The 536,476-nt window shown below is 39.6% G+C and overlaps 8 protein-coding genes, 1 long non-coding RNA gene and 1 other non-coding gene across 19 annotated transcripts; 4 read left to right on the plus strand and 6 right to left on the minus strand.

The window, feature by feature from the left end:
* Positions 1–66,669: 66,669 nt before the first annotated feature.
* Positions 66,670–68,426, minus strand: LOC106928698 (uncharacterized). The gene is made up of 2 exons (XR_001420505.2): positions 68,295–68,426; positions 66,670–68,138 (listed from the first exon to the last, which is right to left on the minus strand). It is a non-coding gene; the product is annotated as an uncharacterized LOC106928698 (long non-coding RNA).
* Positions 68,371–193,520, plus strand: rxraa (retinoid X receptor, alpha a). Of its 2 annotated transcripts, none has more exons than XM_088011046.1 (11): positions 68,371–68,501; positions 101,085–101,198; positions 144,433–144,671; positions 164,318–164,468; positions 168,048–168,227; positions 172,708–172,892; positions 180,275–180,404; positions 182,163–182,295; positions 185,693–185,784; positions 187,887–187,992; positions 188,284–193,520. In XM_088011046.1, the coding sequence occupies exons 1-11, from the start codon at positions 68,474–68,476 to the stop codon at positions 188,429–188,431; spliced, it is 1,506 nt and encodes a 501-aa protein (XP_087867172.1). In that variant the 5' UTR covers positions 68,371–68,473; the 3' UTR covers positions 188,432–193,520. The 2 variants fall into 2 exon arrangements, with proteins under 2 accessions (XP_087867172.1, XP_087867173.1); XM_088011047.1 differs by having other exon boundaries at positions 172,723–172,892.
* A 397-nt stretch (positions 193,521–193,917) lies between these two features.
* wdr5 (WD repeat domain 5) lies at positions 193,918–200,628 on the minus strand. 2 transcript variants are annotated; one of them, XM_014978157.2, is made up of 14 exons: positions 200,440–200,628; positions 198,638–198,747; positions 198,423–198,531; positions 197,346–197,419; positions 197,177–197,266; positions 197,009–197,098; positions 196,751–196,834; positions 196,612–196,667; positions 196,485–196,531; positions 195,648–195,723; positions 195,462–195,495; positions 195,219–195,293; positions 195,049–195,136; positions 193,918–194,835 (listed from the first exon to the last, which is right to left on the minus strand). In XM_014978157.2, exons 2-14 carry the CDS (start codon positions 198,713–198,715, stop codon positions 194,735–194,737), a joined length of 1,002 nt encoding a protein of 333 aa, XP_014833643.1. In that variant the 5' UTR covers positions 198,716–198,747; positions 200,440–200,628; the 3' UTR covers positions 193,918–194,734. The 2 variants fall into 2 exon arrangements, with proteins under 2 accessions (XP_014833643.1, XP_014833644.1); XM_014978158.2 differs by having other exon boundaries at positions 200,512–200,613.
* Positions 200,629–203,318: 2,690 nt separating this feature from the next.
* On the plus strand, positions 203,319–208,980 carry LOC106911489 (bromodomain-containing protein 3-like). 2 transcript variants are annotated; one of them, XM_014978156.2, is made up of 10 exons: positions 203,319–203,436; positions 204,639–204,955; positions 205,085–205,222; positions 205,303–205,438; positions 206,324–206,583; positions 206,670–206,798; positions 206,877–207,023; positions 208,160–208,278; positions 208,349–208,668; positions 208,756–208,980. In XM_014978156.2, the coding sequence occupies exons 2-10, from the start codon at positions 204,761–204,763 to the stop codon at positions 208,851–208,853; spliced, it is 1,542 nt and encodes a 513-aa protein (XP_014833642.2). In that variant the 5' UTR covers positions 203,319–203,436; positions 204,639–204,760; the 3' UTR covers positions 208,854–208,980. The 2 variants fall into 2 exon arrangements, with proteins under 2 accessions (XP_014833642.2, XP_014846647.2); XM_014991161.2 differs by having other exon boundaries at positions 203,327–203,739.
* A 6,087-nt stretch (positions 208,981–215,067) lies between these two features.
* On the plus strand, positions 215,068–415,636 carry vav2 (vav guanine nucleotide exchange factor 2). Of its 6 annotated transcripts, none has more exons than XM_014991152.2 (29): positions 215,068–216,330; positions 283,782–283,898; positions 354,436–354,494; positions 361,387–361,455; positions 369,905–370,010; positions 374,608–374,706; positions 376,535–376,603; positions 377,982–378,082; positions 387,004–387,103; positions 389,301–389,396; positions 392,891–392,959; positions 393,251–393,337; positions 393,642–393,730; positions 394,240–394,372; positions 394,772–394,786; positions 395,129–395,238; positions 395,785–395,886; positions 400,460–400,548; positions 402,448–402,461; positions 402,576–402,594; positions 403,306–403,433; positions 405,463–405,534; positions 406,544–406,605; positions 406,898–407,014; positions 407,471–407,558; positions 407,764–407,887; positions 409,888–409,974; positions 411,081–411,235; positions 413,816–415,636. In XM_014991152.2, the coding sequence occupies exons 1-29, from the start codon at positions 216,127–216,129 to the stop codon at positions 413,861–413,863; spliced, it is 2,628 nt and encodes an 875-aa protein (XP_014846638.2). In that variant the 5' UTR covers positions 215,068–216,126; the 3' UTR covers positions 413,864–415,636. The 6 variants fall into 6 exon arrangements, with proteins under 6 accessions (XP_014846638.2, XP_087867176.1, XP_087867175.1 ...); XM_088011050.1 differs by lacking the exon at positions 409,888–409,974 and having other exon boundaries at positions 215,090–215,717; positions 215,885–216,330; XM_088011049.1 differs by lacking the exon at positions 409,888–409,974 and having other exon boundaries at positions 215,090–216,330.
* trnav-cac (transfer RNA valine (anticodon CAC)) lies at positions 397,120–397,192 on the minus strand. Its single transcript has one exon. It is a non-coding gene; the product is annotated as a tRNA-Val (tRNA).
* A 517-nt stretch (positions 415,637–416,153) lies between the features above and the next one.
* Positions 416,154–436,078, minus strand: vsig8a (V-set and immunoglobulin domain containing 8a). The gene is made up of 7 exons (XM_088011053.1): positions 435,960–436,078; positions 433,157–433,332; positions 431,217–431,421; positions 428,070–428,222; positions 426,550–426,672; positions 423,659–423,800; positions 416,154–416,370 (listed from the first exon to the last, which is right to left on the minus strand). The coding sequence occupies exons 1-7, from the start codon at positions 436,057–436,059 to the stop codon at positions 416,202–416,204; spliced, it is 1,068 nt and encodes a 355-aa protein (XP_087867179.1). The 5' UTR covers positions 436,060–436,078; the 3' UTR covers positions 416,154–416,201.
* Positions 436,079–444,188: 8,110 nt separating this feature from the next.
* LOC148156024 (tripartite motif-containing protein 16-like) lies at positions 444,189–447,092 on the minus strand. Its single transcript, XM_088011054.1, has 2 exons — positions 446,969–447,092; positions 444,189–446,308 (listed from the first exon to the last, which is right to left on the minus strand). Exon 2 carries the CDS (start codon positions 446,269–446,271, stop codon positions 444,598–444,600), a length of 1,674 nt encoding a protein of 557 aa, XP_087867180.1. The 5' UTR covers positions 446,272–446,308; positions 446,969–447,092; the 3' UTR covers positions 444,189–444,597.
* Positions 447,093–448,928: 1,836 nt separating this feature from the next.
* LOC106925474 (putative flavin-containing monoamine oxidase A) lies at positions 448,929–517,522 on the plus strand. The gene is made up of 12 exons (XM_014999849.2): positions 448,929–449,414; positions 449,497–449,584; positions 451,310–451,490; positions 451,770–451,884; positions 462,267–462,424; positions 464,436–464,525; positions 470,395–470,479; positions 483,311–483,411; positions 493,640–493,798; positions 499,485–499,571; positions 505,451–505,551; positions 514,443–517,522. The coding sequence occupies exons 1-12, from the start codon at positions 449,297–449,299 to the stop codon at positions 514,756–514,758; spliced, it is 1,599 nt and encodes a 532-aa protein (XP_014855335.2). The 5' UTR covers positions 448,929–449,296; the 3' UTR covers positions 514,759–517,522.
* LOC148156025 (E3 ubiquitin/ISG15 ligase TRIM25-like) lies at positions 458,256–461,171 on the minus strand. Of its 2 annotated transcripts, XM_088011057.1 has the most exons (3): positions 461,030–461,171; positions 458,948–460,369; positions 458,256–458,868 (listed from the first exon to the last, which is right to left on the minus strand). In XM_088011057.1, exons 2-3 carry the CDS (start codon positions 460,330–460,332, stop codon positions 458,766–458,768), a joined length of 1,488 nt encoding a protein of 495 aa, XP_087867183.1. In that variant the 5' UTR covers positions 460,333–460,369; positions 461,030–461,171; the 3' UTR covers positions 458,256–458,765. The 2 variants fall into 2 exon arrangements, with proteins under 2 accessions (XP_087867183.1, XP_087867182.1); XM_088011056.1 differs by having other exon boundaries at positions 458,256–460,369; positions 461,030–461,169.
* Positions 517,523–536,476: the final 18,954 nt, after the last annotated feature.

Consider the following 536,476-nt stretch of genomic DNA (forward strand, 5'->3'; position numbering starts at 1 on the left):
GTTTATCACTATTTGAATAATTAAAATAATTAATTTTAAATTTCATTACGAAAAAGAGAATGCAAAATTGTGTGTGCATGTATCTGACACCTCTAAATAAAATCTATCACATCATTAATCTTTTACAGGGGAAGCCTGTAAAAGTCTGCAAAAGACTTTAGACCAAAGTGTACAACCAAAGATACAGTGTAATGGTGAAAGCATGACTTTGAATGGCCCAACCACACATTGAAAATGTTTGACAAGCCCCAAAGAAAAGCTCTCCATCCAATATGACTGAGCTTGAAATATTTTGCAAAGAAGAATTTCCAGCTGCTAAATGTTTGAAACTTTTAGAGATACAACAGGTGGTTCCACAAATATTGACTTGTGGAAGTTGAATAGAAATACACACCACTATTTATTTATTATATGCAAAAAGTGTTATTTTCTTTCCACTTTACAATTGTGTTGGTGCCGATCACTGGCACAAAAATCTCAGTACAACACGTCTAATGTGATTGCAACTCGACGAAATGTAAACTGGTGCATAATGAATACTTTTGCAAGGTGTTGTATAATGAATAAAGTTCACAGATCTAAGGTTCTTGTGTCATATGCAATTACAAATTCATGTGCAGCGTGCTCTGCCTCAGGTTTAATTTTGTCCTTTTCTCACGATCGCCCATGCTGACACACACTGGAGCATCTACGCAGCCCCATGTGGTCTAATGAGATTTTTACAAAGGTCACTTTATGCTCTCCAACAGGTGCCAGTCCTTTGTCTTTTTTGCTTCTTTTTTTTTTTTCTCCCAGAAGACAAAAACGTATTTCAGGCACATTTTTCTGTTTGCCACCGTTGGTGAATGCTCGCGCGACATGACTCCTCAGCTTGCTTAGCGTATCTTTATTGGTTTGCTCAGAGAAGGACTGAGGCCAGGGAGGCCAGATGGGGGAGGAGGGGAAGGATTCCAGATCAAGATAGTAACAGTGAGGTGAAACCCTCAGAGATTGGAGGAGGTGGGGAGGGGAATCAAGGTCTGATGTGGCTGCAGTGTACCTTGGCTGAAGCCCTCTGGCAGACTGACTGATAGGTTTGCTAAGGCAATCATACATCACTTTTCACCTGTATCAAACCAATTGGCTGGCCTTCTATAGACAGCTGCTCCCTTGCACACAGTTTGACACATTGATGGATAATGGATAGACATAGCCTCCATATGGCAGATTTGGAGCAGATTTAGATGGTCTAATCCTAAATCCCTTTTTTCCAGCCCTCACCAAATGATTCAGAGAGCTTGACATACACGTGGCATAATCCACGCACAGAACAGCGAGAAGAAAGTGGCAAACATAATCCTTCACATTTAGCCTGTCACAGACTTTGTGCAACTATAAAGATCCCGATGCTTAAGTGGGCTATTATTCTAATTAGCCCTTAGGTTTTTTGGAGAAACGAGCTGATTGCTCGTAATGATAGCTTGTTTGTGGTGATGGCAGACTTCTCCTTGCTTGATAATGCTGTTCATGACTTGTGCCACACATTGTCTGCATGATGCTTGAGATGACTGCGCTGTCATCAGCGGAAGACTCTATAAGAGAAGGTAAACACGGACAGGCACCCTGTCCTTGTGTACATTCTATTAACTTGGCTGCTGCTCTTGTAAAACATGTTTGCATGTTGGAGATGTTTTTATGACTTAGTTCACACCAAAGAAAGTAACTTTTGGGAACAAATATTCTACTCTTCAAATAGTTGTTCCAATGAGGGCCAAAAAATATTGTATTCGGATTTTGTAGACTTATAAATACAGTACCTGATTTACAACTCGCATATTACAGGAGCAATGTTGTTCCTTAAAAGCTCAGGTAAGGGACCAATTAAAAGTCTGGCAAAAAATTATAAAATGAAAGGAAAACCATCCATGCCTCTCAATATAATTTTACAAGTGAATATTTGAAAGATGTGGCATGCATTTGTAATCAGCTTCCCTGAGTCAATTTTTATGGAACCAACTGTCACTGCAGTCACAGCAGGAAGATGTTTAAGGTGCGTCTCTGCCACCTCTGCACATCTAGACATAATGAGAAATCAAGACTTATTCCTCCTCCTGTTCAGCCCCGATGTAGTTGAAGTTCATTCTCAGTGTTCATTCTCAAAGCATCACCGAAGCTCCAGAAAAACACCAAAACCCCTCCGTGGCTCAATCAAAACATGAAATAGATCGTATTCATTTCCTGTAGACGAGAGGTTTTCTCAGTCGCTTATCTGCACCGTCATCAACTTCGTTGTGTTATAAAGTAGACATGATTTCTCATCTAACAATGGAAGACATTGTGTTTTAATGTCAACTTGATTGTTCAAGTGATACACCGTTCATGTTTTTACAGTATATTGTCACATCACTACAATATAATATTTATATGGTAAGAATGTGGAATGTTTTTTGTTATGTGATGAATATTCATATTTATTGTAATAATGTGCGGTTATGCTATTCGAACATGAAAATTATCGTTAAAACATTGAAGTTCTCACATCATGTGTGATATTTTTCTGGTGGCAGCTTTATGCTTTCATAGAAATTGCATCCGTTTCATTTGTAATGCGCCGTAGGAACCTTTGTGCCCTCTACACGTTTGCATTTAATGCTGTTTTTCACAAAAGTCTGTTATTTACACAGAATGCTGTTTATCCAGGGTCCAAAAAACGTTTCATGTGAAACACAAGTGCCAAATTGAATAAATGTTCCCCCAAAATGGTTGAAGCTCTGCCATTGTTATCACAGAATTAGATCCGATTGATTCAGATCCCTGTGGGGAACCGCTAGTCACTAAGGCTGCGTATGTATTCACTACCTTCCTCTTTTCAGATGTAACCTAATTTTGCTCCGGACTTGAAATGCTGCATTTCTGTCGCCGAGAAGCGGATCTGGCTTGGCTGATGCATCCTGTGGCAGTGGTAACATGATCCTGCAGCTGCAGCTTCACTCGATGCCAGGCTGAAATTGTAACTTAAAGGGATTTTGTGTTGAACATTTTCAAGATTCTTGCTGAAATTCTTTGAGACGGTGCAAAATTCTACTCTGAATTTACAAAGGCTGGTAGAAAAACTGTTGGCTTCAGATACAGAGGTGGTTATAAATAGTTTTTTTTTTGATACGCCCCTCCATAATGGAAAGCCTACATTTTAAATAAAGACTGCAAAAGCTTAGCTTGTACGTTTCAGCCCTTCATCAAAAGGCCGTGTCAAAGTGACTGTCAAACCCACGCTGGGTGTGAGACTAGAATCTGAAGTTGCTAACTTTTTATTCTTCCTTCTGGATCCAGGAAGGTGTTGATACATATACACATGGGTGTTAAAGCAGAAACCTGCTGCTGCAAGAGATCAAGGTGCAGTAAATGAGATCTAGCATTTAGTTTCATAAGGCTCTATTAGGTGACACCAGAGAATCATTTTTCATAGTTCATCAATTATTCAACATTGTTTCACTTTCTTAATTAGGTTTATTTTACCTTTACCTATACTGAAGCGCTTCTATATGGTTCCTTTCGGTGAGTTGTGGGTCTGACCTTTTTGTCTGTTTCATATATTATGAATTAAAGAGAACCATGCAATATTTAATCACTTGTGGGAATTGAGCTGCTGATGATTATCTTCCCTTTTCTGAAGAGCCTTTGATTAGTGGAACTTCAGCGTGATAAGCAAAAAAAGGAAAAGAAAAGAAAAATCCCCCTCTAGAGCGCCGCTGCATTCATTATGTCATCACACGTATACGCAGAAATTAGTGCGCATAATTGTTTGCACTTTCAGTAAAGTGTTTCCCCGCTCCACGTCGATGATGCAAAGTGGATTGTCCTGAACGAAAGTGAATAATTAGTGAATTCCTGCGGTGGCGTCTGCAGCGTGGCTGTTGTGCAACAAAGGTGGCCTGCTCCTATTAACCCTTACCTGTGCCATAAACAGGTCAGCACTCCGGAGAGGTGATTATTCTCCAGCCTGGTTAATGGTCCTTACTGACAGCATTTAATGAAAATTAATGGCCGGCTTCAGGACACGGCGCACACAAACTGGAAGTCTACTTCATGTTTCACTGTGCACTTATTTCCAATGTGAAACTTTGCTTCGAATGTGGGAACAGCAGCCTGCACTCGCTTCATGAAGATTCATTGGCAGCTCTGGGAAGCTACTGATGAAGCTGTCTGTGTTATTTTGTTGTTGCTGTTTGTTTTTTTTTTTTTGTTTTTCTCGGAGAGCTGAACACAGCGCTACCTCAGTTTAGTGGCTGGCACCCCGGCATAAGAGAACAGAATATTAGGACATTTAATACACTTCATTAGGTTTCCATTATATTTTGCTTTGGGTTATGGGCTGAAATGAGCAGTCAGATTTTGCCTGTTTCTGTCGGTGATATGCAGACAGCAAGATGACATGATTAAGGGGTCATTTGGTTAATTGCACAATAGTGCCAGTATGGAGCATTCCTGGATAGGAAATAGATGCCAGCGGCACAGTAATTCATGCGAGTCACATCACGGAGACAAGCTGAGCAAGTTATGATTGCTTTTAGCTTCTTGTTGTTGTCATTTTGCACATAATGTCCGCAATAGGGTAACGCATTATTTTGCACCAAAGTGGATGAAGAGGAAGCAAAGCCAAAAAGCAAGAGGGCTGAGGAGGACACAGTTACTGTTTGTCACATTCGCAGTCATGTGCCACGTGGAAGAGAGAGAGAGCTCAGAGGTTTTATGGGCATCATTGTGCGCCAACCAAAATGTAATCAAAAGACATTATTGGCGCAATTAAATTGAATTCCTGTGTAATATCGAGAATAAAGTGCTCCAAGGCCGTGGTGGGAGCAGACAAATACCCCTCCGCCCCCCCACACATCCCTCACTGCATCCTCGTCTGTATGAAAGCGGTCCTCTGCGGCTTCCCCCTCGTCTCGTGTGTCCCGGCCCCTTTAATCTCTGTCGCTCACACAGCCTTCCTCTCTGTGCAACCTCCAACCTCCACTCCCCATTTTATCCCTCCGACTCACCGTTTTCCAGTCATTCGTCTCACCAACAGCTCCCTCTCCACCCCAGCCACCCCCCCCCCCGCCTGCCCCACTCTGAACCAACACCGGGGCAAGACTGCCACCTCCGGTCAGGACGTTGTTCTCCTGATGCCATCGTCCCTTCTCCATGAGTTTGACGCTGGAGTTCTGTTTATCCTTGGGAATGTGTTCAAACCTGAGCCAGGTAGCGTTGTGACGAGGCTAGACTGCCATCTACTGGCTGGCAGAAGGATTTCAGTCCTCCCTGTCGTTGCAACAAAGAGCGAACAACACTGCCACCTGCTGTTAGTGTTGACTGATTTATCAGCCAATATCTTTATTATTATTATTATTATTATTATTATTATTATTATTATTATTATTATTATTATTATTATTATTATTATTGTTGTTGTTATATCAGGGATTAAAAGGCAGGGTTTACCTTCACTAACACTATGTGAAAATGAAATAGAATAAATATTACTATAAAACCGATACATTTATCATCAATAATATTTTATGTCAAGTAGCATGACTCATCAGTCAAACTGGTTGTTTCTGTAATGTATTAATGGGGATAAAAAATGTAACTAAATGAGTGAAGTTACATCTGAAGACACATCCAGGAGGACTTTCTATGGGAATGAAAAGCAAAGTGTGAGCAAGCTTTTTTAGGCAGGAGTCGCTCATTCACTAATAAGATCCAGAAAACAGATTCAGTTAAACACAGAACCTGGATACTTTCTAATGGATGAAAGAAATAATAATAAAGACACAAAGCTACTGGCAGGAGTTACTCATTGAAAGGGTCTGTTCAGAAGCAAAGGCACATGAAGTTCAGGAGGGAAGAAGCTGGATGTAATGCAAAGATGGACTCAAGCAGCTAAACAACACGAAGCAGCAGTTCAACCTGGAGTTAGTGAGGCTATTTTGTGTTGATGTTTTTCAACTTCACTGAACTGGTGGAGCTGCTGGGTCTAATTTTTGGAAATGTTCATGAGTATAAACAGTTCATGCATTAGCATGTCTGCAAAACGTATTCACAGAGTCCTGTCACAACACATGTACATTGAGGACATCACTGTGATTGTGTTTTTCTTTAATTCAGCTTTCGCTTGTACTTTGCATTCATGTCCTCATAACATTTTCAGTAGAAATTGTAATTCTAGCTGTCGTGCATTAAATGCTGCGTCCCAGTAAAGCGCATGCTTTTTTTTCTGCAGAATGTGTGCAAAGCAAATAATTCACTCAATGAAATGCATCCTAAGCAATACACCTGTGCTTTTAATAGGATTTCAGTGCAAAATGTTTGCTGTAACATAGGCATAATTAGATTGGAGGGACATTAAAAATACATGGCAAAGGGAGTGAATTGAGCATCATCCGTTGAGCTAAAAGCACCATTTGTAATAACTGCACTAAATTATTCTAATGCCAGATGTCCGCCTGACACACTTAGCAAATTTAAATATGAAAATGATTCATGATAAAAGAGGAGAGGAACAAAAAAAGCAGAACTCGGTATTATGCATGATTTGAAAAGAAAAAAAGATGTTTTAATTTTGTTTTTCTTAATGTGACTAAATTGGAATCCAACAATGTGTTTAAAAAAAAAGACGCCCTGGTATCTAACTCTGGGTTCACACATCAGAAATAGTGTTATATGTGCAGGTACTCTGCAAGGTGCAGAGTGTTAAATCTATAACTTTTCTGACCTTTTTTAAGACCATTTCTGCTTAAAATCTAGGACAGATAAAAATTAGAGCATAAAAAAGTCTAAGTAAATTGAGTTCACATCCCAAAGGTTTCAAAGCTTTCTTGCCAACATATATTAACCTTTAGCTTCCGTCACAGATCCTGCATCAAATTCAAGCTGGGGCCTATTTGACGAATTATAGTATTATTAAAAACGTAATTTATTCTTATCACTTAATTCACTCAGTGAAACACATCATGTTTTAAAGCCTTTATCTCTGTTAATTATGATGATTTTTCTAATCACTGCTAATGAAAACACGTCACTTAAGATTCGAACATTACATTCCTCATACAGAAAAGATGACCTATTGAAAAGTGTTTTTAAATACCAGCTTAAAGGTTATTTTAAAAGGCACCTTGAGACTAGAAAATGAGCCTGATTGGAACATGAAGGCACACACACACGCGCACACCCACACACACGCACGCACACACACACACGCACACACACGCACACACACACGCGCGCGCACATCTAATATATATATATATATATATATATATATATATATATATATATATATATATATATATATATATATATATATATATATATATATATATATATATATATAAAGAGAGATCAGTAGTAGTTTCTAGTAGAAATTGGCTAAAATGTGTCATTTCTCTTTTCCCTGGGATTAAAATACAAGACTATATGTCAGTATGAAATATCAGATATTTGATTTTATTAATCAATAGCAGTTCTCTTCTTTTTCACCTTTCCTGGATTTGTCTGTGATACGTAACTGCAGCAGTTGTTTTTTTTTTAGATATTTGTGAAATGGAGGGAAAAATGTCTAGTTTTCCCACAAAGAAGATTCAGAAAAAGGTTGTGAACCTTTAGATTCAGCTGCTTTACCCTGACAGCACTAAGTAAGTTCCACCATTAACAATCGCTTGCAGAATTTACCCAATCTCTAAAGAAGACGCTCTCTTTACAAATTGGAGCGCAACCTAATTATAAATCCTGTTTGACCATTTAGCGGACCGGGTGCATCGTACTGAAAGAAAGGAAACACAGAGAGGCTACATGGAAGGAAGCAGGAACTCTGAGAAACAAAAGAAGAATTCAGCCAGGGATAAAAAATCATTCTAGCTCAAATGAGTAATCACGCTTAGAGGTAGAAATACTCAGAATACTATCAATTTTATTACTGAATTATTCTTCCACAAGAGGGCGGAATTGCATCATGTTAGACATTCAGTCTTCAGTTTTCATTTTAATCTGTGAGTTCTGCACAATAATTACTCTAAGTGAGTCGTTAAAATTTAGATGTGAGCCCAACCTCAACCAGGTAGGGGCTAGAAGAAGAACGGCGGACATTTTTATTTAGTTAAAGTAAAAATAAAATACAATTTACTTGTTATTATTTTATGAAGTTAAACAAACATATTGCAAACAGTATCTTATTGCTTTTGTTGGAAAGAGAAGGTACATGAGGTGGATTGGATAAAAATATGGAATTTATGCCTGATATTATTTAAATGTGAATATTTTTTTTTTTTTTCATTTTTCATGTACGAACTTCCCTAGACCTAAAAAGAAGGAACAGAAAGAAGACCAGTTTTGTCTTTTGCTTAATCAGATTTTTTTTTCTTACCTAACTCTGAAATATTTTTTTTATCTCACGAATCACATGATCATGTTTTTTTTTTTTTTGTTTCTTTGTTTTATTCCATGACTTGTAGCATGAACAAACTTATCAGTGTGTGATTTTAATTGTGCTTCTTATTTAATAAACACTGCAATTGAAAAATTGTGGGGATTTTGCTTGTAATTTGTGGAATATTGACAACGATTTGCATAATGGAAACGAAGCTACAACGTACGAGAACAAACGGAACCGATAAACAGATCAAATCTTTTAAAGGTTACATAATATATAAAACCCAACTGCTGGAAACATTTCAACCAGAATGTCAGTCATGTAAATCCTCATAACCATTGAGTAGAAATCTAAATTATTGCTGCAGAAAACATCCTGTAAAGCATTCATGTTTTCCATTCACAGTATCATAAGTGCAGCTCTATAAGCTTGCATTAATACACTCGTACGCTGTTGACCAGCCTCCCATGCGGCCCCTTCTCCAAGCCATGCTCCCCAAATGTTGCCGTCTGACTGTGAGCCTGTGGCGCCACACTTACTACTGAGCTCAACACTGCCGCACAAACTGGGCAAAAACCATAAGACGGGATATTAGGAGGCTTCCTTTCCAGTGCGCTTAGCTGCACTGTGTTCCCCATCAACTGTCACAACTGCCTGTTTTAGTAGTCTTAAGTGACAAAGCAGGGCACAGCCTGTGCAGTGAGATACACTGCCTGCTATTGTGCCTTCATCTTCCTGATGATGGCTTGAGGTAAATGTTGTGACGCAGGGGAGCGTTTCCACTCCCAGGCAATATTCTCTCCTGCCAAGTTAACTCTGTCAAACAAATCTTGGTTAAGATTCCCAGCACTGTGCTTTATAGGGTTGTTTTTTTTTCTGTACTCTACATTGTATGCCTGCATGTTACTTTGATCTTGTGAAACTTTCCTGTTAAAACCCTAAAAAGGCTCTAATGAGTAGTTTTCCTTGCTCAAAGGGACATTTGACAGATAGCAGGTCTGTCTCCTTAGAAAGAACAGCTGCTTACGCCGCACACAGGATGATGCCCTGAGATCTGGACAATATATCTGTGATTTACAGGTTAATCAGAAGCCGGCTTTGTATGATGAATGAATGTGCTGAGTGGGGAAGCATGTGAATTCATGCCCTCCAAAAGGCGTACAGTTGGACCATTCTTTGTGCGCAGATTGCATCACCGAGTCGTTCCAGCCCTCTGATTTTCTCTCAACAACGTCCCTGCAAGCCAGATTCCCGTTACAGTATTTGCCCTTTAATTAAAGTCAGTTAGGCCCACAGATGCATTAATCATATTACCTGAACTGATCCAAGCACATTCACACACGCCAAGAAGTTTGTCGACAGGTGGAGCTTCCACATTCCATTGTCTTTGGCGCTGAAGCAGCTTCATGCACAAACCCCTCTTTGTTTCATTCACAAAGAGATGCTAGAGGAAAGGGAAACTGGGCTTTCTTTAGCAGAAATGTGATGTAGTATCTGTGTTTTGCATCAGTGTGTGAACTAATGCTGCGATGAAATCACGCAGTTGACAATAATTGTGAAACGTAAGTCAATTACATGATTTTCTTCATATTTGTTTTTAAATAAAACCAAAATCGCAGGGTTGCATTTTTATCCACTCCTGTTTGCTCTATTGCTCCAAAATAAAATCCATCTGCTTAGTCACGAATTATTCTTGTAGGAGTCAAGATGAGGCTTACAAACCTAAAGTGAGACATTGGGGATGCTGTGGTGTGGAGCCGATGTGCTGACATGGAGCCGATGAATCAGGATAAATCAGGCTAACATTGAGCTCCTGGAATAGTCCCAACCTCATATGAAAACTTATGAAGAATGATTAAAAGGGAGTTTGTCATCGTTGGCTGCACTGTCGCCTTGCAGCAATAAAGTCTTAGGTTCTAATCCCACCCCACGGTATTTTTTGTTTGGAGTTTGTATGCTCTCCTCATGCGTGCGTGTGTTCTCTCTGGGTACTCCGGCTTCCTCCTGCTGTCTATAAAACCACTGTTAGGTTAACTGATTTCTCTAAAATCAGAGAGAGAGTCAGTCATCTGAACACTTAATATATAAGTTGAGTTTGTTTTTGATTACACGTTGGATGCACAGTGTAATGTACCAGTTCTTCAGCACTGGTACATCACAGAGAGGAGGTATGAATCTGGCCTCTCATATTTATTATTTATGGGGTTTTTTTTGTCTGTATTAAACAAAGGAGATCCCACTGAGACACTATTAGGGACAGTTCACACTGCAGCCTCAAGTGACCCAATTCCGATTTTTTTACCGGGGCCGTTCACAAATGGAGCATCTAAAAAAATTGTTGTTTCTTTGACCTGTTACAAGGTAAAACTTTGCCTCAAGTTGTTTGCAGGTTCTAACAGGTTTTCTTCATCGATTGCCTTGGAATTATTAACTCTGTCCCTGCAGAACAAAAGCATTGCCCCAACATAATGCTGTCACTACCTAGCTTTACTATGGAGATCATCTGTTTAGGGTTAGTTTTCTGTCAGTCTCCCCATTTTGGAAATATGAATTGAACAAATAATGTCCAAAGTTTGAGACACTGTTTATTAACCCAGTCTTTCAACATTTCCACGACTTCATCCCTGACCTTTGGACTCTATTTGCTAATTGCTCTCTGAGGCAACCGGCCTGTCTAGTTGATTTGAGTTTTACTAAGTTTAAAACCCAGGCAGGTAAATTCCTCGTGATTAGTGTTGATATTTATTTTAGATTAGAAATGTTTACATTACATGGGCTGTGACAGAATCTCGCAAAATGTATTACCTTGGTTTGCTTGGATTTTCAAGGAAGCATAAAGTGTCTGCTTTCCTCATCAATCAACTGCTAAACCCCGAGCAAAATTACCCACACATGTTGGACTTTCAGTCTGCACGTTTTAAAACAAACCATTTCAGTTCATGCAACATAATGTCACATGTGTTTGAAAGCCAGACCAGACATCAGAAGAAGGGAATGAGAGGAAATAAAATGCAATAGCCGTGCTGTGGGAGGCCTTATCTCAGCTGTACGACTGACAGGCCTGTAACTCTTACGGCAGGCTGCAGGATGTGGGGTTAACCTGAGGTGGCAGCGAGCCAAATGCTCTGAAGTAAGCAGGGTTCAAGTTTAGGGCCCTGCGACCCCGAAATCATAAGGTGAAGGGTCGTGGACAAGTCAGGAAACCATTGTTTTTAGAAATTCCACTTATTTGGTTATTTAAGTCGAGTGGGATTTGTACCCCCGCCGCCGCCACACGCCTCCTCCTGCTGCACGGAGACGTCTGCACACCATCAGCACATAAACCACATGTGTGCCGGACAGAATGCGGTGGAGGAGGGGTGAGGGAAATAAAACGACGCCGAGAGAAAGGGAAAGAGCCGCTCGCTCAAGTATCCTTGCTGCTTGAACTGTGCATGTGTTGCTTTACAACCACAAACGTTAATTTATTTGAAGGGAATTTTAAGAAGTAAACCAACACGAGTGGTATATAATCGTAAAGTCCTTCCACATATTTGTGGAAGGACGATGCGGTACATAGTTGTACCACTATGAGCCGTGCACTCTGGAAATATGACAAAAAGAAATCTATTCTGTAAAGAAAGCCATAAGAATTTGTTTATTGTTTTCCACAAGCCACCAGAAAGACACAGCAAACATATGAAATATGTTCTGATTTTTTTGTTTCTTACTTAAAAGCAAAACTCTATCTGGCGGTGAACTAAACCGACCCATCGCTTCAGCGTTCGATTCCAGCAGCTTGATGAGGAGACGGTTAGACCTGAAAGCAGGACGATCCTAGAAGAAAACCAAAAGATTAAAGACGTTCATCTTCCAGCGAGATGACTCCAGACGGAGGTATGAAGGGATGCTTTACATTAAAGGATAGTGTGTGTTGGTGTGGCCCAGTCAAAGTTCCGATCTAAATTCTACTAACGATCTGCTTTGCGTCACTCTCGAACAGGGGTCGCGTTGACCAAATGTTTTCTGAGTTTCTATGTTTTTCAAAATGGTGACGGAAAATCTGAAGGCTGTCTGTCATTTTGACCGATGACCCTCCACATCCCTGACCACATGTGTGCAGATGTTTTTAACTTTACACATAGAGCACAGGTAGCTGCATAAATCAAAGACAGATCCCAGTTTGAGCAACAACGAGCTGTTTTGCAAAAAATAGAAAATATATCTCCAGATTTGGAGCTGTAGTTAGATTACAGACGCCTTTCAAAATCACGTGTTATGTTTTATTTTTATTATGCAATACTTTTGACAATTCTGACAATATACATCAAAAACATGCGGTTACAATGTAGCAAAAAGATCCAACGCATGATTTGTCATAGATGTCCAAATTAGCTCACGCAATAAACAAATAAATTTAACGATTTTATGAGTTTTACTTTAATCTTAAAGATAAGATTTTTGATAAGAGCCACTGACCAGCAAGTTCAAATACTTTTTTCCAATCTTTGCATGTTTAATTTTATTTACTTTGCACTAATTAACCAGTTATGCATTTTTTTTCAGGCTCTCTGTTTTAACAGCAGACATGATGGAACCTTGTCTGTTCCCTCTATTAGCATAATCTGAATATGTTCTCTTCCCTGAAATGAGTGCATGAACATGCTAACCTCTGCATGAACCGCGTCTGTTGCGATAAACCAGAAATGCAAGCTCTCCAGAAACATCTATTTAAGAATTTGCAAGAATCCAGCAGTAAAAAAAAAAAAAAGAAGAGGAGAGGAAATTAAAGAAATACGCATCTACTGAGATTTGACCTTTGACTGACACGAATGACTCGCGTGGAGAGCACCCGCTTCCATTATGTTCCTCTAATTGACGTCACATTAACAAAGATGCACCTTTTTCTATACGGTATGCCATTAAAAGGAAGACCAAACCCTTCTGCTTGGTTCTTATGTTTTCTGACCTGCTGACCAGCTATTATGAAACGAAAGACGTCATTACGAGCACCGGAACAGAGACGGCTCCGCAGAGCATAAAAAACCAACAGGGGGAGGCAGTAAAGCAGAGATAATAAAGGGTCGTCCAGATGTGGAGAGCCTGGTTTAGTGCAACATGAGTGTAAGAATGCAGATCTACAGACATCAGTTCCAATCAGACAGAGTGGCATCCACGAGAGGTTTGTCATCTCATGATGTGAAGAAAGATGTTAGTCCTTCTTCACGATCTGGAGTGAACTTTTCTCCTCCTGTTTTAAAAAATTCTGAAGGCCTTCTGCTGCCAATCGCAGTACGTGCTTGTTTCTAACCTTCAGCAGTTCCCCTATACACCTCTTTATTTTATTCCTCCAATACCACAGAAACATTTTTCCGTGCATTTCAATTCCTGAGGTCATTCCAAACCAAAGAAAATGAAGGTCACTCGGAGAGAGGAGCTCTGAGAGAAGCATAACATTTGATTCGCCCTCCACTCTGGATGAATTGAGCTGTTTGTGTGTTTGCCTGTCAGATATTGAATGATTATTATTTTCCATTGCTTCCATTCTTAATGCCATCGATCACATCATATCAGCTGAATCAGGTATACGATGTACAACTGAGACTTGCTTTGCCGTGTGTTTTTTTTCTGTATGTATGGTATGCAGTCCTCCTGTTCACTGCTGTGATAAATGGAAAAGTGACTCTACAACAATCGTTTTTCATTCAAATTAATGCTACGAATATGAAGGATCAAGGGAGTAGGTCTGTTCCCTTTCCTTTATTTTTTCCTCTTCCTTTGTAGATATTGAATACATTGAGTCATATCCAGAATATCAAAGGACAAATAGGTGAAGTTGACTTTTTTCTACACAGTAATTGTTCCATTAGACTTCAAGTTTTTTCATCTTGTTTTGGTCATTTGGTAAAACAAGGAGAGCATTAATTGGAAAACATTAAAAAGATCCACAGTATCTCTTAAGGAGCCCAGAAGGTCTGCAGCTCTGGTGTGCGGATCTGTTGATGAGACAATTATTTACTGTGAATTTCACAAATTCGACATTGAAGAATCAGTGACAAAAAGACAATCATTATTAAAAGAAACAGAAATAATCTGGTTTGCAGCAAATATGTGGAAGATGAGATGTCAACATCAGCCTCTTATCCACTGTCTGATAAAAAGTTTTTTTTTTCTTTTTAATGTTTTGCAATTATGATTTATTTTATTGCTTCAACCTAAGTTATCTGATTAATTGGGAACCTGGACTTCTTTGGACACCATGGTGGTGACATCTGAAGAACAATAAATAATGTTTGCTTGCTTTTCTAATCCTATATTACGTCTGCCTTTTGAAAGAGACCCCAGAATCCAACGATCTCAAGTCCAGAGGAACAGAGTTCCAGAGTCTGGGGGCCACCGAACCGAACGCTCTGGCAGCTTTAGTTTCCATCTCTCTATGGGGAACCAGCAGCAGACTCTGATCACTGGACCTCAGGGACATAAAGGTACAGAAGCCCTCTGATATCGCCTGGTGACTGTCTGTGAAGGACGCTACAAGTCAGAAAAAAAGACCTGAAATCACACATTAACATAACCCAGAAGACACAGGAGTTGCATTGAAATTAGAGTCACATGTCAAAAGTTGGAGGATTTCATCAGAAGCCTGGCAGCAACATTTTTGATCAACCTCGAGGGAGGTTAGCGAACTCCCATCATTCTATCAGACGTTCTCCTGACTTCTTTCTTAATTATCCATACTGGTCCCAAAGTGCTTCTGAACCCTGAGGTCTCATATGAATAATGCCTTACGTATTTCATTCCAGTGCTTGTAAGAGCAGCTCTTCAGGGGCCATTTGCCAGGGGCGGGGAGGAGGGTGGGGGTGGTTGGTGTGGCGCGGAGGTGATGAACACTTCCCTACCAATTTGGCCTGCATTTGTTGGGAAAACAAACATTTGTTATGAGAAGAGCGAAGCTGTCACTGTAAACTGGAGGAGGTGGGGGAAAGCGGATGTTAACGACCTGCGAGTCTAAAACTGGTTGCTATTATTTACCCGGATAGAAGTTCAAAAGCTTTTGCACACTTAAAAAAAAGATAAATTCTTAATTTAAAATGTAATTATACTCTCTCAGTAAAAACATCTCTCTCTTAGCATCTCAGTAGTCAGTAAATAAAGATATTTATGGTACAAAACTTCTCACTCATGGAAAAAGTCATCTCTGCCTTGCAAGCACCATCTTTTGTCCATCTGACTATTAAACAGCTGGAAACTTGAATTAATCTTAGAAACAAGTCCGGGGGTGAAAACTCCAGCATCACACCTACTAATGGAAGAGCCAAGGAGAGGAATGTGGCTGTTTGTAAGCATAAAGTTTATAAGGTAAGCTTTTTCTTTTCTTTTTTTTTTTACATGAGCTTGTACTTTTTACGAGTCCTCTGTTGATATGAAGCATCTGTTGTCTACAGATCATGAATCAAAAGCTGCACCAAATATGAGATCTACATAATAATTAGCCAATGCGTCTTGCCGGCTTGTTCTCCCTATTTCTCCTGACGGTTGGAGATTCATGTTGCCGCTGCAGTCTGATCATATTTCCAAATTTTGATGACTCTTTAATCAAAATTGCTCTTTGCTGAACTCTCAAAAGAGAAACTTGGATTGAATATGTGGAGAAAATGTATACTTGTACAAAGTAATTTGCTGAATAGCAGCACTGTTCATAACTCGAGCAGAAACCTTATTGCTTCTAGGAATTAAGTTTTTTTTTTTTTTTTTTTTTTTTTTTCGGTTTAGTGACAAGCTTTCATTTTTCCTTGTGGTGAATTGCAGGCAGAGTAGACTCAACTTCTTTTGTGGCAGTAGTTGTTCTTATTTCCTCCTCAGTGACTAAACCACTAAATAAATCTTCAATTATGAACTTAATTCCAAGCCGCAGACTTTCAGACTTTGCTGTCACCCGGCTTGTCTTAGTTACCTGTTGTGTTTTGCGTTCATGCCTGAGTTCAGCCGTACCAGGTCAACCTTGAGCAGCATTTGCTGTTGTTCTTGGATATCTTGTATTTTCTATCTGTTAACACTTCTACACATGTAAATGAATACAATTTTGAGCTATAGGTCTGACTGCATTTGAAAACATAATGTTGTAAATGATATGGGCTTTGCTGCATTTTTTTAAAGAGCACCTAATCTTTTTACTGCACGTAAAATGTGAAACTGTTTAGTAGAAGGGAAAATGGCTTAGAAGGCAAGTGCTCGGAAAAAGTCATGCAAAGATCCCTCTAAAGACTTACAGCAAACATCCCCTACACAGTGCTTTGCTTGTTTTATGTTCAGAAGACAGTGTTTCAGTTTTTGCAGATATGCAATTATTGCTCTGTATGTTAGACATGATGGAAAAATCGGAGACCATGATGAGAACACTGGAGAAAAAAAAAAAAAACTAGAATACCAAAACTTGACATGACTTAAAGAAGAAAACGTTGCAGAAACATGAATCTGATTCTTCCAAGTATATTTCCTTTGTGTACAAACAAACGTGTTACTTAGTCACAGATGCACAAATATCCTGCATAAACCAGCTTACAACTGGCAGCCTCTCTATTCTTTCTTTCCTGCCTTCCTTGAGGTTTTGTAACCTACATTTAAATTATACAAGCCAAAGGCTCTGTTTAATAAATCAGTTTTACAAGAAATCCTAGCACATATCAACTTAACCCAGGAAAAAAAAAAAAAAAAGGAAATTTGTGTTTTTGTTTTCTTGACTTTGCTGTTACAACGCTTCTTGGCAAAAACTCCAGGAGGTGCCAGCCTCCAGTGGCTGCGAACGGTTATTTCACACACCAGTGAGGCCCCCTTGTTTACTAAAAGAATAAATTGCCAACATGTCTTGATTCTCCAAACCTGAATCATCCAATCCAGAAACAAAACCGAGAGCAGAATGCACTGTTTTGCACTGGCACGGAGGATTGGCAAGTTTTTCATGTGTGCAGCCCAAATACTCTGCTACTCAACCCACAAATGGTTCCCCTTACCAAAAGGGGAAAATAAGAAGCTTTGTTATAACGTTGGGGAGGGGGGAAGAAATCAAACTTAAGTTCCCTTAATTACATTATGACACCAAAATGTTCCAATTACCAGTCCACCACATTTAGCGCAATTTGTTTGTTTAGACATACTTAGAAGCAGATGTGCTACTATGGCAGAAGAACTGAGATAATGTTTTCAAGAATGCATGTGTCAGTTATGATCTTGGTATAATTTGAAGTTTTATTGTAAACTTTTTAAAAGCTTTTTTTTTTAAAACTAAATTTGCTGCATATATTTGCCATAAATCTCAAGTATTTTTCCCTGTCTTACTTTTTTGTTTTCACACCAAAATGCCTTCCAGTCCTTGAGTAGAAGTCTATTTAAATATATCTAGAGACTCTGGCTTATGGCATTGAATGTGTAAATAAGATGCAGTCAGGCTACTTTTAGTGAAGTTAATTTCCTCTGACAGAGTTTGCTTTATCCTTTCTCAAAAATAAAAACTAAAGACAGCTTAGTTGTACTCAAAGACGGGGATCAAATGGGATCCAACAGATTTACTTTTTTCCATAATTACTGGTTTAGTAAACAAAGTGCACCCCATAAAGACTCAATGTTAGAAAAAAGAAGCTAAGTCAGATTTCTAAGGCTTCAATGTAAGAAACACACCAGCACTCACTGAAGTTGGAATTGTGACAAAACGTAGAAACACGTCAACATGGTAAAAGCAGTGACTCAATTAGACATTAATTTGTCCAGAACCAGAAAGTTAGGAACAAAAAGAGACGTGGGCTGCCACCATCATTCATATTCAACCTGCCAGATAAAAACAAAAGTCACAGTATGAAAGGATTTGGAGGTATTTGGGACTGTGGTGAGTTAGCCCTCCTCTTAATTTTTGATTCCACACATCACCTTCCACTGAAGTGAATTTTTTTACTTGTGCTCATGTGGACCCTGTCACAACAGTGGCAGTTCTTTCTCCACCCACTCTCTGCACATACCAACAATTTATCTGTTTTCTGTGTTTCTTTTCTTTTTCAGTTCTATTTTCACACAAGACCATAGACCTGTTGTATGTAGAATGTAGCTGTAGATAACAAACACTTTGAAATAAATTGTCCTTAGATGGTTGTAAATCCTGACAACATTTTTGACTTTTGATGCCATTGTTGGGACAACTGTTGCCAACTGATATTTCCCTTACTTTGTAGAGCTGAAATTCAGAAAAGTGCAATTATATAACCTTTTTTTTTTTAAAATAGAAATGTTCTTTATGAAGACTGTAAAATTTTTTGATTGACCTCATTGTTCAATATCTTTTCCACTGTCTCACTGTTTCTATGTTGCCATCCTTCTATCTTTTTTCCCCTCTGCCTAGAACTGGGCATTGTCCAAAATGTCATGAAAGTCTGTTGCCCCATATGCTAAAAATCAATGTTGCAGTGTTGGGAAAGCAGCTGGTTGTAAGGAGATTTCAGAAATAACTTTCTCCAACAGTGTGTAGTTTGTTATGTCTGTGACAGCAAAAGTGTTACTAGTTATAATCAGCACGTCATTATGTGCCCCATTTTACTAAATATAATAAAGTAGTTAGGTTTTAGCAAGTGGGCTAATCACAATATACTGAACCAGTGAGTGAGTGGATGTTTTTTCAGCTGAGTATGTGGACACAGGAAGCTGTGCAGGAGCGAGACCTTTTAGAGAGCTATTTGTTCCTCATTATAAGTTCATTAGGGCTTGGTGCACTCTTGATGGTGTTCCCTGGAGGTAAATGAAAGATTAACAGGTCTTTGATGTTAAATGATGCAGATGTTAACATCTCATCAGCAGCCACGCCTCACACAATGCAAATGTCCCAGACTATTTTTTAAGGAGAAATAGTTTCAGACTCGACCTGGTGTTTTTAAGCAGATGGAGTCATGTGGTGTAAAATGGCAAAACCCTGGTTTATCTGTCTGCAACCAACAATAATATATTGAATGCATTTTTTAAAAAAATCAGTAAGAGCGTGTATCCAGTGGCATCTTAATTAAGTAATTTTACCCTCAGGAGGGGGGATGATAGACATTGTCGTTGGTTGGCAGGATCTCCAGTGCTTTGTGTGTCTGGTCTGTTTGGCATGCATATGGAGTGCAAGCCACAGGTGAAAAATACTTGGTTTCTCTGCCCTGTAGTGGTTTTTGTCTGTGCAAACTGACATTTTCAAAGGAAGCTTGACATCCTTTGGGGTTTTCTAGGCAGTGATTTTAGAAATTAGAACCCTTCAAGGGAAGTGTCACGGTGCATGATTCTGAGAGAGAGTGCATGCCTGGTGCTAAAAAGCACCCTAGGTAATGGTGTGCACAGGGTGCAACAGGGCTGCTGACATACCTATCCTAACAAGGCAACAGAATACACCAACTCCTGACACAAGAAAACAATAACTCTCACACTCTTTATCCTAATCTGTACTGAATAGAAAACATTCAACGGTGCACACAAATTCAAAGATGTAGCAAGATATGGCATTGCACAAACTTCAAATAGGTCTCTTTCTTTAATAATTCATATGGCATAAGAACCCTCTCGTCTTTTTTTCTTCCTGTGAAGAAACACGTTTTCTTCCTTCCTCTTCTTTGCTCTGTCTGTGCCTCAGCGTGCATCATATAGAACAGGCAGAAATGGACAGATGATTGAGTCCCATCTTGAGGTTGAAATGAGGTACATTACTGTGGTGTCCTTCGCAGGCAGAAATTCATCTCCTGTAAGAGGCCTGGCATGGCCAAGTGAAGGTGATGATGTTATGAATTAGGCCCACTGGCTGCACAAGGTAAGGCTGGGCACTCTGTCACTCAAGCCAAGAGCTGACGGATCTTTGCTCTGCAGAACAGAAAGGCCTTGGGAATACAGGCAAGGTCAAGATGGAAGTGAAAGACTGACCATGGTGGAAATATGCATTAATGAACGTGTCGTACATTTTTAAAAAGAAACCCCGACTCCGTGATAGGCCAACTTTCTGACAGGTCCGTGCTGGTTTCACCTTTTGTGCCATGGCTACCTGTTCTCAGGTAATTGGAATGTGGGAGAAACACTGAGCAGGCTGATACCTCTGAGCAGAAAATCCTATTTTGCTTTGATGCCTCACAGGAAAGTAGATTTTAGTCACAGTCAAGCAGCTTTTGATCTTCTATTTCCATTCATGTCATTGCTTCTTCTGCCCGGGGAGCTGAAATGAGCTAAACAGGTGATGATGCAGGGCAGCATCTTTCACCAGCCTGTCCTAGAGAGAAACCACTCAATGATGGGAGAGATGTAAGGTCTTTCACTTAGTTTGCTTTTTTTATATTGCATAATTTGATATGGAGGAGAAATTAGACACTGAGTGAGCAATGTCCTACACTTTGTCCTTGTTTTGTCAAATGCCCACAAGCAAGGTCCTTTAGGGTAGCCCCCACAGCTGGACGATAGTTGGGCGTGGTGAACGGAGGTTCCTCATCCTCTCTTCGGAGGCCTGGTGGCTGATGTAATTGAAGTGGCAGAGCGAGGACAGGATGAGCCCCTTACCCCACCACCACCAAAACACACCGATCTCGCCGGCACACCGTCTCTCTGTAGGGTCCGTCAGGCAATAGAGCTGTCTAGGACCGAGTGACTGGAGACCTCATCGTGCTGTGGTGAATTATTCAGCTTCCAGAGGGCTCTTCCCAAATTATTTAAAAGCCGGCTATGGCAGCGACACCAGGAAATTCGACTGTTAGGAGTTTCCACAACTTTCACCCATTTCTGTCAAGTTGCTAAACCATGATGGTTGAAGCACGGCAGCATTTTCTCCTCAAAGAAAAAAAAAAAAAGCTTAATCCGACTGTCGGCTAGTCTTGCTTGGTTAAGTTGTTGGGCATACCTGTTTAATTGTTAGCAAAAACAATTGCATCGTAGTAAGTCAATCATTGTAGAGATCTAGGTATAATGAGGACCAGCTGAAGTTTAAGTTGAGCACCAACTTGAGGAAGAAAGGGAATTTAAATGATGTGAAGGTATTTTAGTTTGGTTGGAGACAAATCCTTTTATTCCAGCATTTTATACATTCAGACACAAAAGGACATTAAAGAAACATGATCGCAGTTTTACAGCAAGCTGTCAAACATTTACCCCCCAACTTTAGAATAGAGGAAGGCAGATATAGAAATATCTGTACTTCCACTTCCTTTGGTGAAACATACAAGATCCTGTATGTTATTTACAAACATTTACTGTGCTTTGTATAAGGATTTGTACCTCTTAAACCTTGTAAAATCTCATGTTAAAGAAAACAAAAAAAGCATTCTGTTTTACACAAAGTAAACCATAATTGTGAGCTGGAAGGATAATGATGCCTATACTATGGGTCGACCAAGTTTCTGTTTGCAATGTCTTGTGTTTTTTGGGAAGTTGATGCATAATCAGTTGTTGTTTTTTTGCTTGTTTTTTGCTCCATTCTCCTCGGCTTACCATTTAAGTACATTTTATGCTGTCGCATCAAATCTCACCAATCCTATATATAAAATGCACAAAAATTTCAAGGGTGGTAATATTTGTGAAGACACCGTACGCACTGTAGCTGTTGCTTGGTACAACTCAAATTTAACTACATGCTTTGCTGACACTGTCAGGACTTACAGGCTTAAAAACTGGATGCTGGGGTTCCAACATCCATACTGTAATTCTAAGCAGTCCTGTAAGTAACGACAAGAAAACTGCACTAATAATTGTCTCTCTAATCCAACACGAAGTACAGTTTCGCCTTGTTGCAGTGAAACTGCTCAGTTCATCATCCCGTCTGGCTGCAGCAGGACTGACTGATTGGAATTCCACGTCTATATTCATCACACTCTGTCCTCATCCACTCGGCAGAGGATGGATAAATCACCGCGTCTGGACCGTCCCTCAGCAGGCCCCTGAAAGCCTTTAGTAACCGGCTCAAGCTGCCTGCAGTGCCAGCCCCTGATAGTTTTGAGTGAAAACAGATGTGGTTGCTACACACTGCAGCCGCGCTTGACTGAACCGATCGCTCTCTCAAGGAGCTCAGTGCCACCTGATTTTTCCCCATCCCTCTTCCCCTCCCCTCACCTCCCCCCCAGGCGCACATTGTTGCAGCAACTCCTCACAGGCACACCCTGTCTTAAATAAATATTTCAAACAAGGTGGAAGCAGGCTTCCTATTTATCCTCATAAAGCCTCCCTAAAAGTCTGAGGGAGAGGTGGGGGGATGCGTTCGTGCCCCAAAGCTCTAATGAAATAAAACACCAGCACCGTGCCCTTTATGTGAGCCAGAAACCTCGGCCATGTTTATGACATCTGACCATCTGGGTTTCACACAGCCGTCTCTGCTGAGCGCCTTCACTCTCACGCATGTCAGAGGTCTGATGGCATACCGCCTTTAAGTTCGGCTTACATGTGCAGCGGATGTGACTGCAAAATCTTTTCGTGCTAAAAGAGAAACGTTTATTTGAAATTTGAAAACTTCTCTAGTTTTTGCAAAAAAAAAAAAAAAAGAAAAAAAAAAAAAGAAACGGTCTCCCAAGAGACAAATGCCTCGGCAGCAGGGGAACAAGCCAACAGAATCTCCCACAGGGTCTTTTGGTGACTGATATTCTTCACTGATTTGTTTAAACAGTCTCAAATGTCTCCCCCAGCTTTGCCTAATGCAACCCAACTCCCCCTCCCCCCCACCCAAGCCCTCCTCGACTGCACATGTGGTGCGGAGCTCCAAGTGGTGGTTGGGAATCCCTTTAGGCCAGACATTTTAATTAAAAGCAGAGCAGACTTCTCGTTCTAACCCTAACTTCTTTTTTTTTTTGTAATGACTGGCAGATAGAGTCCTGCTCAGGATTAATCACTCGTCCACATGGAGAACATAAAACCACCAACCTCAGCTTTTCCCCCCGTCTTGTCAAACTTGTGTCTCACACCTGAGTCTCTGACTCAGCTGCTGAAACCACCGTCAGGCTGTTTTACCTCGCTGAGCTCATTCTGAGAAACCTGACTGGGAAGATTTACCCGGAGCTGGTGTGAAGAGGTCGTGACCTGCAGGTCAAACAGCAGGTCAGGATGTGGATGTTGTGAGCGTGGAAAGGTTTCGACACTTCGTACGCTATGCTAAACTTTAAGCTGTTGAGGGTTAGAGAGTGCATCATTATTATTCTTTGTGGTTATGAATTGAGTCATTAAAGACTGCGGCTTGTGATATGTGAGCTTTCACCTTGGCGTTAAAAAAGAGGGAATGGATTATGGAGCCTGCAAAATAAAGCCTCTTTATTATTTTAATGTATTAGCTGATGTGGTATTAAATATACAGTGATTATCCACACAGATTTTGAAATGTTTAAAGTTATTAGACAGCTTGGTTTTCATCTTGGAAGTAACAATACGTTTCAAAAACTACTTTATCAGGTTTTCTTCATCCTTTTATACATGAGTAGGGTCAGCTTGAGTCTTTTCCAGTGAAAAGGGAAAATTACTCAAAGGAAGTTGAGTAATTTATATATATTTATATATATATATATATATATATATATATTTTTTTTTTTTATTCATGGCTATTCATTTATCATAGTGAAATACATATAAAACATCTGACTGTCTTGTTGCCAGGGAAACCATTACTGAGCCTGAAATGATTAAGTAATTTTCATAAAGCGAGATGATTAAAGGATGCCATGTGTCGATCAAGAGATCAGACACATGGTATGCAGACTTACAAAAATGTGTCACATTCTGTTGCATTACAACCACAAATCTCAGAATATCTCAGGTTTCATTGGGTTTAATCAGGAGCCTTTTGAATGATCCGTCTCCAATTCTGTTACATTCTAATTTGAACTTTGTTATAATACAGACTGTAATAAGAATATATATAAAACCCAAACCTGCCTTTCTGTTCTTTGTATATAAAATATCACTGTACACACAAATGTCCAGTTTAGATGTATTACTCCTTTTACATGTAATTGTTTTTTTCTAAGTATTTTTACCTGATTTATCTACGCACTCAGTGCTTGAAATCAAAACCAAATTTCTTGTTTGTGCACACAGTTTTGGTTTATAAAGCTGATTCTAACTTGGATTCACTCAAGTTTTCTCTTTTATTCCCAAAAATCTTTTAATTTCTCATTTCAGTATCCTGCATGGTGGCATGTTAACCGAACAACGGTACACAAAACCCCACAAACCTGCATGTCTGCTGTCAGATGGAAAAGATGGTGTGGCTTGTCTTGATTTAGTCCAGAGGTGGTGTTGCTGACCTTGACATGTCCAGATGTCAAACGATGCTCGCATGCGGATTATGACCTTATGTGACAATTCTTATGATGGAATGCCAAGCCTGCAAATGTGACTAACGATGCTCCTTTCACTGTGTAACATTTTTCTAGCATGACTGTTTTATTCACACATATTACGCATTTATTTCATGTACAGTTTAATGATATGAAGTTACAGTGCATTGTTTGTGCCTATTGAAATCTTTGAGTTGATCAATTTAGCCACCAGAAAGTAGTGCAGAATTCAAATCCTAACATTTATTACTTATAAAAACCTGAAAAGTGCCATATGATGTATTCTAGTCACTTCCCCTTGATATGATTAAATAAAAGTAAGTACAACACACTGCTTGCAGAAGTCTCCTAAACAGTAGCTTGATTTAATCTGTGTAATGTAATCTGGTCATGTCTTTAGAAGTTTGATTTAAAAATAAAATAAACATCAGTAAAAAGCATGTACGACATCATTATGACATTTCAGCATTTTGCAGAATACCATTTCATTTTGAAATTGGAAAAAGCATAGCATAACTTCACATTTATAAAGACATGACACGGCTAAACTGACAGGCTGCGACATCAGTGTTCAGACTGCACCGAGTGATGCGGGAAACACAGGAAACGTGGGATAAGCTGTTCTGGTCAGATGAGATTGAAAGTGAAATTTATGTTCGACTTGCAAATCATTTTGTGGTGGAGAAACTAAAACTGCACATCACCGAAGAGATGAGCACAAAATGAATGTACGGTTGCAGAGAACTGAAAACTGGAGGAGGCTGTGGATATTGCACATATTTCATATACGACTTTCATACTTGAAAATTGTTAGCTGGGTCTTATTGACTAATCTCCTTTTCCTTCCAGTTTATAATATTGGACTATTTTATCATGAGCTATCATACATGTGACTGCAACTTAAGTTGCATGAATAAGTTTGAAAGTCAAGTCAATGTTGATGTTCATATTTTCTTACAGACTCCCATCAAATAATGCTTTTTGTCTTTATAATTCTGATCGTATGATTTAAGCAGCTTAATATTCAGTTTACTATCTTTAGTGAGAAAATGTTGCGCAAAATGCAAATTTAATTCCCTGATAACGTTTATTTGAACAGCTCCATCTGCATGCTCTGATAATATTTACGATTGTGCTCTTGAGCGACGTGGCCTGCCAAATCCAAAATCGAAAACAAAGTGGTGTTGAAGCCTTCAAAATAGTCAAAACAACTCCAAATCAAAACCTGTGGTTGTAGTAGTATTGTCCTCTGTGCCCGCATGCATGAGAAAGTTCAGCTTAAGCTGCTTTCTTTCAACTGCCCTATAACTGAAGAAAGCCAGGATTTCCTAATGCGGAGAATGGAGACCTCACAACAGATTGATATTCAGCAGGGGACTGTCTATTCTTCTGAAAAGAGCTGGACGGAGAGGGAGGAAAGTAGTTTGGTCAGGCAGCAGTCTGAGATAGCCTTCGCTGGATTTGAAGTTTGCACCTGACATGGAAGGAGATAAATCTGTGAATCTGTCGGCCTGATCACTATGGACCCTTTCTGTCTAGATGTTGGTTCTGGTGAGTCAAAGAACTTTTTTTGTGTTATGATGGGTGGCATTTCACCAGAGGTTTTGTTATTTTATATATATCTTGGACATCTATGGATTCTGTTCAATCAGTCAATTCTGTTGCATGGGGGTTCTGTCTTTATGATTAGTTTGACTTCACCTCTTTTATTTCAATCGAAGTGAGACGACATGTTGTGAATATAAGAAAAGCTGAGACATGCAAAGTTTATAAACCAATTAGTCTCATAATCCATTAAAACCAACTGGTATCATTTTCTTAACTCACTCTGGATGATGAACTCTGTATTACATATACAAGGAGAAAAGAGATGCAGCATTTCAGCGTTTTGAGACTTCTGCAGTGAAGCAAAAATCAGCCTAAAATTGTTATTATAATCAAGAATCCATTTTAGTCATTACACTAAAATAAATTCTGTTTATTTAAATAAGGAGGGAAATGCAAGCAAACAAAAGTACAAAGCAACTTGTATTATAAACTAAAAGAGAAACTTTCACTGGACAAACCTGAAAATTACAATTTATCAAGAGGTTATTGGTCTCGGAAGAATCGAAGTGTTCTCGTCTTAAAATGGATTGTAATCCATGTGGTATTCTGAGAATGAAAGGAAAATCTTAAAACTATCTTCAGATCCATCTGCTTTTAGCTTTCCATTTGCCAGACATGGAGCTGTAATGAGTTTTAGTTGGTATTTGTGTCTATGAAAAAGGAATCGTCCCATTTTCTCAGAGTGGTTCTCTGCATTGGGTAACTCCAAAATGGCATGCAGTATTGTGTTTTTTAGTCTTTATTGTTTTTTTCTGGCACTGGATTCTTCACTTGGAATCGGATGTTGAGAGGAAAAAGTTTAGAAAACCTCAAATCTCCTCGTAACCTGAGTCAGTGTAACTGACGGTGCATTCATCTAACAAGTCTTTATGATTCCTGAGGTTTGGCTCTACTAAACATCTCCAGACTCAGCTCTCCTCTTTAGCCCAGGAGAGGCCAAGAATATCAACAAAATTTAACTATGGCTAAATTATTATGTTATGACTGGGACTGTTTTTGCATTCAACATTTCAAACATCACTCAACAGAATCAAAGACTGGCTTAATTCAACTCAAAAATAATCCAAATGGGGGAATTTAAGTTTGTCATAACTCATATTCAAGTATCTTCATAGAGTCTGTGTGGATGGTCATCATGAGTCTCTAGCAACAATCTGAGGCTGCCTCTGACTAAAGTACCTGTTGCTGTATTGACAGCCTTATGACTGTCATGACATGCTAACTACATGTTGGCTACATGATAATGTGTAAAATAACATGACATTTGAGTCCAGCTGAAGTAGCATTCGTGTCTTGATCTCTTTCACTGACTGAAATTTGGCTAAAAGTATGATGGGGAAATGTTTAAGTGACCTGCAGAACAGTTTCATTGGATGAAAGGTCAAATGGGAAGTGTAACCATAAGATTATTCTGATACATATTAGTGTACAAGTCCCTCAAATAAGGTTTTTTAATCCACAGCTTTTGCTGTAATCCTGTAAAATGCTCAGATCTCTGCAGGATCTAAGTTTTGAGCACATATGGAAACTCTTAGACCAACTGTTTTATTTCAACATCTGAAGCAAAGCAACAGCTGAAAGAAGGCACTTCACAACACTGTGGCCTAAAACTTGGCAGAATGAAGGACTATTATTTTCACAGAGGCTTTAGAGGTTTTTTTTTTTTTCTTTTTGTCAAGTGGGACTGAAGATTATTGATTTTGAAATCATGATTGTGTCTGCATCCATTTGTGTAAGTTGTCCGCCTCACTGTTAGCATTTGTGTGTTGGAAAGGCCTGGCATGCAGCCACTCCACGCGTGTTGCAATGGCTACAGTGGGTTTAATGGCAGGCTGGACTGCACAGACGAAAAATAACATGTCTACTTTAAATTGCTCAATATATATATATGGAGTCCCTGGATAAATGTGCTGTAGGTCATAGGCCAGTTTGTTGCATGATGTTCATACACATCCCAATAGAACAGCTATTTTTATATCTATTTTTTAATAAATTATCACTTCTGCTTGGATCTCGGATTCTCTTGAAGCGATAACGTTTATGTCACTAGTTTAAAAAGTATATTCTCCAGATCTGTAAGCCATTATCTAATCAGAAAGCTGAAGTCATTGATCAGCCAAAGTTCTACTTCAGTAATACTGATTTACTCAACATGAAACTCAAACTTTGGTGAAAGAGCAAACAGAGTGGAAAGGGTTCAGCTCTGCCCCGATGGACCCTGCTGAGAAGTTGATGCTGCACGTTTTAAAATGATGGGTTAGATGGTATTTGGAGAGCTTATCTGAGGCAGAAATGTTCCATCAGCTCATAAATCTTTCAAACGAAAAAAAAAAAATCCTGACTGGTCTTTGACATTTTTTGGTTCTTTAAAAAAATATATATATATATATATTTTTTTTTTTTTTTATTTTTTTTTTTTTGGAAAAAGACATGGACATGTCCATCCGTGAAAGCTATAAACTGTAAGAAGTAAATGGATTTTTGACAGCTTTTAGTTATTATTGATTTGTCAAATCAAGGACAACAGTGACGACTTCTGGACCTTTTGTCGTTGGTTTAAAAGCCATCTTACAAACTTCATAATGTGATTAGATTGTGGTAAATAAAAAAAAGCATCTTCAGTGTTGAAGCCTTCGTCTGTTTATTGGGCTAAATTCAACCAACCTATGGAGAAATCTCTTAGCAGCCTCATGTATGTAGGATCTCAGTCTCTCATGATCAATAGCTGCAAATGAGAACTACCATCTATTTCTCGCGAAAGTCGTAACAAGATGCGAGCCTGACTCCCAAACACTCCACTCCTTACAATCGAGGAGCTGATTGTCATTTTCTTAATCAGAATTTAAAGATCTTAATGAAATTTATGAACCAGTTGAACTAAGATTCATAAGCCTCAAGATACTTAAGGCTACACTGCAACTCATGTGAATTTATGCGACAAAATACATTAGCTGTTAGTCAGGCGTTGGTGTATTCTCATCCTTCCTCCTCTTTATTCCTAAAAAGTTTGTCAAGACTTAACATCTCTTTCCAAAAACTACAATGCATGAAACCTGCTTCTTCTCCTACTCAGTATGTGGTTATGAGGCTTTCCCCCCCCCAAGCATTACAATAATTTATTTGTACTGTATAGTCCAGTGTAATTGAGGTTGCAGTCAATCTGAGCCCTACAAAATGCATGTTACACCCACTGATGCCACACTCCTCCATGCCCCATACCACCCGAATAATTACAATCACTCCCCAGACTCCCTGTTGAAGTTTTATACGTGTCCCAATTCCTACAAGTCCTCATAGGTAATGGAGGGTCCACTGAACTCTGGGTTGGACACATACTGACTTTTACTATTGTAGTCCTGTCTTCTGTCAGTGTGAAGGGGGGATAAATTGTGTAGAGAAGACAGGATTATTGTATACACTGTGGTAATGTTTCACAAGTTGAGCTTTATTTCTAAACTTTCTTGGAAAGCCTGAAGCAGTTATGTTCCAGGTTATAAATCAGTCTTTGAGCAAGCGTTGCTGCAAGAACTTGCTCCATTTGCAAAATATTCCTACTTGCATTTTCAACACGGGAGAGAAAATACATTTTCCATTTGTGAGGATTTGGGGGATTCAGAGTTCCAGACAATTGAAGTTTGAGAAATATCTCCATTTACCCCAAAGTCAGCCCCTTTTGATATGTTGCTTCAAACATGATCTAAACAGAGGAGATGGAAATTGATGCAACTATGCTTATTTATGATTTATTTTTTACTCATTTTTTTTATTTGGTGTGGATTTTCCAGTTACAATTTGAGAGAAAGAGAGAGAGAGAGGTGTTGCACTAACTCATTCTGTCAGGATGCTGTGAGGTATTGATCGCTAAAGTGTATGAAGATGATGGGCTTTGACAGCCCACTGAGCGGACCTGAGCGTAGTCAGACTGCAGCCTGCTTCGCCGTCCATCTGTAAGGGCCCGGGGTCACGTTGATGAATGACTGCATCACTCAAAGTGCATGAATGCTCCAGCATGCAGACCGTTAGTCCACGAGCACCCGAGAGAAACATGAATATCAGAATAAGTGTTTACACAAAATATTGACGTCGTGAATTAAAGTGAAGAAAAACTCTCCTTCGACGTGCCTGAGGAGCTATGAGTTTGCAAAATCGTTAGTGATGGAGCGCAACTTTAATCAGCCACAAATATTTTTGGATCCTCACTTATAGAAAAATACTGATCCCAATGTTCTAAAGCCCAAACGGATGCTTTATGTAACAGCAGAGTAACAGAATATATATTCATTTAAACTAAGCAGATGGAAGGAAAAGTTTTTCCTTTCATTTTATTCTTACCTGCAGCTTCGGCAAATAAATTGTGAACCTCTGATAATTGTGTTGTTCCTGTTTTTTGCTCTGCGTAAAGAGCTTAAGTGAAAATTGCCAGGTCTTTACCTCCGTCAACAGCTTTAATGGGTTTTCAGAAACACTGGGAGCCCTGGGTTTCTGGGAAACTATGACAAACACTGCCGAGCGGAGAGGAGGCTGAATGTGGATGCATTTGGATTCCAGCTGGTCATCAACGGTGACTGGGGGAAAAAATAAATATATATTTAGCACAATATCCTGCCAGTAACTAGCTGCAGTGTATCATTTATAAAGCAGCCTCTTTGGTGCAAAACATGTTTTTCTTTCTTTCTTTCTTTCTTTCTTTTTTTTTAATCAAATATCTATTCTAATCCAAAGCAATGCCTGGAAAAAAGATAAATAAACACACTTGAATTGATCTCTTGTCCACATTTAAGGTTTAAGATCATATATTCAGATATGACTTTCTGAACTTGGTAACAATTTAAAAACACTGCATTCACGATTTGCTTACTTTACATCCTCTGTTATTGAAATTCTAACCATTTCAGCGTCTGACACAGAAGATGATTCAGAAACTAATGATTTTCTGCCCTGTTGAACAACTTGAGAGCTTTGGAGAGACGAAGCTCCATAATGTTCTCTTTCTTCCCTGAGCTCTTCCCTGGTGTCACTGGACTGCACCACAAGGGTAACACAGATAGACGGAGAACACGCTTACACTTTTAGCTATGATTAATTCAGATTTCCTACTTAACCTAACATGCGTGCACCTTTGGGGTCTGGGAAGAAGGTTGAGAAAAAAGACACAGCATGAGAGACTCCAGGCCGATTTCTTAGTTCTGAGGTGAATTGCCACTGATCACACTAAAGCCGTTTTCGCACTGCAAGGAACGGAACGGAACGGTATGGGTTCAAAGTAGGGCCGACCGTGTTTGCATTAGAACTTCTGACCCGGTTCCAGCCGGCTCCTTGGAACCACAAGAGCTGTGGTTCCAATCGGGCCGGCCAAGCGGGGCTCCTTAGAATCAGCAGCTGATTGGTTTAGAGTCGGCCGTTGGTTGTTTTGCAGTCGGCCGTTGCTTGGCTCTAGCTGGCTCTCACTAAACTGTTCTTTCTATATTTTGTAAAGAGTGTTCTTTGTAATATTTTTATTATTATTACAGTGCCTGTATGAATATTTTATGTGCATTGTTTGGTGCAAAAGTTGTAATATTCTTTGCATATTCTGCTAGCCTTCATCACTGTTTCATCTACCAAAGAACGCACTGCAAGATCGCATAAATCAGTCTGCGATCGTTATTTGGGTTTAAAGTTGGAGGTCTTGTTACGTTTCCTCCTTCTGCTCAGTCTCATGGATCCTCACTGTGTTTTCCTTTGCAATCTCTCTGCAAACGGAGCAGGCAGTGGGACACATGAGCAGCTCTCCAGAGGTCTACCCCTGGTGTTCTCAGGTGATCTGCCCGATGTGGATCCATTTACCAGCCGAGCAGCTGCCCCGGGAGGTTTGAGCCCTCTTAAAAGTCCACGTCCAGCTACAGTTACAAAATGCAAAGTCGAGATAGAGAAAGGACAGCGTAGGGCCAGGGGGGTGCCGTAGATCTCCTGCTGTGGGTTCAAAGAGAGGTCCCCGACAGCTGTGGCTCTCAAGGGATGTTAACAGAACTGTTTGGGCAACTCAATCTAACCTCAATAAACCGAGGTGCCGCGTTCGCCTTCCCACATTCTTTTAAGGAGAAATATATACTTCTTGCATTTCATCAAAGGAGGAAAGAAAGTTGGACACTTTCTCAGGCTTTTCGACGTCCTAATTTATTTGATGCTAAGCTGCAGCCTTGTCAGGACGGTATGCATGCAGCGCCTTGCATAAGCATGAACACTCAGGTTTTTTTTTGTTTTTTATTCTCAAACTAAAGCTTTAGCAGTTTGGCGGTGAATCAATGCAATTTATTAAAAATATTCCCGGATGTACGTTTGATTACTGTCACATTACGATGTTTTTAGAAAAGTGCTTTATCTATTTTAGCTTACAGATGCAGAAATTACAACAATCTACAAACGCTTCCCTTTATAGAGCCAAACCTGAAATGAATGAGTTGAAAAAGATTCAGTTAATTATCAGAGTAATAAAACCGACTTAATTACAAAAGAAATGTGGTTGCTTAGGAATGATCTGGTAATGAAAAACATGATTCAGTTGATTCAGTGGGGAGGAAAAAAGCACCACCCATCAGTCTTGTGAAGTTAACGGCCTTAAAAGTTCAGTCTGCAAGTGTCGTGTAGATTGTCACTGCAGGCTGGCTAACCTAGCTAACCTACCACATTGCTCAACTAGCACTAGCCGTATTGCTAATACTGCTCTTTCTACAACAGAGTTTAGGATAGTTTTGTATTTTTATATATTTTCAGTGCTGATACTCCACTTTGTTTTTTCTTCACTTTAAAAAAAATTAAAAAGACAGTCATGTCAAATAATTTATGCTCTTTAATATTCATAACCATTTCTATAATCTAAAGGTTTTGTAATCATTGCAGAAACCCTCCTCAGAATTGCTGGAGCACTTTTCGTATATTTGCTATGCTGGAGATTGAAAAGTCTGCAAAAAACTCGAAATATTTGAAATTGAAAAGCCTCTTTGCAGTTGCCTCAATCTTTGCCTCCCACCCACAGATTCTATTTCAGATTTATCCCAAAACTCTGGTTTAAACACTCAAACATCTTTATTCCCTCAGATCTTTTTTAATTCAAGAACAATTAATCAAAATTACTTCGGCATTGATTTTTCTCCTTTATATGAGAACAATTTAGCTACTAAGTACTTTTGTTTTTCCTTCAGCTTGGTTATCCCAGTGTGGAAGACATGCTGATTATTTTATTCTATGACATGCCTCCTGCATCATTCTTCTACATTTGTGCCACTTCGTGCTAGAAAATAATAAACTGTTGACTTAACTGACTTGATTAACTGCTATCATCCTAGTAAATAAACTTGCCTTGAGGAAGTTTGGGAGCTTATTGTTGAGAAATCAACACATAATGTGTTGCCATTCGACCTCCGTGGGATCAAATGTAAACAGACTGTTGGCTCAGAGAGCTAATTTCAATCATTGCCTCCAAAAATAAATCCTCTCCAGGTGTTTGGAGTCCGTTTCCTTAGCTTTGATCAGCGGAGGATGCAAAAGTAGATCCTTAGATAAAGTAGAACTGTGGTACATGTGTATCTGACTTTTCAATCACCTCACCTATTATTGTCCCCTCTAGTCAGGTCTGTTCCAGTAACGTGACACTATATAAATATTTGTCCGACATAACTGTAGGCCCATTCAGCTGATCCTGTGGCTTCGGCTCAGGCACAATAGCCCCTTATCCTCAGCAAGTAACTCTACACTCCCTTCCCTGGTCATTATTGATGGCCGAGTAAGTGTTACAGTTACAAACCAATTACTCCACCATTAATGTTAGATGAGCTGCTTTACAAGTACAGCTTGATGCTTATCAGGTTTTCCTCTGCGGTCGCCTTTTTTTTTCTTCTTACTTTCTCTAAACTGCACACCGTCTCCCCGCACGCGGTTTCAAGTCTTTAATAAGTGGGAGGTGAGAATGACAGCTGGCAGTCTTAGTTGCATTTCAGGAGAATTTTTTTTATTTTTTTCCCCCCCAGTTCAAGAGGTAAAGAAGTCAAAAGGTGAGCAGCGTGTCCTCGCTTTGACTTTGGGAAATCTGGTGACACGGTAAGGTGATATCACGGCAGCTAAAAAGGAGAAAAAGGGATGCTGGGTGGGGGGTTGGGTTGGTGGTGGGGGCAGCGGCACAGTGAGGTGTAAAGGATCGAATGGGGAAGGAACGGTGCGTCTCCAGGTCAGTGAAAGGTTGAACTTATTTCAGGTTTGGGTACACACCCCAGCAAACGGCCATTTTGTTACTCCTGTCAGAACCTGGTGGGCGAGTTGAGCCCGATAGGAGGCTCGTCTGTGTAGAGGGATGAGAGACGATTTGCAGATCAGGTCGACACCTTTCACGTCTCGTCAGCGGCATCTGCTGAGGGATCTCCCACACAACTCATCTGCTCTAGTCATCTAAAACAATACTTATACGAAAACAGGTCATTGCTTGAACACTGTAATAGCCTAAATAAAAGCTGCACTTGCTGGTAGCTCACTTTCCTTTTTAAATATCTTTAAAAGAATATAGTTTTATATTATGAAGAATTAAATGAAACCATAAAATGTCAAGGTCAAAATTGGCAAACCTAAAAAAGAAAAAAGAAATTTGGAATTTGGTCAACCTGTAGAAGATGAATAGTTATTAAAGCTGCATAAACTGTTTGGGTAGAAATTAGACCCACATTCACGAGTAAAACAAGGTAACAAGTAAGCATTTTTTTTGTTATTGAAATGAGATGAGGGCTTTATTATGACCACTGAATTTACTTTGGTGTCCAAGGTTTAGCTTTCAGGCTGATGTCTTGAGATGTTGCTTCAGTATGTCCTCATGATGTTCTGTCCTCATGATCTGTCCTCATGATGTTCTGTCCTCATGATGTTCTGTCTTCATGTTCTGTCCTCATGATGTTCTGTCTTCATGTTCTGTCCTCATGATGTTCTGTCTTCATGTTCTGTCCTCATGATGTTCTGTCCTCATGATCTGTCCTCATGATGTTCTGTCCTCATGATCTGTCCTCATGATGTTATGTCCTCATGATGTTCTGTCCTCATGATGTTCTGTCTTCATGTTCTGTCCTCATGATGTTCTGTCTTCATGATCTGTCCTCATGATGATCTGTCCTCATGATGTTCTGTCCTCATGATGTTCTGTCTTCATGTTCTGTCCTCATGATGATCTGTCCTCATGATGATCTGTCCTCATGATGTTCTGTCTTCATGTTCTGTCCTCATGATGTTCTGTCTTCATGTTCTGTCCTCATGATGTTCTGTCTTCATGATCTGTCCTCATGATGTTCTGTCCTCATGATGTTCTGTCTTCATGTTCTGTCCTCATGATGTTCTGTCTTCATGTTCTGTCCTCATGATGATCTGTCCTCATGATGTTCTGTCCTCATGATTTTCTGTCCTCATGATGTTCTGTCTTCATGATCTGTCCTCATGATGTTCTGTCCTCATGATGATCTGTCCTCATGATGTTCTGTCCTCATGACTTTCTGTCCTCATGATGTTCTGTCTTCATGATCTGTCCTCATGATGTTCTGTCCTCATGATCTTCTGTCCTCATGATGTTCTGTCCTCATGGTGTTCTGTCCTCATGGTGTTCTGTCCTCATGGTGTTCTGTCCTCATGATCTGTCCTCATGATGATCTGTCCTCATGATGTTCTGTCCTCATGATGTTCTGTCCTCATGATCTGTCCTCATGATGTTCTGTCCTCATGGTGTTCTGTCCTCATGGTGTTCTGTCCTCATGATCTGTCCTCATGATGATCTGTCCTCATGATGTTCTGTCCTCATGATGTTCTGTCCTCATGATCTGTCCTCATGATGTTCTGTCCTCATGATGTTCTGTCTTCATGATCTGTCCTCATGATCTGTCCTCATGATGATCTGTCCTCATGGTGTTCTGTCCTCATGATGTTCTGTCCTCCTCCTCCCTCCCTCAGCTCCCACACCCACACAGCCTGATGCTGCCACCCCCGTACTTCAGTCAGAGTGATGTTTCCAAGTTGTAAAGATTCTCCCTCTTTGCTAAAATAACAGTGAGGGAAATTATGATGAGCACAAACTTCAAGACATGAAGGTCTTTGTTGTCTGGCTTTCGTGTGATGTCATAGTTGTGTCATCATCTTTTCTGAGTGAACTTTCAGCCCCTGTGACTTGGACTTGCAGCCCAAAGACTTAAGAATTGACTTGGACTGCTTTCACATGTCAGAGCTCAATTCATTTAGCAGAGATGTTCACAGTGCCTTCACTTCACTTTACCTCAGATGTAGAAAGTGAAAGCCCTGTTACTTTGACTTTTACACTTTTCTGTTAATGTAAGTTATGCAATGCACTTATCTGCTCCTTTTTTCCGGTTTTTCCTTCAGTAACAAGGAACCCATGGTCTACTGTTCTCTGCTACATTCAAAGAATGTGCCATGAACCAGGTCGGCACGTTAACACACACGTGCATGTCTGTAGGTGGCAGCTATGAAGCCATTCATCAGCAGCTTTCGCAGAGGACTTTGTCCTTAGGAGTAAGATACAAAGGAAGCAGGCATTTCCTTCTTAAGAGGGATGCTTTCCGCCACACGTCCTGATTACTGAGATCAGATCCTCTTGCCCTGAAACTCATCACCAGATGACTTTTTACTACACATTTAGAGCAGCGAAAAACATTCAGGTTTTATACATCGCTCTGAGAAAATGTTCTCCTGCGTCAGGAAAGAAAGTGAATAATTCATAACTCCAGCTTTTGAATTATCATGAAATTAGCATGAGACTGCCAAGCATCGGCAGCTATTTTAAACTTTTTCTCTTTCCGAAATGTGGCCGATGATTGAATGACACCTGGATGCCCTGCAGAGTATTTAACCAAGCTCTCTTCGGGTCAGATTTGTCTTCAAACCGAAACCGTATTTATCGATAATTCTCTTAAAGTTGTGCCATCAGAAACGCTCGCCGCTGACAGATTTTCAGCAGAAAACAATCAAGGCCTCGCCTTGCTTCCTCTGGAGTCCATCTGGGGGACGCAGAGGAGGAGGGGCTTCATCTGAGTGGCCAGCGAAAGTGGGGGAGAGCGGCTGGCTGAAGTTTATGGAGATTTATGACTCCTTCCCCAGGCCTTTATTGCCTCCTCCTCTGTGGGTAGTCCTGGGAGGCCCACGGCAAGCATCAACCAGTGCAGGGGCTCCTGCAGGTGGGCCCACTGAACACATTGCTCACTGCAACTTGTTATAGAGACAAATGGTGTCACGGAGCACTCCACAAGCAGATGACAAACAAAGGCGAGGGGTTGGGGGGAGGAAGCCAGAGGGAAGGACAGTTGCTCCGTCAATGGAATCAGGACTTCAACTTGGCCCTCAGCAGCTAAAAAGATTTATGGCAGCCTTGGCTTTGTTTTACTGGCACCAATTAAATTTCTGTCATTTTGGAGTGCCGTGATAAAATTTTGACATAAAGAAACATTTGAACTCGATCCCAGGACGATAATTTTTGCGACCGCTGTTTTGAAGCCAGAATTTCAAGAGTTTTTTTTTTTTTCTTTCTTTCTTTTTTCCAAGCACATGCTTTTTTTTTTTTTTTTTTATCTTTGTCCTTTTGGTTTATGCATTACAATAGAAGTGTAATGTCAAACAACAAAAGCTTTGAAAGTTCATCATTTGTTCCTTGATTAAAAGTCCAGCTGTCTCCTCCAGCTGTCTGCTCTCTGGGTGCATAAAAAAAACAAAAAAGAACTGATTCTGATTTTTAAGAAATGAAATAAACTACCTTTACATCTGAATCTTAGCCTTTCACTTTCTTTGTGCCAGTCTCATGTAAAATATGATTCGCATGTGACAAAATGTAAAAACATTCAGGGCACATTATGACTAGTGCAGCTTTCCATTTAATGCAACAAAACAGTGAAGGATTGTTGAAAATACAGCCGACTTGGGAAAAATTTCTGCTTCAGCTGCCTGTCTTGTTAATAAATTTCTACACATGGTTACAAGGAATTTTCTGGCTTTAATCAATAAGAAGGTCCGTTCTAAGAAGCATGTACCCAGCTTTACCTGGTCAGTCAATACAATGATGGGCTGCACTTAACATGCTTACTGAGGTTTGGCCTTTTTTCCCTCATGTCTTCTGTTTTTCCCCAACAACAAGAAATGTTCCAGAGCTGGTGAGCCAAAAGGCAGCTGCTGAAGCCAATATCGCTGTAAATAATCAACTACCGATGGTCCACTTGACAAGGTTGGAAAAGAATGAGGGAAGAAAAACATAAAGGATGCAAAAAATGTGAAGTTTAAACAATTTATGTCTGAAAATAAACCAGTGGTGTAAATTATGCTATAAAGTTCCTGTAGCATATCTACAATGAAACAGGAATAAACCCTGCCTAAACTAGTTTAAACTTATATTAACAATCTATTTGTTTAATCCCTGCCCAAAATATTATAAATGCAATAGTTTGTTCATTCTAATATATAAAATACAGCAGATGTGCATTTTTATTTGAAAAATTAGTAAAATAACTATTATTTTGAACATTTCTAATCCTTACCTAGGTGGTGGGGAATTATTTTCAATATGAACACTAGTATGTGTTTTATGTGCATTAACAGGCATTAGTTGTAAACACATTCCTTCTTAGTAGTTTGGAGATTTTTGGCAAATTTTCTAGCAACAGTTTACAAGATGTTCAAGTTCAGATACCATAATATGATTTTATTGAGAGTTGCTAATTTTTATCTTTTGCCTAAATCCATAGTTTGGAGAGAGTTTGCAAAAGAACAAAACCATCATAAAGGTATCAGTCAGAAGAGCACTGAAATTTAAAAATTCAATAACATAATTAGGCCCCAAACTATTCACACCCCCAGCAGACAGTGATCTGAACTTATTTTTATTCAACCAACGAGTTTGTTTTGGGTTTTGCACACTTATGCAACCAGATTTGCTCGTTTTTCAGTTGAATTGCACAACATAGATATCAGAATTATTTTTTGGCAATATGGTTTGAAACTATCCATCAATCTTTTTTTCTTTAAAACACAAAACCTGACATTTTAACAAAGATGAATATACTTTTAAGCAGAAGACTAGGTTGCTGCCTGATTGAAAATGTGAATTTCATCTGTACAACGGTTTTCCAGTAAAAATAAACTAAACAACTTGAGAAAGACTCAGATGCATGGTTTCTATCAGCATTACTCGGTCGTCAATTTGCTGCTGAATGCATGCATCAGTCTCCCTCCATTCAGATTGGTATGTTCATATCTTGATGAGAATTTTTACATGTTTTTAATTTTTAAAGAACTATGGGATACAGCTTGCATTTTTTTCTTTTTTTTTTGCTTTACATTACTTTATGCATGGGGTGTGAGGACATGAGATAATGACAGACTCATGTTTCTTGCAACATAACACATCCTGAGTAAGTCACTCGAAGATGAGCCATAGGGTGAAATGGCAGAAAGTGCACTTATAATCTACAGTTCCACCACTCAGACTATAAATATTGGATATGTATAGCTGTACATTATCACCACTTGGCCTCTTTCTGCTCCTGCTGAAACAAGTTGCTTAATGGCACGCCTCCTTTATAACATACCATATAGAAAGTACAAGCTTTGACAATAAGGAAGTGAGACAGAAACAAACCATACCCTGAAGCACCAAACTGAAACAGAAGATTTTACTGACTGAAATTCAGGAAACCTTGAGCATTTATCCTAAAAATACCATTTTTTTGTTTTGAATAATTGCCATCATTATTGCCTTCACTCTGTTTTGTTCCACTCGTCTCCCACTGAAAGAGATAATTATTTTATCCTGCAACATTCAGCGGACCAGCAATTAGAAAATTAACCTCTGCTATCTTGTTTTTCTTGGAAAACCTCTGAACAGCTTGTGGACTGCAATTAATGCATAAAAAGATTCTGAATACGTATTCTGATGTGCTCAGAGTGAGGAATAACAGGACTGATGGAGCTCCATTATACTGTAGCGATCTTACTTCAGCATCTCAAGACTGTTTTGCAAAGCTGAAGCAAAGTGTTACTCATTTTCTAGGAAAATCATGTTGATGCTTTTAAGGTGATTAGATTAACTATGCATCCAAAATACTGATTCTCTTAACGGTCACTGTGTTTCCGAAAAATTGTCATGCGGATTGTAAAATGTCACAAAAAAGATGTGAATTAAACGCGTTTATCTGCTGGTTCGGAGCGACTCAACCAGGCTATGCAGAGTCTGATTTATTTTGTCAGATGTATGCATGGCTGTGATAAACAAAATGCAGAGGGTGAAAACTAGCATGGACCAAACATCTTGGAAAATTTTCAAAAATCAAAACCTCCAGTACGGAGGGAAAAACTCGTTCAGTTTTTCTGAGTTTTGTGCCTCTATTAAGGCACCGACCCATCGCCTGTGGATGGGGAAAGTTTGCTATATCAGAATTATTCAGTAAATGTGTTTCTCTCCCTTCATAAAGTGTTTTTTTTTCTGTATTTGAATTTTGCCATTTCCATTAATCTCTTCTAATGCAATACTTCAAAATCATCAAAAATGGTTTTTGTTGTTGTTGAAATACCAAGTTCGGGACCTTAAACCACGATTGGATTGGGTCATGTCATCGCCAACAACACCCCGTCTGTGACGGCTGCCACTCAGGCTGCTTTTTACAATACCCAAGAAAATGTGGGAATTGAACAAAAGGGAAAAAAAACACTTAGCTGTGAATTAGATTGCATGAGACAGTTGGTATTTTCCCAAGCTGAGTGTGGAAAAGGCAGACAGTTCCTTCTGACATTAAATGATCGGAAAGGAAATAATAAATCAAAACATTCCGAACACAAATGTTGGATGTCAAAAATGGTCTGTGGCCTCCCCCCCTGCCTCCCCAACAACCTCCCAGGCATGCAGTGATGAGCCGAAAACGTTAGCTGAGAAAATATGCAATCCCTGTTGAGAGAAACCCCCCTGCCTTCCCCCCATTCCTCCGTCTAATGAAGACCAGAGCTGAGGATATCAAGTCCTCAATCAGCCGCAAGTCCACTTCACATATGTTCTGCCGAATCTCCGCTCATGAGCTGAGCCCCGCGATCTCAGGGGGATCACGCCGCCGAGCCTTATCGGCATTCCTCGGAGGCCTCGGTCAACAGAACCACATGGCCATCGCTGACAGGCGATGCCTTGACACACAATGGCAACACTTCAGCGTTAGATCATGTGATGCTCCAACGAGACCGGGAGGGGGGCGGGAGGGGGGCCGGACTGCTTGTGCGATCATCGCGATCACATGGGGTAATTTGTCGGAAGCTTTGTGAAGATTCTCTTGATGGAGCGGAGTTAGAGGAGGGCTTTCTGAGTCGGGCGGTTTGGAAGTGGGGCTTTGCAGAGCAAATAGAAGAAGAAGGAACGAGCTGGACGCAGACTTTCTATACTGTTGAATCTCCATCTTCCTTTTCAACAGACGAACATGAGCTTGTCTGAGATTCTATTTGATGAATTTCTTGCTTTTGTTTCATTCATCTAGCTCTGTGCTGCACCTTTCAAGAAAAATCAATTTGCTTAATTTGTCAAGTAAAGGGGTAATTGCTTAAAATATAATAATTAATAGAATATAGAAAATACAATTTTACATTGAAAAAATAAGGCACCTAATTACATATTTAATTATGTACTGAGAAGTTAGAGAAATGTTCTTTTTATCAAATAAGTTCCAATATTGTAAATACTCAGCTTTTCTAAAATAACCACAACTATGTCATGTCTTCTGTATATTAAATTTCTCTATTTGCTCACAAAAAAGTTGTATCTGCCTTAAACTGTTTGAAATGAGAAATTAAAATTCCTACTGCCATTTGCGATTCAAGGTTCTACGTCAGCTTGTTGAGATATTTCACTGAAACTATATGATGTGCAGAACACTCAAGGCTGAATGAAATATTCAAACACACGATGCTTTCCTGCTGCATCATTGCATTAATAAAGGATATTCCATCTGTGCAATTTTTACTCCTTTCCCACATTTCCTAGAAACTAGTTATTTAGGAAATGTAAAATCTTCACACTGAAAGTACTTCAGGGACTTTCTGCATCCAAAGTTTGTGCATTTAGAGCAGAAGCTCAGACGTAGATAGTGGAACTAAAACTTTATCATCACTGATTTTTTTTTTTATCGATTGGTTTTATCATCTGGAAAAAATATGAAATGAGTGTAACTTCCTTTTGCATCGTGCTAAAAGTTAAAAGATGCAGTAAAATGGTCTGCTGCTAACATGGAAAGCAGAACTTCTCTATGTTGTCTTTTACTCTGGAATAAAAGAAAAACTACCTTTTCAGACAGTTCCCTAAAGTATTCACAGCCTTTGAACTTTTCCACATGTTGTCACTTTACAACCACACAATTTGAGTATTTTATTAGGATTTTATGCAACTAGGCAACACAAAGTATGATACATTGAAGGGAAATAACATCGTGTTTAATTTCACATCCAAAAAAAAATACAAAAACAGGGATTTGTATCTTGACCTGCACTTTGTAAAACTAACTTTTGCTTCAGCAGCCTCTCCAACTCTGTGGACATTTCCCTTCTAGCTTTGAGATTTCTATTTTACAAAACATGTCAAACCTTCCTTTTCTTGTTTTTTTTATTTCAACTCCATTCATCTTCCCACCAAATATCTTTCATTTCCCTGAAGAAGAAAAGCATGATGCTGCCTCCACCGTGTTTCAGGGTGCCGTTGCTCAGGGCGGTTTTTGCAGTGTTAGTTTTTCTCGAGACAAAATATGATATGATATGAAGACCAAAGTGTTCAAAACAGGTCACATGTGACAAGATGATCTTCTTCAACGTGTTTTACAGCAAACTGTAAGTGGGACTTCCTTTGGCTTTCTTTCAACAGTGCTCTCTTCAGTGAAGGTCAAAATTGCAGACTATGCGATGAGCAGCCATGTTTTCTGCAGGCTCGCGGTCGTGTGATGCCGTTTCCGTTTTCAGATGGTGCATTAAACTTCTACAAGAGATTTTTGACATTGTTTTATAATCTAAATCTGTTTTAAACTTCTCCACAGCTTTCTTCCTGAGTTGTCTGCTGTGTTTCTTGGTTTTCATGATTCTGTTTGTTCTCTAGCAAACAGATTCTTTATTAATTCTAAATAAATCACGGATGAACTCTATCAGTGATGTTTTTAGATTTTTAAATCCAGATGGATGAAGTTGAATGAAGTTCTATTTGTAAAGAACTCGAAAACCACGTATCGTTCTCCTTTTACTTCAAGATCATTTGATACGTTGTGTTTTGATTGTCAAGTGAAAAAAAAAGGGAAAGGGTTTAAGAGGAGTGGAGACTTCTACGTAGCACCATAAATGCTTATTTATAGCAAAACTGGACCACCTGAGAGATAATTTATCCTCAGTGAAAGGTAAATCAGTTTCTTTCACTAAACTGATTTGTTTGTAGTTAAATAAGCACAGCTTACTGGACGCTCTGACCTTTGTTGACCCCTGCTCTCCATTAAACAGACAGCAAGAGTTTTCTATAAATAAAAACAATGTCCGAGCATGTTTTACTTCCTCCGCTCCGTCCTTTTCGTTTCGAACACGAGGTTTTTGGTTTTTCACAGTAAACGAAGCAGCCAGCGGTTCAACAGCAGCGTCAGCCTCTCGTGGCACCCCACGTGCAGGATGTTGAAAGTGTTAAAGAAAAAAAAAAAAAAAACAAGCTGGCAGAGGAAATACAAGAACGCAAAGAGTTCAACTGTTGCACAACAGCGTGCAGTCACGCAGCGAGCTGGAGACAGTGGTTTTGCTTCAGCTGTCCTCCTGCAGGACGGGGGAAGACATCTGATCTGCCTGTTTGGACGTGAAAATAGTTATTATTTAAACCCCTCTGTCAGTCTACTCCCGGAATGTTGCTGGTGTTATTTGAGGAAAACGGTGCATGTAGACATGTTCTTTGCTGGAACTAGACGTCCTTTTTTCTCTCTCTCTCTCTCTCTCTATTTGACTTGCTCTGAACATTTTGTTTTCCTGCGGCAGAAGTCACACTTTCCATAGCTCTATTTCCGTCTCTGGGTTAAAGTGCAGTGCAGACAAAAGAAAGAAACCACTCAGCTGGCTAACTTCCTGTTTTCTCACTTGGTGCCTGTTCTTTTAAAGCAGAACCCCCCCAAAAAAACTAAAAAAAGAGTTTAGTGTGTTTTAAAGGGCATACGCTGTTCTGGTAAATCACCAGTGATAACGGTGAACACACCCAAAGAGCTCTTTAAGCCCTGTTTGTGGGATTTTATAAGGCAAGAAAATAAACTGAATATTTCACAGGCAAGAAAAAGACACTTAGAGCTGAAAGTGAAAACATGTCTAATTCCCTCAACCCCAACGTATGCCATTCTACCGTTGCAGGGAAGGTGTGCAGGCAGCTAATAGTGGACCGTCTGCACCAGCAGACTGCACCTCTGAGAGCTTTTAGAGTTTCTGTGTTCTCACACGGCAGAGCAGGGAAATAAGCCGAGCGCTGGGTGAAAAAGAAAACACTCAGTTTCCAGGAAAACTCACATCCTACCAGGTCTGCTCTTCCCCCGTTCATTACCTCTCCATGACTCCGACGATGAATAAATCACAGCAGAAGAGCAACAGCCTGTGAGTTTAACTCGGGTCGCTGTGACGTGGCCGGCTGAAAGCAGCGTTTTCTGTGAGGATGGCGCTCTGCGAAAAACCCACATTGGTGCAGATTCTCTTTTTTCTGTTACTAGAAAACAAAACAAAACAAAAAACTAATGATTCTAAAATGAAAAAAAATTATTGTATGGTTTGCAGTCATTAAGAAGTTTGCATATCGATGCGGGGAAGAAAAGGTCAATCAGTCAACCTACAATCTTGATTTTAGCTGGTTCATTCTATAACACATGCATCTACTGAAGCTCTGGTTGTGTGGGGTTGAGCGACTCCTCTGCCAGAAAGTGCTCTGTTCTCCTGCAACTTCTAACAGATTTCCTTCCAGGATTGCTCCTTTTTTATCTCCCTCTATCGTCCATCTTCACATTATCTCTCATCACATTTCATCCTAACAAAAGCATCCCAAACGTTTTGGCCAAAAGTTGAATTTTGGTCTTGAATTCAAGTTTTTCTGTGCAACACTGCATGTTCATGGCCTTGTGAAAAATACTGTTTGGAGCTCCAGAATAACACTGGAAGACCCTGTGAAGCAAATGTCTTCCATCGTTTCCCTAAAAGGATTTTGTTAGCTGGTGTAAACCGGTCTTGGTTTGGATTTTGGATTTTGGTTTTGGGGCCATACGGGTGTAGATTTTTAGATGGGTTTCTGGCAGCTGTGTGTAAAGGGACAGGCGATGCTCACTGTCCCTTTACACACAGTCATGATGTGTGTTTGCTGTTTATTTTGTTCTGCTCGGCTTGATGGACTCCTGGGTTAAGAAAGGAGGGGGGCAGGAGGACAAGAGGCGAAGAGGTCAAACAGTAAAGCAACCGCTACAGAAGGGGAAACAATCCCCTCTTTGAGTCAGTGGGAATGTGCTGTAATTAGGAAAAATCACCGGTTATGGATATTATAAGAAGTTGAGCAAGAATTTAAAAAAATTAAGGAGATTTCTCATCTTCACATTTTATTCCTGATAAAAGAACAAACTAAGAAAAATAAAATGGCAAAAGGTTTATTTCTAACTCTAACACTCTCCATCAAAAATGCAGAGTTTGGTAAATAGCTGGTCCACATTTAATAGACTTAGCTGACAAACAGTGACAAAACCGCTTTGAGCCATTAGTATGTAAACTGGTTTTTCTATATCAATTGTAAGTTGTCAAATGTTTGTACTGATAGAAAAAATCTCTGCTATTTTAAGAGAGTGCCTGGACATTTTGTTTTTTATCCTGCTGGTAGAAAGCCATATTTCTGTCTCTATATAAAAAAATGAATTTGAACTTGTTACTCTTTTAAGCATGTACCTTGTATGATAATAATTGTCCATTAATTTAAAATTCAGTAAGAAATTTGTTTTAATTGCAGCTCTTTAATAAGTCCCTGAGCTTGTTTAGGTAAAAAGACAGAAGTATAATCTCCTTTTGAATTAATATGGCAAGCATGTAAGCAAACAGGTGTCTATTTGCACATCAAGAGGTTACGGAGGAATATTATCATCCCTTTGTAGTCAGGGTTATGTTAAGTCACAGAGGATTTTTAGCGCTAATATTTTTCAAATGGTGCTTCACAGCTCATTTCATAGAAAATGTTTCTTATTTTTCCTTTTTCTATTGCTCACTTTGACAGAGTGTGAGTTAATGATGAGTGGGAATAATGGGGGGGGGGGAAAGTAATGGCTACAGATATGAGTCCAGCAGAGGAAAGCCTTCTTGTTTTAGCTCAGACCTTCAACAAAACTCTTGATATGGCAACAAAAATTTGATAGTGAATGATTTATACTCATACTTATATGTATGAAAAAGGAAAAGTCATATGAGGAAAAAGGTTCACAAGAAATCCCAAGCATACTGTTGTGCATATGTGGTGCATGCAGGAAGCATATCACCAACATATAAAACCTATTATTAGGACATTATAGGAGTTAAAGTCTGTATGGAAAGAGAATTATAGACGTAGAGAAGAAACATTTTTACTTTTCGGACCTTTTTAGACACAAAATCTCAAACAAGAAGTGTTCAGTTTTCATCCAAATACTACTCTTTTAGTTTAGTGCATTATATAACAGCCTGTGTATTTCAGACCAACAACTGTTTGGTTATTTATTTTTGTTGTATAATAAGTTCCTTAAATTAAAAGTCAATGCAGTCAATGGCTCTGAGACGCCACTAAATAAGGAAAAAGGAGTAAAAAGAGAAAAATATTGCAGAAAAAAAGCCTTAAGAAATCCTTATCCCAATATGCTAAAAACAGACATATTATGGCAATCATGTAGAAGAATGTGCTGTGGTAAGATGAGTTTAAAATATTACACATCCTTTTCAACACATCACTCTGATTGTGAAATACGGCAGTGGCTGCATCATGCTGTGGAGATGGTTTACTTCATTAGGGAACAGGAAGCTTGTCAGAACTGATGGGAGGACGAATTAAGATGGAAACCTAAAACCTGTACTGGATCAAAACAAGCGTTGGAATGGACCAGTCAAAGTCCAGACCTGGATGTTTTTGAGAATCTGAATAAAAACACCATCTTGCAACTGTAATGATAGTAAAAGGAGTTTCCACAAATGGCAAATAGAAATTGGAAACGTTTCACTCTCCTCTGTAGATGGAAACGAAATACACCGGACTGTTTGGTTGTAAAGTAACAAAAAAAGAGGATTTAATTCTCCAAAAGCAAAATGAACAAATTTTGGCTTCAAGCATAAAGTGAACTAAAATGCAAATAAAGGTAGCTCATTTAATATTTATACTCGATAAACAGGAAAAAACAGAAACTCAAACAACCGAACCCTGAGGTGTGGAATTACACTGTAAACAGTGAAAGTGTAATTATATGCTTCTCTCTGATTGTCCTTACGGTTGTCTGCATACGCTTGGCCCAGGTTCCGTGTGGTTAGATTAGAGGAATAAGGTGATACACAAACATGAGTAAACACCAAAGCATTGTTGTCAGGATCCCCTTGAGCCCCGCTGAGCATCCGCTTGTGTAAATAAAATGCTGCAATTACAAGTAAAAGTCTAAGGATGGCGTTACTTTTGTTATTGTTGCTGCCGTTTGACTTCCACTCGACATTTGTGCTGTGAACGTGTTGCTGTTATTTCAGACAAAGTGTAAATGGGCCATTATGTCCGTTAAACAGACACATCAGCACAACCACAATGGCCACCATGTTGGTTTTATTTGTGACCAAAACTCTCAGTTCCTAAAGAAAACCGTGCAAAATGTTTGAAATTCACAAGTGCTATCTAAATTACAAGCAAGCAGGATTCTTCTTATTTGTATTTTTTTTCCAACAAATAAAAAAATAAATAAACAAGTGACCAGAAAGGCAAGGAAATCTGAGAACCAAATGATATGTTTCTGCTTGTAAAGGGGTAAGAAAAAGTGACCAGTTTATTTTAAAGATGAAGATGACAACCCAGAGCGCCGCCACACCCCACCAGCATGGAGTGCAAACCTGCACACCACCAAAGTTAAGTGTTATGCTGCAGATGAGTGAAAATACTTATGTTTTTGAAAGTCATATATATTTGATACTCACAAAAACCTCAATTTTGTTGAAATTTTAATTGAAACATCTATAGAAACTAGTGCATAATTGCAAAGTAGAAGAAAAATATTTAGTGCAAAAATAGAACAGCTGGATTTACACTGGGATTAAACACACAAGTGGACTCAGACTTGCAGCGAGAAAGTTCCACAGACTAGGAGAGGAAAGAAGTTCCTAACAAAGCCTGAAGCCCCTGGAGTTACACCGTCTACACAGAATCCCTGGACCGAGTGGGATTTTATCGCCAGGCTCTCGTGGGACTTGAAGGTTATTTCCTAAGAAGCGAAGCAAAGACGGGTGTGAGCAGAAAAGAAAGGAATGCAAAAACGGACAGAAAGAAGTGGGTGAGGAGCCTAATTCAGGCTGGGACACAAACTGGAGGAAACCAACAACCTGAAGCTACAAAACTACAAAGCCAGAACAAAAACACAAACAGAGCCCACTCCAGCAACCCCGCGTGAAACCTTTTCACACTCCCATTTCCACAACAAGAAAACATCGACGCGAGATGCAAGACGCCGCTGGGTGACAGTCAGAGACGCACAAAGCCAACCGCGCAGAGAGAAATGCAGCAGCGCATGAAACGTTTTCCAGACTGCGGCGTCCTTTTTCCTTCATATAGCGTTTACCTCAAAGTCACAGAGAACAAACTGTTATCAAAGGGAACGGGAAGGCAAAGATATAACTCAGCGCTTCGGCTGGAGAACTCTGAGTGAGGAGAAAGCCTTCAGTGTAAAGTATCTGCAGGGATTCTGCTCTGCCTTTTATATTTTATGCGATGGACCGAAACACATTTGTGCGTGATTGAGCGGATGGAGAAGGATGCATGGTTTTGCCACAATTTGTAGGAATACAAACCAGAAAAGTACACCACTCGGTTTCTCATCATTATAACAAACTGCTTTCAGAAGTCACCTAATTAGTTCAACTGCAAATCCACAAAAAGTGTTTGTCCACCGAACCTGAGAGCGTCAATCAGAGTAACCCAAGGAGATGAGGAGAACAAAGGTTTTCTTGTTTGCTTGGCAGGGTCTGGATTGTATCTTTGGTTGTCCTGTGTGATAAAGCCTGGCTTGGTGAACTCATGTTTATGACACGGTGGCCTGGATCTGGTTGACTGGAGGATATAAGTTCTGAGATGTGTTGTGCATCTTTATGAGTATGAGGCTAACCATTCCTTTAGTTGGTATAAAAAGCATCCCTTTGTATTTTTGTTCTGTATTTTTATATTTTTGTACATTCAAAACACGCTAAAGCGTAAGAACAAAGTCCACCTGTGAAAGTTCAAAACCAGAACTGTTCTGGTTTAACTGACAGATGATGTTCCGCCTTTCAAGCTTTAAGACAAGACAAACACACCCAACCTTGAAGGCTTGCTATCTGCCTGCTGTGACTTTAACTGTCACCGTTACGTGTGATTTAGGATGCTTGAGCGCAGACAATTTCTGCACCACAAATTCAAGTAATCATGCACACGGACTATAGAGCATGAAATGCATAAAATCCATGCTTTATTCCCATGTGGAAGAACCCGCAGCAGTGAGAGGCGTGCGTCTCTGCTGATGTGTTTTTGAGCATTGTGGGGGGGGAGGGCCAGGGTTCCCTATGATCCGCTCCTTAAAAGCTACCTTTCCCTGTCCAGTACACTTTCCTCGGCCGTCTCACACAGAGTGTGGCTCTGAGTGGGAGGTTTATCCTCCACCTAGTGAGGCAGCACACAACCAGGTCCTGGCCTTCTCCTCTTTCCCTGCAGGAAAAAATGGACACCAGGAGGAGATGGGTGTGGACAGGACATCCATCTGAAGGGGATTTATGCAAGAAGCCGCTGACATGCCCTGTTGTCAGACTGCTGGGAGCAGGGCTGATGAAATGGACAGGGTTATGGTCACCTCTTTAGCACAGCATGAATGGCTCCCTCTCTGCATAAGTGATCAATCCTATTTAGTCAACAGAGGAGGGAAAGTGGAGAGGATGGATGCGCGGCGCCTTCTGAACTCAAGATTTATGTTCATTCCTTTGAAAACGACTAAACCAGACTGATTGCATCTCCTCTTAAGTCCTATGCAATGTATGTTTTGTAAAGATTTTTATATGTATTTATTTAGTAATCACTGTTTGTCCGAGGGATCAATGTAACATGAAAAGGAAGCCTTTTATTTATTTGTTTTTTTTTATTAGTAATTTATTTTTTCAATGTAAGAAAAAATTCAAGAACACTATCAAATTATCAAATTTAAAAAAATAAAATATAGCAATGTTGTTAAAGGCGACTAAAATCAACAGAATGCAAACATGACATGAGAAAAGCACTTTAAGCAAACACAGGAGAAACCAGCATAAAACATGAAGCTTTTTCAGTCATTTCAAATTCTTCTGTTGGGATAACCTCAGAAAGTTGTTGCAGTGAATGAAAGAGGCAATTTCAGACCATTTTCTCCAACTTCTTTACATACTGAAGAACAACAAATGTAATTTAAAAAGTCTGTGAGCAGAGCCTGCTGGTAGTCATAGTATTTGCACAGTTAATATCTTTTTTTCCCCACAATTAAAATGATTATTTATTATCTCAGGTTATCTTTCGTCGATGGTCAAATTTGATTAATGATCTGGGACATTTACGTGCGACAGGAAAACAAAAGCAAAACAAAGAAAATCTAATGACTTTTGCATCACTGGATATAAAATGAACATAGAAAATCTGTTTTCATGTCTTTTCTAAACGCCTGCTTTTCTGTTGTTCATACTGAGACAGCTTGCTGTCTCTACCTTTACATACAGGCCTGTCCTCTTTCCATGAGTGGTGCACATCCTTTCTGTTTCCTGTGCCACATTTCACGTGAGATTGTGCAATGCTCTCAGCTTTCAGAGAATTACATTCTTTCTGCAGACTCAGATTCCGTCCTCACACTGCCATGGCTTAATCAAGCCATAACAGTGTGTGGCATTGAGCTATACGGGTTTTTTTTTTTTCTTCTTTTTTTGGTAAAATAAAATCCCAAGGTTTGTTTTGCATTGTATCCTGTTCTGAATTCTAACCAGGAGGAGGAAAGTAGGTTAGATTCTGCCAAGTGGCTCTGGTTTCAATCCGGTAGCAGAAAACGTGATTAGTTTTTTTTGTGTCCAGAAATACTTATTGTTATTCAGAATAGTGGCCCATTTTATTTTTCTGTTGCATTTTATTGTTTTCTTTACAGCATACAGGAAAGGACAATATAAAACATATAGCTAATATACATGCAAAAGAGGCTACAGTAGGTTCAGCAAATGCTGCAGATGAAGAGATAACTGGAGGAGGCAGCATGTGGGCAGAATGGCCTTGAAAGCATTGAGTTTTAGAAAAAGTGCATAAAGAGACCTTCAAACTAAGCAGCTCTCCATTAAATAATAAAATAATTCATTTTTTCTTACTGAATTCTCCACATTAGCTTTGCAGTATGTACGGACAGATCGGCCTCTATCAACTGATTAGGAATTATATAAAAAGAAATAAAATGCCCTCACACCAGAAGCCACAGGTACTTATAGAGTGACACATTTGTTAGTCTGTGGCCCTGTTTGTCCTGCAATGACCCAGATCCTTAGAGAACGTGGTGTTGTGGACTCTAACCCGGTTCTGGTTTCAACTGGAGGAGGAAAAGGGCCACATCACCACAGATCCATCACTGTGCTTAACAGTGGGGATGAGGCAAAGTGTATGTTTTAAGGAACAAGCTGTCTTGCCACAAAAATGTTGCGGTGTGGTCAACTTTTCAGATTCTTCCCCTTTTTTTTTTTTTTTTGAAAGTTCACCCCGAATGATTCAATTTGCTTCATGCTACGAAGAAACGCTTCCGTCCTCACCGCTTCTTTCACTGCACCGACGTGCAGAAGGCCAGTGCAGCTTCTTAAGCGTCAAACTGACTGGAATGCAAACAAACAAGAAGTTAGTTGGTTCCAGTGACAAACGGCCCGCCTGTAAATCTTGGAGATAAGTGATAATTGAGCCATCTGTGCAGACGCTGCAGTAAATATTTCAGCAGCGGTGGACTGAGCTCTCCGTCTGCGGCTCAGTCTCTCCTCCCGCTTCTCATAATGTGATTAATCCCAGGCTGGATTTCCATTCTGTGTTTCTTTAGTGTTGGGGATTATATTCTGTAATGCACCTATTTCTAAATATATCTGGTTTCCTAAAGAGAGGGCGGGAAAAATACACACACTTTGATCTTCCCTCCACTTCTTGTCACTTCCAACCTGAGTCTCTTGCAGCTCCACACCAGGCATGAGAGAATATCTTTGATTTTACGCAACGATCAGGGAGCCCACCGCCTGCTGCGTCCGGGCGTACCCCTCAGTTAACCTAGTCAGAGACTTTGAGTTCCTCAAAATGATATGAATACTCTGCACTTTTTCACGTTTTCTTCATGTTAAAATTGCAAACATGGACGTATTTCAGGCTGACTTAATGTGACCAACACAAATTAGTTCATAGTTTTGATATACAAACAAAAAGGCACTTGTTTCTCCACGTTGGATAATTATATTCTAGAAAGGTTGGACTTTTCTAAAAGGAAATTCAGTGTGAAATAATGCCAAAGCAATAAAATAAGTGCTTTATGTAGCCAACAATGAATAACCTGTCTTACTGAAAGACATTTTCATTAATGCCACCACTAAAAATGTGAGAATCTGCAAGAAATAAGAAAATATTAGGAGAATTTAGGCTTAATGTTCCGCCTTCTCCTGGATCCTCCTGTTTTTTTCTAGTAAAACCACTCCAAGTGTCAGGGTGACCTATCACATTGCATAATTTAAGCGTGGACCTTTTGAATAATGAATTTAAATCTTCCATCTGATATGACTCTATAAAGGTGCGGAGGACTGAAATCTGCACAGCTTTGTGTCTCCCCAGTCCTGCAGGCTGCTCCTTTAAACCATTTGTGTTTTCTACAATTTCAATCTTAGGCAGATCAAAACAGTCCTTCTTTTGCCAGTTTTATTGTTGCTTATTAGCCGGGAATAAAATATTTTCTTGTACCAGGAGCCCTTGCTAATAAATCATCTTTAATCAGTGCTGCGTCTCCCATCTGACCAACTGTCCATGTTAATGTTCCATCAGGCCTTTCGGCCTCATTCATCTCCTGCCTTTGTGTTGATGCCAGCGAGGCATCAGGCTGTGGGAACCCAGTGTTCCTAAAGAGCCAGCAGCCATTTGCAGTCGGTGACGTTGTGAACCTGAGTTTTATTAATAAACAAAAGCTGATGTGTGTTCATGGCCCGAGAAACTACAAGTGATTAGGCCCCCCGATAGAAGTTTGTCAGAGGGTTAGGGGACTGTCAGGAGTTTGGGAATCACAGCCACAGTTGGTATCATTAGCAGCGGAGCAATGGATCCAAAACCAGCCTGAGGCTGCTCATCAGTACTTGTCAGAAAGACGGCTTCATTAGTCACTGTCCAGATGACGAAGGCTATTGTAAAGGGTATCTCATCCCCCGCGATGAGCCAAGTGTCCTCACAAATAGGTTGCTGACCTCCGAGGAGTCTCTGGTCCTGAGGGGGAGGAACTGGGAGAAACCAAAGATAAGGACAGGCCAGGACTGGGGTGAGGGTTTACTGACCGCAGGGCATAGCCAGGACAGAGGCTCCCCTCTCCAAACAGCCCCCCAGCCCCCCATCTGAACTGCCCCTGACCCCCGTCCGCACAATGAAGTTAGCAGGCTGCCGACTCCTGTGTGCTTGGACGAAGAGGCAGATTCCCCAAGAAGAGGAGAGTGGGCAAAGCCTAACAACCACCCCCATCGCCCCCAACCGCCGGTAAAAGTTTGCAACATTTATCTGATCTGTAGCTGGATGATTTGAAGTAGAGAGGCAGAGAAGACGGACGTGAAATAGTTATAAAAAAAATAAAAATTGGCACCTTTTTGATGTGTCTTCCCTTTGATTTTGTCTCTCTGCGGTGCAACGTAAATGACAGCACTGACAGCATGCAGGCATCTGTCCAGCAAGCAGGCCGATGATGGATGCTTTGATGTTAAAGTTGTCTGGATCTTCACAAGTCAGTGTTTTTGTTTTTCTGGTATTCATTTGATGCACTTTTGCGATCTTGATTTATAAACATGACTTAATAAAGTCATTCAAAGAGAAAGATAATCGCGTCGGTGACGATAAAGTCGTTTGAAGGAATTGAGAGTGGTTCTGTAAAATATTCATCAAAGTTTTGCAGTGTAGTTAAATAATAAACGTTGTTTTCATGGTGTTGTGCATAAACCAAAATAATGAATTGTTCATTATTTTTAAAGCAATAATAGAACAAAAAACTGCACCAATTGTTGTTATATACTTTTGAATTTGTGCAAAAGAAAAAGCTGAAAAAAGTTAATCTTGTGTTGTCAGTCACATGATGTCAAACTGCGTGAAATGTTGAAATCCCAGCCGCTAATTTGATTACACTTTGTTATGATCAAGAGAAATTTACCCATTTAGGTTTGAGAACAACACCTTAAAACCACAGTATTGCTACACTAAACAGCTCTAATATTTGCTGAAGACATTTGCTCTTTAAACTCTTCATTATTCTTTACATTTCAACTTTAGCACTCTGTTCCCCTGTTTTCTACTTTATGCACATTTGCTCAAACAGCGAGCATGCTCATGTTAGCATTTCAGAAGAAATTGATTCATAAAGATTCACACAGCTTCCTCGGCTTTGTTCTGCCAACCGAGACGCTGCAGCTTGTAAGATGCGCGTGAAAGGAGCTTTGCATAGAATGTTACTCTGCAATTTATTTATTTTTCTGTCTCAGATCCCAAAAAAACCCCCTGAAAAAACACAGCCAGCTGCTTGCTCAATAAGCCCCCAGAGGTGGATTAAACAGGTGCTGTTACTGAAGTGGGGACTTCATTAAGGACATTACAGTAATCACAGCATAATGACCCCATCGTGCCTTCAGATGTAGGTGAGGAGGGAGGCGAATTTGGAGTCTTTCTAGTGTGAATCTTTTTATAGCAAATGTCTTTGTGACATCAGAACAGCTCTTCAATCAAAGGAAGTAAAAGTCCAGATGTTGATCTGATCCAATATTGTAGCAGATCTAACAAAGAATATGTCAAATCTGGAAATATTTGCAGTCTGTGTGCATTCCTGCAGGAATGCAAAGTCTACTGCTGCGGTCAGTAATGGCCAGTCTCTATAAATAGTTCTTAAAACAGTTTAAAAACATATCATCATCTAAACCTCTTTATTGAGCTGTTTATTGATGCTCTGTTTACTTTTCCAGTCTCAGATGTGTTGAAATTGAAATTGAAATTTATTTCGAACATGATACAAATATAAAAAGTAATATAGTACATAATAAGAAAAGTGAATAGAAAAGAAGAAAAGAAAAAAAAATACAGATATCTGTTTCAGTTAACATATCATGCTCAAAATGGGTAGGTAGAAGTAAAAACTTATTAACTCCTACCCCCTAGACACTTGAAAACTTACAATACTACTGTTATTTTAAAAAAAGAAGAAAAGAAAAAAAGTTGGAGTTGGAGTCTGACATGCAAATTCAGCAGGAATGGAAGTGCTATCACATTACAGAAAGTTGCTTTATTAAAATATTTTGAGCTTCCAACATCTGTCTGCAAATAACCAGATGGTGTTTGGTTGGAAGCAGCTTATAAGAAGAATTTGGTACGAGGTAAAAAAAAACCCAAAAACATAGAGAATACACTGGCCTAAAGCTGGTAACTCCAAATATTTATTTTTTTGATTATTTTTTCTTGTTGAAATGAAATACAATTACTTTTTTCTTTTTAATTTGGTGATCCATCTTTTAAGTGAAGCCTGACAAATAATTTTGGACTTAACTGTATGGGCAGAAATTGCAGCTTTATACCAGCTGATCAAAACCAACACTAAATGTTCACATAAAATCCTTCTGGACTGGAAAATGTTGCTCTACTTTATTAAAACCGAGATACTGGAATAAGATCAGAATCAAAAGCGTTTTTTGAATATACACTGTGGTTTTTCTCTATTTTTTTTTTAGTAAGCGTCAAGTGTTATAAGTAAACATTCACACCTTATTAATTGTAATACTTGACAAAATTTTGGCCAGCATATTTTGCAAAATAAAAAAAAAGAAGGTGATTTGACACAATTTGTGCAGTTTATGATTTATCATAATACAGGAAGGAAATGGTACTGTTTTGACTGCATCCAGTTACATTCTTGTTTATGTGGGTTGCTGCATTTAGCCCGGTGCCGTTTTGCTGCACATGCAGGATTTCCTATGTTGATGTGGCCTGCAGATTTGCAATCATTCAGTCAAACATGTTGGAAACATTTGGAAGATTGACAGAAACAGAAAAAGGTTTATTATATTTCTAAATATAACGTTTTGCAGTCTTAGGTGGATGTTTATGCCAGTGCCGTAATGCAGCAGTTCACAAATATTTTAGACCAAGCAAGCATAATATAATATATCTACCCCTGTATGTGGCATTAGTATCTACCATACTCAAAATTAGAGCATTGATTGTTCTTTTCTGATGAAAGTTTTAAAAGTAAACTTTAGCCCCAAGAGAGTCCAGGTGAGTTTTGATTTTTAACTTTATGCTTTTAGGACAAAACAAAACAGGGACTTCTGTGTGTTTTGAATTAAACTGAAGGGATTTTGACCCATCTACTCATTATTAGCTATGACAAAATGAAGGCAGACCTGTAGAGGCCCATGTGGTGACACAGAAATATAAAGTTGAATATCGTCAGCATAGACGCTGTGAGGAAAGTCCCGGTTCTCCTTGATTCCAGCTAACTGGATCATATAGATGTTGATTGATGAGGAATGGACCACATGTGATCATGGGATGCTCTCACTTAAAATTAACCAGTGACACAACATAGTCCCAGCCTGACAGAGAGCTGAACCAGAATGTCTTTCCTAAGATTAAAGAAAAAAAATCTGCAGAATAAATTTAGATCAAAGCCCAACTTATAAATAAATACACATTTTTATGTTTTTGACCACTATAAAGTACTTAGCTACCAATGTGAAAACTATTTTCCCTAGACGAATAAAACAGCCAAGACAAAGTTTAGTTCTTTTGTGTTTCCCCCATCATCCCATGACATAATCCCTCGCATCATCGTCCCTAATGACAGTCGACAACTGTATAATCATTCTGTCTGGTGGTTAGCAATTCTAGAAATACTGTGATTTTTATTGCGAGTTCAAAACATTGTGAAAAATACATTTGTACATAATCCCAACCTAATGCAGGCAGTTACTGCAGCTCTCAGGTAAAGAACTCCACCAGTCTGAATAATTCAGGGCTTTCCTTTAAAGAGCCAGTACACTTTTGTTGCATCAGTCTTCAAAAGAAATTTGAATGGCACGGCTTGATTAGCCACAGAAAGTTTTTCAAAAACTGTCCCACGAGTGTCCTCAGCTGGAACCCGACATGAAAAGCCTGACTGACAGTGAGGAGATCAAGCATCTGTAAGCCGTCCTCCATGAATAATGAGGGTGTGTGTGTGTGTGTGTGTGTGTGTGTGTGTGTGTGTGTGTGTGTGTCTGTTTGAGAGGGCACATTTTGCGCTGCATGATTTTGCATATTTGAAAGTGGGTAAGTGGAAGGCTTGTTTGGGTGTGTGTTTGTTTCTTGTGCGCTACATCAGGACGCTTGCCCTCAGGATGATGCCCCTGAGTCTCCACTGCCAGCAGCACCGGCCCTCCCGTCTCCTTTAATCTGAAATTTCAGAGCTGCAGCTCAATGACAAGACATCTCAATTCCTACTGTAACCCCCGAGCAGCATGACAACCTCCTTACAAATTGGCATGCTGGGACTGTTGCCTCACTCACACAGAACGAGGCTTTTGTGGCTTTGAAAGCCTTTTGAAAACATTTTCTTACATGGAGCGGGATATCACTTTCACGACAGAGGAAAAAGGATTAGCTGTTAGCGTACTGTCAGGGATGGCTTTAATGCCATTAGATTTCTTTGTGCTTTCATAAAGTAAATCCAGTCTGTTTATTTTGACAAATTTTATTACCAAACATCTCCAACCTTTTTTCCTGTGATACAATTTGTTCCTTTTGTCCCCCTAATGCCAGCTTTTCAGCAACCAACTTAAAATGTGCAGGTTGGACTTCATTAGCTTTTTCCTGTGCAGTAAGAAAAATGTCAAACGTAAAAGCTTTCCTTGCATTTTGAGGTGCAGGAGCGAGCCTCCTCTCCCCCTCTAGCGGGCCCCTCGTTGGGGTGGGAAGAGGACGGAGGTCGTCGACTGTGTTCAGACAGAGAGGAAAAGGGTTAATCGTGCTTGGGACAGGCATCTCCTTGAAGTGGGAGGCAGTGGTAGGAAGTGTCCAGATTTATGGCGCTCCGTCCCTTGTAATCCGCCTTCACCGTGGCAGTTGACCAGCAGACAGGAGGGGAGAGCAGAGAGGAGCTGTAAATCACGGCGAGAGCGTGGCTCAGACACACACACACGCATACGCAAACACAAACACCGCCAGTTCGCAGGCAGATAAAGTGTGAGGGAAGGGCGGCTCTCCAGTAGCCTGCTGACAAACCGATAAAGCTGCTCTTGGATGAGAGATTTATGTCCTTATTCCTGGCTTTTATTTTTCAGCCAACATCTTCAGAACATCTACAGCAATGGGTGAATTATGACAGACCCCACTAGGTTACCTATAGTCATGTGTTCAGAATTATACAAATAGTTTTGTTTCCTTTACCGAACAAAACTCACAAGAAGAAAAAGAAAAGTTTGGACATGAAATAAGATGTCTGCAAACAGATCATGCTGCCTCTTCCCAACATAATTTGCAGATAGACAAAATACACACTGGTTAAAAAATAGACAACGGACAATGAATCATTCTTTGCACGTTGCCTAAAACGGACTTTTAAATTTCAAAACATCAATGAATAATGATGAGGCAATCGAGCTTGTCTGTAGGCAGTTCAGCTCTTAAGAGAAGTAAAAACTTGCTTCATATTTTATTCACAAAAAAGCATTTTCATCTTCAACGTTTGGCCAAAATAGAGAAGGTAGTGAAATCAAATTTATATAAAATTCAGGTTATTCCAATTTATTTTAATACTGTCCAAATTATAAGCATTACATCTAACTTGTAGACTAACTATATTGCTCAGAGCCTTAGTTCATTATTATTATTATTATTATTATTTATTTTGGAGTATTATTAAGGTAACATTAATTGTAATGTCTTCTGTCCTGTTGTGTCATATTGTAAAACATTATAACATTTTATATGGTACCCCTGGTTTAATTTAAAATGTGTACAATCAGATACATATTCAAATCCAATTACATGCACTATGGTTCTCTGAATTCCAATTTAGTCCAATTATATTCTAATTAAAATGAGAGTTGCTGCAAATAAAAATAGCAACAAGATGCATTTGATGGAGACGATAAGGCACAATACCAACTCTTCACATATTGGGAGCAATGCTCCAAAATAAAAAACACTTAAAACGTGATTTCACACTAAATCTGCTACATTTTGTAAAATAGCAGGAAACATTTATTCTTTCTTACTTTATTGGCAAATGAAAAGTGCCTGTTTAGACAACTTTATATATGAAACAGCGGTGCCGCTATTTTCTTCACCCACTGAGGTCTCACACACCAAAAAACCTCGTGTTCGACACAAGAAAAAGGGACTTTGATTTTGGCCAATGAAAACCCACTATTTCTATCGCATCCGCATATTCTGACTCAGTGGTTTATTATTAGCTGTGGTCTACAGCGTGTGTGCAAGAAACTGTCAACACTAGTTGGTGAGCAACCAGGAAGCCACAGAAGGGGTGTTTTGTTACTCCACTTCACTCTAGTGTTCCTCTCAGTGAAATTACTCTCTGATGCTTTCAAGAGCCGCTGACTCAAGTCCCTTCCCCTGTGGTCAGACGATCACTCGACAAGTGGGAACACTGGGTCTGCGCAAGCGACAGTTGGAGAACAATAATCCCCAAAATCTACACTGGCCTGTCTTTTCTTTAGATCCTGGTGGTTTCAGTAGACAGTGGGTGGGGAAGGTGGGGGGGGTCTCTGGTCACACTTTGACTGCTGTGCCCACATGGACTCTGGCCTGGTTAGACCATCCATCCTTGTGGCGGCCGTGTGGCCCCACTCGCTGAACGTGTGCTGTGCCCTGTGTGTACACAAGATCTCTGAGTGTTTACCCAGCTGAAGTCCAACTGTGTCCCACTATCTCCTTTCTCTGTACTGTAAAGAGAAAGGAAATCACATCAAATAAATCTGTTGACTAATAAATCTATGATTCTCTGAGGAGTTTAGGTCAAATAAAAAAAGCATTAGACTACATAGCTGTATTCCATGCTTAGATATTTTGCCTTTTCAATATATGCAACTTGCATAAAAGTATTTGCAGCTCAAGAATATATTTAAGGCTAACTTTCCAAACAACGAAGGCTCTGGAATGGCAAAAATGGAAACAATGATCACTGATTCAGAAAAATAATGTAGCAAAAACTTCAACTTCGCAGTAATTGTGGGTGAACTCCATGATGTAAACTTAGGCAATGACAGATTTTTCATCAGTTTTGTTGCTGCACTACTCTGAAAGACATAAAATCTAAGGTTTAGTTACAAAAGCATGACCTTTTCTCTGTGGCTGAGCTAAATGAAGTAGTGCCCGTTTTCTCTACCACATCTGTTGTTTGGCTTTTTATAGCCAAACTTTGTGAAGTATAGCGTAGTTTCAGTGGTGTGGCACAGAGTTTCGTCAGGATAATATCTCGACCACTGAATTGCAGATTCATTTGTTGCCCATGTAAAATACAGACTGATTATGTGTAAAATAGTGAGACTTGTCTTGCAGACTCTGTGTTTGTAAGTCGCCATCTTACTACAGTCAGAAACTTCAGCTCATTTCCTCCTTCAACTTCTGAACATCCATTTAAGTAAGAAACTTCACCATCGCTGCTTTTGTCTTATTCACCAACTTTTCTTGTTTTCTGCCCTGCGTCATTTTTTTCTCCCGTAATCTTTCATATTTCTCAACTTTGATCACGGTATCTCAACCGTAAAACCTTAACAAAACTAAAGTGTTGTTAAAAAAGATATTTGCATTTACATTCAATTGTTTTCTAAAGAACTGACACTTTATAACTCTACATATTATATTATTTGAGGGAAAAAAAACAGATGTAGCGTTCAGTACAAATCTTGTATTAAGAATGATCTTGGAAGGGAAAAAAAAAGCTAATAAATATAAATGAAATGATGACATCTCTGCTTATCAAGCTGTATAAAAAAATACAAGTGCTTGACTACACCTTCAACCCTCCACACAGCCATAATTCACCCTCACAATCTGTCAGCCCCGGCAGCGGTAGCTCCATCATCTTGCAATAATGCTTCACTCGATTGTTGGGAGGAAGATGATGCTCTTCAGGGAGGGTAATTCGCCCCTCTGTGATAAAAGCAGCCCAAGCCGAGAGCTGACAAGATTTATTGTTGTGTCTTTTTAAATGTAGCCAATTTCACTTTAATATGATATTAAAAAATGATGCATGCCTGAGCTGTGACTATTTGTGTTGAGGGAATCTCATTTTGGCCAGAGGCAGCATTGAAAATCCAAGATGGCACGTTAGAAAGATAGTTGATGGTATCTTCAGTGTGGATTGGGGCCCTTTAGTAAAAGAGGCTCCAATCAATTATGAAAATACAGCGCCACTTTTTAAATTCGGATCTGTGAAATGAGCCTTGATCTGATGACAAAAATGCACAAAACAAAGAATTAATGTGCTAAAAAAAAAAGAAAAAAAGTCAGAGGAACTGCATATCTGCAGAGGGTGATTTTTGTTCCAAATTCAAATTAGTATAAAACAAACCAGATTTTCTAATTTGTTCAGATTCTCTACCTAAACTCCCAGCAAAACATGTTTAGCACAATAATCATCAGCAAAATTGAGTAATTTCACTAATAGTTGCAATACTTTTACTGTGCAGAAGTATCACACTGTATAAAAAGTCCAACTATGTAGCTTTTTTTGGGTTAAATGTTATGTTTCCTCACTGAGTATTCTTCATATCCACAAATTTGGTGTTATAGTAAGTGCCTAAACACACTGATATAAATAGTATAACTTACTATGGACTTGCAGTTCAGAAGAAGTCAGTTGCCCGGCCTCCAAATGTTACAAAAAAAACACAACATTGTTATTGCACAACAATCTGCTGTGTGGGAATGCTTTGTTTGGCTGCAGAAGGAAGCGTTGAACTTTCTCCAACATTGCACACAGGGAAAACACAGCAGGAATATGCATGTTGTATGTTGAGCGGGTACTTGCACAACAAAGGCAGAAATGCGAGAAAAACTCTCTGACTGTGCTGGGATTGCACACTTGCTAAAAATATCCTAAACACTTACATTTGGAGGAATTTAGTTTGGGCAGTCGTGAGCTGTTTGTATTCCTGAATTTACACGTCAAATGATTTTAAACAATGAGGGGAAACAAAAAAGATGATGATGTCATGGCTTTCAAAAACCTCTGATAGGTGAGCTTACACATCTGAGTTATTGGAGACACACCCGTGAATGTATTTTAAGGCCACACCTGGAAACACACTACTTCCTTGTTTGATATGATGGGAAAGTCACATAAAACAACCCCAGATATTAGGGAGATAATTGTGGCTCTGCAGAAGTCTGGTTCATCCTTAGGAACAATTCCCAGATGCTAGAAGCTGCCACATTCATCTGTTCAAACAATTATACGCAAGTGTAGACATGGCTGGAATGTCCAACCATCACTTCGCTCAGGAAGGAGACGGGTTCTGTCTCCCAGAGATGAATGTGCTGATTGTGCAAATTGACCCCAGAACAAAATCCAGAGACCTTGTGAAGATGCTGGCTAGAGCACATAAGACTCTTTCATTATTTACAGTAAAACGTGTCCAATACCAAGGTGGGCTGAAAGACCCCTCAGCAAGGAGGAAGCAAACACTCCAAAAGAAACATAAGAAACCAGATTGCAGTTTGCAGACGCACACAGGAGCAAAGACGATGAAACTGAAGTACTACTGTTTGGACACAATGACTGTTGCTACATTTAAAAAGACAGTTGGGAACACCATCCCAACTGTAAAGCATTGTGGTGGCTGTTTGCTGCAAGAGAAATAAAATAGATGGCAACACGAGGAAAGTACCTGATGTGGAAACACAATGAGATGTACCTGACAAGACGTGATGTTTCACAAGATTTTTTTTATGTTTGGACATACTCAACACATTTTTTTAAAGACACTGACAAATATGACAAAGTTTGAAATTCTGTGATGGCAATGGACATTTTACTCACATTGTAGTTTAACATTAATAATATTCAAGAGGATGGGATGCAGCTTGGGAAGCTTAGGTGGAGTGATACTGGACAAACTATTGCAAAGCAGCCAATCCAGCAGTGTCATTCTTTTTTCTCTACTGCTCACTGGCTGGACAACCAAGAGCTGAGGGAAGGAAGACTGCAGATGTTACCTCAACTTGAATACTTCAAGTATTCAGATTTTATCTATTCTGATGGACTGCTGGGATCCTTAACCCTCATGAATACCAATAAAGACAGTCCTCTGTATTTTATTAGTCAAGGTATCTCAGCATACCTTTGTGCCCTCCAAACAAATCTTTTATTTTCGGATACTTGATAAAAGCAAAGTGTATCGACCTCCTGTTTGTAAGTTTGACCTCAGTGATTCCACAAACTAATTTTCCAATGACAGCGGTTTGAGCGGCAGAGGTTCTTCTTTACAAAACTTAGAAAAATGTAACGGCTCTAACTCTGAGCATGAAAGCAGAAATTCATAAATCCACAACTAACTATTCGATAGGTTAGCATGTCCTCGTGGTGTTATTAGAAGCAACAGGGCTGCTTGGGAAACTGTTTGTTACACGCATGGTGCTCCTCTTTCCTGCCTCTGTGCTCGTCTCCAGCATTTACTGTGTCAGCTCGTGTTGATTTCCGCAGGGGAAGTTGCCTCACTGCTATCCCAAGACAAAGCCCTGACCCTGGGGGTCAAGGAATGTGAACTCGGGATGTGATGATTGGGACCTTCCTTAGGGGTGGACAATGCAAATGACCTAATGATGTCAGAATGCTTTTGGTACTCCTTAATGCTGACCATATTTTTCAATGCCCAACTTTCTCGCCAAATTTAGATGAAATTTCATAAGAAATTCAGAGGATTTTGAGGTATTAAGTAATTAATTGCTCCGATGGTTTTAGAAACGGGCACATTAAGCAGAGTTTCATTTCTGAAACTGTGCACCCTTTAAAAGACTTAATGATTTATTCAAAAGATAGTCCTACCTGAATTTTGAAAACCATTGTCGAAGCCAATGAATAACTGTCAAAGCCATGATAACTTTTACGGATGAGCTCCTTGTGAATGGTTTAGGCACAAAGGACACCAAAAGGCCCTTGTCCCATTTATCACCCATTTTAAGAGAGGGGAAAAAGGGGAGAAGAGGAGAGCTGTCAAAGCAACCACAGCAAAGCGTAGCATAGCAGTGGGGGTCTCTCATCCCCTGAGGCCCCAACACGCTGCATAAAGTTGAGAAACAAAAGACATAACTGAGCCAAGAGATATTGTGATTCAGAGGTAAGTGTAGACTCAGGGCCTTTGAAAGCCCCTAAAATGTTAGGGACTGAAGAGAGCTAGTACACCCTCAAGAGAATTTATGTGGATGAAGGTGAAGGGTCGGACTGCTATTCATCATGGCTTGAGTCAAGGATTAAATAGCTCGATCCAGCGGAAAGATGAGAGAACCTGTCCAGATTGAGGTGTTTAAAAGAGCCGTGTTGCGTCTGCCTTGCATTATGAAAAGGGGCTCAGGACAAAAAAAGTCATATGAAGTTAGCACACAATACAGATAAATCTAACGGATCATCGTAAAAAGTTGATCTACGTGTTGGAGAAGAGAGATTTAAGACGTCTTAACAAAAACCAAGAAAGAGGCACTCGAAGAACAAATTGTATTTTCTTCGCTCATCTGCAACTCTCGACAAACACATTTTATTCTGATACCTTTTGGATCATTAGACTTCATTTTGCTCTTTTTTTCCTCAACTGCCTTTGATCTCAGATGTGTCATGCATTGCATTAATTATGCATCATAACTCAGTATACGCTGGGAACACCTTTGAGTTCTTAGCTAAAGCAAGATCACAGCAGGGGCCTAGTGGCTGGCTGCAGCAGGCATTTACATCGCCTGCAGAACTTCCATGTGAAGTCTTTTTGTGAGAACAATGAATGTTCTGCTTTCATCTAGTTTATGTGGCCAGAATCGGGTGTGGAAGTGCAAGGAATGTAAAAGGGACATGACTTGATCCCAATCGATTACACATGTCCAGCAAAAACAAAAAACAATGACGAGAAACATCAAGACTGCACATCGGTCTAATGCTGTGAAAGGTACTGAAGGATAAACAACTTACATTTATGAACAGATGCATGGCCGTGACAAAGTTTTTGCCCCTTTTTGCTATTTTGTCACATGTTAATGCTTCAGATTATAAAAAATGTCAAAAAAAAGTTTTTATCAGGGTAAAAATCTTAACGTGGCCCTCTATGAGAATATAACGCTGATAACCACATTTGTAAATTACATTTCACCAGCCACATGCAGGCCTGCTGGTTAACCCAGAATAAAACGCAGAATGAAACCAAACCAAACAAAAAAAGTCACTTGCATACGACCATCCTGATGTCCTAAAGTCGGCTAAATGATCTCAAATCAACACATCGTGTTCTTATCTAAAGAAACTCAAGTGAGAAAAAAGGCCCTTGTCATTTCTGAGACATTTCCTCAGTCTCAGAAATGTTACAGAGACTTTTATAACCCTTTGAAATGTCAGCAAACCTTTACTTTGCTTTCATAATTTCACAGGGACAATGCACACTGGCAGACAAGTGTGCTAACATGCCAAAGTTAGCAATTCGTTCACAGAATTATGTTTAAAACAGACTACCTATTTTTCTTGGAAATTATTTGAGTCATATTCTGTTATTGCTTTGCTCCTCCTAATACCTCAAACTGAGAGTGAGTAACTTCAGAACAAAACCGCCCAACTGAAGAAACCTCAGCTCTATGAATTAGTAATGGCCCAAAAACCCTTAGACAGTCTCATTGCTCTATTAACCAGGCCAGGATAAAATCAGCAAAAGAAAGTATTGAAAACTGGAATATTTTATTTCCACGGAGGCAAAACAATACATGTGGAAAACAAAAATAGGAGTCCAGTAAAGAAAGGAGTGAGAGATGCAGCTCTGCAAGTTTAGTAGCAAACAAAATGAGCACAGAAGATAAAGCTCGGTCAGAGCAATAACAATTGGCCGGATTTTAAAAATGTCAAAAGATAGCATAATCTAATGATTGTTAAAACGTTTTTAGTGATGCAGTAAAACTGCCAAGAGTAAATCTGCGAATAGGGATCAGGACAAACTCTTTCTCATTTTAAATTATTGTAGCAACAGGGTAAAACCCACTTAAAAGTGCGTCTTATTATGATTTTATATAATAAATAAATCAAGAACATGGTATTATTTTTATTATACAAATAAAAATCAGAAAAGTGTGACTTGCACTCATGCACTTTTAGTCTGATGCCTTTGATTCCACTTCAGCTGACTGCCTTCAGACAGCCCATGATATCTGGAGGTCCTGCAGGGATCTGGAGCTCAGGACAACTATTGTTGGAGAGCTAACAGTTCACATCATCCAGAATCCACCATCCCCAGAATGAAACACACTGTAGGTTGGACAGAATGATGCTATAAAAATGCTTCCAGGGAATCGACGACCCGAAACATAAAGCCAGAGCTACAATGTGATGCAGATGAACAAAGCAAATTCATTCAGACCTAAATGAATGAAATTAGGTCTGAATTCATTCATTTATTCCAACCAGGAATCTGTTCAGACATTATTCCATTTGACTGAACTTTAGCTGTGCTGTTAAACAAAGAACTTTCAAACGTTTCTGTCTTTAGAAGTGAAGAGCTTGCAGCAAAATATGGTTCTGCAAAGTGCTGAAGCAATTTGTTGCAGCGAATTTCATTTTAAGGATCTACGGTAAGGGTGAGCAGAAATGCACAATATGCACTTTTTGCAAATTTTCAGTTGCCCTGACAATTCTGCACTATTTTAAATATTAAAATCCATTTGAAATCCACTTGAAAATACATTTTAGAGTTGGCTGTAATGCGACACAGTGTTAAAAGAGTATTTTTAACACGCCACATACAATCCCATTTAAATACATTGATGTTTGTAGTTGTAACGTCTCAAAATGCTAAAAAAAAAAGTTCAGTTTTAACATAACATGTATGTTTTTTTTTATTATTATTCTTAATCAAAGTGAATAAAACACTCGTGAGCAGATGTGGATCCACTTCGGATTCTGGCAGTTGTGTGAGAGATAAGTTGAACAGTTGTGTCTGATTCAACACAGGTGACCAGGACATAAGTAGCTGCTGGAGAGCTGAAGGAGGCTGATGTAGAAAACTGTACGCGATGCGCTCCTTTTCTTCCACGTTGACTCCAAACTTCGCAACGAGCCTTTCATGTCTATCCGCCTGCGTCGCTGCAGTGCGGCGTGCGTTGGTGTGAGTACCCCCTGCACAGGTCCCTTTCTGCTGCGCTGTTCCAGTAGTTGGAGTTGTTGTACAACCGAGAGAGAGAGAGAGAGAGAGAGAGAGAGAGAGAGAGAGAGAACAGCAGCTGAGTGTGCAAACAGAGGCAGAAACATTAGGTTATCTCCTGATATTATCATCAGACACCACGCTGTCACTTTTACCGCTCAGAGTCAAGTCCGCTCTCCTCCGAGAGGTCCCCCAGCAGCCACAGGAGCAGCAGCAGCAGCAAGCCGGAGCAGCAGCGCCCAGGTCCGGTTCGCTTTGCTCCAGCAGCCGCCTGTGAGAAAACTCCCCGAAACGCGGTCGTCTCAGCTGGCATGAGCTAACCTCCGAGTCCGACATGGAAACCAAACCGTTCCTGTCATTGGGTAAGTTCGCCTCACTGTGTTATGAGCGAGGTGTTTGGTTTTTATAACAGCCCTTCTCTGAGGTTTCTCGCGAAACGTGTCCTCGCGCGCTGGCCCCTTTTCTCTACCTTTTTTTTTGACAGCGCGTGGAGCGAGTTGCCAGACGCGCGAGCCGCATTTAATTCGCACAAAAACAACATCGTAATCCGCAGGTTTTTAGCTAAAACAAACACATCTCCGACTCGCTGACTACTTAGCTGCTGTGTGAGTTGATGACATTTTACTTTGATACGGACTGACGGCGCTCGAGGTTCGCTGCGCGCAGAGGTCGCGTGCGCCGCATCAAAATCGACTTGGTTCAACTTTAAACTTTCGAACTAACTGTTGACACAATGCATCAGCTGTATTTGCAACCATTTCTGCAGATATTCCCTCGTTTCCTGCGCTATAGCTTGTTGGACACAACCAATTTAAGACTTTGCTGCAGAAAAGGAAGCTCTAACTTGAACGGACCGCTGAATATTTCTTAGATCTTAATGATTAGGGCATATTTAGATGGAAATACTGCTTCGGAGGGTTTCGGTTGTTGCGTTTAAATGCAATGTAAAGGCGATTTTTTTTTTCAACTTAAAGTAGAGTTTGAGATCAGATAAAGATAGAGCCATTCTCAGATCAGCTGCACGAAAATGACCTCTGCACATTGCTCAATAGTTTAAATTTGGACGGCTTTTATGGATGGGAATTGTGCAGTTAATCTTCGCATGGATCATTGTGCAAGATGTTTTTTTTTTGTTTTTGTTTTTTTTTACGCCGTTGTAGGTGCTTTATTACTCAGATCTTAAAAGTTTTTTCATATATATGTATATACAATTTTACTTTCTTAGATTCTGACGCATGTATTTGTTGCATGTAACTTTTATGATGCTTCACATCGATAAAATTACACTCAACGAGAAAAAGTTTGAATTAAGTTTAGTTGTGCTGGAGCTTCTGCTGGTCAATCCCTGACATTTATATGATTGCAAGTGGTTTAAAAAGCAATGCATCAAAGTAATTGCTGTTGCATTCCTTGCATTTATGCTTGTTGCATATTTTTAGACAAAAAGAAATACAGGAGTTTTTAGTTTTGATTAATCTAATGATTAGGTAGAAAATAATTCTGGTAATTGCATAACACAACCATTTTAGCCTCTAGCAAACTCAGGGTCCTGTTGGGGGGATGCAGATGTTTAGAAATGTATAAGGGCCCTTAAGCCTCAACAATCCAGACTAAAATCTTAAATCAAATTCTTTGCCGAACAACGTGCCAGTGCAGAGATATCAGGTGTAACTAAGCTAAAAGCTTTAAGCAGCTGCAGAACATCCTAAGAATTGGACAGAGGCAGTTCAAAATGTAAATGCAATAGTTTGAGATCGGTTCTAATTTGTACTAATTGGTTGTTTGAGTTTGCTGCTTGAGCGAACACAAGCACACCGCACTGTGAATCATTAATGCCCAGCTCCACTGTAAGTTAGTCAAAGTAAACAGAGCGGACCCTTGTCCCTCTGTGGCAAACCTGAGCCCAGAGCTGCAGGTGAGCCCCCCTCTGTTATTGTGTCTGTTGCTTTCTCATAAGGGCGTCGAGTTACACCTTCACGCATTTCATCAGCTGCCTGTTCCCTTCGTACCGGAGGGGGAGGCTGCATTCGCAGGGAGCAAACAGGCTCCGGCCACGGCTTTCTTCAGTTACAGCCTCTGCTTGCTGACGGTGTTGCCCCAGCACCCCTCTCTGCGGCTTCCCAGAAACACGCTGAACCGCTAGCGCCGCACACACTGACAGACTGTTATTCCAGGTGCGCTGTATTGTGTGTCCACGCTGGTGCTGATTCAAGTTTCAGACTGTCTGAACGTGCAGCCAAACTTGCCCAACTGACAGAAAAAGCCTTACCTGACACTGAAGGGATCGGTGTAAATTTCAGCTCTTTTCCATCCGAGTTGGACCTAATCTTTCTCTGCTTCATCAGCAGCTTTTATATTGTGATTCTTCTCCTCTTTAAATCATCACTCATCTCTTGGATTTCTCCATTAAAGGGACCACTTGAGCTGCAGTTGTTTAATTGGCCTCTTCAAGGACACCCCGATCCTCAAAGACCTTGACTCTATTGATTATCCACTTGCTTGACGTAATTATCCAAAGTTGTGCTGCATTTGAAATTCTGACATGCATCCGACTGAAACGACAGCGGACACGTTTTACAATTATAGATTGGTTGTTGGCTGACAGCACCCTGCCTTGGCAGCGGATGCTCAGTATTATGTGCTCTGTTGCCTGATCCAAACTACTCCACACATGTGATTTTAAACTACAAAGAGAGGAGGGGTGACATTGAAAGGAGAATGTGTCCTTTAGTCAAAGCAAATCGGAGGATGGTGGTGATGACAGTCTGTCAGGAAAGAAACAAATAGTCTGAGAGACAAAGAGAGCTGTTGAGCACAGCAGAGTTCAACTGCCTTGCAAAAGTATTCACACTCCTTGAATCACTTTTGTCACATAAACATCTTTTATGAAAAGAAATCTTTACATTTTGCCTGCATTTATATGTAGTCCTCTCCTCTCTGGTACACTTGAATAAAATCCGGTGGAACAAATTCGGACTTACAGGCCACAGAAGGAGAACAAGTATCACAAATGCAGCCAAGAGGCCCGTGGAGGCTCCAGAAGAGCTGCTGAGATCCAAAGTTCATTTGAAAGGAAGCGTTAGTCTGTCTGACATGGACAGAGCAACTGGTCTTTATGGGAAATTGCAAAAACAAAAGCCACTGACCATGCTGGTTGCAGCATCATGTTGTGGGCCTTCACATGGACACTGGTCAGAGTTAGTGGGCTCAATTTAGAGTTTTCTTGTTGGCAACTTCAAAAGATGGACATGTATTTAAAAGACGTAAACCCAGCATTCAAAATACCTGCTAGTGAAAAATGTGTGTTTGCTCTCCTGTGGTACTTGCTTTCCTGTAAAACTCAGCAAAATTAATTTAATTTACAAATGCTTGGAAATTTGCAGCTTGTCATTACATATAAAAAAAAAACTGCCTGCACATCAGATGAGCAAGATTTTTTTTTTTTAATAGACATTAAAAATGATTATCTTATCTATAAAGAATAATTGCAACACATTTGCTTTTTTTCTTATCTGGCCACTTCAATGCACTGAATTTAATTCTCTGCCGTTGCTTCAAAAGAATGTAAAGCCTGCTTTTAATAGTCCTCAGTCCTATTAAAGAAGGGCTTGATGTTTTTTTTCACCTGCAATAGCTGTGTTCATTTCTTTTCATTTTATGAAGCGCAGCGCGTTTTATGTTCACGTGAACTTACCTAAGTCATATAAACTAGCCAGCCCTCATTTCCAAAATCAATGAAGTTCATGGTCTTTAATGGGAAAGTGGGATTCACGGCTGTGTGCGTCTGGAGAAGGAGGGGGGGGGCGATGGTCTGCATTCCTGCTCTGGCAATAACTCAGGAACAAAGGTAATACAGGGAGAGGTTGTGTGTCAGCCGGGAGGTAGGTGTGTGTGTGTGTGTGCGTGTGTGTGTGTGTGTGAGGTAAAATTACTCTGCCAAAAGCATTTGGCCAAGTTTGTCTTTTACGGCCGTCCAGTTTTGTGTTCCCAATGTGAAGCTTTTGCTCCCCTTCTGAGGAATAAAAGGGGGCTGCAGCTGTCATTTTTATTGGAGGAGTTTTATAGCGAGACTTAATGGCTTAAAGTGACAGCTCTCTCCCTCTCTTTTCTACTTTTTTTTTTCTCTCTCTCGCAATCTCACCCATGAGGCCTTTTAAGTGAAGCAAGTCAAAGACAACTTGCTTGCCGTCTGTGTGCCCACCCTGGACTTTCCCACCCCTCACCCACCGTCGCATCGAGGGGAAAATTCATTTTTAGCAACAGTGTAAGCATTCAGACCTGTGTGTGATCCATCCACTTAAACTTCACGTTTTAAGGAGACGTTTATTTGACTGTAGATGAAATGGTAGGTCTTTGCTCTTTAAATGATTCTCCCGGTATGAGCTGCAGCTCACAGATGCTTTCGCTCTGTACATTGAACGAATCAGAAAAAGTGCTCCGAGATGCTCTGATGCACAAATCCTTGAATGAACTGAAAAGCTTGTTAATTATTTGTGCAAGGAGCTGCTCACTAGCAGGAGGTCTTTATTGATAATGGCTGCACTGAACTCTGCACCTCAAACCTTGACCTTTACACCCCCACATGCTCGATCATTTTAGGAATTTGCTCTTGGCATTCAGTCCTTTTCAACTATTTCAGGACAGTAGCTTGTTATTCTTTTGTTTTCCAACGTTTTTACTTCTTTGTTCTTATCAACTTACGTGCATTTTGACTCGAAGGTTTCACAACATGTGAGTCGCTGTGATTGACATGTTTACTGCAAGAGTGAAAAATGTGCAAGATTTGCAGAACAATATTCTGTTTACAGTGCTTTGCGGAGGTTTACATACACCACGAACATTGATGTTCTAAACACACATTTTATTGCATTTTATTGGGGTTTTATTAGCCAGACCACATAAACTAGTTTAGAATTGTGACGTGAGAGGATTTTTCTTTCTTTTTACGAATGTTGTTTCATAAAAAGTTGTTTGTGTTTATCCCTCACTGATTCAAATATTTGCAGAAGCATGCTTAGCTGCCGTTACAGCTGCAAGTATTTCAGCTAATCTTTGTTGCAAAATAGTTCAAGTTCAGTCACACTAGATGGAGAGCATCTGAGAACATCAGTCCTCAAGCCTGGTTATAGATTCTCAAATCAGCTTGAGTGTGAACTTTGACTGGGACATTTTAACTCATGAATATGCTCCTGTTTAAGCCAGGGGTGTCCAATGTGTGGCCCGGGGACCATTTGTGTCCCTTGAGATTTTGTTTGGCTGCTGACCACAATAAGTCAAAAATAATTGTAAAAAATGTGGCCAACAAAATAAAAACAACTGATGACCAAAATAATTTGGATATTGTTGTTTTTTCTCTTAATTTGGCAAATGTTTGAAGCCATTTTTATAATTAGAATCTTAAGTGATGTAAAAAAAAATTTTTGAGCATATAAAAAAAATGTCAAATAAATGTTTGCATTTTTAACTTAATGAATTTTGTCATTTTCAACCGTTCAGTGGTACCTCTTGCAGTATGCTTAGAGTCGCTGTCCTGCTAAAAGATTTCTCGTGTCATACGAATTGAAGGACCGCTTTTCATTGCTTTACTTTCCAGTCCGCCACATACAATCCCATTTAAATACATTGATGTTTGTAGTTGTAACATCTCAAAATGCTAAAAAAAAAAGTTCAGATATATAAAAACTTTTGTGACTCCCTAAAGAATATTCAGAATATCAAAAATCCAAAACAGTAAATATTCCATTTTCCATCCTTCAAGCAGGGAATATTTATACCTTGTTTTCTTCGTGTTCCTAATTCCCATGGATTCAATTCATTTGAATTTTTGCCAAAAGTCTGGTTGTTTCTCTGAGCGTTTTCCCTCCTCGGTTATTGGAAGCATTGTGGTTTCCGGGTTTACTGAAGGTCCTCTGAGTGTCTGAATGGCTTTTTTTGTGGCTGGTATTATTCAGGGTGCGTACAGCCACTCTTTTGAAGTGGAAACGTTAGTCTCTGCAGGGATTTGGGGCAGATCACACTCATAATTCGTACTGAGAGAAAGGTCGGCTTGCCCCCTACTCTTGCCAGAGCTCTCCGCTCTCTGTTCTGCCTGCGTCCCGGAGTAAGACGAGGAGGATTGGCCGAGAACGCTGGAAAACACAGACTGGGAATGTTGAGCACCTTCAATGTGAACATCTGCATCCTCGCTAAAGTCTGTAGGAAAATGTAACAAGTTGTTGGTAGAGAAGCTTCATGAAAAATGTAGTTGACTTGAGTACTAAAGTCACTCTTATATCTCAAGATTATTCTCTGAATATGGAAGCAAGCTGCACCTAAAAACACACATTTTTATTTGTTTTGCACTTTTATCAGCAGAAGTTAAAAATGTCATTTGGAAGATGTGCTTTGTGTGGATCATAGAGGTGTTTTTCTTTCTTTCTAAATTTTACATTGAACATCAAATTACAGGTTTTAAGGATGTCGCCATAGAGGAGATTTGGAAATATTTATTGTTTTAGGTCATTTTGGATCTAATTACACTTAGAACTTTTACATCTATGTGGAAATTCAGAAGTTTCAATACATTTCCTTATCTTGTAGAATCGCCATTGAAATGGCGTGGCTTTGAAACTTTTTGGTATCCTCTCACAAGCTTTTAACAGTATAATTTGGGCCCATTTGTAGTGTAAGTTTGCCTGGTTTGCAGCCCACCTTGCACACACACACCCACGCGCACACGCACGCACGCACACACACACACACACATGCACACACACAGACACACACGCATAACCTTTTCAGTTATGCCAACAAATTTTCTTCCTGAATGAGATCCAGGTTGCATAATTTTGTGGCCCATCTAGGCCAATATTTGAACATTTTGCTTCGAGGTTTATTCATGCAGTCTTTCTTCATGATAACATCAAATTGTGAAGTGCACCAGTCCCTCCCGCTGCAAAAGAATTACACAGCATGATAAAACCTCGGAGTGGGCGACCTGCTGGGGCGTCTCACTGGCGTTGCCGGGCAACTCTGGGGGGTCCCGAGCCGCGCTCTCTGCTGTGCTGGTGTTGGAAGGGCGGGGGGCCATTACAGAGCTTGGGAGGGGGCTGCATTCTCTCACATGAGTGCCCTCCCCTTCCCAATAATATACAGTACAATACTATTAGAATAGAAGTAATTAACTTCCCAGTTACGGGAATCTTTTTTGTGTTGTATCACGTCTACATATCAGCAGGTTTCTCAGTTTCATGGTGGATCTTTCCACCTTTGATGAGGTAGTTTGAATCTTTACTTTATTTTTCTGATGGTTTGGAATAAAAATCTAGACAAAAGCACAATGTTGACTGAATCCACAAAGCTAGTTCTTGACCTGTTCTGCGTTTGAAGCTACTTGTAAGCACATCAGTGAAAAGGCAATGAAAAAAGGCTCCATGCAATAAAAGCTTTATTGTGAAAATGAACCCTTGCTTCATCTTCACAAGCTTACAGCTGGCATGTTTTCAGCAGAAAAAAACAAAAAACAACTCTATCTTTGAATTTTCGGGCCAGTCATGATGTGTTTATTAACTGCGTTATGAGCGCTTTCAGGCTTTGATGTTTTGCTTGGAAGAGATGACGAATCAACTGAATCAAAGATCAGTTGTGCTCTTTCTCTCGTTATATTTCTTTAAGCGCATGCTTTCTTGCTTGTAATTGGCAGTTTGTTTTTTTTCATCATTTCTGTTGATTTCTTACCTGAAATATGTCTCCTTGGAACAAAGCTTCATATGATTCTAGTTCTAGTTGGACAGATTGTAGTGGGTCGTGTTTAGCATGTTTGATTGAGTCGTGATCATTTGAAGATCAGAAGCTGTGGCGATACGTTTGCGTCTTTGCTCCTTGAAGAAAGCAAACGGACCGGATTCTGAACTCCTGCTGTGAACTTGTTTTAATGAAACTGTATATCCAGGTGTATAAACATTAGCCTACCTGCTCTTTTTTTTTGTTTTACGCTCTCACATCGTGCGTGTAAACAGTGTCTGCCACTGCATATGCCGATTGAGGTAATTAGAAACGTGCTTCGCGCTGCTCCGCCACAGTTTCTTTTTGAGGTCGCCGACGGTTAGAGGAGCTGTCCCGGTGTGCCCCCGCACCCTCCTCCGTACCCACCACAGTAACCACCGCTGTTACCGTTGTCTGTCACCTCGCCAGATGCCAACGGGAGGGGGGAGGGCGAGTCTCTCACGCACTGCTGGGCACCGGGCCATGGAAATCCCACAGCATGCGCAACACTTGGGTTGTGTTCTGAGTGTGCACGTGCGACCGTGTGGTAATGGATGAGTGTTTGAGTGTAAACAGAAGACAGAGGTTTCGAGAGATGAAGGATGACGGTTATTTATGCCTTGATTCATATCATGAGGCGGATTCGATGTCTGTAATTTGACATTTCAGACGGCTGGCTGTTGCAGACTTTTGTTTGTTAAATCTGTTTATCAATATCTATTGCAAAAAATATTTATACCCCTTGCTTTTTTTTTTTTGTATTTTCATCCACCTGCAGTCATGCAACTCTGTGGATTTCATGTAATAGACTAACAGAAAGTAGTGCAGGAATAATAAATATAAATAGCATGGCATGAGTGTATTTAACCCCTTGATGCCTCTAAATTCATTCAGTACATTCAACTACCTTTTCAGGTCAACTAACTAACTAAATTACAAAATTTGAGCTGCACATCACACTGAACACATCATACTAACTGTGAAAAATGGTGGTGGATGCATCGTACTTTGGGGGTCTTTTTCTTCATCAGGGCAAAGCATTTTAAATTCAGTTCAGTTTTTTTCAGTAGCTTCAGTTCTTTACAGATGTTTTCTCAAGGGACTAATATAAAAAATCTAATCTATTCAGTTTATCATTTCCTATCTATGGAGATCAAGTCCTCTGCATCAAGTCACTGGCTTTGCAGCAGTTATTTTTCCTCAACTAGCACAAAGCAAAAGCGAAGCATAAACATCTTCTAATCAAAGCACATACATACATCCGGTTGACATTCACATTCTCAGTCCAAACCAACTGAACACGAGTTATTTTACACAGAAGAATTGGCAAAATATTAGTAGATGGTGCGATAAGTAATTAAGTTACAGGAAAAGAAAGTTGCTCAACTTATCACTGCTGAACTGTGCAGAGATAAAGCTGAGAAGCTGTGATGTTCCCAAAAAGCTGAGTAATCATAGAAACTGGTTTGTCTGTGCCTCCAGTGCTGTTTTGTTTTGATGTTGCTTTATGCACAACATTTTTAAAATGCTGTCACAGGAAGTAGAGTTCTGCACTAAAACCCTGGTGTAAAATAACTCTTTAATTTGATGTACAAGTTTAAAGAAATATGCTCCGGGTCAACATAAAACATTTTTAGTACATTTGCATATAACATTGCAAGCCTCACTTCTCAGCCATGTGGTCTTAATTTAAACAGAATTCTCTTCGGCAGTATATTAGTGAACCAGAAAACATCAGATGCTCCTTTTTCACCTTCATGCTGATAACAGAATGACTTTGTCCAACTCTTTCATCCTTTTGTTGTTGTCTTTTTTAGGAGTTTGAGAGATAGCACCCATTCGGATTGTGTTTATGAAGGTTTTGTTAAGTTTGTGTTTGCACAGAAAAGCCAAAATTAACATAATTAAACTGTTTATTTTATTGCATTTGCTACGCTAATATGAGAACTACCAGTCCTATTCTTGTGCATCCTATTCTTTCTCTTCCCTTGTTGCAACAGACCTGGTGTGTTTTCATTTTAAGTTCCAAAAGGCTCAAACGGTGGTTTGTTTCATGTTGCAGCGTGCAAATATCATGCTGTTTCCAAGCTGCCTGAGGTAACATGACTACCATGCTGTTTTGTAATTTCATTATATTATTCCAGCTTTTCTCAAGACTTGTTGCTGACTTTCAAAGGCTTACTCATAAAAGCGTCTCCAAGGAAACGTCAGCAGCCTACTTTAGTGTGTTGAATACGACAATGGCTCTGCAGTTAGAGTGACAACGGAGACAGTGCAGATTGAATATAGCAGTTTCAGAATTTTCATGCACTTGGAAAGTAGTCAGTCAAAATTATACTTAAAAAAATGAATAGAATAGCCCATACTGTCGATGTAATTAGTTGTTACGTTTCTATTTCATTACATGTGACTAGTTTTCTTCTACATTTTTATTGTTTTTATGTAATTTTCCAGTTTTATTGTTGTCACTCTGCTATTTTCTACATCAGGAGTTCTTATTGTCTCGTCTCACTGATATTTATCAATAATGTCCCAAAGAAAGAAAAAAAAAAACTCCTGCATTTGTGGGAAAAATGACTTCAAACCTTGGTAGAATATGGGTCAATCGGAAACACACTTGAAAGCAAAGACAAACACAGTTTTCGAAGTTCATATCGTATGTTCAGTTTCTGCAAATGATGTCCGTGCTGCAATGGAATAACCAGATTTCCTTTTTTTAAATTTCCATGGTGTAAATGCTACGACTGTAATTACAACAAACAGAAAATGTATCAGAGAAACTGTGAAACACTCTGGGTTATTCATCAGATGTAGGACATACATCGATACCGACAGATGGATTACTATCAGTGGAAGCCGGCTCTACTTTTATAAACGCAGACTTCGTCTTTTTCGGTCTAACAGTTTGTTGTCTTCGCAGTATTTTCACTAACTGCCATGCATGTTTGAGACCAGAGAAAAAGATCTCATGTCAGATAACAGAGTTCCTCTGTGGGTTTTTGCTCTGCCTGCAGTAGTGAAAGAGCGATTAACCATTTGTTGACGCCTGCAGGTCTAGCATGTTAGTACATCCGCCCAGACTGTGGCCTCTCGGCCCCTTAGTACACACACACACACACACACACACACACGCAGTGAAACAGACAAACACACAACTGTTTGTAAGTGCACACGCAGACAGAGACGCATGCACATGTACAGGAGTCCAAAGGGCTTTGTCACCTATAGTTAAACACCTTGCTGCGACCGTCTGGTTTCAGGAATGTTCCCAGTGGCCGGAGGGTAAAGGGTGCAGAGAAGAGAGGGGGAAGGGCCGTCTATCTGGAAAATCTACACAACAGCAACACTTGTACATCTGATTTTGTACTTGCCCTTGCGATAGCAGATACACACCCCTTAAACATTTACACACGAAGTCTCTAAACTTCATTGTGTTTTATTAGGATCGTGCATTCAAGACCGACACTGTAAAAGAGATGGGTGAGGTTGTAAAGAATTTTGAAGAAGCTGAAAAGTGCGGCGTGCATTTTTATTCACAGTCTTCGAACTTGATCTGAAATAAAATCCCACGCAGCCAATAGCCAGCCTAACTGGTAGAGTCCACCTCTGTGTAATTTTATTAGAGTAATCACAACTATTCAGCTAACATCCAAAACACACGGGTTTACATGGTGGTGGCAGCATCATGCTGGAACAGGGAAACTGGTCAGCGTTGGTGGTAAGATGGGTTGAGCTAAATACAGGAAAATTTGGTGGAGAATCTGTTGGAATCTGTGGTGAAAAACATGCTGCCAGTGCTGTTATGAAATTGTATTGATTAATGCATGTTATGTAATGACCTAGTCAAAGTCCAGACCTGAGATCAATTAAAAATTTGTGGTAAGACTAAATAATAGATGTCTAAAACATAACATAACATAACTCAAAAGACTGCTGTAATTTCAGCAAAATGTGTTTCTACAAATTAACTCAGGGGGCCAAATACAAATGTTCGACTCACTTTCCAGAATCTTATTTGTGGAAAAACGTTCAGAACCACCTGTCACTTTCACCTCACAACAAAGCAACACTTTGTTTTGATCTATCATTTAAATTCTTAATAAAATGCATTGAAATTTGTGGCTTTAACTTGACAAAATTTGAAGGTCACACAAGGAAAGTTTTGCATTGTGTTGAATCGCATTGAAATATGCATGTATCCTTTATTTAACCAGGAAATAATACAATAGATTAAAAACCTCTTTACCAGGAATGACCTGGCCAAGACTGCAGCATAAAACATACAACAAAGTAGACGGATGAAACCTAAAACAGCATATTTATCCTTTTGTCTACATATAGTTTTATTTTTTAAAGGAAAGCTCAGAAGCCTTAACTTCTTTTAATGTGGTGAAATACTTTCTTCTATAGGCTTTACTGTTAAATAGATTTCTAAAGGGAGCTTTTGGAATCAAAGTGCCCTAGAAATGTAAATTCATTCAGTGCAGATTCATAAATCTCAGTTCTGGTGAAGCATAATGTCTTCTTGTTCATTCCACTGTTAAGATTTCAACACAACGAACGCGTGGGCTGTTTCTGGGGAAGACAGTTGAACAGCCAGGTAAACTAGATAGAGACACTCAGACGTGCAGGTGCTGGTTGTGACTTTGTCATTGCGGCTCTACATACCAAAGCGCTGACAGCATTTAGAAACGACTCTGACAAGTTCAAGTGTCACATTTAGGTTAGTTTTTCTTGTCTTTTAGCAAAGGAGTGAAAACAGGGGAAAGGTGCCAGATATTTAGATCAAATCTTAAAATGTAAAGATCTGAATTATTCTACTCTGTTGCTTTTGGATTAATTGCTCATGGTAAAAATAACTTTATGGAGCATCGCTTGAAAACGTTTTCTGCATGTCTTCCCCCCTTCGCCGTCCGCTCACTTCCTGTCTGGTAACCATCAGTGAAGTTGTAGTAAGAAAGTGTTTAAAAAAAATATCCTCATAGCAGTTTTCAAACTCAAGTGAAACTCAAACCCAGGACATCACTGTTGGTTTCAGGACCAGTAGTGATGTCCTGGGTTTGGTTACAGTTGTTTCCCTTTCAGGATTGATCCAAATGAAAAAAAAACCAAAACAACCTGGTCATTAATAATTAGCTTCCTGGACAGGAAAGCTAGGTGTTTTGATTCTTGTAATTTGACATGCAAATTACAAGAAATGAGCAAATGAAAACGTCTCCTGTGTTCCTGGCATAAATATGCAGCATCTGACTAAAAAAATATATATAAAAAATGCAATCATACCTCTTTAAACTCCTTTGCCAGTATTAAAATCAAAGTATCAATGTATCTGATCAGGACTTTAAGTGATACACCAATACAAAGGAGCAAATACAATGTGAACTGGAAAGGAAACGTTGTTTTAGTTTAGTTTTATTTCTACAAATTAAAGTCTGAAGAGTGTGGTGTGTGTTTGTTTTAAGCTACGCTGAATCAGTACTTTGCAGAACGACAGTTACTGCTGAAAACCTTTTTAAAAGCATCTTTTCCTTCTCTACACATCTAGAGATTTGTTTTTCTGTGAAAAACCGTTCAAACTCAGACGTGGAGCATCTGCGGACATTCATTTTCAAGCGTTGTTACAGATTCACAGCTGGATTTAGGTCTGGACTTTGACAAGACCCTTCTTACACAACTATGCTTTGTGTAAATCATTCCAACTGCAGCCCTGACTATATGTTTATGTTCATTGCTGTGCTGAAAAGTGCCAATCTCCAGTCTTTTGCAGCCTCAAACAGGTTTTCTTCCAGAATTGCCCTGTATTTAGCTCCACTCAGCTCAACTCTGACCAGCCTCCCTGCCCCTGCTGAAGCAAAGCATCCCCACAGCATGCTGGGTCTGCTCCAGTCAGCGAACGGCAGCCTTCAATTTTGATCAGCTGTCGGGAGTCACTGGACGGTGGGAGATTTAGTATCCAACCCGCAGATTAGCGGCCAACCCGCTTTGGCACCTGAGCCGAAAACGACTTTCCGTCATCTGATGAGAATCCCCCTGACAGCTAGATTTGATGAACTGATGTATGTGGAGCGGTGAGCGGCGGTGCAGCTGAGAGTCACTGTGCTGTCTGGGAGAGTTAAGGTCAGGGGTTGTGGCTGGGTCACCCTCTGTGGGAGAGGAGCGGCTTCAGCAGACATGACAGCATTTGTCTGGAGGTGAGGAGAAATGATTGAAACGGGGGAACAAAAACAATAGGAAAAGGAAGTAGGACGGATGTTTTTGTTTAGTTTTCACTCGAGCTCTTCTACCACATTCTGCCTCTTTCCTACAGCTTTTTACTTCTCTCCTTTTTTTTTTTTTTTGGATACAAAATGAATTGATAATTGATCCAAAGTTCCAATAAAACCACGCTTGCTTGTCTTTCTTCCAGACATGCACACGCATATAACAGCTGTAGAGAATGAGAGTGGATGTTTATTACAGGATCCTCGTGAATGTTGAGGTGCCCTGGGGGCTATTAAAGCCTTCACTTAAAAGGCACTATCAGAGAACAGTTAATGTGAGCTGCTTGAAGGAGACAGGGGCGGAGAGGTTGTAGAAAAGAAAGAGAAGCCATTGGAACAGCAAGCAGGAGGAGGGAATAAACAGTGAGCACATCTGGATTGCCTCAGCAGAATATTTGTGCAACATCTGGAAAAATTCCCTGGAATTTTAGGGTCCCCTCCTTTCATTTCAGTCGTTTTCCCTCCTCACCGCCACCGCCTCCCCCCATCTTTATTTCTTCTTTGTCCCGTTTTCTGCATCTTCAAAGTCACTTACCTTAATGCGGCAGCCACGTAAATACTCTCAAAGTAATGTATGTTGAGCCCTCGCAGACTTTATTGCGCACCAAATTGGGCCCATGTGACCAACTCCCCTTTGTGCGAGGTTTGGCTAATTAAGTGGCAAAGGAGCGGGAGGGCACCGGCTGTGGATCCAGACTCAGACCAGACCTGAGCCAAACACAACCCCTCATAAAACCTGGGGGGAGAAAAGAAGAAAACACAGCACTTTCTTCTCACAGGACTCTTTAGCTTGAAGCATGAAGACTAGACTCTTTGTTTTTAAATGCAGACAAGTCCCCTTTAATTCAATTCAGTTCAGTTTCTTTCTACACATTCAGTATATTGCAAATGCATAAGAAATTTCATTTCAAGGTCCAATTCATGTCCAGAAGGAGTCGAATTGGTTCCATTCCAATACAGTCCAGTTGTGTAGTCAGACTTAAAACAAAACAATCGAATGCAGTCCGAATTATGATGCAGTACAATCAGCAAAGAACATCAAATGAGTAAAAACAGATGGAATCGACTCACTGAGAAAAACAAAGGTAGTCTACAAAGTTAGTGGCAACAATAGGTCTGTGACTGACTGTCCAGAAAGTAGACACAAGTAAACAGAGAAGAGCTGAACCAGGGGTCCTTTCTATTGGATAGAAACACAACTAGAGCACACAAAATTAGTTGCAACTTCCACATGTAAGAAAAACAAAGAATACACAAAGGTAGTGGCAGCTCAGCCTAGGGAAGAGAGAGACGCAAATAAACACTGAATTATTGGCGTAGACATTCCTTCAAAGACAGAGGAACCTGAGCCAGAACCCAAAGTTAATGGCAGCGATTATTTCAAATAATGCATAGCTGGAACGTGGTTGGAAAACAGCGGGATAAAGGAATCTGGTCAGCGTGTCCTATAGCTGCATGATCTCATAGCAGCATAACCAAGACAGCCCAGGATATCTGGCTACCACTCTAAAGCGATTATCTCAAAGAAAAGTGCCTTTTTAAATGATATTATGAAGTTAAAATGTAAGGATCTGCCGTGCTGCATCTACCTACAATATATCTGCACAGGCAAGCTTTTGCCTGTCCCTGCTGCAAAGACCACAAGATCTCGTTTTTCTGTTCATTTTCTATCAAAGCAAGCTAGTGTTTGTTAGTGTTTAGGATTCAGAGGAGACTCCTTGTGGGGTCGCTGGTGGGCAGGTATCAGCGAGCGCGGACGGTAGAGCTGCAGAGCGACCAGCCGCACGTTTTAACGTGGCAGGCCACGTCGATCAAAGGAGAGTCATCGCTGTTTTCTGATGGGCTTGCTGATGCCGAGGTTGCCAAAGCCCTGTTGTGCACCGGCAAGAGCAGGCCAGCAATCACAGGGAGAAAAGAGAGACAAGGAAGAAAGAGATCCCAAACAGAAGGGGATAAATGAAAGTAGCAAGAAGAGACAGATGGGGGAATCCAATGAAGACAAGGCAGGCAATAAAAGAAGCTTTAATTCATTAGTTGAAGGGAACATGTCAAACAGTTTCATTACAATGCGTCCTGGCCTGCTTGACGTGAATCTGTTTTCTTTCGTCGTCATCTGGCTATCTGCCCGGTGCAGAAAACACCTTGTCAGTTATCCCAGTCTCCATGCAGATACGGAGCTAAATTTTGACTTGGATGTTTTTTCTTCTTTCCTCTTGCCCGTGTTGATCTCCAGTTGGCCTACATCTTTCTGCCTGGCTGAGCTGACAAGTTGTGCTCCTTTCTAGGAATGCTGATGTTGATGATACAGTTGACTGTACGTGTTAGATTATGTAAACTCAGATCGGCGCTAGCCCTCCTCTGTTAAAAAGAGCGTAGTTCTTCATGCAGGTGCGCTGAGGCTTTTTGCGTGTCGGCATGTAATTGATTAAAAGAGGGTAAATCGTGTAAAACACATGAACCTCACACGCGTAAAGACTCCAGGCAGAGCTCGGCTGTACAGTCCAATAGCATGCAGACAGGATTTTCTCCCCAAATGACATGTTGACATGGGTTTTGCTTCCTTTTAAATTTTAAATCTGTCAGCACAGAGGTCGTGTAAGGCACACGGCCTCTAGAGTAAGCCACAACGGGAAAACATTTTCTCCATGCCCTCAGGTTACTGTGTATGCAGATGATCTGTGCAGCCCTGCAGCCTGACCTTCCTCTAGCTCGTCCAGTGGCCCATCCTTTGATCCAAATTAACTTTGCTGCTTTGGATCCTGCTTTTTGAAAGCGTTCACCTCTTTTTAGCCCTAAACCGTTCTGACGGACTGTCTCTCTCTGTATGTAATTGTTATTTGAGATATAATTTTTATTTCCTTACCCTGGGAGGCAGACTTAATATTTTCTGATCAGCCTCATGCTTGACTTGGCCCATCAGATCTTGAGGTTTCTGCAGGTAGACATGCGCTGTGACATTTCAATAGCCTTGGAAAGGTGCCTCACCCTTTGACCTGAATCTCTTCACCACATGAAGATGAAGCGGATTCTTCTTGTTGCAGCTATTGTGTGTTTTTGTGCCTAGGGGACTGTGTTCTCACTCTGCATAACTTCAAACAAATCTCTGAAGATAAGCAGGGATTTCTTCTTTTTTTTATCATTAAAGTCTATAGATTCAAAGTGAAGTTATTGTTTAAATATGTCCAAAGCAAATGGTCAGGAACTGCTAAAGGCAGCGACTGCATTCACAGTCCTGTGCAACAGTGTGGAAACATACCCACTGGGATAACAGGTAAATACTGGTTTTCTTCTTTTTTTAAGTAAAAATGAATACAAAATGCATTTTTATACCTGATATTTAATTTTCACAGGTTTAATCGGACAGAGGAAAGTCTGGGCTGGCTGGCTGGCTGGCTGGCTGGCTGGCTGGCTGGCTGGCTGGCTGGCTGGCTGGCTGGCTGGCTGGATGGATGGATGGATGGATGGATGGATGGATGGATGGATGGATGGATGGATGGATGGATGGATGGATGGATGGATGGATATAATTTTTTAGGGCTTTGTTTAGTAACACACATCAAAAACCCAATCAGCCATTTTTAGAAACGGTTATAGACTTTTTGAAAGGTGATTTGATGCAACGTTTATTTGTCACAATCAAAACCAAACCGCTGCAATCAAACCGGCTGCTTCCAGCCAAAGAAAACTTGGCGAGTACTTCTTGTTTTGTTTTTGTTCTGGTTGGTTTTCTCCAGTGCTCAGACTAATCAATGTCGAGACTAAAAGCACGCATAGCTGTGCCAGCTCGTGTGTTTTATGTTATCTTTTGACAGCATGTGGAGTATCATTAACAGCTAGAACTAGTTTCTAAAAATAACTTAAAGTTGTTGTGGCAGATGAGAAACGTGGATAGCTATAGACAGAGGCACTAAATAGTTTTTAGTTTTGATATCTCCCTGTGAGAACTTCCACGTAAGGTGGCGGACGCATCATTTTTCAGAGTTGTTGATCGGGGCGATTGAAAACGTTTCGTCACTCATTAGCTCAGGATTCGCTTATTCAAACAGGAACTGTAGCACCAGATTCTATCTCCACTTTCCAAACCTTTTCATGGACAGTAGAGCTCATCTCTGTGCTTGCTGCTCCCTAATCAGCACAGATGTGGACGCATGATTTGTATTTGGTCTCCTGGGCTTCAGGGGGATCGAGTTAGCTTATGACCAGCTTAGTCTGCCGTCCGGGTCTTGATTGGCAGGCATAGTTTCCTCTCTGGATGTGGCAGAGCAGGGGATAACGGGGCACCAGTGACATTTCCCTTCTCACGACATGCCACCCTACATTACAGTGTTTGTTAGACTCCCTAATAGGTTTGATGTTCCACCAGGCAAGCTTTGAGTCACAATAAGACTGCTTTAGTTAACGTCACCATCAAGTTGCCTCAATTTGAGTTTTTTTTTTTTTTTTATAATTGCGCGTTCAATCGCTTTCATTTGTTGCTTGAATTACGTTTGTACACGTAAAAACATCCGCACACGTTTGGTGTCCTTAAAAGCAGAGTTAGAATCCATGACATCTTTGTTTCCCAACATTTCACTCTCCTCTGAATTTTTCAGGCATAATGGGCAGTGCATGTTACAGCCATTAGCCTGTCACAATGGAAGCTGTCTACCGCTGGAACCGTGTCCCGTCCTGTTATGATCACTTCCATGCTATCCCGGGCTCCGGCTTTGTTTCCTGTCTCGGAGGGAAGAGCTCGCTCAAGTCGTTAATACTCAGGTTTTTTGTTCGCAGTGAAAAGCGTCGCCTCCAACCAGCCAGGCGGCGTAGCATCGTGCTCGCTCTGCCAGGCCTCAGACCCCATGGTGGAGAAATAATTCATAAAATGAAATCTACATTTGTTGTGTAAATGACCACATGCTGTAGGATATTTAATCCTGCCTGCTTTCGATCCCAGTCATGTGACTTGACCTAGTTTTTATGCCTCCCTCTGCTTCTCTCTCTCTTCTTTCTCACTTTCCCCTCTTTTTTTCTCTTTCACGGTCTGTAAGCGTTACTCTCCTCTCTCTCATCTGTTTCTGATTTCATTCTTTTCAATTTTGTCCCCCCCCCATGTTGGCTGGTTTTCTTTCTCATATCTGATCCAAGGACTTGTCTTTTCCTCTTGATGTCCTAATATCTTGAAATATGTGTCTAATAGCTTTGTAGTGACAAAGGCCACCAACTTAATGGTTTTTGTGACAGAATATTCATTATTACTAAAATCTTACGTCATCCCATCATCTTTCCCCATAACACGCCGCTTTTAGTGCTGATGTCAGAGTATTGATTCGCATAAACTCATAATTTAAACCGTTTGGTGTGGTGAGTGCATATTTAACACATTCAGAATTGATTTAGATTTATTGTCGTGCTTTTTCTGGGAGCATAATGAGATCATGAGGCTTATTTTTATTTTTCTGGTCACATGAAGAAGTCATGCTAACAGCAGCTTGCATGACTTGACAGACAGAAAAAACATATGACTTTGTAATGGCTGTATTAAACTTTGCAACGTCCTCTCATGCTAGTCTTAGCATTCTGCTGGCATCTCTTCATTCGTTGTCACTAAAATCGTTACACTGATCAAACCTGTAATAAAGTTAGTTACATTTGGATGTTTACGTATTACAACACAAAAATAAGTTTAGATTTTTAATAAAATAAATGAATAAATGCCCGTACACAAAGTTAAAAATGTTATTTTCAGATTCTACTTCACTTTAAATGATTATGGAGAGTTGAAGGTAACAAAGTGACAGAAAAGACCTTTAATGCAGGGACTGTAATTAGCTTCACACCATCACAGCTGGACAATGTTAACTCTTTGGTGTGTTTCCGTCCAAATTTCCCAAAGTAAAATATTTATGCAGGTCAAACCTGAACTGAATAATTCATACAACTGTCTCTCTGTTCTCAGGCTGTCATTGTGTTGAAACATATTTCTTTGAGACTTGGTTGTTAAAACATAATCTAAAAACCAAGTAGACTATTTGTTTTTAAGTTTAGACGTCACTTTTTGACTTATTTCTAAAAAAAAAAAAAAAAAGTACATCAGTGTTTACTCTGGTTTTATCCTGACAGCTACATCATATGTTACTAACTAGTTTTCACATGTTTCACATGTTGAGTCTTCTTATTGGGTTTACTGATTAAAGAAAGAGAGAACACCATTTTGATTAAAAAATAGCACCTTTCTGCTGTTAATACAAATTAAATGCTATCTATAATCTTGAACTATTCAAATATTTCTAACTCCATAAGCATTCTTCTAAAAGGCAAATCTGTGTGTTCCCACAGTTTTTGATGCAGACATTTTCTGCTTGTCCCTAAAGCCTCAGCCCCCCTGAGACGTTTCGCGCCCCCAGGCCTCCCAGGTTGAGAATCTCAAATTTAGATGAATAATTAGATGCTTATCTCAGACTAGCAGCAAGCTTGGCACACCCACAAGTGGAACGCCTCCTGGAATGGATGGCATCCCTCTGTTCTTGGAGTGCACTGACGTTCTCTCAGGCTACAGAATACACTGTAGCTCATTAGCAAACCTCTTGCAATAAACATTTTACTGTTCCTAGACTCTGCATGCCAGCGCGCACTTTCTGTGCTTGTATCTGTCTAAAATTACTTTCAGCTTAGAAGCTGAAATTTTTCGACAGACTGTTATGTCACTGCAGACACGAGTCGATAATGTAGCCTGGATGCTAAAAACTTTCTACGTGAAAGCTCTGAGAACAAAGTGTTCCCTGTTTCTCAGTAATACCAGAGGAATCTGCTTTTTTTTTTTTCCCTGCATGTTTACCAAGATGGGTTTTATTCACCATTTGCGGTTAGGCTGTCTCATAATTTTATCATTAATGTTCTTTTTTTGTTAGAAAAAACAGATTCTACTAAAATTATTCAGAGATTTTTAAGGTACAATAATATAATGGGATGTAATAGCAGTCTGTTATCACAAGTACATTTTGCAGGCTTAGTCCATTTAGGAGAAATTATTTTTGCTGCTGACCGGAAAGTTTTAGTCTTTAGAAACCTAAAGATAGTCGGAATCCAGAACGTTCTTGGACGTTCTCAAGAGGATTAATTGGTGTTTTGCTTTTTCAAAACTGCATCATATGTCACATTTATTGAGAGTCAATATCATCAGCTAAATTATTCATGTCTATATCTGTTGACTCTATAAATTCATAAATCTTTACGTACTTTAGCGCCAGATCGACAAAATTGAGATGCTTAGGAAATCAGTTAAAAATCTTTAATATTATTAGAGCCACTCTTTTTCTATTGCACCATAGATGTCGTTTATAACGGAAGAAATATTGAAAACAGTCAGGAGTAGCCTGTTCTGGATATCCTATTGCAAAATATAAAAGTAAAGGAGTGAGCTCATTTACCAGTTCTGTCTCAAGCCACTGCCAGCGATGCTGAAGCTGAAACATTTAGTCAGATTGAGAGCGCCGTCGTCTCAATTTATTCTGGAAGCTAAAATGTGCTTTCCAGCCCTTCCCTTTCCTCTGTAATCCCTGACAACTTCTGCTTAGCTCGCTGTGAAGGAATGATATTGAATCATTTCTTCACGCCTCACAATCAATTTAGTGTAGATTTGAAATCCTGCTCCGGATTACAGCAATATTTTTTCCCCTCCTGGATTGCTCCACTCCCTAATGGAGCTTTGCCGTCACCATGTTGAAATCAGCATTGCTGTTTTTGTTTTTTTTAAATCCTGCATTCATATTTAATGGTTCTGACTGAGAAATGCATTTTAGCCAAAGAGTGCACTTAAATACACACCAGTTTTCATGCAAATGTCCTCATATGTTCTTTAGTAATACATTCTTTGTCGTGTTTCATTTTTTATTTGTAGTGTTTATGCTCTCATGTTAGGTGTTTTGATCTACCCATCTTTTTTATATAGCATAAGAGACTCGAACATGCTGTATTTCTATTTTCAAGAATAGAATTTTTGTGATTTCATTTTAATTTATATAAATGAAATCACATATATATATATATATATATATATATATATATATATATATATATATATATATATATATATATATATATATATATATATGCTGTATATGGTATGTGATTTTTTTTTGTTTCGTTTTCTTATTTTTTGTTGTTTTTTGTATTCTAGTCGGTGCAGTTTATTTATATAGCGCAAGAAAAAGACAAAAAGAAACATGGAAGAGGGGTAATTTCAGAGAAAGAAGACGGAACACAAGCCTTATAGTTGCAATAATTGTAAATATTGGAGATGTTTAAGACCAAAGATATTCATTTTTTAATTATTATTCAAGGCTTCTTTCAATAAAAGAGTTTGCCTGTTCCAGCTCCTCACCTGTATAAAACAAAAGAAGAAAAAAAATACTTTTTTAACTGCAGTTTATGATTTGACTAAAAGGAAAATGTGCTTCTGCAGGTCAGTGGAATGAGTGCATCAGCAGATAAAATTAAAACAATTGTATAAAAAAGGTTTTCCAGCCTCTGTTCTCATGCTACACACATTTTTCTTTGCATTTAGGCATTCCTTGCAGTTCTGTCTTACTGAATGTAAAGGCTGCAGACACTGGAGAGGTAGAAGAACTGCCAGGCTAGACCAAAGTCATGTGTGTAGTGGAAACAACTAATGGACAGTGTAGTTCCCTCAAAATCAAAACCTTGGAAACTCACTATGTATTATAGTTTGACTGTAATCTCTTGTTTCTTGACTGTTTTTTCGCAATTTCTCCTGCTCCAGTTCATTTTGTTCCTTCAGCTTTTCATGCCTCATGTAGTTTGGTTCTTTTGTTCATACAAATTTCCAAATGATTTTGTGCCTGACTTGTTTGAGGACAGAACAGAGTGGACATTTTATAACAGCCATGGATTAGTTTGTATGATCTTCAATCACATTGACAACCGCAAATTTTAGGTAAAATGTTCTTACAGCTGATTACCAACAAATGTGGTTATTAATATCGGAACATGTCACTGTTAAATCCTTCAGGAAATGATTTAAAACAGGTGTTCTTAACCTGATGCAAATATACTTCACAGTACCTGAAATTGATGATTTTTTTTTCTTTTGAGCAGGAGTAAGTCGACGGTTCCATAAAGATCTGTGACACAAAGTGATTCAAGTTTTAATTTTAGCTTTCATCAGACTCAGCTGTCTTAGAGCAAAACGCTCATGAGAGAGAAAACAAAATCAAGCACATGGACGGCAGGTCAGGTCCTTCGCTTTGTTTTTTCACTTTGCAATTTTCATGTTTACATCCTCAGTGCATGAACACAAGCTGTGCTCTGCCAGTGTGGGAGGACGAGGTTAATGGGGGGACTCTGTGGAGGTAGAAGCGTGGGTGTGTAGTCAATTTAGCAGGCTAACAGGAAGCGTGCTCCGGGACCCAGGCGGGCAGTGAGTGGGACACGGGTCGCGCAAACTCTTTGGGCCTCAGAGCTTCCTTTTAAATATCCCTTCATCATCATTCCTCTGTGTATTGGAAATCCACGTTTTTCTTTTACCTTCGGTTGGCCGAGTTAAACGTCTCTGCTAGCGCAACAACTCGATCGAATTTCTTCCATCACACAGAAAAAACAGTGCAGATTTGACTTGGTGCAAGAACACTCCGAATCACTGTGAATGTTGCAAAACTGTGGACGAAATCCACCCGTGATCCATTTGAGGAAGCCCATAAACCTGAGTTTTATCTCTCCCTTTCTGGTGGTAATATTTCACAGCTGAGAGAGGCCAGTGTGTGCTTTGCCAAGGGCTGTTGGTGTGGGTAGACAGTCTGTCATGTGAACAGCTACTGCAAAGATCAGCAGAGGGATAGTAGATTGTTAAATGTTTCTTGTCTCTGTCCCTTTGGTGAAAGAAGCCTCTTTTACCCTCACAGTCCAGAAATCACACAAATTTGATTAGGAGTCATTTGCCCAAGGAGCAGCTCTGGCTGCCAGGCCGCAGTGAGGCCCTTGTTCTCCTATTTGCCCCGGAGAAAGGTTCTGACATGCAGAAGTAGGCTTTGAACCGGCCCCTTTCTTTTCTTCCCCTTTAACCTCATTTACCATACTCTTTCAGTTTTTCTTCCTCCCCCGTGTCTGTCTGTGGCTGCTCACCGTTGGCCTGCCTCTGGCTTCATCATGTCACAGCAAGAGAGACAAATGACTGTTATAAATAATCAGGAACTGGGGCTTTGGTGTGATTTCTGCAGAAGACCGTTGAAGTTTCATGTTTTATGCAATCCAGAGAGAGAAGGACAAGGTGATGGCAGTTCGGCGTTTTTTGGGAAACGTGAATTTGAGAGACAGGATGCAATGAAACCCACTGCCAAAGCGCATCCATCTGCCGTTTAGCCCCAACTAGTCCCTGAATGCAGTTGCTGACTCTAAATCTACTTAGCGGCTGATATCTATGCAGGTGCACTGAGTGTCTGCCGGAGCCAAGAGTTTGGTTTTGGCATAAATGTGGGTGTAGAAAACGAGATTTTTTTGCATGTGGTTGAGTTGATTATTCACACCCACAGCGGCAAGAGAAATTTTCCCGTTCCAGTATGTCTGCATTATATGTAGTATTCTTTATAACATGGTACATGCTTACAGTTTGAAACTGTATATTTTTTCCTTTTAAATGAAAGCTTCAAAGCTGTCTTTTTATTAGCTTACGATGCCGGCCATTAGAAATAGCACTTTTACATGCTTTGCTGCTGAGGATTAAAAAAATATTAGCATACATCGTAAATACAGCGTACTGGGGTTGTTAAATTAAATGGTGTAACGACATCACGTGTCTTTCTTGGAAAGAGTTAGCATTGTTCAGCTAGAAAAGGACAGAAGATATCACCTCTGGTTTTGAATTGTTTTTGCGGTTCCATTTTGGTTTGAGATAGTAAAAAAAAAGATAAAAGTGAAAAGTCACAACAAAACCAGGAGCGAGTCTTATTGGGGACATTTTGAGGTACTAGCAGATTGAAAGTGTGGATTCTAAGCTTTCTAATAATCAAACATGTGGAAATAATGAAAAAAAGAATAATATATCGCCATTTGCTCCTTTCAAATATCCAACTTATTGGCCAAAACCAATAATGAGAGTAGCCAAAAAAAACAAACTACCTTTATGCTAATCAGCTGTGGGTTTCCCCACAACAAATATCACAATTTTATAAGAAATTCATGGTTTTTATTTTTGTCTTTCTCTGTTTCTGCTCTGGTGACTTGTTTCTGGTTTTAAGTTAGACAATAACAGAATTTATTCCCAAAAATATACAGGAATAAGTAGATTCCTGTATATTTAAAAATATATGTACAGGAATATTTTCCTGTATATTTTAGGTTTCATAAACCCCAGTTTTTGAAAACTAATAAAGTTTGCTTTTAATCCAGACAATGAGTTATTTTATTTCAGTTGCAGTTTCTCCCCAACCAAAATGTACAACTTTTTGTGAATGCTGGAAGTACAAAAACATTTAAAAAATAATAAAAAAAAACTGTTTCAATACTTATTTTTTAATCTGGAAAAGGAAACTCCCATTGAGATTCAATTGCTAACCTTTGATTGGGCTCAAAATTGGAGAGCTATTTAACTTTTTATGAAATTTAAATTTGTCCAGAAACACTACATAACTTCAGAAATAATAATAATAATAATAATAATAATAATAATAATAATAATAATAATAATAATAATAATAATAATAATAAACAAATATTCAATTTAGCGCACATACAATGTTTTATGGATTGCCTTAGAATTATTTGCCTTAATATTAGCACACCAAGCATAGGTAAGTTAAACTTTTTCATTGATTTTGTACTTACAGGTTCCACCTTTAATGTAAAAGTTTGCCATTGTGTATTGTGTACCTCAGTTTACTCTCCTGTGACACCGTTAAAATACACACGTATCATAATCAGACAGGAGTGTTAAAGAAAGGTGCTCTTGTTCCTTTCAAAGTACCTTGCTTTGTGTCTCACAGAAACTTGAGTTGCTTAATAAGTCATTCAGTAAAACTGTCCAGTTAACTTTTTATTGCTGCTTTAGACCTACATAGCAGGCGGTTCTGCATCGTTCAAGAAACAGATGCCTGTCTGCAGATTTTAGTCACCTTTGTCCTTCTTTCAGGCGGTGACGCCTCAAAGCGCCAGCATCGTTGTCATTTTGCTCAGGAACGTTTTGCAGACAGGTTTGGGTTGTTGTGGCTGAACCTGAAAATGTTACCTTCCTGCCAAGGTCTTTCTGGGCATCTGGTTCTGCAGAGTCTGTTTATGCTTCCATTAGGACTAAAGAAGCCCTCGGGTAGCTGATGTTGCCCTCAAGGCAGAGAAAATTGTACGTCTAAGAAATCCACACCGCTGTGTAAAATGTCGTATCAAATTATTTTATTTTTTTCAGTTACAAGCCCTTGTACTCAAATCTCAAATGTGCTACAAATGCAATAAGATTTCAAACCAAGACCTTTTTTTTAAATCTCAGACTGTAGATAATCTTTTAAGAAACATAAACAGTCTTTGCCATTAATACACACAGGCATGAATCCACGGAGGATGTTTTTTTTATGTATCAAGCAATGATCAACACATACATATTATGTTATTTTAAGCTAAGTTATCAAAGTTGGCTTTGTTGTTGCCCAAGATTTGCTCCATAAGAGATAAATTAAACCTTAAAAGGTAGATTTATCTTCTTGATAATGAATTTGAGTTTTATGAGGGAAGAAAGATATATGTGCTGATGGAGCAAATATGCCCAGGAATGTCAAAGATTCCTTCCCTGCTCGCGATGCAGATCACAGCAGGATGCAGCACGTTTAGTGTTTGATTAGAAAACGACGTGCAGATTAGCTTCAAAGATAAAACTACAAACAAAATAGAGTTGCATCAGCAGCATATAGGCATGGAAATCATTTTAAAATGGATGATAGAAATGCAAACAATGGTGTATATTTGTTAGGGGCAGATTGAGTTTTTGCAGGGCTTTGATGGGTCATCAATACTGAGTAACTAAAATGTGCTTTATTTTTGCACAAGGTTTTTCAAGGGCTAGGTTTTTCAAGGTCCAATTCTGTAATTACTTTTTTTTTCTTTTTCTAAAATTCCCTCATATTCAGTTGAACTAAACAAAACTGAAAAGCTCTGCACGAGTGGGAATATTTCATTTTAATGAAACATAAAATCCACAGTATTTTAGACATGCAGAGAAAACACTCGATTTAACAACAACAGTCTTCAAGGTTGCTGTGGAGGACAGACAATGGAGGCTGCTGATGGGTGTGTGTGGGGATGGCTCTTTTATGGTTTCCTTTTCCTCATGTGGACCTTTGAGGCCTACTTTAGAAAATGGCTGAAGGTGAATGGCATTCACAATGGTTAAGTATAGCAATTAATGGCCGCTGCTAGTCCATCCCTCTGTGCACTTTACAAATGTCTTACAACCTGGTTTCCCATGAGGGAAACTATTTTTTATTACACCTTGGAGATGCCGTGAGGGCCCTGATGAACTTTGACCTTGGCTTGATCACCAGGGCAGCAGGGAAAATGAACACTTACCAGAAATTTAAATTGTGCTTTAATTTAGTTGATTTTTTTCAAAGTGAACCTGCATGGTTCACTTCTGCTCTCATCTGCTGGTTTTGTTGCTGTGGTAAATTTTTCACATCTATGTTTAATTAGAACCTTGTCATTAAGGTTCCGTTTTACAAGTGAGTCTATCAATAAAAACCCCAGTTTCATTAGCAGAGCATCTTTTAGGCTCTCCTTCATTAACACCAGACTGTGTATGCTATATGTGATTTTGTCTGCAGCCCGAATTTAATGAGGAAACCTCCAGCATGTTTACACTGCTCTGAATGTCTATGATCTCTCTTAAAGAAAATGGGGTTTGGCTGTTTGATGCAAGAAAGCAGCCAAAAAAGTTTGAACATATGCAGAAAGAGTTCCTTGCAAAAGTATTAGTTTTGTCCCGTAACACTCACAAACGTCCATTTGTTTTATTGTGATAGACTGGCAGATAGATGTGCACTGAAACACATTGAAATTTGTGTTGAGGAACACAATGTGAAAATGTGAAAAGATCTAAATTGTTCTGCTCTTTCTTTCTGTTTCGAAATGAAACGCAACATCAAGCATTCTTGCTCAGATATGCGAGCCGAGACATAACGATGCAGCGTGAACTCTGGGATTTAACGACGGGACATGTACCAGCCTTTACCTTTACTCACAGCGGCAGATCCTCGACCTGCACCAGCACGTCCGCCCGCTTTCATCATTTACTTCGAGGCCACAAAAGTAAAAACAACAGAAAATAATTCAGGGTTCAGCCAAGACAAAAAGATGGATATATGCCTTCTAAATCTGCGGTCTTCCAAATATTTTCTCAGCCATCACCGTTATTGAATGTTTTATTAGCTTCGTAATTATATTTCTTGGAATCGGCTGTTTTTTAAGTCGAGTAATGAATCATTAGCAACTGACAAAATTTTCATCTAAGTCAGAGATGTGTGTTTACATTGAAAATAGCAAAGGATAAAGTTTCTGTTTTTCTTTTTTCAAATGCTGAGATCATGTTCTGTCTAAAACTAATTTGTCCCACTTTCCTCTGCTCCCTCTCAGCTTTAGGTAAAAATCCAACTTCATACTATAACATAACTCTGTCTCGTGGGAACATTTTTCCAGTGGATGGCTTGGAGTGTGAGGCTTTTTTTTTTTTTTTTTTTTGGTGGGGGGAGGGGGGGAGCTGCTGTCTCCTTAATTTACTCCTGATTTTGGAAAAGTGCAGCTTGACTGGGGAGGCTTGGCTCATATGCTAATGCCTTAATGTTCAGTGACATTGCTCAGAACTTGGAGCATGTGTCACTGTTTGCCCTTCAACCTCTTTATACAAACGGTTTGTACTCTGTCCCTTTAAAAGTTGATGCTTTTGGCTCAGATGGAGAAAATGTGGTTAAGTAAATTAAACCTTTTTTCCCCCTACTCTAATTCACTCTTAAACAGCATTTCTGCTACCCTTGGACTCATGGTATGGAGGAATAACTTTCCGGTTATAACTCTGAAAGACTCTTTGTCTCAAAAGCCTGGGAAGAAGGTGCATGTACAGTCTACTTAGGTTTTTATTTGTAGCGCACTATTTAGGTCATTACCATTTTTGTGTATGTTAGACTTGTTTTTTGAAATATTTTCTTCCTGGATCTGTATTTACTGGATGATCAATAAACCATTCCAGACTTTAAAAAGCTAAGCAGACTGGTTCTGTTCTGGGACTTTGGAGCAAAGAAGGATTCCTCATGAAATGACTTTTGTACAACAACAGAGTTACTTCAGTCAGAAGCTTCCTCAGAACCGCTGTGATACAGACTGCTACAGAAGATTTGCCCACAGCCATCCATCAGCATCTTCAACAACTCTTTGAAGGATAAAAATTAGAACATTTAGTTTCCCTTTGGGAAAAATAAAGTATTTTTCAGTTTAATTGCTTAGAAACTCCGGTACTTGAGGAAATCGGACAAGACTGAATTTTTCTTCTCTGACTGCAATCCTTTGAAACCCAGTTGTGGAAAGAAAAAAAAAATATTTTTCCTAAAAAATATAGTTAGAATCTTGTCCTGCTTTGGTTTGGGAACTGGATGTATTATTACATCGTCCTCTGAACTTAATTCCAATTGTTTGAGTATTTGAAACCCAAGCCAGGCTCTAAAGTTATTGTGCATATTTATTAAGATAATCTGTCACAGTTTTGGCTCTCCCCTTTGCCATTGTTCTCAGCGACACCCATAAAACTGTGTTTGAAAGACACTTCTTTTGTTTTTAATATTTACCAACATCTGATAACAATTGTGTGCTTTGTACACAACAAGATAAATGATCTGAGGAAAATCATTTGTGCAATATTTTGAAGTCCCTCTGCATCTTAAGTTTAATTAGCGATTGTAGAAATGATCTCGGTCCTCGTTTGCTTTCGCTCCATCAGATTCTATCAAAGCTTTGAGAGAAAAGCATCAGACAGAAAATCTCCCCTGGTCACACATCTGCATAACTTCACACGTGCACACCAGCATTCGCTCGTGCACCCACCAAAAAACCAAAAACATTAAAAAGGAATAAATATATAAGCATCCAAGACAGCTTATGATGGGGAACTAATTCAATATCCCTTTTCCTGTTTTAAATGTCACTCTCTGAGCTCATCTGGAGTGACATGTTTTTCATGCTGGAAATAAAGGAGCTTTATTGGGCTCCGAACAGAGTGACGCGGGAGGGAAGAGGCAGCGGGAGGGCGGCTTCCTCCACTGATGTTTGCTGAAAATCCAAAGGTCTTCAGAAGAAAATGAATAACGTTAGAATTTTCATAAGTTTGTCGCTGCCTCGTGATCCCCTCGAGTCAATAAAAACGGAGCGTCTCAAAGTGCACGAATAAATCTCAAGCTTTGCTAGAAGCTACAATGTCAGTCAGCGAAATGCCTCTCATATGTCACTTAAAGTTTGTTTAAGGAATCATCAAGTAGGGAACACAGAATCTCATTTCTGACATGTTTTTTTTTTTGTCCTTTTGGTTCCAAAACACTGTTGCAATATCTTCTTTTCTTTTGTTGTTTTGCTGCAGAGAGGCATGTAAATATGCCAGATTTAGCCACAAAGGCTAAATTTCCTTTGTGTCCACTGGCAGGTTTACAGTAAAAAATAAAGAACAATTGACAAAAGAAAGAAAAGGGTCTCTTTTAGTTTGTTTGTTTGTTCCCTCTTTTTTTTTTGCCGAATGATGCAAATGACCGGTGAGTGCTTGGCTGGAGGGGGCTGCAGCCTCCACAGTTGCCTCATTGTGCCAGATAATGACCACCCCATTGAGAGTGACCCCCACGACCCCAGAGACAGACAGTAAGACGGCCTGGTCCAGCCCCTCCAGGCATCCTCTACTGTGGCATTTTGCCCACGCAGAGCAGCAGAACTCATCGCGGTACCCAACTGCCTTTTGCCTTCCACCGCTCCGCCATGAACTATCATCCCGTTGGTTCCCTACACTGCTCAATAGTTTTGATCCAGATGCAGATGAAGCACGTGGCGAAGTCCAGCTGTATATTCTAATAAATTGCAGCCCAATTTATTAGAATATAATCGAAAAGTTAATTCATTCCAATATTTCAATTTAAACTCTCGTCTGTTGTGTGTGTCCTATCTTCCCATTAAAAACATGTTACATGGAGCTAAATGTGATGAAATGAAGCAGACAGTTCTGTTATGTCTTTGAATTGTATTTATCACTTTTTATTATTCCCTGGCTTGCATAATGCATATGGATTGAGGTTTATGAAGTGGAATTCACTGTTCTGCCGAGGTGCTTAACATTACTGTCTCATTTTATTTTAACAAAAGGCTTTTACACGATATTGTGATGAGGGGAATTACACAGCGCTCATTTAGATACATGCTTATAATCGAATATTTATAAGCCTGGCAGATTTAGATTCATTATTTTCATCGATGTTTTTAGTAGACAGCTCTCAAAAAATTGTACAATGAGTATCAATTTTAAAAAAGTATGTTTTATTTAAATGTTATGTACTGCATAGAAATTTTACATCTTTACATTTTGTAAAAAAAAAATGGCATGTTGGAAATGACTTTTACTCTACTGGCGCATAATAACAGTATGATTCTTCTTTTATTGCTGTGCAGCTTTTTGCTTGTTTCCATTGGTAGTTTGATCATTTTCTGTTTGGTGATCAGCTCCAAGTCCTTGAGGTCAGAAGACCTCAATCTATAACTTCTTCCTCAGATTCCACTCCAAAACCACGTTATTATTGCAGTCTGAAATAACATGTTTCTATCTGGCTTCAGCTGTATATGAGACGCTTCAGATGTTGTCTCTGGTTCAGGTGAGAGAATTGTGAGTGTGGCAGCTCTTGAAGCAGTGCCTCCAGCTTGTGAATCTCCCTAAAGCTTTGGATTGAAGTTTGCTTCTCAGTTCTCTCAACTTATACCTGTTGCTCACAGCCTCTTTTTTTTTTAAACCATACTCTTACTTTAACACAATTTTCTATTTATATACCGTATTTTTGTTACTTTTTCCCCCCACACTTTTAACCATGCGGCTTGTAGCCCGGGGTGGCTTTTCTGTGGATTTTTCTTCAACCACCAGGGGGCGCTTTAGCAGGAAGTGAATCGTTGGAAGTCAAAATTGGAAATCAAAGAAGAAAGTGCTAATTTTCATTTAGAGCAAGCACATGCTAACAGCAGGCACGACAAAGAAATTTCTTCAAACTCATACCCCCTCATCATGGTAACAACACGAAGAAGTTCATATGATGCCGCTTTTAAGTTGAAGGCTATCAATCTGGCAGTACAGATCGATAGCCACTGCACGTAAGCTCGGCGTGAACGAATCCATGGTTGGAGACGCAGGGCTGCGTCCATAATAGCAGATTTATTAAGTTGGAAAACCCAGAGCAGCGGATGTACCAGCGGCTTATAGACCGGCGCAGCTTATATATGTATGTTTCCAGTTTTTCTTTTTTTTTCTTTCTTTTTTTTTACTTTGTGGGTGCGGCTTATAGTGAGGTGCTCTCTGTAGTCCGGGAAATACGGTACTTTGACACAGGACTCTCCAAAGCCAACCTCCTGAGCAGTAGTCAGTCAGATACAGTGACACCAGGTATTTACACTGTTGAGAAAATGAAGTCCGTTTCCAAAAAGTTTCTTTTCTCAATGCAGCTTGAAGAAAATGTAAAATTTGTACTTTCTGAAATTGGGCTTAATAAAAGAGTGGACAGCTAGAAGCAGATGGCATAGCTCGCCAAATCATCACGGACAAGTTAATTGTAGAATATTTCCTATTGCGCTTTTCTTTCTTCCACTCAACTTTTTGAAAAATATACTATTTGTCTCTTTTTAATTTGTCTATCAAATGTTAGTCCTTATTTATAATTTCCTAATGCATTCTCCTTTCATGTGTTGCAGGGTTTTTGAAGCCCCAGTGCTCATTGGCTCCCCCCATGCAACGAGGTCGTTCGTCTGAGGTGTGTTCATGTTTCAGCGGTGTTTGTCCCCTCCATCAGCGTCGCCTATCCTCAGGTAACCATGGAAACAAAGCTGTTGCTGTCTGTTGTTTCAAATTGGTCTCATATGCATTCTTTTTCCCCCCTATTTGATATTTGAGGAAACAAAATGTCAGACACAAGGATTTTATTTTATTCCTCTGCTATATTAAAGTGCACACGATGTCCTAACATGCCGTATACAACACTGTCTAATATTCAAAAGTGCAATTTCTTCTCGTCTTTCTGCTTTCATAAAATATTTTGCTGTGTCCAGTTCTTCGTTATTTCAAGAATAACTTGCTTATGATTCGGAAAGTTTGCAACACAATTCCATATTCCATGTTTCTTACTCGTCGCTGGTGTTTTCATGTGGTGGAAACCGTTGCTTGTTGCTGCAAAAACACTCATGCACATGCCGCTGCCTCCGGTCAGAGGTGTGACTGTGGGCGTCGCTCAAATGCACTGCTCAGGCTGTTTTTATGATTAATCCTGTCTTTGCGTGCTGAGAACTGATGGACAAGGTAATAGAGGCGTTTTGAGTTCACGCACTTCCTTTCTAGCCCTTTGGCCCGCCTGAGCCGAGCTCCTTCTGGTGTAAAGCTAATGAATAGGGGTCCAAGCTATGCGGAACATCTTGCTAATGCTGATATATTCCTTCCCTGAGGCTAGCTCTATCTGCAGCATCGGTGCTGAGGCTGGCTGCGCTGGCCATCATGTGAGGAAGGCATGACTTCTACGGCCGGATAAAGTCACTTCAACTTGTAAAAAGCTCTGTTGGAACATTTGATTATATGTTTTTTCTTTTTTTTTTTTATCCATGAACTTGGGTTTCCCCGGCTTTGCAAAAGTAATCATGCCCCTTGAACTTTTCCATATTTAGTTACATACAACCCCAAAGTTCAGCATAGTTTACTGGGACTTTATGTGGTAGATCAACACAGTTCATTGCTGGGAATTGGAAAATGAATGTATTCAGAATATTGCACAAAATAACATATCCTGAAGTTGTGACACAGACCTCTTTACTTTTCTGCCTCCACGTGTAAGTAAACTCAAAAGCTGTAAATTGTCTTCATGGTAATTATTGTCAAATCCAGAAAGCTGCTTTATGATTAAGAGGAAGAAAGATATTGTTAAAGGAAAGCCATGAGAATCCTGCAAACATGTAAAGTTGGTCTTGTCAAGTTTTACTGCATGTGTGGTGGAACATTATCCTGATCACATCCCGAATGTTAAAACTAATGACAGATTAAATAAACTTCAGAGCAAAGTCCAATTTAGAACCTGTGCAAGAGCTGAAAACTGATTTTCATAGACCATCTCCCTCCCGTCTAACTGATCTTGCGCTAAATTTGTTTGGGCCAAAGTTTTAGTCTGTAGTTGTGCAAAAGTGGTAGACAGTCTGCAGCAAAAGTTGGCTTTCCGAACTGTTGACTGCGGCGTGTTGAATACAAAACACAAATTTTAGAAACATACACCAGTTTCCTTCAATTTAGTAGCTATTCATTACTTTGTGTTGTCTGAGAAATATTTGTAGTTGTAAAATATGGAGTAAATACCTCTTCAATGCACTGAAGCAAATCATTTCTTATAATTTTAGCATTCTAAACTAATATTTTCTTTGGTTCATATTTTTTATATCTGAATTGATGACTGTGTTGTATTTTGCTGTTTTCCAGAAACATAAAACACTTCGATCTTGCCTAGTTATTTCCTACTGTCCTCTTATTGGCATAACTGGACCAGAATTCTTCATTTTTTAAAATTTCTTTGTGGGTTGCAAGTGCTTACTAGTAAACAAATCTTTTGTCCTTTGAAGAATGCAGACGCACGCAAAACAAAAACAAAAAATTCTCTGCATGTAAAACAGCTTAATAAGTTCCGTTTGAGTTTGATAAGTATAGATCAAAACTGCCTGCTGGTCTTTGCAAATTAAAAATCATTCTGGGTGACAGCTGAGCTTTTTTTAGAGCAGAAAAAATCCCTAAACTACTGATGTAATTACGCTGATCAAATCCGGACAACATTTCTTTGGCTCCTAGTGGTTTTTATCATAATACGTTTGATGTTTGGAGTAAAAATTTGTTTGCTTGGGGAAAAAATGCTGTATTTTCTTGCCTTTGTAAAATATCTACATACCTTCCAGAGATTTTTAGAGAGAAACTAGCAGCCAGGTTCTACTAATCAAATGCGCTTGATTAAATAATTAGATTTGGTATGGCACTTTTTAAAAGGCAGAACATTTACTAGTTTGTCCACCTGGAACATGCAAGATCCTGGTAGCACAACGCCAAGACGGAAATATATTATTAATTTAAGCCCATCGTACTAGAACATCAAATATTTTTTCTCAAATTCAAAACATTTAGAAGTTCTGCTTTTAATTTGAAACAATTGTCCCCCAGGACTTAACTTCCCTCAAGACTATTTCTTAATTGCTTTTCATATTTCACAGCATCACTGTTTATGTAATTTCTGTCCACTCATGCTTAGACCGTTGCTGCTTTGACAAGGAAGTGAATTACAGCCACTTTAATTTTATTGAAATCAGGCCATCGCAGCAATAAGCCAAGAGTTTTATTGTGGTGAAAATACGTAGCTGTAATTTATTTGAAATTAATTTTGAAAATATCAACAATTTTCCTTTTCAGCCATTGAATCTGATTCAACATGGAAGCTAAGTGTAGCATCCAAACAAAAATACTTATTTTTACTGTTCGATTCAAATTTAATAAAATATGGACAATTGATCAGTTAGAAAATAGTCAGATGACAGAGACCGTGACGCTGAGCATATTCAGTCAGTGAGATACATTTACCGCTCTCCCACCCAGATGGTGCTGGGCAGGCTGAGATTCATTTCTGCTGTGGTACTCTGACGTGGCTCTAGTTCCTGTATAGGAAATGACAGACCTGTAAGAAAGGCACATTCTTCCTAAGAATAGACGTCAGAGTAAATTCACCTCTGTGTCAGATTGTGCAATGCAGTTTTAGGCCCCACAAGCCCCTCTGTGCATATTGAATGTTCAAGTTTTTGACAAGACAAACAGAAGAGGATGAACACATATGGCTGATTTGGAAGGGCTGAAGGAGAAAGAAACATTGTTTCTGAAGAGAATATGGCAGCGGGACTGTTTTTATAAGCACTGTTCACAGATACAAAGTCTTTAAGTGCCTTAAAAGTTAATGAAGTCCACGACTGGAGAAAATCATATCGGTAGAAGAGTAATGATTTGGGCTTGGGCTTGACATAATGCAGTCATTGGTACAAACTTGAATTCATCTGTATACCAAAGTTTTCTGGTGCCAAATGTAAGGTCAACTGTTTAACAGCTGAGGTTTGGCCCAAAGTGTCATCAGCTGCAAACCTTTTCTGAATACAGCTGCAAACACTGAAATTACTGAAAGTAAAAGAATAAGGGGGATGCAAAGTCCAGACAAGTCCAGACAAAAGGTATATCCACACACAAAATGACGCTCCTGTATTATTTTGAACTCGATTGAAATGTAATCAACATAAGGCATAAGTGAATCCTCCCAAACCGCAGAGAACTGAACCTACATTGTGCAGAAGAATCGGTCAAACTTCTTCTACAGCTTCTGAAAGTGATTGATGCTGAAGGTGCTCTACTGGCTCCTCGGTTTTGGATTATTCTAAGTTTTCTCCATGACCGCATTCGCAGTTGTGAAAACTTTCCTTTTCCCATGACAGCGTACCTTTTGAAAGTTGACACCCCTTCCTTGCATAAAGTTTTGCGGGAGAAATTTACAGCAGACTATCTTTGCTATTCATGACGAGACGCAGCGCTAGCAAAAAAAAAAAAAAAAAAAAAAATATGCCTTCAGCTGCGACTCAGCTCCCATCTGCTGCAGCAATCCCTGAAGACAGTTATTTATTTATTTACCTAATTTTACTTTCCTTTTTTAAGTTTTAAGAAAGACATGATTTAAATATATTTGTGTACCCCAGTGGAAGATGGGTTACACAAAGCCCACAGGGTGAACAGTCCTACTCCAACACTACTTAAAGTAGGAGATGTAGTTCTTTTGGGGGAGGACAATACACCCAGACAGACATGGAAAATGGGTAGAATTGTAGAGGTCTTCCCAGGCAGGGATGGTCTCATACGTTCATGCAATGTTCGTACTTCGACTGGTGGCTTGTTACGCAGGCCTATTCAGTTATTGTACCCTTTAGAAGTATCTTAAATGAAAGGTAAATCCTACACAGATGAACAGTTGTTCATCAGGCGGGAGGATGTTGTGACTTTTTTTCACTTATGTTGTTCAGTATATTTGCATGATAAGTGACTGATTTACAATTATATGTTAAGCATAATTTACATGATGATTATTATTAATTGTATTGAACATGATTGTATATAATTACAAAGGCGAAGTGAAATATATTTCAGTGCAAGACATGATTTATTTGAATAGAGGAAGTCTTTTATTTTGAAGAATGCTTAAGGATCTGTTACTGTTTTGTCACTATCTTGCTTTGTTGACTTTTGATTGCTATTGGTAACGAACAGCTGTTGTCCGTTATCAGCTGACGCCGTTTTTTTCCTCTTCAATAAATACTGAACAGAAAGGTTCAGTAAAAGAAATACGAGCCTCCGTCTTGTTTGAGAAGAAGCTTTACTCCGGTTTCAGCGGTTTTTTTTTTTAAATCTTAGGTAAAATTAAACCCCCTCTCCTCAGATGAATACATTTTCATGGACAAGTTTCAGCATGATGAGGCCCACAGTTATTCCACCAACCTCGCCCCCATCTCTGTGCATTTTACACAGTTATCTTGATTGATTGCAACATATTTTACTGTCACAGCTTGTGGTGAGGGCGAATGTGTTTCCAGAACAATCCAGACCATCTGGTTTAGAAGTGTGTAGTCTTGCCGAAGTATGTCAAAGGTTTTGGGATGTTTTAAGAGTTTAGGTTTTGAGTCAGATTGGGTTATTTTGTCTGTCTCAGAGGCAAATGAAGAGGAGAGCACTTTCAGGGTTGATGAAATTTATTATCACAGCCTTGTTGCTTTTGTTCTACATGAGATGTCGAAGTAATCTGGTGGTATGTTCGGCAGTCAAGTGAAGAAAAAAAAAAAAGAAGAAAAGCAATTGTTTGGTTTAGTGAGTGGACAGCCTCTCTAAACTTTATAGTCTGTAATAATCGTGGGTCTAATTATGGAAAGTGTTGCTATAAATCCAGCAGTGTCCCCAGATTGTGTGATTGTCCTCCAACCTCTGCCTGCACCCACAATGACAAGCTGCTGTGGGAGCTGTGAGGCGTGTAGTGGTGACCAAGCAGGAGGTTTTCTGGGAACTGAAGCAAACCTCACCCGGGTTTGGAGGGGGGGAACCGTTTTCATCCGCGATCTGCTGAACTCCAGGCAGCGCACTGATGTGGCCGGGCTCCGGTTTCAGCGGTTTTTACATTGTTCTCCTCCCGCCCCTCACCCAAATAACAAGTTATTGCTGGAAAAGGATCGTGAGAAACGTTGCTTTGGTAGCTTTTCCTCAGGATTGTTTCAAAAAGAGGGCAACCTTTTACCATGTTTTTTTTTCTCTTTTAATGAGAAAAATAAGTTATGATGGAAAATGCTGTTTTAACTTTTTTTTTTTTTTTTTTTGGGGAATTGTGGTGTATGAGGTGAGGCAGGGGGAAAAGCGTAAAAAAGAAAGAGACGGCATTGAAAACAGGGCCTTCACAATGCAGGCCTTGTGCTGTGATTTGGTCTGTCCTCACCGAGCTGAGCGGAGGAATGGAAAAGATTATCCGCAGGAATGTCTGGGGTGCCCTCAAACAGAGCGGGCCGCGTGACTGGCCAATAGGAGCAAGGCTTGCAGAGCGGCGGGCTAATTTTTTCCTGATGAACTCAGCCGCCTGCTCCACAATGCAGCCTGATTGCCAGGGTTGAGCTCACATATGGTCCGTGTTTGGAGGGTCCAAATGACAGGACCAATCATGCCTGCAGAGAGAAGGGGGTTGGAGTGAATCTTAGATGTGAATCTGAAGACTATCGAACAGTTCTGCACTAATCTGACAGCATTTACCAGCGCGGTCCACTTTCACTCTCTGCTGATGCCTCTATTACACCCACAGCAAATAAGCACTCCCATCTCTGTACTGCTGCTAATGAAGATTTAGATTTAATGAATAAAAAGTCAGAAAGTTCTGAATTTCAGCGTCATTGTACTCCATGACCCCGAAATAAAATCCAGAACCAGCAGTAGGAATTCTGTTGAGAGAACATCTATCACTTATATTATCCGTAAATAAGGAAAGAATCTCATTGTTGGATGAAAGTCTTAAGTTCTGTCTGGCGTTTGCCTCAAGGAACTGTGAGGAAGAAGATGTAGATGAAGGTCCTCAGGTTAATAAGATAAAAAATTAACTTCTGGGTTTACAATGAGTTGGCTGAATCATGCAGAAGAGATATACATGTTGGATTAATACAGGGCAAACCTGCATGAAATCCTGCAACAGGCAGCAAAAGAGTGCTGTGAAGGTTCACCTTGTAAATGTCAACAACCCTAAGCATGTATCCAGAGCTAGAGTGAAGTAGTTCAATAAAAAAAGTTTAAAATTCAGATGTGCAGAGCTAGTTGCAATCTACCCCAAAAGATTTGCTGCTGTAATTGCGGTGAAAGGTGGATTTTCAGATTTGTATTGGGATAAAAATCATAAAGCCTATGTAACATTTTTCTTCCAATCTACAATTAGGCCCTCTTTGTGTTAGCCTGTCACATTAAATCCCAATAAAATGCATAGAAATTTGTGGGGTATAATATATTTAAGTTACTGGATTTCAGTGCCTTACAAATCCTGGCATCATCAGCGCCTGGCAAGAACCCGTTTTTTCCTGGCCAGATTAAACAGCATACAAGAGAAGTGACACAGCTCCAGCTTTTAATGTATGTTTATGTCCCCGATTCTTTTAGCTTTTTTTTTTATTATTATTATTTTTCCTGTGTAGCTTTTTAGGATCAGCAGTGCAACAATAAGCCATGTGGTGGGCCTCCCGAGCGGAGCAGCGTGTGTTTTGTAGACCTTGTGGTCACGCAGCAGGGTTTAAAACCAGCAGTTGGGGTGAAAAGAGTGTGAAGGAAGCTAAAGAGAGCAGTTCAGCGGGTAATGGAGGGGGCCGACGTCAGGTTAAAGTGGGTCCTCATGTTTCCCATCGCGGGGTCCCGCAGAGGTGAAGAGGGTCACGTAGAGGGGCCTCATTATCCTCAGCGTGCTCCGTGCTCCCTGCGCTATAATTGGCTGGCCAGAGTCCATGCTCTCCCAGGCTGCTTCCTGCTAGGTCAGGAGCCAAAGATGCTGGAGTACACCATGCTGCTGTTTACTTGTGCTGGCCTCCATTCATCACAACACAGAGGAGATATTTTTAATGTGCGACTAGAGACGCTTATCTCGAGCAGCAATGTGCTAATCTGAGGCTTTCAGAGCAGTTTACTTTCAGACAGCGAACTGGAGTTTGTCCAGATAAGATAACACTTTTAATTGGCTGCTTACGTTTTGGTTAGTCTTTTTTTATCACCAGTTTGTTTTCATATAACTATAAACTGGGTGAAAGTAACACGTTTAAATGGGGGGGAAAAAACGATTCACTCATAAATAATTGGGCGTGCAATTAAAAAATCAAGTGGAAAACATGAAACAGTTTTCAAGAATATTTAACCAAAGATTAAACTGTGCAAAACACCCCAAAAAGCTCCTTCTACAGCTTTACATCCTCAAGTAACATGTTAAAGTTCATGACAAACAGAAAGACTGAACAAGAGTTTCTGTTTTTGGAAGGGTTGCCAGCATAAAACCTATTTTCTCTAAAAGGAAATTTGACGGCACAACTCTAGAGCAGTGTTCTTTAGGCCGATGTGACCTCAGTAAAAATGTTTGGCCACAAAGCACAGAATAAATCCACAGAATAAAATCCTGACAGAATATCGGGTCAAAATGTCCCACATCAACTATCAAACACGGTGTTGGAGGAGTAATGGTTTGCTTGGCAGCCACAGGTCCTATGTTTATTTTGTTTCATGTTGTTCCAAGTTGTCCATTTGGTATGTTAAGTCACCCCAGAAGAACACAGCGGTGGGGCAGCTGAGAGTCGTTGCTGCAGGCTTTGCAGTTATTTGGTGAAGAACCGTTCATGGTTCCTCGCCGTGTGATAAACGTGTCTGCTGTGGACACAAAAATCAGTGGAAGCAAACTAGTTGAAGCTGTCCGAGTGCATTTCCCCATAAAACACGGAGACAAACTTCCCACACACAGGCTAAACATCCAGGATGCTATGGAGTCGTCTCAAATAAATCAAGGAGTATTTGTTGTATCTTTACTCTCTATTTCTGGTTTTCTCTCTTGTATTTTTCCATTTAAGCCTTCAGTCAAACATGTAGGAAAACTTATATAAATTGTCCCATCCGGGGACTGTCCCTAAGTGACACGGTCCCTGGAGGCCAGCTGCCACCGCAGCAACCGGGACGCATCGGCAGAGGTGGAGGTCTCTGCGCTGGTACACTCTTATGGCAGCCATGCGCGGCGGGTCACTGGAAATCAGAGCGACTAAGCCTTTGATAACTCTCTGAGCCTTTAATCCCCTAGCAGCGGCATCACAGTGAAATGCTACCTCATTGTTGCAGCTCAGTCCCAGCGGAGAGGCAGAAGAGCAGGCAACCAGGGACAGAGGGCGGGAAGTAGAGGCTCACAGGAAGCAGTCGCATCTCTGCTGCCTCTCAGTCATCATCATCTCCTCTGTGGTATAAACGAGGGTTGGGATTTGATCGAAGCTCTTCTGTTGAGTAGACCTCAGTAGTGCGAAGTCAGCAGCTTTTAAATTTAAACCGTCATGAGAAAAGCATAATGAAACATATCTATTGTTCGGTTTTCCTTTACTCAAATAAAGCTTGGTGTTAAATACTGCTGCTGTTGTGTCTTCAGGTATTTTTAGGCTGATATATTCTCTCACAGGCAGTTTGCACAGATGAGGTGAGTTGCCATTGTTGCACAGATGCCAGCGGTCGGTCCTCTGAGTTTTCAGATTATCCCGACCCCTTGAGTGAGGCTTGAAAAAGAAATTCTGCATTTTTAAATAAACATTAATTAAACATGAATAAGCAAGTTTTCATACTGCAGGCCTTGTGTTGCCTAACACAGAGCGGCATGTAAATCACACGGAAGCTGGCTGGGCTCCGCTGGACCGTACCAGGGAATTAACCGAAGGCGTGAATATAAACGAGGATGTAGATCTCAACCCAGGTATCTGACTCTTCTTCAGCCCAGATGATGGGAAACGCCAGAAACAGCCTGTTGTGTCACTGCACCCTTTCGGGCTACTTGGAGCTGATGCTAAGCACTGTGTTTACATCAGTGGAGCTGACTAAGTGTTGAAGGACACTGGCTCATCTAAACACTGGATAAACACTGGAGCAGGAGGATGTGAAAGGACTGCATGGGAGTCAGATAAGAGAAAGAGTTGAAACCATGGCTCTGTGCAAGCGACTTGAACTCTCTGTGTGCAGATTAATTTGCTGAAGGTTGGGATAAATACTGGAAATGCATTTCACTAAAATGTTTTCTCAAAATGAAATAATGCGAAGCATGTCCAGATTCTGAGAACTTCCAATTCATTATGGTTCCTGTTTTGTGTCTTCTTTGTTTGCTGAGATGATTGAAGGAAAGCATTGGAATGTGAATCTGGTGTAAAAACAACAGATATTTAGACAAGGTCAAGCCAAAGGAAGAGATTATTTTTCATAATTTATTTGTCCGATAAATCATTTTTTATAAAACAAGCATTTCCTGTTGTTCTGCTCAAAATATCCAGCCTCTGTTAGCTGTAAAAAATAAAAGAAAAAACAAGACAAGAATCCAAGACTGTTTCTCCCTTCCTCTGTTTTTTTACATAGCTTTGGAATTTTATATGATAGACTGACACAAAGTAATACATAATTATGGATCACTTTTTTTTACTGCAGTCACAGATTGAGGTTTGTTTCTAGCAGATTAACACTTTCTTTTTTTAAGTCTTGTCACAGATTCTCAATTTTATTCAGTTTGGGTTAATTAAAGGGATGAAATTCTTTGACACAAACTATTTTATTTTTGCTCTGGCTGTATGTTTAGGGTTGTCCTGTGGAAAGGTGAACCTCAGTCTCAATTGTTTTGTGGTTTTTAAAGCCGGTAACACTAAACGATGGAGAATTTAGCATTGAAAACTGTCTTACATGTTTAGTTTTGTAGATATTTCAAACTGCAAAAGGCCATGGTCACAATTTTAGAGTGAGCTGAAAACATCTTTCATACCTCTGGTGGATAAACCTTGTCCAAATGCATTATTAACTCTTCAGATGAACTGTTGATTATACATCTCAAAGTAATCCTCTTTGGAATAATTATATATTTTTTCTACTCCATAATTCTTTCAACTGAATGCACTCTGATTTTTAGTGAATATTGCAAACCTTGGGTTAGGTTTCTGCCTCTTGCCAATGATACAAGTGTTTTCGAAACGCTATCTTATCAGAAAATGGATAACCATTTATTTTAAAATATTTTTGACACTAATGAGAAAAATAACGCTTCATTTAATGAGCTTGGATGTATATAAATATCCTCAAGGTCAGACAGAAATATCAATTATACCAAGATTTGGACAGCAAGTAATGGGTGTAAATGTTTATTCTTTATAAGATGAGGAAATGAGACAGTGGGTGTTAAAATGGATATGGCTTGATATTTTCTAAACGCTGGTATTTGGTTGGGAGAGTGAGACACTGATGGTTGGTGTGACTGTCCTACTGGAACCTTTATTCCAGTTTAAACCATGATCAGAGTTTTTGTTTTTTTGTTTTTTGGGGGGGGGGTTCCCAAGATTAAAGCTTTTGTATAAAATTGTAAACTCTGAATAACCAGAAAGATAACCAGAAGTATTATGGATTAGTTTTTCTGCATACATGTCATTTTGCAAGTATACAAACAAAATCTGACCAGAGCACCTTTCGTTCAAGTCAAGTTTATTCGCATATTCAGTTCATACTGCTTTACATGATTCACGTACCAGCTAGGTCCCCTGTATGGCTCTAGTAATGGACTTCCCGTGGGTTTCTTTCAACAATGCCTTTCTTCTCACCTCATTTCCATCAAGGCCAAAGTTGTGGAGTACGTGATTAATAGTTGTCCCTGGTCTCCTTGCCTTACTTGTCAGATCAGCGGGTTTCATTGTACCATGCTACTTAAATTTCTGGATGCTCGACTGAACAGAGCTCTGCATGATGTTCAAAACTTTGGTATTTCATAGCTTAACCCTGGTTTAAACTTCTCCACAGCTGTACTTTAAAGTCATCTCAAAACTCTGTCTTGCTGCCTGTAGATCCAGTTCATCCTTTTGCTCACAAGCATTAGATGTTTCTCTCCACGTCAGTTGGTATCCGAAAGGGAACGGCAGCTACACATCATCAGACTTTACGCGTCCCCTTCAGCTTCAAACGGGGAAGATGCAGGGTGAGAGAAAAAACACAGGCAGTCAGGGATGTTAAGGCATAGAGGAAGGGTGGTGAGTACGGAGGGTCGGCTGTTGGTATTTTGATGCTAAAGTGATTTGACATGCTTGGCATTATAGCAGGCTTGGTGGTGGGGGGAGGGAGAAACTGTGCAGCAGAGCGCTTGATCCGAATGTCACCATCGCTGATCTCATGAAGTGGAAGGTCAGAGAAAAGCACCTGCCACCCCTGCTCAAACGGGGTCCGCCCTCGTGCTCAGACCAAAAAGGGCAAACCTAGAAATTGAGAGGCACATTGCAAAGGACGAAGGGCCAAAGATGCTTGTGCTCATGAGTGTGGTGAGTGGACACAGGGTGGCGGACTCCTAACCTCCCAATATCACATGCCTCAGCTGCACAGCAACAGGCCCACCAGAGTGTGCTAATGCAGGCCAGTACATGCTGGGATGTGAGAGCTGGAAGTGTTTGCAACTCCCACATGCTTTCTCCTCAGAGAGGCACTCCTTGAGGTGCGCAGAGGAAACGAGGGTGGGAGTGATGGTAATGCAGAGGCTAATGGAAATGTCTTGTCGGGACTCAACTTTGTACTGCGAAGCCGACTGCCCTTCGATGAATGTGCGCCATGGCCCCAGTGACAACATTTATGCTGTAGGCCCTGTTTTACCAAGCAAACATAACAACAGCTCAGATGCAGGAGGCTTCCAGAGCTCAAAAGTGAAGAACACAATTGTTTAGGACCGGAGTGAAATTTTACATCTGTTGGAAGGATGCCCGGAACCGGGTTCTCTCAGCTTCACTCATGTTTAGTCATCCTGTCTGGCAGTGAAAAGGTTTTACCTGCAAGAGTAATTACAGTCATTTCTTACAGATTACAAAGAGAACAACTACTGGAGTATAATATTACATCGCACATGTTGGAAAACAAGTTAGGCCACATTATCTACAGCAGTAGTGGTAAATTTCCATCCACACTGTCCTACAAAAGTGATTATGAGCTTTAGAGAGGTGTCTCAAAACATCAAATATCATCAAAAAGATCAATAATTTGATTCAGAAAGTACCAGCTGTCAAACACATTAACCAAGGACAATCATTTGGGCTTGTTCAGTAGCCACAAAACCTAGACATCTTGGAGTCACGGAGTCGAACATGGACTCCTCTGTCTACCAAACTCTGCTCATTAGCAAGTGAGAACTTCTCCACTGAAAGAAGTTTTGCCAGTTTCTGGTCGGTACTATACTTTGGGCTAACACAGCGCCACAGTGGAAAAGACATTAGCAATGATCCTAGAAGAACAACTTCTGTTGCTGCCCACTAACCTGGAAGGGGTTGCCAATATGTTTCAATTCAGTTAGAAGAGAGATTATTGGCAGTGGAAACCTCAACCACAGCTGTGAATCACCCTTAAGGTGCGGGGTGATTTGGACCTTTTCAGGAGTTATTCTGTGGAACCCTGCCTATTCGCATTTCAGTTTTTTTCATATTTGCCTACTCGCAGATTTTTCTGTGGAACGTAATTTTTAATTTTCCATGAAAACTTTGCCTCTTTGTGAATTTTTGTCATAGCGAATATGTACGTATTCAAAAGCAATGCATCCTGGGAAACGCAAACACCTGAACACAATGCTCCTTAACATGGTATTGGCTGGTGTTTGCAAAGCAAGAAGACTGCTAAGATGGTTGTCACTGTGCGTATTAATTCCCATTAAGGTGTTTTTGGTGTTCGTACTATTCCAGTAAGTAGCTGATAGTATTTTCAAATTCTCAAGTATTTGCAAATTTTATCTCTGTTCCCTAGCCTTTGTGAATAACTGGGTCCACTGTACTGTCCTTTATTTTTATTCAATGTTTTACGATATGCTTAATTTGGTGATATGTTCAGCTGCTTTTAAGAAGCGTCATGTCATACGTGCACACTGCTTTCTGTTCTGAAAAAATGACTCGGCTACAATTTGACACTAGACTGAGTTGCTGAAGAGGCGTCCTAGTCTGTCTTGAACCATTACTTCTCAAAACTGAAAGAAATGAACCAAACTTGCTAAATGTCACTCAGTCTGTCACAACTTACTAAGAAATTTTAAATACAACTGCTGATCATTCAAAATTGGACAGCATTTTTACAAGAGGTCTCAAGTATTCACACATTGTAGCTGCTGTGTTGTCCCCACCTGGTAAGTCATCACAGCTTACCAGGTGTAATAGTGTAACAGTAGCTGTAATAAATTAGAAATATTTGATCAACTTGCCCATACTTTGGCCCACCATCACGCTGAGCGCGGTGAGACCAGGGGCATTGTGGGGGAGCTATTGCAGAAAGCTGACCTTTTGCTTCTGCCCAAGCAGCCACCTCAGTCAATATGACAGTGATGGAGCAGGGACTATGGGGGCAGGGGGGGAAAGCACAACAAACGCCACAGGGGGATAGTGTCCAAAAGTCCATTACAGTCACTGATATTGAGCTAATTGATAGCATGGTTGTGCATCACAGATTTTGAAATGTGTAATAGGTGGGGAGGGGGGGGGGGGTTGATGATGACATTAGACTGTGGAGTCAATGTTCAAAACACCATCATTTCCATGAGTATTTGGCAGATGGCTTAGGATACAAGAGGTGGTTCACTTAGCAAGAACTTTATGACGAATGATTTCCTGCTCAAATATATTTCAGATAATGAAAGAGGCACAATAATGACATGGTATGAAAAGATCAAAGTAAGTCCTTAGGAATGGTAAGCCTTTCAATGCTGAGCAAGAATGTGTGCTCTCTTTAAATATGGTTATCTATTTACGCAGTAAGTACAGTACCTTGCAAAGATATTCACACCCATTACATGTTTTCACATTTTCAACGTCAAGGTGAAGGCATTCTTGTGGATGAACACAAAGTTCATGGTTCAAGTCACAGCATCTGGATGCAGTCGGAAGAAGGTGCTCCAGTCAGATGAGACATGAAGCTTTAACTTGACATGTAACATAAAATTAAGGCTTCACATTACACTGAGCTCTGTGTACCCGCCATGAAACCTGGCAGTAACAGAATCATGCTGTGTGGATGATTTTCTTCACATCACATTGTGGCTAGATTTAGTTTTGTAATCAATTGTGCATCACTTTCCTTCTACTTTACACATATACTCTATCACATAAAATTGCAAAAGAATAACTAAGCATGTGTTGGTTGCGTGACAAAAAAGTGAAACACTTCTTTAGGAATATTTTTGGAGGTCATAAACCAGACTGATGTCAATGAGATCACCTGCTTTAGTCGCACCAACAGACTTTTTCTCTATTTTCTGACACCTTTAATGTGCCATGGGACTCTCTTCCTCTCTCTTCTTCTGACCGTTCTTGTTTTTTACCCCCTCCTCCCCCCCTTGAGTCTCCGGGAGTTAATCATTTATGTGACAGTTTTGCACTTAACATCACGAAAGCACCTTGAAAGGCCCAAAACATTTAGAGTGTATGTCTGCCTATACTAAAAAAAATAAGTTGAGCCAAAAAGCAAAGCTCAGGATTTACCGGTCCGTGTATACATTCTGATTCCAACCCATGGTCAAGAGACATGGATCACGACCAAGAGTAAGATGGACCGAAATGAGGGTCCTCAATAGGGTGGCTTGGAGAAAGGATGATGAGCTCCGTCAGGAAAGGAGTCAGTTGAAGTGGTTTGGGCATCTAATCATGACACCCCCATGGGAGCCTCCATTTGGAGGTTTTCACGGCACATCTTACTGGGAAAACCCAGAACTTGATGGAGTATGTAGGGAACATATATCCCGTCCAGCCTGGAAAAGCCTTTATACCCCAGAATGTTGTTGGGGAGACTAATATCTATGGTTCCCTCATGAATCTGGTAGGTAGGTAGGTATGTATGGATGGATGGATCTTTCTACGTATGCTCATCGGGTTTGGATCTGTACTCTCTGTACACTGGGACAAGAGCTTAATGTCAAAACGAAAAAGCCTCATAACCAGTCTGTAGAGGGCCGTCTTCGCTCCTTCCCCCTTTTTCTGTTCTGTATTTGAAAGACTGTGTGTTTTTTGTCTCTTTGCCAGCTGTATTCATTAACAACCCAGCTGAGTGAGTAAAAGAAGCAACAGTCGTAGCCTCGCTGCCGCATCCAAGCGACTCTTGTTTTGGCTTCTTTTCCATGATTTGGTTTTCTCCCTCCTATGTGGTCATTGGGATGTGATTGAACATCTACAGCAGCAGCTGCCTGTAACCCAAGCTGATAATGAGCATGTATTTGTGTTTATTTAACACCCCACACTTGCCATCTGTTGTGTGTACTGTGATACATGGACCGGGCACATGTGCCTTGGTGCCTGATGATTACACAACATGGGCCCGGGCCGGCTTGGCGGTGTCGACTTCTCGTACGACACCAGCTTTCTGCCAGTTACATTATTCAGACTTTACTGGACGGCACAATGCCTGAAACGAAACAAGACAAGCAGACAGACATTATCAAGTGTCAAATACACATGCAACAGAGAGAGAGAGTGACATATGCATACACAAAGTGTCCATTTGTGCTCACATTCTAACTGTGATGAGTGTGCACACAACACCTTAAGGAGATGCAATTAACCAGAGCTGAAGAACATTCAGAGGTTGGGAGGGTGTGTTGTGATGTTGTTTTGTTCAATGCAACTGGAACTCTTTGTGTTTATCTGCCTCCATCTGCTTGCAAAGGTTAAAGGAGAATCTAGAACAAACAGATCTATTATCACTGATGGTGCCAGGGCGTTGTGTGGTAATTAAGCATTTGCTGATGTTTTTTTTTCCCCTTTACCTGTTCACATAATCATTATTTGGGAACTCGGCACATTTATTGTGTGGGAGGGAGAAAATAATGCTTAAGCACAGCAGCTCTGAAGGTTACATAACGATCATAACCCTGTTCGCCGAGTAGCATGCTTAAACAGTGTTTATAGCACAGTTTACGACTCTTTGTTCTGCATGAGTAATCGTGGCTTAGACGCTATCGGAAAAGAGGGATGGGAAGTTGACTTTGCTCTGATTTAATGGTTGTAAAAACACCTGATTGATCTTTTATCTCAACTCATTCTGCTTTTGAGTCAGCAGAACCCAAAGCTGGCAGATAGATAGATAGATATGCATGAAACCTTATGCAACCTGTGGACGTGTGCACTCTGCCTTTTTTTTAGCAGTATTTTTTATACTGCTAATAGTGAAATATTTTCAGCATCTTTGTAAATGTGGCTTTGGCATAATGTCGAGTAGCTTTCTACAGCAAGTTGAGAGGCTGATGTGTCAGAAGGGAGACATGTAAAATGGATCTCTGGCCTTAAAAGATTCATCTGGATGAAAATATGATGAGGAGTTTAATAATAAAAAAAGCTAAAAATCTGTGTGCTGATAAAAGATATATGAGGTGAGTCAAGCTTGATGACACAGCTGTTGGTGTTCACACATTTACCTCCTCGTGTGTCCTCATATTGATACAAGTGTTGCAGAGAAAACAGGGGCATGTCTGAAAGCTTAACAAATTCATGTCTTTCATTTGGCCTCTCCTGCACTTTGAAATTACCACTATTATCTAGCTGTTCGTATTGGAAATGTAAACTATGACATTGAGTCGCACCTGAGTTCATTTATGTTGGTTCCAATGCTGCGCAAAACAAATAATCACCTCCCGGCTCTTTTCACGATCAATTGGCCTAATCCATACATAGCTATAAAGAATCCAGTTCTACCTAAACTGGTTGAACTGCAAAAAAAGTTTAAAAAAAAGTAAAAACCACAAATACTCGACCTGGTTTGCTTTTTTACGGGGGGGAAAAAGCATGTTGAATTAACGGGAGTGAGAGGAGAGAAATAGTTAAACAGAGAAAGGCCGAATTCAGGATTAGTTTAAAAACAACAAGAGTACTCAGTCAACAGCTGCAAAAGCTCCTTTGATGGCTTTGTCAATGGCAGTAGTAGTTTCTTCAGTGAAGAATTAATATGAGACATAAGAAGAAAAGTATAGCAGACAGTAGATAGTGCTCAGACAATTAAATGCTACTAAAGTGGTTTTGTCCAGGAAGAAGATAAAGTTAAACACCGAGTCACCTGACCAGATGTACCTGAAATGGAAAGACGAAACAGACGGTAAAACAGACTGAGCTTCATAACAAAAAGGACGAGTTAAGCTTAGCCCTTAAAATGAATTTGGGGTCTGCCTCAAACACAAAAACTGCAAGCTAAATCCACAAAGGAAAAAAATCTGCCCCCAATTCTCTAGAAACAATCACTAAAGTGTAAAGTGCTCTTATGGTAAAATTTTGAGCAATCAGGTATTTATTAATGAAGGAAGTTTGATCATTCAGAGATTAAGCTGTTAGAAAAAGAATACTTTGCTAAATATAATCTCTCTATATTTTGTTTGAAAAGACTGCGATTTATGAAGTTCTCCTTTCAAAACGTAACAAAAGTTCACATTTTTTAAGATATTATATAGAGTTATTGTCATGTTTAGCGCCTGTTTAAAAAGAAGTCCCAGCTTATTACTTTGGGATGTTGATTTGCTGATGGATGCCCTGGATGTTAAAAGGTTGGGCGTCTGGAAGCTTTGGCAAATCCGAATGTTAATCTCCAAATGTATGCATGTACTTTTGCACATCGTCACCTTCTTAAAATAATTGCCTAAGTCATTTTTTGCAATTTTTCAGGAAACACAAAAAACTGAACCATTTGTTGAATAAATGATATTTACGAACAATTTTAATCAAAAAAGTTGTAACAACAGATGTCTTTTGACATACAAACAGCAAGGTCAGTCAAACATGGAACATGACAGAATTAAATGACTTAGGCAAATTTTTGAACATGCCTTTGTGACCTAGGCAATTTTACAGCACAAACTAACAAAACATAATGCTGAGGAGGCATGTGCATTTTTTCCACTTCTCCTTCCAGCTCTTCTTTGCTGGGTTTTTGTCTGATGCCTATTAGTGTGGCAAATTGTCAAAGAAGTGATGACACTCGACAGGCATGATGGGTTTCATTGACTGGAGGTCCTGGAACTTTCTCTCTTTGATTGGCAGAGCACATGGAAACAAACTTATCCATGCCATTGGCCCATTTGGCACCTGCACTCTTTGTGGCAGTTCTTCCCACACAGAATCTTCTGTAAAGGACAGCTTGAAATGGACCTTGCCGTCACTGCTAAACTGAAGACCCCGCAAGTCATGCACAGTCGGGTCTCCAACTTTTTTGCCTGGTCTGATGCTGAAGAAGTAAGATCCATTCAGCTTCAGGAACTCATCGTGCTTGAGCACTTTCACATAGTAAGGTGATGGCCTGATTCTTGCAGTCTGGAGTACAACGACATTGTCTCTTGGGGTGAAGATATCTGCAACTAATTTTCGTTCAATAGTACTATGCATACTGTCACACTCCATTTGTGTATGACCTGCAAGAAGGTATTTCTGGGTTATTAGCACCCCATATTTCCTTGCAAGCTCAGAGTATGCATTTGCTACACATGTATTGCGATTCTGATAACCGCAACCGTCGCTCCACACTATGATCTCCTTGAGGTTTGGATGGCCTTTGATCACACCTTCAAAATGATGATACTGAAGATGTGCAAATACCTCGCTACAGAGGTCACCTTCTGATTCATCCCAAACATAGCAGTAGCCTTCCTTTGATCTCAAGTTGAAAAGGGTAAAGTTGTGGACCTGCAGTTTTGTTTTGTAATACAGGCTGCTGGCTTGGGTTTTTGGACACAGTAGCACAGCTTGCAAGTCCATTGTCCAAACGGACTTCTCTTTATCAGCAGAATCCTTGTCCCTAGATTTCTCTTGCCTCGCTTCATCCTTCTTGGTGACATGTGCGTTGTATGCAGCCTTACTGATATTTCCATGTTTGAATGAAACACAAACATCACACTGATCTTTTCTTGGAATAAATACGGAGTAGTTCTCCTCATGGAACACAGCTGTGAAATATTGGATTCCAACAGCTCTCACTCCAGCAGTTGCAGCTGCCTGTCCATATTCACGATGTAGTTGGGAGATGGTTGTGCCTTGGTAAAGGAACTTCTTGTCTTTGTAGGTAGCTGTGCTTCTGCAGTAGTGTGAGTCAACACTGGGCAGGTCCCTCAACCAGTTCTTAAGGAAATCCTTGACATCAGTTTCAACCTTTGTATGCCTGCCACTTTTGGGTCCAGATTTTGATGGCACTTCTGCTTGTTTTTCAGGGTTGATGGGGTCATCCAGCCATTTTGTAATGGTTCTTTCAGGGAGACCAATTGTAGAAGAAAAAAGTGCCTTGCACACTTTAACTCTTGTTCCATCTTCAAGCTTCAGTTGGTAGGTAAATGATGAATTGCGTCGGGATCCCTCCGTAACTTATTTTTGCTTTATGCTAGTCTTTGTGACCAAAGTGGTGACGTATAACCGACGTTCTTCCCAGGTGTTCATTGCCCAAATTTTGTCAAATACCCACTGCCGCTGCTCTTCTGTAAGGACTTGGCAGTCTCGAGTTGAGACTCGCTGACAGAACTTGGAGTTGCAGGGAGGACCCATAGTCTTTGCACTTATTTCTTTGCCACTTTTGCTCTTGTATGAAATTCCTTTTAGACGTTTCTGCTTGGATTCATTTTGCTTCCATGTTCTTGGACTGAGGTGTTTATTTCTTTTCTTTTTGCCTACATCTTTTAATTCAACATCCTCATCCTGCTGTTCTAAAGTTGTTGCCACCATAGATAGGCTGTTTTCATCTTCAGGAGAAGAGGACTCATCACAGGTTGGGGTATAGTCCGGATCTTGAATGACATCATCACCATCATCGCCATCATCATTTGATATTGTGTCTTCTTGGTGTGGATGTGTCTGCTTGGCATCTTTAACTTTATCCATGGGAGCAGATGGTGCATCATTATCAACATACTGCATCATCTCTTTATTGATGGTCTCATTGTCATTCTCAGTAGATGAGGACACACTGGTATCATCAATATCAAGTGCATCTCCTACCAAAATGGGAAAAAAAATTATTCAAATCTTTCAAAAATGTGTGATTATTCTGACAAACATGAATTGCCTTTGAGGTCAATTGTATTAAGATACATCGTGGATTCCCAAAATGGTTTGCAAGTTGCCTCTAGATACAGCAACACAGGCACACTATAACACCAGTCAAATCATTTACGATTACTTATGTTCAACTGAAATTTTCATTAGTTAAAATCAATCAAGTAAAGAGGGTCCTTTGTGAATTTTTTCTAGACTGTAGATTACATTACAGAATTGAAAACTTTCTTAGTTAGATGACTCTGGAGTCTTTCCACTGTGCTTTTTAGCTAACTTACATCCATCCATCCATCCATCTATTATCGATACCGCTTATTCCTCATTAGGGTCATGGTTAATGCTGGAGGCAATCTCAGCTGGCTTCGGGCAAAGGCAGGGCATACCCTGGACAGGCCGCCAGTCTAACACAGAGCATTTTTAGCTAGCTTCCTAAACTAAAATTTTCACAAAAGATCACATTTTATGCAATTTTGATAGCCTAGTGTATATTATAGTAAACATCTTCACTTACCAACATGGGAAGAGTCCTGAATCTTGGAAATAGCTTCAGCAGCTGTGTAGAATTTTCGTCTCCTTGAATCATCCGCCATTTTGAAAAACTTCTAAAATTGCCTAAGTCAATTTGTCTGGTGACTTAAGCAAAAATAAAACTGCCTAAGTCACACTCTTGACATAGGCAATTATACAAAAGGGGTAGAATGGCATGATCTGTTTAATTGAGGATGTAGGCAATTTTACCAGAGGTGGCCAGCATCATGAAGAGATGATTTAGGCAAAAAAATCATTTTTGAAAAAAAATGACTTAGGCAATTATTTTAAGAAGGTGACGACATGCAAGAAATTTCCACAAAACCTTGCTTAACTTGATAATAAGTTACAGGACTGGCTTTTAAAATACTGTCTATTAGACGCCAAAGAAATGTGGGTGTGATGTTTTCAAAGCAGCTAAAAGTTGTTTTCGCTTTCTACAGTCTTTACAGGTCCTGGTCATAAAATTAGAATATTGTGATAAAGTTCATTATTTTCCATAATGTCATGATAAAAATTAAATTGTCATATATTTTAGATTCATTGCACACCAACTGAAATATTTCAGGTCTTTTATTGTTTTAATTTTGATGATTTTGGCAAACAGCTCATGAAAACCCAAAATCCCTGTCTCAAAAAATTAGAATATTATGAAAAGGTTCTCTGAACGAGCAATAAAAATAACCATCTGAATCAACAAAGTAACTCTAAACACCTGAAAAAGATTCCTGAGGCCTTTAAAAACTCCCAGCCTGGTTCATTACTCAAAACCGCAATCATGGGTCAGACTGCTGACCTGACTGCTGTCCAGAAGGCCATCACTGACATCCTCAAGCAAGAGGGTGAGAAACGGAAAGAAATTTCTGAACGAATCAGCTGTTTGCAGAGTGTTATATCAAGGCACCTCAGTGGGAAGTCAGTAGGAAGGAAAAAGTGTGGCAGAAAACGCTGCACAACGAGAAGAGGTGACCGGACCCTGAGGAAGATTGTGGAGAAGGGCCGATTCCAGACCTTGGGGGAAGCAGTGGACTGAGTCTGGAGTAGAAACATCCAGAGCCACTGTGCACAGGCGTGTGCAGGAAATGGGCTACAGGTGCCGCATTCCCCAGGTCAAAGGTCAAGCCACTTTTGAACCAGAAACAGCGGCAGAAGCGCCTGACCTGGGCTACAGAGAAGCAGCACTTTGGACCACTGTTGTTCAGTGGTCCAAAGTACTTTTTTCGGATGAAAGCAAACTTTGCATGTCATTCGGAAATCAAAGTGCCAGACTCTGGAGGAAGACTGGGGAGAAGGAAATGCCAAAATGCCAGAAGTCCAGTGTCAAGTACCCACAGTCAGTGATGGTCTGGGTGCCATGTCAGCTGCTGGTGTTGGTCCACTGGGTTTTATCAAGGGCAGGATCAATGCAGCAGCTATCAGAAGATTTTGGAGCACTTCATGCTTCCATCTGCTGAAAAGTTTTATGGAGATGAAAATTTAATTTGGTCTGGAATCGGCCCTTCTCCACAATCTTCCTCAGGGTCCGGTCACCTCTTCTCGTTGTGCAGCGTTTTCTGCCACACTTTTTCCTTCCTACTGACTTCCCACTGAGGTGCCTTGATATAACACTCTGCAAACAGCCGATTCGTTCAGAAATTTCTTTCTGTTTCTCACCCTCTTGCTTGAGGATGTCAGTGATGGCCTTCTGGACAGCAGTCAGGTCAGCAGTCTGACCCATGATTGCGGTTTTGAGTAATGAACCAGGCTGGGAGTTTTTAAAGGCCTCAGGAATCTTTTTCAGGTGTTTAGAGTTACTTTGTTGATTCAGATGATTATTTTTATTGCTCGTTCAGAGAACCTTTTCATAATATTCTAATTTTTTGAGACAGGGATTTTGGGTTTTCATGAGCTGTTTGCCAAAATCATCAAAATTAAAACAATAAAAGACCTGAAATATTTCAGTTGGTGTGCAATGAATCTAAAATATATGACAATTTAATTTTTATCATGACATTATGGAAAATAATGAACTTTATCACAATATTCTAATTTTATGACCAGCACCTGTACTAGAGCTGGAAAGCTCGTAATGTGATGATGGGTTCAACTTTATTTTTTTGAATTGATTTCAAAAATTATTTTTAAACAAGTCCTGTTTATTGTTGTTCTTCTACTTGATAGTGCACAAATCAAATCAAATTTTAAGAAAGGTAGTCATGCTTTTGACATAATGTGTACATAGTGTGTATATGCTAGTTTTTATATTATAATATCCTGACTGTAACAGTTGCTTTTTAGGTTTGTGGTCAGGGTGTGTCCTGGGCTCAGTTTTTAGTCCCTTTAAACTTCATTTAAACAATGTGAATGTTAGATCTGAAGCTTAGCTGTTGTCTGCTGTCAAACATTTAAAAAGAGAACTTAATTGGAGGCCTCAAGCTGTCTCGCGGATCTGGACAAACGTAGCTATGAAGTATCTACATGGCCGTCTGTCCCCTGGAGAAACTCTGTGACTGATCAGAGGGACATTAAAGTAGCAGTATACAAACCCTCTAATACACATCAGCTGACATGCAAGAAAAATAAGACCAGCAGGGGAGTGTTTACTGACTATGTTGGATCAAATACTGAGAGATAACTGGTGGTGCATCATCAGAAACACTGGCAGGACAGATTTCACTGAATAAATGAAGTTTTTATTAAAGGCCACATGTGGTGAAGCAGAAGACGAGGCTTTTTCTCGTCGTGGGATGTTTGTCAAAGTGTTCTTCCACAACGCGATAAAATGCAGTTTGGTGAGAAGACAACATAGATGTGCAGCGTCTATGATGTTTTGTCTTGTAGTTTTATTGTACACTGAGCTGCACTTAACAGTCTGAATGATGCAGGCGCAGCTTCTCTCCTTCGATCTCCATCTGAAGAGAAGGAACATGTGGGTGAGTTCAGCCCTTCCTGATTAATTAACGGGATGATACTTTGTATGTAGACAAAGCATGCTGCTGTCTGACAGAGAGTATGAGGGTGTTTTTATTAGGGATGCAAGATGCATTGTCATAAACATTGGTATCAGTCCATGTTGTCATTTGGTGTAACATTATGGTATCAGAAACTTTGCATTTTTTTAAATGCTTATTTAAATTTCTGTTCTCACTTCCTCTTTTATTCATGCAATTACTTCATCGTTTTCCTGCAGATATAATTTCTACCAAGCCGACAAGCTGAAATAAAAAAATAAATAAATTGCTTTCATTTGAAGGCCTCATTCATTGTGTGCGACTGTGCTGTTGATGAGCCATTTATCTTTGAAGTTTTCAGAGAGAAAGTGGAGATGACGTGCAAAAAACACCCCCAAAAAAACGACATTTTTCTCTGTAGCTCATGTTTGTTGCACTTTTTCGGCCTCTGGCGAAAGGGTAGATTTATGTGTAGTGCAGCCGCAGCGCCATGAATCACCTGCAGCATCAATCTTGTGACCATACTCTTACCCTCTGTCACCTCCAGGGTTCAAAGGTTGTCTGTTGAGCTTCTTTCTCGTCTGAACTCAATCCTCCCTCTCAAAAAGATGCAAATGGGCCGTCTAGGAATATTGAGTTGGATGTGTGTCCCAGTGTTGTTTTTGAACAACAGCGTCAGAATACTGAGTGTATATTCACAGCACTAGAACGTCCTCGCACTGTGTTACATTACAACTAGAAATGTTGATGTGCTTTTTGGGAATTCATTGCGGTAGTCCATGAACTACTGTTTAATTAATCATCTGGAAATGCTAAGGGTACAGCACAACTCTAAACCTACTGAAATATGACAACTTACAGATCAAAGCATATTCCTGAGTTCATGAATTTATGACAAGAGTTGAAAATGCATGTAAATAGTTGATTTCAGTCTCTAAGAAGGAGACAACTGAACCATTTCAGTTGTGAAATATGGTTCTATAAAATAGAAGGAGATGTTAAATACAAATGCTTTTGTGACAGAATCAAAGATTCGATCATTTTCCACCCTATTCCCGATCATGTACTTAAATAAAAGAAAATAGTAAATAGATTTAATTTGGTGGTTATGTTTTAAAGTCGTAGGTCGGTTGTTAAAATGTATGAACTTTGCAGTTCTGTTGTTTCATTGTGATTCTGAAAAACTTAGTTGTGTTTTAAGAGGAGCAGTTTTGATTTTGTGGTGTTAGTTTACTTTCAGTGAGACTTTCTGACCTGATAACTGACAGCACAGAAACATACTTTTTAACGTCATTGTTAACGTTTTAAAATTCAATCATGTGATTCCTCATAATCCCGGCTGCCCTCTGTATTTAACCTGCTGACCCCTGGAGCCCTTTCCCTCTCACCTGCTGTTGCTAATCCCCCTGTCAGAAAGCCACTTTTGTGCTTGACTCATGACCAGGGGTGGCTTTGGATCTCGTTTGCTGCTTTGGTGTCTAGCAGCCGAGTTGTGATCTGCTGCCCACAGCGAGTCCGTTAGCAAACTTGTTCCAAAATGTTTTTTACTTTAGTATTATTTTTTGATTTTCTGCTGCCCTCCTGCTTTCTCTTCCCTTCGTCTTCTTCTTCTTCTTCTTCTCTTTCCCTCTCCCGGCACTATTCCTGAGGTATGGCAGGAGGGGGAATCGAAAGAGTTGAAGTAAGAAAAAAAAAGATACAGCAAGAGAGAGATGAGATATTCTACAGGGGATTGTGGGAACCTACTGATAAAGGCTTGCATCTTAATCCGTCCTAAGGCCTGTCTTACGGTGTACTGTGAGCTTTTATGTGATCATTAGGACTGTGCGCTCGTATGCACGTCCGCGCATGCGCTTCGGGCACATGAGTGTGTGTGTGTGTGACTTTACGTATTTGATATGTTAATGTTGTCTTTTTGTGCATTCACTGATGCAGCAGCTCGGTCCGTTTGAATCTCTTATTTCAAGGCTCCTTAAGATCCTCAGAAATCTCCTGCAGAAACACGACACACCTGTTCACTCTTGCAGCACTCTTCCATGCTGAGTGCATAAAAGCTTGTTTGAAAGCTAATAAGTGTATTAAAAGCACTAATTAATATGCCACAATTCTCCCTCTAATTTAGCACACAAGGTAGGGATTTCTCCCCCCCCCCCCTGTCTCCGCCCGCACACCCTCACTCTCTGAGGTTATGCCTTTGGCTCCCTCGTTCCTCCTTGAGCTTTAGTGGAATTTGGCTGATGCGCGCTGCAGGGAGGAGAGGAGGGAGGCGCTCATCTTGTTTCAGTGCTTTATGAGGCGGACGTGTATGTCTGTAATTGCGGTTATGGGTGATTAAACTCTCGGTGCCCCTCAGGATCCCCAGCCAGCTATCAGTCAGCGTCAGGCCGTGTCGCGCGGTGCACAGACTGCTTCGCTCCAGTGTGTGTCAGGATGGCGCTCGGTGCCAGGCGGCGACGTATTCCAGACTGTTGATACGACCTCAGAGGGAAATTGTGGACTTGGATTTGATTCTGGAGTTTGCGTCGATTGCATTAATAATTATTTATTGTTTTCCATTTTTATCCCACATACTTGCAGGTGGAAAGAATAAGTCAGCGTATGCTTAGTCTAATAATATATGGTGCGTGTCTTTGGACCGCGAGTACTTTCCATAAAAAAAATAAATAAAAAAATCAAAGGCAGTACACAATAATGTTGAACAGTAACGCCAAAGTTAATGACAGTAATAGTTCAATGCATTCATCCAGGATAGAGATGGAGGGGAACACAGAAACAGGAGGTTAGGTCTGCTTTCTATGGGAAAGAAAAACCAAAGTCAATAGCACCAGTTTTTCCTTCAGTAACTCCACCCAGGAAGTAGCTGAGCTAGGAGTGACTTCCAGGAAGAGTATCCAGGAAAGAGACACGTCTAAGGTCAAAACACTGAGCCAGGGACACTTTTGTTGCGGGAAAAAAAAATAGAATAACATTTTTTCTATGTTTTCAAATACAAGAAAATGGAGTAATAATTTGATTTATTGACTTTGCACAGAAAAGAGAAACATCTGAACCCTTAAAACTGTGAAGGAGTGTTTCTATGAGAAATTAAAATAAATGCAGTTCAATTCCTATAGGATCATCTTAAAATGTTACATTTCATAAGAGCTTTAACGAGGTGATAAATCCTGCAGATGAATTTGTGATTATTTTAGCATTTTAAACGTGTCAAAGTGGAATTTTTGGACTGAGACGTAGCAGCATCTTGATGTTTCCCTATACCTATGTTCTCAAATATGATGTTTGCTTTCTTTGATGAAAAGCTCATTTTCAGTTTTAGTTGTCAGAAAGCAAAATGTCTTAGATCTGTGACTGAAACCCAAGGTTTTAAGATGATTGTAATCACTGCTACTTTCAGTGCAGTCTACTTAACACACTTACATGAATAAAACACATGGTACATATACTGGGGTAACACCCTGACTACAGGCCAGACAGCTCAAACTCAGCAGACAAATATTGCACCCTTGAGTAAAAAAAATATGATTTTTTTTTTTTTGCTAAATAACTAGGATTTGTTGCAGATTTTTATTTTTGAGAACGATGCCGAGTTTGTCAGTTGAAAACTTAATTCGGTATTTATTAGGGCAGTCCATTGTTGCACTCATTTGAGCATGATTATGCACAATATGAGTTGATTGAAATGTAGAACTTCGATTGGAATTAGCTGTTTTTTATACTCATTCCTATTTCAAATACACATCTGTTTTTATATAAATATCCTGTTCAAAAATGCATCCTTTAAGCATCAGCTTAACCACTTGGTGTAACTGGTGAGTTAATTATGCCTGCATGTGTGGGATCACTGTGTGTTCATGAAAGATCTATGGTTTATCCTCGGGGCAACAAATGACCGCGGGAGTCTTGTCCTGTTCTCACACCCCCAGTGGCAAAGGGAGGCCGTCTCTCAGCAGCCGCCCTGAGGAAAACCAGGCTATGAGCGCTCCCCATCATTTGGATGAAGGTCCAGGAAAAACACTTGAGCGTGTGTGTGGTAAAAAGGAGTAGAGCTTGTGTGTGAGAGTTATCCATTAGTGACCTCCTTCCATTAATTTGCTGACTTGGCAGAGTCCTCCTCTTGAATTTGGATGTTTTCTCTTCTCCGCCACCGCTTCTGGTTACAGTATTCTAGGAGGCAGCTTGGGGGGAAAAAATAAATAAAAAAAGTCCATTCCACCCCCTCCTCACCCGCGAGAAACTCTGTTAGTCATGGCAGAGAGATCCTGAAGGGGAGGACGCCGGGTCATGAGGGCAGGAAATACAACCTTTGGTCAAGCAAAGAAGAGACAGAAGAGTCAAGAAAAACAAGGACAGGATTAGAAGTGAAAAGAAGATTAAAGTGAAGAAAAACTCCTGTTTCTCCATATCTTTTCTAGACTTGACTGAGACAGATTGCCCAGGTCATCCCAGGCCAACCTTAGTGTGTAGAGGGCTTAGTCGGGAGCTGGGGGTTGATTAATGGATGATCATCCATGTTGACTTCCAATGGCATGATTGCTTCCTGTCACACTGCAAAGGTTCTTTGAAATCTAATACAATTATGCTATATAGTCTCTGTGTGAAATTCTGGTGTTAACGTCACGTTCTGGGTTTGCTAAGGCTGCAACACGTTGTGCTTGTTATTTTTTTTAAGATGCTGTGGCTTTGTCAGATGTGGTGAATACAAAATATCCACATTTTAGGCTGGTTAACAGCAGCTCGTGTTGCAACAAATGGACATGCAGATTCTATTCTTGCTCTTTTTCAAGGATTTTTGTGTACTTTCTCTTTATAGCTTTGCAAAAAAAAAAAAAAAAAAAAAATCCCCCTTGACTTAGTGGAAAATCCCGAGCTGAAGTTCCTATTTGAAAGTCTTGCTGGACAGCATGTGTTTTTTGGAGAGCTGCCAGTGAAAATGCAAGAGAGGGGAAGTCAGCAGACTGGCTGTCTTCTGTTCACTGTTGGTCAGATTGACTCTGTCAGGCCAGGCCTTTGAGGCCTGGGTTCCAGGTGGTCTGTTCTCCACAGTGTCCCTCCCCCCCATAGACTCACTCTCCCTTCCTTTCACCCCGGCCCACAAACACGCCTGGCATCAGTGGCTTCCTCCTCAGAGCGGTGGTGTCTGCCCTCCGCCAATTGCAAAGCCCCGCAGCTATGGTCACATCGGTGTGAGCCAATGAACAACACCTGCTTCTTCTGCAGAGGGGGCCGTCGATGCCAACCATGACCACAACTTTATTTGAGCTCTGTCTTGCAGCCAAGCCCAACACATACGTGTGTCCATCCAAGACCAGCAAGATGTACAAGCTAAAAGAAATATGTATTTCCATGCCAGCGAGAAAAAAAATTAAAAATTGCTTCCAAAATATAACTTTCCCAGCACAGATGTGTCTTACAGCATTGCATCACTGGAAAAAACACTTTCTACAGCAATGCACCCTTTGATAGTACTGAGAGATCATTGTTCACTTCTGAGACTGTAGAAAAATAAGTAACTTTTCCGCCTTTCAATAGTGTAAAAACCTTCCACTTGACTGCATAACCAACTAATGATGGATATTTTTTTTAGTTTTTTAAATGACATAAAGGTTTGGCAAGTTTGAAATCATTTTAGAATTTCTAATTGTGAAGAAACTTTGGAGAGTTTGTAGAATAAGTTCTGTCACATCTTGAAATGTGTGCATCACTTATCATTAACTTCTTCTGAATAGTGCGTGCGTCTTGGGATCGAGGGGGCTAGTACAGCTTTTGCTATTTAGACACAAGCAACCATCTGTGAAATACCTTTTAAATCAGAAAATTATTCACTTTATTAATTTGAAAATAGGTCTTGCATCAGTTCCACATCAGTTTCAAGCTTCCAGCATTTAGATGTGAGTGTATCATCTTGTTTGAAAGTATAGCGTATTTTCTTTAGATTTTCTTTTCTTTGCTTTTTTTCAGCCAGAGTTTGACGAATATGTTTCGGTTTTCTTAAACTTTTGTTTTATGTTGTGAATCAGCCGATGGGAAACTTTAAAATAACCGACTGTGATTGAAAGTGTGAGATGTTGTAACAATCATACTAAACTTACATGTCTTGGGCATTCTATGTCTGATGTCAACGACCTTAAATGTTTATTTACACTTGTGTGCTCAGGAAAAACAAAAGCGTGAGCAGAGTCTCTATTTCACTCCAAGGATCTGCCTCAAACTCCTTAAAAACAAAATTTTGGGGTTCTTGTAAAGCATCAGGAGGATACAGAAGAGCAGAGTATCAGTCAGTGGTTCTGTTTAACAGAGACGGATCCGGCTCCCTCAGTGTTTTCTGTTGTATGTGCTGTCAGCCACATTTACCAAAGTGAAGCAACGGGTCTTCATAATTAAAGAGAACACAGAGCTGTGTGAAAAACACAAACAGAGTAAGAAGGAGCGCGCGCAGGGAGGCTGCGAGGCTTCGGAACCCGCAGGTATCGGCAGAGTGGAGGGAGATGGCTGGCAGCGCTCACGCCAGCATGTCTTCCTCCAACATGAAAGACTCGCCGCACCCGAACTGGGATTATCCTCCACCTCTGGGGAGTCCCGTCGATGAACAGGGAAGGCAAGGGGAAAGATGTGGAAAGAAATTGAAGGAAACAGGAGCGGAAGAGGGGAAGAGTGAGGGAAAATTAAATGTGAGAGCATGAGTGCCAGGGGGAGATGAAGACGAATAAATCTGCAGGCTCTCTTCCACATTAATGCCAGCTCCACTTAAGGTCCCACTGATGCAAACAATGCCTCAGTTAACCACCTTTGTGCTTTCTTTTCTCTCTCCAGCCCTCTAAAGACTGTACCCTGCTAGCATTGCAGCAGTTTGATCTACTGTAAATTCACCCAGAAAATCATCTGACATTTTAAATCAAACAGAATTACTTCCCCCAGAAAATACATAAGAAGATTAAAAAGATACGTCTCCAAAAAGTCCCTTCCTAAAGATGGTGGCATAGCACAGCCAAAGACAGCACTGAGTTTATCAAGATTGCATTCGATCCAGTTGTACATGGCTATGAACTGGAAACATTTTTTTTTTATTATTTCTTTTCCCACGTGGATATCTGGAAAGGATCATGTGTGTAAGTCTGGAGGAGCTGCAGAGATCCAGGTGGAGGAATCTGATGAGACATCTACTAGTCATCCAGGCTGCTTGACTAAATACATTGCATCTGACATTTTCCAGATTTTTATTTGTAATCTGAAAACAACACTAGCTTATGTTAGGCTCTTAATTATAAACCAAGTGGAAATAGAACAAAGTTTTTGATTGTGATTTATTTATATTTTTTTTTATGTAAAAAATAGCTAAAGTGCTGCATGTCGAGTCGACTAGCTGAAGGGGAGGATGGAGGCGTGGGAGCTCTGAGGTCTGGCCTCATCAGTCAGATCAACTATATTTTCCTGATTTTGTTTACTTATCTTGGATTCGGCATGCCTCCGATCCTGCGCTTCTCCCTGGGAGGATTTCTTTTTTATTATTGCTACAAGCTGGTGCGCCGATCCAAAATACACTCCACCATCGACAACCACACGCATGCGTACGCACACTCTGTGGGATGTGTAAGCCCCCTGCTCTTATGGAGGCGCGTGCATTTCCACCCGGCTTCTGCAGGCCTCTTCCTGCGGCACGTACGCACATACTTTCCCATTCCCGTCTCATCCCCTTCCCAAAACCCCCCCAGGATCTCCAGCTTTCTCCTCCCCACTCTGCTCTTGTTTCCTCCATTCCTCATTATTTGTGCCATCTAGGAACCTCTCCGTCTTTTCTTTAATGTGCCCGTCCATTGATCAATCTGTGTTTATCCTCCCCTTTGCCCTTATCTCGTGGCTGTTCACCGTTGGGAAGACAAGAGGGGGTGTTTTGTTGAAAGTCCAGAGATAACAGCCGAGTCCTTCTGGCCACCAACTCACAGTTTAGCACTGAAAAAGGGGATAAAATGGAAGAAAGAAGGTTATATGATCAAACCTTTTAAGAAGAAGGCTCTGACAATCCTTTAAAAGTTAAATGTGATCCATGCAGGATGCCATGTCCTAAATCACATGAAAATCTGGGAGAGTTTGTACTAGACGGCTATGACTATCTAAATATACAGTATGTGCTTCTCACTGTGTTCCTAGATTTCAGTGGAAGAGGCCCAACATTCGCTTTGGGCTCATTCCAAGTGTTTCACACGATCAAACATACAGATCTACTTCATTTATCGAAAACATTTCATACAACAGTCATAAACTCAGTATATTTTGAAATATTTTTTTTTTAAATCGAAGGTATCGATAAAACAAAATAAAAACAGTGTATGGAGATCAAAAATACAAGTGAGGTTGCATATAAAATCCAGTGTGCAGTAAGAACATTAATCAATTTTTGATAGGTTGCACTGAGAAGGATCTGATTTTGGATCTATTTTAGAGGTGGTAAAATACAGTTTGTGATTAAATAAAATGTGTTTCTGAACATTGAGATCACAATCTAAAGTCATTAGTTTCATTCTCAAGACGTTCAACTCGCACTGGATTCAAAGAAAGAAACACCAGACGTTTCAGAAGATCAGACTACAATACGCCGTTTTTATCATTCAAATTTAGGAATTTCCTGGACAATTAAATTTCCAATCAGATTATTTGCAGGGTGAATGTTTAACCCTGCATCATAACAGAGGAGGGGTATGCTAAAAAGAACTATTGATGCAACTCCGTGACCAGCATTGAATGGTATGCAATCGAAAGCTGCACTGAACAAATAATTAAACTTTTTGTCTTCATTCTGTGGTTGGTTCTAAACTCTGAATGTTAGGCATCAGTTAAGCTGTCAGTGGACAATGTGCCGTTACTAAGCTGTGGTACTTGGAGATCTTAAGGCTGTTTATGACCTTTCACATTTTAATGTTTTTCACTGCTTGTTTTGTACAAACAAAAGTGGCCAAATAACCATAGTCTCTTAACCGTGGGTTAAGTGATAGATTCCTCATTGTGTTGTTACCACACAATGATTTAGTTTCCATTTCAATAATTGACATAGCTAATCTCTAAAAGAATCCTAACTCTGAAAACACATAGTCAAAAGAGGGCAAGTGTTTCTGTAATAATATTTCTCCTTCATAAAAGTTGTTTTTTGCTAATTAATTTAATGTGTGCTTAAAACAGGGAGTGCATCCCCGTCGCCTATTGAAATATTATTCTGGCAAACTCAAAACTATCTGGCAGCATTAGAGTGTGAAAGTAATCCAAAGCAGAAATGAGATTGCCTCTCGCTCCTGCTGAAAGGACTCAAGGTTGTGTTTTTCGCTCATGTTATTATCTCTTTATGTTTAGGCTCGGCTGTGTGCTTTCAAGTGTGTTTTGGCAATGAACACAGCAGATAAGGGCCTGTGTTGTGATTTCCGTCTCTGAGCTCAAGCTAATCGGAAGCTTGATGAAGTAGCAGCTCTTCCTTGCAGCCTTCCAGTTCCAGTTGCAAAATATTTATATGCATTATTATTATTATTATTATTATTATAAGACTGTATACAAATTGGATGTAACATTGGGATCATTGGGATCCTCTGCTGCCCTTTTAGCTGTCAAAAAATACATTGTTGGATCCCTGAAGCTCAGATGTGGTATCAGACACTAAGATGTTAGAATGAGTTCCTTTAAAAGTGAAAGGAGGGACCTCCATTGATTGCATTTGTTTAGCCAGTACATTCCCCAGATGTTGAATTGGATTGAGATCTGGGGAATTTGGAACCATTCTTGTAAATGTTGATGCTGACAGAGGCCACACTAACCAGGGTGCAGGCTGTGTGGGACAAAAGATTGTACATGATCTACAGTAATTCTTAGTTAGGTAGTGCAGAATCTGTAAGACCCAAGATTTCATACAACATTCCCAAATGCGTCACTCTGCATCATTCTGTTCTGCTGCACGCAAAACGTTATTCCTTTGTTTAGGCCTCCTCCTTCAGTTTTGCTCCATGGTCCAGTTCTGATGCTTTTTGTCTTGTTAGCCCTCGTTCCCCTGATGCATCAACGCAGCCGCGGTTGCCATCACAACTTAGCCCCTGTCAGATCCTTTGATCCCATTTCCGTGTCTCATATCCCCTGCTTCTGACTGATCAGTTTTCAGAACAAAATGTCCACTTGCTCCCTAATCTATGCCGTCTTCTCACAGGTTTCTTTAGGAGAACAATTGCGACATAATCTTCTTGCGCTGACAGCTGCTCCACGGGTTGGGCTGGTATTCATGGCTTCTCGCCACCTCTTTGATCACGTTGCATTGTGCGTTACTGCACAGGACATTAGCTGCTGACCAAAGCACAGCTAGTGTAATAATTTGACCATGTTGGCTGTCTTTCATCCATATCCTGCAATCCCCTCTCTTTTTGCCCACTCGCAGGTTGGTCTCTCGGCTCTGTTAGGTTCATCACATGACGTACGATCTCACTTTCTAGCATGAAAAAGGTGCATGTTTTCTGTGCTGATAAACCAGTCTTTTGTCATTGGTGTGCTTTGAAGAGAACATGACACATCCCTAAGGCTAAGTTTAAGCTTTATCCATTAATACAATATTTTAGTATACAAGTCCATGACTGTAAAGTGCCCTGATCCCGTAGCTAAAAAGAAAATGGGTTGAATTTTCTTCAGAAGGAATGTTTTTAAAAGTGCTTCACTTGAATCATGTTTTTCACAATGAGATACTTTGGATTTACACAGAATGACCTTTGAACCCTTTTCAGATGAATGGCTTCAGCAGGAGTCGCTTCTCCTGGGTTTCTATTGATGTGTTTCTGCACACCTGTATCCTCCAGACCAACAAATTGCTCCAACACCTTCTTTTAAAGACACTTTTAATCACATTTCATTTGAAACTTGCCACTTTTGCTCTTAAATCCTATAAAAAGCAACGGATATGTGCTTTAGTTTTCCCTTGACTGTGTATTTCAGGCCAGGTTATGGGAGGAACCTGATGAATCAAGACGTAACCTATAATACCTTTCATTTTTGAAGGAAATTACGAAAGAAAATTCAAACATAGCTCAAATACATGCATGAATGATCATCCTCGTAATGTTTGTCTTCCTGGCAAAGCAAAATTTGCTCAGCCAGATCTTTTGTTGCTTTATCCATAATCCGGTGCAGACTGAGACTCAGAGCACCCAGGGAGAGTTTGTGTATCACCTCTGAGCTAAAGAGAACAATTAGGCCATATCAACAGATCAGAGTGTTGGCAGCCGACTTCACAGTTAGCAATGGTGCCAGTAATCTTTGGCTTAGCTGGCGCCGTGCCACAGCGAGCCGTGGCTCCGTGGCCTGTTCAGACACTTAAGAGTCACGGAGGGCACAGGCATGGCTCAGGGGCTGACACTTTCATCCGCCTGCAAGCAGGGAAATGAAACGGAGAGAGAGAGGAGGGGAAGCCCACAAGAGACAGAAAAATGTAAAAGAAAAAGCAGTGGGAGGGAAAGAATTAAGTCTTTAATGAGGGCAGTTGTTTCAGCAGGCAAAAAGAATCGGGTTATATCAACACAGTGTATCAAATGATGGCTGTTAGTGGCCCACCTACTGTGAAATGATGGGTGGCCTGTTTGAGTTCTTTTCCGTCTTTTATCCAACATTAAGGCTTTTGTATGTGTTTGCTCACACATTCTTTCTATTAGTCTACAAGTCGGCTCACGGTGGCAGCAGATAGGGGCGGCGACAGATACCCTGAAGGGGCTTTGGTACTTTTGATTAGCGCTGTCAGGAAGATATGCCTGATCAAATCTCATCATGGGAAGAATTACAGTGACGCCTACAACCTCCATCACCACCTGGCTTTGTGCACTTTTCTTAATCCTCTCTGACTGTAATGAGGATTTGATGTAAATAGGAAGACTTGTACTTGAAGGCTGTTTTTTCTTTCTTTTATGGAGTGTTAAAGCAGAGACAACAACATAAAGCCTTGTTTCCACCAAGACTTACATATAAATTCGTTTTAAGCCTCATTATTACCCCTCGTCCTGCTAACGTTCATCTACGCATCGATTTGCATCATAATTTCTCTCCATCTGTTCAGGTTTTGCATGTTCTGTGTTGTCTTTTATTTTCACTTAGAAATTAAATTTTTACAAAAAGCAGGATGTGTGGGGTGTGAAAAGTACGATCTGTATCAAACTCTTTCTGAAGCAGAGTTCATTCCACTTTCCATTGATTCAAATTGCCATTTACTTGTGTAAACAGGAAGTAAAATTGTCATTATTATTTATTGAATGACCCTTTTCTTTTCCCCTCTGCTTACTGAATCATCCCAAAGCTCGTTGTGCATAAATGTGGGCCGGCGCTGAGGAGGAAAAATAATATGGCTGTAATTTTATTGATCAAATATAATCTTTTTATTCATCAAATAAAAATATTATTTTTATTGACATTATTTAAAGTGCAATAATGTTTTTTAGCTACAAGGAGACTTTTGTAGATGGTTAAAATTTTACATTTGAAAAAGATTAACTCCAATTAATGACTGTTGATCAATCTAAATGAACATATCTGTAAATGCTTTTTCTACCAACCAGTTGAGAAAAACACAAATATTTCAATTTACAGATGCAGTAATCAGATCATTTCTAATTCAGTAAAGTTCTCACTTACTGACACTGCTTACATCTGATTTCTGTTTCCCTTAATTACTGCAACGTCTAAGTTTAAAAAAACAACAAATAGATGTTTTCTTTTCTAACCTTGCAGCTTGTTGGCATACTCAGCAGAGTTCATGCTTCAATAGGTCAGGCCTGTTTTGGCAGCAAGAAGAAGGGCCGACACACTGGTCGGCAGGTGTTTTAAAATGGTGCGCCTGATTCGTTTGTGAAGCGATTGCACAATCTTTTAAAACGAGATATTCGCCCTGCTTTTTCCACCCTTCCACCTCATAAATAAGCCTCACGTCACCTGTTGCCTTTCGTTCGCCTTTTTCCCGTCATTACTTCCTCCACACTCCCACTGTCCACAGAGTAAACACTTCAGACTCAGATATTTACACTCTCTATCTCCACTGAAAGGACCAGATTAGTCTGTTTATGCTGTGCACAACGGTAGACAGACGGTTACCAGTAATGAGCACACATGGATATGCACACACAACATGTTGACTCTGCACATAGTTGGATGCTGACGATGGCAAGGTGATGAATATTGGTCTAATTTTTTAAGCAAGCACCAACCGAGCGGGTAGATTGAAATATCAGCCTGCTGTCGTCATGGTGATGCAGACGTCAGAAGTAGAAACTCTGGAAAATAAAGCTGTTACACAGACTATTGTGTTATTTTGAGCGATTTTTTTTTTTTATGCAACGAACTGAATCTCTTGGGTTTTTTAGCCGCATCTTTTCCCGCCTCTCCTCCTCCCTTCGTCTCTCTTCTTCCTCTGAACACATCCGGAGAAATGCTAATGACTAACGTTTCATCCTGGCTGTGCTGCGCTGCGCTGTTCTGCTCTGCAAGCTTCTAAAAGTGACTCACCTGCCTCGCCTAAAATGTCCCTGTGAATATTAACAGTAGCAGAAACAAAGATTGCGGTTTTCATCAAGTTTTCTTCCTGCTAGAGCTCAAGTTTTTTGCTGTTACAGTACTGTACAGATGCACAGGGAGCTCGGTGCATAAAATGTTGTTTTGGCTGATATCTCTCTTTTTGTGCTCTGAAACCCTGCTCTGCATGGACGTATAGAAAACAAATTGTCTGTATGAGGACCCTCATATAGCCCATCTGGATGTTTGTATGCATGTGTGTCATTTGGGTGAAAATCCCAGAGTCTCAGAGGAATGTGATGATTGGACAGAGGGGGGTATTAACCTAAATCTGTATGCATCAGGCTCAATCACACAAAATGCAAAGCATTATGATCGCTGCCTATAGAGGGTCAATTCCACTGATCAAGATTTAAGCGCCTCAGTTTCAGAACGGCAGCTGGACGCAAAGTGTGTGATTTGCAGGGATTTGCGAGCTTGCTCCCTTTGTCTTCTTTTTTTCTCTCTCTTTTTGCTGCGTCCCACATATGCTCCACCTAATCGCTGCTGTTCCACAAGTAGTTGGATAACAGAGGAAGAGAAGTTGGCCTTTGGGCAAGAAACAATTGTATCTGCTCAAGGTTATAAATGTTTTTTTTATTATTATTAAGAAAAGAAACTCAGAGTCACCAGAAGCAAAGTGAAGATTTAGCTGTTATGAGCTGCATTTGTCATTTGTAAAAGCAGGCTAAGGATACGCACTCTTTTTTTTTCTGCTGCTTTTAGGGTAGTTCAGACTATCGTATGAAGGTTTTTGCATCCTTTCTCTTCATAATGCATTTTCCCTTGCTGATGGCAAAGACAACTCCAGCTTATGGGGCTCGATAAAAAAGTCAGCCCTGGTTCTTAAGAGTTCTGCAGAATCTGTCTGCGTCTTTTGTTGTGAGCAGCAATTATCTCTTTTCTTTTTCTAGTGCTGATGAGGTCAACTGAGCAGATATCGTAGCAGGAAAATCTAACTTAACTAATTATCTTTATTACGGAACTTTGCAAATGTTTCACTATTTCTGTTTTTTAATGTATTTCATTGGGATTTTGAGTAATAGACCAACAAAACGTAGTGCCTAACTCCTAACTTAAAGGATTTTTTTTAAATAGTTTTTTTTATTTGCAGATATGAATCTTAAAAGTGTGTCTGCATATAGATGCTTTTAGGACCCATCAGTGCAGTACACCGACAGACTGCAGTTGTTACCCATTCTTCTTTGCACATTTCAATCAGAATTGATCATTTGAAGTCTTGCAACAGTTTCGGTCTTATCTCATTAGAGCATCTTGTTCCACATGTTTGTTGTTTAGCCATCATGGCTTGTGCCAATATATACATGAGACTTTTTCTTCCGTTTTTTTTTTTTTTTTTGTAATGGCCAATAATAATTGTTTCTGTGGAATGTAGCTCCAAATCCTGGACTGCTATTTTTGTTTTCCTGACTGTAGATAAGGAAAATTGTAGATACTAGCTTCTGTGATAGCAGTAAAATAGTTTCCACTGTGTGTATTTATGCATATTAAGGCATAGTTGGTGTTTGAACAATTAAAATATGCAGCTGTAAGCCTTTTTTTGAATGGTTGGATTTAGCTGTTCACAGCTAACCGCCACAGCTATTGTGGGCCAACTATATAGCACACATGTGGCCACAAAGGCAAGTTTGCAAAGCACATGCTGTCTGCTTTTTACAACATAAATAGGATTGCAACATCCACCACCAACATATCAAAGCTATCGGATATGTTTAGACAAGCAAAGCTCAAAATATTTCTAGAAAGGAGAATTTATGCTAGACTCGTGACCTGCAGCCATTCTTTTGTTTCTCTTGCCGTGTCACGACAATCCCTTCCGTTTCAGTCCACACAAACGCGAGGAGCTTTGTGCAAGTGTCATTTTTCTGGAAAGTCATCATCAATCTCTATCGCATCAGTTTCACTCCGGCCGAAGAATGTAAACAAGTTGTTTCCGGCGTAGGGAAGAAATGCCATGTGATTCTGTTTGTACGCGGAAAGCTTTCTCTTTTTCATCTCACTAACTGCTCTCATCTGCATCGTCCATCTATCACGTTCTAAACGCGTAAGCCTGCGAGAGCCAGCGCTTGAACTGGCAGTTTCCCTCCATGTAATCACATCCAAAAAAACTGAACAAAAGAGCAAGGAAGGCAAGAGGAGAGAGCTATTGTTTAGAAACGGGAGATGCTTGAATGAAGAGGAGAGCCGATAAGTAGGGGAGCTCTTGTCTCTGCCTGCCAGGAAGATTGGGCCCTAATTTGCTTATTTGTAGCTGTCACTTTTGCTTTAATGTGCCAAGCAATTTGGAGCAATTGACAGGCAGCAGCTAGAGGCGACAAAGACTTTTTCTGCTCCTATTTAACCCTGAGTCAGCTTTTTTTTCCTTTTTTTTTTTCTGACACTTGTAGGACTTGGGCAGATGTCGCTCATATTTATAGATGCTTTTACTGCAGTCTTATCTGCCCTGCCTGTGTTCAGTAATTTGCTTCAGCTTTTATCTAATCATTGAACATTTGTTTACTTTATGCTGCTTGCGAAATGAAGCAAACCGATGCCAGAAACGTTGAGTTCTTGAGACTGTCGTAAGCTCTGCGAGACGCGATAACAAGGCAGGAACGAACAGTTTGTCGGTCCTATAACGTTCTGCCCCTCGCTGAATTCTTTACTTCTTTACTCCCCTTGTGTATTTGATTATTTTATACATGCTGTTCTAGTTTCATCTCTTTTCTGCCTTTCTTTTGCTCATTATCGTAAACTTCAAGGTCTCTTTGCCATCTGGAAATCTATGAAACTTCCTTAAAATATTTGCCAGGACGTACCACTGTAGTTCAAAGAAAGTTTTTTTCTTCCATCCACCCATTTACTTATTCGTTCATTTTTCCTACAATCCATCTATTTGTATTTTTGTACCATTATTGTAGCCATCCCATCCTTGTTTTTATGTCGGTTCTATATATATATATATATATATATATATATATATATATATATATATATATATATATATATATATATATATATATATATATATGTAGCTCTGCCATTAATCCAGACTAAACTTTGTATTTATACTAAAAATATCCGGATAACTGAATGTTTCATTCAGAAAAAATGGGGAATTTGTAGATGAGAAAAAATGTGTAGTTTTTCAAGGATTAGGCCAGAGTCCTTTATATCCAGCTGTAATCCGACACCGTTTACGCATCTCTAACAAGACAAAAGCACACACACGCGCACAAGAGCATGCAAGCATATTTTGCTTTGAGAAAGCTTTCTGATCTGGGAGGTTTTACCAAACTAGATAATCCACACCAGATTGTATCACATCGTAACATAATGTCACCCAGAAAAGTTCTCCAATCAATACAATAAACAGAAAAGAAAAATATATAAAGGATGAATGGAAGAGAAAGAGACATAAGCAGCCGGCTTTACCTCCCAGCTCGTCTCTGTCATCCCCCCTTCAGGTGGAGCCTTGCTGTCAGTTAAGCCCTCCTACTCCCCAGCTCATCACACACACACACACACACACACACACACACACAATCTCCTGCTGAGCCGTACAATGGTGGATTGGCAACCCTAATACCACGGCTCGCTTTATCTGCCTGAATTAAAACCCAATTGGAGGAACAGCTGTGGGAATTGCTGGTTCAGGAAGAGCCTTTTTTTATTTATTTATTCAATGTTTTTCAGGAATTATGTGGGTGGGCACATTCTAGAAACAGTAGAAAACGTAATCAGATAGACAGAAGTTCATGATGTATCAGTGTGGAGATTAGAAACTGAACTAATTTCTGAATGTGCAGAGCAGTTGTTAGCCATTAGGAATGTTTTTTTTTTTTTTTATCTTCCACTTATTGTGATTGTGTCTATGTATTCCTACAACACACGGATCAGGCAGGAGACACAGGATAGATCCACTGTTTTTTTCTTTTTTGTTCTGGTGAGTGGAGCTGGAGAAGACACTAAATTATTACACATGTGAGTATGATAGAAATGCTACCCATATGTTTATGACACAGATGCAGCAGCTGCAGCTTTCTGGGCCAGTTACATTCGACGGTCATTATAAATCTCCTACTATCAGTTTTAGATTACTCAGATTTTTCTCGTGAGTAGCTGTTTCCCGTCTCCACATCTGCCTGCATATCGACAAAGCTTGTTAACGTAGTTCTGAACATGAGGAATCGTTGAAACTTTACGTCCTGCAACAACCTTGAAGTACATGTGTCACTTTTCCTGCGCTTTTTGTCCTGAACAGGGCTTTCGTGTTGTGTCAGGGGTGTGGAATTCACAGTGTTCTGCTGCATCTGGATGGAGTATATCACTTTTGGGTTAATATACAAGATTTTACTGACCATTTGAAGAAGAAATTGTTCTCTATTATAAACTCAAAGTGGTCAGATGATTGTGAATCAAATTAATCAGAAAATAGGTCATGCTATCAGTTTCACTTTCAGTTTCAATCTTCTAGAAGGTGAGTTGAACCTCATCAGTGCAGACAAAATAATTAAGCATTGTTAGTTTTGGATCATTGGAGCCATATTGGAGGAAATGTGTTCTGTTTCAGTGGCACACATGTACATAATCTGGTAGCTTTGATCATTTAGTGTGTGCTAGTGTCAAATGCATATCAAAAGACTTATGTGTAATAATATAAGAATTAAACATGGTGTCATTTAAATTAATTGAATAAAATGTTTCACATGTGAGCAGCTTTTTCAGATTAGCTTTCTCACTGTCACTGGATGTCTCAAATAAAATTTAATTATTGTTGTTACACCTCAAAATGTAAACAAAACATCAATAAATTAAATACATTTATTTTTATGCAAGATTAACATTATGAGTAAATTGCTTTAAGAAAGTTTATGGAGGATGGAAGTAAAGATTGTAGTTCAGGAAACCGCAGCACCGAAAGAGGCAGAAGACAAAAACGTTTCTACCAACATATTCAAACCTTGTTCCAAAACTCTCATTATCATCACCGTGTCTTTGCTCATGTTTCTGTCTGTCTTAGATCTCTGTGATGACAGCTCAGCATAGCCCAAGTCAAAGAAAAGTCTAGTTTTTGAAGTCAGATGAGCTCTTGCGTACATGACCTTAGCTTCATTGCCGTCTGTGACTTAGAACCCCGCTGCAGGTCTCCTCCTGGGCTGTGCTGCAAGGTCATGTTTTTTTTCCGTTCTCTCAAGTTTACTACCCCACTCATCGGCCGCATGCATTATACAGTAGGTTTATTCTGCATGCTGACCTCCTGCATTCCTGAGGGAAGCACTTTTGAAGTTTGAGGGACAGAACCAGAGAGAGCAGCAGAGCGACTGTCTCGACATCGCCAATCCCCATTTGGCCCTCATGTTAGCGTGAGCTCCTATTTTTCCTCTCTGAACTAATCCTGATGAAATAGTTTGAGGTGTTGTTGTTTTTTGGGGGTTTTTTTTGCTAAATTGTCCGTTTTTTCCTGGACAGTGCCCAGATTTGTCACCTGCTTTCACACTTTAGCAGATGTGCTAGACTTTTGGTGCTAACAGCTGTGGTCAAGAAAAGCTGTAATTATCTTCTGAGGGTGCTCTTGAAAACAGATCATTAAGGTTTCATGGGAAAATATACATTTATGGAACTGCAGGGCTTTTGAAACCTCAAAACCAAAATGCTGTTGATTCTTTGATGTTCATTAATCATCTTTCTCTCTCTTTTTTTTTCCCAACCAGATTCTTCAGGACAGGTGACCTCCTCACCTTTAGGCTCTCCTACTTCCCATCGTGGAATGCATCCCTCTTTGCTGAGCCCCACCTCCATGGGACCCTCTGGCTCTCTCCATTCTCCCATCAGCACCCTGAGTTCACCGATGAACGGCCTCACCTCACCCTTCTCAGTCATTAGCTCACCCATGGGGCCGCACTCCATGAACTCACCTGGAATGGGCTACGGCCCCAGCATCAGCCCACAGGTGAGGCCTCAGGCAGACATAAACAATCTGTGTTTTGCGGATATGAACTTTTCCCATATTGTGCGACATTGTAACCACGAATTTCAGTGCAGCTTAATTGGGATTTTGTGATAAGATCTAAAAAGTGTGGTGTGTGTATGTTTTTAGCTAGCTTTAATTTGATACATCAAAACAAAATCAAATTCTGCTAATATTCGGCATTGAATTCAACCACAGTTTGCCATCTTTTTGACGTAGTTGTCTTCTGAAACAGCATGAATTGTTGAACTAATTCAACAATTCATTGAGTTGGTTAGAAACATATCACAAGACATTTGCAGCCGTAGCTGCAATGCAAGGAAAAGTAACTCTCCAAGTCATTGTCTTTCCAAATCCTTCCCTACTTTATGTTGGTCTGTCACATAAATGTTTGACTTTGTTTCGTTGAGATCAAACATCAGATACTTCAAGGATTACTATTGCATCATATAATAGAAGTCCTGCAAATTGTTAAGATGTTTGTATGTAAATGTGATGTAGACTTCTTACTCGATCTATGAGGGGGTTTAAACTCGAAACTCTAAGAAAACCTAGTGGTGAATAAATGTTACTGCATCCATCCACACCCACTTCATCTTTATTGGGTTTGTATTTGGCACAATTATGGCATTCTTTTTGAGAACAAACCAGACCAATAATGTTTAAAAAGGATTGTTTTAGTTCAGTGAGGGAGCAATTTGGGGGCATTGTGCTCATTGTTGGGATAGACCTCGACGACTACTGCAGTATTTCTTTGGCTGTGTCATGAATTTCCACTTTGCATACCTCTAACATATTTATGTATATTAAGCATCTCACTGCAGTGGATGCCTGCAACAGCGCTCTAGATGCTGATGAGAATGATGGAAGCTCCTTTGCCAGAATAGCAAGTGCAGGATTTATTAAGCCTTTTTACCCCTAGAAATTTGTCATTTACAGTTAATGGAGAACATTACTCTCTAATTGTATTTTGCTTTATTACTATAAACACTAATTAATGTTGTTTGTAATTTGACTCATTTCAGTTTGTCTTCATGTAAACACCATTAGGAGCAAATTTTTCTTCATGTACAGCCACACAGCAACCCTTTCGTAAAACAGATCTGTACTTTTTGGAAACTGAAATAATCAGATCTAATTTCGGCACAAGGTTTGAACCAGAGCAGCTCTGTTGGACAAGGCCCGGTTAGGAAATTGCAGCAGGATTACTTGTTTGGTTTTAGCCAGTCTGTTTATGAGACGTTTTTATTTAGTGTTTCTGGAGTCTGTGACGGTGACCGCACAAGTGACCCAAAACCACCTAATCAAAAGCAGCTCATTTAGTTATTTTCTTATGTAAACCTTGCTTTGCTTTCAAATGATTGGTTGTCTTTAAATCCGAGTGTGACATAAGTGTGACTGAGACATTTTGGGAGCGATGACTCTTCATGGCTCAGGTCCAGCCAAGCAAAGACTAACATTTTTACAGAGCTTTCAACAGTTTTAGCTTTTAATAACTTTTAACTCGCATTAGAACACGTATTGACATGAAAAGATTTATGATATTTATTATGTTTAGTTTGCTGAACGTTGGATGAAGCTGTTAAAACATGATTAAAAAAAGAGGAAGGGAGAAAAAGAAAATAGTGGAGGAATCGTGTGAAGTTGTTCCAGTTAGAAAACTTCTGGAAAATTCCTTTTTTTGTGTGTTTTCACAAATACATCAAATATTTCAACCTGTGTTTCAATAAAACCTGTACTCAGTGTGCAGGTTTAACTGCTTTAAATATTTAGTATTGTGAGTTACAAGGGATCAAATATAACTTAGATTCCTGAAAAATACAGTGAAATATTGTTTTGTGCAGCTAAGTATTTTACTTTTAGTTGCTAAATTCTTCAAATACTGCAATCCTCTTTCAAAGCAGATTTAGATAAGCTCATTTCAAACACTAATACACTTGTACAAATTGGCAAAAACGCATTTCAATTTCACCGCTTTTGTTCCAAATTATACATTTTCTGATAAATCGTGGTTTTTTCAAAAAGGAAAAATTGTTAGAAGTCAAGATCAGGGGAAAATACCCATATTTCTTCTGGGGTTAGCTTTCAAGCAACACATCAAATAAGCATGTTTTCTTAAAATACTTGCCTTTAGCTTGTTTCGAGTTTAATTACACCTTGCGAAACCAGAGATGAATGTTTAGCAGCCACCACTATGGTTTTCCTAAATCACAGGCCAACACAGCTGCCCTGTAAACCAGGCAGACAAACCGGTCATGTTTCATGTCTTACAAACTGCACTCAAACATCCCATAAGTGCAAATCAGAGGCCCTTAAGACTTGCACACTCAGACGCGTACACCATTATACAATTTTCCACAGAGGCCCCGATTTGACCCCGTGGCACAGCCAATCAAGGCCTATTCAAAAACACCAGCTTCAGCTCTGTGCTTTTATTACTAAAGCATCCATGTCACTTTCTCCCACTGGCTCTCTCTGTCTTTTTCTTTTTGTCTGGGCTTTTTTTTTTCTCCCATTTCTTCCTTTTTTTTTGTCACATTGTCTCAATTTTCCCATTTTTTCCTGCTCTGTCTCTTGTGTTCCATCAGAAAGGCTCCTTGGCATTAACAACACACACACACACACACACACACACACACACACACACACACACACACACACACACACACACACACACACATGCACAATTAAGACATCAAAGCTTCCAGTGTCCCAGTTTCAGTCTGGACCCATATCTGAAATTAAAATTGTTTCTCCCCACAAAATGCATTCGCTAGACCTTTTTTGTGTTTATTGATAATTGAGTTAAAGAATCCCGACAATGTGCTGCTATTTAGGGATGGGCTCCCTCCCTCTCTCTCTCTATTGTTAAGCTCATCTGCACCTTCATAAGGAACGCGTCCCACATGTAATAGAGTTAGGAGGGGATTAGGGCCACTTTATGAAAACGGATGATATTTTTCATAGCTAGAAAGCTCCCGTCCTTCTCCCCATCCTCCTCTTTCTGATTCTTCTTTTCTTTTTATTCCCAGAACTTTTGTTTGGGCTCCTCTTCGTGTACTGTAGTAGCACACTTTAGGCTTTCAGGTTAGAAGTGTGAGGTGAATTTGGGTTTATCTGTCTCATTTGAATCCCTGATGGAGGCGTGTGCGATGTTCCTTCAGTGGTACGCAAAGGAAAATTCGAAACATCCGATCCATGACTTTTGGGGATTGGATTAAGGCTTCCTAATGATGTTTGCCTGAGGCTTAAATGCAAAATGTATGTGCAATGGACCCGCGCTATGCGTGGGGTTAGAGGTCGCTGCCACCCACGAATAGCTAAAATACACAAATACCTGAGACGCTCTCTAAAAAAACTCTGATAACTAATTATTTTAAAAGTCTAAACACCAAATATATCTTAACATAAGCATGAACAGTGGAAACTGTACTAGCATTAAAACAGAAGCTAATATCTACAGTCTTCCTCATTTCCACTCTTTGAGGAACAGCCAATCATCACCAAGGAAGATGAATGGCGCTTTTGGATTGGCTAGTTTGCAAACTCCAGCCAGTAGCATGTCAAGCATCACTGCACTAAGGGATTTCAACCTCCCAAGCTAAATTTTCTTTTGAATATTTAAGATATTTCCTACAAAACAAGATTTAAAAAAATAGCACCGTTAATGTTCAAAATATATTTTGTAAATCTCTTTATTTAAAGTTAAAGGTTGCTATAACTAACTGTACTGTTTCTGTGAGATGGAATAAAGCAAACAAACAAGACTTGAATGGCATGTTATTCCAGATCTTTCTTTTATTATTATTTTCAACTTCTGTAACAGGAACTTTGAACATTTAGCTGCAACAACCGAGATCATCCCTAGAACTGAGTGCCTGACTAGTCTAAGTAATCAAAGACGAAGGGCCTTGATCGGAGTGATGACCAAGAATCTGGTGTTCTCTGGGGAATCTAGAGGAACCAGCCACAAGGTCAACCAGTGCCAACACGCTTCATCAATCAATCCTTTATGGTAGATTGACCTGACAGACAGTGCACTGCTGTGAGAAGCAGCATTAACCTCTTCAGGAATTTGAGAAGAACGTCTGTTCCTTTGACAGACCAAACCTTTTGATAGCTGCTGACCTCTGCAGACATGGAGCACCCCACAGAACACAACTCGGTCCACTGCAGATTCACTCAAATCTTCACACTTTTTCCTGATTTTCACTCATTCACTTTGACAAAAAGTGAATGATATACCCCACCCACAACCCGATGTCAATGTCAGGAGATAACCGGTGTTGTTTGCTTCGTCTGTCACTGGTCTTAATTTGAACATTTGGCAAGCTTCCTTAATTAACTAAACATGACTAAATCCTGAAAATATCCTACAGCTACATCAGTTGTTCCTCCAAAAGTATCACAACAAGTGCTTGTTTTGAGCCCCTTGCAGTGATGCGTGACCCTTTTGAGCCCCTTGCAGTGATGCGTGACCCCCGTGCCTTACAGGTGCTTACCTGTGAGGCACGGGGCCTTACAGGCACCTTGCAGGTGCTCACTTGTTAGGCACTACTGGCAATACAAAGTAAAAAAAAGGTATCGACTTAATTATGAAACTAATCAATTAAATGGATAAAATGACACAACAGATTCAACTTAAATACAATAATTGTGACTCGAGTCTGCAGCAGGGTGGAGAGCAGCAGTCGGACGGGCTCAGAGGTTAAAGTCGGCGGTGTTGCCCTGTGGCCGTGAGGCGCGGCACCTCTGATGAGACGTGATTTGAGTCAGACGGCGTATGCCGCTTTCCCTTAACACTTGGCTGACTAGCCTTTTTCAAGAGCACTTAACTGGAACGAGGTCGCTGCTCGGCTCAGCCTCTACTGTATTTAACCGTCCTGCCTTTGCTAACCACACACATTTTACAGGCATATACTTTAATTTTGATGATTTACCAGGCATATATCGCGCTGTGCAGTGTCCCTCCTTTACTTCTTGCTGCCCTCAAGAAGGTTCTTCTCAGCATGAAGCGCAATCAAGAGCTTTTTTGTTCAAGTACAAAAACATGTAACAGGGTTTAAAATCACAGTAAAACACTCAGTTTCTTACTGGAACCTGCTTCATTTTCCCCTAAATATGGTAATAATAAAAATAAGTGAGGCATAACATCAAATATCCACAAGACTGCTTGATGAAAGCGGGGACAGGATGACTAAATGTTCTGTTCTTTCAGTAGTTTTGCATGTTTCAAACACCAAACCACATCTAAAGCCTTTTTCACCAGTCAGTTCTTACATCTTAAACAGCCATGCTTCTCATCTGTCCCTAGCTGTCCTTTTTAACTTTTCAGGAAGGACCTTGTAGGTTTCTCATGGCTGATGACTGCGTTCTGGTTGCCTCCTTGGTTTTAATGAAGGAGATCAGAAAGGAAACTACATATTCTTTGCAAAGAGGCCACATATTGACTGAGTTTTACTGTCACTCAAGATGCACGGAGGGTCTGTGGGTTTGCTTTCAGCAGGCTGGTCTTTGTTTGTCGAGGTAAAGGACGAGGATTCAATCTTGAGCATGTGGTTTTAAGGCTTCGGAGGCCACAACAGGGCTCTTTCTGATCAGACTCTTCAGCGGTTTGGTCCTCAGGGTTCAACACACCGACAGTACAGACCATCCTTCTCTATCAGAGACGCCACAACTTTTTTGTGCAGCTGGAAGGGATTATGTGTTGGGGTTGGAACACATTTCACACTTCCACTTACAATAGCAGGAGTTGTGTGGCTGTTGTCTTTTGCTGAAAAAGGGGTCCTTTATTATCAGACCACTGCAGGGTCCAACTTTCCATTTTGCGGCTTAAACCAGTACCCCTTTGGCTTCTGCGCTTCGGTTCTGAAATCTCCCCGAGGATCCTAAACCAACAACGGGCCCCTGTTGTTTCTCAGTTTCCCAGTTTGCCTTCAAAAAAAAAGGAAAATACATACAAAGCGTGACTGTTTCTGGATTTGGACGCAACATAAACACTGATGCAGAAAAAAGGTGTAAATGTTTTACAAGAAAACGGAACGCGCGCTTAATAAGTTATAAACGAGCGGCGGCGGTGATGTCATGTTCCAGCTCCGAGGGCGACGTGTTCAGACGGGAGTCGCTAGGAGACAAAAACAGAAAATATTCAAAAGAATGAAACCGGTGGAGCTCAGTCTATTCCTGCATGGGAGTCATGAAGTCCATTCCACTACTTAAGGTTTTGATGGCTACTGCGGTCACTCTGCATGATGTCATGGTCGCCATGTCACATAAAGGGACTCTGTTTAGGCTCCATGAGTAACCATTAAGGGTTTCTCATGTCAGTTAACCTTATATTGGAAAATATATATTTTTTCAAAACCTCTTTACAGGTAGCAAATAAAAATCAGATGAAAAAATAATTTTTTCCCCCCAATACTCCTTTCTGCATCTAATGTAATGGTTCAGTTTTCATGCATTTAGCACACAGCACTTAAGTCATTGTTTAGGGAAGCTTTGCTCGTCTTTGACTCAAATCCTTATTTTGAGAACTACAAGTAGACTTATTATAATCGTTCCACCCATTGTTGGGACAAAACTCAAGTTTCTGCCAGAGAGGGCTTTCAGTCTGAAATATACGCAGGAATTGTTGTTGTAAAGAAGTCGAAGTGGCATGAATGCAAGGAGAGCAAAGGCCTCCACTCAAAACATAGGTTTATTTGTGAAAAGGGAAAACGGCACAGCACATTTCTGGTGCTTTATTTGGCTTTCAATTATTTGTTTCGTCAAAATCTAGGTCCTGATTTGGAGATGAGACCTGACAAAACTTTATTTTAATTTCCCTTTTCAAGCATAATTGTAGCATTTGGTGCTTTACACAAAGAATAAACAAGGATTCAAATATTACGGTGGCCGACAGGTGCAAATGCGCACCAAAAGAGAAAACACCCCCGAATTAGAAAACACCCCCGAATTCGAAAACACCCCCGAATTAGAAAACACCCCCGAATTAGAAAACACCCCCGAATTCGAAAACACCCCCGAATTAGAAAACACCCCCGAATTCGAAAACACCCCCGAATTAGAAAACACCCCCGAATTAGAAAACACCCCCGAATTAGAAAACACCCCCGAATTAAATGCAGCAAACAAAAAAGAAAACACCCCCGAATTAGAAAACACCCCCGAATTAGAAAACACCCCCGAATGAAATGCAGCAAACAAAAAAGAAAACACCCCCGAATTAGAAAACACCCCCGAATTAGAAAACACCCCCGAATTAGAAAACACCCCCGAAGCAGCAATGGCGACAAAATAATTTTTGCTGTATTACACTTAAAATTACACAAATTTATTTTTTACAATGTTTTTAGGCGAGAATGTAGATGTGTAGATCTGAAATATCTGCTCGGTTCATTAATAAATCACCTACTTCCAATATTGCTCCGACGTTTTCGGAGATGTCTTCTCCCGCTGCATTAACAGCCAGCTTCACTCGCAAGCTGTCAGCTGGCCGGGCGCTCCATGTAGATATTAATAAAGTATTTAATTTATTCCTGAGCAAATGGGTTTGACTGATTAAAGTTAAGCCTTCAAACATAGTTTATTTAACTGTAATGTCTTACTACCTGAGATCTGGAGAGTATTTGAAAATGAATAATATCCCTTGTATACATTAAACATTTTAGACAGATTTTCTTTTTACTATGGAACAACTTTTATTACAAAAGGTGAAGAATAATACAGAAATAAAGAGTAAAAAACAACTGAGTCCGTTTTTTTTCCTTCGTTGCTCTGTGCTTCACGTTGTCACGGTTGCTAAGCAACATAACGCCGAGATGGAGGCTAGGCAGCTAGCCGGAGGCTACAGCTTCTCTCTTCTGGTCGTCCATATTCGTGGCCTTCGAAGGACCCGTCTTCTGTAGATCGGGCCGTTTCTCACATAGACATAATAAAAGGACAGACGCCTAATGGACCGCTCTCGTCTTATCAATACATACTTATATAAGTATACAAACATAAATAAATAATCATTAATACTGAATAATATACATTAGGCTATGCATGATTATGCACGCACACACACACACACACACACACACACACATATATATATATATATATATATATATATATATATATATATATATATATATATATATATATATATATATATATATATATATATAATGTTTTCCAGCCTACGAGTTCTGGTTTAAGAGTGATTCAGCAGCTGAGATTGGGTCCAAAATCCGATACGAGATTCATCCGTGCTGTGCAGTGAATCTGTCTCTCCCTTCTTCCTCACGTCGTAGGAAACCTTCAAAACAAAAACGGGACATTTTCGAGTTATCTTACGTTGACTGAGTTAAATAATTAAATAATAGCCATTGTCATCTGTGTAAACTTTGCTGGTGAATGTTATGATTTTTATAATATTGTTTCATTTCTATAGTAGGCTCTTGTATCAGATAATCTAAATGTTGGAGAATGACTGAAACATTTTAAGATTTACGGAATCTCGGTTAGCTGTCAGAGCGGGGGCTGAACACCAAGCACTATAGCTAGCATTAGCTGGTATTTCGCCAGTGGACATAAATACAGTATAGTAATATTCTAATCACAAAAATACACAGTAATATGTCCATCTTACTTGCGAAAAGTCTGTCGAGCCCTCACGTCAGTAGTCCGTCGATCCGATCAACAATATTCCGCAGTGCTGAAGGCATCTTCTGCTGTTTTGGTTGAGCAAAGCAAAGTGTATTTGCGCCGGAGCAGCCAATCGTGGGGGGGAGGGTGTACTCTTTTATTATGTCTATGCTTCGAAGGATCAGTTTCTCAGGGCCCTTGAAAGGATGCAGAGCCTGAATTCGGACACAGCTATTTTTTGTTAGACTCCCCATAGTGGTCTGGAGCCAAGGGCGTAGGTTTGGTCTAAGTTTTGGTGGGGACCTTGATCCCCCCCCCCCCCAGCACAGTGAAATGCCGAAGAGCACCGAACATTTTTGAGAAGGGGGGGGAAACCACATTGGCTTAATAACCCCTCCCCCCAACCATAACCATATCATACATCTTGTGTATACAACCAGATACAGTCATACTCAGCAGATCAGTTCAAGAACACTTTACTTTTTCCTTTACAAAATTCAGCAAACGTTACAAGTAAGATCAAAAGAAATATCCTCTGGATACTCCCTGGTCACTGGCACTCACACTGACTGCCTCCTATAGAGCAAACAAAGCGTAACCTGGTTTGTATTCACACTAGCTTAACTTAATTTAAGACTAACACTTCAAATGCCATATTTACTGAGATAATTTCACAGTATATTTCATATCTGAGAACTAACACCTCACCTGGAGCCCTGAAGCTCCAGCCACCTCTCCATCGTTCTGCTCTGCCCCTTGCTCTGCTGTCTGAGCATCCTATGTGAAAAAATATTACATAATTAACAGACCTATTCTACCTCACATTCAGTGCTGACCTTACTAAACACCGGACTTTACAACAAATGCGTTGCGTGATAGATATCTAACTTACGGGTCCACTCACTGTACTTACAGCCGACGTAGCGAAATAACTTCTAATGTCTGTCCTTTTCTTTTTTGGTGGCGACATGGTCTCGGAGACTCAGAAGGAGACGCGTGTGCCCAGCTAGCCGCCGCCTTTTGCAGCTAATCAAAGAACGTCCGACGATTCAACTGACTCCCCCTCCCCCCACCTCCCCGACAGCACCGTTCCGACTCGGTCTCGGAGGCTCATAATTAATGTCAAACTAAGAAGCTTCCGTTCCACGCACCGCCTGTTGCTGCTAATCAAAGATCGTAGATCCACGTTCTTTGAGCCAATATGGCAAAAATTGGTCGGGACTTTTTCATATCCCGTGAATATTGGTCGGGACATGTCCCTACCGTCCCTACCCAAACCTACGCCCATGTCTGGAGCACTTCCGTTTTCAACACTTTTTGTTTGCTGCATTTAATTCGGGGGGTGTTTTCTAATTCGGGGGTGTTTTCGAATTCGGGGGTGTTTTCTAATTCGGGGGTGTTTTCTAATTCGGGGGTGTTTTCTAATTCGGGGGTGTTTTCGAATTCGGGGGTGTTTTCTAATTCGGGGGTGTTTTCTCTTTTGGTGCGCATTTGCACCTGTCGGCCACCGTAAAATATAATAGATTGATGTATAAAACATAAAGCTAGCAATAATAAAATAAAAATACACTTCACCCGTAATAGGTTGGACCTTCTTTCACCTTCAGAACCGTCCTAATTCTTCAGTTTTTCAAATCTTCTTAGTGATTTTGGTGCAGATTGAGATGATAACATAATACCAATAAATCATTACTGTTTAACCAATAAATCATCACTGATATGAATTTGCTATAAAAATATTACTGATTGCTCTTTAAAAATGAGGTAACTTTATGTTATTAAAGGTAAAGTTTAATGTCAAGTTGTCATAACAAAGACATTTTGAATAATGTCAACTTTGTATTAAAAGTGTCATAATTTACCAAATGACTCTTTATGACAAGTCATAAATATTCATGAAGGCTTATTCATGTTCATGACAGGTGTTCTGTCATGTTTATGACAGTGTCATGACAGTCTTATTCACCCCCTTCAAATAAAGTGTTACCAAAAAAAAAAAAAACAGAGCTGGACCTAGAACTGAATCCTGCAGAACACCATATTTCACCCTATTCACATTTACAGAATGCAGTGTATCACATAGATGAGACTGAAACTCAAGACTGTGTGGCAACGTAAGATATATTTTAACCAAACGGCTTTAATACTGTAATTCACTTTGAAGCTGCACTGAAACTCCAGGACTTGTTGTTTTGATCTGACTTGTGTTGGAAACTCAGAGTAGGTGCCAACATTTGCATATCTACAGGGCAGCAGAAGCAGTGACATTAGGCTTAGGTTTCAAACAATGTTCTACGGAAGCAGGCGCATGGCTTTGCGGTTGAAGTGCCTTAGGGAACACATTTATTTTAGAGCTTGGAATAATCTCTTTTGGATCTAATTGCATCTATTGGTGTGATCTTACTGCAAGACAATACTGTCTTGTGGGCTGACATGTACACCGTGGCATGTCTATGAAGAACAATACCGACTCTCTCCCACATGTGAAAGGTGAAGTTAGTGAGTGGATTTTTTCCCCCCATGTTTCTTTTATTTAAATGTCTTGTTTATCTCTGTTATTATTTGCTCTTTGTGATGATTTTAAACAATAATGGGGGAAGAGAGGCAAATATGAACTAGAAACACAGTTTACATTTTTGCTAAGAATCAGACGGCCTCATTTTGCCAATTAATTTGGTATCCAGCACAAACACCATCCCCAAAGCATTTCTGACTCATAAATAGGCACACACTAGAATAAAAATCTGAGACAGAATGACACAAATGTGAAAAACAATCCTAAGTGTGCTTCATTGAGATGAACAGGTACATTTTAGTATATTAAAATCACTATATGCAGTGGAGAAATGTTATGCCGTTGCTTACACAATGGTGGAGAAGATTGCTGTTTGTCCTAACAGAGAGTCACTGACACCATCTACAGAGAGAGTTTTCCACAAAGAGACATTTCCTGTAATCTGTATAGATGCACAAAAGTGGGAAATTGAGTGGAAGGAAAAAGCTTAGTAGGAAAAGCTTCACATGCAAAGTACAGAACGTGGTCTGGGTTTCTTTTGCTTGGAAAGCTGCATTAGTGTGGGGTGTTTGCTGCAATTAACCAGTTAATCGCATGATTAATCAGATTGAGCTGCATTTAATATGTTTTTTAATATTAACAATCAAAATCAAAAGTTACAGCAATTTTGTTTACAAAACAAAAATCAATAGATGTTTTTGGTTATCAGAGGCTTTTATTTCCATTATAGGTATTATTCTTTGTTGTCGTATTTTATTTCGGATATTCAAAATACCTTCCAGTTTTTACATTAACTGTTCTCGACAAAATGCGAAGGGAAAACATGCATTATTATGCCATTACCAATACACTATTTGAAAATGGTTTCAAAACAACATTATTGTTTATCACAGTAATTACTGGGACAGTTTATTGTCCAGTAAAATAATTTAACGACTTTCTGTGGTGTGTGTCAGTGAATTGGCAGTGGGTGTTTTAATTCTGGACCTCTGTCCTTTAAAAAAAAAAAAAAAAAAAAAGGAACCCAATCCCTGGCAGCACTAGATTTTTGCGACTAGTGTTAATTAATTCTTTGAAAGACATTTAACTTGTCTGGACCTCAATAAGCGCACAGCAAAGACCAGACTGGGTGACCGCTGTTCTGTCCGTCTGCATTTATCCCATTTCATGCTTGTTTAAGGACCTAATAAGGCAGAAAAAAAAACCTGTTTGCTTCTCAGTTTCAAGGTGGAAATAGTCTTGAAAGAATATTGAACACATTGGCTATGTGACACCTTAATACTCAAGTAAAGAAGTCTTTTAAAAGCTGGATCACTTGCACGGGGATTTACCCACCCCATTATCTACTCAGGGACAGACAGGAAGGAATTAATCAAAGAAATCCTGAACGCCGTCGTGGTTTGACACAAAAATACCCCTTGAATTATTACTGGATTATGTGCAGTTTGACAAAAGAAATTGCCTCTGCTCATTCTCATGCAGCACACCAGAGCACACTTAGAAAGATATGATCTATCACCAGATGTTTGCATACACACAGAAAATGTATGCCTGGACTGGATCTCATCTTTATGCTGAAAAGGCTGTTGGATCCAAAAACAAGCTGCATGATCTCAAGTTTTTAATAAAAGATGGCATTCATGTCCTAAATAGAGTTTCACAATAAATGTAAATACTGCCAGAGTCTGACTTTATGTTTGAACTTTTGAACTGTTTTCTCAACACACACACACACACACACACACACACACACAGCCAGATGGCAAACCAACATTTGTTAAAACACCTTAGGGATCGCTTGGATGTAGTTCTTGCACAATTGGACAGAATACATTAAAAAGTTTATGCATGCATGCATTGTTTCCGAGACATTGTTGAACAATATTCCAATTCTATTTACAGTAATGGAAAACTCGATTTAATAATATAGCTGGCTATAAACAGCTCTGTCTGATAGTCAGGTACCGTTCATTCAAGAGACTGAATAGTTGATGATCACCAAGGTGATTATACATAATCAGGACTGATGCATGCAGGTGTGTGTTAGCACATTGTCAAGGAGGAAAGGCATCAGTAATCATATTAGAGAAGCAGAGTCTGCCTCACATCAATCTGGGAAGGGTTATACGGCCATTAAAGACAATTTATAGTCATGTTACGGTGTTAAGTGGAAACATTTAAAACGGCTACTAATTAACTCAGGCCGGATGTACTGGCAAATTCACCAAAAAGTCAGAGAACTACAAGAAAGAAAACCCACAAAGAACTAACTCCACCTCAGACTCAACCGGCTGTTTGGAAAAAACGAAGGAAAGGTTGAAGGAGAACGCGTCTTCTGTCTCAAAATAAATTGAATCAAGTTACACCTTACGAAACCACAAGATCCTTGGTCAATGCAGAGATGTTTGGTCACAATACAGTGCAATATGTTTAGAGGGAAAAGATGCAACATATGCTGCATGGTGCAAGTTTCTGTGTAATGGGCAGTGTGATATTTGCCCACATGTGAGGATCTGTTCCACATAAAACCACATCATATCCTCTTCAGGACTCACAGAAGCCTGAAAGCACAGAATCAACCGCATGCATGGAGGAGTGTGTGTTACAGTCATGTCTGCTTGCACACACACAAAATCACACGCTGGAGCGCACACGCAACAAAAACATACAAACGCATGTTTGAAATGCACCCGAGCCCTGCGTGCGCTCTCACAAATGCTAAAAACACACGCTCAGATGCTGCCACGCTGAGGTGACGCAACAGCTGAAAGTCGCTGCATGTTTCCACTTTGCCCCGTCAGGTTCAGCTGTTTTCCGCCACTGATAGTCTCACTAAAATCGCCTCTATTTTCCTCAGCAAGAGAACTGCACACCAGCTCTCTTTCTCTCACACACACAGACATGTATCTAAACTGAGCCAGTAGAGCTTCGTTTTATCTGTTGTGGCACAGCATGGGGCGAGTTGTAAACCTCGGAGCTGTCTGGAACCATGTCTGCTGCTGCTAAGCCACCAGGAGAGAGCCGAGGCTGCGTTTTATTACAGCCTGCGACAATAATCATGAAGTTGTTTTACAGAAAGGATTGCTTTAAAGGAATTTTTATGAAACCACAGAAGGATTTTGTTAACGGTTGATAAATAATTACTTGCTCACTTGGTTCTCACTAATGCGGATAATTTCCAAGACAAGAGATTTTCTGCTGCATTTGCACCTTCCGCCTCCATGGAAACCGAGTTTTTGGCGCCAAAACTTGAGATTCCTAAAAGGTGGATTTGTGATGCGGCCATGTTGACTGCAAATCCAGGAATAGTTTTCGTATCTGCTTGTTTCGTCTGGACTCTGTTCCGCTTACAATCAAATCTTAGTCGAAAAAGTAACATGGCTGTGAGTAAATGATAAACGGTCCAAGAAAACCTAAGCTACAGGTGATTCGAGAAAATCTGCGGCCGGCCGCTGACTTTGAGTTTGATGCAGTGTTGCCAACCCGTCAGTGGGAAAAGTAGCTATTGACTATCGTAGAAGTTGCTGAATAACTTCACTCTCTGGTTTGCATATTTTGTCTTGAGTGAAGTAAGTAGTTGTGTTTCCATTACAAATGTGTGTAAATCTTTTTCTGCTAAAATGGGGGGGAAAAAAACAAACAAAAAAACGCAATTTCGCAATTCCGATGTTTCCGTTAAATAAGAAATGAAATAAAAATTAAATGTGCATCAGGCTGTCCAGCTTGATAAAAATCATGGCAGCGACACGTTAACAGTTACCTAACATGTATCCAGTACTGATTCAGTGAAAAAAGTGTTTCCATACATTTACATACAATACATTTACTTTGCATCAACTGAACCGCAGCCTTGTCTTAGCACAAAAACGTTTTATAGAAAAACATGTTGTTGTTTTTCTCTCAAAATTGTCCTTCCCTGCATTCTGATTCTGCAAGTTCATCCACACAGAGAAGCGGGATAAATGTTTCCACGGATAAACATTTGTGAGCCGTTTGCATTCAAAACCGGTGTCTGATATTCAAACGGTCCCAGGAGAGACGGGCTTGTCTCACTGCGATCCCCTGAAGGCACACAGGCTAGTCAGGGGTCCATTAACAGGCCTCCCTGTGTGAAACCCGATCCACTGTCTCTGCTGATGTGTGTCCGGATAAGACTGTGGCACACAAACACACACCGCAGCGAGCAGAAGAAAGTTCCTCCTCGCTCCTCTGCGGAGCTGTCCAGATAAGTTTGCTTTCAGGAGGAAGTGATCGTCACGAGGTGTCAGAGGTGAAAGGGCAGCGGGGGTTATCTGGAGGTGAGATCTCGACCTGATCCCTGTCCTCACCTCTCCTGAGTTTGCCATTTAGGCCTCTCCCTTCTTTCAACAGGGGATTTGAGCGCTGCCCGCTGACTTCCTGCCACTTCACGTTCTATTTTTGGATGTTTTTTTTTTCTTTAAAGCTTCACGCCTCGAAGCAAAAGTAAATTAAAGCTACAAAAAATTAATCATACTTAAGATAAGCAGCTTGCAGCCGGCGATACGGCGGCGGGCAGTGAGATCTGTAACAGTGGATTGTAAGGCAGAGCGCTCTGTTCCTGGACATGCCGCTCCTGCTGCACAATGGAAAACCTTATGAAGGAGTTCCAGTACAGCGTTTTGGAAGAAAACACTTAGAGATAAGTTCCTCGATTTTAACCAAGGTGCCCTTGAATAAAAAACAGGTGAAGATCCACGTAAGGAGTTGATTTCTCCCGTTTGAAGTGCCGCTGCTGCGCTCTGACTCTGAATCACGCTAAGCCCGTCTTAGGCTGAGGCTTCTTCTGTTTCGGCTCTTCTTCCCTTTTCGTCCTCTGTTGCCTCGAAGGACGACTCCTCCACCATGTGTCTTAGCATGCTGACAGTTGAACGGACCCGCTTTTTTTTCCCTTACGAGGAAACTCGTAATGCATCTTGTTTTAATGCGACGTTCCGTGTTCCAGCACTGAACATATAATCAAAATGCAACAGCTCTGCGACGAATTCGACACCCGCAAGCAGAAGCGGTACCAGTCAGACGTCCTTCACGGCGCATTACATAACACCTGCAGCACACGAAGCGTTCCAGCCGCTCACGCTGTACATTGTTCCTCGGGAAATCTTCTGTCCTACATTTCAGGCCTTGAAATGAATCGTTCCTCTTCCATTTTCTGATTAAGTTTAAGTCTAAGGCTTCTTATTAGCCTTTGACCCTGTGTGCTGGGGTTTCCCTGAGCGGTGTAGATGCACCTACAGCTGATATACCTCCCTATCAACCATCGTGTGTGTGTGTGTGTGTGTGTGTGTGTGTGCGCGTGTGTGTGTGTGTGTGTGTGCGTGTGTGCGTGTGTGTGCGCGTGTGCGTGTGTGTGTGCGTGTGCGTGTGTGTGTGTGTGCGCGTGTGCGTGTGTGTGTGCGCGTGTGCGTGTGTGTGTGTGTGTGTGCGCGTGTGTGTGTGCGTGTGTGTGTGTGTGTGTGTGCGTGTGCGTGTGCGCGTGTGTGTGTGTGTGTGTGTGCGCGTGTGCGTGTGTGTGTGCGCGTGTGGGTGTGTGTGTGTGTGTGTGTGCGCGTGTGCGTGTGTGTGTGTGTGCGTGCGCGTGTGCGTGTGTGTGTGTGTGTGTGTGCGCGTGTGCGCGTGTGTGTGTGTGTGTGTGTGTGTGTGTGTGTGTGTGCGTGTGTGTGTGTGTGTGTGTGCGCGTGCGCGTGTGCGCGTGTGTGTGTGTGTGTGCGTGTGCGTGTGTGTGTGTGTGTTGTAAGGGAGAGCTCATGTATTCTATTTCCAGTACTGGTCCTGAGCTACTTTAATCCCCTCGCCTTGTCTCTATTGCCATTGGCAATAGAGAAAGAAACCCCCCGAGCCCCCAGTCTGCCCACCCCTCCCAGGCTTTCTGCCTCTGTCTTGCTGGGATTGAGTTGCAAGTTTACTGAAAATAGCCTGTGAGAGGCAGAATCTTTTCTGTCAGGCAGACAGAGGGTTTGATAGAGACAATCCCGGCCGAGGAGACAGCTCTGCGAGTGCTGCGCTACGGGGGGAGAAAAAAAACTAGAGTCAGGCATTTGAGGGAGGCAAGACCTCAAACTGTGAGTGTGTGTTTGTGTGTGTGGTGTGTATTTGTTATCCTGTAAATGAACGTGCAGTCATGTCATGTTTCCAGGTTTTATAGCTCAGATAAGGTCTTTTTTCCTGTTTTTTTCTTGATTTTCTTTGGTTTTCTGAACAAAAAGTGTTTTTTCAACATATGACAGGGGCATATTTATAATTATATTAGAGGAGGTGAATAAAAATTGACTTTTAATGCTGAAATATCAGCTTCCTGAAATGTACACTGTACAGCACATGATTAGGGCAACTTTTTTCATAAACCACTGCAACAGGCGGGTTTAGTATGTAAACATCAGCCTGTGACTTTGCTGAAGTTTTGGGGAAGAACCAGGTTTACATTTACTTCTCCTTACTTTGGTAAAACACCAACAGCAGCAGACGACATGAGATTTCTCCATTTTTTCCTTCCACTAAACTTTCCATTAATATTACTATTATTTCTGTTGCCATTAATGTGACTTACCGTCCTCGTGAATGGTGTCACTTACTGTTCAACAACTTCCAAGTCAGATTTTGTAGGCCATTTATGTTTCATTTTGTATTTAATTTTGTGATTTGCGATCTTTCCAACTATAAACCATAAAAAAGTTTCCTTTCTTTTTTTTTTTACTAACTGACTTTTTCTTTCAGATTAAATCTTTTTCAAAGCATTAATATTTGATTGTGTGTCACATTTTTGTGTTTTTGTGAAAAAATAGATCATGAAGATCAAACCAGGAGGTGATGTCACAGCAGGACCTAAAGATTTTCCTGTGTCACAGAAAAATCATCCATTTTTGTGGATGCATCTGGGAAATATCTGTCAGTAATTCAAACCCTTTCAGTCTGAAACTCTGCTCATGTCCCCAGAGTTGCTGTAACTCTCCACATGTCACGCTAAATCGTACAGAAACATGGATGAAAGGAAGCAAGGGAATCTGTATTTTTGAATTTTTCTATTTTAGCTGATGGTGAAGCACTGTGTGGTCAGGAGTATTTCTGTTCATGGATGGACTGCATGAGCTGCGCTTCTCGTAGCGATGCTGTTAAACAGGACTCATATTCTGGGCTGTTGGAGTTAAAAAAAAGATGAAAAAAGAGGCCTGGAGCCACAGCAGCCCTGTGAGAACAGCAGCATAATGCGAGTTTTCTGACCCGGAGCTGGAAGGTCTAATGAAAATTGCTGAATTGCAATTTGGAGTTAGATACACCAGTCCTACAAAAACCCCCCAAAACCTATAAATGGAACAAATGCATAAAGTCCTCAGTTTTGTTTGACAACTCGCCTGGTTTATTTTTTCTAGATGGACTAGATTAATAGATTAACAGCCTCTACTTGATCTTTTGGTTTCTTGGCACTTGATCAGTTTAACGAGACAAGATATATATTTTTTTAAGTTCAAAGCTTTTACATTTTCAAAGCTTCAAACTCCTGCAATGATTTGTGATGAATGAGTTGGTTTCTCTCTTGTTCTGAACTCTGTAGAACTAGATCCTCTTATCTTGAACCTTGGTCATAAAATAAAATCCAGAGTACACCGCAAGCTTTAGGCTTTCATTCAAAGACACAATTATTTTCTGTCCTACACCCAGAGCGCGTTCTCAAGCTGACAACGTTGTTGTGTCCACATGTATATATTTAATAAAACAGCTTTCATTTGCTTTGCCAACTTGTGCTGAACCAGCAGACTTTTACATTTCTCATTTTGTTATGAGGTAGTTGTTTTGGCTAGCTTGTGCAATGAACTGCGTTTAGTCATTGTGAAGTATGTGCATCCGGCCATGCAACATTTATCCTCTCTGGAAGCGACGTTTAGGCAGTTGAAATAATTTGACCCTCCTGGCTTTTCGGTTTCAGCAGAAGGCAAGGAGAGGCCTCTTTGGGAGAACATTTCTCAGACAGAAGGTATCAGGCAGCAGCTGAAGTTGTGTTTAAAAGCTGCAGTTTGCACTGCTGCTGCAACAAATTCTGCCTCTTTATTCCGCTGTGCTGTTAAATTTTGCAGCGTAGTTATGCTAGCACCGAGCATTTTGGAGCCAGCGGGGCTTGTAGGGGGCATGAATAAAAGAGTTTCTGAGGTTGAGTGGTGCAGCATCCCCGCCGCACCAGATTTAGATCTAAGAGAGGAGGGAAGAAGACTTCTGGGACTGCTAATAATTCACTTTACATAATTTCCTCTTCTTTTCTTCTTCTTCTTCTTCTTAAGTTTGGTCAATTGGTTAAAACTCCACACGACAAACTTCATCCTGATGCCTGCTTTAAGTAACATGTATTTAACTCCACAGGCGCTAGCTAGCAGCCGCTGTGCAGTGAGCTGTGTGATATTGCCTGTTTTGAGTTCAGAGGGTCTGCTTTTGTGACCCGTCGGCGTGTGTGTTTGTGTGTGTGTTGGTGTTTCAGTTGAACTCTCCGATGAACTCGGTCAGCAGCACGGAGGACATTAAGCCCCCGCTGGGCCTCAATGGCGTGATGAAGGTGCCCGCTCAGCCCTCAGGCACGGCTCTGTCGCTCACCAAACACATCTGCGCCATCTGCGGCGACCGCTCCTCAGGTGAGTGCACCGACGCCGGGACGGCCGTCAATACAGCCCAGGTGTGTCTCAGTCAGTCGGAATGTTATTGACAGGTTCAATTAGTCGTTTCATTCAAAAAGTGAATTTTTTCCGTTTCACTCGGCTCGGTGGTGGAGCGGGAACACCACTGGGTTCGATTCCCTGGGTTCTTTCGCTGCCCTACTTCCTGTCCTGCTACTTATAAATAAAGGTCACTATTTTCCCAAAAAAATAAAAATTTCTTAATATATTCTGTGTATTTGTTACACACAGAATGCTATATTTTAAGCATTCAAAATGGTCACTTTAGCTTAGAAAAACAGATTTTTCTTGAGGATAATCAATCTTTAACGGTAAGATAGAAATCAAGGGTAAGACACAGAGTGCTGCATCCATGCACATTATTGAGAAATTGAGTGAAAGGAAAAAATGCAGTAGAAACTGTACCAAGCCCTGGAGAGGATCAAGCAGTAAGAGTAGATTCAAAAGGCACAGAGTGTCTGTGTCTGTGTATAACTGGAAAGTTGAGTGGAAGGAAAAGGTTTTGTAAAAGCAACAGGGATATCTGCAACTCATTCAACATTTTTAGAGAGATTTATACAGTGTGGACTTTTGTTGGAGTCATCACTTTAGAAGAAACCGTACATGGACATGTGACTGCTGTGAGAATATATTCTTTTAGACAGCACAAATAATACGTCAGTTGTAGCCTCTTAATTTTTCACTACTTCACTTTTTCCATTCACTAAACTTCATTAATATGCTTGCTCAGTCCTCTTTATTGACATTTGTGAAGTCTATTTTCGTGAAGGTCAAAACATCCTTATAAAATAATAATATCTCTCCTAAAATCTGTTTTTATTGGTCTCCTGTTGGGGGTTTTTATGAGCTCATCAAAAATCAACAGGAAAGAAACTACCCCACTCTGTCCCTGATTATATCACCATGAGCTGTTGATCCCTGGAAGGTTTGAAATAATCTGTAAACAACTCGGATGACACCGTCTCTCATTATTACCTAATTAAAAGGAAGTCGGACTACCCCAAATCTGGCTTAATCCATCTGGAGCCGCACTAGAAAACCTCCGAAGGAGATCTAAACACGATCGCCGGCAGAGAGCAACCCCGCTGACCACTCTGGCACAACTACAGACTGCCGCCTCTTGCAGTGGGACTCCTCCTGGAAGGACAACAGTCAGCGTAATTCTTCTGAAATCTCTGCTATGTGGTAGGGAAGCCAGAGTCAGGCCACACTTTGGGGGGAAAAGCACATGAAGGCTGCAGCAAGGAGGCGCTTCAGAACCAACATAAATCACGAGGCAAAAGGTCTTAAAGTTAGAAGCAACCAAACCTCACATCGACTTCTACTGAAATACAGAAATACTGTATGTGTGGGAAACTGCACAACGTTGATGTTATTAGTGGGGGAAACTAAAACCTAACAGAGGTGCAGCTGGAGGTGAGAACAAACAGACTGAACCGAATAGAAATATATTATTGTTCAGTGCCAAATACAAAACACATAATTCTGACAAACTTGGCCTAAATTTTGCTTTGGCTTTAAAAAGTGTAAATCTGCAGGATAAATCAGCAAAATACATTGGTTTCTCTTTTAATATTTCAAAATTGCTTACTCTGATTTGAAAAGTCAAATCTGACATTGCTGAAAGTGCTGTTTAACAAAGCATCTTCCTTCCAAAGTCATGATAATCCTGTTTGACCTAAAGTAACTGAGGTTTTTGCAGAGTCAAAAATTTAATCAATTCCTTATTTTTTATTTTCCAGCATAAACAAATAGATGACTGTTGAATCATTTTTCCAGAGAAGTCCATTAAAAGCTTTTAACCTTTTGGGGTTAGGTGAATTTTGTTGTCATCCTGCTTCCGCCCGGTAGGGGAGGAGGGAGAATCAAAACAGTGTTAAATAGCAAGTCATGCTTCATTTGGTGCTGCTCAAGGGCTTTATTTATCTTCTCTGGTGGTCTAAGCGGCAGATATTGAACAAAGAAACAGTTTGAGGAACACTGAAGACAGAAAATGGGCTCCATCCATCATAAAAAACAAAAGCTGTGGCTGTTAGGAACAAGAGGCCGACATGAGAACAGAGTCCTGGTGGAATCTGTCCTCAGTGAGCCTTTGTTTCCCCTCACAACCACAACATAAACTACGGACTCAAGAGTCTGTTCACTTTGATAGAACAAAGAAATAATTATGATCAGATGCTTATCGGACTACAGCTCCCATATGCTGCTAACATGACCGTTAGCAGCATATGTTAGCGCCGTGTCTTCAGTGTAAGTAGCAGGTTGTTGGCTAGCAGCTGTTTTTGTGTTTTGAGCACAACTTGAGTGCAGCAGTTCTTCTTAGTTATTTATTCAGAGCTGTGTGTCACATAAATAAGCACCTGTGGAGAGCATTGGGTGCCTGCTTTGACCCAAGGTGAAAAACAGATGTAATCTTCATGCATTTTTATGTCACAGACACAAACCTTTACTTTGCTTTGGGGGGAATTTATGTCTTAGACCAACATGTAATTTGGTAGTTAGGAACCACAACCATCTGCGAATGGCTTTAATCCACAAATACTTCGGATCCCTTCAAACAACGCTGCCTATTTTAATAGTTCAAACACCAAACGTACTTTAATATGCATTAATGCACACAGAGAAAACTGAAAAAAGAGAATGGCGCTCCTGGATTGGCTGGTTTGCAAACGCCAAAAAAGCTAAATGCACAAATAATGAACTATGAATAGGTGGGGATCGACTGTGCATGTTCTTTTATTTTATTTATTTAGTTAGTTCTGCAAATAAAAATCTGAAAAGTGTGGCATGTATGTGTATTCAGCTCCTCAGTTACTGTATACTATCAGCTTTTTACGTCTTCAGACTAAAAAGCTATTGTAAAAATACAATAGACTAAAATTTAGTCTGTTGTAGCTCTGGCTGCATGTTTAGTGTTTTGGTTCTGCTCTAATCTGAGCCTCCACTAAAGTATTTATTCAGAATGGTCCTTCATGTCCCTGCAGAAAAAAAGCATCCTCCACAGCATGATGCTACCACCACCATGTTTCAGTTTAAGAATGGTGTGTTCAGTCAGTGTTAGTTTTCTGTTTAAGGTGGAAAAAGAAATTGGTGGCATTGGATTTCTATTCAGGAGTATCAAACCAAAGGGAGCTACATTTGTATGCATGTCACGATCCACAGATTTCTATTGGATATATGATTTTCCTTCACTGTTGAACCTTTCTTCGTGTTGGTCTAGGACATGAAATCCCAATAAGAGACATTAAACTCTGTGGTTGTAACGTGACAAAATGAGGAAAAGAGAGCAGCACATGGGAGGGATTATTGGAAAAGTCATTTCTACCATTCCTTGTAATACCAGTCATCTGGATATTGATTTTCTTTACTTTTTTTTTGCTATATTGCTTCACTTTGCGAATAATAATCTCGTGCATGCCCTGGATTTATTGCTCTTTCTACTGTATTTTGTCTGACATGACACTCAGTGAGGCACAATCCAGGAAACATCCTGTTAAAAACCCAAAGCAAACAGCCTCTGTCTTCTCCCGTTTCCAGGAAAGCACTATGGTGTCTACAGCTGTGAAGGCTGCAAAGGCTTCTTCAAACGAACCGTTCGCAAGGACTTGACCTACACCTGCCGCGACAACAAGGACTGTGTCATCGATAAGCGCCAGAGGAACCGCTGTCAGTACTGCCGCTACCAGAAGTGCTTGGCCATGGGCATGAAGAGAGAAGGTACAGCACATACCGTTGAGGATAAAGTCCTGCTTAAACAAAACCTGCATCCTGTTCCAACCTGCTTCAGTCAGTGTGTTTTCTTCCCAGAAATCGTTCTGTAATTTAATTTAGCTTTCACCTCTAGAAGCAGAAAGAGATCAGGGTTAGTTTTTCATCTAAGCTGAATGTTTAATATTCTGAAGCAGGATATTTATTCAACAAACTTCTTTTTTTTATTGCAGTAGCATGAATTTTAAAAATACCTTAAAAAAAAGAAAAACTTGAAAAGATCATCCGCTTCGTGCCAAGAGAAAACTGCTTATTAGTCAAACATTTAGACTAAAAATGTTTGACCAGTAAGCTAAGCTTCCTAGAAACCTCGATCAAAATTTAAAAAGGAATGAATGAATGTAAAAATAATAATAATAATAATAATATAGCTACATTTATTAAAGGTATTGTTAAAGATGCTAGCAAGAATACGTAGGTATGTCATGCAAAGGCTTTTTCCTCTTTTTCAAAACAAGTTAGTGATTTAGTCACACACATGATGAAGAGTCTTTATTTAATGAATTATATCTACTTCTAAAAACATAAACTCAGGTTAATATTGTCAGTTGTTCAGCAGATTTGTAATTGATGTCAGTTTTTATGAATTAACACCTTTTTTTCCTCATTTTTGACATCAAATCCATTAGTTTATGTGGATATAAATTTGGACCATTGATCCATGTTCATACCACAACTGAACAAGAAAATCAAACTGCAAACATTCATCATTGAAGAAGAGAGCTTGCTCATGTAAAAAAAAAATTGTCGCCATGGTAATTTTCACATGTCACTGTTGCATCTTCTGGACAAAGAAAACTCCCTGGAACTCGACGGCGACGTTTCGCCCTCCCCTGACCCTCTTGCCCAGCGAACAGCTTTGATTAAACCCGGAGGCGGTCGATCAGATTTGAGCCTGGCTGTGGAGACGTCAGAGATCGGGCCACAGCGGCCCTCGGAACCAGGAGCGTTTTGTTGTGTGAGGGGAAGAAAAACAGGCAGCGAGGTGTGAATTTTAACACTCCATGAAGGTGTTAAAAATATTTGTGCTCTCAGCAGTGCTGTTAAGCTCTCCTTCTCACTTTGAGCAAATAAATCAATGCGTCTCTCCATTGTGGTTAAGAGGTTTTTAAATGGAGAGTGCAGATTATGGTGCCTTGCAAATGTAGTCACACCCCTTGAGCTGTTTTTTACATTTTGCCACATTAAAACCACAAACTGCACTGTATTTTATTGTGATTTTATGTGATAGACCAACACAAAGATAGTCGTGGAAGGAAAATAAGACGTGGTTATCAAAAGTAGAAAAATAAAAAGAACTCTGTTTTTGCTGTAATTTTCCAGCTGCCTTCCCAAGATTTACGTGTTGGGTAAGAGTTTTTCTGACAAACAGCCCCCAGATGGAAATGTCCACAGTTTTCATAATGGCTCCATATGAAATCGATCCACAGTAAGGCTGGGTAAAACTTGGGATATATGCAGGTGTTACAATTGTTTTACAATTTCAATAGTTTTTTTTTGAAGTAGCTCATTTGAGACACAATTAAGAACTGCATTGATTTTAGTCGTATTTAATCAAAGTGGGTTCTGAACAAAAAAAAAACACCATATGCCAACTTAATATATGGGGCCCACAAACACATGTTGACTGGAACGGTCTGAAAAGGGCGTCTTCTTCCTCCACAAGTTTGCTGCAAACAGGACTTATTTTGGGTTTGTCTTCTTTCCTCTCTTCTAATATTATTCTAATCTGTAGAATACTTCTACAGATTATCCCACCTGAGCTGTTGATTCTTGCAGCTCCTCCAGAGTCACACCTTAACTCCTTCTCTAACCGACGTTCTCCTTTCAAGGCCTGTCAGATTAGCCAGATCTTCACAGTATGTTTTCTGCTGTGAATTATTCCTTCCCATTTACAACCTGTGCACTGCAAAAAGCACAAAGTCTCACCTGGTATTTTGTCCAATTTCTAGTGAAAATTTCTTATTAAAATAAGACGAAACTAACTTGTGAGTCATTTTTCTGCAAGACAGGAGCTTGCTTTAAGTCAATAATTCTTTAATTTTGCTGAAATATGACTAGTTCCACTCGATTATTTCACATATAATATGGGAAAAATGTATTGTTATAAGTGAACGGTCTGAGCTATTGGAGCTTTTTCCATCTATATTAAGGGATTTTTAACTTAAAATAAGCTCCTAAATCTTTCTGAAAAGTTTCTTGTAAGTTAGTTTCATTTCAAGCGTACAAAGATGTTTGTACTAAAAACTAGACAAAAATACGTACACATTTGTTTAAAAGATAAGGCCTGTTTTAAAGCCACGTGCGACGCTGAGCATTGAAACCAATAGTTGTGTCGTATCAGTGCAGCTTTATTTAGGGCTTGTTTAGCTCAGAGAAAGTGTTTTAGATTTCTCTCCATTTTTCCTGACCTTATCTTGGCCTCCTGCCCCCTCCCGCACGCTTCTGTTTGTCATTGTTGGGCTCCGTACTTCGTTCAAGGATATTATCGTTTACTACCTCTTGCCTCACTCCGCGCTCGCCGCCACTCCTCCCCCCCCAACGCCGTTCCCCCGCACCCCGAGGGCTGTGGTTAGCGAACAAGGCAGCAGCAGTAGCCCAAAAGGCTAAGCGAATCCACAGAAAAACAGGATTAAATGAATTTATGCGCTCCCAGTCAGGACAGCAGAGGAGGAGGGAAGAGGGGAGAATAAAGCTAACATGATTTCAGCCCTCCTCACCTCTGTGTGACTCCGACACAAGTATTCTACCCTTGGGCTGACCTCCACTGCCAGACAGCCGTTTCTCCAAAACTGGGGCCCCTTTCTCCTTCTCCTCTGACAACCTCTGCTTCCCTTTCCCTCACAACAAGGCCGAGGCCTCTCCAGTTCTCAACCTGAAATGGAAACCAGAGCAGGGAAAACGTAAGAAGACAAGCCGCCCTGCACACCCGGTGTGTGATGTGTGTGTCTTAAGGGTGTGTGCAGACCTGGATGCTCACATTAGCTTTCTAAAAGTCTCCCTTTATGTAACGCTTAACAAGAAAAAAGGCTCTATTAATCCGCAGTTGGAATAAAAAAGCCATAATGTGTTTAAGCATTTATCTGCGGTGCCTCAGATGAAATAAATTACAGCCTTCTGAAAAGACAAAAACATACTCATGCTGCTTTTTATTTTTTTTTTCACTCGAGGGTGGACATGTGGTTTCTCCCGCCTCAGCTTTGAGTCTGTCTGTCTGCCCAGCAACAAAATCATTTCCTGTCTCCGAGTCAATCAGATGACAAAATCCACACAGTTGTGTTTTTATCTCTTTTTTTATTATTATTATTTAATACACGACAAAGTCCTCATTGACTTCTATTCCAGCTTTTTATTGTTTTAAAGAAAAAAGCGAAAGGACTTAGAGAGTCTTGGAAAAGTATTTATATTCCTGAAACTTTCTGAACTTTGTTGCATTTGATCACGTTGCAGCCAAAAACTTCAAAATGCTATTTTATCAAACAAAAAAATGAAATGAACAGCAAAACAACTGATCATTCTTAAAAAAAAAACATCACAATGCTGATAGGTGGGAATGGCAGCATCATACTGTGAAGACGTTAAAGTTGATGAGTGGAGGAGCTAAATATAGAACAATCCTTGAAGAAAACGTGTTTTAGGCAGCAAATAAAAACATAAACATACAAGTGAAGTTTCACTGGAATGTCTCATCAAAGCATATTCATGCGTTAGAATGGCCCAGTCCAAGTCCAGACCTAAATCTAATTGGGAATTGGTTGCAAAACTTAAGAATTGATGTTTTACAGAGACTGTCCGTCCAATTTAAGCCATAAAACGGCATAAATGCCATTATTTACTAATCTGGTAGCGACACATTGCATGACATTTACAGCTGTAACAAAAGCAAAAGGTTGTCCTGCAGGCCACATTTTTCAGATTTTCCTTTTTCAAATAACGCGAAAACTGTGAGTCAGTTACTTTGTGTTGGTCGGCGCAGAAACTCTAAGAAAAATATGTCGAAATTTGACGCGGTTAAGTGATACGAATACTGCTGAAAGGCACTGCATTTGTGGTGTAAGGGAGAAGTGAAAGGCCTTGCATTATTTATGTGTGAATGAAGGATTTGTATAAAAAAGGCTGTGGCTGTTTGTCATTGAGCACAACAGAGGAAAGCAGGTTGCTTTGATGTGGAAACTGGAAGGAGTCCCTGAACGATTCTTCGCTGCTCTGTTGATCCTTTAGGTCCAAGGTCTCCTTTAAAGTCAACGCACACTTTAAAAAAAAAGAAATGACTGTTGGTTGAACTTGACATAAACTTTCAGCTTTAATCAAAAGTCTGGCTTTGCAAATACCTGTCAGCACGTTTCATGCGGGAGCTAAACGGTGTGCAGCTAAACTTGAAGACATGTTGCTGACGTCAGCGGTAAACAGCAGTAGTGAACGGAATCAGTTTTGTTACATGCAGCCGTCCAGGAGGAGCGCCAGCGGGCCAAGGACAAGAACGAGAACGAGGTGGAGTCCACCAGCTGCGCGAACGAGGACATGCCCGTGGAGAAGATCCTGGAGGCCGAGGAGGCGGTGGAGCCCAAAACCGAGACCTACATCGAGACCAACCTGGGGATGCCGTCCAACTCGGTGAGCGCAGATTCTCCTCTGATCACACACTGTGTCTTCCTCCAACACGTCAGCCTGAAAATGGCCGCTGTTCTCTGCTTCTGCCTGTTTAATCCCCCTAAATCTAGATGTCGGATTGTGTGTTTTTGTTACTGATATAGTACTGGTGAAATGAAAACAGGCCTCCGGCTTATTACCAAAACTAAATAGGTGAAATAAGACAAATCTTAATAACTAAACAGCTTTTATAATTTAAGCTTCTTCTGTTTTATTTTTCTGTTTTTACATAATGAGATTTTTTAAAAATAGCACAATTTTACTATATTTTTACAAAACGTCTAAAGCAATTTATTTATTTTTAACTAAAATCGGAAAGTAGCACATTTTCACAAAGCTACTACAGCATATAATCAGAGTAAAGTTATATTCAATACTTGCTTGTTGTTGTTTTGTGTCAGACTATAGAATGGACACTCGCTAAAACTCCTATTGGTTTTTATTGTGCAGAATATTCTACAGTTTTCTTCTGCATTATTGAGCCAGAACCAAAACTAGTTTCATCTGGAACCATATTAGCTGTGCGCTGTTTTATTACCATATTTTTCTACAGATTTAGTCAAATAAATTGTAATGTATGCAGCTCCTGTAGAGGTGAAGGCTGCGTTTCAGTCTCTCCTGTAGGTATTTTCTGTCTGCACTGAGAAGTCACTCAATAAAGAAGCAGAGAGAAATACTGAAGTAGAAACTTCAGCTACTAAGTTTGAGAGAGGAGCAGCCCGTTCCTGAACCTCTGCAGAGACTCCTGCATGGAGTTTATTCCTCTGGAAAGTTTTAGCCGTCATGAAGCTGCTGGTCTGAGGTTCGGGTATCGGATTCTGGATTCTTGTTCTGTGTTCTCTCTGCAGTCTCCTCCAAGAGCAATTATCAAATATTAACATATTAACTGCTAAGTTTTCCAAGTTTCTCCACACTATCTAGACTTTGTAAAACAGCATTACAACAGCAAGAGCTTTTTTTTCTTTTGATTTATGTCAAAATATCCAACTTCCATTTGATCCTGGTTGCTTAAGTTAGACTAGGTCTTATTTCAACATCTACTTTTACAAACGTCCCTTATGCTGTTTGTGTGGTTAAAATGTGTAAATGTGGCAGAGAATAAGTCGTCAGTGGCGCTTCCTGGTTCTCTGTGTGTCTACTTTAGTTTCTAATGTCGGGGATTTTTAAAATTGTCCCCTCCTCATTTCCTTTCTGAGTAGTTTGTTTTTGAAGCAGTTATCAACAAGGCCAAATTACTCATCCTTTTGGCCGTCAAGCTTCTTATCTTTACATTAGCCAGTTTTCTTTGTTTTCATCTGGGGAATAGTTGAGGCCCAAATATTTTTCAACCAGCAGTGCAGAGCAACAAGTGGGGGAGGGACAACACCACATTATTATACTCTGGAATAAAACTGCCTCCCTGCCACTTTATCTGATATTTCATTAAGTTCTTTTAACCACACAAACAGTATAAGGGATGTTTGTAAACGTTTTTAAACAGAAGCATTTCTAAGCCTGTGGAAAATAATAGATTTTATACAATATCCTAATTTTATCCTTTTTTGCATGAACTTGAAGATGTAACTTATATTTTAGAATCATCTATAGAGCTTTTCCATCTGTGGCAAAATGTTCAAAAAATATTTCTTCTTTTTATAGTTCTGATCTTTTTTAGCTTTGCCTTGTTCTAAGTGCAAAACGAGTAAACTTAGGAGAGAAAATAGCTTTTTTGGCATTGTTACTTGTATATAATTAATATTTCATATGCTACAAATGTTTTTGTTTTTGTTTTATATGTTTTTTTTATCTGGTGTTGGATGGGTTTGCTTCAGAACGCGGGTTTAGCTGCTCACTTTCTTTATTCAGCTGCGAGCTTCCTTCTTCCTGCTCCCGGTATCAGTCGGACCGTCTTTGACACAGAGGAGACTAAAGAGTGATGAATATTGCAACAGACAGACTGTTCCTGAAAGCATCCCACATACAAGCCGCTGCTTTTTCTGGAATTCTGTTGCAACATTCAAAGCAGAGGAGCCGCGCTGCAGCTTACCAAAAGGACCCGAAGGCGGGAGGGAGGCGGGGAGGGCTTCTGGGAATTATCTGCTTCTGAAGGGAGGGAAATGTCCTGTGAAGTAAAGGTAGAAATGTGAGGGATGTTATGAGAGTAAATGGGAACTATTTTGGTGGGGGGAGATGGAAATGTAGGAGATGAGTGTTGACATAAGGGAGGAAGAGGAGGAGTTAGGATTCAGGAGGGAGCGCCTGGCAGTGAAGACTCAGTGATGCACTGAGTGTGTCTGCGCTCAGTCATCCTGGCTCCCTCGGCGTCTGTTGCCTGGCCAGCGCCAACACAAGAGGACTTCTGAACGGATAAAAGAAACTTTTGCAAGCTGTCCACAACTAGAAGCTGTATATACTTTCTAAGTTTAAGCAAACTCCTGTGGGATTATTTGATATTGCAATTTAATAAGAAATGGCAAGCATGGTCCTACAAGCAAACTACGGAAACGTTATAGGGAAGCAAGTAAGCTGCTCCCAAATTCTTCTTGCAAAAGAACTTTTATTCTATTTTTTCCGTGTCCCGTCCAGCAGTGTAGCAATCAGAATTACGAGACTGAAGCCCAACAGTTCTACTTTTGTTCTAGTTTTCTCTATAATGCTCCCCCTATTATTAATCAGGTCCACTTAGACTCCTAACATCACATTTTTAATAAAAGCAGAGTATATTCATCGCTGCACAATATTCTTTTTAGGCTACATAAGACGTTCCACATTCACAGATTCACCAGGTTTTCTGCAGAAGCATTAGCCACATGCAAAACCATAAAGCATTAAATCTAAAGGTGCAATGCTACTCGGCATGCTACTGGCTGGCATGTTCACGGTTTTTAACTGCAGCACCACACTGTAACCAAACTTAGTTGGTGTTTATGTTTTTTTCCTCCCATCATTGTGTACATTTCAGAAATCTTAATGTCTTTTAAAATAGCCGGCTTACTCTGGTGTTTAGTTTCATCTCTGCACTTGAGGCCGGATTAGGACTTGAGCCTTGGTTTTAAATATAGCTAACTCTGCGTTAAACACATTGTTAGTTTCTGTGTTTCACTCACTGTTTACGTGCATCTGCTGTTGGAAATTCATATAAACCAATGGCATAATTCTGAGTATTATGTGACATTTTAGCCGCAAACGTAAATAATGTTACGTATTGCATTGCTTAACAGCATGAAGCGGGAGCATTTTGCATTAGCTCAGAATTCGTTATGCAACGTCTCTGCTAACAACATGGAAGTAACGGTGAAAAGTAAAACAGCCTGATTTTTGTTTCTCTGATTTGGCCCCGCTGACCCTTTCACTAAAGGAGAGCCGACACTTTTGGCACAGTTTCAGCGTCCAGGCGGCCCCGACCAGCACGGCTTCCCTTTCTTTCCGAATAACGTCCACGTCCAACCCCCCCTGCTGGTGTCCATTGAGAGTCGCTGCCCCGTGCTATAATTAATCACAGGGCCCGGGTCAGGGGTGTACACTGTGAATAGGCCGCTGCCACTGTCTAATGGCTGGGGTCTGGTCTGGCTGAATGAAAGTGTGTTTATCTCATGGTGACCTAGAACAGGAGTTAAAGAGGCGTTAGTAATATGCCTTCACTAGGAGAGGAGAAGAGAGGAGAGATCTCTTCTTCAGGAGATGGATACAAAGCTGTCCAGGCTCTTATTTTTACATGTTTGATTTTTCAAGGCTGCTGCTTTGCAATACTTACAGTACATATATTTATTTAAATGTTAATGCAAAAGTTGTTTTTTTTAAAAGCACCTCTCAAAAACATTCATTCCCTTAACAATCTTTCACATTTTGTCACAAAACAACCCAAAACCTGACGTTTTTTCAGGATTTTATGTAGTAGATTAACACACAGTTTCTGAATGTTCTTACATTCATCCACTTGTAATCATCAATGAAATCGTGACAAAAATGGACGAATGTGGTGTTGGCAGCATTATGCTTTTTCCAGGCTTTTCCTCAGAAGAGGGAGAGAAGCTGGTCAGAAATAAATGGACCTCTGTAGAGAAATTATCTAACAAAATATGTTAGACGGTTTAAGACTTCAACAGAGCAATGGCCCTTAAATTTAGAAAAGTGGGACATTATTTATTTATTTTTTTTTTCAATCTTCATTGCAGCTCAGCTTTCCCTCTCTTGTCACGCTGGTGTAGTCTGGTTCAAGTGGAATAATGAAAAATTGAGAGGGAAATCTTTCTCCACCCTTCCACAAGTGATGAAAATTTCATAGGACAGTATGCAAGCCTGGCAATTCTCTTAAGTAGTGGGGATGATGGTGATGAAGCGCATGTGTGCTGTAAATCCTTCGATTTGCCTGGAACAAACACAGCCGGGTTTTATGGTCACGGGGAAAATATCTTTCACACAAATTTCTCCTTCGCTTCGGACTTTTGGCAGGCTGCAGTTCCAGCCCCGTGTTTCCATACAGTGAGGTTACAGTTACAGTGGCCCGGCCCGGTGCAGATTCTTTTCCTTGCAGACTGATAACATCCCAAATACAGTTCCACGACCCGAGCAGTAAGTACAGTAACGCGATGCTCGTAAATCGTCTCAGGAAACTGTAAGCTCCTCTCCCATGTCCTCTCCTCCGACGGAGGCAAAGAAACAAGGTCAGTGTAAACACGGCTAAGATATCCATACAACATTCATGAGACCCGGAGTGTCTAACAAGAATCCCGGGACTCTTATTCTAATGAAGAGGAGGAGGAGACTGGGGGTTGGTGGCCTGATGGTGGCACACATCTGAGCCCTCCCTTCCACTCCGTTTTTTTGTTTTTGTTTGTTTTTTGTTTTGTTTTTTCTTTGTTTTTCGCCCAGTCTGCCCTGTGGAAGGAATTAGCTCAATCTGTTTGTGTTTCTGAGAGGAAACGCTGCTCACGAAAACCGTCGCTCAGAGCTGCACCGTCCATCGTTTCCCACGGAGATCAGATGCTGAAATATTCATAAGACGCCAGTTGTCTCTGTGGCCCCATTGGGAGAATAAGGCAACTTTTAGTTTCAAGAACAGTTTAAGCTTTGTTTCTGGTTTAAATTCTATATATATAAAAAATATATATAAATGCATTCATCTCAGATATCCATCTGCAATGCTCTGCAGGCATCACGAATCTGTTTGGGATGGAACGGGGAAGAGAGGCCTGGGTCGCCTTTGGCCTGCACATTAAGAACAGAGGATTCGCATTTTCTCCTTCATCTTGAACTAATCTTCTCTAGAGAGCAGCAGTTGATGTCAAGATCTTCCCAGCTTTTAGCATCGATCTGTGGGATTTGGTTTAGGAAGTCGGGGAGAAGTTACTGACTCTCTTCGGCAGACTGCGAGTTCACACGGGGACTCGTCGTTTAAGAATATTTACTAGACTTAATTTTATGCAAAAAGGAAAAGTGTGCCTGTTTATACATATGCATATCAGTGGTTTGGACTCCTGGGATGATGGTAAACTTCTTGTCAAAGACTCACAGTATTGTTCAGGATGTCCAAAAGGAGTTTCATCTCAGCAAAGTAGTCATACAGTATGCATGTGTTGCATTAATATTCTGCGGCAATTCCCTTTGGAGCGTGATATTGTACCTCTGAATCTAAAGCGCAGGAACACTTTATGAGAAGCTCTATTTGATGTTGGTTTGGTGCAAACAAGAATGATTCTCTTTGTTTCGTCTTCAAAAATGTTTCCACGACTTTAGGTAGCTGAAATGTTCTCTAAGAATCCTAGGATGTTGAGTACGTTCTGGTTAAACAGGTTTTCCACTTTTAATGGACTTTCAATGCAACTTTTAGAGCAACTTTGCGTTAAAAGTGTCATTATTTACCAAATGACAGTTTATGACAACAGTCACAGACATTCATAAAGGCTCCTTCATGTTCATAACAGGTGTTATGTCATGTTGTCATGTCAGTCTTATGCACACCTCGTCAAATAAAGTGTTATTGGCAATTCTGTCAGACATGTTTACAACACCTGTGTAAGTTTGGGTTCACTGGCCTGTTAGAACAACCAGAGTTTGGTGGTTTAGGTCTCCTTGACCAAATGCTGACATGTACAGCTGCTTAATTCTGAAGTTTTTACTTGTAGGAAAATTGATCTTGTGTTTAAAACTTGTGAAAGTTGAATGCTGTATAATTTCTATACTTAGGAAGCCAATGACATGACCTTTATTCATGTAGTTAGTGACTGTAAATTGCTAACATGAACTGATTGTAGACCTGAAGAAAAAAAAAAAACAAGAGGACCACATTTTTTAGACGTAATTAGAAAATTGCAACGCAGTTCTGTGCACTGCGACGTTCGATTAAGCAACATTACTGCAAATGTTACGTTTTGGGACTGGAAGAGACGAAAGGCTTTGAAAGCCATTTTCTTAGAGCTGTAGGATCTTTCTGTTTTTCTGCTTTTATGATCGCGTCTCCTTGAGGCCTGTGGAGTCCCATAAAGTCAAATCAGTAAATTGTTCTGGCTTTTATTCTGGTTCATCTGCACTATTTATCAGAAAGAGAAACTAATCAGTGTTCTTGTTCTTGGCACTGGAAGCGCAATCCAGTAGGACGCCTAGCAGACAACACAATCCTGGGAGCTTAGTTTTATCATTTAACACACATTAATGTTTACCCTCAAGTTAATCTTCTGAGCTCTTAAATCACTAGAAAAACAAAAATAGGCACCACTTTTGGATTTATTTTTTTTTATATGGGGGTAAAACGAGAGATCTTGAAACCTCTTTTAGCTGAATAACTAGGGGTAGATATGAGTTATGCACATAATGTAGGTTACACATTTTACAGTCCCCTTCTGGTTGGCAATAAAGCTCCCTCTGACTTGTTTAGTAGTAAAGTGTCAGTTGAGCCCCTCGAAGGCCCTCTTGAGCTCTTCTAGTTCTCCAATAGTGTTTCAGCTAAAAGCTCCCCGAAGATGGAGCGCGCTCGGCAAAGCTTGTTTTTTCACCGCCAGCTCTCTGCAGGTATTTCCTCCACAAGCTGGGACAGAATCACTGTTTGTTTTGTCTTCCTGCTTGCCTTCCTTTTGACAGGCTATCACTCCCAGCGTAGCACTCATGCTGCCGTCATTATGTGTGTGAAAGCACAGTGATTGGTAGCTCACAGGTATCCCGAGATCAGGCTCTGGGCCAAAACACACCAACGTAACAAAAACACACACACACACACACACACGCAAAAAAAAAAAAATGACACCGATTCATTGTGCCTGTGCTTCTTTTCGTGTGTGTGTGTGTGTGTGTGTGTGTGTGTGTGTGTGTGTGTGTGTGTGTGTGTGTGTGTGTGTGTGTGTGTGTGTGTGTGTGTGTGTGCTTTCCTGCAGCCCAACGACCCAGTGACAAATATCTGTCAGGCAGCAGACAAGCAGCTTTTTACTCTGGTGGAGTGGGCCAAGAGGATTCCCCACTTCTCGGAGCTGCCGCTGGACGACCAGGTCATCCTGCTACGAGCAGGTACGTGAGCTCGAGTTCAGGAGTTCTAAAGAAAATTACGACAGACTGTGGTGAACTGTGTTTCCTTTAAATGTTATGATTTTTGCCAACAATAGCTGTGATATTTAGATGAACCTCCCTGGTTTATTGTGCAAGATTGCAGTAGGGGAGTTGCCTATCTCCAGGGTCATCGGGCAAGAGGCCAGTTTGCCAGTCGATCTTACGCACAGAATGACCAACATGATGATGAAATATGTTGCTAAATCCCTGTGGGACGTTGCTCAGACTCTTATGAAAAACGTTGCTTCCACAGTGATCTTTGATACATGTGGAATACGCATCAAACGGCACAAAATAATTCCAGTCTGCATGAAGCCTGGGAGCTGATTCAGGCTAATTCACAACAACTGGCATTAGCAGTGGTGTGATCTACGCTGATCTGTGAACGGCATGCATTACCTGTTAAGGGCTATTTGGTCCTAATATTATTAAATCAGAAGCTGTTCCCACATCCTCAGCACCGTGAGCTGGACTCTGTCCAGACTCCCCAGTTCTCGTCTATCTTGTTTGTGGGGTTCAGGGACAGAATCTCATGGCACATTCTTGGAGAGGAGCGTCTCTGGTTCAGGAACCTTGGACTTACTTGTCGCCCATGACGGGCTACAGTTTGTATTTTCAAGCCGTAGTCTTCATCAGTCACTGGAGTGCATTGCAACCAAGTGCAAAGGGTCCAAGACGAGATTCAAGTGTGACATCATGGTTCTCGACTGGGAAATGTTGACAGGCTCTGTTTGGGTTGGAGTTTGTGTTTTTATTTTTTTTTTAGGTTGATTCAGATGGTGTGATTTTAAGAAAATAGATACAGAAGACAACACTCAGTGCATCCCTCTTCAAGCAGGCTAAAAGCTGTTTCTACCAACCCAGCTTGAATCAACAGACAGGCCTCCAGTTGCCATTTGCATCTTGTGGAAAATGACTTAAGCTAGCTGCTAAGTATTAGCGATGCAGCTACTTGGAGTACAGAGTGAATCATCTGTCACTTCAGCTACATTCACCAACATCACAAGTAGGACGGCAACACATTGCCTTTATTCTTTGCCTGTCACTCCAGATTACACCATTATGTTATCTGTCCATCCCTAAGAAAACGAACAGGGTGGGAAAAAATAAAAAATCCCCTCTTCCTGTGATTGCTCCTCAAGCCTTCACATATATAACGATGCAGAGATTTCACCAAACTGGAGTGAGATGATATTCTGCACAGCTCGTCTCTTCTTCTCGTCTCCCAGGTTTTCTATAAATAACCACTTTAGTTCTGCTGTGTCACAGAAAAAAGCATCGCATCGGCTCCTCTCATGGCCAAACTCAACTGTAGGGAGAAGAGGCGAGTTGTTGCCAGGCAGAACAGTTAAAGGAACCCCGTCCCTCATCCGCCGGCGTCTCTCGTCTGTGCCACTCCCCCCCTGTCAGCCCCCCCCCGGCCCCCCTTGGCACGTCAAGCTTGTTGTCTTTATTGTGATGGCAGGCGCAGTTCATCCCTTTTACACGCTTGTCTCCTTAGAAAGCATGATTCCAATGTCTCAGTGATAACCTGATGCTTGCGCTTGAGGGAGCTTCGGGGTTTTTTGCGGCTCGGCTTTAATTGATTCATTGGAATTCTGCCTTTGTTGTCGTTTTAATTTTGCTTGAACGCTGTGTGAACTTTTGTACTTGGATTTACCTTTTTCTTTGCACTTTTTTTTTAACTATCCTTTGCCTTGATCCCTCTCCTCATCTCAGGTTGGAATGAACTCCTCATTGCATCATTTTCGCACCGTTCCATCGCAGTAAAGGATGGGATTCTGTTGGCGACGGGCCTGCACGTGCATCGCAACAGCGCCCATAGTGCCGGAGTGGGAGCCATCTTTGACAGGTCAGTGTTACTATTTTGCAGTCCTAAAAAGTCTGTTAGAGTTATATTTTTTGTTTTTAAACCTAGAGAAATTGCATAATGGGTCGAGGCAAGACACGTAAAAAAATAGTGAAATCAAAATCTTAGTATTTCAGAAGTTAAAATATGTTTTTGATATAATAATATATGGTTCAAACTTGTCTTTCTGGTGGAAGCAAAGCTTGCAATTCATTTACACACAGAGTCTGGGGGGAAAGAGGAGAGGATAGCTTGAGGTCCAATCGGAAATTTCCACAGCCAGGATCATCAAACGTGCTTGAAATGTGTCTCACTTTGTGAGTAATCTTTAAAAAGAAAAAAAGTCTCACTTTTTGAACTGAATTACTGGAATAAATTACCTTTTCAATGAGATTTCAATTTGTGAGATGCATCTTTAGAAGACCTTGATGTGATGACTAAAGTTTGCTGGTAGCAAGAATTCTTTTGACGGAGTCGACAAAGTTCACTTAAGGTGAAAATTTTCTCTTTCTGTGCAGCTTTTAAAACCAAGTGAAGTTTCCAGCCTTTAATAAGTACATTTGAGTAAAGTCATTTCATCTCTTTGACAGCATATGACATTTCTGGTTCTTCAATGAAAACATTACATTGACTGCAAACCACAGGGTTGCTTTGCTAAGGGTGAAGCAGCACAGAAATTATTGATTAACTCCACTGTATTAAATATTTACACCTGGGTGCATCAGGGCTCTCAGAGAAAACCCCGAGCTGCTTCAGAAAATGTCAAAAAATCCATGCAAAGTTCAGTCTCAGCCAAGTTTGGAGCGAAGCAGGAACCGCCCTGGTGGTTGTTATTGACATTGCGTGGCAGAGAACTGACTGACTGTCTGAGATATCACATAAGTCCATGGCATGAGTTCTGCTGCATCGCAACTTGAGCAGAAGTAACACAAGTGGAAAAGTTGCAAATATACGTATACATTCCTGACTGCAGAATCAACATCCAAGCGGTGAAAGAAGAATTATCTTGAATAAAACACATTCCTTAAACAACTCTAGATAGTATTCAATAAGTGGAAATGAAAACTGATTCAGGAAGACAACAAATCCAGCCACGGTCACATGATCGAGCAAAAGAGAGCTCCAGGAAAATAAAAACCTAGCCCAAGTGGAGGTCTTTAGGTCGCTCTGTAGGTCGACCTAATACAAGAGTTCACGTTTTAAAATGAGAAATCAACTGAGCTTTTAGAAAACCTTCTAAAGATCATTGAGTGACACAGCAAAAGAAAAAGAAAAACATACCAGGCTGTTGACAGACATCACTCATGCAGTTTGAGCTATTTCAAACATTTCTGCCAAGAAGAATTTAGAGAAGTGCACAAAGGAGAGCCGGGCTAAGCGTGTAAGATCATCGCTAAGACGACTCCAGCTTTCAGTCGGCGTCAAAAACTGCCCACTGCCGTGGAGTGGAAGTGAGACGTTTGGATAAAACACATCTTTTTTGTGAAAAGTACAGTTTTGTTCAGAACCGTGTAAAAATGTTCAGTTTGTCCCATTCTCATGAATGACTTAATAAAGCTTGTGTGCGTTACGTTTTCATAAGTTTCTTTTTCTGCAGTTTTGTTTTTAGTTTATTCCTGTTGCATCAAGCTTTGCCTCCAACGCTAAACCAATGGATATTCCTACTGCTGCTGTTTTTCATGAGGCGGTCATGTGTTAGGTTTTTAGGGGTGGAGTCTTGTTGATGGACTCTCGTCTTTAAAAGGGCTGGCGGTTCAATACGTTCTGTTTGACTCCCTGTGGGAGGCTTGTATCCCAAAACATGTCAAAAATGGTACTTAGTTTTCATGAATGCACCATGGAAACGCAACTCACCCAGAAACCACTTCAACACATATATCATTTTTCTAATTTATAAATAATTTATCTTTTTTTTTTATCTTGTTGAGCTACGGGTTTCTTTTGCAAAATTAAATTTCAAATCACCACCAGACTGATTAAAACCTGTGGCGTTCCACTAGGTCGTGTTGTCGGCCCTAATTTATTTAGAGTTGTTTGACTCACTTATTTTAGGATTGATGATGAAAACATTGAGTTTTTTAAACGCCACTGTGTTGCAAAACATTTATTTGTACAGAACTGTTTAACAAATGGTGGTTGTTGGTTAGTTGGTGAGCTCATTTAGCCCACTTCATGTTGTCAGACTGGTTCTGTTTAACCGATTTCGTGATTCAACAGGTCTGGCTGCAGTCAAGCCGTCATTTGACTGGTCAAATTCAGTTCAACTGTCCAAAACACTTGGTTAAGCACAGTTAATTCATGAATTAACAAAGGGGAGATTATTGTTTCTATGGAGGACAGATTGGTTTCTTTTCTTGAAAAATTCAAGTGTGGTTGGAAAAAAAGCCTGTTGGTTCCTGGTTTGTTCTTGACGGTAACCGTTTGGATCAGACAGCTGCAACTTGGACGCGGTCGGGTTCTGCAAAAAGACAAAGAAGGGCGGCGTTTAATCTGCTGAGTCGTTCAGACGTTTTTTTATCGATCCATATAATTCATTAGGGGTTATTTCTGAGGTAAATGAGCAGTGAGCTGGAGACAGCAGAGGACAGACAGCTGCTGTCAACAGGCCAGTTGTTGAGCCACAGGACATTTTCCGTCTCTGCATTAACTGTGGCAAGTATTAAGATCCAGAGCACAGATTATGCTTCCTTATCAACTCCTTTCTCTCTCTTTCCCCATACAAATGAAGAGACTGATTAACTTACACACTTTAGTCTCTTTTTTTCTTTCCTCTTTTGGCTCTGTCGTTCCTCCTCGGAGCAAATTAAATTAGCAGTGAGTCACAACTGACTTAACAATCCTGAGGGCCTGAAAGAAAAGGGAAGCGAGAGGAGAGAGTAAGAGCAGGCGGCACGGCGAGGGTGTGACCCCGTCAGAGAGGGGTGAGGAGTTCGGGCAAACCCACCCTGTGATGTCACGCGCAGACGGTGGGCGTGCTGGTGTCGGGTTACAGCTTGTGTTTACTCTGCGGCTCTTTTCTGTATGAAAACCACGAACTAAATATAATTGCTCTGTAGGGCTGTAAAGTTTTCCACTGATCTGACGGTGCCTCGCAGTGCGTTCGTGTGCGTTTATTTTTAAACAGATGTGAGCTGCTTAGTGGTTTGAAAACATATTTTTAATATACCAGTCGGGATAATTAACTTGAAGAGCAGTTAGCAGCAAAAAAAAAAAAAAAAAAAAAATGTACCAATTACAGTCAAGCGGTTTTCTGTGATGTGAACTTTTCTGGTTCTTGTTTGGTTGTTTGACATAAAACAGTAGCCAAGAAAAAAAAAAAAGTCTTTGAAAAACCACAGATCTGCCTTTATTTTATATATATATTTAATCTCATCTGGCTCCTGTCTTGTCTTGTGTTCAGGGTGCTCACAGAGCTGGTGTCAAAGATGAGAGACATGCAGATGGATAAGACTGAGCTGGGCTGCCTCCGAGCCATCGTCCTTTTCAACCCAGGTAACAATCATGAGCAAGTTTCACTTTCAGCTGGAGCTTTGAAAAAGCTCTGCAAAGTGAGGGTTATAAAGGAGGAGCATGAAAAACCCAGTTATGCTTCTAAAGAGGGTAATAACAGGGCGCAGGAGCTCTGTATTTATTCATACACTGAGTGCTGTCCAAAAGCCTTCATTTAGCCATTATTCCTTTGTATTTTGCTTCCGACAGTCAAACTGTTTTTATGATATTTGGACATGCTCTTGACTTGTTTTCCCAACTTTCTGAAGGTTTTTCCATTTTTTTATTTTTCAGTTCGGACTGTGCACCTTGAAAAGAACATCTCTCTTTCTTGTTTCCCACAAAGAACACCGCTCATTTTCTGTGCAAGCAAACATTATTTTCATTTCATCCTCTGCTTGTCAAGTTTTCTGTAAACTTTTAGGACACGGTGGTGCTCCAAAGAGTTCTCCAGGAGTTACCTTGATGGATAAAAATAAATAATATTCTCCGCCAGGACAGCCTAGAGATAAGATTTCGGATTCTTTTTTTTCCCAAGTCCTCCTGTATGCAGACACAACAGCAGTTCATCTCTAGAGCTTGGAGTCATTTCTTATTGATGAATGTGTAGGTTTGGAGGTCAGAGTTGATTTCTGGTCACCTATAAATACTGAAAGAAGCCAATTGTCCATAAAGAAAACTGCAAACATATATATATATATATATATATATATATATATATATATATATATATTCTGTCCATCCATTCATCCAAGTAGTACGTTGTTCTTTTCTCTTTATTTTAACTCATGTAGAAGCTTCTATATTGTTTACTTTTTGTATTTTCCTGTAAAGTTTGTGTCAAAGATGAGGGGGGGAAAAAACTCCTGGTTTGAGGTTCAGCATGTGTCACACAACCTTATCAGGCCAAATGTCATCCATGTTTACCGAAGCTTCCTGTTAATGTGAGTCAGGGTGTTAAATGACTCGGTACGGGGGCCTCCCTGGTCCCTCCGGGGGCCACAGTGGATCTGCTAGCCCCAGACGGGCTGATCCCCTTATGTTCATGTGGTTCCAGCCGCATCCAGGAGGTTCACTGGCCTCGGTTTGCTTTGCTGCCCGACTCCCGTTAATTAGCGGGTTTGCGAGATTCGGGCTATCTGGGGGCGTAGGGGGGGGGTGACGCTAACAGGGGCCCTCAGTCGTTCCTTTCCCACACCATGCGAACTAGTCCAGCCATTATTAAAAGTGCAGCGCTTTGTCGAGCTGAAACGTTCATCAATGACTTGTTTGTTTTCCAGTGTCTTTCTGTTGAGCCTAAATTAGCGCAGCCTTAATTGGGCCAACCCGGACCGGGCCTGACCGGACCGGGCCTGGACTGAGCTCACAGGGTTAAAGCTTAATGTGGAAGTCACATCCTGACTGTCTGGGAAAATCACAGCGCTTTGTAGAAGCAAATAAATATAACTTAATTCGCTAAACACTGTTTGTCACTGCATTATCACAAAATGTGTTGCCATGACTCATTGTCCTTTTCTGTGTTATTTTAGTTTTGAGGCTCTTTTGAAGCCTGTGTTGCAATTTCATTTAATGTTCGAGAGCCATTAGTTCCTTTGTCCAGTAATAGTTTAAATAAAGATATAAGTAAAAATTACAATTATTTTTTTAACACGTAAACTTAAAATATGCAATAAATTGTTAAATTAAAAGAAAAACCTAAATTATTCACCATTAAATTTTATATTAGTTTTGTTTGATATTTCAGTCCATCATGAAATACTATTATTTGATTGGTCCAACAGCAGACCAATATTCTTGTCTATATAATAAATATTATTTAGCACTTAGTACAATAAACACAGGACTACAACATTATTCAGACAATTTTGTGAGTTTTATCAGAAAATTAACACAAAATATAATTGAATAATATATATGGTTTTGTACATATATATAAACTTAATGGATTTCCATGTATTTTCTTTTTTTTTTTTTAAATAAACATTAATTTAATCAACTTCCTCTTTTGGCACGACCTTCAGAAGGACGTAAGAAAATGAGGAAATGCGTTTTGACTGCAGTGAGGTCTGATCTGAGCCGGCTCATTTCTTCTTGTGTGTTTACAGACTCTAAAGGTTTGTCCAACCCAGGTGAGGTTGAAGCTCTGAGAGAGAAAGTCTACGCGTCTTTAGAGGCTTACTGCAAACAGAAATACCCCGAGCAGCCGGGCAGGTGAGACTAAAGAGCAGCCAGAGAATCATAAACACTATCAGATGTTCTGCGTTATGCAGATGACATCTTCCTTTCATGAGGTATTTATGTGCGGTTGTTTACTAGCAGACTTTATGAAAGGAAGATTGGAAATTAATACGGTGAAATGTAACATACACACACACACATATATATATATATATATATATATATATATATATATATATATATATATATATATATATATATATATATATATATATATATATACATATATATATAAATTTTTTTTTTTGTATGATTTCTGAACAGGTTCGCTAAGCTGTTGCTACGGTTACCAGCGCTGCGCTCCATCGGGCTCAAGTGTTTGGAGCACCTTTTCTTCTTCAAGCTGATTGGCGACACACCCATCGACACCTTCCTCATGGAGATGCTAGAAGCTCCTCATCAAATGACATAATAGGAGTGACCCCTCCTGACCCTCAGCCTCATGCCCCCACCCCCTCCCACACTTAAACCCCCAACATGCATCAGCCCAGCTGCCTTGGATCCATCTAGAAAAGGGCAGACTTAAGAAAAATAGACAACACAAACGAACATCTCCTTCTTGCTTTTGTCCCTCCATCCATCTTCTCTGCTCACCAACTCTCTGAAGTGTTTCAACACGAGGAATCCATCATGAATATGGGTCTCTTTTATACCTTGTAAAATATATAAATAAGAAAAAATATCTATATATATATATGAATATATAAAACACCATCAACGTAAGTGATGAGATGGGACTGAAACGAGGACATAGACATACTGAGCCATGGTTTCCGTCTTTGCTTGTCGGATCCCCCCGTCCCCCCGATGAGAAAACAGCAGCAGAGACGATCAGGATTTCAACCCCCACAGTGCTCAGATGTCACAGGCGTTGTGATCGGGACAATCGCACCTTCTGTGGAACCTCTGGGATGTTTCATCTGGGATGTTTCATCTGGGATCTGAGCCTGCTTTTGCTTTTCAGGACTGGACAGCTTGGGGAAAAACAACAACAACAACACATCATCGCAAAGAAACTCGTCTCTTCAACCTGACTGAACATGTCAGGTCTTGCACCAGGTGTTTTTTTTTTTTTGTTTTTTTTTGGAAGAGTGAGCTTGCCGGCGTAGAACTCAGAAGTGGCTTAACAGGAGGGCAAGTTCTCACAAACCTCAGGTCTCTGGCCAATTCCAACAGAGCCGACCATGTCTTACTGTACCAGCACTGTGCGGCGTTGGGGAAGGACGTCTCAGCAGTCCACAAATCCACCCTCAAGTACTCAGAATGACTTGGGGAAACCCTGTTTAGTACAATCTCTGTAACTCTCTGTGCCCGTAAACTGATGTAAATTAGCTTTATGAGACTTGGGCGTCGGTGGATGCTCCAGCAGGTGCAGGGACGACACGTCTACTTTTTTCAGACTTTATTTTATTTTATCTTTTTTTGCCTCAACACACAGTCCCACACAAGAGGAAATGTCATCGTTCTGTCAGACTCTGAGCTCCTCGTAGTCCTCTCTCTCTCTCTCTCTCTCTCTCTCTCTCTCTCTCTCTCTCTCTCTCTCTCTCTCTCTCTCTCTGCCTCACATTTCATGCTAATTTCTGCCAGGCAGACACACCTCCACGCTCAGAAACCCCTCTGCTCGCTGCAGCAGCAGGCATCACGTCTTTCTTTCCAACACCTCATATCTACCTGTACTGAAAGCTACGACAGTATTGACCTTATTTTCAGTAATGCACAAATACCTCTGTTTCCATACACTCGTGTAGGCTTTAGAGTATACGGGAAGGAGCGCTTGTTTGTTGTGGCAGAGCCATTATGTGTTTGTTTGTTTGTTTGTTTGTTACTTGGCACTTAACCTCATGACAGTGTAGTTGGGTTTCTCCATGGAGAGCGGATGTTGATGTGATCGACCTCTGCAGCGGAGTTTGGCACTGTCCCGTTCCAGAACGCCTCAGTACTTTTCCTCCTGAAAAGAACACACACACACACACACACACACATTCACTCTGTGCACTTCTCTGGACAACCAAGTGACATTTAAGTTGAACTGAAATGTTAAAGGTCTTTATGTGTAAACGTGTTTTGTGTCCGCATTCTTTTTCTTGTTTTTCTTCTTTTCCTGCTTTTCTCTAAATGCTGCAGCTGCTGCAAAACTATGCATAGTGTTCATGTCCAAAGACTGTCTGCAGAGCGGCTTAACGAGAGTAAATGTTTGGGAGGTGGGGGTCTCTATTATTCGGAAATTGATACTCACTTTAATCTGGTTTAATCACCTTCAGATAAACCAAGTTGGTAGCTGAACAGATGAGCTTTAGCCATTAGCGGCTCAGCATATTAGTTGAAATCATCGGTGCGTTCCATTTGTGCTTGGAAGTCAAATTTTCCAAGTTGGAAGAAATTAGCTAAACTTTTTTTTTTTTCACTTTAAAAAGTCTTTTCTGTCAATAATATGGCATCACTTATAACAATGTACAATGTTTGGCTTCACTGCTTGAATGCATGACACTGAGAAATGAATTATTTAGGGGTTTTATTGCTACTTGTAGCTATAGGTTGGTCTAACTTGCAGTTAAGTTAGAAATTACACCATAATTATTTGTGCCTATTAAGTTCTGGGTCCTGTGGAAAATAGAGCAAAGCATGAATCGACTAGCTAAACTAGGAATTACAAACAGTTTGCCTTAAATGTTAGCTAACGGGACATTTTAGTTCCACTTGAATTGCAGAATTTCTGAGTTTTTTGCCGGAAAAACTGAGAATTATGCTCAGAAACTGAGGTTTATCACTAACCCCAACCGAAAAATTCAATACAGCTGTTGTTTACGTCAAGAGAAGTTTGTTATAAATTGATTTTTCACTTTTCTAATGTTTTTTCTGTAACTTTCGCTGGTATGCCATGCTTGACTCAGTTTGGTTTTCTAACTAGAAAAGTTTAATCTGATCAAATTCTTACATCCATGAAAATTTCACCTCTCAAGGTAAATGGAACGCACCATAAATCTACCAGAAAATCTCGCAAACTACGAATCGCCAAACTTATTCACACGACTCCTGACTGTCTGGAAACGGTAAGTCAGAACAAACCTAAGCAATGACTGTTTTTATCAACCGCTGAGATTTCTAAGGCAACACGAGCAAACAAGTCTTGGCTTCTTGACAGCAATTCACTTTTCACCTCATGGATGCTATTTATAGCATCTTGCAACGCACAAAATAATAGAAATTGTCATTTCGTAGCAGAATAAAATTGTAACTAAATCTATTTAAAAACTTTCAAACAGTTCTAACGATGGTATGTTAACTAACTGATGTTTCATGGAACCTAAACTCAATTTTAGTTTGTTAAAAACCAAACAGCTTCTCAGTTTGGACCTTCCCCACTGCATAAGGGCCCCATATACATGTTTGCATCGCCTCTGCTGGTATTAAGTGGACTTTGGTTTTGGCTCTGACATGAATTCTTAGAAAATCGGTCTGAATTGATTATCACATCTTGTCCCTACATCAACCTATGCAGGCCTTTGACATGGGGTTGTTATGTAACCCAGTGACAATCCTATTTGGGGCCCTTTTTCCAGCTTACCCACGTGGGCCCCATTGTAGAAGCTGGCTGGAACAGCTCACCAATATTCCCTGTTCCCTCTTTACTGCCCAGAACATATAATGTGAAAAGTAAAATATAGAAGAAATGAGTACAAAAGAAATAGAACTCTATGAGCTGAAAGCTGCCGGATATTGACCGCTTTCATTGCTCCCTTTCTCTTATGTTTTACTAGTTTTCTTTCTCATATAATTACATATTTAAGCACTATGACATTTCCATACTTTTCCAGTAGCCCCACAAAGACTCCGCAGAGAATTTATACATAAATCACCAACGGTAGAATATGTGCTTAAATCTGTTTTTTTTTTTTTCTCACTATTTCGAGATGGATGTTGTTCCATCTTGTGAAATTGTTTCCAGTTATTCCCTCTGTTGAAAAGCCAGCTCGGAAAAGTCAGATGTGATGGATGTGAAATGTGCTGGAAGTCACGATTTACCTCGAGCGTGTGGTGATTTGTGTGCCGTGAGCTCCCTCTGGCGGAAGAGAAGCAGCGCTGCAACATTACTTGAAATTGTTTTCTAGAAGTATTTAAATGGACAAACAGAAGGAAGGCACTTTGTCACAGCTTTCTAATTGTCACAGATGCTCCGCGCCGAGCAGAAAAGTAGCAATGAGAAAAGTAGCAATACCTTCAGCTTAACCCATCAGCGTGGTGTTTATTGCTAAAATGAACTTAAGCACGGTGGTTTGTGTGTTTTTGCATCCTATCCAGGTGACAGTATTACCTGCCAGCTTGGGCTCAGTTTACAGTATTTATATTCTGGGAGAACATATTTGTTTCCCCGATGCAGAATATGCTCTGTTTTGATTATTTTTTTTTAATCAAGAAAAGCTCGTTTCAAACAGTCAAAGATTTGTTTCCCCAAATATTAAAAAGAAATACGAACATCCTCTTCGTTTCTGGCTGACTCGCCGAAGATTGGAAGCAATCATGTAAAAGCCATATAAAGTGTGTGACGTGCAAAAGTTCACGCCCCCTGCAGGAAATTGACAGATGTGGGAAAAGAAAAGGAAATAATTGTCCACATAGAATGAAAACCTAAACGGATGCTTTATAACATAAAGCTATATTTTGTTAATATGTATATTTGTATATATTTATAAATATATATCAGCAGATCAACTCATTGAATATTCCAAAACTGAAAAAATAAAAAAAAATCTGAATTTTCCTAAGCTGTGGGAGTTTAAAGGTGTTTTTATTATCACAAATACGGGTGGGGAGGGTTGGATTGTAACTTTTATTAAAAACAAAATAAAAAAATAAAAAACACAATAATCCACCAGCAGAAGCGCAGCAGCTCTGAACTCAAAAAGAAACCAGCTTAAGCCGTTTTCTGTGACCTCGAAAAATCAGGAGAGGCAAAAATAAAACTTAAAAAAAAAAATTTAAACTCTCCTAAATGTATATGTTGCTTAGCAAATGTATGTTGAAAACGTGTAATCAGGAAAAGCTGAGCTTGTGACACAATCACTGCTTTGTTTGTGGCATAAACGGTTAAATGTTCTAGTTTATAAAAAAAAAGAAGAAAAAAAATCACTTGGGAAAAAGATCTATTTTTGTACAAAGGTAGTTTTATCCCCTGCTTATTTACTCTGTTCTTTTCCTTCTCTGTGGCTGTTTTGTGGAAAAGTTTCCTCAGCTTCAGACTGAAAGTGTAATTTTGTTTTGTGGGGAGTGGGAGGGAAGGATTGTCCGCTTTGGCACTTTGGTAACTTGTGTCGCCTTTTACTTTTGCCATTTTTCAACCTGTCACTGCAAGATGGGAACATCTCTGATGATTGTTTTTATTTTTCTGTTTTTAAGGAGACAAAGTTTTTTTGTTTTTTGTCATCTGTTTGTGGATTGTTCTGATGTTCTCTCATGGAAAGAAACAAAAAGTTATTAAAAAAAAAAACTTTAAACTGATTAAAGTCCATCTGTTCTTATACGAGATGAAATGACAGCTGGAACGGGTTCTGGTGGAAAACCCGGACATCTTTCATTCACAAATATGTAGATGTTTGGTTATTTTGACTGATAAAGTAATTTTTTCATTATTTTGTACCTGCACAATCATAGGGAAGACTACTGTATTGTTACATAGTCGACCACAAATGGTAATTGCTGAAAAAAAGATTTACTTTCAGAGTAATGGAAAATTGAGTGGAAGGAAAAACTCGTAGGTCCAGTGTGAAGTTTGCATCAGCGTTGATTTGGAAAATAAATATGACTGTAAGCCTTAAGACCCATACATGCACAGACACACACGGAAAACTTTACAAAGAAGGAACTGATGCACATTTAGGTACAAAAACAACTTACACAACATGAAACATACAAAACTTTATTAGGCTGCAGATTATATCTGAGAGCTGCAAACAAGTATTCCACTGAAATCCAGATTAACTACAGAAATTGGATGTTGCTTGTTGTTTTCACACAGGTGTGTACTAATAGAGCATAAGCCAAAAAAAAAAAAAAAAATCAGTACATATGTACAAATAGAACACAAGAATTGTAACTGGTTGCTCGTACAGTTATGCTAAATAATAAAATAATAAAACAAGTTTTAAAATTAACTCAGAGTCAAACTCAGTCTCTGAGGCATTTTTTTGAGAAAACAAAAAAGTGGCACAAAGATCTGACATTTAGGGAAAATAAAAATGCAATATTGATACGGCTTTATTTTTCTTCTTTCTCTCCATTTCATTAAGACTGAAGGTTAATGCAAATATGCCGTCTTCATTTAAATGGTACTTTACAGTTACACAGGGATTCAAGGAACAACAAGCCTGGAAACAATTACGTTTATTGTACAGTAGCTGGTAAAAAGCAGAGAGGCAGAGTCAAGAATACTGAAACAGCTGAAGGGTCAACACGATTTACCTGTTTTCTTTAAGGAGACCAATAAACGTGATGTGAGGAGGATCTGCACTGCGAAGCTGATGTGTGGTTGACGGGTTTGCTACTCCTTACTGAACTTCAGGTACAGTTCTCTGCATTCATCCGGAGCTCCGTTTAAAAAAAAAAAAAAAAAAAAACAGGTCCTCTTTCTTGTCTTGCATCACAATGTAGAAAAAAAACAACATATATTATATAGAAAGGTGAATGATAGGCCAAAAATATCCCAAAAACAAAAACTGAATTAGCAGTCGCTTTTCCATAGCTTGATGGTTTTGTCGTTTTCTAAAGCAGCAGATGCGATGATGTTCTCTGTCGGGTGGCAGGCGGTCGAAATGACGACGTCTGAGCAGAAACGTGGAAAAAAAACATTTTTTAAAGGTATAATGTGCAAGTAATCTAGCGACACGGAGGTGGAAGCACCATGCTGTGGGGATATTTTTCCACTTATGTTTTCCTGACTGATCAAAAACATTAATTGTAATGACACAGAAAGCAAATTTGGAGTTAAGACTTCAAACCCAGCAGGGAATCAAACAGACAACTCGTGTGCTGTACCTGTGTGGCCCTGCAGTTTCTGCACGATCTCCTTCGTCTGCAGGTTCCAGATGTAAACCATGTTGTCCTCAGAGCCGGACACAATCCACTGCAGGACAGCGGCCAGAGCGTCACGTTTAGCCACACGTGACACCGTACACACTCTGAGACAAGACGAGACGGGGACTTACCTTCCCTCCGGTGACAGAGAAATTAGCAAAAATGCAGTACTTCTCGTTCTTATGGCCTGTGTACGTCTTCAAGCACTGAAATTATGAGAAACATTCAGGAGGCGATCAGAACTGCAGCTTCACTTGTTTCAAAAACTAAGGCATTCCTTTAAGCAGTCTAGGTGGAAACACTTGACAGACTCGGGTAAAAAGAAAGAAAAAGAAAAAAAAAATCCTTTTTTTTAAAAACAGATGTTTTCTCACCTTTCCTTTGCTGTAGTCCCACAGCTTCAGCGTGCTGCAAAGACAAACCATGAACACAAACTGTGAAACAAACCCCACAGTCCAGCTTCACGTGGCGTTGTGCTGCCCTCTGCAGGTGAGCGTCACACACAACCCGAGTGATCAGCCCCTGTAAACAACTTTGCTCTGCAAATGTGCAGCACTCACTTATCCAGAGTAGCTGCCAGGATGTACTTCCCATTGGGAGAAAACTTCACAAACGACACAGGAGGGTTGTCATCGTCTGTTGGAAGCGGGAGCAACGTTAGCAAACAAATCTGAGCCTGTTAGGATTCCTGTCTGTGTTTCTGACTGGATGGTTCTCATTTCATCTCTGTGATATTTCTGGGGCTCAGTAGGGAGCAGCTGCAGGTGGATGTGTCGGTTATTATAATACCGACGATATTAGAAACGATTTTAAGGTCTGCTGTTGAATAATTCACGCAACGGAATAATATTTTATATTGGTGCATCAGGAAATCATCGAAAAGTTCATTTATTTCAGTAATTAAATGTATAACTTGTATAAAGTCAGATATAAGGGATATAATTCAAGCCTCTAAATCAGATCGTTTTGATGTTTATTAAAGTCCAAAATTATGTTTGTATAAAAAAAAATGCATTGCATGCTAGGATTTTTAATACAAACAAAATCATGGGAAGACTGATGACTGTCGCTGTCTTTTCAGAGATGTATGGAAAGTTTGGTGGAAGGAAAACATGTGGTAAAACCACAGCTGTAGAGGAATATGAATCTCCCTCATAGGGGATCTGACAGTCACAGTTCTGCTTCACAATCCTCTCAAGGTTTCACACTACATTTGTTGCTACTGTACCTTTTCCCTGCCTCACTTTTTCCTTCCACCTAACTTTCTAAAGTCAAAACTCATCACTAAGTGCAACAATCACTTTTTGAATCCACTCATCGAATCTATTGGAAAAATAACTTCTTGACAATGTTAAAGTCTATTGGTTTATCTTTTGTGTTTTTGTGGCTGATCTTACCAATGAGCGTTTTTAAGCACTGCCCCGACGCCGTGTCCCAGATTCGGCTGGAATAAGAACAAAACTGTTAGTTAACAAGACAAACACAAGTAAAATAAAAACAGAATCTCTGAGCGGAGCGCTTTACCAGAGTCCGTCGTAGCTGCTGGACACGATCAGAGAGCCGTCTCTGTTGAAGTGAACCTGCAGATTTAAGCAGATTTCACGTTTTCCTGTTTCAGTCAAAGAGAATTAAAAAAAAAAAAAAGAAACAGAATCCAACTCACAGCGGAGACGGGATCGGAGTGAGCCGGCAGTGTTTTCAAACACTTCCCGGTCTTCACGTCCCATATCCTCACACTCTCGTCGAACTAGACGCCAAAAAGAAAAGAAAAAAAAACACACACACACACACACACACTGGATGAGTGTTTCAGTCAGTCACTAAAGCTTTGCTGCTAGTGGGAGAGAGCTCTGGCTGCAGTCCAACATCTGCTCCGTGTTTCTGACGGAGTGTTGTTGCCAGGAGCTGCGAGCGCACTCACCGATCCCGACACGATGAGGTTGGACTGCGGGTTGAAGTTGCAGCAGAACACGTAGTTGCTGTGGCCCTTCAGGGTTTTTAAGCACTTTCCCTGGATTGAAAAGAAAATATTCAGTCCGGCGTCTGCCAATCCCAGCACCGCGGGTTTGACGCGTCTGAGCCGCCTTACCGAGTTGACGTCCCAGATCTTCAGGGTTTTGTCGTCGGACGCCGACACCAGCAGGTTGGAGTCCGAGGACCACGCCACGTCAGAGATGCCCTGCGGGTTTAGGACCAAAAGTCACAAACGACGCTTTTAAAGGCAAACCTGCTCAGACAGAAGGTCCAGTTCTGCTCACCAGCTTGTGTCCAGAGATGGTTTTCTCAAACTTTCCGTCGTACGCGCCCCAGATTTTTATGAGTTTATCAGCAGCTGGAGCAGAAACAGAGACTCAGTCAGGACTGTTTGGGAAAACAACCTTAAAACGAATGTTGGCGAATCTGCTGAGAGTCGGAAAATAACTCTGTAAATCACAGACGGCCGTTTTTATAACAGAGGACTGAAAATCTTTTGTCGGCACCGTTGACCTAAAAGCAACTTATTTAAACGTGTATTATGTAATAAATGTGTACTGCAGGTCGTAAAATAATCAGCATAAATCACTTTAATCATTTAAACCTCTGGAGACCAAGCAGAAATAATCATTATTATTATAATAACAAATAATACTGACATTTACAACACTATTATTTTGGTTGCTAGTGTGTGTGAATTATTATTTTGTGTTTATGTAGAATTCCCTCATTTTTATCTTCTTTTCTACTTATTATTACCCCAACATTAGTGTGGGCTAATATTGCTGATATATTACAATCACTTGTATTTCCATACAAGTCTTGCTCCAAATGAGCAATAATTCTTTTAACACAACTTCAAATGAAAGTGAAGTCATGTCCATGAAGCGTTGATCAGAGGCTGATTGTGAAAGATGCCATTTTCACAATCAAACACATGAAAGTTTGTGATTTTAGTTTGAAACTTGATGTATCAAGAGTTTGAGACTCTTACTTTGAAAGTTTTGCTGATTTGTACTGGATCGGTTTTGTCAGACTGCCTGTCCAGCTGTTCGATGTCATCGCTACAATAGCATTAAAGAAGTTTTTAATTTGTTCCCGTGGTAACATATTGGGTGGAAAAAAGAAACTATGATGGAATGACGAGATCTGAAGCTCAGAGAACTTTGAAAATGATCAAAGTTTTGCTGCTAAGGTCAAAAAAGTTCATATCTGCTAATACGTTGCATAGAAGCATTACATTAAAGGGCATTCCTAAAAATGCAGTTTTATACAAATTAACATTTCAATACTTTACTGGCATTAGAGTCGCATTAGAATCCGAGTCAGACTGTCATCACAATGATGTTTAATGGACTCACAGGAGCTGGCGAGCCATTCTCCGCTCGGGCTGAACTTGACGGACGACACGGCCTTAGTGTGTCCTGCTAATGTGAATTTCAGGCTGTAGTTTGGCTTGGCAGGCGCAGACTGTGAACAAGAGGAGCAGAAAAGATCAGCACAGCCACAGTGATCAGGTCGTCTGCAGGGACGAGACAAAACGGGCAACGGGATCGATCGCTTTCATTCGTCAGACCTTGCTTTGGCTGGCAGACGCTGATGGGACCACTGGAGGCTTAGTGTCAGTCTCTGGCTTCTTGTCTTCTGTTGCCATGGTGAGGACACTAACATTGATTGCACGCTAACCTGAAATAGAGAACAAACAGGCAAGTGGTTTGCTGTCATTAATAAGACTTAGAAAAGAAAATGGTAATCAGACACACACACAGTCCACACTCTTATCTTTGATTTTCAGTATTTATATTATACACCTGATTGGACTAAACAGGCTTCATTCTGATGCAATGCCAATATAATATTCTACTCTATACATACCGTGCAACTGTTGAAAGATGTTTTAAATACTAATATACCATCAATTTGTAAATAACTACCTGAGCTCTAGAAATGGGAAATTACTACACGGTTTCTCATTGCCGTCACTCTACATAACATGTTTGAAAACCTCTGAACTTGACAGTATGTCTGGGGATGTTAGTTTAGCTGTTAAAACAAAACCAACATGTATTAATGTGCCTGATTGAACTCAAAACTATATAGATCAAATATTGAGTTCATATTGTCCTAATCTAGTCAGAGCAGAGATGGCCCCATAAAAAAAGTAGCAAATTGTATCTTAATTTCATAACTTGACAGAGGTGCTTGTCCTCAGAGTATATGAAACTCATTTAGATGGAAAAGAAAGAGAACAGAAGAAAAAAAATCGGATTTAAATTCCACTTATATCTAAACTACAATAGTCCACTATAATACCTGCTCGGTTTTTTTAAACAATTTCAGAACTAAACTCTTTTTACTTTCCTTTTATGTATTAGACTGATCGCTTTAGAAAATATTGTGCTATAATTACTGTGACTTTTAAGCTGAATAAAGGACTTTTCCGATGTTAAGACCTTTGTTTATGATACTTCGGTTTCATTGTAAATTGGGGAGCACATTAACAGAATTTTTTTGTCTTTACTCGGGTGTTTAATCATTTATTTTGCATTCAAAACACCGTAACTTTTTCATTTCTAGACAACAACCGTGAATGTTTATGAAGCCTTTTTAAATTAGCTTTCAAATGGCATCATTTGTTCTAACATAGAGATTTCATCTGACATTGCCGACATTCCTAAAGAAAGGGAATTAAACTACCGGTCTTCTGACAACAAACATGCAGACCACTGATTTAAAAAGATGTGCTCAACTAAACGGCTTGCTAGCACAACGATTAGCTACTTTTACACACTACTTCAAAGTTTTACAAGCATAGCTACATTTCTAACCTTTAAACGTTCTTACCGTATTCAGTATATGTTATAACAAATCTAACTGGGAAGTAATGTGGCTGCTTACTGTTGCTAACTGCTTAATAAATACCTGCAGTAGCTCAACCGTTACGCTACACAGTTAGCTACTGCAGCTAGCTTCAGTTAACTAACGTTAAAATGTTAATATTTTGAGAAAGGAACAGGTATAAACACCTTTAACAACCATCTTGTTGGATTTAAGGTTACCTTTAAACACGAGGTGATTTATACATGTTCGCTGAAATAAAATAAAATGTGGAAAAGTAACATTAAACAAAGAGCAAGACGGGATCGCTTAGTTGTGTTTCTGTGGTACTCAACGCTGGAAACAGAGATAGTATTCCAAATACGGCTACATATAATGTGAACCAGGTTTTACTAAAACAAATTAACAGACATAAAATACCGATTTTAACAAAAAACCGAGTAGTGGCCTTAGCGTGCTGCGCTGTTGACAAGTCGCAGACACGAAGGGGGGCCATCTTCCATTCAAACAATGAGCTTTTGCTTATATGCTAATACTCACGAGGATTGATGCTGCTGCACAGTCAGATATTATTTCATCGGAAAGTATGAAAAAGGGGAGAAAAACCCGTACAGTGAAGGAAAGGGCCCTGCTGAGCGGCTAAGCCAAGCAGCTCGCTTCTTAATGTTTGCGTTGAGCTAGGAGGACCTGCGAGGAGAAGGAGAAGCGGGGAATGTGGTCTGTTAAGGTTCTGCGCAAGCGCGTTACGAGGAGAAGGTACGGGAACTTACAAGGACCAAAAGTGTGTTTTGTACTGTTATTTTTGCTGTATTAGTAAACTGGTTGTGTTATTCTCCGTTATTTGGTCACAGGACGAAAATGTATTTTGAAACTATTACATAAGTGGGTTTTGGTTCAGTAATTGTGTAAAAAAAAAGAAGAAAATGTCTGTAATACTTATATTTTTACACATTTATACTTAGAACTTCAAAGTTGCAAGCAGAAAAAACAAAAAGGAATCCCACAGGAGTCAGAATTCCAATATTGTTAGTTAGAAGTCCCAAGTTCAACATCCAATATGACTGCAACCCTTTTTTAATCTTAGAAATCTATTCATTATCTTATGTACAAATTGTTCAAGCAAAATATGTCTGTCTTGTGTTTTTTTAATGTCTTACCTTGATGTTTAAATACTTAATAATATGGGTGTTTCACACTTGGAAACAGATTTGTGTTGGTCGATGTATGACATTTGAATCAAATCCAGAGACAAGATTTCAACCCCCACTGCCAAACACATCTAAGATACAGAAGAACAGTGAAAACTGAGAAAAAAAAAGAGAGAAAACAGGGTTAATTTATTGAACCAATCGACACCTCCTAACATCTCACTTAGTCTGTAGATCCACCACCTCCACATCACACCCTCTGCCACATCTCGGCTAAATGAATGTCAAAGAGGGCTAAGTCCTGACAAGATGGCCCTCTGGGAAGGTAAGTGTGGTCAACACCTTGCAATGACACAACACATGTCCTGATTCACAATAGCAAATAGAATCCACAGGCACTCTAAGTCTATGCCACAAAACAGCATAAAATTGGTATTTTTGCGGTTCTTTCTCCAATTTCAAAAATGGTAGAAAATGATAAATGAAGAGGCAGTGGGATAAAGGATTATTTGTGCAAGATGGTTTTATTTGAATATGTACAGCTAATCTATACTGTGTGCAATTCTAAAATGTTAATAGCCTGTATGTGTAGCATCACAAATGGGTACTCAAGTGGTCACTGTGCACAAATGGTTTATGTATTACTGTTGAGAAAAATTGAATATTCTTAGTATTTAATCTTACCACATGAGAAAAAGGTAGATTGAGCAGGATTAGTTTGAATAAGAAGCCTTTAAGTTATCCCTGCAGAAAAGAATGTCTGTTATCAGGAAGGAACCACGCCATAAATTAACTCTGGCACACAGGAGACAAGTCAAATCATCCCCCACAGAGAAACACTAAAACTTATGGAAAAACAAACTAACAACACATAATACTTTTAATAATTGCAATTTAATTGGTAGAATACCAGTTAGTTAAAATTAACATGACTCGAACTAGTCTAATATGTAGTTTTATATTAGCAGCACTGGTAGTTAATACACTAACTAACAGTGTTAACTAACTTACTTAGTTAGTTAGTTAGTTAGTTAGTTAGTTAGTTAGTTAGTTAGTTAGTTAGTTAGTTAGCTAGCTAGTTAAAACTAACTAACCAACTTGGCTATGTTAATTAGATAACTTATCTAAGTTAGTTAGCTAAGTTAGCTAACTAATGTAGCTAACTTAGTGTTAGCTACATTAGTGTTAGCTAACTTAGCTAACTAACTTAGCTAAGTTAGCTAACACTAGTTAGCTAAGTTAGCTAACTAATGTAGCTAACTTAGTGTTAGCTACATTAGTGTTAGCTAACTTAGCTAACTATTTGTAACACTAAGTGAGCCAAACATATAATCAAAACTAGTATAACATTAATTAGAAAATGTCTAGAATGAATGTGTTTGTATTGAAAATGCTCAGGTGTATTCTATAAGTCTTTTAATTCTTAAAATCTGCGCTTTGATCTCAAGTTTAGAGCACTTTCAGGGTTCAAAATAATTTGGTTAAATAAAAAGGAATAATATATCTCTTAAGATTTTTTTTTCTGCTTAGTAAGACCTGGCAAAAAATAGAGGCTTTGTTCCAACCAGGAATTAGGAGTAACATCACATTCCAAACTGACATGAGAAGAGTTTGCTCTAAAATGACCTTTGGTCTCCTTTATCTAGAAAGAGATAGCCCGAAATTAAACAGGTCTCAGAAGGTAATAAAATTGCTTCGAACTTTTCAACTTCGTAATTTGAAACTGGTTTCAGCTATACAAGGAAAGTACACGCCTTAATCGCATAATTGCATAAATTAAAACAAAGAAAACACCCTTTTTAAATAAAAAAGTAAAGCCCCAGAGCAACGAATCAGATTGTTTTGCAAAAAGCATGAGGACTCTCCAAAGAGCATTGTTGCTTTCCTTCTATTTTGGCATTTTTCCCTTATCCTATTTCTCTCAGGTAAATGAATGCATGTTGTCTGTGTTGTTTTGCAGTTTTCTGATGTAATTTTCATACTTTGTTTTGGTTTTGATTAAACTCTGTGTCGAACACCGATTGCTGTTTTTTCTGTGGTTTCACTTCTGCCCGTGTGGGATTCTGGGAGATCTTGGGATCTGAGAGAAGAAAATTGAGCCTGCGGTCTTTTCAAAATATATCTTGAGTTTTCTCGATAATTACCCACAACTTTTATGGTTGTTTTGTATACATTTTTCTCTTGTAGACTAACAACAACAGCAGATAAGCTCTCAGGCAAGCATTGATTCATGTATTTGGATTTCCAGAGCTGTCCATCTCAAGACGACCCCCAATGGGAAGCCGACCCGGGCTTGAGAACCGCTGCTCTAGACACTCCAGTTCAACAGGTGGCGGTGTGAAGAGGAACGCCCCTCCCTCCATTCCTGCTCCAGCCATGTCAGCTACTGGTCAGTTAGTTTTCAGTTGGTACCCCAGTCCTGCACTCTGAAGTAAATCTAATTCGGCTTTCTGATTTCATTTCCCTTCAGTAATAACTTATTTGAGTCAGAAAAAAGTCCTCAGAAGATCACCTCAACCCCCTCTCACGAGAAAAAAAAAGGAGTTCATAAACCCTTCAGTTTTTGTTCAACCGTTATTTTTCTGGTCAGTTGTTGTAAAGGATACTTTTGCTTCGTTAAACACGAAGGTTCAGCGTCAAGACTTCCTAAACTAGAAGTCGGCCACCACAAAACAAAGAACGGCTACTCCAGGTTGGCTGTGTTTATGTGAGACTGATTTATGCCGATACCTACTGGGCTTTGAGTGGTTTTTTGTCGCTTTAATCTGCTAGTGAGTAGCACTTTATGAAAACCAGTTAGCCAAGTGAGCTAGCGAGTGTTGCTGTAACGTTACTGTGTTACCGCTGTTTTTTCTCTGTCGGAACAAAGCGCTTGAAAATGTCCAACAGTTACCAGCATTCAATAAAGGATACTTTGTATTATTTCGACAACATCCAGAGCTGTTTGTTGCTTTAAACTAGTTTACCGTTTCAGTAACTGTTGGTTAAACTCTTCTTTGAACTTGCTCGATAAAACTAAAATACTTGGACTAAGATTTATTTATTTATTTTATTTACGTGTTGTTTTTTTGTAACGGCCACCATTTTCGGGGTTTTTAAGGCTACTGTAATGACACAGCCCTTCACTAAATATCATCCCATAAATCTGAGCATTTTAAAACAGTGATTTTTCCCTTGATGGCCCAAATTGTCAAGTTTAGAGGGTTCAAAATAATTTGCTTAAATAAAAAGGAATAATATATCCCTTAAGATGTTTTTTCTGCTTAGTAAGACCTAGCATTTTAATGATTACATAAATCTGTTCAATTAAATTTCCCCATTTTTTTCTTGTTTTTGTACATTTATGTAAGCTAATTTATTGAGCTAATTCCATTAAATGAAAGCTAGTCTTAGAATATACAAATTTGTTAAACAGACTGAAATATTTCAAGTATTTATTTCAGTTAATTTAGGTTATTATGGTAGAAAGCTGATATAACAAACATACAAAAGATGAACAAAAAGAGTAGAGGCAAGCTTAACAATGTCACTACAATTCCCACAGCGTTGTTAGAATTGCACAGTTGTAACCGTTTGCTGTTTGATTGACAGGTTGTGTGGCATGAAAACTATGCATGAAGCAGGCTGGCGTTCCCTCGGAGTCTCCACTGAGCTGAAAGGCACATGCTACCTGGCTAAAAGGAGATAACGGCGAACCCCGTTTCACCTGCATCATGTCCTCCGACGCTGAGCCAGATCCCAAAATGCTCGTGAATCCTCCTCCTCCGGAGGTGACCGATCCCAACAAGCCTGGCCGACGGACCAACCAGCTGCAGTACATGGAGAAAGTGGTGGTGAAAGCTCTGTGGCGGCACCAGTTCGCTTGGCCGTTCTACCAGCCTGTTGATGCAGTCAGTCTTGGTCTACCAGTGAGTAATCTGTTTTTTTGGGGGCGTGGGGTTTACCTCATATTATTGCCAGATAGGAACTGCCCTGCATTGTCAGTCATACCTGGACAGACTGTCTCTTACATCCAAACTCACCTTCTATTTCAACAGGACTATCATAAGATCATAACGTCCCCCATGGACTTGGGCACCATCAAGAAACGCCTGGAGAACAACTACTACTGGAGTTCAAGCGAATGCCTGCAGGACTTCAACACCATGTTTACCAACTGTTACATATATAACAAGGTTAGGAGCTTCTTGGTTTAAAGAAGGTAAAGTCCTGGATATGTAAGTCCTAACAGAGTTTTCCCCATCCTCCTGTGCAGCCTACCGATGACATCGTGCTGATGGCTCTCGCCTTGGAGAAGATTTTCTTGCAAAAAGTTTCCCAGATGCCTCAGAAAGAGGAGGAGATTGTCCCTCATGCAGGCAAAGGGAGAGGCAGAAAAAGCATCCCAACAGGTAATGTAGTCGCGTCTTCAAACGGCTGACGTGAGGTGAGACGTACAGCGCATTGAAAAACAATTTGTGCTCAAATTTTGTCACATTGTAATCATAAATGTCACTTTATTTTATTGGGGTTTTTCATGTGGGAGACTCTGTTGGGGAATTTTCTATTAAATAACTGATAAGATTCAACTACTTTGTCTTTGAGAGTTTTAATTAAGGCCTTGTATAACAATGAGAGCTCTGTCTGCCTGTTGGCACCAACACCAGTATGTGTTGATCTTGAAAACACCCCTCTCTCTCTCCTCACACACTCAAGATGACCTGTACATTCCTACAGCTGGTGCATGACTCTGACTTGCACCCATCTGTTGATGTCCAGCTTACAGTCTGCTCTATTTTTACCTAATCATTAACCGTTACATGCATGTAAGAAAATACAGAATCTAAAGTAAAATTTCTTGATTTCCACCCTTTTGAAAGCAGATAAAATGTATCATTCATTCACACAAGACCTTCACAATACATCTAAAACATCGTCCAGTCAGGATGTGACTCAAACTGACAGCAAGTCTTCCTCCTTTCAGGAAAAAACAGAATCAAAACAAACCTGAGATCTCAAACGACTAAAACTGTTTAATCTTCTAAACATGAATCAAACATCCATTCCACATATGAACAGTCCAACACTCAAAGACAAACAATCAGAATTTACAGCCAGTGAATATTTCCCCACAAAAGATAATGCAAAAATTATTTGTGCCACTTCAACAAACAGTTTCTGTCATCAGAGACCTTTTTTTTTGGTCTACTTGCACTACATTTGTGTTGGTCTGTGTTGTAGTTTGGCACAATCTAAATATTTCAAGAGGGGTGAATACGCTTTGCTGCTCCTTTCAGAAAAAAGGATGAGGCCTGAAGGCGTGGGCCGAACTACCACTCCTACCAAGAGCGACTTTGAAGCGAGGGACTTTCCGAACACAGAACATGGAGGGCTGAGGGAACAGCTAAAGTACTGCAGCAACATCCTGAAGGAGATGCTGTCGAAAAAACATTCTGCCTACGCCTGGCCATTCTACATGCCTGTAGACGCTAACGCTCTGGGGATTCACGATTACCACGACATCATCAAATACCCAATGGATCTCAGCACTGTGAAAGTAGAGCTACTTTTTATTTTTTTTAACCTTTTTGTGGATTGAAGTGTAATCCTGGCATCACTTAAAAGATTTCTGTTCACCTGCAGAAAAAGATGGATGGAGGAGAATACCAGGACGCACAGCAGTTTGCTGCAGATATCCGCTTAATCTTTTCCAATTGCTACAAGTACAACCCCTCCCATCACACTGTGGTCGGCATGGCCAGAAAGCTTCAGGTGTGTTGCAAATTATAATACTGTATTATTTGTTTTAGTAATTCTCTCCATTTCATGCTTGCTTATGGATGCTTGAAGGGAGTGTTCGAACAGAGGTTTGCCAAGATGCCAGACGAGCAAGTGGGGGTCACCGCTCCCAGCTGCACCATCAGCAGTCTGGCTAGTTTGGACAGATCCGAGTCGACAGTGGAGGACTCCGCCCGGTTTGCCGAGGCACGAAAACAGGTGGGTTTCATCTGAAAGAAAGAAATAATTGTTTTTCATGAAATCAAAAGATGTCGCAATAGATGTTCACCTGACAAAACTACGAGATTTACAGTAGATTTGAGAGATGACGCCGTGGAAAAACGGTGCTTTTACTGTCCGATAAACCGATTCTGTGTTTTTTTGGGGCTGCATTTTGTATTGTTTTATTCACAATGTGAAGGAGTTTATAATGCCCAGAGTGTCGTCCACTGAACATATTCATGAAAACCCACCTGGACGACGGACTTTGAGGAGTCATCTATTTTTTTTTTTTAATTGACATGAAATGTGTTCTTTTCCATTTTGCAGAGTAGTTTAAAGAAATAGGCCCATAGACAAAGGTGATTACTTGTACTTGTTTAAAAGACATTTTATCAGTATATTTTCTGCACTAAAATACACTTAAATCTACGGTTAGATATTTTTTGTTACAATTTAATATCAGTGCAATAAAATATATATTTCCTAAGGCTCATCTTCTCCAGGGGTGCTAATGAACGGAAGGTGCTGTTTGTAACATATATATTGACGTGTTAACGGTGTTGCCTTCCCTTGCAGACGTGCCCCAGAGCCATTTTCACACGTGCACTTAAATGTTCTAGAGATGTTCCTGATTGGTGAAATATGTGTCAACAAATTTCCACAACGTCCGCTTTGGACGCCTGGAAGACATTTTTTGTTTGAGTTGAATGTCTGGAATATCAGCGGGTGAGATGGCAGATCTCACAGAGTGTTTGCTGCAGATCAAAATGGCTGCTTCAATCTCCTTTCTGCTCTCCTGATTCGTTGATCTCTGCTTGCTTTTTGCCAGGAAGGAGCTGTAGTAAAAACATGTGTAACCTAACGTGTCGAGAGAGATTTCCTCAGTGGATTTTTTGCGTTGTGTTCTGCCATTCCACCACATTTCTAGAGTGTTTCTAACATAAAATGTCTAAATCAAAACCTGCCAGAACATCCTCTAGAACTCTGGTGTTCATGTGTGAAATCGGCTGCATTTCTTTCTTCACTACCCCGTTTTCAACATCTTTGGCTTCTTGGTGCTTTTAGTTGTTTTGGAGCTTTATTAGAAAGGCTTCACCACATAAAAATAATGTTCTGGTGTTTTTTCTGCCCAGCTAAAGACGGTTGATGGACAGCATGCAGCCGTTTCTCAAACCCCAAAACTGCGGAAGGAGAATGACCAGAAACAACATGGCGGGGACGTACCTAAAAGTGCTTCAAACCCTGCAGTTAGGTATGATTATTGACTTACTGCTGTTTCTATACATTAAACACAAGTTTACTCTTACTTTCTCTAATTTCAGGAATCCATTGAGAGAAAACAAAGATTGGGATTTGAGAGAGAAAGCTTTGGCGGCTACACACGAGAAAAGATGGGATTCGGATGATAAGGCCTTGCCGATGACGTATGAGGAAAAACATCAGCTGAGCCTCGACATCAACCGCCTTCCTGGCATGAAGCTGGCCCGCGTGGTCGAAATCCTCCAAGCGTCGGAGCCCACCATGTGCACCACCAACCTGGACGAGATCGAGATCGACTTCGAGTTACTGAAGCCGTCCACTCTGCGGGAGCTCGAGCGATTTGTCAGATCCTGCCTGTTCAAGAAATTCAAAAAATATCAAAGTAAGCAAAGCATGTTGGCACAAAGCTATCCTTGGATAATTTGATAATAAGATTTTGATGGTGCTTCGTTTCCTTTACGTTCTCCAGAGAAGACCAGCAAAAGTGCCTCTCAGTCCGTCAGCACAAGCAGCAGTTTGTCAGATTCTGCCTCCACCAACTCCAGTTCAGAAGACACTGACTCATAATCTTTGTTCTCTATTTATATCTCGCTCTGAGGACCAAAAGTTGTTACGTGTTAAACGTTTTTTTAATTTTTTTATCTGTTTCTGTATATATTTTAATTGTTGAAAATAAACCTGAATACCTTTTTTATTCGGTGTTTTTTATAATCTCTAGCATCTTAAAAATTTCCAAGAATCGTTTTATGATGTTCTTTTTAACATTTATTCAATAAGATCATAAAACGTTTCTGTCATAATTTAAGCCTGTTGTTGAATAAGATGATGCTTTAGAGTGGCCATAACAAATTCCTCGTACGTATTTTTTGTGATTTCTATGTTGTTGGGACATCCTGCACAACGAGAACAACCCAAAACACAACAGTAACTCCACAGAGGACCGGCTGAGAATCAAGAGTCTAACCCAGATGTTGATCTCTGTGAGTGAGTTCAACTCAGTAGGTTGTTTCCCAGAATATGAAAACAGGGTTTGACTTCAAAATCTGTGTCTTAACACAGGAGTTTCCCTTTTTGAATTGAAATACTGAAATAAATGACATTTTCAGTAATTTACCAAGTTCCATTGACTGGATTTCAGATCTGTTCTACATGAACCTAACAACAGGCAGCTGATGCCTGCAGAATCTAATAACACCATCTTTTTCCACCGTCTGTGACTGGTTAGACTGTGACAAAAAGCTGCACTGAATTACACATTAGCCGTGCTTCCAACAGGCCTGCCAACTGCTCGGCTCAAACTGGCACAGTCCAGGCCTAACAGCTGGTCCTGCCACCAGTTTCTGCTCCACTGGATCGCGCACTTTGAAGCGCTCCATATCTGCAGTTGGGGAGTTTTTAGAGAGGAAATGTGGTCGTGAGGCGCTGGCTGAGAGAAGACTGAGCAGTTCAGGAGTCTGCCAGCAGGGGGCTATCACGGATCAGCTTAGAGGTTGCTTCACTTTGTCAGATTTGAAATAAGCAGAAGTTTGGTTGTGTGACTACGTTTCCAGTGCATTTCTTACATTTTTGATTACATAAAACATTACAACTAGCTTTAAATGATTGAGACAACTGTTAAATGAAACTTTAGTTTTATGGGGGGAAAGCCTGTTGTCCATCCGAGTGCATGCTGCAGGATGGTTCACTCTGTGACCCGCATTCCCGTCATGCCGTATGGAAAATGCCATCCTGCAGCGCACACCGGCCTCAGGTCACGATCCATCGGTTCCACACCTCTAATGACAACAGGTCACTTCTCCCATTGCTGGCCCCGCTGCCACGCGTCCAACTCCGCATATGGTGCACAGGATTCACCGCTTTGATTAACTGGTGTCTGCTTTTCTTTTAACACCCCATCCGAAACCAGCGGGGAGCAAATGAAAACACAGTTACTGTGGGCTTTCTGTCAATGCTGCTCTGGATCGAGAGCCGCGGAGCGAAATCCAGATGAACTCACTTCTGTTTGGAGCTCGGTTCATACTAATGTGGCATCTTAATTGAAAATTAGCTGATACTGTTCTCTGGAAGCCTGAGCCTCTTCTGCTCAATATGCTCAATTTGTTTGAGGCTTTATGGTGCTTATTAATCTGTTCTAAAGCCATTGCTTATGGTTGGAGAGGTTTTGCTGAACTGGTAGATTTTTAAAGACTTGTTTCAAATGCACAGAGCATGCTCAGTCCAGGAAGCTGCTAAGGAAGCAAACAATGACACTGAACCTGCAGCTCCGGGCTGAATCTGGAGCAGATAGGCGCTGTTTATCACACCTCATCTCTTTGCCAGGCATGAGTACATTTATTTATTTATTTATTTATTTATTTATTTATTTATTTATTTATTTATTGTAGTAGTTTATTCCAAAAAAATTTTTTTTTACTTTGTAATTAAAATTATTTATTTGTTTATTTGTTTAGTTTTTTTTTTATCTGTTGTAGTTTATTCCATTTTCATTCATTACTTATTTTACATTTATACTTGAATTTTATTGCTATTTGTTTGTTGGCTTGTTTATGCTGTGCATTATTTGTTTTATGCATTCATTCATTTGTTTAATTAAGTATTAATTTATGTTGTTGTTTTTTACTTCATTCTTTGATTCTTTGTGTCTGTCCTTTGCTTCTTTGTGTTTATGACTCCTTTAGTCCTTCACTGCATGCCACTTGCTCAGGTCCATCACTCACTCCGGACCACTTCCTCCAGTGACAGTGTAATAAAACTCCTAATCATGCAGCCCTGGAGCATGGATGAAACCAAACAAGCCTTAAATGGGTACCCCCCCTTGTATTTTCCTGACATAATTTGGCCTTGGTGCGTCTGTCTTGAGAAGATTTAGATTGTTTACTTTTAATAGAAACTGTTGAGAGCAGCATATTGCCATAATTGCTTTAGAACCACAGTCTGGTGGTGCTGAAAGCCACAAAATTCCTTGGAAATAGCTGCAAGTTGATTCTCTGTCTCTTCTGACACTGATTCCCTGTCAGCATAGCAACACAGCTCGCAGTGAACAAACCGGCTGCACGAAGGCTTAAAAGCCACGTTTTAGGCTCACAGGATGAGAAAAAGCCCTTAAAGGTTAAGTGATCTCACGGCTCCATGGCCACACTCAAAGAGTATTTATACATCACAGATTTCACTGTGCAAAGGCCATCCTTTTATGCAACTCCCTCGTCTTCATGAGAATAGCACTGCATATTGAAGCTCGCAGAGTTAAATGTCTTGCTGTGATATAATGAGGTGCATTAAAACACAGCCTCGGCTCTCATTAACAGTCATTTTCTGTGCTGATATCAGGGCCTGTTAAATGTCAGGGCTGTTGGAAGTTCAGGGAAGCCTTCGCTAAAAGGTTGTAACATCAGGGAAACCACAAAGAAGGACATTTTCCAAAGCTTTCATTTCACATTTAGCTCCTAGCAAGTTTTCATGCCTCCTCGACTTCACATTTTGTCAAGTCAGACGGACGTATCTTCATAAAATTGTATCCACCAGACCAACACAAAGAAGAGCTTAAGTAGGAAGTGAAAGGAAAAAATGATGAAATTCAAGTCAACTTCAAAAATACTGTATGGATACCAAATAGAAATTACATGTAGCTCATAGATGGTGATGGCTGTTTACAGGCAGGATCTGCTTTTTACTCCCATAGCCCAAAGTTTGTGTTGCTCAATCACATAAACTATCAAAACAGATGAATATTTGTGGTTAACCAAATGTAAAAAAAATAAAAAATAAAAAAAATCAAGGCACATGAATCATCTAAAACAGATATGCTTGGTCATGTGTGTGGAGAAAAGCCAGCTTTGTTTTGAGCCGGAAGATAAATTGGCTAAAAATGTTCCGTCCCAGTGGGAATCCTGGAACTGGGGAGGCGCAGCGATGAGTGAGCAGAGAGTGTAATGAGACATGACAAAAGCCATTTAACCATGAACAGGTGGCATACTGATGTTAGTGGCAATTAAGTGTTTAATTGACCAGTTGTGACTGTTTGATTTACAAAAATGACATTTCGGCAGAAATGGAAAAAAAAAAAAAACCTCCAACCTCAACGATCGGAGCAGGAGTGAAATATTTGGAAAGGAAAGCAACAGCAAAAAGCTGTCGACTCTGCTGAATCACAGCAGGCATCGGCTGTAATAGATTTTAGAGAGAATAAAGAAGAGGGCATAGATTTTTCTCTCTTTTTTCCCCCCGTAAAGTATGGCAGACATGAACAACATATTGACCTGCCAGATGAAAACCAAAGTGGGGAAACTTAAGCTTGCATGAGCTGATATTTGGAACACTTTAGAGGCAGCAGGTGTAAGTTTTAAATACCAGCAGCACTGGCATTCAATCGCCTCCTGGACTAAAATCCAATAACTCTTCTTGTTTTGGCTCCACTAACGCTACAGGGGTAAAAAAAAAAAAAAAGTAAAATAATCTAGCTCTTTTAAACATTTCATGCTGCACTCTGTGCTGTAATATCTGTTTACTCGCTGTGTTTAAAAACAACGCTGATGGAAGATTGGGTGGATTTATCTCAGATTTAGCCCGAGGTAGAAATTGGCTTTCATCAGCTTGAAATATCTGACTGAGTGATCAGTCGTCTGCTATCAAATACACAGTTCAGATTAAGAATTTCACAAAGCAGTTTCTAAATAACAGCAAAAAAAAAGACCAATATTATAAAAAAGAGGGAATTTTAATTTAAACAGAATATTATTAGACCTTCTGGCAGAGTTAAAATATAAACTCGCATTTTTGTGTGTGTTGACTCTTAATTTTTCCTCTTTAGGTCCAAAAATAATTACTTTGGTTTTGTTTCTGTTCTGCTGAAGAAAGTTGTGGCACATCAAGGCATTGATCTGGTCTGTGCATCTGCTCAGTGTTTGAATGGTTCATGGTCACCTGGTCACATTGTAATGTAGAGCTGTGTATCATCTGCATATGGTCTATTCTTTTTAGTAGTTATAATGAGAGCTGACGGGACCATGTAGATATTAAAGAAGAAGGACCCAAAGATGGAAGTTTGGGGTGCCTCATATGCGATTTTTGCTTTGATTAATAAAAGTTAATTACTGACAGAACACTTTTCCCACATATAAACTATATAAGTCTGTTCACCCAAGAATGAAACATCGCCTCCTACAGGCCTGGCATATGCAATGCATTGTCTCCAGTGCTACTTATGTTTTTTTATTCGGCTGTAGTATAAGCACAATTTATTTTATTGTTTTTTGGATACAAACAATAACAGTAATTTTGGAACAACATGATTCTCTATTCATCCGTTTTTAATACAAGTTTGTCGTGCAGCACTTATTGTCCGCTGTCCGCATCATATTCTTCTGTTTGTTATTAATTGAACATCACAATACGGTGCATGTGACGCCTCTGATCGGTGTGTGCTCATGCTTCAGCAAAAATATGATCTGAAAGAGGCTATGGACATTATGAAAACTGGACAGTTTGACAATTTTACTGAAAGGACAACATGGCGATGACCAGGCAGGCTACCATGAGGCTGACAGCAATGTTAAAGGAATTGCAGGAATTTCCAACAATGACTAGTTTTGTTCTACATGTGACAACAGTCTCCTCTGCTTTCCATGTATCCAGGGCTGTGAAATAAATGCCTGCTGGAAACCTGAAGATAAAGAGGGATTTTATTTTTCATAATGATTGTGAGTCCAAACGTGATCTACAATCCAAATTCATTTTAGAAGGATGACATGAGTGAAGAAGAACAAATAAAGTTTTGCCATGGCTGAGCCAGAGTCCAGAAACAAATTCAACTGAAAATCTGTTAGGGTTTCATGAAGATGGCTGTCGGCATGTAATGTCTTCACTGTCTGATGGATTCGGAGAGAGTTTGCAAGACAGAGCGGGGAGATATTACCAAGAAGAGATGGAGCGTTGCTAGACTGCGACCGAAGCAGAATGAATGCTAAAATTGAATCAAAAGGTGCTTTAGGAAAGTAGTGGTTGAAGGTTGTGCATGATTCTGTAAGGTTATTGCTTTTTATTTATTTTCCCTTCAAACCAATCTTTGGTTGTCATGGACACTGACCCCATGATGCCACTTTTTACTGCAAGGAGATTTTTAACATAAAATGGAAATCACAGGACATGCATGTAAAGATTATCACCTGTCTGGACTAATTGATAGTGTTTAAAAATGAAAGATTTTGATTTGAAAGAAAACATCCACGCTTGGTTAAAATGTCAAAGAACTGTGTGGGAGGAAGTGCTATGAGGGTGGAACATGAGGCTGGTGACTTCTCTTTTTATGAAACTGAGGTTTTTGATATATGGATGAAAATAAAAACACTTCCAAAACCTTTACATGTTTGTTAGAAAGGTGGAAATAAAGATAGATTTTTCCGACATCACAAGCATACACCCAAATCAACAAAAAATGGCTTCATAAAAGGAAAATTGCAGTTTCGGAATAACATAACTGAGTCCAGTGCTAACTAACTAACTGTACAGAAGAGATGACCTCCCGATCTGATTGGGTAGAACTTTTTAAAGACAAGATGTCCGTACGCATAGACTCCTACCAAGCAATAACAGCTGAAGTTAAACCCAAAGCTTTACAAATAAGGAGTTGTACAGGCATACCTTTGCAACTGGACCATTACTTTTATTTCTCCATTCATGTTGTTTTTCTGTTAAATAAATGTTTTCTAAATAGTTAATTAAGTTTGCACTTACATAATGTTTCACTTCCATTTATTTATAATCAGTGAGGAGCAAACAAAATCTTAATTGAACGCCTGCAGTTTGCACATTATCCATCAGGGGGCGATATACAACTCTCACTTTCCTACTTCCAAAACACTGAAACTCCCATGTCTCTCTCTGTTTTTTTTTGTATGGAGTATGGATCCACTTTGGGAAAGTCGGGACACACTGTCCGTGTTGTAAGTTCGCAGGAGATAACCACCGGGAAGCTGTGAGCTCATTTCATCTCCCGGGTCTGGAACGAATCTGAAACGGGGCACAACGGGTCAAATGTGAGCAGTGGGTTGCAGTTGGGACCGCAGAAACATCTCGTTGCCAAAAGAAACCAGTGAGAGGGAGAGAAGCGCGTGAGGAAAGGGAGCGGAAGAGAACAGGGGCTGTAAATCTGTACCGCGGTGTTTTGGCGCGTGCGCTTAGGTTCGATACAAAGTATCAGAAACGTGACGTTTAACGGAGGAGAATGTAAACACGAGCTCCTCTGTTTTTTGTTCCCGCTGGACATGTTTCCGCTCCTTGTGAGCGACGTGTAGGCTGTGGACTGAGCTGCTGTTCTCTCTGTCTTCACTTCTCTGCGTAATTTTATTTTTGTGCTTAAAAAAAAAATACTGAAAGTTGGCATGTTTTTTCCCCCCCTGCACGCTTAGCTGTGACGAAACGCAAAATGCAAATGCGGTAAGTGACACCGGGCTTTGTTCAGTATTAAACGAGACTTCACACCGCACACATTCTCTGCTGTTGGGATTATTTTTTGTTTGGGAACTGGATTTTCTGAAATAAACTTTTTTTTTTGGCTTTGAGAATGAAGAGGAGAAAATTCTCCTGATTTTTTGTCTCTTTAGCCTTCATGCTGGGACCACAGGAGAGCTGACATGCAGTGATACGAGCTCAGCGTCTTACTGCTGTTAACCTAAAGTTGTGACATCACGTCGTTACAGAAGTAACAGTGAATGATCAAGACACCCAGAGCGCAAAGGAAGCCGACCAGAGTGCCTGCCCGTGCGCCGAGAAACGCAGCTCTCCGCCGGCTGTGAAGCAGTTCCAGGGCTCGGTCAGTTTTGCCAGGAGAGTCTCCGGAGCAGAGATGGAGGAGTGGAGACAATGCGGGCGGTGGTTGATAGACTGCAAGGTCCTGCCCCCGAACCACCGGGTCGTGTGGCCCTCGGCGGTCGTGTTCGACTTGGCACAGGCGCTGCGGGACGGGGTGCTCCTGTGCCAGATGTTGCATAACCTCTCCCCCGGATCGGTGGATCTGAAGGAGATCAATTTCAGGCCCCAGATGTCACAGGTAAGTCTGTGCAAAACAAACTTCAAAGACCGCAGTGAAGTTAGTTTCAAGTTGGATATTCGATATTCGAGCTCCGCGGAGTGAGCGGCGTTTACCTCAAGGTTGATCCGATTTCGGAACGCTACTCTCGGCCAGCGGTTCTCTATCGCTCCCGGCCGCAGCGCCCGAAGGTTCACTTAGGGACTATCAACAAATTACTGAACCTAACATTCCTGTCAAAGAAATATAATGTTTTCTTCAATAGCTTCCAGGTCATTTGACCTAATGACTCAAAATCACTTTGAAATAATTATACTAGTCTCTTTATATGAGGCACAGTCATTTGTTTTCCATTTTAAATAATTTTCCATTTTTAATTAATTTTTTTCATCAAAATTGAGGGTTTTTCTTCAATAGCTTCCAGGTCATTTGACCTATTGACTCAAAATCACTTTGAAATAATTCTACTAGTCCCTATAGATGAGGCACAGACATTTGATTTCCATTTTTAGCCATTTTCCATTTTTTAGGAATTTTTTTCATCAAAATTGAGGGTTTTTATTCAATAGCTTCCAGGTCATGTGACCTAATGACTCAAAATCACTTTGAAATAATTATAATAGTCCCTATAGATGAGGCACAGACATTTGATTTCCATTTTAAATCATTTTCCATTTTTTAGGAATTTTTTTCATCAAAATTGAGGATTTTTCTTCAATAGCTTTCAGGTCATGTGACCTATTGACTCAAAATCACTTTGAAATAATTATAATAGTCCCTTTAATTGAGGCACAGACATTTCTTTTCCATTTTAAATCATTTTCCATTTTTAATTAATTTTTTTCATCAAAATTGAGGGATCTTCTTCAATAGCTTCCAGGTCATTTGACCTATTGACTCAAAATCACTTTGAAATAATTCTACTAGTCCCTATAGATGAGGCACAGACATTTGATTTCCATTTTTAGCCATTTTCCATTTTTTAGGAATTTTTTTCATCAAAATTGAGGGTTTTTATTCAATAGCTTCCAGGTCATGTGACCTATTGATTCAAAATCACTTTGAAATTGTTCTACTAGTCTGTATAGATGAGGCACAGTCATTTGTTTTCCATTTTAAATAATTTTCAATTTTTAAAGAATTTTTTTTTGCCAAAATTGAGGGTTTTTATTCAATAGCTTCCAGGTCATGTGACCTAATGACTCAAAATCACTTTGAAATAATTCTACTAGTCTCTTTATATGAGGCACAGACATTTGTTTTCCATTTTTAGCCATTTTCCATTTTTAATTAATTTTTTTCATCAAAATTGAGGGTTTTTCTTCAATAGCTTCCAGGTCATGTGACCTATTGACTCAAAATCACTTTGAAATAATTATAATAGTCTCTTTAGATGAGGCACAGACATTTGATTTCCATTTTAAATCATTTTCCATTTTTAATTAATTTTTTTCATCAAAATTGAGGGTTTTTCTTCAATAGCTTCCAGGTCATTTGACCTATTGACTCAAAATCAATTTGAAATAATTCTACTAGTCCCTATAGATGAGGCACAGACATTTGATTTCCATTTTTAGCCATTTTCCATTTTTTAGGAATTTTTTTCATCAAAATTGAGGGTTTTTATTCAATAGCTTCCAGGTCATGTGACCTAATGACTCAAAATCACTTTGAAATAATTATAATAGTCCCTATAGATGAGGCACAGACATTTGATTTCCATTTTAAATCATTTTCCATTTTTTAGGAATTTTTTTCATCAAAATTGAGGATTTTTCTTCAATAGCTTTCAGGTCATGTGACCTATTGACTCAAAATCACTTTGAAATAATTATAATAGTCCCTTTAATTGAGGCACAGACATTTCTTTTCCATTTTAAATCATTTTCCATTTTTAATTAATTTTTTTCATCAAAATTGAGGGTTTTTATTCAATAGCTTCCAGGTCATGTGACCTATTGATTCAAAATCACTTTGAAATTGTTCTACTAGTCTGTATAGATGAGGCACAGTCATTTGTTTTCCATTTTTAGCCATTTTCCATTTTTAATTAATTTTTTTCATCAAAATTGAGGGTTTTTCTTCAATAGCTTCCAGGTCATGTGACCTATTGACTCAAAATCACTTTGAAATAATTATAATAGTCTCTTTAGATGAGGCACAGACATTTGTTTTCCATTTTAAATCATTTTCCATATTTTAGGAATTTTTTTCATCAAAATTGAGGGTTTATCTTCAATAGCTTCCAGGTCATGTGACCTAATGACTCAAAATCACTTTGAAATAATTATAATAGTCCCTATAGATGAGGCACAGACATTTGATTTCCATTTTAAATCATTTTCCATTTTTTAGGAATTTTTTTCATCAAAATTGAGGGTTTTTATTCAATAGCTTCCAGGTCATGTGACCTAATGACTCAAAATCACTTTGAAATAATTCTACTAGTCTCTTTATATGAGGCACAGACATTTGTTTTCCATTTTTAGCCATTTTCCATTTTTTATTAATTTTTTTCATCAAAATTGAGGGTTTTTATTCAATAGCTTCCAGGTCATGTGACCTAATGACTCAAAATCACTTTGAAATAATTCTACTAGTCTCTTTATATGAGGCACAGACATTTGTTTTCCATTTTTAGCCATTTTCCATTTTTTATTAATTTTTTTCATCAAAATTGAGGGTTTTTATTCAATAGCTTCCAGGTCATGTGACCTATTGACTCAAAATCACTTTGAAATAATTATAATAGTCTCTTTAGATGAGGCACAGTCATTTGTTTTCCATTTTAAATCATTTTCCATTTTTAATTAATTTTTTTCATCAAAATTGAGGGTTTTTATTCAATAGCTTCCAGGTCATGTGACCTATTGACTCAAAATCACTTTGAAATAATTATACTAGTCTCTTTAGATGAGGCACAGTCATTTGTTTTCCATTTTAAATCATTTTCCATTTTTAATTAATTTTTTTCATCAAAATTGAGGGTTTTTATTCAATAGCTTCCAGGTCATGTGACCTAATGACTCAAAATCACTTTGAAATAATTATAATAGTCCCTATAGATGAGGCACAGACATTTCTTTTCCATTTTAAATCATTTTCCATTTTTAATTAATTTTTTTCATCAAAATTGAGGGTTTTTATTCAATAGCTTCCAGGTCATGTGACCTATTGATTCAAAATCACTTTGAAATTGTTCTACTAGTCTCTTTATATGAGGCACAGTCATTTGTTTTCCATTTTAAATAATTTTCAATTTTTAAAGAATTTTTTTTTGCCAAAATTGAGGGTTTTTATTCAATAGCTTCCAGGTCATGTGACCTAATGACTCAAAATCACTTTGAAATAATTCTACTAGTCTCTTTATATGAGGCACAGACATTTGTTTTCCATTTTTAGCCATTTTCCATTTTTAATTAATTTTTTTCATCAAAATTGAGGGTTTTTCTTCAATAGCTTCCAGGTCATGTGACCTATTGACTCAAAATCACTTTGAAATAATTATAATAGTCTCTTTAGATGAGGCACAGACATTTGTTTTCCATTTTAAATCATTTTTCATATTTTAGGAATTTTTTTCATCAAAATTGAGGGTTTATCTTCAATAGCTTCCAGGTCATGTGACCTAATGACTCAAAATCACTTTGAAATAATTATAATAGTCCCTATAGATGAGGCACAGACATTTCTTTTCCATTTTAAATCATTTTCCATTTTTTAGGAATTTTTTTCATCAAAATTGAGGGTTTTTATTCAATAGCTTCCAGGTCATGTGACCTAATGACTCAAAATCACTTTGAAATAATTCTACTAGTCTCTTTATATGAGGCACAGACATTTGTTTTCCATTTTTAGCCATTTTCCATTTTTAATTAATTTTTTTCATCAAAATTGAGGGTTTTTATTCAATAGCTTCCAGGTCATGTGACCTAATGACTCAAAATCACTTTGAAATTGTTCTACTAGTCTGTATAGATGAGGCACAGACATTTGTTTTCCATTTTAAATAATTTTCAATTTTTAAAGAATTTTTTTTGCCAAAATTGAGTAGTTTTCTTCAATAGCTTCCAGGTCATGTGACCTAATGACTCAAAATCACTTTGAAATAATTCTGCTAGTCCCTATAGATGAGGCACAGACATTTGATTTCCATTTTAAATCATTTCCCATTTTTTAGGAATTTTTTTCTTCAAAATTGAGGATTTTTCTTCAATAGCTTTCAGGTCATGTGACCTAATGACTCAAAATCACTTTGAAATAATTCTACTAGTCCCTATAGATGAGGCACAGACATTTGATTTCCATTTTTAGCCATTTTCCATTTTTTAGGAATTTTTTTCATCAAAATTGAGGGTTTTTATTCAATAGCTTCCAGGTCATGTGACCTATTGACTCAAAATCACTTTGAAATAATTATAATAGTCCCTATAGATGAGGCACAGTCATTTGTTTTCCATTTTAAATCATTTTCCATTTTTTAGGAATTTTTTTCATCAAAATTGAGGGTTTTTCTTCAATAGCTTCCAGGTCATGTGACCTATTGACTCAAAATCACTTTGAAATAATTATAATAGTCCCTATAGATGAGGCACAGACATTTATATTCGATTTGAGTCCTTTTTATAATTTGTAGGTATTTTTATATTAGCTTCTATGTCATCAATCAATCAATCCAATTTTATTTGTACAGCACATTTCAGCAGCAAGGCATTTCAAAGTGCTTTAAATAATAAAAACATGAAAACACAGAGTCATGCAACATAGAATCAACAATCAAAACATTACATTAAGTTAAGAGCTGTCATTAAATTCGTAATTGATTACGTTTCAAATACAGCTCTAAACAGGTGGGTTTTTAGTCGAGATTTAAAGGCACTCAGTGTTTCAGCTGTTTTACAGTTTTCTGGAAGCTTGTTCCAAATTTGTGGTGCATAGAAACTGAATGCTGCTGCTTCTCGTTTGGTTCTGGTTCTGGATGCAGAGCAGAACCAGAACCAGAAGATCTGAGGGGTCTGGAAGGTTGATACAACAGCAGATCTTTAATGTATTGTGGTACTAAACCTTTCAGTGATTTATAAACTAACAGCAGTATTTTTCTATTCTATTCTATGAGCTACAGGGAGTCATTGTAGGGACTTTAATACTGGTGTTATGTGATCTATGTTCCTGGTTTTAGTGAGAACCCGAGCAGGAGTTCTCACTAAACTTTCACCCAATTACTCTAAATCAGTGTAAATTTGTTTTAGTAGACTGGAGCAATGAGGTACGCTCATTTTTAATTCATTTTGACCCATTTTATTATTTTTTAGGCAATTTTATATTTAAAATATATATTTCCTATTTTCTCTTCACCTCCATAGGCTGCCACCTTATCATGATGAAAGTGTTAGAGTGTTGAAGTGACTCTAGGAGTTATGCTGTCAGGGGTTTCATACCCCTTATAGGGTCACCCAATGCTAGAGGTGATGAACCAGACAAAGAGCAGCCCAAAGACCCTTTATAAAGAGCACAATCAATGGATACAGTGTCCCCTCACCTGGACGCAGGTCACCAGGGCTCCACCCTGGAGCCGGGCTTGGAGTTGGTTCTCCGTGGCAGCATCTGGTGCTAAAACACATGGAGTCTGGCCAGGCTCAGCCCACAGTGGATTCACCTTCCCATGGGCTCACCAACTGTGGGCCAAAAGGGCTGGGTGCAATGTGGGATGTTAGAAGGCCGAGGGAGGGGACCTTGGCCATCTGACCCTGGGTGATAAGACTTTTTATCAGTGGGCATCACCTCTCTGGTGGGAGCCTGAGCTGGTGTGTGAGGTTGAGAGGTTCTGACTAGAAATAGTCTCATCTCATCATGACCCGAGATGAGAGCCATGCGCTAATTAATGGAACATTTATAAACAATCTGATATGTAGTGAGATAATGTAATGTTTCAGTTGTTGGCTGTGTTTCTATGACTTTGTATTTTTGTGTTTTTATGGTGTAAAGCTCTTTGAAATGCCTTGTTGTTGAAATGTGATATATAAATAAAATTTGATTAGATTTTTGGATTTGGGTGTTTTCTGTCCGAGGCCACGTTCTGCACAACCGGGGTTCTGAAGGGATCCATTTTGGTGGCCTTGGGATCACACCTCTGCTTTTGGCAGATGATGTGGCCCTACTGGCTTCATCAGGTCGTGATCTACAGCTTTACTGGAGCAGGATGCAGATGAGGAGGATCAGTACCTCCAGATCCAAGGCCATGGTCATGGAAAAGGGTAGAGCGCCTTATTTGGGTCAGGGAAGATTGTCCTGACCCAAGTGGAGGCGTTTAAACATCTTAGGATCTTGTTCACTGTTGGAGTTCATTCATTTCTGTCTCTGTTCTCCACCCATGTCCATTAACCAGTTTCAGGACCCGACCAGAACCACTCATCGTAAATGACCTTGAGAAATAATGAGATTTGGTTATATATAAAAACAAACTTTAATGCTAAAAGATGATCCAGTTCCACAAGCCATACTTATCATCCAAATTGAACTTCATGCTTCATATGTTATAATCACCGTCCAGCGTTGTGCCAAGTGAGGCAAAGATTGTAGCAAGTTTAGCTTTTTATTCATCTCTGCAATGTGGACCCTCCCCAAACGGTACTCTAATCAGTTTCAGTCTGTTTACATGTCAGCAGTCACATATAAACATGGTTATGTATGCTGCAGCGTGTTAAGAGGGTAAAAGAGATGGAGGAAAATACAGAATCCATAAGAATGAGGGCAAAATGGACAGGAGATCAATAGAAGGATTGGTGCAGTAAAGTGGTCGCTATGCCGATCTGTCGTGGTGAAGAGAGCTGGATCGAAAAGCAAAGGTCTCGATTTGCCAGTCGATCTATGTCCCTACCTTCATCTATGGCATAGGCTTAAAGGTATTGACTGAAAGAACAAAATCACAAACTAACGGCCAAAATTAGTTTTTTCCATAAGGTGTCTGGGCTCTCACTTAGTGATAGGATGAGAAGCTCAGTCATCCAGGAGGGACTGAGAGTAGAGCTGCTGATTTTTCACTTCGAGAGGAGCCAGCTTGAGGTGGGTCAGGCATCAGATTAGGATGCTTCCTTGACACCTCCCTAGTGAGGTCTTTTGGGCACGTCCCACCAGGAGGAGGCCCCGGGGAGACCCAGGACACGCTGGAGGGACGATGTTTCTCCAGCGTGGACGAGCGTTCCAGCTCCTCCAGGGATTCCCCTGTTCCAGCTCCTCCTCCCCTGGAGGAGCTGGAACAAGTGGCTGGGGAGACGGATGTCTGGGCCTCTGCTGACCCCGCAACCTGACTGCAGACAAGGGGAAGATGATTGATTGATTTTTCTTCAATAGCTTATGGGTCATAAGACCCATAAGTTAATTGGGTCTTATTAACTCAAAATCAATGTGAAATTATTCTACTAGACAGGATAGGTGGTGCAAACTCATTTTTATTCCATTTAGCCCTTTTTATTCCTTTTCAGTTGGTCACATGAAATTTAAGATATTAAACACCAATCATATTTTTTAATTTGTAAATTTAAATGATGTAAAAAATGGATAAAGATCTAAAATGGGGAAAAATGAGGGTGCCTCATCTCTAATGATTAGTACAACGATTTCAAAGTGGTTTTGAATCAATAGAACACATGTCTTGAAAGCTATTGCAAAAACATACTCAATTTTGACAAATGAAATTGCTAAAACATAAAAAAAATGTTAAAATAGGAAACAAATGACTGTGCCTCATCTATACAGGATAAAAGAACAATTTCAAACTTGTTCTGGGTCAATAAGTCACAATACCTGGAAGCTATTGAATTAAAATACTAAATATTGACAAAACAAATTGCTAAAAAAATTAAAAAAAGTTAAAATGGAAAACAAATGTCTGTGCCTCATCCATAGGGACTATTATAATTAGTTCAAAGTGATTTTGAGTCAATAGGTCACATGACCTGGAAGCTATTGAAGAAAAATACTCAATTTTGGCAAAAAAAATTCTTTAAAAATTGAAAATGATTTAAAATGGAAAACAAATGACTGTGCCTCATCTATACAGACTAGTAGAACAATTTCAAAGTGATTTTGAATCAATAGGTCACATGACCTGGAAGCTATTGAATAAAAACCCTCAATTCTGATGAAAAAAATTCCTAAAAAATGGAAAATGGCTAAAAATGGAAATCAAATGTCTGTGCCTCATCTATAGGGACTATTATAATTATTTCAAAGTGATTTTGAGTCATTAGGTCACATGACCTGGAAGCTATTGAAGATAAACCCTCAATTTTGATGAAAAAAATTCCTAAAATATGGAAAATGATTTAAAATGGAAAACAAATGTCTGTGCCTCATCTATAGAGACTATTATAATTATTTCAAAGTGATTTTGAGTCATTAGGTCACATGACCTGGAAGCTATTGAATAAAAACCCTCAATTTTGATGAAAAAAATTAATTAAAAATGGAAAATGATTTAAAATGGAAAAGAAATGTCTGTGCCTCATCTATAGGGACTATTATAATTATTTCAAAGTGATTTTGAGTCATTAGGTCACATGACCTGGAAGCTATTGAAGATAAACCCTCAATTTTGATGAAAAAAATTAATTAAAAATGGAAAATGATTTAAAATGGAAAACAAATGACTGTGCCTCATCTAAAGAGACTATTATAATTATTTCAAAGTGATTTTGAGTCATTAGGTCACATGACCTGGAAGCTATTGAATAAAAACCCTCAATTTTGATGAAAAAAATTAATTAAAAATGGAAAATGATTTAAAATGGAAAACAAATGTCTGTGCCTCATCTATAGGGACTATTATAATTATTTCAAAGTGATTTTGAGTCATTAGGTCACATGACCTGGAAGCTATTAAATAAAAACCCTCAATTTTGATGAAAAAAATTAATTAAAAATGGAAAATGATTTAAAATGGAAAACAAATGACTGTGCCTCATCTAAAGAGACTATTATAATTATTTCAAAGTGATTTTGAGTCAATAGGTCACATGACCTGGAAGCTATTGAATAAAAACCCTCAATTTTGATGAAAAAAATTAATTAAAAATGGAAAATGATTTAAAATGGAAAACAAATGACTGTGCCTCATCTAAAGAGACTATTATAATTATTTCAAAGTGATTTTGAGTCAATAGGTCACATGACCTGGAAGCTATTGAATAAAAACCCTCAATTTTGATGAAAAAAATTAATAAAAAATGGAAAATGGCTAAAAATGGAAAACAAATGTCTGTGCCTCATATAAAGAGACTAGTAGAATTATTTCAAAGTGATTTTGAGTCATTAGGTCACATGACCTGGAAGCTATTGAAGAAAAACCCTCAATTTTGATGAAAAAAATTCCTAAAAAATGGAAAATGATTTAAAATGGAAATCAAATGTCTGTGCCTCATCTATAGGGACTAGTAGAATTATTTCAAAGTGATTTTGAGTCATTAGGTCACATGACCTGGAAGCTATTGAAGATAAACCCTCAATTTTGATGAAAAAAATTAATTAAAAATGGAAAATGGCTAAAAATGGAAAACAAATGTCTGTGCCTCATATAAAGAGACTAGTAGAATTATTTCAAAGTGATTTTGAGTCATTAGGTCACATGACCTGGAAGCTATTGAATAAAAACCCTCAATTTTGATGAAAAAAATTCCTAAAAAATGGAAAATGATTTAAAATGGAAATCAAATGTCTGTGCCTCATCTATAGGGACTAGTAGAATTATTTCAAAGTGATTTTGAGTCATTAGGTCACATGACCTGGAAGCTATTGAAGATAAACCCTCAATTTTGATGAAAAAAATTCCTAAAATATGGAAAATGATTTAAAATGGAAAACAAATGTCTGTGCCTCATCTATAGAGACTATTATAATTATTTCAAAGTGATTTTGAGTCATTAGGTCACATGACCTGGAAGCTATTGAATAAAAACCCTCAATTTTGATGAAAAAAATTAATTAAAAATGGAAAATGATTTAAAATGGAAAACAAATGACTGTGCCTCATCTAAAGAGACTAGTATAATTATTTCAAAGTGATTTTGAGTCATTAGGTCAAATGACCTGGAAGCTATTGAAGAAAACATTATATTTCTTTGACAGGAATGTTAGGTTCAGTAATTTGTTGATAGTCCCTAAGTGAACCTTCGGGCGCTGCGGCCGGGAGCGATAGAGAACCGCTGGCCGAGAGTAGCGTTCCGAAATCGGATCAACTTTCAGCTAAACGTCGGTTACTCCGCGGAGCTCGGGCCGGGAGCGGTGGAGAACCGCTGGCCGACATTAGCGTTCATAAATCGGATCAACCTTGAGGTAAACGCCGCTCACTCCGCGGAGCTCGAATATCGAATATCCAACTTGAAACTAACTTCACTGCGGTACTTCAAAGAGATGATGAGGGGTTTTGGTTTACGCCCCAAACTCTGTTCTTGATTGCACACACACACACACATCGCACTGCTGTATGTACTGGTGAATCTACGTAAATTAGAATATCACCTGAAAGTTGATAAAAGTGAAACTCATTTCTTACACACATAGTGATATGTTTCAAGCCTTTAATTTAGTTACATTTGCTGATTATTGCAGGTGATCTAGCAATAACCTTAACACAGATGTTAGATCGTGGCCATGTTCTGGTATTCACGATTATTTGATTGAATTCTGAGTTGGCAGTCGTCCATCAGGCTGTCAGTGACACCATTCATGAAAGGCCATTAATAAGGAAGCTGGCTGTTCAGAGTGCAGCATCAATCTCCCTGTCATAAAGTTTTAGTGGAAGTAAAAAGTCTGGTCCAAAAAAAAAAAAAAAAAAAGACGCACAAGCCACAATGATAATTGGAGCTTTGGAGCTTTTTCACCCCCAGTTTTTCCTTCCTCTAAGCTGTTCATCAGTGTTTTTGGGACACAGCACTGTGCAAACACCTAGCTTCTTTAGGAATAGTCTTTTAAGGATTTGACATACCTCTCTGGGTTTGTGTATGCAAACCACTTGGAGTTTGTGAGTAAGCAATGTGTGTCCATAGCACAACATTTCTGTATTGTCTATATGTTTTATTGTTCTTCCATAATATTGGCTTTTTTTCATTAGCTTTAAGCTGTAATTATCAAGCTGAATAGCAATAAATGCTTAAAATAAATAAGCTTTTTGCTGATATCCTATCAGGTTTTGATTCTCACCTGGTCAGACATCCACTGAGGTGTTCTGTCATTTGATCTGGAGGGCTTCCTGTCAGAGCAAGCCCACATCTCGGTTGTTGCAGAACTGCGGTCTGCAAAAAATGCAGCGTGCAAGCAACAAAACGTAAATTAGCACAATTAAGTTCAGTTTTGTTCTGGATGAAAGAAACAATAGATCACCTCTGTAGGTGTGGGCCGTGCTTTGTGTTTGCAACGGCGGTTTTATCACAAACGCAATCATGCAAATCTCCTGCCGAGGTCTGAGCGCTTCATCGCCATTCACCTGTCTGCCAGAAATGTTGCCTCGTCAGCAAAATGATCTTGCAGTTTTGCTGCGACTTCAGCATCTTCTCATCTGCTTCGAAGGATGTTAACTCAACTTTATCAACCAAGCCAGTTGTGCAAGTGGGAAAAGATATGTTGCTTAAAAAGAGGAAGTTTCAGATTTTATTTGTTTAATCATTTACACTGAGATGTGGAAGTTGTTGCAGCTTTGCCACCCTATTTAGGCTGTTATGAGGAATAGAAACAGGATATACTATTTTGCAAGCATTTTAAGGCCACTTAGCATTTTATATAAAGAAAATAAATATAACAGCTTCTATTCTTACTCATATATTAGTATACCAATGCAGAAGTGTTTTTTTTTCTTTTTACTTTACTTCCATTTTGTTTAAATCTGAGGAACTGTAGCATAGTTTTACTGAGATAAAAGCTTTCCCTGAATACAATGTCAAAATGTTGCTTTATAATTTGCCTATTTAAGCAGTAAATTTTACTAGTAAGGAATATAAGTATCTTTTTTTTGTCCAACTGTGGGAACATTTAGGTGTAGCAACAGAAAGTTGCAAGTAAACAGAAAAAATAACAGTAAGAATTTGTGCAATATGTGCAATCTTACAACATAGAAGAAACAATACTGCTTATTTCAAAATTACAATGTTACAATATCTGTGCACTGATAGCAGCAACAGATTACTAGACATAAAAAAAAAGATTGCACTGATATAAACACTTATTGAGTTTATTGGGAGTTGTGAGGGTTATAAAGTGTATATGCTGATGGGGGGTCGGGGGGGATATGGGATGAAGCTACTTTCTGCACCTCAGATGCAGCAATCTGTCACTGAAGGAGCTCTTAGGTTTTGCAACAACTTCATGCATGGGAAGGCAAGACACTATACTCTTAATCTCTATTTCTACACAGGACAATTCTTTTTAATTCTAATTCATTTGAATTCTTTTTAGTTGGAAAACATTGTCTTTTTATTGAGTGAACATCAGAAAATTCTGCAAATTAAAACTTTTTTTATACCGTATATGTGCCATATGCATGAAAGATGTCTGTATGAAGATGTGAAGCTTTTCATGGATGATTCTGTGACCCATAGAGTGACCTTATGCCACAATAGGCAAACATGTCCCTGCAAAGGAGAATTTGGGAAGAGCAGGCATCCTGATATATAATTAGACTAAGATTACACATGAGCCGACGTGGTTTTATGATTACATTGACGTGCCTCCGTTTGTCTAGAGCTTCCCATTCACTTAATCTTGTTTATGCTTCCAACATCAATATGAGGAAGCATTTGGTTCCTCAGGAAGTCAACACGACCGCAGCAGTAGAGTGAAAAGTGCTCTGTGGAAAATGTTTCATTCTGCTTTCATTCACTCCCCAATCTGACGTGAGTGCCAGTAGGTCTGCTGAATGTTGAGTCATCTTTGTGAGGGTTGGCTGGAATTCTGAATAAAAATTGCCAGCTTGGAGAAAATAGTTGCGATTATTCCCGTTCTTATGCTACAGAGGGAGTCGAAACGGCCATCATTCGAGAGCGGCGGGTGTTTGACGGCGCATTTGTCAAATATTCTCAGCACACCTTCGCTGACCTGCTTCTGTCACAGCAATGTGTGAATATGTGTCACATGAGTCTGTCTGCGTTGCACCAGGGTTCACCCGCTCCCCCCTGTGCATAATAAAAAGAAAACCAAAATTTGTATTTCCGGTCACTCGGTTTAGCATAATGAATGTTCAAGAACTTTAACAGTTTGATACTTTGATTTATGCGATTGAAACGTAAAGGATTCAAAAGACTAATTGAACGTCTCGCATCTTTTGTGACTTCAGATGAGAATTCACTCTGAATCCAGGGCTGTAGGTTGGAAAAGTGGCACTTTTCTGCCCGTGCTCTGAGGCAAACTGTAGCCCTCACTTATCAGCTCCAGAAGCTGTGGACGTCCATGATTACAAGGCGAAGGAGAGCTCTGGATGGCATCCTTTGATCCACCCACTAATTGCCCTCCCGGTCCTTCTGAGAAAATCTGCAGCGAGGGTGGAAGAGGTGTCCTTAGTGACAAATTGGGTTAAACAAAACCCTGGCAGGAGAACGGTAGTTTGTGATTTATGATAAGGAAAAGGTCAGAGTGTGTGTGTGTGTGTTCTGATACTTAGAAACACACAACCTGAGTGGCTTAACCAAATGAGAAGGATGTGAAGCAGAGGGGACATCTGTCTTGCCTATAGCTTCTTCTGTGAAAAGTTTCGTCAGGCTTGTAGCTTTCTATAGTTGATTTGAGTTTGGGGAATATGCAAACAATTGTTTAAAGAAAAAAGATGAATTAAGTGGCGATTTTTAACATGTAGAGAGGGACGATGTCGGCAAACCGCCTCCCAGTTGAGACGTTTAAAAGCACAGTGTACCTGTATTTCTGCAAAGACTTCTTATCTTTGGAATGGATTCAGTTTTATGACTCTTATGGACATGCACAGAAATCAAACATTAACAAACTGAAACAATTTCCTTAACTTTTCCCATTTCTTGTTGGTCATCTGCATTAATAATGCTGACAGGTGTCGATAGTTGGCTAAAATGTTTAATTCCAAAAAAAACCCCACTTTCTATCTGTGGTTTGTTAAAAACGCAACAGAAAACGACGGAGCTGGTACACAAACACGATCTGGTTCCCCGTGCAAAACCTGCGCATCAGGCAGAAGAAGCACAACAACAAGCATTACCAGAGGTCCAATTAATTATATTAAAATCTATATTCTGAAGGACTGCAGAGTTACTTATCAAATGTGTGCAGGGAGTGGGAGGAGATTAAGATGTTTTTATGTTTTTATCTGTTCAGACAGGAGTTTAGCTGACCCTCATCTATCTAGCCCAATGAATCCTTCATTGTGCTCTCATCGTTTATTCATCTTCACCTCAAGGTTGTAAACAGAAACCTAATGAGCCCTGGTGTTTGCAGACTCTCAGCAGCTCAAATTGTATGAGCCGATAGTGCAGCGCCTCAAGCTGTGTCTGGGAGACGAGAGAGGGCTTTGCTCTCTGTAGCTGTTTTTTTGTGTGTGCGTGTTTTGCTGTATTGTTTTTTTTCCCCCTCTCATTCTTTGATATATATTTTTTTTCTTCCCCGACCCTGTCAGCGAGGTTACTGTGAATGCCTTTGGGATGACTGAAGCAGATATGCATGTAGTACCATGCTTTTGTTTTCAGTGTGCTTGTTACGTTTGGAATTGTATGCGTGAGTGAGAAATGTTCCAGTACCTGTGTTGTGGCTGCATGCCAAGCCAATCGAGCTCTCTTGAATCCTCCCAGTTCTCCGCGGGGCTCCAGATCCCACACAGCGCCTGCTGCTTCCAATCACTGCAATCCAGGTTCTTTCTTTTTTGTCCTGCTCCCACCTGACAGATTAGCTGATGACAGCAAGTAGCAAGAGCTGATTTGAAATCGACCATTACACGCTCGCCTGGCAAACCAGGCTTTTCAAAGGAAATTCTTATCATTATAGCAAATAGGATTTGGTTTTTTTATTATTTTTTTTAGGCAGTAAATCAAATTTTAGAAAATTAAAAAAATAACCCAGAGCCCATCGATAAAAACTCAGCCTTTTCAGACCACATTCTCCAACTTGCTCCTGTGAGCTGTCAGTTAGTCGTGTAGGATGTAAACGACCACAGTTATCCCAATCTGTTCTCTACAGTCATGGCTCTCTGCATTAGAAGATAAAAATCTACAGCTTTTGATTCACATCTGAAACACAACTTCGCAACAAGATATAACAATCCCATTGTGTGTCTGCAGAATAAACAACCTGCTGCAGGTTTGCTACCAAGGCAGATTGTCTGGCTAAGCAGCCGCTCGTTGGCTACCAATGGCAGGAAATAAGTAAGGCTGTAGATATTAGCTTCTGCAGAACATCTATGACAGTTTCTACTTTTGCATGAATCTGTGTTAAAGTATATTTTGTGTTCAAACTATTAAAATGGATGTAAGTTATGTGTTCCCAGATGTAGGTTATTTGCTGTTTGCTTGATGACGAATAAAAATAATGGCTGCCTTCCTGGGCTAACAAAAACTCACTGCTGTTTGACCCTCACAAAGTTGTGTAAGTGGCTTCTGGATTTTTTTTTCTCACCTGCCATAATATTGGACTGTTTTTGTGTAGATAATTGAAGCTGATCTCTTTATCCTTGTTTTCTTGATAAGACTCATTTATCGTCTTGTCTGGATTCTGTTTGAGGTTACGGGTGGATGTGAGATCAGAACAAAGTATATCAGGAGAGTAAATCCAGCTTGTTCTCACATTTCGGTTTGCGACTAGAGAAAAACGGAGGATGGCAGTGGTTAAATTGCCCAGCCGCCCCCAGCCTCCCCTAGGGGTAATTTAATCTCAGCGTTGGGTCTGCTGTTGACCCGTGACCCCAGTGCTCACCGGAAGCAGGTAATACTGTTAATGGAGCTCATTAGAGATCCACACTGGTTTGAACAGCTGGGGTAGTGCAGCTGAAAGCTAATGGGATTGACAATAAGGGAATGAGTCCCAGCTCAGGGTTGTCTAACCTTTTTATGAAGTGATCCTGCTCTTAAGGTCACAGGAATCTTTGAAAGAGAGTTTCTGTTGCTGTTTCTTGCGGCTTCAGTGACACTTTCCATTTCTTCAGGAGATAAAAGTAGCTTTTTCGCTGTTCCAATTATGAAACGGCAAACAAATTTAGGTTTGGTGTTAAAAATAATCAAGCTTTTAGTTTCTTAATATCAGAGTTTGTGATTTAGATTGTAAGATGAGCCTCAGCTTGACACCAACAGAAGCTACAGGAATTTATTATTCAGCCATAAATCATTGACGTACGTGGCTGAAGGGCTTTAACCACATGTGTGAGCTCTGTGCTGCAGCTCTCTTTAACCCTCTCTTAACTTTTTCCCTTTTGCAAAGGAAAATCCAGCTGACGAAACAGTAAAATTACAAAACAAATAGCACAAAAGCAACATTTTCTGCAAGCCTTTGACCATGTTTCTGATCTGCTTTTTTAAATATCATGAAATAAATTGTCTTTTGTATTTAACCAGGAATTCTGGCCAAAGAAGATCAGGGCTTCACGCTTAAAGCTTTACATTAATCTCAATATATATGAAGAAAATGAAACGGAGAGCACACATTGATGTTTTCTGAGACATGATAATAGTTTCTGGATAACAAGTCATGCAGTGATGCCTGCAGCACCTGAAGTGTGATGTCATGTGCATAAAGGCACACCTTTAAGATCCTCCTTTTGAATTGGTCAGATAATGAGACGTGCATTTTATTATCTCTATAATGTCGCTATTTTAATGCTCTGCTACAAGTCAGAGTCGCCTTTATACGGTGATGGGATGTAATGCCAGGAACGTAAATCTGATATAGGACAATGGTTGTAAAATGCGCTGATTATTTCTGCAACCATTAAACATAGCATGTCATTTTTTGAGGGAAGAACCACGTCAACCACTGACAAGCTGCAGAAGTCAGTTTTCAGTTTCACTTACTGAGGACGAACGCCTATTGTCAGGATGTGGCTTTGATATAAATGAGCTTCTGCGTCCACATGACCGAAAAACCACACATTGTAACGTAGAAACAAGAGGAAAGCACTAAGCAGAGGAGGGCTTTACATGCCTGCGTCCAACTGCTTCTTTTTAAGTTAGTGCAATTTTATTTAATCCAGATGAGACTCATCCTCTTAAAGTTAATCTGCGCGTCAGGCGTACAAATCAGACATTTGAATAGTGTTAATAAATCTAAAGGGATGCCTGGAGGGACTTGCTGAAAAGTGTACATCTGTATCTGTGATGCTACGCTGCAGCTGCGCTTTGTGTGTCAGGATTCATTTAAAACGTTTTGGTAGTTTAACGATTTCATAATGTCATTCAGTCCATCATTTGGAGCGCTGAAGAAAAAACAGACCAAAACATCACTCACCCTCTACCGTGCTTAATAATTAGCATGATGTAATTGGCATTTGTGTATTTTATAAGGTAAAGTATAAGCTTTTGTTTCACTGGTATAGATATTGATTTATTATTATTTTATATAAAAATCGCCACTGAAAGATGGACACAAATTAAAGGTTAAAGTTCTCAAAACATTTGGAGTGTGAGATTTTGCTACAATACAAGACAACTCTGTTTAACATGGTGCTAACACATCAACAGCTCTCCATAATGATATGCTTTTATTAGACGTACAAACAAAATTACCTCTTGCTTCTCATTAACTGTCTATGTAAAATATTTTTTTAATGTGCCATGCGATGCACTCTGAGCTGCAAGAGAAAAATATTTCTCTTTAGATTAAGATGTTTGTGGAGCAGGGAGTGTTGCGTCTCTTTTCTTTATCACTTTCATTACTAAGATAGCATCTGGTGGTATACCATAGGCTCTGATAAGAATAAATCAATGCGAAGCTGTAAAAGTTCCCATTCTGCAGGAAGAATGCAGAACAGCATTAGTTGAGTCTCAAATGGTAAAACGGTTAAGTAGCTGTTGTCAGTATGTACGACGTGCAAATGGATTCTCACACCTACAGTTTTGCAGCTTTGTGAAAGATGGAAGTAAAGTTTGAATTATTGGATTGAAATATTTCAGTGCTGTAATCTTTAAATTCTATTAGCTGCCAAAATTGGACAATATTTTAATTATAAAACTCAATTTATGTCGGATGATAACTAATGCGCCAGAAAATGAAATCATTTTGTTAAAGGAAAGCTGGGAGAGCTGGTAAATCGGCTCCATGTTGTTGTTAATATTCTGCAAACCTATCCATGACAGTGATTGTGCACTGGTCTAACCCTGGAAATTTGGTGCTTAATTTTCCTAAAAAATGCAAATTGGGTCCGATATGTTACCTTGCAAAAGTGTCCATGCATTTTCAAGCTTTCTTTTAGTCAAACTTCAATGTGTTGAACAAAACTGAATAGGGTTATTATTATTATTATTATTATTATTATTATTATTATTATTATAAAAAAGTCCAGCTTCCTGCAGGGATTGAACTCTGTGTTGCAACAATCTACCACTTTTCAGTAACTATTTGAAGTTGTTTTGTAAAATCAAAAGGATTTACAGTTGAGTATATTTTTCAGCTCTAATTAAACATAAGGACCTCTTTATCCCCCCAGCGAGCAGAAAATAATCCTGCCAGACTTTGAGATCATCCTCAGTTCTCCACACACCAATGAAATAATGGCTAAAAGTCCCCAAAGAGTAGAAAGCTGACTGGAAGAATTAAAGGAGTGAAGAAACCTTGATGGTGGTATCTGGGAACAGAAAACTGTGTTTTACTGCTAACGAGGCTCAAACATCTGTAAAGAGAATTTGCTAAATGTTTGGTCAGTGATTCATATTTTCTTACTTTTTCTCTATTTTTTTTTAACTTTATCTTGAACATATCCTCCTTCTTTCTTACTCATTTGATCTGTTTGTTACTGCATCGTGATGCACATTGTAAAAATGCGATCCGCTGCATTTTTTCCCCCCGCACACGGGACAGACTGTGCATGAGTCAGCCAGTCTGTTCTGAAAAACCAGAGCCACATATTTCATCAATCGCATTTAAACACTCTGCTCCACCTAAAGCTTGTGGTACATTAATGTCCATCTTTCTTCTGTTTGCGTTCCTCGGGGACGGCTTATTGTCCGAGATGTGAGAGCTTATGTGTTTTATACGGGGAACTCCAAGCTGACTTAATCCTTTGATTGAGAGGGATAATTCAAGTGATGTCATGTTGAGGCAGATTAAAGCTAAACCTCAAACTTCAGTGTATTTTATTGGAATAACAACCAGTGGCTCTCTGGTGTCCGTCCGGTTTAGGGACCACAACCATCCGAGTGTAGCTAAAACCTGCAAATATTTAGACTACCTCTAAAAATGTGCATAATTGCCTTTTTTAATAGTTAAGACTCCAACAATACCTTAAAATGCATTAACTTGCATTTTAAGCTAATATCTACAATCTTCCATATCTCTGCTTTTAGAGGCACAGCCAATCAGCACCAAGAAAAATAAATGGTTTATGTCCAGAAGCTTTGCACCTCTCTATTTTAGCTTCCCAAGCTGCACGTGCTTTCAAACGCTTCCAGTTTTCATCGACTCAATGAATACTGGACCTTGGTGAGGGTTCACTGTAAACACAAAATGAATCAAGTCTAAAATGGCAATATATAATATACCTTGGTACAAATAAGACTTGTCCTTCTGGCTTTTTTTCTTGCCTTTCTTCCACAAAGGTCAGACTTGTGGAATTTGTGGACTATCTGACAGAACATCTGTATTCGTATAGAGATTAACCTCCACACAGGTGGACTCTCGTCTACTTATTAGATGTCTTTTGAAGGCAACTAGTTGCATAATAGTTTATTTATGGGTATCACGTTAAAAGGGGCTAATACACACACCAAACTTTTCAGATTTGGTACCATTTCTTGTTTTCCAATACTCTTCAGTTATTTAGCTCATCAAATCAAAGATAATTCACATTAATGTATTCCGTTACCTTATGAACCTGTGGGGAACATGCCAGTTAGAGGGGAAACCGACCCTCCGTGGCGACATGTGGCCAGCTTCGAGGATCACCGAACCTTATGGACACCGTCTGATTTATAAAGTGGCTCCATCTGCATAGTGGTTGTTGAGGGGGTTCATTTGCATGGGCTTGCAGCGGAATGGCGCCTGAATGCTTCCGGTGCCAGCCACGCTTCGCTGGGCACCGTCACTCCGCGGAGAAACGGGAGAGGAGAGGCCACAGTGCTTCCCCCTGTCAGAGCGAGACAGATGGCTGGATCTTCCTCCTCTTGTTCTTCTCAATCATAGGAAATCAAAACGGTTTGAAGTATGTGATTTTTTATTTCTTTTTACAGCAGTCCATTTCTGCCTGGCCTTGGCTGCCTTTCTGCTTTTATTGACCGCCGTCTTGAACAACATTTACCCTGTGATATGGGGACTTTGCTGGTCTCTTTGTGGTGGTGTTGTTGTTGTGGCAGACTGCTTGTGGCTGTTTCCTGCTGACTGGGAGCAGATAACGATCTGGGCTGGGGGAGAGGCACAGCATCCAAATCATAACTCCCTCTTCTTCTTCTTCTTCTTCTCCATACTCACAAACACAGGGAAAGATAAACAGTTTCATATTTTTTTCTATCTCTTCTCCAAACGGAAGCAGATAACGCGCTCGTCATTGCCTGGTGCCTCCTAAGAATAGCTGTGTTTATTAGGGACTGTAGCACTACATTTTTTTTTCCCTGGGCTTTTTGCCACTGAACTGCCACAAGAAGCACCAATATCCCATTACTGACATGTATTGATCATATCACATAATTAGCTGTGGGATTGGAAGGGCACAAAGGTAGGGTTGCAATGTTACACTCAGTCCCGTAAAGGGCCGGTGCTTATTGATCTCCCTTGTTAATCATGCAAACAAAGTGGAACAGCGTTGTGGGCTGGAGGGAGCGGAAGAGCTTATTTCCTCACGCTCCATCTGTGGGACGCTGCTTTGTGACTTTTAATTTAAACTTCTCCCAGTTGCCGTTTTGATGCTTTCTGTTTAGTCCTCTAAGGATTGTGCTTTGTACTTGTTCTTGGCTGTGAAACTATTTCGGATATGTGTGGGGAAACGAGCACAATTAACCCTAAAATGTAACAGCATTTTTTGGAACACAAGCAAATTGAGCATTTTGGCACTACCTGAGATTTTAAGATTTATGACTTCATTTTTTTGCTAAAATATTTTCAGCATACTTTTCTGACAGTTCAGCTTCCCTCAGATGTATGTGGATATATGTTAGGTTAGGGTTTGTTGACTGTTTACACGATAGAGAAACATTTCTGCTTAGAGACAGCAGACATTTACCCACACACGGTTCAGTAATAGCAGATTTATTTATTTTTTTTTACTGGAAAATTATTCAGAGAAATTCACAGATTTCTTCGCAGAGCAAATGTAAAATATTCGAAAGGCATTTGCAAAGTAGCTAATCCAGGAGCACCATTCATTTCCCTCGGTGCTGATTGACCGAACCCTTAAATGCAGAAATAAGGAAGACTGCACATGTCATGTTTTGCTGTGGTGCCACAGAAGCCTTAACCTGTCATGAGGAAATTTTTAGTTATTAAATCGGATAACAAAACTTAGATTTTTTTTAAAGTTTTTCATTTTGAACTGATCTGAACTTGAGGTTGTCTCACCACCTGAATCCCCTCCTGGCCTAGTGTGAGCATATGTTACCAATTCAGATGTAACGCTATAAAAACAGTCTTTTTCCTCCCCTTTTCTTTGCTGTTGATTTAGGAAAACACGTAAAATTCATGTTTTTTTCCCGTTGACTAATCAGACTCTTTCAACACTAATAAACTGCTCAGCATGAATTTCTGGCTGGGAGTTTTGTTATTAGATTTAATCCAATTTCTCACATAGTAAATTAGTTTGATGAGTGATTATAGGCTTAAAGAAGCAAACCCCAGAATGCAATGCAGGGATAAAACGCCTCTCCACCATCTCCAACTTCTGAATCATCCTCAAGGACATGCGCAACACAGTAAAGCTGGTGTGGGCTTTGGAAACGTAATAAAAAAATGCTGTGATAGACAGCTGCTGTAAACCCACCTCATCAGGCTCTTTTTTAGTAATTAATGTATAATTTTTTGCATACTATCGAGCTCATTGTCAGAAAATGGGGGCCAGGGAAACATTTAATAGAGATGACTCGGATCTGATTTCGATAATGCGACAAAGCAAACCCCTTCACAACGACACCGTCTGCAAAACGTCACACTCCATCTTCAGCTGTATTCATTTTAGAAATGAGAAACTTCAGAATAATCTTTTCAAGCTGCAAAGCCATAACACAACATTGATGTAAAAAAAGCTCCCACTGTTGCATGTTTTTTTATGTGCTGTAAGTAAATGTTGGAAAAATGTATAAAAAAACTGCAAAAAAAAAAAAAAAGTGACAATCTTCCCATAATGAGCTTTAGTGCTCTGAAAAGTCATTAATAATTCATGAACGGAGCCATAACCATCTGTGTGCTGAGAGACTGAGAGGAGTTGCACTAAACAGCTCAATAAAATTACAGTTTCCTTTTTTTAGCCAGTTGAAACCAAGAACATATGATGGCATTTTAAAGCTGTTTTAAAGTACGTTCATTAGCCATTAGCACATCGCTAACTGTAACAGCTACCGCCTTAAGTTTTAGTTGGTAAATGTTACGAGTCTTCCGTCTTACCTTTTTGACAACAAATGCAAGAATTGTGAATTATTGTTGGGCACAATGCAATGTAGAACTACAGGGATGAAGATGTGAAATCCACATCTTAAACATATAGGCTGTTTACTATTTCAGATAAAGATATTTCTTGGTGTTGCAAGGTGCTGGAAATGTCCAAATTCCCACTGAGAATTGGTGAAATATGCAGAAACTCTGTGTGGTTTAGTATTTTCTTTGGACATCAAGATCCTCAAACCTTAACAAGCACTGAAAGCCGCGCTGCTTTAACCACTTATCATCACATTCCTCAGTTTAGTCATTTGATTTAGTGCAAGAGGCAAAAGAAAGCAAGGCTGTTTTTTTTTTTCCTCTTCCCGGATGATATTGACGATTGCTTCGGTTTTCTTTAACGCTGGCGCGCTGTCCAGTCCTCCCCTGATTGATGACATTTCTAAAAACCAATCTCTCATAAGTGGCAGCTGAAAGAAAGGCAGGTGAGCATCCTCAATCCCATCTGAAGACGTAAAGGAGAAGTGGGGTGGAGGGGGGGAAAGACGCCAGCTTGGTGTTAGCATAATGAAAGCAACAGAGTGTGAAGGCAGGAAAGCTAAACAATTTAGAATTAATGGCAGAGGCTCGGGGGGAGAAACAAACTGAGAGAGAAAACAGAAAGAGAATTTGATTGAGGAGACGCTTTTAGTGGCGTTCTCTTGTGAAATTGAGCATGTCCCTCGAAGTGACGCTCGCAGCTCGTCTGGTTTTCAGCAACTTATCCTCCATTAGCAGACAAAGATGTGCTAAAACCGGGACAACAAGCTGCATTTACAGACACCGTGTCGGTCCTGGGATCCACTTATCTGTTTTTTTTTTGTTTCAGCTTTGGTCCCGTTGGGTAACAGAAGCCTCGGTGTGGGGGATTTAAAGAATGCACTGTCGATATATTTTGTAGTTAATATGTGATGCACCTGTTCTGGGTCTTGCCACTGATTTTTCCCCATGAACTTAGTGGATTGTTTGTCATATTTTTCAGTTAAAGGATAATTTCTGCTCTAGAAACTTCCCAATATACAGACATTGAACACAGTGGAGAAAATGGCTAAGCAATGCGGAGCGTTCTGGGGGATTTTAAACATCATTATTTGGAATTTATTGGGATGAATCAGAATTCTTATAAGAAACTTATCACAATAAATGCCAAACAACATGGCAAATGCCTACTGCTACTGGAAACAGGTGGAGAGGTTTATAAAAACATAAAGCTGGAGTCGAATGGTTTAAATAAATTGTGTTTGAATGGTCTAGTCAAAGTCCAGCCCTAGATTTTACGGAGACTCTGTGTCAACACTTTAAAGTTCATGCGGCAGTAAAAAAGAAAGCAGCAACTGCAATTGCAGTCAAAAGTGGTTCTATATAATATTTACACAGGGGCTCGAGGCAAATGCATGCCACACTTTTCAGATTTATATTAGTAAAGCGTGCTGCTTTGTGATCCGCTTCTTAAAATCCCAACAAAATACCGGGAAGAGCGGTAGAAAATTTCTCCCCAGTAATCTGAGAGAGACAGACAGAAATCATACAAAAAGCAATTACTTCAATTAATTTCTGCTAAAGATAGCTCCAGCAATTATTGTGGTATAATTAAGGAACGTGGTAATTTCTCCTGATGACTGTACTGATTGTTCTTTTTACGTCTCATCAGAACTGTCCTCAGCCCAACTTAAAACAAGAAAGTGAACTGTCTCTGTAGGTGCTGCTAACCTTATCATTAAGCTGGAATGAGATCTGATAAAACTCTTCCTTGTTCACTTCCTGGTTGTTCTGGATCTGTTTGTACAGAAATTAGTTCATGAAAATCTAATCACTGACTTCAGCTCAGACAGGAACGGTAGAATTTTGGTGTGAATAATGGCAGCATTCAATACATTTAAGTGTCTAAGCCTTATTAGTACATGTTGATATCAGAAAATAATCCTTAATAGGGAAAGTAGTAGTACTATTTAAGAAATGGTGGATAGTGTGGATTAAGAAAATAATCCACACAAATACGCAAGAGTTTTAGATTAGGCTAAAACTCTTATGAATTAGCCTAATCTAACCTGAAGTATAATCCCAAACACATCATCCATAACAACAATCGTGGATTACGTGTTGCGGATCTCGGGTGTCATCGGGACGTTTTGGGACAAATGTGAGAGGCCGTGGTGTGACTTGATAGCAAAGTGGAAATAATCAGTATGAGTTGCTCTAACAGTGGTTGAGATGCCTCAAAGGATGGAGGTAGCTGGTGATTGAAATTCTTCCCCTGAGGGTAAAAACTATTGTTTGTTTTCCCCTAAGCAACAATAGTGACTCTGCTTGTGAATTGCAGTTTGGCTTAGACTCACTTTGACTGTTTACCCAAGTTTTTCCCTCACCGTTCCTAAGGACATGCACCGCTTCCCACTTCCCGCTCAGCTTAAAGCCCTCCATGGATTAAACATTCAGAGAGAGGGAGGTAGAGTAAGTGAAGGAGTTGTGTAATTCCTTCCCTTTCACCCCCCCCCCCCAACACCCACTTAGCCAGACAACAAGAAACATCTGGCCGGAGAACAGAAGGCGCAGAGCGCACCCCTCCCCTCCTCGGATGAGTCCAACAATGCTTGGCTCTGGACTGAGCGCTTGGAGTCGGGACGCCCCGCTGTTCTCCTGCCAAACCCTCTCGGAGCGCTGCGTTCTTATCGTTACTCGGCTGATTTCAGAGAAGAATGCCGATGGGGCGGGTTTCTAACATGAAGTACTCGCTGTGGTGTTCAAAGTGTGTAATTTTCTTGCTCTGAGAAGGTGTTATTTTCCTTTCCAAATTTTCATTACGACGCCTTGTTACCTCCTTTCCAGAGGTTTAAGTTTGTGCATCTGCAGGCTTTCGCTCTGCAGCGGTGTGTTTTCTAACCAATTTTCACCTCATAAGTGTTGTTTCACATCTATTTTTGAGCGTGGATCACATTTTCTTTCTATTTCTGGTAAACTGTGCTGCTGATAAGTTCAGAGTCGATGTAAACTGTGTTCTCACATCCTCCTGATTTTGTAAAGAGACTTATGTCACGCAGACGTGTTTTTTTTTTTTTTTTTTTCTCCGCCTTGCTGATCCCACGTGAGCGTGCAGCGCCAGGTGCTGCAGCCAAAATTAGACTTCTGCTTTTAGACAACTTTTATATTTGCCTTTTCATTCAACTGTGTCTGTTTCGGTTTTCTCTCATTTTTGGTCCCGTTTTTCTCGGCTGAGGCCGGCCCATCTGTCACATAGAGACAACGTGGTTGGATGCACAGGATGCATTTCCCCAAACTCATGCAAATAACTCATCAGAGCCGCAGTTTTTGGGGAGACATGGTGGCAAATTGGTCCTTATTGTGGTCGTTGAGGCCAAAGCTAAACAAATGTTTTTTCTTTTAATCACTTACTGTAATTTCATCATGATTTTATCACAACTTCCTTATTTCATTCTGGGCAAACAACATTCCCAGACACATTTGAATATGTTTTATGCTGTTTTGCTAACTTTTGTATTGGATTAGATTAACTATAAAGTTTGAGACTTTTCTTAGCGAGATTACCTCATTAAAAAGGTAAAAATTTAAAGATAAAAGAAGTGATTGTAGTTGAATAATTCTAGATTGCCATAATTTACATCTTTTTGGCAGGATTTTTGATGCTCTGGGCCGAATAGCAGTGGCACAAAATGTTGACCGCTGCAGTACCAGAAACATATATTAGTGGTGATTTTGTTAAAAACAGTTATAAATAAATGCACTCAAGTTAATGGTTGTGTTACATTTTCAAGAAATGTCAGAATATGTTACTACCAAAACGTTTTTCCACAGAGGTGCCTGTAAACTCAGCCATCTCTGTACGTTTAACATTTGCTAACGGCCAAATAACCTTGTGTTTTACTTTCTGACTACCAATTAGACACATTTTACAGTTACATGCAGCCCTAACACATATTTTACAATGCAATAAACTAGTTTAAGATCTCGTGTAAATGAAGAGGGACGTGAGTTACGAGAAAAGAGTTAGACGACCTTGGATTAAAGTCCATGTTACATCTCTATCACTTCCTCATTACTTTATTATGTTCTTGCCCGTAGTGCAATAAGACAAGGAAGCAAGTGAGGAATTAGGTCATCATGTCTGTTTGCTTTAATGTTTAAAAAAAAATGTCTTACTTTAGTTTGCAATCCCTCATTTTTAAACCACTAAGTGTCTGGTCTGTGACGTATTAAAATCTATTTTGAATTAAAGAGATAAGTCACTTTGGCAAAGTTTTAAGTAAAGTCCAGTATATCCACACTCACTGGCACAAACTTACTCAATTATTAACACATTTAATTCAGTGCAGTCATCTTGAGGCACTTTATTTCAATTCAGTCACACAAATATCCTCTATGGGTGATATTCTCTACTGGGGGAAGGATCCCAAAGTAAAACCGGATCCTTCATGTGTTTCACTACATATTGATTAGCTCAATGACGGCGTCTGACTGTTTTTACATTCCTCCACGTTCACTGATAAGACCACACCCGCTGCTCGCGAGTCCATCCTGGTATGTGAGTTTTGTTGTTGTTTTGTTTCTCCGCTCTCCTAGCTAACCGTTAGCTGAGGGCTGAACGCAGGTTGAGTTTGTCCTGCTCCTCCATGCCTCTGCATCCCTCATTCCTCCAACGTCTTCTGACCTTGACAGTTGAATATAGGAGGGGAGTTGGGGATGACATTTTGCCTGACCGCAGCCCTCAGATAGGTTTCTGAGATGATGAACTGCTCTGCTTGGTGACATTCATCTTTCCCATGTGTGCAGCTCCTCTCCTTCATTCACCTCCACCCACACCTCCTTTCTCTGAGCTGCCTTTGTTCCAGCCGGGTGGGGAAGAAATGAAAACACTAGTTAAGGTTAAGTTTGTTTTTCCCGCTTATATTGATATGAAAGTTTCTAAAAAAAAAAATTAAAACTATTCTAATACACATTTTCATGGAGAAAAGTAAGTCGACTGTTGCTGTTTTTGTAGGATTAAAAAGAGAAAATATAGAGGAAACCCTCCCACTCTGGAATTAAGCTGTGGATTTTGATGCAACTCCAAATATTTCAGGGAAAATTTGATTATTTGTACGATGGAGTATTAGGGCCACACTGAGAAAATTAAAAAAATTAATTACAATAATAGTCTTAATATTACAAGTGTTGTGTTATTTCAACTTTATCTTTGTAATATTATTACTTTAATATATCAATAGACTTTATTCTTATAATATTATGACTGCATTCTCATCATTTTATGACTTTCTTCTCAAAATGTTATTTTTCTTAGCGTGGCCCTAATACTCCGTCGTACATTTGTTGATTATCTTTTAGAGTATATCTAAAATACTCAAAAGAAAAAAGAAAATGCAGATTGGGAAGCTGAAATACATGCTCAGGCCTACATGACAAGTTGGCGTTTGCAGAGCAGCCAATCCAAGAGCAGAATTTATTTTCCTTGGTCCTGATTGGCTGGACCCCCAAGAATGGAAACAAAGAAGACCGTATGTGTTAGTTTTTGCAGTAATGCTAAAACAATTTCCACTTTATTGAGGTATATGGCAGCTTTCAACATCTTTCAGAGTTGGTCTCAAATATTTGCAGATTTGAGCAAATTTACCAAATACTGGGGCTCCATTGTGTCTCAAAAACCTTAATGAGTCAATACAATGTGGGCCAAAACTCCTCAAAATTTATAAGAGATTACAAAAACCTCACCAAAAGATGTGTTTAAAGGTTTTATCCTACAACCCTCAGAATTATGGGATATACTTATTTTTTCTAACGTCTGTTTATCTTCTAACCTATAAAGTTAACTTGAAGTACTGTTGTGTGCTCGGTCCAGATTAACGTGAACCATTAGAAGGACCCAGCTTGTTTGAGCACTCTGCTGGGTTCGCAGGCAGTAAACAGACATATTGCTCGTCTTGGGCTTTTAATTGTGTTTAAATGCCAGGACGAGTGATGGTACTATTGGGACACCATTACAGGGCTCGCTGGATTAAATGAACTTACCCCTAAGTAGGCAGCTGGAAGGCACTTGGTGACTGGCAGAACTGATGGGAATACAGTTTTGGTATCATCAAGCAAACCTCTCAATGCAACCGGAGCTCTGCTTGATCGATGCCTGCTGAGGGCTTTGGTCTGTCAGCCACTGACTTGTTGGGTTGACGATGTGGAAAACGGTTAACTGCTGTCCTGAGAGACGCCGTTTTCTGCGGCTCATGTCAACGTGCGAGTAGCTCCTGATAATAATAAGGCTCATTAGATGATTGTCATTTAATTATAGCACTTAGTACATCAGACCATATCAGTGCTCTGGAGCGTGTGAAGCTAATTTACACAAAGGTCTGTTAGTTTACATGTCTGAGACGTTTCAGTCTTGGGCTGAAATTATGATAATATGTAAATCATGATATTATCAACTGGAAATCCTGTTCTTCATGCATGTGTGTGTTTATTGGTAATATAACCGTGCTTTGTCGCTTCCTTCGGTCTCAATGTCATTAAAGACAGCAAAGTCTTTGGTTTCTTCCAACGTTTGTTCTTTGTTGTCGTCCATGCCTGTGGTTTACTTGATGGATGCCGCTGTTGTGTCTCATATCCCTCAGCTGGTCAAACTGTTTAGTCTGAAATCGAATGTGTCAACAAAAAAAAGATGAAATATCATGACAGCATTCATGTTTTTCCTTTTATTTTAGCTTCAGATTTCTTTTTGGAGCATCAAGCAGCTCGAAGACCTCAGGCGTTTTCTGAATAAACTGGGATAACAAGTGGTCGTTTCGATGTGAATATCTATGAGTCAAATTATTGGGAGTAGTGATCTTTCTGCAGTGTTCAAGGCCTGCTTTTCTCTTCCATTAATTTCAATATGGCCTGTCTCCCATCAGCAGTCAGTTGAAAAGGGAGAGGATGCTGAAATATTTAGCTCGAGTACTTGTACATTAGCCTTAGTTAAGGACATCTGAGAGAATGTTCTACATTTACAAGTCTCCCCAGTTTTTAAACCAGAACATTTATAAGATAGTAAATGGGTGGAGAGGAAAAAAGATGAATCCACAGCGACGAAATCAACATGGCCGTCTAAATTTTGTTAAATCTGCCCTTTGGTTTGTTCATCCACAGCTGCTGTCAGACCTTGAGAATGTGTTTTTATTTAACGACACAAGGCTTCAAACAAAAATCACTTCAGCACTTTTTTCTTACTGACTCACATGAATCAAATATTTAAAATAAAGCAGGATTTATTCTCTGCTCCACCTTGAGCAGAAACAGGCATTGAAACATGAAAACATGATGTAACCTTAAGGCACTTGCGTCTAATTAAAATCCCACTCTGAGGCTCGGTTACAAAACAAGGTTCTGCTCAGAAGTTTGTCCTCAGAAGCTCTATCAAACCAGAATGAAACGAGAGATTTCCATTTTCTGCTTTTAATGATGAGTCGGTAGCGCCTCAGGACAAACAGGATCCTGTTAATGAGAAAAGAACAATGGGATGTCTTTGTAAACTACATAATGCGATGGGAAAACAGGATTCCCCACCATTTGTTTTACTTTTAACGATGCACTTGATTAATTGGCTATTTAGTCGTAATGCAGTTGTAGCAGCACATTTTATTGCAGAGCTCCAGGGAAAAGGAGATTAAAAGTTTTACAAACTAAAGGAATCATCAAACCACTTTGTTTCAAATTAAGGTGAATCTCAACAAAATGTTATTTCATTTTATATGGATATTGCACACAAAATCATCTAGTTCAATTTGATGATTATGGTTTCAAAATCCCAAAACTTGTTTCTCACATAATCATCATAAAATATAAGAAATGTGAAAAATAGAGTGTTTAATGCAGAATTATGTTAAGATTATACACAAATCCTCACTGGCGAGGGTAAACCACAAAGCTGACAGTCCAGCATGCTACATCAAGGCATATTAATGTAAAGTTGAGTGGAAAGAAAAAAATACTCCTCCCACAACAAATTAGGGTAAATATTATATGATCCGTGACCACGCTTTTCACCAGGCCACTATTCTGTTTTGTTTTATTCATTTTTGTTGTTGTTGTTGTTCTGATCTTGTAATGTTGTAGTTTTAGGAGTAACTGATTTGGATTTTTGGATCTTCATCAGCTGAAAGCCATAATAAGAACTTATGGTGGAAAGTTGAGTGGAAGGAAAACGTATATTCGTAACAGTGATGGCTGTAGCTCTGAGAAAACTGTGGAGCAAAGAGCCTTCAAGCTGACGAGCTTTATAGTGTCACCGATTTCCTTTTCCCGCAGAAATTGGCTTTTGCTCACAGTCGGCACACGGTGTCCATATCTGGTGTAATGAGCATGACGTCTCTGTGCCTGATTAGTTAAGTGATTTTTCATACAGTGGTTTATGGAAACAGAGCCAAACCAAGCGTTGAGGTCATGTACTATAAAGTACATTGACACGTTTTCATCTCATTTGTTTTCTAGTCCTCTCACTATATGTGTGGACAACCAGCTTTTGAGCAGTGACCAGTTTTGCCATGACTGTAAGTTTTTGTGTTGAAAAATGTTTTTATTGGTTCTTAGTAACATTCCTATACGCTTAGCTTTGGGTTTTCATTTGTTGTGACCCACAGTTGCCAAGAATAAAGTTCTGAAATTACTAAAACAAGTCAGTTTTTGTCAGAAATTGTCTAAAATATGAGACGCGCCTGCATGTGTGCCTGGAATGTGCTAGAGAGCCGTCACCTACGTGACTTAACTCCTTAGTGCAGCATCTGCTCCTTAAATTATTCACTGGTTTGAGATCATTAGGTCTGTTTCTAGGTCTAGTTTCCACAGCAGCAAAAATAAACCATCCTCACAGCTGCCTAAGACTGTTTTACTGGATGTTCATTACTCGAAACTGTAAATAAGTTAGAAGCATAATGTTATGTATCTATATGACAGACAATGAGTTATTAAAACACACATTACACCCCTGGTTTCTGATTAAGCCATTAAAAGCTTTCTACTGGCAGAGAGTATTCAGAGAAAAAGGGCGACTTATAATGTCATTGTAAGTAAAGGATAAAGAGTGTGTTTTAAACCATGACATGTAAAGTACTTATATCTAAAAGTGGGTCAGTAGTGTTTCCACTCTGTCGCATATCTTCTGCTGCTTAACCTCAGAGGGCAAGGATAAGCACAGAACATGTGGCCCAACCCGACCAATCACCGACTACTAGAACGTACTGCTAGCCAATGGGGTGCAGAGACGGATTACCCTTTGACTTCCCGAAGGAAAAACTGGGTTTGGTCCTTAACAGTGAGGGATTTTGATGTGGGGACAGTCTATAGTAACATGATAGAGAGAGTACAGAAATGGGAAACGGAAAGGAAACGGTTTCAGTTCAATTTTATGGTTTTCCACATCAGGTTGTAATAAAAAAAAGAAGCTGATTCTCACAGTGTTCTTGCATTATTTTTACATGCCCCAATGTAAAGAAGAACACAATGCAGATTAAAAAATAGAATAGCTGTGTGTGAAATGTAGCAGCCTGATACAGATGATCAAATAAGCATCAGCAATCGTGACCGCTGATTCGGAGAATCCACTGTACCAGGAGAGAAAGACATCCACAATGACCTTAAAGAAGCAATTGTTACAGCCCATAAATCTGGGAAGGGTTATAAAGCCAAACATCGTGAAGTGAGGTTACAGGCCCCATCACTTCAATCACAAGCGGAATAAACTTGAAGACGTTCACAGTATTCCTAGAAGTGAACATCCCAGGCAATTCACCGGAAAGTCACAGCTGCGTCTAGAAAATTAGATCTCCATCCCCGACTCTAACGGCCCAGTTAGCATGTTAAAGTTAATGACAGGTTTGCCGAGAGGACGCTCTCCTCTCTCAGAAGAAGATGAATCTGAATGAACCACAAGAGCAGAACAAAAAATGGTGTTTCTAAATCACAAATCGTCCTCAGCCATATTGGAACAACAAGTTCACACCAGTTGCCACAGTTGGTGGTGGAGGCAGAATGATGTGGGCTTGTTTTACAGCCACAGGTCCTGGACATGCGAGTCCACAACTTCTCTGTATACCAAAGTATTCTAGACACCAATGTTAAGCACAAACATGAACAAAAACAGAAGTAAACCAACAGCAGAATGTGTGAAAAGGGAAAAGAATCAAGATCTTGCACTTGGCTAATTAAAGTCCACACTTCATCTGGCCTTGGTAGGAGAGCTGTCCAAATAAATACCCGTCTAGTTTCTTTGTGCCTCTTGTTATTTTGCTTTAAACCTCAGTGTTGAACTAAGAATCTGTCTGTAATAGAAAAAAAAGTGATAGTGAAACTGTGAACAGAAGGTTTGAGGAGGAGGGGGATTTTCTTCCAAGTTGAACATAAAGATCCCTTCATGCTGCACACTTTCTGTGGGAAAAGTGAAAACTGCAAGGGGGGATCCCACTACTTCCTCGTACTCCTTCGCTGTAGTTTGCTGGCCGGTTGGCGTTTTGCATTTCTACACGATCTTCTTCCTGGGTGGAGCGCTCGTGTGAAAGATCCGACCGTTAATTTGCTCCATATTAAAGCCATCTGCTGGCGTGCGCTTCCTCCTCGGGACATCCCTCTAACGTGTCTCTCGCTCGCCGGGCGTTGTAGCTACAATTACCTTAGACTGACACATGAAGAGGCGAGGACAAGGTCTAACAGATCAGAGAGTGGGAGATGAGGGGGGGGCTTATGTCTGCTCAGCCATGCATGTGGAGAACTCCACCCACATGCAAATCCATTTACATGTGCCATCTGGAAAACCTGACCCACGTTAACAAGTTCAGTCAGCCTTCATTATCCCTTTCTAAAATCTCTTTGACTTGCTCCAAATGTCCTTTAATATAGATGTATAAAGATTGTGCTGAGTTATGCGTTCAGGCTACACTTTGGGTGCGTTACCAGACTTTGATGGATAGTTACCAGGCTTATGGCGGCGATGGTGATTGGTTGTTTCTGGTGGGAAGCAGAAAAGCTGATCATGTCGTTGTTGAACAGGGAATTGATCAGGAGGCCCGTATAGGCGGATCCGGCTGCAGGTTTAATGAATAATTTACATGTGGATGATGAGTCAGCACTCGTCGCCGCGTTTGGCCTTTTGGAAATAACTGCGCCGTAACATCTAGTGGGGGGAGCTTTTGTTTGACGGATGAAGTGAGAACGGATCACAGAAAGTGGGGGGGTTTGCTGATTTCCATACTGCGTGCGAGAGTTTTAACGGCAGGTGTGTTTTCCTGCTTTCATAGAAACTTCTGCATTGTTTATTTTCCAAACGTCAGGAGATGAAGCGAAAAAGTTTCTAACACAAAGCAGCTTTATGTGCTAAAAATAATCGGTTTACGCCACGACAAGCTCGCGAGAGCCTGTCCTGTTTCAAATGCTCACAGCAGAAAATTAATATCATCCCACCAAAGAGCAACGTCACTATTATGTGTCATGAAATAAATATTTTTCATAGAGCCGTAAAAACATTTAGATTTTTTTTCCAATTGCAGATGCAGTTCCTTGCAAAAGTATTAATACCATCTGAACCTTTTCACATTGTTTTTAGGTGACAAGAAAAGTAAAAAAATCTCCCAGCATTCGAAGGCGAAAACCTCTGATTTCTTTTAAATACATTTTTCAATAAGAAAAAAAAAAGATGTTTAGGAACATGGATCCTACTTTACTCAACCGCCAACAAGAGAAAGAGAGAGACATCCTGTTCAGATCCTACAGCTTTGAAAGCATCACTGCTAAGTAAAAGGAGGAGAGACCAAATTCACACGTCTTTGACGAAATTAAAACGTAAACATGCATATTTAGATTCAACATGAACAACTTTAGTTCAGAAACGACTAATAGTCTGAACCCTTTGTGTTGGTCTGTCATTAACAAAATGTCAATAAACTACATGATAGTGTGTGATTCTACGATCACTTTTCCACACAGAGGGGAATGTCGACAGGAAGTGACTCCTCTTTTGTGCTCTGTGAATGATATAGTTTTGCACAGCCTGTTCCCGTCCAGCAGCAGAGTGATCTGATTTAATGCTGAGGGGGCTGTTAGTCCCTCCTCATCAGCTCTGGCCTCCATGCTACAAGCCGGAGCCTCTAATGGATATGTAGGGAAATCAGGGTAATGTAATGCAGAGATGAACAGCGGCGGGGGAGGAGGGTGAAGGGGAGGCGAAGGGCCATTTCCCGTTTTTGTGAGAGTGCAGAGGTTGACGTGCCGGACCGCAGGCCTGGAATCTGGGCGGAAACTTCTGACCCCACAGAAAGCGGAAGCAGTGATGTAATTGTTACAGCAAGATGAGATAAAAGCTGCTGCTGAACATGAACTTGATGTTTCATCTGGTTAATTACAGCTGGTGACACAAAATAGTTACAGATATAAGTTTTAAAGTGGTAAATTAAAGTAGCTGTAGAGCAGGTGCCTCGTATATGAACTGCAAACATCAGTGTGATTAAGTTGCATAAATGGTTTTACATGATTTGAACTTCACAATATAAACGTTTCTTCCCACCCTCATTTTGCACCACCAGCTAAAATGAAGATAAAAATAAGAGGCAAATGGTTGTTAGATTTTTTTTTTTGTTTATTTTTTTAGATGTTGTTCTTTTTCCGTTTTGTATTTTATACCAACCATTTACAAAAAAAATCATACCTGCTAGGTCAAAGATGTGATTTAAAGTTACTCAGTAATATGCAAATAAATACATTTGCAGCAATCGAATTAGTTGCACCTCCGCCGTACTCTGCCATCAGTTGGTTTATGAGAATTTATCATTTTTAAAATGACTCGCCTCCATAATAAATTCTAGTTTGAAAGGATTTGAACTGGTGAAGGGTTGGGTTGATCTGAATTGTTCATGGTTGGTGTTGTTTGTTGTTCTGTTTCACTTATCTAATGTTTCCTGCAGACATAATCACACCAGCCTGGCAACATTAACTTTATCTGCTACATTGTTTGATTTTCTGATTGGACTTTGGCTTATAAACCCATAAACAATAATAGGTGCCTTGTTTCAAGGTAATTTTTTTAAATGCTTGAACAGATGTACTTTGATTTCAGCAATAATAAAATCCAATAAAAAGAATAATAGTAATAAGCTCCAGCTGTGATTATCCTGTGGATTAATATTTATCTCCATCTTGTCAGCTAATATTAAGGAAGAAGACTCCCCCCTTGTGCCATATTTGTTCTTTGACCTCATATTTCAGTTTTATAGTATTTGCTTGCTCCAGGAGTGCTCACATCTGTTTTATGAGAGTTGATTGTTGCGGCAGTACAGCTTAGGGTTTTTTTTTTTTTTTTTTTCTTTTGCCCCTCCTTTTCCAGAGTGTTGCATAAGATTATTGGTTAGCTGCTGCATGTTTCAGCGCTGCAGGCGGACCTTTCTAATGCTCCCGCTGCCTGGGCGCGGAGGAAGTCGGGAAGGAGCGCTGTTTATTTATAGGACAGGGAGGTCTTTCCCTTCTCTGCGCAACTCTCAGTCAACCACAAAGCCAGCAGAAGCGTCCAGAATGATTTCATGTCTGCGCCTGTGACTCATTTTTTACAGATTTATATAGCAGAGTTTTGCCTGTAAAAAAGCTTGCCTGGCGTTCTTGCTGTGGGAAATCCCTGACGTTGTTAGCACCGCAAGGAATGCTATTTGTGTTTTCTGATTCTGTTACCAGCTGCTTCCACTGGATTTACGTGGTTATTCTGTGTATAATATTGACCTCAGTCCTATTGTTTTAACTTTTGATGCTTTTTATACTTAAGAGAATCTCTGTTACTGAGATTTATTTTGCTTGATTTTGAAGTCAAGAAGTTCACGGCTCTACTTGTGTGCATTCGGCCTTTAAATATGAAAGTTCCTGAACTGTTTTCTTGGTTAAAGGGAATTTGAGTAACACAGTAAAACCCTCACCTGTTGATGCACACTGCTGGTCAGTTGGCTGAAATAAAACTTCTAAGACAGCAGTTTTTATTTACCCCCTTGCATCACATAGGGATGTTTCCAAATTGTATATATAAAAGTATGCACAGATTATGATGTAATTAAATGAAACCAATGTAAATCATTTAAAAAATGTTCACACTAACAGATTAATTGTTTTGTACCACAAAAACCCTCCTAATATCCTGTAAACTGTCTTAATATCCTTTTGCAGTTGTGTTTCACATATTTGTGTGTAAATATATGAACATTGCTCAAGGTTGTCCCACTGTGAGAATCTCATACTGTCCCATTAATATTTAAATGGATGATGTTAGTCTCATATGCAGCAACATTTTCTGTGACTTTACTGTCTTTAACCATTACTGCAGGTCTTTGTCCTCTGGTCCTCTGAACTAAATCAAGTGGAAACAGTTTGACCCACATTGCCCTGCATAAAAATTTACTGAGCCCTAGTGCTTTGCTTTACTGCCCCACTTAATTGCATATACACACACATACACTGTTTAATGCACATGCACTGACGCACTGGTCCAGATGCTCTGTTTGCTGTAACTGCTGGAGGGCTGTAACTGATGTTATTTACATTGCAGTTATCATAAGAAAATGGCACTGATAGAAGGATGGATTATTGCAGATTTTACAGGGATTAATCAAAAAGCCACAGAATGAGTTGAAAGCTAAGGAATGTCTCTCTCTCTCTTTTTTTTCCAATGCTTTGCTTTTGTGTGTTCTTCCTGGGCAGGGCCTCTGCAGCTGAGTCACGCCTCGGCTCTCTGGCCCTCCTCCAGCAGATTGAGAAGCTCCTTTATCACAAATCTCCACTGCTCCTCTGAGACCCCGTCATCCTTATATCTGCTGCCTCAGACGGCTTCTTGCGGTGCACGCGTCTTAAAGCGCCAAACAGCCTGGCAGCTGTAAATGCGTGAGGTTATCACTCCAAGTCTTATCTGGTCATTTGCATTATGTGTGTAGAAGGGGTGCGTTGTGTCGGAGGAACTGATTGCTGGTAGTGAGACATTAGTTTGGTTGTTCTGCATGAAAAGGTCCAGGGTAAAAGGGATGAAGAGGAGGAGGACAAACCGTTGTCATGGATCAAAGATTGTCAGTGTGATGATGAGGAAGAGGTGAAAGGAAATGTGCACATGAAAATTCCCAGAGCAGCCTTTGCCTTGCCTGAGGCTTAAGGCAATTTGTGTATAACTGTTTGCATGTGTGTGATGAATACAGTTTCACAAAACTGTTCTTCTGTACTTTGCTATAAATAAATTATTTTAAAAGCACACTAGTTTATGAAAACATCTTCATGTTTTGTTTTGGTAAATATGTTTTTTTTTTTTTTTTTGTAGAATACTGAGTGAAAATTGATGTGTGACGTTGATCCTCCACCCTGTCGAGATCTTCACTGATCCTAGTGAATTCAGCCTCAGGCTCAGATCTGTTACATTGATCAGAGCTGAACAGAGACGTCACTTTTACCAAAAAGGTTAACGACACTCTGAAGGAATCAAGACTCTCTGGTCTTGATTCTTTGGTATTACGTATCAGAATAATTTGTATAAAGTGACTTACCCAACTCCGAGAATAGTCTGGAAATGATTGCACTGGTCAATGTCATCATTGCTAGCATAATTTAATTTCCTAAGCTAGCTAGCCCTTGTGTGTGGATCTATTCCAAGAATATCTGAAATCCACAAATCATCGAGACGCCTTCTAAAAACACTTACTTTATAACTGCCTATTTTAATAGTTTGAACACCAACTGTACCTTTAATATGCAGTAGAAATCATCTTAGCACTACTCCAGATTCTAACATCCACAGACTTCCCCGTATCTCTTCTCTTGGAGTACAGCCAATCAGCACAAAGAGAAATGGACGGGCGGCTTTGCAAACACCAGCCAATAGCCTGTCAAGTTGCATCATGCCCAGGTGCCTCAGCTTTTCTATCAAATATTTCACATGTGGTCTGAGAAAAAAAAAATCTGCAAAAAGGCGAGTTTTTCACCTAAAACCTGGAGTTCCTTTAGTTAGAAAGGAAACTTTTCAAGCTGCATCAAAAGTCTTTAATTGTTGACACATTAAAATTTATTACACAATTAACCTCAAACCTTTCAATGGCCAACATGTGTGTACTTTAACATGTATCGTTAACAACTGCTAAGTCAAGCAGAGACTGAAAGGGATTTGCAACAGTAACTTTGTGCAAGAGAACTTGATAAACTCCAGAAACAACAGTTTAAAATGATAAATACATGTGAATCACGCTCTGTAAGAAAACACCGGCAGGTCTCCTTCCAACCCTTCTCAACCTTAGCTGTCATGTGCATACACATTCCCGTCTTACAGACACTGTTGGGACTGCCTTGCTGTCATTTTCACAAGAAGCTCTAAGGAGCCCTTGTTAGCAGAGTCTGAGTTCCTTGTCAAAGGAGCGAACATCACGTCGCTCCTTCATGTTACCTTTCCCTTGAAGTGATGCATTTCACAGCAGCGGAGGGCGAGGTGTGGTGCTGATCTTGCCTGAGGCGCTGAATTATTTTTCTTGTGATTGCTATTTTCAAATTCCTGTCCCTCTCAGTTCCCTTGCAACAAAAGGAGAAGTGGCTTTTGTGTTTGACCAGAACGGTCCATAACGATGCATGAAGGTCCTCTTTGTATTTCTTGTAAACGTTTGGAGGTTTGGGTCAACACTCTATTCACTTTAACTATACGAACCCAAGACATTTTCTTTGTTGAACACTTGAAAAATATCTTTGAACGGAAAGCTGTTGGTCACGGCGCTGCTGTGTATTTTCGCCGAGATGTTTCAGAATACCCACCTTTGCTTTTAGTTTGCTCTGACTATTTAAAAGCAAGAGACTATATCCCCGTTCACATAAATCCCTCATCTCCAGATCTGTTCACATATTTCAGCCACAAGTAATACCACTCCATAAATGTACTACTCATCGACCGCAATCACCTTGTGAATATGGTATCCTGCTTCCCAGGAGGGAGACGCTGCAAAGCAGCTGTGGATGTGTGCAGTGATGAATCTTTGGATACGAAGGAATCTGTGGCATTAGAGTTTGTTTGTTCTGTAATTTGTCATTTTTATCTTTTTTTTAATATACTTTAAAAAAGGTATGTAGGATTTAAGAGATAAAAATGTGTTCATATTTTTAATATTTTATGTTTATTGCTTGGCCAAGTCCTTTAATGGTTCCTTATTGATTCACAATACAGTATATATTTATATGGTTTGTAAATGTTGCCACTAAAAGATGATCAATATTCCCCATTTAGAAAAGAATCAACTGGATGCCGGTTGGTTTTCTTTTTTGCATCTTTTCGTTTCTTTTTCAGGAACTTTTTATTGGATCAATCTTAAAAACGTATCTATGTGAAATTAACACATTGTTTTTATCTGTTATCTGTTAAAATTTAGCATAAATTCTCACTTTTCTCTAGATCTTCAATAGATTCTCACTCAGAATCTATTGCTGCTTCCATACTTACAAGCTGCTCTGTCATCAGATAAAAACAAATAACGTTTTTATTGTTCTACCACAATTGATGGCTCTACTTAGTCCTACTTAGATTTTATCTATCTATAAAGCAGCTGCTCTAAGAGTCTTCTCTCTGGAAAACACCCGTCTCTTCTGAGTTACAGCATCTTTAAATAATCCCTGGTTGAGAATTTATGAGATTTTTTTTTTTAAATCATTTTGGGTCTAGACTTTTAACTTGCTTAGGAATGTCCGGCGTGTTTTATGTACTTTTCTGTGACAAGCATAGAAACGTTTTTGAATATTTATTTAAATCATCTCTGCTTGAATGAGTTTTACAAATGCAAGCAATCTGCAGAAAATGTCAAATTCGTCTTTCACGATGCACACACATTAAATAAAACGTAAACCCCATGCTGTAGATATCAGGGTTGTGATCTCTGGAACTGTCTGGAATGTGGTCTCTTCCACGGCTGCATAAGTTAAGAAAAAGAAAACAGAGTATGATTATTTATCTGTTTACTTAAATTTCTTTATGTTTACAGGTTGTAAAAGTCTATCCATCCATCCATCCATCCATCATTCAAACACGATGAATAAAAGGATCAACTTCAGTCTTGAATGGCATGTACAGTATTTCTACACGTTTCTGTTATTTTCACTCCCAACATGGGGCTGCAGCGGTCCGAGCCGGTGAGAGACGCACAGAAAGAAGGAAGTCACGGCAGTGCACACAGCAATTTAAATTTTAATTGCCTAGATTTATCTTCCCCATACAGTGTGACGGGGTGATAACTAAGGCTGATAGCACAGAGAGCCTGTTTGTTAAAGCCTGGCAACACATCCAGATATCTGGGCAGGAGTCACAACAAGAGCCGAATGGATTTAGTGCAGCATTTCTGTGGCCTTCGACAAACACTCATATACACTGTACAACGCGCACGGCTCAGCCGAGGCTTAAGTGCTGGTTCGCTCCCAAAGCTGAGCAAATTGCTCGATCTCAGCCTGTCTGCGGCACTTCATCACCTGTACTCAGGAACACAGTAGATTGCTTTAACAGTCAGCTCTTACGGCAAACAGCAGACTGCCAATGTAAGCTTTTCCTCCAGTTGCTCAGTCAAAGGTTAAACAAACTTTTTGCGATTGGCAGCAAATAAAGCCGCTCTCAGTCGATGCAGGTTAAGTGTTTAAAATCCTTATCTTATCAAAGTCCTTATCAAAATCCCAAAGTATGCCAACTATCTTTGCCCGCCCATGCAATGTTCCTGCTCTGGTGTCCTTCCATTCTTTGCAACTTTATTTACATAATGTGTGTATCGTTGCCAAGCTCTCAAGTGGGCACTGGTCTTATCTTGTTCTGAATATCTTCATGTCGTGCTTTATGACAGGATGTTTGAGTAAGCAGAGATTGTAGATCCACGCTCAGTTTGAGATTTGCAAATCCTGATTGTTCCATTACAGGCAAAACTTAAAAGCTCACAGGAATAAAAGCCAGGAAATTTCACTCCACTCGGCCATCTTGCTTTCTTAAAGCATTGCTCTCTCTCTCCCTCTCGCAGCCTGAATGAACTCCGGACATGCTTTTTCCTTTTAATAGCTTCTCCCGTTTCTCTGTGTTTTATGATAACACTGTTACTGAAAATGAGCAACAGTTATTCCACGTACCACATTAATAAAATCCACGCTGAAAGGAGGATTTTTGGCTTTCTGATCAACGGTCGAGGTTGACCAAGCAGAAAGTCAGCTGATTATCATCCCCTGCCAATTCTTCAGTAGTTAACCGTAATGCACATCCTCTTGGAACAATACACAGTCTGCAAACTGGTTTGTTCAGGTGTCGACTGAGCTAAACCAAACACTGTGTTTGCAGCAAATGTTACATAAGCATGGCTTACAAGCTGATGGGAAAACTGTACTACATAAATGTATGCATACATTTATTTTTTCTGTTAATATTTCAGCTGCACAGCAGCAGCGTTTCTCAGTTATTTTGCCTTCTGTTGAAGATAAGCTCACTGGAAGCACCACCTAAAGCCGGAGCCTGCTTACGTCAACATCAGAACTTGGTCTTGCTCAGCCCAGAGCTTGAATATAATTTTTGATATTTATGTCTAAACATAAGGGCTTTTTAATCCTCTGAGATTTAAATTCACTCTAACTTTGCAGTGATGTGGCTGAACGTGTTTATGCCCTTATTTTTACCACTAGAACGTAGGAAGAGTGCCGCATTTTCTAGTCGTTTAGAAACTACATCGCTAACTAAATGTGTTCCTTCACTCCAGACTGACGGATTTGGACATCCTGGATGCTGTCAAGGTTACAAAGTGTAATTGTGTTTGAAAGTAGGCTACTTCCATTTATCTTGAAATATAAACTGTTGTCTGCTGTGACTCGAATGTCCTGAGAAGCCCTGCCCTTTGCCCCCTTTTTCACGCTCCGTAGAAACTAGTAAGGCATGAAGAAGCAGAGCAGAGACAGGTAGGTGAAGATAATGTTATTAGAGATGACAAAGGCAAAAGGAAATTCCCAGAATGGGACGCTGCTGTCATCTCAATGGGAACACTGTTTGTGCCGTGTCTGAATCAGCTTTATTGGCCAAGGAGTTTTGTAAAAAAAAAAAAAAAAAAATCTTCTATTTATTCAGTTTGTTATGAAATTTGACCTAATGTTGTTAATAAACAGTATCAAAGAACACCAAAACTCAGGGAGGTAATGTCAAATCACTGTTGACCTGTTTACTCACACTTGGAAAAATAAGAAAGAGGTCTAGATTTTTGTTTCTGCACAACCCTCTTCGGTGTGGACTTTGACTGAGCCATTTGATTTGTTGTTTTGGCCTCAACTTTCACTCTAGAATGCTTTCTGTTCAAACCCTGAAGCTGGAAAACAAGCCCACATCATCACCCTGCCACCTCCATACCTGACAGTTGGAGGAACAGGTTGAAACATTGTGACATGATCTCCATTTTAGCCGAAAACTATTTTTCTTTTTTTGACAATCAGCCTCACATTTGACTATAAAACCCTCCATCATACAGAGGAGATCTTGATCGAGGCAATCACAGCAAAGTCCTGAGTCCCAAATCATCATCCCTCCTCCACTGTGCTTTACAGTTAATTTGTTGTTAATGGGCTGATGTGCAGTATTACCAAACAACTTTACTTGGCAATTGTTTGTACAAAGTATATTGTTCCAGACATCTTGGTCTTCGTGCAGGAAAACTTGATGAGACGTTTTCCATTAGCCCTTTCAGCCTTTTTCATATGGTTCTGCTGGGAACTTAAACATTTATCATGTCAACTGAGGCCTCTGGAGATGGAGTTTGGGTATTTTGGGCTCTGATGTTGATAAAGTTAGCAACAATAGTTTCTGCTGATGTTTTTGTAACTCGTATTTGGATCCTTCAGACCCCCAAACTGTCAGCACACCAGTTTCTTATTGTCAAAATGTCCAAACCTGGTCATTAGTTCCTCGAGTGCATTTGATCAGCTAAACTGTGGCCACAGATTAATCTGAAAGAGCTCCTGACTCCTTTATCACCAACTTGAGTTTTGCTCTACATATTCCTCAGACTGGAACTGATTTAGTCAACATCAATATTAACATCCCCCACACCCCAACATTTTTTTTTAAGTTTTGCAAGTGCATATTAGCTCAGCAGGCTTACTTAGCCACAGCTAATAATTCAGTGATCCTTCCTCCCTGAAAGATGGTTAATATTCTCATGCTAAAAAAGTAAAGAGCATCTTTCCATGAAGAATTGAGAACAAGCGGTCGCTGGCATGTCACACAGCGCAAATATGATCAGTTAGATCCTGTCTTTCTCCCCTGCCTCTTTCAATCTGCTCATCTTCCACTGCACCCGTCCTACATGCATCGCTTAATTTTCCATGCCTTTCAGTCAGCTTCAAAATAAAGACGCTCGACCTCCATCTGTGGATTTTTTTTCTAACGCCCTCCGCTTTCCCTCCTTCTGTTAGCGCGCTATTCCCAGCTGCCACTGAGACTTGTTTTTCAGGCACACTTGCATCAACAAATGCAATGAAAGCGTAATTGAATAATTTTCTTAAGGGATGCGAAGGCATAATGTGTAATTTCGCTGTGCCACCATGCTGTTTTATAATATGCTCTCACTCGGTCGCCCCGGAGTTTCATCTCCAGCTTCTCCGTGTGAGACGGCACCAAGTGGGCGATGGTGAGGGATGTGAGCGATTGCATATTCTATTTTTCTTCATATCCCTACACTGATTTTCATCCCCTCCTGCCTGCTACCCAACAATTAAAACCTTACAAAATGTACTTAATTAACTGCAATATCGCACACTTAAGATCTGTTACTGGAAGTGTAATGAACCCCGTCGACGCTAAAAAAAAAAACGAGCAGAATTGAGTTTAAGAAACAAGCTTTACTCCTCCGTTTGCCCCAGGGAATCTGCAGAAAAGGTACGCCTGAGGTGGAAACAGGCGAAGTGAGAATGGTTGGGTTTTATTTAGATGACAGCAGCATGAGCTTGTCTTTTGATTGAGGGCTCATCAAGTAGTTAATGTGACTCCCGGTGACTGATGGCCTTCGGAAGATAGTGGAATGCTGAGTGGAATAATGACTCGCTGCTGCTGCAGCAGAGAAACCCTATTATCAGACTGTCAGCAGACGTATAGAGCTCATTTATAATTAGCATCACGATAAGAATTTAAAGATCAAGCTCGAAACGCTGGTTTATGCATGCTTGTCGCTTACTTGCTTTATTTTTTACCTTGATTTGCAATGACTGAGAGACTAGCAAGAGTTACACAGTAACAGGTACGTTTGTATAAAGTGAAAGAAATAATATGTCAGAAAGTTAGTACTATGAAATTAACAATGATTTTTCACATAGAATTGTTCTGGGGGGGGGACTACTCACTCCACAGTCATGTGGTCATTATCACCGACACCCACAGTCATTGAATAGATAGTAGAAAATGAACGAAAGGTTTTGACATAACTTGATGGGTGAATCTCCTTTTTCACAAAGCAAAAAAGGGAAAGCGGATGATTTTCTGACCTTTGCAGAGGTGGACAAGATCAGTTTCACAGCTAATTTTTGGTTGATCAGCCAGAGTTAAGGAAATCAGACCAGCTGATCGATCAGGGCATCACCAGTTCGAAGTGCTGTATATCGTTGCAAAGTTTACTACAAGGAAAAAGTGTGATTGAAATGAGATTCTTAGATTCTTTGTAGCCTCCATGCGTTTTGCAGGAGTTGGAAGTCAGCCTGCGTCTGTAGCGCCTTTGACTTGCAAAGTAAGTTAGTCACAGTCCAGTGTTGTCCCACTTATATGCTTGCAGGTTGAGCGACCGATGTAATGACGTATGTCACAAACAGCATGAGTTAAAAGCAGAAACAACATTGGATGACTTCAGCCTACAAGAAAGACGAGAGATGCTACTTCAATTTGAAGTATTTGCTCGCTCAGCAAGACTGCTCCATCTTCTTTGTCCGCCATTGTTGTTTTGAAAAGAAGGACATGGAGAGACTCCCAGTGCAGATTTATGGGTCGTCCTGGCATCAGTGCAGGACGCCCGTCGTTCCTCACTGCCGTCTTCCTTTAAGAAATTCCCAGCTGTGTGGAATGTCGTCGCTCTGGATTTGTGATATGAATAACCAGAAGGAGTTTATAGACAGGTTTCTCAAGAATAACAGAAAAAAAAATCTAAGTATCAATAGCAAAGCTATATATTTTTTAATTTATGTCTCAATGTTTATATGATTTACAGAGACGCTTGTTTTGTTCTTAGACAAACTAGCAAAGGAAAGATGACACAAGGCATCATATATATTTAACCTGACTGTTTATTTGTTTGTTTTTTGTTTTTGCCTCAGCAGCATCAGCTTTCCAGGACGCCTGTTTGTGTGTAATCACCAAATCTGTTGCCTTGACTTAATCCTGCTACTTTTCTTCCCAAACAACACATTACAACAGCTTAAATCACTCCAAGAGTTGGTGCTCATGTGTGTCTTAAGACAATAGGATGCTCTCATACAGTAGTTTATTATTTGGCTTCCTGCAGTGTGATGGATGCACGGACAGTAGTTTGTCTCTAATTATCATTAGCCTCCCGGAGAGGAAAAACCTGTTGTAATTGCAACTCTTATTTCTGCAGCGCCTTGATCAGCAAATGACTCTCCTCCTGCTGTTATGCAGAATGGAGATGGTTGTCTTTTGTACAAGTCCAAAAACGATTCTGGCAGCGATGCTATGAAATTCTCCATGTGTGTTTTATATCATTTGAATAACTTTGGAACAGGAAATCTACCGCTTTGTCATGTCGGGTCGTCAAACGTTGAGTCTAAATAAAAGGTGCCTGTCAAAAATCCTGAAATTTAAGTGGATTATTAGAATTATGTACTTTTTTATTTGTGTTTAACCAGCAAATCTTAATAAAACAAGAATTTTATTCTAAATTAAAAGTTAATTACTGTTTCCTAGTGGTTCCAGCTTAACTTTACCTGCTTTGAGGATGACGGACGTCTGCATTCGTACAGGCCATCTGTTGGCGGGTCTTCCTGCCTGCTGGGATCAACCTCAGCATCTTTGGGTAAACTCTCACTGTGAATGTGGGTCTTTCCACTCAGCTGTTGTTCCTGCTGCCACTGAGGTTGAAATTACAGCATAAAAACATTTGTTGATGTTGTTTTTCTCTATATAAGATGCTAAAACTGAGAGATTCTGACCAGACGCAATGCTGTCGTCGTAAATCGCCGTTGTACCAGATTAGCTTAACTGGTTTTGATGTTTAAAGTCATCTGAAACTATGTAGAAGAGTATTTTTATTAGACCAGATTAATGTTGTGCCTTTCCCTGAGGCACATAAATGCAGTCACATGGTCACTGAACGCTTCCTTCCTACATATGTCGTCATATTAATATGAAGTTACATGAAAATGACAGTTTGCTCAACATGTGACGTGACATAGTGATCATCATGTTGGCAGACTTCTGGAAAAAAAGTGTAGAGGAAGGACTAAAAGGGATTAAAAATATTATTTTCTTTTTGTGATGTGTAATTTGTCAGGAAATGTGGATACAAGAAGTGTGAACAGAAGCGAGGAAAGAAAAGAAAAAATGCAAACTAAAAGTCGCGGGAAACATAAATTAATTGTTCCTTATTTGTATGTGTCTTATTTTTGAACATAGTAAAGCTGACATATTACATATGTGAGATTGAGTGTGTAGTTTTGTAAAGCCACTTCCTTATCAAGAGTGGAAGAAAGGAGGAGCTGCTTTTAATATTTAATATTGTGACATTTCCAGGCAAACGGTGTAATGGTGATGGAGGGATTCCACAGCTCAAACCCGGGAGACATTTTTATTCCGTATTTTGTCAAAAATGATTGATCTTGATCTATTTTTTTACATCAGAAAAACAGCCAAACCCTTTAATAAGGGCTTTCAGATGCAAACAGTGGTGGAAAAACATGCACATTCTTTTCAAATAGTGTTCTTTTGGTATCTGTGGCCCTTTTATGTAGGCTTGTCGGCTACATCTGATTCATGGTGAGTCTTGTGCTGCCTCACTCCAAAGAGAATCAAAGAGATTTAAGAGAACAGATTCGCTTTGGATTCACATGCTGATCTTTTGGGGCGCCGTTTTCAAATCTCCTATTGCATGAATTCCTGGCAGGGCTGTAGTGTTTTGTGTTGCATAGTAAATCTCCTGACCTGTACTCTTTGTTTGCTACTCGGTGTGTGCACATGCCTCGCCTCTGAGCACGGCGGTGTTTATGTCTGCATTGAAGAGGGGGGTCCTTTTGCTGTATTCTACCTCAGCTTTTGCTCCATTTATTTTAACTGATAGCTATAAACCCAAGCTATGTATTCACCACAGCAGGCAAGTTCACCTGAGTATACAAGTGGCTGTTATATCGACCAATCTATTGAGTCATTAAATAGTGAAGCTGGCTTCGGGGCCTTGTCTGAGCTGGGTGTGTATTTGGAGGGAATACAAAGTTAGTAATTGTAGCGTTTAGACTGAGATGTTATCTGGGGTTTATTTGACTAGGTGTAATTTCTCTTAGTCAGCGTGATAACTTCTCTGATAAAACCCAACGGACCGTTTGTCTTCTGTGTTATCGCGGTAACATCAGACCGTGCGCACATGCTAAGCTAACATACAGTGGTGTGTGAGCGCAGACAAACACACACGTGCTGCCGAAGAGACAAAACAAAACGTGCACGGACATATCCGCGCATGCAAAACAGAGGTGGACATGCACAGTAATAACTAGCTGGATGCTAATTGTCAAGACATTAGAATAGCATAATGACTTAATAGAGAAATAATGGTGCAATTAGGGCCACATTTGTTTTATTTTATCTGCTAGTTTTAGTAGATTTTTTTTACCTTGCAGTAACTTTCCAAAATAAATCATAGTATTCAAATGTTGCTTGGTACAAGCAACTTATACTGAACGCTAAGGAAAATGTTGTTCTTCTACAATAAATATTCATCTAGGCGGTAAAAAAGTATTTTCCTCTTTTCCCTCAAACACTCAACTGCCTGCTTTAACAGATCAAACGTGCATTAATATGCATCAATATGTGGAGTGGGAACATTTTGATTCAATCATTTATGGCCTTTCATATCGCCGCTCTTGGGGGTTTAGCCAATCAGAGCCAAGGAAAATGAATGGCGCTCCTAGATTGGCTGCGTTGCAAATGGCAGGTAATAGTGTGACTAGGCATTTTGTACTTTGTTGTGAGTATTATAGATATTCTTCATTGGAAAATCGGTGATAAATAATTTGCAATCTATCTACGACCCTAAAAAACAGCAACCAAATAAATAAATAACTAGTGTGTCTTTCTAAAAATGTTGGTAGTGTTTCATCTCATTAGTGTGAACCTTGTGTCGTTAATAGTCTTGTGAGTTTGCTTTAACCATACACCCTTACCTCCAAAGCCCACCGATATTTGGGTTCCTCACCGTACTGGAATGAAGCATGCTGTTCGCCCTGGAAGTGAAACCGTCCTGCAGAAAAAAGCAATTATTTATTTAATCATGCCACTCTCTCAGACAAACGTTCGCTCAAGATTCACACCAAATATCAGTTGACTTCTCCAGCATGAGGATATTAGCCACACGGTGTTGGTGATGATGTGTCTTATGCATTCTGATCAAATATTCCATTACTCTGTCAGCTCTGCTGTACGTAATAGAGTCGGCCAGATCCATGTTCAAACAGCATTAAGCTCTCAACTCTCCCACTCCAGCTGCTCTATCCAAATAATGACCTTGCTCTCCGTGTGCTTACCACACCTCTGCTGTTTGGCTGACACCTTGTGTGTACTCCGGCCTGATGGGAATGATTGTTGCATTCAGGCTTATTGACACTACTGCAGCATCTATCCACTGGGTTTTCTTTATACACACACACATATATATATTTATATATTTGTTGCTGGACTGGTGAGGAGATACTGAGGGATTTGGAGGGAGGATTCTGCTTCTTGCTGAGATTTTGCTGTGGATCTTTTGCTGTGATGCTTATAGTGATGATTTATTGATTTCTGTGAATTCTGCAGGCAGTCTCCACTCGAGGGGTGGGAGGTGAAAGTCATTTCTAGCTACGTATGTTTTTGTCTGTCTTTTGTTTGTCCAGGACAGAGCTCGGGATAATCTTCAGTTTTACCGTTTCAGTGGAAATCTATTGAAACGTGGCATATGCATAGTAATAACAGTTGGGTCCATAAAAAAATCTTGCTGTTTTTGCATTACATCTTTAAATTTTAAGCAGTGCGAGTCATCTATTCTCTTTGAAACTCTGGTCACATTGCTTTGGGTTTAGCTTGAACTGAAAGCTGATGGCTGTCTGACAGATGCTCACCAACAGTTGACGTAGTCAACAAAAATATTAAAACTGGCAACTTGTCAGAAGCAACTAACTGGAAACCAATACAGCCCATCACTAATCTGTCTAATGTTGCTGTGGGTATAGATGCACATTTATCCAGGCGCCATCTGTTTGTTGGTTCCCAACCATACAGTCAGACGGAGATTTAAAGAGGAGAGGTCAGAGCAGGTGAAGTGGATTAGCACCTGCTTGCCAACAACTGATGGTGTCAACCAGGACATGCAAACGAACAACAAAGTTGTTGATGTCTAACCCAGATAATGAACCTTTAGCGAGTCACGAGGCTTCATCAGGGCATCTGTATCTTCAGTCAGAGGCTTCTTCAGATTAATTGCGAGACTGACTGCTGCTGGAGATCCTTCTACTCACAGCATCACCGTCCACGACTCTTGGATGATATGAGTTACGGTAACATTGAATTTCCCTTTGGGAATTCAGAAATTTAGTTGAATTATATTGTATTTCTGTACAAAAATTTTTTGGAGGAATCAATTCATAATCATCAAACCGCACACGAATAAAGAAATGACCAGACATATGGAAGTTAACATGTTCTCATTTACTCCCCTGCTTCTGTCAGCGAGTTTCCTTCTTTCTAATGATGATAGCTGAAGTACCGGCATGGAACATGTGGTGAAATCATCATGTTGAAGATTTAATCGATGTTTTTACGAGGGGAGTCGACCCGTCTTGGTCTTTTCAGGAGAGAGACGCGATGACTCCACATCATCCCCTCCACCCTGCTCCTCTGCCCTTGGGTCCTGTTACACGCGTTTGTGTCCTCCTGATTCAGGCACGTCATCTCTTAGCCAAGTCTTAGTGTAAAAACCGATGACCTAAAGTAGTTTTCCGAAAGGAATATTTGAAGAAATCCCCAGTAATAATGCAGTGAAATCATTATGTATGTTGCTGAAACATGTCAGGAAAAAAAAACACCCCTCAAGGACTTATGTCATGATGGCTGATCACATGATTAATGATTGTCCTTGAAGAGCGCCTGTTTGTGCTATGATTTACCAAACTCACTGCGCATCATGCCCACCATGGGCATGTACGCCAATTAATTACGGGTATCTTTGATTGCAATTGAGATGATTGCTTCACCTTGCTCCCCTTGCAGGAACAGCTTCATCAACTCGGTGTGGAACCGTTTACTGCTGGGAATATAGGGGGTTTAAATCAAATGTACTCTTGCTTAGACTCATTTCTTGATCTTTAGTAAATATTTTTGATTGATTCACTCACCTCTCACCCCTTAAATCCCTTGGCATACCGAGTGTCGCTTGGTGTCATTTTTGGCTGGACGGATCAATATGTTTGCCCCATATCGTCAACCTGAGATGAAAACACACATCCAATAACTGCAAACTCTGGAAAATCAAGTCAGAAATGTTAAATAACTACTCTTAAGTCACCGTACGCCCGTCTTCCTCGTCCATGAAAAGCTCTCCACTCTGTAATGTAGCAGCTTAGGAAACATGCCTCCCCTCCCCTTACCCAACTCTTCCTTTTTTGCCATCTGCTTTGAAATGAAGGCACATGTTGGAAAGTAGGCTAAATCCAGAGTGACAGCTTTTTCTCCCTCCTATGTTAAAGCAGTTGCTGTAGGCGGTGTCCGATAGCATGGGAAAGGAGCGAAAGGAGTGAGCCGGTTTATCAAGACACGACAGCCTCACGGTTTCTTTGATCTGTACTTTCAGTACACACAGCGTTGCATTATAGCTTCCAATCTGCACTTTCATAGAGACTCACTTTATTGGCATTTCACTCGTTGGCTACTTTACTAGGGACATCGTGCAAGTGCAACATGAACCCCTTACTTTTGTGTGGCAACAATCTTATGTCATCACTGTAGGTTCATTATCCTGCTGGAAGTATCCACTGGAACATAGTAGTGATAAAAAGAAGGACATGGTCAGCAAGAATACAGAGGCTGATGCAAAAGTCAGTAGTAAGGGGCTCAGGGTTTAGTAAGAAAACACCCCCACTCACAACATCACCCCATCAGCAGCAGCCTGAATAGTTGAAGTCAGAATGGATACATTTCATGGTGTTTATGCTGGATAATAAAGCTGAGCATCTCTATTTTCTGCTGTAGTCCAAACATAGATCAGCTCACAATCAAAGTCCCTTCAGTTCCCTTTCCAGTCCATTCTGGTGCTTTGTGATGCTAACTCAAACATGCTAACTCAAACATGCTATTGGTCTGTGATTTTGTGAACTTGCTCTGGGTATTGTTGATGCTACTAAGAGTAAATGACATTGGTTAGAATGAAAAATTAGATGTTCTTTTTTTACCCATGTAGGAAAATCTACATGCATTAATCAGTCTGTGTTTCGATAACATAACTTGTTAGCTTTGATCCCGCTCTTTCTCCAACTCACTGATGTTAGCCCAGCCCGAGTCTCAGCTTGTGCCTTAAAGACAGAAAACATTTGCTCAAACTTTACCAATGCTGACCTGAAGTGTGTTTCCTTTTTATCCTTCTTTCCTTCTAGATAGATAAATGTTAGCATGGAACTATTACATCATGTTAACATGTAGCTAAAACACAGGAAACATCATAGGTTTTATACAGGATATCAGTCACTTCGTGTTTTAAAGCAATTCCTGAAAATCCCTCTGATTAAAAATTTATGATATTGTTGCTGTAAAGACTTTATGCTAAAATTGTGACCTAGCATCACTTAAGCCATTAAGGCTAATGCACATTTCTCTAAATGTTAACCTGAATTTATTGATTTTTGCATAAAGTGCTTATTTTTAGCATCTATTAAATGTTTGATTGCCTTTTGTGTAAAAGAGTCTCTGTTGATGTTAAATACATACATGGAATAAACTTGTTCTCCAGCTCATCTGCTTGGCATGAGAATAAAGCAAACTCTTTGTCTTTTGTTAGTTCACTTACACAGCTGCCATTTTGTGGCTTTTAGACCTTGTAGGTTGTCTTAAACCTCCAATTACAGACCAGCCACAGCGCACATCTGAGAGGCGTAAGCAGTTACATATGGGCACTCTCTCTCTCTCTCTCCTTCTCAGACGCACTTGCACACAAAATACACACTTGGTGTTTCCACGCTGGAGGCTCAGGGCTGTGATCTTTCCAAAGGTTTTCCTCCCGTGGCCCGTGTGCCAGACTGTCTGGAGAGCCACGGAGGGGTTGGCGTCTCCTTGCCTGCCGAATGAAAAAGCCAGCAACGTTTGCTTTCCGTAGCACAGCAGACAGCTTTCCCTCACGGCCCCCCTCCCAGCTCCCACCTCCCACTCCTCTTGAGGAGGATTATTGGCAGAAACTGGACGTTTGATCCCGACTTGCTCTCCACCATGGCTATATCCGCCTGACAAGGCTCTTTGAATCTCTGTCTTTCCCAAACTTCTCGCTTGCAGCTGCTTTTAAAAAAGATAACAGCTAAGCCTTTTTTTCCCTCCCTCCCTACTGTCTGCTGTTTAATGTCTCAGATGAGCTCTTGTCTACCTGGAAGCTGGCAGTACAGCTGGGTCACTGATATGCTTGGATTTAATTGAATTTCAACCAAGATGGTGCAGAAACGATCATAGAGACAGGTGTGGGTAATTTATGACTGTTTCCTCTGATAATGCAGAAGGAGTAGATAATTAGCTGTCTTGAAGATGAGAGGGGCTCTTGCATAAAAACATCCCGATTGCATGCTTGCCTGTGTGAAAGTTTTTTTGTTGTTTTTTTTAATTCTGCTCACTTTCCAGTCTGACGATGTGTTTTTGTTTTAACAGTGATTAATTGCGAGGGACAGTGCCAAAGAGCTTTCTAAAGTAATTTGCACTTCAAGTATAAACAGGAAGTGTGTTTCCAAATGCAAAATGCTGTCAACTGTTGCAGCGGTTTGCAAGGGGAGCCAAGATGAAACTGTGCTCTGGTGATGCAATGTGACAGAGGACAGCACTGAATGACCTTAAGCTGTCTGAGCCCAAGGTGCTTCATTTAGGCCAAAAATCTGATGTGCTCATGGAAACAAGTTGGAAAAAAGTCCCGTTCCCTTCAGTTTCAGAAAGTATTAATGCGGCTTGAATTTCAAGTGCATTTGTTTTGGTTTGCTAACACAAAGTAAGGCATATTTTTTGAAGTAAAAATACCGTTTTCTGCACATGTATTTAGTAGCCACCTAATAAGCAAACAGACTAGCTCTGTGTAATTTAATCTGTGTATGGATGCAGCTGCTTTATGAAGGCCTCAGGAGTCGCTTTGAGAACATTAGTGACAAACCGCATCATAAAGATGGAGGAACACGGCAGACAGGTCGGGGAAAGTTGTGGACAGGTTTAAAGCAGAAAGAGTACAGTACAAATTCAAACCTACCTAGACACGACCCCCATCTAAACCAACAGGCCTGACAAGGAAACCATTACTTAGAGAAGAGGGAAAGTGGAGAGGATGCAGAGATTATGGGTTGCACTTTAACCTTGAACCCACAATCCTCATACTTTAAGGATACTGTTCTTTAGCATGGTTAAGGAAGGTGGTCAGAGACACACATAATTTTCTTTCCACTTTGTGATTATGCTCTACTTTGTGTTGGCTTATTACACAAAAACCGAATGAAACGCATTGAGCTTTGTGCTGTGGCATAATTTGGAAAAGTTTGACATCTTGAAGCAGTTTAGCAGGGGATCATATATGCTGCGTGACAGGAGCCTGAAGAGTTACTGTCTCTCTCCTGCCTGGACAGAACTGCTTCACAGCTTGCTCCCATGCATACATCCGAACCCACATCAGCCCCACCACGCCCCACGTCGCGGATCATTGTCTGAGGGCCGAGGCTACGGACTGAGACATGCAGCCTTCAGATGTGCAGCAAGCAGACATCAAGTGACGCTGACCACCAGCTGTGAGATAATCAGTCAGCCCATCTAAGAAAAGGCTTCCCTAAAGCTCTACAGCCGCTTTGGCCAAGTGTGGTCTGCATGAGCTGATCTCTATTTAAAACCCCCAGCATTAAGACGATGGATTCAAACAGTGGGGCGTATCTAATAGACTCCTCTGCCAAAGGAAGTTTAAAAGACTATTAAAAGTCAGACTATCGTACATTTTAAATCACTTACAGTGTTGCTGATAGTCCAGATAAGTAGTTGTAAAATGTCTTAAAATAAACTAGGTAACACAGTGGATCTTTGCCTTTTCACGGTTCACAGTTTGCAGGTTTTTCTGCAGAGTGTGGCTCTAAATTAGCTTATTCCTAGATTTTATAGAGCATGTCTAAAATATTCAAAAGAAAATGCATCTTGGGAAGCTGAACTAGCCATGCTTCTTGAAATGCTATTGTCTGGTGTTTACACACCAGTCAATCCAAGAGGATTGTTTGTTTTCCTGACAGTTTTCACTGTATTCATATTAAGGTCCTGTTTTTCAACTCTTGTATTACATATTATAAAAACAATGAACTCTAAATTATATACATTTTTTAACATTTAGTGGCTTTTGTTGTCAAAGGTCTTGAGGTTTCAGTCGACCCCCAGATTACAGCGTCCTTCCTCCTCTGCAAGCGGCACCACATACTTCCTCAGTTTGAATGTTTCATTATAGGTTTTTCCACTGAATAAAAGTATTTAAATGAAAGTTTGAAACATTTTTCAGCATGAGCTGCGATACATTTATGTGACTCTATCAGCAGTACCTATTTGTGTGCAAGGTGCTGTCCTTGCTATTTTTAAAAAAGAAAGATGCCAGTGTTTTATGTTTTCATTCATATAAGAACTGTTTCTATATCTCTGAAAGGTTGGGAGTCTGATTGGACTCATAAATCATTTCATAAAAGATAATTTTCCACCTATTCACTCGTCTTGAACACGGTTATGTATGCAAAGACACGTTATGTATCCTCTTTACCTTCCACTAATATGCCTTTGCATGACATGAGAGATAATTAACACACAATATATTGTTAAGTCGGCAATCTGTCAGTGTTAGAGAAAGGTGCGGTATTGGCCCAAACTGAGTATAATAGCAGCAGTAAGCTGAGACACGCCCTGCCCTCTTTGTTTCATTATAGGTTTATTGAGTACTTAAACCAGAGGTACAAAAAAGGTACTTAATACAACACTTTCCACTTGCATAACTATTTGTGTTTAGTTATTTCATTAAATAGCAGCTGACAGCTTCACTGTCGTAACAAAAATATGATTCATTGATTGATTAAAAAATACTTGACATGAATTTATCAGACCGGATAAAAGCTGAAGCCGCAATATTCAACGAGATCTTGGCCTTTTTAAACTTAATCTTCTGATGACAATGGCTATAAAAACGGCATCTGTAGATTTTCTTTCAGTCCCAGTATTTCTCCTCAAATGTGACATACGTTGTCTTTTTTACTTTTTTCACGTTTTGGCACATCAAAAAGAAGAAAAATTGTATTCTGTTGCAATTTTGTGTGACAGACAAACACAGAGGAGCAGAAAAAGTAAAATGGAAATAATTCATACAAAATTGTGACGTGTGTTTCTGTTAACGCTGGAAGAATAGAAAGTAAGAACATGGCCGTTGTTGGAAGAAAGTCATCAGAAGCCCGATTTATTGTCCTGTAGAGAAAACCAGCAAACATGCAGTGACTAGAAGAGACATTATTGGCAGTAAACGATCATCCTGAAAACACTGACCCCAAAGCGACAGGTGGTGGTGGATTTCTTTCTTTCTTCTTTTTTGCATACGGCAAGGATGTCACTACATCCTTGTTTAATTAAAGGAAAAATGCACTTAGCTCATTCATCTAAATTCACACAGTTCATTCATTTGACGCTGCAAAATGCAGCCGTGTTGTTGCTGCGCATCTTCAGTGTCTCTTTCTCAGGCAGGAATCAATCCGTCCTCTCTATCTACAAGTCAATTGCTTTGGCTTCACGTGGGATTTCCTCAGTGAAACCAACAGGAATGTGAAGCGGATCGCACCTGTCCGATCGCCGAATCTGTGAAGCGGCTGATTGGTGGACTGTGTTGTGCTGCGGAGCTGCGAGTGGCTTAAACCCGTGTTTATCCGAGCCGTGTGGTGATTAAAGCGGGCCGAGCTCAGCCTGGAGTCAGATGGGTAATTAAGAGGCTGGTCTCCGGTGTTAACAGCATTAGTCACCTTGGAGATAATCGACAGCACAAAGCCGCCTCCCTCCATGGTGCCAATAGCCTCCTCAAGTAATCCTGCACAAATAGGAACTTAGGTGTTTTTTACAGTTCCTGTATAAATTAGAACAGCAGCAGCAACAAAAATGTAATTCAAAAAGAGAATATAGAATCGTTAAACACAGTGATATATTGTTGAAATGTTTTACTTTCATAGTTTTCATGATTATGGCTTAGAGCCACTGTGAAAACAAAATGTGTATTCCAGAAATGGCAGCGTAGTGACAAGCATATCCATGTATGGTACTGCATATGCACTTTGGAATGGTGTTTGCTGCTTATAGAAATCTATTTTTTCCTTCCACTAAACTTTCAATCAATTCCCCTATGTACAGACCTCCTTCAGCAACTACTTTTTATGACTTTCCTGTCTTATAATGGGTATCTTTTAATGGTTTGGACAGGCCACAATGTTATTATTAATATCTTTGTTATTCTTTTGTTGGCTTTGTTGGTACAATATTCTAGTAATTATTGGGTTGTCATTAGTTGTAGGCCATAATCCCTAAAATCAACAGAAAGAAGTGCTTGAAATAAATCCCTCCGTATATAAATAAATCTACAACTTTCACTTTCTGAAACAAATTCCTGAAATCAATCAACCTTTAGCGATTTACTGCAAGCCTCCTAATGGGATGACGAAACTGCCTCTGTTCTGTGCAGATAACGGACATTTTGCTGAACATTAATGCTCCCATTACTTTGCACCTGTTGACAGAAACTCATAACCAGCATGCAATAAAAATGTATCTTGCTTTGATCTCGTCTCTTAGCATCAGTGTAGTTTTATTAGCAGCTTTGCAAGAAATCAAAGCCTCTTTGTTTTCCGATGCAGGTCGGCCAAGTCAAACATTATTTAAAGCTGTGGGGCTGCAGCGGTGCTCTGCACAGTTGGGGATCTCTTCGTCTAAATAAAATTTAAATTACACCTATAGTTTGTACCTCACCATTTACTTGGTGAGGTAAAAGTGACTGTTTATGCGTCCTCCGGGGGTCTAAATCACGGCAATGAGTCTTTAAGTTGTGAGGGAAACTCGGCAGAGAAAAAGATGGATGCCGACTTTCTTCTCGCCCATCCCGTTCATAAATTACCAGGCCATTGATCCATGGTTGTCTGGGATTCTCGGCGGACCTCCTCCTCGCATTCATCACACCCCGCGTCTGCAGCTAAGCCTGAGTGGAAATGCCTCAAACACATCCTCCCCTTCCTGAGAAAGCAGCAGCATGGCCTGTTGCTTGGATACAGCAGTATTTTCGTTTTTCTTTTTTTATGAAGAGTGGATAAAACCTAAAGGACTGCATTATGCGCCAAGATGTTCCAGCATCTTGGTCCGTGTTGGACGTCTGGTTTTATATTGAGTGAGCGCTGTTTGCTTTAACGGCAGCTGTGCGGAGCGTTTTCCCTGTTTGCAGGCTGCTTTTGAGACAATGCAGGGAAATAAATCACTGTAGGGTAAGCAGGATATCCAGGCTGGTGATAATATTTGTTATGAACTACTGTGAAATCCAGCTGCAGACGGAAATCAAGCCGGTCACGAAAAGGTGAATCCTAAAACATGTTGCACGCAGTTTTGTTTTTTGAAACATTGCTGAAAAACTGACATTCAGTTGCTTGTTTAGAGTAGGAAGAAGACATGAAAACATGCTTTACAGTTCAGAAAAACATCTCATTTGAATAATGAAGTTTTATTTTTCTCTACGTACACCGTGTTCCCTTTATTTCATCTTAAAGATGGATGAAATAAAACCTGTCTGACAGCATGAAGTAGGCTCAAAGCTGTAAAATGCTTGCGGCACCGAGGAGCTCTGCGCTTGGAGTCGTTCATCATGCACTGAGGAGAAATCAGAAAAAAACAAGGAACCTTTTTCATTCATTAGGTGAAAATGACAGCAGGTGATGATGAGTTACTCTGTTTCTTATTAGTTTAACTAAATCTGATCTGTTTGTGATACAGGCATGTTTAACAGAGCCGTCCTGTAGATTTAAGTACAAAGCTGACCCACCTGTGGCATAGAGCTGAAAACAGAGGAAGCAGGTTGTTAATGGATGTGTGGCAAAATAGCAGCCAGCCAGCCAGCCAGCAAGCCAGCCACAAAAGCTCTGCTCCGAAGAGCTTCACGTGTCCTGTGTGTGTTCAAACGTCGAGCCTGCTACTGACGGTGCGTTCCTCTGGCGTGCCTGCTCCTGCTGGGCTCCTCTGATCTCAGCGCCGCTCCACATCGGCGCTCCTGTTTTTACGACTAGCCACTGTATAAAAGGTAAAGGTGGCCTGGGTTTAATTACGCAGCTGTTCTCTACAGTCACGGTGGCTTTTTTCCTGACAGAGTCAGAATTATCCTCTTTTGTAATGGAGATTAACCCCACTAACGGCATCACTTAGCCTATTTAGCTTCCATGTTTTAGCGCCAGGCCCTCTCTAATCAGCGGCTCTGCCTCGACAGCTGGGGGTTCTCCCAGATACAAAACTGTGGTCAATCCTTTCCTACTTACAGGTTTTTGGGGGTAACAAGACGAGATTAACACATTTGAATGCAATTTTAATGTAATGCATAATTCATGCAGTGTCCTCTTCTCTTAATTTGAAGGAATACGCCCCTTTTCTGCAGCATTCCAAGTATCAGAGCGTCCCAGTTGAGGGTTGAGACGGGGGGTTAGGGTTTATCAGGGTCCTCCGGGCGTCTCCTGGCAGATCCTGTCCAAACATTTGCAAAGCTGGGCCCGCTTTCATTCCTTAAGTGTAATTGTTTTAGTTAATGCAGGACGCAATGTTCTGTCCCGTTGGTTACGAAACCTTTTATTTTTAGTGACACAGTGACCGTCGGTTGAACTGCAGTCAACATGGAGTCACAGATGCTCGAGCATTGATTTGCTCTCCAGGCCACAAACTGAATTAAAAAAAAATCACACATAATTTCCTGGCAGCAGCGTTGTTCATACCGCTAACGCTTTCTCACCTTTTGCCTCGTTGTTGCCAACAGTTGCTGTGCGAAGCAGAAAAAGGCAAAGTCTACAAAGTTATTCCTTAGTCTCTTCACAAAGATGAAGAGCAACAGATTAAACAAATTCTCCTCCTCCAAAGCCTCATGAGCTGCAGCAGGGCAAACCCAGAGGAGTCATTGGCTGGTTTGCAATATTTATCAGGCCTCATATTGATTTCAAATAAGGGGAATTTAGAGATCACAGTTGAGGGAAGTAGACTCTTGTGAAGATCTTCTCCTTTGATTAATTTTACGTATTTCAAACCGAATGGAAGCAGAGATTAAATAGTCAGAGATTAGATCTGATTCTGTCAGTGGTTGAACTTTGCTTGTTTAGTGGAGGATAAAGATGTGAGAAAAATACTTCACATCTCAGATTATTATACCGTTTTATTTATCAGTTTATTTATGTCCGGCTCTTCTTGTAGGACGAACATGTAATACACAGAAAATCGGGTGTTTTTTTTTCCAAATAAGGAGATTTGAGTTATTTAAAATGGCAAAGTTTTGAAAATCTTTGAATTTAATTCAGTTTAGGAATAAAAAAATATTCCTGAAGTTTTGACTAGTGTAGTTAGTGTCCTAAAGGTCGTATGCTAAGCATTATCTGGTGGAAAATACTACATGTTTGCATTTTAATTAATTAGTCTGTAACTTTATACAGAATAAAAGCTGGTAAAGAACTGAATAACTTATGTGACATTTACAAAGAGCAAACTCGTAAAAATGGTACCTGACAGAAAGAACACAGAATAATTAAAAAATTACACTGTAATTACATTGGTATACAGTGTGGTTGACCAATTCCCATTTTACCTTAGCATTAGTGAGAGTGTGTAAAGATTTTTAAAGCAGCTTTAAATGTGAACATCTGTTCATTTTGACGATGAAAAATGACCTCGTCTTCTGGTTTGCATTAATCTGGTGTGGAGTGCTTTGCGATTGTAGCTGGATCTGCTTATTTCCTGTTGTGGAAGCAATAAAAACACATGAATCTTCTTCTAGATGAAACTGGTGATCACCTGTTACCATTAGTAACACAATGTCGAGCACATTTCTTCAGCTACAACTAGAAAAATGGAAATCATTTCGCTATCTAATGGTCATATGAGCTTACCTTGTGTTTTTTTCGCTCTGGGGGAAAAAAAAAAAGTTTTAAAATTCAGTGTTGCAAGAACAGCTGTAAAAAAATCATTCCTTTCCTTCCACTCAATGTTGACTCAGTGGCTGAGTATTGGTCGCTTGGTTTGTTTTGCTGACACAAATGAAGTTGGCCATAAAGAGGCTGTCATTGTCGATAGTAACATAATGTCTGCTTACATTACATCATAGATAGTTATACAGTGTTTGCTTACATGCGTTTAGATTGGAGGACTGTAGACATCTGAACAATAAAGCAGACCGCTGTCATTCCTTTAGCTCTTGTTTTGATTTTCTCCAAAGACAAAGAGTCTGAGGTTTATGAAATCCATCGTCGCCTCCACCTGGCACCGGGAGGTTCCTTGCTGGATTGTGCATCCCCTGCAGCTTTTTAAAGTGAGTCTGTGCACTTACAGTCATAAAGAAGTCTTCCAGGCTCCTCCTGTGGTCATCTGGGTGCATTTTCTGAGTGCTCCATCACCTGCTGAGAGCTTTGGAGCTGACATCCGGGGTGTACGATGATTCACTGCCCCTATTACTTTGTCTGCTGAGGGGATTTTGTGGCGAATCAAATTTAGTCTTCCTCACAGTTCTCAGACAAACATCAGTCTCTTTCATTGACTTTAATTCTCTGACAGGCTGTCTGGGTATCTGATCCTCTCTCTGACTCACCTCCGTTTAACCTGAGTCTTTTTTTCCTTCCTCGTCTTCTTGTTCTGGGCCCGTTCTGCGTCTGCTAGAGGAACGAGTCAGATATGGGCAACAACAGTGTTCTTTTCTAGCAGCAACGCGATAAAACATGTTATTAGATTACCACTAATTGCTCATTTCCCAAAGGTGATGAAAGTAGGGATATGAGGGGAGACTGAACAGATTGCTTGATTCTGTTTTTGCAGCCATATCTGTGGTGTTCTGCTTACAGTTTTCCGCTTTTTTTGGCTTTCACCCCCGCTATCTCTAACGGAGCAGATCTACAGCTTTGGTGGAACAAGCTTTGTACTTTTCACACGTCGCATTTCTGTAATTTGCTGTTGTTCGACGTTTTGGTAGAAGCTGTAATTTGTAGCTCCTCAGGAATGAGCATGTAGGAGTGTGTGCAGATGAAGGACCACCCACTCAGAGAAATAATGCATTGTTCTATGTGCGACGTAGCGTGGTGATACGGTAGAAGGGCATGTCAGGGTGTTTTTTATGACTCTTTGCTGCTCCTCTCCCACCTGCTCTCCTCCGCCTGCATGTCTCTGACAAGTCTGCCGTTTTCAGGAGCTGTTTACTCTTCAGTGAGAAGTCAAACTGTTTCTTTGCTGTCGCACACAAGCCACCCTTTTGAAAGCCTGCTGACAAACTGGAGTGGGGCTCTCGCGGCTCTCTTTTTAAGTTTCTTTTCCTGGTTAAACTTCCATTTTTTCCAAGCATCCAAGTTTCTATTTTCTGTTCTTTAAAAGCCCAATTTCTTTAACTTTATCTATTTTGTGCTCTTGGTATTTCCCATGGTCTTCTGTCGATGGTTGGAGGGTTTCACCAGGGATCTTTTCCTCATTGCTCACTTAAAGCCTCAGACAAGTGACTTTAAAATTTCTTTCTAGAATATTTACAATACTGAGGAATTTGTGGACAACTCAAAGACTTCATGCTGGGCTCGTCATGTGGCTGAAAACAAGCCCCAATTACTACCCCTCCACCACCGTGCTTGGCAGTGTTCATGTGTTTGTGGTGTTTTGCAGTAATTAGAACATTCTGGCTCATCTAGCCAAAGTACATTGATCCTGTAGTCCTGTGGTTTGATGTTTACAACTTTACAAACCTAAACCATGCTGCAGTTTTAGTTGAGAGACGAGGCGTCCGCCTCCCAACTCTTCCACACAAGGACTAGTTGTTATTATTTCTCTGTAGAGTTTTGAATCATTTCTCTGAACATTGCATGCCTGACCTTGGTTGAATTTATTTGGAAAGATTCTCCGCTGTGGTAAATGTTTTCCACTTGTCAGTGATCTTTCTGAGTTTATAAATGGCCTTCTAACCCTTTCCAGATTGATGCGTTGTGATAATTACTTCTTTAGGTGACGTCAGTGATTTGCTTGTTTTAGACAGATGGTGTATATTTGATTCTGGAATACAAAGAAGTTGATGGTTTTCTCAGTGTATCCCAGATTTGTTCCTCTTGTCCAGGATACTCGTGAAAAATTTCTTTTAAAGGTTATTGATGTCGTCTTTCCATCCTGGCATTGTGTTTACTTGGAACAGAGCAACGAGTGACAAAAACTCTTGCTTTTTATAGAGTTACCCACTTTGTGTTTTAAGCTTACTTGACTAGGTTGCCTTCAGCAGCCAAGCTGAAGTCATGGTTTAGTTTTTTATGTTTTTCTTTATGGTTCAGTGTAAATATTCTGCAGATTTTACACCATCTTTGATGCCCAATAATAGTGATTACTGATTGAAAACAAACGAAATGTCTTGTCATGAGGACACTGGTGTCCTTATTGACCCGTTTGCTTTCATGGAAGTGTGTTGAGGGACACGGTTATCGGGTTAAATAACAACAAACTTGTTGAGTCAGTTGGATAAATCACTTAGAGGAGAAAGTCTTACATTGAGGTTGAGTTACATTTATTTCCTCTTAGGCAGGAAAAACTTATTCCAGGGCATTTTACATCCTAAAAGTACCTCAAAGCACCGGTAAACATAATTGTATTTGCTGTTTTTCCAAAAGTAATTTACCACCTAAAACTGGGGAAATTAAATGTCATAAAGCTGACAGCAGGAAAAACAAACCCTGAAAAATAGACCTGCTCTTTTATAAGCTCCAAATAAAATAAAAGCAAGAAAATCCCACATTTATCATCTGAAATCTGCCATATTTGAAACCAAACCTTCCTTTGTTAAATGCAGCCTCTGTGACTCAGTAAGTGTGACGTTATACCAGATTGGTTATGCTGAAGGCAGCCGCAGCCTGAGGAGATGATCACATACAGTTCACTCCCAGGTGCACTCGCCCTTAGTGCACTACATGAAAACGTCTCTTTTTTTTAATGTTATTTATTTGCTGCTTGAATCGTAGTATTTTCATTCTAACCCCACCTATGCTTTAGAATTACCAAACATACATTAGAATGTCAGACACATCTTTCCTGTCCTGATCCGTATCTGCAGTGAACCTCTCTCTCTCTCTCTCTCTCTCTCTCTCTCTCTCTCTCTCTCTCTCGCTCTCTCTCGCTCGCTCGCCTGCAGACCACTCCAGCAAATGTTACCTTTTCATATCAGGGCTGGGAAAATAAGCTCTTTTCTTTTTCTCCTCCCCCCTCAGCACAAGTGGATCTGCAGGCATGATAACCTCCGCCGCTGAACTGCAAATGTCACTTTGGCGAGGCGGCCAATCGCAGTTCTTTTTCCTAGTCTGTGTGGCTCTCTTATGGGGTTCGCACCCGTGACACTGAGACTGAGCCGGCGCGCTCGTATGAATGAGAATGACTCGGCGAGCCTCTCAGGTGTGGCCCGGAGAGGCTCACGGAAATATCATGAAATACCAAGCAGACCAGGAATAACTGTAGCAGCAACAAGATGGATTTTGCTTTTTGAAAGCTAATTAGAACATCAGTCTGAGGTGGATATTACCTCACAAAGTCAGCTGCGGGAAAATAAACACTTTGTCTCCTCAGACATCTGCAGAGTTCAGTGGAGAGCGGTTCTTACAAGAAGTGGACTGGTTTGAGATTCTGATAACCTTGAGCTAAAAGTAGATGGTAGTGAATATCAAACCTGATGTATTGCATGTAGAGAAACAAATCTAAGTCGCTAAAACCTGTACTACATCCCACCTTAAAAAGTCTCATTGCAGGTTTTTGCTGCTTCTCATATAATTTAACAGCGATTCTGATTTTCATGCAGGAATGACTCGAAAGAAATGATGCTACATTTGACGTTGATGGTCAGATGTTGCAGCTTAACTCAACAGGAACTTCACACTTAAAGTAACAAAGAAGTAAAACAAAAAGTAGGATTATTTTTATATCAGTAGAAATACTTTAGTAATCCCAGAGGGAAACTAAATCTTATTATAACTCATATTACCAAAAGATTTGTTGTACATGCTGATGTCTGTGCGCAGGAAGGACCTCCTGTAGCAGTCTGTAGTGCAGCGTATCTGAAGAAGCCTCTGATGTTTTATAACCCTCTTATGAAGGAGATGATCAGGGTTGTAACCATTTTTATGAGATTTTCACCTGGTTCTAATAACATGAATCAATTCCAGTTACTCACTGGGAACTTTAATATAAGAAAAAGAAACTTACTCAACTCATCCTTTTCTATTGAAGATGTGTGTTTTTTTTGTGAGTTGATTTTTTTCTGATAAACAAGCTTTTATGAAAGTCTTAAAGGCCACCGTATGCAGCTGGTGAGGGAAAGATTTGCAGTCTAAAACTCCTCCTGCACCTTCTGGTGCCATCGTTGCTGCCCTGATTGCTGTCTAACATCAGCCCTGCTTCAGATGTGACTCGGAAGGCTGCTGGTCTTACGTAACAGCCATTACAAAGAAATATGTGGCCGAGGCCTTCAGCAGATATGAGCCAATCAAGCATTTCGCTCCATATAGACTCGTTGCCTCAACTCTTGTGTGAGTGCCGTCCTCTCCCTGCTCGTCAGCTCATATCGCACACAGGACTGAAAGAGCAAATCAGGGCGGTGTGTGAATTTGCTTGCTAGGTAATGCATTCTTCACATACAGAAGGATCAGAGACCAGGTTTGATTATAAATCACACTGCAACGCCGCTGTAATCGGTCTGAGCCCCTGCCTTCAAGGTTTGGCTGACTGATGGAATATTTTAGGCATCGATATTTAGACCGGAGAAGCGTCGACGGCTGTAACCCCTACAAAGATTGTCCGCCTCGACACATGCTTCACACATGCTTTGGTTTTGTTGCCAGTGATGAAAAGGCATATTTTGTGCTACACTGAATTCGTTCAGTCTGTTAAATTGACCGGGTCAGCTCATCAGATTGCCAAAGATTGTGTTTTTCTGTGTAGATTCAGGTATTTGTATTGCCTCAGCAGGTCATAAACACAGAGGATTAGTCCTGCAGACCCAAAAATAATTTTAGTGCAGTGACATCATCTTAAATGTGTTGATATTAATTTAATTAGTAGAGAAAAAACAGGAATAGTTGTGTTTAATGAACTGAAATATTCATTTGAAACACTAACAATTCCTATAAAAATGTTTTACTTTAGAAGCTGGACAGGTCATCCATCTTTAGCCAGCGTTTATCTTGGATCTGTGATTGGTTCTTCAGTCATTTCCTGGGTTTAAACACCAATCAGACACTTTGATTACAGACTCTTGCAACTTAAAATGGAAAGAGGTAGAAATCTCTCTTTTTTCCCAGTATGGCAAAAAAAGTGTATATTTTTCTTATTTACTTACTATTTGTGATCCTGTATACCTGTTTTCTTTTTTTAAAGCCTTGGAGATCTTGGCAGAGTGCATATATCACTGAATAAAAACCTTGAAAACGGGATAATTGTTTCAAACATATGGCCCAATCAACAAAGAAATTACTTGCAAAGTAAATATTATAGTTAACGGCTGATCTTAGCAGCTGTATATTTCTCAGTCCAGTATGTTCAGATCTTAAGCAGTGTGCTTTTTCTTTTCCTTAATATCTCACTATGTTTTAATGATTGACAGGACTCCCCTTGCTTGGAGCTGAAGGTAGTTTCTGCTGTTGATTGACAGGTTGTTTTTCAGCTTTTAGTTAGAGGTCTCATTCCATCTAGAGGACATATCTCAGGATGCTGTGTGTGGTGATAAGACATCAGACGACATGATCCTCTGTGGCTGTGAGGATTAGGTTCGCAGTTTTAAAGTTCCTAGGAAGAGGAGCAGGTCAACTACAAAGTCACTTCATTTGAAAATCTAAACCCAGCAGTGCTGCGGCGATGCTGGTCAACCCTAACCGGACCTGTAGAACATGTTTCTAAATATTCTTCCAGATCAATCGTGCTGGTGCAGCACAGGCATGAAATATTTAATCTTTTCATCGTACCGTTAATTATCTGATGGCGCTCAGGCACTTATGTCAGTTTTGCTTCTTATTTTCTCTTTCTGTAGTTCCTGTGCCTGAAGAATATCCGGACATTCCTAAAAGTGTGCCACGACAAGTTCGGCTTGAGGAACAGCGAACTTTTTGACCCGTTTGATCTTTTTGACGTCAGAGACTTCGGCAAGGTAAGTTTAAAAAAAAGAAAGAAATAAAAACGCTTCCTGGTTGATGTTTTCCAGAAAGTTGGCTGCTTGTTTCCAGTTAAAAAATTGACTTCAATAAGTAATATAAGCTTCTGAGAAGCTTACGGTTATTGCTGCTGTTTGGACTTTCCTTATGTGTTGGACATGTGTGCATAGAGAAGTACAGGGATGTGTGAGTTCATCTAAAGTGCAGATCAGCATCCCTTTGTGCTTCGCATTAATTTAAAGGTAGTTCAGACCTAAATCTGTCTGTTTCGTTGACCCCCGGTGTGGCGCTGAGAGCTTGGATGAGCATTTAATGTAACACCTAAAGGTCAGAAATCTTATTCCATGTCACTGGATGGCAGTTGTTTAGACCTATACTCATGAAAAGGAGGGGGGGAAAAACACAAAAATGACACCGTGCAAACTCATTCCAAGGCTTTTTCAACTTTTTAAGTTATGTAATCCTGTGAGTTTCAACTAAAAAGCAAACAAAAGAGGCATAAAAATATATCTTGTTTATACTTCACCTCCTAGTTTTACAAAAAAGGATCCAAAAGCCATTAAGAGGCTTAAAATGATCCATACCCTGGCAGATCTAGATGAAAAAGTATTTTTATTCAGTCAAGAAGATGGTTTCTGAAAGGAAAGGAGACAGGGAAAGAGAAAAGAACATGTAAAAATAAGAAATGTTTCTGAATGTAGGTAATTAAATATGCTTTTTTTTACATCATTAGGTTGAAATGTGGAGGATATTTGTCACATTAAAGATGGAAAGGGTTTTGTTTCCACTTGGCTTTGCAGTTTTGTTCCCAGCTGCATTCATGTAAACATATTACAGAGTAATTGCTGATGATTGCTGGGTGCTTAATTATCATTGACCTGCATGCTGCTTGAAAAATGTTCACATTTACCTCTCAGCAGGGGAAAAGTAGGGCTCAGTCTTCCTTAAACTATTAGCATTCAGAGATTTTTGTTTTGAAACATAATGTGATGACTATGCTAGTTTTATTAATACATTACCATGTAAGGAAAAATGAGTGATTTTTGGAGCTTTCTACAGCGATCCAGAATATTCCAGGGACAGGTTCAAATGTGGATCATGAAGGATGGTTTAAAAAAACGTGATTTAATGACACAAATGTGTGAATGCTCTCTGGATGTGGTAAAACAAACCAAACAACCCTGATGTAGCTCTGCTAGCTTTAAGTTTGAATCAAATGTATTGTTGTATACTCAGCTACCTACATCTACAGTGTGTTGTAAATCTCATCAACTTTATTGGGAGTTTTTGTGGGGCAATAAAGTTAACTTTTGTACTTAATTAAATGTGTGATCGTGTTGCAACTGCCCACAAAGTTCTGTCTTTAACGTGGGAATGAAGGCTGATTTGGACTCTTTTGATGGTCAGTTAGCTGCTCAATACTCTGCTGCAAATAAACTTATTAATGTATTTGCATTTTGTCATTTGATGTCATGAAATGGAGCCACTTTGTTCATGAAGGTTTCCAGCAGTGAGGACTTTGGTAAAATGGGCCCATCTAACACGAGCTGGAACAATCTAGAGCACTTCAGGTCCAGTAAACGGCTCTGGATAGATCCTGATAGTTCCTCACCTGTTGTAGAGCAGATATAATTTCATTTAATACTGAGTCATGGACGGATTACTGGATGTAAGGGTTGATCATATCTATCTGATGGATGGATGGATGGATGGATGGATGGATGGATGGATGGATGGATGGATGGATGGATGGCATGATGATGGATGGATGGATGGTGAAGCAGAGGTTTTCTGTTCTTCCTGCTGAACATGATGGATGGATGGATGGATGGATGGATGGATGGATGGATGGATGGATGGATGGATGGATGGTGAAGCAGAGGTTTTCTGTTCTTCCTGCTGAACATGCTGCTGCATGTTCTCTCCATGTTTCCTTGAGTCTCTCCCAGTGGCGTCAGGCCTGAAAAGGCTATGAAAGCTAAAGCACACAGCAGGTCAAACACTTAAATTAACTCATGGTCTCATTTCTGTCATATGTCTGAAAAAATGGGCAAATAAAGAGACTGTTCTTTAATCCAGGATCAGCATTTCCTGTTGGCTCCAGCTAAAGACAGAGTGCTTCACTGCTCTTTCTAATCCCTTTCCAAGTTGTGTGTAGCTCCACACAGAAGGCTGGTTGGTGTAAGAGGTGAGAGCCTCTCTGAGCTTGTACGCTGTTAGTAATGGCATGATGTCATTAAATTCATGATGACAGCTGATGCAGTTGGGAACGTTAATAATGCGCCGCTTCATCCGAATGAGCATGTGTTTCTATTAAAACAAGGAGGGTGAAGTATGAACAAACTGCTGGCTTCTGTTATTTGTGGAAAGTCTTCTGCTCATTTATCAAACATATCTGCTGTAATCCAAACTTATCAGCTCTCTGGAGCATGCACTGAGACGAATAAGGAGCAGAAAAACGATGAGAGAGAAGAAAAAGGAGACGAGGACTCACTTGGCAGTTTGTAGATAAACCACAAGACGACGTCTGACAGTCAATGAGCTCGCAGTGAATGGTATTAAAATCCAACAGCAGTCAGAATCAATCACACCGGTCCTCCATATGTCAATTTAGAAATTGCTTTAGTATGGTCTCAGCAGTGGCGGGCTTGTCTCACCATTGATTTTCCATTAAGGCCAAACATCACATTACAATATATTGAACAGAGTAGATCCCTGTGATGTAGCATACATTTAAATAGTCAGAATTTCTCAGAAACAGATAATAAAGGTAGGTCTTTCTTTCCTGCAGATCTCGGCATGTTTTTTTTTTCCACTCTGTGGATACAAACATCAACAAGAAATAAAGAATATACTGTATATTCTCATCAATAGGTGCAAAAATGGCTCGCAAACAGAGTGTTGTGTTTTGTAGGAAACCTAATGAAAAATTTTCTTCTAGTGTCAATTTAAATGTAATCATAACAGGTCCATTGAGATTTCAGATGACGTTTTAGGTTCCCATTGATTAAGCTTTTATCAGATTGTCATTGATAGCAGTAATAGTTAATCCAATCCATAGATCCTTCTGAGAGTTTTGCTTCTTCCTGTGTTGATGTAAATGGAGCAGATGTGAGAAACCTTTAGGTACTAAACGTGGTTTAACGGTGTCTCAACAAAACTGTGTAAAGTCTGTGACGCGCACTCTGTCACTGTTCTGGTTTAAATTAAAAAATTAGCTCTTGCACAACATTTATGTTACGAACAGATTCGTGTTTTAGCACCTGTTTGTTTTTTTTTCATTGGACGTAGCAAAACTATATATTTTTTAAAAAGGTCTGTTTCTGTTGTACACAAAACCACTACCGAAATAAAAACAAAAATCGACTACATTTTTAATTATTATATGATACAGCCTTTGAATGATACCTAGAAACATTTGAGCTGTTTTTAAAAAAAGATAACTTTTCCTAATACCCTCTGTTTTAACTCTAACTCTGGTCCCATGGTTGAAAAACATCGCTGTGTGTGAATTCTGACGAAACTGTTTGTAGTTTTCTTTGGACATGAGGAGAGATGATATACTTGCTTTTCACAGATTTGTTTCAAATTCTCTACATCTTTCTCAGATTTGCTACTCCTGGTCTGGTGGTGTTGGTACAGTTAAAGAGCAAATCACTTTTTAAAGAAGAGTTCGTCTTATGCATTGATTAAAGTAAAGTGCCAAAATAAAGCAGCTGTGAGTGTGAAAGTAACCAAAGAAGTGGCTGATAAGGCTACTTTTTTTTTCTTTACTGCTTCTATAAACATTAATCGGGCCTGTATTCACCTTTCACTCCTTTACACCGACCCAGAAGTCAGCCCTGCTGGCCTCCAGTTCCTGTAATGACGCCTTTTCCCAGGTCACCAGGAAAGGGAGACCAAACCTGTCAAGGCGCGTTGCTGATAAAAAGTAATTGCGCCTTCAAGCCCTCCCTTTCGCCTTCCCGTTGGGCTAGTACTAAACCAGATGGAGCACGTAACCTGCTCGATGTCCTCTACTAATTTTTATTTTCATTACTTTGCATTAGCATGAACTCGAGCTCCCTTGTTAGCACTCTTTTTGCAGATGTAACATCTACAGTTTGGTGCCTGTTTCACCGCTCACCTTACCCCATCCCCCATCATTAGAAATTCATTATGACATCATTAAACCAATGAAATACAGCTTATTACCGAGGCCCCAGAGAAGGCTTTTATTTAAACACCTCCTCTCTCTCTTCTCCAAACCCATCCGCCTCGTTTCCTGTCTTCCAACCTATTTTAATTAGCCACCAAAGGAACATTGCTGTCATTTAAATGAACATGGCAATCAGTTTATTTGGCTGTTGCCATGATTAGCATAATTATCCTGCACCTGTTAACCATCTATCAACAGTTTGGTAATTTTCTGTCTGCGAGCGGCGAAGGAAGGAAGCTCTCTGACAGATTTGCAGTCTTCATTAAAGGAAGTTGCGTCGTTTGTTTGAATTGAATGTCTCACCAGAACGCCCTCAGAGACTCGACTGACTCGTGACGAGTCCGAGCCGTCAAGGTGATGCTTACTGACTCCACGGCGCAGCGTCAAGGTGAATTGATTTTATTTGTGCGCTGCGTTGGAATGGAAATTCAACATGAAAACAGACGATCTGTGGCTGACTCTTTAGCTAAAGATTTTGCTTCATACAAACCTTGCAGAGGCATTTACATTTTTTAATAATACAACAAATGCATTTACTGGAAATTTTAGGTTTTGGACCAACAGAGTAGAGCATAATAATGGATGGGAAGAGGAAAAATACATAGTTTATGTCTGTATGTGTCCACCCTTCTTAACTCTGATACCTCTGTGTAAAATTTAGTTTAACAAATTGCCTTCAAAAGTCACCAAATTAGTAAACATGTAAAATACCCAATGTGACTGAAGATCCAACCACATCACTCTGAACCAACCATCCCCATAGTAACACAGAGTAGCGGTACCGACGCGCTTTATTTAATTCATCCATTCATCCATCCACCTCAACTAACAGTCTGGGCAAGCAGAGCATTAACAAGAGCAGCACTGAGTAGAATAGAAATAACCTTTATTGTCTCTCAGTGGGGAAATTCAGGTGTAGCAGCAGCAAAATGACTGGCAAGCAGAGGCACGCAGGCTCACACGGGATGAAAAAAGGTTTACTCAGATGAAGCAATGTGCCACAGAGAGGGACATTTCAAAGAAAGTTTATGGTTGTAGCGTCAAAAAAGTTATAAAAGCATGAATGCTCATCAAGGGCACAGGAGTTTCAGTTAAGGATTTGCACAAATAAAGGTGTACTTTCTACAAAATGTTGGCTTAATCGTGTCCCTAGAGATGTACATCGGAAGTATTTGCATGAGATTCCCAACCATTTGCACTGTTCCACTAATTTGACCTGCATCAGAGCTTATCTCGCGTGATTCTGTGGTCAAATACTCAAAACGCACCACCAAACAGCCGGTGTGTTACAACATGAAGGAAGCTCAGTTGAAACAACAACACCAACCCCCAGATTTCATTTTGTACCAGGCGCTCCTATTTCTGCCGCTTTTCTCTTTCTCTCCATTTCCCCATCCATCTCCTCCCGTTCCTCACTGTCCTCCACTTCCCGCTCATTCATCTCGCACCTCTCTCACTGCGAGAGAGTGTTGTGATAAGACAGAGCTAGCGGGCAGGCGAGCCACTATTGTGTCGAGGCGACGTGATTGCCGTTGGACGGCGGTGTTTGATTACCCTCTCTGGCTGCCCCAGAACCCGTGCAGGCTGAACTCTGCTCCTTTTCATTTCCTTTTCTGCGCTCTGCGGCTGAAAATAGACGACTCTTTAGTCTCCACGCCCAGTGCTCAAACATCTGGAGCGTGCCTGCATGTTTTAGCCTCCAGCTGCACACCCCTCGGCACGGCCTTGTGGTTCTTTTTTATTTTATTATTATTATTATTTTACTGTTAAGAGCTTCAGTTTACAGAGTGTTGAACGTTCAGACCTTTTTGTTGTCCTTGTTTCATTTTCAAGAATTGTTGCATGCCACAGAAAGGTCACAGCAGACACGTTCTTATTAAAATATAAACATTAAAAATATTGTCTTTTTATTGATCCCAAACGATAATAAATGTTTCGTTTCTGGTTTTAGCCTAACTTTAATTTTGATAAATATTTGTGCGTTTTGTTTGTTAGAATCACTTCTGAAGCAATATGGACCCTACATATGAAATAATGTATCAAAAATCTAGGCTTTTATTTGTAAAAACATCTTTAGGTTTCATTTAGTTGATTCAAAAATCCTTGTTTGCTATAATCTGTCAATATTATTTTGAAATCCAAGATAATCTCTCTTTCATTCCTGTTTTAAATGTTTTACATTTTGTTTCAGAGTTCCTTTACTTATATATTATTTTTGCAAGGTAAAATTATGCATTTTTAATGCCTGGTTTTATACCATTAGTGTTATGAAACATAAATTTGCAATAATTTTTTGTATGGAACATAAAGGCTTTTATTTTGAAAATTATCTGTTGGTTTTATTTTTAAATGTAAACTATTGTCTTCTCATTAGTGGTTTAGTTCACTGCAGAAACTGCATAACAATAACTATGATGCATTCATGCTATTTTAGAACAAGTTTTATTTTGAAAGGTCAACTTCACTATTTACAGGAATTTACTCAGAAGAAATATTGAAACTTTCCCAAAAATGTGCTTTTTTAAGCACAGATTAATTCATCTGGATATTTGCTTTTTCAGTCTTCTGCTTCATGAAATACTGACTTTTTTTTTAAGTAATATGAACTGTAACCTACAGAAGTCTCTCTGGAAAACATTGATGGTGTATGCAGAGCCTGGAGGTGTTGCTATAAAATCCTCGGAGTTTGCTGTAAGTGATGGAGGGGGAAGGTTCAGAGGTCAACCAGCTGGGGTCAGCATTTCAGATGAATCCGTCCCCTTCCATTAGCGACCACGTCCTGAGCAGCAGGCCTTTATTGTCGGTACTTGAGTGGGTTTTTAAGTGGATGGTCACATGGCCTTGTGTGTGTGTGTGTGTGTGGGGGGGTTAAGTGTTTTGAGATTCATTGTGAGATGTGTTTACATATATATGTCAGTAAATACCATGTTAGCTCTCATTTGACCATTTTCTGACACTAGAAGAAAGTATTGCAATGAAATAATCTACTCTCCTCCAGTATGGCTCAGCTCCCCAACAGGTTCTTCACCCTAAGGTGAGAATTTAACTCCTCGACTCCGGACACTCGCTCCCTGGCTCTCCCACTCTCTCTGTGGCTGTCATTTCTATTCCCTTGCCCCTGATCTTTACTTAACCGCCCGTCAGGACCGCCCCCATCTGCAAGTTTTTACATAAAGCTTCCAAGACACAATCAATAATTCATTCCAAAGCGGCACAGCGCTGATGATATTTCTCTTGACATGAATAATAAATGGGAGCGCTCCCCACCTGTATTTTTAGACCCCCTCCGATCGCCCACACAACGCTTCGGCTGCAGCAGCTCGTTACCCTGATAGCCATGGAAACGGGTGACTGCAGGGCAGGAGTGGGCTGCTGTCTGGGGAAAGAGTTCATGAGTCCAAAAGTCTAAAGTGTTCACACTTCAAGTTTGAGCTTGGGGAGTTATAATTTGTGGGGAAGTGATGGCTGGTCTAGGCCAGTTGACTGACTCTCATCACTGAAATATGGTTGCAACAGCTGAGAGGATGCTTTTGTGTCAGAGTTAATAGGAAGATGGATGGGTAATTTTTCTAAAAATGGAAAATGTGAAGTACCACACAATACATTGGTCTTTTGTTATCCATACTTTTCTGTTTATTTAGTTTCTTGGTAAATAGAACAAAAGAAAAAAACAACCAGCAACTTTCATTCTAAAGTTCCTTCAAAGAAAATATAATTGAATTAATATTGCTATTAAGAGTAGATTTTACTGTTTTATTTGGACGAGGTAAATTAAAATGAGTTAACCTAAACAATTTTTGATTTCTTTTTCATTTCAATGTTTTGGATCCACAAGAAAATATTGATCCTTTATTTTATTCAATAATCTCACTACGTTGTTTGCTTGAACAAAATGCTGCAAAATACTGTTGAGCAAGTACAAATAAAATAAAAATAAAAATCACCTTTACGTTTTTACTTGAAAAAATATCCTTTAAGTTGACTGTTTGGTTAAAAAGTTTGGACATGACTGTATGTTGGACGTTTTCTTTCCAGAAAAAACTGACTCAGCATTTTCTGGCAACGATAAACATCACATCTGTAAACATGACAATACTGATTTTATATCTAAATACCTGCTTTCCTTCTGTTAAACATCACAATGAAAGGTCACTTCCAGCGTTTTTCTTCATTCCCAGGTCATTGTGACCTGATTCGTCATGACCTTGTTAACAGCAGGTGACATTGTGTCTTTATTTAATTCTCATCTTCTCATTTTATTGAGCTGCTGTTTTCTCTCGGCCAGCAGAATCGATTAAATCCACCAAGAGGGCATAAAAGAAAAAGAAAATAATGACGTTCATAACAAACTGTTTACTGGCCTTTTAACTCTGAATCTGTCGCGCAGCATTCTGGCCTCTTCTCTCTCCTTCTCGGTTGAAGCGAGTCTTGCATTCAGTTGCTAGAGAAACACAAAGAGCGAGACAAACAGATTTGGCCTCTGAAGTGTCGCCTCTCTGCTGCGTTGGTACTGATGGCCCTAAAAAGGCTGCTGAGGCGCGATCACAAGAGGCTCCTGCCTTTGGTTTGGGAGGCGTCGGTCACAGGAGGGAGTCCCCCGTTCGTCTGGGTGGCGTATTCGAAGCGTAGCGGGACTAATGTCAGGGGATAAATGGGAAGAGCCCCCGCTGAGCCAAGAGTCTGTGGATTCCTTGGAAGCAGCTCATTATTTCCCCTCCCCCAGTTTATGATCCTGAAGTCCTACAGTGGTTGGGGCGGTGATAGGCAGGTAAAACCTCCCAGGATTCACTGTGGTGTGAAAAGAATAAAATATAAGAATGTATTATCTTTTTTTTTTTTACTGTTCACTGTATAAGCAGTTCTCATGGGGAATGCTGAGATGCGAGCATACTACGGTCATAAATTGTGCTCAAATAAGCGGAAATGTTGTGTTATGTAATACAAACATATCTGCACTCAGTTGGATGTTTATTTCCCATTTTTTTTCATAATGCTGTAAATGCTGGATGAAAAACACGACAATCAATCAAGCCGGTGACGGCAGGGAGAACGCAGGTCCTATTTTTTTCATTTCCATTAGTTTTTAGCAACAACATACAGCTTTGGAGAAAATTAACAGACCACTTAAAATGATCAGTTTCTTTGATTTTACTTTTTATAGGTATATGTTTGAAGAAAATGAACATTACTCTTTTATTCTATGAACTACTGACAACATGTCTTCGAAATTCCAAGCAGAAATTTGGTATTTATTGTCAGAAAATGAGAAATGGTCAAAATAACAAAGATGATACAGTGTTTTCAGACCTCAAATAATGCAAAGGAAACAAGTTTATATTCGTTTAGAAACAACAATATTAATGTTTTAACTCGGAAATCAATATTTGGTGGAATAATCATGAGGTTTTCAGTGGGGTTCAGTGAAAATACTACTACTAATATCAATAACCGTCATCCTTATTGTGCATCTCTTAGGAGAAAATTATAAAACAGCTCACACATTTTCTGATCATTAATTTGCTTTGCCAGTATCAAATATGGATGAGATTAATTTCTGTAACAAAGGTATTTGTCAACGTTTGTAGTAGCTGGACTTGCGGTATGAGCAGGTGCAGACAGGGTGAGGATCTCTGGCGGCCAGTCGATGCCTGCTGTGTAAATGGAGCGTGTGTTCACTGTCAGAACTGCAGCCAGTCATTAAGGATTGGCTGCAAGTCTGAGAGGGCAGAGCTGCAGATCCCTGCTTCACTCGCATCAAGTCGTTGTGTGCGACACTAGAATTACATAAATCATATTTGCTGGGGACACTTCTCGCCTCGTGAGAGATCAAGATCCTGGTCTGAAAAGCTGGATTCAGGGACATTTTCCTCCTTGGTAGCAGCACAAAACAGCAATCCTCTCGGTGCTGGGAAGCACAAAACTGACCTAAAAAAATGTCTTTTCCCATCATGATTTGGTAATACGTTTGGACAGACAACCACATTGCTTGAACTAAGTCCTACTTCACACCTACTCTGCTACTCAGCTCTGGGAACACCAACATTTTTGACACTGAAAACCTCCAAAATGCCGATTCAGAGAGAGCCCACCTCGATACTGAAAGGATTTGAGCATCCGTTCTCTGTCTGTGAGCAAGAACCAGATTACCACTAAAACAATCCTACCAAGGTTTTGAAAAAGAAGAAATGTTTACCTATGTATACTTTCTTTAAGACTTCAGATGCCAACTTTGTGAAAGTTTTTGCAGATTCACTTTCTGAAAACTGTGCTCACCTGTAAACAAAGTAAATATTCCCTGGCTGGATCTTCTTGGATACAAAATAATTCCCACAACAGGTTTTGAATTGTACATCGGCGAGATAAAAGCACAAAATCATCCGCATGCCATTTGCCTTATTAGAGTCACTCAAGAGCATCTTTCCATATCAGTACAAAAGGTTCAGTCAAGCACATAAATGCTGTATTATCACTTGCTCTGACTTGAAAATTACTGTGTCAGATATGCATATGCGTGGAAGGGGAAATAACCACTTCACTCAATCGGAACATTGACAGCACTGTCTGTGGGGGCCATTAAATTTGTCATTGCTTTTTGTACGGTTCAGTTCATCAATGCGAGCACATCACTGTGACACACACACACACACACACACACACACACACACACACACACACACACACACACACACACACACACACACACACACACGCTGAGGCCATAAAGTCTCGGCTGGAGCCAGTCCTCTCCGGTTCCTCTTATCAAAGGGCTGTAAAATGGAAATTAGTCTGAATAGATGACACGGTCTCTCATTACTCACCGCATGTGTTAAGGAAAGCTGTAGGGACTAATGTTGAGTGCGATGGCAACAGACTGATAATGGTGAGATGTTTTAGTTTACTCATTTTTTATGGCCTCCATTAATCCACATCCTTCCCTCCGTTTGCCTCTCCTGCTGAATTTCATCACTTGGTCGAGACGGCCTCCACCCTCAGCTCATTTTCTCCTCACCAGGTTCGGGTTGATTCTCACTCTTTTCTTTTGGCCCCGTTTTTAGTCGTTCTAAGAATGTTTTTTCTTTTTTTTTTATTTACAATTTTTCCATAGTTGTGGTGTAGCACGCTGTAATTTGATACGGGTAATAAAAACTGCCAGACAGGGCTCTTATTGTGTGGGATTGGGCAGCTTGCCGGGTGTTATGAGCGTCCCCTGCAGTGGCCACTAAACCGATTCCCTCCTCAGTGCTTTCGTTCATTTATTTCACGGCAGGTGCATTGGAACAGGTAGCAGCGATGAAAAGCTGCTCGTGTTGTAAATCCTGCATGTCGGCCAGGGGAAAAGTTCCCTCCACGTTTTTGGAATACCAGCAATATTTCGACTCTTACTAAAAGGGAACCTGCAAGCTGTTATGGAAAAGTGTATTTATTGCTCAATCTTTATGCCGCTCTGGAAAAAAATGAAGAGCCCTCTGCACTGAACCCCATTGGAAACCTCCTGGTTATTCCACCAAATATTGATCTTATGAACTCTCCCTGATTTATTGTTGTTTCTAAATGAATATGAAAGTGTTTTGTTTATGTTATTTGAAGTCTGAAAACCCTGCATCTCTTTTATTTTGATCTTTCAAAAATTTTGCTTGGAATTTCAGAGGCATTTTTTGTAGTTCAAACTCAAACATATACGTAAAAAAAGTTAAATCAGAGAAACTGATCATTTTGCTGTATATTAAGGTGGTTTTAAGTTTATTGTTTAAAGTATTTGGTGTTGTTTTGATATAAAATCACAGTGTGTGCAAAATAAATGTTATAAAAAGTATTATTTCTACTGCTGATGAAATAATACAATATATTCTTTTGCAGTTCTAATAATAATCCCAAGTAACGCTGCTTCCTAAGTCCTTATTGTAAATTTTATTAGACATTTATGTTCTGCTCTCAGCTGACTAACAGTGATAATTCTCATATTAACCATTTGTTTAATAAATGTGATTAATGGTGCTACTTTTGTCTCCAAATATTCCCCAACAGCTAAAGCTCTATTTCTTTAGCTTTTGGGGAACAACAAGGGAGGGGAATCATCCACATTTACTCCCACCTTCAAACATTTCACCAGTCGTATCACAAATGTTCACCAATTGAATTCAACCTCCAAAAAAAAAAAAAAAAAAAGCCACTAGGTTTTCTACACATGACATGAAGCTACTTGAGGATCTCCCTGCCTGTGCCTGGTCAGCCCCATGCTGGGCTCCATCTGCCCAGGCTTCAGTTACCAGCAGCAAGACTGACTGTACCTGCTGGACGTAACAAAGTCAGGCAGGACGCCGGCCTGGTAGTAAACTAATACGGCCGCCCCCTGCCAGAGAATGCACTCCGGAGAGAACGGTGAAAGGTGGACAGAGTGGACTGAAGGCTCATTGAAAGGAGAGGATGAAATTAAACTTAAAAGCCTCTTGCGGTTTAGATTCTTTCAGGCAAAATATTTCAAATATCATCTTTTTTCACTGTCACAGACGTTGTGCACCAGTGTGAACTCTTTTACTTTTGTGTTTTGTTTTTCTAATGGTTCTATATTTGTGTGAAAAGATTGAATGTTAAGCATTTGTTCAACAAGACATGACTGCCTGTCTGTACCTTCCTCGGTTTTAGGCTCATGGCTTCTCTGAGGTGCAGCAAGAAATCTGAGTAAGTAAGGTTAAACCGGACGGACAGCGCGATGAAGTGAGAGGACATGCAAGGAACAGGGGCTCACAGATTTAGCAAAAGCAGACTCGGACTAAAAAAATAAAAAAAATAAAATAAAAAAAAACACCGCCAGACAGAGGTCAAGTTGTTTGACAGGTGAGATAACGCTGCAGAAAAGTGAAAATTTAAAGAGAATCTGACCTGAATTAGGGAGAACGTTGAAAAACAGGAGATGAGAATGCTGAGTGACATTCCTATCATTTCCTTTGAGGCTGAAGTGTGTTCACTCTTCTGGGCACTTAGTGCCCTTTGTGATGAAGGAGTGTGGTGTCGATGCTGACACTGGCTGGCAGGACGGCGAGCTAATAGCCGGACTGGGCTGCTGTCGGCCCTGAATGGCACAAATCAATAATCCCCTCAGTTACAGACTCGGGCGGTTCCACACCGAGCTGCAACCATGCCAACCGTTTCACTAACACTTTCTTAATGATCTTCTTGTGTTTCTGTCCTTTGGTCAGTTAATATTCTAACCTTCTGGCCACTTTATTAGGTACACCTGTTGAATCACTAAGTAAGGCAGTGCAGAGGGCCTATCACAGCTGGTGTGATACTCATTTTTTCTTTGTGCTGTTTTTACAGAAAATCCTTTATTTTGCAATATTTTTAACATTTTAGCCTTTTAAATTCGTAGAAAGTTACAAAAAAAAAATTTCTTGCTACGTTTTCTGGCATATAGAAACAATTTCTGTGACTAACTGATATGAAGCAGGAAATGTTTGGCCCAGTTTAACTTCAGACAGCGAGAAATAAATGTGTACGTGTTCTTTTTATCTTCTGTAGCAGAGAAAACTTCAGTCTTCTCTGCTACAGAAGAACAGTGTAAGAACTCCAGAATCTGAAAACAAAGAGTTGGAACAAAAGAGGTCATAAAACAGTGCTTTGAGCCATGCCTTATGTTGTTCTTGTTCATTTAGATTAATTATTGTAAAATAACAACTAGTAGTCCTGATCTGTCAAGCCAGTTCCTAACCAAATTAGCACAACCTATGTCTCAGTCAGTAAGCTCGGGTCAAAAACATCAAATGCATCACTGAAATTCAATTATGCCAACACAGACGACTTCGATTCGCTGCTGAAACCTTTATGAACGCAGCTCTTGGCCTTTTCCGTTTATATTCTCTCATTTTCGTGGGAAACAGAACCACTTTGGGTCGAGGTTTTCACACAGCGTGATTTGCTTTTTGCAGCTAAAGGTGCCAAGCTGTGCACAACTTTAAAGGCCAACATACAGTGCAATTATTTACTGCCCACACTACTCTAAAGTTGTTAGAAGGCCAGGTCACTCAGACCCACATGCTAAACACACACTGCAGACTTTATCTGGCTGGCAGAGTCAGACTTCCCGCTACAGCGGTTTTCCATCCTGAGCAGAACAGAGCGCTCGTTGTGTGTGCGCTCACAGCGCCGCATGCAGTTACACTGGACCGCATTCACCGGGGAGTGTTGCAGATGATCGCTAAAAGGAATAAAACTGAGAGACACTCTGACAGTAACAGTCTCGTTTGAATACTGAATTTGCTTTATTTGAATATTGAGTGTAAACTATTTGTTTATTTTATAGGTCTGAGTGGTATAAATTATCCTCTGGTCCATATTTATTAGAGATGATTTCACAAGTTCGTCCTGAATCGCTTGCCGTCGAACCTTAAAACTTTTTTGTGATGACAGAGGAAAGTCTCTGCCACAGGCTTTTCCTCTCTCATAGTTTGACTCCCTTGTTGTCACACAGCATTTCTGAGCTTGTTCTGTGTCCTGCTGGGGGGATGTTCAAATGCGATTGAAACATTTTCTTCGCGCTTGCTTTTTTTTCTCTTCCCTTTTAGCTTGTTCTGGGGCTCGCTCCCAGAAATGGAAAATTGCTCTCGTGCAAGAAAGTCTCAGCGCTTGTTTCCTTTTTTACTCACGGTGGACGTCCTGGCAGCGCGCTCGCTCTCTGGGTGTTCACATGGCAAAAGCAGGAGGCAAGGGGGACCTGTCTCACTCTTCGTTTCCTCACTAACAGAAGAAACACACACAGACATGCTGAACACACATTAGGTTGCATGATTTAATGTAGCAGCGTTCATACAGTATGTTCACTTATGCACACATTTACACGCTAGCGGGAATTCATCCTTTCACTCTGTGACTTATCTTTCTTGACACGACTTCACTCATGTGAGTCAGCTGGAGAGAACATCATGTCGTTAGCCCGGGGTGTGTATGTGTGCCAGTGTGTGAATGACCTGGATAGAGCTTTTTATGCTGTGTAAGCCGGCTAGTGTTGCTGTATAGTGAGCTTATGGGCGCAGTAACTGAGCGTCCCGTTGGACACAATGTGCTGCTTTATGTAACGGCATCATCGAAGAAAAGAGGAATAAACGAACTCAGGTTCTGCTGAAACATGTCTTCCAGAAACTCTACGTTGAAACGTTGTTTCTATTACGATTCTTATTAGTTTAAAATGCTGACGTATAAACGATCAGACAGTCATTGCATGTTTTATAATCTTCTGTGTCACATCCATTAAAATTTGAAAAGGAGGAGAACAGAGTGTTGTCATTAGCTACATTAGCAACACGTTGAGTTCGAATGTGCTTGTGTTTCCATGCCGACATCACTCTGGATGCTTATTTCAACAAACATTTTCCTTTCAATTCAGAAATGTGGGGAAAAGGATTACTGCAGGGTTGAATAAAAAAACTGAACATCACTAGAATTACTGTTTATTACTTTTACTGCCATATTTCTCCATATATATACAAATTGTGGTTTTGTTGCAGTAATAGCTGCTTAATTTTCTTCCCCAAAGTGAACTGGCAGATGGACGAGGAAGTGTCTGTCTTTATATAAATTGGAATCTGAATTGCTAAGGGATTTAAAACGAGGATGGGTTGTGTTAGCTTTACTGGAAGCTGCTTGCTTATTATTGTACTTACAGCTTTTTTATTTCTAACTTCGAAAATATTTGATACGTGGAAGAATGGAATTATAATTTTTTTCTTGACTGGAGGAGAAATGAGGCAAAATTTGCAAGCAAATCTTGACATACTGGCACGGTTAGCTAAAATACAAAACAACGTTCTGCAATTAACCTCAAAGTAAAGAGCTTTTCAAACTTTTTGTTTCTCTCACTTTATTGTTTAATGTGACAGTAGCTAGAATTTTCTTTTTACTTTTCATTAGCTTTTTCTGTGCACACCCATGTGGCCTTTGGAAACTCAGTAGCTCGTATCAAGCTGTTGTTCTGCTCAGATGAACATTTTCATTTGTATCACACAGCAACACACTTCTAAGCAATTTTATATCAAAATGCAGAAATGTAATGTTACTGCACAGAGACTGGTCAAGAAAAATGTGAAAAAATGGAGTTCAGATGGTTTTGTGTGGATTCGTTTAAGATTGCTTGTTGCAGGATGATTTGTATTTTTAATCTGAGGAGATGGCAAAGTCAGATCTCTGCAGGCCAAAGGAGACAGACTTTCGTCAGCTCTAGCAAGATAATCTTGCATGTTGAGAACAGAGACTGTTCCAGAGGTTGGGACCCCTTAATGCTCCATGCATGAGGGGATCTGTGCATCAGACGGCTGGTGTATCTAAGCTCTAATGTGACCTTGACACACTTTCTGACTTACAAGAAGTGCACACTGCTATGCGGGAGATGCTCTTGATTCTTATGCAGGGTGAATTGCAACTTGCTTTTCGTTGCTGAACTCTGCACAGCTCTACATTGCTACTCTGTTAAAAGTATTTGCAATTACGGGATTAAATTTTGACAGATCAGGAAAGTGTCACTGTTACATTATTATGTTACAGATTTGACTTTATTACCATTAGATGACATGTGGGCTTGCCATATAATCCACGAACTGACCACCTGCTCATTGTTGGTGGAAAAAACAAGCTGATGGGTCTTCAGCTTCCTTCTTATCAATGTCAGCCATTCTTGTATTAGTTTGGTGTGGACTGCTTTAGACAAGCTCTATCTATTTGATCTGCTAAAAGCAATTTAAACATTCCTGAATGAGAATGGTAATTATTAATGACTGAATAATTCTTCGTCTAGATGCAGTAAAGATAGATTAAGATACATTTTGGTATAAACGAGTGCAAGACTACTTACCTCGACCTGAATGGAACTAGAATACAAACTCTTGCCTTGAGTGCAAGTGAGCTGCAGAATTTAAGCAGTAGGTTTTACACCTCCTTTTGAAAGGTATTGAGCAGAGCATAAGGAACTGAAGCCTTGTAACTAAAGTTGATCTTAGTTCACATTAAATGACATCATTAAATTTAAAAAGCCCATCAGTCAGAGTCTTCTCTTATCATATCAGTGTTCCAGCTGTAGCAGTGGCTGCAGTGATGTTAGAGGCTATCAGCTGATGAAGAACGACTGCTGGGATTATTTCTGTCATGCTGTGTGTTGCCGATGTCGGTGACACAGTCCTTGGTGAAAGTGACGGAAAGACGAAGAGACAGCTTGCATTCCAGCTAGCTGCAGATTTACTTTGCAGTTTCCCTCCTCTTCCCGGCCTTTTCACCTCCTCATCTCTCCTCCTACCCCAGGCTGCTGACCCTAAATAGCAGCCTCTTTATGTATGACTGGGAGATAGCTAAAGCGTCCGGCTTCTGGATAAGGCCACCTCACAGAAACACAAATGTTCCGGCAAACAGGAACTGTGCGTTGTTTCTCAGTGAACTGACATCCAAACTGTTTTTTTTTTAGCTTTGTGCCGTCTTATATGAAAGTGTTGTACATGAGGACGAGCTCTGCTGGAAGTGGAGCAACTCATTTCCAATCCTTTGGAGTAAAACTCATGGAGTTGAAGGAGCTGAACGGGATTTTTTTTTCTTTTGTGCTCACACTTCCTGCACAAGAAGGAAAGGTTCCTATTTATATAACCTCTGGCTTCTCCTCTGGCTTTTACCCCCTCTTGGTCAAGAGAATGGTTAACCTTAAAGAGCCTTCCACCATTTCTCTTGTAAAAGGGCAATAATTTATCACAGCATGTCAGATCCTATTGCATGATCTGGAGTTTGATAGAGTTCCCCATCCTCCCTAAGCTGCAGTTGGATAATGAGTGCCCACTCCTTATTTCCAATCCTCCAGGGGCTGGGTGTTAATCCGGGTGCAGGATGCTGGCTTCATTTTTGCCACATTGTATTAAAGCAGCTTACAAAACACTTTATAAAGCATAGAAGGACGTATTTAAAGAGTTCCATCTATCATATTTCTTCACTTGGATGAACTTTTACTCTCTCTAATGCCCACATCTGATGTAGTTTTTAGTGACAAAGATACAAAAGGTGAGGGAGGCTGGTGAATGCATTGTGATGGAGGAAGTCAAGAATATGCATGTTAATTGCCATTTACGCATCATTTTAATGCTATAATTTTAGACAAAATTTGCTTTGGAAAAAAATAAAATTCCAAATGTACAAGCCTCGTTTAGAAACAGTTTCAATTTCTCAGTTGATTATGTGTGTGTTCCTTAGCAGGCTCGTCACTAACATCATTCCGTATTTTTGTTTCTTTTCCCCATCAGCCAAAGAGTGAGATTTGATTGATGATTCCTTCAAAACCAATCACAACATATAACTAAAAGTAATAAATCACCTCCAAATGTAGGCCTTGCTCGGTATAAAGATTTTAGAAAGTATTTTCAGGAAACCATTAGTTTTCTGCTGGATGTCCTCAGTGTGCAGCATTATGCCAGTTTGGAGTCAGAAATTCCCCCCACCAATGCAAAAAAGAAAAAAAACTGAAAAACAAACCTCGTCTCATTCTCTCTCACAAACCTTTTTTGTGTTTTTGTTTTTTTACCTCAGACTTTTCACCACAGCCTCGCTCCTGCAGATAAGGCCTCTGGTGGGTTGTTCTTGACACAAATGAATTCAAAATCAACAAAAGCTGCAGGCTGTTTTGTGAGGTTTGTTCGTTGTGGAGGTGGCAGACTGACTTTTGTCTTCCGCTGCTTGACAACATCTTTACTTTTGTAAGCGGGAGCCGGCAGAAACTAACAGGTTGTCAAGGAAAACACACTTCTGTCTGATAGCAGGGGGAAAAAATGGCGATGCATCTTAAAAAAAGAGAGAGAGAAAAGATTGCTTGACTCATTACAACAAAGTAAACCTTGGGTTCATATAAATAGACTTTCTATAAGGGCAACACTTTCTTTCTGCATTGCTGACAATGCAGCATTGGTGGGAGGAAATGGCTAAATCTATTGTACGCTGCGACAGTAGAAACAATAAAGGAAATGCCAAGGTGGGCTGTGCGTTGCTTTGTGAGCTGCAGAAGATCAGACGGGTGTGAACCGAAGCAGAAACCAATCATCAGGCCCAAAAATAAAACCTGACCTGCTTAATTTTCAACTAATCTGCCCTGAATTGGGCAGGTGCACTTGGGAATTGCTGTGCTTAGCCTGCAAGCTGTTCCATAAATTGCATGACTAATGACTGGACTGAGCAGCCCTCAGTCCCTGATAAAGGCAGATTTGATGGCGATATGCTATATGGAAGCATTTATCAGTGGCCGACAGACGGGCTTCCCCTCTAAACAACCATCCTTACCTTGATTGGCTTGGGGCACATCTCCTTTCTTAATTCTTGCACATTATCTGACCAGCACAGATTAACTTAACTTGATTTGTTCAAATTAAACCCAAAAGGGGCAACAAAACGTGCCTAATTTACATCATTTTTGGCACTACTGACCAGTCATTGTGATTATGCATGAGGGATGACTCTGGAAAACACGCCTACTTGCTTTTACTACGTCAGATTTCTTGTTTTCAGCTTAAATTCGTCAAGACGTTGGACACATTCTTCAGGGGTTATTGGCATAATCCCATGCAGTTGCCTCATAGTTATTGGCTTCATATCTATGAAGGAATATTCTGGAAGGCGTGGCGTTTAAATGATGGTCTGTTGGTACCAATTTACCCAAATGTGCCAAGATAATACCCAACCACCTGAATCTGGCAGCTGAAACAGAGACTCATCATATTTTCCAACGTGTTTACGATGCCTTATTGTCCAATTTGTCCACTTTTGCTGAACCTGTGAAAATTATAGCCTCAGATTCCCATTACCGGCTGAGGAGGCACGCGGTGTGATCCTGTGCTCCTGTAGACCATCTGCTTCAACGTTTTACCTGCTGCCAAAGACGGCATGCCGCCTCTCTTGGTTGCAAAAAGAGATTGTTGGCATGAGAAAGGCATTTCTGACCACCCAACAGTCTCTTATTGGATATCTTACCTTCTTGAACCAGTTTCTGTAAATTTGAGCGATGTGTGAAAATCTCAGCAGTTTCTGAAACACTCAGACCAGCTTGTCTGGCGCCAACAACCCATGCGATGCTCAAAGTCAATTAAATTGTGTTGTTTTTCCCCGTTTCTGATGCTTTTAACTACAGTTGAGTCGCTATTTGTGTTAACAAGCAATTATAACGTTTTATCTTGCAAAGTAGGCTGTCAAGGCTATTATTTCTTCTGACAAATTTGCAGACATTTTTCTCTGTTTTTGGTTTTTGAAAGTTACATGTTATTGTACCAAGATTAAACTTCAAGAAAATATTAAATATAGAGATAAAGGGGCAAAATGGGCTAAAGGAAGAGAGAATAAATGATCCCCAAGGCAATTATCATAGGTTAAATGAAATAAAACAAAAGAAAAAATAACCTGAAAATATAATAGGGTCTGTGAACAATGTGAAAGAATAAGTATGGGAGGGTGGAGGGTGGAGGGACGGGGGTATCAAAAGCCTTAGGGTGGAAATCAAATCATACAAAGTGACCCTTTAATACACAGGCTCTGAAGCTTCAGGGTATAAATGGAAAAAAAGTGAAATCACAGTCAGTTTTGAAGCCAGATTTCAAAAAAGCAGCCCACGCCTCAGGATGTCTTTGTTGTCCTCACCATGACCTCACCTGACCGGAGCTGCCATGTCCCCTTTTGTTGCTCCCTTGTCTGTTAGCGGCTCTCTCGGGGGGATTGACTGCTCTGTGCCTCGCTCCCCCCATCCTTTTGTTCACCTCCTCCTCCTACTACATCTATTTCTGGATCTGGCAATTTAATGAAGACCACACTCGCAGTGAACGACTCCTCATCGTCAGCATTCACTGCTTTTTGAATTTGTGTGCCTACATTTTTTGAGGTTTGTGTTGTTATGCTGAGGTAAAGTTGCGCTTTGGGGTTTTCCTGTAATGATGGCATAATAAATTATCATCTTAGGAGAAAAGGTACTTTATTCAATCTGAGCACTCCTCTGACTGAATAGCACACATGGTAAAGATGTGTAAAAAGAATAATTAACATTTTACTGCAGTAGCATACACTTTCCTCCTGTAGTGAGATATGGTGTCCCTCAGGGTTAAGCTTTAGGTTCAGCTCTATTTTTCCTGTAAAGCTTCTGGGTACTAATGACATTTTCTGTAATCGTTACGCTGATGACACCCAGCTCGTTGTCTTTGACTCAAAGTGGCACTAATCACCTGTCTGAAAGATGTACAGATCTGGAGGAATCACACGTTTCCTTCCCTGCATTCAGCTCAAACTGAAGTCATTATGAATTCACCGTTTCTCTTAATGGCATCTCTTCATCTCCTGAGAACTGTGAAGAACCGTGTGATCGTTCTTAACCAGAACTTTAGCTTTTCTTCACACATTTACCAAATCACTAAAACAGCCTACTTTTGTCTCTGTAATATTTCAAGACTTGATTGTTGTAAAGGAGACATTAAAACGTTACACGGCTTACTTTTACAGCCCTGCAACTTAAATAAAACGGCTCGTTATTCCACATTATCCCACAAAAGCCCTTTAGTTGTAGTTCACAGGTTCTACTGTGTTGATCCATGAACACTCAGGTCCAGGTTTAGTTTCCAGGCTCCTTTGCTTTGGAATCAGCCACTGGTTTGGGTGGGAGATGCTTCACGTTTTAGCTAAAGGGGATTCATTTAATTTGACCAACTTTACAGTTTGGTAAAATGCTTTTTCTGTCCTGTCACAACAAATGCAAATATATTACAACATTTTGCTGGGGCTTTAACTGGAAACATGAACTTTGGTCCAGTCATGCCATCATTTCCCAAAATGATGGGAGTTTTCCTTTCCAAATCCTGTCACTTTCAAGAGCAATTCAGAGGTAATATTATTAGCAACTAATTCTTGCTACGGTTACGGATGGTTTTCACGTTAACACATCCAACATGCACACAGCTCTTTGTGCTGACAGGGTGGTGCTTTTCTGTTCGCTTCAACACTGGCTGGGACGCGGCTCTCGTCAACGTAATGCTCTGTAATTGGCTTTCTAATTTTGTGGAATAATGAGACATGGAGAGGATGGCAAAAGGCTGCAGTATTTACCTACAACACCAGACAATTAGTACATGTAATCTTAATCACAGGCTGGGAGGTGGACCTGTTAATGAGGCTGAAAAGGGAATTGTTCCCACTTTCCACTTAGCTGCTGTTAATAAGGTTGGAAAAATGGGTTAATTGGACATTTTATAAAACTATTTTTCATTTATCATCAGCTAATTATATGTTTATTGTTACTAATCATTAATAATGTTCACATTATTACGAGGCGGTAGTGTTACGGACTGTTTTTACAAAATGCAATTAAACCAACCAAGCGGAAATAATTGCAGTTGTTTGGCACGTTTTCGACTTAAGTGTTGATTACAGTTCCAAGTCGTTGTTGTCATGGTGATTCCAAGTGCCTAAACAGAAAAGTGGTCACATTTCTGGCTTTGTGTGACTGCGTGAGAGGGATATGTTGAAAGTAGGACGGGTTGGTCCTGGCTTGGCTTTTTGTTGCTTAAAATTTCCCTTTGTAGACTTTATTTCCTGCAGTGTTTTGGGAGATTTGTTTAATATTCCCCTGACTGAAACTCTTCCAACCTCCATGCAAATCCTGGCATTAGCTGAAGATTACAGGCAAGCAAGAGTCAGGAAACTCCTGAACCTACTTTTAGGTTAAACAGACTCCCTCTCGTCGAATGCAGGTGTTGAGTCATGAAGATGACTGCAAAAGATCGACCACTATTCTAAAAAATCTCACCAATGACAGGTAAACCATGATGCTCCTCTGCTTCAGTTTTACTACCAATGCAGTCAGTAAATCTCTGAACCAGTTGGGACAGGTGTGAGCTTGTTGTGCAGAGTGTGAAGCTCTAAGCCAAAAAACATTTTTACATTTCAATCATTCACCCATTAACCTCTGAGCTTTTTTTTTTTTCTTTTTTGAATGTCCTCACAATATAATGGGCCCTTTTTAAACAATATCCAAAACAAAGAATATTTCTACTTTTCATGTTTGAGTTCTTTCTCTTTTTTCCCTAGTGATTGTTCTGTTTGTGCAAATTTTTTCAAACATAAAATCATTTACTTTTGATGCTTTGTTTTGTATCTGTGATCACCCACCCACATTGTATAATTAACTGAGGAAGTGTGTAACCTTAACATTTTTCTATCTGTTAGATATGAACTAATCTGAGAGTTTTGAATACTTAAGATCAAGGCTAAACTGTTAAAAGCCAATGGATAAATGATATGATATTTATATCCAAGAGTTTCTCCTTTCTGATTGGTTTTGGATTTTTCCACTTTCCCAGCAGGTTGCTGGTTTGATTCCCAGTCTGTTGAAAGCTGACAGAACGTCACTCTTCCCTCCCTATGTATACATGTAGAACGAAAGTAAAGCGTGTAAGGAGCCTTTAATTTCCGTGCGTTAGTGTGTGTGTGTGCGTGCGTGTGTGTGTGTGTGTGTGTGTGTAAAAACGGGAAATGCAAGCATGCCGTAAAATCTTGAAAGGAATGTAAAAAGCCAAAAATATTCCCATTTACAAGTTATCAGCTGCCTAAAGCATGCTGGTTCATGAACGCTGCAGAGCTACAAACCATGAAACCACAACATTTGGATGAGTTGGATGAGTGTGGGCCGGTTGCCAGTTCGTGACGTACAGCGGATCCCCGCCTGTTTGCGGTACAGCATTCGGGAATTCACCTATTTGTGGATTTTGATGTGGAACAAAACTCTAAATTATTCATGGAAAATTCAGCAATTTGTGTTTCTAACCACAAAGCGTAGGAAACCTACTATTTGCATGTGCTTTTTGCAACTATCCAATTTTGCCGTGTGTTTGTTTCTTTTTTGCCTGCCCTTTAAAGTTCATCCACAAAGCAAATCATTTCTACGAAAAAGTTAAACTTTACAGTTTAAACATGTTTGGGGTTTTTTCACTTTGCCATTTCAGCTGCTGAATGCTGAGGCAGAAGCACAGAGGGTGTGATGCTGCTTTGCTTTTAGTATTGTGAATCTTAGCTATGAATAATGGGATCTCTGCTGCCACAAGCTGAGTTAAATCTCGATTATGTCAAGCTGTGGTTTGAGGTGTGTTAAAAACTCAATCAGTAAGAATTACTGCTCATTTTGTTGCACTTGTTGGCTAAGTCCTGCAGTGTTTGATTTTCAAACCTCATATTTCTCAAGATGCCCAAAATAAATTCTCCCAAAAGGCTCTGTCAGAACTTCTTCAGCTTACCGCAGCCGATAAACCTTTAGGGATCTGCAGAGCCAAACACACTCTGAGGGGGGGTTCTGATTAAAGGAGGGCCCTCTTGGGTTGACAGCGAACTGTCGGATATGTCAGCTAAGACCGGCTCCTATAAATTGCCAGTTACAGATCCTAATTTAGCTGTCTTTAACATTCCCAATGATTCATCAGCCGGGGTCCCTTTGGGCTCGGAGGAAGGTCAGAGCGGGGCGACGGGGTTTGGAAGCGGTCAGACTGAAGCCTGGAGCTGAGAGAAAAGAAGTCTTTCAGGAGCGCAAAACAATCGTTGCAACTTGTGCGTCTGTCACGCTCGTCCTCACAGCCCAGACGAGGAGACAGAGTGGAGTGGCAGGCGTCTCGGTGGCTTTCTGCCCCCAGGACAACATATGCTCCGTCTAATGAGACTGTACCATAAGCGTGTCGACATGAAGTCCAGATGCATGTAGTTGCACATTGGACAGAAATGCATGGCGGGAAAGTCACACGGAAAATGCATTTAAACACTCTGTGTGTAAATTAACAGAGCGGCTCTCCTCCCCTCTTTAGATTTGTTCCTTTTACTCAGCAGTCGTTGTGCAGCTGGGTCTCATGATGCCACAGACAATTTTAAGTTTTATAACTTTTTATTTTTCTTTGCATTAATGCAAACTGGAGGAGTCAACCTCATCATACTGCATTCAGTGCCATAGCTGGTACAGATACTACTGTGGACTCCTGGTGTTTGCAGAGTTTAGGAGACACAGCTGCCTGCAAACACCTGAGATCCTTTCCTATATCTGCCTATTTAACAGTTCAAACATCAAATATAGCTTTTTATGCTTTCACATGCACAATGGAAAAACTGTTTTGGCACAACAGCAGAAGCTAAGATCCACCGTCGTCCATATTTTCACTCTTTGGGTTACAGCCAGTCAATGGCAAGGAAATTGGATGGTGCCATTAGTGGGTAAAGTAGCGTTGTGCTTAGGTATTTCAACTTCTCGAGCTGCGTTTTCTTTGGAATATGAAAAAAATCTGGAAATACGCTGAAGTTCACATAACCTCTGCAACAACTCATCTGCAGACCTATTGCTTTCTGATGAGCAGTGTTAGTCTGACAGATAAATTCATTGTGCTGTATTCAAAACAATACTTCAACAACCCACGTTTTCCTCCTAAAACACTATAAACCTTCATTCATTTGGTTTGAGTCCTTTGTATTCCGTCAGCTCTTGCATTCATTAGCGCCATGTTTAAATCGATCGTGTACATCCTGACGAAGCAGCACACCCTGAGATGTCAGAGTAGGAAGCAGGTCTTCAGCCTGCGCGCGTGCTGCTGAATGAATTTCTGCTGGCTCTTTATGAGTCTGCATGGGTGGGACTGTGATTTGTGAGACTCCTCCTGGGCTTGAATGAATAGAAATATCTCCTTCTGAAGTGATAACCTCCAGGCTTAGACACAACACAGTGGCAGCATTTGTTTTGGTTTACTTTATTTATATATTTTCCTCGTCCACGAGAAAAAAAGTGATTGTCTCCCTGGGATCATAAAGTGGAGATCAATGATGGGGTTTGATTCGCTGCCCAAAGAAAAAGCTCCTGGTGGAGTCATCTTCTTTGTTGTCATCTTGAATAACAGCTTAATATCTGCTGTTCTTTCATTTGTTATACTAAGGGATTTGTGAAACGGATATTTAAATATTGATTTTAAAATTTTTAACCTCTTTTTATAAGTTGGATTTCTTTTTATCTCCCAACACAAACACACCTACAGCTTTTGCTGATGCCCAAATTCTTTTAAGTGGGCATCAAGGTAAGCCAACATGTTGAGCAGTTAAAGTTGTCAAAGCTACATTATGACATTCACATGAGTCAAAATCAGTTTAATTAGTCTAGGAAAGTCCTGGAGGGAGGCTGTAAGGAGCATGAATCAGGGTTTTTTCTGACTGATTCCATTTTTTTGCTTTAAGAACCTTTTTTAAAAAAAAAAACACAAAAAAGTTATGTGTGTTTTTTAATAGAGGTAGTATCAACAACATGAATAAAATGCACAATATAATAATAATCTTGTGCTTCCAAGTATAAGCTTCCAAACTTATACAAGCTGGATCAGAAACTCCAATTTGATCAGCCGTGCAGAGCTAACTACTAAACCCAACTTAAACAAGAAAGAAAGGAGAAAGATGCTGCTTCTGCAGGCAGTACAATGATAGAACATTGTTCTTTAAGAAAGTGAGAGGGCAGTAAGGGTATGATGGATCCCAAGGCCCGGAGCATGCCAGTCTGTTTCCCTGGAGACAACAGACTGAGAGCAGCTGAACTCTGCACTTGTTTCCTGACAAGGACATCCCCCAAATGGGGTCATAGCCTTCTGTGTGCACCTGTGCTGCGACTGCCACTTTTCCCAGACAGAACTAGGACGTAAAGTGTGTTTTTTACTGTAACACTGACATCCAGAGAAGATGAGAAGATTGCAGTCCAGGAAGTGTCCAGGAAGGCAACATAAACACACTTGGAGGAAAGAATCCAATTAATACCTGCAACTTCCAAACGTTTAATTCGTCTCCGAGCGTGTTGTTTCAAACTTATGTTGAAGTTTCATGTGAAGATGAAGATGAGAAGCAGACATGGGCTGATATATTTTCAAAAACCTGCCACCACAATGTATTATGGCATCATGGTTGATGATGGGAAATTAAGGAACCAGGGTACTGAGAAAAAAAAAATCAGAAATTGTTCTGAGCAACATACAAATAAAAACTCTTAAACCATAAAGCACAACTTTTTAGCGCAGTAGTTTGATTTTAATCAGCTCTTTCTAACCATCTGTGGTAAAGGTTGGTTAGATATTGCATGCATGCGTCTCTTGTATGGCTAATAATACCTGCAGCTCATAGCATTCATCCCTGCTGCCTCTGAAAAAGCCTGGAGTCGCCCCGTGCTGCTTCCTGCCTGCTGACGGTTTGTTTGCTCTCACATCAATTCAGAATTAACACTTAAATGACCGTCTAAATGAGCCGTAATAACACAATAATCTCTGTGACCTATTAGAGTAATGCAGCAATAAAACAAACAGACACACACTTTCTTCCAGTGCTGCGTGCGACACACTTTAATTGATTTGCCAGGGTTATTTGCTCCGTTGCATGCTTATTTAAAAGCAGACAGTATTTTATGTGTTCATGCAGTGGTGATGATGGACCACTGGCCTTGAGCTTCTTGGGGGCATTTTTATGTTTAATGGCACAGAAAGTTTGGACGTCCAGCAGATTAGATTATGCTAAACACATTAGCACTTAAATTCTTAATGCTACTACATAAGAAATGGTAAATAAAAATAATAATCTAAGCAAAAAGTAGAGCAGAAAGGGGATAGATGAAATAAAAACCACATTAAGACCGAGTTTGACAAGGAAACAAAAGCTCTGAATGGCTCGATAACAACCTCCTGTTGTGAGACACTGAGTGTTTCTTAAAATGATGTTTATAATCACAGCGTTTCATAGAGATAGATTACGTTTTTTAGCTCAGGAATCAGAAAGATGAACTTAACTGTGTTTGTTCAGAGTGTCTTTTAAAGGAGCTCTGATTGGGGTTTCAGTTCAAAACCAGAAAATGTATCATTATTTTCATACTCGTTGACATAACTAAGGAGATTTTATGAGTCAGTCTGCAGGACTTTACATCGTCACACTAGTTATGAGCATTTATTCAGCCTGTAAAGCATTTTGTTACTATTTTCCTTCAGTCTCTATAGATATACTTCTCTTTTTCTTTTAGAGAAATCCATTGGATTTGTTGCTGGAAAAGTATCTATTTATCCTATTAAAATGCCTCTCTGTCGTTTTGCTGAACCCGATCCTGATTCAAGAACGAGTCTTCTTTTATGCTGGTAACAAAAATCAATACCGGGAGCTGAAAGTGTCAAGTGAGGGCCAATTTGTTTCTGGCTCAACATTATGATCGCTGGGGGTCTCGGATTTCTCTGTTTATTTTATGACCTGAGACATGATACGCTGTCAAAAATAGCTTTATACTTCCTGTGGCTGATGGTTGGACCGGTCCAGGGAACGCTCTTTCTCTCAGAAAGCCTTGGGTGTACACAATTTAAAAAAAAAAAAGAGCTGTCGGCGCTTTTTTTCAGCTCTTCAGTGGATCTTAAAAGTGTACAGACTGTAAACCATGTTGTAATTCAACAACAACAACAACAAATCTGTTTGAGTAAACTAAACAAATTGCTACCACCTGGTTGCAAAAGCATGAAAAGCGCTACTAGGAAGACTACATTAGCTTTCTACAACTTGACTTGGCAAAACATTTTCCCATCATTCAAAAGCTCTAAAAATCTCTCATCTTCACACATTTCCTGGTGGATTTAATTGTGACTTTAATTTTCCTTTGGGGAAGAAATCCCTTTGTTGATTTGGGTTCAGGCTGCGATGCTAAAGACTGAAATTCCTTTGTGTCTTCAGGAGATCACTAAAGCAAAATTCACTGCTGCATATTTCATGTTAGCTGTGCACCAAATGAAACAGCTGCAGTTTGATTAAAACATGTTTTAGTGTAGTGTGTTAGTTAAGGGTTTGTACAGCCAACTGCAGTTTGGCAATCTTCTCTCAATTAGCCAATTTTTCAGCAACGGGTTGAAGTAAAGTTGGCAAAAAAGTGAAATTAGTTTTCGTTTTAGCATTTTAAAAGGTGTTTGTATTCTTTGGAGGTCGACTGTGACACTAAAGCTACAGACTCTGTGGTAAAATGACATAATTTCAGACTCATTAATTACAAGACTAGTCAAATACAAAGTCAGAATCATGTTCATCTGATGTTGATGGTTTCGGTGACTTGGAATGATCACACGCCACAAATTTGCAGCCGAGAGCACTATCTTCCAAAAATAATGACTCCATTAATTACCAAGCTGCGTTACCGTGCGACGGCTCCCGCTCTTTCGGCGCGTTAATTGAATGAACCAGTAATGAATTCACCGCTAATGTTCTCCGAGCTGTCTGCTCCTGGCCCGTCGCGTTCACCTAAATCTAGTCAAAGTGAGCGTCAGATGACGCTTTTTTCTTTTTTTTTGTCTGTGAGGAAAGATGGATGGGCAATGAAGTCAAAACTCATAATGGAGCATAAAAACAGGCCATCAACGTTTGATGAATGTGAGGAGAGAGGCAGGAAACGGAGATGAGAATCAGGGAGTATTGAGCATCGCTGCCACACAGAGAGAAGGGGCCGAACAGGCAGAGGAGAATATTGGCAAACATGGGAGAAGATTGGATGAACAAGGCAAATGTTTCCTGATTGCAAAATAAAGGCCATGGGACCGTCTTAAACAGTTTCATGGTGCATATCATATCTAAAATATTAGAAAGACAATGTAGCTCGGAAAGCTTAAATACCTAGCTGCAGCACAGCAGCCAATCCGAGCGAGCCATTTGCTTTTCTTGGTGCTGATTGGCTGTACCTCCAAGAGCAACGATGAAGAAGATTTCAGCTTCTACACTAATGCCAAGACGGTTTCCGCACATTACGGTCAATTTGGTGTCAGAACTATCAAAATAGTCGGGTATAAGCATTTTTAGTGGCGGTCCCAAGTATCCACGTATTCATTGGTACATAAAGGGCACATCGACACCTGAAAGGCTGAAATCGGGTTGCAAGGTGACGCTCCTACCACCGAGCATCAACCCTGTGGCTGATGACCCTCGTCTCTACTGGAGGAAATCATCGAAAATGTCAACTTCTACACATTTGTTGTGGTAAATTTTGGTGTTTTCTTCCCACGCCTTCCTTTCGCTTTGAAACGATCGTCCTCAGCTTCCTGACTTTCCTCAGTGTGATTATTTCACAACTCGTTCAGCAGCAGCAGCAGCATGTTCTGGCTGGTGCCAGGGACGGCATCTTCACAGTCATTAGTGCTCCAGTGCAGGTGCTAATAGAACTGTTGGCTGGCTTCTTTTCTGCAGGTTAACATGTCTATATTTACTCCGTTTGTCTCACCTCTCCTTCCCTCCTCCTGCTGCTGACTCGTCGTCTTCTCCGTCGCCCTCGCGGCCGACGAGAACCACGGCCTCTCCGCCCTTCCTGTCTTTTTTGTCTCCTGCCAGCTCTCGCCCAGATTGATTGTGGAGGCTGTGTGAGATGTAGTGTGAGCTTTCTGCCGTCTCCATTCACTTGCACAAGAATGAATGCTAATCAATAGGATGTGGCTTGGAAATTTGTCAAAAGATACTCTGTCCTCCCTGTGAGAGCAGTGTGTCACATTTTACTCAATACCCAGACATGCAGATATTGTTGTGGAGAGACGCAGTTTCACTGCTGACAAAGACGGATGGATAGACGGGCAGACGGACCAAGTTGTGGTTAAAGGATAGACGAATAAACAGATCCATTAACAGATGAATGTTTGTATAGATGGATATGTTGTCTACAAGTTTGGAGATAAATGGTTGGATCTTTTCCACCAAGTGTGAACAGAGCCTCTGATTAGCTTCTTAGAAAATACAGAAAATACTTAAATTAATTACATTTTTGACTATTTTCTTGTGACACTTCATCATAAGTTGCAGTTCTTCTTCTTCACTTTAAGCCCAGTCATAGACTCGCACAAGTTGTTTGAATTACAGCTAATATTATCTGTTGTCCTTTGTGTCAATATTATTTATTGACCGAATTTTATGGAAAGTCATCATCCAAGGTTTAGTAGCTTTTATAGCTGACTTCGGCGTGTTGTAAACACCGATTGAATTAGAGACAAAGTTTCCTTATGATTTTGTCCGACCATCATAACTAAATGTTTACTGCCACAGACTCTGGAATTTTCCGGGTTTTATGATTGTTTCTTTTTTTAATGAGATATTAAACAGCAGCAGCAACAACAGTAGCAGCAGCCTTGGCTTCCGGTTAGCAGTGTAGACCTTTATACAATGTCTTGAAGCAAGGATTTACAATTTGTACTTTATTGCTTAAAACATGCAAAACCGCTTTTATAGTCCTTTAAAAATCGGAGCCACCGACGGCTCCTTACTATACGATATTCCTTTGTTCTTTTTTAAAATGTTTTTATGAATTCCTTGCCCTCTGTCTCTGTTTTTTAATGCCTGCTGTTCTCTGGCTCATTTGTTGCTTCTTTTTAAGTCACATCTGTCTGTTCCCCTCCTTCATCGGTTTGATCCTTTGTAGATCAATGGTAGAGACATGATTCCCCATCCCCAATACAGATCCATGTCTCACCTGCTCTGTTTCTCAGCGTGAGGAAGATCAATCTCCATAAGTCAGTAAAAAAAAGCCCTCCAGGGTGCACTTCCACTGAACTGCTCCACCAGACGCCATCAGACATTTCAATCCATCGCCTCTGCGAGGTCTTCCACCTCCCGTTCGTATGAGTTCTGCTTGCAAGCTAAGATGATACTTTCACCCTGTGTGAATTTATTGGAGAGGCTCATTTTTGATTTGATCTTTAATCAAAGGCGAGACGAAGACGGCATGAATGTCATCGCGCAGACGGCACAAAACGAGACGGGGCGATTGCCGCTGTATTCCCTGGATCATTAACAGATGCTGATAAAATGTAAAAGCAGGGGATAGAAAGGGAAAATGGAAGGAAACGGGTTGGTGCGTGTTTGATGCCAGAACCTTTCTGCGTCATTAACCGGTGCTGGAACAAGTCATCACCTAGTGGATTGGTGCTGCAGATCGTCCTTAATGTCACGCAGTAAATGTTTTACACACTTTACAAGTACTCCAGGAATATGGATTCACCCTTTCATGCTCCCCGTTGTCATTGAAACTTCGTGGACGATGAAACTCAACAAAGGACCTGATCTGTCAACTCACTGGTTTCAGGTCAATATATATTCAAATCTTATTTTTCCTATTGTTAGTTTCTTAGTTGTAATGTTTTTCATAATCTTTAGTCGCCTGTTTTCCCATTTCCAAGACTTTGTGACGTCTCACTGTGTCTGCATTTGTCTGTTCCTAAGGTTTGTTTCCAGAGAAGCTCGCGACATGAAAAGACTTTAACGATCGTTGTGCATGTGCCACAGGTGTGCATACAGGCTCTCGTGCGTGCCACTGAATTCACATTAGGCCTACATATAATATCAGAGACAATTCAACAATAAGGCTTAATGGGCCACCGCAGAGTTAGACGTAATGCAGCGTAGAGGACAGTACCAGCGGGCCAGCCGTTCAGATGAGAAACAACAGGGAAATGAAATAAGACATGGGCAGTAAAGCCACCCGACTGGCGAGAAGGACATAAAACTGAAAGATTGCTGAAATTTTCATTGCTAGTTTGAGTGGAAAACAAACATCAGCATAGGGTAAAGTTTCAACCTGATGATGAAGATTTTAGACAATTATATTTTAAGAAATATGTGATTGGGGGAAGAGGTGACTGCTTCATCTACAAATATGAATATTTGTGTCACCAAGGCAATGCTAGCATCACTAGGGTCTCTGTGAGTTCAGCTGGTGTATCATGGCAGACGGCTGCTAAATATGGAAAACAAATCAGTCGACTTCCGTTGTGATTATTCTCTTACTTCTCTTTGTCTTAAGCATCCCCCCTCTGCCAGAGTTGCTCTGTTGCATCTGTTCTGAGCTTGTGTCAAACAACATTGTTTTTAATGACGGCCTCTCACAGCAGTTGATTATGGTGGAGGAAATTCTGGAGACGGAAAACGCATGAATATGTTTTTCAATAACGGATTTTAACTCACAGAAGCATTCGGTTCTGATAAAGATGCACATTTTTAGCACTGGCATTTACCTTTGGGCTTCAGAGAACACTGCCATGACCTGACAAGGTAGCACACAGTGTCCTATACAGGCTCCTGTCATCTTAAAAGTCTCAATGTTCATCCGTTTTTCCCCCCTGGGATCAGCTGTGGCTCTCCAGAGTGTCTCCAGCAACAGTGACTTTCATCTCTGACGTTCCGTTGAAATGCATCATATCCTCCATATTAAAATATCTTAAGATGGGATTTTTAAAGTTTCGGATCTGTTTGGAGCTGCAACCCTGCTGCTCACACAGTGGATGCATGAACTGGTTCCTCCCAGAACGCAACACGATGAACTGAGGGGTGTGTTACTGCAATCAACACCTTGTGCATCTTTTCTTGTCACTCGCATTGGTACCGGATTTGCATGGTGAGGTGTTGGGTTGGAATACTCAGTATGCAACGGAGGGAAGTGTTGCACGTTCTTGTTGATTACTCAGATTCTTATTTAGACACTCATAAGACATAAAAACTGTTCGTTTGAGCGTAATTGCATGAAGAGATAATAATCATAAAAGACAGTGAAATCCCTGTTGGTCGGTGTCCCTGATGTGAAGACTTTCCAAATGCATCATATCAGTCAGGCCAGACGTGTTTGCATCTGAGCCCGACAGCGGAAACTGCTGACATTCAATGTCTGCAGCAGAAACATTGCGTCCATCAACACTCGCTGTCTGGCGCTCGTGGCTAAATGAAGATGGCATTGTTAATTGTAACTGCTGTGCTTTGTGTTGTGTATCCAACTTGCTGTTATTAACGGGACCTGAGTCTAGTTGGCAGGACGATTGCTGGTACAAGCAAGAATACAGATTTTTTCTTTTTTTAGATTTGAGAATCAGGTTTCCCAAAACTACAAAGGAACATTAGGGATCTCTTGAGGAAAACAGAACCAATTGCATGACTGCAGGAAGAGAACTACATCAAATAAAAAATTTTATTAAGAGTTTATAAGGTTCAAAACTATTCACATCTCACCACATAATAAATCCCACAAAGCAATGAGTTATTAAACAAAGCTAAAGTATGAAAGCAGTGAGTAAAGAGCTACGCGTTATTCAATGCCTTCTGAGTACCATTTAGCAGCAATAACTTGAAGAACATTTAAGCCATTTATCTTTATAATGTCATGAGACATTACACTCAGGCCAAAGGTCTAACAAACACAATGACGTTTCTTTTCTTTTTCAGCCTTTCAGCTGTGCTCGGATTACCGTCCTGCTGACGACCCGGTTAGAGCTTCAGCTGTCGGACAGACTGCCTCACATTTAACTCTAGAGTGTTTCAGTGCAAACAGGAGTTCAGTGCCGACTCAATGGGTCTGAGGTGTCTGGGTTTTATATTTACTGCATTACAATTGTGGACATTGTGAGCCATCCACTAAAGTTGCCATGTTGTGGTACTCCCTTTGCAGGAGGATGTAGATGTTGAACAAAAGTGTCCCGAGAATGAAGCCTTGAGGAATGCCACGTGATATTTGTTCACTTGGATTCAGAATTGTCAAATGACACCAAGTAGTCCTGGTCTTCCAGATAAGATCTGAACCAGTATACTGCGGTGCCAGTCTGCCAGTTACATTTAAATGGGTGCATTTGAACATTTGAGGTTAGAGTTCAATAATTGCCTCGCCAGATCATTAAATACGTCTTGAAGTTCTTAAAACTAACCAACCATGAACGTCAAATGTTTTAAATTCCATTTTATTGTTGCAAAGAGAAAACCTTGAGCAATAAGTCATTTCACTTTTAGTGACCCTGAAGGACAGGCGATATGTGAATCAGAAAGAGGACATTCCTAGAGAGCAGAGAAGGATAAAGCTGCTGTCAGAGTGACTAATTTCCCTGATGAAATCCTTCCTGTTGGACCTCCTTGAATTGCTTGGTGGATTATCATCAAACACTCACTATAGATAGCTCTCCAATCCCTGGTAGACCTCTGTAGCCCAGATTCAGCTCATCAGAAGATGTCATATGAGAACACTCTGTCTGTCCTCCAGGCGTTCAACCTTTAACCTGCTTGTTTGTATCTACTTAGGAGAAGCTAGGCATTCTGATGGATTGAAAGATAATGGCTCTGGATGTGACTCTCAATAAAGCGATGGCATTATTCTGCCCCATTGGAATGCAAATCTGCATTATATATTAGCTTAGCGAAACTGAAAAAGAAATCCACCGTAGCAGCAGGATTTATCGGTCAGTGCTCTCTACTGTAAATCCTGACCTCTCCTCATAATCTGCCTGTTAATACCCATCAGCTGCCCTTGAATGCAGAACGGCGCTTGTGTGTTTAACGAGGCCTGTTTGTTCCAGATTACTGGATACCGGTGGGACGATGTTCAGAGCGCCCCCCCCCCCCCACCACCAGGGCCAGAGTAGCTCTGCTTGCATGTAGCTCCCCACTTTATCAATCGATTCCTCCCGGTAGACGGACGTGCCGCTCTTGCTTTCAACCCCAGCGTCCTCCCAAAAGACCGTCCACCTGAGTGAAATGAAAAGGGGGGGCGGGGCAAAAGCAAAGGGGAAACAAAGAGATGTTGATGTAAACAAAGAGAAGTGGAGGAAAATTGGAGCAAGAGAAGTTGATGATTGATTGATTACTGCTACTTCCAAATCTAAAACCTGCTCATGCCCGTCCTAGAAACGGGACGGCACAAGCACCTCGTGTTCCTCGCAGCCGCTTCCTACACACACCTGCGACACACACACACTCCCATCCTGTTCTCCTCCACCCTAATGAGGAAGCTCATTACGAGCAAACAAGCCGTCGCTCCTCTGAATAAACAACGAGGACATGCCCTGCAGCTCAGTGAGGTGTGGAGCTGGAGGCTGAATATTTTATTGATTCTTCAAGTCCAGCTGTTGATCTGTCTTGTGTACTCGTGTCATTAATATAGTGTCTACAGAACAAAGCCGTGCTTCCTCAGAGTTCATCAGGTTGCAGTACTTGCTAAGTGGTTGCAATCGTCCAGCTGCTCCAAAGACGTTAGCAGGCTTTGTTTTTGTGATTCTCTTTTCTATTGTTCTAATGCGACTTGAGGTTGAAGGCGACACGATATCTTAAAATGACGAATACTGGCAACTCTGGTAAAGAGACATAAATAAGATAATTTATTATTGCAGTACCCTTGTCTTGCTCTCATTAGTACAGATAAATAATCTTGAGCATTTTCTTCGATTAGCATAAGCATTATAGGCTAACATTAGCTGGTAGATTAGTCATGCTATATGCTCCAGCAGACAGTCTTATAGCTGTGTAACAGACATGATGCTCTTAGCTTAACAACTATTGTTTTAAGAAGGGACGAACAATATCAGGAAACTGTTAATTATGATACTATCCCACTTTCTCCTGATATTTTTCTTTCTTTACCATTACACAACGACCCAAAACACGCCCTTCTAGCATTAGCATCTCATCCACTAACATCTAACTGGCTGAATTAATATGCAGAACAGATGTTGATACTCATAATCTGTAAGTACAGTAGCTTTCATCCCTGCATCTGAGCAGCAGTGTACAGCAACAAGTGGGGGAGGGGTTGTTCTGCTTCATAGGAACTTGTGCTTGCTGTTTCTGGCCACATAAATGACACTTGGCAACAGATGCAGCAGTGTTTCAGCCAGTCACGCACATGACGATTTCCACTGGACGACATTTTACAGTGTTTGACTTTCAGAGTTAGTTAGTTTTATTTCTATTTTGCCTGAGAAACAGAAACTATTTAGTTTTTATTCCCACTTTGATCAATGGTGTTGATTTATATTTACATCAACCATTACAATTTACGCAGTTTTTAGTTGGACAATATTCATAAAAAATTATTTATACTGTCAAAACGCTCACTTGCCTAATAACTGTTCACACTGTGCAGCTCTCTATAATTAAAATACTGCATTGTTCTGTCATAAATTTGCTCAGTAACACATAATTTTGATTTCAAAATCCAGATTTGATGCTAATTTATTCTCTGAGTTGCTGAAAGCTCGGCTAACATGTAGTGAAGTTCCAGCAGCTCCTGTAAAAATGCTGTTTTTCTTCGTGTTGATCCAGTTCCAGCACATGCATGACTTACTGCGACTCCGGATTGAACTGGACCACTAAGTGAGATTTCCGTCTCCAGTGTGCTGCTTGTTGTGAGTCATTTGGTGCATTTTGGTGTAACTGTAGCTGACTTGATGTTAAACATGAACTCCCAGTGACTTGAGGAGGGGGTGACGCCGTAGAAAGATTGCAGTCATCTCTGACAAATCTCACCAGTATGAATAATCTGACATTTGGAAGGAGGCTTGACATAGATTCCCTGTAAAGCGTGAGCTTTTTTTAGCACCTCTGTCTGTTTTGTTAAGAGCTTTAAACTCAATATCATGAAATTGTTTTGCTGGTGAGATGCATGTAAGGAACTGTGAAGGTTATTAAAATATCACAAATTAAAAATCTGTGCCATTTTGTTTATAAAGGAATAAATTAGATTTGTGTTTCAGTTAAGTAAAGTAAAAAAAAATACAAAGAATTGATGGAAAACTGAAAATGTGATTTTAAAAAAGTCTGCAAACATTAACTTTTCTTTTTTTTTACTTACCAAGATTCTTAATTAGTCTAATTTGTTTTGATTTGATTTCAGGATCATCCAGGTCTTCATCAGCGAGTACAAAGATAATTTTAAGAGTCGTGACCTCTATGGGAATATTAACATCTAAAAACTCAGAACAGATATCTCCAAAATTATTGAAATATGATGATGTTTCAGAATAAAACAGTGACTTTTTTTTTTTTTTTTTTTTTTTTTTTTTTTACACATTGGCTGCCAAAAACATATTTCCACCTGTGCAAGCTGGGTTGGCTGGTCAGGCCAAGGTGCATTAGAGGCGAGGTTCGGCCGTGTAATGAAGCTTTTCCCTCCTGTGTAATTAATTACAGCCTTTATCTGACTAGACAAAATGTTGCTGCTGATGGATTATATGGGGATGCAACACCTCGGCCCCGGATGGCTGATTGGGAAATGGATCATGATTATCTCTGGGTCAGAACAACAGAGGCAGGTCCATCATATCAGATCTATGAGCAGAGAGGTAAACTCCAACCTGCCGTCAAGTAACTTCTGCATTTGTTAGTTGGATTCTGAAAAGAGATATGAGTCCAATAACTGCATCTAAATTAGATTTAAGTGGAATGCAACCAATATCCAGGTAACTTATTTTATTTTATGCAAAACAAGGTGGAACCAAATTGAACTGCAGATACTTAAGAAGATGAAAGAACAAAGTGGTATTGGAAGCTAAAATTTCACTAAAAAATGAAGAAAGATCAACGAAAACCACAGACCGAAGGAATTTTAATCTAAAATTTTCCCCAATTAATGTTATTATTCAATATCATGATTTTTAGGTGTTCCTACTTTATTCTACGTTGATTTAGTTAAAATCAAATTGCTCTTAAATTTCATTTTAATTGTAGGGTCTTAATTGAATTTATAACCCTTAGATTTCCAGGTTCCAATGGAAATCCAATAGTATCATTACGTTTGCAGATGACACCATAGTGATCATCAAAAACACTGAAGAGACAACAAGGAGCATTCGGATCGTCTGGCTGAGTGATGCAACGCCTTTACCATAATAAAACCCAATATTCATTTTCAATGTCTGTAAAAACTTTGCTGTGGGGTTTTTTAATTTTTTTTTAAGAAAGTCAAGATATTTATAATTACTGACAAGCAAAGTTTGTGTACCTTGAGCAGCAGTTGCAGTTGAGCGTTGTTAAATGAGTGAATGAGTTGCAGGGTTCATTTGAGCTAATCCAGTCTCTGTCGGTGTGACTTCCTGTTGCTGACGCATCCCTCCACCTCTTCTCTGCAGCAACCAGCCGCCACAGCGTCTGAAACACAATGTTTGGAAGTTTAATACTTCTAACTGCTTTTGGCTTTGCAAGCAACAGCGGCTTCTCAGAGAGCCCATCTGTGAAAACGCAATAACATTTTCTTTTTTTTAAATTTTATTTTATTTTCCTACCTCCCTGAGGGACGGGGGTGGGGTGTGGTAGGCACGGGCGTCTTTATCTCTCACCGGCCGGCACTCTCCATATTCCGGCTCTAAATTACTTCCTCTGCCTCTGTGATGGAGAACTAAAAGAAAACGATAAGTCCGAAGGCGTGAATGTGGAATTTATATGCTGTATAAATGCCGGTTTCGTGTGGGAAACTATTCAAAGCGAATCCGCTGACAGATTGGCGAAATGACTCTTCAGAGCTTCTGTGAGAGCTGATAGGGAGAGAAGGATCTGCACTGGAAGGGGAATGAAGGACTGGAGAGCACACATCAACAATTTTTTCCTCATCTATCATTGTGTCATAAAGCAGTCCACAACGTAACCTGTGTGTTCTGGTTCAGTAGATGTATAAGGTGCGACATAAAGGCTGGCGGTGGGAGTTTAAAGGAATGATAAACAAAGCGGTGTTGCAGCATTTCGTCTAACCTCAGCACCGGTCAGGGGCGTAAACGTTTCAGTTCATGGATAAATAAAAACCATATTCGTCTGTTCAGCAGGTTATGAGCGCACTTTGTCATTCCGCTGACTTTTTCTTTTTTTTCAATCCAGGAATTTTGATTAAAATGTTCAGCTGAGATACTCAAAGTATACTTGGGGCTGTTCATAGGAATGTATGAATAAATGAATTAATATCTTGGACATTTACCTGAAAGTAGCTACTTTTATGTTTGTTTTTATTTATTCATTTGCTAAAGGATTAATAAGTAAATAAAAGTAAATGAATGAATGAAGAATGTTGGCTGTTCAGATTTTTAAAGAAACTAAACATGTTTTTTCCATTTGTTTACATCAAGGGTGAGATTTAATGTGTTAATTTCAATAAAATGGACAAAAATTTGAATGCAATAAATCACTTTTGTTCCCAAGCCGGAACATTTGCTGCGTGTTTCTGGTACGCCCATAAATCTGACGCACACGCTACCTCTGCAAACAAAGCGACGGATGACAAAAAAGGGCTTTTGAATTATAAATGTTTATTCATATGATCCCTCCACTAGTTTATATTTTTATTTTTTGACATTTACTGAATATTTAGACATGTCACCAAAGTCTTTTTAAAGCTAAGTAGCCAAATTAATAATAAAATGGAAAAAAATATATCAGAGAATGAAATTAAGACAATAAAACATTTATATATTTATTAAATTTTTTTATATTTTTATTTATTTATGTACTGAGAGTTCAGTTCTTTCATGTTTCATCACATCCAGGTGTTACAGAATGAAATTACACAAAAACACAAATCGAAGCCTTTCATGTGATAAAGCAGATCCATGTCATGTTTGCACATCAAGTTTATTTTTCTAATATATTTAAATAACTGGCCAGTGAACATGCACAGTAACAACACACACTTTTAGGTTGTTGTAAATAAAACGAAACCTGTGAACAACATGAAATGTGGGCTCAGCTTGTTGTCTGACCAATGAAAGTGGACATTTTACATGCCTGGTTATTTTCCACAGACTGTTTCTCACATTTAAACCTTCCGCTAGTCCAGGGTAGCCCAGCTTGACCCCCACTGGGGGTGGTGACGAGCAACAGCTGCCTCCTTGTGATCTGTCCGTTCTGCCAAGGCGGCTGCAGCGCGTCGTCACTTTCCAGCACGTGTGCACACGGGGGCGTTAGGTGTGACGCGCTGTGGGCTCCGGCCCACATGCTCTCACTTAAATATCAGCCGATGCAGCCTGACAGTCCAGCGGACGCTCCGGGCCACACGGGGGTCATCAGGAGAAATTATTTAAGCATCACTCAGGTTGGGTCGTGTCAGGTTCGTCTTTGGTGAACTCTGACCTGCTAATTCAAAATGTGGCGTAACGCTGCTTTGACACTGACGGTGATGAAGTGCGCGACTTTGCCATTTTATCTCTGACTAATACCTGCTCATCAAAAGATTCAATTGAGCTCTACTAAAATGGTAAAACATGAAAACTTGGTGCTATTAATGGATTCCTGGCATTTGCAGGAATCCACCAAATATTTCCCCTGACCTTCGCTGTGCCAGGGCAGCTGAAATCTGAGAGTACTTGAAAAATGTCCATAGTTCAAACACCAAATATTCCTTAACGTGTGTTAATAGAGACAGTGTGGCTGCAGACGGTGTTTTCTAATCATTCTTTGAATCTCTGCAGTCCATTGGGAATTGGTTTGCTTTGCTGTAAGTGATAAGATGTCCCTCTGTGTGACTGGAGAATCTGAGGATAGTAGGTGACGTATGCTACGCTGAGTTTGACTGGACTAGAGAAGACACGTAGCATCACACCTCAGACTCTGCAGGCCGTGTCATTGGCTCTTCAAGGTCACTGCTTGGGGATATTAGCTCTTTTTAATGCTCAGCGCTGCTCCTGTAAGCCATGTATTCCTGCTCGCTCGTGTGTTATCTCCGCGGCCCATCTCTCAGGCATCCCGGCGGTCCCTCGTGGGTTTGTGCGTGTGTGCCGAACCCACACGCACGCAGCAGATAAGAACCCATCCTGAGGCCCACGGTGAGTGGCAAAGACGAGACATTCGAGGAATAGAGCGAGCGGCACAATGGGACGTCACTTTCTTTTGTATCAGAAAGCAGAGCAGGATAAGAAGGGACTTTGTTGGCATCAGTAATATTAGTTTTTACCCAAAACATATAGTTGTAATCTACAGTTTTTCATGGTTGTACATGCAGGAGTGAGGCTCTATAGAGTGTCTTAGTAGACAAAATCGAGATTAATTGGATTGGCAAATACTCGGAGGAACTCACTCAAAATTTAAGACGTATAACTCTAGATTTGTGTGAGTTGGGAATGTCTTTCAGGACCATTTCTAAACACTTATGGATTCCAAGATTATCAATTCAACAATTTATACGTAAGTGAAAAAAATCCTTTGGCATTTCGGGAAGAAGATCCAAACTATAATTCACTGAATAACAATGGATTGGGATGAACAACCTGGAAACACAAAGGCTCCAGCTCAGTCCTCAGTGAAACCATCTGCACTGAAAAGAGGAGAGACTAAGCAGGAACATACACAAAGTGTCCCAAATCCCAAAAGTTAAGCCATGCATTTGAACCTCTAACCACAACTATAACTGCTCTTTTAATAGAAATTGATATCATGACACAAGAATATGTACAAGTTACAGTCTTACAGTTACAGTCTTACTCTAAAAGCTGGATACAGTTCGTCGCTCAGTTTTGCTGTCCTTGCTGGAAGTAATGGGAGCAGCTCAGCCTGATCCGCAGCTAATGCAGATCCAGCAGTCTGCACGAAAGCACATCTGTCCCCGGGGGAAACATCCTGTCCTGACGCCCCCCGCGGAGCAGCCGGGGATGAGCCAAAGAGGAACCAAAATTCTGCCAAAGAAAGAGACAAAAAACAGAGATAGACGCGACCCAGGCAGCCCTTAAGGTAGCTTCTGCTCCCAGGCAATAACCCAGATGTGTAATTCATAGTCCACATGTGCAATAACCCTGCACTTTTCTTGTCTTTTTTTTAAATTTCAACTCATTGAAGAAAGATATAATGAAATCCCAATGCTTAAGATGAAATAAAGTTCATTAAATTAGACTTTTAGGTTCTCTATCTTCTTGTGATTATTTGTTGACCTTAAGCTAAGAACAGGTATGAGATCTCAAGTTTTCTCATTGAAGGAAACATTTGCTTTGGAAAACGTCAAAAACTTTACCAACCTTTCATCTTTGCTTTAAATGAAACCCAATGTTTTCACAATGGATTCAATATTTCTCACTCTCTGGACTGAAATGGACTTTCTTTCCCCCCACAGTAATATATTATATATTGTTTGACTTCCAGCTGCTCCAGAGGCTCTAAAGTTAGATTATAGTCTGTCCCACTGTGGAAGACACTCGGCCGGGTAATGGTCCATCTGGCCTTGGATGTGCTGTTTCTGGAATGACTTCTTTTCCCTGCTGTATAAACTACAAAGCTAATCGGGTCGTATGGGGTCATCAGATTGTGTCTGTCCCTTCGGTAGACATCACTATCAATGAGTTTCTTCTTGGTGGCAGGAACTAAGAATAATACATTTTTGAACTTGTTGACACTGAAACCTTGTACGTTTCACATCATCTTGTGCCTTTATTGTAGAAGTTAAAGGAAGTGACGCACAGTCGTCAAGGTAACATGTCATTTAATGTAAATGCATGAAATAGTAAATCGTTTTGGTGACCAGATCGGCTTTTCTGTGGAAAAAAAGGTGCAAGCTATTCAAAGAGTTCATGGTTTTCCTTAAGAGAAGAAAAGTGAAGAATATCTTACTTCCTGCGTATGCAAATTTCCTCAAGCTCAGTGACAGAAAGTCTTTATCTTTCTGCAGCAGCAGCAGAAGTTTCCCATTCAGGAGAGCAGATTCTGCCATCTTCCTCTCTCGTCTCAACAAACTGTTTGATCAGTTTGATTTGTTCAAACATTGCATGTCTGTCTGTGTTTTTTCAAGCAGACTTTCCAGCCCACAGGTGGCCTGTCTGGGTGTACTTTTCATTTATTTTTAACGTCAGGGCACTTCAGGCGCCGGATTAATGAGCCCTTTCCTCCTTCACACCCCAGTTTGTTGCAGACCCTCCCTGACCGGCGTCTCTGGGGGATTCCTTAAGGGTAAATGGCTGGAGGGCGAGGTCGCACCTCTGTTGCAGGTAGACGGGAATCACTGAAAGGCAGTTCCAGAGGGAACCTGGCTCTGCTCTAATTATCAGTGTTGTGCAGTGTAGCAGAACAGGAATGTATTTTTCAAGATATACCTTTTAATATGTGTCAGTATTTATCCTTTGCTGTAGGGCTGTCTCAAGGTGTAGAGGAAGGTACCTGGTTTGGTAAGCTAAGAGTCAGGCCTTTTTATGCTGGTGATCTGGTTTTTAGCTGAGTGTGAGACTCCGCTCCTCTAACTCCGGGGTGATTGTTGTCAACCGGAACAAAAGCTGAATGGACGCTCACAGTCGGGGGTCAGTCTCTGCTGCAAGCAGAAAAGTTCAAGTGTTTTGATGTCTTCTTCACAACTGATGCTTGAAAGGAGAAGGAACATTTCAGATTGCATTGGTGCCTCATCTGCAGTAATGTGGGTGCTAGTTGGTCAGTCAAAGTAAACTGAAGATGTCACTAAGCAAAGCCCTTTATTTATCCATCCATCAGTGTTGTGAAGCATAAATTCTGCCATCCATTAGGTCTGCTTCTGCTTGTGTCTCCTTCCTGTTGGCTAGTTTTTTAATCATAAGATGTTCCTTAAAGGTTTTGGAATTGTAAAAATGAAATAACTCATTAATGTTTATAATGAATGAACAAAACACCAAGCAGCTACTGTGCTGATTATCTCAGTTTGCACTCTGACTCAGAGCTCTGTTTGCATCCATACAGTGAAGTCTCAGTTTTAACTGCTGCCTTTAACACTGACTGTACATGGAGTTAGACGTGGAGAGCACAACGTTGGCTCTGTTTCTGCCTGGAAACTGATTACAGACAGATTTGTTAGCGTCAGAAATGTCCCTCATGTATAACATTATGCTCTTGTAAAAGTTTGTAATCTTGTAATTTCTATAAATGACTTTTGAGCCATTTAGCTGGCATGTATACCAAACAATGGTTTACATGTATGACTATAGGTGTGTGTGCTGATCTTGCAGTAAAATGCTCTGAAAGCTCTTTGCTTCTAGAAGGGAAATAATTTCCTCAGCAGTGCACCTCTGTCCACATCATAGCCTTCTGTTTGCTTTTAAAGCACCCTTTCCCCAGGAATAGGTCAGTCTGTGTGAGAACAACGATTTCTCACACCTTCCAATTACTGCAGACCTCTCACAACCCTGAAGCTGACCGGTGCTGCAACCAGCAGGTTTCTCAAGTCTTCCTAAACTAATCAGACATGCAGTTCCCTCCGAAAGAAACCAGCCGGCAAAGTGAAGATTTCTTTACTGTGGGTGTAAGCTGAATGCAACAAGATGTCAGAAGGTGTCTATAAAATTAATCATTACTCATTTTAAACAGAACAGTTTAGAACTTTGTTCCTCCTGGATTCTCTGCAGTGTAAAAAATGCTGCCTGAACTGGTCTGAAACCTTCCCCAAAACCTCTCATCAGGCAGTTTGACGTTACAAAAAGAAAACTGCCTCAACTTAAATACATGCACAGTTCTATTTATCTTTTATCTCATTCTCTTCTAGGATCTTTCATTTAATTTCTAGTGAATGCAGATGTTCTAACGGACAACAAAATAAAAATATATCTTGCTCTATTGGCGTTCCTACTCCTGTGCATCCATGCAGGGTTCTCACCAGCTCATGTAAACAATTACATGGCTGCTTTGGCAGCTAACAGGGTCAGACCTTTGACTCAGGCTGCTTTGCTAATAATAAAGAGCCTTGAATGATGCAGATTCTCAGTCTGAAAGGAAATAAAACTCTAAATATTCACATAATTTGATTTGGTCTTGCGTTACAGAAGCATTAAAAGCAGTTCCCTGAAACAGAACTATGAATGGAAAGGTTTAGGTTTTGACAACAAAAGCAACCTTTGGTTGATCTGTTGGTATTTAAAAGAGAAGTGTTTCTCATCCCTACTGCCGATGTCGTTCTTAAGAAAACCCCCCAACAAATGACACATATCCTGTTCAAATGGGAAAAGACAAAGAGTCCCAACTACTCAAATGTAGCAATTAACTTCTAACAAAAGCTCTAATGGATTTATATGGATTAGAGTCAAGTTTTTATGGTCAGATCACTTCCTTTTTAATAATTTAGAAATCACCAGAAGCTACAGTGCGGGCCACTTTTAATAAGCAGAGTCACATTTCAGAGCAGCCCTAAAACCTTTAATTGTCGCCTTTGTACTCAGTTATTCATATAAGCTTTTAATAGGAGCTCAGGGGTGCATTATCTGAACAAAAAACCCGGCTTCACTCTCTCAACAAAGTGGCTTATTGCTTTGAGAAAATGAACACTGAGGAGAACGACCTCATGAATGAATTAGTCGTCTGCAACAGATTGCTACTGCAGCGCATTTCTCACGCTGACCTTACGGACCGTGGAAAAGCCTGTTGTCACCTTCAGCTTCTCTGTTGGATTAATTATTATACCTGTTTTGCATTTTATTTATTTATTATTTTTGCATTGCTTAGAAGAAAACTTGGCTCTGTTTTTAAAGCTAAAATTATTTTTGCATTAACATATTCTGATTGCCTGATGTGTTATAAAAGCGTGCTGGTTATTTTGAACCTTCATTGCAGTAAGGGGGAATTTTTCTGCCATAGTTGGAGAGCACACGTTTTCATTCTGAAAGCAGGGTTTCATGTCTTTTGTTCTCAAAACTTGTAATGCTTGTATTCAAAACTTCTGTGCTCTTTCAAATATTCACTCTGCTTTCTCAAACCTTTCTCCTCAAGCTCAAAACTTGTCTCTGCTTGGATCAAATCTCCGCTTGCAAATTATTTTCTGCTTGCATTTGAAACAAAACAGCACCGTCGCCTGGCAACCTCTCAGCCAATAGAATGAAAGTGTTATACTGGGTGTGTTTGTTTCTTTCTAGTGGGTGTTCCTGTTTGGCTGCTATCGATTGTATCATCCAGGTTTTGAGATGAGAGACATGAAATCCTGAAAATGTGTTCTCTCGAATTATGGCAGGAAAATTCCACCATATGGCAGCTTTGTCGTAGTTCACAGTTCTTATTTCCTCAAATGGGGATCATAAACTAGGCCTATTTATCTCCATAATAATGACATAACTTAAACACAGAAGAAAAAGGAGCAGATACCGATTGGTTTGAAGCAGAAGTAGGAAGTGATGAAATGGATGTAGAAATCAAATTTTAAATGACGGTTGCTGTGCCTCTGGCTAAATGTTGACTTCTTTCTCCTAAAGACACTGAAAAAGACTCAAAATGCCCTCATAACTAATCCAGCTGCATCTGAACTACAACATTACGGGGCGTTATTACTGGTATCAGCTGTTTGGCAGTGAAGAACGGCCAAACGTTACCCAATTTGTAATCACTTTTAGAGATTCCAAGAATACTGGAAAGTATTCATAGGTGCTGAGTAGCACTTTTTTTGTTTTCACATTTTGTTCTTTTTAAAAACCATCAATATTAAAAAAAAACAATAGAAAGAAAATATATGCTTATTAACATAACCCATGCTCATTAAACCTGATTAAGTTATAGGTACAGCCAAAACTAAAACATCATATTCAGATACCGTGATGAAAATAATCAATTGTTTGCCTTGTATGAAAGCACACAAACCTTTCTGGGTTCACCACTGAATGTTCCTTGAAGCAACATAAATGTCATCAAGCAAAAAAAATGCATTTCTACCTTTGCTCTTTCTCTCCATCCTTTAGTCAGCGGCCCTGGAAGCAATGAATAAACAATCGAGGAAGTATTACTTGCACAGCCCAGAGTGAAAACGTGAAGGGTGGTCTGCTTCCACATGCCTACCTCAGTCATGTTAGCTCTGGCTTGTTCCAATTTGACAAATCCAGTTTTCTGTTTTCTAGAAACTACCTGATCAAAAGGGAATAAAACAAACAAAACCCACCAAATCCTTTTACACTTTGCTGGTAGGAAGAAGAAAAGCGTACATGACAGAGAAAGGGATAATGTTGAAAATAAGGTGGGTGGGTCTGGGGGGACGTGATTGCAGTTCCTTGTAGCCCAGTGATCTGGAAACAGTTTGCATTGCTTTCATTTCTCCCTCGCTGTTTCCATTCAGCTCTTGAACCGAGCACACCTCTACTATTCCTTCCTCAATGCAAAGCCTGCATTTGGGTAATGTACCAGTTTATGGAATGAAATCTTATGGAAAATAAAATGCATTGTCGCCGTGTCCACACAGGAGCCCCTGAATGGAAAACAGCCCCCCTCCTGTGGTGCAAACACCCACATCTGACATAAGACTGGTAGATAACCAGATTAAATCAATTTTATGACAACCTTTTTTCTGTCTATGGGTGCTCCCTTGGGACAATAACAATAAGAAACGCATTAATGTAATAGCTCTTTGCCTTTCTGTTCTGTAAATAGCCGTACCATTAGGAAATTATGTCTGGATTTACAATTCTAAAGCAAGCAGCCAGTGGTGCTGAATCAGACTGCATACAATTTGAATCTATTATAATAGTTGGAAGCCGTGGATGAAGGAGCAGTGTAGCAATATGAAGTTATTGTAAAATATTTGACTGTTTACAAATGGCTTCCTGATCATTTTGTAGAAAATGTCTTTTAGGATCAGTTAAATCTTCTGCTTTATTCTGGCACGAATTAAATTTCTGGTTAGGAAGTGGCTTAACACAAGGGGTGTAACAGTTGTAGCCAATGTTTAAAATATATCTGTGTTAATGGCTACCAGAAGCACCAGAGGAACTTTACTTCTTAATATTTTCATAACTTTCTCTACCGCATTTTATCCTTCCACTAAACTTTTTATTGGTATAACAGGGTACAGTACTCCAGTTGGTACTTTTCTAGACTCGTATGTAATCTCTGTTTGTAGTATATCTGTATGTTTCACACAGATGAAGGACAGCAACACAACTTATACTGGCAACCTCCATTTTAGATGACATCATTCTAAGTGCTTTTCAAGGTAACCCATCTTGGTAGCTCAGGATCCACATTAAAGCAGGAACAAGACAACACCCCTCTTGCACCATGTGAGAAAATGCACTGAAAAATGCTCTGAGCTCACGCAGAGATGGAAAAAATCCATTAGACTAGAAATCCACGGATGTAACACCAAATTAGAAGTATGTCAGCGTTTGACGTGATGCTGTGGCTTTTCTTTAGAGGCTGAATGAGTGGACTGGTAGCAACCTTGGATCCAGAAAGCCTCTAGATTCCTCTAGATTCCTCGCGGTGTTCTTCTCTTTTCTGTGTGTCACGGTTCGCCTTTGTAAGAAGCTGTTTGAGGCCGTCCTGTTCACTGCAGGTTGTTTTGACTCGGGCTGCTGTCTAAGTGACAGACAGGTCGCACCTGTCCTCTGAAGAATGAGCTGCTGCATCAATAATACAACCAAACTGTCAAACTTAATTATTCCACATGTGAGAGGCATTCCTGACACCGGTAACATCATTATGGTGCAGGAGATTGGCTCGATTTTGCTCGGTCTGTGTTTTTTATTCGAGATTTTGAGGGTCATGCCTTGATGGCAGCAAGCAAATACAGTTGGTAAGATGTCAATAACTCGATGAGTTATGATCAGTTTTTATGTATTATAGATTTTTCATCCAATTGATGAAAGAAGTAGGTCAGTAATTGACAGTCACACAAAAGGACGCCAAACTGTGTTCATTAAAATTTCAACTAGAATGAAATGACATTTCCATGTAAACATAGAACTCAGAAACATAATCATAAGAAGGAAAACACCAGAGAAAGATCATTTTAAAAGACACTAATGTAACGTAATGACACGTAGTGAGTCATTTTCCTGAGCATTTCTGGGTCAAGCAGAACAAAAATCAAAGTTTTTCCTGAACTACACACATGTATGATTTACATGTAGACTCCTGGTTCACTCAGATCTTCAGTTTTTTAGTTTACCTCTGAAATTAAGTGCAATTTCTTCACACTGTAAAACTGAAGGAAGTTGAGACGACTTGATAAAAAAAAACCCTGTAATGACATCAAGTTGAAGAACGGCGCCCCAGCTTCAGATCATCTGAGTATTTGTGTCACTTTGGTTTTCGTAAACGATTCCAGCAGTTGGCAGTCCGCAGTAATGGCACTGATTTCATGGGTAAAAAAACATGGATTAGTAATAAAATTAGACATGTAAGATATGTGTGCACCTATTTTCCAGCACTTTGCAACAGCACTGACACTTTAATGGATTTCCACGGTTTGAAAGCCCTTTTTAAAATCCCACCAGTGTCGTTGCAGGATGAAAAACACCAGGACTTGGGCTGTGAATCAGCTTTCTGAGTGCTATCGTGCTAAGGCAAAGAAAAAAAAAGACTTTTTCATGAGGAAAAAACACCATTGTGTTACTCAGGGAAGATTTCCAGACTTTACGACCCAAAGGGGAACAAAAATATGCCGAAGGATGACAGAGTGTTGTAGGAGACATTCGGTCCTCTGAGGTTTCACAAGAAAGACTGAAAACTTCTTTGACCTGATATTTGTAAAGAAAATACCTTCTGTGAATAACTAAAAACTCCTGTTTATACAACCATACTAGAAAACTCTTACAAATGTAAGAATTAATGTAGACAAATATAGTTTACTCTATTAGAAAAGACATTTTGAAGACTTTGCAGGTTATGTTTTGTCTTTAACTGCCGACTGCATTTTAGGTTAGATTGCTTTCATATCAGAACTGTTTGCTTCAATTGGACCAGCTCTGCTCAGTTTGCATAGAGCTAAATGGGTTTTCATTGCCAAGCAGCCATTGAGTGACTGGGACCAGATGACCCAATGAATAAAATGTCGGACCACACCCAGAGCTCTCCGACTATGACAGTGACAAGCTGTCCGAGATTTAAAAATATTTGCCTTTTGAACATGAAACCCCTCCTGTTCAGACGGCACCTCAGCCAAACCTTTAGGAGAACACACATCAAACTCACAAAGAGATTAAAAATGGGAGTTTGGGAGGCTTCTGAGCCAAAAATAAAGGAAATTTCACCGATTTGCTTCTTCTTTTTTTGCCACTTACAAAGAGAGAGATGAAATCTGTTCTTGGTGCTGTTGTGAAAAGGTGCTGGCTGCTATGTGTTCATCGAGACAAGGGAGGCTGAGACTTTATGAGAAAGTCTCGTTAAAAAAGCTTTTTGTCCTTTTATAGTATCAATATAATTACAAAAGCTTTCTCCTATTTCTGCAATCGAGGATTATAAATCTCCATCTTCTTCCGAATCCAGGAAAGAAAGAAACCTTGATGGTGGATCCCCTGCTCCCCTCCCCCAGCCTTCTCCCAGCCTCCCTGGTGAGACACGCTGAACGGAGACCCCATAATGAGCCTCTGTCTGTTCCACACACTGAGCTGTCTCAGGCTGTGATGTGTCACTTGTGTTGGGCTTCTCCCTTCAGATGTCTGCCTGCACAAAAAGGGATTCCTTCACAAAAGTGTTTCCAGTTAGAGGGGATGGGTGGCCTACGGTCGAAACACACCCTGTCGCACACAGCCATCTCTGTGGAGGGGACAGTTTCCACTGCTGAGCTCTGACTTTCTTTTGTGTGCAAAGTAAAGGGGGGAAAAAGCCCATTTTACAGTTTTTTCCGCTTTTATCCTCTTCGTTTCAATCACAGTGAAGGATTAAGTTTGTTGTGTCTGCCTTAAATGATCCAATTCATGCTCCACAACACGCGGTCCCGTTTAGTGTGAGTTTGTTTTTCATTTGGGTGAAGGAGGGAGGCAGGCGTGGAAAGCACGTGTCTGGCACCCAGCAGCAGGAATGGCAGCCTGACAGCCGCTGCCTGGAAGCGAAACGTCTGCCGCTACATCTGATAGACCTGGCTGTTTCTGTCGGAGGACATAAAGTGTTTTCACACAGGACTGGGGAGGTTTTTATTGGAAGCAGCACTGCTAGATGTGTTGAAACTAAAGCAAAGCTCATGTCTGATATGCAGAGCCTCAGCTTTCTCCATAAACAATCTAAAATATCTAAAATTTTTAATTGAAAATCAGTCTTTGCACACTTTCGTTGCCAGATTTGTGATGGTGGCGATGCATCAGAGCCTGTTTTCCTAGCTGAGATAAATGTGCTCTGGTAGCAGTAATATGACTTAGGGAACTATTTCTTAATCTGCATATGATTGTCAAGTTTTATCACTTAGAGTGAGAATGTTTTTTCATGTTTGATTCATGTTCTAGTAACACTTGGCCTGTCATATTTTCTCAGAACTTATTTTCCAGTGTGTTGTGCAGCATGTTATTTATGTGCACCTCTTTATTTTCTTCAACAAATAACTAATAAAAGAGCAAATCCTACCTGAAAGAATAGATTATTTTATAGATATATTATCAGTTTTGAGAAAGTTTATAGTTCTTTATATATCTTTTTTCTATTTTCCTGTACTTATATTAATACATTTATTTCAAAGTACAATTTTATTTAATTTATAAATAAAATTATAAATAAAATTATATATATATATATATATATATATATATATATATATATATATATGATCTTATATATTTTTTCTTTTAAGGGTTTTTTTAGTGTATTTATAGAGATTTTTAATATATTTCTGGAGATTCTCAAAGCAGCACATTGATCTTCCTGTGCTCTTGGGCTCCCCCTGCTGTTGTGGGATATATTATCTGTGTGGCTCAGGGATCTATACCTTACCAGAAACTGATAAGTCAGTGCAGATACTTTTTTGTCATTATCCTTTTCTGCCAGCTGACTTGCATATTACTAGAAGAGACTAGAATGAGTATTAGAGAAATGAAATGGAATAGGTATGTTGTTCTGCTGTAAGAATATTTCAGTTTTTTTGCAGAAACGTGGTTAAAAACAAACATTGCCCTTTGGTGAAACTCGTCCTCACATTAACTACCCTTAAAATTGGTCGCCTTTTACAGAGATGCCCTGCTTGTGGCGGTCCTGCAACACATACGATGCTCTCTGACCTTGTTACACGTTTGCAACTCATGCTCAATCTCCTCCACTTTGCCAAGGTGACAAGCTGCCAACTGGGATTTCAGTTTTAAACAAGGGGAAGAGAATGGCGCCTCTTTCTTCCCTGCGATACGTCTGGCATGTTCATGCAAATGTTGTTTTTAAAAGCATGACAAAAAGATTGTACAAGTCACTATAAAACACAAATTCAGGCAGTAAATTCATCATGATTGACAGACAAATTAAAATGTGCGCCATCAATATGGCGTCTGATCACCCTTCAACAACTGCGGCACAACATCTTGAAAGTGACGCACGGGGACAGGAGCAACCTTCTGGCAGGGTGAGAAAACAGCTCCGCAGTAAATAAGACACGCTAAAACATAATTAAAAGTTGCCAGGGTCATAACAGGAAAACATGTCACCTTTATTTTCGTTTCATTTTTGGAAACCAAAAGTGTGAACAAGTCACACATTCAGCTTTTTAATTGCGCGGCTGAGGAAGTGAATCATCTGGTGGCCTGTTTAGTTTCTCTTCCTTTCAGATTTGTGGAGATAGTGGAGGCGTTTCTTTGTCCTGCTGAGCTGCTTTCTTGATTAAAACCTTTGCGCAGATTGAATCTCAAACAATAAACCTGTCATTTCTTTTCTGATTGCATGAGGCCAACATGTAGGAAAACATTCGTTTCGATAAATTTGAACATTTAGTAAAAACTTTTTAACGTTGTAATTTATGTGCACCTGCTGTAAGTTATGCTGAAACTCCCAGATGAGTTGGGTTAGGGTTTTGGTAAGTGACCAAAATAATCAACTGAATTTTTCATTATAACTGCCGATTGTCTTTGCATGGGAAGATCAACATCTGGGTTCAAAAGTGGCATCAACAAAATGCCATGGCGTTTCCCGAGTGGCGCGCTGCCACCAGCGGAGACATTATCCCGCCTCATGTGAGGGAATTATTCACCGCCGCGGAGCCGCACGGCGGTGGCCGCCGAACTTTAAAAGCCGCTCGCCCTCATCAGCATGCATTATTCTATCTTTCTGTGTCTCTTCACGTTGGCTGACGAGCATCGCCCGCAGCTTCGTTCACATCACATACAGGCTGCTAGCTGTGTTTTCATAGGCGGGGAATGTGAAAATATTCAGCGAGAGGCAGGAAGAGAGGGGGGTGAGGACTGAACAGAAAGGGAGCGATGGGGGGAGGATGGGACGTGGACTTGGAAGAGCGACGCCCTTCGAAGATTTGCCAGTGTTGGCGAAGCCTTCTGGCCGTCCTCAAAGGTTAACTGGCACCAGATCTTCCCCTCTGGCCGACGTGACACGGCGCCGTCGTCGCCCCGGTTTGATGCGACGCGCTTTTATGCCGACAAGCCGTCCACTTTCCGTGGCGTTGGACACCAAGCGTGGTGGCAGCACAAAGGGAACCCGATTAATTGTTTTCTGGATTCCTGCCCCACGTTTTGATCCGTCACCAACACGAGGACAGCCACTGATGTCGCTCACGCAGCGTTCAGTGCACAGATAATGTCTTTGGTCACCTCTTCGTGCCTCTGTGTCCCTTCAGAGAGGATATTAATAAGACATGAGTCCTTTTGAAGCCGTGCTGCTGGCGGATAGATTCAAAGTGACATCATCTTCCTCCAGAGTAACTTCCTCCCACCTTGGAACGGACTCTCCCACACATTCAGCTTTTCTCTGTATGCTGGAAGAAAAGTCTGCCTGCTACTGTTGCTTTTTAAAATCCAAAAGGCCTTCATCCAGTTCCTGAAAACGACACACCCCCACACGGTGCATGTTGGCAGTAATAAAGGCTAGTAACACTTGGCTTTTTTTTTTTTCTCACATTCCCCTCACCCACGACTTCATTATTTCTGAGCTGATTGATGACTGCATGTGTGCTACGGGGGCTGGAAGGAAAAACACAAGATTTCACTTTGTCATTATCCCACTAGTAGGGATCCATTTCTTTTAAAAGCAAGCTAAATAACCATCCATCCAGTGTTTTAATTCTGCTTTTTTTCACAGTTAAACGTTTCACTACAAAGACAGTAACTTCCATCACTGTGGAGGAATGTTGGTTTACTCCTGTCTTAAAGGGCTTTTAAGCATTAATGACCTACTCATTGTGTCATTCATGTAATAAAAAGCCAACCGGCCCTGATCATAATACTACCACCACCGTGTAGCTTTGATATTCCTTTCCTGAAATGCTGTCTTGAGCTTTCACCTTCCAGGACGGTTCAACTTTGAGTCCATTAGATGGTTTTCCATGACTGTGTAGATGCTTTTAATAACTTGTGAAAAGGTCATTTGTCTTCTTTTGTATTGTTTTTGGAGATGTTAAGTAGATGCCATTTCTGGCCGCTCAGATTGAGTCATAAGCATTGACCTTAGCTGAGGGGGGTGAGGCCTGGGCTGCTTTAGTCCTACATGAGTCACCCGCTGTGCTTCAAGTATCATTTTGGCCAGTCGGTCACTCCTGGGAAAGTTTAACACTGTTCCATGTCTTTTTCCATTTCTGGGTAACATCTCTTGCTGCTGTCACCCAGAGTCACAAAACCTTCAAAATCATTTGAATCCTTTCCAGTCTGTTAGATGTCAGTTACTTTTATATGTCATCTGATCTTGTGTTCCTCTAAATCGGGTCATTATGTGTTTCTTTCTCTAATTTTTGTTATGTTAGTTTGTTTTTTTGCGCAGGTCTGGTTGTTATCAGGCCTAAGTGTGTCTAAAGTAAACGAATTTAGAAAAAAAAATCTGATTCTCATGATTTGTGTTTGGAAAAATGTTTAATGTGATGATCTGAAACGGGACAATTTTTGTGTTTTTTTTTATTCTTCGTGCAGCAAAACTGTTTTGATTTATTTCTTTGTTTACTCAGTTTGGTGCGGGGTTTTGTTTGTTTTACGCTTTTTGCAGAACTATGCGAGAAGTTTCCTACAAATGAAGTTTGATTCTTTAAAACTAAGAGTGCCTTTCTCTGTTCCTCACTCTGCTGCCTTTGCTCATGGCTCACATGAAAGAAGCCTTTTCACCACCCGGCCCATAATTGAAGCGTTCCTCCGGTGGCGGAGCTCAGACTGAGTCCGGTGCTGTTTCTGTGGTGATGCAGAGCACCCAGTGACCTCTTCATCACCCGAATCAACCTTATTTCCAATCTTCATGCCACGGCAATGATATGGCTCTCAGTTCCACGCCTTGAAATCCCTCTGGTGATTCTTCTCACACCTCTTTTTTCCCCCCTCTGCAGTGTGATCAGTGTTTTGTCACTTCACAAATTGTTGTTGCCAAACTGCATCTCATATGCATCCAATAAAGTGAATACATTAAGCCATCAGATACATATTTTTTTGACTATATGTTGAAGGAATCATTAAGGATGTTGCTGCTGAATAAAAGTATCAGACGCCACTTTTAGGATTTTCTTCCAAAAGTTGTTGAAATCCTCCAGTCAGTAAGATTTTTTGTTTGTTTTTTAAAGCTCTGCTTCTACCGATCTAAAATTATTTCAATTTCTCTTTTAAAAACAATGATATAATATAAGAAAAACACTTATTTTTAACGCACATGTTAAAGAAAATTGTGTAATATATAGAACATAGGTCCTTTAAATCAAGTCTTAATGCCCACCTGTGTAGATTTGCCTTTCAATAGTGTAAATATTGATGAATGTATTATTAACAGATGATTTTGAAGACATTTGACAAAATGTAAAGTTTATTGCTTCATAATCATTGACTGTATTGTGTCTTGTGTTACTCTGGAAAGAGTAAAATGTTGGGTAAAGTGGCTAATATTCTCTGCAATAATGATTTAATTAAGATAACATAATATTAACTGTAATAATGTTGCAGATGTTAGAATAATTGTTTTCTGCTTTAAATAAAACTATCTTTTGCAGTGCAAACATCACTTACAGAATGATAGCTGGTAACCTTTTCTCAAATTTATCATACAGTAAGAGCCTCTTGTGTTATAAAATAATTATTAGTGACTTTCTGCCACAGCAGGCAAACCCTACATCTTTGGCAAATGCAAGCTTGGTGTTAGAGGGCCAGAAGGGAGTTGTCCTGCAGACATGCATACTGTGTCCATAGTATGTCACACCACTCCATCAATCTGATAGATGAAGGCAGACTGGGTGTCTCACCCCTCGTCCCTCAGACCCCTGGCTCATTTCACACTTTCCGGCTTCCTCACGTCTCGGCCAGCCATCGGTCATACTGGACGGAGAGAAGCACCTTTCACCCCAGTGGACTCTGTCGTTCTTCCCAACCTGTGCCTTGGTTGGTCCGCTGTGCCGACCTGCGAACTTTCACTCAGCCTTCTGTGCATGAATACGGTCAGTAAGCTGCTGCGCTTTTATTTTGGAGGCTCACTAAAGTTGCAAATCAATCTGCATTCATGCCTCTGACACTCACGTGGAAGTACACTTGGCCATCTGCAGGCACAGACTGCTCGTACCGCCCACCCACGTTCACAAATATCTAAAAATCAGAGTGCATTTATTCAAATTCCTTTTATTCACAGAGACAAACCGTAGAGCTGAGGAACACTGGGGAGACAATGTGGCATTCAGAACCTTTTCTGAAGATACTTCAACTTGTGAACAATTGAAGTGAAGGGTTGAACAGCCGACCTTTCAGCTAAAATAATGTCCTGCCATCTTATCTAAAGCTGGATAGCTGCTGCCGTCTTTGCCCTGTCGTTGCTCCATATGGATGGACTCTCTTGTACATTCATTGGTCTCGCTGTGCAGGTTTTGTTCTGGTGGAACATCTCTCAGCCTGTTGGGACATGTCCTGGTCTTAAGGACTTCCTCTCCTTCCACAGGCTCCGGCAGGAACATTTAGAGTCCTGTTGCTGCGTCGGGCTGTGATTGACACATTTGATCACGCGTTCAGACACTTTACATTGATCCTGTTCTATTCATTATGTGGAGGCTTTTTCAGCAGTGTGAGGGATACGTATGACCTCATAAACAATGAAGGTGCATGTGACCTGAGCTGTCACAGCCTGCAGACTACATTCTTGGGGAAACTTGAGTAAATCCCATGATTTCATTGCTGTGGTTAGTTGTTAGCAGAAACTTTTCAGTCTGAGTGATTTTTGCTAACTCGTCTTTACAATGTTGATTGACTTTATTGAGGTTTTCTGACATTTTAACCAAGATGAGGTTTGCAATATCTTTCGTTTTATACGTTTTCACCCACTCTGTACCATATTTATCCAACTTCTTGAGCTCCAAACACTTGCCTCCCCCAAAAAACATGCTGATAATGCGACTGACAAACACACAAACTATACAAGCACTTCATATCATTCGATATTGATAATTATTGATCAGTTTTTTGTTTTAAATATCTGAAACACAGTCAAACAGTGGCATGATGTTTCCGCTTTTATCCTCAGTATTCATTTCACTACATTGTTTTATTTTTATTTTTAATCATTTATAAACATGAAACTGCTGCTGCGCAAGTTACTCAAGAGGTTGTTGCTAGGTAACTAAATAGTGTGTGAGTTGCTAGGTAACCAAAGAGTGAAGGAGTAAGTCGATGCCACCCACCTTGCTTAGCTGGCCGTGAGTGGTTGAGTTGCTCATGTCTTTCTGCCTACATCTCCCAGAATGCTGTGCGGTTCTGGATTGGAGTTCAGTGAAATTATTCCATCTATTGATATTGATCACGTGTCTATCGCAGTTTATTGGATTTATTTTCCAGCTCACACTTCAGGGAGGTTTGCTGCTGTTCAGATTGTTTTGAAGGTGGCTTCTTAACCCATCCAAGATGGCTGTCGCTTCTGAAATGTCACTGAGGAGCTCACGGTTGACTCAGTTGCTGAACGGTGCTCATGCCACATCATCACATCGTGTCTGACAGTTAGGATGAGATATTTTAGCTCTGGGCCATACTTTTCTATTCCTGTGTAATCTGCCTGAAGGACACTGTTCCTGATTCATTTGCTTCACTCAGATTGTACTCTTGTTTACTCTGGTGAGTCATGCTACTATGTTCTTTAGGAGAGAAGAGTCTCTATAATCAACAGCTAGAAGAAAACATCAGATTCAGTGTGAACGAGCTCACCAAGGCCATTTAAGGTGTCATAAGTTGGAATCCATCGCTTTTATGCAGGATTGTTGCAGAATGTGTTTTTACTTCATAGGGAGTTTGGCTTGGCAGCTGATGACAAGTCTGCAATAAAAGGTCATCAAAATGAAAATGCAGAGAGCTTGTTAACATTGTTGGCGCATTTAATGCCTGTCTCATGCAGCTAATTACCATTTACTGCCCCCTACTGTCAGGGGGAAGGTGTCAGAGTATCGGATCCAGATTCAAACGCCAGTCCAACTCTCATAAACTTTATCATCTTCTGTGCTTGTTCCACTTTTTAATGCCATCTTATTCCTTTCTTTCTCAAATCTTAACCTTATCTGGAGCTCTCTGTTTTTATATGATGTTCTACATTGCTTATTCTGTTGCTTATGTTTCATTTTATTTGTTGGTTTTTCTCCATTTATTGTTACTTTAGTTAGATTTTGTTATATGAGTGAAAGTAAATAAAATGATACTTCACTAAGAGGAAAAGGCCACCGGTTTGCTGGGTTGGGTGTCCTTGCTTTATTTGTTCAATCTAAGACGAAATGAGTAATTTCCCCTACGCATTGCATGGTCTGAGTTTGATGTGAATGAAAATGGCCTTCAAACCCTTCCCAGATCAATGGACAGCAACAACTGCTTCTCTAAGGTCACTGCTGATGCTTTTCCATCTGATTAGCAACACCTGACTACTACTTCACTGATTAAATCCTGTGGAAGCAGGAATCGTCTGCCTCGTTTTTCCCATGACTGTATAAAGAATTTCCTACTTTACATGCAAAGGAAGGGTGTGTAACCATGAGGCAGGCATATTGTGCTGCCAGTGTCCTGTGATCTCATGAATAATGTAAACGTGAGATTATGTGAATATTAGAAGCTGTTTATGCTGCTATAATCTTTATAAGAGTATTTATTTATTTTTTTGTCTGCTGTTACTCCAACTCATAGAATGGCCCTCATGAAAAGTTATCTGAACACAGTTTGTAGTCAGTATTGTGAGGCTTATTGATAACACAGGAATCTCTGCTGTAATCAGCAGTTTTCTTTCACACCACATTCTTGCAACCAAACCAAAAAAATTTCACAGTTTTTTCTCTTCCCACTTCTGACTAAAAGCTCCTTGCCTTCAGAAGACTTTGGAAATGCTTGACTGTGTCAGGGTTTTTATTTATTTATTTTTTCTTTTGAGGTCTAATACTTTCATGAAATCTCCAGAATTAAAGTCTTGAATGTCTTCAGGTGGTGTGAGAAAAACAGAAGCGTAACGCAGCCTTGATATTACAATGTTTTGGCATTGTGCTGCGCTGCAGCTGCGTGTGGCGTCGGCCTCTCCGGTTTGAAGCGCTCCCCGTTGCCTCCTGCTCCTCTCCATCTGTCAGGAGCGCTAGGTGTCCCACAGACAGGGTCTTAATAGCTGTGGAGCGAAGGGGACAGGACCTCTAATGGAAGCCTTTTGTTCAGTTATCACCACCACTGCTCCCATGGAAACACCCTGCTGGCCAATCAGACGAGCCTTGTAGGTAGCAGCGGCTGCATCGATCACGCGCCAAACTATCTTCACTTTCTTTTTCTTTCCTCGTCTCTCAACTCGTTTTGCCACCTTCTAATCTTTTTTGATGGATAGTAAAGTGAAGTTAAGATTTTTTTTTAATAATTGTGTAATTTAATATCATTGTGTAAAACTGATATGCTCTGCTTAATGTAGAGTCTGCTGCTTATCCTTGCATGAATGGAAGGGATTAGCATCTATCGCCAGTATTCATTGCACAAAAAGGACGATACAGGGCGACACAGACGCATACGAAACAAACAATCCACACACACAAGTACCCAGGGAAAATCCACATATGCATTGGGAGAACATTTAATCCTTATTTAGAAAAACCACAGGCAAGGATTTTAAAACCCAGGATCTTCTTGCTCCAATGCTCCTTAGCATTTAAATTCTTACACTTTTATGTTGTTTGTACTTTTTTGACCAAATTTGAGTACCAAAGTTAACCCACAGTATTTAAAAATAAACTTTATTATTTCCTTTTATCCAGAAGTCACATGATGTCAATGTGTGGAAAAACACAAAGTCCTTCTTTCCCCTTCATTCGCCACAAGTTTTCACTTCATAAATTACTGCAGACGAACCCAGCAGTGGTAGCGTGATGGTTTGGGATTTTTCTGACCTGAATGACCAACTGTAACATAATGACAAGACTATTCTAAAAATCCAAAAAGGACAGTTTCTACTGACCTGAAGAAAAGCCGTTTCCATGGGTGAAAGGTCACATTTGAGATTTGTGAGCAGCTGTTGCTTGGTGAATATTTCCCTTGTTATATTGAGAGAGGAAATCTTTGTTCCTTCATGTGTTAGAAGCCAGAGTTCACAGCTCATCCTTTCCCTCAAGTGTGTAAGGACGCCTCCCCCTTCACTTTGTATGAGCTGGTTGTGAATTGGCTTCGGTTACATGCGTCTCTCCTGCTAAGTCAACACTGTGCTGTGTGATAAGAGCTTCTGAGAGAAAGGAGACGAGGGGAGAGACGACAAAGGGATCATCTGTATCTCTAGACGGCGCGAATATGCAACACCGCTGGGGAATCTGTAGGATTTATCTCCTGTAAATATGAGCTGCACATGAATAAACAACCAGGGCTCTGATTGTTAGAAATACGAGAAGAAATCTGATACAGATTCATTCAGATAATTAGTGAAATATGGATGCTTAAAATTAAACAAACTCATTATTTATTTAACCACTTAAATCCTGTTGCGTGAAAGTAATACTCAGAAAGCCTGATGTTAAATTAAGTGCTTGGGGACTGGGCATTTATTAAGAATGTATTTTTGCTTTAATAATTATATTTTTGACTTTTTACAGTAGACAAAATTGTCAAATTCTGATCCAAACAGATTTAGTCTAAACAAAGTTATAAATATAGTAAAGTTTTTGTTTTGGTGTTTGTAGCTTATTTCAAATTTTAAAAAATCCACAAAAACAACTATTTACTCACCATCACTATCAATAAAACAACCCAACTGTGCAACACCGACGGCAACAGTTGGTAAAACTCTTTCAAACGTCTCAGTGTTTGTATCCTCTGAGCACGAAACATTTATTTGGGTTTGGTTTGTCCATGTGGGAAGCAGCAAGTTTTAGTCAAACTTTATGGTGACACAAAAGTAACTCTGTGGACGGTACCAGTGGAGTTTCAGCTTTTTCCAATGTGTGTGTTGGTTCTTGAGGAGTTTCTGAACATCCTAACCAATTTCCCTTCATCTGATGATCGTAGTTGGAGTCAGATGTTTTGAAACATGAACATAGTTTAGTGTTTCATCATGACAATAATCCAAAGCATGTTTCCACTCTGGGTTTGGAGTAGCTACACAAACCTGACTGTTAGCTTCTGGGAGCGCCTTCCTGGAGTTTAACATTTTCCATAAAAACGACAACATCGTGTCAATGTCTGACCGGAACTGTAGGTCAGTATGATGACGCCTCGCTTTTGAGAGCTGCAGCTTCACTAACACTTTCATGACCTCAATCAGAGAGCAAGAAACCAGAACATTCAGATTTGTTGTGTCTGTGAATGCAGGACGTCCTCCCTCCCCCTCTGCTCCCCTTCTGTCTTATCTCCCCCAGCAGAGGGGTGTGTGCAGACCCTCCTCCCAAAGGCCAGCTGGATTATGCATGTTGGTCTAATCCCTCTCACTCTCTGTGCTCTGCGTGTCATACTGACATGTCCTGGCCTCTCCTGTGCACGCAAACGGACTAACGCACGCACACAAACGCGGGCTTAGGTGGCCGCTCCTGATAAGAACATGGGGAAGCTTTAGCCTCATGAGCCCAGCCTCGGCTGAACATTGGGAAATCCCGCTTCCTCCAATGATCCTCGCTTCGCTCTTATCGCCACAACCTGCTCCAAAGCCCTAAACCCTTGTGTCAGCGCACGCCCTCAGAGGCTTTGTGTCGCGGATCATCTGTGTGATGTGCACCATGAGGGAGGTTGACTTCAAAACGCCGCTTGTGTGACCAAATCTTCACCGTTTTGTTTCGGTGTCATGCAGATTTTATAGACTTGTTCAAATGTAAGAATCTTCTCGGACTTCACGTTGCACTTGGTTCTTTGCTCTTCTACAGACATGCCTTTATGAAGGACTTTCCTAAGGATGACATTTCTAAAACGTAATACTTCATCACAAAAGTGAGTTTTGATGTGTATTTGAAATCATCTGCGTTGGAACAACCAACCGTGTCCCAGTTTCAATAATCTTCTTGAGATAAAGAATAATTTACAGGTACAAATGTTCCTGCACGTTTTCATGGTTTGGTATTTGCAGATTTTTTTTCATATTTAAAATATTTGAAATAAAGCTCATATATATATATATATATATATATATATATATATATATATATATATATATATATATATTTCTTTCTTTCCAATGTTCAGTTCTTGGATCACCTGTGCAATTCAAGTTACGGTTATAGATTCCGGGTTTAAAATTAAAGTTCTTACATGCTACTTTCAATAGTTGCTCTTTAATCTACTAATCCTGGTCTTCCCTCAAAGTATTTCTGCACTAAACCCAAGTGATGAACATTTTTCTAATTCTAAAACCGCCTCTTATCATTTGTCCCAGTGCTGCTGTTATTTTCTGGCTCTACTTTTGTCACAGAAAGCAACAGAGTCCCAGCTGGTTGGACGGTTCATAGCCGAGGAATGCTGATAAAGGATTCTCATAAATGAAATCTCCTTAAGAGGCTCACAGTGTTACAAAACCAAGGCAGTGACCTGCTGTTATATTGCATACCAAACGCGTCACACGCACCAGGCCACCCTGTGAAAATGCTTTAACATGAAAAAATACTGTTAAAGATTTCTATTATCTCCTGTTTTTTCAGTCAGAGGTGCAGGCTGGCTCCTTCTGACATGCTTTACTCTTTCTGGGGATGGAAACAAAGGTTCCCCTGCACCACATGCATGCTATGCCATTTGTTTCTCTGTCATCTGTTTTGCTGATGAAGCTGCAAATTGTTATGATTCTGATGTTGGGAGATGTTTACCTTCAGGACCAGATTAAGGGCACACATCTTGATGGAAACGCTTTGGCTTTAACAAAATCCAGACTTCCTTTGAGTTTAATTTTTCTAATCGTGTAACAGTTTTAAATGAACCTTCATCTGAACTCCCTCGTCGGGACTCTTTAGTTCTGTTTTGACAGCCAGAAAGAGAAAAAGTTACCCACACTTAATTCTCTCTTTCACAGGTTTCTTTCAGGTCAACATGTGGCTTTCTGTTTGCTTCAGTGCCGCAGCCTGACAGGGCCGTGTTCCTCTACTGTAAATAACAGCTCCTGCTCCCCAGTCTGCACCGCAGGCTTTGGTGTCGACACCACATTCACTCAGGGCTCGTTGGGTCAGGAAGTGTTCATACCCGGCAGGTTTAGCTGGATTAGAAAACGAAATCTGGTATAAAGGAGCTGTTTGGGTAAATTATTGGAATGATGGAGGAATCCCATCCATCCATCCAGTTTCTCTCTCCATTCATCCAGCCGTCCTCTACCATCTTCCTGTTGATCCTTTCATTTGTTTTCTTGTTTTTCTCACTCTTGTTTTACCATCTTCCATGTTTAGAATCTGACATTTATGAAAATATGAACTTTTCATGCATGAAAAAAGCCTCAAACCTCCACAGAGAAATATAAAGCTTCAGTGTGGAATTTTTGTTTTCAAACCGTGATAGAACCACGGTGTGTGTGTGTGTGTGTGTGCGTGTGCGTGTGTGTGCGTGTGTGTGTGTGCGCGCCTGCATGTCAGGATGCCTCCTGACATGCAGGCGTCGTCGTGTCGGGTGAAATGGGACAGGTGTCGACGAGGCTGCAGCGATCCATGCGGCACTATTTGCCACCGCTGCCCTTTTTTCACCGAGGCTCAGGGCAAATCGATGCTGTAGGTCCCGAAGTTAAATAAGCTCCTGAATTGATCGGCCGGTACATATTCTCATCAATACTCTATTGACGGCTGAGAGGGAAGGCATCACAGGAAGGCTTGAAACGCTTAACTTCATCTGCATCATGTTAAGCTAACACGCGTTGCTCGTGTTTGCCGTAAGCAGGAACGCCATAGATTCCGCCTGTGAGCTTCCAGCTGTTGGGTTTGGCTCTGATGAAGCTCATGATGCGTCTTTAGATCAGAGGCAGCTCTCCTTCGGCTCTGCAGGCCGGCCTGCGGGCTTTTCTTGCCCACACATATGCAGTGAAATCCCCTATAATCAAGCAGCTGCCGGGTCTGCTTTGAAGAGATTTGGAGCGCGATGTGGCAGGTGCCAATCTGAGAGGAATCAGGATTTATTAAGGCTCCTGATGGCTTTCACCAATTTGCCGGGAGAGCGAGCGCCGTCATTCATGAGGCTCTGCGCCTCGTCCTCATGGTTCAGAGCTGCACCGCTGTCTGTGCGTGTGTGGGGGTGTGTGTGTGTGTGTGTGTGTGCGTGTGTGTGTGTGCACTCAAGCTATTTGAGTCAGAGCATTAAACTGTGTCTTTACAGTCAGCCTTTATCTGGAATGAGAGAAATAAATAATTTTTTGCACATGAAACTATCAGGAATTTTTAAGATGTTGATTCTGTTACATTTATTCAGATATATTTATTTGAGAATTTCTTTTTTATAGTAGAAGTTCTTTTAATGTTATGTTTTTAATAACCCCTCAAAGTACGAACATATTCATTTATTGTCTTTCTTTAATTATTTCTAATTAAAAATCTTTATTGGATTTATCCTGCCATAAAATACTGCACTTTTTTTTATCATCAGTGTTCATACATTACCTTTGGAGTTATACTAAAACATGCACAGATCTGAAAAAAATTAACAGACCACTTAAAATGACCAGTTTCTCTGATTTTACTTTTTATAGGTATAAGTTTGAGTAAAATGAACATTTTTCTTTTATTCTATGAACTACTGATAACATCTCCAATATTCCAAGTAAAAAATTAATATTTATTTGCAGAAAATGAGAAATGATCAAAATAATGCAAAGAAAACAAGTTCATATTCATTTAGAAACAACAATACTAATGTTTTAACTCAGGAAAAGTTGAGAAATCAATATTTCATGAAGTCTCCAACGGAGTTCAGTGTAGTGGACTCTTTGTTTTTTGCAGAGCTGTATGTTCCTTAGACAAAAAATTAAGAATTGGGCCAAAATCAGCAGGTCAGACTTTAAAGAGTACTGGAAATCGGTGCAAATTGTTGATTGTTCCTGAAGCCTGAAAAATGAAAAACAGGAGAAACAAAATAAACCCCTGCAATAAAAACTAAACCTGGATTTTAGTCAATATTTTCCATTTACTTTGCCAACTTAAAATACTTGGCATTTTATGCGTAAATCCCTTAATTTTACAGGAATATTCTCTCTGTATTCCATGAGTGTGAACTCTCTACTCACGCACCCACAGAAGAGCTAAAAAGGACAGAATCAGAGACATGAAATGGCAGAGTGGGTTTGTAAATGGCAGAAAATCCTGAGGGCAGAGGGATTCAGCCGTTCCTCCTCTGTCTGTCTGTCTATTATTGATGTACATGGAGGGTTTCCTCTCTACCATCTGCTCCCAGCGCTCCCACTCAATGCCCCATTGCTTCATGGATCCCATTTTATCAGGCTGGCAGGACCAGAGCAATGCTGCCCTATCAGCATGTTAATATTTCATAAAAATGAGAGAACGAGGGGAGGGTGCAGGAATTGAAAAGTTGGGAGACAAAAAGATTAATCTTTTATTAACTGTACCATTTTTTTCAATTGCTCCCTATGAATCCATTGATTTGTGTTTGAAAAAGAAATCATGTGATGACTGCATCAGGTTTTGTTTAGCTGGTATTGTATTGTCATTGAAGTTCTCCGTTCCTAATCAGATCCCAGCCACACCCTGACGCCCAGCTGCAGCTTCGTTGTGATCTGAGCCGTAATTTGTGACGATGCATATTCAGTCAATCCCTGGTTGCCACGGTGAGCCGCTAGCTGCAGGTCGCTTTATTGGCTGCAGGGTGGTCACATGTGGCGTGGGCCTGGTACCCAGCTGAGGTGGTGGTCCGCTTGACCAGACATTAAAAAATAAATTAAAAAAACAGTTTTTCCATTTGGCTTCACTTCGCTGTAAAAGCCCTTCCTAGGCATGAAGTCTGACATGGAAATTGGTTTTGGGTTCAGAACTCATTGGTGGAGGCGCAGGCCTGGATAGAGGATCTGTGTAGTATAATGGTTTGGGGCGAGAGCTACTTAAGTTATCACGCTATTGTGTGACTTGTCTTTCCCTTATTCCTAATGAGGTTAGAGATGCTTCTGTTTTCTCCGGCGAGCCCCGAGTTAAGAGTCCCAGGGGAGAAAGAGATAAGGAGGAAACTAATAATGTGCAGAGATCCGAAGGCTCGGACCACATCAAAGGATCAGATTAGGGGGGGGGAGCTGGAGGCTGAAAGGGAAACAGAAAACAAGGACCTTAAGAGGAAAGAGCAATCAAACAGATAGACCACCTCAGAGGAGAGAGCAGAGGCACGATGAAACACGACCGAGACGGCGGAGGTTCTACTGACTTCCTGTTCTGGATGAGAACGGGAAAAGAAAAACCATCAGTTTGTTCATTTGTCCAACAATTAGTTTATTTGTTGAACCAACAAATCATTAGTTTGTCCACTTGGCTTTATATTTTTCTTTTCATTCATTCATTAATTATTTTGTCCATCCATCTATTAATTGATCCACTTGTCTGTCCATCTGTTCATTTTTCTATTCATCCATCTATTTGTCCATCCTTCTGTTCATGTATCTATTCACCCGTTAATCTCTGCATCCATCCATTCACTTGTCCATTAATCCGTCTGTTAGTTAGTTTATCCAGCTACTCATTCACTTGTCCATCTATTCATTTGTTCATTTTCCCTTCCACCCATTAATTCATGTATTAATTTGTCCAGGAAGGCTGACCACTGTGCTTTAGGTGTCGAGTCAAGGTGTTGCACGTTTTAAAGGATGCTTCACTCTCTCCGTTTCTCCAGACTTTCTGCCAGCTCACATAATCAAATTAAGAAAACTGAGTGCACGGCATATTTGAGGCTTCAAGCTCTCATGCGCTGCCAACACCTCAAGTCTAGCAATGTGTCCAACTTCCCCGTCTCATCTGCGTCCAGGTCACGTGGCAGAAACAGTCCCTACAGCTACTAATTGTGAAACAGTCTTCAAGAGCAAACCCCTGATGTCGAGGAAAGTTAACTTGAGCTTCGCCCTGTAATGTGTGAACGTTACGCTAACGTGCGGCGCTGGCGCGCTGCAGTCTGGTCTTGGCAGGCTGCGCTCCTCCTGTGACCTATCTGGGAGGAAGCCAGTGGCTTGGCCATCCTTTGAAATGGGACCAACCTGAGCTGAAGGCAGCTGTGTTTAGAAAGAGCCACCCCAGCTGATCACACCAGGCCATGTTTAATTATTAATAGCTCTTAAATGCTGGCGTTCGCTGCCATCTGATGGTTTCTTTGACGTTTTATATTTGCTGCCTTTTGGTTGATGTGATCTGTGTTTTGTTTAATTCAGAAAATGGAAGCTAATTCGGACTTTTTGAGCTAATAAAGTCAGTGGGGCAGCAACACCATATGTGATCTCTTTATGCAGCAGGGCAGAGAGCCACAGGGAGCATGATGGATGCATCCCTGTGTTTTCTTACACATCCTGATCATCTTTTCTCCCTCTGTGTGGCTTACAGACTCTGTACAACTCCCCCCGATTAAATAAATGTTCGGTAACACTTTGTTTTAAGGAGTGTGCATAAGACTGACATGAACATGAAGGAGTCATCATAAATGTCTATAACCATTGTCATGAAGTGTTATTTGGTAAATAATCCATCCATCTATTTCTGTGGTAAACAAACGTTTTGAAATTTGTAACTATTTCAACACCGTGATAAACTTGTCGCTCCATGTAAAGAAAAGTTATCCCACAGCATGATACTTTCACCGCCATGTTTCAGTGTGGGTATAATGTTTCTTATATGTTCTGCTGAGTTCAGGATTGATTTCATAAAACTGTACCACATTCTCTCTTAGGGTTTGAATTTGGGTCTGGGTGTTTTTTGTTTCTTAGCACTATGAGCTTCTTTAGATTAAGAATACTTTAAGTTCCTTTCCTTTTTACAAGATGTCTTATATTAAAAGTGGAAATATAGAGATTATCTATCATTGTGTACTTTCAATCTAAATGATCTAATTGTATATTTACTTTGCATTGGACCCGTTATATCAGCAACTTCAAGAAACAAAACCCTCATTAGTCTTTTGAGCAAATATCCTCTGTAATTCACCACTTAAATGTAAATGAAGACGATGAACAAACGCTCAGTGTAATCCCTGGTCTGGCTGATTACATTAAACTCTGTGAATGGAGAGAGTTTAAGGTTTTGGTCAACAGCTCTTCTATAGAAGTGCTTCACGGTCCTAAAGTGCCAGCCTCCTATTCAGGAGAGTCATTAGCACAGGCTCAACTAGAATAATGAACACCGCGGGTGCCATGTTGTCGCATTGTGTGCTTAGAGAAGAGGGACTCTGACGAGAGGCTGTGGATGACACACCTGCCTCCAAAGAGGGGCTGAGATAACAACTTTATCCTTCCTGTCAGGGAGACATCTGGCTTTGCCATGGTGTTGCAACCTGAAACACACCCAGGAGTGGGTAATGAGGCATAGGAGACCAGGTTTGGGTTGTGTGTTGTTGCATTTGTGTGTGCGATTTCTTGCATTAGCCTGCAAGCGTGCCATCTGCAGCACTCAACCACAAACCCGGCTCTGTGTGACACATAAGCGGTAATAAATCTTTACAAGGATAAAATGAACCTTTTTATGCCAAAACTGACTTTAAAATGATGGTTAAAATATATATATATAAATTTAAGTAGCCTGTTTATAGGGTTTTAACTCCAAGATTACCATTTGTGTCAAACTGAAGGCCCGTGGGCCAAATCCAGCCCGCCACAGCTTTTTATGTGTCCCTCTAGATTAAATGGCTTAAATATTATTTTATCAGTCAAATAAATGCAGTTTTTATTTGTTTACTGCCAAATTATATCAATCAGGATGTAATAATTAAGCTCAAATATTACAAATTTTCCAAATTAGTATCACAAATACTTTGATTTTTATTGCAAAAAAAATCACAAAATCCTGGAGGGACTCAAATGAGTTCAATAATATTAAATTTTAAGAATTTATTGATATCTTAACAGTTTGTGAACAGGTTTTATCAATACATTCTGGCACAACCGGCCCTTTAAGAGCATTCAGGATCTTGATTTGGCCCAAAGCGAAAATGAGTTTGACCCCCTGGTTTATAGAGAGGCATTTAGATCTTCATCTCATCTCAGTGCACTCTTAATTAAATGGCTCATTGGCAGCATCTAGTTAATATTAAGTAACGCAAGTTCAGAAAAAAATTATGGTCAAAATCAACAAGCAGCTTTACTTTCCTGAACACATTTCCTGCTTAGCTCTTCTTACTGTAAAGTCATAAAAAAAATAGACAAATGAATATTTTATTAACTGTTTTCCTGCTTTTTGTGTGTTTCAGGTGATCTCTGCCCTGTCGAGGATCTCCCACCACAGCATTGCACAAATCAAAGGCATCAGGTAAGCGTGCAACACACAAATCCCTCACTTATTGCTTCAGCCACTGAAAAAAGCCACTTTGAAACAGCTCACCCTTATTTTCTTCACAGGCACTGTATTGAAATGGATGATGCTATTAACATCTGCTGCTCATTTGAAAGTCAATTTACATTTTAGGCAATTAGCAGCAGCTTTTCGCCGGCGTTATCTTTCAGGGGAAGAAATCCTCCACAATGCTGTTCCGTCTGTCACTCAAATGCGTCGTTCTGAGTCAGATCCTTTATTAAATGAAGAGTAGTCATTTTTCTTCAAGGCTAAGGGACTCTCTATCTTTGGCCTTCTGATCTCTTCATTCGCTCAGTCTGCTTGGTGGCTCACAGGCGCCACGTGAAAAGCCATTTCATCTGGCTTAGTGATAAGTTGGTGGCGTTCACCCATTAGGAGCTGCGCCAGGAAATGAAAGAGGGGAGAAAGAAGTGGGCAAAAGAGGAGGCATGTCCCCTGTTATTAATAAAGACAAACAAAGCTGTGTTTGTAACAATGCAGCAAAGAGTCAAAATCAATATCGGTTTGTGAACAGTGAGAAGTCCAAGCTTTTTACCAGTGCAGCACATGCAACAAGCATAATTGATTTTGTGTTATATTCAATAAATAACAATTAACAACAGCAACAAAACAGTGAAGGTAAAAGAAATGATAACCTGCAGAGCAGAGATCATCATGCTAAAGTTGACAAAGAAATCCTCATGTAATTTTATACTTTCTGTTTTTAATACAATTTAAAACAAAGCAATATCCCTTTAAATAATTTAAACTTTGTGATTGTTAAACCTTTGGGCCCGACACGGAGCTTTGAGCTTACAGCAGGGTTAACGGCAAAGTAAGGTGATTTTAATTAGATTAGTGCTTTACATGAATTAGAAGGAAATACAAACAAAACAACAAACCAAAAGAAAGACAAAAAGGAAGAGATACCACATATTTATTTTAATAAAGCAGATTGAAAGCTGTTGATAAAATGTGAAAAAATTGAAGAATTCAAAAACACTTTTCTTGTAAAAAAAAAAGAGAGCAAGTTTGCATCGGCATTGACCTGACTCAGCCTCGCTCGTCTTCCAGAATAAAACCAACATTTTGCACACAGATTTCACATTCAAATCGTTGTCGGTTGCCATGGCAATCATTTTTTGGTCACCCACCTTGTGAATACCGATGAATCCTGTGGCTGGATCTGCACCACGAGTGTCATCATGGTTATACAGAGAGCCTGTCCTTCTGAGAAACAGAACAAAGTTCCTAGAAGTTTCCTGCCAGGTAACTTCTTTTACAAAGTGGTTTCTGAAAAAGTTGCTGGTTATTGCAGCAGAATCATTGTGTTGGCGCTGCTGCACCAATAAGCCCACCTGCAGGTCAGGATCGTGTCCTGATTTGATCCACATCGCTAGAGATTTGGGAACTGATGCCATGTGTGTGTGAAGGCTTTGTCGCTCAGAACAGAGCTGTATATAAATGTGACTGTTGATATTTCTGTATTAAATTTAAGATTAATGTCAATTGTGGCAGTCCAAATAATCAGAGAGTTGATTTATAATATTAATATCCAAAGGCAGCAATAGATCAAAACGGGTTTTATTCACTGCGATCATGTGTGTAACAAGGCCTGAACAACAACGCAAAGCAGAAGTCTATTATTTGGTTCACTGAGACAAATCCTAGGGGAAGATCTGTTTGCATAATACGGTTTTCTTGGCCAAAATGAATGTGCCAAACGCTGGTAGCCGTGTGGTCTGCTTTGTACTTGGAGTACACAAATCACGTTGCCCCCGCCCACACTTATTGGCACCCCTGGGAGCGCTCTGGGGAAAAGAGCGCTTCAGAACAAATTACTTTTTATTGCAGCAGCGTAATCTCACACAGAAACATCTGCAACCTTTTCCTCGAGTGCTTTTATTTAACTTCGGGGGGGAAAAATCCACAGGTCTCACACTTATTTGCACATATGAGCATTCTTCAAAAACACTGCAACCAAAGTTTTTCTATTAATGCTAACCGCAGAGCTGAAGTCAGAGTAATTTATACAAAGTTGGAGACGACTGAACCTCCGACGAATTGCAACTAAGATTGAGCTTTTCAGCAGATAAACACTGCAGTGGGTTCAGTGTAAAATAAAGGAAAAATATACATAAAAACACCCAATGACTGCGTTTAAGTACAGTGGAGAGTCCGTGATGCTGTGGGCCAGTTTCTCCACCAAGATCCATAGAAACCTGGTTGGAGTCCATGAAATGATGATCTCCTTAGAAAGGGAACTTTTCAAAAATAATGAAGACATGTGCGCAAATCAACAGAGCTCTTCTAAACTCTCAAATTCACCTCAAATAGTCATGTTGGATTTGTCACATTAAAGCACAAATGTGCGGCACACAAGATTTAACCATAATCAGTATAATAATAATCATGATTACCTTGCCTTCAACAGTTACCTTTAGTCATTGTGTTTCATTTCTTGGTTCTATTTTATTTCAGTTTTATTTTTCCATTTTAAGATGTTAAATAATGCAAAGTAAGCAGAGCATTTTAACGACTCGTTCTTTTTCCCCCAAAGTCATTGAAAAGATGTTCTCCATCTCTCCAGGTCAAACATTGACCCAAACCTCTTGAATCTTTACGTCCAGAGCAGAGAGCAAGTCTTGTGTTTAAAAATCGGTGGATGAAATCACTTCAGGCGTGACGATTGATCCGTCTGCTGGCTGCTGTTGGGCCTCGTTAACGCGCTGCAGCTCATCTCTGTGACGTTGGCCTTTAATTGCTTCAGTATTTGCTAAATTTTAAACTGGTCTGACTTTACAACATCCTGAAAACTGCTCTGCTAATTTAGTGCAGATGAATCCGAAGAGGAGAGATTTTGAAAAGTCTGAGTCGTATCTTGTGGGGCTTTGGGTTGTTCAGTGATGCAACAATCTCCTAAAAAGATACAATCATCACCCTTTTAATTAATAACATTTACCACGTTTGGCAAACTGATTATTTAAATTATTCCAAAGGTTTTTCCTGTAGCTCCTTATTCGCTTAACATCCCGATAACCTTGGTTTTCGGCCCTCTGGTTGTGCTTTGAGTCGACCTCCTGTTTATCCGTCTCACCCACAGTATAAGCCTGTGTCACTTATTATTCATCCTCTTTCCTGCTGATCATCTTTTCTGTCCTCAGCGAACCCCACTGTAACCCTGCCCTGCATGTTCGCTGATCCCTGCTGTTTCCTCGTGTGTTCGGGGCTCTGACCTCTGACCTCAGCTTTAGCATCATGCTACAGGACACCTGAGGGGTTTGTGGTGCTCAAGGTGTCACAAGCACAAAGTTCAAATGTCAACAAATGTGACTTGGATTGCTGATGGCACAACCTTGCTCGTCTGGAGAGAAAAAATAATAATCTTGCAATGATGTGACTTGTGGTGAATCCATTGGAAAAGAAACATTTTGATGAAAATTTGCAGGGTGTGGCTGCTGACTGAACAGCAACAAGCTACAGCTAATCCAAAGATTTAAGAGGAAAATACTTAACAGTCAAGCATTAATAAAGCAATGAAGAACATTGTTGGTGCTCTGTGGTGATCACTAGAGGGAGCAGTTAAAACAAGATGAAGAACAGGAACATGAAGAATCATAAGACCAAAAAAAGGGAGTACGACAAAGGTAAATGAGACTAAGATAAAGTCAAAATGACAAAGACCAAGATGAAAAACACTAAGATAACCAAGTAGAAGAAGACCTAGATGGATAAGACCAAGATTAAGACACAAAACATGAGCAGGACCAGCAGGACCAGGAGCTGGACGAGGAAAGACAGATCAGGAGGAAGAGGACCAAGACTAGAAGTAGGACGACTGAAACATGGAAGATGAAGATGAAGTCCAAGATTAAGAAGGTCAGCTGTTGAGGATTTCCCTGGTTATTAATGACCAAAAGCAGAAAGAAGCACCAAGTGTCTCTTTATTGTTGAAAATGACCAACCCAAGTCCTCCACAATGTACTGATCTGCACCTTTAAAGGTTTAATAATCTGTAGGCAGATCTGATTCATCTTCAGTGTTGAAAGAGCTGAAGCAAAACAACCAAAGCAATCGCCTTTTCAGATTCGTACCACATAAAGATGCTAAAATGTTCCCTCTGATAAACTGATTTTAAAGTGTGACGTATGAGAGACGTGTTTCTATCAAAACACATTCACCCACAGGCTGGCTTTTGGAAAACAATTCAGTCTTCATCAACTTTTAAGAAATGTAAGCAACAGCAAAATGGAAAATCTATTTCATAAAGCTCAAAAGTATAAAAACAGCTAATCTGTATAGATTAAAGAAAACATGCAACTCTACCTGTTGGATTCAGAGCTGAAGTCCTTCAAAACTAAAATAAAATTGTTTGCCTCTAAAATAGTAAATTGTAAAATTTACCAGAAATGTCTCTTTGGAGTATAAAAGTTGTTTTAGCTGCACTGTTAAAAATGTTTTGAAAAACAAAAAAAATACTACTTAAAAAGTAGTAAAATTTTAAAAACCATATATTATTGTCATCCTCAAAATTGATTTAAACACATAACCGAATGTCAAAAAGTTAAAAAGCGTGTGAATACTTGTTATACGAGAGGCCGTCATTATAGAAAATATAAAATTACATAAACTTATGTTTTTTTTTCCCCTGGTTCAAACTGCGTGATAAAGACGTGAACAACATGCATCCGTAAAAGCCCACAGAGCAGCAATAAATTGCCGAGTGTCGGCTCATCAGAGGGGCCTTGATGAAATTAGGAACAGAGTTCAATTACACCTGGTTGCACTATTTAGGGGAAATTAAAACTGCAGCAGTGGACATTGGGAGGAGCACAGGGATGATGAATGCGTGCGCGGAGCTCCACAAACTACTGTGTAATTAGATTTTGCCCTGCGGGACTCCATTAATAACTTAAAATATAATGCACACTTCATTGGAGGGGGCCATCAAATGTGGGTGTGTTACTGCACTCTGGAGGAGGCACCCTGTGCACTTCATAACAGCGAGCGAGAGCTTGACATAAATCAGACGAGGCAGATTTCGTGGAAGCAAGACTCGTAATTAGCTTTGGAAATTACATGTTTTAATAAAGTTACCGGCTGTAAAACACGAGGAAATTGTTCCGAGAGAAGGATTTATAAAAGACAGAGGAGACTTCAGGACGCGTTTGTTTGCGTGAGGCTGCTGACCTTTGATTATCTCGCCCAGCGTTCATTAGCTCCACGACTGACGCGAGCTTTCGGGGTGATTGTTGCTTTAATTAAGCAGAGGCTGATTACTGATGTCGCAATCACACGCGAGGCATAAAATGCACAGCTAGAGTCCAGTTTACCCGCTTACATCTAAACATAAAGTGGAGCAATTAGCCGCTAACCACTGCCTCTTTGGAGAGACGCACACCACCAGGAAGTGTGTGAGTCATTTGATCATATCTTGGGATTAAATGCAGGGAAAGGGGTTTGAAAGCAGAGAGCTAACAGAGAGGAGAGTGCTTTCACTTTGAAGGTCTTCTCTGTGACACTAAACTGTCGCCATATTGGCTCCAGGCTAACTTGTCTGTCTAGACAGCGACATGACATGCACAAATTATTTTTTTATTTCTCTTTGGTCTCTTATTGTCAGCATAATCGTTGAATGTTTCCACATTTCTCACATTAAAACCACAAAACTCGATGTGTTTTACTGGGATTTTTTTTTTTATAGACAACATAAAGAACAATATTGATAAATCCTTATTAATGATTCTTAAAAGCTTCAAAAACTTAAAACATTGCCCGACTTTGCTTGACTGATTATCAAGTAGTTTAAAAATTTTAATAAATACAGTCACTATTTGTAAATTAGTGGCAAAATCACACTTCTTCATGTAATTGATGTCCAAAATAAGCCTGTTTCTTTCTCTAAAAGAATTTGCAAATTGTTTTTAATGCCACTTTTACTGTTGTCACAATAAATACGATAAAATGTCATGATCAAATTCTCCATCGCCCATCTCCACTTTGTAGCATAATACCTTAGATTGTCATTTGACTGAGAATGCTGCAGCAGTGTAGATTACGAGGCTTTCAGCAGTCATTTATTAGCCGTAATGTGCAGCATTCACATGCAGCTCTTAGAGAGAAATGGCATCATTAACCCTTTGAAATCCAATCCTACACTTCCAACTAAAAGCTTCCAGAAATCTGACATCACTAACACCAGTTTGGATAAATTCACCCAGATAAACGAGGTAAGCAGCAGCCATCTTGGAGTGTTTGTCGAAATTAGGGATTCAAAACAGACGATCCTCACGAAACACGAATCTCAGCACAACTTTTTACTTATTTGTTGGGTTTTTTATGTTCAGCTTGTCTCACACCAGGACAGTTTGTTTTCTGCGAGCGCTGAAGGTCACGCCCCGCAGAAGGAAAAAAAAAACAACATCTCCAAACTTTCTGTTTTTTATTTCGCTTGCGTTGTCCCTGAGGATTGTTGAGCGATGGTCGAAATCCTGATAGGATTTCTCCGACTCCTGCCTATCAATCTGGAAGGAGGAGGAGAAAAAAGAGAGCCAGCTTCCCTGCCTTGAATTCCTAGTAGTAAAGTTGGTTCTCGGAGGACGGCGGGCTCCTTATCTGTCAGCAGCAGCGTTTTGATGTGTTTTGACAACGTTGTTTGTGACTGATGGGGTCCCTCGGTTGAATAGTTCCTGCTGTTTAGCTGCTGAAGTGATGGAGCGAGGAGCGACAAGCTGACAGATGGAACACCAAGTTTCCTGACTGGTTATTTTTCTACCTGAGACAGAGCGCCGTGTTTATGTGGGTGTGTGTCGATAAAGTGTTTTGTAACCATCTCTGGCTGTGTGTGTGTGCTCTGTTTGTGCATCAGGCCCTTCCCGTCCGAGGACACGGCTCTGAATGAGGATGATGTGTACCGGAGCCTGGAGGAGCTGGCAGAGTAAGTGTGCATTCTACCAAAAACACCCAAACTGACTTTCTTAGTCACCCAGTTGGACGTCCCAGTGATTCTCTGGAGGCTTCCGCTAACCTTAATCTTTTTCGAGCATTTTTTTGTCATTTTAAACAAGAAAATCTAAACCCCCAGGGGAAACGGATGTACGTTATTTTGTTTCTAAGAAAGCACACAAGCAAGTTCACAGCAGCGATTTTATTTCTCTCCTACCTAATTTTCTATTTCAGGAATGTATACAAATATATTGTCATGCACTGTAAAAAAAAACTCAGAAAAAACTGTTGCTGTTTAGGGTCACTTAGTGTAACGAAAACGATTGGAGCTCTTTGGGTGTCCGTCAACATTTTCTGAAATGTTGTACGATTCTTCCTGACAGAGCTGGCGTTTGAACGACATTTGAAAATTAAACCTCCTTAGATCAAATTTTTTGCATATTGTTTCAGCTTTTCTTGTTGACGCTGTTGCCTCGCTGACTACACGAGCATCTTTCATGGTCATGTTGTCTCCAAAATACCATCAGCTTTGATGCAGAAACCATTTTTCAGATGTAAGGATCCCAGTGCACACATCTCGCATAACTAGCGATGCTTGAAGTCAAGTTGTGATTGTCACTTTTCCCCATATGTGCTAATCACCTAATTACATAAGCAAAGAGCATTCTTCCACGTCGTCTGTTGCGATGGCGACACCAGCTCTGCTCTGCTCAGTAGTTTTTTGGTGTTTTTTTTAGGCTTGGCTGCCGCTCTGGAAGCGTCTGTGGCCGGCTGCTTGGATTCGGTGCACAGTGGTTTGGTTTTCCTGTGTGTGAGAGCGATTTGTAGGCTCTGAGGCTGGTGACAGCAGCTGCTTGACTCAGATTAATGGAGATTAATTAGCCAACCGCTCTGAGATGGGTGTCTTCATCATGAAGCGATAGGGAGAAAGCAGATCATGCAGACTATAGATATAGATATATCCCTCCTGAATGCATGATTGGGATGAACTGTGTAGGACGATGCAGGCTGAGGAGGATATGAGATGCTGCCAAGCAGGGTAATGCTGGATTAGGGTGCAAATACTGTATGCAGGGTGACTGCATGAAATAAGACTCAAATTGGTCTCATATTTTAGCTGATGATAGTCTGATATATAAACCATGTTTATCTGTTTTATATTTAAATGATATTGGTTTCATTTATTACTGTACAATGCATTTATGAAGGGCAGTAATAATAAAAATGAGCCTGAATGCAGAAGACTCACAAGGATAGAGTTTTGCAAAAGTATTCATACCTCTTAAAATTGGTGCCAGTAACTCAATTTAATGTTATATTCTGAGTTTTATGTCATTAACTGGAGCATGCAGACTCAAAAGAGGTTACATGCTGAAAGAACAACAAACTCAGAGTAGTAATTGAGCCAAAACTGTTAAAAAATACATAGATTTGCACTTAATAAATACTTCATTGTCTGTAAATATGTTCTACCCAGAAATCCTCAAGCGGAAGTTTCAACTTCATCTGGTTTAAATACGACAGAAACCAAAATCTTCTTCTTAGCACCTTTTCTATAAATAATCAAGTGTGCACTAAAGTACAATAAAGTGTTTATTTTCTTTCTTCATAATGAAATTGAATTATTTGCTTGTTTGGATCTTTTTATGCATGTCTAACATTAAATTAAAAAAAAAAAGGTTTACATTGTTTAAAAAAAACTTCAAAGTGTGAAGTTTTTATTATCCGATTAATCATCAGAATAATCGCTATAATAATCAATTACAAAAATAATCATTGGTTGCAGCCGTGGTTTAGATCAAAATATTTCCAGGAGTTAAAACGGCCCAGTCAGAGTGCAGTTACTTCACATTTGCAGTTTGCAAAGTGCAGTTCAATGTCTTGAAACGTTCCGCTCAAAGATTTCCCTTTTCTAATTATTGACTCTATTGCTTATTTATTCATAATTGTAAACAATTTGAAGCCACTGTGTGTCATTTGGTTGCAGGTTTTGTGTTCCAGAATCATGAATATTTGTTCATTTGCCCACCTGACTGGACATTAGTTGAGAGTTTGTACATGGACAGTTGTCTGCCTCATGACAAAAAACTTAAAAAGCTGCATCAACAAAATAAGAAGTCGGTGTATAAATGACTTCTGAGCAGGAGACAGACTTGCCATCCTATAGGTATACAAGGTTATATCAGTGTTTAACATCTAGAATCTATTCTACACATTGATTGAAATTAACCTTGCTACCCAAAGCTGCAGCTTCACTGAGTCGAGTCGAGTTCTCTGTTTTCTCAAGTGGTCAGGGATGTCACCACGCTAAGGTCTGTGTGTGACCTTTACTGTAGGAGCAGAGGGCAGGTCTTATTAAATTAATCATTCCCTTCCACCGTATGGCTGCACTTGACCTTTTACGAGGAACATTTTGTCTCACCAATGGACACGAGGATAATTGATTCATCAGCAGGTCCTCCACTTAATGCAGTAGGACACGCTTAGCACATAGGTCATGCTAGCAATAGCCCCGCTCTCAAAGACGTATTAATTAGCCTGAAATATTGATGCATAGTGTGATTTATGGTGGCTCCATGACTGAACTGCGAAAAATGGATGATGGGGACAATAATCATCGCTCCGCAGTAATAACAGTCATGTTTTATCGATGTAAAGCCAAACTGTTTCCCGTAGGAGGAAACCGGAGCACAGGGAGAACATGTGGAGCCGTAAAAGACAAGAGTGTGAAAGATATAAAACGGCAATATTGCCACCACAAATTTTGATTGTAAATAACAAAAGCCAATGGGAAAGAGCAATAATAATTTTATGGCAAAGCTAAGAAACTCCTGAAACTGGTGAGTAACAAGGAGTTTAAAAAAATAAAAGAAATAGGAACCAACTGCTGGATGATGTTGGTGGAAGGACGGACATTTTCAGCAACAAGGCAGTTCAGAGCACTTTAAATGACTTCGAAGGAAATAGAAACAAAACAACAAACCAAAAGGAAAAGAAAAAGACAAAAGTGCTACACAAGTTAACCTAATAGCAATTTCTCTAGATCTAAAGTTTGTTCTCGATTAGTAATAAGAATGAGTGAAAAATGAAGATGAAAAGCAGCTTTTAGGGATGTGTTCATATCCAGTAATTACAGTTAATGGGAGCTGCATTGACTTTTTGCAGAGCCGCATTGATTAAGAGTGATGAAGACTGTCTGCCAACATCTTGCCTTTCCACTGTCCATTTCATCTTATACAAGAGCTACCTAAAGAACAGGGGACAGAAACGACTGATGACCAGACGGTTTCAAACTTATGATCATTTCAACTCGATATTCAACTCTTTAAAACTTGTAGCTATTTCAAGGTCTCAGACGGACCTTCTGGTGTTCAGTCACATCAATACAGGACTAAATATTGAAGGTTTAAACATTGGAGCACTGCATCTTTTTGTTATTTTGACCACTTCTCATTTTTTGCAAATAAAACCAAAATTGTTGCTTGGAATTTCAGAGACATTCAGTAGTTCATAGAATAAAATAACAATGTTCATTGTACTCAAAGAGGAAAGTCAGAGAAACTGGTCATTTTGCAGTGGTCTCCTAATTTCTTCCACAGCCGTATATCAGGAAAACAGACAAACTTTGATTGAGTTTCCTGTGTTTTGTCCAGCTAGTGTGACTTTAGATAATCTGAGGGATTTTCAGAAACAGAAATTACCGCTCATATCCCTGTAGTTTTAAAATCTGATCCTACATCCTTAGAAAGTACAATGCAGTGCTGGGACTCTTGATGTGGACTTGCTTGATGATTTGTGAAGTCTTCTTGTTAAGAATTGGTCCTGTGTGAGTAATCTACATCCAGCAGCTTATCCTGAAGCTATGAACACAAGAGATTGTGTTTTGCTTGACTGAGTATCATTTAAAGGTTAAATACAAGTCACTTCAGTTGTTAGGAGTATTTCCATATTGCGCACGCTGCTGGGTCAGCTGAACTCATGTCGAGTGAGGTTGATTGAGGCCTGCAGCCATCATTAGGAGCTCACCTGAAAGCAGCAGACGTAAAGTGAATGGTTTGGATCCTCCTTAGCGCCGCCATGTAAATGTTTGAGTCACGCTGCTTGCGTCCTGCTACCCGGTATCTGTTTCTTCGTCTAATTGAGGTCTCGGAGGTTAATGCGGCGACCCTGGTCCTTACCTCTTCCCTCTGGCGTCCAGATGATCACCTCGCTTAACTCCCAAGTCCTCCCCGTCTGGAACGACTCCATCCTGAGGTTGACAAAGCATGAAATGGGGAGGATCTGGCACAGTTGCCAGGGGAGTTATTTCCTTTGCGAAAGGCACACATAGATTTCCATTCCCAAACATGGACTGTCACAAGCTCTTTGTGTCATCTTTAGCAGTTTATTTTGGTGTGTCATTCCCCTGGGCAGGCAAAATAAAAAAGTCAATAGCTTGTAAAATAGGAAAGTTACATAATTTGTGATTTATTCTTCTTTTTTGTGCAGTGTTTAGACATGTATAAGTATTAATATTTCTCTTTTGGTTATGATTGTTTACAGTTTTTCTGACATTTTCTTTGTTTTTTACACTGCCTTTATTGCATTTATATATATTTTATGTGAAGTTAGTTAGTGGGTTATTCCTCACTCCCTCTATTTATGAAAACAGCAGTAATACTGGCGTTAACAGCAGCTTTACCTGATAGTATTATTGGATTCAAACAAAAGGGGGATCCTGCAAAAGTGAACATTAGAAAGAAATTTCTCTATGGAAGAAATAAAATGTAGCTGATTAAAAATGACATTATTTGCTGATAAATTGTCAGCCGTTTAGTTTAATGCAGTCTGGTTTTGAGGAAATCCATCTCTGAATGCATTTATTGACCTTCGAAGCAGAAGAAGCGCTACAGCAGCAGACAACCTGGCTAATTCTGCCAGCTAACAACTGGAAATTGAGACTCCAGAAACACCAGTATTGGACTTTTACTGTTTGGAAAAACAATTCCTGTTCTGTTGAGTCTTGATTTTAGTCGTCTTTCAGATGGTGGGGTTTGAAGTTAACAACACACAAAGGCATCAGCAGAATCATTCAGTATCAAAGACGATACATCTCAAAGTGATTGAACACGACAGCGACTTCATTGTTACTGGAGATTTTATTCTCTTGTATAAAGCAATAATAAAAGAGCTTGTCACAAAAAATGATTAAATGAAATACAAATATCATCCATATTTTAAAATTCAATCTTTGCAAACTTTTCTTTTTCATTTAGTGGCATGAGCTGCTTTACTCTTTGCATATTCTCCTACACATTTTTACCAAAACCTATCTTTTATAACTTAAACCTAAATGTTATATGCTCTTTTGATTTACAAAAACCTGAGCTGTGTCAAACATATGCACTGTGGCTCTCATACAGTGAATCATTGTCCATTCCTCCTCCTCACTGATGCAGCTCTATGTCATCGTAAGCCTGCAGCACTGACTAAACCGATTGCATGCAAACGCGCTGGACACCCTCTGGCTCGTCATTGTTTTATCAGACAGAAAATTAGACCCTAATTCATGAGCCCTGAGGCCCTTTCCTTCCCACTCTGTGTCCCACTCATGCATTTTCATGCTAAGACATGCAAAAACACACACCCACACACACCCACATGCGTGCATGTGAATTATTTATAAGTGCAAGCCCAACAGAAAAACAGTTTTGGAAATTTGTCCTATACAATGTTCCACTTGTACAGATAAATCTTTGTTTTTTTCTCTTCCTCATATCATCACTTATTTACACACATTATGCAGTATGTAGGACGTCTCTGTACAAATTTAGCCCTGCTACATTCACAGCGCTCTTCTTGTTTCGTCATGTTTTCTGGAAATGTGATTACCCACTTGCTTTGCAACGGTTTTCAAAAAACTCGAATGTCACAACAAAAAACCTCAACAGATTGCTGAAAGTAATAAACCAGAGCAGAGTAGTGCAACATTTTAGAGGAAGAAAACTTTACAACTGAAAACTGTGGTAAATTGTATTTAGCCCACTTTATTTGTGGTGCAGGAGACGGAGTAAAAACTTGGAAGTAAGTTCACTGGTCAAGTGATTACCAAATTTAATTTACATAAACTAAATGCAAAATGCTGTGTGGAGAAAAACTGACATTATACATCACCACAAACACTTTGTCTCTACGGTGAAGCACAAAATTTGAATTGATTAGAACAAGAACACTGAACAGTACAACCAGATGTACAATGTAAGAGTTTGGATGGGTGATATTGTTTTCCTTGAACTCTAAAAGTTGTGGAAATCTTTGCAAGATGCTCTGCATCAAACACAGAACCTTGTGCAAGACAAAAGAGCCTCTGTAAAAGTTCAGTTTTTAAATAAAAGAGGCAATAAAGTCTAAATTCAGGTGGATTAGGAAGCGTTTGAACGAAACAACCAATCAACATTCATATTTTAAGATCATATGCAAGCATCGCTGATCTTGAGTGTCATTAACCAGCTGATTGAAAATGTACTGAAGATGAAATTACTAACTGAAAAGATGAAGAAAGACATGAAAAATCAACAAAGATGCTGCAGATGCATAACTACCAGTGCACATAAAGTCAGATTCAAGCATAAAGCAGAAGCAAGTCGATATTGACTGTCTTAATCTTTATGTAGTTTTATTTTGTTGAGCTATATTTCATTATCATATTCATATAAAACAGCACTTAGTCTTAGATTTCTCCTCCATGTTCTCCCAGGAGAACCTGCCTCTCTCAGATCTCTCCACAGGTCAAAAATATGTCCATAACCCCCCGCGGATAATAGAGCAAAATTAAGTTGAGAGTGTGCCTCGGCGTAACCTCTGTGCCATCCAGCGTCTGTGAGAGTGGTCCTGCAGTCCCACCGCTGGGAGAGGACATGCTGATAGGACAGCAGGAGCTGGGTACTGTCCTCCCACGCTGCAGCCTCGTCAGTATTCAACTGCAGCCGCTTTGGCTTAATGAAAAAAGAAGCAGCGTATTACTGAGAGTGAACTAAGACACCCCAATTAAAACTTCAAACCGACGTCACAGATGCGTCTGCTCTTCTTCTCCTTATCCTCGTGTTTGTACAGACAGTGAGAGGAGGATTGTTGTAGCGCTGAAAGCAGATGAAGGTCGTCACCTGGACCCAGTTCTGGAGAATCAAACAACATAAACCCACGACTTACACAACGCCTTAGTAACCCAGTGCTACCGTTCTCCTCAGGATGCTTTCAAAGTTTACCACAGTGTCAATGTCTCTTCCTAATGAGACATTGTTTTCAAGCTACAGTTAGCATGCTATGATTAGCATGACTGTAGCATACTCTACATCAGAAGAAACCTTAAGAATTACCAGCCTGTTGTTCTTGTGTAAGCGTTTTACATCTTCTAATAATCAAAACAATAGAAATAGACACAATAGACACTGTGTAAATTGTGTTAGCTAACGCTACATCAGAAGCTAACATCCACCATCTTCCTCATCTGCCCTCTTGGAGGTACAGCCAGTTAGCGCCAGGGAAACTGAATGACTTTTCTGGATTTGCTCCTTTGCAAACACCAGCCAGTAGCATCCCATGGCACCAGGGTATTTCAGATACTTACCCAGCATTTTCTTTAGGATAATATCCGTATGATTTACCAAAAAAAAAAAAAAAAAATCTACGAATAGGCTAAATTTCCATGTATTCGTAATTTGTAAATACTGAATGAACTTTAAATTAAAGCCCTGATTTCATAAATTTTTGGGTAAATACTTAGAAGCTGTAAATTTGTGGCGTTTTAAAGAAAGTTAAAGATACTGTGACCCAACCCTAAACCTTCAGGACAGAAGAAACAAGGTGGATGTCTGCTGAGGCTCAACTTGTGACTCAAGTTAGAAAACTTAATAATCACCAAAGAATATTGAATTCATGAGAAATTAAACCAGGAGATTGGATTTACACACAGAAAACAACATTTGTGGCATCAAACATAAAAACCATCATTCATTCCTTTCAAATATATTTTTTTTGGGGGGGAGAAGTCTTTGAAAAAGATTTGCATCTTCTCTTAAAGTCCCTTTCCTGAGCAATAACTACACCTGCAGTGCAAGGCAATGCACAGCGTAATCTCCGATAGCATGAGGAGCAGCAGCCGTTCCTCTCCACAGCAACTGTCTTTGCTCTGCTGGCTTCTGGCCTAATTAAAGGTCAGTTAGCTAGCTGGGTGCCAAAACAATATAAACAGATTCAAGGGAAACGCCACGTGGGAGCCCAACACTTCGGAGGGGTTTGTAAATGCTGGGTGCTGCGTCCTCTTCCTCGGAAACAAAATCATTAAAGAAATTAAAATCACGTCGCCCCTCTGGCCCTCGTGTGTAAAAGATAATGAGATGGCTCAGATTTGACAGCCCAGGGTGTGTTGGCTGTCTTAAAGTTTTACTTTTCCCTCTCCTCAGCGAACACGACCTGGGCGAGGATGACATCTACGACTGCGTGCCGTGCGAGGACGACGGCGACGACATTTATGAGGACATCATTAAGGTGGAAGTACGACAACCCATGGTGAGATCTCTGTATAATCAGCCGCTGATTACCTGATGCATGTTTTCACACAAGATTTCCAGCATCGTCGGCATGCACAACTAGAAGACAAAAAATAATCTTTGAATATTAGAAGCCAAGGCAGTTAACTGTAACACGTAACTCGTGCTGACCAGTTGACGTTTCTTAGCCAAGATCATAAAAACTGACAACCAGTCTTCATCATGGGCTTAATTAGCTGCAGAACCACCATGATGAGCTAATAGATCTAGACTTTTCCTTTGCATAACCAATTAGTCCTGGTTTTAAATCTTAAAATGAATGAATCTAATCCTAGAAGCTGGAGGGGGGGAATAAGTACAACTTAACAAGTGAGGAAAAGAAGTAATTACTTTGAAAATATTTGGGGAATTTTATAAAGAAGTCTAAATTGCATTGTAAGGGTGGACTGCTGGGTTGGACTTGGAACCTGTTCATAACTGCTTGTTATTCTAGCATTTAAATCACTGATTACCGAACAACCCCCAATGTAAGTCAGGCAGACGGTTCTCAGAACTATTTAGGAGCCGGTCTTTTTGCTAAGCTTTACTAGAACTTTAACTGGAACTTCCTGCTTTGGTTAGTTCAGGCTAAGATTATGGTTTTTGGTTACTAGCACTCTACGTGAGTAGACAAAAAGAAGTATGTGGAAAAGCATCTCTAGCCTGTAGTTGAGCCTTTAGTGATGCAGTGGGCCTGTTTCCCTTTTAAACCAGCAAGAAGCTTTTTAAACGTCTTTCTAGAAACAGGAGAATACAGAATAAATACAGAATAAAGTTCATCTTTGTGTTTTCAGGAGGATAATGAGAACAACAGAGAAATCGTTCTTTTTACTCTAAAGCTCTTTTTCTGTTGGCATTGGTAAAATTAAAGGTTGAATTTTCATAAAATATTCTGTGTGAACTTATGCTACTGCAAGACTTTTGACACATTTCCAGCATAATTGACTGTAAATGTAAACAGCTCTGTGTGTTTTCAGGCGCAGTATTTTTAAGCTGTGGCAATCTGTGAACTACTAGATTTCTTTCCTCCCTGTGAATTTATCGTTTTCAACCTGCTGCTGACATTAATTAGAAGAAAGCTTAAACACACAACCAGAGTGGGATGACGGCATGTCTGATGTCTCAACTCCTGTAGCCTTTTCTTCTGCTTTGACTTGTATCATCATCAGTTCGGAAACGATTCATGAACAGTAAGAATACAAGCGCGTGCTGCATTCTTGAGCCTCGGTTTCACACAAACCTTGTAATGATTGTAAGAAACCAGTAGATTGAAATCTCCACAGACGGCTTTGACTCTGTTTTCGTTTTGCTTTATTTTCTTTTTCCATTTGGGTAAAATCCCGTTTTCCATTATGGCTCTACCTTGCAAATGTATTCACAGACCTTGATTTATTTTATTTATTTATTTATTTTTTAACATTTGGTCATGTTATAACCACAAACCTTAATGTCAGATACAGCTACACAGCATATTGGATTTTTCTTAAGTGGAGAGAAAGTTATAGGTTCATTGCGAGATTTTCTACTTACCCTCCTTTAACTAGTACCCTCAAATTAAATCCAGTGTAAGCCTCAAGAAGTCACCTCATTAGCAGACAGAGTCCATCTGTGTGTGATTTAGTCTTTAGCAGTTTCATGAAGGCGTCAGAGGTTTATTAGAGAACATTTGTAAACAAACATCATCACCATGAAGGCCAAGGAACACAGCGAGACACGTCAACGTTCAAAGAAAGTGACTCACATCCTCCAGTTGTTGTTGTGAAAAGACAAAATGCTTTTGTAGACAAACCCGTTTGCATTTCTTTTTCAAAATGTAAATGTGAAAATCCCGTATGTTTTGGGTCTGTTGTAATTTGCACAACCCTTATCTGCAAAAATCTACTTCATTCCGTGTTTACTGTCATTTTAAGCAAAAAGAAAGTTCACCTAAAACTGCTGATGTTTAGATGACAGCAAAGTTATAGGAGAGATCCAGAAGATTCTGCAAAAGACTTGAGACCAGGCAGAGTTTGCAGGGGAATTGTTTCGATTACAGATTATTCATGAGTCGAAAATGCAAAATTCAGACCCATATCCGTCTGAGGATATGTGACAAGTAGTTCTCCATCCAACATGGCTGAACTGGAACTGTCTTGCAAAGAGGAATGTGTGAATATATTAGTCTTCAGTTGCACAAACCCCAACAGACGAATGTAGGGTGACTGAAAATGAGAATTATCCACTAGTTTGTGTCTCTTAAAATTCTATCAGAAATAAATTGAGGTTTGTGGTTGCAGTGCATAAAAACTTCTGCAACATTATATAGGCTTATATTATTATAAGCCTATATAATGTGCAGATGAGGATGCATCTGTTCTTTGCAGAGTTTGTCGGATGCATTGTGATGAGATCACGATGGACCTGACAGACTGCAGAGACCAGATGACGATGCAGCTTTCCATTTATTGTCTATTTCACACTTGGTGATATAAACCTGTCACTTGCTTTGCCCTTCTCATGCTGCAGATCAGATACATGCAGGTGAGTGGTGCTGTGCTTGTGACTCGACTCCCCCTCTCCTCCCCTCCAACCTCCTTCTCGCCATCAGCTAACTTCCCCTCATCACTTCATTTCAAACACACAGAGAATGACCCACCGATTAGGGCTAGTGACCCATGCACGGTGGCGGGGGAGACCCCATCTGGTTGAGCGTCTGACTCAGGGCCTGTGACTTCAGCTCAGTGGCTGCAGTGTTAAGTGATGTCAGCGAACACCACCCGCTGCCACAACAAAGATGGAGACAAACTTTGTTGTGCTGGCTTCGTGCCCTGCCTCTCTTTTTCTAATTACATGCTGGACTGAAGCCTGGACTGGACTTTCTTTTTCTTCGTCTTTAAGCATTGTTAGCTCCAGGATTGTTTTTATTTTATTTTACTGTTAACGGCCAAATCTGGTCCAGATGGCTCCCCTACTTCTTCTTTATCTTCCTCTTAAGTTTAGCTGCTTCAGATAAAAATGTGTTCAAATTAAATCTGTATGTTTTTCTGTGGATTTTACAGAGCTGTTTGGCTAAGTCGTGTGTGGAAATCAGTCAGTTTTGAACATTTATTCAGATTTTCTTTGCTTTCTTTAATAGTGCAGTGGTTATTTTTTATTTACTTTTACTGCTGTCAACTGATTTCCAGACTATGATCAGTGAACTATGCAATCGCTCAGTGACCCTTTGTATGTGAAAGTATCATCTGTGTGACAACAAGAATCCATTTCTTGGAATATTAGTGAAGGCCATGAAATGCAAAGAAAACTGCACGAATATCATGCCCTGTGTGAAATCATTTAAAACGACACAATAAAGCCTGTTCTCTCAGGCTGGTACGAACTGAACCGCTCCACAAAAGCCTACAGAATGATTTAATACTCTGATCCACCATCTCAAAGGCAGGAATCACAAACTTCATTGAATCTGCAGCCAGAGGGATGCCATTAAAGAACCAGAAACCGCTTTAGATGCTTCAGCAGTGTTTTTATAACTTAAACTCGGTTCAGCCCTTCTCAACCAACCCAGTCAAAGGTTTTGGTGACCCGCCAAGCTGAGCGGAGAAAAATGGAGCCTTAGTCATAACTAGAGCGCCGAAAGCAGCTATGATTTAAATCGCTTCTTTGATCAAGTGTGGTCTCTGGTGCTTTTATTAATCGATGCAGCACTCAGGGCTGTTTACCCAAGTAGCTACACAGAAGTCATCCTCCAAAAAGGCAAGAAAGCAAAAAAATAAAGTGAAAGAAACCTGGATGTACTCTATTCTACCTTTGGGGAAAGAAACCCTCGAATCATATAAAATGAAATGAACTTCTGGCTTGTCTGAACCGTTCCTTATAGCTAAACTAGGCGGGAGAAACTCGCTGTCAGCACAATTTTCCTGCAAGTCAGAAAACAAGTTAGTATAGAAAGAAAAAAGAAGGAGACCAAATGCTTTCTAGGAAGGATCTGAGGTTATGTAACAAGGCTCATGTTGAGTTTAAACCTCAGCCTTGCAGGATGTGTTTTTATGGGCATTCGTTTAGCATCTCTCACATAGTTTTGAGAAGAAGAATGGACAAAAAGGTATTGTTAGTTTTGAGAATAATCTTTGAAAATAAGTTTTGAGTTTACTTGAGCTCTTCAGCCAATGAAAGATGAAGCCTCTCCTGCTTTAAGAAGTCAAATATATATATTTTTTTTACTTGTCTCAACAACACAATAAATATGAGTAAGTTTCACTCTTTACCTTAAGGTAGACGTTCATGACAATCTGTTAGATAATCCAGTTTACCTGACACAACAGCGTTGCAGCAGAAATCTAGTCTGAAACCACTGGCATGTGGGTTTCATGCCAATCTCATCAATGTTTCATCCCATAAAATCTGTTCAGTGTTTTGACACATGGCAAGATTATATCATGGCTAAAATGACAAGCTTTTCATTTGAAAACTGTGGAAACAGTCCTGAAGCATAAATTTACTAAAACCAGAAAAATCCCTTCTTTTAAATCCCAGTTACTTCAACCAGTTCACTGTGTATTTAAACACATAAGATCATGTTTTTCCTTTGTATTTTCTAGAAAATGGGCATGACAGAAGATGACAAGAGGAACTGCTGCTTAGTTGAGATCCAAGAGACTGAATCCAAGTACTACAAGACTTTAGAGGACATTGAGAAGGTGAGTTCTGATCCTGAAAGTTACTGTTTGGCCCAGAAGTTCTCATTCACTCGTTCACTGGCATAGATGAAGAATCTGGTGCACAAATTAAAATGTAATTGATGAAAATATACCCCCAGACTCATACACATATCCATTAAAAAAAAAAAAAACATTTTCAAGTCTTTGCATAGACATTAGTCCTTTTATCCTGGAAAAATTCATGAGGTGATAGAAGGCTGACTTTATAACTGCCTTTATGTGTCTCTAAAGGTTCAGATCTGAGTTCATCTCTAATTTCTAGAGACCAACAGCAATAAATAGATAAAAGGAATCAAATTAAGGGTTCTGCATGTATTTCTCTTCTATTATTGTGCCAAAACTTGTGTCCACAACTGTTGACCGTGCAGGTAGTGAGTGTTTTTATACTTGCTCTGGGTTCCTGTTTGCTGCCTCCTTGTTGTCGGCGCCCGATGCCCCTCGGCTGTGTGTCAGCATGGAAATGTCACGTATCGGCCGATTCATTTGGGAGCACAAATGTCACGGGAACCGATCAATATGGTTATTATTGGCTGAGCCCACAGGGGAGACGGTTATCCCTGGTGCTTTACGTGCACATTACAGGTGCCGAGAGTTGCCAAAGGAATAGCTTGATTTATATTAAATCTATTTATAATTCAATAACAAAATCTGATGATGCATCGATGTAATTTATGAGGATATAAAAATCTTTATACTTTTGAATTCAAGGAGCTGGGTAAATAACTTTCAACATTTTTTAAACAAACCAAACAGAAAAATGTGTCATGCATTGGTGTTCATCTTGGTTGAGTCAATACTTTGCAGGACCAACTTCAGGTGCAGTTCAGCTGAAGTTGGGGGATTTCTCTACCAGCTACAGAAATACATTCTTGCTTGTTCTTCTGCAGCTCCACCTCAGTGAGACTGGATGAAAAGACATTTCTTTTCTACTCTGGCTGTATGTTTAAGGTGACTGCCGTGTTGGAAGATGAACCCCAACCCCAGCCTTGAGTTTTTTCTGTAGCCTCCAGCAGGTTTTTCGACCTCTGTTTTATATTTGTTTTCTTTCATAAAGCTCTCCTTGCCTGGCCTGTTACTGTATGTGAACATGCATCTTTCAGTAAATCTGCAGTCCAGCCATAAACGTTTTATTTTTAAATACTGGATTGAACAGAGCTCTATGAGACATTCAGAAATATTTCACACGTCTTTCCTGCCATTCTTTTTGCAAAACAGTCACAAACACTCCAGCTCTCTCAGCGTAACGACAAGCCTTTGTCGAGATCGGCGCTGCTAACGCATCACTTTTGTCATTGGCAGATTTCTTCTGAGTGCCACAAATCATCCGCTCTGCTAATTTCATTAAAGCAAATGTGCATCCTGTGTTTTTCCCCACATTAGACCAACGTGAGAGTGGATGAGAACAAATGTGCCTCTCGTGATCAGAGGACTCGTAAAGCTTAATTGAGTTGGGGTTCATAAAGGCTGTCGTTTTTTATGTTGCTTCTTAGTTGATCTATTTGTTATCATTATGATGATGAAATGTGGCGGCCATAAAGCAGAGCTGTGGAAAATAACAGGCCGGTTTTTCCTGCCGTCTGCAGCAGCACTGCGTCTCCATGTAGCTCTGGCTCACTAAGTGTTGTTTCCATTTAGCAAATGGCCTGATATATGTTGCCTGTCTCTTTACCATGTTGTGTAATATTGATTTGTGCTAAAAGCTTGAATTGATCTCCTTCGAAGAAAGAAAAACAAACGTTAAGACTGTTGAGAAAATTAGGTTTTTCGTGTAAAGCTTGTTCTGATTTGTTCCTCTCTCCCCTTGAAGAATTACATGATCCCGCTGAAGCAAGTCTTGAGTTCGCAAGAAATGGAGGCTATTTTTGTCAACCTGGAGGTGAGTACGCGGTCAGGCGAAGGGAAATCTGTCTTTACAGCATGTCTGCATGCCTCCGACAGGTGAATAATTGAGTGTGCGTATGGATAGCTGATTGACTGACATGGCATGTTTTTGTTTCTGTACTCTACCCTGATACATAATTCATAGTTTCATATATAAAGCAAATATTCGTTTTCAAAACAGCGCCAAAGGAAAACAGGAGATATTTTTTTTCATGCATCGTCGTCAGTGATGGATGTATGAGCGACGGAGAAACGTTGTTTTTTTTTTAGCGGTGACTCAATATGCCAAGCAAAAGATTCTGAAAAGCAAAATAGTTGGAAGAGTTTTTCTACGTTTTTTATGCAACCTGAATCAGCTTGTTTTTTCTAGATTGTCGGTTTAGAAAACAGGTCATTACTCATCGCTCCAAAGCTCCTCCAACATGTTTGACTTTGTTCACATCTGGTAAAATTGTGCTTTTTGTGCCAATTGTTAAATAGTCGTAAATCATCATTATTACAAATTGAGCTTGTGATAGTTATACTCATTTCCACAGAAAATGTATATTTAAAAACAAAGCATCTGTGGTAACATTATGTCTGGAACACCAAACTTGGACATCAGTGGTGGAAAACTTTGTGCACCCAATGTAAAAATAATGATAGCAAAGTCTCCGGCGAGAAGGAGGCATTCAGGAAAACTCTTGTTTGACTGACGTATATCTTGGAAATGTAACAAACCGGCATCCTACTCAGAGATATAAAGTACTCAGCCATGAACCCGATGTAGGTGGTGGGTTGGGATAAAACTCAGGTTTTGCTCAGGTTCTGACCAGCATTTTTACTCTGATGTCTTTAACAAACCACAAAGTGATTGCAGTTGATCTGCAGTTGGAAAGATCTCTTGAGTCCTCAACCTTTCTCTTGCGTTGTGGAATTATCATACATTTATTGCTCAGATCACTTTATGTGTTGCAATTTTACTGAAAAAAGCAACATTTAATCTAGAAAAAGGTTAAAAATCGAGGGCCACCGTTCATTTTCCTTGTCTTTGCTGAACTTCCAGGAGCAGAGGTAAGGAAGACGTCTGATATTACCTTCTGCGTTACAATTTCCCTGTGTTTTTTTGTGCATATTAAAGTATATTTGGTGTTTGAACTAGTAAAACAGGCGTTTTTAGCGTTTTTAGTGGGAGTTTCAGTGTTTTTCTTTTCTTTCCTAAACCCTCAAACCAGGAAGTCTAATGTATATTTATGTGTTTTGCCAACATGGCAACAGTAACATCAAATATCGATGTCCAATACTGTAGAACTCAATATAGATTCCTCTTTCTGCTTTTACATGTAATACAGATACATCAACCTGTTCTGTTGTTTATTGTGTTGCTTTCCTAGGATATAATCCGCGTCCACTTTGCCCTTCTGCGAGCCATCGATATGAACATGCTCAGCGGAGGAAGCGGCCTTGGAAAGATCTTCCTCGATTTCAAAGAAAGGTTGGTATCCTGTAATCCGCGCCAAGTGTTTGACCTCATGTCGCGTTCTTTTGTGCTCAGGACCCACAGCGATAAAATCCACTTACAACACAAAGATGGAGGCCTTTTTCTATCCTTTCGACTCTGAGACTGCATTAAGATGAGTATCTGCAGATCAAACCGCCCATTGATGGGATTAGCACACAAAGAATAAGTCACTTAAACGTAAATAAATCAAGTTGTGTGCAAAAAAAAAAAAGCTGAGAGAGCATGAAGCCAATTGTTTCTCTTTCCAGCCGAGGTTGACAAAGCAGCTGCACTTAGCCTGTCATTCATGTTCATTTTTTCTCTCTCTTATCATCACAGTGTATTATTCTTTGCATAAATATCGAGCTGCTGTAACTAAACACACAAGTCTAGGACTAGTGGGAGAGATGGCTCATGATCTTTTACCAGAAAGAGAAATCCTACAACCACTAAAGTCTGACGTCGCTCCGTTTTTCTTTACGTTTTGCGGAGAAGAAAGTTGTGCTCATATCTTCTTCGGACGTTTTCTTGTCGTTTCTTTCAGTAGCTTTTGGTGCAGCGCCCCCACAGGTGAGGCAGTGAACAGGTTTTGATAGCTTGACTCAGTGCAATGTCAATGTGAACTGCATCCACTAAAAATGTAACAAATGTAGCAATTTTGGTCACTACTGAACATTTTACGTCACTTTCTAAATAATGGAAGCAAAATAAACTAAATAAATTTCCGCACCTGCTCCGCCTCATTTACATATTAACTTGAAACACTGAGAATTTTTATTTCAGGTACAATCGCAAACTCTAAGAACAATCAGAATGCGACATTTGCTTAAAACAGCAATAACGTCTCAATTATTTGATTTCTCTGTGGAGTGGGAAAGCACAAGGTTAGTCTGAAGGAAACCTTGGGGTTTGTTTCAAACTGGGGATTTCTCTTTGATCTCCATCTCTCCCAGCTGAAGAGCAGCGTGTGGATAATTTGCACCCCTGACGGGAGCCGTGATTTGCCTCCCTGCTGCTCTGAGTGCTACGGCTTCGTTGGTAATGGTAATGATGGTGATGATGGGTTCTGGCTTCGGTCATGATTCTATACGCACCAATGGAAAACGGGAGCCTCCTCGAATAAGGCGCCCATTACTGCTGGAATGAGTCACACACCGTGTGTGTGTGTGTGTGTGTGTGTGTGTGTGCGTGTGTGTGTGTGTGTGTGTGTGTGTACCTTACATACAGCAGTACTAACATACTTCTGTGAGCAGTGATCCTGATTTCCTGTTGCTTCCAGCCTGAAACTCATTATTTCTGAGATGTTCTCCCAGGTAATACGTTTGTCTTTATGAAGCTGTCGACTGTCCTTTTATTCACTACAGCTTGAAACTAGACAGCCACAAAGTTTCAGCCAAATATCTGCATTAGGGCTGCAACTAACTATTATTTTAGCAATCGATTTTTCTGTTAATGAATCGATTAATCAGCGGGGGAAATGGGCAAATTCTGCTAATTTTTCATTTAACCACTTAACCCTTTCTATAGAATATTGGACTATTACATTAAAATATGCAAATTAACACATCAGAAAGTAAATATTTTAATGCCTAAAATTAATCTATTTAGATTAATGTGATCATTTTTAAAGAAATGATGCATCTGCAGATAAAAATCATATTTTTATTGTCAACATGTGAAAACTTTCCGCTTCATTTAGCTTCAGTACAGTGTAGCGCTAATTTCTTAATTTTTTATTTTTTTTGGAATAACTAGAGAATAATTAGATTACAAAGATGACTTAATAGTTTTTTTTTTTGCTTTTTTTTATCAGAGTTTGAACTAGGTGAAGTATATTTTTTCTTTTTTCTAAAATGCAAAGTGTAAATTTATCCGTACAGTTTTGAGTGTGATGTTCCTTTAGCAAATGGCTATTTTGGGCCTGTGTGCTCCAGTTAATTGATTACTAAAGTAGTTGATGGTTATTTCAGTAATTGATTCATCATGATTAATCTGATTAATAATATCTGTCCTGATTGATTCATATATATGTTTATAAATGGACATTATGCATGTTAACTGTGGCCATGTGGTGACAAATTGAGATTATAAGAAGGTGCAGCTTGCCTCAAATACACAGGACACTGAAAACACACCGGACTACCAAGTGAATGTTGTGTTTTCTTCAAAGTGCCTCACTCACATGCAGTTTTTGCTGAAATTAAGAGTTTCAAGCAACCGATCATTTCCTCTCCATTCATAATCCAATGTGCTGATGACACGCCGCTCATTGTTCCCAGTTGCCCTTCAGTGACATTCTCTGAAATGTGACGCAGGGTTATTTTAAGAAAACGATTCATTTGATTTGCAGATGCTCTCCATCCTGGTCTTTCACCGCCTACAGGTGATTGACATGCGTACCTTCCTCATTTCAAGCCGCCGGTGCATCTTGCGTCTCCGTGGTGATAAACAGTCGTAACCGAGGGGATTTGAACCGGCAAAGCTCTCCTCCGGCACCTCGGCGGGTTTCCCGGGGACGGGGGTCTGGCATAATTAATTTGGTTATCTGTGCTTGTAAGTCTCTGTGACCTTTACGACAATGTGCTTGTATCCTTTTTCCTCGTGTTGGTGCAAAAGATGAAAAGGCCTTTTTGTGTGCTTGTCATTGAACCGGCAGCCATGCTGAAAATGTCACCGGTTTATCTTCCCAGCTTTTAAACAGCCAGACTGAGGCGGAATGGAAAAGTGCACTCAGAGGAAGCTCCATAAACTAAATGGGCATCTAAATAGCCTCTTGTTGATATACTCATTTGCAACATTCCAGAACTCATTTCCGGAGTAATCTGGCTCACAGATATGCAGGCGGGGGCCTAATCATAGTGGCACTGTGCGCCTCTTTAAAGAGGGCCTTCGCTCGACGTTCTCCACCATTTGCTGTTTGCTGGGAAGGCTGAGTGGAGGTGAGGGGCTCCCAGTGCCATGTGTCTCTGAATATTAGCTGCTTCCACAGCTTGTCACTTCTGGTTTGCTCACTGAATTCCTCCGTCGCCTGACTCAGCGTGCCGCGCTGCTAGGGTGAGGGCGGATGCCCAGGGCACAGTTACCCCCAAATTGTGTTTCTGGTGGAATAACGTGCGCAGCAGCTTTCTCGTCATGGAAGAGACGCACACAGCAGGAGCAAGAGGAGAAAGTTTTAACTGCTCCTGCAAAACCCAGAGGAGAAACTCCCAACATTTCTGCTGTTCTCAGACTAACATTGCCAGCTGGACAGCTATGGGACTTCGAACGGCACTTGTGAACATTTGCCAGCTGAATTTATGAATAAAACTTTGGCTTTGTTTTCTTCCCTAGACATATAAAGCCTGTTGTTATCTTTTAATCCTTGTATATAATTCCTGCCTGGTTACTGACTACTTTAAATTCAGTGAAGAAGATGATAAATATTTGTTCAAGCACATAAAAGCTGCAGCACCACACACTATTTTCTTGTAAACTTTTAAAGTCATCTTGATCGATAGTGAACATGACTTTCTGAAGCTCTTGAAGCTTTTTTTATTTACCTGAGCAGCTTTTTCTGTAGGTGTACAAGAAAAGCTCCGTAGACTGGAGATGAACAGTTTTTAAAATCTGAAAGACAGAGGATGAATCCGATAAGGCGTTGTCTCGTAACCTGAGAGATCATTAACCCTTTAAGACCTCTGTTCAAATCTCCACCTGGATTTCTTTGCTTGTTTTAATTTTATGCAGTTCTTTAAATGTTTTGAGAGTAAATATATTTGCCCATTTATCCATAACTGACCTCCACGATGTTCTTAGAAAGCAAAGTTTTCCTTCTTGTCCACAATCACAATATAGAGACACACTTTTCCTTCTTACTGAGACGACATTATTCATTGAGGTTTTATGCTTGTTGTGGTCTAGTTAAAGTCCATATCTTCTAATCTACTGAAATGCATGGAAGATATGAACTAATCTGGGAGTATTTCCAACAGCTGGGTCTGAATTTCAATAACTTGTTTGCTAAATTGTGCGCTGGCACAACGCTGGTTTCTTCCTTGATTTTAATGTCTCATCAGCCACAGGTCAGAGTCTTAAGCCAAAATCAATAAGCTCATCTTCCGACCTGAAAATGAGCAAAAAAGCCGCCAAAGTTTTAAAAATAACGAGCATCTTAAAAGGTAGCAACGTCTGACTATTTTAAAGAAAATGTACAGCAAGAAGAGTTACACCAATATTTTCTGCAAAAGGGAACAGCTCTCTACATCTCCATCATCTCTTAGTATTTTGAATTATATAAAAGCGACTTTTTTTATTTCTAACTCAGGATTTGCTCTGAATTCTGTTTTTATTTTCTTCCCAAAGTACAGAGCAGATGATAAGCTGTTAGCTGCAGTAATCACAGCTCTGACTGGCTGGGGGGAAACGAAGCAAGCTGCCCTTTCCACTCACCATTAGTGCTTTTGTTAAACTGACTGGTTAAAGAGAGAAAAGAGGACAAAGCGTGAGACGACGGGCTGCGTTCTTCTCTGAATTCCCTGTATAATTATTTTCTATTTAAGCAGGTATTGAACTCAAACTATTAGAAGCTGAGAAAAAAAATATCCTACAATAAGTTTCTTGTGGCTTGTAAACAGCTGCAAAAACAATAAATCGATTAAATGAGCCGCAGATCAAAAACTGTGACAATGGGCTCCTTTGAAGAGAGCTGAATGAGAACAAGAATTAAACTCGCATTTTGAGCGCAATGCTGTTCCCTACTCCACTGCTTCACCTCCAGTGATGTTTTTATTGTCGTATTTTTGACATGATCTGCTGTGAAAATCTATTCACCGCTTATAGATTTACTTCCTTTCACAAAGTAAAAGGTTTCAGATCAAGATTTTTTCAAGTTTTGGTGTCAGAGAATAGTTAGAAAATTCTAAATGCATTTTTTTATTAAGGGAAACAAATTATCATTTTATAGTTACTCAGGTTATCTTTGAAATATGTTAGAGACTTTGAACGTCTTAAAATAAGACCTTCATGTCCCATTACGTCCCGAACATTCATTCTATAGTTTCTATCTTTGGTCTGTGCAACATTTCATGCTCCATCTGCCTTCTTACAGCCGCCCATTAATCTCAATCACAGTTCCAGCGGAGCCGGAGCTGAGGGAGCGTAGATCCAGTCCTAATCCAGATCTTATTGGATCCTCCTGATCATATTTCAGTCAACTTTTCTGGGAAAAGTTTGGATTCGTTTTGGGGAATCTCATAGTTTAGGACTTTACCTCTGGCAGCCTGGTCCCCATTTTGCAGCCTGAACATTTTAGGAAGATTTCCAGCGTGAAATTATTCATGTGGACATGCTTTCACATCAATAATGGAGATTCGTGAGTTTGCACTTTTGTGCTTTGGGAGCAGCCATGAAATCACATTGCAATCTAATTTTAACCACAAACATTTTGAAATAAATCTTACTGCATGTTTGTTGTAAATTATTAAAGTGCATGTTAAAAACAAATTGGGTCATGACATCATAGCCAGAGTAGCAGGATTAATATCGTGGGTCTTAGAGAGATAATTCACTGATCTTATCTTGCATATGAAACATTTGGGCAAAGGAAATGCAAAAAAGACAGACACACATCCTGAGTTCATCTCAGTTCATAATTGTTTTAGGATAGAAAACTGTTGGAAAAACTATTATTACCCTAATAAATTCCTTTGAATGAAATGTAGCTAAAACATTTCTATTTTTTCTATTTGAGACTTTATTTAAAGTTTTGTCTCAGAAGCCATTTTTTTATTGAGAAGTTTGTCTTTTCATCACAAGTAGTGAGGAGGATGGTACAAATTACAAACGTAAATATGTGAAGTTAAGTTTGAACTTTTCTGCTACAAACAATCCCGTTTGCCTACTGAAGAGCACAACAGATTGAAGAGGCATTTATTTCTTTCAAAGAAAACTCCTGGGAGCTTTTGGGTATTTGATATTCAAGAACATTTCAATCAGAAATCTGGTGGTTTCTCCCTGCCCTGAGAACAGCTAACGAGGCTGAAAAGAAAAGGGAATGAGAGTTTTTACACGATGGCCGTTCCATTTTCATCTGCTGCAGTTTGCTTTCCCCCCTCACTGTGTTAAACAAACTAAACCCTTTGAAAAAGCTGTTCCCCTCCTCGCCTGTGGTGGCGCTGCATTACAAACTACTGAAAGAAATGACCTCTCTGGAAAACATGAACGCAACTTTCTGCTTCTCAAAATGTAAACAAACATTCAAGTGGTGTCAGATTTTAGCTCTTGTATTTGGTAAAACTCTAAAGGCCATTTCTCTCTTGTACTAGACTCTCATGTTTGTTTTGGTTGTATTTACCCAAAATGCCTTGCACTATAACCCATTTCCGCTTGCATACACATATTCATTCGAACCGCCCTGGATTTTTAGGTGGAGTTTGCTTTTTGTTTCGATTGCACATTCTCTTCTCCACAAACAAATTGGACTTCCCAGGCAAACGAGCTGGAGTTCGATTAAAACGGACTAAACAGGGAATGAGAGAGAGAGAGACCAGGACTCTGAGCGATCTCTGTGTGCAACATCTAAACTGCATATTTCTCAACACTTTCCACACATTTGTCCACATCTGTAAGGTAAAAACAGTAAAAATGAAGCGCATGGCATGCAGAATTTTGCAGCTACACTTCCAGTTTGCAGACATCCTCCTCTCTCAACTAACCCTTCTCAAGATTCAGTGTAAGAGCTTTGCCAGCTCTGTTGAAGGGGTGAGGGCTGGAGTACCGCGCCAGCCGTGCCAACGTCCTACTTCCAATGTGTGCCACGTGTAGCAGCGTCCTCCAGGCAAGATGACTTTGAACTGGCTCCCAGCTGAACCATCCCAGATCTGTGTCAGTGTCCCATTGTAGCGTCTAATGAAGCACCGCTTGGAACGACGGGATATTTTTCCTCTCACACTGATAACAGGAAATCTGCCTTTCATTAGAGCTCTGTGATTACAATTTGTTGGCAGTAAGATGCCACCCTGACGAACGCCGCCTCGAGTTCAGCCTGCTTTACTTTTCTAATCAGAACACATTTATTCACACAATCATTTATCTGCCCCCCCTGTGGTGGTAAACGTCTCTTAAACTGACCTCTGGAACTGTGTTATTAATCTTAAAACGAACGTGCGGCACACAGCCTGCAGGCCGGGAATCACAGAGCAGTTCAGAGCTAATTATGGACTCAGACAGTGATCTCTCTTTTATCTCTCATATTGTATCTTAAACATTTCAGACATGCCAAAGAGCCACATTAGTTCTTATTAAGCCTCATATTGTAGCTCAAGCATGCAAATTCAGTCTCAGAGGACGGCCGCAGATATCTCAGTCACAATCTAGTCTGTTTCAAGTGATGTTTCAATTTGCGTCAGATTGAGGCGCATATTGCATTGGGTTTTTTATAGATTCGATTTTTCAGCTTAATTAAAAATGTGACGGTGAGGACAGAACAGAAAAACCCAACCTGGACATGAGGCTTTAAAGCTAAAGTACTTTTGTTTTGTACTTATAGATGTTGAAATATTTATTAGTATTCATGGTGAAAATATTCAGAAAGTCTTAAAATTGAATTAGCTTTCACTACAGTAGCATTATCTCACTCTGGAAAATATCCAACGTTTAAAAATTGTTATTAATCTGGAATTATGAAAAATTACATAAAAATTAAAGGTTCTGTGTTTTTGTGTCAAAGGAAATTAGTAACCAGATTATTATTTGGACTTAGGTAATTTAGCCATAAATGCACATAACTGATCATAAGATGGCAGCAAAAAGTCTTCCAATGTGCTCCTTGGTATGTGCTGAATATGCATCAACAGGCATTAAGAGTAGAAATCTACCAATTGATTTTGTAATTGATTTTGGTGAATTTTGTCAACAACCAGGTTCATAAAATCACCTGCTGTGCAATTATTGGTATTTAAGTAATAAATATGCAGCCCGCTTTGTACCTGGTGAATGTCTGTGTTTACTTAGTCTTATGTTTGGGATTCTAGTTCTAGTTCAGGTTCTAGAGATGTTTTCATGGCATAACTCCCAAATATTTGAATGCTGCCCTTTTCTACAGTCCTCTTAACAGAATGTTGGAGATTTTATTTTTCTGGCCTTCCTTTCCAACTCGTTTTATGTGTGGCAGCAGAATTAAACCCCCTGTGGCTACATGCTAAAATAAATTAGCCTCTGTGTCACATCATGTATTTACCCGAGGGGAAAAAGGGAAACTACAATCAATTTTTAGGGTACAAAAATCGTACCCTCAACAAATGTGCTCAAATTAGAGGTTGTGATTATTTTCCTGCAATAAAGGAATAATAATTTTGTGGGGTTTTATACATTTTTGACAGGGGTGCCAATATAATTGTCTGTTCATATACTGAGTGGTAACATACTAATAGATTAAACTGTAATAATGTGAACCTCCAGTCGCATTTTTGTGTTTTATTGAAATTAAATTGTACAAAGATAGTAGTACCACATCATATTCTGTGATCAAATTAAATGACTGACTCTCTTTATGTAGTAGGATGGAGAAGCCACTTGTGCAACTTTCTAAAAAAAATTCAGTTTTTTTTAGCTTTCTTTTGGTTTTTGGATTTGGTTGTGCGCTTTTGCTCTTTTATGGTGTAAGAAAGGATCCATCAGGAAAAACCCTCAAAGGTAAAGGAACTATGAGTATTCACATGAATTAGTTTCCCCCACTTTACTGTCCGTCCCACTTTAAGATTCATGCATATTGTGTGTGTCGGTGTGAGTTCTGTGTCCACTTCATGTGAACAGAACTGACGGAAAGGTCAAACACACATGCACCTTACTTCCTCTAACGTGTCCTTTTCCCTCCGAATCCTGAAAGGATGATGAGGCGTGACAGTTTGGATTAATCCAGAGATCTGTCCCCGCCTCAGGTTGCTGATCTACGGTCAGTACTGCAGCCACATGGAGAACGCCCAGAAGACACTGGATGAGCTAATAGCAACACGGGAGGATGTGAAGATTAAAGTGGAGGTAAGCTACGTTTAGCGCTAACTATGCAGACTTTTATTTAAAGAAATTACAATAAATTTGCAGGTGGGATTCAGTTCATTTGACTGATTATGTAAACATAAGCAATATCTAATGCAGTCCAGTACGCTGTTGCTGTAAAGTTTAATCCAATATAGCTTAAAATAACAAGTGGAAATTTGACACCATTTCTACATTCATCTATTCAACAAGATTTATTTTACATCAGCGTAAAAGACAAAAAAACAAACAGAAATTATTGTGTTTTATGGAATGAATATTATTAACCATGCGTGAAACTGTATAAGCAATAATGATGGGAAAAATAGAAAAAGTATGCAGTGAATTTATATGTATTGTCTGTTGAATACGGAAAGTAAAGATTGCTGCATACAGCTTCACAGTTGATGTCAAATTATTACTTTTTATGGCCAATATATTTATTTTTAGAAGAAAAATAGTCACTCTGAGTATTTACAAACTTCACTACTTTTGTTTTTATTGCTCCAATCTGCTTTGCATCTCGCTGCTGTAAAGGCTGTTCAGATGAAATGCAATTGGCTGCAAAGTTAATAAAGGTAATGAAAATGAACTTAGTCACAAAAATCTCATTTGCACTTAGCTCGCCGTAAAATGACCTGCTAGCACGGTTGCAGCGAGCTCAGGTGAAAATGTTAACGATGCTGGTGAGGCAGCAGAGTGGCTGCTTTAAAAAGGAGCAGAGTCATTCTTCTGTCTGCTGTTACCTTGAAGGAAGCCTGCTGCCAGGATTAATTTGGTGCTCACAGGCCAAAATGTTACTGCTAGTGGAGTTTCACCCTAATTAACATTAATCCAAACATCAAGAGTTCATCTGTTGTGAAGAACGGCTTAGTGTCTGAGAAGGTTCAGGGCGTCTCCGAAGAGTTTGCTGAGGAGTGGCAGCTTCTAGTTGTTATGCATGAGGCTTTTGGACCCTGGACTGGTGTCAAAGAAAGTGGAAAATGAGAAACGTTTCATTTAAGAACAACAAAAAAAAAGACTGAGGTTCTCCTAAAGGGATCTGGACCGGGCTGCATCGGGATGAGGTTATTTCCTCAGATGACGATGCTCCCTATGAACCATATTGGATAGGAAAAGAAAAAAAAAACTTTCCAGAGAACCAGAAGTAACATTGCAAAAATACAAAATCTTACAAAAATCTTTCAAAATCCTAAATTTGGTCCAGTTTCTAGTGCAAATATCTTAGTTTGTCCTATTTCAAGTCCACTAACTTCAAAAAGTTGACTTATTAAGCATTTATAGCTTGCTAAAAAGTTACTTTTACTTGGTAAGACTTTGTGTTTTTGCAGTAATACGCTATGAATCCTGTGTCATGTGACAGTGGAAAATCTTGGGAATTTTTATGTGTGGCTGTGGAGAATTTTAGCTGTTTTAAAAATGTGATCAACATAAACCAACTTTACCCAACAATACAGGATCAAATCAGTGCTGAGCAAAACCTTTTTCCAGCTCAGTTTCCCAACTACTGGAGCCTTACTGACACTTTGTATAAACTTCATTTATCCCCTAATAAAATCCTTTTAAACTTGTAAAGTCTGCATTACTTATTTTGCTTCTGCCAAAGTGAAATCTAACGAATCTCGATCTGACTCGTTAAAGCTTGAGAAAAACTGCTTTTGTCTCAGAGCGTTGGCACGGCCTGCAGAATGTGAACGAGTGTCATTTCTTGTGCAGAGCTGTTGTGTAACAGTTGCATCAGCAGTCTGTGAGCAGCGAAGGGGCTCTGGGTGCCACTGACGGCGTAATGGGGTGATCACAGTCTGAGAGCCTCTCAGACGGGGCCAGCTTTGTAGCGCCCTAAATCAGCTTCTTAGGGTCTCTTTAAAGGCCTTGTTGGCGGGGAGCGATAAGCTGTTAGGTGGAAATAAGCTTCCACACAAACCGCTGCAGGGGAACAACAGCGGCTCTGTCGGCTGATGATGCAGAGTTTAATCTGAATGTTTTCATTATTTGGAGGAATTTCTTTGTCAGCATGCAGAGCAGTTGGGCTCAATTTCTGCCACTGAGAGCAGAAAAATAAAACAAAAACACCTCACTGTTGTTACTGGAATGCAGCAATAAATTACTTAACAATGCTTGTGGAAAATGAACAATTCCCTGTTATGCAACATGTGATGGTGATGATGCCTTGCTGCTCACGCTGCTCACGTTCCTGCAGGAATGCACCATGAAGGTGCAGGAGGGCAAGTTCAAGCTGCAGGATCTCTTGGTGGTTCCCATGCAGAGGGTGCTGAAGTATCACCTACTACTGAAGGTAAGGAGCTCTTCCTCCTGACCAGCTGTGTCCTCCGTTTCACACCACTTAATCCCACTTTGGGCATTTGAAGAGTGAGTTGACAGATCGGCTTTAAATGCCCTGCAGCTCTGTCGTTTTCTCTTCTGTTGGACTTGAAATGCATCTCTTTGAAGACGGAGCTGATGAAAATCTTCACAGCTTTAAATTTCAAGCTGTCAATGTTTGTATCAAAAGCAGTCCTGAAAAGTTTGAAGCCTCCTAGTGGAGGAAAGCAGAAATGTCCCAGTGTCACTTTAAAAAAGGAAAAATCTAAGTGGATTTATTAAAACATCAAAAGTTGGCACAATAAGTAGAGCTCATTGTGTCAGCTGCTATAAATATGTTTCAGTTTAACATGTTGATTACTAAGTTATAATTTCCTTTACTGTTTGTTCTGGTTCTTATAGCAAAGAAAGAAACTAAACAGCTACAGAAACACAGTTTTAACCCAGGAGGATTCCCATACGATGCATTAAAAAACATTTTGTCATGTTCAGTCTGCAGATTCTGTTCTTTTTCTTCGGGTTTTCTGCAATAGGACAACACAGAATAGCACCCACTGTCTGTATATATTTATAACAAATGAAGATTTTTTTTAATTGTGGCCTACATTTGTTTTTAGCCCACTGAGTCAAAGGTTTGGTAATCAACAGGATAAAACACTTACATTTCAAATTAAAAGCATGCTAATAAAACAGGAACAGCACACAGGTTCATCTTGTGACAGACTGCTTAATGTTAGTTTGCTTCATGAAATCCAAACAAAACACTGATTACTTTTTCGCTCTTACTATTAAATAAGTGGATCGCTGTAATATCCCCCATGACTGTTTCACCCTCATCTTCCAAATCACTCGGCAAATGAGTTACTTCGCTGCAAGTCGACTGTGAACGCTGCGACTTTTCTGTTTGTTGGTATTGAACCGTTGCAGGAGCTGCAGCAAGCCTCCCAGGTCAAATCAGCCGTGCGCTAATCAGATTAAACACACCCCGTTTCACCGCCTCCCGCAACTTTACAGGAGAGTGTCGGCGCACGCGCGGCGCCCTGAGGGTGTACCACGCCGACAGGTCCTGTGTTTGTGTGGAGGGGCGCTTTCACAGGTCTAATCATGCCTGAGGGCATCGCTTCACTTAATGCTGCGTAGATTTCATCGCAGCAGAGTTCACCGTTTGTTCGTGGTGTGAATAGATCCTTTATGTGCTGTGAATGAAGAGAAATCAGTTTCTCTGATTGCTTTTGTTGATTTCAATCCCAGCTTTGAACTGAAAGAAGGTTATGATTCCAGGCTTTCTTTAAACAAATGTACTTTGTGCAGAAATAATTTGCAAGAAAAGCGTCAGTGTTTTTGAAAAACATCAACAGCTGGTTTGTTTTTGTGGTTTCTTTTCTTCATAATGTATTATAATTAGGGAATTGATTTAGTGCCACCATAATAAAGCATGTAGTTACCCTTTCTGGTTATGAAAATATGTTTTTTTGCTGTTATTGCATTCACCTGTTCATCATTTCTGCAGTAACTATATGTTAGACACTGACAGCTTTTACTCTTCCACATTTTACCCAAGAGAGATGAAATGCTATGCTAACTATGTGCAGAAAAGCCTGTTACTGTAAGCTGGTGGCTGATTATTTTTAGATATTTAGCATCAGAAGCCGTCATCCTCTGTGAAGCTCATGTATGTAGGCTGCAGCACAGGGGAATCTCTGAACAGCACCATTTACCATGTGTCACTTCAAAACTTCATTTTGTCTCATGTGAAATCAGACATTGAGGAACAAAACTGGGTGAACATGTGTCGTGTTGTAGCCTTTAAACTAACAGAATCTGAGAACCTCACTATGTTGCTTGGAACGGCTGAGTTAGTCACTTTTAGTGTTTTATTTGCAAGCATTTCTCTGTGTGATAAGGAAATGCCTCATTTTAGTGAAGCAAGCATTTAAAGTAACATTTCCCAGCTGAACAGACAAGCTTGTAGCGAGCGTCGGCTGACATTTTTCGCATCAGTTTTGTACATTAATGAAAAGTAAAACTTTTTGTGCCATGTTGTGGTTTTAGTGCACAGGAGAATTTCAGTCAGTTACAACATCAACAAAAAGTTGAGTTATGCCAGTAATTCAATCCGAAAAGTGAAACTTACAGACACATTTCACACAGTGATGTTTTATCTTTGATCACTTTTGATTATCATGATAAAAACCTAGTTTTCTTTAGACAATTTGAATATTCTACATTGCATCATATATTATATATTGCTATGCTTTGACATTTAGCAACATCAGGGAAAGCACTGTCTTTACACCCTCAGAAAAGAGGATAAGTTACTAAATAGAAAGCTGTTCTATTATTGGAAAGTTGAGTGGAAGGAAAAAATGTGGTAGAATGTTTGGTATTTTTACCCAGAAGCAAGATGAAGCCTGTCCTCCCTGCAGCCATGCTTCCTCCTAACAGGTTGGAATAGGGATTACTTTCAGAGTGTAGAGTATGAAATGTCCACACTTTGACATCTTGCTGAAGTATCCAGCAAACCACAAAGAACAGCAGCAATGATCACAGCACTCAGTGTCCTATTATCTCACATCGGTGTTTTATTTCTCAGATGGCCTGCAGGTCTGTTCAATTTCATCTAGGCACATTATGTTGTTCTGTTCTTCATAATGACATGATAAAAATTGAGCCGTGGGGATTATGGAGTTGCCCAGAATTCATAAATTGCTTGTTTATTTATGTTTCCACCTGATTTCAGATGGTTCTGGTAAGGTTTAATGAGCTGCTGTGAAACTGAGAAAAATGTGTTATCAGAAAAAAATGAAGCTCTTGTCTTCATGAAATCACAAAGAGTATTTTCTCAGAGTGGCTCTTCAACACTGTTCAGGTTCACTATTGATTTTGTGAAGAATGCATCTGGAGAGATCTGGTTCACTTTAACAAAACACAGTAAGGATGGGAAGTTTATAGAAATTGATTTGTAATATATTGTTATCCTTCCCAGATAAAACCTGCCCTGCTACTTAGATGCAGTATGTTAGCACCTTCAACCCATCAGTGGCTCTCTTGGTACAGTTAGCACATGGCTAGTTTTGCAGAAAATGTCAAATATTCCTACTATATTAGCATATAAAGCTAAAAAAAATGCCAGAGGAAAAAAAAAAAGATTTTTGACACCTTAAACCGTGATAAATTTGTGTAGCAATCACGTGTCATCTGTAGCTTGCTAGCTAAATATAGCTAGTTAATTAGCTAGCCAAACTGGAAACATTCCCTGTATGGTAGTGAATGGCTGAAGTGGGCACAGTTTACTCTGCTGCCAACTTGGCGACTTTATTATAACTGAAGTTGTTGCTGTGTATGGAGTTATTTACTAGCCTTTACATAAATGCTACCTGTGTTCTTAGAGAAGAGACTCTTCTGTCTTTGCAAACCTGAACTAGTCTGAGATAAGATTCAGTAATAATGACCAACTTTTCTTTGCAGGAACTTCTGAGTCACTCGACTGACCGACCTGAGAGGCAGCAACTTAAAGAGGCCCTGGCTGCTATGGAGGTGGTTTTTCCTTTAAATCAAGCCTAAAAATGTGTTTTTTTTAGAGTTTTCCTTCATTAATAATAACTGGAGTATTGATTAATTCTAGTTTGGACTACTAGAATTTATTTCATCTCCTTATTTTGCCTGTAATGTTTATTTTTAGTTTATTGTGTTATATGCTTATTACGTAAATTAGTTTCAATAAACTTGACTTTTTTACATGCACCTTTGTTTATATGCAGCCATTTGAACAGTGTGCTCTAGTTTCTATTGAACTTGAGCTTTCTGTCTCTAATCATCCCCTTCTAGGACTTGGCCATGTATATCAACGAAGTCAAGAGAGACAACGAGACGCTGAAGAAAATCAGTGAATTCCAAAGTTCAATAGAAAATCTTGTAAGTGTCACTTCTTTCTGCTGTAGAAAAAGATCTGCTAATGATTATGTCTTGTCTAAATACCTTGAAAATGTAAATATTTAATGATCTTCCACTGTATAAGATAGGCTTGTGGAGCTTCTCTCACCTGTTTGGAATATAAATGCAGTGAAAAGCAGAAATGAAATGTTGCTGAGTAGATCTCCAGGCGGAACTAATGTCCAATCAAGCCTCCAACACATATCCGTAATTACCAGCTGTGCAACGCTCCGTTTCTGAGTGATAGTGCATCAGATTGCCACCCTGTGTGTCTTTATAATGTAAGCAGCAGGTGAAACTGGAGGAGTACGGCAGGCCAAAGATAGACGGAGAGCTGAAGGTGTCCTCCATCGTCAACAGAACAAAACAAGACCGGTGAGTTTGAGTTTGGTCTCAAAGGGTCAGCAGGACTGAACTGACTGAACTACAGCTCAGTACTAACAATTGTGTAACATCTGGGTAATAAAAATGTAACTATTCTGAAGTTTTATGTGATTAGTGCAATGCAATTAAGTTTTAGTAAGCTTGTAACAGGATGCTGGCAGTAGAGTTATTGTTTAGTAGTAAATATGTGATAACGAAGTAATGGTATGTAATTACCAAAAGTAATGTTTATGTCATTAATGTGTAATAAGTGTAATTACCTTAATATAATGAAATTAGCAAAACAGTTATATGTTTTCAATTTAACATAAGATAAAAGTCTAATTACATTAATAAACTGTTCTTACAATCAAATAATTACAACATTTCATCACAAACTGCCATCTCCAGTCAGTTTTCATGTCCTTTTACTGAGTCAACAGGGTCACATCATGTCACTTCTACCCAGAACCCGTTCATCCCTGTCTGATTACTGACGTGCCACACTTTTCTGTTTGCAGCTACATTTTCCTTTTTGACAAAGTGGTGATTGTTTGCAAGAGAAAAGGCTACAGCTACGAGCTGAAGGAGATCATTGAACTCCAGCTGTACAAAATGTCAGACGACCCCATGAACAACAGAGACATGAAAAAGGTAAGAAACCAATCTGGTTTTTGTTTTGCTCTGAAATCGGACCGAGCAGAGCTGTTTGTTCCACAGTTTAATCTCAGCGGCGGCACCGCCGCCGGCGCACGTGATCAAACAGCCTGTGTAATCATTACAAATGGTGTCCTTGAGCCGAAGGAGCTTGTTGATGATAATTTCAGATACGTATGAGTAATGCATCGAGGTGCTGATCGTGCGTCGTGCTCGTCCGTGCTTGAACAATCATGTAAATGCAATGAAGGTCATTTAGGATTCATGGAGACGTAGTGCATTGTGCCACCGGTCTAACATTGCTTTCTTTTGGTTTGGATCTGCATGACTCCGTCCATGTTTGCATGTGTAACTGGGTCTTTCTCTGGTGTCTTTCTTTTTTTGCATGCCTGCCAGTCAAGTGGAAAAATGGTAAGCCCAAGCGACTCCCTTTTATTTAACTCATCTTCTCATGGAGGCCTATTTTTGGAAGTGTTGTTCTTTGGGTGTCATGCTGTGATTGCACATGTAGCTCTCTGCTCTGTGACCTGCTCTTTTTTTTGTTGTTTTGCTCAGATGCACCGCTAAAGCATGCAAGGGATTTTTTTTGTATTTCCTCCCCATCTCCGAACCGACTGTGATTATGCACAAAGCACATAAAGTTTACAAAAATTTGCTTTCATCACTCGCTTTTTTTTTTTTGTTCATCTCTGTCTGCCACTGCCATCCACATATCCCTCTTCCATCTCCCATACGCTCACTTTCTCTCTCTAGTGGTCTTATGGTTTCTACCTGATCCACCTGCAAGGGAAGCAGGGCTTCCAGTTCTTTTGTAAAACGGAAGAAAACAAGAGGAAGTGGATGGAGCAGTTTGAGATGGCCATGTAAGTATGATTACTCAGAGGAAATCAGTGCTACCTGAAGTAATGGGATTTGAATTGCAGCGCGTTGCTTTTCTGGAGTAAATTGTTTTTACGTTTAAAAAGACATTTCTGTTTTTGGCAACATGCAACGTAGTTTAAAACTTTTATCCCATCAGAATCAGATTTCTCTTTAAGAAGCAATGTGTTGTTTAGTAGAAAAACTATTTTTCGATTAGTTTTCACTCCACGCCATTGTTTTTAATTTTTTAAGAATTTAATAGGCAACCAATATGTGAGTTAGTTTATGTTGCATCCTTGCTTAACTGACCATGAGCCACAAAAGTCTTTCCTCTGCCTACATCCCCCAGAATGCTGTGTGGTTCTGGACCTGAGTTCAGTAAATGCTCTACATAATGAATATTCTGTTATATTGATCCAGATCTTGTGTATATTGTGACGTATATTGTTGTTGATCTGTTGTCCATCCCTACCTGTCGGCGGTTGCATTCTTGTCAGAATCTTCCTTGGCTGATCGGTTTATTTTATAAGAAACTATTTATTGTTCAGGTCCAACATCAAGCCTGAGAGAGCAACCGCCAACCAGCACAACTTCCAAATGCACACCTTTGATAAGAACACCAACTGCAGAGCCTGCAAGATGCTCCTAAGGTAAGACTTTTATTTCAGGGCATTTGCAGTCGGGGGTTAGTGACCAGAACAGCCGGGAAATCCCTCTTTAACTCTTACACTCCATCATGAAACACCTTTAGCTACCATTTTAATAATTCAAACACAAACTTCACCAAAGCATGCATGCATATGTACTGTTGGAACCATCTTAGCATTTAGCTAACATCTACAGCAGGGGTGTCAAACTCAATTTCACCGAGGGCCACTTCAGCATATTGGCCACCCTCAACGGGCTACATTGACAAATCAGGAGTGCATCCCTGCTAAAACACCCCAGACAAAAGGTTGACTTCCCTCATTCAGGTCTGTAGAGGCTTATAATGAGTCAATGGTCCAGGTGTGTTAGAGAAGGAATGCATCTAAAGCTGCAGATGGTAGCTCTGGAAAACTAGACTTGGGCAGCCCTAGCATAAATGTATGAAAATACAATGTTAAAAATAAATTAAACACCTCATATTGTTAAATAAGTGATTTTATGTATTGAAGTTTTAAATATTACATTTGAGTTTCCATGGATGTAAAATTACTGCTCAGTTTAAAAATTACAATATTTAAATCAATATTTAAAGGTAAGCAAACAAATAATAAAAACAAGTCACATGGTCAGACATTATAGACTTTACACAAAGATTTAGTCTCAGAGGCAACTGAAATCAATTAATTTAAAAATCCTTTCTGAATATCATCTCATGGTCTCTGAACTGCGTCTCTCTGACTGGGAGCTGACAGCGTGTTGAAGAGTTATGGACTGGACGCTTTGGAGCGTCTGGTTAGGAAGCGCATTACAAACCTCTGGTTTAAAATGGCGCGTTAAATTCAAGTCTCCATTCCAGACCAGAGAAAACTAAAGAGAATGCAACGTTGTGTTAATCCATTTGAGGAGCCGGCAGCCCCAACCATCACAAAAGAGGAAGGCTCTTGTTGTCTCACTGCACCCTAAGAGATGTATAACCTACAAAAAATGTTTCTGTCCAGTTTCGAACCAGAGACCTTTTGCGTGTGAAGCAGACGGGATAACCACTACACTACAGGAACTGAACTTCCCTGCTTTGTTTCAGTTTAAGGTTCCAAAGTTGATGATGTGAGATGCAACACATGAAAATTTCAACTGAGGTTTGCACTCAGATGCCTGGATTCAGAGTACAGACCATGACATCACAGACCCTTGTTGACCTTTAGTAAACACCTGTGATGAATAGAACATGCAAAATCTGTTTCTGTCTGGTTTCGAACCAGAGACCTTTTGCATGTGAAGCAAACGTGATAACCACTACACTACAGAAACTCATGCTCTGTGCAGTGTTCCTGGTAGATGATCCAAAAGCTGTTAGAGACTAATGTCAACGATGGGCATGGAACAATGTCAAATACTTACAGATCCTCTCAGAGAGCACAGTAACTTGGTGAACAAACTGTCAGACTTATACTTGTGCCTAATTTCACATTACAGTCCATAAACTAAGCCTGGGATCAAAAAATTGTATTGAAGATGTCATTAGCAGAGACAAATGGTTCTACAGAGACTTGGCTAAATGGCTATAAAATAAAATTAATACTTATCAATTCTTCAATGTGGTAAGACCATGTAAGTTCTTCTTAAATCCATGGAAACTCAACAGTTTGTAAGGTAGGTGAGTTAGCTCAGCAGGTTAGAGCACCCTACTGGTAATACCGAGGTCAGCGGTTCAAAGCCCGCATGGGACAATTCATGTGTAAGGTCTTTCAGACAATCAACACTTCAACATAAATAAGGGTTCAAAAATAAAATCAACACTCTATAATAAATAAGGTTTCAAAAATAAAATCAACACTTCAAAATAAATAAGGGTTCAAAAATAAAATCAACACTCTATAATAAATAAGGTTTCAAAAATAAAATCAACACTTCAAAATAAATAAGGGTTCAAAAATAAAATCAACACTCTATAATAAATAAGGTTTCAAAAATAAAATCAACACTTTACAATTAAATATATTTTTGAATCATTAAAAAATGGTTCAAAAATAAAATCAACAGTTCAAAATGTATAATGCATGTATAATTCTGTCTGTTCAGTCCATAAACTAAGCCTGGGATCAAAAAATGTATTAAAGATGTCATTAGCAGAGACAAATGGTTCTACAGAGTCTTGGCTAAATGACTAAAAAATAAAATCAATACTTACAAATAAATGGTTATTAAGCGCATTACAAACCTTTTGTTGAAATGGCAAATTCAAGTCTCCATTACAGAGCAGAGCAGAGAAAACTTGTTTTCAGTTTATCTTGAGGAAATAAATGACAATGCAAAAGTTAATTAGACTGTAACATGCGCAGTCCGCTGCTCAACCACTGCGGAATTAGAAAGAAACCGCTGGAAGTAACTCATCCAGCGGATTTAACAAATGGAGCCTTCTGGGTTCATGTTACCCAGGAGAGCGACGTTCTGGAGGAGCTGCAGACGTAACATCTGTCCGTTTCGGAGAAAGAAACCCCGCAAAAAATAAAAATAAAAAAAATAAAAATCCTGGTAAAAGCGCACACCGGACCGCACAGGGTAAAACACTCAGGAGTTCAGTTGATCTGTTTGGATCAGACAGATCCAACTGACTGATTAATTAGCGCAGATTTTTCTGCAGATGGGAACCAGGAGGAAGTGCGTTCAGACCCCAGCGGGTGAAGTGATGCTAATTTAAGTGAAGTCGCTTAATTTAATTTATTAAAAGTTATTGGGGTGGTTTTTGTCACTACGACAAAAATGTAGATACATTTATCTGCTTAATCTGTGATGAGATCTGGATTCACGGTGAATATTAACTAAACAGCATAAAATGCGACTAAATATCCGATGTTAATATGATTGTAATTTCACGGGTAAAAATAGTACATGACCGATTTATTTTTTTTATGTTGTCGGTCTAGATAACGGATAACAAAAAAAGTCTAGCGCCACCTGCCGCCCTCACACCAACTCACACACATCTCCATTCACAGTCTTACTTGTAAATCGATGTTTCTTTTCTTGGACGTTTTGATGTTAGCTTGTCGATGTCTCAGTTTTATTCGCTGGGAAAATCAATAAGCAGCTTGAGGTGACTCTGCTGCTCTCTAGTGGCAAGAAGCCATAATGTTGGCTGGTAACAATCGGAATGCATTGTGGGAGATGTAGTTTGTAGTCAATTCGTGCTCAAAACCTATTTTAAGTCAATCATCGGCCTATAAAATGCTGGGCGGGCCACATAAAATGACATGGCGGGCCACATGTGGCCCGCGGGCCTTGAGTTTGACACATGTGATCTACAGTCTCTCGTATTTCCGCTCTTGAGGTACCGCCAATCAGCTCAAAGAAAAATCAATCGGCTGCTTTGCAAACGCCAATAGGGTGTCAGGTAGTATTATGTCTACATCTACATATTTTCCCAATCTGCATTTTCTTTCAAAGATTTTAGATATACTCTTCAAAAAGAATCCACACATATTTTGCAAATAAGTCCCTTAGAAAAGTCTGCTAATACTGAAAAGATTCTAGCTTTTGGACGAGTGCAAAATTGTGAAGTAGAATGAACATTTTAAATAGTTTCCAATATTTCTTTTCACTAAAAGAAGTGTCTTGTTTCTTAGTACTCATTCCCCCTTTACTCTGCTGCCTTTAAATCCGTGGCAACCAAATGTAGATGACAAACCTGTGTCGTATTCCTACAGTTCCATACTTTACATATCAAATCCTGATAAAACACACAGAAGATTATGGATGTAGTATGACAAATTTGAAAAAGATCCAAATTTAGATAGTTTTGTGGAGTGCAGCACATGTATTTGACAAGTCATCTCTTAGAGATAAAGAAACAAAAAGAAAGAAAACTGAACTGAAGGGAAGTAAAGTACCTACTTATGTCCTCAACTAATGTCCTTCAAGCCTTCCAAACTTGGCTTTAAGACTAAAGCAAATAAACTAAATTAAATCAATTGGTGAAAATACCAAAATACTCCAATTTTAGAGTGAGAACACTCTTAGCTGACAGATGTTTTTAAACATCCCAACTGTAAGCTCAAACCCGAGCTTCCTGGACTGCAGCGGGTCACGACCCGCCGCTGTCGTGGATCACCACTCTCACCTCCATCCCAGTAAGCCGGATCAGCACCGCTCTGTGTATTGACCCGCACATTTTCCCGGCCTTCGCTGACCTGAATCCACAGAGCCTTCGGAGGCAGGAGCCAGCCATCTAGATGCTAATTAGTGCTGCATCTCCCGGTGGATCCTGCCGTGATTTATGGGAGTCGGTATTCGACGCGGCAGCATTGCTATGCATGCGGTGTTTACTGTGGACATTACAGGAACACCTCCGGACCGCATGGGTCAAAACGAAACCTGCATGCTTTATGGTTTCAAAGAATAACAGCAGGAAACGATGAGAAAGCAGCCATATTTGCAAACTGGAAGAACAAGGAGTTAGACTCTAACGCTGGAGGTTAATGTTTGTCTGAGACACTTCCTGTTTGCATTACAGCTCTGAAAGTTTGTGCGTGTGTGTGTGTGCGCGTGTGTGCGTGTGTGTGTGTGTGTTTCCTCTAGGGGCATCTTCTATCAGGGCTACTACTGCTCTCGCTGTGGAACAGGAGCTCACAAAGAGTGTCTGGAAGTGATCACCATCTGTAAAATCAGTAGGTGTTTTCCTTCTTAGAGCATCTGTTATTCACTTTAGGTTTATGGAGTTAAGAGGTGCTCTTTGGGAGCATTCTGACAAAAACTTGTGTGGCAAATAGTAATGCTAATGGTCTATACGATGACAGTCATCGGTCTAAATCACAGCTCCTTTCCCAATGGTTCTCACTCCTGGGAATATGTGTAAAAAGCCTGAATGTATCTTTTATTGCAGCGGCATCATCTTAGGACAGCACTTATAACGTTTTACAGGGTCGGAGTGTACAAGCACATGGATGTGTAACCATCACTCTTTGTGCTACTTTTACAAGTCCTGCTGGGTTTTCTAAAGGATTTAGATCTGGGGACAAATATGACCATCAGTCAGTGTTAGTTTTGTGTCTGGTGAAGCTTTTCTGTATTGATTTTGTTGTATGTTTTGGTTTATCATCCTGCTAAAGGATCAAAGGATGCTTTATGCTTTACAACAAGACTTCTGGAATAAAAACACAGCCCACAGCACCACAGCTCCTCCACCATGCTTTCCACTGGGCATGAGAAGCTTTTCCACATATTCATCCTTTGTTTTACGAGTGTTTGATGCTGAAAAGTTCAGTCCTTACTTTATAAGACCAAAACAGATGATTGCAGTTAAAGTCCAAGGGGAGTTTAGCAAAATCCAATTGTTTGTTTATGATGCTAGACCAGAAAATCCTGTGTTTTCTTTAAATCATAGTAGCATCACTGTTGACACCATGCTAAAGTTCCCAGGGCTTTTGGAAGATAAAACAGCCCCATAGCATCACAGATCCTCCTCTTTACTTAAAAGTGGGAATTTGAGGTGTATTCAAAGTCTCCAGATTATTGTAGGGTATGTTTTCTTTTTATGAAAAGCTTAGTTTAATTTTATTTCATTCCATTTTGTGTTCAATTTAAGGTACAAATGTCCAGAATCAATAGATAATTAGCCTAAGCTAATTAGCATTCAGTCCACAGAGGTTTTTCTAAATAAAACCAAACAAATTATATATTTTTACAGTTTAATATCATTTAATGCCATTTAATATCCTCATACAGTTTAACAGAAGCCACATACTTAGGATGGTGATGGTGATGGTGAGAGAGCCTGTTAACCTCACTGAATAAATGCAGAAAACTAAAAGATAAATATACATTTTTATTAGTGTGACATTGTGTGGTTGTATTTGTGTCGAGGTTTTTTACACGTTTACAAGAAGTAGCAAGAAGGTAAACATGGCATCCAGGAAACAGCAGGAGAAACCGGGAGGAAGGTGGGATTAATTCATTGTGTCGTTGAGTTTGATACCAAAGAGGGAAACAGCAACTGGGAGTCAGGATGAATCATGGGAAAGCCGTTTCAGACCCCACAGGGGGGTTCAGACTTGGTTTTGCCAGATTTATTTCCTCCAGTGAGATCCAGGGTTTTGGCATTGCTGCTCTGTAAAATTAATGATCAATTTTAACAGATTTTCTATCGGTATTGTTGGATCCTAAAACAGCAAATATCAGTTTTTTTTCTTTTTAAACACAAACTTAAAAAATGTAATTTGTGTGTTGCAGCATATTTGCACACTATCATCCCGTTTCCAGATGGATTATTCTTAGCTATCCCTTCAGGGGGATTCACAACCCCAAATGTGTCCCACAGATTTCTTCGACTTTAGCTCAGATGAGCATTGAGGTGTTTATGCTATATTAAAGTGCATGTCAGTTTAGCAGAGGAAACCTGATGTAAGCATGGCAAAAAGAACCAAACGCTGCTAGCACAAAATTAAATATTGTTTGCCACCTCCATGCTTCCTGATATAAAGTCACATATTTGTGAATCTGTATCTAACTAGAAAACACACTATATTGCTTATTAAATTATAAAATAACATTATTTTTTCTTGTTTCAGATCCTCACGATATGGTGAGTTTACTTGTTCTTCTAAACAGCAAAATTCTCCTCAGTTAAAGTTAAACATACAATATTTAATTTAAGCTATGATAAGTTTCTGATTTTGCATTTGTGTTTGTTTTGCAGGAGCCTGGAATGTCACCAGGTCAGTTTTCTCCTATCTTTCACCTGAGGCTTGATTTTTCTAACTGTCCTGCTTGGTGTCACAGCTCTCTGTCGCCATCTTCTGGATATTTCAGGTTAACCTCATGAGCTCTTCAGCGTGAGAGCCAATGGATCAAATATTATGAGTTTAATCAGAACTGGTCCAAAATTTTACAAGGCCTTAAAGAGAATTTAATTTGAGAGACCTAAAAAAATTTCTTACACACAGATTTGATAAAAAACTAACTTGTGGTTCAAAAAGGGCTCATAAATGTTCTACTTCAAGTCGTTATGCAGTCTATATCAGGGGTGTCAAAACCTAAAACATGGCCTACATTCTGGACAAAACACTATTGTTTATAGAGTATCATATCAAAAAGTAAAAATGTTATGTTTTCCTACAAAAACAAAAAAAAGTTGAGTGGAAGGAAAAAGTGTGGATTTGTACATGAGGAAAAGCAAATGTTCGTATTTCAGTAGATCCTCCAAATAAAAGATCAAAAAAGGGAACACACGCCTTTTGACAGCTAGCCAAAATATTTATAAATAATAAGTTCTGCAACCAAATATCACTATACAGAATAAATTGTGATTATAGTGTGTTTACTTTAGACAATTCATGCAGTATTTTGACTCATAAATGCCAATTTAACCCTTCCCTCAGTTTTTAATGGAACTGTTGCTTTCTGATTTTTCTCCAAATTGTTTCTAGGTCCAAAGATGGTGGCTGTGAGGAACTACCACGGCACACCGACGCCTCCAGGGAAGACGCCTCTCTGTTTCCAAACAGGAGACTTCATCGAGCTGCTAAAGGGGGATCCAGACACCCCGTGGTGGGAGGTACAGATGTCCTTACTCAGAGTCCAAAAACCAGAACATTTACTGACAAAACAAACCCAAATTACAAAATTAGGTACATCTGATAAATAGTTTATCAGTATAAATATATGTAGAGTTCTAACAGTTTTGCAGTCTTGAGCAAATCTGTAGGAGAAAATTTAAAAAAAATCTTCAAAAAGGTTAAAAACAAACAAAAAATCCATAAATCAAATCAGACATTGAAAATAAAAAAAAAACATGATTGAAATTGAAGACTTTTTTTAACACAAAACTTTAATTTTCAGTCCAAAAACTGATTTTTTATTTGTATTTTTTTATTTAGACACAACCATTTCTGTTTCAGTGCTTAGTAAGCACCATCTCATATTTAGTAATCGCCCTTTATCTCATGTTTCTAAGACATCTTGGATCAGTAAACCAATTTAATTCTGGTCTTATCCAAGCAGAGACCTCCCCATCACATGCAGGTTTTAACTGTTTATTTTCCAGTGGTACTTTCTGCTTTAAATACACTGCAGCAAGTCGCAGATGGCTTAAACTCAGCTCAAGCTCAGTTGTTGCAGATAAGCTGCCATTTTATGATTTAGCCACTAGAGGCACCGACTGGCATCTCTTACTGCTTAAGATGTGAATTAGTGACACTAATTAGTCCTTTTAATTTATTTTCTTTCACATACAGACATGTTTTAACACAAAGACATCGGTCATGATGTTCAAAACAAACATCAATGCGGATTTGTTTTGCATACACTTTGAGTTGACTGAGCATTTCTGTATGTTAAAGCTTTCTGTGGTGAAATAATCGGTGCACCGTCTGAAATCTAAAGCTTGGCCAGAACTGGGTCATCAACAGGACAACAGACACAAACACAGCAGCAAATTTATGGATGAATGGCTGGAAAACTAATCAAAGTCCAGACTTCAATCTGATCATCATATCCTAGTGGGACGTGAAGCAAGAAACGACAGAAAACACCGAAACTTATTGATGCTAAAGCAGTTCTTACCAGCTTTTCAGTCTTTTTCCCGCCTTTTACTAAAAGAACACAGTTGATGGTGTATTGAAAACAGACAGAGCTTTACTGCCAAAGCTGATTAACACGTTTAGTTAATTGCTAGGCCTTGATATTTCTGTGAGGAGTCAGCTGAGATTGTGGAAGTCATTAGTTTCAGGATGGCTGGAAAGCCTTCTAGAAACTGTTATTTTTACACTTCTGTCAATAATACTAGAAACATTAACACATAAACCTGCAATTTACTTTATGTTCCTTCTTTTTTATTTGTGTTTTACATTTGAAAATAGAAGGAGCAGCTCTGCTGATTGCATTGTCTTATTAAGACCTGAAGAAGGGATTTCTCTATTATAAATAATTCTTTTACATGATGGTTGATGTCGCTGCAGGGTCTCTCATTGTCTCGGCGGCATAATCGATTTTTATCCACTAATGTCGGGCTCTGCTTTTCCAAGAGCGACTCGGGGCGACTTTGTGATGCCGTGAATTTATCTTGGCTATTAAAGTTGGTTATTTCTCTACAGAACGCTGGTTTTAATCTCTCTGCGCGAAGTCGGAGGGCTGCTGCGGCTCCCGATCGATCGCTGCAGGGAGGAAACGGTGAAGGCACTCCAGCTTCTGTCTGACGCTGATGAGCAATCTTGATGGATTTGTTGCCTTTTTAGTGAGACCTGTCAGAATCCAATCTGATGTGGTGGATGTAGCATCTCTCAAACTGGTTTACTGGCTTAGTTTTAGCTCATTGTATCAGGAGAGCAAAAGCTTTTGCTTTATTTAAACCTGTTGCCTGCATTAACTTATGATGTCGCCACTAGAGGGCAGCAAAGATTCACATCTTATGGACACACTAGTGCAGCTGGAGGAGTTTTATAAACTCATTATATAATTCAAGATATTTAACCCCTTGTTCTTAAAACCGGTTGACTTTCTTCCATAAAATCTTAAAAAAAAAAAAAAAAAGATGCAATTTTTCATTATGTTATCATATTTATTGACATTTTATTTCTGTCTTGCAGGGGAAGCTGATACAAACACAAAAGAGTGGCTTCTTTCCCAGTTCATGTGTAAAACCTTACTTAGACCCGAAGGTAGGTTTTACTCTAAAGCGACCGTTTTACTGCCTGTCCAACATAAATTGGAAGCATATTCAGCAGAAATTCAAGATTATTTCTTCAGGCATAATGTCCAGAAAATGCAGCACAAGAAGCTTTTCCATTTTATAACCTTACAACCACCAATTTAAAGGTATTTTATGAGATATCGACTTATTAACTCAAAGTTATGGCATAATTTTTAAATGGAAAGAAAATATTTAACAAAAGAAACATTGCATTTGTACTGCTTTAATCTAATAACCCCAACTAAAATTGTCCTTATCTTTAACACACCATCCCTATGTTGATGCTCGGTGGTGGCAGCATTATGTCCTGGAAATGCTATAGGGGTATGACTAAATACTGAGCAATCCTGGGAAAAGAAAACCTTAAAAGCAACAAAAACAACTTGAAATTCAGCAGAACAACCAAAACATGAACCCAAAGCGAGCAGAGAGGTTTATGTTGAAATGAGAATTTCTTCTAAACATTAATGATAGAAGGAAGTTGAAAATAAAGCGCAGCCAAAACTTTTCACATTTTATTCATGTTGTTGCCATTAGAGAATAAACTGAAGTCTGTGCAGTGCAAACAAATACCTTTAGGTGTTGTTGGTCGCTTCTCTGAACTTTATTTAAACTCATGAACATAAACATGTTAGCCATTCCCATACAGCCTCCTGTGCAGGTCGGGCTTTTAGCCCTCGCCGTTGCTTCCTGCTGTAGGGTGGCATCTCGCCGTCATCCACATTCAGAATATTCCTATGAGATGCAAATCCTCCAGTTAAGCTCGACTCGAAAGTGAAAGCCTCCCATGTGCTGAGCTGTTCCGATGTGGGCCGGTTCTGCATGGAGGGCTTCCACTAATGAATCATAACTAATCTCAGCAGGAGGAAACTGAGGAAAACTTAGAAACATTTTGCAGTTTGTTTAAATCTAACGTCGTCTGGTTGTTTGTTGCTCTGCATAATGCATCCCTTCCTTCCTTCGTTTGTTTGTGACAGCCTTTCCAGTCATTATCCAGCCGGCAGTCATCAAGAGAAGCAGACTACTATGGATATCCTTGGTATGTAACTCTTAACATCTCAGCGTTTTAGATTTAAACGGCCGGGACACTAATTTTTATCATGCAGAGCTGCATTAACCACTCTGACTCCCTATCAAACTATCAATCTGTTGATTTATCCTCTGGTTTTTCAGGTTCCATTGTTAGATCCTGACCTCTGTAAAATTATGTACAATAAAATTTTATGTTCATAAAAAGAGAGAGAGAATTCTAGGAATTTGATTCTGGGAAAAAATAATAATAATTAGAGCATGTCATCAATTCCCTCCTTCTTCTTCTTCTCCTCCTTTAGGTTTGCGGGGAACATGGAGCGCCAGCAGGCGGACAACCTCCTGAAGTCCCACTGCAGCGGGACGTACCTGATCAGGGAGCGGACGGCCGAGGCTGAGCGCTTCGCCATCAGCATCAAGTGAGCATTTCACAGAGAGCTGGAGGAGAAGCTGGTCCGGCTCTTATTTATATCCCAGGGAAGACAGAAAGTGTCTCAGGAAACCCCGGCCAGCTTGTGCAGAGCCCGTTTCTGGCTCCAACTAATTTCCATAATTGCTTTTTTGGTTTATTTTCTCTCTCCTTGGAGACGGTGCTCCACGCAGATATTGTTGTTTGAGCTCTTGCTGGAGCTGTCACATAGTGATGAATTAGGGTTGTATTCGCAAATTTGCTTCCAAGCCTTTAACACAGGTGCAAAAGGACTGCGGGGACGAGCCTCTCATGTATTTGCATAAGTGAACAAATCTTTACCCTTTAGAAAACGACTTCAGTTGCGCTGTGTTCATAAAAGTATTACGCCGGAATAAAACTTTGACATTACGAATCAGGAGGTTTTCAGATTGATTACATCAGAGTCTCCTCCTCCTCTGTGCAGATTCAACGATGAAGTGAAACACATCAAGGTTATCGAGAAAGACAACTGGATCCACATCACTGAAGCAAAGAAGTTTGAGAGTCTTCTGGTAATGAAGGAGCTACGTTTCATGTTTCTGTTCAGATACAGTCATTTAAAAACCATAAATTTCAATTTCTGGATATGTAGAATAACACTTTAGGAATCCCAGACCAAACTGCCACAACTCCAGTTCATGCCTTGAACTTTTACGTTGAGTTTCCTCATGGAGTGCGAATACTTTTGCTCACGTTGTGTGTGTTGCCATGCAACAGGAGCTGGTGGAGTACTATCAGTCGCATTCACTGAAGGAAAGCTTCAAGCTGCTAGACACCACGCTGAGGCATCCCTACAAGTCCAGAGAACGCTCGCTAACTCGGGCTAGCACACGCTCACCAGGTAAAGTTCCCCTCAGCAGCGCTTCCAGACTTCCTGCTAGCAAACAGAGGTCGATTCCAACACAACCCGAAACCTGCTAACTCCATCTGAGAGCATGTTGCTTGATTTCCTCCTGCTTTGTTTCGCTTCCTGATTCTGTGCTGGATTAGAGACTTGTGAGTAATTAGGGTGAGAACATAACAAATAATAACTGAAGTTGGTTTAATCAGCGTGTTTTGCTCTCATAATTGGATTGCAGCTTAATGACGACGATGAAACGACAATGTCCAGTGGTTCACTGTCAGGGATTCGTTGTTAAAACCCCTTTTTTTGCTTCACTTGTGATGAACCGGCTGGTCATAGTTGGTCACAAACATCACCAGGAAGTTTAGGCAGCGTGGAAGAAAAGATCTTCCCTTTAGGAAAAAATGAAGAGTTCATACTTTTCATTTTGTGACTGTTGGATGTACCAGGTCCCGATCAGTTCATTCAAACGTGAGAGCGTCCACAGTATAGAGCTCTCCCAACACTTACTGCTACCGATGGTGAACATGCTTTTGTTGAACGTTGCAGGGAAAATCTGTGGTGGTATTCACTGGGGCTGGACCGCATTAAAAGGACATGGAGCTGCATATTTTATAGTTCAAACAACAAATATACCTCAATATGCATTAAACAAACATCTCAGATCCCAAAGAGGCATTTTCTTTAGAATATTTAAACATGCGGGATGAAAAATCTGTGAATCGGAATCATGCCCCACAGAAAAATGTGAACTTTTCTGTGGCGTGAGATTGATGTTGTCCTCTTCCACCACCAGGACAGCACTTGATTTCTCCCTGTGACGTTTCACCAGGTTGGAACAAACAAAGCAGCCATTCCTTTCTGCACATCTCTGCATTGTTCAGAGTCCTGGCTCCTTGCTTTGAGCCTTCTGTGATGCCACTGTGATGTGGAGCTCTGCAAGTTCATCTCTGCGCCCAGACATGAACTTGCTTTTCCCCACGTGGCCGCCTGGCTTTATGACTGATGATGGCTTTGGTAATGAGCCTTTAGGGGAGCGAAATATGCAGCAGATGCTGCGAATTTGTGGTAACTTTGGGTAAAACAACAGACAGACTAAACTCACTCCCACTCACTTTGGCTTTCCTGGTGTTCGGCTCCTGCCAATTTCAAAGCTTCTCTTGACTCATACAAAGAGTAATTGAGGCAGGCCGGTGGGGAACAGAGAAGAATAGGAAGATGACACAGTTAAATGCAGGAGTGCGGGATAGAAAATGGAAAGGGAGCTAACCCAGAGGTTTGTGGAGCCACAGAACTGGCTGCCGTCTCTGAGCATCAGACTGTATGAATACTGGCTCTGTCGCTGCGCTGGCGTCTGTCCTGCTCTGCCTTTGTTCTCTCCCCTCACCCTGAAGAGTGACCCTGCTTCCCTTCTGTTTCAGCTAAATTTAGAAGCTCTCCTAACCTCCACTCTGCAAAGTGTGCTGATTTTTAAGATGCAGCTGTGTCCTCTCACCGTTTAGACGTGAAAATGGCTGAGACTAAAAAAGAAACTAGTAATAAGAGACTTTATTTCAGCCTTTTCATTCAGCTCCACTACGCCGCTAAACAACTGTGGGAAGCTCAGACGATGATGTGACTTTGACAGCTTCCTTGGTGCAAATTCCAGATGGCAGAAGGTGGCACACGCAAAAACTCAACAGGAATTACCAGCCGTCCACCATAATTACTTAAATAATTAGTTTAATGGTCAAACATGTTAACTCTGAATAAAAGTCTCATGTTTACCTTCACCGTGGGACAAAAAAACAAACTGTATTCTATTTACTTACCTATGAATGAGCCACAGATGAACTCTGTAAATATGCAAATTTGCTCGTGGAATTGTGAAATGTATCTTCTCTTCCTGCGTCTCCTGCTTTAGCTCAGCATGCCTGCATCTCAAAACGTCTTCCAGCTTCATTTCTTCTCTTGTTTTCTTCTCTCCCTCTTTCCCTCTCTCCGTTTCCTCCTATCAGCAGCAACCTGCGCCTCCTACAATTTCTCCTTCCTCAGTCCACAAGGCCTGAACTTCTCCTCTCAGAGCTCCGCTCCCTTCTGGTCAGGTACTCCTTTGTGCTCCCGCTGACTTCTCGCTCTTGTTAACCTCAAATTACCTACTCAGCATATCTGCTCTCATGCTCATTACTTCTTCTCAGAGGCACTTTTCATTGGCAACACTGCCATGTTTGCAAGAATTACATTTTATTCATTAAATGAAAGGAAAAAAATGTTTTTCTGTTTTATTTCCATGCTTGTTTGTCATTTTGTACAACAGGTTTCATATGTAATCGTTACAAATAGTAATTTTCATTACATAACAGCGGGAAAAGCAAGTACTTTTCAGGTTTTTTCACTTACAATGAATAGCGAGGTCTGTTAAAGACCAAATCAATCACAGACTTGTTAGTCCATCTTTAGGAACCTCTCCTAACAGTTAGGTGAGAAAGCAACAATTGTTGACACAATTATTTGAAAATGAAAGAAACTCAAGGTGACTTTCAATCTCCCTCGGACTGAGGCTTCTTGCAAGATCTCGTTTCGTGGAGGATCAAAAAGTATGGATCAGAAAACAGAGATCAGCTACAATGACCTTGGACCACAGTCTCAAAGGTTGCTATTAGTAACACACTACACCACCATGGATTAGCATCCTGCAGCACATAGCATTTATCCAGAACCATCAGATGTTTGCTAACGACTGATATGCCAAAGGAGGCACGGGAGAAAGTCATGTGGTCGGATGAGACTGGAAACTTTTTTGGTACTCACTCCATCCAAGAAAGATGAGTACAATCCCAGGAACATCGTCCTAAATATCCAGCTGTGGGGGGGAAATGGCTTGATTTGGGGAACCAAGACTGCACCATTGTGTAGAGGATGGATGGAGCCATGTGTTGAGAGATTTTAGGCAACAGTCTCCTTTCACTAATCAGTTTGGGTCTTCAATGGTTCATTGGGTCTTCAGTAGACCATTGACAGTTGTCCTGGTCTGAGTCTGTCTCTCACAGCTGAGGTGTACCTACAAAACAGAACTTTAATACTAGCTTCCTAGAGTAGAGGATGTCAAAATCTGAAATTTGTGTGGAACAGGATGACATTTTGACAAATGAGACGTGTTGGATCCCCGTTTATGCATGTTATCAATGCCCCCACTGTTTCCATTTCCCAGTGTTTACTCCTCGGGTGGTGAGCACGGCAGTGGCCAGATATAACTTTGCAGCACGCGACATGAGGGAGCTGTCCTTGCGGGAAGGAGACATCGTCAAAATATACAGCAAAATTGGCGGAGACCAGGGCTGGTGGAAAGGAGAGGCTAACGGACGGGTAAGTGCTACGATAAAAGTCTGAAACAGCCGAGATTAAATTTAACGATTGAACCACTGAAGACCCTAAAGCAGGTGGCTGGCAGAACCTTTCTGTGAAACGTGGATAGCATGTCAGTACTCTGTTTTAGAAATTTGTCCCCATTAAGCTGCACATTTGACCGTCCTAATGCGCTCCTGTAGTGACAGAAGGAGGCCATGCTCTAAGCTCCCGCAGTCACAAAGCCATAATTTTCTGTTTCAACTTCTTGAAATGGTCTGATTTAGATTTTTTTTCCATGCTGTGTTACCACTTCTGCTCCTATTATTTGAAGCTTTAATAGAAAAGAAAAACTCCATGTTACTTAATGAACAGCCAGAGTGAACCCTGTAGCTGCAGCCGCTTCGAACCTGATTCTCTTTGCTCAAACATCTGAGCTGCAAGATTCTGTTGTGAGAAGTTTTACCATTTCAGCATGGGCTTCGTTTGCTTCTCATCTCACATTCAGTTGTTATGCCAACAGGGCTTCAGCCAAATAATTGACATATATGCTGTCGGCATTTAACTACAACCACCTGCAGAAAGCAACTCATCCATTCCCTCAAGTTATCCATACCTCGTCCCTTGAAAGTTAGGAAAGGAGTTATTATCTTTGGACCTATAGAGGAATGATGACGAGTCAGCATGCAGCTTTAGTTATTAGAGTTAGGAACTAGTAATCAGGCCCAAAATCTGGGTGAAGATGGACCTGAACCTTTAGAAACACATAAAGATTACTACAAAGTCAGCCTTCCATCACCTGAAGAACATTTCTTAATTAAAAGACGAATGTCCCAGAAAGATCTGAAGGAACTCATTCATACATTTATCTTTAGTCTGCCTCAAAAATCAGAACGCTGCAGCTCGAGTTCTCACTAAAACTAGGAAAATAGAGCACAGCACCCCAGTTCTAAAGTCCTTAATGTCATACACTAAGACATTAAAAGCACCCCACACTCTCATCCTCCTACCACTTCCTGTTGTATTCTTTGTCAATTCCACCAGTATTGACATCTGGATGCTGATCACAACTCGAGTGATGCAAACGCAGCTTGTGGCTTCCTGTACCTCAAAGAATAGACTTTTTGTTTTGCCTTTAGTGCTGACAGTTTATAAAATACTGATGTATTTTGTTGAGCAACAAAATACATTAAAGACCTGTTGCCATTGTACCAACCTTCAGACGCCTCAGATCTTTTCGTTCCAGTTTACTCTGCATCGCCAAAAATCAGAACCAAACATGGAGACGACCTCTAATTTGACCTTAGATATCAAAGGGACAAAAGATATTCCCCTGTGTGGAGGAAAGGGGATCGTCTTGTCCTTCAAGTCTTTGGGGACACACGTCCCTGAGGACAGTCAGTCTGCCTGTCACGCTGCTCAAAGCCTTCTCTCCCTGCGCCACTGAAAACCTTTGTGCAAACAGTATCACAGCGTAGCTTTCGACTCTAAAAGGAAAATCCCCAGGAGAGCCATGAATACATCCTGAGAAAATCATCGCTCTCTTATCCCAGACTAGATGACATTTTCAGAATACGCCACAAGCAGCAGACTCAGAGCTGAAACTTGTCATCAGCTCTTCTGCCATCTGGCAGGTGCTGCAGGGTCTTCACAGCCCACACCTCAGAGCTGAAAAACTGCTTCGTTTTTCTGTTTTTTTCCCCCTGACACTGAACTCAACTTATAATCACTTCCCACTTCTTCTGTCACCACCTTCATCATCATCATGCTCTCAGTGTCGGGCTGTTAGCTGCCTATTTTTACACCTGCACTACCTGTGGAACATTTAATTCTTATATGTGCAGGACACACGTTACATTTTATCTTTACAAAAAAAAATTATGCTCTCTAGTTTGATGTCTTTGTTAATTTTTAATGCTTTTTTAAACAATAACTCTTTTTGGTTCTTCACACCAAACACATTTTACACATCTAGCTCGGGGCGATTTGATGCGCTTGGAGCGTTTGAGCTCAAAGTCTGGTTTCTCTTCTAGAAAACTTAAAATAGATAGTAGTTCTGTTTTAAGCAGGATGTTGATTCAAAAATATCTGTTCACACAGCAGGCAAACGAGACCCAAATTCAGGTTTTTTTTGAGGATGTGTGATCCACATCTGAATTTTTCCTGGCAGTCTGAACGACTCAAATCCGATGTTTTCGTCCTCTGGAAATCTGAGTTGTGCACGTCGAACTAAACCGGATGCGGTCGTGTCGCATTTCATCTGACTTCTATGTCACAATTCTGAACCAGAAGAAGCAAAACGACGTAAATGTGGACATAAATAATGAAAAATATGAAATAATTCTGTCAGTGAAGCACAGCACTATCACAAAAATGGCAACTTTGTCAATCCCGATTATCTGCAGAGTATGAAAATGAAACTGACTCTGAGAGCTGATTTCCAGCTGGATGTTTAGTGTTTACCCACAGATGGGTGCTTGTACAGAAAGTACATCCTGGTGTCTAACTAAGCGTCACTCATTGTTAGCAAAATGTTTATCTTTCTGCAGGCGAGGAATAAATGAACTCAATTAACACGGCTGCTCTGTGTCCCGTTTGCAGATCGGATGGTTTCCCTCCACCTACGTGGATGAAGAGGGAGTGCAGTAAAGCTCCACTCGCTCGCCGGCGAAGCCAGTTTCCTTTTGAATCGGGAACCAAGTTCTATCTGCTGTCCTCAGAGGAAATGACTCACTCTCTCCAGGAAAAAAAAAAGAGCAACATGCCTTTTGCTGGAAACTTTTTCTGCAAGAATTTTTACTCGGTTTCTTAATTTCCCCCCTCCCATCCCTCTATTATGCATCAGCTTTTGTTTTTTGTTTTTTTGCAAGGTGTCCTGTTTAAGTTCTATACATGGAAGGCAAAAAGCTGCGTTGCTGTATGTCCGCCTCCGTGTGCTCAGCAGAGAACTTACTATAACGAGGACGCAGCAGGAACTTGTTGTCGATAGCTTTATTTTGCAAAAAGAAAAACGCTCCCCTTTGTTGCAGGTCTGTGCCAGGTGAATTAATTGTACAGTATAGATAATTTATTGAATAGAGATTATTATCAGTACTAATGATTATTGTGGGGAGTCGGATCAGACGAACTAAAATAAGGAGAGAGAGAAAAAAAGCGAAGCGGTGTTTTCACGTCGAGAGATTTTTTTTGCCTTAGTTGTCATGGTGATGCCTTGTGGGCTGACACCAGTGGATGGAATCGACTTTGTGGACTGGTTTTCACTTCTCCGTGTATGCATGTGCCCACATACACACACCCACACACACACTCATGTACACACACATTAAATAGAAATGTACAGTACGGTGCCTTGAGAAAAAAAAAAAAAAAAAAACGGTGGCGCATCAGTCGGTGAAGTGAAGAGGCTCCCGGTTCGTCCACAAGCACAGGACTTTACTGACGGGGCTGCGCGGCGCAGATCCAACTTTAGACATCAACTCCAGACTGGATGGACTCACACAAAGCAGCTTGTTTGGTGGGGGGGGGTTTAGCCCATCACACGCACAGCTCACATCTGTGGAGGTGTCACAGTCCTGTGGGATGCCAAAAGGGAAAGACGTTCAAACCTAATGTCACGCTTTCTAAACCTGTACGCATCGTTCCTTCGTCGTTTCCTGCACAGAATCACAAGTTGTTTTTGAACTCCAGAGGCGAAGCAGCAGCCAAATCCAGCCGTGCTTTGAGTTTTCTACCTTGCCTTAATTGTTTTTTTGTTGTTTTTTTTAATTATTTGTTTCACACGGTTCATTAACCTCACTCCGATCAACATGTTTATGTGGGGAATTCATTTTCAGGGCTCTCCATTTCCCCTGAAAGCAAAAACTGGGACAGTTGATGTGCTTCATGTTTTGTTTTGGTCCCAGTCGATTCCTGGTGCTAAAATCATGTCACAATCAATTAGTGTTGCTTTTCTCTGCATTTGTTTTATTGCACCTTTATTTGAATCAATTCTTTAGAGTTTCCATAATTATTTTTTGCCGACCTCTACAGTGAAAGCCATACTTTTAGCTGCAAAAATCTATAGAAACGCCTCAGTTTCTACGATTTCTGAGGATGGAAATGCAAACAGGAAGCACACCAGCTCCGAGCGGATCGGACTCCTCTGGAAACGTTCGAGTGTTGGTGCAAAAACACAAACAGGGCTGCTGTGTTTGGAGAAAACCAGGGAGAGTTGGTGGAGGCGGCTGATCGTCAGGGCTGTAGTCGTTTTGTTTTGTTTTGTTTTTTTACAAGGTGGAGAAAAACCCATTGCATGTGACTGTTGATATGTCGACTCCTGTCAGTTCATCCCAGAAAAATGAAACACCTGATCGTGTTTTTTTGAAATGGTTGAGTATTTCCAAATGAGGTCTATTATGAAATAAATATCTCTTTTGATTTAAAGCGTGAATACTTTTTTCCCCCTCACGAGAAATACTTCAGCAATTCAATTAAGACATTTACGTTCATTTCGTTTATATGGATGCGTTACACACATACTTATATATTAAATTCAAAAAATTTGATTTCTCTGGCTATATTTTCTCTTATTGCTAATGTACCATTTTCCAACTATTTTTTTCTTCCACTAAACTTTCCTCTCATATATTTTGATGCTTATCAGCTTGTAAATTTCCATTCTTGTGAAGAGTATCAACTGTGAACCCCACATATGATGCTGCAGGCCTCAACATTCTTGTACTTTTTAAAATTTTTCCTACATAATATTCAAATTTTCTAAGAAACTGGATTTGGGTTTTTCTATTGAGTCATAGCTATCGAAATTACAAGAAATAAATGCTTGAGATAAATTGTATATATATATATATATGCTTTACACTTTTTAAAGTGTCAAAATTGTGTTTATTACTATTTTTAAAATTCTGATACACTGAACATTTTGCCCTGCATGTACATTTAACTTCCCTCTATATTCTTTTCCTGTCCAAACGGCCCTGCAGTGTCCAGGTTAAAGTCCTCCAGCGTCACGCTGCGTACCGCTGCATGTTTGTCCTTGCTTGTAGCTGGAGGGGTTGTGTGTGAAACAGCTGACATCGTTCTGATCCGCCCAGCTGTAAGCAGTTTGCGGACCGGTGTGCCGGCTCACCGGGCGGCTGTCAGGTGGCCCCACGTCTTCCCTGTTAAACGTCACAAAAGAAGAAGAAGAGGAGAAAGAAGTGAGCTTGAAATATTTTGAGGAGACAGAAACAAAAGAAAGCTGCTGCTTCCAACTGAACGTCCTTAAATGTCTTAAAACAAAAGACCTTTAAATCTCACAACACAAGCACCAAACCCACTCGTTTGAGAATCATTTCATGCTTTTTCCTTTAGAGATGCTGAGATGATCATCGATTTACCTTTCTTGCTGACTCTTTAAGGTCCAGCTTTTTCTCATGAAGATAACTGACTCGACACCGAAGGAGCAGTAACTTTACCCTTGTCCTTTGCTACCGTTAAAATCTCGGTTTTAGCATTCTGAGCTTCATCTCGTTTAAGGATAAAGACATTCAGGACAAAACTTTGGATCCAACGGTTCTGTGCTTTTATGCGTTTCTTTGAAGCCACTGATGGAGCTGCTGCTGCTTATTTTTTGTACTTTTTTATTTCCCATAGAAAGTACACCCTGCTCAGTATATTTGTGTTTAGCTGTGTCTCCTAGAATTCAGTTACTGTCTATTTTATTTTTGTTTCTTTCAAAAGAAAGTAGTTGTGACCCCATAACTTCTTGGACAAAGTTATTGTTTGGAACCGTTGTTTAATTTAATTTAATTTTTTCAAATTTTATTACTTATTTATTACTTTATTCTTAACTGGACCTGATTGATTGAGCAGAACTAAATTTGCTCCAAATCGGATTCTTCGCAACTATGTAACAATTGGAGCTTTTTGCCGACAGGTCTTGCTTCATGTGAGATAGTTGGTAACACTTTATTTGAAGGGGGTGAATAAGACTGTCATGACACTGTCATAAACATGACATAACACCTGTCATAAACATGACATAACACCTGTCATAAACATGACATAACACCTGTCATAAACATGACATAACACCTGTCATAAACATGACATAACATCTGTCATAAACATGAATAAGCCTTCATGAATATTTATGACTGTTGTCATAAAACGTCATTCGGTAAATTATGACACTTTTAATACAAAGTTGACATTATTCATAATGTCTTTGTTATGACAACTTGACATTAACCAAGAAATCATTACTGATGTAAATTTGTTATAAAAGTATTATTGATTGCACTTTAAAAATTAAGTAACTATGTTATTAAAGGTAAAGTATAACAGTAATGATTTCTTGGTTAATGTCAAGTTGTCATAACAACGACATTTTCAATAATGTCAACTTTGTATTAAAAGTGTCATAATTTACCGAATGACGCTTTATGACAACAGTCATAAATATTCATGAAGGCTTATTGATGTTTATGACAGGTGTTATGTCATGTTTATGACAGGTGTTATGTCATGTTTATGACAGGTGTTATGTCATGTTTATGACAGGTGTTATGTCATGTTTATGACAGGTGTTATGTCATGTTTATGACAGGTGTTATGTCATGTTTATGACAGGTGTTATGTCATGTTTATGACAGTCTTATTCAACCCCCTTCAAATAAAGTGTTACCAGATAGTTTTATTTAAATTAAATGTATGCCCTTAGTTGTGCCTGCATTTCCCACAGTATTAGCTTTATTCTGAAAACAATAGTTGAGAGAGCATGTTTGAACACTGGTCCCAGAGCAGCTTAGTTTCAGAGATTTCTCCTCTGCTCAAGTGTAGTATTCACTCTGGTTACTTTTAGCAGATACTTTCCATTTGCATTCAGTTAAGGTGCAAAAACTGACTTGGATTTATTTTTTTTTACCTTTCAGTCAAAACATCTGACTGATTTCATCCTATGTTCTCTTGTAATCCAGCTCTTGTGAGTAGAAGAACTCTTTTTGGTGAATCGAGATGGAAAATTCTTGCCCCAGGTGGGTTTTCTGGCAGTGGTATTTGGGATTCTTTGTGTAACGTGGAATAATTCAGAGCTGACAAACAAAATTCACAAAATTAAATCAAATGGCTTATGGTTCACAGCGGAGTATTTCCATTTTTATTTGTGCTGCTGGTGAAGTTATTTCTGTCGATGTGTTCTGTTCTCTGGGCTGGTTATAAAACCACTAAGCGTACAGGCAGCATTCACTAAAAAGCATTTTTATTTTGGCTCCTTAGTTGCAGAAAATAAATTTGATGATTTGTTTTCCAGTTCAAATAATAATACATCTAAAAATCAACGAATAAATTATTTAAATCCACCACACAGAGTCACAGGAGCTAATCGGCTGCAGTTTTTATTTTCCACGTCAGGTTTTGCATTCATAAAGCTGAATAAAGTGTCTTTCAGCTGATTGTTTTGGCTCTCCAGCCCCCGTGTTTACCTAGTTAACCTTCTCTTATCTTTGTTGCAGTGGGAAACATTATTTTGTTGTGCTCAGTTTAAAAATATAAAATTAACCCCTTTCTGGTTAAAAACCAGGACAAAACACTTTATGTGTACTTTTAATAAATAAAAAAAGAAAATCATTTTAAATAAAAACAACAGAAAATATGAAACATTGAATGGGGATAGCTGAACACAAATATCAATGTTGCTACGCTAAAGTTAGCTTGAGCTTTCTCAGTTAGCTTAACAGTAAGCTATCCATAAGAATGAAAGCTCACCTTCATGAAAACTTAACGTTTGACGAGCAGAAGTAAAACTGCAAACTGTGATGCTCTTATAAAGACATACAATTAGAACAATCCCAAAAACACAAGAAAACAGATTTTGTCATCGCTAATCCATGCTAACGTTTAGCTTCTGATCTTAGACTTGTTGAAAATGTGAAACCAACCATTTTAAGTTCTAAAATATACACTCAGATTTAGTGTCAAAAGTGTGTAAATAAAGAGGAATTTACAATCTAAATATTAGTGTGGTTGTACGTATGTTTTTGAGCCAATGTGGAGCAGAAAATGCGTCTTAGAAATTCAAGCCTTTACATTGGGTTCTTATTTTTAAAATTCAGTAAAGCCGCATCACCTTGAATCCTGAGAAAAACTGGTTGAAATGCACCGACTCTGTGAAAATGAATGTGAAATTCATGTCAATGAGCTGATGTGACTCTGTGATCACACTTCAGCTTGAACTCGTCTATTGTCTTGTTGCGGCTGAGTCATATAGCTTATAGCTGCTCTCGTCTCCATGGTTACAACACTGGTTTTTAATAGGTGCAACCTCAACCTCACTTGTATGAACTTAAAAGGTTTTGTTTTATTACTGCCTCTTTTGATGGCTAACTGCTGGAATTAGCGCTGTGAAACTCATTTGGACCAATTCAAGTGTCGCTGACCCGTCTCGCTCTCATGAAACTTTCCTGTAATCCCAGGCTTTTCTCTACGGTTTTACTGTAAGGAGAACTGAACTTCTTTTACATGGGCAAGTCCACACGCTCGCACTGTCAAGGACGGCGTCTTCCTGTATACAACGCTGTCCTCCCACACCGATGGGTCTCACATTTCAGTGTCTACTTTGAAAGCCTGTGGGTTGTTTGTGTTTTTTCTTTTTTTTCCATAGAGTGCAGCAGGTTTTAGGAGACGGTGTTTATTTGCAAAAGGAGAAACCCTTCCAGAGATGTCAAATGTAGGGTCAGTTATAGATCGTCGCCTCTGAGCAGCCGTGCGTTTCATTGTCGTACATTTCTATTTCTGTGGCGTTTCAGAGCAGCAGGGAACCCCTTGGGAAAGGAAACGCCGATGTTTTAAATGCATTCCTCGTTTGAAAACTTTCTGTAATTAAATTAATCATCTTATTCAATGGCTTGCTGTAGCTAAGCGTGGGAATCCGTAAAGACACACTGAAAACGGCGGCAGTCTTCACTCAAGCAATGTTGATTACAAATTGATTCGAACTTAAATAACTCATTTCACCTCAGTTCAGCTCTTATTTACATCGTGATGTTTATTTGTGATCTACTGTGTAAACAAACCCAATTTTGAGGACAAGCACGCAAAAAACTCAGGTAATAAGTTCAAAATGGCAGCAAATTGCATTTTATTAAAGGTTAAATTGGATATTTGTGCTAATAACACAAAGGTCTTTCCAGAATAAAATCCATTAGTCTTAAATTACACCCCTTACAGGAGAGTTTATTGAGCTCCTCTAGAATTACTGCTGCTTTCAAATCTAAGGTTTTTCTGCTCAAATAAAATATAAACCTCATTTTATTCATTGCTGGAGTTACCCGAAGTATGACGGATATACAGAGCCAGTTTAATCAGAAAAAGTAGAAATGGCTAACCCTGAGATCATTATAAAGATGTGGAAAAAAACTATCATAAAAGCCTTTAATTTCAATAGATTTATAAATTAGGGGGGAAAAAACTAAGCATTAATAAATTGTTTCCCGCCTCCAGTGATTATGGGATACAGATAGCCAGTCCAGGACAACACAGGACAACCAGCCATGCACATACTCACACCATAGGGCAAACTGAAGTGACTAGCTGAACTGACATCTTGTTTTTGGACTGTGGGAGGAATCCAGATTACCCGGAAAGAACCCAGACGCAGAAAGGGTTTGAATCCAGGTTCTCCTTGCTGCAAGGCAGCAACACTACCAACTAAGATCAGCTTCCACCTCTGACAATTAATATGAAACAAATATAATGGAAGCATTTGTCATTTTCACCTTATTATTTGAAGTTAAAAGTTCATTGGTGCTACTAACTGTGAAATAAGTATAAGAACAAGTGTTAAAGAGGCAGTATTATGTATTTTCCAGGCACATAACACAATCAATATAATGCCTTGATTTTGGGCCTCTGTCTCTTTAAGAAGCTCTTGTTCTTTCTGACGCCTTCAGCATGACATCACTACTAGTTTTTCACTTAAAACTGGTAGTTTGAATGACAAACTCAGCAAGTGTATGCTAATAGCTGCTGCCGCTAGTCTGGAGGAGCCGTGTGCGAAAGTTGCAGAGGAGAGTTGGTCTCTGAAGTGGAAGTTCAGCTTGGAAACGGCATTTCTGAGGAGTTTCATGGAAAAACCTGCAACTCCAGGTATGTTGTTGATAAAAGAATAACACTATAGCATCATGTAAAGCTCAGTAATGTGGATTTTATGTACTGACACTTTAAGTTAGTAAGAAATTTTACATATAATTTTACAACTAAAATTCCAGGAAGTCTAATTTAGTAACTGTAAACTTGTTTTTCCCTTGTGGTGACAGAAATTGGAAAACAAAGGAGAGCAAAGCCTTTCAAGGAAGATAGATCTGTGTCGAACTGAACGCTCACCACATGTCGCCCAGATCTACAGCAAGAAAAACAAATCTGGAAGGTTTATTTTAAAGCTGCTCTTCGCATCTTTTCCAGGAATGTCAACAATATTTGAGGACGCAATATGTCGGGTTTTACTGAGGGATTACCCGAAGGAATTATGTTTACCGAAAACTGAATCAACGCTCACTCAGACTATTGTGTAAATAAAACCGACGATGAGAATTTAATGGAAGCAAACTTGCATGTTTATGGCATTTCAAGGTTCCCACCAGCACAAAGTGTTTGCTTTAGTATATCAATAATACGTTTTGAGATAATGCACATTTTGAGAGGGGAAAAAAATCTGATAACTTCTGTTGGCAGGGCTGAACATCGCTTTAAGCTCTTTATAATGAACAAAACAGTCAACATTGGCTGGATGTTGCTGTTTAAAACACCCTGAGTTTTTCTACCTTCAAGCTGCTGGAACAAAACTCTCCACAGAGAAACTCGCTTTACATTTCAGGAAGGTGCAGATGAACATTTAGCCGTTTGCCCACAAGGAAAAGAAACTCATTTGGAGGAATCGATGTGAGGCTTTCAAACCCTAAAAAGGCTATAATGACTGTCGCGGATGGTGCTGGAAGCATCATGCTGTGGGCCTCTTTAATGCCAGAGAAAGCAGGCCAACATTAAGCTTGTGGAAAACCTTGAATCGCTTGAGAAATGTGCTTAAAAACTAAGTCAACGTCATTAAACACGACCAATTCTGCCAATTAGAGTTCTCAAATATGTTACATGCTTCACATGCACATGCTTTTATTGTTAGTGACAATAAAAGCATGTGGTAAATGTCCAGCTGAGATTAGAAACCAAACAAAAAGCCCAAACAATATTTACATTTAGCAGAGAGTTGCAGCCTATTAAGGACTGGCTTTGAAACGGAAAAACTTCAGAAGCCAGGACAGAAATTGACATTTAGGGCTGCAAAGAACTCAACCACAGCGCTAAAAGTTTATCCACAAATGTACAGTGAGCCTCAAACCCAGTCGTAATGCAGGAAGAAATGGAGTGTAATAAAGAGTTTAGAGTCGGAGAGAGAACATTTCAAACATTCGATCACACATTTTTAGTGGCTGAAACACAGACAGCTGTAGAGGCGTACCCAGAGGAAGAGGAGCAGTCGGGACGTTTGTACAAATCTGCTGCTAAGCTCCCAATTAGTAATCAGCACCTGGGAACGTCCTCTTATTGCTCTCTGGGGGAATTTGAATGTCTCTTTCAAATCTTGTTCCAAAGTTTAAAAGAACAGTGCGATGCAAGCGTCAGGCAGAAACCCGAGGGGGGAACGTGACCAAGCCAAAGCGTCAGACAGAAAATTTACATTTAAGCAACACAATTAACCGAGACGCCGAAATGGAGTTAGATTATCTGCAGACCAGTGAAACTTTATATTCAGGGTTTAAATGAAATGCTGCAAAAATAGCTTTGCAAGTCAACAAGTAGCTTATACCAGCAGATTATACACCGAGGCATAGCTTTCTATTTGTGACTTTCCTTCTGGTTTAGTTTGATTGGTTTGCTTGGTTTTAGTGAGATCTGAATAATAAATAATCAGATATACATGTAATTTATTATTATACTGGCTTCCCACCAATTTATGATCTGATACTTAATTACATCACCCTGCATTTTTTTTGCATTTTATGCTACAACCTGGTACCATGCATCTCTCTTTGTACATTGCCAAATGTTGTACAATATATTTTATAGTTTAAAGAGGTAAACCATTATTGTTTTCCTCAGGGAAGCCACTTCTCTTTCTCATCATGTGTGTTTGCGATTTACTCACTCCTCCTGCGTGACTCTAATTGCCTGATGTTTGGTTTTAATTTCTTTCAGAGCTGCTTTATTTCGGAGTGTTTCAGGTTTTTCTGATGTTTTTAATCAACATTTTTTGTTCTGATCTGAAAGTTTACTCAATCTCAACTTCACGAAGCTTCTTCAGTTTCAAACGAGAACGAGGAGGAGGAGTGAGGGTACGTCGAGTTCTTGCAGAAGTTTTAGTTGTCGACTCTCTTAACTCGGCTTCTAAGTCCTCTATGAGCTGCGAGGATTTACCTGATCTCGTTGGAGAACTCCCTATCATGGTGGCGTCTGTCCTCCAGCTTCCAGTACAGCACCCCAGCAAACACCAGTAAGATGAAGACGAGGAGAAGCGAGCCCACAACGTTCCCCCCGATCACTGCAGATCTGTTTGGATCTGTAAAACACATTTATTCTATCAGACTGCTTTTACTCTGCATCTGTTGCTGATGTTGGATGCTGTGAAATTAATTTCTAGGCAATAGAAACTCACTTCCCCTAATCTTTTTCTCTCTCTCTCGTCTAATCAAGCAGCATTTCGATGGCGCTGAAATGGATGTCAGGTATTCAAAGAGGATATTTGAGGTGATTTGTGGTGCGACGTCTCGCAGCTCAGAGATGTTTGGAATGAAACATGTTCTCAGGAATCTTACACCTTTGTCTCCACCTCGGTCATTCTTGCTTGCTAAGAAATCTCAGGCTCATAGCTAAATTGGGTCTGTTGATGTTTGTTGCTGCACAGCTGGAGGTCTGCTGCAGCAGCGGAAAGTAAATGTAACACAGGAACTACACAGTTCTGGTGAGATGCACAACGTACATATTCATCTTTCTAGCTTTTAATAGTTTATCTAAACATTTCTCTGAATTTAACCACATAGTTTACATATTTAGAAGGCTGGACTTCAACTAAAAAAATGAAGTAGCCCAGTGACAGCAGCTCAATTTCAACTGGGCTGCTGGTTTCAGGTTTTTTTTTACAAAATGGAGGAAAAACATGTTTTTTTCACCGTTTGATTTAAATTTCTCTTATTCTAATAAGAGTAATGAAGTAACAAATTAATAATCTGAATATCACATTACAGAGCAAGTCAATAAATTAGTATATTTTTCACCATCTTTCAGGATCTTCATCTCTAAGTGAAACAGTGATGTATCTATTTTAATCTGGAACATACAGATACAGTTTATTTATTTATTTCAGAGCTGACGGTTGTTGTATTTGACCTATTGAGAGGAAATGCAGCCCAACAACCACTGAGCTCAAACACTCTTGTCCACACATCATTTCAGAACCATTTACTGAAAGAAAACACTGATTCACAAACTGTGAAACTGAAAAGAAAAGCGTCTCTAAACAATCTGTTCATGTTTAGCATTTATTTAAAGAAAAAAAATAAATAATTTTAGACTCTAGTGGCCTTTATTGAGCAGTGAGTAGACAGGAAATGGTGCAGAGAGAAAAGGGAAGACATGCAGCGCCGCTCCACAAACTGAACCACTCAGCGCTGCATGTTCAGTGATTATATGTTAATCGTTTTCTCCCTTCAGATCTTCACAACAACATATGACTAATAACTCAGACACTTTGGAAAACCTAGAAGTGATCCAGTTGAAACAAAATGTATCTCCTCACTTTGGATTTTATTTACTGTTTTCCGTTTTGCAAGCTCTGCTCTGTAACGCCATCCTGAAAGTAAAGCTCTAAACTGTTAGTGTCCAGCATGTGTGGGGTTTGCAAATATGTTAGCTGCCCTTTTCCTGACCCTAAACCTGTCTCCACAGACTTAAATGTTCATTACAGTCTGGTCCTGCTCTGTTTTGTGGATGAGTGAACTGGTTCAGAGGGACAGGAAGTGATTCACAGTAGCCACAGTGTTCGTATGGACGAGTGAGCCCTGGAAGTTCGCCATCATCTCCACAGTCCTGACTAGTTTAGCACCAGGTGGTTCTGACCATACTGTTAGCATTTGGATTAGCCCAAAACAGTGCTGTCATCTGTGATATTCAGGAGTTTCTCAGACGGTCCACTGAGGTTCAAAAGAGCAAAGAGAGAAGAAGAGTGGGGTGAGAACGCAGCCCTGGGTTACGCCGGTGCAGCTGGATGAGCTGAAGTCTTAATCCATAATACAGCTCACAAAAAAACATGTTCACCTCAGTTTGTGTTATCTAAGATGTTCCCATAGCTTGGAGAGGAACGATGATCAGAAGAGACACAGAGACGTACGAGAGGGCAAAAAATAAAAACGCTATGCGGCAAACTCTTTCTATAATGTCCTGGTGATTATCCTGAAACCCCTTGGCGGCGTTCCTGAGCCGCAGGGCCGGAACCTCTGGTCTGGAACAGAAGCCTGCGCTTGAATCGAAAATGAATCATTCACCGCCCGGAGCCAAAAATCTGAGCGCTGAGTCAAGGAGCCAAGGACTCGACAAGATGTCAGCGTCGTAAGCTCGCTCCACGATTCAGGAGGCAGGGGACTGAGATTCCAAAACAATGTGTTTTTTTCACTAGAGTGTAAATACAAAAGAGATGATTTTTCTTTGAAATATCAGGCTGAATCACGGAGCGTACCTACTTGAGCTCTCAGCCACTGCATTCATCCCCACAGAGACACAGCCATGCTCTCCACCTCAGTCAGAGCTTTCTGTGTATTAATAGACTTATTGAACTCCCTCCTATACAGTCTTGTTATTTGCTGTAGTTTAAATGGAGGTTTTTCGTTTTTTTTCTGCTGCTACCTTTCCCTGCAGAAGATGGCAGATAAACGACAGGAAGCAGGCTCATTTTGGCTTTACTCTTCAGTGACTTTGTGACTCAGCAGCAAAGAGACACTGACATGAAACACAAGCAAGAACATTACATAAATACAGTTATTTCTAGACATTAAAAGCAACCTCTTACTGCCGTCATTAAGAGTGACGCACTCGTGTCCCCCGAGCGCCACATGTAAGCAAAGTGGAGCCATGAGGAGGCTGCGGCAACGCTACAAAACAGGAACCTTAAATCAAAAAGGGGCCCCGCATGATTTTATGCAGCTCTGTGTGTGTGTGTGTGTGTGTGTGTGTGTGTGTGTGTGTGTGTGTGTGTGTGTGTGTGTGTGTGTGTGTGTGTGTGTGTGTGTGTGTGTGTGTGTGTGTTTTCCTCTTACGCTTGTTGGCTCTCAGGGTGATCCTGCAGCGTTCGGCTCCAACAGCATTGTTCACCTCACAAAGGTAGATCCCTGCAAAGCTCTGTGTGTGGTTGCTGATTCTCAACTCCCCGGTTGCGCCGTCTGTAACGCACATCGCCACATACAGAGATCTAATCCACAAAACAACAACACTTCCCTGTAAGCTGCTCAGATTGGTACCAATTTACATTTTCCGCCCCCTCCACGTGATGAAAAATAATTTTTATATGGCTCACGTGCTCAGACAAACAACACTGTTGCTGCAGAGGGAGACCTTATATTGAGCGCTTTGTAGTAATTCCTTAATCTGGATTATTTCATTGAATCTCTGGTTGCATGTTTTGTCCTGTCTCTGATAGCCTCTTAAAGGGTTTTTCTGCTACTTTTTGCCTCTTCCAATTGAAAAGTGTAATCTCTGCATTTTTCTTAGATGTTAAGGTTGCATCCATCAGAATATCTCTACTTCATTTGTGACAAAAAGTGCAGAAAGAAATTCAGGTTTCTTCCAACAATAGCGTTCTTCTTCAATGCGAGTCAAATTTGTGAAGTCAATAATGGGATTTATTCACAGGTAACAGGGTAAAGGGGCCCAAATACTGCCACACCTAAATTTTATTTCTAGAGTGGCTCCTTCAGGTATTCGCAAGTCACAGATTTTTTTTCTGTGAAACGTAACTGAATCATTTATAAGAAATTCACCAATTTGTAAATTTATTTCATTAAATATTTTATTTATATATATATATATATATATATATATATATATATATATATATATATATATATATATATATATATATATATAAGGTTTTGAAGCTACCATGCCTATACACTAAAATGCTAAAGCAGCCAATCCAGGAAATGTGACGTATTTTCCTTAAAGCTGATTGGCTGTGCCCCCTCCGCTCCACCCCCTGTTAACGGAAGTAAGGAAAACTGTCAACGTTAGCTTATGTGGTAGCGCTAACACGGTTTGTGCATTGCTATGTGTCGGTCTGTCACCAAAAACCTCAACAAAATACACATTTTTTTATTCTAGCGTCAAATATTAAAAAAAAAAAAGACTCAAGGGGTGTGAATACTTTTGCGAGCCACTGTCTGTAGTTTGTGGCAAACAATGGAAAGAACAACTCGCTAAATCTGTGATCGGGACAAAATGCCAATGATATGCAGCTAATGCACCAAAGTCCACGGAAAATAACTGCACGCTCATCTCGAGAGTGCAAATTATTACTTCTTCATTTTTCTCCTGGATGACTCATCATGTCAATAATTTGTAAAAACCACAGTAAATCCCTTTTAGGAGAGAGTTAATAGGCAGCTATTGTGGAGTCAGGAAGACAATGGGTCCTTCGATTTTGTGCACAGAGGATCCAATAACACAGTGCCTCCTTTTCCAAACACACACACACACACACACACACACGCACACACACACACACACACACACACACTTTGATGTGCAGTAACAAGATGACATCAACAGAGGTCAGACTTACCCTGTGTGGCAGCAGCAGGCATGGGGTCTCTGCTTTCTCTCCGCCACTTGTACGTTAGAGGAGTGGATCCTTCAGAGGACTCGCAGTGCAGAGAAACGGCTCCACCGACCAGCTCTCCTCCTTCCAGCCAGCAGCGAGGCACAGATGGTTTTACTGCAATCACAAAACCATCGGGGTATTTCCCGCATCGCCATTTCTGTCGCATTTATTTTATTTACAGGCAGGGTGAGTTGACGTGTTGAATAAAAAGGGGAACGACTGAAAAAGAGAGCAAATAAAGCAATACCTTTTGAAATATGCTCAATGAACTAAATAGTGCCTTCTGACAAGGAAAAGAGAAACAAATCCCCCCAAAAATTGTAGTTTGATTGAATTAAAATCAGATGAACAAGCCCTCCTTTTTTAAAACAATACCAAGCAGCTTAAAAATAATTTAATTCCAGTAAAATCTAGGATCAATTGCTAAAAAATGAAACAATCTAAAAAAGAAGAAAAGTGAAGTGAGTCGTTACCTCGCAGTTTTCCTTTCATCGCCGTCTCTTTGAAACTGCTAGCTGCTTATGTAAGTTATCAGCATAGTGCTTTCTTCAGATTGTAAGCCTTTCATTACAAGTTTGATATTAAAGGTCAGAATGAGAGAAGGCGATGACTGCAATATTAGTACAACTATAGAAAAGCCAAGGCCTCAGATCTGAACATTTCCCTACAATAGCTGCTCTCATCCAAGGTCACTTCAAAGCATCGTTGCAGGCACTTATGATTGTGTCCCTGAGTTTCAAAATATAAATATTTTCATAACCCTGATGTTTTTTCTTTGTCTTATTGTCTTAATTTGTCAAAGCACTGCTGAAAAGATTTTAAAACTATTTAAGAAATGCCAATTTTTCACATTTTGTGTGGGTGGATAAAGGCAACAATAGGAGAATAATCCCAGTTTTCAGTTATCAGCCCAGTTTTAGTAATCTGATTAATATGGATAAGTTTAAAAAAAAAAGACCAACATTGGCCAATACCAATGTTAATGTCAATATTTATGTTTTTGTATATTTAGGCTGATGAAGTTTGGGATTGATTTTTAGTTGGTATTAAAGTTTCACAATAAAATTAACATTATAACCCTACTAGGTATTGCTTTATTAAGGTTATTTTTACAATAAGTCTCCAAAATGTTGCCTCGGACAAAGGCAGAACAAAACACCCAAAGAGGAAACACTAGCTAATTAAGTTTGGATCATTTTTTAAAAGATTGTTTTCATCATCATGCATGCAGAAGGAACTACAGTTGTGAACTGCAAAGTAAGTCAACATTTGTTCTGATTTGTCACCAGCTTATCAGATTCATTGGACCATTAAATGGAATGGTCTGCTTGGACTTGATAAGATTTCAGCCTGCCAAAATTGGCGATAAATATAGAAATATATTCATGTAGCAAATATTAGAACCAAAACAGAAGAACTTTCCTAACTAACATTCAATGTGACATACAGTAATATTATTTACTTATAATAAGATCACTTACAGCAGAATTAGAGCGAAGAACAACAAAAATCGGGAATCTGCTTCCATCTGGACTTATTAGCACAACCGTAGCACCAAAAGTCCCGCTGCCTGTTGCCTTTAAGCTTATAAATAAAGTTTAACTTTTTACAAGCAGCAGGAAAAATGGCAGAACAAAAAGCAAAAATAAATCATCTCCACTGATCTAATATTTACCCCTGCTTTAGAACAAGCTAACTGCTAGCACAACTGTTGTGAACTCCTGAAACCTAAAAGTTTTAATTTATTTTTCATCTTTCAGTCTTAAATTGGCGTCAAGCATCCTAGAAGAGCATCTGTTGTACAATTAAAAAGTAGAAAGTTAAAAGTGAAATTACCTGGAGCTACAATTAGCAACGAAAATGGTACGTCTTGGAAAATAAAAATCTCTCCTAAACTTTTACTTGCAATAACATTTGAACACGTAAGTTATCTTGGCTTCATTTCCAGCAGGTTGGGTTGTGTGTGGCATTTGCTGGTAAGAAACTAAACGGCATCAGAGATGAAATAAAATGTTTTTGGCTTTAGCACTGTTAGGGAGGCAGACAGGAACAATTAAACAAACCAGCTGATACCAAATTACTTTTCTTTTGTACATTAAAGCAGCTCAGCAAGCTGCTAGGAAGTAAACATATTTATTTGCCTAACTTTTTGTTCTCAGTCAGCTTTTTTCCACATCTAGTAATTAGACTGTTTTACATGTAGCAGCCACTCCTTTTACCTCTAAATGATCAACCCTCAAACAATCATGTCTGCCTCTTGCCTGCATTTGAGTCCTTCACAACCAATAATGACACCAAGAGCTTTAAAATTTATGGAAATGCAAACTTATTGCTTTTGCCATGTAAGTAAACAGGCAGATAATTACTGAAGTGATTGCTCAGTCATATTTAAGTGACAAAATTTCTTAGAGCTAGTATGTTTTGCCAACGTTTGTAGAGTAGCAAAGCCACGTAGAGCTAAAATATTGTGATTTCAATAAAGTGTGAAAATTATTTATTTTTGCTCATTTCTGCATTAAAAATACAAGAATTTGAACATAACTTCATATTTTTGTCTGTCCAGTTAGATTTTTTTTAAATATTGGATCAGATTGCAAGATAAATTTTTGACAGAATACTCATTTTTTCTAGTTTTGTTATTGTACAAGTAGATTAAAGTAGTGCTGCTCTTACTTGAGTGAAATGACCAAATGCCACTGGTAAGTCGTGACACCTCTATTGTTTCTATTTCCAAAAAGAAAAGTCAAAATCTTGTATTTTCTTATTCTTGATAGTTTGTTCTGCAAGAAAGTGTTTAAGGTCACTGGAACTTCTTAAAAGACATTTAAACCAACATAATCAGCTAGTTAGCTAAAGTTAACCTGCCTGTTCATTGTGTATCATTTTCACTTCACATGATAGATGAACTTCTGTTGGTTCGTCACATAAACTCCCAGAAAAACACGCAGAAAAACGTTCAAAGAGGCTGAACATTTCTGTAGTTTTAGCTGCCAATAGAGCAGCGCTGTGACATTTTAAAACACGCTTCCTTCACCCTGTCTCAAGCTCTATTGTTAAGCGACTCCCATAAATAATGCAGCCATGTGACAGGTCAGTGTCCAGTCTTACCCTTAACCACCAGTGACACCTTGCGGGTGTCGACCCCAGGCGACTTCTTCACTTTGCACTGGTAGGTAGAAGTGTGGCTGCGTGACAGCTGAGCGATGGAGAGAGAAGCGTCGCCCTTGGAGGGATCGCCTGCAGCAAAGCTGAAGCCTTCAGTAACTCTAGGACCTCCATGGTGGTACTCGGTGCCGCCGGTGTACGACAGAAGCTGGAAAACAATACGAGAGAAACATTAAATCAAGCTTTAAAAAAACAACACTTGATTAGAGATGTAAATCCCAGCAGAACTGTAACTTTCTCTGTCCCGAAGCTCTCTGAGCTCATTGTTCAAGTTTCACTGCAGGTTCACTGTGGAGTCCAGCTTCTGCGCTCATGCTGGCACACTTCCAACCAGACAGCAGGGAGAGGTTTTCTCACAAAGCAGCAGTGAAACACCCAGTGTTCACCCTGTGCCAGTCAAACAAGCTGGAGAAAAATTCAGCTAGATAAAAATACATTTTTGCTTAATTAGCTGGGAAATCTCAGCACTCGTGGAAATCTGTGGGTCAGAACACACGTCCCAAAAGGAATGCTAATGACTTTCTGTGAATTGCTGTGTTCCTTCTAATCTTTTTTAGATGCGCAGAAGGGCCCCTGTCGACTCATGTTTTAGAAAAGCATGCAAACTGTTATTTCTCAGAAATCTGCGTTGTTGAGGTTTTTCAAAGTCACGACTAAACAAATGCTTGGAAGAAAATCTACTCACTCCACTCGTTTTTACACCTAGATTTATATCAATATTCTCCCTTTAACATATTTATCCGTTTTACTTTTCATGTCAAACAACAACAAGCTGAATAAACTCATACATATTTTGAATCACTGTGAATGACTTTTGGCCCACTACCATTTGCAGATTTGTTTTATTCTGACTCATGAAAGGTCTATTTAAGTCATCCCAATTGAATTTAAGAAAAGACATTTAATGAAGTCACTTTGAAACCTTCTATTTTTGTCACTTAAGGGCTGGATTTAAGATGTGTTTTTGATAAATCTCCTGCTGCTTGAAGAGCATTCTCTCTAGCTGTGGGTCAGGAACTGGTTGATTTTCTGGCAGACAACATAATTTACGGTTAAATCAATTACTGGAAGTTGTCCAAAACACGAAAACAGAAGGAATCGGTATGAAATCTAATTCTTTTTCACATAACTGCATTTTCAGAAGAGGGATGTTTTATTTATTACAGTTGGCTAAAACCATATTTTACTTTCAAATCTTAGAAATGTGCAAATCTGCAAAATGCAGAGAAATAAACTAACTTTATAATTCCAGTAAATTTCAGATTTTTTTTTCATGCAAACTTCTAACTTTACAATGTGAAATAACATTTTATTTTGGTCAATTAAAGTTATATATCTGTGTTTGCATTAAATAAAAACTGTTTTAATTCATCTGGAAACTTCTGCTTTTTTGGTGAAAATTGATTGCACTTTAAATATAACCATAGTCTGACTGACTTTGGGTATTAAAATGAAAATACAGCCACTTCACATCAGGACCAGCTTTTTAAAAGCAGAAACATGGCTAAATTACAGTGTTTTAGGATTTGCACTCAACATTTTTTACAGCTGCTTGTGTTCTGATTCTTAACAGGGAGAAATCTTTTGATTTTCTAGCCAAATTTCTTAAAATCCACTTGGATTCAATGTCAGAGATACTTCCTGGAGAGAGGAAGGCAGTTTAAAAGAAAGATTGTGATGGATTGGACTTCTAGCTGCATGCAAAAGCTGAACAAACACATGGGGCTCATATTCAACATGTACTGAGATAAAGCACTTAAGGTTTTAGTGAGTTAATATTTTTTCTCAACAGAATGTAAAACCAAAAATGAATAAGAAAAGAATCGTTTTCCTGAGTGCTTTGTTGCTTTCAGGACGATTCTTTACATCATCTTGCATCTTACCATCTGATCCTTCTTGGTAGTGTCTGGACTGAGCACAGACCATTCAATGTCAATTTCTCCGGTGTCCAATAAGCTCGGCATGTAGCTGCAACCCAAAGTCACGGAGTCGCCCTCGGCCCTCTGGACGGTCTGCGGGCCTGTCGATGTCACCTTCAGCCCTCGTGTGCATCTCAGCTCTGCAAGTTCAGGCCGTTCTTGAGATCAAACTAACATTTTAATTTACTCTTTCTACTACCAAGGGTAAATGCTGTCCTCTTTCTGATTCACCGAGCTACAGCTTGTTTCTATGCTCCATTCAGGCTGTTTGGTTACCGGAAACGTGGAAAACAAAAGCCCTCAAAAAGAAACAAGATCAGCCAAACAGGATGTGAGAATGTGGTTATGAGTTTTTCAGGGGTTGCAAATTGAAAATGTCGTCATCAAGAACATTTCAATAAGAGGCTGAGTGTTCATGGAGCTTTTTGCAAAACCCATTCTATTCATTGCATTGTAACAACCATAAGGCCCTTTACAACACTGTAATCCTCACAAACCCTTGAAGGTTTCAACTATTTCAAACCTTTCACAACAGAAAAAAGCAAAAAAACAAAAAAACAAAACGAAGGGTTCAAAACCAGAGCTGGAAAATTAAACCCCTCTCTCTGAACCCACTCAGATGATGCAGAGGCTTTAAATCCTGAAACATTCATCTTATCAAAACAAATCTAAGTACAGATAATGGGAGAAGCTTGAATTGGGCTCCAATTTGCCCTTTGGGAGAACGGAACATGAGACTATAATTGAGCTTTTCAGGGATTTCAAGTGTACTGTTTGGTAGTTTTGTAAAATCGGCCCATAATGCTTTTATTCCACTCTGTACGGGTACGCTTTGTCCTAACATGCATGAAATGGAGCAGCATTTTAAATAAAATACCAATGTTTATGTGTAGCTCGGGGGACACCAGTGAGACTAAACGTGCTGCTAAGAGCCACACTCTGAACAAAGCAAGCACAGACTTAATTTTAAGAACAATAGGGTGTTGGAAAATCATTTCGGAAGAGAACATCGGACCTTGTTGGAGAAGCTGTGGCTGCCATGGTGATGTTGGGTAAACTCGGATCCCCTGAGGCCCCACTTTCAGCAGAGAACAGATACGAAGGTCATTCTGATTGCTTCTTTCAGGCTCACAGAGTGGAATTGAATTTAGAAAGTTAAACCATTTTCACCTTACAGTGGATTGTAGAAATATTCACACACTAAGTTTTGTCTTTTAAACTGCAACCAATGACTTTGGTATATTTTATTGGGATTTTATGTGATGGACCGAGAAAAGGTGGCACATAAATGTGAAGGGGAAGGAAATGGACAGATGGTTTTACAATATCTTTTGTGATGTACTCATGCAGTACTTTGATATCCAAAATTACTGCAAATTCCAGACCAAACAACAGGAATTAAAGGGCTCATATTTGGAAAAGTCCAGGTCTGTGTAAAGCAGCTCATATGGTTGCCAAGCAAAAACTCTGGCATGGATGAAATTTGGTGAGGCCACACAGAACGACTTTGAGAACATTCTGGTCCACCATCTGGCATCACAAGAAAGGGAAGCAGTGCACCGCCATGATGGTGAGGAAATGGTGCTGACTCCAACTTGGGACATTGTGAGTCACAGGGCAGAACACTTCCTTCAATGAGGAAGTGGAATCTGGTCACTTCACGGCCCATCTGTCCGCCCATCCATTGTCTTGCCCTCAATCTGGGGTCAGGTCACCAGGAGAGAAGATCTAGCAAAAAGCCCAAACTTCCTCCTGCCCAGTCACTTGGACCAGCTCCTTTGGGAGATTCCCAAGGCTTTCCCAGGCCAGCCAAGAGACATGTGGTCCCTTCAATGTTTCCTGGGCCTTTCATTGGGTCTGCTCCTGGCTGCTTGTAACCACAACCTTGTTTGTTTGGTCACTACCCAAACTTTGTGCCCACCAGTGAGGGTAGGAACATGGATTGGTAAAGATTCACCTTTTAGCTCTGCCCTCACTTCAGCAAAACAGGCTAGTACAGTTACTGCATCACTCCCCAAGTTGCCTCCAAGCTGGGAAGTATGCACTACACTTTTCCAGGAGAAGACGATGGTCTTGGCTTTGGAGGAGCTAATAGTTCATCCCGCCTGCTTCACACTTGGCTTCTTGATTTAGATTAGCTTTGAAATCTACCCAAACAACGCTTATTGGAAGAAATATTCAGAGGTCCATCTGATGTGAATAAAGCAAAGAACAAAGACCACAGCAGAAAGAGAAAGAGTTGGGTTGCAAAACAACATCCCAAACAAAGCTCTGCTCAATTAAACAAGAACAACAGCAAACGTACAAAGATGTGGCGGTCAACCTGAACCAGTGGTGTCCAAAGACAGTCATGGTTCATTAGCAGGACTCTGGAGTCTTGAGGAGGAAGTTTAAGCATGTACAGCTGGCAGGACACTGACCTTTGAGGACCGGAGCTGGACACCCATGTCTTAAAGACTACAAAAGCCGCTTGAAGGCAGAGATTCACATTCCAGTACGAGAATGACCATGAACATTCATTTGGAGCAACAATAGAAATTAGATGCTAAAATGGTCCAGTCATACAACAGACCTAAATCCAATTGAAAATTTGTGGCAAGACTTTAAAAACAATGATCAATGACAACATGAAGAATGGGTGACGTATGGTCTCTGTTGTAGCATGTAGAACACGGAAAGGTTCAGGTTGTGACAGAATTGCTGCAAGACACTGTTAGTTTGTGTACAAACACATGAATTCACATTGTTGTTTTGCCTGTGGCCATACCTGTGCTCATGAGCACCGCAGAGCATAACAATAACCAAGGTGGACAGCAGAGGTTGAAAGGTGTCCTCAGGTGAGAGCAGCTCTGTTTGCACGTAATCATCCTATTTAAAATAGAGCAAGAAGAGCATCTACACTTATAGATCACAAATGAAACAATGTGATTAAAAATAAAAGATATCATACCTGAAAAAGGCTACTGCATCCAAAAAAGCTGCCCATGGAGAGCAGAGGAACAAATGAAGGTGTAGTGTTACTCCAAGAAACTCCTCCTTTCCTTCTGGTTCAGCAACAAAATGCCTTCTGATTGGTCCAGTAATTTTCATTTTTCACCTTACCTTAGCCAAACCTTCTATTAAATCTTGCATTTTAAGCCAAATTGTATTGAAATACAGTAAAACCAATTAATTGGGTATTTATAAAGCATGGATCCATGTGCCTAAATGTCAGTCTTTGTTCTGACAAAGACGTTAAACCAAAAATGCAAACAATAGGTAAAATACCTCTAATATACAGAAAATATACCTGCAAAATTCAGTTTATATCTGCCAATTACCCACCTTTGTTTACTTTTTTATGTAGGTGTTCCTCTAAGCTCTCTTCAGACACTAATCCTGTCTTTATTTTCTCTTTTCATTTTATCAACAGGACCAGAATATTGATAAATAATAAATAAAAAAACCTTCCCTTGGAAAGAAGAAAGCATCTGCAATCCTTTTTTTGTCTTGGATACACAATATACCACATCCCAGTGACAGACCTGTTATTAAGCAGACGCTTTTAAATGGTAAGAAGGAAAACAAAGACAAGATCTTGGGCAGCAAAAGAAAACAACCCAACAACAGGTTTTTCAGGCAAAAATACAAAGCAGCACAGTTCATATACAATACAAGAGTTTCTGAAAGAGTAGATATATTAATAATAGACTGCTGGGCTTATCTCTGCGGCGCATCTACGGAAAAATCGCCTCTATAAATCAGATACGGTGGGGGATCTTTCAGAAGACACGCACAGAAAATGGATTAGAAATAGAGGATAAGGAGCTTTATCTGAGCTCTGAGCTGCATGTAAAATATTGGACACTTTCTCCAGTTGTCAGCTCGTGTTTTTCACAAGCTTCTGAAAAACACTTATGTTTATTGCCACCAGTTTATGAAGCAGGAAAGTAAGCAAAATCTAAAACTGTACCAAAACCCTTGCTGACTTCTCCTGTTCGTTTTAAACTTTCGTAAATAAAACTACAAAAGTTGTGGATGGGTTCGGTTGAAAGAAAATATTTCAGAAATCCCAAAAACACACATTCTTCTCTTAAAATGTATCAAATTTGTTTTCCTTAAAAAGGGTTTTATACGTTTCCCACATAACCATGTAAACTTCAGTTGTTATGAAAATACTGAATACATAAAAAACAACTTAAAATAAATTTGTCTTTGCATCACTGTTTTAAAATTGGTCTCTGTCTCTTTAAGAACTCTTGCAAAGCTCGACCTTCAGCACATCATCACATTAATACCATGTGTGAAATTGATATAAATCATAATAATATATTTATTAATTTAGAGAGACTAAATACAGATTCACTCGATCATTTCAGATATTTTTTATTTATTTTTGTTAAACCGGTATGTCAGATAAAATCCTGATGAAATGTCTGTGTTTTGAAACCCAATAAAACTAAATCACACTTTTGTAAAACAGTACGTAAAGAGCACTTTCTTAATTTTAATACATTTTTAATAGATAAAACTAGACAAACTGGTCCTTGATTATGTAATGGTGTGATTAGTTGTCGGCTCAGATTTCCTTTCTTTCAGCGATTATAGTGAGTTACACAACACCTTTCAAGTTAGACCTTTTACATGAAAAGCTTTGGATATAATAACCTTGTCCTCCATCATTTAAAACATGTTATTTCACCTCTTCCCAGCAGGATCATTTTTCTACATGAGTCAGATGAGAATTGTGGGGGAAAGGAAGAAATTAACGTATAAACTAAAATGTTTTTTTTTCTTTCTCTAGTTGCAAAACACAACAAAACCCTAGCAGCTTATTTATTAATGAAAACTCATCAACATGGTTCTGAAGTGCAGTGTTATGCAAGTCACTCAGGCCGAGCTTGATAATCTCTCTGACAGAGAAGATATGGGAATAAAATCTAGATTAGTCTGTCTGTCCTCACAGTTTACCAGCTTGTGTAATTAGCTCCACAACATTCAGCGCCACCGAGGCGAACGCGACGCCAAGTAGGAGGAGTTTGCATATGAACTGCTGCACACCTAGATGAAGATAAGCAAGAACTTTATTGCCATTGTGGAGCACAAAGAAGTTGCTTATTTGGTAACCAAAGGAGCACAAAAAGGACTTCATGCAAAATAAACAAACGTAGTTAATGGAAATATCATAAATGAATGTACATTGTGGTATGTGTGTAAATATAAAACTTTTCATCCACACATTGTTAAATCAAAGAAGTAAGAAATAATTTCAAAACTTCCACATTTAAAACATTACAGACATCAGGCAGAAATCATATAAACAAACTCACGTAAGCAAATATTTTGTTGATTAACCTTTTGAATCATTTTCCACATTCAGTCGACTCTGTTGCAGGGAATATGATCATCATTGAGTAAATTTCAGCCGTGCATGTAGGATTCACATGACATTTGCTCAATTGGATCCTCCAGGTACAGTAACAGTTAGCACAAAGGATACACTTCATTTTTAAAAGAGCTCAAAATGATCTCATTGTACAAAGGAATCATTACTGAAAGGGTAAAAAAATATTATGTGGGGAGAAACCGCAATATTTGCAGCTCAACAGGTAACTTGTGTCCAAAAGTCCTGAAAAAACAAAAATACAAAGACGAATTGTGTCCTACATGCAACAACAATCGCCTGTATGTCCGCAATATGGAGTTGCATTGGGAAGCAAATTGCTTTATTTTATTTCTTTATTTTTATTTCTTTGCTGGTTCACTTCCTGTGTTGCCCCAAACTTTCCAGTTTCTTTAATAAAGCCCCGCCCCCAGCTCACAGTTTACTTCCTCCTCTGTCTCCACTGTAGCCTCATAGGCCACATTCAATATGGCGGACGCTGTGACATATCGCAGCAACACCCTATTCAGGCGTCGTATTCATGTCTTTGGTGTCCTCTCTGTTTTTTGCCTCCTAAACAAATCAATGCACTTCTTCAAATTTGCAAACTCCATTACAAGGTGAGTCTGTTGTCATGGTGTAGCAGCATTGATTTATGTCTAAAACTACTAGTTGATTGCTTAATGAAGCGTTGTTTTTACCAGAATTGATTTCCAAAACCTGAGACCACACATTAGCCGACAGAAATCCTAGGTATAACGGCTCGTCATGCCATGTGGTGTCCAGCCACATGGGCACAAAATAATGGCTACAAGTCCAGCTAATTAATTCTAAAACTAGGCATTAATCAATGCTTTACTACAGGGGTCACCAACTCCAGTCCTCAAGGGCTGCCATCCTGCAACTTTTAGATTCACCTCTGCTCCAAAATGTCTTAATTCCCTCACCAGCATTTATTCCTCTCTGCAATAGGCTGGAAACGAGCAGTTTATTTGATCCAAGGTGTGTTTGAACAGAGACGCATCTAAAAGTTACAGGACGGTAGCCCTCGAGGACCAGAGTTGGTGACCCCTGCTTTACTAGAATCTACCTATTATGCATGTGGCTAGAGTCAGCTGCTAGCATGGTGTTTTTCTTCAAAACAGGCCTTGGTATGAATGTCTCCCTGCACTGAGGGCAGCTGTGGATTCGTTTCTGATCCTCTTGATCCCAGTGACCTTTAATGCAGGTCATACAGTAGCTGTGTCCACAGGGAGTCGTCACCGGATCCGTCAGTAGATCCAGACAGATGGAACAGGAGAAAGTCTCTCGGTCGAACTGATTCTGCTCCATTTCTGCTCTCAGTCACAGTGACTGTTTGAGTTTCTCCTTTCTCGAAACAGAAACTGGTTTGTCCTGATTTATGACTCATGTTTCAGTGCAGAGAGGCTGCAGCCAATCAGGTTTTACCCAAAGCAGATCTTGGTTACGGCTCAAAGTTCAGATCATAAAAATAATCCTGCCAAGGTTACACCCAAAGTTTTATCAGATTATGAGGATTATCTTAGATAAAAAAAGACAATAATGGAAACAAATGGGCCCAACTGTTCATGAGAAATATACTGAATAAAGGAAACATGATTATAAAGAGATTATAAAGAGATATTATAAAGAGATATCATTAAAGAACATGATTAAATATTACCATTTATAATACCACATGCACTCCTGGATTTCCAGATTTTTTTAGATTGTGTCTCTCACTGTGGACATGAACCTGAGGTGAAAATTTCAAACCCTCCATGATTTCTAAGTTGGAGAAATTGCAAAGTTGCAGGATATTCAAATACTTAGTTTTCTCTCTGTGTTCTGGAAAATTATAGTTTAAAGTCTGATCATTCTTTCAGCTAAGTTAGAATCAACTGTGCAATACAGAGGTGCAATTCTATTTACATTTAACATATAATTGCAGCATTGTTTAAAAAAAGACTTGAAATTAAAAGTGTCAGACTTTGGACTTGAGGATAAAGACTTGAGTTTTACTTGAGACTTTCAAAACACTGACTTGGTCCGACCTCTGAAACAAACATAAGTGTCTTGCGCTAATGGAGGAACGACCTGTTGACTTTTACCAAACACAAAAAGAAACTAGTTCTACTGACGCTCCTCCATTTGTTTAGTTTTTGTGAGGAAGGAGGTTGTGCTCAGTGTTTTCTTCAGAGGTTTTTGTATCGTTACCTTCAGTGGTTCCTGGTGTAGCGCCCCCACAGGTGAGGAGGTTAACAGGTTCTTCAATGTGTTTGGTTTGTTTGACACAATGTAGTGTGAAAATTAACCAAATGTTTCAGTTTCTGTTTCCAATCAAACTGAGTCTACGGGCAAATTATTTTAGACTTGATTAAACACAATAGAAAATAAAGTTATTTCGGTAACACTTTATTTGAAGGGGGGTGAATAAGACTGACACGACACTGTCATAAACATGACATAACACCTGTCATGAACATGAATAAGCCTTCATGAATAGTTATGACTGTTGTCATAAAGAGTCATTTGGTAAATTATGACACTTTTAATACAAAGTTGACATTATTCAAAATGTCTTTGTTATGACAACTTGACATTAACCAATAAATCATTACTGTTTAAACTTTACCTTTAATAACATAAAGTTACCTAATTTTTAAAGTGCAATCAGTAATACTTTTATAACAAATTTATATCAGTAATGATTTCTTGGTTAATGTCAAGTTGTCATAAAGACATTTTGAATAATGTCAACTTTGTATTAAAAGTGTCATAATTTACCGAATGACGCTTTATGACAACAGTCATAAATGTAGCCCAGTTATACCGTTCTAAAGTAGGTACGGGCCCCTGAGTTCGTTAAACCCAGTAACTTAGGAATAATAACTTAATACACTCTCGTGTTTAAAACCTATGTTGAGTTTCACTCACCTTAAAGTAACAACATTCCAGTACTTTTATGTAGCACTTATTAAGGATAATAAACTTCACATACTATCATATAAAAAAAATCAAACACACACACACCTTATGAGATTTGAACTTTTGAACATATATTAAACAATAATAGATTCACAAAATGCAAATATTTCAGTCTTTAGTTTCACAAACCCTATATTAATAAATGTGGGCCCACACTTAAACGTCCACCTAAGCCGGCAATGATTAACTAAAATATAGTCCCAAACAAAAACCCGTTGCAGGCCTGATGTGTTGATGAAGCGTGGAATTGCAATACCTTACTCCAATGAAAATCTCGAACCTTCTTCGAATTTAACCTGTCTTTGGTCCCAGTCGGCAAGATGTCTTCAGCTCCTTCACCAGTCCCTCGGTCCACAGGATTCAGGAACAGCAGGAAAGTCCAACGCAGACACAGTCCTCCAGCACAGTCATAGAAACTCTCAGTGTAAGCTCATCTCTCTGCACTAGGTTAACTCTTGAACGCTCCCACGACGGAAACATTAGTTGAGTCTTCTGTTAGCCGAGTTAGCTCACAGTATTCAAGTCCATTCAATGTGCTAATGAATGCTAATGCGTTAGCGAGCATTACATATGACTTTCGCCTACTGTACAGTGAATTCCAGTCTGAAATTATCACAGTAGCTGCAAACAAAGAGTGTAGAGTCGATATCTATAAAAGACTGTCGAGTTGAAAGTCTAAATATCTGCAAGACACTCGTTCATTAATCAATCCGCCACGTTTTTTCAGCGCGGTTAATCTCTCTTTTTTTTTTCTTTCCCTCTTCTTCTCTCCTTTTTTCTGTGTCTCCCGCTACTCTCCTATCCCTTCCTGATCCTCAGCCAACCACGAACCAGAAAAGTTGCTTTGCTCTACACCACTTCCTCTTACAAACATGAGCCCTCCAAAATAAAATACGGTAAAGATTTCTTTCTGTTTTAACTACATATTTCCCAAATATTTTAACTTATTATATCCTGTTACATCAAATACCTGTAAATACAGCTTTTTGTCAACACTTATTTATAACAATTTTAACATATTTAAGCAAACATGTTTAACACATTTTAAATTATTACACCTTCCATGAACTTAACTCAATACAAAATACCTTTATTTTGGACTGGGTTACATAAATATTCATGAAGGCTTATTCATGTTCATGACAGGTGTTATGTCATGTTTATGACAGTGTCATGACAGTCTTATTCACCCCCCTTCAAATAAAGTGTTACCGTTATTTTTAAAAGAGGTGGATTTGGTTCACTCTTTTTAGATTTTGGTGCATTTGAGGAAAAGTGGTTTGATATATTTGTTCCTCTTCCAGGAGTTTAGGGACCACAGCCAACTACAATTAGCTAAAATCAGCAAATACTTTGACCCCATCTAGAAACATTTAGAAACTTCTTCATTTTAATAGTTTCAAACACAAATATGTTTGATGTGCTTTGATACAAACAGTGGACACCATCTTAGCAACACGGCACAAGCTAACAGCCATGGTCTTCCTCATGTCGCTGTTCAGCGTCACATCAAGACAGTTCAGCTTCCCAAGCTTCATTTATTTCAATATTTTAGATTTATTCTTTATAACACATCGATATGGTTAGATTTAAAATGTTGTCAGGAGTTTCTTTCACTCTGGTTTTTAGTTTTTCACACCATATAGCAGCTTTTTTTTCTACATGCAGACTAAAAACTTTAATATTCGTCCATAAAACATGAGCGGTTGATCTCTGCAGCTCCTCCAGAGTTACCTGGAGCCTCTTGGATACTGTAATGAAAGCTCTTGTTTTGCAGTTGCGCCTTAGTTTTTACGTTTCTGAATGATGGTTGCCCTCACAATGTGTTGCACTGACAAAGCTAGACAGCTATCTAACACTTTAATCGAAAATAATCCAGTCCTTGATAGTTTTGTTGTTTTATTTTTCAACTGTTGATTTTTCCTTTTCATGTATCTATCTGTAAAACTGTAACAAAGCACAAAAGTACATATCAATTAGACTATACAGAAAACAACTAGACTAGACTACAGCAAACAGATGGCTCCCAATTGCCACCAATTAGCTAACAATGTAGCATTAATTCTGGTTGGAAAACATCAAACTTTTCTTATAAAATGTAGCACAATACTGAAATTACAATAAATGAAATTAACTTGCAGACAAATAGTGTCCAAGGAACAAACGTCTCTGAAGGACAATCAATGTCACCATATGCGTGCAGCTGGACGAATTCTGCTTGACTGACCAAATTAAATACGTAAACAATGTCCACTAGGTGTCACTAAGACTCTATAGTTTACTTACAACTTACCATTGGAAAACTAAACAAAACATAATGATGGAGTCAGCACAGATGGGTTGAGTTTTGCTTCCTTGGAATCAGCTGAAAACAGAAACATGCTGCATTTTTCATGCTCTTAATGTGGATTTTTGCTTCCATTTCACAATTTACTCACCACTTTTTGTTGATCTGCCACATGAACTGAATCCTAACAGACTAAATGTTGGTTCCACTTCATCATCCTGAGTGTTTCTGACTTGTTGCTGCAGCGCCCCCTTCAGATCTTTTTCAGCATCAAATAAGACACTCTGGAAGAAAAGTTTCTGCACAATAGACGACCAAACATAAAATTTATTGCAATAATGATTAGAAAACTTTCAACATTTCTCTGTAATCAAGTTTCTTTATTGAAGACGAACAACAGACATTTATTTCTGATCTAAATCTAAAACATGAGAAGAAAACAGCATCAGTTCTGATTTGATGTTTCAGGTTTTCTGGATCACAACATAGAAAACAGAATCAAGTTCAGATCACTTTGATCTAAACTGATTTAACAAATAAAACATGGAAATACATGGATAAAAAAGTTAAAGGAAAACCATCAGAGTCCAGAGAAGTTTAGATTTTCATGAAATATTTCTGTCATCAGAATGAAAGAAATCATCAGCAGTGATTTCCTTTATGGCTCCTGTAACACAAAGAACTAAACCGGAAAAATAAAGAAGATCAGAACAGCAGAGACACCAGAACCATGAACCCTGATCAACAACCTGAGAGACAAGAGGAAATCTATCTGGGTTTACTGAACTCTGCTGAGGATCCAGGACCAACCCAAACTCCAGCCAGTATCGGTTCAGTGAATCTGGTCTGGACTCTGTGGAGGAGAGTCATGGTTTCAGAGACGCTGTAGAAGGACAGAATACCTGCTGTGTGATCCAGGTACACTCCGACTCTGGAGGAAACTGGACCTGAGATGGAGCTCCAGATGTTGTTGTGAGCAAATTTACTATTGCTTTGAGAACAATCTAAAGTCCAAGATTTATCATTATATCCAAAAATACAGTTATTCCTACGTTCTGCTCTGCTGATACTCTTGTATGCGACTGATACATCAACTCTCCCTCTCCACTCCACCTCCCAGTAACAACGTCCAGTCAGACTCTCTCTACTCAGAACCTGAGGATAATGAGTGAATCTGTCTGGATGACTAGAATAAAACTGATCCTGATCCATCCTTGTCACCTTCCTGTTCCCCTCTGATAGTACCAGCCGTCTGAATGCTGTGTTTGGATCCATAGTGATTTCACATGAATATCTTAAGAATCCAGCTCTGCTCTTTGGTTCTGGTTCTGGTTCTGACAGTAGAACATCCACCTCAGTGACCTTCAGTGAGATGTTTGTCCTTGAGTCTCTCAGGACGTCCTGTAGTTTGTCTCTGAGCTCTGACACAGCTGCTGTCACGTCCTCAAAGTGTCCCAGAGGACGGATGTTGATGCTGGATGAGTGTGTCGACTCACTGAGTGCTGGCAGTGAGGGGTAGTTGAGGAGAAACTGGTTGTGATCCTCTGTGTGTGAGAGCTGCTCCAGCTCAGCGTCTTTCCTCTTCAGCTCAGTGATCTCCTGCTCCAGCTTCTCCTGAACATCTTTGACTCGACTCACTTCAGTTTCCTGCTGGGATCTGATCTGCTGCTTCACCTCAGAGCTTCTTTTCTGGAGGAGACGGATCAGCTGGGTGAAGATCTTCTCACTGTCCTCCACTGTTTTATCAGCAGAGCGATTGATGGCCTCCACCTCCTGCTGAAGCAGCTTCACATCTTTCTCCTGGTCCTGGATTCTCTGCTGGATGTTTCCTCGTCTCTCCTCCAGCTCTCTCTGCCTCTCAGTCCTTTCTGCTGCAGCTGACACTGTTTCATGGCCTTTATGTTCATCCATTAAACAGATGAGACAGATACACTTCTGATCAGTGCGGCAGAACATCTTCATCACCTCATCATGCTTAGAGCAGATGTTCTCCTGGAGGTTCTTGGATGGCTCCACCAGCTTGTGTTTCCTTAATGGAGCCACATCATAATGAGGCTGAAGGTGTTTCTCACAGAAAGAGGCCAGACAGACTAAACAGGACTTGATGGCTTTCAGTTTTCTTCCAGTGCAGGAATCACAGGCCACATCTTCAGGTCCAGCATAACAGTGGTCAGCAGGAGCAGCTTGGAGTCCAGTCTTCTTCAGCTGCTCCACTAAAGCTGCTAGCATGGTGTTTTTCTGCAGGTCAGGCCTCTGTGTGAAGGTTTTCCTGCACTGAGGACAGTGGTAGTTTTCCTTTTTCTCACCTTCATCCCAGAAGTTTTTAATGCAGGTCATACAGTAGCTGTGTCCACAGGAAGTCGTTACCGGATCCTTCAGTAGATCCAGACAGATGGAACAGGAGAAAGTCTCTCGATCCAGCTGAACTGCCTGCTGCTCCATTTCTGCTCTCAGTAGCTCTGACTGTTAGTTTCATTTCCTGAGAACAGAAACAAGCTGGAGCTGTGATCCACCAATCACATGTCAGGGCAGAGAGGCTGCAGCCAATCAGCTTCCAGCTTCAGCAGGTCCCGCCCAGACTCAGTGTGTGTGTGAGACCAGGAAGAGGAGCGCTCTGAGAGCAGTAATAGTTTAAGCTGAATCATCTTCACAGCAGTTTTCTGCTCAAAATAACCGACTGAGTCTCTAAACTCAGCTTGCTAACATGTTAGCTCTCCACAGCTTCAGGAAATGAAATGAAAGAATCGTTCCTGCTGAAGAAACTAGATGTGTTTGGTGGTTCAGGGAAAATAGGCCTCCTGTTTCCTAACTGCTCTATAATGACAGCAGAGAGTCCAATGTTTGCATCGTGTTCATATCAGTTTGTAATCCGTCTGTTTATAAAGCTGTAAAACTTTAACCAATCAGCATTTAGTATTTCTACTGCCAGCTCTATTTCTGCATTTAGTTTTCAGAGAATCATTTAATTCAAGGTCCAACATCTGACCAGTTCTTCTGGGTTTTATGACACGTCTCCAACTTTTCTCACAGGTTTAAAGGTTTAAATTTTCCAAATGTTGACAGTGGAGGAGCTTTAAGCTCCTCTTCATTTCTGCTGCCAGGATCTTTCTGTGGTAAAAACCTGCAGAATTTTCTTCACCTTAAACAAAACCATCCGGATGCTCATCCCTCGTTCAGCCTGGACCAGAATCCTGAGAAGAGCCTTGTCAACGACTCCTTTTCAGACTTGAATGCAGCTCAGGAGATCCCACTTTCCTCTCTGGTGAACGGCGGTTTGGGCTGCGTTTCTCGTTTCATTTTTACCCAGGAAGCACATTGGCTAAACCGTGAGTCAAACAGTCACTGGGACTGACTACTATATATTTCATTGAGGGACAGCAACTTTAACATTACATACATCTTTCTGAACAGGCGAGGGCACACTCAGTCTATAATCAGAAACTTGACTTGAAATTATTCCTCCCTGCCTGGCACCTCCAGACCTGGGTCCCCATAGACACCCATCTGGGGGGCAGCCATCCCCTTATCTCCCCCCATAGCTCTGCGCCTGTTCCACATATCATCTCCAATGTCCGGTAGACTTCAGGTTGCGATGTGTTAGTTGTTTGGGATTCCCCTCCTTAATTTTCTTTCAGTAACCACAGAGGAGAATCGGCGCTTTCTGATTGATTACCTGTCACATTCAACAGGCTGCTTTAAGCTCCCAGTCGGGGAAAAAACCCAATTTAGACCAGAGCGGCCATGACGATCTACCATAACACACCACACACTTCATGATGATCGGTTACGAAATCGCCAGCGACAATCTTAGATCGGCCAACGTTCTAAGATTTAAGGGGAACATTTTTGTGTATTTTGTTTATCAGTTACAGTGTTAAGTGTTCTTTTGAAAATAAAGTGTATCTATCTTTGGCAGGAAATTGCATGCATTTTTACGTCAGTTCCATTAAATCATTGTAAAGTAGTCTTCAAACAATATTATCATTTATCACAATAATTTTTGGGACAATTGCTCAGCAAAATTTGTTACTGTGATAGGCCTACCGATGCCTAACCTTTGTGTTACACCTAACTAAAGTCAAACAAAACATTAAAGCAGATTGTGTCACGGACCGATGAAACCACACTTAAACTTAAACATTTCCAAAACGGTACATTTAGCACACAAATAACAAACCTTCAGTTGTCTGCTAACCTGAAAATGAAAAGAGGTTTCATTTTCAGCAGCACTGTGACTCCAGGATATTTCAAAAGAATCACTTCAAGACAGGAAAACTGATGCTTCAGAATGACCTGACCAAGGACCAGAACTATATTTGTGAGAAAAATCTGTGAGACCACCTGAAAAAGGCTGTGGACAAGCGATGTCTTCACAGTCTGAAAAAGTTAGAGTGTTTGCTTTTGGATTAAGGGTTGATACACTCACTGTGTGAAGGCAACTGGGTTATTACATTTAGTTTGCTTTCTTTTCTTTCTGACATGTTTTAGTTTTAATCCAAGATATGTGGAAAAGAATTGGAAGTTATTTGTAATGCTCTCGAAAGGGGGGGTGTAAACTTTTACATAGATGATCAAGTGATTTTTCTTCCTGTGTAAAGGTTTAGAGTTTGACACTAGTTATGATGCAAAGCACAGAAATACTCTCATTAAGCAAGTAGGAATGGTTCTGAACTGATGCTTCCTGACTTTTCCCCATCTGTTAACCTGTGCACTGTTTACAACCTCTGCTGTTAATGTCTAACCAGCTAACTGATTATATGGTAAGTAGCAGTGCTAAAGTAATGACACTTAGCTGATCAGTAAAGATGGCATCTTTTAAATCCTGTTGCACACCAGCCGATCATGGAGGCGCCACAGAAAAAGCAGCATATGGAAACTCGCTGCGGCATTTAATGATGGAGCGAGTCTGCTGCTCAAGATGCCAAGACGGAGCAGAGCAAGCTGTTGGAGTTACTCATGAGTTGCACCGTATTTCAGTCTCATGTATGTGCAGGTTAACAGATTCTACACACAACTTCATTTTTTCACTGACTTTGCGTCACATCATTTAAATCCTAAAAATTGCTAAGTGGGGACTTCATGGATTGGACTCCTCCTATGGATTCTCAATTGGATTGAGATCTGAGAGTTTACAGAATAACCCATCAACTCAAAGCTGTTTTTGTTCATTTCAAGATGAACTGAATTGGATTGACTGATAGACGTGTAATATCAATACTTAATGACATAATAAATTTAACAAATGTCTCCAGCAGGTCATTCTTGATGTAATCCTCTTCATTTTAAGATGAAAACTCCTCCCATGGTCCGAGTCCCACACCGGCTGACCGTTAAGGATTAGACCCACCGCTCCTACGGAAAACTCTCAGCCAATCAGCGTTTCAGGTGCGTGAAACGTCACCTCGCATTAGTGACAACCGTGTTTAACTTTTGGACCCAAAACATTAGACTCACCTGAACTTCCAACATGACGGCCGACATCTGGGACGTTGTTATAGTCGGAGCCGGGCTGTCTGGGCTCAGTGCGGCTCATCTGCTCACAAAACGGGACGCCAAGCTGAGAATCCTGATCCTGGAGGGGAAAGGTGGGGAACTTTGCATCCTGCATGGGGAGAGTGAAGCCTTGAAGTGTGTTGTTTGCTTCATGACTGCTTGTGTTTCTGTCAGATCGAGTGGGAGGTCGCACCTTGTCCTCTGAAATCCCAGCAGCCGACGGTGCTGATCGCTGGGACTTTGGAGGACAGTGGGTCGGAAGGTAATTAAAGCCACACATGAGACTTTTTCCTTCTTTCTTTAATCTATGCATAATTAAGTCGGAATAAAGATGAGCTGATTTTAACACCTGCGAGCTGACAGGGAGGTGTTTGTCTCCGGTTTCCTGGGACCATTAGAAAAAGATAAGAGGTGAGCTGCTAATAATAAAACCCTTGAAAACTCCGAGTGGGGATTAGGGAGGATCAATATCCATCACACAAACAGATTAGACACATAATTGCTCATTTATATAAGAACTCTTGACTAAGGATGCTGAAGATGATTCTGCGCTCAGCTTTCCAGATGTATTTCCAATTAGTGTGATCTAAAAAGTTAATTTATTTTAGGAACTCAATTCAAAAAGGAAAACTTTTGAAAGTGTGAATGACAAACGACAACAAGAACACTGAATACAGTAATGGTATGTCATGGCCAAGCAGTCTTGGGGATTACAAAAGATAATCTCTAAAGAAGTTAGCTGTTCAGTTCTCTGTATTCAAACATATTAATTGAAAATTGAGTGGAAGGAAAAAAAATTGTTGGAAAAGATTCATAAAATTTTTCCTCATCTCATGTAGCATTCCTGCCGTTTTTTGCACATTTGTACTGTTTGCATAGTTCTATCAATATGTTGATTTTAATGCAGAAATACTCATGCACAATTGACATTTTTTGAAAATAATCCTACTTGTTGCACATTTCTTTGGAATGAGTTGAGCATTTAGAAGAACTGTAAAGTATTTCATGTACAGTAAGTTATTCTTAATTCACTTTTTAAAACTTTTATCTGTCTTTTGTTCCCTGCTGTGGCTGAGAGGGACTTTTACCTTCCACCAAACTTTCCCATATGTGTACTCTTTGAACTGCCAGGCTTTTACTGATGGCTCTACCTTTTAAAGAAGTGACAACTGTACAACTGGCCTATTGTTTAGGCCTTGAAATAACTTAAACGGTATATTTGTGCTGGTTTCAATTGTCTGTAATCCAGAATAATCTAAATTAACCAAAATGTGAATATGTTTTCACCAAATCTTCTAAACGGTATGAGCTTTGCTTTTCAATCACTGAAACAAAATGAATCATTAATAATATCTGAACCTTATAACATGCAGTCTCCACAGTGGAACTCGGTGGTGGCAGTATCATGGTGTGGAGATGTATTTTTTGAGCAGGGATATAGAAGCTGTGTGACGTTAAATACAGTGTTAGTCTAAAAATACAGAATTTATCTCAAAGTATATTTGTGTGTTAAATTGATTATTGAAAATTTTGGAGGTGCTGTAAAAGTTCTGACTCAGAGGGGCTTTAATTTGTTAAACCTTTTAAAAGCCATGTGTTATTTTTCCTTCCACTTAACAAATTTTCACTGCTTTTTTCTGGCCTGTCACGTAAAATCTCAATAAAACATACACACTTGCAAAAAATATGTGAAAAGGGAATTGAATAACTTTGCAGGGCTTTGTGACTCTAACTTGCAACTGATTTAGCCTTCAACGCGTTTCAAGCTAATCAGACAAATAGACGAGAGAAAAGGACATTTCATAGAAAACGGTGAAGGATGTTGTATGCCGAGATTCAACTCAGAATCTCTTACAGTAAACATGGTTGTATTGTTTTGTGTGTTTTAACCCAGCTTTAATCTATTTTTCTGGTTACTCAAGGATTTTCTTTTATGAAGATTCCTAACATTTTTTATGTATTTATTATTATTTTTCTCCCCTCACAGCACACAAACGCACATTATGGAGCTCATAAAAGAGTTGGGGTTAGAGGTGTATCCTCAGTTTAATGTCGGGAAGAAGGTGCTTCACGTGGGTGGGCCCACTTCCAAAGTGAGATCCTACCGGACCAGCATCCCTGCTCTGTCTCCGCTGGTGCTGCTGGACTTCACCCAGATGCTGTGGAAGGTGAGAGTCAAGCTGAGTAAACCCCAGCTCTCCAAATTCAAACCTCAAGAGGTTTATATCTTGGAATGTTGGTGCCACAGTTGTTTGGAGCAGAGTGAGCTCTTTGGATTGACATAACAACGTAGCACAGCAGCTCCAGTCTGGTTCAGACGCTTTAGAGCAGCAGTGTGAGTGGTGCAGCCTCTGGTCGTCCCTCCTCTTCTGTCCGTATCAATGTGTGCGTTTTGTCTTCAAGGCGGTAAACTGTCATGTCGGGTTCTGATTATACGCTGTTCTCAGTTTGACAGGCTGTGCAGAACGGTGTCTGTTCAGGACCCACTGAGGACCCCCAACGCGGCGGAGCTGGACAGCATGACGGTGCACTCGTACATCGAGCAGCACGCTTGGACTGAAGGTCAGTTTCAGGTCCAAAACGTTTAACCTTCTCCCTTTAACGTAATTAGTGGTTTTTAAAGTAAATGCAAAACATCTGGATGGGCATAAGTCGACACAGGCATAATTTAAAATAATCTTTTTTGAGCTTTATATCATGTTATAAATTATTCCCTCATCAAAAAACATAATTGGATTGTTGTTTTGATTCTTTCATGCATCTTGAGTTTATGAACTCCTTCTCGGTCCAACGCTCATAAATGGCATTTTGAGAAGGATTGCTGTGATGAGAGATCAGGGGCTTCTTAAAGAGACAGAGGCATCAATTTGCAAATTTCTTTTAAAGTTATATATATATATATATATATATATATATCATTCTTACTTGCCTGTGCTATAAAATGGCAGTGTGTCTGGAAAATACATGTTACTGTCCCTTTAAATATCCACACTACAGTGTACAATGTAAACATTATGACGAAAAATCATATTTCCACTAAAGTACAGTGGCTGTAAAAATTGAAAGATTATCGTAGATCAGTGTTAAACACTTCTGAAAATAGAACTTAATGATATGTTTTTCAGTAAAATACAGGAATATTTATCTTATTTGTTTCCATAGTTGGATGAGAATAAACCATCAAGCTGCTGATTTAATAATACTAAGGTTTTGTTTTCACTAAACCACTGAAAGGAAACTGCCAGTATTTACTTTTTTTATGTTGTTTGGGGAACGTTTGGTGTTTAGATGGATACACCTTGTGTTTGCTGTAGTTTTCATTCCAGGCCACTAGGCGGCACTGCAATGTTAACATAATGTCAAAAAGTGCTCCCTTAGCTTTTACCTCACTGGCTTCCACTTCATTTAGAAAATAGTAACACGTCTCCGACGAACCAAGTTCTCAGGTAACATATTTGTATTTCTTATTAGAAGTTTTGTTAAATTAGAAAAGTTAAGAATCACCTGCAGAGTACTTTACATCATCAGGATATGTTCCCAAAAAGTTTCACTATCGGACCCGGTTTCAAAAAGTACCAGAGACTCCGATCAGTGGAGATGTTAGCAAGCGGCTAAATCATAACAAAACTGTAATGGTTTTTCTGAAGAGCGGCTTTGTGTAAAAGGGGCGTAAGGCAAATAATATCACATCGATCCAGGTGTATTGTCTGAATCTGGTTGCCCTGGTGACTGGGTGACCAGATAAAGGTCCCATGCCCAACAGCGCCCCCTATACTCATCTCTACTGTATTCCTGTATGTCTGCATGAATGTGATGGGTAATGTGGGTGTTGCTGAATGATGATAACTCACTCACCTTGTTATTTTGCCCCGTTTTCAGTGGCCGTGTTTCAGTAAGGTGTTATTAGCATTTTCTTTAGCCTGATTTATAACACCTGCTTTCAGAGTAGATTACAGTCCGCCTGAATGTGAATCCAATCACACGTTCCAGGATGGGCTTTTACAAGCTGTGTTATCCCAACGCTAACTCCTGTGTCTTTTTCTCTGGCACCCAGATTGCAATAAACTCTGATTCAGTTATACTAAAAATACCGTTAGCATAAGGATTGCTAGCGGTGTTAAGACCGCTCTGCTTTCTGGTCCAACATGACAGTTGGGTAATGTGTTGCTTCAGTCTCTGTGGGCTGTTTCAGGAAACACCAAGCACACCGAGCTCCATCTGTACATCTGTGTCTCTGTCGTACTAATCAACAGTATCGCCCGAGGCTGTATAACCCAACTTACATCCTGCAATCTGCTGCAGATAAAGCAGTGTCCTTTGCTCTGGAAGAAGTCTGGATTCCTCCTGCCACTTGTTTCCACATTATTCAGCAGTTTTTAGTTCTGCTCAACCAAGTGAAGCAGATTTTATTTTCACACGTTTTGCCTGGTTTGCTTGAGAAACGTCATATTTTAGCTGTTTTATAGCAATCTTGATGGAAAAAGTAAAGACATTTTTGCCATGATTCACATTGACTTTAATTCACAGACTTTAAAATTTGGATAGAGATTTGAGATGCATCAAAAAAGTGAGAAATTCATACAGAAATTCAAACTTCGTTGTCAGTCCTTTCAGAAATCAACAGTAGATTCGTTGCACATGGAGAATGATTTCAACCCTTTAATCCTTGTCATTTGGTGATTATTGCTTACAGATTACAAAAACCCAAAAATCAATGTTTTTAAAAGTTAGATACAATTAACATCAATTTGGCAAAGATTTTCTGAACTCGAGGCTCGTGGGGCAAATCTGGCCCACCGTAGCTTTTTATGTGGATTCTAGACTAAGCACTAATTGTGCTTAAATATTATCAATCAAATCAATGCAGTTTTCATCTGTTTACTGCCAAATTAAGAATCAGTCCCTGCAGTTTCTTGAGAATTATCATGGAAATTCACACAAAATCAACAAATTCCTGCGCTTTTTATCACCAATACATTGTTTATTGCTGATTTTTCTCAAATTATGGTAAAAAATGTTCTTACTTGTACTAAACAGCTGCCTCAGCCTTGATTGATGTCTATAATCTAACAGTGAGTAACAAAAGGTCGCATTTACCGTCACGAATAAGTGCAAGTATTGCAAATATTTCCAAATTATTACCACAAACACTGAAAAGATGTTCAGTGATATTATTTAAATTTAAGAATATAAAAGTGTGAACAGGTTTTATTAATACATTCTGGCACAACCGGCCCTTTAAGAGCATTAATGGTCTTGATTTGGCCCAAAACGAAAAGGAGTTTGACGCCCCCGATCTAAACGGTCTTTGTTTGGGTGAGTAGGCTGCCCATTTGTCCAGAAGACATCCAGTTTTCTACCATGAAGTTTTAAAGAACTTCATTCTTCCATCTGCTGATCAGCTTTATGGAAATGCTGATTTTATGCTCCAGTAGGATCACACTGCCAACGGTACCAAAATCTGCTCCAGTGGACATTATGTGGCTTGATCTGAATCCAGTAGACACAATCTGTGGAGTATTGACAAGAGGAAGATGAGAAACGTCAAACCCAACAACACAGCTGACCTGAAGGGCCGTCATGAAAGATACCGCGACTCCTGCTGCACCTCGCCTCTGTTCCTCGCTGAATAGATGCAGTAATTTCTCCAAAATTAGATCCAATTAAGTTTTGAGTGTCGGGAAATGAACATGATCTACAGAAGCCTGAAATGTCTCTTAGTAATGATAGAGAGCATTTTTGAACAATCTGTTAAAGTTTAAAGGCATTCAGAACGTCACTGAAATCTGTTAGAGCAGTAATAATACACGCCGCTGTGATTTCAGCAGAGAAATCAAACAAACCAGTAACAGGAAAACTACTAAATATAAAAACTAAACCAAAAGGGGAAAAAATAAACTAGAAAATAAAAACACACAGTGGATAATAAACCAAAATGTAGTTGGCCAAACTGTTGCTCATTATAGTTGAACAATCTGTCTGAGATGAATGTAAGATTAAACCCATGTTTCCGTCATGAAACTTCCCAGTTAGCTCCATGTTCTCTCCAGTTTAGCATCATTCAGTACATCCTTTATCCATGTGGAATGTGATGGAGGTAGAAGATTTCCACCAGAGCAAAATCAGACATCAGAGCCAGCAGATGCTTCCGGTTCGCTCTTGTGGGAGCTGAGTGACCCTGGAAACGTGAGAACGCTATAGCACACAGTTTTTAATTTTTTATATTTTTTACTATTTATTGAGATGCATTTCATTCAGGTTTTCTATTCCTTCACTTTTATGTGCAGCTTTAAATTCAAACTAGTGGTTCTGTGGAGTCTCTCGTATTCAGAACGGAGCATGGCGCCTGTTCATGTGGCACGTCTGCACATGCTGCGACAAGCTGGACATCTGAAGTGGGACCAGGAAGTGGCGCTGCTGGGACTACTGGTCCATGCGCACTGTGAAGGTCCAGCTCTGACTGTGTGGTACTTGTTCTAGTGTGAGGCTCATTCTTTACGCTTTCATATCTGATGAGATGAGAAGGAAGATTTCAAGGCACTAACATCAATTGAGAGGCAGGAAACGATATTTGGGTAAAAATATCTTAAATAATGCATTACTCCATGACTGATCAGAATTTATTATGGGTATTTAATTTATTATAAGGCAAAATAGTTTGCTACTAAATAAGAATATTTTCTTATATTCATTCATCAAATTCCTGTTACTCAATGATCTGAGTAACACAAACCTTTGTGTTTGTGTGCAAATGTTGGATGTGCATCAGATTTAAGGACCCATCTGAAACAATCACTACATCTTAGCAATAGCCTAGGATTTTGTCATTTTGACACAAAAACAGACATAGAAATAAAACACAAAGCAGTAATGATAACTTGGATGTGTTGGCAGAAGATATTTTTGACACAATGCTGCATTGAGTTCATTTTAGCATCAGATTGGTGGTTGAATAAGATGAATAACAGATCAAAACTTATAAAGAAATTAGTTGAGTTTGTATTTATTCAACAATGTAGCAGTAAAAAAGGTTTTTGATTTAAATATGTTACTTATTTGTCAATATGTAGTTGCGGTTAACTGGTTACAGACCCTGAAATTAACTAAATTAAAAATGTGCAGATATAACTTGTTTTCTTGGTGTCTTTCGTGCTCAAATCTTTTCTCAACGTGGATAAAATATTTACTGTATGCAGGCCTAAAAACACAAAACTGAACAAAATGACCATTTCATGTTGTGCTTCTTAATAGCATTTATGAACATCAGAAATTCATTTAGCCTCTTTCTCTTAATTTGTTATTAAACTTTGTAAAAACACAGCCATGACCTTTCTTTTAACTTATCATTAGAGCCTGTTAAACCAGAGGTCTCTCTGTTTTGAGGCCTTTTGTCTGTGCTGCAAAGCTGCTGGTCTGTTATGTTCGTAAGAGGAGTTTCTTCACTCAACAGGTGACTCTGAGTGCAAAACCATTGTGAAATATTGACAAGGACGTCACATGCATGAATGTGGGAGTGAAAACGCTGCATGCTCGTATTGAAAAGATGAAGAAAAAATTAGACGGTTGACGACAGGAAAAACTCAGTGAAATGACCTCAAACTGACAAAATGGTAAATAAAACTTTACTGAAAATAAACAGATTAAATGTATATTGCTTTTGAATTGCGGTTCAGAAGAATAAAAAATAAATTAGTATAACAGATCTGTACAAAAATATTAAAAATGATTAGATCATTAGGAGATGTTAAACTAATTGTGTTCTCTAAAAGTAAACATGTTTACTTTCATGTTGATTCTGAAGAAATTACTTTCTAATTCAAAAATACTTTATTAATCCCAAAAGGAAATTAAATGTTGTAACTCCTTAATTTAGCTTCTTCAGAGTATTATAGATGTTGGCATGAAAGATTTCCTGTAGCGGTCTGTAATTCAGCGAATCTGAAGAAGCCTCTGACTGAAGATGCTCTGTTTTATGAAGATGATGGTCAGGATTGTCCATAATTTTCCTGATTTTTATGAAGAATCTTTCTTTGCATCATCATCTCCAGAGATGCTCCAGCTAAGAGAGGGAATGTTTCAGATGCAAAGATGTCGACCGTGTAAGCTTTAGACCAAAAAATGACTTTGATGATTCACAAACTCTTATGGGCGATGATGTGGAAACAAGGCTGAAACAAGCGATGAAGAGGATAAAACTATTCCAACATATTTATAGGTATCTTAGCAGAAGTTTTTTCATGTATCTATCTGTAAAATTGTAACAAAGCACAAAAGTACATATCAATTAGACTATACAGAAAACAACTAGACTAGACTACAGCAAACAGATGGCTCCCAATTGTCACCAATTAGCTAACAATGTAGCATTAATTCTGGTTGGAAAACATCGAACTTTTCTTATAAAATGTAGCACAATACTGAAATTACAATAAATGAAATTAACTTGCAGACAAATAGTCTCCAAGGAACAAACGTGTCTGAAGGACAATCGATGACACCATATGCGTGCAGCTGGACGAGTTCTGCTTGACTGACCAAATTAAATACGTAACTAAGACTCTATATTTTTACTTACAACTTACCATTGGAAAACTAAACAAAACATAATGATGGAGTCAGCACAGATGGGTTGAGTTTTGCTTCCTTGGAATCAGCTGAAAACAGATACATGCTGCATTTTTCATGCTCTTAATGTGGATTTTTGCTTCCATTTCACAATTTACTCACCACTTTTTGTTGATCTGCCACATGAACTGAATCCTAACAGACTAAATGTTGGTTCCACTTCATCATCCTGAGTGTTTCTGACTTGTTGCTGCAGCGCCCCCTTCAGATCTTTTTCAGCATCAAATAAGACACTGGAAGAAAAGTTTCTGCACAATAGACGACCAAACATAAAATTTATTGCAATAATGATTAGAAAACTTTCAGCATTTCTCTGTAATCAAGTTTCTTTATTGAAGACGAACAACAGACATTTATTTCTGATCTAAATCTAAAACATGAGAAGAAAACAGCATCAGTTCTGATTTGATGTTTCAGGTTTTCTGGATCACAACATAGAAAACAGAATCAAGTTCAGATCACTTTGATCTAAACTGATTTAACAACAAATAAAACATGGAAATACATGGATAAAAAAGTTAAAGGAAAACCATCAGAGTCCAGAGAAGTTTAGATTTTCATGAAATATTTCTGTCATCAGAATGAAAGAAATCATCAGCAGTGATTTCCTTTATGGCTCCTGTAACACAAAGAACTAAACCGGAAAAATAAAGAAGATCAGAACAGCAGAGACACCAGAACCATGAACCCTGATCAACAACCTGAGAGACAAGAGGAAATCTATCTGGGTTTACTGAACTCTGCTGACGATCCAGGATAAACCAAAACTCCAGCCAGTATCGGTTCAGTGAATCTGGTCTGGACTCTGTGGAGGAGAGTCATGGTTTCAGAGACGCTGTAGAAGGACAGAATACCTGCTGTGTGATCCAGGTACACTCCGACTCTGGAGGGAACTGGACCTGAGATGGAGGTCCAGATGTTGTTGTGACCAAATTTACTATCGTTACAATTTAATGCCCAAGATTTATCATTATTTCCAAAGAAACATTCATTCCCACATCCTGCTCTGCTGATACTCTTGTATGCGACTGATACACTAACATATTTCCCTCTCCTCTCCACCTCCCAGTAACAACGTCCAGTCAGACTCTCTCTACTCAGAACCTGAGAATAAACAGTGAATCTGTCTGGATGACTAGAATAAAACTGATCCTGATCCATGCATGTCACCTTCCTGTTCCCCTCTGATAGTCCCAGCTGTCTGTATGCTGTGTTTGGATCCAGAGTGATTTCACATGAATATCTTAAGAATCCAGCTCTGCTCTTTGGTTCTGGTTCTGACAGTAGAACATCCACCTCAGTGACCATCAGTGAGATGTTTGTCCATGAGTCTCTCAGGACGTCCTGTAGTTTGTCTCTGAGCTCTGACACAGCTGCTGTCACGTCCTCAAAGTGTCCCAGAGGACGGATGTTGATGCTGGATGAGTGTGTCGACTCACTGAGTGCTGGCAGTGAGGGGTAGTTGAGGAGAAACTGGTTGTGATCCTCTGTGTGTGAGAGCTGCTCCAGCTCAGCGTCTTTCCTCTTCAGCTCAGTGATCTCCTGCTCCAGCTTCTCCTGAACATCTTTGACTCGACTCACTTCAGTTTCCTGCTGGGATCTGATCTGCTGCTTCACCTCAGAGCTTCTTTTCTGGAGGAGACGGATCAGCTGGGTGAAGATCTTCTCACTGTCCTCCACTGTTTTATCAGCAGAGCGATTGATGGCCTCCACCTCCTGCTGAAGCAGCTTCACATCTTTCTCCTGGTCCTGGATTCTCTGCTGGATGTTTCCTCGTCTCTCCTCCAGCTCTCTCTGCCTCTCAGTCCTTTCTGCTGCAGCTGACACTGTTTCATGGCCTTTATGGTCATCCATTAAACAGATGAGACAGATACACTTCTGATCAGTGCGGCAGAACACCTTCATCACCTCATCATGCTTAGAGCAGATGTTCTCCTGGAGGTTCTTGGACGGCTCCACCAGCTTGTGTTTCTTAAATGCAGCTGAATCATAATGAGGCTGAAGGTGTTTCTCACAGAAAGAGGCCAGACAGAATAAACAGGACTTGATGGCTTTCAGTTTTCTTCCAGTGCAGGAATCACAGGCCACATCTGCAGGTCCAGCATAACAGTGGTCAGCAGGAGCAGCTTGGAGTCCAGTCTTCTTCAGCTGCTCCACTAAAGCTGCTAGGATGGTGTTTTTCTGCAGGTCAGGCCTCTGTGTGAAGGTCTTCCTGCACTGAGGACAGTGGTAGTTTTCCTTTTTCTCACCTTCATCCCAGAAGTTTTTAATGCAGGTCATACAGTAGCTGTGTCCACAGGGAATCGTCACCGGATCCTTCAGTAGATCCAGACAGATGGAACAGGAGAAAGTCTCTCGATCCAGCTGAACTGCCTGCTGCTCCATTTCTGCTCTCAGTAGCTCTGACTGTTAGTTTCATTTCCTGAGAACAGAAACAAGGTGGAGCTGTGATCCACCAATCACATGTCAGGGCAGAGAGGCTGCAGCCAATCAGCTTCCAGCTTCAGCAGGTCCCGCCCAGACTCAGTGTGTGTGTGAGACCAGGAAGAGGAGCGCTCTGAGAGCAGTAATAGTTTAAGCTGAATCATCTTCACAGCAGTTTTCTGCTCAAAATAACCGACTGAGTCTCTAAACTCAGCTTGCTAACATGTTAGCTCTCCACAGCTTCAGGAAATGAAATGAAAGAATCGTTCCTGCTGAAGAAACTAGATGTGTTTGGTGGTTCAGGGAAAATATGCCTCCTGTTTCCTAACTGCTCTATAATGACAGCAGAGAGTCCAATGTTTGCATCGTGTTCATATCAGTTTGTAATCCGTCTGTTTATAAAGCTGTAAAACTTTAACCAATCAGCATTTAGTATTTCCACTGCCAGCTCTATTTCTGCATTTAGTTTTCAGAGAATCATTTAGTTCAAGGTCCAACATCTGACCAGTTCTTCTGGGTTTTATGACACGTCTCCAACTTTTCTCACAGGTTGAAAGGTTTAAATTTTCCAAATGTTGACAGTGGAGGAGCTTTAAGCTCCTCTTCATTTCTGCTGCCAGGATCTTTCTGTGGTAAAAACCTGCAGAATTTTCTTCACCTTAAACAAAACCATCCGGATGCTCATCCCTCGTTCAGCCTGGACCAGAATCCTGAGAAGAGCCTTGTCAACGACTCCTTTTCAGACTTGAATGCAGCTCAGGAGATCCCACTTTCCTCTCTGGTGAACGGCGGTTTGGGCTGCGTTTCTCGTTTCATTTTTACCCAGGAAGCACATTGGCTAAACCGTGAGTCAAACAGTCACTGGGACTGACTACTATATATTTCATTGAGGGACAGAAACTTTAACATTACATACATCTTTCTGAACAGGCGAGGGCGCACTCAGCCGTCATAAACATCCACTGTTTTATATACTACATCAAATACACAGGACATAATTTCATTACTTTTGTTAATCCCCGTTCTGTATGCGCTACAATGAACTGCATACTGTGATTAGCAATGTTTAATTTGCAGCTAGCTTGTTCAAGCTGGTCGATCTGCTTGCTGGCAGCAATGGGAGATGAAGTGGTTGCAGTTTGTTCTAAATTTAACATTTAAATTATGATTTGAAATGAGTTTTACTCAAACATTGTTTGTTTCTGGTGGGAAATGAGACGGGTTGTTATTTAAGTGGCTCCACCTGGCCTGCTTTTTGCTTGTTTTTGGTGATGACTTTCAGACCTTTCGTGTCAGAAGTCTTCTTCAAAACATTGATGTTAATTCTGCTCAGAAGAAACATATTAGTAAAGTTAATACTACTTTAAACCTTCCAGAAGTCTTATGAGACTTGGGTTTAAAGTAAAGGTAGGGGTGAATTGTAGTAACTTGTGTATAAGATGCAAACTGACTGACTGGCTGAGACATTTTGTTTTCTAGTGGGTGAACTACATGTTAATCTGTCTTTCCAGCTTGTTATGACAAGAAGAGGCTGCTCTGATGATGCATCTTGTCTTAAATTTAACAATGACAGGCCTAAGTAGGCGACGTTCAGGAGAATCGGCTGCTTCAGTTTGTGCTGCTGGTTGATGTGAGGAGACGTCTGGCCTCCGAAGCCTTAATCATATGTTTTTGTTAAAAGCAATGACTCTCTGTGGCGCTGAATTTATCGACTTGACAATGAAAGGAGACTCAGAAAGTGACGAGATGATTACAGGTAATGGTCGCCTCCTCGGGTGGAACAGTGGATCTTTTTTGTTGTGCTGTTTTTACAACTTGTAAAAGTAAGTGGCGCTCTGTTATGGCAGGGAAACGGCTCAGATTACCGCTTGTTTTTATCCGCTCTTGTGTGGCAGAACTGAAGGAGCAGCTGGGAGTGTGCAGCAGGTCCGTCTTCGGCGTGGAGCCGTCCCAGATGTCCTTTCTGTTCTTCCTCATGTACGCCGCTGCGGCCGGAGGGCTCCTGGCGCTCCTGGAAAGCTCTCCTGGTTGTGCTCAGGAGTTTAAGATAAAGGTATATCCCTCACGTCCTCCCACTCAGACTCGGCTGCAGTTTTAAGAACCGGAGACGGAGCCGAATATCTCCCCTCTTGAGTTAAGCCGAGCCCGTTCATCACAGCCTGCTCTGTCTCAGTGAACACGCAGCTTTTCTTTGGCCCCTAAACATTGAATTACAGCATCCTAACACCCCTGGCTCCAAACTTGATGTGGATTTTTTGCTACTTTTCTCCGTATTCCCTCAACATGAGGCCAGTGTTTCCTCTGTAATCTGTTTTTGCGCTCCCTCTCTTCCTCTCCTCCTACAGCACTAAAGTGTAGAAATGGCTGAGAACCAGTGAGAACTAATGGATTAACAAGGTCATTCAGAAAATGGCAGCACAGCTTTTGGTTCAAACCTCCACAAAAGGCTTTTTTATTTTCTCCTTTCTGTCTGAGATTCCACTTTACTTTCAGCAGCATTTTTATGATTTAATTCCAGATATGCCCTGAAGAAATAACCGTAAAGATGGAGACCGCCTGAGATGCAGTGATACTGTAAATGTCATCAGGAGCAGATGTAGCGAAAGAGGAAAGAAATCTTACACCTTTACTACTTCATCAGTTTTATTTTTCTTTAGGATAATTTTATAGGTTCATCTGAAAATTAAGACATAGAAACACTTTATTGCCATTCAGCTGCAGCATACTGAGCAAAATGTATCAAAGGTACATATCATCTGATTTGACTCAGATTGCCTAAAGATTGCGTAAGCATCAAACATAAACATTAGGATTTACAGATTTTATCATTTTAAAATAAATCTTTCAGATCTGAATCAGCCTTTGAAGCCGAATCTGTGACTTTACTTCAATAATTCATCATTTACTTTGAAAAGTAAAGCTCATAACAGACTTATTAAATGCAAAATGAGGTATATTTCTGTTCATGCTGATGATTATTTCTCTCCTGGTTCTCCAGAACATGACTGTTAAAATAATTGCTGACTCTAAATTGCCCTCAGACGTCCCCGTGTTGCCCTGTGACCGACTGCCAACGTGTCCCTGTCGTAAATCAGTTGGAAACTTTGCTTCATCAGTAAAACGAGTCTTGAAAACAGTTTGTGGTGTGGCTATGATGGATAAGTCTTTTGGAGTTTGTAATTTTTTAAATTTTTATGTCTTGTTTGTACATCTTTCCTGCAGATTTTGTTGAAAAGGATTTTGAATCTGAATCACAAACGTTTTTTTTTTGTTGCTTCTTTGTGTTTGAACAAGATTATCAGAACTTGAGAAAACCAACTTCAAACGTCCTGATGGAGTTGAAATGCTGACAGTTCAGCACCTCGATCACTGCAGTTCAGTCAAAACAGACGGATTTATTGTAGAAAATCAAGATTTCCAGCTGCTTCTTTTCAATGCTCCTATGTTTTGCATAGTATAAAGTTTTTGACAGTTTTCTGGAGAAATGGCGAGCTGACGGAGTAAGAACAGAAAGTAAACACCTGACTCTAAGCTGACATGAACATGCATACAGGCCTGAAACCACTTGATGTAGCAAAGTCTCAAATATAGTGATATGCAACTCTAGAAAAAATTAGGAGACCACTACAAATGATCAGTTTCTCTGATTTAGCTCTTCATAGGAATATGTTTGAGTAAAATGAACTTTGTTCTAACTTTTGTATCTATTTGCAGAAAATGAGAAATGATCAAAAATAATGAAAAAGATGCAGGGCCTTCACACCTCAAATGATGCAAAGAAAACAAGTTTATATTCATTTAGAAACAGCAATACTAATGTTTTAATTCAGAAATCAATATTTGGTGGAACAACCACGAGGTTTTCAATAGGATTCAGTCCAGTGCTCTCTCAATTTTTTTCCAGAGCTGCATAGCCTTGAAATGTTTTAGCATAGCCATGCTAAAACATCTATATCCATACATGAAATGTAAATTGGATCGCTGTCCCTTGTTTGGTCCAGGAAAGGCCATTAGCATGCACCAAGTCAGGCCTGACTCATGGTGCCGTATCTGTTTCTCCACAGGGAGGCACCCAACAACTTTCCGAATGTCTGGCGCAGCGGGTTGGCTGGAAGAACGTCCGGCTGGGCTCTGCTGTGACGGCCATATGGCAGGTAGAGTACAGTAACGTCTCACTCGGGGACTGATGAGGCGTGACACTGAGATAACAGCTTCCTCACTGGGGAAACAGGCTGTCTCGTGTGAAGGCACTCTCTGTTCCGCCTGATTTTCCCCTTCATCCACAGCTGAGAGACCCGGGCAATGAGCGCATTAGACCCCATCAACATTACATGTTTCCTGCAGGTCATGCTGGCTATTAATGTATTTATTTATTTATTCACGGAATCTAAAATTTTAAATATTCAACATGGCATGTTGTACAGAATTTCATGTCCTCCAAGAAGCCCCAGTGGACAGAATGACCCTTTGCAGCATTCGTCTGCAGTTCAGCTGAAGTAGGAGAAAGTAAGCACACCCTTTCCTCACGGGGTTTCAGTCAGAAGCTGTTGGATGCGTTTGGTTTTTCACAGTTTGCTGGTCTGAAGTGTGTTAACACAATCCTGACATGCTAAGACATTAGCAGTGACCTTAAAGAACAGACCGACTCCGTCTGGGGAGGGCTACAAGGTGATCTCCAAACTATTTAAAGTTTTCAGAGGGAAAGCTTTTTTCTTCTTTACAAGTGGAGAAAATTATTCCATACAAATTTCCTCCCAGTGTTTAGATGAAACCAAGAACTTCATCTTAAATTCTACAGATGTAAAATGTTTAAGTTCATAATAATATGTAACCACCAGACTATGAGCCCTTAAAATCTTTAATTTGACCCCAAACTCCTTTGCAAACCAAAGTATTCTAGTATTCAATTACTTTAGTAATTGATTATTCTGATGACTAATTGATTATTTTAATAAAAATTTGACACATTCTACAGCCTTTTCATTTAATCACTTTGAATTTTTGTATAATATTAGAGATGCATTATAAGGTGCAAATAGATAAATATTCTCATTAGTTTTTTAAATGAGGAAAAAAAAACATTGTTTTTGGTTAAATTACATTCCTTTAGTGAATTTGAATCAGGCCAAGCTAAAACTAAACCAGCCAAGGACTTTTGGTTAGAACATTTCTACAAAGGTCTTTTCATCTTAAATATGTGTATTTATTTTATACAACTGTGTTTGATTACTGCTCTGGATATTTTGTTTTTTTCAGCAACTGGCATTTTTTGAGTTTATATTTAATCTGTATTTAATTTATTGCTTACTATATTAGTAAACAATTTTTTCTATTATCGATTTATCACCATTAATACGAATAATTTTCCATTTTTGTGATGGCTATAAGCAGACAAACGATCTCAAACTCACCAGTTGAGTCCAATTGTTCTGGGATTATAAGAAGGCTGCAAACCTGAAACTCATTTGCTCAGAAAGGTCAAATTTTTCTTTTCTTAAGAAGGGACTGCAGCTTGATTTTTTATTCCAGTTAAAAACTGCAAATAAAAAACTCATACAAACTTCTTTTAAAATCCAAAGTGGTGTGAAAAGGTTGTATAAAAACGGGCAATTTATTCTACCAAGTCACCGACAGTTTGTTGCAGTTCTGTTGCCTTTTGAGCTACAAAAGAAAGAACGCGACTGCAACATGAAAGAAAATCCATCTGTTATGCATCCGCCAGATCGTCCTCCAGCCGAGGTTAGCCGAAGCTTTTAGTTTGGCGTGCAGCGTGAACTGGGTGAGAGGCAGGGCAGAACCTTGACATTTTGCCTCGTCTGTCAAAGTGCTAACGCTTATTGACGCCGACACTCTCAGCCACGGGCGTTTTAGAGTTTCCACTTCACGTCTGCCGAAGCGGCGGCGCGCGGACAAAAGCTCTCCCAGCTGGGGAGGTTGTGTTAACACCCAGGATGGTCCTGTTGAAAGATGCCCAGAACAGCAGCGCGATGCATTTCAAACCGAAGCAGAACGCCAACGTCATCATGATATTAGTGTTTCTAAATCAACGTGCTGGAAGCTACAAAATCATCCTTCAAAGACTCTTTACCACAGAGATTGCTTTATTGACTTAAATGGAAAATATCAGCTGAATTCAACAATCCTCTATTCATCCCAACTGGAAATTAAATGTTGTAACTCGTATTTTAAGAGAGTTTTTGTGGATGCTGATGCTGTGAGCAAGGATTTCTGATAGCAGTCAGTCTTGCAGTGAATCTGATGAAGCCTCTGACTGAAGTCTGTTGACAGGCTCGATTTCCAGTGAGCAGATATTTCACATTAAAGTGCCCTGGATGACATCATCAGATGCTGGAAAGCTCTGCTCTGCTTATCCTCTTCATTGGCTTTTGCTGCTCCTCATTTAATCTGTCTGGCCAGGCAGAGACACGCTGGAGTAGGGGATGTAAGGACATTATGACCGATGGAAGAACCTTTTCAACTCCTCCGTTCAGGTATTATTTCAAGCATCAGTTTGAACTTCAGTAAATCATCTTCACCATATTTTTACTATTAGTTTGTTTTAACAAGCTATTTAACACAATTCATATGAATGTAGCCAGTAAAAATCCATTCCAACCAATTCCAAAGTCGCGTCCGACAAAGTATCAAAAAAAGTTTTGCTACGGTTGTTATAGAAACGCGGCGACCCAGGTAGCTTGCTCTGGAGCTTTTCTGAGCACGTCCAACCCTGAGGCAGGACCAGAACACTCTGGAGCGTTTATATCCTTCCTGACCTTCAGACTCGTTGGACTCCTTCATGAAGATGAAGGCAGTTTCACTTTGGAGAGGAATGTCTGTGCTTTTCTCTGATCAAAATTAATGTCAATCCCCAGGGTTTCTGGATGCCCGTCTCCATCAGAACTTGACTTGGCATACAAATGGACTACACAGACCCATCTGTGAGGCCTTGGATGGTTAAACCTGAGCCTCTGTGTACGGTCTACTGTAATCTAACTGTGCAGATCGCACTTGAAGTTACAGTAGCAGGAGGTGGAGCATCAGTCAGAATATGTCTGGCGTTAAAGTCTCGACTTTGGGACCTTTTTTTTTTCTAACAATTTGTTGTGAGATTACTCCGAGTAAAGGCAAGCTGCTTGTTCTCCACTCGGATGCACAGAGCATCAATAAATATTCTGTTATTGACAGAAATTGGAAAGAGTGGCTGTAACTGTGATTCACAGCCTGTGATTCATTCAGAAAGTGCTGCTCGCTCAGTTTAATCATTTATTTTTCGTTCCCGTGTGGAGAATCAACAAGAAGTGGACCAGCAGGAGTCTTGTGGTACATGCTGTCTGCCAGCCTGACTGGGGAGGACGGATGTTAATCTGGTGCATTTGCATTTCATGATGCCATGGATGGCATTCAGTTAGAGCAATTTGCTTTATTATGAACAGCTAATTCAGTCGGTTTCCTGACTGCCGTGTCTGAAGTAATAATGCCATTTTAATCTCAGGAAATGCATGTCACTAATTTATTTAATGTATGGATGATTTTCACTGCTGGAGAGAAACGGGGACGATATAAAGTCATTCCTGACTTCGTGTGAAAATGTGAGAGTTCTGCAGTTGAAAGTCGAACAACATGGCTGATATTTTCGTGCCAGTTTGGACTCGACGTGTCCACAGAACATGACCGTTCGGTCCAGATCTGCTCCATGGGAGTCGATATAGACGACGTGTGGCATTGTCTTCTTCCTCCTGGTCATCTGACAGTTTCCACTGACACAGTGAAGGGAAATATGCACAACTCATGCTGTCCTCTTTGTGCAACTTAGAGCTGCAGCCATATGGAGTTTCATCTAAACACATAATGAGCCAGAATCCAGATTTGTTTTTTTTATGTTCTTACTGCTGCTTGTCTAAAACTTCGAGAACATCTGATAAAACTGACGTGCTTTTGCTGTACTTCTTTCTGACTCACTGGGTCTGAGAGCCCAGATAGAGTTCACAACACCACAAACTGCTTGAAAGTATTTTGACATTTAGAGTAAAAAAAATGTCATGGCCTTTCCAAGAAAGCTGGACATGAATCGTCACTGGGTCGTTCAGCAGGATAGTGACCTAAAACATAAAAAAATCACTAAAGATATGACTCACCAGACTCAAAGTCAGCTTTCCATTTGAATCCCCAGACTTGCTTTGTGTAGAAAATCTACACTGAGAGCTAATCAGAAGAGTGAATGTGGTGGGATGTTGCAAAGAGTAATGGTCAGAGTTGTCTCTCTGTGGAAGATCAAGATATTTAAGGCCGCTGTCGATGCTTGGGGAATGAGTTGTACGTTCCCTGAGATTTATTTCATGCATTTGATAGTTCTCCAGTGCCAGCACAAACGTAATGGTTAGCATAAATACTCAGCTTTACTTGGAGAAGTTTACAATTCAGGACCAAATATGCACAGCAGGTAAAGAAGCATAATTTAGATCAGTACATATATTTCTGTTGACATGAAAGTCACACCACATGTCCAGAGCAACTGGAGTTTCCACACGTACAAAAAAAATCAAAACAAATTAGTCCATAAATCAAGTTGTGTAATGAAGTGAATTGGACAGGGAATATGTAGCGAACATGTACCAAGAAGGCAAAAAACCCCAGCAGAAATCTGTCTGCTGCTATGTGCAAATCAATACCAGCTGGTTCAATATCAAATAATAGCTTTTAAAGGTTCATTAGTTTCGGTTTCTCATTACCAAAGTGTAACACAGAGTGGTACGATTAGTAACAGAGAAGGGACTCAAAAAAAAAAAAACATATTACAGTTATAAAACAAAACGGAAATGGTTACAGCTGCACGAGTGTGATGGGAGCTATAATCTGAAATGAGAAAACGATGTAATTTTTACCATAAGCAAAACACTGACACACAATGTCTTACAAAAATAATATTTAAGCAAGTTTTACGACTTACAGGGAGTTTTAGGGCACATCTACACAGCTCTGTTTAGTCCATTCAAACTGTATCTTGTAGGTGTAGAAAGTCTGGTTTGTTTTGTTCGCTTCAAATTGGAAACTTACCATTTTCACCATGAAGATAAGTAAAGCAGTGAACCGCGCTCACTCGGTGCGCAAGACTCCACTGTTGAAGGTTTGTTGTTTAAAGTTTGTCCCTGAGGATTTGGAGGGAAATGGAGGGATAATATTATCAGGTCAGGTGGGATTTAAGAAGAACTATATTGATGTCATTGTCACCAGAAAATAATATACCAAAAGTAAAATTTGTGTATATTGACACCACAGTGTGATCTGACTTACAGCATAAGGTACAGATTAATATAGCTGAAGGATCAATGGAGAAATATACCAGGACTTTTTGATAAAAACACTCATAAACACACAACAAAGGAAACTCTTAATTAGTTTCAGAGAAAAAAAGTAACTTGTGTCCCACTGAAAATCTATGAAAAGAACTGAACATCAGAGAAGTTCTGGACACAAGACCTCCAGAACTTTTCAGATTTATAGATGGTTTAAATGTTAAGGGATTTAAGCAATCTTTTAAGATTTAAAAGTGGGTATAAACCCACTTGTTTTAGTGAGATTAAATTCACACTAAAACATCACGAATTCTCTGATTCTCCAGAATATAGTTAACTAGTTTCTCCATGCAGAGCATTTGCCAAAAAAGGCCAAAATATTTACTACATTTCTGTAAGTACGTGCAATACTTCTGGTAAAAAGTCATTTTCTCTGCCACTTAATTAGTGAACTAATTGGCTTTCATTTTTTATGTGAATTTACTTGCGTTGTTTCCAACATCCGGTGTGAATTTAATTTCAACAGACGTATTAAAAATAGACATGTACTGAGGAAACGGTCATGTTATTTACTATATAAGGTCAACCTGTAACCCCAGCTTGGTTGCATCCTGCTTGTACCTTCTGTAATTGATTTCAATCTCACAACAAATTACTATTGCATGCTTCTCCAGATGGCGTCCACTAGTAAATTCTTCACAAACTGAAAGTTTGTTTCCGTTTTACGCAGGACGCCGAGTGGGCCAGGGTCATGACGACCGACGACACCTTCCTGTGCAGGGCTGTGATCGTCACTTGCGCCCCTCATTTGGCAGGTCAGTGTGTGTCTCCCACGTTTCCCTCGACTCGCTAACTCAAATCCTCACTCATGCAGAAGGCAAATATCCCACTCTCTCATCAGGTCTGTTAAATGTGGCTGACCGCGCAGCCATGCGTTCATATCAACAAATTTTCTCAATCTTTTTCTGGCTCCAGGGTGCAGCAGTCACTTTGGCTTAAGTGCGTTCAGACCGAGGTCAGGTTCCGGGCTCAGGAATTTGCTTTAATTTGGTTTTTGGAACCGGTGCCAGAGTTGAGGTCTAAACTTTTAACTGGAGGGGCAAGGTGACATTTGCTATGCTTGGATGTGGGAAGCTGTGAGTGGTAAACACGTCACTGCCTGCTTCCCTGCAATCAAGTTACCAAGTGGAGAAACATTTGGAAACCTGCAGGGGTGTCACATTTGGCGTGAACCATGAAGTTTGGACTTACCCACTTGAAATGACGTGTAAAAATCATTCCAAGTCGAAAATTAAATTCCAACATTTTTAACCCGATGTATTTTCCCATGCATGTACCTCCTAACACAGAATAGTTTCCATTAAATTAGGGTATTATTGAAGAGTTTAGTCTAGTGGAGAGTTACTGATGACCTCCGTAAAAAAGGTAAATAAGGAAAAGTTGAGTGAAAGGAAAAAGTGTGGTAGAAGAAGATGCACTTATCAAGACCAAAGTCAAATTTTAGTTCACACATCCAAAAGAGAAACTATTCAATATGGTAGAAATGAGATGAGACATTATATTGAGATGAAATAAAGGCTGAATTTCGTCCTTCCCCATAGGCTGAGCACCGTAACGCTTTGCTGCATTAATGCAGTAATTCATGCAGAAGGAGCCACAACCCAGTATTTAGTGCAGTTACTGTACAGTACATGGGCTTACATTAGACAAGGCACAGAAGCCTTTATAAAAAAATATTCTATATTTTTGTGCCAATTATCTGAAATATTGAATTTATGCTTTCATTACATGTAAACCTCGATCACCAAATTAACATTACTGCCTTAAATTTGTCACTCTGTGTAATGAATTAGAGTTTAGAAATGATTAAAAGTAACTTTCTGAGATTATTCTGATTTAAGATTAACTGTCCAGTGTCTTTATCAGTTTTATAAATTATCTGCCTTAAAAACAGTGGAAAGGTTGACTTTTATTCTTTATTGGCTCATTATTTTTTTAAAAAGCTTGTCTAAAGTTTTCTATATATATAAAAGATTTACCTTTGGTTCAGTAGTCTTTATTGCGTTTATTTAATTCACTTTATTTCGATTTAGTGCATTTAAATGAGGTAATCTCAGGAAAGAAAAATTTCACTTGAAGCCAATCATGACATACAAACATTCCATATTAAACTATGTAAATATTCACATTTGTTCAGATGTTTTCTGTCTAAGGAAACCCAGCAGATTGTATCAACTTATTCTGAGCATGCATGTTTCAATACAGGAAAGAAAATTCCCCTTTAACAAGAAAAGAGAATCATTTTCCGGCAGTACTTTCTGTAAAAACGTAAAGGCAGTAGTATCTCCTTTAAGCTTCGTCTCAGAGAAAGATGAAGTGAAATTTTGCATTTAAACCTCTAATCAACCTTGGAACAAAATTAAATTGATTTATTATAAACTACATGCTTCATATTTCACTTTCAACTTGTGCTAAATCATTTGTCTTAATAGTTCCTGCTTGTTTCCTCCTTCCTGTGATACTGAAGATGCATTAAGAAAAATGACTGTACAGAAAAGCACCTGGAGGAGTAAGAAAGCTTTTGAAAGGATGCAGAGACGATTCTTTATGTTTTTATGTCATCCGTCATTGTTTTTCAGTTAAACATAAGCAAAATGTCAGTCAAACAAAATGATCTTCAGCAAAATGATGTAGAGAAAATCAGCCAACACCTTCTAAGGGTACAATTACCGGCACACATAAAATTACAAAAATCAGGTGGATCATTGGATTGGAATCCTAATGTTGGCTGTTGCCATGGAAAGTCCAAATAAATGTCTGATTACTGTTCATGGATGGTTTCTGGTTCGTAGCTAAAAGTTTTACCTCTTGGTGTTTGTTTTTACTTCCTGAACTATATTAGTGGGCTAATTACTGATTACTGACCATTTCCAATGTAATTTAAACAGCAGCTGAATTATCAATATAGTTATTGTGAAAATATATAAATAGAGATGCCTGAAATATACAAATCTCACTCATTCCTATTAACACTTTGCACTTGGCGTCATGTTCTTCGAAACTCCACCTGCTGTGATGGACGTCAAAACAACGTATGCTCTTGTAGAGACTGTCAAAAACATGCATGTGGTAACCTAATGTCACTTTTATTTAGTTGATTTCACTTTAAAAATGGCCACAAGGTGTTGCGTGGTCGTCTGGGTCAAAGGTGAAAACTGAACTTGTCATTTTATTTTCTAACTTTTAACGAGGAGCAAAGATATGGCGGTGATGGATGGCAGCTCTCAGCTACAAGTTAAGATTAACGTTCATATACTTCATAAGTGATTAGAAAGATACTAAATATCGCATTATGGAAAACGTGTGTTTAACCATTAGTAACCATGGAGACGATGCCGCACCGTCATGTAGCCTAGCATTTATGGGGAAAAGCTGGTTAGCATCTCGTCTTTGGTACGTTTTAAGGCTGCTCTGCTGAAAAGGGAAACTCTGTTCATGACATATTTATATAAATCATGTGGCGTGAATTCAGGCCAAGTCCGTAATTTGATCAACACGTCAGGAGGGAGGAGATATGGATCAGTTTCTAAGCTGGTTATTTTGTAAATATCACCGTTTTTGAGCCCCGACTAGGTGTGTTACCTTCACAGACAAATTAACTCGACTTGAACAAGTAGAAACCATGAATAAACTGGCAAAACGACTTTGGAAACAATTTCAGTTGCTTTGTTCCAACAGCAGCCTCAAATGATTAGTGACTTGGCTGTAAAGAATTGATGGGGAATGTTTGAATTTGACTCATTGGTGCAGAAAAGATTTAATATTTGAACCTGATTCATTTGATACATAAAAGGGACTGAATTACTGCATGCGATAGGCGCCATGTTCTGATCTATTATTCCCTTCAAAAGGAGCAATGGATCTCATTTTAGTAAAGGCTGAAAAATGGAAACCTATTGTAGTGATACCTGAATTTTTTGACTATGCTTGAGTGGACGGAGTGGTTTGGTGCTGCAAATGTCTTTACCTAAGACAAAATTTGCGAAATGCATGAATAATTCATCAGATAAATGTAAAATGAAATCCAGTTTTATGTGTTATTGAGACAGTGATGCTTTTGCTTTTCATAGCAGTGAACATTTGAACATTGTTCTCATCAGACCCACTCTATTGTGTATATGTATTCTAATATGAAGTCAGAAACACACAATAAAACTCCATAATAGTGTCATAAAATTGTCACCACAGGATATCTCTTTTATACAGAGAAATAATGTTTTCACAGTCCAAACATCCTAATGTTGTCAGTTCAGTCATTTCCAAGACTACTGATGCATAAATACAGAAGCTAAAGTCAGAATATATTTCTTTACAGACAGCAGCAGGTTACTGACAGCGTAAATTTATGATGCATTGTTTGTAAAATAAACTTTATTCACAAGGAGTATTTCTGTTTTTTAAAGATAATCGGAACCAAATAAAACAAACTCAAAGTAATGACTGCATCATAGTGAGTTTCTAATAAAAAATAGTAAGACATTTTGATGCATGCATAACTTCACCATGTGCAAACACATATCTCCTTTGCCTTCACTAGCCTGTTTACTTGCACTTCAAACAACCTCAAATCTAGAAATAGGCGTTTCAGGACCTTTCTGTTTGTATGTTGTGGAAAAATGAAAAAGAATGTGAGAAAATACATGATAGTATAGTTTAAGGGCAGTTTAGAAAAATGTAACGCTAACTAAAAGTTAAAATCCTTTAAAGAGCTTACACAGCAGGTAAGAGATGCATCATCCTTCTGTTGATGGCAGGTTTTCAGCTAATAGCTCTTTGGGAACCACTTTGTTCAAGCCATATCATTGCATGCCTGCCAAACTGTTTTATGTTGAATTATTCTTAGGTTTAACTACAGAAAATAGGAGCAGATACACAAAGATTCAGTTAAAATCAGCTCTTTCCCAAGTTGTCACATGCAAAATTATCATAATCTGTATTTTTGAACTTTGTTTTTATGCCTAATTGATTCACAAATGATTCTTGGGCAACATAACTAAAAAAAAGCTTTGTGTTGGATCTGAAATCAATCATAAAGCAGCACACAAAAACAAAGAACAGATCATATTTTTGTTAAATAAAATTCTGCCTGTTATAGAGTTCATTGTGAGGCCATGATAGATTTGTTTGGTAAAAACACCTCCACACATAATCTGATGATGGAAACAAAACCTACTTGATTCCAAGTTGAGCTGCAGTTGTTGGCGCAGTTGCCTTGAAGAGAGAAGCTCAGTTTGCTTGCCACTGATTGGCTGTACCCCCAAAGGTGGAGATAAGGACGACTACAGATGGTCCAGACAGTTTCTACTGTCCAAATTAAAATAGACAGTTCTATGTGGTCTTAAGAGACATGAGTCATTTAGATCCCACAAGTTTTAGTCTGTGCGCAGTCGCTCACAACTGCATATCGTTAGTTGTGAGCGACTAACGATATGCGTATCGGTGTATAAATGTGTGAACGCTTATGATTGCGACTAGGTGAATGTGAGTCTAGTGTAAAGCCTTTGAGTGGTCGAAATGTTTGGAAAAGTTCTATAAGTTCAGTCCATTTATCATTTTACAAGTTTATTTTTTGTTTAGTTTTGGAAACCAAGAAAAAAAACTGACTGAACAAGCCACATCTTCTTTTCTGTCTGACCGTGACATTTGCTGCGCTCCTTTTGAGCGTCGCGCTAAGACCACAGAGGGTAAGAAGTAACGATTTCCAGTTTTGTTTGCTCTTCGCCTGCTTCTTTCCAATCTCTCACCAAGCTGTCCAAAATTCCTAAGTAGTCTTGAAAAATCTAGAGGAGGTTGAAATTTGATTGAGGTAATTTTGAAGTCTGAAGAACTGCAGTGAGAAATAAAACATTTCCACTTCCTGATTTGATTTCATAACTAAAAGTTGCATCAGTCCCATCTGTTCATTCACCCAATTCTTTTCCAGTTCTTTCATAAAACATGCGTTGAACCCTGATTCTCGCTCGGATCCCAATTGGGAGAGACCAAGACACGAGAATAGCACTTAGACCGAGCAAGAGAAGATGCACAAATTGAAAAATGAGATGAGGGGAAGCGGGGAGTGGAGCTGATGCAGGTTGAAGTTGAAATGGGAGTCAAAGCTGGCCTGCCAGGAGCCGAAGCTCGAGCCTTGCTGTGGCTGTGCCTGTTTGTACTAAGCTGGCTGCAGATCTGTCACTCAGAGCCTCATACTCAGAGCGATGGAACATGGCCAGGATTCCTAATGAGACAGGTCTGAGAGCGGCGTTGAATTATGCAGCATGGATTGCTTTAGCTCTTATGCCACTGTTCAACGCTTGGGCCTTAAATCAGCGTGGTGAAGTTGACGAGGATCCTCGAAATAAAAAGAAGTCAGCTCAGTGATTGAGACCTCACCGTGGTGAGGAACCACGCAGTGCATTAAGGAGCTGGAAGCAGCGTGTGCCGTGTTTCATTTTAATGCCCTACAGAGGGAGGAAACAGGACAGATGCAATTGATGGTGAGCTTGTTTGTGGAAGTCAATCGTTGGACAGTAAAGATCTAGAGCTGTGAGGCTCAACATGGATGTGCTGTGTACAGATCTTGTGTTCAGACATATCCAAATCAATTCTCGTATATCTAACAAATTAAAGAGCATCTGAAGAAACAAAGAAGATGATTTTAGGTCCAGGGTTGGTCTGGCACACTCCCGATAAGTTATGCCTGTCCTGTTCTTGGCTCCTGGATTTATCTCCCCAATCATCCATCATCCATCCATCCATTATTTATGATGACTACTGCCATTTTTCTATCTTGTTTGTTGCCACTGTCCTCACTCACCTCAATGATTTATGAACTTGTTTGGTCTCAGTGCATTTTTGAGATTAGTATGCATGGAAAAGCTGTTAGTTTACCACGTTTGCTCACTCTGCCACTTCACAGACTAAAATCCCAGTGCAGCCTTTCACAGCAGCCACTTTGAGTATAATGCAATTAGGCATGCTAATTTAGCAGCACGCTTCGACGTGTTTCCCTGTTTCTGTGTTTTTTTGGGGGGGTTGGAAGTGCTGCGCAGCGCAGTCTGTCAGGCCGTGTCACACTTATCCGAGTGTACGTGTATTTTTCATCCAGCGGAGTAAAGCCTAAGTTCTTTGGCGACTCTTTCAAAAGTATCCGTACGTTGGCTTTGACTTTGACCCAACTCGACAATCAGCCAAGAAACATCAATTTAACATCCATTTTCTCGTGGAGGGGAAGCTGCTGTGTAAATAAAGCAGGCCTGGCCAGTGGCGTGGAAGCGATTGCATCTGCCACTCACTCCTTAGTCCAGAGCCTTGTTTACGTTAGTGGAAAGCAGGTAAGCAGCACATTTGAGCTGATTTGCCAGCTGACTCGGTGTGGGACAGATTTCTGGGTCAGCGCGTTTGCTGTGCTGTGAATGAAACTAATGGAGCCTAATTCAGGGATTAGACATGAAGTGGGAGCTCCAGCGATCGCGGAGATAATTAACACGGTGTGATTCTTATCTCATCCAGTTTCAACTCAGTGGAAATAATTTAAACTTTCTCAGTGCTTTTTGCGCCTCTTCTCATGAGCAACTTGGTGAGTGCTGAGAGGGAGATAAACAAAGCTTCCCTGATGAATAAAGACTGCCAAATGATGAAATTATTTTTAAACTGAGTATATTTCAGTTGGTGAACAACTTTCTCCATCTGAACAGAAACAAAACGGAAGTTTTCTTTTGATCCAAAGATGAACAATATAGAGTCAACACACAGCTTCAGTTATAACAGTTGGAAACTAACGATCAGGCCTGAAATTTGGGAGTAGTGATGAACTCTGACCTGAATCTTCAGAGCCACATAAAGACAGTTACAAAATCAGCCTTCTATCACCTGAACATTTCCAGGCTTAAAGGACTAATGTGTCAGCAAGATCTAGAGAAACTCATCCATGTTTCTCTTTAGTCACACAACACTGCTGCTGGTGTTCTGACTAAAACCAGGAAGATGGAGCACATCCCTGCACCAGCTCCCTGTAGCTCAGAGAATTTACTTTAAAATACTTTTGTTAGTTTATAAATCACCGAATGGCTTAGCACCACAATACATTAAAGTTTTGTTGCATCAACCTTCCAGGCCTCTCAGGTCTTCTGGTTCAGCTCTGCATCACCAGAACCAAACAGAGAATCAGCATTCAGCATCTATGCACCACAAATCTGGAACAAACTTCCAGAAACCTGCAAAAGAACCAAAACACTGAGTTCCTCTAAATCACGGCTTTAAACCCAGCTTTTCAGAGTTGCCTTTGATTAATAACTGGAACAATGATTAACATATTTGAGTATTTACTCAGTGATTTGACAAACTGTAAAGTTTTATTGCTTGTTTCATAATTGAGTGAATGATCACTTTGAAATGCCGTGTTGCTGAAGAAAACTTGACTTGTATTAAGAGGCAGTTCATTGTAAAGGTATTCTTTCACATTACAACCACACACTTCTGGATGTTATATTGGGAATTTAACACAAATTACTGTACAATTATGCAGTAACTTTAGAGTATTGATGAACTGAAGAGTTCTCTTTGAGATCTTCAAAGTTTAGGTTGTTTTATAACCCAACCCTGCTTTAAACCTTCTCCCCGACTTGTCTATTTTCCTCTTTGACACAGTTTGTTAATCAGCTTAATAGACCAATTTAGGAGCTTAATACAAGTGTAAACTGCATTTTTCAGTTCATAGCCATACATCTTTCTCTTACATTTCCCACTTATGCATGTATTTGTGTTGGTCTATCACATAAAACCCATTAAAACCCATTTAAGTTTGTGGTTTTAGTTTGATTTTCAACGTAAAAAGTTAAGGGGGAATACTTTACCACAAGACATACAGCGCCTTGCAAGTATGTTAATGATAGTATATGCACAGAAAAATGTTGGAGGCGGTCTCTTTCAGCTGCACAGCCTTCCATTTTCATAAGTGTCAGAGGTCTGAGTAGGTAATTCACTAAAGGGTCTGTGGTGGAACCTGCTTTTAGATGTAAACCTATCTTTAACATTTAGATTAAGTGGTTGATGAAGAATGCTCCCAGTTTCTGATGGCCTTACAGTTTATTGCTGTAATTTTTCTTCTTGTTTTAATGGTATCCATTTGTCATTATTACCTTGTTCTTTAAAGTTGGCCGTGTGTATGGATACTTTCCCAGAATTGTGAGGTAAGGTACTCCGTATCTCTATGATTTAAAAAAAACGATTCATTGCTGCTCTTTCCTGATCCACATTAAATTGCCTCAGCCACACACTAAAACAAAAATGTTGTGCATATTTTTCATTTTTCCCCTTAAGTTTGTCAGGCTGCATTATTCTCTCTAGTCTGTTGCTTTTTGAGCATAAAGAAAATGATCTCATTTCATAGCATGTGCAGTAATAAACCTCAGCTTCTTTGTTTCTCATCATGCATTTCCATTTGCAATCTTAATCTTTGAATCATCATCTCTTTGATAAAATGCATGGATTTGAGTGGCGTTTCATGTTTCACTGTCGGACCTTGAACGGGCTTTTAGCAGTGCTTGAAAGCTCTGCTAAAGAGAGCATTGGAAAATGTTGAAGCCTTCTCCTGGGCTCTTACTGCGATTTGACTCGGATCTCTGTGACAGAGGAAATTGAGAAAGGAAGGTCAGCGGGTTTCTAGTGGTGTATTTGTCAAAATGAACAGAGACAGGATGAAATGCAACAGCGCTTTAAAATGAGAACGTGAGATTAAGACAACTTGGGGAAGAAGCGTTTAGAGACCAGAACTTGTGTTGACACTTGGTCTTTAATATGCCATGAAAAGATACGCTGTAAGAATTTCAGAAAATTGCATGAAGTGGGTTGATTTTACTTTTAAAATGTTGGAATACTTTCCTTTATGTCCCAATCCTGCACATATCCAATCAATTTTAAAGCATCTTTCATCACGTTCTAGCATTTATATTTGTTTCTGAATATCGACACAGAATGAGCGCATCTCCTTCTGACGCATTCATTACGTGGCTATAAAGTCATCTCAGAAATGTCAGATTAAAAACCATGTCAAAGCTATGATTCAAACTCATTTTCATTTTGGCCAAATTAAGGTCATTAATCTTCTTAAAGGTGCCAAAATGTATCGATAAAACCTTTTATGAAACTGTTAAAATATCAATGAATTCTTAAAATTAAATATTATTGAACATCTTTTCAGTCCCTCCAGGATTTTGTGATACTTTTTGTGATTTTTGCAATAAAAAGTCAGTGTTTGTGGTACTAATTTGGAAATATTTACAATAGTTGCGGTTATTTATGGCGGTACATGTGACTTTTTATTACTAGGTGTATAGATTATAATCTGACATCAATCAAAGCTGAGGCAGCTGTTTAGTACAAGTTGGAAAGTTTTTTGACAATTTGAGATAAATCTGCAATAAACTCCTAATTATGTATTAGCACAAAAAAGTGTGGGCATTTGTTGATTTTAGGTGAATTTCCATAATGATTATCAAGAAAGTGGAGGGACTGACTGATGTAATTTGGCAGTAAACGGATAAAAACTGATAACATAATATTTATGCCACTCTGTGCTTAGTCTAGAATCTAAAGGGCCACATTAAAACCTGTGGCGGGCCGGATTTGGCCCACGGGCCTTCAGCTTGACACGTGATGTAGGAGAAACGGAAAAAAGAATATATTAATTATAAAGTTATGTATTATGTCTGTTTAAAATATCTTGGAAATGTCTAAATTGCAAACTTTAAAGACCATGGGAATCATGCGAGGGAAAAAACTAATCAGAAGAGAAGAAAAGAGGAAAAATAAAAGAAAATGACCAAAAGGTTTGACCCAAGTCATAGTTTAAAAGACAGTTATTCCTGATATTGACCAAATGTAAGTAAACTTTTGAATTTAAGGAATGTTTCAAAAAATGTTCTTGTCAAGTTTTCTGACATTTAGCAAATATAATACATTTTGGTAATTGTAGCTCAGCTAAAAGAAGAAAAGCTTGCTCTGATTTAACTTGAGATGGTGAGAATTTTTTTATTTTTATTTAATCTATAAAATACATTAAAAAATGTTTGGCTCTCATCAAATGTTGATACACATTCTTTGTCCGTGGTCTTGATTTTTCACCTAAAATGTCCTTCTTCTCTCTGAACTCATCTCTCTGCTGGTTGGATAATGCTGCACTCAGAGTTTGCAAGAAACAACTTTGAGTCGTCATCTTGTGAGCACTTAAAAAGTCTTTAACCTCAGAAATGAAAACATGAATATTGGGGTTTCTTCACTTTGAGCTGCTGCTCCTTTAATGGATCCTTTAGCTGCTGTATAAAGAAGGTCCACTCATTTATGTTTGAGATTTTTTTGGAAAAGTCGATGTTGTCGTTGACAGACTGAGCCCTTCCTTGTTGTATCCCCTGTAGAGAAGCATGGCAGAATGATCAATAAGGTCCTCAAAAGGTGCCAAAAGCAACACACATTCAAAAGGCCAAGAGAAGAAATTGATGGGTGTCTGGAAAAGTTGAGAGCAGTGATCCGATTTTCACTTCAGTGGAAAAACTGCCTTTTAGAGGTTTTTAGGCTTTCTTTTCATTTTTACACCATTTAGTTTGAGTTGGAGTGGTATCTGCAGTGCCACATGGTTTTTATTGCGGCTAAAAAAAAGATTACATGCACACGATCTTGGTGTTTATGTGAAACAAAACTTTTATTTGTCTTCTTAGAGACGGGGGTTAAATCGTCTAAATCTTTGCTTTTACTATAAAACTCTATTTAAAATGTGTTTAGTGGAACTGAAGTTAAATATCTTGTCTGTGTGCACCAACCTGACAGAAATGTCAACCACTAGTTGTTAATGAATCCTGGGAGAGACGGCCATCTGTACATGCAACAGTATGTATATTTTCAATTTTGCACCACTTTCTGTTGAGTTATTACATAAAATCCAAATGATATTCATCACAATTTGTACTTGGATACTTGAGCAAGACATTGTATCCGATTCAAACGAAGTACAAGGTAATTCTCCCTCAGCTGGAAACAAATGGGCGCCAGCATGAGGCTCCTATTGACGAGCTTTAAGTTATGCATGTGCTGGTGTCCTTCAATCGGATATGTGGCCATGTCAAATTAGTTTGCTGCCACTTATCGTTTCCCAGTTATTCAACTTTACTGCTGGTGGCTCATAAATTTAGCTCAGCATTGTTTTGAGGTTAGTGGCAGGTCTTGACAGTTGAAAAATGATGCATCACCTCTTTCCTGTGGTTCATTTGTTAATAGCCTGGCTTCTGGCCAGATGTTGCCTCACCTGCCAGGCGTTCAGAAATGGCCTCACTTTGCCTCCTGGGGATTCGCACTGCAGGGAAACGGCTTTAGTTTGTGGGAGTTAACTGACAATACAGATTAGTTTAGGTGTTGTTTTAATTCATAGTTTCTTTTCTGGAGAGATTAACCTGAAGTGATTAATCCTATCTGACCAATAAGAACTGCTGGATTTAAGTGCAAAACATGTTATTTACAAAAATATTGACATTAATTGACAAAGATGTTTGGTAGTTATGAAAAGAAATAACACTGATAAAAAAAAGAGGTTGAAAACAAGCAAACAGAACAGACTGAAAACCAAACGATCTAATTTTTAACCTTGAGGATTTTGATGAACCTTCGTCTTCAAGGAACAAAATGACTTAAATAATGAAAATCAAACACTTGGTAGAAACCAATCAAGAAAAGTCAACTCAGTGACTGCTGGTGACAAGAACTTTTCAACATATTGGGGCCACAGCTGTGTAGCCTTATGGAAATCAACCTTAATGGAAACAAGTCAGTTTAGATTAGACGTAGTGTGGGGTACCTTTGATAAGCTTAGTAAATTAAATTAGTAGGTTTCAATCTGTCAAAAATTAGTCTGGAGAATGAGTTCTTTTCTTTCCGCTGAACAAGTCAGCAATTAAGGAAGCAAGAAAGTTTCTGTATGATTAGAACGAACACTGAAATTGGTTGCATGTCAACTGGAATCAGTTTCACATCTGATCACACTGAAGCGTTGCTTAAAAAATGTTACTGATGCTGAGAACAAAAAAACAACAAATCTTTCAGATTTACACAAAAACAGATGAAAGAAGTTTACATTAGTTTAGAGTCAATATTAAAAATGCATTTTTTTAATCCCATTAGATTCAGAGATGGCATTTTCCCAAAGCTTTCTGAATAAATAAAAGCATCCATTTAAGAAAACCTTGGAATATTTTGACAGGCATTCAGAGAGGATTTCTCTTTTCACTTTGGCATCTCTTGAGGTAATGAAAACAAAAACTTTGTTCGGGCCACAACTTCAAATCCAGCAAGGACATTTTTAGGTTGGCTCTCAGAAAAACAATTTTTTTATGTGAAAGGTCAAATCCAATGTAGATTTGTCTATTTTTCTTTCTGAATATATTTGTTTTTCCTTTTCTGAGAGTAAGGAAACATCCCAAGATGACAAATATAAACCAAACAGAAAAACAAGCAAAGCCATGAGAATGTTGAAAAATTGCATGAAAAACATGCTTTTCCTTTCCATCTTCTTATTGTAGTTGCTTTATAAGAGTTATATCTTGTTTTTGTTCATCCTCCAGCAAAGATCCAGTACCAGCCGGCCCTGCCCAGCATGAGGGAATTCCTCACCCAGAACATGCCTGTCGGCCATATGATGAAGTTTATTCTAACGTATCAGACGGTGAGTAGCAGCGGATCAAATCTGAAGCGAAAGCTTCTCTGATGCAGCCAAATGTTTCTGCGACTGAGTTGGTCTCAATGCGGATAAGATTTGACCTTAAAAGTTGGAAGAGTTTACACTCTGTTTGTGTCTTATCCTGTCTGTTATGCCATCTTGTTTGGGTAAAAGGTGATCTGTGTTTGATTATCTGTGTTAATCTGATCAGCTGTTTGGAAATACAGGACAGATAGAAATGCAAAGTCACCAATCTGTGCTTCAGAGCATTACTGTTCATCTGGGGAAGTCTGAACAGATACGTCTGAGTTTGTTTGGCAACAGAAATGTTATTTTGTTTCCCAAATGTAAGAACCAAGCAAAAACCACGTCTTCTTTTTTTAAGAGGCCTAAAATACAGAGTACTCCAAGGCTCAAACCTAGGACTCCACCTATTGAATATCTATATACTCCTAATAGCTTACGTTACAACAGAAAATAAGATTAGTTAACTTAACTATGCAGATTAAGAATGTATGATATTGATATCCAATATGCCAATATACTAAAAATACTAACGTTTTTTCCTATACCTACCTACTGAAACTATATGGCTTTCTCTACTGTGGAATTAAAACCCTGTATTATCTTTGTCAAGTTAGCCTGCTACCAAATGCAAATGCTAAAAAGGAGGCTGAAAATGATGTAACGCATTCAACTTGCATTATGTTTAATGTCAAATTTATTAATGACATTTGCTCTCACCAACACAATGACAACACTCACACTGTGCAAATTGGACGTTGTGCTGTGCTGCAGGCATCATTGTCACTGGTTTGTCATATAAAATCAACGCTTTTTATACTTTTAGTTATTTTTGACGGAATGTCCGATATTAAATTTTACAGCTAATATCAGCCGATACGATAGCATGCTGATAATATCGTGTCCTAATGCAGGTGATGCACAGCTCTGCGATACAATGTCACCATGTAATTCTGAAACCATCCATGCACTGAACAGATGGTTACAACAATGTGTCTTAATTTCTCCAGCTGAACAGAAACAGAAGTGAAGTTATTGTCTTTGGATCTGGTATCAGACCTGAACGTTCAGAGCCACATAAAGACGGTTACAAAGTCACCCTTTTATCACCTGAATATTATTACCAGGATTAAAGGACCAAGGGAAAGTGCTATACAAATAATCTTGATTGATTAATATGCAAATAATTATGCAATGTTGAGGCTATTATTTTGAAAATATAATTTAGCTTTGTTTTAAAAGGAGTTTCAGGAGTACTGTTTCTCTAATTCTACAAGAAATATATGAAGGCTTTGCGGGGAAATTGATAAATTAGTGTTTTGCTAGTTGCTAAAATCTTATTTAGACATTTAGCAAACAGAAATGTCTAAATAAGACATTATAATGTCTTATATATCTTATTTAAACAGAAATGTAATAATAAATAAGACATAATTTATTTACCTGATCTAAAACAGAACACATTCAGTTTAATTTAACTTTACACCGTGAAGGAAAAATAGTTGGTTGTAGGTGAATATTTTAACTAATTTGTCTTTTTTCTGCTTGATTTGTGTCTGGTTTTCTTCGTTTACCTCTGTGATTTAATGTACTCTGTTGTACATAATACATTTTATTAATGACTTGTTGAGTGGGGCTTGCGACCCGTTGATAACTGCTTGCTGTTCTGTTGGCTGATGAAGTCAATCATTCCAGACTCAATCGATAATATCACACCGTTGTATGTTTGATTTATTTTCAAAATTGCATTGCAAGTTCTACACGACCTAAATGAGGGTCAAGTTTAACATAAAATTATTGGAGACCCAGAAGGATACTTGGCTGGTTGTGTTGCAAGTTTGCAGTCAGTTTTCATTAACACCCTTATATAACACTGAAAAGTGTTTACATTTCTCCCTAAAATTAAATTCTCCATATGCAAAAACGAGCTTTGGAAGCTTGAGCTTCAAACCGCAAATAAATGCAGAGCCAGAGACTTTGCACAGCATCTGAGATGTATTTTCTTTCATCTTCATTTTGTCCTTTCCAACCACACCATTAATTACCAGAATGCACCTTGTTAGTAGATTAAATTTGCCAGCTGTAATGAATGCAGGATCATTAGTGCTCATGCAAACATTTATTAGATCTGCGCCTCGGCGGCACAGCGGGACGCATTCAGATTTGCAGGAACACGTAAAATATTGTTGGCTGATTGACAGTGTGGCTCAGATGAAGCTCTGCTCCTCTTCCTGCGTGTCTGCGTGGAGTCGCCGCTTTCATGCATGACTGAAGAGCTCACTTTATACTAATTACAGCTGTGCGTTGCAGCCTGAGGGGCCTAGCAAACCTCAAATTAAGGTCACAAAGGTAAAGTATAGGGTACGCTCTCCTCTGGAGGATGGAAAATACTTGGCTGAAGTGTTGGGGGGAAAAAATGAGGAGGGAAAAAACTTTTAAATGAAGCTGAAAGAATGATTAAAAAAAGCAGCAGACATGGCGCCCTGCTGGCCTGACGGCTGGGCCACATCCGACATGACAGCAGCTTCCACGGTTCAATACGCCACTGTGAGGTGCTTGTTTTGTTCAATTTCCCTTGCCCTCCATGTTTTCTGTCACTCTCTGCTGCCTGCATGTGAAAAATAAGAGGAATTTATTTTTCATCTTAAAGGAAGAGAGACTTCTATATGGATCCTTAACTTCGTTGCTGCTTTCTTCTTCTGTAGTTTTGTATTAATTATGTAAGAAGATGCAAGCCACTTCACTGAGGGGAACTTGAAAGTGCTCTTTAAAGTCTCAAGGAAGTCACAAAACAATCTTATCTTCATTATGATATGCTTATCTGTCTCCTACAGCACATCCAGTCCTTTTCTCTTTGAGATGCCTAATGCTGTGCTGCAGTTGATTTAGTAGTTTTCTAATTAGAATAGAAATGGCCTTTATTGTCCCACTGAAGGGAAATTCAGAATAATTCAGGATAATTAACTCCATCCTCCTCGTTTGCTATTATATGTTGAATTTATTGGTTGTTTATCACATGCAGCTTCAAGATGAGAACACCATGTTCCCTTTTTACCGAGCTAACGATAACCAAAGCTGTTAATTCTGGTCAGATAAACAAGCGGATCTAATTTTACATGCATCTAAAGAAGAGCAAAAAAAAAAAAAGAATATTGTGAAAAAATATTTTTGTCACTTCCTGTTGTCTGTTTAAATCCTGCTCTTTCCTGCAGCCTGAATGAACCAGATGCTATGTAAGAAAGGCAACTTTCTTTAAAATGTCTGAATAAACAGTCAGGTTCAGACTGACTGTTTATTCACTAAAGACTTATTCCCTTTTTTTCCACAAACAGCAAAAGCAAAATCACAATTTCAGTTTTATTTCTAGAAATCCTTTTTTTTATTTAATGCAATCTTCAAAATTAAAAACTCATTTTTGAGTTTTTCCTAATTAAAAATCTGCCATAAAATTGTGTAGCTTCTCTATCACACAAATATGTAGATTTAAAACCATGCAGTAGCTGTTCTGCAATAAAAAATAAATGTTAAGTGCTTCCATTCTCCATCCTTTAATTTGCCCTTGGATGCCTTTTCGGGGGGTTTAAATGAGGAGCATCAATGTCTCTTCTGATTTGCTGCAGTGATTGGCACAGATTTTATGCCTTAATGCTATTGGACGGTGACCAAAGTGTCTACTTTTAACTTTAAAGTCACATGCAGAGAAGTTTCTGTTTCGTGAACATCTGAATTTACAAACAGGAGAACACACTCCACTTTCCATTCTCTTTTATTACAAAGTTGTAATTATTATATGTTCTGAACTCAAGTATGTTGATTTCATTTATTCCTCACATTGTACTGTGAAAAAATGTTAATTTCCAACAGTTATAAGCTTTCAGATCTAAAATCCAACCTTCTTTCAAGTCCTTGTTTTCGCTGGAGACTGAAACAGAAATCGCTGCTTGCAGTGGCCACCAAGGGTCTCAGCTTGCAGGAGTATTTCATCGCAGCGCCTATTCTTTTTATTTTTGAGACCATTTTCAGGGAGGCATTTCCGAACGGCGCCGGTGTTTTGACTGGAAGCGGCTTGAGAGGAGCGCGCTCTGGAGAATACAAGCGGCTCCATTAAAATGACATCAAGAACCACCAGCAGTCCCTGCTGATGCGAGCGGAGGAGTGAGTTTAGTGCACTAAACTGCCATCTTGCTTCCCGTCTCCCTGGCGGGAACATCTCAGAGAGTGGCTAAGAATTACTCTCGTGTGAAAACCTATAACCGGAGGAAGCCGGAGACGCCATGATAACAGATGGCAGCAGAGTCCTCTTTAGGATGACGTCCTCGTTTGTTCGGCGCGCAGGAACACTTTTGCCCCATCATCTTGCCAAGCTGAAGGATTTTGCATTATCAGCATAAATATTTCAGTCTGCATTCTTGATTAGTTTTATCCCCCCATTGGGTGCAATCTTTGAGGCACCAGCTTGTCCCTCTCACGGTCTGAGTCCATGGAGGGTTTCTGAGGCAGGCGAAGGCATCTGTCTCTTCAATTACCAGTGACAATGCCCCCCTCCCCCCGCCCCTCCCCCAAGTGGTAGGGTATTTACCGAGGCAATGCTGGTAGCGATGGAGTCATCTTCATGTAGTTTAATAGGGCCTGAACATAGAAAAGGAATCCTATAAAGCAGATTGGAGACATTCGCCTCCACAGTTGCTGGTATATGTGATGGATTTTGTATCGTGTGCTCACAGGTATCCCTCCTTTGGAGCTTTATTCAATTAGGAGTTACAATATTTTTGAAATATTCCAGGCACTGCAGAGTATTTATACTTAAAGGGACAGTGTTATGTAAAACTGACTTTTTTTTTTTTAGCTTTACACCATGCTTAATTTTGTCCCCTCGTCAAAAACATACCTGAAGTGTTGCCTTGATTCTCAAGTCTAAGAAATCTTTTAATCTCCATGGCAACTATGCAGTTGTGGGTGGAGCTAGCCCCGCCTTCAAGACGCAGCTCCTCCTGCAGTTTCCAAGCCATAGCTTCCCCACTCTGCTCCTTCAGACTAGCCAGAAGCAATTAGCAAACACCTGGTGGAACAGCGCATCACTACGAGCTGCTTCTCAGTGAAACGCTGGTAAAAACTTTAAAGGGTTAATAGAGGAGCGAAGCTCCGATGACTTCCTGAAGGCGGAGTTTCAAAAAATCAGGAGTTTTTAAAGAGACAGAGTCCCAGTTTCAAGGTGTTAAACTACCAAGCTAAATTTCTTTGTTGCATTCGATACTTTTATAACAACTTAAGGTTACATAGTGCAGTTTCAGAAAACACAATAAACAATGTAAATATGGCAATAAACTGCATAAAAATGGCTATGCAGCCAGAAAAAACACTGGCACGCATTATTTTTTTATGCTTGTTGAGGACAAACAACAATTAACCTCGACTTTCCAGTTGATTTTCAGTTGTTTACATATTAAGTCAGTAAATATAATGTTGGCAGACTTTTTTTTTATGTGTCGAAGAAAATAAATTACACTTTTTTTCTGCTTTATTCCAGGAACAAATCATTTCTACTACTGTTTTTTTTTTTTTTTTTTACCATTTCTTTGCTTGTTAAGAAGAACTGAAAATTATATAAACCAATCTCACTGGTGTGCTTCAGTCTAAACATCATGATATGGTTATAATAACATTATGATTTACAATTTCTTTGGCTGAAATCTGTGAAAGACGGGAAACATAAAGGCAGCTTGCTGCATTTGTCTGGTGAATAGGTGTAACTAAAGCTGAAAAACATGTTGCTGTTATTGATTTAACCTCCTACTCTCACATTTAGATCCTGACAGGACTGTCACATTATGTGTTGTGGATATTTCTTCACTATATTACCGATCTCTTTATTCCCTCTACTTTGGCCTTCGATAATTTTCTCAGAATTTAGCCTGAACAGAACGGCCTGACGGTGGAATAAAATAGGAACAAGATTGAATATTTAAAGCCAAATAAACGGTTCCTCAACACAAAAAGCTTGTGAGAGCGTGTTTACCGTCGTCGTACCTTATCGGACATTAACGGACTCAGTGATTTCATGCTTCATTGACTAACGTAAGGCTTTCTGCTAGGGATAAAAATAAAAACTGAGCTAAATATGATGTGAAAAATCTGATATACAAAACTGATATACATATTTGGCTTTAGCACAAACACTGCTTGGATTTGTGGAAAAGTTTTGTGCTTATATGCTACTAACGTTTTATATAGCAAACAGGATAGTTAATGATTAGTAAATGCATCAAATTTCCAAGGTTGATCCTTGTTCATAATTTATGAATTCATAATTTAGGAATAAGGACTTAATTTGTAGATTGGATAATCTTACATGCTGGATATCAATGTCTGGATCAAATCGTGACCAAAAATGATCAAATCTTGTCTAAAATTAAAGCTTTTAAGTTGACAGTTTATTGGATTTGGGTGAATCTGATGTTTCCTGCTTGCAGGTCCAAATGTTGCATGGTTTGACCTTGAGATTGGAAAATCAGGGCACAGTTGGTCTTGGTGCTCACTAGAAGCTGTTGAGAAAAAGGTTGTAATGTCCTGAAAAACCGTTTTGGTGCAGCAGAAGCTCTTACTTTGAAGTTCTTGGTGACCCAAAACATTGTCCTTTAAGTCCAGGACTCATTCTTTGCATGTGGTGTTTTCTGATGCAAAGCAAAGAAAACACCAAATAAAATGAGCAGACCAGTCTCCTAATTTGAAGAATAGTGTTTTAAACTGTATTTTTTACAGCTTCACTTGTACTGATGATGGTCTAACCCTATATTAATATTGTCCCATCAATGTTTGCAATGGAAAAATTCATTTAAAACGAGTTTCTGCTGTCAAATGAGTGTAGAATTAATCCTACTGCAAAGTCATCTGAAAACAATAAAAATTGTCACAGTAAGAAGTTTGTGTTGAACGGCTGAACTTGTGCGAACACATGGCCCGCTTCTCCTCTCTGGCCAAAGTACAGATGTTTATATAACCCTAACCGGAATGAGTAAAGGCCTAAATAATGTAATGTGATGTAAGTGTTATTTGGTGCAGATTCAAATCAGTTTGTCTGTTGTTGCTACATTTAAGGCTCCTATCATTACATGAGGTCGCCTGCAGGCTACAAATAGCATATGCAAAGGGAGCCAAACTCTTATTTTTTCATGAGAATATTTGCACAACATTTGCTGGTTGTGCTGAAGGATGTAGCCATGATCCTTCCAGACAAACACGGTGACTAATTAAGCTGACAGGTTGACACCATCCCACCCCCAAACAGCTCAGAGGCCTGTCACTCATCTGGATCAGCCTCGTCAGTCGTCTTATCCGGCCCCTCTGCCATTTTGCAGATCAGTCCTCGTGTCATTTCAGCTCACTTCTGCCGGGTTCCTCCCATCACATCTGTTCTGAAGTAGCATTGCCCCCACCTGTGGAATATGGTACCAAAGGCTGTTTTTTACTTTCTGCAAAAATGGCAAAAGATGAACAACTTTTCTGCTTTGGATAGAATAAAACAAACTCAAGGCTTGTGGGCCAAATCCGGCCTGCCGTAGCTTTTTATGTGGATTCTAAACACTAAATGTGCTCAAGTATTATGTTTTCAATCAAATTAATACATTTTTTATCTGCTTACTGCCAAATTATATCAATCAGCCCTTCCTGTTTCTTGATAATTATTATGCAAAATCAAGAAATTCCTGGACTTTTTTGCACTAATACGCAGGTTATTGCAGATTTTTCTCAAAAATTGTCAAAAACTTTACTTGTAGCTGCCTCAGCCTTAATTGATGTCAGATTATAGTCTATGATCTATATACAGCGAGTAATAAAAAGTCACATTTACCTTCATAAATAATGCAAATATTACCAAATTAGTACCACAAACACTTTGGTTGTTCTTCCAAAAAAATCACAAAAAGTATCACAAATTCCTGGAGGGACTGAAAAGATGTTCAGTAATGATTTAATTTTAAGAATTTAAAAATGTGAACAGGTTTTATCAATGCATTCTGGCACCACCGGCCCTTTAAGAGCCTTCATGTCAAACGATAATGAGTTTGACATCCCTGGAGTAAAACACTAACAGGAAAATGCTAATGATTAAAAAGATTTTTTTTTAAATGTTACATTGCACATACAAATCAAATCTGGTTTATTTGTACAGCATTTTTTTTAACATTATGTAAGCAGCCCAGGATGCTCTTGTCAACTCTCCATGAACATCTGCATTCTTTGCTCTTCTTTTTCGAGCTTCCAGGAAAATAAATGTTCCGATTTCCTGTGTGCGGTTTCATATTAATATGGAGAATAAATCTGTTCCAGCTGCCAATTTCCCATCTGCAACCAAAAATAAACACCTTCTTGTCATGCATGTCTCACTTCAGCGTGACATTGCCCGACTCGAATCAACGCCTGTGAATTCAGAGTTTGATTCATTTGTTCAGAAAATAAAACAGGGATCCTAATAAAGATGTTTACAAGTCACTCACTGGAATGAAACATGAAACTGTGATGCTGCTGTTTATTGCAATGTTTGAAAAAACAAAAACACACAGTCATAAGGAGCATTCACTGTTGGGTTTAGTTTTATTGCAGCTAGAGATGCCTGGCAAAACAGTTTTTACATTTTCTTATATTAAAACCGCAAACTGTTTTTTATAGGAACATTATGTGACGGAACAACACATATTATTCAAAGCTTTAAAAATTGTGCAGAGCTCCGTTCAGTCCAGCGTTTGATGGCACAACTATGGCTGTCCACCTTAACCCACATGCTTACACCTCTTTAAAATTAATCAGCCAAGAAGCTGCGAGAAGGACTTTGGTAAGCTGCAGATCCACAGCTTAGGGGGGAGAGTATTAGACAGCTAAAAGTCAAACACTCCAGGAATAAAACTCTGGAGTCGACACAAACATGCGGAAGAAGATGCTCTGGTCAGATGAGATCAAAATCAAAAAGTTTTGGCTTTCATGCAAAATACTGTCTGGATCAGAAGATTAATTCTGCGTACGATGGTTTACGATGGAGTTAGAAACAGGATAGTTCTGGAAGAAAAACTGAGCCTGCACAAGAGTGGAGACTGGGCCAGTGTGTGTTATAGTGGCCCAGTCAAAGTCCAGACCCAAATCCAGTGGGAATCTTTAGCAAAACTTGAAAATTCCTGCTCACAGATGCTTTCCATGCTGTCTGATAGACCTGGAGGTATTTTTCAAAGAACTGGAGGTGAACACTTGCCTCTAAATACTTGCAGGTTTATGTGCACACCACACTTTTCAGATTTCTTTGTGCAAATCACAGAAAACTAGAGTGAAAAAAGTTTGTGCTTGAGGCAGAATGTGAATTCCTCAGTTTGCAACAGCATTTAAAAAATACCAATCTCAACTGTGGAGAGCAAGAATTTGTAAAATGTTCAGGCTGGATGGTGAAGTTTTACACTGTCAACACAGTAATGTTAGGAATATAATGTGAATGTCTGGTGGCCCCTGGGTCATATTTATAACATTAAATCATCATCTGAACCAAAATGTTTTAGTCAAACAAGGAAGTCAAGTGAAAGTTTGTCTGACCCTTTTATGTTCGTCTCAGGTCCAGCAGGTTAACTTCCTTAACCCTCAACAAACTACAGAGCAACAGAACAAATTGAACATAGCAAAAATGTGCAACATTAATAATAACAGTTACAAATGTACACAAAGCTCTGCTACATATGCATCACGTTTACAACAACCTGCTGACCACAGTGCTTCACATCAACAGAAAATAAAATTAAATTTGGTTAAAGAGACATCAAATCAGTGAAGTAATAATATCCACAGTTTTTCTTCCCTTCTTTTTTAACTGGTGCTGAAGGCCCGTCTGGACGTAAACTGACCTACTGACTGAGAGGAATAAGTGGGTTATTGTTTCCACACCTGTAAATAAACCACTACTGTAAATTCAGCAAGAAATGAAGCAATCTAGTAAGAATTAGCAGAAAAATTAGTCATCAAAATGTGGCCCCCGCGCTGTCAGCTTAAACAATTCTGCCTCTGAGCGGATCCACTTCATGCTCCCCTGCTGAAAATCAAAGAAACTCTTCTTTTCATTATTGTCTTTGTTCTCAAAATTGGACGCCCATTTAGCATCTCATTCGGGATTTTTACTGTTGACTTGAATTTAACGGCAAACCGCTGATGGAGCCGGAACGTCTTTGTCTTCCTGCAGGCCTTCTGGAAGGAGAAGGGTTTATCCGGAGAAATCGTGGCAGGATCTTCCACCGACTGTCCGTTCTGCGTCACCTTTGACGCCACCAGCCCGCGTGGGAACCCGGCCCTGGTGGGCTTCATTTCCGGCCGGCAGGCGACTCTTTGGAGCGCCAGAGAGGTAAAGTCAATAGGGGCTGAGGCCGGTCTAATCAGATTATTACGAACCTGTGTTTATCTTAGCAGAGCTCTCATGCTGCGTGCAGCAGCCGCTGCCGTGTTTGATATTTGATTTGAATTCAGCATGATCTCATGTGAAGTCATGGAGCCTGCTAATGGTGAAATGAGGAAAGCGAGATGTATTCATTGTGTGTATAAAAGACTCAAATATCGGTCACGAAAACTAAAATGTTTTCAAACATTCATTTATTCCCCATTTCCTCTAAAAATAACAGGGTACATTAGCATTGCAGAGAGGTTCATTCGATTGTGACTGCATGTTGAGGGTTGGCGCAGATTTCCATTGTGTGTGGAGACAAAGGCAGAGCATTGTGTCTTGTCATAATAACAATATTACTTGAGTGCAGCATTAAGAAAATTGCATCCAGGAATGAGGCGGTTGGAGGGGTGGATGCTGCTGCCAGCTCGCAATGGCTATTACTTCATAAAATATAGCAGATAAAAGCATTTTTAAGTGGCTCAAAACAAAACCCAGTGTGAGGGACATTTATGTCTAAGTGCCCTGTGCAATGGACATCTGGTGCTTTTAGTTCATTAGGTGTTAATTGGCTGGAAAATGAAGATGTGGCTTTATGTTTGCTCTGGATGTGAGGTGAAGGAAAAGATTTTAAGATTACTCCAGGAAAAAAATCATTAGTGGACATTGTACTGCCAGCACCTTCGAGTAGTTTTTCTGATTAGTGAGGTTTCTTTCCTAGACAAAGTAAATGACAACTCTATTGTTGCAAGTGTGTTTTTTTTATTCCAAAAGAAAGTACACCTGACTCCATGTTATTGTGTGCAGCTGCATTTCTTTCCAGTGTAAAGTCAATGAGTCTCTGTTGTTACCAACTCAGTGTTCTTGTTCAACCAGGTCTCCTTTTTGGGATGAAGCCTTTCATGGAGCTTTTGGTGGTGCTAGTTTTTGTGTTTTTCTTTCAAGTAGAAAGTACACTTGTCTCAGTGCTTTTGTTTTTTAACTGAATCTCTTTTCTCTTTACTTTCAAGCGCTTTTTGTTTTTGTCCAGCTCAGTTTTTCTGATTAGCCAGGTCTTTTCAATCAATAAATGACAAAGCTATTTTTGACATTACCTTTTTTTGCAGTGCTAAAATAGCATAGAAAGTACACCAACTCCATGTTTTTGTGTTTAGTTATGTCTTTTTCCTGCATTAAGACAATAGTGGAGGTATTCTCTGTTGCTAGCAGGTCAGTTGCTCTTGTTTAACAGCGTCTCCTCCCGGTGATTAAACCTTTGGCGTTAATTCTTGTACTCTGGTTTTAGAAAGTACACTTAGCTCAGTGCTTTTGTTTTTTAGCTGCGTCTCTTTCCTAAAAGACTGCTCCTGTGTTTAGCTGACTCTCTTTCACAGAAGATGTCTTTGACATAACTGTTACAGCCATCATCTAAGTCCACTTGTTGAGCTCCTGTCTCAGCCTATTTTTCTAAATTAAGTGTGCATTCACACCAGCCCTGTTTAGTCCGCTTTAATCCGATTGTAGTTCGTTTGCCTAGAAAGTCTGGTTCATTTGGGGAGGTGTGAATGCATCCAAACTCTGATGTGGACCAAAAGATCTAACTCTGGTTCGGGGAAAAAGAAGACAGTTTGCAAAAAAGACAATTTGCAAAGAAGCCATTTGCGGTTGGTGTTTTCTCCTGAGGTTTTGTGTCATTTCCTTCAGTGGTTCTTGATGCAGCGCCCCCACAGGTGAGGAGGTGAACAGGTTTTTCAAAAGGTTTGGTTGGTTTGACCCAGTGCAGTGTGAAAGCAAACTGCACCAGCTGAAAATGTAACAAATGTTGCAATTTCTGTCCCCAATTGAATCAAGTCTGCCGGACTAGCAGGAGTGAAATCACTGCAAGTCACTGATGGAGCTGTTGCTGCCAGTGACCTTTTGTACTTTTTTCTTTTTTTATCTCCAGGTGAAAATGTTCCTTCTTCACAAAAACCATATTTCATAGGAATGATTATATTCTGCTTCATTTTTTTAAAGGTAAATACAATCTTAATATTTTCAAACAGCTGTAAGTGTTTCAAATCTTCACCAGGAACCTTTTTTGCACTCATAGCCAACAAGAATATAATTCCTTTACCTTCTTTTCCCTTTTCTAGTACTTTTTTTTCTGTAACTCAGGTAGGGAAAAAAAGACAAAACCCAACATTGTGTCTGGTGTTGTTTTGCAATTTAGGTCGTTTTCCTGCCTTGCTTTAAAGCTCTGCAGCTGTAGTAGCTGTCACCCTGCAGAGACGAGCAGCAAAAGGTTCTTAATAATTAACCTCCACTTGCCGCTCTGCTTCTGAACACAGAGAAAATGTGGTAGCGTGTGATGCAAGCGGGCATAAGGGTTACAATTATGCACAGTATGTGCTGTTTAAATAAGATGCAGTTGTTGATAGGATATGCCATTTTTCATTTGGACCCTCATGCCCTACATTAATTCCCACGGCAGGAGTTTTAGATTGCTGGATACTGGTTTGCTCTGGTGGAATTAAAATGACAGAGAACTTATTTATGACTAGTTTTAACTAACTTTAAACTAATAAATCTATCCCAGAGAGGAAGCTGGAGTACCAAGAGAGACTCCAAACCAGGATTTGGACCTAGAACCGCTTTAGGAGTAAATATTTAATTGTGTAACTCAACATTTATTCCAAATATGATACGAATTGTTGTAAAAATGGGTGACCAGTTTCTGGAAAATGATTTTTAACACAAGTTTAACCTCATAATCATGTTGTTTTGGATGCACGTATTTCTGAAATCACTTCTTCTCCCGAAAACCTGAAAGCTATTTCAGTTTTAGAGTAAATACTATGGAAATATGTTTGACTTTTTCCATTATTATAATTGCGTAGATGCATTAAATCTGGTGGAGAAAAAAAAGGTGAGAACAGAATTCAATCGCTTTTAAAAAAATATTTAAAACTCAATTTTCCGGCCATCATTTCCTGTACCAGTGACGGCCAGAGGAAATGACCGTCATTTTTCTTTAAATTGTGCACGGTTAAAACCACTATAATTATTTTAAAACTGACAGGGCATGGTGGCCAGAGGCTCATTTGTTCTTAAATTGTTTAATTGTAAGTTAAAAATAAATCCTGTCCATTGCTATTCTTGTACTTAGCAGCTAAATATAATCCAGTTAATCCTAACTGATGTTGGTTCGGATTTAATTTCAAACGATAAGGAAAATAAATGCATGTATTTTCGTTTTAGATGTATACACCAGGTACATATCTGGTCTCTGCTGTAAATTGGTAGAGTTGTGCCCTGAAGAGCTGGAGTTAAGTGGTTGCCATGGAGACATAGTGACTGTCTAGGTGCCTCGTTTTGCTTTCTCCGGCGATTATTTAACCTCTGCCAGGAAAACCCGGAGTCCTCTTCCAGCAGCTGTTTAAACTTTCGAATTATTGTTCTGAATGTCAACGAGGGAAAGAATCAATCAGAATACGATGAGCATGACATATTTAACATATTTTCACATTGTAATTTGACACTATGCAAAAAGCTGATTTGGTTTTTATGGTGTTCTAAAGCTGGGGTGTTAAAAGTGTGGGTTGGGGGCCATTTGTGGCCCTTCGACTGAGTTTGTGTGGCCCCCAAAAGCAGTTTGAGAATGAGAAACCTGGAACATCCAAGCTGACTTTTTATTTTTAAATCAGGATGAAATTATAACCATCATCATTTTTTAAAAGTAAAATGATCCCAACTTCTGCTCTTATAACTGAGGATAAATTTGTTATACTGAGCCCAAAAGAATTTCAAAATAAGACGCCCATTTTATGTTTCAGGTCTTCAAAATCCAAAACCAAAAGAACCAAAAAACTTTAACTATTTGTTTGATTGCCTTTGTTTGGCCCATGTGACATACATTTTTACGTTTCAGTTTTGCTTTTTGTGCCGTGAAAATGTTCTATTTATGTTTTGAGCATGTAAGCCCACGCTTTAGCCCTTCTTTTATCGTCTGTAAGCTTTGCTCGCTTAACGAGGCGTGAGGTGACCTGCGTTTAACAAAACAAGAGCCAATCAGGTTCATTTTAAATCAGTGTGCCTTTCCTGCTTCGCACGGCGGCGTTATGTAACCCTCTTTCCTTTTCTCATGTTCCAACAAGGATTTCAATAAACATTTCTAATTTAAAGCGGTGGATGAACATCTGATGCTCCCCCACCTGCGTTTACTTCTGCTCTAAACTCTGGCAGCTCTGTTTTTGTTTTTCTCAGAAAGCGTAGAGGGCATCCTAATTTTCTCCTGTTCTTTGGGATAAATTAATAGGTCATAAGCAGGGAGACGGCGGAGACAAAGAGACGCAGTAGAGACAGATAAGACGAGTCAGGAGCTGTGTGTACGTTGCCTTATCTCTACTCCTTTTGTCAGTTTGTCTGTTTTTCCATGCCAGCTCTTCCAATTTGCTCATCCTTTCTGCAGTTTTTCTGCATCTCACTGTGTTGTTTATATCTTCTTCCTTTGAGTTTCATTTTTCTCCTTTGCTGTGTTTTGCTTACATTGTTTTGCTGGATGGTTCAAATGCTTTTCCTCTCCACTTTCTCATTTTCTTTCTCTCTCTTTTTTTACCCGTCTGAAATTTATCTGAGTGAGTTCCAGCTCTGTTATTACCATTTTTCAGATTTTCTCTCTCATGTCTTGCCTGAAATTTGTTTGCAACCTAATTTCTGATGGAACGCTAAGATGATACATGAAATATACGGGCAAGTTTACAGATTTCATGCAGCTGCAGCTGGATCTCTACTACTAAAAGCACTCCAATTATCACATATTGTCTCATTACTACTACAAACTTTAATTAATTAAACGGGATTTTAAGTGTTTTACTAATATAATTATGCACAGTTCTATTTTTTTTCAGTTTTTCGACAGTTCTGAGCAGTGCGTTTTTATTCAGACTCCTTGGTTTTAAAATTAACACTGCACAACATCTGTTTAATAAAAATGCTGGATAAAGATTAAATTAATAACCCAGTTAAAGTTAAAGTTAGCTGGGCAAGAATAACAATTTTTAGCAAATGCTTTCAATCCACTTTGACTGAGATATGAGGCAAAAAATTCACTCCAGATCCAAAAAGGCTGGCTGCAAGTTTTTATTCCTGCATCATAGACCAACAGAGTACATTCAAATACAGATGTCTTAGTAAAATAGTAAAATCCAAGCCAGTTTTATTTATAAAGCGCTTTAAAACTGTTTCAGCTGCCGCTCCTTCAGACTAGCGGCAGCTGAAACAAAGTGCTTCAAGCTGCAAACATACATTCTAAAGAGCAAATTCATATTGAAAACATCATTTGGAAACAAAAAAATCAATTGTAAACAAAACAAATGAATTCAGTGTGCTCCGAAATGCCATTTAGTAAACAGCTGTCCATCTAAGGCAGCAGCAGCAGGAAGCATTAAATTACAGCTTTGATTCCTCATCCCCGCTGCACTGCATGTCCCTTCATCCTCTCCTTTATTCCTCCACACTCTTACATTCCTCCTGGTTTCATGCTCAATGTTGTGGCTCCTCACAAAATAAAAACCCTCTTTGAGCTGGGAAAAACACGGATGTGCATTATTATTTCAGCAGCATGCCGCTCTGCTTTTAAATGCTAGGCGCTGCTGGTACAACGCTGAGCCGGGATTTTCTCTGTTTGCAGGCTGGAGAAAGAAGAGCAGCTGTGCTTTCTAGTCTGGTGAAGTATCTCGGTCCTGAGGCTGCATCGTGCATTCACTATGAGGAGAAAGTAAGTACTTCACTGGTCAACGTTGTTTGGTATAAACCCGACGCTTTTGCTCTGAAATCAAACACTGATGCATAAAAAAGATACATTTGACGTCTTATTTGGTACATTTCAGTTCCTCAGGTGTCCATGATAACTCTGCATGGCAGGATTTAAGGAAACAAGGAAGCTACATCCTTCTTTGCTTCTGCTACATTTGCTTTTTTGCACTATAATCCTCTATAATTGGAATATATATACATCTGTGTTTAATTGTCCTGACTCTCAATGTGCTGAGAAAAATGCAGCATGATGATAAAATAAATGTCTGATCAGCTACATTTGTTCAAAGAAATCTAAAAATATGCATTTGGATGCCACCTTCATGCACCTCTGTGTTATTTTAGTTTCTAATAACCCCAGTAACTAGGTTATCTTCAGTTTTTATGAAAATGTATTCATCAAGAATATATATATATATATATATATCTGACGCCTTGAAATTGGCCTCTGTCTCTTTAAGAACCGTTTCCGACACTCCTTTCATGTCGTCATCTCAACAATGCTTCTCCATGCCGTCCATTGATGCAGTTTACAACCGTTTTCTTGGAGCGTTGCTGTTTGATAAGCTCAGTAGTTCCACCAGGTGTTTGCTGCTGCTGCTAGTCTGGAGGAGCGGAGTGGGGAGATGAAGCTGCAAGGAGGAGCTTTAGGGAAATAGGGGGGGTGCTTTTGGTTGCTACGGGAGATTCAAGGATTTCTCAAACATGCTAGATAGTGTCAAAGTAACAAAAGTGTTTGAGGGAATAATAATACAACATAGTAAAATTCTCAAAAAAGTCAATTTTGCGTAATGTCCATAAACTTGCATGGATTTTATAATGAATTCACTTATTTTTATTTTTTTCCATGGATCATATGTAAAATTTGAAAGAAAATGCAGCTCCGGAAGCGTGAATTTGCAAAGCAGCCACTGCAGGAATGCCGTTTATCCTCCTTTGCGTTGATATACTGCACTGCTTAATAACTGTGGCCACGAATGGCTTGGAGCACAATCCCTTCTTAAATCCCGGAGACAAGATTCCTCCACATTTCATTTCTCTGAGACGCTTCTAAGTGAGGTGGCGGCACGTAAAACCAGCCTCAACTACCAGCTGTAATTTACATGTAAAATCCCACTCCCATCCAACAGGGTTATAAACCACTTTATTGATTTTATACACTATTATTAAAAAAGGAATGCAGATGTGCTCTGAATTTCAATAGCTGCTGTAAACTCAGAGGAACTCTGGGTTTAAATGCATCAAAAAGCAGGAAGTCACTAACTTTAACTATCCTGAAGGCAGGAGATGCTCTTTACATTTATGCATCAAATATAATGTCAACTTTGAGTAAAAATTCAATAAACCTGTTTGAGATACAAACGTGATGCCACTGTATTCTTTTAAGATTGAAAAAACTTTCTTGCCACCCTTCTTCTGTCTTTCTGGTTTTCTTGACATGAGCATTAATATTTAACTCTCTATCTGAGGCCCTTAGATTCGGAGAAGAGGTCCGACAGTGGAATATTTTCTGGAACATCTGCTTCTGTGAAAATTGGCAGCTGTCGGATGTTTTCCGTCTCCGTGGATAAAACTTTCTCGCTGAAGAGTGAAGGATTTCAGATCGCATGTTTTATGATTTCGCACGTCTTAATTTTCCCGTCTGGCAAACAACACGTGAAATTTGATTGCAATATTTTCCAAGTTTCATAACTGTGAAATGTATCTTTCAAGGTCGAACAAGATTTGAAAAACATATATATTTTATTTGACCTTTATTTATACAGGTTGTCTCATTGAGATCCTGGACCTGTTTTGACAAAACAAACATATTTCAAACTTTCTCGCTTGTTTCTTTCCCTTTTACTTCGACCTTCTAATACAGAGGAACTCTGGCTACTTTAACATCATGTCTCCTACTTCACCCATGAATCTGCTGCAGAACCTGAAAGCTCCTTTTATTGACCAACTCCTCCATCCTGGGTGTAGGAGCACCTGCAGGATATCATCTGAGGCTACACACATAACTATCATTGCACCTAATAAATAAGCAAACGCAGCCGCATCTCCAACATGCATGAGCCGCACAAACCGAACCCGCTCAAATATGATGCAGGAAAATGATGCAGATGACACAGAAACAGCAGATCTGATCCACACGACGCCCGATGCGCCCCGCACAATGAGACACACACACACATGCACACTTATGCAAATTACATGAAATAATAAAGGCAGAAAAACAAAGCCTACCCATGAGATCCATGGGAGGAAGAGGACAGAGGTTCCCAGGTTCAGGTGGTTTATCTGAAACTTCCAGAGGAGGAAGAGATGAAGTGACGACGTTTTCTTAATTTCTACTTTTTTTGATAAACATTTTGACTGGATTTAGCTGTTAACTCTCTCAGCTTAGCGTGACGCTGGAGAAGTGCGCGGCAGGTGCCACGGTCAGTCAGCGGAGAAGCTATGGGGTGTCCCGTCAGCTCTTCAGTTACCAAACGGAGAAAAAACAACCTTGTAAAAGGTTCAGCTGGGGTTCAGTCAACCCCCCTTACAAGTCTGCTTATTCATTTTTAGCTAGCTTCACTGCATCGTCACCTTTAGCTTACAGAAAGAGCGCCACGCCGCCAAATAAAATAAACTGACCAATAACATTCAGGTTTAGGACGGGCATGTTTTATATCTGCTGTTATCTGCACAACCTTCTTTTAATTTTGCAGTTTTTCTCCTCTTATAATCTGTTTTTATCCACATTTTTCTTCCTTTACATTCCCCAGTTAAACATTTTTTAATAACTGTACAGTATTATTTCTGTTGTGTTAAAACTTCGCCCTAAATGTTATATCTTTTACCTTTGAGTGAATATGAATTATTCCACTTACTTCTGACTGTATTCTGGTAAATCAGGGTTTTTTTCTATGTCCCTTTTCATTGGTCGTGTCTTTTTTCCCATCTCACTCACTTTAAATCCTACTTTCTACTTTTCCTTACTTGTATCTTTTTTTATTTTTTATTTTTTGTTGTTGTTTTTTTTTACAAAAAGGAAACATTTACTTTTCTATTCCATAAATTTAATCAGGAATCTCCAAAGAGGGATTCAGAAGGTGCATTAATCTGATTTAAAATGGTTCCCTTTAAATCCATGGAGGGCAGAAAGGAAAGAATATGAAACCAGCAACACAAGCTACTTGACTGGAGAGAAAAATACCTGCTGGGAATATCAGTTTTGCCCTAATCATGTTGTGTCACACACAAACAGAACAGCTATTTAGCGGCATTACATGATGCATAGCACACATTGATTAAATGTGAAGCAGTACATTAATCATGCCCGATGTATGATTCCTGCTTTCCCTCCGCCGTGCCATCGAAAGCCGGTGGAAAAGCGCCTTGAGCAAACCCAAGGCAGCAACATTAAGGGAGATATCATGATTTTACTTCTGACAAAGAGACTCAGGGGGGACATCACTTTTAAGAACAATTACTTTGAGTAAAGCCAGAATAATGAATGAAGGCTGCTTAAGCGGCGGAAAGATTTCCCTCGATTTTCTTTATGGCCGCTAAAATGTTATCAGATTTCTTCCCCACCTTCTTTTAATTACTGTTATCCGAACGTCCGCGACGATAAACGCACAGACAAGAGCGCCTTCGAGTTCAAAAGATCATTTTAATTTCTTCGCCGCGTCTCGCCGGGCTCTGAGCCGTTACGTTCCTCCGCTTTCCCATTAAGCGGGAAAATTGCAGGTATATGTTAGGGAGTCAACTTGGACCCATCAAATATTCAGCAGGTGCAGCGGTTCTCCACCCGGGTTCACCGTTCGCCGCAGATCAGCTCTTCTACTCCACACACATGCTTTAGAAAGCCTTAAAAACGTCACTGCGGTTTTATACATTCCTCATCTCTCTCTTCCTCTTGCTGGCTGAACGCATGTTGCACATACCGGCTCTACATGGCCAATAAAAATGTCAATTCATGTAACTTAACGACGGCACAAAGCGATAGCTTTTAAGCTATGCAGCAAAAACACTTTAAAAGCATCTAATTCTGTGCCTTCAACACTGACAGTTTAATTTGTCCTATAATCACTCAGAGCAGTTAAGCTGCGGCTCACAATTGTAGAAATTGCCGCAGTTTACAAAGCCATGCTGTGTTACAGAAGAACTCTTCATCACATGCGATTTTTTACTCAATGGGGTTCGGCAAAGTATTTAAGTGCCTGGAAATGTTCAAGTTTTTAAATGTTTTTCTTTATTTTACGTGATAAACCAACAAAACATTGTGAATAATTGTGAACTACAATTCTTTAAAAGTCTGAAAAGTGATTGAGACTCCTCAATAAAACCCACATGATTTTCTGATTGGTAAACAAGATCCACTTGTGTGTGTTTAATCTCTAAACCCAGCTGTTCTGTAAATGTCTCAGGTGGTCAAGGAGAACTTTAAAGCAGGCTGAGGCCATAAAACAATATCTACATGCTTTGAACATCAACAAACATGGTGAGAAAGGTGATAAAATCGTCCAAAAATGTAAAAAGATCAAGATCCAAGAATAATTTCGCAGCAAATAACTGTTTAATTTTTGTCATTTCTACTAATTCAAACAAAATGCATGTTCTTTTCACAGAAAACGAGACCTAGAATGTGAAATATTGCGTTCTCCTGCCCTCAGTTTAATATAGACATCAATTAAAGACCTGCCACATCATCCTGCAGCAGCGCCGCCTGTCTCCCCGGCTCCCTCTGACTCTTTATCACAGCGTTTCAAACCGTTGTCAGTTTCAGGCCCATCTTTCTCCCCAGCGCTCATTTCTTCTGTCTTAGATTTCTCATCCCTCAGCTCTGTAATTTTGTCTGCCTTTCCAGCCTTCTCTCACATTTTTTTTTCTGTTTTCATTTCATGCTTTGCTCCCATGCAGTCTGAAAGCGAGAAAAAGTACCACTTATATGTAGCCAACCAGAAGTTTACATAAGTAACAAATGCATTGTGACACATTTCCATTTTTTTCTCTATCTGAAGTTAAACTTTTCTTGTTTTATGTCAGTCAGAACTACCAAAATTATTTCTATTTGCTAAATTGTCTTCAAAATCAGAAGTTTAATCAACATAAATTCAATCAAGCCTCCTGATGCTTAAAATAGAAGCCACTTATGAACATATCAGGAAGAAAAGATGAAGAAATATGCATATTTACATACATCTTCAACATAAAAGAAAGAAAAAAGGCATTAAATTAAATTGAGAGAGGGCTAAATTTGCCAAGAGCTGATAAGGAAGCTATATAAAACAAGCTTATATATCTTGCTGAAAATTTACTTTTGAGTTAGTTTGTTTCATTTCAAGTTTAATAAGACATTTGCTCTTGAAACTAGACCAAATTACTTTGAAGAATTTGTGTTTTTGCAGCGACGAAGTTCCTGTTTAACAGTTTAACTAGTTTATACAAACCATAATGGCTCAGATTTCAGTCTTGTCTTGGCTAAATGAGAAATATCCTTCCAAATTCAGGCTTTTGTAAACATTTAGACTTTCCTGCGAGCAAAACTAAAGTATGTTTGAACAATTGGGCAACTTTAACTTATTATTTATGTCTTGTGTCGCCGTTAATTATCTGTGTTGCCAGAAGAACGCTAGTAGATTTGTCTAAACTCTCTAAAGTCTTTGTAAAAAAACAAAACAAAAAAAAGCTCTCATAATCCTGCCAAACGAGGATGTCTTGGGGGGTGGGAGGACATCCTCCATTAAATCCGAATTTTAAGTAGTATATGCTAGTTTTTCAGGAGTTACTGTCATTTTACCTTCTTTTTTTTCTGCTGCACCATTAAAATCTGAGTTATATCTTTAGCCCCGTTTTGTTTTGAAGGACTGGGCTAAGGAGGAGTTCAGCGGCGGCTGCCCCGTCAGTGTCATGGCACCCGGTCTGCTAACGTTTTACCATCCGAGCCTGAGGAAGCCCTGTGGCAGGTAATCACCCCGCTGATGACAAACACAATCACACCTCTGCTTCTCCAGCTCCTCCAAATGTCTCGTCTTCTTCTGCACTCTCACTCGGACAAACCATGGAGAAGAAGAAGAAAATCCTAAATCTTCCGAGTAATTTTTTGGAGTTTATTATTTAATGAGATTCGCTCGTTGGCTGCTGACAGGTTGAGAGATAGTCAGTGTATTTCCTGGTTGTTTATTCTATTCTTACACCACAGAAACCATTTTAATGCCTCCACAACTCAAATGAAGAGCTCCTGGAATTATAGCGTGCTTGTCCAGATCAAAAAAAAAATAAAAGAGGTCATCAGAAGATTTATTCCTTGAAGAAAATGTCCCATAATCCATTTCTAATGGCCTGTTCAAGGATGCACAGGACTGAGTAAACGAGAGCGACTGGAAGGTAAGGGGGTTCGGGTAATGCATTTCTATAACGACATCCAGTCTGCGGGGAGCAGGAGACACTCGTTGCGTAACGTGACTGAAACAGCAGCGAGGGGATGGCGGCCCCTCATTGGCATTCTGTCCCTGCGTGACAAATGAATCCCCAGAGACGTGCTGCGACCTTGACCGCGTCCAGCACCAGGATGATACCTCATTTAATTGCTGGAGAAATGACGATATTAGCCTGTAGATGTGCGGTTTGATTTGAGGTCCTTTGTATCTCATTAGGGGCTACATTACGCTTTCTGTAATAAGCCTAATAGACTCGGACGGTTTGTCGGGCTCCTCGGCTCTGAGATGTTTACAGAGAATGAAAGCACCTGTGGGATCCTATAGTAATTCTCCTAATCCTTGATTCGCAGTGACCCTGAGTTTAGACCTGCAGTAATGATGTTTCTGTTTTTTTAAAAGATAAATCTACATTCACCAAGGTTTAGATTCACTTCACTGCTTCTTAGAAAATACCGTCTACTTAGCAACACAGAACAACTGGATCAAACATTTAGTTTTATACTTACTAACCCTGAACAGGAATCATATATGGAGAACCAATATTTAGCTTTTTTTTTTGTTTGGTTTGTATTTCGTTCTAGTTTGTGTGAAGCACTTTGAACTGCCTTGTTGCTGAAAATGTGCCACTTAAATAAAAATACCTTTACCTTCTTCAAGTTTAGCAACACTATCCTAAATATTAAGGTATATTTGGTGTTAAAATAGGAAGTATTAATGTTTTTTCAGGCCGGTTCCAAGTAATTTTAGTTATTTGTTAGGGAACTGAACATTTTTTAATTCTGCTTCCAAAAAAATATGGGGAATCACAGTTAATTGATGATTTAATAATTGAAGTGAATACTCTTTTATATAAATGCCAGTTGGTTTGGATCTCTCAGGATAAATCACATTCAAAATCTTTTCTTCTGCATGTTTTTCTTTGAGTTAAAAATTTGTTTGATAAAATCAAGTGCAGCCTGTATTTGGAAATGAATTATTATCTTGGATATGACATTTATAACACATTTTAGACATTGCACCCATTATTTTTACATGCATTTGTCCATATCATGATATTTCATCTGTTTAAACTTCCCAGAGCCTCTTACAGAACATTTCCAGTTATCTCTGCTTTAATATCAAAACACCATCTGCAGACTAAGATATTGTACCTGAGCTTAGAAATAAATGTCTTCACAGTATTCTTCCTTTACGAGGTTACAGCACTATGCTTCGAATACCAAGAACAAGAGCTCCACCGGGCTCCAAAATATGGGCAGGCCTTTACAGTGCATCAAAAATGTAAGAGTTGAGGTCTCCCAAGTGAACTGCAAGCAAAATGAAACGCACTGAGCCAAGAGCTAAACAAAACTTAAACATGGAACGGGCAACAGCTGCTAAATGTTGCACAAATCTTTTACAGCTTCTGGAATGACAATTATTCAGTTTCTTGTACAATTTTCATGAAACACTTTCAGCACATTCTCTTCATGCCAACACGTTTGCTCCAAAACAAATGTAAAAGCAATTAAACGGAGTAACGGTAATGATTTGTTTTCAGGCTTGTGGGGAAGCAAAAATGGTGAAACGGCTTGTAAGGAAGTTCAATACAGAGGAATTTACTAAGGCAACATTTTACCAAGTCAGTGGAAATGTCCACATTTAATCATGAATTTACAGAATTAAATTATCTGAAAAAGCAACAATCATAGAAAATCCCACTGCTGGTTTTTGACCTTAACTCTAAGCGAACTTGGATTATGCCACTGGAGAGTAACGCGAAGCACACCTGTTTTGAAGTGGCCTAGTCAAATTCTGGGCTTATCTGAAATATATTTTTCCACAACACTGTGCTTACAACACAGATATGAAAGGCAATATAAACCAAATGATTAGCACATCATCATTTAGTCCAAAAGTCAAACATTTTCTCTTTAGCACTGAAGGAATTGTACTTAAGAAGGACACTAATTAACCTGGTATTGTGAATTAAGTAGTGTCCAGTTTATCTGCACAATTTAGCATTCTGGGCTCTAGTGAACAAACCTAATTACATCCTTTTGGTCAGACAACTTCCTTAACTTTACAGCAAAAAGCAAGAGTTAAAAACTGCAGTTTTATTTAAAGGGATCCAATGCTGGCCTAAATATGCAGTAATTTTTCTATTATTCAAAAAATTGCTGCTTGTGATGCATCAAAACTCATAATTACTTCAGAAATGTATCTTTTTTGCTTATATTTTTCACCTATGGAGGTCGCCATTTTTAAACATGCTGGGTTGATGACAAGTTTTGATCCATTCTGTACTGGAATGTACAGAGTAAACACAGGAAGGCTAACTTCACCTGACTTTGTGTATTATATTGTGTTTGACTGGTGTATTTTTAGACAATGCCACACTGTGTCACTGTTGGCTGTAATAAAAAAACAAAATAAAAAAAAAACAGTGAGGTGAATCTGGTTGCTTCCAACACAAAAAGAAGAAGAGTGCAGTCTGACAGAACATCGGAGCCGAACAACTTCCAAAGAACAAAGATCTGTGCCCTCAACATTTCTCTCCAGAAGACTCAAACAAGTCATTTCTATGAGAAAACTGACAAAGCCTCTAACAAGTGATCGTTCCCTTAATGAGCTAAAAACAAATGAAGTGCCAACAGTTTCTATCTACAAAGCACCTAAACCCCGCTGCCGTTGGAGCGAAAAATCCTGGGAGAAACATCAGACAGACCGCAGTGGAAGCTCTTTAAATGGAGCTCTGTGCCGCCCCAATGAAGACCGGACCGGACACAGGGCTATAGAAATACTTAATGGATCACACAGCTGGACCAGAGCACAACGCAACTTCCGAAGGACCTACATTTTTTTATCTCAACATTTCTCTCCAGAAGACGTTGAGTCATTTGTACGAGCAAATCTGACAAAGGCTCCAACAGGTGATCGTTACCTTAGTGGCTAAATCCCACTGCCACCAGAGCGCTGGACGATCTTTGAGTGCTAATGGATCTGTACACCAGTAGTACCAGCAGCACTACTGCCTCCTCAACAAAGACCGGACCAGACATGGAGCTACAGAAGGACTTACCGACCAGAGGTACGCGTCATTCATTGTTTCGTTTATGAAGCTGAAGGCAGCAGCAGCAGCAAACACCAGCTCCTTTGGCCAACTCTGTCCACTTCCTCAGTTTGGTCCTCCTCATCTTCATAACCTCTTGTGATTCCTACATTTCCGTTGATTTCAATGCACTCCGGTTCATTTTGAAAAGGCTTAATGACTTTACTCATGCTGTTTTGGCTGGACGCCATTAGTTCAGTTGGACCATTAAGCATCATTTACCCACAATTCATTGCAGCATGAACAACATGGCGATGTTCGTGTGACAATATTTTATTACAATTTATAATTAAGCAGCCTACAGTATTATTACTGTATTGTTCTTTCATTTAAAATAAATAACTCTCAAAGTCTGTTGCTGCAACTAATCACATATTCAGACTAAATACAGAATGAATGAATTTATTTTTCACAGCTGTGTGATGGACGATGTATATAATTTTGTCCTTGGGGGATGTCAGGTAACCTGTGGAAGACTTTAACAAGCAGCACACTTGCAAACAAAGCTTCTTAACATTTCCCCCAAAGTTCAAGGTGTTCTGTTGATGAAGTCCCTTGTTGGGCCTATTAGGAAGTAAAAATGCTTAGAAAAACATCCTCACTGCAACTTACTGACCATTTGTTTACATGGCTACTCTCCGTTTTTATTCATCTTGATCCCGTTTTGTACTCCTGTAGCTTTTCTCTTACATCCAGCTGCACCGCCGCAGACGAGATGGCAAAGCTGTTTGCAGCAGAGACCGCAAACTCCCTGCTCAGAAAATATAAATTAATCATAGCCAGGCGTTGTGGGGGTGGCTTTCGGACTACAGGTTAGTTTTGTGGTCTGGTGTCGGTCTGCACTCATGAGAATTAATTTGTCCCTTACCTTACCTCTTTCCTTTAAATAATAAATCAAATGAGTGTCCTCTTTTTTTATTCTGGCTACAGAGACGATGCATAAGCAAGAATAGAAGGCATCCCCTTGAGTATTTGCAGCAGAAAAATTCAGATTATACACAAACACACATTGCACAGCTGCTGCAGAGTTAGCTGCAACAGTTGCTCACGTGGGAAGCTAACTTGTGCTCTGACTTAGACCAATCAGGTGTGGAGAGAGCCGGATTGGCTCCGACAGCTAGTTTTGGGAAAGGAGGTAAAATACACTACAGAATGCATGCAAATGATCTGCATATGATGAAAACAGTCATCTGTGAGAAAACCAACAGAGGCGCGGCTGCCAGCACGCTGATGGAGGCAGCATGTTCCTGCCGCAGGGCATGTGAACCACTCACCATCAGGAGGATAGATTTTCCTATTCACCGTTTGCTGTGTTTTCACAGGTGGAAGAAAATATTTGCACTGCGGTTATTAAGTCATCACCACTACATTTCGACTCGGGCGCTTTCTGCTAAGCACTTTAACAGGCTCTGACTGACTGGAGCCGACCTCAAAGGGAAATCAGTCGAGGCAAAACCATCATAATAAGAATTGATTTCAGCAACAAAAACATGGAAACACTTTGATTATATACCATCGGAGCAGAAAGTTCTGCGGAGTTCCAGACAGTCTACAGCTTTATACATTTTCACTTTATTAACTCCAAGTCATGCACAGAAAAGGGAAACTTCTCACCATTTTGCTTTATTATCAACACACACTGACATGAAGGACCTCGAAGGTCCTGCAGTTCTTTAATTTCTTCCTGCTGCCACGAGAACATGTCCTTATTCTTTTAGTATAACGACAGACTTGATTTTACTTGTGCTTTTAGTTATAGGAACAAAGAACTTCATCATGAATCATAATGATGCATAAAGATGGTAATCAAAAAAGATTTGAGGAAGGACAAAGGCTTCTGCATGTGTACTACTAACTAACCTAAACACAAGTGAAAGGGAAATGAATGAATAGAGATTTTTATTAAAAAAGACATTCATCACCATTCAAAAGTGTTCATTGCCTTCGAAATGTAGATTTTGTCTTTAAAACCTCACACTTCAATATATTCATTAGGATTTTATGTAATAATAGACACAAAGCAGTGGACTATTGTAAATAGACAAGGATACGTGGGTGGTAATATGTATTTTTCATCATAATTAAGAAACTGTTACCTTCAGTCGCTATAAAAATTCAGTATATACCAAACATAACTTAAAAAAAATTTGAGTTTGCGATTTGACATCTTGAAATTGGTCTCTGTCTCTTTAAGAAGCTTCTGCTCTTTCCGAGACTCAGTACACCATCACAACACGTCTCTATTATGCTGTTTACAATCATTTTTATTAGCTTTGGGCTGAGAAGTTGTTCCTATGATGAGCTCAGGAGACATGCAGGTCCACCAGGTGTCTGCTAATTGCTGCTGCCGCTAGTCTGGAGGGGCTGAGTGGGAAATGCAAAAATGTGGTTTCGCGAAACATTCAAGTGATAATTGGTCATTCAGAAACATTTTCCAACCACATTTCTTCCTCGTAGATTATCTGTCAGTGTGTTGGTCAGTTCTTAACCCAGTTATACTAGTTTGACCATTTTCCTTAGATGTTTTCTCCGCTTTATGCCAATAATTTGAGCATCTTCTCCACGACCACAGGATGCCTTTCCTCATCACTTTTTATCACTGCTCATTGCATCAACTTGTTGCCAGCTGGAAGACGGTTGTTTAGACAGCATGAGTGTCTTCAGTCTGAACTTAAATGGAATAAAATAAACATTTTTTTTGTTTCTTTTGCTGAACTTACCTTGTCAGCAGTTTAAATGGAAAATTTGATTTTCTAAACTTACTACTTCCAACCTTTGTGCACTAAACATATATTAAAATAAGACAATGTCAGGTTTTTACTCCAAGTATCTGCTGTTGCTCGCATGAACCGGCTTTTTAACAGTAATTTATCTAACTTCTGGAGGAGTAAATCAACATTTCAAGTTGCTAATGGTCCAGCTGAACACAGTGGGTTCTGTCACCAACTAATTGGTTGCAAGTATGTATCATTTCAGCTATTTGGCACAACAACAATTTAAACCAGGAAAAGATGGTTCACAGATTTTACTCAAAGACAACAGAGGATGTGCTCTTGCAAAAATAAGATTATTACGTGCTGCTCACCCTTCTTTGTAAAACCCTGACTTGAAAAAAGTTCAGAACCTTTTTGCCCAGAGGGCAGAAGGAAGAAGACAGGATGTAAAGGTGGAGCATATCGTCCTATAGGTGGCACATTAATTAAAATGAAAAGAGATTTCTCTGCAGTAACAGAGCAGCAGAGGACATATGAAGTGGATAATAACTGATTTGGTGGGTTTTGCTTGTAGCATCTCCAGCTGGTAACATACATGGAAATATTTTCCAGACTCATGCACAGTTTGTGTGTGTTACATGCTGCTGTATGTTTCATACTGCATGTGATTGCATGGCAGAGGTGGACGGATCGATTTGAAACATCAATATCATCAATACCATGTCGGTATCGGTATTGGATCTAAACTAGTTTGGTAAAATTGATGCTTTTTCCTCTTAAATTACTTCATTTTTCTACTGTAATTTCTCAGGTCTTCCCTGAAAAGGTTTTGTTTTGCTCTTCAGTAGTATTTTTTTTAGAATGCCTAAAAATGTATTTTGCTTTTCTGTTGTAGTTATCATTTCACTCTGTTTGAATAATTTTGTAGGAGGCTATAACTTCTGTCCCTATCCTGTTTGATTAAAAAAAATCAGAAGACAAGCCACAAGAACACCCAAAGGTCAGAAATTTAATGCTATGTGAAACCTCAATAATAAAACATCATATTGTTGATACAGTATCTGTATCAACAATACTGGCTCTATATTTACTTTGTTGGATCAATACCAAAATGTGCAGCATCGCATACATGTCTGTTTCATGGTTATGCACTGACATCTTGCAAATCTTTAAGACCCTGTTTCACATTTTACTTTTCTCAAACGGATATTATTGGGAATTTATGCCACTAACTCAAAGTAGTGCATAATTGTGAAGTTGTTAGCAGCCTGTAGCAGTTTATCTTACACAACTCCTCCATATTTACCTCAATCCATCTATCTGACCAAGTTGCGGCCACCACCGTGCTTCACCATAGGAGAGTCACCTTCAGGGTGTTATACAGTATTAGTTTTCCTTGACATATTTTCTGGCACAAAGTCAAAACTTTCTATTTTGGTTTGTCTAATCTGACCAGAACAAACTGCTTAATGAATTTCTTCTTCTTCTTTCAACATTTGTCATTTTTTCTTTCTGAATAAAGGATGCTGTAAATTTGCTTCCTGTATGTTGTCAGCAGTGTGTTCATGTCTGCAGCTCTCGATCGACATGTAGGGCCACGTAGAAGGAGCAGCAGCATATTCTGCTTTCCTGCACTGAACAAGCTCATCCTAATGAGCTGAGCATGTTGAACACAAAACTAATAAAGAGCGAAGTTAGCGACCGTATCAGGCTGGAAATGTTCCAGTTGTTCCAGTTCTGTGTCACAACTGTTGAATGTTTCTGTCTGCTGTGTTTCTGAAAAGTAGGTTAATTTGAGATTCAGATCTGGCCTGAGGTGTAAATGTGTGTGTGTGATTTTCTGGAATTGACCTGCAAACGGCAGATGGTAATTAGTCTCAGCCTTTAAAAAAAAGCTGCATTAATTTGGCCTCTTCTCCACTGGTCTTATGAAGTCTTTCTCAAATTGTACTGATCCACATTTATTTGCCGTGACTTGAGGTCAAGTTGTGAAGTTAGCTTACCAAATGATTGTGGTTAAAAATAATTAAGTGGCTTAAAACCAGGTCACATCAACAGTTATTGTTTTTATTTTATTGAAAATGATGCATCTGCGAATAAATCCAGCTGATAGAAATGGGTAAAAGAATTCATATTTAATGGTGCCACAGAAAGTCGAACCTATTTTTCTTTTATTGTGCTTCTAAATTGCAAATAACCCTAAAACTATGCTAACAGCACATGTAGTGAAGAACAACTTTTATTTTTATTTGATATCTGGAATTTGTAAATAACTCAAAAGTCCCTCAACTTGCTCGCGATTTTGTCACATTTATAAAACATGAACACTTCTAATTAGTTAAGAAACTAATACTTTCATGTCAGGTTGGATATATTTAGATGTTATTGTTGTGCTTAGTGGGTGAAGTGTTTATCAGAATGAAAAAGTTTGAGAAACTGGATGATGGAATATTCTAACTAAAGCCACGAGCTTGAAAATATAATCACATTTACTAAAGTGATTATAATTTATTGAGATCTCTCTGTAACTGCGATTCTAAATGTGCTGATTTGAGTGTAAAAGCAAAGACAAAATGCTTTGTGACGATTTAAAGACGTTTCTGGTTTTGCAGGATCCACTGGGCCGGTACAGAGACCGCCACCCTGTGGTGCGGCTACATGAGCGGCGCCGTGCAGGCGGGGCAGCGGGCCGCGCTGGAGGTTCTGGCTGAAGTCAGCCATGTTGTCCTGACGGCGGAGGAGCAGGAATCTCTGATCCAGGGTCAAACTCTCCACCGTCCCCCAAAGCCGACCGCGCTGTCGGCGCTGCTCAAGAGGCTCAGCAGGAAGTCCGTGTTGATACCGGCGCTGACGATAGGCGCTGCTCTGCTGCTGGTCCGGAAACGAGACGTTCTGGTGAAGATCCAAACTTACGTAGGAGCTTTCTGAGCGATGAGGCGATACTGTAAGAACATCGTCGGGAGAAATGTCAGTTAAATTTGTTTGTGTTTGTGAAGTTAAGCTCCATGAAACGACTTAATGTTTCTAAAACTTCTCAAATCCAATCTGAAGAACAAAATAATGAATTTATTTTGAATTAATACTTCAAATGAACACATTATTGGCTAACAAACATCAACCGTTCAATATTTGCATATTCATATTTAATCCATTCTGGAACGTAGCTCCAAATTATTTAAATGTGGAGCATTTCTGAAACATTCGAAATAAAAAGCAGCTTCTGAAGCTAAGATAGCTAGCCACAATGGGATTGGCTGGTTGCGTTTGGAAACCAGCCAATCCGGTGGCACCGTTCACTTTCCTTGGTGCTGATTGGCTGGAAGATCGTAAATAAGGAAAACCATAGATATTAGTTTCTTCAGTAGAACCAAGATGGTTTTTGTTGTGTCTATTATATTCAGGTGTGTTTTGGAGTTTAAATGATTAAAATATGAAGTTATCAGCATTTTTAAGGGGGTTTAAAAGAGGCAGCTGCAAAATATGATTTAAAAAACCCACCGACTTTCTGTCACTTCTGAGTTTATTGACTTTTAATTAGTTTTATCACCTACTTGCTATTTTCATTTGTTTACTTGTTTCTCACCAGTTAATTCAGTAGTTGCTTTTATTAGACTGTTCATCTTTTCTCTAAAGCTGTTTTACCAGATTTGATTTGATTTTTGCTGTTCATTACCTCAGTGACTTTAAACCATCCACACACTAATTCAATAATAAGAAAATAATCAAAACGACTATAATTAAAACAGCTTAAAAGTCTAAGAAATACCAGAGGCTTATTAGGTTTTCAGAAGCTGAATGGAAAGAGATTTAATAGATTTTTTTAACTTCTTGTGCCTAACTTTAGTCTAATGTAGAAAAGGAGGTGAGGCAGATGAAATTAAAATTTTCTAGACTTCCCTGCAGAGGAATTGAAAAGGGATGGCACAGCAAATATGCTTTTAATTTAAAGTAAATATCTAAACATTTTTGTAATCTTTCAAATATAACATCCATCTTTATTAATACAAAATGAACAGTAAACGCTCATTTGAGCATAAACATTAGTCACATATTGCAGAACTAAGAATCTGTTTCCAATCTCTGAAGTCTGTTTCTTTAAATACAAAAAACAATCTATGCAAGCAGTACAACTGCATATCAGGGTAGCATTAATTCATAATATCACTCAAGTAAAAGAATAGTAAAGAATGCTATACATTTCCCCCAAAAAAGTTACTCAAGTAAATGTAACCAGTAGACAACAATAGAATAGACAGCAATATTAGTAGCTTATTTGATGTCATAATGACGCTTTTACTGCAAAGTTGCATTAAAAGTCAATTAAAAGTGTAAACTTTGCATTATTTAGTCAATAATTACACTTTTAATGCAAAGTTCTATAAAATTTTGAATAGAAAGTAAATTAGAAGAATCAACTTTTCATTAAAAGTGTCAATGAATGACACTTCATGACAACACTCATACATATTGGTGAGGACTCCTTCGTGTTTATGACTGGTGTTATGTCCCCACTTCAAATAAAGTGGTACCGTTTATTCTTGCTAAGAAGTTTAACTTGATCTATTGGCATGAACTAGTCTTCATTTAGCAAACATTTAGCATGCAGATCTGCACAGCTGCATGTCTGAGGTCTGGCGTTAGCATCTTAGCGCTCATGTTGCGTTTAAAAAGGACAGAGGGCACAGAAACAGGAAGTGCAGAAGTCGTTACTGTATCAAATTGAGACAGGAATAATGGAAAGTTTGCCTCTGAAGTAAAACTGCATCTGAACCATTTGAGGCACAGACTCACTTTCCACCTGTTTCTGTTTGAAAACCTTCTCCAATGTTCTCCTAAAGCTTGAAGACACCAACAGAATCACATCATCTGCAAAAAGTCGAGAGGTTTCCAAACTGGACACCTTTCTCTCTATGGTTAGACCTTGAGAAACTGTCCATGAAAACCACAAAGGCAGACCTGGTTTAATCGAAACTGCACACGAAAAAATCTGATTTGCTAACAATGATGCATCCAAACTGACCAAGGTTCCTGTTTTGGTCATAAAAGGACCTGAGAAATGTCTTCAGCCACTATGAGAAGGGAAACAAAAGGGAAACCTTTCCAGGAAGGCAATCTCCACTCTACTTAATGTAACGTCTGTATTTAAAATCAGTTTCTTTCAAGAGAAAGTTTCAGATATCCTCCAAAATCCTCACTTATCAAGGATAATCCCATAAACCAATCACTTCACCCTTAATTAGCTTAGAGGTGACCTTGTCTTGACACTTGAAGCTTATAATTCACTTTCATTGAGTCAACACAGACACACACTCACTGACATCCAATTACATTAAAATTCAAGGTTGATGTAGCCATTATGAATAATTAAAGCTAATTCAAAACCTCAACTTTGTGCTAAAACTGATCGACTCTGGTTGATTCCAGAGATTTAAAATAGGTTAATTACACATTTTATCATGACTTTGGTTATAAAATAACTTTGGGATGTCCTAATTCAACCCTGCATCCAATAAACCAGAACAAGATGAATGATTTGTTCCTGCCTTAAAATCCGAGTTACATGCTAATGAGGGGATTCAGCTTAGATAATTGATTCATGTAAAATTCACATTAAATTAGCTGTAAATTATTGTGTTTTTTAAACATTTCTGCACAATGTCTACTCAAAATAAAATAAAATGTTTGCAATGTTTTCGATTCTTTCATTATTTTCATGCAAAAATTGCAGAAATCCTTGAGATTATCTTCCTGCTGCTTGGTTTGAAACCACCTCAGACTGCTCGTGTTGAAACAGGTTTGCGGAGCGGCGACAGAGCCCAACACGGCCTCGCAGATTGCCATAAAAACTGCATGAGCGGCTTGGAGCGCAGCCACGGGCCCATTTGTGCGGCTTCAAAACACCAGCAGATATTTGAATGAGTGTAAGATGGATTAACTCGTCACGCAGTAATAACATCTCCGGCTAAGTGATTTAATCAATATTACTAGATTGCGCAGTCAATTGAAAGGATTTTTGTCAGCCCGTATGTCTCCTCTAGAGAGCAACTCAAAAGCTCACTAATCACCATGAATCCAGCAGCACCACGGATCGCTATTTGTCTGTTTTCGCAGGTTTGAGCTAAATTAAGAGCCTCTGCAAGCCATGCTGAAGGATGGGTATCATCTCAGAAGTTGTTTGCATGGTTTGAAGAAGTGAAATAATGGATACAAAATACACCGATTGCGTTTTTGACTTGACCCTGAAATAAACAGCTCACACTTTTCCCCTCGTCCCAACAGCATAATTAGAAACTTCAAGATAACAGCTGTGTGATTAAATGAGATTTTATCAGTCAAGTCAAAGCAGTTTTTATCAGCATGAAGAAATGTTCGGTATTATTTAGCTTTAAGAAGTACTAATGAGTGCAGAGACAGATACTTATTGAAATTTTAACCGTTTCTTATTGGCAGAGGCGGTCCTGACTTGTTTGGGGCCCTGGGCGAACCACCTTTATATGAAATTAGAACATTAAGCTGACATGACGTGAATTACAGTAAATTGTAATCAATATTAACATTTACTAAATTTCAATGCTTAAGGACTTTAGCACATAAGCAAACAAACATAAACAAAATAATCTGCAAACATTAAATAATTAACTTTAGAACAATACTTATCCTTAACACATTTCTTTGCAATAAAACACACAACATAGCTTCACAAACTTCTGCTAGTTTGGAGAAAACCAATCTGTCCCACAGTTCAACCTGCCTGCATGCCTTCAAGGCAAAACACTGGGAAAATCTGACCCACTTCTCCTGTCAGACACTGAGAAGGGCAAAATAACCCAGAGATCACAGAGCGAAACAGGCTCAGAGTCATAAAAACTTTCTCTAACATCCGTTTAGCTACATTTTCAGGGAACATTTCTGAGTGCTTGGTTGACCTTTGACCTGATTTGACAACCGCCACTGCTTATTGGGTAGTTTTATCATTTCATTTTGTGATAAACGTTTGAGAACATTTGTAATCTTGATGTGACCCTAAATGAAAAGTCTCGGCTGTTGGAAACATCCCCTCTCACCAGGTATTTTTCCCAAAATGCACTGCACTCCTGCTTTCAGCTACAAAGCTACAATTTTTGCAAAATGGTAAGAATTCACATTGAAAGGTAAAATTACAGCTTACCTGATGAATATGAGCTTTTCCTGAAAACCTGAAGGCCAATTTCAGCTTTAATCATGTGAAAAGTAGTAATGAAGCAGCTTTTAGACATATTCACCCAAAGATTAAGATTAGAAAAATGCTTCTAAATGGCTGTGTGCCACCTATATTCCATGTTTTATTTATTTCACAGTTAAAAGGAGAATAATGATAATGATTTTAATGCCACAGCCGATGGGCATGAAAACACACAAAAGGAATTTATTCATATCAAATCCTAGAGGAAGATGGTTTTGTTGATAAAATTGATGCTCTCTTTTTTAGGATAAAATGCACTAATGGATTTTTCATACACTTTCAAAGGCTTTATAGAAAAGAAGACCGTTTAGCATTTTATACAACCACATTTAGCTCCAGCAGGCAGCCTCCATGCGACTCCTTCAGATGGATGGATGGATAGATAGAAGGAGCATCTTCTTTAAGGAAGGTTGCTGTAATTACTGTGGCCTCTGTAAACAACAGTCAAAGCGCTTGTGTTAGTGTTTGCCCTCCGGCTCCAGCGCCGTCTTTAAAAATTCATCCTCTGCAGTGGAGGGTAATCAGTGTTTGTGACCATAAACAACTCTTTTAACAGATTACACATGCAGCCCATTTCGTAAAAGCTGCAGATTTTTCTTTTGTGCCATGTTTTTTTTTTTACTTTCATCTAGACATAACAGTCTTCTAAAACGAGTCTCTCTTTTGCAGTCCTTGCAAAACTGGATGAAGTATTGTTTTTAATTTGTGTCAGAGTTATGCCAGCGAAGCAATGCTGCAGCTCCAGCCGTTTTTAGATTGCATTTTGCATTGTTTTTATATTTCACGTAAGTTTTATTGTTATGCATACATCTAAACTGGTAATTATTTACACAAATCTGTGTAGCTTCTCCGTCACAGAAAAATTATGGATTTTTCTTTTACATTCTTTGTGATAAAAAATAATCTGAAAAGTGAAATGAAATAATACATAAACATGTTTTGTTAATGGAAGGTAGTTTTGGTTTTAAAATAAAAATAAAATAATATAAATAAAATAAAATACTTTTTAAAAACTGAAGAAAATTAGAAAATTCACATTAGTTTTATTTCTATTTTTCATTTAATCCACCTGTGGTCAGGAGGAGCGCTGCAGATGTCACGGTCGGACAGCAGCGCAGTGAGGTTGTCCCGTCAGACCGTCAGTTCCCGAAACCACACACCAAAAGAAATGTCATAAAAACTCACGTGGGATCAGTGTGTGACTGCACACAGAGAAAAAAGGGTTAAAAAACTGAAAGAATAGTATGATTTATTCTTTTTTGAGAGCACTTTATTCCTTATTTTGAATCGACAGCAGGCGGCTAATATGACAAATATGTTATTTTGTTCTTGACGCAAGAGAAAAATCTTCTGTAACTAAAATAGCATTGGTCTATATTTTTTTCTCAACAAAATCAGGTAAAGTATGACTTTAGATATGAATGCATTTAGCTAAGTACAGCTGGAGTTTGCCACCTACACGGCTTAATTTACACTTCTTACAGTATTTCTCTGCAGCTTTACATTCTTCCAGCTAAAAAGCTCTGTTGTGGCTTTATGCTGTCTTTTTTAGCATTAAACAGTCTCCACCACCCACTGCCCAGTGAACAGCAGTCTGACTTCATTGCTTTTTGGTCAACAGAGTCAAGGCTGAGTCATAAAAAGCGCCGTCATCTCCAACACCATTTTTAACAAATCCCATTTCAACCTGGGGGTCAAACTCAGTACAGCCAATGAGCAACAAGGTGCACAAAGCTGTTCAGCTGCCGGGCGTTCAGATGAATTCAGAGAGAAGCCCGTCTCTGGTATAAACAACACACGTTGCCTGAGCAGCCGCGGCTCCGTGGAGCAACACTAATACCTTCACCATCTGGTACCAAGGACGGCGACTCGTAGACAAAACATGGGAGTAAACAAGCCCAGTGCGTGTTAGCGATTTAAAAGTGAATCCGTGCTCGAGCGAGAGCGAAATAATGGAGTTGGATGAAAACAAGCTTCACTCACCCTGAAAATAGCTGAAGGCGCATGAAGTCTGAGCTTAGCTGTGTGAAGATAGCATCTTTCCCCTCATTAGCACAGTTACTGTAAGTTCTCTGCTTCATATGAAACAAATATTCTATAGAAAGATGGAGCCAGAGTGACCAGAAAAGCTCCAGTTGTCACTTTCAGTCCTTGTTTCATTAAAGCTGCAGTAAGTAACTCTTACAAAAGTTTATTTTTTTACATATTTGTTAAAACTGTCACTATGTCAGGACTGACAAATAGAATATGAAAAAAGTTAAGTTCCTCTGCTTTTTGCCATTTGCAGTAAAGGTGGACGGATCAATCCAAAAATATTGATACCAAGTTGGTAATATCAATACTTTAGATTTAAATCAATCTCAACTATACAGTAAAAGGACTTTGCTTTGATTTGCATTTGATTTTTGCATTTATTTAGGAAACACTGCACACATTTGTTCATGGAGAAATTTTACAAAAAGTATTTTTTTCTACACCTTTAAACTTTATTTAAATTTTGTCCTGGGTTTTAACAAAGCAAGTCAAAGGAAAAACCATAAAAAACGCCTCAAAGTTAGAGGTTAGGGTCGGACGAATAGGTCCAGATTTCTCAGAACCACAACACAACTGCTGCTTTAAAAAAATAACAGCAAGGCTGAGGGAAATAGTTGACAACTTTAACATCTAGATGTGATGTTATAAAAATAAAGTGACCCACACAACTCTGACGTCTCAGTGTTTGAATTAGCTAATCAGTCGCCGTTGTGCTAGCTTAGCTAATAGCAGCAGTAGCTAATAGCAGCAGTAGCTAATAGCAGCAGTAGCTAATAGCAGCAGTAGCTAATCTACCACACCGATCACTTCAAAAAGTAAGCATCAAGCCTAAAAGGATAAAACTGACAGACTGAATGCTCTGTCCTGTGTGTGGGAAATGTCTGAGTGTTTTTTGGTGTTGAAACCTGATGCATAAGGTGGCGTTGTCGGCAGTTGCTATGGCAACGGCCTGCATGTAGCGTAGCCGACACAGAGAGCGAGAACAACAGCGGTTTTGATTTGTTCTCTAATGGTTTTTCTGCGATGTTTTTCACTTTCCTGTGGCAGGTGGTGCTAAATCAATGATACCTTCATCTGCAGGTTTCATTTAGTTCACGGAATCGTTTTACTGCGGCAGCGCGGCTATGGATAGCATGTAAAAGAATCGTCTTTTTGGCCTCCAGCGTCATGTTACCATGTTATTATAAGCAATAACATGCAGGGAGCCCATAGGTTGAAAACGTAATATTATTCTTTCAAAGCTGTATTTTATTTTGTCTCTTTTCTTCTTGTTGTGAATCTATATAATTTCGGCTTGTCTGACTTTTCTTCTGGTGTACCTGAATTATAAAGGTTATTTCTAAAAGATGCTAGAATATGACCTTCAACATCAGGCGTTTTATTAATTAAAGCTTCATCTTACCTCAGATTTTTTATGACTATATGTCTTAAAATTGTTATTTAATGCTGAAGGAAAATGTGAAGATGTCTGGGAGATGAAATTATTTGACCATTTTTTAATTGACAGGCTGGATGTAACAATTCACAGACAATCTATTATTTTTGGAAGCCTGAGGTTTGAATCCTTTCGTCTCTTGTCTTTAGTTTCAACATCAGAATTGTAATAAAATGTGAATTCTGTGGTTCAATCCACCATCTTCTGATATTCACCTTTTTTCTATTACCTTTTTGCTTCAAAATGTTGTTTTGTTAAAAGGTTAGATATGAAGAAACGCACACAAAACATCACAACCGATAAATAAAATGTTTGGTTTTGGTCTGGTCCAATTATCTTCTCCTCTTGTGCCAAAGTAAAGGTGCAACCTTGAGTTCAAATTAAGTTAAATAGAGTTTAAAACATGTTTTATTTGTTCTTGGAAAGACTTTCAAAGGTTAGGGGAAAGTGGTTTTCTGACTGAACTTTTTGCAGAGCACCTGCTAAAAAAAAAAATATGCTCAACGTCAATATGAAGATTGAAAATATTCATCAAAAATAACATTGGTACTAAAATTCTCTAAAACAAATTAAGACATTTCCAAGCTTTTTATATTTGCATAACAGTTTTAACAGGTGAATGTTAAAACCTGAGCTGAGTTGTGAAAGATGCATTATATTTGACATATTTGGCTCTGAACAGAAATTACTGTTTTCTTTTTTAACAATTTCTGAAAACAAATCGTTCCAGACGTTCCTGTGAGGTCAACCAGCCCAGTGAAGCTGCTCTAATCATTTAAATTAGAGGAATTTTAAAATAACACCGACTTTGGCAGGATTAATTATTCCCTTTTTTCTGTCCTGCTTCTAATTTTGCCAACACATCAAAGCCGTTCGCACTTTATGAAACTAAGTAGGCAAAACAACACGAATGAATCGATTCAAAATCTTTTCTTTGGAGAAAAATAAAGACAAGTGTTGGGATTTTAATTTTTTTTTATTATAAAAGACAACTAAATGTCCAGAGATGCTATAAAATCCATATTATTGCTTTTTTTGTCAACTTTATATTCATTTTTTTCAGTCATATTTGCATTTGTCTCACTACATTTTACACAAATCAACAACTTTACAGAAACACAAAGTTTTCTCACATGATGTTGAGCTTTTATTCAGTTTTATTTCCTCTTATGTCCAATTAAATCAATGCATTATTGACTTTCTTTATGCACTGATGAACTGGTTTTAAAAAAAAATATGTTTGTATTTTATTGTAAATGTGATTGAGTTGAACCAAAGCTACAGTTTCTCATCAGCCTGGTACAGTCAAAGTTTTCATTTTGGCTAAATTTGAGGAATTTAAACTGATTTCTTTGTTGTTGTGGATAATTTCTGATGCGGTTCTGGTTTGAATAGTGCAGGTATTTTGGAATCAAGGGTGTGAAATTCACCACATTGCATCAGGATGATATTTTTTTTTTTTTAATTAACCATATTTTCTCATTTTTCCTTTTTTTTCCCCGTATCAAACAAACCTTCTAACTGGGAACATTTTATGTTGAGTTAAATATAAAATATTACCGATGCCAAAAAATCAAAACTTTTAAACATAAATTCACCCTGTGGGCTGGAGAGCCTTCAGCTGCCTTGTTGGATGAAATACTGATACATAGATGATCCACGTTTTATTGACAAACGCCGTATTGTAAAGAAAAACCATTTCTCTGAAGTTCAGTAAGTAAAGTGTCTTGTACCGTCTTTTACCTTCCTTTCTTTTACAAACCTAAAAAGGCTTTTTTATTTTTTTCATTATTTATGATCATCCTTTCAGTAAACCTGAGTGAGAAGATCATATATTTTTCAGTGGATCATCATCTCAACCTCAACACGATGTTGAATATGAAAGGGTGAATTAAAGTTCACACTTGAATTTCTGTAATTTAGAAAAAAGCATCTTGTGTAATTAACATAATTAAAATTAGCATTTATGCGTCAACAGTTCAGTTTCATTCAAGTCACAAAGCATAATTTATTTACAGAGACTTTATAATTAATTTTATTTGTTTTTTCTGGACATTTAAACTGTCTTCTAGTTTTAATTTATCATTGTTTTACTACAAAATATTACTTGAAAATGGTCTCAAAATAACAATATTATTGTTTTATCACAACAACATCTGGGACAATTTATCATCCAACAAAATTTGTTATTGTGATTTATTTATTATTTGGACTTTGTGACATTTAGACCAATAAAAAAGGAATAAATAATGGAGAAGAGGAAATAATTATGCATGGTTTTCATTTTTCTTTCCAAATAAAAATAAGAAAAAGAAGTGGAAAAAGAGGGTCGACCTCAACAATTTTGGCCTAAATTTCCAGATTTTAATAAATATTGCAAACCATGCATCATTTTTCATCCAATTCTCGATCCGTCATGAAATTAAAATAAAACGCAAAACTGTGAGTGGTGCAAATACGATCACACAGGATTCAGCTGTTGTGTGAAACTCAGGAGGCAGGAATCGCTGTTAAAGTCGTGACCTGAATCTGAAGCAAACCCATCCGGTGAATTTACCGTGGCCTTACCAACGAGGTTAAAATGTTGGAAGTTGGATAATATCAGGTGTATTTTATCATGTTAGAGAAAAAGGAAACCATTTTGCAACATGTGCATCGTCCGTGCATCAGATCGGCTTAATCCTCATCACTCTTTGTAAATGTTCTCTCTGCTGTTCAAACCTAACATTTCAGCTGCAACACAAAACTCTTAATTCCACTATCAAGTTGCATAATCCGCTAACAGTCGGGCTGCTTTGCTCCGTAAAGCTCCGCGGAGGAGAAAAATCTGAGAACGCCTCAGAAAGTTGTTACATAAGTATTTGGACTCACACTGGCTTATTTCACATCCCTCCTCTGTCAAATAAGGGTTTTCCCAAGAAAGAGGGTTACCATCTGCAAAGATCATGAGATTTGCTACAAGATGGTAAGTGAGAAAAAGCAGCTCCTTCTTTCATGGCAGAAGGTGTGAAAATGTGATCATCTTTATACATTGATGATAAAATGATGACTAAAACCAGGCGATTGTTGGCAATCTGAACTTGATGTTTTGTGATTTAGATTTGTTTATTCACCACGACGCCTCAGGTGCTTGATTGGATGATCCCGAGCGTTTCTTTGCAATAAGCAAATACACCCTGGTCTATTTTGTATACAATCATAAATGTCAATTTAAAATTTCAAAGAAATACACATTTAAAGAGCCTCAGTGAAAACGGGTTTATTATTCTTAACTTTTTGGTGCAAAAAACTGATTGAAGATGGATTTATTCATTGCATGTTTATGTCTGTTTGTATAAGGTTGAGATGGAACCGCACCTGAAGGTATGCGCCCTTTATTAACCAACACAAAAACGACACAATCAAAACCTGCCAGATTACTTCATTACCCGGTGGAAATAACTCAGAAATAGTCCAAACATTTTTCTTTCTTTTCTTCTTATGGACAGAGATGAAAAGCCCATGTTTGACAAGTTTTGCTTTTGCATTTTGCACGTAGGTTTGTGAGGCATTTCTATCCGAAAGAAAAGGATGTGAAACTTCACAAATGGGTAAAAACATGGAAAAAAACCTTAATAAAACCTTACAGCAGGAAGTATAGTGGCCATCGTAAGAAAGACTTCCAATATTCAGTTATGAGGCAGAAACTGATCAGTACATTATTGCGATGGAACGCAAGAGAAAAGAAAATCCTCGATGCACTGAACCGCCTCGTGTTTCCAGCTGAGGATGATCATCTCAGCTCATATTTCCACTTCCAGTAACAAACCACACAGGCTAGAATTTGGTCAACCGTATGGTCAGTAAATTAATACCAATATTAATTATATACCGAAACAGACACATGATCAATAACAGATATTTGACGGAATATTCAATAATTTCAACAAACTCCAATCCAGAACCGCACAGGAAAGGATTTAGGTCATCAAGGCTAAGCATAGTTAGTTGCATCGACCAACTCAGTCGCTCTGTGGTTGCCTAGCAACAATCAGGCTGTTGCTAGGTAACCACCGTGCTTAAAAACAACAAACAATGTAGTGGAGTAAAAACCATGGATGGAACAGAAAGGCTCTCGCCACCAGTTTAAGATATTTAAAACAAAAAACTGATAAATAATTATTGATATCAAACTGATTGTGTTCCAGCCGTATCGTCCAGCATCCACTCCTTTCCATGTTTGCTTTTCCTCGGCATCAAACGTCTCATGAACCTAAGAGTATTTTAGTGGCAGAAACATCAATACTGTATAATCAGGTTGATGGGGAGCCATAATTTTCCTATCAACCTGAAGTGAGCTGGAAAAGGCTTATTTCCATGTTGTGGAGCCTTAGAGCCTAAAATATGATTAATATTATCCATCAAGTTCAACAGCAATGTCAGAGGTTCAGTCACGACAGGTAAGTTATCATCTGTAAGAAGCCATCATTCATATTTTCCTCCTTCAGCATCTTTGATGATAATTTACCTTTTTATATTCCAAATCTTTTGTGGTGTTCAGCAATACCTCTAAATTATCCCAGAGTGAAAACTCAGTTTGGTATTTTTCCCCCTTTGACCAATTCTTTGGCACAGGGTTCAGGATGTCAATCATCTCCAGTGCTTAATATTTTCATGTCTTCTTAAATTTGCTCTCAAGGACGAATTCATTCAAAGCCATTTTTACTTCATTTCATATTCTATTAGCAACACATTTCATCTCCACGTCCTTAAAACGCTCTGTGTCAGTCCAATTCTCCGGACAGGCAAGTAGTTTTGACAAATCATGGGGGGAAGTACTCAAACACAAATCTCACATATAATACAAATTTAACAGTATATACCAGAGAAAATGGCATCCATCCATCCATCCATTTTCTTCCGCTTATCCGGGGTCGGGTATTGGGGGCAGCAGCTTCAGAAGGGAGGCCCAGACTTCCCTTTCCCCAGCCACTTCTTCCAGCTCCTGCGGGGGAACCCCAAGGCGTTCCCAGGCCAGCCGAGAGACATAGTCCTTCCAGCGTGTCCTGGGTCTTCCCCGGGGCCTCCTCCCAGTGGGACGTGCCCAGAAAACCTCACCAGGGAGGCGTCCAGGAAGCATCCTGACCAGAAGCCCGAGCCACCTCAACTGGCTCCTCTCGACGTGGAGGAGCAGCGGCTCTACTCTGAGTCCCTCCCGGATGACCGAGCTTCTCACCCTATCTCTAAGGGAGAGCCCAGCCACCCTGCGGAGGAAACCCATTTCGGCCGCTTGTATCCGTGATCTCGTTCTTTCTGTCATGACCCAAAGCTCATGACCATAGATGAGGGTGGGAACGTAGATCGACCGGTAAATCGAGAGCTTCGCTTTTTGACTCAGCTCTCTCTTCACCACGACGGACCGGTACAGCGCCTGCTTTACGGCAGATGCTGCCCCAATCCGCCTGTCGATCTCCCGCTCCCTTCTTCCCTCATTCGTCAACAAGATCCCCAGATACTTAAACTCCTCCACTTGGGGCAGGACGACCCCCCTGACCCGGAGAAGGCACTCTACCCTTTTCCGGCTGAAGACCATGGCCTCGGATTTGGAGGCACTGAGCCTCATCCCGGCCGCTTCACAACATCCCAACAAAAGATAATTAAAAATTGGTGCAGAGCAAAGCTAATAGGTCACTTAAACTCATGAGCTAAAATGAACTAAGAAGCTAAAGCTTGCTAACCTTAAGTTACCCTTTAGATTAGGACTAGCATCTTAACTTTAACAGAGGGGAAAAAACATATAAACACTAAAAATAGGTAAAAGGGTAAAACAAGCGATGATACTGAAACTGAATGATTGTTAGAAGGAGGGTTGGAATTAGGGGTGGGATTATTGTTTGAGTGAGGGTTGGAAAAACATTTGGGATTAGGGTTTGAAAGAGGGTTGGGATTAAGGTCTTAATTAGTTTTAATATGTGTAAAATAATTTTTTATGAAATCTGTAAAAGGTATGAAAAATTTTAAATAAGCAGAAGTCCTTGAAGGATATGACTCAATTTTTAACTTTTACCAGCATCTCTAACTGGAAGTGCAGAAAATGTTTTGAAGATTTTTCATATATGTCATCAATTAAGACATATTTTTTAATCACCGTGATAAGACATCATTAGAGAGTTGGACTTTTGACAGTAAATTCTCTTCTATAATTGCAAGTATCCACATATGATTAAGATCCATATCTTCTTTTGACATTTAAATTGCTTCCCTGGCTTTGGTCATTAATACACACTTATACTTACTTTTAATTAAAACGGATTGTGTCATTTAGTTAAATGGCTCTCGATCTGGCTTGGGTTGCATCTGATTTTAGCCGTTAAGTTATTAGAGTCCTCGTAACCTAGAAGGTCTCTGCACATATACAAACTCTTGCACCTGGCAAACTGATGCAGAGGAAATCCTCTCCTTTATGAATCAAGTTTTTAAGTTCTTACACTCATGGAGTGCTGCTTCCTTGGGGCTAAAAGAGAAGAGCCATCTGGCTTGTTATTCGTGCAAAATCTGAAATACAGCATCTGTTTTGGTGTGAGGCTACATTAGCGCACATGACATGGGGAGAAAAAACATATGTTAATGCAAAAACAAACAAATTGATGTAAATTATGTTGTCATCCACAATGTTGTAGTGTAAAAGGCCAGGTGGGCTTCATAAACGGCTTTCCATCGTTTATGAAAACGTTTCAGAATCTGAAAAATTCATGTCATAATTTGTGATCAGTCTCTTTGGTGTCAGAGAATCAGAGTGAGGTACATAGGGATGTGTTGTCAGTCATTTTATTGAACAACACCAGTCAACCTGTGTGTTTCTACTGTAAGAATAACGTCGTGTTACAAGAAAGATCACAGAGTGGAAAAACTTTCTCTGTAAAAACACCAGCAGTTTGTCTCACTGGTTCCCAACAAACCTGCAAACAACTTGATGCTTTGCCTGCATTAATGGTGCTAAATTCAGACTAAATATCAAGACAAAGAGCTATTTATGGAGCAACATTGGAGTCATAAAGTTTTTTCAAAAGAAACTGAAAATAATTGATTTTTTTCTGTTTCAAATCTTTTGTGTTTGTTTCCCATCTTTTTTTCACTTTCAAACCTTCTTCAAACACATTTTTCAGTTTCAACTCTTTCTTTTTGAGAAAAAAAAACAATGAAAACTTTAAAAAAGCTTGGTAGCAATAAAAAGACGCCATAAGATTAAAGAATGTAAAAATGTTTTAACATACCATTTTAATTACAATTAACATAAAAAATCTCAAATATTTACTCCTTTTGCCAAATGATTTGATGTTTTGAGAAATATATCAAGCTGAAGAGTTATGTATGGAGCTAAATTGGGGCCATAAATTTTGTTCAAAAGAAAAAAATTGTTAAAACTGCAAAAAATTATTTTATTTTTTTTTTCATTTTGCAAACTTTTTTTTCTTGTTTTTTTTAATTTTTTTAAAGACTTTAGTGAAAAACCAAAACCTTTTGCCATGACATTTTAATTACAACTGACATAAAAAAAACTGAACCTATATTTAAATCTGCCAAAAATATGAATAATTTAGGTATTTATTATAGCTGCTTTCAGGAAAATATTCTTGCATAGTTGTATTCTTTTTTTATAAGCCACATTTTGTATGTTTAAAAATGATAACCATACAAATGATGACTTACCTTTCATATATTCCACATAAATCTTCATAAAGTCTTGTGAATGGCCATTCATTCTCTCAACCAGGTAGAAACGGTCATCTGCTGCTAGTTAACAACACTAGCAGCAGATGACTGCTGTAATTTCATAAAAAGGAACTTTCTGCTCCGAGGTTCAAGTCTTAGGAAGGCGTTAGATGATAATTATCAGCTGCTGCCAAGCCGTAGAGCCTGCTGCTTCCTCTCAGGTGGATTATATAGTTTGGATTTATCTTTTCCAGTTCATGGTGTCGTAGATAACATTTCCCCTGAGGCGGATGCTGCTGCTTTGCTGAGGCCACATAGAGCCCAGTGATGATGGTTCAAAGATAATTGATACAGTGTGCGCTAACGTTGCTTTATCTCGATTCGACCAACTACATCATCTGTGTTAACCTTATCTTTTCAGTGAGAAGTTGCTATCTGATTTCTTTATTGCTTCTGATATGGTATATTAAACCAAAATAAATGTGAGTTGACAAATCGTGCTAGCAGACCAGCAGCTGGTTGGCAGCGACGGAGTTCGAAGTGATCACCACACGAACCTTTCTGTCCGTATTTTAGGAGCAGATGGAGGAAGCAGATGATCTGATGAGCAGCTCTCCTGTCATGTGACTGTTTTTAAAAAACGCTTGCAGAAGGAGTAGCCGTTTGGTTGGTAGAGGCGCGCAGAGTGTTTTGGATAAAGTGGAATCTGCACTCTAAAAATGGAGATGTTTTTAGGTAACAAGAAAAATAAAGAAGTGATTAGAAATGGCTCCAACCTGGGTGCTGTAGCAAATTTCCGCGGCTTCCATAAAAAGAATGAAGCGGTTGTGAGTCAGCTGCAGAGATGTTGGGTAAAGTTATTAGAGGAACATTTTGTTTGAAGCGAAGGCCAGCAGGAGGGGGAGGAGTAGGAGGAGGAACACGGGAATCAAAACGGGTTGTTTTCCTTTTTTTCCTGCCAATCAGAAAAACCTTCCAGGAGATAAAACAATACACATCAAGGTTTCCCTTCTCTCCCCACAAAGTCTGCAGGTCTGAAAGTTTGACCTTTTTTCTGCCGTCTTACTCTTTGTTCATTTCAGACTTTCACTAATAAACCTCTGTTATCTGTCCTGCAAATTACCGTGTTGACTTCAAAGTCCCAGGAACGTCGCAAATCGTGCTTTTGTTGTCTTCCAAGAGACGTCGGATGAAGATGATATCTCGGTTGCTTTGTTTACAGGAGTGTCTTGATGAATCTTAAATCAGTTTGTTTTCATTTTTAGTTAAACATCTTCTTCCTGGGGTCTATCTGTGCGAGTATTGTGGGCTGTTTGGACTCGGGTCAACTGGGAACCTAAACGTCATGCATTATGCATGAGGTCGGCTCACAGGCAGACAACAGCGCTGTCTGTGCTGCCGCGGCTCAGCCACACTGATTTGCAGAGATCATAGGCACAAGCGGAGGATAAGACAGATACAGGAGGAGGGAGGCGGACGGAGACGGGGGAAACACGAGAAGATAAAAGGCACACATCGGGAAATATCTGAAGCACAGGTTCATTCAACTTGTAAGAAAGAAGAAACCCTTTTTTCGCTCTACAAAGCTGGTACCCATGAATATCTCTAATTCTGTCTTTTAATAACTTTTTGAGTTACCTGCTTTTTGTTAAGATTTCAAAACTAAAAATACATTTTACTGTCAGAAACCTGGTCAGGGTGCATATGTGTGCCTTGACTGAGATGCTACAACATAAAAATATTTGTGGAAACAAGAGATTCAATCATTTAAAGTGAATTCTCTTGTGTGTATCATAATTTTTTTTTACATTACATTTTCTTTATTGCAAATACACAAAATTTTACCAGTTATTTCTGGTCTCGTTTCTAGTGCACTTGAAATTAGACAAACATAACTTAAAAGTAAATTGTCAATAAAATATAGGAGCTTGTTTTATGTCAATAATTCCTTAATGTTGATGAAAAAGTAGCTACTAGTTCCACTGGCGGATAAATTTACTTTTAACAAGAAATTTCCTCATGTTATAAGTGAAATAATCTGCCAATGGAACTAGAACTGGGTTGCTAGGTGACAGCCTGGGCATGACTGGGGTTGCTCGGTGACAGGCTGGGGTTGCTAGGTGACAGGCTGGGCTTGGCTGGGGTTGCTAGGTGACAGCCTGGGCTTGACTGGGGTTGCTAGGTGACAGGCTGGGCTTGGCTGGGGTTGGTAGGTGACAGGCTGGGGTTGCTAGGTGACAGGCTGGGCTTGGCTGGGGTTGCTAGGTGACAGCCTGGGCTTGACTGGGGTTGCTAGGTGACAGGCTGGGCTTGGCTGGGGTTGGTAGGTGAGAGCCTGGGCATCACTGGGGTTGCTAGGTGACAGGCTGGGCTTGGCTGGGGTTGCTAGGTGACAGGCTAGCCTTGGCTGAGGTTGCTAGGTGACAGGCTGGGGTTGGTAGGTGAGAGCCTGGGCATGACTGGGGTTGCTAAGTGACAGGCTGGGCTTGGCTGGGGTTGCTAGGCAACAAATGGAACTCGGAATTTTCCATCAATATTAAGGGATTATTGACTTTAAAAATATTTCTGTCTAATTTTAAGTGTATTGAGATATTTGCAGTAGAAGCCAAACCAAAACTACTTGGTAAGACTTTGTGTTTTTGCAGTGCTTCTGCTTATTTCCAATTTACTGTCTCAGAAAAAAACTAGTTTTAAATTACTTAAATGATCTTTAAGCCAAATTAATTTTCTCTAATTCAATAAGACCAACGCACTTAACACTAAAATTAGTGTTCAAGGTCAGCTTTTCTGAGAACAATGCTCTGCTTTCACTCAAAGGATCTTGGGTCCAATGGAAGATCTGCTCACAAAAGCTAGGAAGAAAAGTTTCAGAAATTAGACAGTACAGAACCACATTCATGAGGTCAGACACTGATGTTGGACAATCTTTCATCCTTGGATTGAATTCAGGACTCTGAATAAGTTATTCCACAGTAAACTTTCTCATTTTTGTTTTGTGGACGTTTTTGGATGCAGTTTGTCAGTCATGTAGCTCTGTACGCCTTGTGGCTAAGCTAATCTGAAAGTCGTATGAAGTTTAAAGTCTGTGCAGAAAATTGACGACCTTCATGTACCATGATCCTCAGCTTTTTCTGACCCGGCTCTATGATTTTATGTAAATTTGGTGACAGAGTTCCTGTTATTTTTAGTCACATCTCATTATTCTCATAAAATTATGTCTATCATGCTTAGTTGCTGAATTTTTACGATTTAAGTAAAAAAAAAAAAAAACAATCAGTCAGCATCAAGTTTTACTACGGATACTTCAGGGTCACAAATTGTCAACTGAGCTAAATTTCTATCGAAGCACTTTGCAGCAAAAGTCAAAGAAATCCATTTATGGTGTTGGTCCAATGTGGGAGCAGAACTTTATAACCTTGACACAAACATTAAGCTTCCATCTGGCTTTATAAAGTACTTTCAGCTCCAACTACTGCAGTCTGACAGACCTGCAATAAAATGTACTTTTATTACACTTTTTATAGAAAATGTTCACGATTTTATAGGCAGCCTAGTCTAAAAGTGCAGCTATTTGCTCGGCTAGATGGCGAATCATGGCAAGTTCTCTTTAGTAGCATCGGTGAACTGATACTTAAAGACAGATGAGGAGAGGAAGAGGATAAAGAAATTATTTTATGAAATTAAAAACCTCAAGAGGAAACTATATTGCTTTCTTTTCCCGTTTTTCACATCACAAACAGAAACTTTAATGTACTTTATGCAATAAATCAACTCAAAGTTGCAATGTGTTTCTGTTTTCAGGTGATTTATTGAAAATGTTTTATTTTGGGGTATTAGAGTTAAGGAGGATTAATGGATTAACTTTTCAGATCTTATTTTCCTTCCACCTCACAAACGACTGTTTTGGTTTTGAAAACAAAAAAATTAATTATGAGAATAAGGTCAAAATTATACAGGAATAAAGTTTAAATAAAATCAGAATAAAGTCAAGATTACAAGAACAAAATCATAATGTTATGATTTATTGTCTTATTTCGACTTTATTCTTGTAAATAACATTGTTCTAATTATTTTTGACTATTTTCATACCACTTTTGTGTTATCCCAACTTTATTCTCATATTTTGACTATTCATGTGACTTTTTCTTGTATTATTTCCTCTTTATTCTTGTGCAACTTTATTCTCATAAAACTACAACCTTATTCTTGTATTACTTTATTTTTGTAATACTGCAACATTCTACTTTATTCTCATTTTTTTCACTTTATTGGCCTTTTTTCATTGTTTTGACGACGACTATATTTCAACTATATTCTTGTAAAACTTAATACTACCACTTTAGTATTTTTGACTTATTCTTGCAATAATATTACTATTAATTTGACTAGAAAGTCGTATGAATATACAACTTTGTTTCATAATATTTCGACTTAGACTTTATTCTTTTATTTTTATTATTTATTATTTATTCTCGTACTTTGACTTTATTCTTGTATTATTTCCACTTTATTATTGTACAACTTTGTTTTTGTAATATTCTTATGATAGTTTCTCATAGTTTTAAGAAATTCTTGTAATTTTATGTGTTTTATTCTCTTATCGTTGCACTTATACTCCAACATTTACAGTTGGAAAAGCAGATAAAACCCCATTGTGGTTAAAACCTAAAGGTGTGAATACTTTTGCAATGCATTGTGGGTGGAGAGGAGCAAGCAAAGAGGGAGAGGGCGCTGGACAGATCTGCCATCTGGACCTGTGAGCCGACAGCTTGACATGTTCCAAGAACAGCAAACATGGAGCAAACGATCGGAGCGCGGCTCCCTCCTGCGAGCCGCAACACGGAACACAGGGAGCGTAATTAGAGGGGCCCGCCACGAGTGTCACCGTGAACAGACCGGTCGAACAGAGATCAATGCTCTGCTCTCTCAATTAATGAGGCTAATGCGGATTTGACAGCCTCTTCATGGGAGATCTGCGTGGAAAACCCGAGGAGGGAGAGAGAGAGAGAGACTCATGAAACTCAGAACAGAAACGTGCGAATCTTTGACACACAAAAGGATCAATGGAGGTTTTTAATTTGACCAATTACTATTGCTCACCAGTAAAGTCATCATTTTAATTATAAAACATACTGTTGAAAGTGAACAGAGAGAATACCGCAACAAATCCAGATGGGGAGAAGAAGAAGAAGTAGAGATTTACATTAAAAAAGTATTATTATTCTTCTCCTTGTGTAGAAAGAGTACAGGTTAAAACAATCCACAACTCAGTGGGTTTCAAATACAATAAAAAATAAAGAGAAACACAAGCCCACGCAGAACCGTGCACAGCAACATTACGCAGTCTGTTTAAGGGGGGCGAGCAGGGTGATTGTTTCTGAAGAAAGCATGATTTTTTTTAAATTTTTACTCTGGTTTAAGAAAAGTTTTACAATGTAAAGCAGTGCTGAGAGTTTTCTTTCCGACAAGATCTTCCTGCCGCTGCAAGGTCGTTTATTCACAAAGACGCACGTTGCACACATGATGAGAAGAAAAAAGGGGAGGAGGAAAAGAAAGAAAAAGAAAAGAGAAAAGCAGCTTCAGCAGCAAAGCACTGCTGGACCTGAAGGGAGTTGAGGCCTCTTTTAATATTTAATCTGTAAAGAAAACAAATACCAGATTTGTCGTGAACTATAGGTGCATCTCATTTAAAGTTTATTTATTTCAGTAAAGCTGCTTAAGACGTATTTCAAGATTTTATTTCTGTTGATTTTGATGAATAATTAATTTTCTTACCTAAAATATTCCTTTAAAATCGAAGTTATTAAGATGAGCCACAATTTGTCATTGCTCAAGAAAATGGTTGCTCAGAGTCATATTGGGGGAAAGTTTAGTGGAAGGAAAACATGCAGTGGGAAACAAATTGCACAAGCAAAATGGATAACCACTTTCTTGGGAGGACTACAGTTACTTTTGTTCGTTTTCATAAATCTAACTTAAAAATATATAAGAAAAGTTATATTTTACATTAAATAAAATATTTAATAAAATATTTATATTTAAATACATATGTATTGATATTTTAAATAAATTACATGTGAGCAAATAAACTGTAATTCAGTCTTTTGTACTTAAATGCTTTTGGACCTTTTTCTACTGCAGTTTTTCCTTCCACTAAACTTTAATTTGCTTGGATTCAAGGAGGATGCTCGTCTAATTCCGTAGCATTTATATTTTAAAAATATATTCATCAAAGTTCCTTTTAACTGTTTGTGTTTCGTTTA

This window comes from Poecilia mexicana, unplaced genomic scaffold (genome assembly GCF_051168715.1).
Source record: "Poecilia mexicana isolate PSO_F unplaced genomic scaffold, ASM5116871v1 scaffold_12, whole genome shotgun sequence".
Classification (NCBI taxonomy): domain Eukaryota; kingdom Metazoa; phylum Chordata; class Actinopteri; order Cyprinodontiformes; family Poeciliidae; genus Poecilia; species Poecilia mexicana.

Excerpts from the sequence above, each read along its gene's own strand:
- vav2 (XM_014991152.2), top strand. The coding sequence starts at position 216,127 with ATGGAGGAGTGGAGACAATGCGGGCGGTGGTTGATAGACTGCAAGGTC. Across the intron at positions 378,083-387,003 it reads TTCCTCGATTTCAAAGAAAG|GTTGCTGATCTACGGTCAGT; the intron begins GTTGGTATCCTG and ends TCCCCGCCTCAG. Across the intron at positions 409,975-411,080 it reads CTCCGCTCCCTTCTGGTCAG|TGTTTACTCCTCGGGTGGTG; the intron begins GTACTCCTTTGT and ends TCCATTTCCCAG.
- LOC106925474 (XM_014999849.2), top strand. The coding sequence starts at position 449,297 with ATGACGGCCGACATCTGGGACGTTGTTATAGTCGGAGCCGGGCTGTCT. Across the intron at positions 449,415-449,496 it reads CCTGATCCTGGAGGGGAAAG|ATCGAGTGGGAGGTCGCACC; the intron begins GTGGGGAACTTT and ends TGTTTCTGTCAG. Across the intron at positions 505,552-514,442 it reads CTGAGGAAGCCCTGTGGCAG|GATCCACTGGGCCGGTACAG; the intron begins GTAATCACCCCG and ends CTGGTTTTGCAG.
- wdr5 (XM_014978157.2), bottom strand. The coding sequence starts at position 198,715 with ATGGCAACAGAAGACAAGAAGCCAGAGACTGACACTAAGCCTCCAGTG. Across the intron at positions 195,724-196,484 it reads GTGCTTAAAAACGCTCATTG|ACGATGACAACCCTCCTGTG; the intron begins GTAAGATCAGCC and ends CGCTTCCAACAG. Across the intron at positions 195,496-195,647 it reads CTGGCAGCTACTCTGGATAA|CACGCTGAAGCTGTGGGACT; the intron begins GTGAGTGCTGCA and ends TTGTCTTTGCAG.
- LOC106911489 (XM_014978156.2), top strand. The coding sequence starts at position 204,761 with ATGTCCTCCGACGCTGAGCCAGATCCCAAAATGCTCGTGAATCCTCCT. Across the intron at positions 205,439-206,323 it reads CAGAAAAAGCATCCCAACAG|AAAAAAGGATGAGGCCTGAA; the intron begins GTAATGTAGTCG and ends TGCTCCTTTCAG. Across the intron at positions 208,669-208,755 it reads GAAATTCAAAAAATATCAAA|AGAAGACCAGCAAAAGTGCC; the intron begins GTAAGCAAAGCA and ends TACGTTCTCCAG.
- LOC148156024 (XM_088011054.1), bottom strand. The coding sequence starts at position 446,271 with ATGGAGCAGCAGGCAGTTCAGCTGGATCGAGAGACTTTCTCCTGTTCC.
- LOC148156025 (XM_088011056.1), bottom strand. The coding sequence starts at position 460,332 with ATGGAGCAGCAGGCAGTTCAGCTGGATCGAGAGACTTTCTCCTGTTCC.
- rxraa (XM_088011046.1), top strand. The coding sequence starts at position 68,474 with ATGGAAACCAAACCGTTCCTGTCATTGG. Across the intron at positions 164,469-168,047 it reads CTGCGGCGACCGCTCCTCAG|GAAAGCACTATGGTGTCTAC; the intron begins GTGAGTGCACCG and ends TCCCGTTTCCAG. Across the intron at positions 168,228-172,707 it reads CATGGGCATGAAGAGAGAAG|TTTTGTTACATGCAGCCGTC; the intron begins GTACAGCACATA and ends GAACGGAATCAG.
- vsig8a (XM_088011053.1), bottom strand. The coding sequence starts at position 436,059 with ATGATTACGTGCAAACAGAGCTGCTCTCACCTGAGGACACCTTTCAAC. Across the intron at positions 433,333-435,959 it reads TGCGGTGCTCATGAGCACAG|AGCTGAGATGCACACGAGGG; the intron begins GTATGGCCACAG and ends CTGAACTTGCAG. Across the intron at positions 428,223-431,216 it reads GGTGTCACTGGTGGTTAAGG|TAAAACCATCTGTGCCTCGC; the intron begins GTAAGACTGGAC and ends TTGTGATTGCAG.